The following is a 576716-nucleotide window of genomic DNA, read 5'->3' as shown; positions in this document are numbered from 1 at the left end:
TAGAGGGTTGCTATCAATATTCATATGAATTACGACTCATAAATTCCCCGAGAGTAGCTTACTCTCAGTTTGAGTTTCGCGAACATAAAACAAATCTGAAGATGAGATAATTGATTCGAGTGCATAAAAAATGGCGGGGGTGCGCGATTTTTTAAGCTTTCCGCGTGAGCAGGGAAGAAGTGTTATATTAATAGCCGAGGGATCAAAGCTAATGTGCCTCTTCCGACTCACACAGTGAAGGCGATACATTTTGCCCCCCTGTCACAATATAAAGACTTAGTTGGAGATATAATGAGAGGGCCTATATCTCATCTGCGGCACAACTTTACCACAGGATGAAAAAAAAGGACTAAGGTTAGGATGGAAACGATGAGGGGGAGGGCGCCGCCACGAGGGCGTTCGAAGGGCTAATGTCGATTTAGCAGCCCCTGCCCCCAGGGGCTCGAGAAGAAAATGAGCGGCGGGAGCTCGCTCCCAGTAACAGCTGCAAGTTGGCTTCTGTATGCAAAGCGTGCGTTGGAGAAGGGGTGGGCGAGACCTGGAAGGTGTGGGGTGAGGAGGAGGGTGAGCCAGGGACGATATTGGGCCGGAAGAAGAGATCCATCATTGAAATGAGAAAAATCTCCATGTTCGCGGAGGACTAATGTTACCGGGAGATTCCCTTCCCTCTCCAGCTGCGCAATTCCTGGGGCGGGGTTTCGGGGGACACAGCTATGCGGCTTCCTATTGGCCGGTTCGCCTGCCACTCATCGCTACTTTTCCCGCCATCGTCATCATCATCATCATCGTGTGGCTTTTCGAAGAGGAGAGAGAGAGATGACCCATTCCAGATGATGGTTTTGGATTTCGAATATCCTTTCGCTCTTCGACCCTCCCTCCCTACCACACCGCTACACCATCGGCGCTGCGATCCACCTGCCGGCCGATACATGGACCGCCGGGATAAAAGGGGTTGTCGAAAGACTTAGGAGAATCAACTTTTGCGGAGAAAGCTTCTAAAGATCTTTACGTTCGAGCAAAATGAAATAAAATAAAAGTCATTAAGTACAGGAAAAACAGTCTGAGATTTTGTAACTTCTAATGCATTAATGAATTGTAATTCCATATTGTTTCTTTAAATTAAATTCTGACATTGTACCAATGGAATTTGTTATATTTTACAAAAATTAAATCAGCTATTCTTAAGCTACAGAAGGCTAATTTTTATGAATAATTGAAGAATCTAGACTATCAGGTTTGAGCTGAGTTATGGAATACATTTTTGCTTAAAAAGCTATTTGATATCATGCGACGAAATCCCACCAAACAGGATAAATTTGTCGTCATGTATTTAGAAATATATATAAGGTATAATATGTTATTTCATTGAAAACTATTCCTTCGTATACTATTTCTTTGTCAGTTGCTGGGAGATATTTTATTTAATTTACTAATAATTTCTGATTACGGGTTTCCAGCTATTTTAGAAGTGATAAACTTCGTTTTCAAATGGTAATATGCTTTATAATATTTTGATGTCTTCGTATTTATACTATTCCACGATAAAAAAAGGAATTCAAGAAAGGATTTGTTTTTTCTAATGAATTTTTTTCTGCACTAAAATGTTATTTTTCTCAGATGGCATCAATAACATTATTTTTGCCCATTTCATGCTAAAATATCTGCTCAGTTATTAACGAAGGCTCCATTCTTTGGTCTAACCTACTAAGCGAACTCATAAACAGTCTATAAAATCCGTTAAAATCATATTTGCTAAATAAGTGAATGATATCGTAGTTTAATAAACTCGCAGCATGCTTTTAGCAAACTGTAAGATACCACTAATATCACTGCGCAACATTCGGAAAATTAAAATTAATCCTTCAAAGTGCGTTACAGTCCCCTTCAGAATGTACAAGCTCAATACCGATGTAAATATCAGATCAATAATCTGTAATAAAATAATTTCACGCAGTAATAAAGGTAAATATTTAGAAATAATAATCGACAATAAACTAACTTACAAGCCTGACGTTGATGAAATCATTTAAAAGAGAAATGCAAACAAGATACTCTAATATTCATCCATTATCAGCTGAAACTCTAAATTATCAACTAAATTAAGACGAAAATTTTATTTAACCATTATAAAACCTATAATGATTAATGGAATTTCTATATTTTCGATATAGTGCTTTCCTATACGATGACTATAAATCATTCTGCGTGAGATTCTCAGAAGATGTAGAAACCTTCAGTGATTTAGGAGCTGTTTCCATTGATGTAAATTCGATTCTGCCATAATTAGACTATAACTGCATCAACTTCTTCAAACGTATACATAATTATAACTATGAAGAAAACTCTGAAGCAATCACTGTACTGTAGGCAAATAATACGTTCGAATTTTAAGGAATAGTTTAATAATGAATTTTTACTGAAAATTTCTAAAAAAAAAAAAATAAATAAATAAAAAATTGAATTTTATTGCAAATTTCTTGCAGCAATTTGTTGCTATCTGAAACGCTTGATTCTTGCTATCACGAATATTCTTTGAAAGTTAAAATTTTAAACACCACCATGTCAAATTTATCTTACTCATGTTAAATGTGTAAATTTTATCTTAATTTTCTAACAGTTAATTTTGAGTTAAAGTTACTTTGCTGTCTTGCCTTAATTTCAGATTACAACTTCTGGCCAGAACGTATTTTCAGAATCACGTTTGAATGAAAATGATGAGAAGAAGTATTTAACTGTGAAGTTCTACTGACTTCGTTAGAGAGCCAGAGATTCTGATCAGCGAGCGTTAGCCTTTTGGCGATACTCTCTCATAAGCTATTTTTACGCTCGGCTAAGCCCTTGATAGCTTCGCAGTTAATTAGCGTTAAAGGGCCAACTCTGCTAGAATTTTGATAGCTTTGACTATAACGTTTTAGTTTAGTTAGTTTTATTGATTATTATTCCTGAGTTCAAGCCCAAGTGGAGACTTCATTGTAACTCCAGGAAGGCGTCGTCTGTTAAATTTATTTTGAATAATAAAGGGTAATTAACCCTTCGTACGTTTACGTTTCTATCTCTCTGAACTAAGCGATTATTTGCTTATTAGTTTTCAGCGTTCCAGACACATTGCAGTACATTCAAAGTTTGGAATCTCACAAATGTATCTCACGCCTTGTGATCATCATGTCAAATTTATCTCACTCCTCGGTCTTCAAAAGTCCGTTAAGTGTTTTTCGATGCTGTTTTCTTATAGCTCAATACCAACAAACCGGGAGTACAGAAGTCGATAGCAGAACCTACCTTCAGATGATTTTACAGATCTTTTATTAAATCGAATGCACTTTATTCATTTTTCTAATTCTTTCTTTGCTAAATATGTGTTTTGTGCATATGGAGCTCAACTTTACTGATACCCTTCTCATGATATAAGGATGAAATTTCTTCATCAAAAATGGGCTCTAAAATATTCTTATGAAAATGCAGTAAATTAATTTCAGTTTTACTTGAGACTTTTTTGAGTTTCAATTTAGAATTTTTCAAGTGTCATGAATCTGGTTGGGAACTTTTCTGTACACTGATGAAGCCATTTGATGAAGCCTTTCGACAACTGAGCAATAGAAAATTAATATTTTTATTACAGTCACTTTGTTGAGATTTATATTTATTTTAAATAACCAATTTTATTTAGTTTATTAATCTTTCCTATAAGACTTCATTCCCCTAATTGGCTATGCCAGAATGTTTAAATTTGGTAACGGGCGTGAAGGAATGCAAATTATACCTTGAAGAAACAGGTTAAAAACCAAGGTTCAGTAAAAAAGACGAAGAGTTAAACTATTGCTGTCACCTCTGTTGTTTAAGCGTCTGATCCCAGAGTTGTTGCTGGTTCGCGTGGCTTAATTGCATTTACTTGCTGCCACTAGTTTTCGAAGGGCGTTAAGAAAAGGAATTATTTTGAGCCCTGTAGATTAGTTCGACTATTTGTACATATCTTCTAATCTTTAGTTAGTTCTTTGATTTCACTTACCGCCCAAACAAAGGCGTAGTTTGTTAGCGTCGAGTTGACGCATTATGTGCTCAAATTTTCTCAAAAAAGTATTTTTAACAAAAATCGCAGTACCATGTTTATACTAGAATCTCAAATTCCTGCAGATAAATGCATAATCTAATTTGAAAAAGCTTCATGCTCCATAAAAGGCTAAAATGCGCTTGAAACAAAACTTAACATAACCAGCAACTACCGCACTTCGAAAAATGAATACTTAAAGAAAATAAATTTCACTTACTTTAGGTTCGATAATATTCCAACGTTCTCTTCTCCAAAGAAGAAATAGTCGCAAATATTCATTATTCAATGAAAACAGTCAGTGTAACTATTGGACATGAGATCAAAATTTTGTATGAAATTAAAGAACTAGTTAAATTAGAACTAAGGTCAGTAGACAAACAAGGTTATACTCTCCTCAACGCAGGAGTTCATTGACGTCACTCCACTTAAGTGGGAGAATCGAATACTCAAAAGGAATGGAGAATATCATAGTTACCTTTCAGCAGTACTAAGGTCAGTAGACAAACAAGGTTATACTCTCCTCAACGCAGGGGTCACATTTAAACGTCCCTTTAAATACCCTTTAAACGCATTTAAATGTCCATATCGAAAACAAAATTTCCTTATAAAACGCTTAATTTTCATCGCAACTTAAAAATTCTTTTTTGTAAACATCACTTACATTATTCTTTATTTTTAGAAACAAAAAATGAAATTTCGAATTTTTGAAGGAAATTTACGAATCTGAGCGTCCCTTGTCCCCTTAAGTGGGAGAATCGAATACTCAAAAGGAATGGAGAATATCATAGTTACCTTTCAGTAGTGTTAATGCAGCCTGTTAATGAAGTCACAGGCTTAGAGATTCTTGTCGGAAAGAATAAACTTTGTAGTACAGTAACATTGACTAGAACTGTGTTCTGATCTCGCCTTGCGAGAGCGCTTTGCGAATAATTTGTTAGACACATCATCGTGTTTTTTATATTACGCAAAAGATTAAATTTTTAAACAAGCTAAAAGCCATTTTTGATTAAGAGTTTGGAGTTACAACTAAAGCTATTTGATGTAACAAACAGGTATTAGACTGTAACGGTAATATTTAATATTGTAAGTGTTTTAGTTGTAAAATTAATTTTCCACTCCAACGTACTTAAATTATATTCATTATGTTTGCAAGATATTTAACATTTCTGTGCGCGAGAAACGTGATCTAATTGCTAGATTTTTTTTTGTTTTAATTGACTATAATGGAAGCTCGTGTTTTTCATTTTCCAAAGACGTGCTGAATTTTGAACTCTTCAGATGTTTTTCAGTCCAACTAAGTAAATTATTTGTTATATTACCAACTACTTTAAAAAAAATTGGACTCAGAAATGATATATTTCCTTCTTTTAAAGCTCATGTATGGGCTTCTTGGAACTTTTTACCCTGTATATGCATCATTTATTGCAATGAAAACAGTAAATACTAAAGATTACATTAAATGGATGGAATACTGGATCGTATATGCTTTGTACAGTTTTATAGAGGTATTTCTAGACTTCCTTTTCGCTTTCTGGTTTCCTTTTTATTACGAGATGAAAGTTTTATTTGCAATTTGGTTAATATCTCCTGTTACTAGAGGCTCAAGATGTATTTTTAGAAGTATTATTGTTCCTAATTTTCCCAAATATGAAGCTTTCATTAACCTTTATATCGATTCTTTATCAAAGCAATGTTGGGAAATCTGTAAAGTGGTAGGCGTTCAAGCTCTTCAGCTTTTGGGAGAATTATTGCATAAAAGTGAAACATCCGTTGGAAAACGTTTACCAAAAGTAAATACTATTTTTCAATCATTGTGTAAAATATTGCAACAGGAAGAGAAGAATTCAAAGGAAACAAAAGCAGACGATAGTGATATATATGAAGAAGGATCTGATATCTCCATTTTGGGTAAAGACGGTTCGGAACGAAAAATTACAGATGGTAGTGATATAGCTGAAGAATCTGATATGTCTATCATTGAAAAACCATCAACTAGAAAAAGACATGATCAACTACGGGCTTCGAATTTTGTTAAACGTTACCAAGATTGTATTGATAACCCGTCTTGGAAGTGTGTTTTAGACAGAGGTAAATCAAATGCCAAAATTTGCTGCCGCAAAAGCAAAGGAATTGTTAAAAGTAAAAATGTCTTAAAACCGAAATTAATTGCTTTGGATTCCAGGGCGTATATTTCCAGACTTTCATGATAACTGGCATTCGTCTGGTATTTCTTTATGAACTTTGAAGTCACTGTTCATCTGGAATAAGGATTAATATTTCCCAATTTCTTAAAATGTGCTACAAACAAAAAATATTTACTTTATAACTAAAGTGACTAATTTACAAATTATTAGAAAACTCAGTATTTTGTCTAAATTTATTTTAAGTTATTTATTGTTTCATACGCATTTTGCTTCATATGTATTTCTCAAGGCATATTTTCTCAGTAAAATTGAGTTCGGTAGAATTCAGCTGAGTTTATTTTGCATCTCATAGAAATACTTATATTTACATGTAATATTTTAAATTTAATTTGGCAGAAAATATTTTGATGAATAAAAAAACGAAATCAAAATTTACATTTATACCTGAAACTTCTTTAACTCCTGTTTATATAAATTCAATTAATTTCTCATAAATAAAAGTAACTAATACAAAATAGTTTTCCAATTTCTATAATTTTGTAAATACACAAGTAACAACTGAATGTAACATATACTACGATATGTTTTCTTTTATATATTTTCAATATCTAGGAATTAAAATTCAAGATGTTAAATCACCATTTGAAAAGCAATTATGCCAATTAAAATCTTTCAGTTGTTAAATCCTAGGATTCTGATAGTAACTTCAAACGAAATATGTATGATTTCCTAAGGTAATTTGCTAACGTAATGTAACTCACTAATTACTCATTTACTAATGCAATTATTCATTACATTAACTTACGTAGATCGAGAAAGGAATTAGTATTTTTTTTACCAAAGCCGACAATGTTGACTTATCTTAGAATCCATTATTCGAGCTAATTGCATAATACAATGTCTAAAATTGAAACAGTTACAAGTTTTAATCATGGAAATAAAAGAGAGTTTTGGTTCTGAGGCCACTGTATTGCTTATGCAACACATAGGGAGGGAACAATTATTGGTGTTTAAAATAATACTCTTCAACGATGTTTCTGTTAGTTTCTTTTCCTTATTTAGCAGTGATGATCTCGATTTCGATTATGAACTGAGAAATTTTTCATCGGAATTATTTTTTATGCAAATTCAATAAACTTTCCTGTTCTATGTCAAAGGTATTGTGTGTACTGTGTGTGTACACACACACATGCCAAAATGTGTACACAAGGGAAAAACACCAAATGCTCTTGCCTTAGATCATTTAATAAAGTTAAATTTAGTTGCCACTTAAAAGGGATAATGGTTAGTAATCCTGTCTGCCGTACGAAGGACCCGGGTTCGAATCCCGGAGAAGGCATGGATGTTTGTAAATGTCTGCGTGACATGGAGACACTTTAAATATGTGGTGAGCCGGAAGTCCTCTTGAGAGGTTGGTTTGTAAGAGAAGAGAGGTGGGATACCCTCGAACCCGTCCTCTCGGGGTGCTCTTCATCAAAATTGGGGGGGGGGCGGAACTGAGTAAAGTCGTACTGTCACCTCTATGTTGTTCAAGGCTTTTGCAAACGACAGCCGCGATCTTGCACTCCTCGCCACGATGAATTCGCGGGTTTATTCTGATGTTACTTTCCTATACCGGCGTAATAAGCCCTATTAGCAAGAATAATATAATGGCAAAGGCAAATTGCTGTTGAAGAACTGCAACTAATAACGTGGCCTTAAACAGGCGGAACACGCTCTGATTAAACAGTCTGAAACCTTCATTTAAATACTATCTCTTTCTATCGCATTTAAATGCTCGCGGACTAATTAACTACCATTCTGGCAGGAAAACGGAAAGGGAGAATGGCAGTAAAGTTGTTTGACACAAAATAACTGGTTAAGATAAAAATAGATAACTCATTACAAGATTAAAGCAATTAAATTTATATATATATATATATATATATATATATATATATATAAAGGCAAATGTGTTTAGTTTCTATCACAGGCAACAAGAATATGCTTTGAATTTCTGTTTAACCCGACCGCTTGAAAAAAAAAAAAATTCTGATGTCTACACCACATGGCTTTTTTTGTGCGGAATATTAAACTATACGCTTTTTTTTAACGACAAGGCAAAAATACATAAAAACTGATAATATCTGTATTAAAAATTACGAAGCAAATCTTAAATACTTATTTCCTCGAAAAAATTCCAGAAAGGATTAAGCATGATTTAATTCGCAATAATAAATGAAGGCGTTATTTTTGTGTTGCGAAGCTTAGTCTCTCTAGATTGGCAACAAATCTACAATTCTGCTGTTTCAAATGTAAACAAATATGTCCGCCATGTTATTTAAAATTAAGCTTTTAAATTGTTGATAATTCTAAAAATATTGTTTGCAGATTTCCTAAAGGCATAAAAATCTGGTGCTACTTTGGTAGACGGTTGCACTGATTGTGGCGATCTACGTTGGCGCAATTGTTGGCGCGATTTCTACAAACGTCAGCCATCTTGAAAAACGCTGTTTTTACGCATAGTAAAGTATTCGAAACTTAAAAAAAAATAAATATCGTTAGAAATAATGGATTAATTTTTTTGTTGAAAATATCGTTTTTTAAGATGGCAGGCAAGTGTAAATAAATACATTTACTGTGAGTATAAAATACTAAAGTAAGGTTATTATTACTTTCATATAGCAAAGAAGAGAATAAAAACATTGTGCCAACGTTTAATTAGATTAAAATATTACTGAAATTGAATATCGAAATAAAAAACATCATCCAACATTTAAAAGAATTAGAATATTATTAAATTTAAATACTTTAAAATACGTTAATTACATAGAATAAATACATTTACTACGAGTATAAAATACTAAAGAAAGGTTAAATTATTACTTTCATATAGCATAGAAATAGAATAAAAATACCACTATAAAAACATTGCGCCAACGTTTAATCGGATTAAAATATTACGTAAATTGAATATCGAATTAAAAACCATCATACCAACGTTTAAAAGAATTAAAATATTACTTAAATTAAATACTTTAAAATAAGTAAATAAGAACGCTTCGTACACTAGAGCTAAAGTGACAGCAATTAGTTTATTGTTGGTAAAAAAGGAGGAATGTCTAATAATTTTCTTACCGTTACAGCGGTTATTTCTTCCAACATGACCACAATATCATATACGGCCGTCTCAGAATCGGCTCTTCTAACGGTCTTCATCTGTGATCTACATTTTCGCACTTCATTGAAGAAACCATTAGCGACGTTTCCTTCAAAAATTTAAAATAAGTTTCCTCTGTCCCTTGTAAGAATTTATAAATAAATCTTTGATTAGGAAAGCCAGGCTGGCGAAAATAAGGTCTCAAAGGACAATTTTTTGATTCTGAAACCAAAAATTCTTGGTACTTATCAAAAACAACATTTATCTTTGAAGGCGACATTTTTGAAGGAATTCGAAGATATGAATTAAATTTTAAAATGGAGCGGTAATGCACAAATTTTCTGCAACCTATCAGGGAGCTGATTACAGCTCATTAATGCACAAATATTCTATAACCAATCAGAGAGTTGATTACATCACGCCTAGAATTAAAATTATTTAAATAATCATACATAATAAAATCATTTTAAAAAAGAAATGCAAAATTAAATTGTATTTTAATATTTAACAGCCATAAATAATGTTTAAAACATTAGATTAAATTTATAGATATTAAAACCAATTACTTTTAAAGTAAGGTGACGTCACTGATTACATCATCCACAGCATAAAATTTCATAAAATATGATAAAGAATAAAATTTTTATTTCAAATAAAAATGCAAAATTAAATTGATTTTTAATATTTAGAAGCCATAAATAATATTTAAAACACGGAATTTATGCATAATAACACGCATTATTTTTAAATAAAATGTCAACAAAGTATCGGTTACCATAAATAACTTATCCAGCAATGGGTTTACATAAGTCGTATTATTCGCCAAAAGAAAAATTGCCAAAAACTCGCCAAAATCCGTGCAACCGTCTACCAAAGTAGCACCAAAAATCTTAAACGGAAGATAAGAACGACATAATTCAATAATTTTTTTTAAAGCAAAAAATACACAATTTACAATCATACAAGAGTACAGAAACTGAGATCACTGAGCCGGGTAATAGAGTGGATATATATATAAATATATTTATATACGTTTGGTGCAGCCGATTGCAACCAAAATACGAGGTGCACATCTACATGGTATAGCAGTCCTATATACAAAATTTCAACGTCCTGAGGCTACTCGTTTTTTAGTTATGCGAGATACGTACGTACATACGTACGTACAGACACCACGAAAAATTCTCTTCAGAATTCCTTTTAAAGCAGTTTTATAATTATTTTGGATGGAAAGAGTCTTTTATTCTGTCCTTATGTACAGATGTCACGCAAAAACAGCTTTAAATTGCATTCGATAAAGGTAAAAATGGAAATTTTCGTTGAAATATGCTGCCTGAAACTTTTGGCAATTTTAATACTTCCTTTTTACTTCGTACAAGGAAGTAAAGAACGATTTTACATAATGCAGTGACACACACACAGATATATTAGAAGATTTGAGGCACCAACACTATCATGAAATGGAAAACTATTCATAGATTCTTTGAAAAGAAGCATAAAGGTAACCTTGCTGCATAATATTTAAGCATACTGGTACCATAACATGGGTATGCTGACCGCATGAAAGAATGTTATGAAAATTTACCGTTTATTCAGCAGTATGAATTATAGGAAAGACTCATGATAACTCTAAGCAGATAGGAAAGTAATGGCATAAGTACTTTAAACCACAAATTGAATACATAGAATTCTGTTGATGTTTCATATGATTGAAGATAGTAGGGCCAAACAGAAGCATTACATTAAAAATTCAGGCTTTAAATTATGATATTAACTGCATTAATTAAAAGAAATTCAAAATTTCGGGTGTGTCCTCAGAAACTGTATTTATTATTTCTTGACATTCAATTAAATAGGTTGAAAACTTTACGGAAGACAATATATAGAACGGAGAGAATTTACATTTTGTAGTTATGGCAAATCCTTGAGGGCTATCTGCCTAAGGGGAGTATGCCTTCGTGGAGGACTTTCTAAGGGAAACTGGCTCGTATATACGTTACACATGGGGAAAACCATGAAAACATCCGTGCAACCTGCCCCTTCGCGGGATTCGAGCCTCGGACCAAACTACCAGTGTTCATTACGTTTTGTAAAAGAAACTTCTTCAAATGAGCATAAAGGTGTTTTTTGTTTGTTTGTTTGTTGGCTTAAAATTATGAATTAACACCGAATTTGAAGGTACACCGAATAAGATTGAATACGATTGATCAAAAGCATGATGATTTTTTAGATAACTGTAACGTAGAAAATTCTAGGAAAACTAACTAATGGGCTTCGTAAAACTGTAAAGAAAGGGATTGTAGCATGCCATTTAAAGCTTTTTTTTTAAATTCCAAACTTAGCTTTCCGTACAAAAATTAGCAGCCGTAAGTGATCAGTATAGATCAATGTTATGCAGTATTTTCCTTTTAAAGAGCTACTGCTTAGCATATTGGAGGCATGTGAAATTATCATGTTAAAAATCTAGGCGATAATTTTGCCAATTTTTGAGTTGAAAACACGTTATAAAGAGCAATGTGGGGTTCCAACCTGTTATCTAACAGTTGAATGTGTAGGAGCCTCGTGAATAGGTAATCGAATATTCGTTTTAGTTCAGAAACATATATGTAAAACTCAAGAGTGAGAGCTTAAAGTGTAGCCAACTGGCGAACGCGCGCTAGTCAGAATCTCTGGCTCTCTAATGAAGTCAGTGAAACTGGAACTTCGACTCTTACCGCTCTTACTCATTTGCATTAAACGCGATTCTAAACACACATTCAGGTAAAAAATAAGCTGAAATTAGTACGGATAGGAAAGTAGTTTTAACTAAAAGTTTAGACTGATAATGTTACTCCCTAATTTTAAATTCTAAAACAGGATTTAATGTCAATTACATCGCAATAGTATTTTGAAATAACTGAAAATTTTTACAAAAGCATAAAAATTTTTTATTTAGAAACAACCGCTGATAGGAGAATATCATATGTTCTGTGCGAAAAGTACTAATCTGAAAAATTGTATTCTAATCATAAAAAGTACTACAAGAAAGCTTTTAAATCTCTGTAGTAAACAATAAGTTTTGTTAAGACGCACATTTGAAAATTTATTTTCAACAAAATTCTAGCTTATCAAATATGCAAAGTAGCATAATCATTTAAAAATAGTGAGTCACTTCTTAGGGATATATTATACTTGTGACTTCTACAGGTGTTGGACAAAAATATGGAAACATCTTTAAAAAAAACATGTTTCTTTGCTTAATATGGTATAGGAAACCCGTTGGCATTCAAAACAGCTTTCAGTCTTCTCGGAATGGATAAATACAGTTCCTGTATGTTTGCCAAGGGAATATTATACCATTCTTCCTGCAAAACGGTGGCAAGTCCAGATAACGATGTTGGCGGTGGATAACGAGAACGCACTTTCCGTTCCAATGTAGACCACAAAGGTTCGATAATATTCAGGTCTGGTGACTGTGGTGGCCAGGGGAGATGGGACAACTCATCCTCGTGCTCAGAAAACCAGTCCTGGACAATGTGAGGTGTGTGAACAGGGGCTTTGTCGTCTTGGAAGACACCATCACCATCGGGGAACAAAGTTTGTACCATGGGATGAACTTGATCGGCCAAAATGTTCACATAAGTCTTGGCAGTCATGTGCCCTGATACAGTTATCATGGGGCTAGCAGAGAACCACGATATGGCTGCCCAACCCCTGCCATGTTTCACTCTTGGCAACAAGCAGTCTGTATTATAGGCTTGAGATGGCGTTCTCCAGACGTAAACTCGGCCAGAAGTGGGAAACAATGTGAAAGATAGTCCAGGCTTTATGATTGCTCTATAGTCCAGGCTTTATGATTGCTCTATAGTCCAGGCTTTATGACTTAAACACCCCCTTTTCCTGTTACGGGCATTAGCATCACTGATGAGTGGCTTCTCAACTGCAGCACGGCCAGCAATTCCCTGTTTATGAAGCTCCCTTCTAATTGTTTTGGTACTCACAGGGTTCGGTAACACAACATTCATTTCAGCAGTAACTTTTGCAGCTGTGGTCTTCTTATTTTTCGTCACAACTGCCCTTAATGATCGTCTGTCACGATCACTCAGGACACACTTTCGTCCGCGCTGTGATTTAGCAGATGATGTTTTTCCGCTTTTCAAATATGCGGAATAAATCTTCGATACAGTACCTCTTGAAACACTAAACACCTCGGTTACCTTGCTTACGGAAGCACCTACCATACGTGCTCCAGCAATTTGCCCACGTTCGAAGTCTGTTAACTCTGACATAATGCAATGACAACCTCACATAACAGTACTCCGACAACAACTGAACTGTTTAGCACATTTACGAAGTTGTATAGGTGGCGTCAGTAGTCAAAAACGCCAGCGCCACCTACATATTTCATTAAAATCAATCTTTCTTTTCAAACATGCATTTAACAAAGTGTTTCCATATTTTTGTCCATCCACTGTATATTTCTTTGTGCCATGCCATTTGTGGTAAAGAAGGAAAATATATTTTACTTTAATATATTAATTTAGCCAATTAATTTATTAGAGTGACTGTTATTCAATAAATATACAAATTAATTTATAACTGAACTCATAAATTCATTACAGGGTAATATACTAATTAATTTATCATAACACAAAATAGGAAGTAATTTATTGGAGTGTTTACTATAAACCAATTTGATTTGTTTCCGGTGATATTATTCAATGGTCAACATTTTGAAGATATTTATTTCTTTGCTTTGAAGAGACATTAGGATTTTTTTCTGAAGCAGGAGACCTGAAAAATGTGCAATGCCCTCACCGGGACTCGAACCTAGACCTCTCGAATACGTGCCGAGTGTGCTACCGTTACACCACGAAGGCATGGAGAAAGGAGGAAGAAATTACCTTATAATTGGAGATTAGAGAGGCCATTCGCGAAATCCTGGTGATGTAGAATCACCATCCACCACTTTTTTTAGTTTGGGTGCCACTCTACAGTTGAAGCAGAAAAACATGAAAAATGTGCAATGCTCTCGGCGAGACTCGAACATGGCCTCCCGAATACTTGCCGAGTGTGCTACAGTTACACCACGAAGGCATGCAGAAAAGAGGGGGAAAATACCTTGTAGCTTTTCTACCAAAAAAAAAAACTGGTTCATTCTTCACTTGCTTTAAATCCCAAAATGTTACTCAGAATACCTAGGAAGCGTTTTAATAGTGTGGGGATTTTTAGGTAAAATTAAAAAAAAAAAATTAAATAACATCCGAATTAAAATTGTTATTATTACGGAAATGGGTTACAGAAGTGCACTATTAATCATGGCGTCTTTTCCAGCAGGAAAACAAAACGAAAAGCATAAATGTTACAAGCCAACTATTTCTATAGGATGGGCCAAATAAGACCTACTAATGTTAAACACGGATAACGCTTGTAATAATCATTTATTTTTATTAATTTTTTATACATTAAATATATTTTATGGAATTTATGTATGAAATATGACATCAGACAAATGTCCACCATTTTTCTCGATACAGAGTTTGACTCTTTTTGACGCGTTTTCCATTATACCACGTAATGTTTCTGGTTGAAGGCTCAGTATTTCGTCTCGAATATTCTGCTTCAGCCGTCTAATAATCTCTTATTTATTAACATACACTTTGTCTTTTAAATATCCCCATAAAAAAAAAAAAGGAATCTGCTGCGTCATTGGCCGCAAAACTTTTTCAATCATTGTTCTGTGTGGCCACTTGCCTACTACAACTCAACGCTGCCAGTCTGGTAACCCATAGCAACAAAAGACAAAATAATATTTATTCTATTCTATTGTTATGATTTGTTAACGATCTGTCTCAATTATTGTACTACCATAATTAAAATTGTATTACCTCAATTGGTGACCCGGACGTGATCGTATAGTGGTGAGTATTCCAGCCTGTCACGCGGGAGACCGGGGTTCGATTCCCCGCCAGGGAGCCAAATTGAGGTAATACAATTTTTATTATGGTAGTAGAATAGTTGAAACAGATCGTTAATAAATCATAACAATAGAATAGAATAAATATTATTTTGTCTTTTGTTGCTATGGGTTACCAGACTGGCAGCGTTCAGTTGTAGTAGGCAAGTCGCCACATTCTGTAAGAAGCTCCGGAAATCGTTTCCAGCGTTCCATCCTTATTCTCGAAGAAATATGAGCCGATAACTCTATTGGCCATAACACCGCACCAAACAGTACACTTGAATTAAAATACTGTCGATATTTACGCTGCGTCATAACAATTGATTGTTGACAAGAATAGAAAAACTCGATAATTTTAACGCGTTATTTTATACTGTATGGTTCCATAATAAATTTCCAAGAATTCAATTATAACCTATATAAAGAAAAAAAAATAATTACATCGAAAAATAAAAAAGTTATTTGTGTTTAACATTGGTAGGTCTTATTTGCCCATTCCTATACTTTCGCTGGCTTCATTATAATATTTACGCATTTTGTGGTTTCTATATGTACTTAAATGTTTTAGTAATAATATACTTTGCAAAGTCACAATATTTTAAACTGTAAAGTTTTATTTCAGTGTAATACAAGTTACACATTTTATGCGAATGGGGAAAAAATGCTCGAATTAATAACAAGCGATTGAATGTGTGCACGGGAGGAAATATCCTAATGTCTTTCTCAAAAGGCTTCATTATGATTCAACATCTGAATTTCCGAAACGATGGATTGAGGAGCAATTCTTTGCCCACGAGGACTGTTATTTTGTTCTCTGTGTTTCTCAACTGAAGAGGAAGAGTTTTCACCGCAGTGCCATTTACTATCGGATTCCTCATCAACACCTTCTCTTCCAACCGCAAATTTGCATCTTTTTCTGAATCCCCTTTCCCATCTGCCATCGCAAATCTCTTTGCTCTGTCTGTTTCGTTCGCAGCAACAATGGTACATGAGAGCTGGTTGCAAGTATTCCAGCATAAAGATTGAAATTAAATTCTCCTACATCAATTATTATTTGCTCAGCTTTCTATTTCAGTGGAAGCTTATAAATGGATGCTGTTCTTGGAATAGGTAAATGTTGACAAAGCTGAACAATTACATTCCAAATTGCATTTTTGCATGTAACTTTGTGGAGATTTATTCAATTTAACTAACAGTTCATTTTTACTTAAAGCAAACTTCCTTTCAGTTTCGTTTCCACCCACGCTTTCTTGCCAGAATGTTAATAATCTGGCACGCGTGTATGCAAATGACGTAAAAAAAAGTGGTATTTAAGGGAAGGTTTTGGAAAGTGCTTTTAGAGCGTGCTATGCCTGCTTAAAGGCCAGATTGCTGTCTTGAATTACTAGCGATTAGCTTTCTGTGGCGTTGAGTGCTTCTAGACATAAGGCTTGTTCATTCCGACTTCTACGAGTCAGAGCCTTCCTGAGCGTTAAATTATTCTGTGATCTATTAGGTTAAACGTACTACATTTTATTTTAAGTTCTTTGTGTACGCTCAAGTGAAGTCATCTGTAAAATTATATCGTGTGAATAAATTGTTATTTACGCCCTTCTTCTGACTTTCTGTCGTCAATAAGACTTGAGGATAATTCCTCATACAGTCTTTTAGAGCTCGTTAGTTAAGGCGAGGCTCTACAACTTCGATTTTTTTTATTTATTTAGCTATTTTTAGTAGCATTTGTAATTAAAATTGTTTTATATTCCCGTGCAATGCAGCACGAGGCTTATCTGAGGAGAAAGCTACGCCGGAAAAATGAAAATACAGGGGCACTTGCATTTAACAATTTAATGAATATATATCTCGTCATTGTACTCTTTTGCTATCCAGAAAAATCGAGAAATGTTTTCTCGTGCAGGATTAAAATGCTTATAAAAGATGGAGGAAGAACATCTCAATTCAGTTGTTTAGTAGCTTTTTACTTAGTTGTTGTTATTGATTGTAGCGATGAGATCGGATTAGCCTTCTTTGTTTTGAATTAAGTTCTATTCAACGTTTTAGCAATTTAAAATATAACTACTGTGAGACATTGCGATATTGCACGAATATCTCTAAGGAAATTTCAGCAATTTATTTTATTTGTTGTAATAAGAATAAATTTTATTCACTTTTCATCGGACTTGTGCATTCAATTTATTACGAACCCGTACGCACGCAATAATATTAAGGTAGAGATTTTCTAATGGATAATTATAATAGTTTACCTAAACATCATTGGTGGCAGTATTTCACCAAAGACATATACACGATTGTAGAATAGGATCAATTATCTGCACTCGATTTACGCATATATTAATATGGCTTAGGGTCTTGTCAGATCCTTGTTCAAAAGTAAATACGTTCTGTTTTAATAGCACGTAACAAGATATATGTTTTTAATAACCAGGTAAGGTAAGGTTTAATTGTTAAGTTATTAGTTTAAGTTTCAGTTCCCTTTTCGTGAATGCGAGGGGTATTACTTTCTTGTACGAAGTAAAGGAAGTTCTATAATCGCGAAACATATCCATTTTGACCGCTCTCGAATCCGTTTGAAAGATTGTTTTGTGTAACATCTGTACGTACGGATAGAACAAAGAACGCTTTTTTTCAAAACTGATTGTAAAGTGGATTTAAAAATCGATTCAGAAGGAATTTTTAATTGACGTCCGTACGAACATGTGCATGTATATTGCATAGCTCAAAAAAGATTAGCCGTAGAACGTTGAAAATTTGTATATAGGACTACTGTAACACGTAGTTGAGCGCCTCCTATTTTGGTTGCAATCAGCCGCACCAAAGTTATGTAAATATATATAAAGAGAGATTCGGCTTGGTGAGATGCTTTTTTCATTCTCATATGTTGATAAATTGTGCATTTTTTGCTTTAAAAGTAATTGAATTATATTATTATTATGTTTCGGTTAAAGTTTTTGTGCCTCTGTTTGCAACTCATAGTTGTAGAATAATCAACAATTTAAAAATTCTTATGTTTCGGTCAAAGTTTTTAGGCCTTTAGTTAGTCTGCTTGCAACTCGTATTTGTAGAATAATCAACAATTTATAAATGCAAGTTTCACTGGGCCTAACGTGGCGGCTGCTTGTTTACATTTGAAAGTCTTAAATGAATGCTACTTGTTCAAAATCTCCCGTTTGCGTAAATAAGAGTTTGAACAGCTTGCACTAGGTTTTCAGTCATCGTTCGACCAGAGGACTATTCATCATGGACGCTTTTCCGAACTTACTTGAACGAGCGTCACCCCTTTTTTGCACTTTTCTATTCTTTATCTCACAGTGTACTAGATATTTTGATCCGTATAGAAGATACTGATTGAATGTAATTGAAGGTTTAGGTTTAGGATTGTTGCTTAGGAGAAAAATAGCCTTATTGATTTTTCTCAACGATTTCAAAATGCATATTGTTTTTTATTTTTATTTATTTTTATTTTATTTATTTTTTTTAAAGAAAGGATGCAGCCATGTTTATAAGTTTGGAAAGCAGAGAAATCTTGATATGCAAAATGGCACCAAAATTTAAATTCTGATAAGAGCATAGTTGAGAAATTAATTTTAAAATAACAGATCAAATCTGCACTGTTTTTTACATAAACATATTTTATGACTCAATATGCTATAAAAGTATTCTAAATTTTCTGGTTTAGCATCCTTCTTCCACTTTTAAGTGATACTGCCGAGTGACCTTTAAATTCCTATGTCTCTTCTTTGCAAAAGTGTTCGATTGCTTCTTCCATTTTAAAGATCTTCTCCATAGTTTTCAAGCAGCTTAGTTTCTAAATCATTTAGCATTGTCATCATTTTCTTTCTGCCATACATTTTGTCTTGCTGAAGCAAGGCCAGTATATTTCCAATTTAAAATGTTGTTAGGTAAGATGTTGTTATGTAAACTTTATTACGATATCGGTGTTTACAAAATCGGAAGAATCTATTTCTAGAAATCGAAAAATATTTAGGATTCCGTGTTCCGACCAGGTAAGGTCATTGGGATGTTCAACGGTAAATGAAGGGTAAATTCATAGAGTCGGAGCTGTAGACAAACATGGCCATAACCTTAATATATTATATGTGAGAGAATGCGGATATTAGCATTCTGAGTTACATAACATTTGGGCCAAATACTAACAAATCAATTTTCAGTGGTCATATAAGTCTAATAACTCAATTTTCAGTTTCAGATGTTTGGACAATAAACGCAAGAGCTATGAAGAGGAGGTCTTCGCGAGGGACTTTATCAAAGAAACTAATTCTTTTTTATTTACAAGCAAGGACTGCACAAAAACCACATGCAGTTAGTCACTGGGAATCCAACTGGGTTCATTAACAGTGTTTTTGTGGTTTCATCGCCTTGATTACTGATAACAATTTTAAAAGTGTGTCACTGTGACTTGACTTGTCTCAATTGTATGACAGTAACACCAGAACAAGCTCACGAAGTTTATCGTGGCAACGAGTGCAAGATTATGCTTGTCGTTGGCAAGAGCCTTTAGCACCAATCAGGTAAGAGTATGACTTTGCACACTTCCCCCTGTTTTGATGGGGAGAACCCCGGGGGGACATGCCCGAGGGTCACCCACTGCCCTTCTCCTACCACCATCCTCTCAAGAGGACCTTTGGTTCGCTGTGTATATTGAGTGCCTCCATGCTGCACAGATACATACTACATATTTGAAAACGTCCATGCCTTTTCCCAGATTCGAAACCAGAAAAGGCATGGATGTTTGTAAATTGTATGGTAGTAATTTCGATAAAGAAGTCAGTGTCGTTTGGCAGTCAGCGCCTTCGGTATAGCATTCTGTCTATTATCAAGGTATACCCTAGCCTATCCCCGTTGGGTTGTATTTTAAAAGCAGAAAAGTAAGCGAAAATTTTGAAAAGTAATAATGGTTACACAAAAGGGAAATTTAAGATGATGGTTTCAAGCAAAATTTTCTAAATAAAGCATTTACTTTAAGAGGTGTTTAATCAACTTATTAATTAATGAAATGAACTAATGATATTGATTTATTCTGAAAACGATTTATTAGACGTAACCAAAGTAATACAGTTAAAATGTTTGCTAGATTCAGACACTGTAATTCTAACTACTCTGTTGTTTAGTAGCGTGACGAATTTCTTCGAATGACGCTAAATATTTTTTAATGCCGAATGTTGGATGCTTGCCATTTGTAAGACAGCTCAGTGTTTACGACTTCACTATTTATTATTTTCCTGATGGTTAATCTACCATTTCCTCATATATTTACAAATATCTGCTTCAAAATGTACATTATTATTTACATTTAGAGCTGTAAAACACAAACACAGAACTTAATTTGGATAGAAATAAATTACCGCGACTTCAGGAGAAATTGTGACAGCGGAATTTAAAATGATACTCCAGGAGTTTAGTTTAATAGCCAACTGTTTCACCCTAATTGTTCATTTACTCCCATAAAACTGAATACGTTTTGCTTCATACTTTATCTCTGCAATTACCTTTAAACACAATCCTCATGTTTTACTCCTCGGTGGAATTTTAACGTACAAGCAAATAAATCCTGTACGATGAGTTACAACTGAGATACTACAACCTGAGTCTTGAAGCACACATCCTTGCATTCAGCAATATTTAAACTCTAATTTTCCATCCAGATTTTAAATTATAAAACTGCCCTCCATCTGTTTGGAGCCCAGTGACTAAAGCCACTGTATTCCTTTCTGGGTTTGATTGTATGAATTGCGAAGGGATGTATCGCAGAAGTTATTTTTGAATTTCTACCCCCTCCTCTCGGTATCATTGATTATTGCGCATTTCCTCCCCTTTCGTGAGCTCAGTTTCTTATGCGAAGAGAGATTGCATAAATATTTATTACTTGAGGAAAGATTTCTCTAATGTAATGTTCCTCCGCTCCGGCAGTAACGCATATTAATAAACATCAGATAATTCTAATGGAATCATCCTTTTTTAGATATCTATAAGTAGAAAGGCGATATTCAAAAACTGCGTCGCTGCTCAATTTTCTTTCTGACGCAAGTGTTGTCAATTTATTATGAGAGGGACGATTTTTTTTTAATGTTATTGAATTTCCTTTCCTATTACCTCGTTGTCAATCCTTAAAATGTTTTTTAAATCTTTGCTTGCAGGCTTTAAGTTATTAATATTTTATATACTTTCTGCTTATTTTTTTAGCTTGGCAAATGGAAACGAAAATTATATTTTCTTTGCTTCCATCAAAGAAAATTATCTAATTTTTGATTATTAAGATTAATCTTTTGAAAGATTTCCGCTCTCGCTGGATTTAATTTAATTTTTTTTTTTTTTTTTTTTTTTTTTTTTTTTTTTTTGTTGCACACATTGCTTTTTTTTTTTTTTTTTTTTTTTTTGATAAATGCAGTCTGTTATTTGTTCGTAAATGAATTTATTTGTTTTATTTCTTAATCCTAACTACCAGTCAATGAATAGAGAAAGAAACGTCCGCTAACGAATTGATAGAATATGTGGCATATATATATTATTCAGTCTGTTTTCATTGCAGCCATCTTTAAAAAAATTAACGGATGGCTTAATTAACTCTTATTAAATAAACTAATAGCAACAATTTATAAAATTAAAAAAGAACCGATATGTAACAAGATAAGGAAAAGATCTCAAAACGTTCAAATTTTAACGGTTGCCTAAAAAAGAGCTCTTTTAAAGTTTTTATGGTTAAGGAAACATTTTTTAGCATACTAGATTAATATGCCTTCCGATTAACATGGAAAGGATATATATCTTCTGTATATTTTGAAAGTGAAAAAGTATATAACATTATTGTTTATGTGAGTATCGTTTGCTTCATTTTATTGTTGCAAACAGCGTAAATTCCTTTTGTTTTTCTTCCTTTAGTTTTGAACTTTATGTGTGGCAACAAGATAATTGATTGATAGAATTGTGTTTGTGACAGCCATGTAGAATGGCTCGCTTATTTTGTATCAATTATTTCGTATCGCTGACATATTATTTATCATTAGTGTAATGAAATAAAAGTGAAGGAATACAGTCCATTTGTTGATTGATTATTGTTTGTAAAACATATTAAGTTTAAGAACATTTATTGTTGGTTAATTCTTTCACTTAATATGTTTCACAAACAATTATTCTATAAAAAGTTTTAATATAAAAATACTAAAACTTTTTATAGAGTAATAGTAATATATCTAATTAAAACAGTAGATATATCAATTAAAATTAAATATATCTAATTAAAAATTAAATATATCACGAATTAATTCCTTTTTATCTAAATCAGTCAAATTAAAAAGGAAAAATTCTAAAGAACTGCATATATTGCTGTTAAATAGCTTAGTTTGTTAATGAATAACAGGCGGATGAAATCTGAAAGATAAATAAATATCTTATACTTTGCCGAATGGCAACAGCCTCAAATGGAAAGTGAAACAGTGCATTTACTGGGAGAGATATTTAAAATGAATCAGCGCAAAATCGTGTTTCCACACAAAGATTCTTTTGTGGCGAGATTTTGAATTTCTAAATTTAATATAAATTAAGTTAATAAAATTGAATCAAAATGCAATTTTTAAGCACAAACTCCGTGCAAACGGATTATCAGCTATAGAATGATACGTCAACATGCATTTCCTAACCCAGGAAAAATTACTTTGAAGACTTAATGGAAGACAGAATAGCATAACACTTTTATTGGCTTATAGGGGAAAAAAAATAGAGAATTCTCTAATCTATTTCCGTTATGCTGCACGTGAAATCTTTCAAGAATTTCATAAAACTGAAGAAAGTTTGACTTTTGTTAGTAATGAAATAGCTTCGAAGTATTTGATTTCATTCAAAATAAATCGAATAAATTATTTAGTATTTAGTACACAAAGTATAAAAAAAAGTCGATTAAAAGTGATATGATTATATTTTGGGAGCAACAGGTATTTAATACCGCTAAAAATTAGGCATTTACAAAAACAAATTAAATATCTTTCTGCTTTTTATTAGAAATATTAGTGTAATATAAAATGAAGTTATTCTAAAATGATGCACAAAATTCTAGACGACAGAAAGCAACGTCAAACCATTTTATAAAGTTCAATTTGATAAATAGCTCTAAATATTTTCGTGCTACAGAAGATATTTTTATTATTTTGTAACTGAACAATGACAAGTACGTGTTAACAATTTTCTTTCTTTGTTGTGATGATATTTCCGACTATTTTTAAGTACTGGTAAAATATAAATCTTCAGTCGACTGTATTTCAGCTTTTTTCAATGCTTGTGCATTTCATGTTTAACTATAGTATCTTCGTAGAGAATTAATGTTTTTGAAATAAGGATTATATTTACAAAACCCGAAGAATAGTTGGTTATAGCTTTAGAAAGTGGATCGAATAAAAATGACTGCAAGGCCAGCTCTGACTATATTCGAGAGGATATCAAACATAATTTTGCAAGGAGCAAGGTAAAAGAAAATGGCGAACTATAAAGTTTTAAAACACCTTCAACATATCGTAATCAATGTGCTATCCAGATAATCGCTAACGCACAATAATTACCGTTTCAATTACCGTTAAATAATTTTAATTGTCATTGCACGTAAATAATTATATAAGGTATTTTCTCTCATTTCTAGCATGTCTTTGTGGTGTAATGGTTAGCATACTCGGCGCGTATTTGAGAGCTCCAGATTCACGTCCCAGAGAGGGCATTGCCCATTTTTCTCATCCCCCGTTTTAAAAAAAATCCTAATGATTCTACAGTTACAAGATACATTTCTTTGACACATATATGGTTACAGATGAATTCCGAGAATTCAAAATTTACGTCTTGGGTTGAGATGTTAATCCATGCCCATCCTTTGGGGACTTACCATACTAGGTGCGGAATAGCAAAGGCACATCCCAGTACATTTTTGAGTCATCTGAAAATTCGAGTATCTCTTGAACCATTGTCTTAGGCTATGACCTTTTTCATTCCAAGATTGAAAGTGAAGGTAATGGCAGAGACATGTGCATTAATTCCTGAGGATACGAGGAAAATATTGAACTAGTATTCACTTATGGTTAAATGAACTTAATATACGATACAACTGCATGTTGCCTGCCAATAAGCTTGTGTTAAAGCAATGAACTTTGATCTGATGTATTTCTATCTGATGACGTCTAACTGATGTTTAATTATCATCAGGGTGCTTCCGAGTGTCAATTGATGGTGTGAAAAAATTCGTAATTAACCGTCTTCTTTTATCTCGCTTCTTTCAATATTGCTGTTAATTTCTCAAGTTCTGCTGCAGTCATTTTTATTAAACCACCCATAGGAAGTGACCATGATTTAATAATAGTGACTGCAGCAGAACTTAAATAATTAAAATAAATGCAATTAAATAAATAAAATTTAAAAAAATTTAAATCGGAAGACCTTCAGATTTTGTATCACGTCTAAAGGGATGTTTTTTTTTTTTTTTTTTTGTATTTACATATACATACATGTTTAGAGAGAATTTGGGCTAAAAATATTTAAAAACAGCATATCTTTAGAATTAATTTCTGATAGACAGTCTCGCGGGCTGGAGATAGAAAACATTTTGTTCTGTATAGTGTGTTGCCACTGATCGTATTAAAATGGTTGAGTTTTCAATCAAAAAGTTGTTAGCTTTACAAAATATGAAACAAACTACAAAAAAGATTCCAGACTCTGGTTTCCAGGTGCCCATGTTCGGGCGGAGGACTACGTTATTCAGAATTTGATGGCTGTAGGTAGCGCTGGTTTTTTTCATAATGCGAGAAACTTACATAGATTCATGCAAGCTCATCATTACTTAATTTCTTTAAATATAATACAGGGCGATAATATTTGGTGGCAACAACATGAAAAGTAATACAGCCGTTTATAATGATTCGACACAAAATGCCATTTCGAGACTAATAGCTCTTCTGGGATAGCGCACCTTTGGGCAATAAGAACGTAAATAAATAAAATAAGGAAAAGGGGACTGCAGCAGAACTGTATAAATTATGTTCCTCTGTAGTAACTAGAGAGGTATTGTGTGTTTACTTGGTTAAGTTCGTGTATGTATTTGTTTTCTATTTTGTATTTTTATGTGTTATTCACTATGTAATTGCACCTGAACCACATATGTAATCCGCCAACTTATGTCAAACAATTGCCCCTGTATGGCCTTGTAAACCTTTTTCTTAAGTCTTATATAAACTCCCGGTGCGGCCTCGTGTGGCTCCAGGTAGTTGTTGCCTCTGGATAGTGGAGAAAGCGGGACATACGCCTGTTTATCTCTGTTAAACACCAGGCGTACCCGTCCTCCGTCACCTATCACCTGTAGTAACTAGACGCAAACATAATGCATACAGTATGAGTATTTATTCCCCCTATTGCATATGTTAGAGGAGTTAAAGAGGTATTGTTAATTTGTTATTAGAAAGGTAGATATTTTATATTTTACAAGCATATACAGGTATTTTATATATTATATATATATATGAAATTATTATATATATATATATATATATATATATTATATATATATATAAATTTTAACGTAAGTTTGTTAATTTTAACATAATAGTTTGATCTTTAAATTTCTAATTAACTACTTGTTTCGAAATTTAATTTGAGATTGTATCATTGTTTACTTCTGTTTTTGAATTTCAATGAGAGTGTAGGGGATATGTCTTCTAAAGTAAGCATCTCGTACAGATTAATTATGTTCTTAATGAGAAACTTTAATTTTAAGGTTATTTGATACTTTGTTTTACAAGATTCTTTATGGCTTAAATGGACTAATGTCTTCATTTGGTTTGAATATTAGTTGTAACATATGGTTTGAATATAGCAAATAATTTGATGCTTACTTGGAAGTAAGATGAAACACTCTCTTATTTTAGTTGTTGTTAACTCATGGTAGATTGATTTATCTCCTTGATAAGTCGATTAATTTGCGATCAATGACAATAGCTGCTTTTTCAATATTTAAAATTTACTTTTGGTTTTGGATTTTTGCGATTAAAAAAAAATTTTTAGCCGATTTATAAACAAGAAGTTGAAAATGCTATTTTCCTTCTAAAAAGTTTTTTCTTTCCTGGTTTTAAATTCAATTTGTGTTCCTTGGAGATGGTATATGGAAGATTTCTTATTATAAATTGTTATGAATTATTGGTTTATTACTTTGCAGCTTTAGTGCAAGTTTTAGGCCTTTTAATTACTTTATTTTGAATACACACACACACACTTATATATATTATTTTAATTATATATATATATATATATATATATATATATATATTATTTTAATTATATATCTATATATATATATATATATATATATTTATAGATATATTATTTTAATTATATATCTATCTATCTATATATATATATATATATATATATATAGATAGATAGATAGATAGATATAACATTTTGCTACAGTAATCAATCAGTCAGTCCATTGACTATGAATGCATGACTTATGCATCAATATGCTCAGAGATGCTTAAATTACTCGAAAATATATGAAAATTTGTAATTATGTCAATATTAATGCGTACCAGAGAAAAAAATTAGAATGTTTGTTGTTTGTGTATTGTTCTTTTTAATTCATACGCAAGTCCTCAAAATTCGAGGGAGTATAAAAGACCATTGCCCACAAATTGCAAGAACTGAAAATACTTAAACAATCCAACTAGATTCCCTTAACACTTGCTTGTAATGGCAGAAGCTGCAGGTACGCTTTTATTGAAAACAAACATCTTTAGCAAAAAGGTAAATTAAATCTTATAAGTAATTGCTTTATTAAAAAGGCAATTTTTAAAAGCTCCAAATAAGCAAAAATATTGATTATATTTTTTTAATTAATTAATTCTATCAATGGGTGTTTATTAAATACTTTCTATATAAGAAAGGCGAGTTATTTCAGAATCCATCCGAATTATTGAATAAATTTCAATCAAATAGTATAGCTTTGTGGAGTCAATTTACTTGCTTGGCTCTAAAATAAATGATAGTCACGTATATGATAGCGCACACGTTTTTAAAATGCATATCAGAAACTCGTAGAGCGAAGATACTTTCCGAAAAGTAACTGGTAAGGAATGAAATCATTGAAAATTTTAGTAACAGCTGGATTCCATGGAGCGTTTTGCCACATAATTTTTGTTTTGAGCCCACTTATATGTAACTAAAATTTTGCATTGACTTTAGCTTTTAAATCTTGCTTTTTTCATCTTTCACAAGACTGTCACGTTCTGTTTGATGCCACATATATACCTTGATGTTTCTTCTCATAGGTTAAAACTACTTCTGTGCGTAAGAGTGAAACAGAAGTGAGTAGATTAAGTGGTAAATTCTCCGTCTTCTCTTCTCGCAATGGCTTCGAATTCAAATTAACGCATACTACCAGGGGCGTAATTAGAGGGGGCAAGGGTGGCATCTGTCCGCAGAATCCAAGGGGCGCCAAACTAATGTTACGACATTTTAGAATTAAATGTTTTCCATCCTTGGCAAGCAGTAGGGGGCGCTAAATCTTCAGTTGTCCCTGGGCGCTGAAAACCTTAGCTACGACCCTGCATACTACATGCTAGACTAATCTGAACTACACATTAAAATGCTGGCCTCAGTTAAAAAAAATGAACTTCGTGAAACAAAAAATTAAGCCAAATCGATGGACGTACTGGTATTGTCTTAATATTCATGAATTCAGGTTATATTAATGTAAATAACCAAATATTTTTTTCAGTATAAAGGCAGGGGAAGCTAAAAAATATATGGGCTGCATAAAAGAGAGATGGGATGGAGGATTTTTAGATAATCATAGCTTGCCTCAAATAATAAATGCCTAACTCCTGTTGCACAAACTCTGGAGACAGGATTTGCCATCTGCAGACAAGCGAAACATCAACAACAATTGCGGTTTTAGTGGTTTTAGGAAGAGGTACGGTGAGGGAGGAGAAAAAAGGAGAGGAAAGCCGGAATGGAAAAACGGGATTTAGATCGAGGGGCGTGATTGCGTCGACAAACCCCATGAGGGCTGGATTGTAAGACCACTTCTTCGTTCCAGATGCTGCAGTGGCAAGTGACGCAAACCTCGGAACCGCTGGGCATAACGAGCTTTAAAATGCACCTAGAATGCCAGAAAAAATGCCGTCCCCTTGCTATGCCAACGATGACGTTTCAAAAAGCTTCTCGTTAAAATAAATCTGAAAATAAAATAAACAACATACGTGATTCACATCTGAAATTTTAAACATTTACAATTCAGATAGTAATACTGTATGAATTTAAATGACATACACAGTCTAAAAATACAATATTCTTTTTACTTCCTTGTACGAATTAAAAAGGAAGTATTGTAATCGCGAAAAGTTTCAGGCAACATATTTCAACGAAAATATCCATTTTGACCGCTATCGAATGCAATTTAACGATGTTTTTGCGTGATATCTGTACGTAAGGAGAGAATAAAAGACTGTTTTCCTCAAAAAAAAAAAAAAAAAAAAAAAAAAAAAATTATAAAACTGCTTTAAAATTAATTCTGAAGAGAATTTTTCGTGGCGTCTGTACGAATGTATGTACGTACGTGCGCACGTACGTATCTCGCATAACTTAAGAAACGAGTAGCCTCAGATATAGGACTGCTATAACATGTAGATGTGCACCTCGTATTTTGGCTGCAATCGGCCGCACTAAATGTATATAAATATATATCCACTCTGTTACCCGGCTCAGTGATCTCAGTTTCTTTACTCTTATATGTTTGTAAATTGTACATATTTTGCTTTAAAAATGATTGAATTATGTTGTTTTTATCTTCCGGTTAAGGATTTTATGCCTTTTGTAATTCTGGAAGCAATATTTGTACAATTATCAACAATTTGAAAGCTGTTTAAGTGCGGTTAAGTTTTATATAACATGGCGGACATATTTGTTTACATTTGAAACAGCAGAATTGTATATTTGTTGCCAATATAGAGAGACTAAGCTTCGCAACACAAAACTAACGCCTTCATTTATTATTGCGAATTAAATCATGCTTAATCCTTTCTGAAATTTTTTCGAGGAAATAAGTGTTTAAGATTTACTTCGTAATTTTTAATACGGATATTTTGTGTTTTTATGTATTTTTGCCTTGTCGCGAAGTGAGAACTGAATTAATTGAATGAGAAATACTAAATCGTCTGTGAAAAACTGTTTCTTTTCTGTTTTGTTTGCTTAATTTCTTTCATGCATCGTTTTAGCTTTATTATAGTATTTGAATAGAACATGTGGCAACGATAATTCTTCAAATGATATAAATTTTGTGCATTCAGAGTGTAGTTATAGTAAACAAATATAGTGACTTTTAAAGAGTGCATTTACTCTAGTGTGGTTTATGCGCTGTCGACGAAGTAGATTTAATTCAGTCGATCAATTTAAATGAAATTCAAGAAAAAAAATTAGTATAATTTAATATTCCGTACAAGGAAGTCATGTGGTGTACACATCAGATTTTTTTTAATACATGAATGCAGCCTGAAATGGACCACCAACCGATTAACATATTAGATGGGAAATGAATTTATTTAAGAAAGGTATTACAAGTGCGTTTTACGGTTTGGTGTGATTCTTTATAAAGTTTATTTAGCCTTTTAAAGATTCACGACAAACCATAAATAGAAGATGAAACCCATTAATTCAAATAATTATAAGTGCAATCTAATTTTAAAATGTCTGTTTTTATTTTTTTAACATTCAGTTTAATTAGTATGTCAAGTCCTTAAAACTTTTTCAAATATTGAGCAATTGAAACGTGATTTTATTTTCAACCTTCCTTTTTTATCACTGATATATGCATATATATGTGATGTACCAGCTTTAGTCGTAGCTTAAATTATCAGACGATAAGTTTTATAAAAAACAGGATCCATATATTATTATTCAGGACAAATAGCAGTTACAAAATCAGATATGCGGAGTAAATAAAAAAGAACTACTAATAATATTTTGTATGAAGTTTACTGCATCGTGACATTTAAGAAAAAAGCGCCGATATTCTTTTGCGAGTCTTTTTATAGCCTCTGGAAAGGCGGAGCTTCCAAGAAAATGACGTCAGCTTCGTCAGCCAATCCAGTTTGCTTTAAATATTTCCAGAACATTCTAAAACTGTACGTGTAGAAAAGACGGGAAAAACAACTTGACTATGGGGCTGTGGATTTAATTCCACGTACTTTCAAATAAGAGAACTTCGCCATTAAAAATGAAAAAAACATACAGTTAGGATTTTAAGTGTATTCTTGACTATGGAATTTTATTATTACATATATATAATTACAAAACAATTTTGATACAAATAAAATATAGTCATGCCTAGTATTTTCGCGCAAGCTGCTGAAAAATTATCAGCAAAGACATAAAGTAAAAAATTTAGGACACATTTTTCACAAAGACCAAAAATTGAAATTCAGAAGTAATAAATTTTAAATAATCCTATGAATACAAAAAAGAATTTAAAAAATGTTAAAATCAAAACTCTTCAAGCAAGCAATACCCCAAAGGAAAACGAACATAATAGAAAAGAAATTTAATCATCTTCAATGTCACTTCGTCAGGAGGAGGAACATTGAAATCAATTGAAATCGCTCTTCCACAAAACTCCTTGCTTTCCTGTATCTAGAATTAGCCGATGAACAATTTCAATGTATTTTAATTATAATAGTTCACCCGAAAATTCTGGCTCCTTTTCCAAAGCAATGAAAAAACAAAGTAAATTCTAGTTAGAATATTGTACCTTAAATAAAGATAATTCTATTCAAAGAATGTAAAACGTAAGTGAAATAACGAAATAGTTCAGTGAGGAATTGAAATCAAAATTTTACCTTTAAACAAATACCACATAAACCAAAGAATTTAAAACGTAAGTGAAATTGTAAAAAAGTCTTAATTAAAAAAGTGAAAAGTCTTAATTAAATATATGCACTCGTTTGCGCTCTGTCAAATTTCTGAGAAAATAATGGACAGATTTTTAATGAAATTTGGTATGAATATCTATTTATAACAAAGTTAGAAGTGTATCATTCAAAAGTCATTTTATATACGCGTGATTATCATGTAAGGTATATTTTAATTTTATAACAGTTATTTTAATTTAGTGAACCTTTCCAATCTTATCTCGTTTCAACTTACAACTCGCTACCAGGATGAGGTTTTTGAATCACGTTGAATGCAAATGAGGAATAGAATAGTATTTAAGACAAGTTCAACTTATTTCGACAGAGAGATTTATGATTTGATTCCTGAATAGCGCTCGTTTGCCTTTGGGCTATGTCTTTCTAGGCTTTTGTTATGCTAGGCCGTATTACGTGCCTTTTGATAGTCCGCCGGCTAATTTAAGATTACGGGCCAACTATTTTAGAACGCTGTTAGCTACTGCTAAATCTCTTAGTCATTAGTTAGTTCTTATTTCTTACTTTTTGAGTTTAAACCCACGAGGAGGCTTTGCTGTACGCCCGAAGAAGGGGGCCGACTGTTAAACTTATTTTGAGTGAATAAAGGGTACTTAACCTTTCAGTTCACTAGGTTCTTCAACACTTAATTTAACAGAATAAAAGTGAGGAACTCTATAATCAGTAAAGCTCATAGTGCAGAGATGTTCAAAATGCATGTTATGATATCGCCCTAAAATCTAATATCTGGTATTAGATTTATGATATCTAATATTGGTATGGTACCCTCTCACAGCCAGACAGGTCTCGCAGCGTGACGGCATACTGGACAGGAGACCCTATAGCAGTCGATCTCTTTCCTGCAGCAAGGCAGGTTTAAACTCAGAGATTGTTCTCGGAGGAGTGGATGGCGAGATGAAATTACCCTAGCAGGAGACTCCCAGACATGCCCTATATGGTTAATGTCAGGGGATCTGGTTGGCCAACCCATGCGGCGAATATTTTCCCTTTTCAAATATTCAATAATAAATTGCAAGGTATTATAACCGAGAAGTTTACAAAAATCTTCTCTGTTGTTTTTCGGACTTTTCTGTGCAAAACTTCTTGCTCATTTTATCCGGATGTTAAGTACAGTATTCAATTAATTATTTAACTATTTTATAAAGTATTTAGCTTTTAACAATTGCAAGATAAAAATAATCACAGTTTAGATTTGCTTTAGGTGATGACGCAAAACTTCTGTTAATCGGGTATTACAATTCAAATTCTTGCTAAAATCAATTTCGTATATCGCAAAACGTTCTAGAGTAACGCAAATGAGTTGAAAAAATTCCTTTTTTTTCAGTCATAATTAGATTGTAAAATATTAATGTATATCATCTTGCATGCTCTTGTTATGTAGCTGATTAATATATTTATGTAAAACGCCGAAATTCCATGGTTCAAATACCGTAAAGCGCAATTCTGGTGCTTTACATTATCTTTTCTGAAAAATACAGTAGTCTCTGTTAGGATAGCTAAACTGAGTAATTTAATATCATATATAGATTCTAAAGAAAGCAGACAAGCTCCCTCTCTCTCTCTCCCCTCCTTTTTTAGTGTTATACGTGTAAGCAGAAGTTTAGAAAAATCAGCATGCTCTGGCCATGAATCTCCCTCCTGATATTCTTCAAATTTTAGCTGAATATATTAGCCTTAAGCATGCAAGCAATGACTGCCTTTGAATTCTAACATCCCTTCGTGTGCACAAAAAACTTTTATTAGAAGCTCATCAAATTTTAGTTTCGAGAGCTGCTGCAGAGATCCTTAGGACTTTTTTGATGAGAAATGTATTGAATGTAAGCCTGTTCACGCTGGAAATCAAACTCGAGGCCTTCCAGTTTTCCCGTTAAGTATACTGACAAGAAAACACAAAGACATGGAAAGAAATGCCTTTAAATCCTTACGAAAGCAGAAGAAATAAAACTCTTTCATTTATCCATTACATGAGTTATATTGAAACGCAGTATTTTATCACATTCATGTACTTCGGAATCAAAAAAGTTATTTTGTCTCTTTAGAAGATATAAAACATTTCTATTAAATAAACAACAGTATTTTACGTTTTCCGGAAATAACATGCTATAAAGACTAACATAAAAATAATAAGATGTAAAAAGTAATTTATAATTTCTTGTACGAAGTAAAAAGGAAGTATTGTAATCGCGAAAAGTTTCAGGCAGCATATTTCAACGAAAATATCCATTTTGACCGCTATCGAATGAAATTTAACGATGTTTTTGCGTGATACCTGTACGTAAGGACAGAATAAAAGACTCTTTTCCTCCAAAAAAACTAAAAAACTGCTTTAAAATGAATTCTGAAGAGAATTTTTTGTGGCGTCCGTACGAACGTATGTACGTATCTCGCATAACTCAAAAACGAGTAGCCTCAGAACGTTGAAATTTGGTACATAAGACTACTATAACATGTAGATGTACACCTCGTATTTTGGTTTCAATCGGCAGGGCCAAACGTATATAAATATATTTATAAATATATCCACTCTGTTACCCGGCTCAGTGATCTCAGTATCTTTACTCTTATATGTTTGCAAATTGTACATTTTTTGCTTTAAAAATGATTGAATTATGTTGTTTTTATCTTCCGGTTAAGGATTTTATGCTTTTAGCAAATCCATGTGCAATATTGTTAGAATTATCAACAATTTTAAAGTTGTTTAAGTGCCGCTAAGCCTAATAATGTATTTGATGGCAGCCATTGCTTGTTTACATTTGAAACAGCAGAATAGCGGATTTGTTGCCAATCTAGAGAAACTTAGCTTCGCGACAACAAAGATAACGCCTTCATTTATTATTGCGAATTAAATCATGCTTCATCCTTTCTGGAATTTTTTCGAGGAAAGAAATGTTAAAATTTACTTCGTAATTTTTAATACAGATATTTTGACTTTTCATGTGTTTTTGCCTTGTCGCGAAGTGAGAACTGAATTAATTGAATGAGAAGTACTCAATTGTCTGTGAAAAACTGTTTCTTTTTTGTTTTGTTTGCTTAATTTCTTTTATACATCGTTCTAGCTTTAGTATAGTATTTGAATAGAACATGTGGCAACGATTAGATAATTCTATAAATGATATAAATTTTGTGCATTCTGAGTTACAATATGAACGAAATATAATACTGTTAAGTGAACCTAGCGCCAGAGTGTCGCCATGGTAAACAAATAGAGTGAATTTTAAAGAAGGCCTCTATTCTATTGTGGTTTATGCGCTGTCGGCGAAGTAGATTTAATTCAATCGAATAAGTTTAAATGAAATGCAAGAAAAAATGCGTATAATTTAATATTCCGTACGAGGAAGTCATGTGGTGTACATATCAGATTTTTACTCTTCGTAAACGAAATTCTTTTAAAATAGTCTATTAAACTAAACGCATAAAGTTCGATCTATCTCATACTTTTCCTCTGCATCAATCTCTGCAAATACTCTTGTAAACAGAGCTTCTCCATGCAACGAATTAATCAGCTTACCACTGTTCGTCATCGAGATTTCAGCGTTTTATTTATAACTACCTACTAAGAACATTGAGAGGCACTATGTAAATACAAATTGGCAGAATATTTCTCTCGCTCGCTCGCTTCTCTAGGCAATTTCAACACTTTTCTCCCATTTTCCGTTTTGATTAGCTCCAGGAAGAGTGCGAATGCCTTCGCCGGCGCCGGAAAACCATTTTATTCGTGGTTACTTCCCCCTCCCCCCCACACACAATTTCATACACTCTGTATCAGCATCCCCTTTAAATATGATGCGGAAAAGGAAGGGGTGGAAGGTATAAATCTGAGAAAAGTATCCGCTTACTGCACCATTTGGAGAGATGAGCGAGACCATTTTTCCTTCCCTTAATTTTATGTAAGATGTTTCCAGATTAGCTATTCGCCACCGGGAAGAAGGGGTCGTTGAAGATGGGGAGGAGGAAGAGGAGGGGGGATAGGCCTCAAAAGATTGGCTTTAGGGATTCTCCTAGTTGAACCCGGAATCACGTTTGTGTTTCCTACCGTTGGAATCTCATATTCTATTTCCTTCCACCCACCACACCCACTATTCCCCGAATCCTTGGTATGGTAATATCCATGAATGCAATGTAACGCACGTAGGTATAGCCGCGATTTGCATAGAAGGGGAGGCGCCCCGCTTTTTGGAAACAAAAGGGGCTTCTTCGGATGGAGATATGAAATTGTGGCGCTGGGGAGGGGTTGAAGGAAAGGCAGGCAAGGGCTCCCGAGTAGAATTGAGAGTTATAACGGACTTGAATCGCCCCAGTTGAAGACTTGGAGGTGCTGCAGAAAGGGATGGATAGATAAGCATAAAAGGCAAAAAGAGATGGGCCCGAATGGGCTTGCATAATTTCGCTCTCTTCAGATACGTCGCCACAATAAGACATCCCCCCGAGGGATCCTGTCTATACCTTCTACCCAACCCCCTGCCTCCGAGCTCCCTATTACGGGAAAGGAGTGAAAGAAAGGGGTTTCTTCTGTTTTTTCCCTTCCGTCATACCCACGGATTGGTATTCGAACAGGAATAGAAAGAAGGAAAAAAGAGAGAAAGATGGAATGAAAAAAATAACGCAATTTTCGGCATGAATATCCAGCTCCATCTCAGATAAGAAATGGAAAAACTCCGTAAGCCTGTTTTGATGAAATTCTTTTCCAGATGTTCATGTAATTGAAAGATGGCAGAAATGGAAATGCAGAATACGTATATCTGCCTCCATTTTATATATTTATATATATTCAGATGTGCAATGAGAATGCACTGGAAAGGAAATGTAGATGGCTCTCAGAAGCGTCCTAATTTAAAAGTATAAATATGAAGAAAAGATTATTCAAATGTGGAATGAGTTTATTTCCAGCCGGGCCGATGAACTGTCAAGAGTTTCATCCGGCGTTTTATTAAAATTTAATTTCGCTGGTTGTCAGCTAAAAAGGAGCCCCACGGAGTTGCTTTATTTTTGTGTTTGTTTTGTTTGATGATATATTTTGTAATGTTTTTAGCGTTGGTTTGCAAGGCGATAGAGATATGTAATTATCTAATCCCTACGAAACAGTCTGTTTTCTTCTTTGCTTATTTCTTCCATTCTTCTGTTCTGGAATCTTTGCTGTTATGTTTCCGTTTAGGTAAGAAGGGAAAGAGAGAATTTATTTGGTAAAATGCTTATTAGCCTAAAGGGCGTTAGCCCAGAGGGACCGAATATGAGCAGCTGGAAGCCCTAATTAATTTGGAATTTGGAATTTGGTTTATTATCGATTCCATATTTTTTAACACTTTAACGAATTTTTGATTAAAAAACGATTTCAAAGCGAGCAGTGGCAACACTGTACGGAAATAAACATTTTTATCTCCAGCGCGCGAGACTGTGTATCGGAAATTCTAAGATACGCTCATTTTAAAATTATTTTGCGATATTGCTATTGAACTGATCTTATGGTTTAAGTGTGGAAAGCATGATATTAAAAAAAAAATAAAGGTAGTACACAAAACGTTAAAAAAATTCCTCTTTGGATATGATGGAAAATCTGAAAACGTTCAGATTTTTGTTTAATTATTAGTATTATGCTCCTGTGGATAATCTGCTTTACACTTTGTACGCGTGTTTTCTGTGGGGAATTGAGTACGCGTCAGCAAAATCTAAGGTACAGGAAATATATCTCTAAGATACATGTGTTGAGTACAGAGTGTTCGTTTTACAAACCCGCCTGGGAAATGCTTAAAATGAAATGCTCACCAGTAAAAAAATATGAATATTTATATAATTATTGTTTTGCTGCTAGACGTATTATTGCAGAAGTGCGTTATTTACTTCTGAGTTTGGACAATATGTGCCTTACACCTGATATTGTGGTGTATCAAACAGAGATTTAAATCAAAAACTGTTAACATCTTATATTCCTTTATATATTACGAGATAATATAAAACATAATCTAACATTCGATATTCTTTAAAATTAGACAAAACAGCTGCGTATTTTGGCGTAAATTTTTAACAAAATTCTATCGATTTTGAGTGCGATTAGACACGGGTCTTTAGAACTTAAGAAATTTTAAGAAATTCTTTAGGCAAAAATATTCTTCAGAAATGTTTTTGCTCTCGATGAAGAGGGTCCTATGTCGATATACTCTCGAATCGATACAGTATATATAAACTCTATACCAAACTAAGGCTGCCAGCTTCAAGTTTTCTATTAGCATGTTTCTCTTCCACTTTAATTTGATATTATCCGATAAGCTTAAAACTTGTGTGAGGTGCACCCCTAAAGAATACCTTAATGTATTAGCTATAACAAACGATAAATAAACGTATTTTGGCGAAGATTTTTTACAAAATTCTATCGATTTTGAGGACGATCAGACACGGGTCTTTAGAACTTAAGAAATTTTAAGAAATTCTTTAGGCAAAAATATTTTTCAGAAATGTTTTTTCTCTCGATGAAGAGGGTCCTATGTCGATATACTCTCGAATCGATACAGTATATATAAACTCTATACCAAACTAAGGCTGCCAGCTTCAAGTTTTCTATTAGCATGTTTCTCTTCCACTTTAATTTGATATTATCCGATAAGCTTAAAAACTTGTGTGAGGTGCACCCCTAAAGAATACCTTAATGTATTAGGTATAACCAACGACAAACAGCGTATAAATATATGTACATATATATCCGCTCTGTAACTCGGCTTAATTCCTGTACTCAGATTAGCATCATTTAAAATTTAGGATATATGATTTCAATTTCATAAATTGAAAGTTTTAGCTGTTTGTGACAGTATTACGAAAGATTTTACATTTACTATTTATATTTTAGTGCAACAATAATTTTAGGTGAAAATATTCCGCTAACTTTAGACAGAAAGGGAAGAATGCCGGTGTCCATATCTCAAGATCTTTCAGAAAATAACATAAATTTGATAATAAAACTCTCCGCCATTATTTCTGTCTATGTACAACATGTCTATGTTTATATCTAAAAACATCATTTTTTCATTTTTAGCATATACAATTTAAATTTCATACAGAGAGAGTTTTATTTATTTGCGACAGTATTATGGAAAAATTTTACATTTATATATTACCCAAAAGAGATTTTAGTCCCGAATAGTATATTCTTCTCAAAACGATATTTTGCGTTTAATCACTATAAACGGCGTATATAACTATCAAACTATCCGGGAGAATGAAACATATTTTCGAAAAACGTTAATCGACTTTTATGAAGCTTTAATTCACTTTCCGCTGATGAGTTCTGAATTGGAGTTTCAATGAAAGGAGATTAATTTTTATTTGTATAATTTTGTATATTTTCCCTTTCGCATTTTTATTTTTCGAGTTTGTTCTGCTATGAATTCTTTCTTTAACTGGTTTAACTGGATTTGTTTAGATTTTGTTTATATTGTAACTGTTTAGATTTGTTTAGATAGTAACTGGATTTGTTTAGATTTTGAGTTAAACCTCTTATATATGGTTGCAATTACTATATTATAGAGGAACTGCCTTGCTTTTATTCCAATTTAACAATATATTTAGAGGCTTTAAGTTTATATACACATATATATATATACATATATATATATATACCCACTTTGTTACTCGGATCGGTAAGCTTAGTTTGTTTTTATTCGTATATGTTGGCAAATTATGCATTCTTTGCTTTAAAAATGACTGAAGTATGTTGTTCTTATCTTCCGGTTAAGGGTTTTATGACTTTACTTAATCTGCATGCAATAATTGTATAATTATTAACAATTTAAAAGTTCTTTAAGTGGGGTTAAGCCTAATTTTTTTATCATACTAGCCATATTTCTTTACATTTGAAACTTAGCAAAATAGTTAATTCAGTTTCTTCACCTTCAGTGTCTTTTTGCAGAGGGGGGGGGACCAAAAGTTTCAGTTTTGTGCACCGAAAAATCTCTGCCTTCTTGCCCGTTGGTCGAGTTGCTTGGTTTTGCGTAAAAATTAAAAAATTTTAATTGCGAAAATTTTTTTAATTGTTTTAACTGTATTTGGTGTTTTATAATTTTCTATATTTTTCAATTTTTGACAAAGATATTTTGAACTTTTATGTATTTTTGCCTTGACGCAAAGTGAGAACGGATTTAATTGAATGATAAATATATCTCTGATGAATATCGAGGAAATAAGTTTAAATGCAATGCTGCAAAAAATGCGTATAGTTAAATATTCCATGCAAGGAAGTCATGTGGTCATCAGATTCTTTTAAGGGGACTCATACACCTTAAAACCCATAAGATGTTCGAATAGGTGACTGTCGCAAGAATTGGGATAACTTATTTATTTTAAAAGCAATTACTACCAACTTTTTACAGCTGACTACATAATACAGCTGCTTTCTGAAATAGTCATCAAAAAGTTTGTGTTGCCACAAATATTTTTATAATTGAATCCGCTTTGTGACAACATTTTTCGTCACGTTTCCAACTTGCGCGCACAGTTTAAAACATTCTGTTTCATAATTTAATTCCATATTTAATATATAGCTTTTATAACGACTGGAAACTACTGTGAACCTAAAATTCTAAAAATTTCATGTTAAATTTTTATTTTATTTTGAGTTGAGTTTATAAAATGTATTTTATTAAAAAAATGTGTAATGTTTTCGTCCATAAAATTTTTCAATAGTAAAATATTCATCAGATTGTTGGTTCATTTAGAAAATAGTGCCCATATAAAGAATTTCATCCAATTTCAAGTATGTACCATTAGCCATTTTTAAAATATCATGCGCGCAAGGTGGAAACGTGGCGAAATATTTCGTCACAAAGAGGATTAAATTACAAAAATATTTGAGGCAACACAAACTTTCTGGTTACTAGTTTCCAAAGCAGCTATATCATGAAGTCAGCTGTAAAAAGTTGGAAGTAATTGCCTTTAAAATAAATAAAATATCCCAATTCTTGCAATAGTCACATATTCGAAGATCATGAAGGGTTTAAGGTGTATGAGTCCCCTTAAACAGGAATTAAATTTCTTATAGATCCTGCTAAATAAGCAATTTTTTTATTAAGAAACTTGTAAATTTAGCATTTATGTATGTACTTTATGCTGAATTTACAGATGTCTTAATAAAAAAAGTGAATTCAATATCATAACACACTAGAGCTCTGCTTTAGCAAGCATCAGTCATTTTGGACTAGTTTTGGTCGCGTGTCAGCTCTCCCCACTGCAGGGGTGTTAAAAAAAAATTCGAACATACGGCGTTGAGCGTAGCCGTTTCGCTAAAAAGCCATCGGATTGGCCTTGTCAGTCATGGGCTATCGCTGGCTTCAGACATAATAAAGCGAGAGGATTAGGTGTCTTTTATGCGACGAGCGTGTGCCGTTTGTGTCTGTGCCAGTGTTCAACCACCCTCTTCTGTTTTTTTATTTATTTATTTCGCACGAGAGGAGAGGAAAAGAAGGGTGGCAGAGGGCCGCTGAAAGACCATAATAGCTGTTGTATCCCCATAATCCGTAAAATTAATTGCCTCGCCCGGTCGTGTCGATTAAATCCTCAATTTTCTCTTGGGAGGTTGCCTGGATTAGGAATACCGGATGCCCGATTCGACATCTGCGGCGGTCTGGAGCTTGAGGTGGTGGGGGTGGAGGAGGAGCCATTTCTAATTAAGAACGCCCATCGACCCTTCTTCTCTACGCACCACTTTTTTTTCGTTTATTATTTATTCTCTTACTATTTTCCGTCTTCTCTTTTACAGACACGGAAAGAGTTCCGATCTTGGAGAAAAATGGCTCAAGTCGTATTCGAATTATGGAATCTTTTAGAAGGGAAAAAAATATTTAGGCTTCATATTTGGAAAATTAACTCAGAAGACGTGGATTGTTAAGATAATGAGAGCCTAAATTATTGAATATTAACTATACAATGGTAATGGAAGGATTAAAAGTTAGGTTCTCAGTTAATGGAGCTGTTTAATTTTCTCAGCGATGCTTTGGATTTTATTCCGCCGTAAGAGAGACGGTGGAAGAATAATTATGCGCCGTAAAATGGATTGGATTTTAAACGTCAAAAAACAATGTTATGGAGGAAATTGGTTATTTTATATTCAGAGGGAAGATTTAGTGTAAATGCTCTCAGTAAAACAATCTTTTGGAATTGAAAACACAAAACAGTTTTTAATCGTTTGATACTTGAGGCCTTTTAATTGAAATTTGGCTACTTAAAAATGCATAAATCCTCAATTCCCTAGAAGATTGCCGACTGGAAAAATTGATGTATAATAATTCTTGTATTAAGACTGCATCATGCATTTTAAGTCAGTACCTCATATAAGAGATGAAAAACGAAAGTCTAAAGGGAACTATGCGAAAATTTTTTATTAATGGCCATTAATATATAAACTTCTTTACTATAATTAGGCTTCAGGTGTTTGACATAGCAGTTAACGGTGTATATCTGTAAGATGCTGCATAATTCATATCATTAGCGTAATAGGTCATTACTAATAATCAAAAATTAAATATATTTATTAAAAATTAATAATATATTACGGTATTTCTCCCGCTTTCTTAGCATGCCTTCGGGGTGTAATGGCCAGCACACTCGGCGCGTATTCGAGAGGTCCGTGGTTCCAGTCCCGGCGGCGTAATGGCAGACCGCACATTGAGTTGAACAACGTTAAGCAAATTTCGCTTACTGCGCATGCTTGATGGTGTACCTTTGGCGCGGGGAGAAATATTGGCGACTAAGCAACCTTACGCTAGCTTATTCGTGATCACCATGGCTGTCGAGTGTGTTCGAATGATGTTTACAACTGTAATGTTATGGAACTTTGCTTATTAGTTATTTTAACGTCCATACCGATTGCACTTGCTTATTTTTCTAATATATATTTCATTGCAATTTGTCAATAACAGTGCATTTAATATTTGTTAACATATATTCGTAATAATTCGTTATTTAAATGTAATTTGTTTACATGTTATAATTCAGTAATTGTAAACTGGAGTATCTCGCTTAGTTTGTTAGCGTATATTCGCGCTTTTATTTCCTCGTTTCAAAGAATTTAATAACTAGCATTAAGGAATTGTAAAATTTCTTCAGTGTTATTTGCAAGCACTTGTTATATTCCTCAGTGTTTCTTTATGTATGTACGAATGGAACATATGGTAAATCCTGAATTGTTTTTATTGCTTAAAAGTATAATGAATAAATTTTCAACTAATATATCCTAAATTTCAGTCTTTTTCTGAACGAAAATTTGTACAGTTCCAAAGGAATGTGCAGAATTTCATAGGTATTATATTTTACATTTTGAATGCAAACACTGCTTCACATTACTTCGCAATAATTTCAGCTTTCTAGTTGTTTGAGCAGTACAGCATATTTTAACACAGTAATCAATTTACATTTACATTATACTCTACGAAGATTTAAACGCCAGATTTGTTTACAATCAGATGGCGGTACATCTACCATATACCGTATTTATCTTCTTTTCAAATCGTGCCAACATAGTAATTACGCCAAATTGTTTTCTGGGCATGCGCAGTATGCGACATTCGTTTAACACTTCAACTCAATGTGCGGTCTGCCATTACGCGTCCCGGCGAGGACATTGCTCATTTTTCATTGCTTCTGCTTTCAAGAAATAAGCTAAGACCTCTACAATGGCCCCCGACCTATAAAAGGTCTTGAATGATGATTCTCCTCCACCAGGATTTGGGGATTGGGTCCCCCTAATCCCCAGCCGCCCTTTAAAAGGGGGAGTATCTAAGGTATTTCTCCCGCCCTCTTAGCATGCCTTCGTGGTGTAATGGCCAGCACAGTCGGCGTGTACTCGAGAGGTCCATGGTTCGAGTCTCGGCGTGGGTATTGCTCATTTTCACGTCTCTCAGCATCAAAATTCCTAAGGTCTCTACAATATTTAATTAATGTTTATTCAGTACTGTTTATATTAACTGTTCTTTGGAATATTTTCTTCTGAGTTTCATTCAGGATTAATTCCGAACAAAGCATTTTCCTGCATTTCCTATGTGTGTGACAAACACGATAGAATTTCTTTAGGGAAATCCTTTAAGTTCTGGAATGTTTCCCATGTAAATTATTACTGGTAGACTGAATTTTTGCCCTTGAACTAGGCATTGTAATAGCAGAAAACTACATAAAAATATTCGATTAACTGTTCCTTTACGCAATTGTGATTTTGATTCAATATTTTTTGGAATATTTTCTTCTGAGTTTCATTCAGGATTAATTCCGAACAAAGCATTTTCCTGCATTTCCTATGTGTGTGACAAACACGATAGAATTTCTTTAGGGAAATCCTTTAAGTTCTGGAATGTTTCCCATGTAAATTATTACTGGTAGACTGAATTTTTGCCCTTGAACTAGGCATTGTAATAGCAGAAAACTACATAAAAATATTCGATTAACTGTTCCTTTACGCAATTGTGATTTTGATTCATTTACGTATTTCGAATGCTTACGTTTTCTTTCTCCTTTTTTAGTTAAAAATTTCCATTTAATTAAAAAAATCTGAAATATTATCTGGATGTAAATATTTATATTTGGACATAAATATTTCTTGTAGTCTCCCATATTTCTTGCATAAACATTTCTTGTATTCTTTTGCATATTGCAACAGAGAACATTTTTGAAACTTTAAAAATCTGAAAATATACTGCTACTTGCGTAAGGGTCCGTAACGGATGGAATGCACACAGAACCGATGATAGCTTGATTTAATTTGTTTTACCAAAAGAAGCACTTGACAGTTCTGGAATTTCCACAAAAATACACGTACAGTTCCTCTCAGTAAGGCACAGCACAATCAGTAGTTACCGCTTCAAACTTCTAAGAACGTTAAACACTACGCAATACAAAGCGCCTCTAAAGTGCGAAGCTAGCACGGAGATATTTCAATACTCCGAAGTCGACTGTGAACTGATGCTCTATTCGGTCTTATATAGGTTTCCTCCGGCTGTCAAGAAATCTCTAGTACCTTCAATTTCTCGAAATTGCTGAAGACATCTTATAGATACATCTAGCCGGATACGGTTACGGTTACATATAGGGATCAATTTCATTTATTCGATTACAGTAGTAATTACAGTAGTAATTACAGTTATGCAGGAACCGGACCAAAATGTCGTCAAATCATTACCAAGTTTGGTGACTTATGGTGGGTTATCGCCAAATGTGGAGACAAAATTTAGTAGTCAGAACCATCGTCATTTCAGCGAGATAGTATTAAATAGAGTCTATTTAATACTGAGATTACCTCAGTATTAAATAGACTGGTCCTAGTAATCTTATTTTTCCGTGAAAGCGTCACGCCGATCATGTTATATTATACAAAATTTGTAACAATATGCCTTATCAAATATCATCATGCGAGGTTTTGTAAGATGCTTTATGTTTCACCATCGTGTTTGAGAGCTGCAATGTTCTTTTGTTACTGCAATGTTTTTTTGTCGCGGTGTTTTATAATATGACGCTGGTATATATATATGCCTTCGCATTGTTTTCGTTCACGACATTTTCGGTGGTCATTGTTTCTGATGCTTCACAAAAGCGTAAAATGAATTAGGCTTCAGGTGTTTGACATAGCAGTTAACGGGGTATTTCTGTAAGATGCTGCATAATTCATATCATTAGCGTAATAGGTCATTACTAATAACCAAAAATTAAATATATTACTAATAACCAAAATTGCAATAAACTTTTATTTACACATTGAATTTCTATTCCAGTATTTTATATTTTGGACATTTTTATGATAAATATTATCTATCAGTTACAAATAAATTTATGGAAAAGTTCAATAAGCAAGAGGAACAAAAAAATTGCTTTTGCAAATCTTTTGAGCTATATTCTTTTTTTACGCTATTTCCTTAAAAATGTTTCTTATTCACAGATTTTTATTTTATAAAGAGGTTAAAAATGCAGTAAAAAGTTAAAAATACAGTAAAATGTTAAAATACAGTAAAAAGTTAAAAATACAGTAAAAAGTTAAAAATACAGTATAAAGTTAAAAATGCAATAAAAAAGTTAAAAATACAATAAAAAGGAAAATAGCAGCAGGATTCAAACTCAAACCTAACAGAAGACTAAGGTTTTTGAAGCGGTAGCGACAGAAAATCATCTTTACCCTCCTTGGGACTAGAAGCACGGATCTTCCATCGATACTGGAGCTACTAATACTACAAAAATACAAACAGAGAAATAAGAAAATTCCTTATAAACTGATTCTTCACTTTAATTATTAAAGCGTCAGTATTTGATTAGAGAAGGTTTTAATTGATAAAAATATTACTTACAACTCTAACCTGAATTTTCTTATTTTATTTTAAGAATTACAAGCTACAACTCTAGATAAACAATCACTTTATAAATATTTTATGATTACTCAGAATATGAGCTGAATCCGTGAAACTATTACTTCAAGTGCAGTAGCGTTCGAGTGATAAACTAGTCATCCGATCCCTGGTTTAAATGTTGGAAGAATGGGCTTACTGTATGGGAGATTTTGTGGTTTAATGTAAATACGAACCATCTTCCCTTAAAAGTCATCCACAAAAACATCCTTAAATAGTTATCTAATCCATTTTAAAGCTTTTAACTGTAGCTTTTATATATAAAAACTAATATCATAATTTTAAGAACTGTGAAAAGGAAAAATTGGAAACGAAATTTTTGATTTTGCTATCAGTTATTTTTTTAAAAAACTTCTGAATATTTCAAATATAAACTTCTGCTTTATGAAGGGTGCATTATAAAAATATATACTTTCAGTCACAAAGCATCTCGAAATAAGGTAGAAAAATTTTGTGAAAACTGTTTGTTCAGCATAGGGATAGAAAGATTTTGTAAATAAAAATTATTTTTATTTTGTGACTTTTGAGTAAAAGGCCCTATCAGTATGATGTTCATCATTTCTTTTCCTGTAAAAGAAAACATTTGCCAGTGTATCAGTTCGTTGCAGAGCCCTTAACGAATTACTTGTCGAATGCCGTAATTCCTCATATCTCCCCAGGCGGGTTAATGGTTAGTGACGCAGACTGCCGTATCGAAGGGCTCAGGCTCGAATCCCGGAGGTGGAATAGATGTTTGTAAGCGTATACTGTCTGTGCAGCAAAGGAGGACTAAAAATACCCGACGAACCGAAAACCTTTCTGGAGATTAATGATAGGAGAAGAGGGTTAAGTCAACTTTTTGCGCATCCCGAGGTGTTTTTCTCTCGGAATTCCATGGGGCGGAAGCTTAGCATTTAGCGAGGTCTGGCCTTGAACGCACAGATACCGACTTTACTTCAATCTGTATTTGTAAGTCTTCGCAATAATCAATAGGCTACATTATATATATTGTTACGAATTTGGTATTTAAAAAGCTAATGTTAGTTCAATTATAAATTAAATGGTTTTATTTCCCGCGCGTGACGAATATTAAAAGAGGAAAGCTAAGCCGGAAAATTAAAAATACAAGAACACGTGCATTTAACATTATATAAATAAATATGTCTTTTTGATTTCGAGAAAGTACCGGAAAATTCTCGCACGCGATTTAAATATCTTAAAAAAGGAGGAAAACCTCTCAGTTCGTAGTAGTTACGTAGTTTGTTGTTGTTTAGAAAATTGCTCTTGTTGACTGTAGCGAATTCGCGGATTAGCTTTCTTTAGCTGTTTTGAATTACGTTCTATTGGACATTTGAGTAGTTAAATGATAACTACTGTGAGATATTGTAATACTGCATGATAATTTGAGAAAATTTAAGCATTTTTGTTGTGATAATAATAAATTTTTGTTCATTTTCATCGGACTTGTGCATTCATTTCATAACGAACCCGTACGCACGCAACAATTTTTGGTGGCAGCGTTGGGATTTGAATGCCAATCACAAGAACGATGGAAGAGCAGTTAAGACAGCTGATATCAGCCTTTGCTGCATTTAAAGATGAAATGAAAACGGGACAAGAAGAAATGAAAGATGAGATGAAATCTGGTCAGAAAAAGTTGGAAGCTGGTCAAGTAACGTTTAAAGAAGACATAAAAGCTGTACAAGAAAAGATTGAAGCAGGTCAAGACGGAATGAAAAGAGAAATAACCTGTGTAATAGAAAGTAAATTTGAGGCTATGGAAGACAGAAAAGGAGCTGTCGAAAATAAAGTCGGACAAATTGAAGAAAAGGTTTCTTCTGTCAAAGATGAAATAGAAGATAGATTGTCGGCTGTGGAGCAACGAGTCGAAGGAAGAGTTTCGCCCTTCTAGCAACAAATTGAAGAAAGAGTTTCAGCCGTCCAAGGACATATTGAACAACAAATCGAAGACAGAATTTCTGCTGTCGTCGCCAAAGAAGTTGACACTTTAAAGAAATTCGTAGCGACTTCAGGGAGCACTTCGGATGGTTTAAAATTTCTACCCATGCCTGCTCGTCCCTCTCTGAAGATATCGACATATGATGGGAAGACCTCCTGGCAGATGTATAAGACACAATTTTCTATCGTGGCGGATGCGAATGGATGGGATTCCCAAGCTAAGGCCTGTCATCTCGCCGCTTCTTTAAGAGCCGACGCAGCGGATATCCTTCAGACTCTTCCCGAAAACAAAAGATTAGATTTCGAAGCTCTGTCCGGCGCCTTAGAGCTGCGCTTCGAAGAGAAGTGTTTAAAAGACTACAGCAGGCTCCAATTAAAATCTCGTCAACAGAAGCCTACCGAAACACTTCAGGAGCTCGCCACGGATATTGAAAGGCTGTCACATCACGCCTTTTCGGAGTGCCCGACAGAAACAAGGGAAATCCTGTCCCTGCAATATTTCATCGATGGCATCCGGGACCCTGAAATACAGAAAGCTATACGAATGGCGGATGTGAAGGATATAAAAAGTGCTCTGTTGTACGCCATGAAATTCGAGGCAGCCCAGCAAGCAACTAGTATAAATCGCTACCCAGTCAGAGCTATGCGAGTCCTCGAGCCAGTGGATCAACTGATGGCTCGTTTAGATGATTTAGCTAAAGAAGTCAATGCTTTTATGCGAAGTAGGAGTGAAAACAAAGTGGCTCTAAGGTGTTGGAAATGTGGTATTGAAGGGCATATACGACGGCAATGCAGAACACCCCAGGTCACGGATAATAAAACGGATGATTTGAAAAGACCAGTGAATGCCTTGAGACGGAATATTGGTGAGAAGAAACCAACCCTAAAGTGCTGTAACTGCGGTGTTGAAGGCCACATACGAAGGAACTGCAGAACAACCTAAAGCACGGAAAATAAGAGATGCGGGTTAAATAGACAATTAAATGCCATGGGACAGAAAAGGATTGACAAGAAACCAAAATGCTGGAACTGTGGAACTGAAGGCCACGTACGAAAGCACTCAAGATTTCTAGAGCGAGTGGCAACAGTAACGGACTGTCTATCAATGGAAATATCGATGGAGTTCCTTGCAATATGATCATTGACACAGGAGCTAATGTTACCATCATTAGGAAAGATGTAGCTGAACAGTTTAAAGATAAACTTATTTGGACGCCATCCTGTGTTACCCTTCAGATTGCGTCTGGTGACAAGATCGAGATAGCTGGAAAGTTAAACGTGAACATCACGTTTGAAAGTGCCGACTACCATCACACGGCATATGTGGCGGATATTACAGATCCATGCATACTCGGATTGGACTTTTTAAGGAAATACAATTTTTCCTTAGAGTTCAAAAACAACAAACTGCTTTCAGCATCTGATGACATGACTATCCATCATCAGAAGGGATCCTCACCTGGAAATGCCGACGCCTTGTCTGAAAGACCCAGCTCAGAAAGCTGCCGAAATCATACTAGGGTCGGAGAGAAACATCAGACTACCGGTTATTCTCCATCCCAGATGCTCTTCGGTTGAGACCTTCGTCAACAGCCTTGTGACCGCCTGTTTGGTCGCCGTACGGATGCGCCTTCATCGCCTGAGGAATACATCCAAGATGTCCAGGCCCGTTTTGAAGTGAAGCACCGTTCCGCACGAAAGCGAGTGAACTTGGCGACAGATAAAGTGAGAACCAGATACGACACAAGAGCTACTGGACATAGATTCAACAAAGGACACAAGATGTGGTTGTGGAACCCGATTCGACGAAAAGGAGTCAGGCCTGAATTACAATCACCTTGGGATGGTCCGCACACAGTCCTAAACAGGCTGAATGACGTCGTGGTTCGGATCCGTGAGTCTTCGAACTCTTACGACAGGTTAGCTCATTACTATGGCCATAGTACGTAATGTAAATAATTGTAAATAATATAAGACCATGGTACTTTTTGTTTTTAAATGTGTATTTGATTTGATTTATTTGTATTTAGTATTTGATTTGCATTTAGTATTGGATTTGTATTTGATAGCATTTGATTTGTTTTATTTATTGCATTTATTGTTCACGTTGTTTATTATTGTAATGTAATGCTTATTAATGCATTTATGCCACAGTTGTAAGTTTAGCTTCCTGTCCAGGGATTGTACTGGCCGGGACGTGCAGTCCTTGGGAAGGGGGCAGTGTTACGAATTTGGTATTTAAAAAGCTAATGTTAGTTCAATTATAAATTAAATGGTTTTATTTCCCGCGCAGTGCAGCGCGTGACGAATATTAAAAGAAAGCTAAGCCGGAAAATTGAAAATACAAGAGCGCGTGCATTAAACATTTAAATAATTTTTTTTTTTTTTTTTTTGGATTTCGAGAAAGTACCAGAAAATTCTCGCACGCGATTTTAAAATCTTATAAAAGGAGGAAAACCTCTCAGTTCGTAGTTAGTTACTTAGTTTGTTGTTGTTTAGAAAACTGCTCTTGTTGACTGTAGCGAATTCGCGGATTAGCTTTCTTTAGCTGTTTTGAATTAAGTTGTATTGAACGTTTGAGTAGTTAGAAGATAACTACTGTGATATATTTTGATACTGCACAATTATTTGAGGACATTTAATCATATTTGTTGTGATAATAATAAATTTTTGTTCATTTTTCATCGGACTTGTGCGTTCATTTCATAACGAACCCGTACGCACGCAACAATATATATATATAAGAAACTTCTATCATTTCGTTTTCTGTTCATATTTAAAAAAAAATCTGATGCCACATGACTTCTGATGCTCATGATGATGATGCTTCTGATGCTCACCACATAACTTTCTTGTATGGAATATTAAATTATACGCATTTTTTGCAGCATTTCATTTAAACTTATTTCCTCGAAATTCATTAGAGATATATTTCTCATTCACTTAACTCAGTTCTCACTTCGCAGCAAGACAAACATGTATAAAACCTCAATCTTCATTAAAAATTGAAAATAAAGAAAAATATAAAACACCAAATACAGGTGACAGGTGACAGCAGGACAGGGCACCGGGACGGCTTTCTATGACTACTCGGGTATTACCCTGGCCCTGCAACCATCTAGAGACTTCACAGTTGTAAGACGCTTAACAGATGTGTGCTCAATACATGCCACGTTACATCTACAGTATTATATGTGCACTGTCCATTACTGTGCTAATAGCCTTTAACGACACGTCGGCTCGTGGGTAACTAAAAACAGTAATTACTTAAGCAAAGCAAATTATTAATTATTTGTTTAAAGAGAATTTTGATATACAGGATGAACATAATTTCTAAGACTATAAATTTAACTTATTAAACAATAAAAAAAATCTTAAACCTATTTTATATTACACCTAAACGGGCTCTTTTTTTTCCCCATTTACTAAAACACTTACATTTCGAGAACATTTGAGCTAACATCACTCTGTGACTACAAATATTTAAAAACATCATATCTTTAGAATTTTCGCTAGACAATTTCGCGCGCTGGAGATAAAAAATATTTTATTCTGTACAATGTTGCGAATACTCGCATTGAAATTGCTGATTTTTTTTAAATTAAAAAAAAATTTTAAATTTTACAAAATATTATATAGGCAATGAAACAAAGTTGATATTCCAGATTCGGGCTTCCAGGTGCCTACGTACGGGTGGAGGACTATTTTTTTGAAAATATGATGATTCTAGTACCGTTGTTTTTCACAGTGCGAGAAACATACATACATTCATATAGATTCTTAATTATTCAATTTCTTTAAACATAATACAGGGCGATAATATTTGGTGACAACAATTTGAAAAGTGATACAGCCTTTTCTAGTGATTCGACGCAAAATGCCGTTTCGAGACTAATGAGATTTCTGGGACTACCAGTATATTTTGGACTAGTAGTATCATTATCATTATACTAGACCATTTGGACTACTAGTATAATTATAATGATAATCTTTTTAATTAATTATAGTCAATTTTCTAAGTGTCTTGATAACGTTAGCTTCTTTATTATGTCATGCTCATTGCGTCTTCTTTATTACGTCAGCCTTTATGGTCAACACAGTGTCTTAATAACGTCTTCTTTATTACATTCAATCCAAAAGAATAATCACTTTAGACTACCGCAGAAAACATTAGGGAGATTTGTTAAATTATGACTGGTTAATCTGACTGGTTAGGTTTTATTGAGCATAAAACCTAACCAGTCAGCTTAGTAGCTAATTAATCGAAATATTAATAAATCACTGGCTTGGGTAGATTTCGATATGTAACCTTTTTTTATACTTTGGCATAATTCTGTTAACCAAAACCAAACTAAGTAACCGAAAAAGATCCAAGCCCACGTAATTCCCTGTGGCAAGAAGAGTAAGTTTTACGCCTGTCGTTGGCAACAGCCTTGAGCATCTTACAGGTGACAATGCGATTTAACTCAGTTCCACCCTCAGTTTTGATGGAAAGCACCCCGAGGGGATGGTTCCGAGAGTTTCCCCATTCCTCTTCCCTTACCACCAACCTCTCGAGAGGACTTTTGGCTAACCGCATATTTAGTGCCCCCATCCCGCATTGGTACTATACATTTACAAACATACAATCGTTCTCCGGGATTCGAACCTGGGTCCTTTGGCACGGCAGTTAGCGACGCTAACCACCGTACCGGTCGGGTGGCATTGTTTGTCTCTCTGCTTTAATGCATTGTGCATTTTTTTTATCTCTTTTCATTGCCAGATATTAAATGGACAAAAGAGACAATTGTAGTAGCTAAGGTATTAATTCACATATTTACATGTTATTATGTGATTTATGATGCAACCAATAATAGTGACTTTCAGTGAGTATTTTGAAAAAAAAAAAAAAAAAAAAAAAAAAAACTTTTTTTCCTAATTACACTATGCAAGGTGAAAGCATCTGTAAACATAAAGCCTGTTCGTGACAAAAAATCGTGACGATGATAAACTTGCCTCGCAATCAAAATATTTTACCAGCCCGGATACTGATAGGTTCTATGATTAAATATTTTTATTCATTTGGAAGGTTATAAGGCATTTCTCCCACTTCCCTAGCGTGCCTTCGTGGTGTAACGGTAGCACGCTGGGCCGGTATTCCAGAGGTCCGTGGTTCGATTCCCGGCGAAGACGGTTGCATATTTTTCATCTCTCTGGCTTCCAAAAATTCCTAATGTCTCTACAGTTGCGCCCGAACTAAAAGGGTTGTGGATGATGATTCTCCGCACCCAGGATTTGGCGACTAGGTCCCCTAAAACCTAGTCGCTCTTTAGAAAGGGGAGTATATAATGTATTTATCCCACTTCCCTAGCGTGCCTTCCTGGTGTAACGGTAGCACGCTGGGCCGGTATTCCAAAGGTCCGTGGTTCGATTCCCGACGAAGGCGGTTGCATATTTTTCATCTTTCTGGCTTCTAAAAATTTCTACTGTCTCTACAAGGTAAATATAAATTTGGACGTAAATAATGCTTTCTAAGTCATCCATGAAAAGTTTAATAATGTCATTTAATGCCACTTTCTAATTAAAGTTATTTGGTTTGGATCTCTTAAATCCCCCGTAAGCAAATGGTTTTATTTTTAAATTTAAGAATCTAAGTGCTGTATCAGAGTCGTTTGAAGCTAGAATTTAGAAAAGTAATTTTTGAGGACTAACACCATTTTCCTTTAAAATAAAAAGTCTTGATAAGAATTTTTTTATCTTATCGACTGTCACAGAGCTAAAACAAAGAAAAAAACTAGATTAATTTTTGAAGCGAGTTTATTCATTCTCGTCTTGAGGACCTGGAATGGCAGAAACCTTTAATGAAGTCTTATCTTTTGTCATGCCTTGTAAATCAAACGCGATTGATCTTCTCCTGAACATTAATTAGATTTTATTTTTTCTCGCCTTTTTTATTTTTTATTTCCTTACCTTTTCCCTCGACTTAAGTTGTTACAGAGTAACAAATGACATTTTATACGTTTTCACCTAATTCTATTCACTAGAGTAATTTTCCAAGCTTTAATCTACTCGCTAAATCCCACATCAAATATTCGTAATAAAACTCGATGCGAAAAAACGAATTTGAGAAATGAAATTTCAGAGACACAAGACAGGTTGAGAAATGTGAAACTAGATTATCGATTGCAGGTGAAAATGTCACTGTATTGTTTGAAAATAGTAACAGTTAGACAATTCTGGCATTGAAATTTGCCTGTAGCCATCGGAAAATTAATGATATAAATAAATTCAATTTCATTTTTACTCAACTGGTTGACAAAACGTGCTAAAGGCTATGCTAGAAGTGCAGGACTGTGAAAATCTGACCAAGAAAATGCAATAAATGTGAGAAAATAGAAGCTTGGCCTCGGGCTTGAAATCTCAGTGCAAAAAATAAGTTTTTTTTTCGATCAAAATCCATAACTAGGATCTTAATTTTATACTTACTCGTTTGAATGTATTTTTTATTTCACAAGTTTCTAAAGGATAAGTTAAAGTATCGTAATTTAATTTTTAAAGAAAATAATACATCGCAATAATTGCGTTAAGAATTCACTGCTCAGCCAAAACAATAAGATTGCTCTCGTAATAATGCGTTTTTCTTCCCTTTCTAATTTATTTTGCACCATGTGCTTGGGTTTCGTTCTTAGTTTTGCATTAAAACTTAATAAATTAACAAAATAATATTAAATATAAAAATATTCCTTATTTCTTCTGAAATAAAAATTCAGTTAAATTTGTAGTTTTTGCATCGCTTTATTTTCTTGAACGATCGTCGTACAAAACACGACGACGTTTTCTTCTTGTATCTCTTCGCTGTGATTCTTTCGCCAGCGATGTTTTTCGCGTGATGTTTTTGGTGGACATCCATTTGTAAGTGATTCGCTTTTCTACCAGGTTAAAATGTTGAAAGAAAGGCGATGTTTTCGTCATGATGTTTTCACCTGTAATCGTCTGAGTCATGAGGATGCTTATCTACTATTTTAATGGATGCTTACTTGAGTTAATGTTCATTATTAGGTTTAAGTTTATAGTTAAGTTTTGTATATTAATAATAAAAGCACAAAAAAAATGGAAACTTGTTTGTATTCCTCAAACCATGCAGTAACTTAACTTACGATGTGATATCCAACAGTAGTAGAGAATTCATTCATGAGCCAAGCTCTGAATTTGATTTTCAACAACAGTAAATTTTAAAAGATTTATGAATATAGAAATTGCAAAAGCGGTATAAGCTTTTGCACATTTGGAAATATATAAAACAACATTTTTTTAAGTTATCTAACTTTAATTTAACAAAATAAACATATCTGGAAGTTACTTTCTGAAACAATATCGTTGAGATGTTTCACCCTTAATGCCTTTGGTATTCTTGCAATCGAGTATGTAAATTTTGAAAATGTGCTTAACACTTTGCGAGGCAGGAGAAGGCAATTAACTTGTTCAGCAAAACTCTTGTTTTATATATTATATCAGGTTTTACAATGAAATTATTTGCGACAATCACACATAATTTGTTCAAGACGCGTGAAAAAAAATACCACTTCTGGTGGTTAGTGTCAGTCATTGCTTAAATTGGGCCGGAGCCCGGCTCCGGTACTTCACAAATTTTAACATAAATTACAATTTTAGCCGGAGCGCACTGGAGCCCTAAATAAGATGAGCTCCGGTACTCCTTTTTATAAAACTGAACCACAATTTAAAGGGAAAAAATTTAGAATTCATAAAGTTTTAGTTTAACAATAAGCAGACTTTGCAATATTCTATTTCCCTAGAAATACGAACTCATGAGAACATGAGACGTTCAAGTAAAGTCCCGTCACTCACATGCGGAAACCTTTCCCTTTAAGGAGGACAATAAATTTGGGGAAGTTTGTTTAGGAACGCGTAAATTTCTCGCCATGCCATCGTATTTAGTTTTTGTTATCGATGGTTAATTATCCTCTCAGGAAGGAAAATTTGGTTCTTAAATGAGCGTTAAGTGACAGCGAGTACAAGAGGAGTGAAATACTAAGGTAAAACAGCTCAAGCGCATCCTATACATTGTCTTCCCACAGTATCCATTAACGCGGGGGAAAGCGTAAACAGCAACTTTGCATTCATCCTTAGGAGTCATATTCAGGACTCATTTTACCCCTGATATACATCTGCTTGATGGCTATAATTATATCAGCAGAGAGCCACGGTCAAAGAGAACGTTCTTTCTCACCAATACTTCCCTCATTTTTTTGTTTCCACCCACTCATACCCTCAGATTAATTTGTGATTTCTTATCTCTGTTTGGTAGGAAGTAAAAAGGATGTCATTCGAAATTTTTATACATCTTTGTTCTTCAATGGACTGGGAGGGGAGGAAATTGCTGTGAATCTCGAAAGGTATTTCAGTCCTTTCGGTATTTTAAGCATGCAGGTTAGCGAAGGCTTCTGTTTTCTAAAGATTAAATAGACTTACTCCTGTAATTTTATTCTTCCGCAGAACTTCGTCTCTTCGTATTTTTCATGTTACATTATACAAAAGATGCTAAAATTTTACATATAATTTCATTGAAATTATTTAAATGTGACAAAAAATTCGTAACAATATATTTGTACAGTTTTATGAACTGTAAAATTAAAATGATTGTCACAGACGAAGAATTATGATTAGCCGGAATGGCAGCTCCAGAAAAATGATCTAAGAATTTAATATGAAAATTCTGCTTGCAGTTTTATTTAAGACGGAGTAATTGTATGTTTATGCCTTTAAAAATCTATATGAAATTTGCTAATGTTATCAAAGATGGATTTTTTAATAAGAATGGTCTAGTTTTAGTTTATTTCAATGGTTTGGGAAGACGAAATTCATCTTAGTACGAAATGGAAAAAAAAAAAAAAAAAAAAAAAAAAAAAAAAAAGAACAGCAAATCTTATTATGGCAGTTTTCATTCGACAACGAAATTATTTTAACAATAGTTAAATAAGTAAGCAGTTTCAGAGCTTCTACTTGGGTTATTAAAATAATTAAAGAAGAAACTCCAAGCGAATATATTATATGCAATCTTAGTACTTTTATTTACTAATTAAATTTCGATGCAAGAAAGAACTTACCCTTCCTATTAGATTCGCTTTTAACAATACTATTCTAATTATTCCTACAATTCGAGCAAATGTTCTCTAAATTTTTCAATTCAAATCATTTCCCCTTATTAGAAGAAGGAAACACGCCTAATTACCTGCTATCCTGCAAAGTTGGGACATTTATAATATAGATTAGGAATGTAAGTTCCAATCTGTTCCACTCATTATTGAACGCTATTGGATTAAATTCCAACCTAGCAGACAATCTCTCCTGTTCCACCCCTACCAGAGACATTAAAGGGGGAGTGATAAGAATATAATCAGGGTGATGCGTGTAATTGGCTGTTTGTCTAGATTTCGCCCGCTCATTTATAAGCGAGCAAATGCGTAATCCAATCAGATTGACGAATTTTGTAGAAGCATTTGTATGGTCGGAAAGATTTCAAATAAGAATGTTCCCGATTAAGTTGTGCAATAGATTCTGGATCCAATAAATCATAGATTGCGTGTGAGATACATTGAGAAGGTTGCATTTATTTCTTGTGAAGCCAACCTTGTAGCTGAGGTGCTGAAAAAGCGACATTCTTTAATTATAATTGTACTAATGCCATAAATGTTAACAAAACTTGTTGCCACCAAAAATATCCAAACATTATTAAGCAATAAGTATACCGTTTTTAAATTGCTTTATTTGACGTTTTGATAAATAGTACGAGTACAAGTATGGAATTGGAAAGACAGCAATCTCGATTGCTGCGCAGTCAGTGGATTGGCAGAGCCGGATTTAGACTTGATAAGGCCCTGAGCTATTTGAGATATAGGAACAACATCGGGAAGAAAACAACATCGCAATCTCGGCTGTTTCGAGCAGTTGTGGCCTTTTAAAGGAAAGGCTATCTCAAGCGTTTTGGTCTTGAAAAGGTTTACGAGCAGGGATACTATAATTTAATACTTTATTTATACTATATATTAATTTGGGGGGGGCAAGAAAGTAGGGGCCCTAAACTAGAGCTTGTGTGGCTTATACGTACCTAAATCCTGTAACGTGGTTGGCAACCTCTCTGTTTAAGTAATTTATTCCATGTAGATAATTACTAACGTGTACCGTCTTACACGCAAGGGATGAATGACTTCATGCGGGACTTTCTAGGGAAAAATGGCTCCTATTAACACGTTACACATGGGAAAAAACACAATGGGTTATCTTATCTTTCTCTTGCTACTCTGCAAAGCGTAAGATCTTCTAGGCTGTAGTGTTTTATCATTCAGTAAAGTATAAGATATTTAATTTTTCTTTCAAATTCATTATGTTATTAATTAACAATCTAAGCTCTTCAGAAGCAATAAACACTAATTCATTTCAGTTGTTATTAATTACCAACTGGACTCATAAGATGATATAAGTGGATTCAATAAGATCATCTGTATTTGTAAAATAGAGTGTCCACTTGTTTGGAAGTCTTTCATACAAATCTATACTTTTGTTCCTATCTTGATAAAGTTGTGCACACTTGACCTTCAAGACAAGAAGAAGACACTGTCTGCGTAAGATCCAAGGGTTCACCTTCAGGTGTTAGACTGTTTTACCTATGTCACCCATCTTAGATTCAAGTCACCGTTGTTACGTTCACTCTATCATTGGAAGTTATACAGGCTAAGAAAGGAATTTACATTTTTTCTTCAAAAAAAAAAAATAAATATTAATATTTCTACACAGTTTCAACTTTGAAATGGCCCATCTTAGGTTCACCCATCTTAGGTTCGCGTCGCTGTTGTTGCGTTCCTGCTATCAATACTTACTAAAAGCGTTAGATGCGCCCATGTGCGTTTCATCTGTAGAGCAATGTAGAAATTTTTTAGAACTGAGTAGCAGAATTTAAAGACGCTGTCTACTAGTTTTTCTCGAATATTTCAGAAATGTCACCATTTCACAAATCAGCCAAACTAGATGGTGATTTTTCGCAAGCTTATTTCTAGAAAAAGACATATCTGATAACAAAGTAAGTACTATTCTTATTAAAGCTTTACATAAGCCTCTTCACTCTGCACAATGTCCGGGCAATGCCGGGTACTTTAGAGAGTTAATATTGAAGTGAATGAAAAATTAAAAAGAAACGGAAGGTAATATTTTTATTACCTAAGTACTTCGCTTTCCTTTTTACTTCCTTGTACGAAGTAAAAAGGAAGCATTGTAATCGCGAAAAGTTTCACGCAGCATATTTCAACGAAAATATCCATTTTGACCGCTATCGAACGAAATTTAACGATGTTTTTGCGTGATATCTGTACGTAAGGACAGAATAAAAGACTCTTTTCCTCCAAAAAAAATTATAAAACTGCTTTAAAATGAATTTTGAAGAGAATTTTTCGTGGCGTCTGTACGAACGTATGCACGTACGTACGTACGTACGTATCTCGCATAACTCAAAAACGAGTAGCCTCAGAACGTTCAAATTTTGTATATAGGACTACTACAACATGTAGATGTGCACCTCGTATTTTGGTTGCAATCGGGCGCGCCAAACGTATATAAATATATTTATATATATATCCACTCTGTCACCCGGCTCAGTAATCTCGGTTTCTTTACTTTTATATGTTTGTAAATTGTACACATTTTTTGCTTTAAAAATGATTGAATTATGTTATTCTTATCTTCCGGTTAAGGTTTTTATGCCTTTAGTAAATCTGTACGCAATATTTTTAGAATTATCAACAATTTTAAAGTTGTTTAAGTGCCGCTAAGCTGATGGCGGCCATTGCCTGTTTACATTTGAAACAGCAGAGTAGTGGAATTGTTGCCAATTTAGAAAAACGTAGCTTCGCAACAACAAAGATAACGCCTTTCATTTCTTATTGCGAATTAAATCATGCTTAATCCTTTCTGGAATTTTTTCTAGGAAATAAGTGTTTAAAATTTACTTCGTAATTTTTAATACAGATATTTTGGTTTTTATGTATTTTTGCCTTGTCCCGAAGTGAGGACTGAATTAATTGAATGAGAAATACTTAATCGTTTGTGAAAAACTGTTTCTTTTTTGCATTGTTTGCTTCATTTCTTTTATACATCGTTCTAGCTTTATTATAGTATTTTAATAGAACATGTGACAACGATTAGATAATTCTTTAAATGATATAAATTTTGTGCGTTATGAGTTATAATATGAACGAAATATAATACTGTTAAGTGAACCTAGAGCCAGAGTGCCGCTATTGTTAACAAATAGAGTGAATATTAAAGAATGCCTTTATTCTATTGTGGTTTATGCGCTGTCGGCGAAGTAGGTTTAATTCAGTCCAATAATTTTAAACGAAATGCAAGAAAAATGCGTATAATTTAATATTCTGTACGAGGAAGTCATGTGGTGTACACATCAGATTTTTTTTAAGTAATGCATATGGAAAAATAATCTGTGCTTTGAAAAATGCTGATTTAGCATTCTAGTGTTCTTTTAAATTTAAAAATACAACTAGATACCTGGTGTTACCATTCAAACTATGTCATTGTCTTGTAAATTGAAATTAACTTGGGAGTTCATCACATTTACCAATTTTACGGCAGTTTCACACTACAATGCAGGTAATAACATTTTAAATCTCCGTTTACATCCGGTCAGCATAAGACGTTTCCACTTAACTCTCACCTTCACGGAGGGTCCATTTAAAAAAATCTCAGAGACCCAAATTTAAAAAATTTACGATGATCTTGCAAACAAACAGCTGCTATACGGAGCAACTCCCAATACACATTAAGAGCGCTACACCTCCACACCTCCGAAGTCATGACAAAAGGGAAGATTTTTAGAGCCAGACGTTTCCAGAGAGGCTCGAATGACAGAGGAGCCTCGTGTGATGATGAAGATGTGCCAACTCGGCGGGTCATAAAATTTTATGGCTTCGCGTTTGTGAGCTTTGCATATGGAGGCGTGGGTATAGGGACCACCTCCCGCGTTTATGATTTCGGGGCCCCGTGTTGATCAAAGGGTCCCGAAACGACTCCATATTCTGAAATTAAAACTAATAAACGTCGGAAATTGTTCATCAGCACGTGTTTTTGATGAGTTTGAAGTTCCCACCCTCCACCCTATGGAAAGGAAATGATGACGAGGTAGGAAAAGGCGCAGTTATTTTAAATAGGTCGTACTCACAAGGTAAGTATTTGGGTCAGGGAAAGAGAGAAGTCGATTCTTACGCACATATCTAGAAGGATTTATTTTATCTGCTTATATTAGAAAAGAAAAGTGATAGCCTTTCGGATTTATTTTATCTGCTTATATTAGAAAAGAAAAGTGATAGCCTTTCGGATTTATTTTATCTGCTTATATTAGAAAAGAAAAGTGATAGCCTTTCGGATTTATTTTATCTGCTTATATTAGAAAAGAAAAGTGATAGCCTTTCGGATTTATTTTATCTGCTTATATTAGAAAAGAAAAGTGATAGCCTTTCGGATTTATTTTATCTGCTTATATTAGAAAAGAAAAGTGATAGCCTTTCGGATTTATTTTATCTGCTTATATTAGAAAAGAAAAGTGATAGCCTTTCGGATTTATTTTATCTGCTTATATTAGAAAAGAAAAGTGATAGCCTTTCGGATTTATTTTATCTGCTTATATTAGAAAAGAAAAGTGATAGCCTTTCGGATTTATTTTATCTGCTTATATTAGAAAAGAAAAGTGATAGCCTTTCGGATTTATTTTATCTGCTTATATTAGAAAAGAAAAGTGATAGCCTTTCGGATTTATTTTATCTGCTTATATTAGAAAAGAAAAGTGATAGCCTTTCGGATTTATTTTATCTGCTTATATTAGAAAAGAAAAGTGATAGCCTTTCGGATTTATTTTATCTGCTTATATTAGAAAAGAAAAGTGATAGCCTTTCGGATTTATTTTATCTGCTTATATTAGAAAAGAAAAGTGATAGCCTTTCGGATTTAATTTTCGTAACTGACGCTATATGCGACAAGGCATTTAAAGAATTTCAGAACAAAGGAAAAATAAACTATTATTAGTTGTTGTCTGTAAATATTCTGTTTTCTTCAAGAAAAATAACCGTGTATTATAATAAACTGAAAATAACAAAGCATTTTATATAGAACAGCTTGAACGCGGACTCTTTGTAGCTCATCCCCAGGTTAAAGTAAGTTAAATAAAATATGAGATTTTTTCTTTTTTTCTTTCCACCGACAGCGAGGCAGCCGGTCCACTGGGTAGTTAGCATATCGGCCAGGTAGCCCCGCTGACGGAAATAACTTGATCAAAATAACACACTTATATATACATATTGTGCTCAAGACGACTGCTGGGGGCAGTGCAAACAAATGCTGGACGAAGACGATAGTGCAGTGATTGAAGAAGGGTGCATTGCGGGTGAGAAGAACAATTTCAGTTTCATATTTACAGAGTTATGGATAGGTGGTTCCAAAAGACATGCACAACGTGAACAATGAATGAGTACAGTGCAATATATGAGCCATTAACAAAGTGACTGATAAAACAGTAAAAATAATATCTAAAATAGGGCTAAATACTAAATAGCAATACTAAAAGTAATAAGAAGTAAAATATCAGACTGTTAAATAAATTAAATATTAATGCTTGTTTTTGTAATTTTTGAGCAGAATATGGCATTTTAGAGAACGTCAAAATACATGAACGTCACAAATTTGATGTCCATGAATTTCATGGAAGAATGGTTGCCAGACATTCAAGGAGGTTGGACTTCTACTTCCACCGCAATTTTGAGGAAGGACACACCAGCATGTGGTCCGACCTCTCCCACCTTTGCCTTCTGCTACACGAGAGGACATTCGGCTCGTCATATATTTACAGTGCCTCCATGCCGCAAAGATCTTATACATTTACAAACATGCATGCCTTCTCCGAGATTCGAACCCGGGCTCTTAGGTACCGCAGTAGGTTGCCCTAACCTCTATACAGTCTGGGCTGGCAATAACAAGATATTAATTACATATAAAAATCATGAAGCTGATTTATGAAATTTATGAAAATAATATGAAACGTAAATTAAAATTTAATGAAGCTAAAAATGATCCAATTTTCACATTCTGTTGGAAACTTAATATTGAAACTGGGCTGTTATAAGCAATTGATTGATTTTTTGCAAACCCAAGGGCCATCTACATTGAATCTGGGATACCTCTGTAGAGGAAACTTTAAACAAAACTTATTCTTACACTTAGACTACCCTAAAAAACGCAAGCAGACAGAAAAAAATCTAAAAGCTTTCAGGTTTTATACTACGCCCCGGGGCGTTTTTTTTTTTTTTTTTCAAGAGGGATTACAAACGGGATTTGAAAAGTGATACAGACATTCAAAGTTATTTGGCGCAAACTACCGTTAGAAATTCTAACGTCTTTGTGTTGCTACGCTACTAACATAATACCAGTAAGAAATGTAAAGAAACCTCGAGTATAACATATCCGTGCTTGAAGATGCACGTGACGTTATGTTAATGGAACGCTTTGAAATCGCTGAGTTTGTTAATAAAAAATTTGTTAAAGCTTTACAAAATATGAAACAGATAATAAAATTTCAAATTTGGGCTTCCAGTGCTCATGTCCGGGTAGAAAACTCGTTATTCAAAATTTCATGTATGGAGGTACCATTGTTTTTTCACAATGCGAGAAACATACATATAGGGTGCGGCAGCGTTCATAGCGTAATTTGGCTTGCGTAGTACAATGGACTACTGCATGAAGTGCCTCTTTCGTGTACTAATGAGCTGCCGTTTCGAGTGCGACAGTGATATGGATCTTCTCCCCCGGGGGTCGACGTAGAGAACTCTGCGAAGCTACTGGCTACGATCTGTACCTAGGCAGTCTCGGCCACTGGGGTATGAAATTTATGAACTTGGTGGTTCTGAAAATATGGGAAAGGTCTGAAATATGGAAAAGGTCACTTATTGGCCGGCCCCGGAGTCTGGCACGTCCTAGCGAGGCGTGGTTCTAGTAACCCGGGGGTTTCCCCCGGGGTCTCTGGGTAATGCCCCGCTGCGACGGGCTCGCCCAAGCGACTGGTAGGAGCATTAGACGACCGGTGCTGCCTAAGGTTTATCTCCAGGTGGTGCGCTGCTCTCCTGGAGGGTAATAGTAGAGGTTGAACCTCCACGACGTGCCCAAAGGGGGAGTGGACCTGTAGTGGGCTTAAGTTTCCGGGGCAGGGAAGCCAAAATCCTCTAGTGATATGGATCGGTGGAGTGCACAGCATCGTGCCTTTGCTGTTGAAAGTTATTTCAAGACTATTGTTATTGCTACCCAGCATGCTTCTGTTATTGCTACCCAGCATGCTTCTGTTATTGCTACCCAGCGTCTACTTCGGCAACATTTCAACTTGGGACGTCATGGGATAGTTCCAGATGGACGGACCATTGCGATAGACATTTCCAGGTAGAGTAATTCCCGTTTTGGTGATATTTCCTGGCCGCCTTGCTCACGTGATCTTTCGATCTTTCATGTGCAGACTTTTCCCTTTAGGGCCACCTGAAACAAGAAGTTTTCAGAACACGTTGTGCCACCATTCCTGAGTTGAAGGATCGCATCAGATCTGCCGTCGAGAATGTCCCAAGGAATACGTTGCGCCGAGTTCTGGCAAGCTTCCAACGCCGCCTAGATGAATGTGTTGTGCAGAGGGTGCATCATTTGACAGGAATCATATTCAACAAGTAATCCACGCAATGGACAATGACTTACACAGTAGCAAATGGCATATATTTAACTATTAATTGACATGAGACATAATAAATAAATTACAGTTACTGCCTTATGGTGTGTTTTTAATATCCTACTATGAAGTTGCCGCAGAGCTAAAAATGGATAGGTGGCATTTCTTTCATCAGAAAATTGAACTGATAATGTTTTATTTTATTTGGTTTGGTTTGGTTTTATTATGGAAAAGCACTCGTGGACTATCTGCATAAGGAAAGGAGGCCTTCGTAGAAGACCTTTTGAAGTAAACTGGTTCGTATCCACGTTACACTTGAGAAAACCACGAAAACAACCATGCAGTCAGCTCTTTTTCTGAGATTCCAACTCCGGACAGAGCTACCAATGTTCAGCGACTTAACCTCTCTGTTGCTAATGGGCCTGAGAATGTAAGTTAGTTACTTATATTCATGAAAAAATGAGAATCTGAGAAGTGGTAAACTTAATTTTGAATTCAAATGAGAATTTCAGGAAATAAAACTTAAAGGGACTTATACACCTTAAAACCCATAAGATTTTCGAATAGGTGACTGTTGCAAGAATTGGGATAACTTATTTATTTTAAAAGCAATTGCTACCAACCTTTTACAGCTGACTACATAATATAGCTTCTTTCTGAAATAGTCATCAGAAAGTTTGTGTTGCCAAAAATATTTTTATAATTTAATCCGCTTTGTGACAACATTTTTCGTCATGTTTCCAACGTGCGCGCACAATTTAAAACATTCTGTTTCATAATTTAATTCCATATTTAATATGTAGCTTCTATAACGTCTGGAAACTACTGTGAACCTAAAATTCTAAAAATTTCATTTTCAATTTTTATTTTATTTTGAGTTGAGTTTATAAAATGTACTTTATTAAAAAAATTTGTAATGTTTTCGTCCATAAAATTTTTCAATAGTAAAACAATCATCAGATTGTTGGTTCAGTTCGAAAATAGTGCCCATATAAAGAATTCCATCCAATTTCAAGTATGTACCATTAGCCATTTTTAAAATATCATGCGCGCAAGGTGGAAATACGGCGAAATATTTTGTCACAAATCGGATTAAACTACAAAAATATTTGTGGCAACACAAACTTTCTGGTTACTAGTTTCCAAAGCAGCTATATCATGAAATCAGCTGTAAAAAGTTGGAAGTAATTGTTTTTAAAATAAATAAAATATTCCAATTCTTGCAACAGTCACATATTCGAGGATCAGGAGGGGTTTAAGGTGTACGAGTCCCCTTAAATAAGATGTAATTGTGGAACTCTGTAATCGTTGATATGTTGCTATAAATATTTAATACTACATTTTTAATAAGAGGAATGAAGGTACTGGATATTTAAAAAAAATAGTAATTTTTAAAATATCGTATTTTCCTCCTCTTTATACTAATTATCGTCTTAAAACTAAAAAGGAGGAGAAGACTGTGCAAATGATTTAACTTTCGAAGACAGTAAGAAACATAAGAAATGAAAATAATCATGGATTAACTGTAGGTTATTATTAAGCTATTATTTCTTTAAAAGAATCTTACATTCCAATAAGAATACGTAGTAATATTAAAATTACAGTATCTAATAAGACGTCTTCATTTTACTTCCCTGTAACTAGAATCTTGCTTGTTTTTATTGTTGTCTCTGTTACTACACAAGCCTCAAATCATCTATAAATAATTAGAGGAAAGTAATGTTTAGCTGACTTGGAGTAATCATATACTAAGTATCAGTTAGTGTTTGCTTAAGTGGGTTGCTCTAAGGTTAGTTTTGTATTAGGCTAGCATAAATTTCAACAATTAGAAAGAAAAGGTTTGGCATGATCTTCGCAGGTAATTTGTGAGAGTTTTTATTTGTTAGTGAAACGACAACAATTACGCAGTAGACCAAACCATTTTAAAATTTAGGTGAGCTTGTTATCTAAACCCAATTAAGAAGAGAAAAATGATGAAAATATTTCCAAATGTTTTAAAACCTGACGCTAAAATCTAGAGTTAGAACACACTAGAAAATACTATATGTTAAAAATAACAGAACAAAAAAGAGTCACTTAAATTAAGTGCTTTTGTCTCATGTACCTAAGCCTCTTCATTATTAAATGCTCGTTTAACAGGCTCGAATTTGCAAGAAATTATGTTTATAAAATTTCTGTAACCGAAGTTTAATACCTTTTGGTAATTAAATCCCCGATTTTCTTATAAATATTCATAAATATTTATAAGGCACACATTTTAGTGAACATAGAAATTATGCGAAAGCATCATGAGATCGTATTGAATGAAATAAGATCATGAAGTTACTCTTGATATCAAAATTTCGAAGATAATGAATTAAAATGACCTCGTGAAACAATTACGTCATGCAGATAAAAATAGAATTATTTCTTTAAAGATGTTTATAACGGCAAAAGTTAACATTCTGTTATAAAATATAGTAAAATGTTTATGTGGAAGTTGCATTTCAAGTAATAGATATTCCATTAATAATTTTAATTGCTTTAAAAAGCAATCAATTAATATTAAGACGTAGTATATTGTTTTTAAGTGCATTCAGAAATCTCTCATTCCTGCATTCAGAAAAGGTCAGTAATTATTTAGGCATCTATTCGTCCACATCACTTTTCGCCGATTTCCCCCTCCCCTTTAGCATCCACCTGTTGTTCATCATTTCGTCCCACGCACGAGATGGAGTTGGGGCAGATAAGAGAAGTGTTTTCCTGTTCACTTTTTCTCCTCTAATCTCTGACCAATACCTTTCACTTGGGAGGTATGATATTATTCCCGTAAGTTTTTCTGTCGCATTTGTTGTATTTCCTTTTGGAAGACTGAGCATTAATATAATGCATAATTTTTTCAGCAGAAACTGGAATTATTTTATACAACATTGTAATGTTATAAGGTAATTCTCTCGCTCTCCTAGCGTGCCTTCGTGGTGTAGTGGTTCTGCACGCTGGGCCGGTATTCCAGAGGTCCGTCGTTCGATTCCCGGCAAAGGCGTTGCATATTTTTCATCTCTCCGGCTTAACGTCTCCCGCTTATCCTAACGTCTCTACAATGTAATATTTCATTTGAACACATGGAAGCAATGAGGAATTAAAAAAAAACACTTTCCTTTTTAAATTTGCAATTTATATGAAAAACAATATTACTACAATATTTCTATTAATTGAAAGAAATCAGTCAGTTTTCGCTTAAAGAGAAAAAAGTGGTTGATCATATTTTAAATTATTAACTTACAGGATATAATTTATAACATATTAGTTATCTGCTTATCAGCTTATCAGCTTATCAGGTGAGCGGGCTGAGGCCAGAGCAATATGTACACCGGAAAAGAAAATGCATAAAAACATTTCAGTATGAATGAAATCAATTCATTCTTTACAAGCAACAAATAATTTTTAAATAATTTTGTTTTGTTGCCAAACTAGGGAACAAAAAACTTAAGACATCAGGTTAATACATATACGTCATGATTTAAATTTAATGTAATACAACAACTTTTTCTTAATATTACTAAAAGAATTAACGTAAACAAACTCTACGATTTGAAAGCGAGCAGGACAACACTCTTCGAAATAAAACAGATTTTTATTTCCATGCCGCGAGACTTTTGCCATTCGGAAAAAATGTGTTCGAAAATTAGCGTTTTCAGAGTTTTTAATTCATATCTAGGCTGATCACAGTCGTAAAGATGACAGTCGAAATCGTTTGCCACGAATTGGGGAAATTCAGGGGTTGTTTTCTGTCGATACTCCACTCCCCGCCGTTCCGGAGGAGATAATGTCAGAAACAAACAACTGTCAAATAAATTTAAAATATTGCTTAGTAATCTAAGAATACACAATTAAATACTAGCTAAACGCTGGCTCAAATAATCAAACAACGCGTAAGTATCGTCTGCGACAACATGCAAAGCCGAGATAGTTACAGACAGCAAAGAGCTGGCAGAAATCTAAGCACATTTATGCAAATGCTAGATGCACGCACACACTCTCTCAAGATCCAGAAAATGCACAACAAACTAATTTGTATTCTGATGAGGAATACGGGAAGAAGGAGTTAAAGTAAAAATCCAAACTTTTAATAACTGGTTAGCTTAAAATAAGAACCTTACAAATTAATAAAATAAGTGTAATATCAAAATCCATAATATTCACAATCGTAATATTTTCAACATTAAAAGTGAAGCACCTCTAAATCAGGTTAAAATAATCCGTGTTACCTAAATTAATAATTTGTACACGAGTAATGTAATGAATGATACATAAACTTGAATTTAACTAGAAGAATGAGGTTAACGCCTATACTTTTAATCCGTGTTTCTCTGTTTAAGATGTTCAAGGTAAAATTCCTTTATTTACAACAATGATGGTTCTATTGTAATGATTGATGATAAGGTTTGGAATAGAAAATAATATATTTTCGGTATTTTCAAAGCTATGTTTTATCAAATGAAATTAGTGTTAAAATTAATGCTCATTTACGAAAAATCTAAAATTACAAAAGCAAATAACTAGTTGATGATAATGTCGTGTCTATAACAAAGTGCAATTATATAGCTTCGAAGCTGTCAAAGACAGCTTTTGCAACCTCGGCAGCTCTATCAGTATAAAGTAGGTCCACTGGGTCTTCAATGCCGATGTTAAACAGTCTGGCCTGGATTGCTGGGCAGCTGAAGACGTGATGGCGAGACGTTGGGATGTCATCTGGGCAATGAGGACAAATGTTGGTGTAACTACGCTGTCCGTTTGCAGAAATCTTCATCCCTTTTAAGTGATTTGTTTAAATGCACAATTAAATTTCCTTCACAGATAAATAACTGCTGCTGCAATTGCTGTGTATTCAGAAACTATTACCGTTAAGATATTACTATGTCTATGTAGAAAGATAGACTGAAAATCATATAAGTGATTCAAGGTATAGTATGCACAAGTGCAACAGTATCGCTTGAATAAGGGCTTCGTCAATGTTCGTCTGCTTAAATTTAAAGATATAATGCTTAAGAATGCTTGCCGGCCAAACGGTATAGTGGTTAGCCTCGCTGACTGCTGAGCCGAAGAGACGGGGTACGAATCTCGGAAGGCATGGATATTTGTAAACGCATAGTGTCCGTGCGGAATGGGGGCCACTCTAAATATGCGGCCAGCCGAAAGTCCTTTCGAGACGTTGAGGTAAGGGAAGAGGAGTGGGAGGCCTTTGATCTTGACCCCCCGGGGTGTTCTCCATCAAAATTGAGGGTGGTACTGAGCTAAATCGCACTGTCACTTGTAAAGTGCTCAAGGGTGTTGCCAACGGCAGGCGTAAACTTGCCACGAGGAATTTCGTGGGCTTAAGCTGACTATAGGTCACACAAGTGAGCCTTTGAAATAACAGCAAAAATTAAGACACAATAACACGCCGAATAAATACTAATTCAGAAGTCAAACAACAAAAGTCAGCGTTATATTTTCAAAATTTTCACAGGACTAGTTTCGATGGTTTTACCGAACCACCATTCTCAGCTGAAAAACCGCAAATGAACAAGATTGGAAATAGTGATTAGATAAGATAAGAAAGCCTATGCAAGAATAAGCAAGTGGCGCCATCTGTTGGTGAAACCAGAACTAAAACATAATTTCTTTAAAGGCCAAAGGCAAAGATGGATTGGAATTAGGATCGTTAACTAGAACAGAAAGATTTTTTTGAATGTGAAATGCCTCTAGAAAATCTAGTTCCCCAATGGAAGATGTTTTTTGAATAATTTTGGCAGCAGAAAAATTGAAAGTGTGATTTTCGGACCAACAATGTTGAGCAACAGAAGACTTTTGTGTTTCCTTTTTCTAACATATGCCTCATGTTCCTTGATGCGAAATTTTCCAAAAATGCTTACCTTAAGACACTAACACATTTTAGTACAAATTGGTTTAAAAATTACAAGGCACCGGTCAATGATCGAGAAGCCAAAAGGCTGCCAGCTCGTCACTAATTTTATTTCTGGCTGTTAAATGGGCTGGTTGCATCATGAATTTACGATTTCTCTCATGGATTTATGGTTGAAGTAAACCGTAATACTATTTTGTATCCTATAAAACCCTTAGCGTGCATTAAATGTCAGGTGTTGATGGATCAGCTCTTAATGCTTTATGGATTTCGTGTGTTTATAGCTGACAGAATTTTTTAAAATTTCAGATGTGACTCAAGAAGCTTCAAAATTTGTGCTAGTGAAATATATGTGAACATGTTTTCCTCAGGTATCTGCTAAGCATTTTCTTGAACTTGTTAAGGTCAATAAAGCTTGAGAAGTTTATGAAATCAGGTCTAAATCTGCTAAATATTTCTGCACAGAAATCAAAGTTGTCCTTCTTTTTCAAAATCAAGAAATATTAAAATGTTATTCCATTATGCTCTTGGAAGGGGACCGAAATAATTTTAAGCAGCACTGAAAGAGGGACTAAGCACTAGGGGATCAAAATCGAAGAATTTTCAGATTAAACAAGCAAATGGTAATTAACAGATTAAATTAAGATTATATTAAACAAGCTAATTCCTCCCTCCCCTGCCTGAATTTGAATTCGAATTAAGGCATAGGCATTTGTGACTGTTATATTAATGATGAGTGTCAGGTAAGTAAAATCTCTTGTACCAAAAGCATTGGTGGCTGCGGAAATTATAACAGACTCGAAGTATGAGCTTATCGATAGGCTTGATCCGGTCTGAGACAATCTTGGATCAAAAGGCATACTGTCGTTATTGATGATAATATGCCCAACTGAAGATTCTCTCCATTTCATTCATCCATGGTTCTCTTCGATCCCACCAGCGGCCGAGCGGTGGAAGTCGCTGAACACTGTTCGGGTAGTTCGAATCCCGCGAACGGGCTGGCTGCATGATCATTTTCGTGGTTTTTCCTATGTGTAACGTGTATACGAGACAGTTTCATTTGGAAAGTCATCCGCGAAGGCATCCCTCTCCTTAAGCAGATAGCCTTCGAGGCTTTACCATAATGACGTCTACCAACACCATGATTCTTTTCAAAACAATAACAAAAAGGAATTGCACAACTACTGCAAGAATTTTGTTATTCCTTTTCTTCTGCTGTTACAAAAATAAGAAGGAAATCTCAAGTTGTTAAAACATATCTTAGATAGTAAAAGGTTTAACAAAATAAATCTATTTAAATAAAGAATAGCGAAATAAAAGTAGTTTAAAAGTAATGTGCTTAGCAGGAACTTAGAGGAAATTTCGCCAATAACAAATGCCGGTTGGCGAAATATCAGTGAAAGTAACAAGATTTATAAAGGCCCCAATAAAAGGCATTTACAGCCGCTGAAAGTGCGGAGTATAGTCATTTCTTAAATTGACACATCCGAGGATCGCATTTTGTAGTTTCTAAATTCCGTCTCTGCACACATAGTTCGGGGTCTTGATGTAATGGCTTTTCCGCTTTGGTTACCATTACTCATTGCCCTCCTATTCTTTGACATTGGTGAGGAATGATGGAGACGGCCTAGTTATAATATAAAGGGGAGTACCATATTTGGCTCACTTATCGCTATTTTTAAGTTTACTTTTTTAATTTCCTTATTTTGCAATTTGACAAATCTATCCTGTTTCTCCCCTTAGAGTTCACTTTTTATTTACATACTAGCGGGCTTCTGCCAAATAAGTTCTATGTAATGAAAAACTAAAAGTTAAATAAAATATTATCTTAATGTACTGCATACGAAGTTGCGAACAGCGACCAAAACAAAATTTATGTGTTCTATGTACACCTGAAAAGAAAATGTATAAAACATTTCAATATGAATGAAGTCAGGTTATTCTTTCCGAGTAACAACCAATTCGTAAATAATTTTTTGTTGCCAAACCAGAATACAAAATCTTTGAACAATGCGGGTTAATAGGTACACGTATAACGTCACGATTTAAATTTGATGTAGTATAACACCTTTTTCTCAATATCAATAAAAGAATTAATGTCGCAATAACATATCATGCCAAGTATCTTTTTCTGAAACAAAGAAGTTCCTAACAGTAGCTATTTATTTAAAACGGTGCCATTAACAAAACATTTCCGACGGACAATGACGTCACGTGCAATCACTTGCTTTCGTCAACGTCAGAATATGACCTTGTATAATGATAATGTATTTAATGTTTGGAAATGCTATTTTCATTTCATATTTTGAAAAACTTGCAAATTTTTACTTCCTTGTACGAAGTAAAAAGGAAGTATTGTAATCGCGAAAAGTTTCAGGCAGCATATTTCAACGAAAATATCCATTTTGACCGCTATCAAATGCAATTTAACGATGTTTGTGCGTCATATCTGTACGTAAGGACAGAATAAAAGACTATTTTCCTCCAAAAAAATTATAAAACTGCTTTAAAATTAATTCTGAAGAGAATTTTTCGTGGCGTCTGTACAAACGTATGTACGCACGTGCGTACGTATCTCGCATAACTCAAAACGAGTAGCCTCAGAATGTTGAAATTTTGTATATAGGACTGCTATAACATGTAGATGTGCACCTCGTATTTTGGTTGCAATAAGCCGCACCAAAAGTATATAAGTATATTTATATATATATATATCCACTCTGTTACCCGGCTCAGTGATCTCGGTTTCTTTACTCTTATATGTTTGTAAATTGTACATTTTTTGCTTTAAAAATGATTGTATTATGTTGTTTTTATCTTCCGGTTAAGGTTTTTATGCCTTTTGTAAATCTGTATGCAATATTTTTAGAATTATGAACAATTTAAAAGTTGTTTAAGTGCCGCTAAGCCTATTTTGATGGCGGCCATTGCTTGTTTACATTTGAAACAGCTGAGTAGAGAATTTGTTGCCAATCTAGAGAAACGTAGCTTCGCAACAAAAAAGATAAACGCCTTCATTTATTATTGCGATTTAAATCATGCTTAATCCTTTCTGGAACGTTTTCGAGGAAATAAGTGTTTAAGATTTACTTAATTTTTAATAATTTAAATTTTAATACTTAGTAATTTAATTTTTAATAATTAGTAATTTTTAGTAGAGATATTTTGAGTTTTTATGTATTTTTGCCTTGTCGCGAAGTGAGAAATGAATTAATTGAATGAGAAATACTCAATCATCTGTGAAAAACTGTTTCTTTTTTGTTTTGTTTGCTTAATTTCTTTTATACATCGTTGTAGCTTTATTATAGTACTTGAATAGAACATGTGGCAACGATTAGATAATTCTTTAAAGGATACAAATTTTGTGCATTCTGAGTTATAATATGAACGAAATATAATACTATTAAGTGAACCTAGCGCCAGAGTGTCGCTATGGTAAACAAATAGAGTGACTTTTAAAGAATGCATTTATTCTATTGTGGTTTATGCGCTGTCGGCAAAGTAGATATAATTAATATAATTAAATCCAATAAGTTTAAACAAACTGCAAGAAAAAATGCGTATAATTTAATATTCCGTACAAGGAAGTCATGTGGTGTACACATCAGATTTTTTATTAACAAATTCTACCACTGAAAGCGAGCAGTGGCAACACTTTTCAAAATAAAGCAGATTTTTATCTGCAATTCATCTCCAATTTTTATCTCCAAACGCTAATTTTTGACCAGTCCAGCATGTGGGACTGGTCAAAAATTAGCGTTTTCAAAGTTTTTAATTAATGTCTCAACTGATTAAAGTCATAAGATGATGAGAATGGTCGGAATGGCTTCCCACGAATTTTCGGAAACTGGGGGCACCTGTCTTGAAACTCAACTCCCCGACTTTCCGGAAGAGATAATGCCGCAAACAAACAAACAGACGCTCACAGATTTTAGTAGTATAGATTTCACAATTTCTGTAGACGGAAGTGCAATAGGTGTAAATATTTAAACTGAAATTTTGACGACGTACTTAAACTTCTGGTTTAAGTTTCTTTAGACTTTCAAATATGTGGTTAATACAATCTCCCTATACATGTTTCCCCATACAGAGTGTCATGTTTTATAAATATAAAACTAAGCTTTTGTTAATGTTACCATATTTTTGAAGATATGATGTTACAGTTTAGCTTCTGTATCTAACCACAAGTCGTATTTTTTTTTCAAAAATTTCCAAATTTCAATGGTGCTCAGATTCAAGACTCATGAAAAAGCAGCAGACGTTTATAAATGTCATCATTCATGTCCTAGAACACTGCTGTCATATTCATACAAACAAAGAACTAAAATAACAAGCGAGTATTCATTTTCCTGGATGTACTCAAAGCAGAAAATTCTGTAAGTATTGTCAACTACTGTACTCTGACAGTAATGTCAACTAGTTAAACGTATCTGTCACTGACATATTTGTTTTAACTTAAATCACAATGCTTGAATGGAATTCATTTATCATTGCCCTGCAGGGTAGAAAAGAGCAAAATTAATTTCCCTAAAAAATGTTCATAAATTTTTGTCAACTGCCAGTTTAAAAAATGATTATTTATATATGGAAATGTATACGAAGTACGTAATGACATTTAGCGTAATACTTTCTGCAATAAACGGATTACTATTTTAATAATAGATATTATAAAAATATTTTGCAGTCAGTTCCTTTAATATTACAGGTGATTTCACAGTAAACGTCCTGTGGCTTTACTCATTTTCCAGTTAGTGAACTCAGAATAAAATACCGGAAGAAAGATTTGGCTCTTAAAAATGAATATGCAGATTATTCTAAAAACCAGCAAAGCTAAAAATCAAATTTTAATTCAGTGAGTGTACGGTGAGTGATTACCAATTAGCATGGTAATATTAAAACCGCGAAGGTTTTTTTTCCAAGGAATTTCATTTTCAATTTTTTGCTTACGATCCATGAAAAATCTTCATTCAAAGAACAATACAAAGTACCTCGTAATAAAGAGTTGGCAACATGGGTTCAAAAATATACCTGTATCGTCGAGAAGTAAATCTTATAATATATTTATGAAACCAAAACAAATTCATATGTTTTCAGAATCATATTTTGAGAATGGGAAAGATATCATTACTAAACACTGCCTTAAAAATGATCTAAGTGTAGAAATAGGAAGAAAAAAATATTTCTTTTATGATAATTGAATGCATATAAAAGGCCGTTCCCACGGGGCTTTATCGGAGCTAACGGAGACAAATGACATAGTCGACCCATCTTCAAACCCAGTTTTTTCCCATAGGGCACCAAGTTCAAAAATATGAACTGCAGGCATAGCAGAGCTAGTCGACACAGGGAACTGACTCCGTTAGCTCAGATAAACCGCAGTGGCAACGGCCCTGTACAGTATGATGTCTTTTAAAACTTACAACCACCTCTGTATACCCAAGATTTCAGGTAGCGCTATAACAAAAATCACACGGTTCCCGTCCACGTTAAAAGACGGTGACTATCATTCGATTTTGTTCGATCAATTCAAAAACTCCTTTAAAAGTTCTGCAAGCCAAAATCAAAATTCCAAAGGAATTTCAGAATACCACGTGAACGACAAAATTAGCTAAAAAATTGATTAAATAATAACAATTTTGTTTCCATTGTTATTCTTATCTAAAATAATATGAATTAAACCGGCATTTATGGCTAAAATTTAAAGAATTATTTATTTTTGGTTCATTTTGCCCATAAAATGTACGCAACACAAATATTTTCGATAATTTTTAACATTTACTTCTCTCAGAATAATAGAAAGTCTCTCTCTCTCTATATATATATATAAAGATTTTTAAGGATTCCTTCTAAAACATAATTTTAAAATTTTAAAAGTGCCAAAAAAAGAAAGCAACTTTGCAGACCACTGTCATAATCGATTAAACAAGTAAACAAACCATGATAGGTGGATTTTTTTTACAGGAGAAGTAATATAGGATGATGTTCTATGCCACAATAATTTCATAAAACGAATAGCTTGACTTTCATCCGGGTTTAAAAAAACATAAAATTGGCAATACAACAACTTCGTGTTTGGCTCAGATTTTAGTCAAGACGCTGTCAATTTCGAGGGCAAACAGTTAAAAGTCACTCTTCATCAGGTGTAAAGAAATTCGTAATGAAGGTAAAATGAAATACAAAGCAAAACTGTGTGAAAGAAAATACACAGTAATAAACAAACTCTTTATTTCCACTTGCAGCTGAAGGAAACGACAATGTTAAATCTATGAAAGTACTTCTGCAAAACGGAAAAGTTACTCCAGTTATCACTGAGTTTCTTACAGTCATCACTTTGTAGATTCGTTTTTTTAATTACAGTAATGTTATAAGATATCTTCTCCCTCCTTTACGCATGCCTTAGCGGTGTAATTGGAAGTATACTCGAAGCGTATTCGAGAGGTCCAGGGTTCGAGCCCCGGGAGGGTATTGCATATGTTTCAGGTCTTCTGCTTCAGGAAAACATAATGACTCTACAATGTTTCTTTGCCTCGTAAATGTTCGCGTAATATGCAATATAATTTAAGAACGACTTCAAGTCCCTTTTAATTAATGTTTAAATGCAAATGTGTGTTATTTCATTATTCGACCTGATGACCTGATTTCTGAATTATAATCTGCATTGTTCTTTCCATAATAAAAAAAGCTTTTAATAAAATCTTTTGGATTATTTCATCTCATTCTTCTGTAACAACTTTACGAAATCCACCAATCTTGGCAGGTTTACTGCTCTCCTTTCAGCGTGGCAAAGGAAATAATTCATAATTGAAATGTCACATCAGAGGCACATGGTGAAAAGACACGTGTATCAATCTTCAATTTTTCAAGGAATGTAGCAATAGCTTTCAACAGGTGGCCTCAGTCTTGGTGGCTTTTACTCTTTGACAATCACCTTTGACAAGCAATGATAAAGATATAGAATTTTATCTGAAATAGTACTAGATGTGAAACACATTCCTGGTAGTCGGATATGTTAATTTCCTCCTTTTTTATTTTCATTGTTTTCCACCGTAAAAGAAAACTTGCAACAATCATAAACTCGTTAGTGAAATCAGAGCAGTATAATTCTTTCTTCTCGTTTTCGATAAAAAAATAGATCTTGTATAGTGTCCGCCGATAACATCGCGGCAAAAACATCGCGGACGAAAACGTCGCGGAGAAAATAACGCAAGGCGAAAACGTCGAGCTACAAAATATTGTGGGAGAAAACATCGCAAAGAGAAAACATCGCAGTTCTAAAACATCGTGGTACAAAACATCGTCGTCGAAAATAAAGCGGTTCAAAAACTTCGCAGTTTAAAAACATCGTCGTCGAAAATATCGTGGTAAAAAATAAAGTATCTATAAATCATCGCATGACGATAACATCGCAAAGATGCTTTTTTCAGTCTTTAATAACTATAAATGGATATTCCCGTAATGATTTGTGAGCGCAAGATGTAAAGAAGGATAAATTTGACTTTCACATATTTTATTAACTAATAAATGTTTTGCTGAAAAAGTAAGAAGGAAACTTAAGCATAGAAAATTAAATGCAACTTATAGATTATACTTTCATGAAAAATTGCCAGTAAAAACTTTATAAAAATGATTAATAATGGTCTTTGTTAGTTAACTATGTCGGTTTAAAATTCTATTGAATGCTATAAGTTGCATTAATTTTCTATGCTTAAGTTTCCTTCTTATTTTATCAGCAAAAATTTATAGTTAATAAAACTTGCGAAAGTAAAAATTATCCTTCTTTCCATCTTGCGCTCACAAATCATTATGAGAATATCTATTTACAGTTATTAAAACCTGAAAAAGGCATGTCTGTGATGTTATCATCATGCGATGATTTATAGAAACTTTATTTTTTACCACGATATTTTCGACGACGATGTTTTTAAACTGCGAAGTTTTTGAACCGCTTTATTTTCGACGACGATGTTTTGTACCACGATGTTTTAGAACTGCGATGTTTTCTCTTTGCGATGTTTCCTTCCACGATGTTTAGTAGCACGACGTTTTCGCCTTGCGTTGTTTTCTCCGCGACGTTTTCGTCCGCAATGTTTTTGTCGCGATGTTTTCGGCTGTAACCATCTTGTATTTATTGCCATTACTTAGAACAAGGATTCTCAACCTTTTTGTCCTTGACAGCACATTCTAGAATATCTGTTGAACGGCGAGCACTATTTACTTTTTCAAGGTGAATTATAGTTGGATAGAGTTAATAACACATGCACATAAAAAAAGAGATCTGTCGCATTTCGCTTTGTGCTAGTATCTGTGTTGGATGCAATTTCTATTTCATTAAATATAAGAAAGCGATTCACGTAGAATTTTATTGAAAACTAAAATATATTTATTGTGATCGCACAGAAGCGGACACACGTTTAAACGACTGTCAGGCGCCATGATGCCCTCGGGCATAGTGTGGGGAACCACTGACTTAGATAAACCCATGTTTCGTCAAGAGATATTATGTATTTCCATTTATCTTTTGCTAATAGTGTTCGTACAGGGGTCTACAACGTTTTCTGCGATTAGTTTCATGACTCGGCCGTAAGGCAGATTATTAACTTGTATTCTATAAATCTTTCTTTATTAATATGTTTATTGTTCTACAGACACACTTAAAGACTTGTCAGTTGATTTCTCAGAATACCTCTTGTTTGAAGAAATTTCACTTCATAAACATTAGCAAAAATATGTGCCATTTACACTCCTGTCCATAAATTAAGGATAATTCGGAGTCACGCGGAAATCGAAATCTAAAATAAATATATCACCTGTAAAATCACTACGCACATCTTCAAGAATCATATGCAAATTTCAGGAAGCAACCCGATGACACCGATGGTACGTCACAATGACGAGAGTGTAAGATAGTGATATATAAGGAACACAGGCAAAGATTTAAAATTGTTCGCAGGCGCTTTATAAGCATTTCAGTGCAATAACCGAATAGTTTATGGCACAAAGGACGCATTTGTATGATTTTTTACGTGGTAGAACTATCGGCCGTCTCGAATGTGGGCGTACCCAACTGGAAATATCAGACGAACTTGGAATTGCCCAGAGTGTCATCTCCAGGCTTTGGCATGGATGTGGTAATGTGAGTAGACGTTACAGCACAGGTCCCTCAAAGTTACAACGCCGAATGAGGACCGGTATTCTCAGTTACTGCCAAAAGCAACAGGCGGAGCACCGCCTCAGACCTGTCTCGTCAGCTCTCTTCAGCCACTGGTACGACAATTTCAAGGCAGACCGTGTACAGACGCTTAGGGTAGATTGGTCTATATGCTCGTAGACTTAATATAGCCACTCACCGTCGCCTGCGGTTAGCCTGGAGTAGTGAGCATGCATTGTGGACACCGCAACAGTGGGCTTGTGTGATGTTTTCCGACGAGTCCAGGTTTAGCTTGCAGTCTGATTCTCGCCGGACTTTCATATGGAGAGCTCCAGGTACCCGTTACCACCAAGAAAACATCACTGAACGACACCGTTACGGTGGTGCAGGAGTGCTCGTTTGGGGTGGAATTATTCTGGGTTCCAGAACTGACCTGCATGTTCAAATTGGAACCATGACAGGCCAAATCTATCGGGACGTCATTCTGGAACAACATGTACGTTTGTTTCGGGACGCCATGGGCGCGCAATTTGTGTTTATGGATGACAACGCCCGTCCTCACCATGCAAACATCGTAAGCGAATGCCTTCAATCGGAGGATATCACCCGTATGGACTGGCCAGCGTTCTCACCGGACTTGAATCCAGTAGAGCACGTGTGGACATGCTTGGCCGACGAGTTGCAGCCCGTCAACTTACTCCTACATGTCTACCGGAACTTCGGAGAGCATTGCTTTTTGAGTGGTGTAATATCCCCCAAGATCAAATGGATAATTTGATACTCAGCATGCCTAGGCGTTGTACGGACTGTATTGCATCGTCTGGGAGACATACAATGTATTAACGATCATACCAACCATGTAATATTCGTTTTTTGTAATTAGGTGTTTTTTGTAATTTGCTCCAGGGAGAAAAAATCACTAATTTTTTAATAATATCAAACATATAGCATCTTTTTTTGCTCCTTACCTTTTGTTTAATAAATAAGCTTTAAGTCAAATTTGTTTTGCTTCTAACTCTTCCTTTGCCTGATTTTACATTATTCTTAATTTATGGACATGAGTATATTATACATTCATTTGGAACTTTCTTTCCATGTGAAAAATAATGACTGACTATTTCTCATTTTCCGATTAACAATGCTGCGAATTTTGCACCTTTAATACCATACGCTTAATAATGTTTTGAATTACAAAATAAAAATATATTTTTTCTGATAACGCAAAACCATTCTTTCGGTATATAGTTTGTTTATACGTTGGTTTACATGCCGTAGTTTTGAAAGAAGAATAAATTTTAAGGTAGCAGATGTTATTTCTAATTTGAAAATGTGCGCTGTTGCCAAAAATTTTTTTCCAAACACATTAGCATTAAAAAAAAAATCTTTTATCAAAATCATTCTAAAAATGTGTTAACACCCTCTGTATTTGTGCGAAATACAAACTTTTTATTTTGTTTTTAACCCAAAGGGCGTAAGCCGAGAAGGGGTATAAATTTCAAAACGGCATTTTGCGTCGATTCACTTTTCAAACTGTTGCCACCAAATATTATCGTCCTGTCTTATATTTAAAGAAAATAAATAGCGAAGAAGCTGCATGAATGTTTCTCGCATTGTGAAGAAATAACGCTACCTAGAACCATTATATTTTGAATAACGTAATCCTCCAACCGAACATGGACACTTGGAAGCCGGAACTTTGAATTTGTTTTATTAACTATTTCGAATTTTGTAAAGCTTTGTAACGTAATTTTGATTAAGAAACTCAAGGATTTCAAAGCGAGCAATTGCAACACTGTAAGAAAAAAAAAATATTGTCTCCAGCGCGTGAGACTGTGTATCGAAATTTCTAAAGATATGCCGTTTTGCTGCTTTTAAATATTTTGTGATATTGTTATTGAATTTGTGTGTCTTAAGTGCGTTTTATGTGCTGTTGAACTTCTGTGTTTTAAGTGCGTTGAATTATGTGTGAAGAACATGATATTTAATAAATAAAAGTAACGCACAAAACGTTAAAAAAACGCCTCTTTAGGAATAATATAAAGTCCGAAAGCTTTGAGATATTTTTTATTATTTAATTTGTAAGGTTTTCTCCAGCCATCCTAGCGTGCCTTCGTGGTGTACTGGTCAGCACACTGAGCCGGTATTTCAGAGGTCCGATGTTCGATTCCCGGCGAAGGCGTTGCTAATTTTTCATCTATTCTGCTTCCGAAAATTGCCTAATGTCTCTAGAGATTATTAGAAAATAAAGACTTTGCAAGGTTAAAAAATGTAATTAATTATATAAATAAAGAAATATTACAGTAAAATAAAATGGTAATTAACAGTTTGCGGCACGCTACGTTTTAAAGGTAGACAGGTGACAGGTGACGCCTGGTGTTTAACAGGGGTAAGCAGGCATATGTCCGACGCCTTCCACTAACCAGATGCAACAACTTCCTGGAGCCGCACAAGGCCGCACCTGGAGCTTATTGATATTCCATTCAGATTAAACATGGCCATACAAGGGCGACATTGGGCTACATTGAAATTTGATGTACATTTGTGGGTGGGGCAGTCTTGTTTGTACATTAAACAGAGCATAAACAAACATGAAATGTGCACATAAATAAATAAATAAATAAATAAATAAAAAGAATACATGAATACTAAAAACACCTATAACATTCAAACACCTAAGACGCTTCAGACACGTAGACACCTAAACACTTAAAGACACTTGAGAAGGTACACAAAAACACTTAAACACTTAATACAATACACAATACAATATGCAATTGAGGTAATACAATGTACAGTGACACAATATGCAATAATAAACGCATATAATGCAATACTCACATGCTCAGAAGATACGTAACGCAGTGCACATGTACACAATACGCATTACGCAGGACACATGAGTGATAATCTGAGATATTAGCATGTTAACGCGTGCAGTGCAGTAGCGATAGTAGTGTACAATCAGTGTGGCTGTAGAGGTAATACAATATGCAATGGAGGTAATACAATATACAATAATACAAAGTGCAATAATAAACACATATTATGCTGTACTCATATACACAATTGATACCAGACGCAGTACACAGATACATGGGATGCAGTACGTAGGACACAGGATGCAATGCAATATGCTGCGGAGGTAATATAATATACAGTAATACAGTAATAATCACATATAGTGCAGAATTCATATGCATATAATTTACATAACTCAATACACAAATACACACAACACTTTACGCAGGACACATATGTAATAATCGGAGATATTAGCATATTACGCGCTCAGTGCAGTTGCAATAATAATGTACAATCAGTGCAGCCTTAGGCCTAGAGAAGTGCACACGTAAAATTTTGTGAAGATAGCACTTATTGTTTTAATTCTCTGGGTGAGTTCAAAGTGGCACACTGAATGAATAGAGCTTCGAAAAGAATGCTGAAACGAGCACTGTTGTCAATAAACTGACCGATAAGATGCGGAGAAACAAAGAATACAGACTCTCAGTTGTCCTAGATTATCGGTCTAGGACAACTACAACTAGCCCGGTCTGGGCACATCTAGGCTTCGCCATTTGATTTTAGGCAAGATTCCAAGATAAAAATTTAAAACTAATATAGAATAAGGAGATTAGCATATAGCCAAAAAAATAACATAGAAATTTCTTTTCAAACAATTCCTTTTATACCCTAAAAAAATCTGGAAGATTTCTTTGAAAAATGAGGTCATAAAAAACTAAACATGGCTAAAATCTATGGACTGGTTTGTGTTGACCTGCCATCTGCTATAAATGAAGAAGGTTCAGAGTAACCTATAGTACACCATAAATCCTTTTTCATTCAATTTTTCTGTGCGTACAGAAGGAAATTTTTAGGTGTGTCCAGACCGGACACACTGTGCCACAAAGGGTTAATTTAAAATGACCTGTTTTTGATTAAAGGCCGTTTTAACAAAATCATAAGCCTCCCTTGGCTTTTGTCCTGCTCTGGAGCCTCTTCATTTATCATTTCTCTCAAGAATATCAAAATATTTGACTACATATTGATTCCTATATTCACAGAGCCTTCGGGCAGCACCTGTACATAAAACGGCTCTCCCACCGGGACTGGACTCCAGGTCAATGGGTTGGCTGCACGGTCTTTTTCATGATTTTCTCCATTTCTAACGTGTATACGAGGTAGTTTTCCTTGAAACATCCTTCCTCTAGATAGTCCTCCAGATAGTCTTAACGTGATTCTCATAATCAATTAAAGCACCAAAGAAATACAGCTTAAAATGGTTCTGCTGTGGTTTACTAATCGAAATAAATTATTATCGTTTATTAATTATTATAAGGGGATGATACCAGAAAGAAATTAAATGAGGTATGAGTTAGCAAACCTAAAAAATTATTGATAAGCAATGGTTTTATTTCTTCTGTAATTTAAATGTCAAAAGATATGTCTCATTCCTCACTTTTCGTGTCAAATATAGTTAATCACTGAGATAGTAAGTATATATTATACTCATAGTCCAACTGCTCAGTTATTCAGTGTGAAGATGTTTGTCATTGGCTGATGAAGTCAGGCAACTTATAAAACCCTTAAGCGCATTTATTACATGAAAAGTACAGTGGATGGACAAAAATATGGAAACACCTTGTGAAATGCATGTTTGAAAAGAAAGATTGATTTTAATGAAATATGTAGGTGGCGCTGGCGTTTTTGACTACTGACGCCACCTATACAACTTCGTAAATGTGCTAAACAGTTCAGTTGTTGTCGGAGTACTGTTATGTGAGGTTGTCATTGCATTATGTCAGAGTTAACAAACTTCGAACGTGGGCAAATTGTTGGAGCACGTATGGTAGGTGCTTCCGTAAGCAAGGTAGCCGAGGTGTTTAGTGTTTCAAGAGGTACTGTATCGAAGATTTATTCCGCATATTTGAAAAGCGGAAAAACATCATCTGCTAAATCACAGCGCGGACGAAAGTGTGTCCTGAGTGATCGTGACAGACGATCATTAAGGGCAATTGTGACGAAAAATAAGACCACAGCTGCAAAAGTTACTGCTGAAATGAATGTTGTGTTACCGAACCCTGTGAGTACCAAAACAATTAGAAGAGAGCTTCATAAACAGGGAATTGCTGGCCGTGCTGCAATTGAGAAGCCACTTAAGACCATATTAAGCAAAGAAACATGTTTTTTAAAGGTGTTTCCATATTTTTGTCCAACCCCTGTAAGTTTCATGTACTACATGCCTAGTTTTCAAAAAGTACTGAAATCTTAAGTGACGTATTATAGTTTATCCAACTCGCTCTAGCTTCCGTAGGGCAATCCTATAATACAGGAGAAATGCTGAGTCTAAGGGGAAGGGGGACTTAGACCTCCAGAGTGATGATAGTAACTTTCCGCAAAGCCTGGCGGCCTCTGTCCCTTCTTCAGAAGAATTAATACCCTCTTCTTTCTCAACACGTTGCGAAGAATGCCGAATGCCCAAATCGAAAGCGACATCTAGTGACGAACGACCTGCCCTGGTATCTGACAATTAGGAACGCGGTTAGTTTAAATTATTGAAAGTTTTCTTTCAGAATACAGACCTCAGCCAGCAAAATAAACGATCTTGGTAGGGGGGACGGACAGACATAGGTAGAGGGGGTGTAGAGCTTCTGTGAATTGCGTCTGCTGTTAGTAATTCATGCCTTTTGCGTCAAACACTTAGTGTTATATGGAATTAAGAATAAATGTTCTTGAATAAAACGAAAAAGCAACAACAGACATAAGGTAACCCAATGGAAGAGCCGCCTTGATTTATAGATTAACATTATATATAGTGTAAATATAACTGGGAACATAAAAAAAATTCTGTGACGATGTAATATATTTTCTTCCTTTTTACCTTGTGCCTTCATGGAAATGCAAGCAGGTCCGGCTAGCAGTCGGGAGCTCCAGAGTTCTAATCTCGGCAAGACCATCGTGGATTTCTCATGCTTCTTGCTACAAAAATATTAATCATTCTACAATAAAGCTCGAATTAAAAACATAATGGAAGATAAATTATCAGTTTTTTAGAGCGACTGTGCCCTCGTCTTTCCAGTCGTTCTTTAAATGGGGAAGAATGTAAGAAATTTTCTGTCTCCTTATAGTTTGCCTTGATGGTGTAATAAAAAAGCACGTTCCGTAGCAATCGGAAGGTCTGAAATTGGTGTGTGGTGTGTGGTGTGTGTGATTATGGCAAAGCCTCGAGGGCTATCTGCCTAAGAGGAGGGATGCCTTCGTGGAGGACTTTCTAAGGGAAACGGGCTCGTATACACGTTACACATGGAGAAAACCACGAAAACGCCCATGCAGCCAGCCCGTTCGCGGGATTCGAACCTCGGACCGAACTACCAGTGTTCAGCGACTTTTACCGCTCGGCCGCTGGTGGGCGGTCTGAAACTGGAGTCTCAGGGAAAGCATAGCCGAATTTTTGTGTTTCTTCCTCTAAAATAAACTTAATAACTTTGTAGAGACATTAGGATAATTTAAGCAGAACACAAGAAAAATGAGCAATGCCCTCGCCGAGACTGGAACCTGGACCTCTCGAATACGTATCGAACATGCTACTGTTACACCACAAAGGCATGCAGAAAGGGGGGAGAAAATATCTTATCTACTCACCTTTTAAAGGGCGACTAGGGATTAGAGGACCCAATCACCAAATCCTGGTGGTGAAGAATTATCACCCACCGCATTTGCGTTTTAGTTCGGGCGCCACTGTACAGATATTAGGTTATTTTAAGCAGGAGATATGAAAAATGAGCAATGCCCTCGTTGGAACTCAAACCTGAACTCTCGGATACGCGCCAATTGTGCTAACCGTTACAGCACGAAGTCATGCCGGAAGGAGGGACAAAATACCTTATAACTTTATAACTAGATTTTGCGTGAAATAAATCCTACGATATCTCGAGGCGTGACAGCAGTGTTTTTATCAGATTCGCTAGCTGATGGATTAGCCGAATAGATAACACTCTTGAACGCTGGTGGGATTCGATTTCCGACGAATTCATTGCCTACATGGCTCATTCGCAGATTTATCTCCTGTGTGATGTGAATATGAGTTAGTATTTCATAGGAGGTGTTTCCTGAATGCATTAATCTATGATTCATGTGTGTTTTTCAACAGTGGTTTGTCAACCATTACCGATTGTTATCAAATTAACGTATAAAACACTCGAATATTTTCAGCTAAATTTAGCACGAAATATCTTCAAGTTATACAAAGTGCCCGGCAAAATACTAGACACATAATCTCAATAGCGTGCTTATATCACACACACAAAATAGTACAATTAAAAGAATCAATAGTCATTGTAATCATTGGTGTTGTTGCTTTCAATTTCTTTCTCTTGTTTCTTACTTTTGAAGAAGCTGTTTTTTACCTTTCGTATTTCAAGTGTCTTTCATTTTAACCAAGATGGGCGGTCGGAGTATTGCAACCCTGCAGAAGAAACAAGCAGTCACTGCCGCTCACTAAAAGCGTTCATCTTGATTTTTCTCCATTCCTTCCTCTCAAAGGGAGAAAGAGAGAGAGAAAGAGAGAGGAATAATAAGTCCCCCTCCGACTTAGATGGATGGTAAGGAGCGTTAAGAATTATGGGGCCCAGAAAGAAAATGTTAATGTAATTTTCATAGTGAGGCATTACGTGTCGGAAGATGATGGAGAGGAGGGGTGCTGGCAAATCGACGCTCCCTATTCGTCGGTTTTTTCATTATTTATTTCTTGCCCATCTCTTTGCCTGGGATTCTATCGGGTATCGTTTGGAATTCATGGATCATCTCCAGGCGTCAATACAGATGATTGATTCGCGGGAGGGGCATTTGATTTGGTTGAAAGGGGTTAAGAGTTGTTTAATGCAGTTAATTTGTTTGGAGACGTTTCATCTTTGAAGAAAGTTATAGCTTTATCTAGAAGTAATCTTCATCTCACGAGATACCAGAAAAACCTCCCATGCCTATTCCATCTATGGCCCTAGAAGTTATTTAAATTATTGAGCATGAGCACAATCGGACTGTTAAACTTTAAACAAATATCACACTCAAGTCTCCTAACAACCAACGTTAGTAACAGTGTACGACATCAGGAAGAAAATAAATTCATTACATATTACTAAAAAGGGTTCACCAATATCCTCTCATTTCTTAAACTTTCTTCATCTGGTAAGTACTAAAATGTAAACTGCATAAAAAATTATTATATTTTTCTTGAAAAGACTTTTTAGATGTTTTGAATTTATTCATAAAATTTTGAAAGAAAATAAACTTAAAAAACACTAATGTTAAATTACAAAATATTTTTACTTCCTTGTACGAAGTAAAAAGAAAGTATTGTAATCACGGAAAGTTTCAGGCAGCATATTTCAACGAAAATATCCATTTTGACCCCTATCGAATGCAATTTAACTATGTTTTTGTGATATCTGTACGTAAGGACAGAATAAAATACTCTTTTCCTCCAAACAAATTATAAAACTGCTTTAAAATGAATTCTGAACAGAATTTTTCGTGGCGTCTGTTCTTACGAACGTATGTACGTAAGTAACTCGCATAACTCGAAAACGAGTAGCCTCAGAACGTTGAAATTTTGTATATAGGACTGCTATAACATGCAGATGTGCACTTCGTATTTTGGTTGCAATCAGCCGCACTAAATGTATATAAATATATATCCACTCTGTTACCCGGCTCAGTGATCTCAGTTTCTTGACTCTTATATGTTTGTAAATTGTACATTTTTTGCTTTAAAAATGATTGAATTATGTTTTTCTTGTCTTCCGGTTAAGGGTTTTATGCCTGTAGTAAATCTGTATGCAATAGTTTTAGAATTATCAACAATTTTAAAGTTGTTTAAGTGCCGCTAAGCCTAATATTTTTTTTATGGCAGCCATTGCTTGTTTACATTTGAAACAGCAGAATAGTGGATTTGTTGCCAATCTAGAGAAACTTAGCTTCGCAACAACAAAGATAACGCCTTCATTTATTATTGCGAATTATATCATGCTTAATCCTTTCTGGAATTTTTTCGAGGAAATAAGTGTTTAAAAACTATAAACTTTAACGTATGAAGTATGAAAACTTCTAATCTAAACTAATCTTCTAATCTATCTAATCTAATTCTTCTAATATATCTAATCTAAACAAATCTTCTAATCTAACTGTCTAAAAACGTATGAAGTTTATAGTTTTTACTTCGTAATATTTAATATAGATATTTTGAGTTTTTATGTATTTTTGCCTTGTCGCGAAGTGAGAACTGAATTAATTGAATGAGAAATACTCAATCGTCTGTGAAAAACTTTTTTTTTCTTAATTTCTTTTATACTTCGTTCTAGATTTATTATAGTATTTGAATAGAACATGTGGCAACGATTAGATAATTCTTTAAGTGATATAAATTTTGTGCATTCTGAATTATAATATTATATCTTCGCCTAGTGCATTTTGATGCGATCTACTGGCGAAAACACTTTAGTAGTTAATGACCAGTAAAAAGTAAGTCATAAGTTATAATATGAACGAAATATAATAGTGTTAAGTGAACCTAGCGCTAGAGTGTCGCTATGGTAAACAGAGTGAATTTTAAAGAATGCATTTATTCTATTGTGGTTTATGCGTTGTCAGCGAAGTAGATTAATTCAATCCAATAAGTTTAAATGAAATGCAAGAAAAAATGCGTATAATTTAATATTCCGTACAAGGAAGTCATGTGGTGTACGCATCATACTTTTATTTAGAAAATCAGGTTTCAGAAAGCTCATTACGTTGTTCAATTAAATTTATTATTCTCGTGATAACTTGTTTATTATTGATATCTTTTCTATACAGTACACAAATACAAAAAAAATACGACTTCGTTTATTGAGCCTTGAAATTTAAATGCTCTCTTTTGGGAATTTAAGAAAGAAAATAAAAGATACAAGGCAGCGGCAAAAAGAGGTGTAATATAAACATAAAAGTATAAAACTGTGAATACACTATGATTACACATGTAGTGTTTAATTAAGTAACACCTGCAATAATGATTCCGCTTGTCGGTTTCTTCCAAAAAAAATGGAAGAATTATGATAAAATTTCACTGTAGATTTCCACAACGATAATGATTTTTTGGTTAAAATGTTTTAGGCACCGCTAAAAATCTCTCTAAGGTCTTTGCAGAAGACATGAAAAATCAAGAAAAATACTACCTACAATAGATATTATCACTAACGTCTTGGAGTACGCGGAAATCTTAAATCAAAGTTTTTGTTCCCATTGGGAACAATAAGCTATTTTAATTTGTTCTTAGTTTCTTCAAATATCTTCCAGTATTCACACATTAGATGTATTCCTGGCATGAATAAATACCACATGCAATATTAATCGGAGAATTAAGTAAAATATTCTGGAATAACAAGAACTGAACATAAACAATGTTTTATAAGAAAGTAGTAATAACGTGTAATGCTGGATTCAGTGCAATTGAGAAAATGGAGCACATCTAAAAACGTTTAGATCGTAGTATATAGCCACTTATTGAAGCCTTCAGTATCTATAAAAACCTCCAATATAATTTTCTTGTAGATGAAGCCCTTAAAATTCTTCACTCTTTTGTTTATATATTAATTAAGAAATTAAGGACAATAATAACTGCATACAGCTCAACGATAAATACATATTTATAGGTTGTATTAATCATCAGGTGTTAAATCTGTCTGCTACAAAGCTAATGACATCAAAATTAATCCCGTTATAGAAAGTAGTCATATGTGACTGGTTATTTGATTATAGATAATTTAGATGGTATGAGCAAACGTTGAAAATGATGTCGCGAATTTTATCAGGGACAAGTCCTAATGAATTTCTAGTTGAGATTAAAGTGATGCAATATTTTTTGTAGTATTTTAAAAATCTGTCATACCTGTAAACAAATTATATATGCCCCGTTTTAGAAGCAATGTTTTCCCTGAAAAAATATATGTAATTATTATGCAGCAAAAAATGCATTAGTGTATAAAATTGAAAATTTGTACTGAGATTAATAACGGAAATGAGACGAATCACTCATCATATGCATCCGATAGTATCCTAATTCAGTTCCCTTTCTCCGTATTTCCTACATACGTCTCAGCTTCATTTCTGTGTTCGCCTACATTTCTTCAAATGAAAATATACAAAAATAATAAAATAAAATAAAAATCTGAAAGCATTCAAATTTTACATTACGCCCAAGGGGCGTTTTTTTAACGTTGTGTGCCACTTTTATTTATTAAATATCGTATTTTTCGCACATAAACCGTAAAATTCAATTAAACAGAAATATCACAAAATATTTAAAAAGAGCATATCTTTAGAAATTCCGATGCGCAGTCTCGCCCCGGAGATAATTGTTTTTTTCCAGTGTTGCCATTGCTGGCTTTGGAATAGTTGAGTTTGTTAATAAAAAATTCGTTAAAGTTTTGTAGAAACATTAGGTATTTTTTGAAAGCAGCCAAGATGAAAAATAAGCAATAGCCTTCGCCGGGAATCGAACCACGGACCTCTGGAATACCGGCCCAGCGTGCAGAACCACTACACCACGAAGGCACGCTAGGAAAGGGGGAGGAATAGCTTATATACTCCCCTTTTTAAAGGGCGACTGGGGTTTTTAGGGTACCCAATCGCCAAATCCTGGGTGTAGAGAGTCATCATCCACAACCCTTTTAGTTCGGGCGCCACTGTAGAGACATTAGGTATTTTTTGGAAGCAGGTAAGATGAAAAATGACCAATATCCTTCGCCGGGAATCAAACTACGGACCTCTGGAATACCGGCCCAGCGTGCAGAACTACACCACGAGGGCACGCTAGGAATATGGGAGAAATACCTTATAGTTTTACAAAATATGAAAAAGATAATGAAACAAATTCCAAATTTGGGCTTTCAAATACCCATGTTCGAGTGGATGACTACGTTATTCAAAATTTGAAGTCTCTAGGTACCTTGTTTTTTCACAGTGGGAGAATCATGCACACATTCATTCAGATTCTTCATTATTTAATTTCTTGAAATATAATGCAGAGCTCTAATATTTGGTGGCAACAATTTGAAAAGTGAAACGCCATTTTATAGTAGATGGCGCAAAATGCTAAAATAAAATTAATAGCCCTTCTGGGCAAATTGCCGCTTTCGGCTGGTAATTTTAAAATTTTATGATTATTTATTTTTTTAAGAAATTTTATGATTGAAATTCATTTTCTTTTTGAAAAAAATAGCACGTGGTTTTATACATAATATGTACTTAGAAATAGCCTACATGAAACAGAAACTACATATTCTGACGATTTTGCAAAAGTAGAAAAAAACTACTACTTCTCTATCTATTCTCCGCAGAAAAAAATAAAACACGAATTTAGATTCCTATAGTAACAATGTTCTCAGATCTCATAAATTAATATTACATATGTTTCTCATAAACTCATAAACAAATATGTTTCTCCCTAAAATTTCTAGCTAGACTACAATGAAACTAGTTATCAACAAACCTCTAAGAAATAGTCTTGATGCATGAATTTTACAAATATACCTCAATTTGACATATTTATTTCTTCACCAGGTAAATAATACAATAACAGGTTTTAAAATTTATAATTAAATATCAATTTCCAACTATTTCCTTTCCATTCCTTTTTTGTCTTTTGATGTGTAGAATTGATTATAATGATGTTAATAACTTTTCATGTTTATTTGAATTGCATAAAAAATATATTAGTTTAAAATTAATTGGTTTAAAGTGTATTAGTTTAAATTTTTTAACTAAATCTGAAGCCTAATTAATTTGTAATTTAAATAGTTGCTGAGTATGAAATGTGTTTTTTTAAACGTTAGTTAGCATTAATGAATTTGGTTAAAACACATGGTCCTTTAAATGCTAATAAAATTATCGTGCCCCATATAAGACAGCAAGAATAAGTTGAGCACATCGCATCAAGAGAACTGAAAAGCATCCATGATGTCCTAGTACGGAAACATCCTTGTTTTCATCAGCAGCTAAAGCAGATTCAGCGCCCTGATGTGAAAGTTGTGGTGTCAGAATTCGAAATATTACTCAGGGAACAGCTTGATTTAGCAATAACTAGGAAAGCACATTATGATAGTATAATAATAAAAGATAATGAAATATATATTAACATGTGTGCTCCTGATGGGCTTCCAGAGGAACATTCTATGTACTCCACTGAAAGCCAAATTAAAAAAATCCAGTAATTTAGAGATTCTTATCATTTACATTGTGACAAAAGACCTTAAGCAACTATCAAAGGATGATTCCCAAGATTGATGTCAGCAGTTTCGTGAGATCTTAAGCAACTATCAAAGGATGATTCTCAAGATTGATGTCAACAGTTTCGTGAGATTTTAAGCAACTATCAAAGAATGATTCCCAAGATTGATGTCAGCAGTTTCGTGAGATCTTAAGCAACTATCAAAGGGTGATTCCCAAAATTGATGTTAGCAGTTTCGGGAGACCTTAAGCAACTATCAAAGGATGATTCTCAAGATTGACGTCAGCAGTTTCGTGAGATCTTAAGCAATTATCAAAGGATGATTCCCAAGATTGATGTCAGCAGTTTCGTGAGATCTTAAGCAACTATCAAAGGGTGATTTCCAAAATTGATGTAACAGTTTCGCGAGATCTTAAGCAACTATCAAAGGATGATTCCCAAGATTGATGTCAGCAGTTTCATGAGATCTTAAGCAATTATCAAAGGATGATTCCCAAAATTGATGTAGCAGTTTCGTGAGACCTTAAGCAACTATCAAAGGATGATTCCCAAGGTTGATGTCAGCAGTTTTGTGAATCTTGTAGAAGTCTTTTACTACCATTATTTACTGTTGAGAGGAAATATAATATAAATCAGAACATAATTAATTCTTTATTTAACCTACATAAATTTTAATTACTTAAGTAGTCTTGGAATCAAATAGGAACAAAAAAATTAAAATTGGGCAATATTTGGCTTTTATTTGGGAAGTATTACTTTGAAAGATTATACGGCGTAACATAAGAACCTATAAATATATTTTTATTTTATAAATAATTGCAAGAATCTAGAATGAATGTATTGAGTATGGATGAGGAATAGGAAGTTCTATTTTTTTGTCGGGAAAGATTAGCATCATGGCCGCTGTCTTAAAACTTGCTTAAATTTTTCAGATTGCGAAAAGGATCAGGTGGTACATGAAATTATTGGATAAGATTTCTGTTATATTAAATTTTTAAAATTCCCAATCAATATGACATATAAAACTGCTAATCATCTGTTATTTTCCGTTCTAAGTGATTTGGCTCGATACTGGTGATTTGGGAACGATATAAAATTGGCCCTTATGTGTAATAGAAGATGCCCTTATTGATAAAATATGAAATAAGTAATGAAACAAATTCCAAATTTGGGCTTCCAGATGCCCATATTCGAATGAATGGAGGGATACAATATTTAAATTTTGATAGCTCTAGGTACCGTCGTTTTATCACAATGCGAGAAATATACATACATTTATGCAGATTCTTCATTACTTAATTTCTTTAAATACAGCACAGGACGATAATAGTTAGTGCCAACAATTTGAAAAGTGAAACGGACATTTAGTTCTTAACTAGTTGTGGTGAAATAAAGTGATGTGTGGCTTAAGAAGCTACCAAATTTGAAGATGGCATAATTTAATTTGCTGATATAAAAATGAAGTAAACAGTTAAAATGAATTGTTCTCTCTTTGTTTCCTTCAAATAACAGTATTTTCCTCACGTTTTCTTAAGATATTCCTTGAAGGAGAAAAAGCATACTCAAGCAATAATGCTCGCCATTAGAATGATCAATAGTTTGATGAATAGGTAAAAGTAAAGTTGAATAGCATAATGAACTTGATAAATAAAAAACCGATAGGATAGTGCAGGTTATTAATATTTAATATCAATAATATGATAAGCATAATCAAGTAAAATTACGTTGATCATCTATAAGTTAAATCGGCTTTTATGGAAGGGAGATTTTATTTTATTATAAACGTTACAACAAAATACCAAATTTCTTCTTTTTTATTTCTTTTTAAAATAAATATGTCGCACGAATCACTTCTTGAGACACCTCCCGAGAAAGAAATAGTCACAGAAAAAATATGAGAGCAGTGGATATACCCCTCTAGAATTATAATTTAGATAAAATAAATAAAGTAAAAAAAATGGGTCCTTCCTCACGTTATGTTAATGATCCACCTCACAGTCTGCGTTGTTGATGTCAATTAAGTGCTAACCAAGATAGGGCGGGTATCTAAAACTCCAATACAGCTGTGCTCCCCAAAAATAAAATGAATAAAATAATAATCGTATCTAATATCCGGCATAAAATACCGCCGCCGGAGGAAATGAGTGGAAGGGGAGGGTAAGAGGGGAGTAGAATCCGGGAGCAAAAAAAGTACACAAGAGAAGAAAAGATTAATATGAAAAAAGGATCCGAAAAATAATATAAGCGCTTTAAGGCCAAACTAGATGCAAGGAGAAGGGGGAAAAAGTAATTTTAAGGCGTCCGAATTTAATAAGAGTGCAGGAGGCGGCAGGACTTTGGCGCCGCAGTGTTTTGCATCCTATGCTTGCAAGAGTGCCTTTTCTGGAGGACATTATTACACGGGCATATGCTGTCGTCTTCTCTTTCCAACGCAGGGAAGAGGACGAGTCTGAAAAGAGAAAATGCAAAGATAACAAAAAATGTGGACGAAGAGTGAGAGAAAAAAGTGTTTTAAAGCAGGCGTGGATACCCTCCTCTTTTTTGGAAGGGTTCCGACACCCCTTCTAGAGCTTTTGCCTTGAGGGGAAGAATAAAAATTGCTAAGACAGCTCAGTATCATAAGTAGAAAATGTTTTCTGATAATTATTATGAAATAAAGAAACTATATAGGTATAAAGAGCTCTGATTCTAGAACCTTGAAACCTTAAAAGAGAGATACTTATCTCTTCATATGGCAATAAATTCTTGCTGAAATTCTCTGTGGTGCACGTAATTCCAAGGGAAACTTCTTCATCATTCCTGTAAAATTCTTTAATCATTAGCTTACATGCGAGGATCTCAGATGGATTTCATCAGGTTTGAACTGGACAAATAACTTGAAGAAGATATGAAAAATGCCGTAAGTAAAGAGCTGCCCTGATCGGTATAGCAATTAGCGATGTTGGCTGCCATGTTGTGGAGCCTAGGCGTATTCTGAAGAAGGCATGGATATTTGTAAGTGGCATTGGTATAGTTCGACCGCCTCATCCGCGACCATGAGCGCAAACGCGCATGTGCCATTCTGACCGAATTATTCTCAAAATAGGGTCGAAGGCTGGGGACTTTCTTTCCCTCCAGCATAGCTCTTCTTGGAGAAAAGAAGACCTTTGATGTCGCAGCAAGTAATACCGTCCTTTCTGGGCGAGTCTATGTGTTTTGGCAGAATGCCAACCAGGGTTGCGCTTCAGACGGTCGAACTATAATTGTAAGCGCTTGTGCCTCATTAGGGTATTTGAAATGCTGACTATCCTATGAAATGTTTTTGCAGTAAGGAAAGAGAGGTTGGGGACTGCCAGATCCATCCGTCGGGATGAGCTTCATCAAAATTGCGACGTAACTGTACAGTTAGTGAGATGGTATCATACCTATGAGACCTTTTGGCGAAGTTCTGGTGGGTGGCGCCCATTTCTTCCTGTCCTGTACGGTACTGTTGAAAGTATAACAACCGTTGCCTTAGCAGAGGTATGTGACGTGTATTTTAAAGGTCATAAAGTCTTCCCTTCAAATTTACTCTTAGCTCCTTTTGTGCGGTTTTGCTGTTAATTGTGTAAAATGGTTTCTCTGGAACTCTGTTTCTCGCTGAAGGTTGTACTCGAATAGCTTCTTCTCTGCCTTTGCTTGAACTCATGAGCCGTCCGACAGACCCGACTTCCAAAGCAGCTGGATTTAGCACCACGCCACTGGTGCCAGTCGCTGAAGGTTATAAGTTATTTACCCCCACCTTGCAGCATTGGTGTAAAGGTGCATATGCTAGAGGTCCAGATTCGACTTCCAGCGGAGGCATTGTATAGTTTTCACATCTCCTGATTCAAAAAAGGCCCTAATGACTTTACAAGGTAATAAATCATGTGCAATGCTTCGGCACCCCTGAAAATGTTACCATAATTTTAATTAATTGTGCTAACTTACTGAACTCCTTGTTTCCAATCTAAAGGCATCATTCCACGTCATATCCTGTTATTTTTCTCAGAATCGAAGCAATGTACCCATGTCTCAACCGCGCTCCCTTATGTATGTAAAACCACTTCTGGATCTGGCTGAAATCTTAACAAAAGTGACTCTGAAATCCTCACATGATCTGTCGTTTGCGCTTTAATTAGGATTCCGGTTACCAACTCAGCTGAGACAACTTTTATCATCAGGTATTTCCTTCAAGCCGAATCCACACAATCCATACTATCAAATGAAATACACACAGTCTTTGCTAAATACACAATAATCTCTAATATGATAACATGATTTGTGCCGCCTTGGCAATCATTTCATCTGTGACTTACACAGAGAGATGATTAGAACGTAAATAATTTTTATGGGAAATTTTTATAGCAAAATTCTCCTACCTAATCTTATCTATGAAAAAAAATCCAGTTTTATTGGCAATCACTATTTAACGTGCTTACTTTGAGGCATCAAGGCGACGTCTGTATTCCTTGAAGATCGCTGATGAAAATGGACTTTCCTAAATTAATATTACGTAGAGATGCTCTTGAAACAATGGAGGTTATATCTTAGGAAAGTTCGCTAAAATACTCCCGTATATAAGAAAAATGATGCTGAGTGGCTGGTGGGACTTTCTCAATCCTGGCCACTACGAGATGTTATATCTGAAAATACATTAGTTTTAATTCTTATACGTAGGTACACCGACTGGAATGTCTCCAACTAGCATCCAAAAAAAAAAGGTCCAGTATTGACCTTTTTAATTGCTTCAGGCTTTAAATTTCCTACGGGTGCAAGAAGCTAATAAATACAGATTGAAACAATATTTCAAAAAGCATTTTCATGTCTTGATCTCTTGAGATCTGTTGTTACGAGATGTTTAATGTTTCAAGGAACAGAACAAAGTTATGTCAACTCCAGTGTTAGAAAATTACGCAATTAAATAATATAGTTTTTTTTCCGATGTATTTTCAAGTTCGTACGTAGACAATGGGAACGCTTTTCGGAGAGCGATAGATCCTGCTAAATACTTTTGAGCACGGATGTTCATATATAGGTGAAAATAATACTTAAGCATGCCTGACAATATGTGACAGTTACATTCACAGACCGATTGTGGAAGTTAAATATACTTTAGAGCACTTTCTCTGAGATTGAGTCTTTTAATTATTAGGGAGTAAGTTATAAAGTGTTGAAGTTAACCGAACATCCGTTTGACTTTTACGCTGTTCATGAAATCAGTTTGGCATGGACATAATGGACTATCCTTTTACAGTCCTAAGTCCGTAACAATTTTGTTTGATGAAACGAATATTGAAAATTTCACAGAAATCCTAATAGGTTTGGATTCAGGCCAAATGAATCCCCATGGAGTAAGTTACAATTACTTATATATACCTATATGATTCATCTACAGCGTATGACCTAAATGAGAAATTGCACCCAATCAGCTGTAAGCTTTCAGAAACTTCTGAAAAATTTCTCCGCCGAATAAGAGGAACAATAGAGGGTGGTATAATATGCAATTAAACAAATTAATAGTTTATATTAAGTGTTTTCTTCATCTCCCAAGTATCATAAGCCGTTTATATAGACAATATGTATATGAATTTTGTGAATATATGAATGCACAGCTTCGTATACATATGTAGGAAGCCAGTAAAAAAGTAGTAAATTAGATATAAAAAGATAAACTAATTCATGAAACATGAACTCACACATTCAATATATGCAAAATATAAGGGAGCGACAAGAAGATAATATTTTAAAAGTATATTATACACTTAAAAATAGTTATCTATTTAAAGAATTTTAAACATTCCACAAATTATGCAACTAAATAAGATACACTACACATAAACTTATTAAAACATTGTTTATACATGAAGTTGAGAAGCTAAAATTGATTCAAAGACAAACTAAACGAAACATTTATCTCTTCATTACGCTTTTATATGCTTGTAGGGTTTGTTCATGACATTAGGATTTTTTTTGGAAGCAGGAAAGATGAAAAATTAACAACGCCTTCGCCGGGAAACGAACCGCGGACCTCTGGAATACCGGCCCAGTGTGCAGACCACTACATCACGAAGGCACTCTAAAAAGGTTGGAGAGAAATACCTTATATGTTATTAACAGTACATAAAGTCCAAAATATGGCTTTAAAAATAATACTCTTTTCACTTTGAGTTGTAATAATAAGTTTCTATGCTAGTGGATTTACACTTTTGCTCTTTTTTGGAAACCTATGGAAGAAACTATTACTTTTTGTACAGACACTAATAACATCTAAGACTAATAAGACTCTAAGACTACAGGCACTAATAAATATTGCACAAGAAGTATTTTTAACTTCTTACTACTTCTTCTTAACTTCTTCTACTAATAACATCTTAAAAATGCAACTGTCTATTTATGTATTAATTGTTAAATAGTGTCTGCTCTAAATAAGAAAATTTTTCTGTCAGAAGAAAAATAAATTTTATTCTTCACAGTACTTATTTAGTAACTGTCTCATCAATTAATCATACAATATATGTAAATTCAATAAATATACCTTACCCTAATATGATACAAAATTTATTTTATTTTCCTTTTAGCGACTAATTTATCAAAATTGAGTTTTGTTGCCTATGATTAGCTTCAGGGTAATATATTCCATAACAGCTCTTTATTAGTCTTTAATACTGTTATTTTTTACGACGCATGTCATTTCAAGACTTTGATTTATTAAGACACAATAACACGCCGAACAAATAATATCAAAAATTTGTTAAAGATTTACAAAATATGAAATATAGAATTCAAAATTTAAAATTTGGGCTTCCAGGTGCACATATTCGGATGGAGAACTACATTATGCAAACGTTGATGGATCTATTTACCGTCGTTTTCTCACAATGCATGCAGGTTCTTCGTTATTTCACTTCTTTAAAAATAATACAGGGCGATAACATTTGGGGATAACAATTTGAAAAGTAATATAACCGTTTAAAAAAATATAGAGTATTTATTCTATACAGCTGCAGAATATAAGGCGTTGGAAACATCTTTTATTAATTAAAATAATATGACAGACGTTAAGAAAAATTATCAATTGCGTTTATTATAAATTACATTTTCTTAAAATTATATCACTTAGATAGATTATTAGAACAAAATTAAACCCTAGGTAACCGTCAAGGGCAAATAGGTCACATACATGTTGTTAATCAATGCGATCAACAAACAGTTCACCGGTGTGATGCGCTGCAATAAATTTGGAAACATTTTAAATCAACGTTAAGCCGAATTACATCAAAGCTCGCGAAGGCTTTTGATTGGCTCTCGATCTCCTATAGCGTGAAAGTCCCATAGGTAGCAAATGTGTAGTAAGATATAAATTTTTAATGTTAAATTAAAGCATGCAGCTTCATGCAAAGTGTGTTGGTCACAAGTTACATACAAGTTCAAGGTCATTTATGATGAATTCATAGGTCGTCAGTGTGCTGTAGTTAAATAAATTTAAATTAGATATTTAAATTAAATCTAAGCATGCTAGTGCCAGTCAAAGCAATCTACCGGATGTGAATTATGAGTTGAAGGTCACTTCATGTGCCACCAGTAACCTACAAATCACAGAGCAGTCACTGTAAACTCATATATAACCTGTGAAGACAGTAATTTGAGAGATATTTAAATGAAAACTAAATTAAAGTGCACCAGTGACCATCAAGGCTATGGTTACCAGTGATTTAAGGCTGAGGATGACTTGAGCTCCTCCGTTTCATAGCCAAATGTAAGAGAGTGCAATAAATTTAGATATATTACAGTTAAAAATAAATTGCAGCATAACTGCGCTATACAAACTGTGATCATCCTCGACCTACAGGTTAATGTTTCCTTGTAAGGGATGATATTGTAGATTTAGCTAGATTTTTTTGAATAAAAATCAAATAGACTAAGGCTGTTGGTCTATAGATTGTTTGACAATTATTACGAGTTGACTGTCACATCTCCACATTGATCGACATCGGGTCATTAGTGTGAAACAATGAAATGAATTTAAATGAAAATGTACCATTGCTTATTAAGGTTGATTATCATCGGCAACTCACAAGTTGACAGTCACTGATGGTCAAACCATAAATCTCCAACCTGAGACGGGATGAAAATTCAGATAAATGTAAGACACAAATTCAAGCGGAAGGTTGCCTATGCCCAGCAAATGTGTCAAACACGCAATGCTTACGAAGACTAAAAGGTAAATCACCATAAAATTGGGAACAAAAGCAAAAAGTGTGGATAATTTTTTAAAATTAAAATGAGCCGTAATACCAGTTGCCATCAAACACATGATTACTGGTGACAGTCAAAGTTATCTGGCCACTGATCATCTACGACTTTTCACTCACCAGTCTAAGACAATGCAGTGGTTTTACAGTGGAAACACTTACCAGAGCAGGTCGGTGGTATATACTTAGTTTGTTATGACAAGAAACATGCCAGACATTTTACAAAAACTCCGCTAAGTTCGTTTCTAACATCAATAACAAAGCTTAGATAGAATGTTTGGGAAAAAAAACAGAGCATGAGAATCAGCATAAGAAATGTTGCATAAGAGAACTCATAAGGTACGGTTTTTTTTTTTTTTTTTTTTTTTTTTTTTTTTTTTTTTTTGAATGAAAGGGCTGCCATTTAATGATACTTAACTATGATAAAGAAAAAATAGTTACTTTATTAAACATTATGAATTTATACCTTTAATCAGTTACTGATATTTTTATTAATCACATGTTTGATAGTCAAGAAAAATATTGTCATATCTTTAATATTTGAAATATCATCCAAAGCTTTGCAGTAATACTTAACTTCGCATAGTACAGGGTTATCCAAATTAAACTTCCCCAACTCAGAGGCCTGTGCAGAGTGTTGTATGGGTCATAATGTGATGAAATTTTAGAAACAGACACTTCAGATCATGCGCTCGAGATTTATTAAACAAAACAAATTAGTACAAGAAGTTGCCGATAAGTGGCGCTGCAGATCAACAAAACATTCTACACATGTTCTATATGTGTGCCGTGGTTCTCCAGAATTCTTTCCATTCGCGAAGCAGTGCGTTCCACAGCGGAACGCAGTAAGTCCACATTAATTCCACGAACATGTCGAATAATTGCGTCTTTCAGCTGTGCCAAGATTGCTGGGTGTTCTCGGTAGACCTAATCCTTTAAAAATCCCCATAACCAAAAGTCGCATGGTGTGAGATCAGGCGAGCGGGGAGGCCAAGTTGTAGGGAAACAGCGGCTGATCACACGTGCATCGGTAAAAGTTGCCCGTAACACCTGTTGAACGCCACGAAGAATATGGGGAGGTGCACCATCCTGCATAAATATCGTGTCCTGGAGGTGGCCACGTTGTTGCAGTTCAGGGATCACAAACGTTGTCAACATGTCCTGATACCGTTTTCCTGTGACAGAGCAGGTTTTGAACCCTGTAGGAGTCACCTCTTCAAAAAAATAAGGCCCAATGACGAATGTTGCAGTGAAACCGCACCATACAGTAACCTTTGGAGGGTTCAAGGGCACTTGATGGATTGCGCGCGGGTTTTCACTTGCCCAAATGCGGCAGTTGTGCGTATTCACTTGACCATTCAGGTGAAAGTGGGCCTCATCCGTCCAAAGGATGTTCCACGGCCAAGCAGCATCGACTTTCATTCTGGCAAGGAACTGCAACACAAATGTTTCCCGAACTAAAGGATCCCCGTCGGACAGTTGATGACGACTATGGATTTTGTAGGGAAAATAACCGAGGATGATTCGACGCATTACACGCCAGACGGTTGTATAGGGCATATCAACAGCACGAGAAACAGTTGGCACACTGACAACACCATGTGGCAATTGGCTAGTAGGGTCCACGGCCGCCAAAGCAACCTCCTCTACACGGGCAGATTCCACAACCTGTCGTCCTCTACCTGGTAAAATTCCCAGCTGTCCCGTGCTTTCGAACTTCTTAATCATGTCTCGTAGAGCCCGTGGTGTCATTGGTCCTCGGCGTAAGATCTTCAGCCGACGGAATGCTCTTATCGCAGCACAGGAATTCTCGTCATTCTGGTAGAAAAGTTTCACTAAGAGAGCTTTGTCTTTCAAAGTCGCCATTGTGCATCAGCGAGCTGGAAAATTGTGTATCAGGAGCTACAAAAGTGGAAGACGAGCCTGTGTAAGGCCTGTCTTTCACTTTTGTAGGACTCGTGTTTTGGACACGTTGCGCAGAAGCTTTATTTCTGCAAATCACGTTGCTGCAATATGCACATAACTAGTGTTACAGCGCCACCTATCGACAACTTCTTGTACTAATTTTTTTTGTGCAATTAATCTCGAGCGCATGATCTGAAGTGTCTGTTTTTAAAATTTCATCACATTATGACCCCTACAACACTCTGCACAGGCCTCTGAGTTGGGGAAGTTTAATTTGGATAACCCTGTACATCAGCTCTATGAACTTAACAACAACGGCTACGTGTACTATACGAATATCTGTTACGAAAGAGACATAAAACAGGCGTTAGCATGTAATCTTCATGACACGTTCTTTCACCCTTCTGTTTCTCGTCGTCTTTTTAGAAGTCGTTTCTGAAGTTCCTTTTACTTCACGTTGTAGACACATGAGGAATTTTTGGAAGCGTGTAAGATGAAAAATGAGCAACGCTTTCGCCAGGAATCGAACCACGGACCTCTGAAATACCGGCCCAGCGTGCAGAACCACTACACCACGAAGGCACGCTAGGAAGGCGGGAGAAATACCTTATAGCGTTAGTGATACATCAGTGAAAGTGTTCGGTACCACAGGTGCAGTAAAATACCTTATAAGGACTGAATAAACATCGCACTGTGAGATACGCAAGGCATTTGATTTTTATAAAAGGTAGTCTATAAATACAATACAAGTTACGTTATATGAAGAACCAAAATAAAGTGAAATATAATAGTCCATACTAACTCCATCCAATTTAAGTATATCTAGTGAAATTGTTTCAAGATTACTTTCTCTTAAGTTGCATTTATTTAACCATTCACTACTACAGACGTATTTTCTAGAGGTTAAGTGGCATTTTAATATTTGTTTTGTACTTTTCGCTCGTTAAAACAGAAGGTGGTTTTAAAATTAGTAATTCTGGATACGAATAACAACTTAGAGCTTTAGAAATTTCTTTCGACTATAACTTCGATTTGACGCAAAATTTTACTGCTATGTTTATGTCTAAATATTAGCTTTTGAACCTGTATGCACTTTTTTTGTTCTGAAGCTGTTTCTTTTTCCATTTGTCTAATCTCTCTGTTTATGTTCTCTGTTTATGTATGAACATCTATGTTTTATGTTCAAGACCTCTAAATCTCAGTATTTTAATTAACTATGTTGTATCACGTTTCTTAACGTTGTATTTAAAGGAATCTTTATAGGATTTGAATCATTAATCTGTGAAGATTTGATAACTGTGCGTTGTAACAATTTCAATGAGATTTTTACAAGCATATTTATTCTTTAGAAAGTAAGTTTCATAATGTTACTTATAGAAATTATGTTATTCACCGAAATGTTATTTCTAAGTATAACTCTAGTATAAACGTAAACAAAAAATTAAAATCCAAATATAGTCTGAATCTTAAGCATCTGTCTAGAATCATATGAATCTTGGATTCAATGGTAACAATATGGCAATTCTGTCCGCTACCAATCCAAATGATACCAAGTCATCCTAATAGTTCCATATATAATAAAACATAAATAATAATAGCGAGAATACATAAGCTATCTCTTCTCGTCAAATGCTTTGTTGATTGAAGACGTATTCTAGTAGCAAGCAAATTATGCAGAACAGTTCGTTATTGAATAAAAGAAATGTTTGCAAAGTTTTGCTTCTTTCTTTGTTTGAATGAAAAGCCTACTTTTCCTCTCGTAAAGTTACCAGAAATAAATGTATAAGTCAGTCCGAAAAATACTGCTAGCAGAATTATTAAATAAATATTAAGAAAGTTCTCAAATCTAGATGTTGATACAACTTAATAAGGACCAAAATCTCAGGAATGAAATGTAATTAAAATTAACTCAAGAGAATTAAAGTCAAGCAGTCAAGTCAAAACAATGGCTTTCAATGAAGACTGCAATCAGTTATCCCCGTAGATAGCAGTAATTTACACATATTTTTCAATTTATTAAGTAAAACATTTAGTCGAACTGATTAGGCAAACGCGGAATTCCTTCATCTACGTATGAAACTTCTTTACAACTTCGAAGGGCCACAGGATTAAAAACATTGTTTTCAGCAGACTGCAAAAGAAAATTTCTAGATTCTGAGTCTCATATTTTGAGAATACTATTATTATAAATGACATACTCCGCGTCTTCTTAAATCAGAGATAAATTTTCCGTTTGTTCACAGGTTTAAGTAGAAATGAATCCCAAAGAGGGAAAATTAGCAAAAACGGTCAGTTAAGCTTAAATCCTATACAAATTAAACATATTAGCCTTGAGTCGTAAGCGCAGATATTCTTAAATTGCAATTAACATAAAATTTCAAACCCTACATTAAAATAGGTACTTAATAGTATTAAAAAGCTTTTTATTCTTTAGTCTAAAGCAAATGAAAACGCAAATTTTTAAGTAACTTTTAGAAAGTCACAAAAGATTAATCATCTAAATTTTTTAGAAAGTCACAAAAAATTTGGAAAGCAACATTTGGTTATTAATGTTTCAACATTCAAATCTGAATTTTTAGACATTACTAAAGAAACAATTTATTTATGAAATGTGCGTATTAAACTTTAAAAATTTTAACATCTGCTTCTAATGATTTTAAAAAAATGTACAGAAATGCAGAACTAATATATTTTAAACTATATGTTATCTAAACAGTACAGATACTCACTGAGAATGTACTGCAACTCTAAAGCAAGATAATCTTTTAGATAAAGCAATTCTTTAGCAAATTGTTTAATGTTTAATTTTGGGACTTTTTTTCTGGTTCATTGATTCAAACAGGTTTCAGAAATTTAAACAGCATTTCGAAATCGAATATAATTGATCATTCTCTGTGTATGGTCCCAGTAATGGCTCGATTCAGTTCCTAAATAATTTATCTTTTTAGAACAATTATCAACGTGTAGTTATTATAGATTCAAAACATATTTACTAAACCATACACACTGATATCAGTTAAAGTTTACGAATTTCTGAGTACATTTTGGTAGAAGGCTTTCTGTCGAACACAAACATAAACACTATTTTTATATGATTTCGGGTAAACAGCGTTTGCGACTTTACTTCTACATATAAGGCTATATTTAGTTTCTGTGTACTTCATTTACATAATTTTTTTTTATTTTAGCGTTGAAAATTTCAGAATCCATAGGTCTCATATTGGCACGAATTGTTATGTGTTAACAGGTTTTGAAAATAAATTGTAGGTATGAATTTGATCAAATCATTTATTGATGTAATAGTATTTAATGAATAACTAAGTTGTTATTTGAACTTGCATAATTTAAGTATCAGTCAAATGACTTTGACCAGGTATTTGTCGAAACTCTTCACACTGTTTAAAAACACAGAAACAGTCAGCTTGTGACACAAACTTGTGGGAAAAGATGGTTCAATCCTAAACCTAAATAAACCCAAAAGAAACTTATGAGCAAAATCCGGGAACGAAATTTTCTTATAAATGTGATGATGTGGTAAACACTGTAGATCTAGTTTACGTGTTTAATGCAGTATTTTATACGTATTTGCTTTACAAATCTACGTAAATATTGCGTTTTTATGACTGTTCAATATAAAGTACTTTTTAAACTTAGGATGAAACGTTCTTAAATTCGAGTCAGCGGTAATAAGCATAAAACTACTATGTTGGATCACGTTTCTTAATGTTGTATTTATAGGAATCTTTATAGGATTTGAATCATTAGCCTGTGAAGATTTGATAACTTGTAAATATTTTGACTTTTTCAGCTGTATGGGGCGTTATTTATTTGAGTATTACCCTAAACTCATACTGAGTAAAGAGGATTAAAAAGGATTAGTAAAGAGATTCGCTGTTGAAGCAGGAGATGTTAATGAACAATCTCATTTATTTAATTCTACAATAACATTAACAGCTATTGAGAGCATTAAACCATCAAAATTAAACAGTCATCTTAAATCCAAGTATTCTTCGTATTTCAATAAACTAAAAATATTCTATTTGTTTATTGAAGACATTAAAGAATAAAGGGAAACAATATTTTGAGAAACTTATGAAATTTAGCTAAAAATATTTACTTGTGCAGTACGAAGTTTCATGATGAAATCCGGTAAATTCCTTTGTCAAGCGACTCTGTCCCCGGAAGAATTTCTGAAATTTCAAAAATAGCTCATTTGTTAGTATATGTAAGATACATTTATAAATAAGTAAAGATGAAGATTTCTTATTTTGTTGGGGTTTGAAAGTATATACAAGAGGGAAAGGCATAAGCTGACGAATTTTTAAAACTGGAAGTTTAGAATGGAAAAAATTATTTCATTGAAGTATGCACTTTGATAACATAAACTGTATGCTACGTTGATAAACTGTTTAGTGAATTATCACCAAGTTTTTTAAACTACTGTAAAATCAAGAGGAGGTTGTATAAACCACTTTATTAACGCAAGTTTAGCAGTTGGCACTTGTGCTTAAAGAAGCCAGCACTTTTGCTTTAATCAAAATGTATTGGATAAACTTTAAATTGATGAAGTTTAAGTACGCCCTAACGGATTCACAGTTTAACTATCGCGCAATCTGGTTCTGACCGAAGTCGACGTAAATAAGCTTAATGATGAGAATAACTCAACGCCGTAGAGTTCTAAACGCTAGAGATAAAGTTAGCAACGTGGTCTCCTAGCAGGCAGAACACGCTCTGATTTCACCCTCCAAAGGTTTTTCTTTAAATCTTTACTTTTTTCTACTTAATTTGAATATCGCGCGTGCTGGAAATTTGCATTGCGTGTGTGTGGGGGGGGAGAGAAATAGAATGAGGCTTTATAGGAAAGTCATTTAACTTTAAGTAACGGTTTAGAAAATTCAAATGAACCCTATATGTTAAAAAGTAATTTTATGTCTCTTTAAATCAGTGCTTTCTGAAAGCAGTAAAAATAAATACGGAAAAAATAAGAACGGGAACAATCCCTACTGCATTGTTTATATTCATCTACCCTATATCGTCAATAAACCGGCCCGAATTGCTTATACGTGTTTGTGTGCTCATGGTCAAACTCATGGAGCTCATGGGACTCATGGCGGTTAAATTATAACAGATCCAGAGAGCAGCTGAAAGATCTGTGGTTCGAATTGCTTCAAGAGCATAGCTGATTAAAAACAATCGTTGTTTCTGCAATTTTGCTATCCATCAGTTAGGAGTTTTGTACTCGTATTAATTAAATTAGTTTCGCTCTTTCATGCTCTTAATATTAGTCTTGGAAAATACGTTGCAATCACTCGTATTTTATTCATTGTAATTTTAATTCGACGTATCTCAATTAGTTTTATTAAATTATTCTAGTTTGAGCATCATACTAGAATCAGCACATTCATTTTCTGTAAAATGAAACATAAACTATACTATAAGGTTCATTGATATTTTTTGTAATTTGCATTAATACACTATAATTCTCCCTCTAATAGTGCTAATATTTCTCTAGATATCAGCGTGTAACAAAATTTTTCCTTTCATATTATAAGACATAAGAATAGGCTGAAGATGAAAGAGATAAAGAAATAAACTGAAACTGCTAGACAAAATATCATATAAGTAATAGAAAGACAAAATAGAGATATATAGAAGAAGAAAGCAAGACTGGGACATAGAGAAGAAGTAAACTATAGAAAGTACTCTGAAAACTCCCTCCTTTCTGCCCGCCTTCGTGGTGTAGCGATTAACATACTCGGCGTGTATTCGAGAGGTCCATTGTTCGAGAATTATTTTTCATGTCTCCTGCTTAAAAATAAAAAAAATAAAATAAAATAAAAAAAAAACACTTAATGACTCTACAATATAAATCAGCATTTTCAGATATCTAATATTTTGCAAGGAATTTATTTCTTGAAGTGTTATTAATAACAATCTCAATGCCTGCTTCGCTTATCGGAACAAACAGGACCTTATTTCGCTTTATAGACTATAGTATAATTTACAGAATGTAAAATAATTTCAAAACCCAACATTTATACATTAATCGTGAATTGAAATTTCAAGAGAAACCATATAAATCTATATGTCCTCAAAATGTTTTATTTCAACCATGTATTGTCCCTTACTTGAGATCGCAAGCAAATGTTTGCTGACAGCAAAAAATGCAAAAAGTCCTCATTTGTATATACCAGAATATTCTGTGATTACAAAAACATAGTTATTTTCATCATCATTATCTTTAAGCCTAAGAACTGGATTCCTTTTCAGACACTTGCAATCAAGAACATACTATATTCATGTTTCTTTATAGAAACAGTAAAGTAATATTAGATAAAGCGAAAAGAAATGAAAAAAAAAAAAAGCCAAAAAATAAATCTTTTTTTAAAAAAGGGGAAAAAATGGAGATATAAGAATAGGTTGAAGATGAAATATATAAAAAAAATATACTGAAAGTGCTACACGAAGTGATATATAAGTAATAGAAAGACAAAATAGAGATATACAGCAGAGGAAAGCAATACTGGAAAATAGAAAAGTAAACTGTAGTAAGAACTGTAAAAAGTATAAACATATAGAGATTGAATAGAGGGTTCAGAATTCGAGACGTTGGTAGAGAGAACTTATGATCTAATTTATACAAATATGCAATGACCTCATTTTCCGAAGACGTTTCACAAACTAAAAAAGGATTTACGTACATATGATTTAACGTATAAATTCTTGATAGGTTAATATTCTATCAGAATGATAATTAAATCATTATGCTACTGTGCTTGAAGATAAAACTAAGTAAACATGTTATAAGGTATTTCTCCCGCCTTCTTAGCATGTCTTCCTGGTGTAATGGTCAGCATACTCGGTACGTATTCGAGAGGTCCAAGGTTCGAGTCCCGGCGAGGGCATTGCTCATTTTTCATGTCTCCTCCTTCGAACTGACCTAATGTCTTTACAATGTTTTCGTTTCAAGTAAACGTTAAGTGATATGTTTTCTTAATGTATTTTTAAGTAACAGTCTGCAAATTCAAAACAAATTATCCTGGTACAAGATACATAATATAAGAATTTAGAAACGTCTTTAATTGCTTAAAATAATGCAGCAAATAATAATAATCCGTTTTGATATATCATAGATTTAGTATATTTGTACGTTACACAACCTAAGTTATAAATAAATAAAGATTTGAACTAATAAGAAATTTATTTATTGTTTTTAAATGCTCAGCTCATTAACCTTCTGACGAATGAACACAATTCCTAAAAACATTAAAAAAAGACGAAAATATCTGAAAGGTTTCAGATTTTAAATTTAAAAAAATGCCCAAACGGGCATTTTTTTAACTTTCTGTGTGTTAGCTTTATTTGTTAAATATTATGTTGTCCGCATTTAAACCCTGTAAAATTCAATTCAACAGCAATGTCACAAAATATTTAAAAACAGCATATCTGTAGAATTTTTCATACAGAGTCTCGCGCCCTGGAGATAAAAATGTTTTTTCTTTGCGTACAGTGTTGCCATTCCTCGCTTTGAGTTTCTTAATCAAAAACTCATAAATGCTTTACAAAATATGAAATAGATAATAAACCAAATTCCAAATTTGGGCTTCCAGAGCCCATAATCGAGTGGAGGACTACGTTACTCAAAATGTGATGTCTCTAGGTACCTTTGATTTTTCACAGTGCAAGAAACATACATGCATTTTTGCAGATTCTTCATTATTTAATTTCTTTAAATATAATGCAGGACGATAATATTATTGCAGCAACAAAAAAAGTGATTCGCTGTTTATAGTGAATTGCCACAAAATGCTGTTTTGAGACTAGTAGCATACCTGGGCTATCGCCCCTTTGAGTTAAAAAAAAACTGTCACTTTTTTTCTGAGAACATCTATAAGTATCTTCTCCATACCTATGAATTAAATGAAAATTTGCTTTAAAATACAACATGGAATATTTATTCTCCTCTACCGTCCGAAGTGGATGCCACGACAATCCTATTAACAAAAACATTTGCCAATTTCACAAAAACTTCGTATTCACAAAAATGTTGTGAACGCACTATTCACAGATCTCATGGCGTTAAATAGCTATAAATTGAATGACAAATTACAGATCTTATATCAAGTCAAATGGCAACACTATAGAATCTAGCTATTCGTGAGAAACATGCAGAAGATAAGTTAAAGATCTTAAGTCTCGAAATGGTAATACTTGCCAAACAACATGGATGATAAATGATGCTTTAGCTTAAACTATGTAAAGTACCGGTTCGAAAATAACGGAAACACTTCGCTAAATATATTCTTGTTGAATATAAATTTTCCCTTACATTAGGTCCAATACCAATAGCAAGATTTATTTAAAAACTCAAAAATGGAAAATATAGGCAGAGACGTAGTAAAGAAAGGAAATAGAGTTGAATTAATATAATCGTTTGAATATAGTAATGATTCTTAACCAAGAGAGAGGAGACAGTGTTCAATTAAATGTACAGAAACTAGTAGTTCAATAGCAGTTACTAGACACTCTGAAACTTATCGCATACCTTTTTCCAAGAACTAACATTTTCTGCTTCTCCAGAGTAACTATGAATTCTAAAAGAAACACAGTTTGGCCATCTGAAGAATTGAGTAAATTTTCGTTTAAAGGTCGTTATATGATTTCAGTAAGTTTAGTTAAGCATAATCGAGGACCACCCATTTTTAAAGTATTTTTTAAAAGACTATTTGGTTTAAAGTATATTTATGTTGCGCTCTATTTTAATATTTGATTTTGAATTTCGGATTCGCATGTAATGCATTTCTTTGGAATGGTCATTTTACATAATGTAAAGTTTTTTTTTAGTCAATTATTTGAAACAATGTTATGTTGCATTTTTTCCCCAAGCTCTTTACGAGTGTTTAGGAGGCGTGTAGGGAAAATTCTGGTACATTAAAGATCACTTTTTTTCGGTTTTATATGAACTTCAATGCAATGAAATTTTTTTTTTTCGGTTTTTGATCTCAAATGAACCAGGTGAACGAAACACGTTTTCGAAGCATATTGCTCGACTTTTATGAAGCTTTAATTAATTTTTTCCTGATGAGTTCTGAATTGGAGTTTCAGTGAAAGGGGATTTATTATTATTATTTTTATTATCTTACATATTTTTTCCCTTTTGCATTCTTAGTTTTCATTTTTAGTTTTTTTTAGTTTTTTATTTTTTCTCTACTATGACTCTTTTTTTTTTAATTTTAAATTGTTTAAATATTGTGTTGAACCTCTTTTACAAAGATGCAATTATTAATATTGTTGAGGAATTGCCTTACTTTGACTCCAACTTGCTTTCAACTTTAGAAGCATTAAGTTTAAAATATAGCTATATAACATGGAGTATTTATTTGCTTATATGCCAATCAAAATATTTTTAAATATTTCACCTATCACGATTCTCATTTTCAACAATAACTGCAGAGTTATAACTTGTATTAGCAATGAAAATAATTTTCAGTAAATTTTGCCCTACTCCGCAAAACGAGATACGGTACTTCTAAAACGTAATCAGCTAAAGGATAAATCAACCGTATTTATTAGTAATCGGAACACTTTCATAAAATCTTCGCCCTAACGCATCGCGGATATCACCCCTCACGTTGCTATATCGGGAGCGAAGAGCGCATCAAGGGATTGCAAATAATCAAGACCGGCTACTTTTTCCCTTTAAATATATATATCTATATAAATATCCTTGCAGATACAGCCTCTCCCTATCGTTTTAGCTCTGACATCCTATGCCTCTTATGTGTGATTAATTCCATCCAATTTCATATTCCAGCAGAACACTTGTTTCAGCCGGTCATCAATAAGCACGGCTCAACGAATCACGGCGCTTTCGGCTGGAGGAAGACTCCCCCTTTGGATATCCGCCCCCCCTTTTCTCTCCTTGCTGTACTCTCCATTTAACTCCGATGCTACGTTGCCCGCCCCCCGAAAATAATAGCATAAAAAATATTCCATTCTTTTCTTTCCCCCTGCCCCACAGGGATGGGAAGATTTATCATTGGAATGCATGCAGATGAATCTAGGAGGAAAAGCAAATACTCCTGGTGCTTTAGCTCGCACTCATTTGTTTCTAAAAACGGAGGGGGAGGAGGGTTTTATTAGAAGCCATCGAAGCGCCCTCCCCAGCTTTTAAGCCCATGTTTGTCGAAAAAAATAATACGAAGGGGAAAGCGAGTCCAAAGAAAATAGTGGTGGCTTTCGGTGCTGATAGTGATCCCATTAAGAAATGAGGCTTATTATAAGAAGGGTGTTCCCGATTTTTGTGTTCCAGAGGGGTTGCACTCTCGTAATAAAAAGGGGAAAATGTTGACTCGGTCTTCGGGATTTAGTGAGTGCTCATCGTTCTGTCAGCTACCCTTCCCCTCTTCCATTGCCCTCTTATCCGTCCGAAGGGTAAAGAGCAGAAGGGGCATTTGATTTACGAGCAGGGCCCTTGGTGGACGAGGATTTCGACCGCAGTACTTCTCTGCGGACAATCGGGCGATCAGTCAATCTGCGGCATTAAACAACTATGATGCTTTGATCGGGCAAACTGGACCTTCTTAAACTGAATAAACTACGGAATGAAGAGAGCTGGAAGCACGGATCCTATTCGGAAGTCTTATGAGTGCAACAAAGCTTTAATTCTGAGAACGTAACATTTAATCCAGCGTACTAGTGGGAATTAATCTCTAAATGATGATAGTTTTTTCAATGACTTATTGGATACGGATATATTAGATACCAGATTTAAATCTAAAGCTTTTATAAGATGGATTTATTATTATTAGTCCAAAGTGGGCTTTGTCCCTGAAGGACAATTGTTTTCGTTTTGCGATTTTGCGTTGAATCACCACAAATGTCCGTTTCACTTTTCAAACTGTTGCCACCCAATGTTAGAGTCCTGCATTATATTTGAAGCAATTAAATAATGAAAAATCTGCATAAATGTATGTATATTTCCCGCATTGTGATAAAACAACGATACATAGAGCCATCGAATTTTGAATGACGTAATCCTCCTACAAATATGGGCATGTGGAAGACCAAATTTGAAATTTGGAATTTGTTTTATGAGCGATTTCACATTTTGTAAAACTTTAACTAATTTTTGAGTAAACTTAACGATTTGAAAGCGAGCAATGGCAACAATCTACCGGGGGGAGACCTTTTTATATCCAGCCCGCGGAGTTGTGTATCGGAAATTCTAAAGATAGGCTCATTTTAAAACTATTTTGCGACATTGCTATTGAACTGAACTTTATGGTTTAAGTGCGTAGAACATGATATTTAATAAATAAAGGTAACACACAAAACGTTAAAAAAAACGCCTCTTTGGACTTAATTTAAAATTTGAAACCTTTCAGATTTTTTTTATAATTTACATTTTCTATTAAGTAAATTCCAAAGAACAATGAAATATATTCGGAATATTAGTTATGGGGCTCTAATACAGAATTGTTTAAATCTAATAAACCGCTCTGCACGTTATAGTGGTTACCGGAAGTTTATTTCTAGCCCGGAACCAAAGATGTAGGTTTGACTCTTGCGTCATACACATGTGTCGTTTGCCTTTTTTATTGTGCGTGTAACATCAGTATCGATCTCTCCATGGGATGCACCCTGTGCAACATGTTCGAGGATGATACGTCTTAATACTTTCAACAATTTGGACTTGCTGAACCATACATTTTCTTAATTAAAAATATAAATGTCTTACATAATTTACGAAAAGGATGCCAACTTGAATTTTCCATAACATTGTGAAATGCAGTAACATGTGCATACTTAGTACTGTCTTTACATTGCTGTCGTAATCCTGTCCACAAAAACATAGGAAAGATTCAAGCTAATATATAATTATTTCTAGTCATCGAAGTTTCGTCGAAGTTTCTAGTTATCGTTTCTTCAATGGATAATCATTAATTTTATTATTCGGTCATCCCTTCAGATTGCGCATAATACAATATAATAAAAGTATAACATAGTTTCACCGCTGTATCATTCTTGTAGGTTCGGCTAAGATGTCAGAATCAATTTCTGTGAGTACTAGTGCAGAAGTGAGTACTAGTACTAGTTCCGTGAGTACGTACATTAAAAGTTTTTCAAGTAAGCATTAGATTGTATATTTAACATGGAAATTTTATAGATTAAAGTTATATGAAAACAAAAAAAAAATCTTTTGTTAAAGAACGAATATGTAAATACCCGAGAAAAATTTTCCTTTTTGTTTCCAATTCTTGCAATACAAGTGGAGCTTTTTCCTATGTACCCAGCTTTTGTAACCATGAGTCGAAATTGTAACTCATAGTATTTCGTTGGTCCCTGATCCAAGCTTTGCCCGTAGAAGTATTATTATAGGAGTGTGTTGTATTAACTGTGATTATAATGGAGTATCCAATCTCGAAATGTAAAAGAGGATATTAATATTTTAAGATTATAACACAGTTTAAAAAAAAGCCTTTAAATGTTCGCTTCTATTTTGTTTCATACAAAGCAGCAATTTTAAGGGCTTTTTTCTTCCAAGAGAATATTTCTTTAGTTCAACTTTTATGTGGTTTTATACTGGTTGGTGGATGTTTTTCCTTTAATTTGAATCTACAACTATTATTACATATTTTTATTATCACTTGTTGCATATTTATTTTATCTTCGAAACTTCTATTTCAATTAAAATTTTTAAATTATTTGTTTTTAAGAATTGTAAGGCACTTTATTATTAAAAATTTATTTTTAAATACAAAATTCTTTCCCAATATTTGATACCATTTCGTAGCAAGACATATATTTTATTTATGATGTTTTATCATATTAAACCTCAATTATATATCAACTATCTGTGGTCTCAAATCAATCTATGTTCACGAAAAATTTTAATATCTTTAATGAACTATTTGTATTCAGAGACACAGCGCACAAAAATTTGATAAAGAATAGAAAGCCATGCTTATATCCATATTTGATTGAAAATTTCAAACGCAATTTTACTTAATGTACTAATTTTATCTACACATATAGCCTTCATCGCTTCAAATCACATATCTCACTTGCAGTTCTATAAATTGCCTCTACACCCATTCTAAACTAGGAAAGAAGTTTACCACAACAGCAGAAAATCGTACATCCATATCGAGCAATAAATCAGACCATAAATATTAAAGGCATTTCTTTTCCCCTGATATCCAATCGTATTATCCCAATAAAAATATCCAGGAAGAAAACGGAAATATATCCCCAAAATAAAAAAGAGCCTGGAAATATTTTCTCCTCGTGTACATCCTATGATGCTTCCGAGGCGTACAAAATATAGTGACAGAGTCATATAAAACGATTCTCCAGCCATGATTCACTCATATCCTAAAAACCTCAAGATGATGCCTAGGGAGGGAGGGCAAAAGAGAAAGGAATCTGAGGAGGGCAACAAAATGCGGAAAGGCCAGCGCAAAATCCAGGAAATTCTCTTTTCGATGGATATATATTGGTGACAGGTTGTCAGAAAGAATCGATCTGACAACAATAACAAAACGGGGTGATTTTAAAAGTGATCTCTATGGACACTGACGTCTCTTTGGGAAGAGGAGTGGAGGACAAACGGAAACAGCCTCTGGGGTGGTAGGGCGCTGTTCTTCCAGCTGATATGAGTAATGTCCCGTGGCCATTCGTAAATCAACCAAGCCTTCGCTGACGGGTTCTATGCCGAATTTTTAGTTTCGCTTTTTATATTGTGTCGAAGGACGTTTGTTTCCAGCCAGTGGTTACGCATGCGAGAAGGAATTCCGTAAAAAGTGGTATAAGTCTATCTCTGTGGGCTTCAGAAAGCAAGTTTTCTTCCGAAATAAATTACATTTTAAGGAAATAAGAACTATCATTGCATAAAATTTTATGATTGCCTCATCATTTTCAGGAATTAAGAATTATCATTGCCTAAAAATTTATGATTGCCATGCCATAAAAACTTATAACATTCTCACAGGAAGATTCTGTTAAATGCCAAATAAGGCAAGGGAAAAATTATAATTATATTTAAATATATTTTCACACTCACTCATTTCACATCAGATGTTTCACAGTTTCATTTTTCGTTGTTTTCCTAAATAAACTGTAAAAACTCTGCGCCTTTCTCTCTGTAGGTATTTCACCATACTTAAAAATACTAGATTCTTAGAATGTATTCTTGTAAGCAGTAATTCTTTCAAGGTGTCACACAAAACCATCAAGAATACTCAGTTTTGTTTCTTACTGTTGTTTCATTTATTTCAATCGAAAACATGGAAGAAACCAAGCCTCTTTTCGCTTTCAATTGAACTTCTGCATCGGAATAGGATAATTTTACTTCTGACAGTGGTATGTAATTAACTAAAATTATTTGCTGTGTAAAGGTTAATTAGCAATTAAATACACATTTCTTGGTAATAACATCCAGATATTCCATAAATTGTAATCAAATTGGACTCTGTTGCAAAGATAAAGTTTTAGCGGCTAAGAAGTTACAGAGTTGTAAATCCTTCATTAACGAAGGCAAAATGTTCCCTCAACGAAGCTAAAATAATAGTTTGAGGAAAGATTGTAAAAGAATTGCATACATGTCACTTATAAATGATTAGTATACAAAATTACTCAGTGAAAAATTCGTTAATATTAACCAATCATAGAAATGGATAAATTTTTGAAAACAAACTTCAGATATCTGATATAAGCACCGCATGACTTCCCTACACGGCCTATTAAATTATACACATTTTTTGCAGCACTTCGTTTAAACTTAGTTTTTCGAATTTCCTTCGAGATATATTTCTAATTCAATCAATTCAGTTCTCGCTTCGCAGCAAGACAAAAATACATAAAAATTCAATCTTCATTAAAATTTGTAAAATACAAACACCAAATACTGTTAAAAACAGTTTAAAAACAATTCTTAGACTTAAAATTTGAGTTTCTATGGAAAAATAAGCAATTCGTGAAGTTGGTGCAGCAAATACTTAGTTCAATATTCTACTTAAGGGTTTCAAATGCAAACCATATGTTTGCATATTTAAGCCAAATGAGGCCGCCATATGCGGCCTCATTTGGCTTAAAGCCACTTAAACTTTTAAATTGTTGATAATTCTACAACCATTGCATGTAGACTAACTAAATGCATAAAAAGACCTTAACCGGGCATAAGAATAATATGATTCAATCACTTTTAAAGCAAAAAATGCACATTTTACCAACATATAACTGAGCTCAAAGAGACGGGTAATAGATTAGTGATATATATACGTTTGCTGTTACAGCTAAAAAGCTGATTTCAGGGGAAAAGGGAGGTGTTATGTTATATCAGTCCCATATGCAAAATTTCAGTATTCTACTGCCATTCATTTTTGAGTTTTGCGAGATACATACATACGTACAGACGTCAAACAAATTTTCTTCTGAATCCATTTGGAATCCATTTTACAATCTGTTTTGGAAAAACGAGTGCTTTATTCTATCCATATGCATAGAGGTCATGGGAAATTAATCGTTCAAATGGGTTCATGAGCGGTCAAAATGGATATTTTCGTTGTATGGTACCCGGAGCTTTTCGCGATTACAGTATTTTCTTTATTCGTACAAGGAAGTAAAAACGACTGGACTGGCAATGTGTCTGAGCTGACGCAGAAACTAAAAAAATGGATTTACAAATCATTCATCAAGGCATTATAGTGCGTATTTGAAATCCTATTAGATTAAATTGAAGTATCTTACGAATGTATAATTTTAACATAGGCAAAAATGGAATTGGAAAATATATAGTCAATGACAAAGAAAATTTAACTCTCATATAAAACAAAATTATCTCAGCCAGGTGTGTGACCGTACAGCAAAGTGACCATGATCTGAACTGTACTTTAATCTAAATAAACACAAATTTCAAGTAATATGAAGTATAAACATAGAATTGAAAAGATCCCCCAAATTTATGATTGAATGATTTGTTAAAGTAACTATATGGGTGTTTACAAAACCGTATCAGATGTTTTCTTAACACATTTTAACAAGAACAGAACAATATCGGATATTTTATTAGTACATATTGATAATGAAATATTTTTAACTCATTTGCACAGATATAGAAGAGATATATGTGTAATATTGTAAGAAAGTTAGTTAGTAATGTTACTGACATCATTAAATACAGCAATGAGTATGATCAGTTTTTCGATTAAGTTGCTATTATTTTAATTTACTCTATATGGATATAAGTCTAATTTTTATGATTTAGGTTAGCGGAAGTGTTTGGTAGTTTAATGAGTGAATATTCCAAGAACCTTCCAGCAAATATGCAGTGAGAAAGTTAAGAAAATGAAGCTAATTTTTAGTTTGTAAAAGGATTATTTCTAAATAGCTTTCTTGGAACTTTTTTCATTGTACTGGTAATAGAATATTCATGTTTTCCTTCGTTACCGAATTTAGCTCTGTGTAATACCTACAGCTAAATCAATACTGATATTTTAATTTCTTTTATGTTTTCAGTTTTGTGGGTGGCAAAACCTTTTTGAATCCTTTTTACTTCGTATGAAGTAAAAGAAGTATTGTAATCGCGAAAACTTTTAGACATCATTTTTCAAGTACGAGTAATATATCCATTTTGACCGTTATCGAATCTAATTGAACGATGTTTTTGCTTGTCTTCTGCACGCAGGAATAGAATAAAGCACTTTTTCCCCAAAAGTATAATAAAACGGATTCAGAAGGGATCTTTTTTATGACGTCTGTACGTAAGTATCTGTGTTTTTATCTCGCATAACTCTAAAACAATTAGCTGTAGAAACGTTGATATTTTGTATATGCGACTGCTATGCGATCCAAATGTAAATATGCTTTATATGTCGCGATCAGCTGCACCAAATGTGCATATATATATCCGGAAATAAAATCAAGAAAATATTCTCAAGAATACTTAAATTTTTGTGTTTACCAGGCTTGAAGTAAATAAAGAAAAAAGGCCGCCTCTGTGTCATTTGCTGAAACATTTTGGTGCTAAACGAAAGCGATATTTGAAAAGGCTTCATAGTGAGCACGATAACAAACTCAGAGAATTTCTCGAATTAAAATTTAAATCATATGAAAAGCAAACACCGTTTTTAAAAATACTTTTCTGTGAATGAAAACGGTTTTTTGCTTCTTACAACGTTTCGTATAAAGTAACTAGATTCAAAATGCCTGACACCTTTGGTGAAGAGCTTATTTTGCCAGCCGCAACTGCGATTGCAGAAACTATGCTTGGAGATAAATTTCTCAAGAAATTTCAGTCAAATGATATTAAATGATAACTATTGCCTGTCGAAATGGTTAATGTAGCTAAAGATGTACATCATTAACGCTTTCAATAAAATATGGCATAGATTGTTTTCAGTGCAGCTTGATGAGGCAACAGATAGCAAAAATGATGCTCATTTCATTGTCTAAGTGCGGTTTTGTGGTGGTATGTAAGCAGTTGAGAATTGCTTCTAATACTATTTCTAATATTAAACCTTCTTTTTAAACTCTTTGCTCTGCAAGACAAGCCAAAGGGAGTAACTGATAACTATTACATTGTTTAAAAATTAGTCTTGCTAAGTTAATTATTACATACATTGTGCGATACTGGTGCAATCCTTTTTATAAACATATTATATCAGCGTAAATGTGTATTTGATTTTTTTATGTCAGAATGTATTTTATTTTGCTTTCTTTTCAGTAAATTAAACAATGTTTTAATAATATTTTTTCGATGCTCTCGCATCTTAGGTAACATTTATCATTATTTTTGTTTTATTCAACATTATCATTATTTATTTTATTTAACACTATTTATTTTATTTAACATTATCATTATTTATTTTATTTAACACTATTTATTTTATTTAACACTATTTATTTTATTTAACATTATCATTATTTTATCATTAACATTATCATTATTATTTTATTTAACATTATCATTTATTTTTTTTTTATTTAACATCATCTAGATAACATTTAATGTTATCTTTTCCTCTAGAAGGAAGCACCCTACAAGTTGAGAATCGCTTATTTAATCGAATTTTTGTGAATATCTCCTATAAAGAATTCTGAAAATATTCCAAATGAAAATGTGGCTTATTGTTAACTTTACTTCCAATTTATTCTTAAGATTACTTATTAGTCTCTGAATGTGAATGAATAAAAAATAACAATCTTTATATCTCTTTACTCTAACTAAGAGTAAAATTGCTAAATTGCTAAATAATGTACATTCTCACATTCATTAAAATTTAGTGATTTTACTTCCTTGTACGAAGTAAAAAGGAAGTATTGTAATGGCGAAAAGTTTCAGGCAATATATTTCAACGAAAATATCCATTTTGAACGCTATCGAATGCAATTTAACGATGTTTTTGCGTGATATCTGTACGTAAGGACACAATAAAAGACTCTTTTCCACCCAAAAAATTATAAAACTTATTTAAAATGAATTCTGAAGAGAATTTTTCGTGGCGTCTGTACGAACGTATGTACGTACGTACGTATCTCGCATAACTCAGAAAGGAGTAGCCTCAGAACGTTGAAAATTTGTATATAGGACTGCTATAACATGTAAATGTGCACCTCGTATTTTCGTTGCCATCGGCCGCACCAAACGTATATAAATATATTTATATATATATATCCACTCTGTTACCCGGCTCAGTGATCTCAGTTTCTTTACTCTTATATGTTTGTAAATTGTACATTTTTTGCTTTAAAATGATTGAATTATGTTGTTTTTATCTTCCGGTTAAGAAGTTTATGCCTTTCGTAATTCTGGAAGCAATATTTGTACAATTATCAACAATTTAAAAGCTGTTTAAGTGCGATTAAGTTTTAAATAACATGGCGGGCATATTTGTTAACATTTGAAACATCAGAATTGTAGATTTGTTGCCAATCTAGAGAGACTAAGCTTCGCAACACAAAAATAACGCCTTCATTTATTATTGCGAATTAAATCATGCTTAATGCTTTCTGGAATTTTTTCGAGGAAATAAGTGTTTAAGATTTACTTCGTAATTTTTAATGCAGATATTTTGAGTTTTTATGTATTTTTGCCTTGTCGCGAAGTGAGAACTGAATTAATTGAATGATAAATATTAAATCGTCTGTGAAAAACTGTTTCTTTTCTGTTTTGTTTGCTTAATTTCTTTCATACATCGTTTTAGCTTTATTATAGTATTTGAATAGAACATGTGGCAACGATAATTCTTCAATTGATATAAATTTTGTGCATTAAGAGTGGCGTTATAGTAAACAAATATAGTGAATTTTAAAGAGTGCATTTATTCTATGGTGGTTTATGCGCTGTCGACGAAGTACATTTAATTCAATCCAATCAATTTAAATGAAATTCAAGAAAAAAATGCGTATAATTTAATATTCCGTACAAGGAATTAATGTGGTGTACACATCAGATTTTTTAATTCTACTATAGCTTAACTCCGTTATGTTTGAATATGTGGTTAATGCAGTGAAATATTACTTCATAAACTACAAAATAGTTCCTAAAAACAAAGTAAAAAGAATAGAAATACAATGCATATTTTGGTAGCAAAGATTTTCAAATTCAATCAATAAGTCTTTCAATGGTTTACAAAAGAGAGAACTTCTGAAAAATTTAGAATATACGTAAACAAAGGAAAATTAAAAAACTGGAAATTACTTCGAACTTGCAGAATACAATTATATTAAACATTTTTCTTATGTTTATCATTGTCAAAAATAATTAATCAATAATTTCGTACATGAGCCAAAATATTATTTACGTCATTTTTCATCGTGAAGTAATACAAATTAATATAAAATCACAATGTAATATAAAGTCGCAATATCAAAATAATATTAGGTTTCGAAAAAAGAATATAAATTTAACTAATTTTAAGAACATTATTTTGACCAAATCAGCCATCTATGTCTCTTAGTGATCTATAAGGAAAGAAATTTTGGGGAAACTTAAGATATTCACTTACTAAAAGGCAAAGTAAAGTACTAGCATATTAGAACTTAATTTAAATTTCTGAAAACTAAACCTATTTCATTAAATTTATCTCGTGGTTACCTGTGATCAAAATAATAAATCATTAACTTGGTATAGAAGGGAAAATAATATTTAATTTATTTTCGAACGCTAAGCACATAAATTAAAATTAAATCCCATTAAAAATATTGCAATTAATTCCGAAAGTGAAGTGAAAAAGTAATTTTAGCAACTTGGATAAAAGTGATTGCAAGATATAAGATAATTTAGCTGAGGTAGTAGCTAAATTATTCAGGATTACTAATGCATTTTGATACTAAGCTGAGTTTTTAGTCAACAACGTAAACATTATCTAACAGGTAAGCTTCAGTTATAAACAGAAAATTTAATAATGGATGTTATCTTCATTACTAATGTATTACATCATTAGTTATGTATTACATCATTTAAAGGATTAATTTTGGAATCCAAAGAATAAAAATATCAATATGTAATCGTTTAAAATTATTAATTATTTGCACAATTACCTTTCCAAATAATAGAAGATATTACAAGCAATTTTGGAAAAAACTCTAAGTATCAAGTACTTATACAGAGGCTGTTCACACATTTTTTACACGAAGTATATTGTATTCACAAAACTAAGTTACATAAAATTCTTGTGTTTTAAATGTTCTGTTTGACATCCCTGATTCTGAACTATCTTTCGACACCGCAATTTCCAGGGTAATAATGCCTTTTGAAGTGGCAGAAGAGATATTCTATCCCATTCCTCCCGAACAGCTTTCCAGAGTCCTGCTAGGGTTTTGGGACAACGTTTGGATAATGCAGTTTTTAAAAGTCCGAAAGCACAAAAATCCATAGGTGACACATCGGAAGATTTAGTAGGGATATCAGTGAAGGGTATGGCCTTGATACCAGTTTTTTGTTCCATTTCCTTTAGGAAATTTACAGTGGATTTTCATGTGTGACTGCTAGCTTTGTCCTGATGGAGTCTCACAGATGGATGGCACTGTGGGTAAACCGATGGTATTTCATTCAGAAAAATTGGCGATAAAATATGTTCCTGATAGTATTTGGAGTTAATCTTGACATTTTTTTTGCACTCTCTTTATTTTTAACTTGCCATTATAAGAAAAACCAGCAACAATCATGAATCCCTCAGAAAAACTTTCTTTCGATTCTTTTAACCATGTACTTAAATTTTTTTCTCCCCTTTTATGATAATAAATTGCTCTTTTTTTGTTACAATCATTTAAATACACCCATGCTTCATCTATTGTGAGAATTGTTTTCCATTTTTCTTTGGGTAAGTGTTTCTCATATAGAATTCTGCAGCGTGTCCTGCGTTGAGTGATATGCTTTGGAAGAAGACGATGCACATTGCTTTTTTTCGCTTTCCTTAAGATTTAAATCAACGTTTATCATTTTGTTATACACCGAGCATTTTAATGATTTTGCAACTGTCCTTTGACTAGGGGGATTTTCTTTTAACATTAAACAACGTACCTTTGCAATAGTGGAAGATGTCCCCTTTTTCCCCCTGGCTACTTGTTTGGAATTTTTGTCCCACTTGAGGCTCTAATTTGACGCTTTTTTCCTTTCTTGTTGATGATATTACTTATAGACGCTTTAGATATCACAAAACCATGACTCTCACATCGTTTTTGGATAACGGAGTGTGCATATTTCTCTTCGGAAAGAGCATAAATGTAGCCTTCGAACCACTGCTTTGTTAAATTCACAATTTTGAATAAAAACAAAACTTTCAAGCCACAGACGATAATTTTGACTTTTAAAAACATAGTATAATAAAATTACTTCTTTTGCAGCAAACGATGTTTTATTACAGTTTACCAAAATCGTCTAAAAATGTGCGAACAGCCTCTGTATTATTACTATTTGTAATCTATCTCTTGTCATGACAAAAACTTTGTCATATTAAAAGCTTTAAAACTGATTAATTCAAAAAGTTATGTAACCTATCTGTTAAGAGTAGCTCTAATGTATATTTTAAAAATACGCACAGAAGAAAAATGGTCCTTAAAAAGTTATTTTTTATTGCATTCTAGAGAGCATTCTTCATGAAGGGAAATTATTTTGTGAGATCTAGTTTAAAAATTAAATAGTTTTCATAGTTTTAAAATTAATTTATATTTCATCAGTTCTGTTCAACTAACCATCGGTATTTAAGCAAAGTTATTCTATGTATTAATTAGAACGGGTACTAATTTCACGTTATGTATTTAGGATAATTTTTATGGGAATAGTTTAAGGTAAACTGATTCCTTTAGATAATAATACAAAAAAGGTTTTCATCACTACTTCCTCCCCTTAAATTTAAACAAAATCTATCTTAAATTCTGATTAATTATAATTTTTATTTCGAAATGGGAGTTATTATCAGTAGCGCTCTTAACTTTTACTACCCCTAAAGTGAAAAATAAAACGTATAATAAAAATTAGCATAGTAATGCTTTTTATGAAATAAAACTTATTCTGTCATGTTTAGGAAGTATTTACACTATTTTGCTGCAAAGATTTGGTCAACATGTGCACTGAAGATTTTACCTCTGCTCCTAATCTGAATGTAAGTTTCTCTGCCAGGGTACTATAATTGCGGAGAAAACAGTTTACCAGGTGAATCTGAAACCGCGCATCTTGCACACTGGTGGTTATGAAAACGCGGCCGCTAATTTAAGAAGTAATGATATATTACTTTTTTTGTCTCATTCCTACAGAAATTTTAAACTCTAGTAAAACTGGTCTCTGTTTTTTCTAGTATTTAAATATTAGGGTAAAAAAGTTAAACCTATATATGAAACAAATCAAGAAACGAGAATATTTTTAACTGATAATTTGAAAGAAGTTTTAAAAATCTATTCGGTTTTAAATTCAGCATCGAAATAAAAATTTTGGGGAATTAATTCATCAAAATCCTTATAAATTTTTCAGAAAATACAATTAAAACGTTCTGCGAAAATAACGATTTTGTGTACAACTTATCGGATTTATTTATTGCAAACTTCTTTTTTTAATTACAAAGATTAGAAATCTCATGTCATTAAAAAAAAAAATATTGTGACTTCACAAAAATCTTAGAAATCTCCATTTATTTTAAAGGTAACTAAATAAATCTATAAAGTTTTGAATAACATGAATAAAATTAGAATTAAATAAATGTATGAAATTACTGTAGAAAACATCGTTTATTTCCCTGCACCTTTCACTCAAACCATTTTTCTTTTGAAAATGTCTTAAGAGTGAAGAATTTTTTACGCTGCATGTATTTCTTTTTTCTAAAAACATAGTGCAAAAACATTCAACAGTATAAATATATATGCACATTTCTCGCTGCATGTTCTTATACTTCTACAGGGAAAAAAATCCGAGCTTTGGGGCTAGGAACTGCAGTGTATGGTGCTGTCGAAATTCCTGTTTTTTATTGAAAAATTCTCAGAGGTTAACTATAAATTCAGAAATATGCTATATTTGATACATAAATTCTTTTCTCTAGTCTAGATTCTAGAACAAGTTTCTCTTTCTGTGGCCAACATTTGATAAATTAGTAAATGAAGATCTGTGACCTTTTTTATTAGGTACTTTAATTTTGTTTCGTCTACGTCTATATCTTGTAGTTATACATTACCAACATCAGTTTAAAATCAACGAATAATTATTTTGTACTTTATAATTTTATATTCAATCATGTTTTTTTTATTTTTCATGCATCCATTCATACATTTGTCAAAATGAACATTAGCACTGAATTAATCTAGTTTCAAATTCCAGAACGCCTACATTTCATCATTTCTAGAATTTACAGCTACTGAAAGTATCTACTATACACGGAATTTATGTAATCCCTGTGAAAACAGTGTTTACATGCTTTCATTATAATTTGGAGTTTTTTGAATAAGCCTACAATCGAGAAAATTAAACGTATTACCTTGGCTAAATATGTATAAAATTTCGATGATAAGACTGCACATGTAGTTGGTTTTTTGTTATTAAAACGTGCTTTAAAAACTTCAATTCAAATAAACTGAAAAAGATTATTTCATTTTGATAAACTTCATTCTGTCAAATTTTCATCAAAATTATCTTGGGAGGGGGAGTAAACGTGGGCACTTTTATAGAAAAGGCAGTTATGATTACATTGCATTCAGGAAGTTTTTCTTTGATCGTTTTGATTTAAAATATGTCATATAGACAGATAGCAAATAACTGGGAATGCTTCGTAGGCTGGAGGGATTATTTCAAAATTTCAGTCCCTTTAATTAAACTCAAGTTACATGAAGTTTTTATGCATTTATTTTATACATTTTAACTCATAGAATAGGGAATAGAATGGGGAAGATGGAAAATCACTATCTCTGAACATACAAAATTTATTGCTTTTAAAAAGCGTGAAAACAAAGGAAATGATGTCAGTTTTTTTGTTTCTTTTGATGCATTCCAATCTATGTGATGGCAAACGATTCCCTTGAACGGTAGCACAGTCGACGCGTATTCGAGAGGTTCAAGTTCGAGTCCCGGCGAGGGTATACTTTATCCCGTATCCAGCATAAAAAACACCTAATGACAAATAATGGAGCCCGAACTAAAGTGTGGTGGATGATGGTGGTGGTTTACTACCAGGAGGGTGGTTTACCCCCAGTGGTGGTTTTCCACCAAGATTTGGCGATTGGATCGCCTAATCCCCAGTCGCCCTGTAAAAGGGGGAGTATATAAGGCATTTTCTCCCTCCTTTTTGTATGTCTTTGTGGTGTGACGGTAGCACACTCGGCGAGTATTCGCCAGGTTCGAGTCTCGGCGAGGACATTTCTCATTTTCACGTCTCCAGCATCAAAATAAACTAATGACTCTACAAAGTATTTAATTTAATGGAACCAGCATATGATGGTTCCATTAAATTAAATGGATTAACATAGAAAATGCATATGATGTCCTGCATTTGTAGGAATGTGTATTCCTTTGCAAGTTGGAAGATTTAGCTAATCAATGCGTAAAAAATATAGATAAAGAATATTCAGATATTAAAAAATACTTGTTAAAGATATTGGCTGTTACAAAAAAAAATGACACTGTTTTTTAAGTTTTTTCTTTCAATGCAACCAACACAAATTTCTAACATGCCGTCAGTCCCTACCGCTGAATTTCCTAATCTTATTCATCCTCTTCACAAAAGAAAATTGGGGGAAAGGGCAAAAGAACATAGGCTATGTCGCCTTTTATTGAAAGTGAATCTCATTTTTTGTTCACCACGAACCCTCTCGTAGAATCAAGATCCTGGTTTTCCTAAAAGTGGCTTCGACAAGAAATATATACGACCTGAATAAAGTCAAGATAAAATGGGGACCTTTTGTGATTGGAAGCCATTGCCCGATCTTGAGTAGTGTTGCTTGCTCTTTGATACGCTTTATAGGGGGGAAGAGGACTGGGGAAGCAGTCATTCTCAGCGGCAGTAACTCTTGCCCCTCCACGGGTCTTATGAGCCATTTCTGGGGAGGTACTACGATCGCTTGAAACGACAAAATTTATCCGCAATAACACATATCTTTTGGAGTTCTTGCTTGTTCTTCTGAGAATGGACGGCCCGCTGTGCTTCCTGCTTTCTTTTCCTTTTATTTTAGTCTATCTAAGCGATCATAAATCCGGGGCCAAACCAATAGCCGGATATAAATTGTCTCTATGGACCGCCATCAAATGTAAAGGCCGCATGTTCTGCCATTTCGACTCCTGTTTCCTTGTCATGAGGCGACCCCTTCCTTTCCCCTGTGGGTGCTTTTCCCACCTTACCTCGGTGCTACGCCAGGAAGGAATGTTAAAATAAACTATCATCCATGTTTGTCCATGATGTTAAGTGCAGTTTATCTTTTTGAAAAGCAACAAGATTTTAATTTTATCTGTTATCACTAAAATGTGTGCATGTGTTCAAGAGCTGACATAAATTACTTTAAATGTATCAAATAGAATTTTCTTTCGTGTTTCCACATAATATTGGACAATAATCTTTTAACCATTTAACCATTTACTATTTCTTGTTTAACCTTATGATATTAATATTTATTCTTAGCAAAACACTTTGTGTATTTAAAAAGGTGTTTTATTTATGATTACTGGAAAAATATAATAAGGGTGTTTTAGATATTTATTCCAATAACCGCATAGGTTCCGTAAATCAAAATCAAAATTCAAAAGATTTTTTAATGCTTCGAAAGTCGCCAAGGTAACCATATAAAATAATTAGTTAAATAATATTTTTTTATATCTATCGTTATTGTAATCTAAAATAAGAGGCGTATTCGGAAACTAAGTACCGTTTTGAAAAAATAGTAAAACAATTTTTTCGAATCCAATTTTATTTTTACATGAAAATACATGTCTTAAACTATTTTTCAACATAGTTTCCGCCAATGACCAAACACTTGTCATAGCGGGTGACCAGTTTTTGTATACCATTGTCAAAGAAACTTCCCGCCAGTTTCGATAACCACGACTCCACAGCATTTTTCGTGTCATCGTCAGATCCAAAGCGCTTGCCACCAAGCTCGCGCTTCATGTGCAGGAACAAGTAATAGTCGGACAGCGCCAAGTCCGGGCTGTACGGCGGGTGATCGAACTGCTCCCAATGAAACTGTCGAATTAACGATTGAGTGACACCAGCAGTATGGGGCCGAGCATTGTCATGGAGCAACACAATTCCTTTACTGAGCATTCCTCTTCGTTTGTTTTGAATGGCCCGCCTTAGTTTTGTTAAAGTCTCACAATATCGTGCCGCATTAATGGTTTCACCTCTGGGAAGAAATTCAGTAAGCAAAACGCCTTTCCTATCCCAGAAGACAGTGCACATGATTTTTTGTGATGACATTGTCACACTCCATCGATTTTCTTTCGATTCTGGTGTGAAATGACACACCTAAGTTTCATCACCTTTCACAATTTGGTTTAAAAAGTTTTCTCCCTCATCACTGTACCGCGTGAGAAATGTCAGGGCACTACCAAGTCGCTTGGTTTTGTGAACATCAGTGAGCATTTTTGGAACCCACCGGGAACACAGTTTGCAATAATTCGAGCGGTCAGACACAATTTCGAACAAAACAGTACGTGAAATTTGTGGAAATGCCTCTGAAAGAGTTGTCATTGTGAAGCGTCTGTTCTCATGAATTGCTTCATCAACTTTCCTTACCAAATCATCGGTGACAACAGAAGGCCGACCACTCCGAGCCTCGGCGTGGACATTTGTTCGACCTGCATTAAACATTCTTACCCAATTTCTCACCATTCCATCACTTATCGCGTATTAACCGTAAACTTCTGTCACTTGACGATAAATTTTGGCCGGTTTAACATTCCTCGCGTTCAAAAACTTAATCACGGCACGAATCTCACAGTCAGCGGGAGAACTCATTGTGTTAAACATTTTGAATGTGCACAGCAAACTGAAAACACAACATAGAGCAACCAAAATGGTGACAATTGAAAGTCAGTGAACAAGAAAGACTAGTGCGTATGCGCGGGACGCCTACCACAGCGCTGCGACGGCGCTAGAATGAAACGGTACTTAGTTTCCGAATACGCTACGTAATATTTAAAAAAATCTGTTTTCAAGACTAAGGTTGTAATATAATTGCGATTTTCCTTTCATTTTTCATATGAAGCGCCACTAAACGTTGCTATATTTCGAACATCTTTTTAATATTTATTTTTTCTGAAGATGAATTCTCTATTAAAAACATTACACTTTTAAGTGTTTCCCAAATTAACAATTTGGCATTATGTTTGAATTTCACTAACAATATTCTATTTAAGTTATACCTTTCCTTTTACCTCATTTGCCGAAACGTTCGCTCATTCACAGGTAGCGGTAATAGGTGAATTTTATAGCCTCTGGTTATAATAAACTACATATTGTAATGTAAGAACAGTTAAGAAAATTTTTATATTTGTATCCAGGTCCGTGCGACTGGTAATGTTGTGTTATTTTAATTTTAGTTTAATCCTCACAAGCAACGAGATAGAATAAATTTAAAGTATAATTATGTCTGCTTGCTTGAAGAAGTTATTAATTTTAGCTCTGAAACCTCACTCACAGAATATAAGTTAAGTTATATGACCAAAGTTAAGTCAGCCCAAATGGGTGTTACAAGAAAGTTCAAAGATTACTGTTCCCGACAACAGCGAATCAATATATATACATAATCTTATTTCTTTTCTTAAATTCTGCGCTTTTACCAGATATGCCATTATTTGCATGAATTTATTCACTCTGTAGTATAAACACGGAGTCTAAGGAAGGAATATAAATGTAACAGCAGGAACATAAAGGGAAAACAGCATTTATAGCATTTCATACTCTTAAGTACACTTTCAACGTTCCCTTTCATTTTAGATAATTTTTAGCCTTTTGAGGCCGAGGCTTTGGTAGCAGTAAAAGCTACCAAAGGATGGGGAATCTTGAACCGAAATCTTGCTTTCCCCCCTTTAAGAAATCACCTCCTATTTGCAACAAAGATTCTTGTGTATAGTTTAATGGATTCTCAGAGGAGTGCATCTATGTCGCAAAAGGAATGCCTTTGAAAGAGATAAGTGGCTAAAACCCCAGGGACGTCAAATTTGACATTTCACTCCACATTTCAGCCTGGAAAATGGGGGAAATCGACATGGCCACTAAAGTGGACAACCCCGTCTTTTCAAAGAGAGTATGGCCACTATAATGGCCATCCCGTCTTCAAAAGGTTAAAAGTCATTATTTTCACACTGTGAGATTTATTTTAATTTGCGCTAACCAGTTATTTTATGTTCTGCGTCTTTACTATTACTGCTCTATTTCCATTTTCCCGCCAGAAGGCAAATTAACTCACGTGTATTTAAATGTGAGTTTCAGATGGTTTAGATTAGAGATGTGCAAACGTTTTCGGTCGCGGGGCCAAAAATCGAAAATAAACGTTTGGCGGCCCAAGATAAATTTTTGTAAAATTTTGAAAACAATGTACAAGTATTATAATTTAAATATGTTAATGAGATGAATGAAATAGCGATTTCATTTTTAAAATTTCCTTATATTGAGGTTCGAAGTGAGATGTACTGATTCTAAGGAACGGGGCTAAGTGCTCATCTGTCAGTCTACTTATGAAATAATTCTTTCTCAGGTTCATGGTTGAAAATACTTGTTCACATATATCAGATGAAGCAAATACAGTACTTATTTTCTGGGGGTGAGATATTAATTGTGGGAAAATTACTTTAATGATGATTAAAACTCTGGCATATTTAGAAACAACTGCTTGAGATGATTGTTAGATTACAACTCAATTAGTTCAAGCTGCAAATTCTTTGCTTCACTATTTACGGTGAAAGGCATGGCAAAAATATCCAAATCTGTCTGAATGGCGCTAAAATCTTGAAATCTTGAAATGTAGTTTTTTTCCAAGCCATCTGCATAATTCTTTTCTTTTCGTTTACTGAGGGTATTGAATTTAACCTCGAGAAATGAGATAAATCATTTTTAGCTAATTGCTCAGCAAAAAGATTTAAGTTTTAGTTAAAAGCTTTGAGATATGCCCGGATATCGTCTATAAAATGATTGCTGCCTTGCATCTTGACATTCAAAAACGCAAAGTCCAAAAGCCATTCTGTATCTTCTAAGATTTCAAACTTCACAGAATACTGTTTCTCATGGAAGAACGACGCAATGTCGTTTTCTAGCTGCAAAACTCGCTCGAAAACCCATCCTGCACTAAGCCACCTTACTTTCATGTAATGTAGTGCATCAGAGTATTCAGATTGCACAGACTGAAGAAAATCTCCACCTGTGAGTAGACTACTTCACCACGAGATCGAATAGTGTTTACAAGCTTCACGACTGCATTAAGCACGGGTTTCATATTCAATGCAGATTTACACAGAGCATCTTGATTGATTTATAACACAATGAAGAAAAACATTATTGTTCCCGGGATAGTTTTGATTAAAGAGTCCAAGAAATCCAGACTTTTTCCTGTCATATTTGGAGCTCCATAAGTCATCATATTACATATATTTGTTATAGGCAAAGTTAAAAAGTTTTCAAAGTTTCACCTTTCCTAAAATTCACGAAAAATATCACATCCCGTTGTAGTTCCCTTTAAAGAACACATGCACGCGAGTTCCACAGTAATTTCATAGTTCTCAGCGACACCTGTAATAAATAATACTAGTTGAGCAGCATCATTTATATCAATGTTTTCATCCATAGCTATGGAGCAAATTTTAAACTGGCCAATCTTTGACTCTAATTGTGATGTCTAATTTTTATCGATGGCTTGGCTTCGATTCTAGAAATCACCGTTTTTCGAGATAAGCTTACAGTCTCAAAATTATTTTTCTTATGTGGACATAAAACATCGCAAACTTAGAGCATGCATTGTTTAACGAACTCCCCATCATTGAAAGCTTTATTACTTTTAGCAATATTGTATGCTGCAATGTAACTTGCATGTGTAGCTGTTTCTTGGATACTGTTTACCTTTTTGAAAAAATGTTGTCCGCCTGATAATTTTATACAAGGGCTTTCTGCAATTTATTTTCATTCATATTCGGATACCGCTTTGTAATTGGAATTCTTATGCTTAGATGTGAAATGACGGGAAATGTAATATTCATTGGAGACAGACACAGCTTCATTGCAGATGAGACACACTGGTTTATCTTTTACAACTGTAAAAAAAATATTTACAGGCACATTCATCATTAAATGCATGACACTCTGAATCAACTTTACGTTTTAGTAGCCATTTCGGGGTTGAAATAGTTTACGAATAACCCAAACAAGCACCAGCTACGTTATACTTCTAATAATTTCACCGCTATTAATAATGATGCTATATGTTTGCAATCTTTCCATACGCAATAAATACTATTAGAACTCGCGCCAAAGGAAAGCGCCGCTGGCTGCAGCTTAAAATGCGCAGTCTGTAACATGTGAGTTCTAATTCACCTACATTGGATTCCCATTTGACTGCTCCCCGAGAAGGAAATAACTCTTGTTGGCTCCAATCTACAGCTATAACTAACAAAAAACTTCCGTTTTAAACATTATTTTAACGCTTTTAACACTTTAGCGATTTAAAGCTGTCTGTACTTGCTATTTCCGTGGTTTTATGTTTTGTAGAAAAAAAATAGGAACAGTAAAAAGATCATCAGTATTTTGAAAAAAACGAAGAAAAAAATAATATTTAAACAAAGTAGAAAAGGAGATGGATACATAATATATAAATACATATTTCTTTTAATTTGCCTCGAACCGGGAAATGAAAATTATATCCGCGGTCCGTATAGAACCTTCGGGCCGTAGTTTGCCCATTCCTGGTTTAGACAGAGCCTGTTTTGCCTAGTGAAGGCCACGTTTCTAAATTTTCTATTCTAACATAAGAGTTCATATCTTCGGCTGTGCATTGTAACTACCGATGGTATTTAACCCTGAAGTTATAAAATCCAACTTAGCGTTTAAATTTCTCTGCGTAGACTTTGGCTAATACTTATTTAGTTTTATTTTGAATTTCTATTTTGAGTTCTCGTCATAAATGCTGGCTGTAAGTACTAGGTAAATAATAAAGAGTCTTTACATCCTTCTCAAGCCTCTGTATTACTTTCTGAAGATTTAGCGATAAATCGCTTGCAGTCTTATTGAGGATTAGCCACAAGTTATAACTAGTACAGTCTCATTCTTTATACGCACGTTCATATTTCAGTCGTTCATGTATTTGGTGGGTATTTTGTATATCAATGAAAAATAAGAATCCTCATTGCTCTTGAAATACCTCAACGAATTTGGTATACCTAGGGGAAGAAAACCTGTTACTCATCATAATGATATTTACCTTTTTCGGAAGCAGAAATAATTAGATATTTTAATATTTAAAACTGTCAATCTTAAGTGTATAACTACAAAAACAATCTGCAGCTTCTCTTAGTACATTCTTATATCCTTTAAAAATTTGTAAATGGTAACTTGAAGTCTGTTAGTGTATCACTTTCTGCATAGTCTGATTTAAATTAAATCTACCTTTAACAAAAGTAAATAAACATAATATTAAGTAAGCTAGCTCTCATTGAAATTTTAACAAACTGGCAAATTCTCTTAGAGATAATATGCTAATTTGTAAAGCAAAGCAATTAAACTCGATAACACTGAGCTGCATACAATATCTAAAGCAAAAAGTTTTTTAAATTCAGTGACGCTTTATGATTCTCATATATTTGTTATATAGTTTTTCACACATAAAAAAACGAAAATTGAGAATTTACTGAAACTTTTTTAAAAGGAGGTAAATAAAACTAATTTTTGGAATTTTTTTATAATTTTTATGTTTATTTGGCAGTCAACCCTAAACCGGTTTTCATACACTAAAATCTTAAAAGTTATGAAATATATCCTTATTATAAGTAAGAAAAGTTAGTAAGGAAAGATTACTATTGCTTGTCTTACTAACGTATAAAACATTTTGTATTCTAATATATTATCTCATCATTAAAGGTTGTAAGGATCTTAAGTTTTACTAACGTTTATTTTATTTTAAATTTTTACTATCACTTCTTATTTTCTACTTCCGGCCAGAATTATAAGCGTTAACGTATTTATGCAAAGTTTGTCTGGCGAACGCCAAGTATTTAAGTTGTGGCTTTTTGCCAAGCGAGAGAGAGGAAGCAGTTAGTCGAAGCAGGCCGCTTACCTTAGAAGTTTTACTCAGCTTCTGATTGCCTTCCAGGCCAGAGGTTTAATCCTCTTGATAATTTTAAACGTATTGTAGTGTTCACAGTTCTCTGTATTACATACGGCTTCCTGTTAATATAAGGCCAATCTTCCACGTTTATTATTTCAAAGTTAAGTTAGCGTTTAGTTATATTTTTATATTCTTACGTTTAGACCACAAGTAGTGGGTCTTTGTATTCCGAAGTACGGAAATTATTGTAAATAGAGAAAAATAAAGGGTTTTGTATACCCTTCTTGTGTATCCTGTCTACTTTCCATAGTTATTCAACATAGCTTTAGTAAGCTCTCTGTTCCGAGTCAGGTCCTTGCATGTTCCCGAAGAAAGTAAGACGGAACATTGAACCTGATAAGGTAACAACATGAATAAAATTGTTAAATAAAATCAGCAATCAAGATTACAAATTTACAATCAAGATTTATCAAAGCAAATAATAAAATCTTTACGTTAAAAACAAGAATCGAACTGTTAAATAAAACAAATAAAAATACAAACCAAATTAAAGCTTACAACGCGAACCAAACTAAAATATTCTATATTTTTCATTGTTGCTGTAAACATATTTATCCATTAAAACATTTCGCTGAATAAATTAATAAATAAAAATATCTGAAAGCCTTCAGATTTTATATTACGCCCAAAAGAGCGCGCTTTTTATTTACGCACATACATGTTTCGAGAGTATTTGGGTTAACGTTCTTTTGGGTTAAAAATATAGAAAATTTGAGCTAAGAATTTCAGATGGGGATTCTCGCGCGCTGAAGTTAAAAATGTCTTATTCTTCCAGTGTTGCCCCTACTAGCTTTCGAATCGTTAAATTTGTCAATAAAAAAATTCATTAAAGTTTTACAAAATAAAAAATACAAAAATTCGAAATTCAAAATTCGGGCTTCCTAGTGCTCATATTTGGGTGGAGGACAACGTTTTTCAAACTTTGGTGGCTCTAGGTACCGTCATTTTTTGACAATGCGAGAAACATACACATATTCATGCACATTCTTCGTTATTTAATTTCTTGAAAAATAACATAATTAGATAATATTTGATGATAAAAATTTGAAAAGTGATACAGCCTCTTATGATGATTCAACGCAGAATCCTTTTTCGAGATTAATAACCCATTTAGGCTAACGCCCCTTGTGGGCTAATAAATAGAGTTAACATGTTTTAACTTTAAAAATGGAAGTTTAAAACGATACTTCTTGATAAATTTTATAGTTCATTGTTAAGAGTTGCAGTTTCTTTTCTCAAATGAATTTTTTAATTTTCATAGCTAATTTGGCATCTCTTCTCATTCTTCATCTAGGGCAAGCCCTTGTCCCTGATTTATAAAAGTGCTAAAGATGTGTTATAAATGTTTGTTTGTGCAACGAATAAAAAGAATCCTGATTTTTCTATTGATGAATTCGAAGCTAGCTATTTTTGAAATGTTTTCTCAACATTTTAAAAATGATTATGATCAAACATTTGGTCCAGTAATAAAGCTGGGAACTATCTTTTCAAGTCTCAGTATTCCAGCTAACAAGAAATTGAATCTTACTCAGTTTCATGTTTGTGCAACATCCTTATATGGAACTCTTAAAGAATCTATATTCGTACAAGAAGAAGAAAGACATAGCGATAGTTCTAACGAAATATGTAAGCTGAAATGCTGTTTCAAGGACTAAAACGAGCACCACTTTGCTTTAATAAATATTTTAGAAACTTTGTGTCTTTGAAACCTCGTTTAAACCTCTCACAGCTGTGTTTTGGAATATAAATATAGATATCAAATCTATACACACCACCTGGCCACTTGGCTTGAGAAAGTACCCCTGTCCTTCTTATTGCTTGGCTTCAAGACAAATAATGAAGGTGATTCTTGCTTGTATATAGGAAACAAAAGTGGGAAGCTGCTAATCGTCTATTTAAAGCAAATGGCGCTTGCTTTATTTGGTAGCATTAACTGACCAACATAAATCTGAAAATGTCATCAAATAATTGCAATTGAGACTCAGAATCACAACCAAAGAAGCAGTATACTTTCTTGGACAGGAAATCAAACACATTGAAGAAGAAGCAACAGAATTAGTCAGCAAGCTTAAGCAAGAAAGTTTTCAGAAATTGGAATAGAATAATGCAAGGCAGTGTCAACGCCTATCCTGACACCTCCGTAGAACTAACTAACGCCAGGTAATTCAAATTGTTCCCGGACATGCTTATCTGGCCAAGCATCTCCACAATTGTGGTCTTGTCGAATCTCCTCTCTGCCCAGCTTGTGGAGAAGAAGAGGAAACATCTATTCACTTCCTGGGACGATGTCCGGTGTTTTCTGTCCCTTAGAAACAAATCCCTTGGGTTTCCCTACATCAGCTTCGATCAGGCCCTTCTATACAAAGGGCTGTCTGGCATAATAAGGTTCCTCATGTATACTAAACACCTACACGTAAGGTGAATTTGAAACCACAAGAAACAAGCAATGAGACGCCCTGGGGGGTAAAAGAAACTATGCAGGGAATTCCCTCTCACAGCTGTGTTTTGGAATATAAATTTACATATCAAATCTATATACACCACCTGTCCACTTGGCTTGAGGAAGTACCTCTGTCCTCCTTATTTAATTTATTTTTCAGACTCATCATCGCACCCTTATTTGGTCAAGAGTTTGTGTTTGGTGGTTTGGGAGGGATTTAATCGGCTCTTCATCCAATTGAGATGTTTTAATGATTTAACCGACCTCCTGAATTTAGATATGGGATCTTTTACTAATACTATATATTTGGCGGCAGTTTGGGATCTTATCTACTTATTTACTATTTACCTTTCACGGGAATAACCATTTAAAATCTTTGTTTTAAATGTTAAAATGGCGGAAGAGTAATGGGCAACATTGCCTAAGCTCTTTTCCTTCTTTTTATAAGAAGGGTGAGTGAGTGAGTGAGTGAGTGATTATGGCGCAAAAACCAGAGATGATTATGACGCGCCAAACACAAGATGGGATGATTACAATTGATGTCATTAAAATTCAATAAATAAAAAAAAAGTAGATAAATGTACCAAATCCAGAGGATGAAGTCATATAAACACAAGTTAAAAGCACATATTAAAATTCAAGACACAGTCTTCAAAACAAATTACATTAGGTAATAAAATCCAATCTCTTTTAAATAATAAAATAAATTACAATTGACCTCTCTTCCGATTAAACGGTCGAGAGGTAAGTCACAGCTATTAAAATATTTCTGGCGAAGACTATTAAAACAGGGACACTCAATTAAAATATGACGAACAGATAAACAAACATTACAATTAAAACAAACAGGCTCATTTTCAGCTTTGAGAAGATAGTTATGTGTGACTCTAGTGTGACCAATTCTGAGGCGAGTCAAAAGAACGTCCTCCTTACGACTTCCAGCAAAATCCCAATGCTCAATTCTAGGCTTGACGTTTCTCAGCTTGTTGTGATGCTGAACATCCCAAATTTGCTGCCATTTTTTTCGGACCTTTCCCTTGATGACACTGCAGATATCTCTAAAAGGGATAAGGCGACTGGACAGTTCAACAGCAGATTTGGCTGCGATATCTGCAAGCTCATTTCCCTTTATTCCAGAATGTCCAGGAACCCAGCAGTACAGGACTTTATAACCTCGAATCGTTAAATTTATATGAATTTTGAGAACATCCACTACCACAGGATTCTGAGTGTTGGGAAAAGCTTCCAAGGATTTAACAGCACTATACGAGTCTGTGTAAACTATGAACTTTTTGTGGCAGAGCTTTGAGATGTACAAAAGACCATAATATATTGCAGTTAGTTCAGATGTTAGGACTGAGAAAGCATGGTGCAGGCATCTGCCCTCTATGTAATTTTCAAATACAAAAGCCATCCCGACATGATCATTTGAGACACAATAACACGCCGAATAAATACTAATTCAGAAGTCAAACAACAAAAATCAGCGTTAATTTACAAAACTTTCACAGGACTAGTTTCGATGGTTTTACCGAACCATCATCTTCAGCTGCAAAACCGCAAATGAACAAGATAGGAAATAATGTTTAGATAAGATAAGAAAGCCTGGACAAGAATAAGCAAGTGGTGCCATCTGTTGGCGAAACCAGAACTAAAACATAATTTCTCTAAAAGCCGAAGGCAAATTTGGATTGGAATTAGGATCGTTAACTAGAACAGAAAGATTTTTATGAATGTGAAATGCCTCTAGAAAATCCAGTTCTCCAATGGAAGATGTTTTTTGAATAATTTTGGCAGCAGAAAAATTGAAAGTGTGATTTTCGGACCAACAATGTTGAGCAACAGAAGACTTCTGTGTTTCCTTTTTTCTAACATATGCCTCATGTTCTTTGACGCGAAATTTTAAGGCTCTCTTAGTTTGGCCAATGTAAATTAAACCGCACTGGCAAGGAATCCTATAAATACCCCAGGAATTCATATCCGGAATGGGGTCCTTGAGTATAGAAGTTGGAATTTTATTGATGGGAGAGTAAACAACCCGAAAGTTAAATTTCTGCAAAATATGTGCAACTTTATAGCTAATTGATGGAAAGAAGGGAATGACAACAGAATTTTTATAATCTCCTAAAATAAGAGTGTGGCTTTTAGTGTGTTGAGATGAGAATTTTTTAACTGCTTGATTAATAATGTTGGGTGAAAAGCCCCTGTCAATAGCTATTGCTTTTAAATAATTTAGTTCTTCATCAAGGGCTAGTTTGGAGGAGCAAACTTGAAGAGCACGGAAAACATAGGAATAAAATGAAGCTAACTTTTGTTTAGTCGGATGACATGATTTAAAGTGTGGTGGAAGGCAAACCGATGAAGGTTTACGGTAAACTGTAGTACTGAAGTTGGATGTGTTACGTGTGACCAGAATGTCGAGAAACGGAAGAGAATTGCAAGTCTCAAGTTCAAAAGTGAACTGATCCTGCTATTCAGTTCAAATAGCTATAAAGCTATAAAGTTCCATCAATTAGCTATAAAGTTGCACATATTTTGCAGGAATTTAACTTTCGGGTTGTTTACTCTCCCATCAATAAAATTCCAACTTCTATACTCAAGGACCCCATTCCGGATATGAATTCCTGGGGTATTTATAGGATTCCTTGCCAGTGCGGTTTAATTTACATTGGCCAAACTAAGAGAGCCTTAAAATTTCGCGTCAAAGAACATGAGGCATATGTTAGAAAAAAGGAAACACAGAAGTCTTCTGTTGCTCAACATTGTTGGTCCGAAAATCACACTTTCAATTTTTCTGCTGCCAAAATTATTCAAAAAACATCTTCCATTGGAGAACTGGATTTTCTAGAGGCATTTCACATTCATAAAAATCTTTCTGTTCTAGTTAACGATCCTAATTCCAATCCAAATTTGCCTTCGGCTTTTAGAGAAATTATGTTTTAGTTCTGGTTTCGCCAACAGATGGCACCACTTGCTTATTCTTGTCCAGGCTTTCTTATCTTATCTAAACATTATTTCCTATCTTGTTCATTTGCGGTTTTGCAGCTGAAGATGATGGTTCGGTAAAACCATCGAAACTAGTCCTGTGAAAGTTTTGTAAATTAACGCTGATTTTTGTTGTTTGACTTCTGAATTATGATCATTTGACTTTGATCCATCTGTGTATATAGGATAATAACTGCTATATTTCTGCCTGTGCTCAGCAAAGAGTTGTCTGTAAACGATCTCGTTAGTGCTTGCCTTCACGTGATGTTTGAAAACATCAAGAAGCTGAATCCGTACATTTTCCCAAGGTGGGATTTCAAAATTCTGTACTGCTTGGGGGCACATATCAGAGAGGGAAAGTTCCTCAATGACCGGGCGAACTCTCAAAGGAAAATTCTTTTTATAAGAAGGAAGCGCAACCATTGTTATGTTATGTCAACACCTATCCTGAAGAAAAATCTAATTGAAAAAAAAAAGGGAAGATAAGGCAAACAAATAACTCTTCTCTTAAGCAGAAGCTTTCATGTACCTTATATTAAATACAAGACCAGGTTTAACGAATTGTATTGAGATTCTTTCCATCACCATGAAACTCATCCAAAAGATCACTGAATCAAAGAGAAACATGTATTTAAATATTATAATAGGTTTCTTTTACTAAAGTTGTTACATACATGAGCAACCACAAACCAGGAATACTGGAGTGTTGTGGTAAAGCAGATTTCGAAGGATATTAGGAAACAGAAAAACCCATAAGCGGTTGTAACGGTGGTGGTAATTTTATAGTGGCAGAGTTAAATCATGTAACTAGAGAAAGGCAGTCACTTGCTGCAGCAGTTGCAACTAATGCAAGATAACTGCAGCTAGTGAGTTTACTAGAACAATGATCGTGAACCGTTTAAACTTGGCATGTCAAAATTCGGAAAAGCCCTGGTTAACTTTGGTGCCCTGTCAAGAATCCTCCGTCAGCCAAGGATGCACTCAAGGTAAGCCAATTATATGTTGATAATAATGAAGCCGCTGGCAAGAGACAAATATTTTTTTAATTTTGCATTTTTTTCTCAGTCGAGGAATCTGACAGTGCGTGGTACGTGTCACTTATGACACGGGTGCCACTTATGACACGAGTGCCATATGTGCGCCATGGTCACATTTTTTTGAAACAGCTGTTTAGTGATGTTACCCAGCTACATGAAGTACCAAAAATTCAGGTAGATAAGACAGATGCATAATATAGACTTCCTTCATTGAAATACGAAACAGATTGATATCAAACACATTTTTATACAAGTGAAAGTTCTAATTTAAATTCAGATCGTTTATTCTTGTGATCTTATGGGACGTTTGTGACTTTCTTAGTATTTCTTATTTTTTTGACAAGGTAAAATTTTTAAGTTTATTAAATAAAGAAAGTCATGGTAATAATGTATTGGTCATATAAAAAGTTTCCGCTTTTTTTTGCCAGTAGATGGTGTTGATGCCTATATATCCGGCATCACTCACCTGATTGTCTGAAACGAACATGTGCTTAAAAGGTGACATTCAGCTTCCATTGTTTGTGAAAATAGTTTCCTAATTCGTTGCTTGTGTGAAAAGTTGTATTGATTTGAAAATTAGTGAAATATCTGAAGAAATACGCTATGTGATGCTTTTTACTTCCTTGTACGAAGTAAAAAGGAAGTATTGTAATAGCGAAAAGTTTCCGGCAGCATATTTCAACGAAAATATCCATTTTGACCGCTATCGAATGCAATTTAACGGTGTTTTTGCGTGACATCTGTACGTAAGCACAGAATAAAAGACTCTTTTCCTCCAAAAAATTTATTAAACTGCTTTAAAATGAATTCTGAAGAAAAATTTTCGTGGCGTCTGTACGAACGTATGTACGTACGTATCTCGCATAACTAAAAAACGAGTAGCCTCAGAACGTTGAAATTTTGTATATAGGACTGCTATAACATGTAGATGTGCACCTCGTATTTTGGTTGCAATCGGCCGCCTCTAAAGTATACAAATATATATATATATATATATATATATATATATATGTATGTATCCACTCTGTTACTCGGCTCAGTGACCTCAGTTTCTCTACTCTTATATGTTTGTAAATTGTACATTTTTTGCTTTAAAAATGATTGAATTATGTTGTTCTTATCTTCCGGTTAAGGTTTTTATGCCTTTCGTAAATCTGGAAGCAATATTTGTACAATTATCAACAATTTAAAAGCTGTTTAAGTGCGGTTAAGTTTTAAGTAACATGGCGGACATATTTGTTTACATTTGAAACAGCAGAATAGTAGGTTTTTTGCCAATCTGGAGAAACTAAGCTTCACAACAACAAAAATGGCGCCTTCATTTATTATTGTGAATTAAATCATGCTTAATCTTTCTGGAATTTTTGTGAGAAAATAAGTGTTTAAGATTTACTTCGTAACTTTTAATACAGATATTTTGAGTTTTTATATATTTTCGCCTTTTCGAGAAGTGAGAACTAAATTAATTGAATGAGAAATACTGAATCGTCTGTGAAAAACTGTTTCTCTTTTGTTTTGCTTGCTTACTTTCTTTTATACATCGTTCTAGCTTTATTATGGTATTTGAATAGAACGTGTGGCAAGGATAAGATAATTCTTCAAATGATATAAATTTTGTGCCTTCTGAGTTATAATATGAACGAAATATTAAGTGAGCCTAGCGCCAGAGTGTCGCTATGATAAACAAATAGAATGAATTTTAAAAAGTGCATTTATTCTATTGTGGTTTATGCGCTGTCGACGAAGTAGATTTAATTCAATCTAATAAGTTTAAATGAAATGCAAGAAAAAATGCGTATAATTTAATATTCCGTACAAGGAAGTCATGTGGTGTACACATCAAATTTTTTACTATAAAAAAGGGGGAAAGGCTGCAAAATCATGCCGAAACATTTGTGAGGTATATGGTGAGAATGCCAGGAGTGGTTTGCCTGATTCCGTTCCGAAAGTTTCGATATCAAAGATGCACCTTGCTCTATTCGGCCAGTCACTGAAAAAGTCGATTAAAATTTGCAACTGGTGGAGCAAGACCGGAAAGTAAGTTGTCAGGAAATAGCAGAGGCACTAAATATCTACTACATGACAGTTTGGAGTCATTTGAAAAGAGCAGGTTACAAAAGGAAGCTCAATGTTTGGGTGTCGCATAAATTGCAACCTGGCGAAACCATCAGTTCGGTCCTGTACTGCGCAAACTCGACCGTTTGATCGAAATAATACAGAAAATGCGACCAGAATTGGCCAAAAGAAAGGGCCAGTCTTCCATGAGGACAATGCGCGGCCACACACATCTTTGATGACTTAGAAAATATTAACGGAACTTGTTTGGGAAGTTTTAATGCATCCACCATATACTCCGAACCTTGCATCGTCTGACTACCGTTTTCTTTGATCTCTGCAAAACTATGTTGATGAAAAAACACTGGCCTACCGAAGAGCCGCTGAAAATCACTCGCTCAAGTGTTTCGACGATAAACCACTGACGTTCTATACCGATAGAATTATGAAGATATGGAAAGAAAAATGGCAAAAGATCATATATAATAATCGTCAATATGTACTTGATTAAAACTGATTTTCAATAAAGAAAATTTTTGTTCGAAAATGTACCAAAAACGCGCGGAGACTTTTTATATGACCCAATATAATTTAATTTTTAGGATTTTTGGCAGTACAGTGCTTTGTGTTATTTAATGTTTGTTGAATATGAAAAGAAAATTATTAAGTTGTAAATTTCCGTTTTCCTCTGTTATTTTTGTTAATTTAAAAAACACTTTTTACTTCCTTGTACGAAGTAAAAAAGGAAGTATTGTAATCGCGAAAAGTTTCAGGCAGCATATTTCAACGAAAATATCCATTTTGACCGCTTTCGAATGCCATTTAGAGATGTTTTTGCGTAACTTCTGTACGTAAGAACAGAATAAAATACTCTTTTCCTCCAAAAAATTATAAAACTGCTTTAAAATGAATTCTGAAGAGAATTTTTCGTGGTGTCTGTACGTACGTACGTATGTATCTCTCATAACTCAAAAACGAGTAGCCTCAGAACGTTGAAATTTTGTATATAGGACTGCTATAACATGTAGATGTGCACCTCGTATTTTGGTTACAATCGGCCGCACCAAACGTATATAAATATATTTATATATACATCCGCTCTGTTACCCGGCTCAGTGATCTCAGTTTCTTTACTCTTATATGTTTGTAAATTCTACATTTTTTTTCTTTAAAAATGATTGAATTATGTTGTTCTTATCTTCCGGATCTTCCGGTTAAGGTTTTTGTGCCTTTAGTAAATCAGTATGCAATACTTTTAGAATTATCAACAATTTTAAAGTTGTTTAAGTGCCGCTAAGCCCAATAATTTTCTTGATGGCGGCCATTGTTTGTTTACATTTGAAACAGCAGGATAGTGGATTTGTTGCCAATCTAGTGAAACTTAGCTTCGCAACAACAAAGATAACGCCTTCATTTATTATTGCGAATTAAATCATTCTTAATCCTTTCTGGAAATTTTTTCGAGGAAATAATTGTTTAAGATTTACTTCGTAATTTTTAATATAGATATTTTGAGTTTTTATCTGTTTTTGCCTGTCGCGATGTGAGAACTGAATTAATTGAATGAGAAATACTCAATCGTCTGTGAAAAACTGCTTCTTTTTTGTTTTGTTTGCTTAATTTCTTTTATACTTCGTTCTAGATTTATTATAGTATTTGAATATAACATGTGGCAACGATTAGCTAATTCTTTCAATGATATAAATTTTGTGCATTCTGAGTTATAATATGAACGAAATGTAATACTGGTAAATGAACCTAGCGCCAGAGTGTCGCTATGGGAAACAAATAGAGTGAATTTTAAAGAATGCATTTATTCTATTGTGGTTTATGCATTGTCGGTGAAGTAGGTTTAATTCAATCTAATAAGTTTAAATGAAATGCAAGAAAAAATGTGTATAGTGTAATATTCCGTACAAGGAAGTCATGTGGTGTACACATCAGATTTTTTAAATGATACTTTACCTTATCTTTTCTGGTTTTACTAATAACAATAGAGTTTAAAATTCTGAAAATTACCAGAGTTAAAAGTGTCAATTTCTAAATTAAATACTGTGTATTTGAATGTTTCAGAATCATGATTTAACGATCAGATCTTCGGCAGCATTTTTCTCAAAATGTGTATTTTTTATTTATCGGGTTATTTTTACAAAGTCACCATTATGGTTTTTGATATTTACAAAATATAAATGTGTAATCAGTCTTCGTTCTGATAAAATTTCACTGTGAAGTATTCCAAAAGTTTTAAACTTTTAGAAAAAAGGGTCTTAATTTATTTCCTCTAACCATTTTTATTTTTTATAATTCTTTTGAAAAGTCATATTATTTTAATAAGCTATTAATTTATATATAAAATACTGTTAATTCTTTTAATATAACTTTTAATATACTATTAACTAATAATATCTACTTGTATATAATATTAATGAATAATTTAATATTTATAAATTATTGAATAGATAAAACGATTTAGGTACGGAACGCAAGATCCGCCCGGAAAAAAAGTAAAATTTTATGTTTAATTTAAGTACAAGGCTCTTTCCTCAGCTACTCTAACTTTCCTTCTCAATATTCTACACAATTTTTTAGGCAAAGTCTCCGACCATTAGCAAACTTTAATATATAAACAAAAACTTAATCTCTCAAAAAAATTATTAATTAATGGTTTACTTGAGCAAACTTACAAGCTATTTGCTTTAATGAATTGCACCAGCAAAAACATGTTAAAGAAAAAAACTTGATAATGGACAAGAAAAAGACTGAGTAACAAAAAACCAAATATGAAGGGGGGGGAAGTGCCCGGTGCAATAAAATGCTTTAAAAAACTTACTGAAAGTCGAATGTAATTTAGTTTGCTATGCCTATGTCGCGTTAGTGAACTTTACAGGCCTTTTGTCACAGCACCGAAAACAATATCTTGCAAAGCAGGGGGTGTTGTTGCCAGATGGTGCTACCTAATTGTCCGCCACAAAAAGGAAAGGGGGATGAAAGTAAAAAAAAAAAAAAAAAAGGAAAGAAAGAGAGAGGGAACAGATAATGTCGTATCTTCTATCGACTGAAATTTCTTCCCCAATTTTTTTTCCCTTTTTTTTTTTTTTTTTTTTTTTTTCATTATTGTATTTCTTCTTTCTCTTTTTCGTATCCTATATCCCTTTTTCGTACATTGCATCTGCTACAAATGCGCGTCACACCTTGTGCAAATTCTTTTTTTTTTTTTCGTTAAATCCCTGACATTTTTTGTACATGTAAGGAAAAAGGGGAGTAAAAGAGAAAAGAGAGGGTGGTTTTCATTCTATATTCAGCTGCATAAGTATCCGTCTCGTCATTTGCAGAAACACTTTCTCCTTGTTATCAAGGGAAAGGAAAAACGATTTGTACTTTGTTTCGCCCTCGACGTTTTTCCTCTCCGCACCGCTGTTTAGTTACTTATTTATTTTTTGCTCGCTCTATACACGCTTCCTCTGCTATTCTTGCTTTATGGATTTTTCCTCTCTATTTGTATCTGATTCAGTAACCTCTAAGATTCCCGTCGCAGCGCTACTTGAGAAGCGCTTCTCTTCTTATTGGTTGTAACTTAAGAGACTTTATAAAAATCCCACATTAGTTTGTGGAAAGAAAGGTATGCATCATGTAGATGAGTTTAAAGAAATTCCATTTTTGTAAACCATGGCCTAATGGCTTTCCAACAGCAAAACTTTTTATGGAAGTATAGATTTCGTTTTACTTTCTCCAAAGATAATTCAAGTTCATAATGAATACAGTTTCATAATTATGATTTTTAGCAAGTCTTAGGTTATCTCAATCTAATTTACGCTATAAAGCATTTAAGGGGGCTCATGCACCTTAAACCCCTTATGATCTTCGAATATGTGACTGTTGCAAGAATTGAGATAGTTTATTTATTTAAAAAAAATTACTTCCAACTTTTTACAGCTGACTACATAATATAGCTGCTTTGAAAAGTAGTAACCAGAAAGTTTGTGTTGCCACAAATATTTTTGTATTTAATCCGCTTTGTGACAAAATATTTCGTCATATTTCCACCTCGCGCGCACGATATTTTAAAAATGGCTGATGGTACATACTTGAAATTGGATGGAATTCTTTATATGGGCACTATCTTCTAACTGAACCAAAAGTCTGATGAATATTTTAATATCAAAAAATTTTATGCACGAAAACATTACAGATTTTTTTAATAAAATACATTTTATAAACTCAACTCCAAATAAAATAAAAATTTAACATGAAATTCTTAGAATTTCTGGTTCACAATAATTTCCAAATGTTATAAAAGCTGTATATTAAATATGGAATTAAATTATGCAACAGAATGTTTTAAATGGTGCGCGCAAGTTGGAAACACTACGAAAACTTTTGTCACGAAGCGGATTAAATTATAACAATATTTGTGGCAACACAAACTTTCTATTTAGTATTTCACGAAGCAACTATATTATGTAGTGAGCTGCAAAAAGTTGTTTTAAAATTTCTTTTAAAATAAATAAGTTATCCCAATTCTTGCAACAGTTACATATTCGAAGATCGTATGGATTTTAAGGTGTATGAGTCCCCTTAAGAATGCACTGCAGAATTCCAGTTGTTATGTAATAGAGTAATAATTGATGAGTAGGTTTCAGTTGAAGAGCTTCTAGAGACATTAGGATTGTTTGGAAGTTGGAGATTTGAAAAATGAGCAACACCTTCGCCGGGAATCGAACCGCGGACCTCTGGAATACGCGCCCAGCGTGAAGACCATCACACTACGAAGGTGGAAGAAATACCTTATATTCTCCCCATTTTAAAGGACGACTGGGGTTTTATAAGACCCAATCACTAAATCCTGGGTGTGGAGAATCATCATCCACCATCCGTTTAGTTTGGGCGCCACTGTAGAGTCATTAGTTTAATTTGAAGCAGGAGAGATGATAAATGAGGAAAGCCTCCTCCGAGAATCGAACCACGGACCTCTGCTCCCAGCGTGCAGACCACCCCACCACGAAGGCATGCTAAGAAGGCGGGAAAAATACTTTATAAGCTAACTATAATATGTAATTTAATCTCATTTATTGTACCAGCTAAGTACTTTGAGACCAAACTTCAGTTGATACATTATAAAAATATAAAAAAACCAATGAAAAACATAAACATGCAAATGTTTAGTCTAAATTTATAAATCAATATTTAAATTATTTTACGAACATTTTAAAATTAACAAATAATTTTAATGACTTTTAAGTATTAATTTTATTAATCTATTTCTTCTCATTTATTATTACGATTATTGTTTTAATGCTGAATATTAATAATTTTATTGCTATAAATTAATTATTTTATTTTTGTAACCTAATTATTTTTTTTTGTTCTTTTAAACTTGAATTTCCTTATTTAATATATTATTTTTAAACAAAATTATTGCTTATGAAAATTCTGCTTTGATAACTGAAAGATGAAAAAATATTTAAAACTTCATTTAATTTAGTAAAAATAATTATCTTGTGTAGATAACTAATAATAATTAAAACCCGTTAGGCGTCTAAAATAATTAAAACATGAAAAGGTTATTTCATAGTCGTTGAATATGATGTAGAGTTTTTAGGTTTTTTTGAAGAAGGAGTACATGAAAAATGAGCAATGCCCTCGTCGATCCTGGATCTCTCGAATACGCGCCAAGTGTATTACCATTACACCACGAAGGCATGCTGAAAGGAGGGAGAAAATATTTTATAATGAAAAACTATTTTATAATTTTTATTCTAAAACTGCTTACCTCGTTATGGAAATCTTTTCATTACTTACACATGCAAATGTGTTTGAAGGAGAATAATTTAACATTATGCATGTATTTATTGGTTCTGTTATCCTGTGTCTGTCATGATTATTATGTTTTCAGGAATACATTGTCGATCAACGTTTCTACGAATAGCAGTATGAAATCAGAATTCACCAAGCCGCAAGACCTAAGAATTTAAAAATTCGCAAGTAACTCAGAAGGAACACAGAATCAAGTGCTTTGCTGTAAATTAATCATTTCACTGAATCAACTTTGAATTAGATGTTTTTAAATGCACTTAATTTTTTTTCATTTGAGTGTCATTTCCCGTTCTCAATCAGCGAAGCGAAAAGTAAGTCTTTTGAACTTCAAACATGATGAAAAATAAGTTATTATTATTGAAACTTTTCTTTCTGAAACATGTCATTTGATATACGATAACATAACACAAACGAGTCTAAGGCTTTTTAGTGACCGCTTATAATGCGATGATATTTTAGTTTAGGATGATTTAAAACATGTTCGAGCAAAGTTAGAGAGCCGTTGACTTTGCCTATCACTGATGACTCTACGTCGGTACCCACACTGATGAGTTTGCTGAAGTCTAATTTTAGATTTTCTAGGCATGATTTTACTTTTCCAAATATGTCTGATCCTCTTGTTTTATCATCATGTGACTCCAGACTGGCACGTTCTTCAAAGACATTAAAATTATCCATTCCTCTTATAAAAATGCATACTTTACTTGCTAACCTGTGTGTTAAGATATGTTTGATATTCGCTTTCTTAGCGTGCCTTCGTGGTGTAGTGGTCTGCATGCTAGGCGCGTATTCCAAGGGTTAGCGGTTCGATTCCTAGCTAAGGCGTTACTCATTTTTCATCTTGACTGCTTCCAAAAATACCTAATGCCTCTACAGCTATAACAAAATGCTGTGAAATTTATTATCTATATGAATGTAACTAATTCTAACTAAGTAGTAATAAATGCAGGGCTAATCTTTAGAATATGGTAACAGGTAGTTTGGCGACATTTTGGTAAGGCGATAAAGGTTACTAGCTAGGACTTTAGCAATAATCTGAGAAGTACACAGTTCGAATCACAGATTATTTTGTCTCAGAGAAATGAGAGATCATGAGACATGTCATGTGACATTTTCCGGAAAATTCCGATCGTGATTTTAGCTAATAAGCACTTAGAAACAATTTCGTAGCTAAAGTGCAGAATCGCTCACTTATTTGTTTGGCGCTTTTTACAAGAGTAAGAAGAATTGGATTTTTGTCAATTTTCTTTGACTTTTTAAGTGAAAATAGATCGGTGTGTACATGGATAAAGTCAAGAGTGTGCGCAATGCCATTTTTGTGCAATTGTGGGATTTTTTTTTAAGTGAAAATAGGTCGACGTGTACATGGATACCGTGTATGTGCAATTCTTGAAAACGCGGCAAGCAGTTTGCGATTGTGCACTTTCTCCCAATTTCGCACCTAATCTTCGTCATGATTAAGCATTTTGGTTCCATAAAAGTTCTAGTATAAGCGTAATTCGGCTAGCAGATTGTTGGAAAAAATGTTGAGTAAAAAAACAAAAACAAAACAAAAAAAAAAAAAACATGCCTTTACTTCGTGAAAACAAAATGGCTTCCAAAACAAAACTAGCAGGTTGCTGTAGTAGGGTTGGTCGCCAAATTTTCGCCAAAAAGTCGCCAAGTTAACATAATGTAAGGATTCACCAAATGCAGCCTAATACATGGTGACATAGAATAACAGGAATTTTTGAAATGCGTAGTGGCAGCCATGAGCAGGTGGCAGTACTGCAGAACAGTGACCTTGAGCAAGTAAACACTCCGCCATTTTAATAATCATGGATCAGTGGAACGGGGAGCACACACATATCCTAATTATTCACAAATCATTATGAAGTTGATGAGTGTCCTTTACATGCCAGTAAGGTGACAGTATGTTGTATTGTTATTTCATTACATGGAATCATGGGACCTTATTTTTTTGAAAATGAACAAGGGATCACAGTAACTGTCAATGCGGATCGTTAAGTGGAGATGTTACAACCTTTCGTTACACCTGAACTGAACAATTTTCCACACTTTCAAGAAACCTGGTTTCAACAGGATGGAAAAATACCACTCACTGCATGACAATCAATCGAAGCTGTGTGAGAATTGTTCGGTAACCGTGTGCTCTTAAGATTCGGTAACGTTCTCTGGCCCACTAGGCCGCCAGATTTGTCCGTTTGTGATTTTTCTTGTGGGGCTATCTCGAGAGTAAAGTGTACACGACTCGACCAAGGACTCTGGATGAGTTAAAAGAAAGAATTCAGGATGAAATCCCAGCTGAGATGTTGCAGTGGTCAATAAGGAATGAATTTCAAGAATGCTTTCGTACAGAAGAACGACATCTAAAGGATTTAATTTAAAAAAAATGATAAATTCTATTAATTTTTCTTAAATGGCAATCTTATACGGAATGAATAATGAATGTACAGTTTTTCAAGCAGAACTTCTGTGCATTTATCTTGCCGTCAAATGGATCTAGGATCATGGGACAACATCCTCAAAGTACCTTATTTGTTCTGATTCTCTTTCTTCTCTTCAACTTTTGAACAGTATTACCAGCTGCGATAAATTAGTTATCGAAACCCTAGTAACTGTTAGTTCACTTAGAATTAGAGGTATTGATATCTGCTTTGCTTATGTGCGTGCTCATCATGGTTTCTACGGAAATGAAAGAGCTGATTTTTTAGCTAAAGATGCCTTAAATTTACCCAGTGATATCAACATTAGCATTCCAAAGAGTTATTGGAAGTCCTTTCATTATAAAAAGCTTTTAGCTATGTGGAATGAGGAATACATTTCATCTTGTAATGCTGAAGTCACCAAAAAGTTCCTTCCTTCTATTTACCATAGACTGAATTCCGAGTCTTTCCTCTCGTTAAATTTGAATTAAAAGTAAAATTTGAATTAAAATTAAAAGTGTCTCAGTTTTTATCTTGTCACGGTAAATTTGCAAGTTATCTGTTTCGTTTTAATCTACGATCAAACAATTTATGTGAATGTTCAAAAAGAGTTCCTCAGGATGTGGAACATTTGATTTTCTCGTGCCCTATATTTGATGGCCCTAGATTATGCTTACAGAACGATTTGAAAATGTTCGGAGTGACTTGGCCAGTGAACTTATCTGTTTTCGTGAAGTCCAGACTGCTGTTCTCTGCTTTTGTTCGCTTTATTTATACTTGTAATTTTTAATGTTTATTTATACATGTAACCTTTAATGTTCTAGTTAACTTACTTCTGTAAGCCCCGTATTGTACATATATGGTGCACGGGGAGTCTGTATGTTCTCAAAGGAAAAAAATGGCAATCTTAATGTTTCAATTACTATGAATAAAGTGTTTTTCTTTCATAACTCTTGGTTTTACTGGAGTGTTAAAAATTTCCCGTTTTTTTCTGTCACCCTGTATAATCAACTGTTTGGGTTAAATCTTCCTGATCTAAATGTTTAAATATTTTTGCTATTAATTCTATAATATATACTACCATGCATCAAATGTGCCGTATTGGATGATTATATAACTGACATTTTAGTTAGTTTTCAGTGAACTGTGGTGTCAAGTTTTAAAGCACAGTTTTTGCGAGAGCGTTTTCTGTGTTTGTGTAGTAGTTTTTCATTTTGTGTGATACCATGTATATAACTATGATTTAGTTTTCTTTTTCAACATTTTTTATAGTTTTGTACTTCTCCGTGTTTTTTCATTCCTTTTATCCATTACAGTGTTAAATTGAATGACCAAAGGAAGAGCAGAAAAGGATAGTAAGCGTCAATTTAATGAATAGTGGGAAAATGTATAGTAAAGTCCTCAGCTAAACTGTTTTTATTGCTTGTGCATTTTGTTTTTTTATTCCTTGTGAATATTGCATTTTCTTATAATATAGGATATAATTTTAATAGAGGCTTAAAACACAGCATTAGGTTTACATAGAAGAATAAAACCTTGTTCTTGGGTATAATTTGCGAAAAGAATATGTGACTAAGAAAAAGGGAAAAAATCAGGGAAGACAAAATATATTTGCTAAAGTAAGTTGTAAAGACTTAGTAATGACAGAAACGTCATATGAAATAACGTTAGCATTGGCGAGAAAAAATTCCTTTTCTGACGAAGAAGAAATTGTTAAGCCTTGTCTCCAAATATTTGCACGCTATCTTGATAATAAAGGTGTTGAAAGGAAGGTAGAAAATTGCTAAATCAAGGCAGAGAGGTATGAAATGTATCGAGGAGCCCTTTCAGAATACATCCCAGCAATTGGAAGACCTTGTCCGTTCTTTTACTTTCTTTTCTCTAGCTTTGTAAGAATCAAAGGCATGTTTGATATTGCACACATTTAGACATTTTTATAAGAAGAATTGATGATAATTTTAATGTCTTTGAAGAATTTGCCACCAGTCTGGAGTCACTGCATCATAAAAGAAAAGGATCAGACATATTTTAAAAAAGTAAATTCACTATTAGAAAATTTGAAATTAGATTGTTGCAAACTTATTAGTGTGGGTACTGACGGAGCGCCATTAACGATGGGTAAAGTTAATGGCATTGTAACTTTGCTTGAAAATTTTTCTTAAATCGTCCTGTACTGAAATATAATTGCATTACACACGAAATGACACAGCGTGCCGAAACTTTAAATATGCAACATATCATGTCATCGGTTGTGAAGTGTGTTAATAAAATTAGAGCAACAGCATTAAGCAGACGAGAATTCAGAGAATATTATAAAATGTTTCCCCCAATTGAAATATCTTGGGCTATTACTCGACAACAGACTTTCTTGGATGCCACATGTCAGGAATCTTAAGACTCGAATTAGCATCCTAAGCAACAACATGAGACGCATGACTTCACATAAATGGGGTATCTCATCTAAGCTACTAAAAATTTGGCATAGAACCATTACAGAAAGAGTAATAACTTATGGAGCAGCAATCTGGGTGGCGAACTTACCTCTCATATGAAAAGATCCCTGCTCTCTATTCAGAGACAGCAGCTACTTCAAGTATGCAGGGCCTACCGTACCACGTCAACACTAGCCCTACAACAACTAGCAGGAATTCCTCCCCTAGATTTGATAGTAGAAAGGGAGGCAGCTATCGTAAGGGTTACCAGGCTGGGTCAAATTTCAACACTCTGGGGTCATAGTTATCACCACTCGGACTACGAGGAGCAAAACAACTGCAATAACTTTCATCCAGCAGCTTTTAATCTCTCTGACGGTATCAGTATAAACGACCAACCAATTCAGAGGTACAGTAATAACCTTTTCACAGATGGCTCCAAAACTGAGAACGGCACGGGCAGCGCCTTTTGTAGACTAGAAAATGGAGTTGTAACATTCGAGTGGAAAAGGAAATTAGGCTCGAATAACTCGGTATACCAAGCAGAGCTTCTAGCTATCAGTGCTGCAATTAGATATGCGAACACATGTCAACAGGAGAAATTCTCCATACTCAGTGATTCGGCATCAAGTCTGGCGGCTATCGCAAGTCAAAATAGCCGGAGTCCATTGGTATACAGAATTCAGAAACAGCTTCTGACAATGCCTATTTCGCAAAGACCCACTTTAAAATGGGTTCCCGCTCACACAGGGATTCAAGGCAATGAAGCCGCTGACCTACTGGCCAAGCAGGCAGCCAACTGCACAGATATATTAGAAAGACCAACTAAACTTCCTTGGTCTCATATTAAGTGAACAACTTTGACAAGTCTGCTACAAAATTTGCAAAGTAGATGGACAGAGGCAGAGGTAGGACGAAGGATATTTCGCTTACTGCCAAAAATTAACATGGAAATAAAGACCCACTGTGCTAGCCTAACACAGTTCTTGACAGGTCATGGACCATTCCCAGTATACCTGAACAGATTCAGACTTAGGGATACTCCTTTCTGCGAATGCGGAGAAGAAGGCGACACGGACCATTATTACTTCCATTGTGTACATACAAGAACCTGGCACTTGAAGAAACCAGCGGACTGTGCCTGGGCAATGTGGACGACTAACACACTCAAAAACAGAATAGCCCTTGATAAAATAGAGAAAATCTCAGAACATTGCCTAAGCAGAAACAACCGTGGATAATATTATAATGTTTCAAAAGTTCAGAACTTAAAGCAGATAACCAGAATAACGCTTAGTGCCTTGCAGTTAACAATATGTAAAAACTGTTATTAGTTTATAATATTCAACCTTGTTACTTTGGAGTCTTCCCCGCCGTGATGGTATATAATTCCGTTTGGTATATGTCCGTGGTCGGAAGCCATCATAGCGGTGCACTCACTCACTCAGAGAATATTATGAATTGTTAGATTTGGAAGATGGTAACTTTAAGCTTCATCTGTAGTACGTTGGATTTCTAAAGGGCAGGTTCTCAGTGGATTTTGGAAATTAAAAAATGTTGTTTCTAATTTTTAGAACAGGGAAATTAACTGCTTGCTGAAATATCCCTACTATTTGACAAAAAGTGGCTATTTTATTTGGCATTTTTAGATGACATAATTAGTCGGCTGAATGATCTAAATATAAAACTGCAAGGAAAAAATAAATTATTCCTTAGTTTAGTAAATAGCATCAGTTTTTTTAAAATGAAATTAAAACTGTTAATCTCTCAATTAGAAAATAAGGATTTGAGTCGAATTCCATGCTTGAAAGAGCAGAGCGAAAGTCCTGAGAATAATAGCAATTGGATCACATATATTGAAGAAATCGAGATTTTGCAAGGGAAATTCGAAAGTCGTTTTCAGGATTTTACTAAATGAAGAAATTTCATTTCGCCTTTACAGATCCATTTTCACTTTGTGGGACATAATACTGATGTTTAGTAACATACAAACAGAACTGATTGGCTTAACAAAACAAAATTCATAATGAAATTTGATCAATTTTTTTTCATATCGAAATGCTTTTGACGTAATTAATTTCTGGCGTTCATTTCCCAGACCTAAGAAAATTTGCAAACAATTATATGTGTCGCTTTGAAACGACAAACATACGTGAAGAAACATTTTCATTACTGAAATTTGATAAAAAAAACAAAGCAAGGTCGGGAATAACTGAGTAAAATTTGAAGAATTCTCTGCTGCTATCAATAACAAATTTAAAGCCAAACATTAAATGACTATCAAAATGCAAAGAGGCTCAAAAGTTTCATTAATGATAAATAATGTTAAGCACTGCTATAGATAAAATTTCACATATTACAATAATTAAATCACTTAAAAAAAGTTAAATTGTGTCTGTAAACATACGTCTGTATAAACTCTCTATAACAGTGAATATACGATGTTACAAATAGTGGTCCAGTTATAAGGTACATCTGAATTCGTCTGTCAAAAAACTGGCACATGGTATGCAAAAGGTTGACCGCCATTGCAATAAATGAAATCTGAAAAAATATTGCCAATCTCTGTAGTAAGTTAGAATTTAAACCTAATAAAAATCGAAAAAATACCCAAAGGGGGCGTTTTATTAACGTTTTTTGTGTTACCTTTGTTTATTAAATATCATATTCTTCGCACTTAAACCTTAAAATTCAATTCAACAGCAGCAATATCACAAAATATTTAAAAAGAGCCTATCTGTAGAATTTTCGATAGATAGTATCACGCGCTGGAGATAAAAATGTTTTTTTTTCGTACAGTATTGCCATTGCTCGCTTTGAAATCGTTTAGTTTTTTAATCAAAAATTCCTTGTAGTTTTACAAAATATGAACTAGATAATAAAACTAATTCCAAATTCCAGATTTGGGTCTCAGATGCCCATATTCGAGTGGAATTTTTTCACAATACGAGAAACATATATACTTTCATGCAGATTCTTTATTATTTAATTTCTTTAAATATAAAGAAGAGCTTTAATATTTGGTGGCAACAATATGAAGAGTGAAACGCCGGTTTATAGTGGACGACGCAAAATGCGGAAAGGAACTTAAAATCTCTTCTGTGACAATTGACCCTTTGGACTAATAAGTGATATTCGATCCCTTGCAAATCTATTTGATATGTAATTTACAGTCATTCCTGGAATATGAATCTAAATATGTGCCCATAAATAAGTATATAAATTTAAACCGGCGTTCTGTGTATGCTAACAATTATTGAAACAAATTCAGTTTTGTCTGGTGAATCGAGTGAAAAATCCCTCTTTATTGATAGATTCTCTTTTCTTAATCTCTTTTATTGTCGTCAAAGGAATTTGTAGTTTCCCATTTATTGCTAGAAAAGAAGGAGAAAATATTTGGTGAGTAGAAAAGGGAGCATTAAAAAGAAGATTTTAATCACAACATGGTGAAAAACCAACTGGAGTATAGATTACCGAGTTTCTTCCCCACCCATAGAATCATATTTATTTGACACTACACTAACCCTTCTGTTTTGTTTAAAATAAGCTTCCTATAAATCGCTCGTAGTTCATAGATTATCCAGAAAGTTAACAATTTCAGTTGTGTTTTTATGAATTTATTTCACTTCAGGGAATAATAAAGGAAGCAAAATTTCATTTCTAAATACTGGAAGTCAGAAGCTTTATTTCTATAAGAACTGTAAGAGTATTTAAACGAATAGTTTTAGTAAATTTATTATTAAAGTGTTCGATGAAATTTTGCAACCTAGTAATTATCTCTTAATGCCCGTGCCGTAGAAACAATTTATAAGAGAAAAATGTTCCTAAAACTGGGTCTTAGATCAGTGGTACTGAAACTATGGCTCGCAACAACATTTTTGCGAAAAAATTTATACTGGGATCACAAGGTGAATAAAAAATCTTAACAAATCTAAATTGATAGAATATAACTAAGGGTCAACTCTGTGATTGGGGTAGTAAAATTGTTTTTGGGGGTCTTTTGCACTTTTATAGGGTCGCATTGCCATAAAGTTTGAATACTACTGATAATAATCACCATCGCTTGTTTTGTTACCAATTTCTGTTAGCAGTATTACTTAATTATTAATTAATAACATTTACTTTTCTACTTTAATATCGCAATTAGCCATTTTCGTTAAATTAAATAAACCAGTTAACTGTGATTGACGAGTATACTCGTTATGGAGAAGCGACACGATTTTGTGTATTGACGAGTATACTCGTCATGCGTATATTATGTTAATGAAATGGAAAGATAAGAGGGAGGTTTATTTAGTAAGTACTGTACATAATGAAAACGTGATAGAAACAGAGAAAAGAAAAATAATAAAAAAGAAACCGGAGCTAGTGATTGATTATAATAAAAAAAAGGTGGAGTGGATATGAGCGATGGAATTATCATAGCGTACTCCACAGCAAGAAAACGACTCAAAAAGTACTACAGAAAGATACTTCGCCATTTTTTAGACATTATGTGTCTGAATGAATTCATTTTATATAAAAAAAATAATGGAACATGATCGCGTATCAACTTTTTGCTCAAATTTATTGAAGACACTTTTGCGACGTATCCAATTGAAAGAAATAAATCGACACAAACTCGGCCATTTAGCCCTAATAAGCCAATTAGGCGGGAATCATGTTTTGGATTATATACCCGGAACATCAAAAAAAAAACAACCCTACACGAAGGTGTTCGCATTGCTACAAACGTAAGATCAGGAAGGAATCGCGTTACTGGTGTTCGATTTGCAAAGTCCTATTGTGTATAGTAAGTACCCTGTTTCGCTGAATATCACACCACAGCAGGAATTTAAATACTTACTTTTATATGTATAATGTTTAATTTAATTTATTGCGTTTTAGTTTAATATGTATGTAATATATGCTTATGTTAAGCAAATAAGTAAATATTACTAATAAAACTTTCAGTTTTATAAAATAAACCCATCTTTTTCATCCAATATCTTACCAGAGCAGCTTACTCAGTGATTGACGAATATACTGGTCATGACTCAATTCTGGCGACACAAAAGTTAAACTTGGAACGTAATATCACAGTTAACTGATAACTCAGTAATTAACTTATCAGTGTATTAACTGTGAGTTAAGCTTGTAACGTAAATGAAAAGTGGTTTCCCATAGTAAATCATCCTCGAAAGCATCCCTTCTTTTAGGCAGATAGCTGTAATGGGCTTTGCCGTAATCCAAATAATCCACACCTAGTCGAATTTATAATCACCAGTTATTTAATTTATCGGAGTTTATTTAATCAACAAGTTACTGACTGTAAAAATATTGAAATTTTTCGTGAGCACAATATGAAGTAAGTGATATTTTTACCTATGTATCTAATGTAAAATCAAGGAGGAAACTTAAGCATTCAATACCTAGAATTTAGTAAAAATTAAGGCTGAACATAGCAGTTAATAGAATTTTAAACTTATATATCTTAACTCTTTCTAATATTTTTCAAACTATATTTTTTCATGAAAATCTACTAATACATCCGTACCAAAGATAATAATTAAATAAAGGCTTTTCATCGTTAGCAATATAAGTTCTAGACAACAAGAAATTTTAGAATTACCATGTTTTCTTTTCTTCCACGGTGTTTGGTACAAGGGCGCTTTTTTCTTGTTTTGTATCCTTCGCGACGTTGTCGTCTTCAGTGTTTTTGCCGCAATGTGAAGACACCTTCTGTACAGTAAGAAGCATTCAGCAATTTTATATGTAAAACACTATTTATAAAGAAATTCAATTCGACTTTTGATCAGCTAAGAAAAAGAGGAACTTGTACTTTCGGCTTAAATAACTTCCTTTAGGGGTATTAATTTAGAAGTCAAACAACAAAAATCAGTGTTAAATTTTGAAATTTTCACAGGACTAGTTTCGATGGTTTTACTGAACCATCACCCTCAGCTGCAAAAGCGGAAATGAACGAGATAAGATATAGTGATTCGATAAGAAAAGATAAGATAAGAAAGCCTGGGCAGGAGTTAAGCTGCTGGCGCCATCTGTTGATGAAACGAGAACTAAAATATAATTTCCTTAAAGGCTGAAGGCAAAGATGGATTGGAATTAGAGTCGTTAACTAGAACGGAAAGATTTTTTTTTGAATGTGAAATGCCTCTAGAAAATCTAATTCACCAATAAAAGATGTTTTTTAAATAATTTTGGCTGCAGAAAAATTGAAAGTGTGATTTTCGGACTAACAATTCTGGGCAACAGAAGACTTCTATGTTTTCTTTTTTCTAACATATGCTTCGTGTTCCTTAGAGCGAAATTTTTGTTTCACTTGTTTGTTGTTTGTTATTGTTTATTGTTTGACTTAAATTAATACTTGTTCGACGTGTTATCTTTTACGGGGACAAGTAATTATCTAATTTTCATATGAAGACCAGCTTTCGTTTCTGAATGACCTAATTTGTTATTTTGTAAATAATTGTATTTATTGTTTGAGTTAATGCGCTACAGAAGGTTTCATATTGTAAAAACTATTAGGTTCTTGGAGATGGAAATGTTAAAATAAAGTATGATCTCATTGAGAATTGAAGCATAAATTTTCATTTGCCAGTCTGAATATACCAGTAACCATATCACAAAAGCATGCACGGGTGAAATGCTTTAGTTCAATATATCTCAGTTTTTGATAGGACGATTTCAGGCCATGAGATCCTGTCGACCATTATCGTGCACAGCACTTTAGTAATCATTATTCAGAATGTTAGATTTTTTTAGAAACGGATAACATTAAAACATTAAAATGCAACCTCGCTGGGAATCGATGTACGGATACTCCATTCCACGAGCTGAAAATGCTAATCACTACCATGTTGATGAATTGTGAAGGAAGAATGTCATAATTCAATACAATATCGGCTTTAAACCAAAGTAAATTGAAGCAAAATCAACCTATATATACATACAGATTATCATCTGTATTTGTGAACAAATGTATTGTTTTCAAAAAAAAAAATTGCTGTGGGATTTTTAACGCAATAAAAAATGAAACCTCAAGAGTTAGAAGTTCATGATTAGCGCTCAAATTTAACTTGTATTTTTCTTAATGCTAAATGGAAAATTTTCTTTGTATTTCATTGCCTTTCTTTTCCAAATACCCAAAACATTGGTAAGAAAAGAAGTAAGGGACAAAAATAAATTTTTCTTTTAATCTCGCCCAATTCACCAGGTCCACACACACACACACACACACATATATATACGTCACCGTTCTTATCAATACTCAGTAAATCTAGGCTACTGACACTTTTTTCTCTTTCCTTTGGCCAGTGCAAAAAGATCTGCGGTCCGCCGCTTCAGCACTGTCTAAATCACGCCAAACTACCCCCGAAACCGGCTGTGGGTCCCTTGATCTATGGGCCCGACGATGGCACTTTCTCCTCCCCATACTTCTACCTCATGTGCTTCCATGCTTCCAGCCTTGTTTGAACAAAAACGGGGGAGTTTGACTTTGTATATGAGGATCGACAAGCAAAGAATCAATCAGGAAAATAGACCTTTGGGTCAGGATAGTTTTCGGTAAGGGATTGTTCATATATTTAATATTTTATTCATTTTAGAGGTTTAACTTGTATACTAGAAATACATAACCATAGGATTGAGTAATAGGCAAATTTAAAAGTGGCCCTCGCATCGCATTACAAAGATACAAAGATTCAAATAGTTGTCAGTACCTCTGTTAAACTTCTGTATATAGCACAAAATGCTTAATAAAGTTAAAATGATATATGACAAGAAGTAATCGAGTCAGAACACGGAATACTAGTCGAAGCTTGACGCGTGGGACACATCATTTCAGAACTTGTTGAAGCTTTTAATATTTGCTGTTCTTCAGTGCCAAGAATATATTATGGGAGGCATTACTTCTCACAAGATACAGTGCAGTGATTGGCCGCTAAATATCCAAACGTCTTAGAGTAAAAGGTGTTATTGCTAAACGACATAACATAAACGATACTAAGTGAAATGACTGCGACAGTTAATAAGGGATGCATTATACACAAGTCTGTGAGGAATGTGCACAGAAATGTAGAATTGCGTGTGTATGGCAGAAGACTAAATCGAATGCCTTTACAGCAACAGCTTCAGCGCCTCACATAGGCTCGCGAAATCTTGCCTTGAGCCCTAAATGACAAGGAGATAAGTTGGTACGATTTTTCATACCAGCCTCTCTTCTGTCAATCATCCATTTTGGTAAAAGTTAGTGGTTGGATTGGGTAGTATGAAGCCCAAGGAAGCTAGGAACCCAACTATCCAAGAAAGTATTTTGCAAGCTATTAGTGTTCCCTAACGGAATGCAGAGCCGAACCAGAAACGAAGTTTTAAGCTTTTGACTAGAAATTTAAAAAAAAATCTATTCAAGTGAACAAAATATGTCATAAATAAGGTAAATTTAGCATTTAGAATTTTTTTGACAAATGGTTTTCAAGCCAAAGGCTGGGATACATACGTCCCAGCCGTAGTTAATGATGGGACACATATGTCCCACACGTAGTGATTTACTTGCTATAAGTACACCTATTATTCTGGAAAACTTTCTTATATTAAAAAGATTTTACATCGTATGATACAGGGTGAAGCATTCTTTGCATAACCCAACATTACATATTGGGCAACTCATATTTGTTCTTTTCTGTATGTTCATTTGTGTACAACGAGCACAGAGAAGTCTTCGTTTTCCAACTACTGGTAGATGATCCCCAACATTCAAGAGATTCTAAGTACTTTTTATGCCAGCAGTAATTTTTAAACTTTTAGTGGGGTATATATATCCCATTAGTAGTCAAAAGGGTTAAAGATAAACACTAAGGAATAAAATTTAAGTGTGGCAAAATTTTTATAATGTAAGGGGATAATAAGGACGGTTAAACTTTTAGAATCTAGAAATGCTCAGTCAAATTTAAGAGTCACAGAGCGGGCGATAAAATGCCTAAAGCCGGCCCTCATGGTGTAGAACGTGGTGTAGCCCTAGCATGGACTAGATTGTCAGGTCAAACCAAATTAATCCTTTTTACAAATGGTTTGAGGAGCATTCTGGACAGTTTCAGCACTTGATTTACCGCCAGGCTACATGGACCGCCAGGCAAAAGCCCGCAGGACAAAGGTGGGATATAATGGCGCGTATGATCGTGGACACAAGGTCACGCATATAATCGGGTGCAAGATTTAGCGCGTACCATAAATAAATTCTTATAACCAACTATTCTGATAACATGGCTAAACATCTCTCTTGGAGACTTCTTTCGGCCAATTCAGCTGCATCTATCCGTTCTAAAAACTCTTTAGAGAGGTGTAAGTCTTTCACTGTGTAAATCTCAGTTACTGTAGAAAGTGACGAGTCTTAAGAACTAGATAGCGAATAATCGCTCAAGTTCGGGTGACAAGAAACAAGATATAAGGGTAACTAACCCTTTATTATTCCAATAAGATTTAACAAAACTCCGCCTGGGAGTGTACAAACAAAGCCGACACTTGGGCTTCAACTTAAGAGACTAAGAATTAAACTAAAACTAAGATTAACTGAAAACATATAGCCGAAGCTATCAAGATTCAAATCGAGTTGGTCCCTTAACTTATTTGACTACGAACCTTAGCATGGGCCTGAGTACGGCCGAGCGAAATAACAGCTTTGAGAGAGAGAGTGGCCAAAATGGCAGACGCGCGTAAATCAGAAACTCTGATTCTCTCTGACTCTGTAAGTAATTTCTTGGTTTAAATACCGCTCCTCCTCATTAAATATTCAGCAAGATTCCAAAACTACGTTCTGGCCGGAAGTAGTTAGTTGAAATTAAAAATCTGACAGGAAAGGAACTTAAAATTTAACTGTTAATAAAATAAACATAATCCTTACGGAGGTATTATGACTTTAAGCATATCAGTATATAATGCAAATGCTTTGCAAATCTTTGACAGAGAATAAATGAAGTCATGACTAAATAAATGTACGAAATTCTGTTTTCATGAGAAGTGTTTGGTATAGCACTTCCTGAATCTGAATGTTTCACATGAGTTCATTTGAGATTCTTCGGTTTATGCTTAACAACATTTCAAATCTAAATGTGAGAAGCAAAATTTTAAATTAGACGAAAATTTTAAAAATTAAGCCAGTTGTTGGCAAACTGACTAAATTGAAGTTAATATTTGAGAGAGAGAGAGTCACGAAATATAATTTACAACTCACTCAGAGACCGGATAACAAGATCACGAACCACTGTTAATTTGAGGTAGTTCATTCAGTTACCCGTAAAAGGCATGGACTTTTGAATGTTTTTAACCAACTGCAACAAAAACATGAGCAGGTTTTTTTTTTCCTTAGTCACTTAAGTCCTCTTGATCTTTGCATCACATCAATTACTAGCCAACTAACCAAAGGAAACCTTACCGTTATTCTGGCAAGTTTTAGCGGCAAACGTATCCACGTCATAGTACCTGCCAAGGTTATTTATCTACTAATGCAGAGATATCGTAGGGCATGAAGTGATAGACCAAAGGACTTTCTAAGACTAGAATACGAGCTTTGAATGTGCTGAAATTAAAAAAGATCGTAAAATGCTATATTTCAAAGAATAAACAAACTATAAGCATTATTTTGGCAAGAAAAAAACTACCATGATTAAGACAATCTTTATGAAAGAAATAGATATGCAATGATGTTTGAAATGCATGGACTGTCTCTTATGTGGTTGTTAGAAAGTAATCAGAAAGGAATTCTAATTGGTACATATATCATTGCAGCTATCTTAACTTGTCTCACATAGAAATGCATTCTGATTGGTACCAATAACCTCACAGTCGTCTTGATTGGCTTTTGCAACTAAAAGAAATGAAATATAAAATTTTGGCATTTAAGGAAGGATGATTTGAAAATTTCAATTCCCTGTATCGGGGAAGAAAATAATTAAAATAATAAAGCTGCTAATGCATCGGACCTAAACATAGCGCACCATTTTCTTGTTGAATAACGAAAAATCATAGCACGGTTTATTTAACTTGGCAACGTTATAAAATTCATTTAATCATATTTCTAAAGAAATGGTGACCAGACAGGTAAATTAGAAATAAGCAGTTTTGGTTATTGCCCCAAGCAGGTCTCAAAGAGCCTCGCAAATGGGATAATGGTTAATGACTGACTACCGTATCGAAGGGCCCGGGTTCAAATCGCGGATAAAGCATGAATATTTGTAAACGTACAGTATCTTTGGATTATGAGGGCGCGCTAAATATATGTTGAGCCGAAGGTCCTCTTGTGTGGCTTGATGGTAAAAGAAGAGGACCGACCCCCCAAGGTACACCCATTCAAAATTTGGGTGAAACTGGTCGAAATCGTACTGTCGCCCATATGGTGCCCAAGCTCTTGCCAACAACAGAGATAAGCTTGTATGCCTTGCCACGATGAATTTCGGGAGCTTGTTCTGACGAGGTTGGACAACTGAGATTTGTCACGACAACAACAGTTTTCAAAGCTGAAGCAGCTTTTCAAACATTTTTGCAGAAATCACCAAAGTTATTTAAAGTGCAAATATTAAATTATCAAACACAAATTTAAACAAGTAAATATAAAACTAGAAATTCTAGTCAGTCAACCAGCTTTCCTGCAGCGAGTCATACCTTTTACTTGTTGAAGTACAAATGAAACCAATGCGCTTAAAATCTTTCGCAAATCTCGCAGCAATACCTCTTGGATAAAACAAGGTGCGGGGTGGAACAAAATACCAAAAAGAAAAAAAAAGCCAACACAATGAGGCGGTCGTATGGCCCATTTGTTCGTGTTGACTTATGCAGGGGAAAAGAAGAATCAAATTCATGACCTCACGGGAAATAAACCTATCGCTGATACTCTTAATCAGCAAATCTCGATTGTCCCCCTGATGATTAAAGTCTGCCTGATCTCTCATCCTCCCTACTGTTAATCCAGCGGCACTAAACGACTTGTTTTTTTCAGCTGAGGGGAGGAGAAGGCTGTGAAAGGCGATTATCTCTGCCTCGTTTGCTGCATTTTAATGTGAACGAAGAGACGTCTAAATCAAGTTAAAATGCTTGCGCCTGTAGAACGAGTCAATAAGTGTTTTCAAAAGGTGATGAACTGTTCGTAATTTGATAGCTGCTCTTTGCTTTTATTATAGCTAAATTTTAATAATTTATTTTAGCTTTTAATTCATATCGTGGTATTTTTTATGCTTTTAGACAGTCTCATAGTGATAGATGGAGGATTTCGCAGGAGTTATATGAGAGGAGTCCCAAAAGTTAAGGGGGCTCATACATCTTAAACCCCTTATGATCTTCAAATATGTGACTGTTGCAAAAATTGAAATAATTTATTTATTTTAAAAGCAAATACTTCCAACTTTTTACAGCTGACTGCATAATATAGATGCTTTAGAAACTAGTAACCAGAAAGCGTGCGTTGCCACAAATATTTTTGTAATTTAATTTTCGTCATGTTTTCACCTTGCTCGCATAATATTTAAAAAATGGCTAATGGTACATACTTGAAATTGGATGAAATTCTTTATATGGACACTATTTTTGAGCTGAACCAAAAAATGTGATGAATATTTTAGTATTAAAAAAATTTATGCGCGAAAACATTACAGATTTTTTTAATAAAATACATTTTATAAACTCAACTCCAAATAAAATAAAAATTTAACATGAAATTCTTAGAATTTCTGGTTCACAGTAGTTTCCAAATGTTATAAAAGCTATATATTAAATATGGAATTAAATTATGCAATAGAATGTTTTAAACTGTGCGCGCTTGAAACTTGACGAAAAGTTTTGTCACAAAGCGGATTAAATTATAAAAATATTTGTGGCAACACAAACTTTCTGATTACTATTTCAGAAAGTAGCTATATCATACTGTCAGGTGTAAAATGTTGGAAGTAATTGCTTTTAAAATAAATAAATTATCCTAATTCTTGCAACAGTTACATATTCGAAGATCTTATGAGTTTTAAGGCGTATGAGTCCCCTTATGTGACTTCTTTTGAAGGGATTTTTCCAAACTGCTTATTATATTTCTAAAATTATGAGATTTTTTTATTGGATTGCACTTGCACTTAAATATAATCCCTAGTGATAAAAAATTGATTATTTTGTGAAATTTATGCAAAAATCTGAAAATTTTACATCGAATGACAAAAACGTCAACCATCACTGATAAGAAACTAATGATGATAAAAACATATTTTGACTTTATTTTATGTATAACTGTAACCATAAGCATACAGTGAAGTAGAATAATTGGAAAATACTAATTCTAGTAATGTATGGTTAAATATAATTAGAAGGCATACACAAAATTTTTTTAAAATGTATACACTATTGAAAAAAAATTACAGAATTTAAATTCTGTAAGACTAATTTTTCAACTCTTAGTCTACATCATGCATAATAATATACAAAATCTGTGTGTAAAATTTCAAGTGATTCTATGCTTAACATTTAGAGTTATCATGGTTGTCGTGAATATAAATCATCAAAGAAGAGATTTATAAAAAATCGCATTTAAAATTTTCAGATTAACGTTACGTGACATATATACACAACTACTCACGTTGTCAAACGAAAAATTAGAAAATTCATAATAAAACTACTTTGCACATTCTCCAGACTAAATGAAACGCTTAAAATTATTTAGTTAACAAATAACTTAAAAAAGGGGAAATTTTCATTTTTAATTTCCTCATTAAACTTTCCCTTCCGTTTCGGTAATGCAGTTTAGATATCATTTTGAAAGAGTATTTAATAAATACGTATATTTAATAATTTAAAAATAAGCAAAGTTAAACATTTTACATATTAACATAATTACGTTTTATATATTAGATACTACTATTTTTTATTATTATTCTATTCTCCCATATGATAATTATATGTGCTTATATACACAAGAGTTCCCATGCTTTGATTTGAAAATATCGCATTAATCGTAATATATCTTCTAATTATATTGTTTTAAATTCACAAATGAATGACTTAACAATCACAAAATGTTTAAAAGCAGCCTATCTGAAAATTCCCGATAGAATGTTAAGTGTTTCCATTCATTTCCCTTTTATATTTGCTATACTATTTCTTTAAAAATAACGCATAGCTTTATCATTTGGTGGCAGCATCTTTTCATCTGAAAAGTGATTCAACACAAAAGGGAAGCGAATACAAAATTGAGGATTGAGGCCAATACATTCAACTGGGTCATAACCAGAGCTCGTCTTTATAATGAGCTTATTCTCTTTGCATTTAGCATTATTCAAAATAACATATTTAATACTTATAATATGTTGTTCTCAATCATCACATACCTATTTTAAATGCTAAATTTGAGAAGTTTTAGATTCTCTCATGATAACGTTTTACGAAAGTCTGTTCAGAGCTTCAAGTAAAGTATCAAATGCATTTTATCAGTTTTAGTCAAAATCTAATATATCGTTTTCATTTTTATAAAAGTCTTAAGTGCTAAAATTGAAAAGTTTTGGACTATACAGGGTGTTTATAAAGTCCCCTACACATTTTGATGTTTAATAACTCATGAAATAATGAAGATATAAACAAACTTATGGCATTTATTGATGGAATAACATATATTTTCCTTTTCAGGTTTGAATATCTTTACTTTGTCTAAATATCTGTACTTTTCTAAATATCGTCTCCTTGTTAATTGCAGTTTTCTCTCTTTTGTTTTTGGCATCTTTCTGGCATTGTTAATCGTCATAATGTGCGCATATGGGGATCTGAAAACCCCCATGAAAACCGTGAGGCACAAAGGGATTCCCCAAAGGTTCATGTGTGGTGTGGACTAATGCACGACCGAGTCATTGGGCCTTTCTTGTTTACAGAAAAGACGGTTTCATCAGTCGTATTCTTAGAGATGTTGGAAAATTTCGTATTTCCACAGCTAGAAAAGTTTCAGCCACATGTCTTTTTACAACAAGATGGTGCACCACCTCATTGGGGTACCATCGTTCGTAGTTCTTTGAATGACCATTTTACAGGAAGATGGATTGAGCGAGGAGGTCCAATTACTTGGCCACCCAGATCACCTGATATAATGCCGCTGGACTTTTTCCTTTGGGGATTTGTAAAGGACAGAATTACAACCGCAATAGCCTCCATGGGTGCCGACATGCTTTCCGGTACCTGGCGTGAAATTGAATATCGACTTGATATTCTCCGTGCGACGAAGGGGCCACACGTGGAAGTTCATTGACAAGAGTCATGAAACTTTTTGAGTCGATCTAACCATTTATGTTATTAACTTTAATCTATCTTTATTATTTTATGAGTTATTAAACATCAAAATGGGTCCGGAACTTTATAAACATCCTGTATTTTAATATACTTTTGCATTGAAAACTGTTGTGGGCTTCAAATAAAGTATCACTTCTGGTTGCTTAATTTTACCCAAATTTAAATTCGGAAAACAGAAATTTTGGAAAGTTTCATATAAGAGTTATCGTAGATGAAAATATCTTCATACACATACAAGCATACAGATATCGTTGTAAAATTAGTCAAAACATGTTCCTAATTCATGCTTACCCACTGAAAACTTACCATTCAATTTTTGGAGGGAAAGCATTACCTCACTTACCTTTATTTATATATAGTTTGATGAAAGCTATAAATAATAAGTTCCAATTTTTCTCTTTAGAGACTCTATCATGTGCATTTTTTGGGCTTAAATGTAGCAGTCTAATGTAAATAGGCTTTTGTATGGGTTCCAAGTAAAGCACCATTTTGGATTGTCCAATTTTACTCAAAATCCAATCAACTCTTTTATACGAATAAGGAAAGGTAAAATACGCAAAGCAAAACATTTGAGAAATTTGATATAAGAGTTATTGCGTACAAAAGAATTGTCGCACACATACAGACATACAAAAACTATTATAGAAATAATAAAAGCGTGTTGTGGGGACCTTAATTTGTGTTTATTCATTGAAAACTTGCTGTAGAATATTTGGACAGAAAACATTACCTTCCTTACCTCTGTACGAACCTTACCTTGGCAGGAGGTAAAAATGTTTGCTAAATGTATTTTGACGGTTTTGGCCCAAAGGGGCAATTTCCCAGAAGGGCTATTAGTTTCGTTTTGGCATTTTGCGTCGATTCACTATAAACGCAGTTTCACTATTCAAATTGTTGCTACCAAATATTAGAGCCCTGAATTATATTTAAAAAATAAACAATGAAGAATCTACATGAATGTATGTATGTTTCTCCCACTGTGACGAAACAACGGTACCTAGAGACATCAAATTTTGAATAACGTAGTCCTCCACTCGAATATGGGCATTTGGAAGACCAAATTTGGAATCTGGAATTGGTTTTATTATCTATTTCGCATTTTCTCAGACATTAAAAAAATTTTTCATTAACAAACTCAGCGATTTCAAAGCAAGGAATGGCAACACTGTACGGGAAAAAAAATTTTTCTTTTGTCTCCAGTGCGCGGGACTGTGTATCGGAAATTCTAAAGATATGCTCTTTTTAATTATTTTGCGATATTGCTGATGAATTTGATTTTATCGTTTAAGTGCGAAGAACATGATATTTAACAAATAAAGGTAACACACAAAACGTTAATAAAACGCCCCTTGGGGCGCAATATAAAATCTAAAAGCTTTCAGATTTTTTTAATTTTTTTTTTTTTTCTTTGTTTAATTTTTTTCTTTAGAATTAAAGTCTTTTTTTTATGCAATTAGCATTAAAAGTAAGGAGTTCGTCCAATCTATAAAATCTTAGAATCGAAATTATACAATATACTTTTCGATGAATAATTCGGATAAAGCGTCGGACGTTATTAGTCCAAAGGGATTTGAGTCCCGAAGGACTATTACTTTCGTTTTGGCATTTTGCGTCGGACTCCTATAAATGTCGGTTCACTTTTCAGACTGTTGCCACAAAATGTTAGAGTCCTGCATGATATTTGAAGAAATTAAATAATGAAAAATATGCATAAATGTATGTATATTTATCGCATTGTGATAAAATAACGGTACATAGAGCCATCGAATTTTGAATGACTTAATCCTCCAACGAATATGGGGATGTGGAACACCACATTTGAAATTTGAAATTTGTTTTATAATCAATTTCCTATTCTTTAAAACTTTAACGAATTTTTGATTAACAAACTCAAGGATTTCAAAGCGAGCAATGGCAACGTTATGCAGAAAAAACATTTTTATCTCCGGCGCGTGAGTTTTTGTATCGGAAATTCTAAAGATATGCTCATTTTAAAACTATTTTGCGATATTCCTGTTGAATTGAATTTTATGGTTTACGTACGAAGAACATGATGTTTAACAAATAAAGATAACGCACAAAACGTTAAAAAAACGCAATTTAATTTGGACGTAATTTAAAATCTGAAACATTTCAGATTTTTTTTTTTTACTGATATTGTTTCATTTTTTTAAATGAACCCTTATTAGTTACTTCAGAATTTATCTCAGTTTTACAAACCCAAATAATCATATTATTAATTTCAAATGTTTTAAATCTTAGTACCTTAGAGAACGCTTTATTTAAGCAAATTAACTTGCAACGGAATGTGTATGGATCGAAGTCTCTGTCTCTTAGTTTATCAGACTGTCTAATACTTTGAAAGATTAAGATGTAAAAGAGTAGAGAAAAAGGAAAATGAAACCTACGAAATTCCTGTCTATTGGTTTCTCACCAGAGAAGGAGATTCTCGGATTCCATCCCCTGAGATGTTCAGTGCCAAAAATCATGTCGATCTGGTGGTATAGCCATGTTTTTCGTCGCTGGTTCCTAGATTTCTAAGTAACTTCAAACCAACTACAGGCCTGCCCATTTATGAAGCCATTCGCATATATGTTTTACGAATGGACATGAGAAGTGAAGAAATAGGTAAAAAAGATCATTTCAAGAACTGCCACAAGATTCTGGTAGTTCTACTTATTGAAACAGTTCTGGAATATATTGTTTCTCCATTTATTTAATTAATTTCCCTTTGATTTCAATAATATACTGTTTCCTAAGATACAAATAAGTCTTGATGATTTTGCCATGATAACTGACTGATTTAATAAGAACAAAAACGAATGGTTTGTCGGTAATTCGATGCTCTCTTAGCACTTAAGCTTTCAAATCTCAAATCGCAGGTAAATACAGTTGTAAAAACTTAAATCAAAATTGATCAGTAAAGTGGTACCAAAAAGTTAAAATACTTTCGAAACTGCATTGCACCGTAATGTTTAAAACTCCAAAAACCATACTAAATTAGATCAGGCCGAAGCAAAACTGGAGCCATATCCCCAAAAAAGCTAACCAATAAACATATCCTTTCCCTTTGATCCCTTTGATTTCAATAACACACTGTTTCCTAAAATACAAATAGGTCTTGATGATTTTGCCATGATAACTGACTTATTTAATAAGAACAAAAACGAATGGTTTGTCGGTAATTCGATGCCTCTTAGCACTTAAGCTTTCAAATCTCAAATCGCAGGTAAATACAGTTGTAAAAACTTAAATCAAAATTGATCAGTAAAGTGGTACCAAAAAGATAAAATACTTTCGAAACTGCATTGCACCGTAATGTTTAAAACTCCAAAAACCATACTAAATTAGATCAAGCCGAAGCAAAACTGGAGCCATATCCCCAAAAAAGCTAACCAATAAACATATCCTAATAGAATTGGAAATTTTTATATACAATAAGAATGTGTAAACTCTTTTCTTCGAGGAAAGGTCCACCATAAAAGGAAAATCCATCCAAGCATCAACAAGAGGAAACAAGAACAAATAAAAACAACGCTTTAAACGGTGGCAGCGAGAAAGCGGACATGAAAGAAACAAAAGGGCCGCAGGAGTGACCCTTTGGGCGGCACCCCTGGGAAGGGTGGAGGATCGGTGGCGTTCTTAGAGAAACATTAGCGGCAGCATTGATCGAAGAGGCAGGGCACTGGCTGGCAACGCCACCTGGACGTCCAAGGAAACATTATGTGGAATTAAATCTCCATTGGGAAACAATTTGCATCGAACATTACTGATCGGAGCGTCTGTGCTAAGCGTGGCCTATTCTCCAACTTGGTTCCCCAAGATTTCGTATTCGCCAACCTACATGCATTGCCAGCCGTTTTTGCTAATGCAAGTAAGGGGAAAGAAAGCGTTAGAGAAGCAGGTGGTTTGCTTTGACTTTTGTTTTCATTTATTCCTTCTGCTTCTCAGTGACATTGACGGCGAATGTATATCGCAGAGTGTGGAGGAGGCGGATTTAAATACCCTGGGGAACATTTCATGTAATAGTTCGAAGTAAACCATTTTAAGTTGTTTTTAAAAAACTCAGACAAAAGAAGTATGAAACATGCAACCCTGGGGATTTACAAAGACGTAAAAGTATCTAAAATAAATTATCACCTCAGGAAGAAAACGAATTATAATTAATTCATTAGTTACATTAAGTGTAATTATACCTTTGGTTATGTTCCTAGAAATAAAATCAATAACATTTCATAGATTTTATTGCTTCAAATAGCTAAGAAAAATGATTATCAATATGATTATTTAGAGACAAAAGTTGAGCAAGCAGGCGACTTTGTAATATGAAGTATATACAGGGTGCGCATAAAAAAACTTCCCCTAATGTATGAACCCCTAGCGGCCCACCCGCTCAGCCAATAGAAATGAAATTTCAAATATTGTTATTTGAAGGTGTGCACTCGAAAGTGTGATGATACAAACTCTTACTGTAAGAGTTACAGTTACAGGTAAAAGCTAGGCCAGCACCTACGTAGTACCACAGTAATTGAGGTATTGCTGAACTTAGTTAACTGTTAAGCTTTCCACCCAAATTTTGAAAGAGAACACCCCGAGGGGTGGTCTAAGGGACTCCTGCCCCTCTTCCTCTACCATCAACCATTTGAGAGGACTTTCTAAGATCACTGATTTCTGGTATTATTAGAATACACAAATCATACTGAGAAGAGCTGTTCTTGAAACGTTGAACAGCTGATGCTTCCTAAAGTCTAGATGTGTGTACTACAAATGTCCTTTCTAAGGCGGAAGGTGTAACAAGCAAGTCCTTAGAACTCCCGTCCATCAGCATTGCGTAGTGAAAATTTCGAAATTTTCGAATGGCAACAGCCATTTTTTTCCTCGCAAATTGATCAGCGCATTGAAAAACCATAAAAGGCGTTGGAACGATACACGTATGTTGAAAATTGCCAGCACAAAACATTTGCAAAGAAGATCATTCTAAAAAACCAGTGACAACACAAGAGAGGTGTTGGAAAAGGGAAAAAACCTTTATTGGAATGAATGAATGAATGAAATTTTATTAAAACATTAGTTTTCAAAGTGTCCACCTTCGCCAGACGATAACGCATTAGAAGTGGGAGATTATTGACAACAACGAAAAATGTAATGTCATAAGAGGAATATATATAACTTCACGCTTTATTGTATCTTTCAATTCTGACAAATATCGTCAATATGACATATACACTTTAAATTTAAAATAAACTTAGTTACAGAAATCCATTGGAGTGATGTACGGGATTGTCGTGGCTATGTAACTGCGAAGTTACAGGAGATGACTCAATCTCCAAAGTGCTGTTGCAGCACTTGTCCAACACATGTGGCGACGTGTGCAGAAGCACCATCTTGCATCCAATGTCATTAACGATATCCTCTGCTGCAATTCAGGAATAGCCGTAAAACATGAAGTAATACAGATTCATCCTGCAATGTTACGTTCGTCATTGTTGTCAACAATTTGACAACCTTCAATAAGCGTTCACTATGACATCTCCTGCGAAGGCAAGAGCGCTGAAAACTTATAATTCAAACAAAAGATTTCTTTTCCATTTCCTCTCTTGTGTTGTCATTGGTCATAGAGGCTCCGTTCAGGCAGTGGTATAAATGTCATACAGGCATAGATATAAGGCATAAAATGCGGGAGTTCCTGTCATACCTGCGAGACAGGGTCTAAGGCGTAGCCAATTAGAGAAGGTAAATTTGCGCATGCGTGGATGTGTCTACCGCTTTTCAGCGCTCACTAGGTTTCGCGCTTTCGCTCTGATTGGTTGATTCTTATACCAAGTGGACATAAAATTGAAAGCTTCAAACTTTATACCAAAACCCAAAACCAGCTTTTGTGACGTAGCAAGGTTTTGGTTACCTAACAACGAGGCTTAGCTTAAACTTAGTGTGATATTTACACCACCGTTTGAAAGGAGTCTTACAACGCAAACGTTTTATGCTAGCAACTTTCGTCATATGTGTATCGTTCGAACGCCCTTTACGGTTTTTCAATGCGCTGAACAATTTGCGCAATAATAAAAATGAGTGTTGCTATTCAAAAATTTCAAAATCATTTCAATGTAACAATAACCTTGAAAACCTTGGTGTTTGAAAACGTTACACTCTTGAGCACATAGCTTCAAATTGCTATCGAAATTTCATTTCGATTGGTTGAGCCGATAGGCCGTTAGGGATTCACAAATCGGGAAGATTTTTATGCCCCCCCCCCCTGTATTTAAGATCAATATTTAAGGATATAAACCCTATAGACATTTTTTTCGAATATCCTATATAAACTGATTGTAGCTGAAAGTTATGATCTTTTGAATAGGGCACATAAAAATCAAAATTTCTTCAGCCTCATAGTTAAATATAACTTATCGACAGCTAGTTATGCGCTCCAGATAGCTGAGCTGGTAGATCGCCTGTCAGAGAAAAACAAAACTCCCGGGTTCGACTTTAGCGGCTTTTAATAATTTCAGTTTAGTCCTATGCTCTATTTTATTTCTTCTGCTCCTCTAACTAACAAAAACTTTTTTCAAATTCTGTTGTACCAATCAGGAGCCATGTGTATAAAAGATACGAACACAGACAGTTCGACAGATCTCGAATCCCTCTGAATGGGCTGGTTGCATGAGTTCACGATTTACTTATGTGTAGTATGAAGATATGCAAGTTTTCCTTACAAAGTTCTAAGTTCTCCACGATGATATTTCTTCCCTTAGACAAATGGCTGTTGTATATGCTTAGCCGTAAGTTATTAAACAAATAAATATAAATGCTGTTATTATGATATATTTCTACGTCTTTCCACGATAATTAACATAAGAAATTATTTAAAGTGTTTCCATAAAATGCCGTCTAAAGATACCTAAAGATCTGAACCAAATTATAAAGTACGTAAAACTCGGTTTGAATGTGCAATTTTTAGGATAAATTAAACAATAAAACAGCCTTCATTTTGCGTATTTTTCTATAATGCCGGACTTTTAGAACAGGTTAAACACAGAAATTATCTTAAAATTACATTAGGAATTACCATTTTAATTTTTTAATTTTTTTTTAAATCTTCTTGCAAGATTTATGCGGTTCTAATACAGTTATTTTCTTGATTTTATGAAGTTTAAATCTAAAATAAAATTTCGATAATTTCGATATTGTAAGAAATTTTCACTTTTTTAATAAACGGAGCATTATGTTTTTACTATTATATATACTTAAAAAATGTAAGTTGCTTGGTTAAATGTTTTCCATATTTGAGATCAGCAAATCTGCAACACGCTGTTTAAAATAGCCTTTGAACTAATGCCTTTACTTCCCAATAAAATCTCTAGCTTTGCATTTATTTTACAAAATGCCAGCCGAGTTTAGAATATATGCAAGAGTAAGATCCTAGTCATGCCGATCGCTGGAGAGAGTTGCCTCTTCGACAGCCGATCTACTCGGAGTTTGCGGGGACGGTCGTTGCCTTTCTCATTCCATTGATAGCTTTCGGATTAATTCGCTTGTCCTCGGATGCCGGACTCAGCGCTTTGGATAATCATATTGCACTCATGCACCTAATCAAATTAGGTCCAAGAATGGACCAATTTCCGACGTACCGAAGGAACAGCGGACATTTGTCATTGTTAAGGGGGAAAAGACTGCTTTCGGATGTGGGGGCATGTCATCTGTCTTCGGGTTGCCAGTTTGTGGGGAATTTAGCGCGCCAATATGATGCCCAACCGATACTAAATGGCGAAACTTCTTGCTCAAATATACACACTATATACCTGCTTAGATTTATATGGTATATAAATGCTTTTTACAATTAAAAGAAGCATAGCATACCTCAAATTAATAAAGAATGCTAATTAACAATGCAATCGAACAAATTCATGAAAGTAAAGCCCCCAACTTTGAAATATTATAAAATTCAGTTTCCGTTTTGCTACTGACCACGAAAATAGTCTCCCCGATCGGTACAATAGTTAAGACGCTGACTGCCATGCCAGGTTCCAACTCCGAAGAGGCATAGATGTTTGTAAATGTATAGTGTCTGTGCGACATGGGGGAGCAGAAAGCTTCCTCGAGTGGTTTGTTGTTGGAGGAAGAGAATGGTGGCTCTGAGAACCATCAAAACTGAGACAGAGGTGCACAGTTGGTTACAGCCGAAAACATCGCGGCAAAAACATCGCAGACGAAAACGTCGCGGAGAAAACAACGCAAGGCGAAAACGTCGTGCTACAAAACATCGTGGGAGAAAACATCGCAAAGAGAAAACATCGCAGATCTAAAACATCGTGGTACAAAACATCGTCGTCGAAAATAAAGCGCTTCAAAAACTTCGCAGTTTAAAAACATCGTCGTCGAAAATATAAACAAAAAATAAAGTATCTACAAATTATCGCATGACGATAACATCGCAAACATGCTTTTTCAGGCTTTAATAACTATACATGGATATTCCCGTAATGATTTGTGAGCACAAGATGGAAAGAAGGATAATTTTTACTTTCATATTTTTTATTAATCAATAAATTTTTGCTGAGAAAATAAAAAAGAAACTTAAGCATAGAAAATTAATGCAACTTATAGCATTGAAGAGAATTTTAAACCGACATAGTTAACTAACAAAGGCCATTAATAAATCATTTTTTGTAAAGTTTTCACTGGTAATTTTTCATGAAAAGTATAATGTATAAGTTGCATTTAGTTTTCTATGCTTAAGTTTCCTTCTTACTTTTTCAGCAATAATTTATTAGTTAATAAAAAAAATGTGAAAGTAAAAATTATCCTTCTTTACATCTTGCGCTCACAAATCATTATGGGAATATCCATTTACAATTATTAAAACCTGAAAAAAGCATATCTGCGATGTTATCGTCATGCGATGATTTGTAGATACTTTATTTTTTACCACGATATTTTCGACGACGATGTTTTTAAACTGCGAAGTTTTTGAACTGCTTTATTTTCGACGACGATATTTTTTACCGCGATGTTTTAGAACTGCGATGTTTTCTCTTTGCGATGTTTTCTCCCACGATGTTTTGTAGCACGACGTTTTCGCATTGCGTTGTTTTCTCCGCGACGTTTTCGTCCGCGATGTTTTTGCCGCGATGTTATCGGCGGACACCGCACAGTTATTGCGGCGGGTTTCTACCTGGAGGACCAGTGGTTGAAATTCTTGTGTACCTCCCACTTATACGTATATCACCTGACTATGATGGCTTTCTTTTCCTGAAAAGACACAAAATTCTTTGGAAGTGAATACCAAATGCGACTTGGATGTGGAATTTTAACTAAAATGAATGTGAAAAGGACGATGAGTTTTACTTTTCATCTTTTTATTGAAACTACAGTCAATCACTTTAAGATACGAAAATTCCTCAAAATATAATAATTAAAAATAACATAGATATGCAATCTGACGGAAGTTAATTCATTTGAATTTTAAAATCTTTTGAAATTTAGTAAATAATGGAAGCGAACGCTTACTACTCTGTTAAATGTATATTACAGTTTACTTTAATACAGGCTTTCATATATTGCTGATTTACTATATATTTCTTAATAAGTGCCAAATAAATGTGTGATCCTGTGCGGGCAACGAAGGCAGTTATGTTTAATGTTACCTTAATTAGTCACCTATGTGTTAAGCTAACAATAATATTTCAGTACATGATTTTGTTGCTATGTCTTCCGTAATTGTCTTGTCGTTATTTTAAACTATAGTAAGTGTACAGTTAGGTTTCGCCCTAACGCAATTTTATTAAGAGATTACCATGAATGACCTGCCTTCAAAACAGGAAAATATCTTTTCTCAGCCTTGTTCGCAGCTAAAGCAAATGCTCATAGAAAATTCAGAAGCTTCTTTGTATAGGAATCTTTAAAAGAATTATTTTATTACAAAGGAAATTTATATTGCAAAGAAAGAAAATCATTCAATTATATATATATATATATATGTGGGAACTGTATCTGTAACTGGGTAAGATTATGTAAAAAGCGCCATCTAGATGAAGGCGCGGAGAGACGAGAGCTGAATGATAGCAAGGACAGACGTGTCCAAAATATGTTGACCATTATTTCGTTTACTTTTCTTTTCATTTTAATGTAAATAAATAAACTATTCTAAGTGTGAAATATTCTCGTGTGAACTATTCTCTTACCATTCTTTATATATAATGTATTCTATTTTGATATGATTTCAAGTCTGGACAGACACAGTTAGACAAATTGTAAGCTTCTGTTCTAATAAACTGACGTGCTGTGCCGGATGTAATTTTAATCGAGCATTTATAATTTATTTAGGTAATATAAATAAAATGTTTGCAACAGTATAGAGAAGACGATTATCAGTTTATATCCATTAAAATAAGTGACTTATTATTCCTTTTTATAACATTACAATATTTCAGTTTAAAAACGTGTACTTTATACCTCATGATAAAAAAGTGACAATTTCTTTCCTCTTCTCCTGTTAAAGATTTCTATTAATTTCAGAACATTATTTGATATTAAGTGAGATTATCTCTCTTAGCTCATCTCTGTTTTTAGGGATACTTTCGTGAAGGAATTTTTAAGGAATAGTAGACCACAATCATAAAACAAACGGAAAAAAAGGAAAGAAAAACTACAAAAACGCCATGTATTTAGCTTATTATTTTTCAAGATCTAAAACCATAATAAACTGCTGGCATTTAATAAAATTCAATATGTATTTTTCCACTAACAATCTTTATTTAATCAAAGTTTATTAGGCTAGATACTTTTTAAGACTAGAGTTCCTAGATTTAAAGCCGAGTTCCTTGAATGGTTTGGTTTAGCTCCTATATAATAAGCATATGATATATCTTATTTATTCAAACATTTCAGAAATAAAAACCTCGTAAAGTTAATCAATAACTGAGATCTGTTTAAACTTTCACTTCACTGTGTGTCTCCGGAATGTCGTTCATCGTAAGATATGATAATTTCATACAGTAAATGATAAAGCTATCATTTTTCCCATTTAAAATCTTCATACTAATTTAGGTCACTTTCATTACATATACTATAGGCACTATAAAATATGTGTTATGGCAGAACTGACAGATTCTCTCTTTAATTTCCAATTAAAATAACTTAAACTCAGTTAAAAACATCGCTTTTTACCCAAGGTTTCCGATTTGGCGAGGTATTGTCAATAGTGAAAACCTCGCCAATGTCTGAAAAATCTCGCCAATGCCTCCTTTCTGTATCTTAAAAGGAATTAAGCGGCCGCAACGACCGTTTCACGTAGGGTCATGCCAAACTTCTATACTTGTGTCACTTAAAGCAACAACAGCATCCATCGGAGGCAACCGCTAATAATTAAATTGCAGCTTTAATCCCGGACAGACTCATGGATAAAGCATAACAGGAATACATTCAATAACAACGGAGGGGGAGGATCCTTTATTGAATTAAATGCTAGGAGGAAGTTTCGCTTTCCATACTAGCATGTCTCTCGCACTTACAGGGTGTTTAAATGCTCCCTTTTCGCAGAAGAGAAGGGGCTGGGGTTATCCAAGAAGCGGTTTCTGGTTCATTAATTTATGCATACGTTTGAGCAACACTCTTCGGGATTAGTATCATGGGGTGATTCATAACTGCACAAGTGATCCTTAATGCCCCCTAGATGCAATTCAATTTCGGAAGAGTGATGGGCAAGTTCCATGAATTATGAAAGACGGCTTTCACTTAGCTATAGCTTTCACACAGGAAAATTCAGTTATATTTGTTAATTAAGCATGTTTTGTCAAAGGATGTTTCCTAGCTTTCGTAACTCGCTCAGCGATTTTTAAAACTCCAGTATTCAAAGATGTAAACTATATTAAATTCATACAAAAATTCTGTACTTTATTTTTGAGTATTTATACATTACCATTAAACAAGAAGCTACATGTTTTCCTCACTTGAATTCGCAATAACTGTGCAAAATGCATGAGCATAATAACTTTTAGTTTATTTATTTATTTAACAGACTCAAACATCTACAAATTATATGAATATATAGCCAAGTATTTTAATATCTGTTAAACAAATCACACAAATCATGATTATATATATATATATATATGTATGTGTGTGAAAGAGCGCATAAACTATAGTTTAAACTCATTTTTTCAACTAACTGTTTTCGATAAGAAATGTTCGATCCCAAAGTTAGAGTAAGAACTCCTTAATTATTTTAAACATAATTTTTTAACTAACACTGTAGAGTCATTGTTTATATAACATATAGTTGTGGTTAGTTGGAAGCAGAAAAGATGAAAAATATGCAACCGTCTTCGCCGGAAATCGAACCACGGACCTTTGGAATACCGGCCCAGCGTGCTACCGTTACACCACGAAGAGGAAGTGGGACACGCTAGGGAAGTGGAAGAAATACCTTATATACGCCCCTTCTTAAAGGGCGACTAGGGTTTTAGGGGACCCAATCGCCAAATCCTGGTGCGGAGAATCATCATCCAGAATCTTTTTAGTTCGGGCGCCACTTGTAGAGTCATTAGGTTAATTTGAAGCAGAAAAGATGAAAAATATGCAACCGCCTTCGCCGGAAATCGAACCACGGACTTTTGGAATACCGGCCCAGCGTGCTATACCGTTACACCACGAATGCACGCTAGGGAAGTGGGAGAAATACCTTATAACATAACCATTTATTACTTCCTTATACGAAGTAAAGGAAATATTTTAATCACAAAAAATGGTCAGGTACCATATTTCAGTGAAAATATACATCCTGGTCGCTCTCCAATCCATTTGAACGACGTTTTGTGTGACATCTGTACGTGCGGACAGAATAAAGGACTCTTTTCTTCAAAAAGGATTGTAAAAGGGGTTTAAAATGTATTCGGAAGAGATTTTTTCGTCCCGTCTGTACGTACATATGTATGCATCACACATAATTCAAAAACTAATAGGCTCAGAACGTTGAAATTTTGCATATAGGATTGCTATAACATGTAGTTGTGCACCTCCCTTTTTAGTTGCAATCAGCTACACCAAAACTTTAAATTAAAGCTTTGAGTAGCAAATTGAAGGTCTATTTAAAACAGTTTAAACGATACCTATTCTTGTAGTTACAACAAGTAAATTTAAGACAGTTTTGAATCATAAATAAGATATAAATATAAGTAAGCGTGAAAGGAGGAAACATTTATCAAATGATCATTTGCAGAGATGTTAAAATGTAAAAAAAACTTTTTGTCCAAAAAAATTTAATAGTTATATGACCCTGAAATCGACGTCTTCGCCAAGTTGTCTTTCACTCTTCTCCCATATGGTACAAGTAGTTTGAGCCATATTCTGACATCCTTCTTTTTATTTCCAAGGTTAATTTCATACATCAGAGAACCTTATTTGTTTAATAACCTTTAATAAGATAAGAAATAACTTGTTGATTCGAACACTCTTTGTACAAACTCGATATAAGAAATAAAATTTTGTAAATATTTATCAAACCGTGCTATGTCATCAAAACTCTTACAGTTTGAAGTCTCACAGTTTGAAGTCTTCTAGAGACATTCACTAGCGTACTAGTTTTTATTTTAAAACGTGTTATATTTGTAGACGCTAGGCAGTGAAGAAAAAAATTAACAGTGCATTCAGATAAATATGTATGTCTTGCCCAAAATAATGGGACAGTTCTATATTTTCCGTTCTGGTTGACCGATATTGTTCTAACATAAATATTCTGACACAGAACTGAACTTTTTCTGAATTTATGCCAAAATATTTTGTAAAAATCTGAAGAAAAGTTTTTAAAAGTTTAGCTCCTCAATGTTAATTGAATTTAGTATATATTTATTAATATTTTTATTAAACTTACTTGATTGCTTCTTTCATAGTTCGCAATTTAGATTCAATCCTAATAAAATTCTCAGATATTTTCCGATTTATTTTTTTAATAATATTCATACATTTTTCAAAAATATTTTTAAATTACCACCTATAAATTTTTTACCATCATCTAAATGTAGATCTATTTCTAAGAATACCTGAAAAACATTAGATTTTTTTATTCAAAACTTCCAAAGATGATCATCAGTTATATATTGGCGCTTTTTTTAAACTTGGCATATTTGAATAAGCAATAATAGCACCAAATGTGCTTTACACACCTCTTTAAAATTTTTGAAAGGATAAACAATGCACCTTTTTTTTCCGCTCGTGCACAACGAATAAAGGGAAGGGACAAAAGGTTATTATAAATTAAGAATTTCGCCAAGAGAATTATTCTTGGCATAAACTGAAAAAAGTGCGCCAAGATAAATATTTATATATCTCGATGTATTTCTCACCAAATTTTGCGAAATTTAATATTTGGACATAATATGAGTCGCAGAATCAAAATATAGAAAAAAACTCTAGATGTAATTTCAGGGAAAAAAATCTGATTTTTCATCAAAATAACTATATTAGAACAATGTTATATATATCTATCCTAAGTCGCACTTTCAAGACAGAAAAAGCGTTAGTTAAATTTCGCCAATTGGCCAAGTAGAAATTGAGATATAAAAACTGTTTCACTTTTTTTTTTTTTTTTTTCCGGCAGAGTTACATGTAACTCAGGTTTACCTTTGTCGTAAATTATTTTCTTCCTTTCCAATTTTACTTTCAATCTCTTTGAATCTTTTTTTGTAAATAATCCTCATTCATCAAAGTAATGAGGAAAATATTTTTTGTGGTACAACAGCAAAAAGAATTTTATATATACTTGTATCCCTTACACTATTATAAAATTTAGCATTGCATAAAAATGGCTTCTGTCTCCAAATTCAAAAATAAGTTTGTTGAAGTTGTCCGCATAATTTACTTCAATGAATATTGAATAGTATTTCATTTAGTGGAAATATCAGTAAATTTACTTCAGAATCTAATATATAAAATTGTATTTTGATCTGCAAAAACAACCCTGTATTCTAATACACAAACATAAGATGAAAATATGTTTTTTCGCTGTCAACACTGTTACCACATTTTGAAGCTCAAAGTGCTTTGAAAATTTCTTGCATTGTCTCCCAAAAAATGAAAAAGCATTTGCTAAGATCGGAACAATCATTGTAGCTTTATTGACAATCAAAATATGCATTCTTGCCAAAACCCAGAAATAAAGATAGAAGGAAAAAACATAAAAAAAGAGAGAGAAGAAGAAAGGTTTACCACACGTTGCACCAACGGAAAAAATTCTACGCTAAACTTATCTTCGCCGAAACGTTTATTTGTAAGTTAAAACCAGAAATCAAACTCCGTTTTAAATCCAAAACGTTTTTCCTCCTTTTATTGGGATTTACAAAAATAAAAAAAGGAAAAAAAATGGTTTCCGAAATATATATATTATATGAGGGGAAAAGGACAGGTTCGATTTTCAAACAAACGGGAGAAAGTACCAAAAAATAAATAAAACGAGAAAGAGAGAGAAAATATTTGAAAAAAATGAAAAATTCAAAAGGACTGACCAAAAGAAATATGGAGCTTCAACTATCAACGAACGAACACACATAAACTCACACCCACTTTCTCATCTCTCCTTTAACCCTCCTCCCCCATTCCTCTGTCTATGTCCCTCTCGCTTTCTCTCAATATATATAACTTCTTATATATATTTGCAGACCCTTGAAATGAACGTCTTTTTAGCCAATCCATCACTGGACGTCATTTTTTATTTTGTTCTGTCGTATTGTTTGCACGGGAAGTGGAAAAAATTGGTTTTCGTTTTTTTAAAAAGGTTTAAAAATTGACAGATAGAGACTTAAGTTCATTTGCTCGATTTTATTAAGGTTTATTATCTTCTTTCAGAATGTTTAATTTCAAGCAACCAAATTGTGTTAATAATTTTGATTCGATTTCGCTGAGGCTGTAATTCTAATTTAAGGGGACTCATACACCTTAAAACCCATTAGATGTTCGAATAGGTGACTGTTGAAAGAATTGGGATCACTTATTTATTTTAAAAGCAATTACTATCAACTTTTTACAGCTGACTACATAATATAGCTGCTTTCTGAAACAGTAATCAGAAAGTTTTTGTTGCAGCAAATATTTTTATAATTTAAACCGCTTTGTGACAACATTTTTCGTCATGTTTCCAACTTGCGCGCACAGTTTAAAACATTCTGTTTCATAATTTAATTCCATATTTAATATATAGCTTTTATAACATTTGGAAACTACTTTGAACCTAAAATTCTAAAAATTTCATGTAAAATTTTTATTTTATTTTGAGTCAGGTTTATAAAATGTATTTTATTAAAAACATTTTTAATGTTTTCGTCCATAAAGTTTTTCAATATTAAAATATTAATCAGAATGTTGGTTCAGTTAGAAAGTAGTGCCCATATAAAGAATTCCATCCAATTTCAAGTATGTACCATTAGCCATTTTTAAAATATCATGCGCGCAAGGTGGAAACATGGCGAAATATTTTGTCACAAAGAGGATTAAATTACAAAAGTATTTGTGGCAACACAACTTTCTGGTTACTATTTTCCAAAGCAGCTATATTATGTAGTCAGCTGTAAAAAGTTGGAAGTAATTACTTTTAAAATAAATAAAATATCCCAATTCTTGCAACAGTCACATATTCGAAGACCATAAGGGGTTTAAAGTGTATGAGTCCCCTTAAGTTTTAATGTAAACCTAAGCAATTATCATATGCCCCGTGAGAACTGTAGTCATCTAAGTGGTTAGTACGTTCATCTTGCAAGGGAAAGGTTCGTGTTTCGAATTCTAGATAAAGCGTAGTTAATGACGGCTTGTCGAATCATATCCAAGACACTCGACGGATTTTCCAGATGAAGTCTTTTGGAGAGTTTATAGTGCAAGCATCGAATGCTTCAAATGTGGACCGCTTTAAAATCCTCAGTTTGTTGTTCGGTTAATGTTATTTCTTCGTCTTCTTCGTACTGTAAATTTGAAACATATTTCCATATATCAGTGCTTGACATTCCGTCTACGGCAAACATTTTATGCAAGTCCATTCCTACCATATCATCTTGGACTCGTTTCATTGTATTATTGCGTTGTCGTCACCGATTGCTGTTGTTGTAAGCGAAATAATAAATTATCTTGTCAATAATGGCTTCTTTCTCTAGAAAGGTTGCATCATATTTAGAATTATATTCTTGGAACTATTCTAATGAGTAAATTTTAAATTTTTATACTGTTTCTGGAGATCTGACTTCTTCTACGGATGGGGTGGGGTTATGGAACTTTGGAAAAAATTATTGAAATTTGGTACGTGCCTTCTACAGAACAGCAAACGGTGGATTAGTTTCAATTGTTCTGTGATCCTGTCAGGACTTGTGTTTCTCTTTATTTGCGTTGGAAACATGAATGATCCTGAATAGGAACAGGGAGCTTACTCAAGCTATGTTCAAGAAGGTGTGAAGTAGACAACACAAGCAGCAGGGGTTTAGCTAGAGGGGGGCAAGGGGGGCATATGTCACCGGGTGCAGAATCCAAGGGGCGCCAAATTGATGTTACGACATTTTAGAATTAAATGTTTTCCATCCTTGGCAAGCAGTAGGGGACGCGAAATCTTCAGTTGTCCCTGGGTGCTGAAAACCCTAGCTACAACTCTGACAAGCAGGTAGGGTATACGAAACCCTTTATTTTCAATACTTTACAGGTATTTCCGAACTACGGAATACAGAGACTAACCACTTGTGGTCTGAGCGTAAGAATATAAAAACTACTAACTGAAACTCTAACTAAAAGCTAACTTTGAATTAATATACAAATGCCTAACACTAAGACTGGCCTTTATTTAAAAAAGATACGTATGTAGTACGCCGAGCTGCTAAAACTACGATATGTCTGCAAATATCAAGAGGGCTAAACCTCTGGCCTTAAAGGCAACCGAGTGAAAACTCGTAAAACTACAGTGGCAAGCGGCTTGGTTCCTAAAACTCCTTCTCTCTCGCTTGGCAAAAAGCCACAACTTAAGTACTTGGGCGTTAGCAAGACAATTTGCATAAACAAGTTAAAACATTTAATTCTGGCCAGAAGTAGAAAATAAGAAGTGATAGTACAGTTTTAAAATAAAATAAACGTTAGGAAAACTTAGGATCCTTACAATCTTACCATCAAAAAAAGTAAATTAATGAATACGATATAGTTAGCTATACATTGCCAACAAACAGTAATAGACTGCAATAATTACCAGCGAGAAGTTATTTCGCCAAATCTGATGATCACTGGTCCCGGAACTAAATACGCGGTGGAAGATAACTCATCACCATCTGAATCTTTACTTAACAAACCTAATTTACGCGGATTTAGTTTCATGCCTCTGTTCAGTCTCCCTTTACTGGGAAGAATGTAAAAGATTATTGCATCCTTCGTGAATGCTTTAGTAGGTAAGTGGTTAGCATGACAAGCTAGAAAACGGAAGTCCGTGGTTCAAATCTAAGCTAAAGCACTGTTTTCATATTCCCTGAATTAAAAAACCTAATAATCAGTCCCTTCAGACTGGTTAAAATTTAACGGTCTGCCTTAAATTACAGTGCATCCAAAAGAACAAGGATATACGAAACAACTTTATAAGTAAGAGTAACTTTTTTTGCCAGCAGTTTACAAATAATTGTGATACAAAACAGAAAAGCCGCTGATTCTATTACAGTTACATTAGATGACGTAAAGCAGCCAGTAATTATAACGTATTTGACGAGCTCAATAGACACTCAAAATAAGCTAACTACAGAAATTCAGATTCAAAGCTTATTTATCAAAATGTTGGCATTTAATTGTCAAAAAGGACTCAAGAGAAAATCAACATTCTCTGAAGCAAATGATAATCTTGTAAAGAAGCATTAGTTTTAAACTGACCAGTTTTGTTCAGTTACTTATCTTTTCTATCTTCCCTCATTTCCATTTTCTGCCAGAATGATGTTTCAGTTTGGCGTGATATGCAGAGTAGGGTAGAAAGGTCATCTGTGTTACTTCAGAGCGTGTTCTGCCATGTTGTTTCGTTGCTTGATATTTTCTGTCCTTGCATATTAACTGCCGGTTTGTCTACGTCGGTGGCATGGCTAAGAGCCAACTCTCGACAATTATCTCTGCGCAGCTTGGGCTGATTATTTAACTTAGTTTTAATTTTTTATTTCTGTTTTGAGTTGTAGCCACAGTATTGGTTCAGTTCGTAAGCATCAGGAGTTCTGTCTGTAAATTCTTTCTTGTGTTGAATAAAAGGTCTTTGGTCTTTTCACCCTTCCTACGTCTTAACATTGATACAGTTTGAACTTAGCAAATAGTCGCTTTTACAGTTCAAGTAATGATCTAGCCAGCAAAGTAAAGCTAATTTAGCTAGAATCTTACAGCCTTCACTAAGCATTAGTTGTAATTAAAATAAAGGGTACAATTCTGATATACGTCCTAATTTCACCAAATGTGGCAATATGTGATCTGCGCTGGTTTTAGGTGCGATTGCGTGTTATATGGCAACCTTATTTTTAGTGGCTGTGCAAGTAGGGATTTGTGATTTTATTTATTTGTGAATCATAGTAGGAATTTTCTGCATAGTGTGTCTGGCTGTCACATAAATACGATAGTGATTACGTGGCGGCATGTTAAAGGCGGTATGAAATTGATATTTCTGATGTTCGAAAAAGCATTAATTCATGGTAAGTGCATTTTATTTTATTCTTGTTCTTATTTTGTTATGTTCATTGTTTTTAGTATGAATTTCTGTCGTTATTGTTGTTTTTTTAATTGTTTGAAATTTATTTTAGTTATTTTAGTTTATTTTGTTGATTAGTGCGTAGTGTCTAGATTGCGCAATTCGCAGATGTTTTTTAAAGTTGAAACAGAACGCTGTGTACATGGTATTCTTTGAAATTTGTTGTTGTTATGTTAATTTATTAAAGCGAGGTGTGCGTAGTTCGTAGGTTCGTTCGTGGCCTAGATTGTGCCATTCGTAGATGTTTTTTTTTTTTAGTTAAAACACATCGCTGTGCACATGGATTCTTGTCAAATATTTTTGGTTAGAAACTTTACGTTTTTGCTACCTAAATTTTTGTTTTTGTTTCGTATTTTTAGCTTAAATTGTGTGTTCAAAACGTGGTTTTTGCATGTGCGAAAAATTACGTTTTTAGAGACATTTTAGGCTTAAAGTTCGAAATGTAGACAAAAAATTTAGATAGTAATATGGCAGCGTGGAGCTTCGCCAAACATTTTTGGCGAGAAATTTGGCGACTTGAAGGCGCATATCAGAGTAGTTCTAAATGAAGCTCTATTTAAATATGATACTCGAGTAACTAAAATTAGCACTGAAATTTTAGAATGGACGAATCACTGGACGCGAAATGAAAAGAACAGGTGAGCCTTAAAAAACACTAAATAACCATAATTGTCAAAAGTGCATTCAATAAGAAACCTAGAAGACAACTAGCAATTTTTACGAGTTATTATCGCAAATCTGGAGGTGGCTTTTTTTTTTTTTTTTTTTTTTTTTTTTTTTTTGACAGTTGTGAAGAGCCTCTTTTAAAGTAGCAGTTTTGAAGAGCCTATTTTAAAGCAACAGACCATAAAAAGCATGTTTCAAACATCGATGCTCTCCCTGGAAAACCAATTACAATCTGAAAACTTCTAAAACTGTCTGATATCTTGAGAAGTTGAAGATGAAGGTCAAAAGAAGTTAATTTTTTAAATTAAAATTTATAAAAACGTTAAGATTAAAAAGAAATGGCTATCGAACTCTGATTTCAAACTGTAATTTAATACCTGAATTAATTCTAAGAGAAACAGTTGAGACAGGCCTAATAGTTTAAGAACAATGCTTCCAAAAATTAAGCACATTCAACATAAAATGTTGCATTTAAGATGAGCGTTTTTTAACCAAATGGGGAAAAAAAACTAATATGATGTTACTACATCTTAAATCTAGGATGTGGATATTTGTACACTTAATTAATAAAGATTTAATTATACAAGGCATAGCTGTGCATTTAATTTGCTGGATCGCTTGTGCACGAGGCTAGCAACAAATATTTCCGTCAAGTACCTCCTGTTTTGTAGGAACGCGCAATCCGCAAAATGAAAATAATGAACTCCTCTAACATGTTTCTTTATTTGTAGTACTTTTTTTAAGATAGAAGAAGATTAAACCGAAAACAATATACAGTAATTTAAATAAATTTCATTCTCAAATGGGGGTAATTATCAAAATTTAGAAATTATTTTGAACTTATAATTTTATACGCTCTTTATTATTATTTTTAATTCCCATTTTCCTTTTGATGGAACCTTTAGGAAGGGTTTAGAATGCAAATTTTTCTTTATGAAGTAGAAGAGTAGTAGATACTAAAGAATTTCAGTGTGCATTAACTAAATTAATTGTCCAAAATTCTCAATTAAGCGAGAAATAACAGGCATGTATTTGGAACAAAAGTCACTTTGCAATCAGTTCATTCGAATCAATCAAGCTTCAGGTCTATGTTTGTTGAAAATATTTAAAGCATTTTTATACTCCTTGTCATTAATACTATTGTTCATACAGATCTTTCAGCGAAAAGCAGAAAATACCTTTAAATTTTTATGACAATTATAGGAGAGAAATTTAAACAAAATTCGAATTTAAAAGCAAATAAATATTAAGGGGACTCATACACCTTAAAACCCATTAGATGTTCGAATATGTGACTGTTGCAAGAATTGGGATCACTTATTTATTTTAAAAGCAATTACTACCAACTTTTTACAGCTGACTACATAATATAGCTGCTTTCTGAAACAGTAATCAGAAAGTTTTTGTTGCAGCAAATATTTTTATAATTTAAACCGCTTTGTGACAACATTTTTCGTCATGTTTCCAACTTGCGCGCACAGTTTAAAACATTCTGTTTCATAATTTCATTCCATATTTAATATATAGCTTTTATAACATTTGGAAACTACTTTGAACCTAAAATTCTAAGAATTTCATGTTAAATTTTTATTTTATTTTGAGTTAAGTTTATAAAATTTATTTTATTAACAAAATTTTTAATGTTTTCGTCCATAAAGTTTTTCAATATTAAAATATTCATCAGAATGTTGGTTCAGTTAGAAAGTAGTGCATATATGAAGAATTCCATCCAATTTCAAGTATGTACCATTAGCCATTTTTAAAATATCATGCGCGCAAGGTGGAAACATGGCGAAATATTTTGTCACAAAGAGGATTAAATTACAAAAATATTTGTGGCAACACAACTTTCTGGTTACTATTTTCCAAAGCAGCTATATTATGTAGTCAGCTGTATAAAGTTGGAAGTAATTACTTTTAAAATAAATAAAATATTCCAATTCTTGCAACAGTCACATATTCGAAGATCATAACGGGTTTAAGGTGTATGAGTCCCCTTAAAAAAATTCAATTTGCTGCTCCTGCTCCTACATAGCGCTGTCTTCCTGTAAAGAAACACAGCCAGACATATATGGATCACAAACCATAAAGGCATTTTCTCTTTCCATCACTATTCCAAGCTTCCCTCTTTCTCCAGATAACCGAATTGGTGCATCCCGCTTGAATGCCGATAAAAACAATCGGGCAAAATAAAGCTTTAAAAAAAGATCTCAGGATAAACGATAAAGAAGACGGGTAAAAAATTCCGACAGCGAATATCCAAGGCAACAGGCTCCAGTAAAGACCTCTTGAGCAGAACATTTGCAAGCGTTGAACGACGACCCCTGCCATCTGTGACCATTCCTATTTTGGCTCCGCCTCGGTAGCGAACGATCATTTCCCGCGACAAACGCAATCCACCACCCCTTAGTCGGGGTGGAGTAAGGGATTGTGGTCCGTAGGTTGTCTTTTCCCAGCCAAGACGTCATAAAGCTCTTCTTTATTGTCAAAGAGAGAGTTGGTCATTTTTCTGATGTCGCCAGCGGGATTGTTATGACAGCAGCGACTGCGGTGGAGGACTCTGAAGGCGATGTGACTAAAATTATTTTGGGTATATAAGCACTAGGTAACGTAAAATTGTAGAAGAAAGGAAGGCTTAGGCTTAGAAGCTAAGCCCGGTAAAAGCATCGAGGCTCAGTGCTTTGAAAATTTCCTAATCGCTTTTTAAATTCTTGCTCTAAAACAATTGAAGTATGAAGAAATTAGCAGCATTAATAATTTATTCGTGCTGCAGAATAACGACGCGTCGCTCATACATACCCGAGCTGATTAGGTAATCATGCTATCGAAAAGCGTCGCAATAATTTCCTTCGTAAATTATTATCTTTATAAAGTGTTACTAACTGAACAACAACATTTGTTGGAGATGCAGCTCTACGAAATGATTTCTATTCCGATTAATTTACTTGAAGATAAATATTTTGTAGAGAGAGTAATATAAAACGGGAAGGAAATGAAGGATGTCTTGAAATATGTACGAGTGGTGACAGGTTTCTGTTTGGCATCTGAGTCCAACTGTTCTTGATTGAAATTCGGTTATTTAAGTGCGGTATTATATATATTTCGCACTCGGTGTGTACTCGAGAGATCCAGGTTCGAGTCCCGGTGAAGGTATTGCTCATACACACCCTGCCCAATGAATTAGAAACCTCTGAGATTTTCATTTGAATGCGTGCTAGGGATGAAGTATGCAAATTTTATATGACTTGGGTTGTAGTTGGAGTACAAGTAAGATGTAAGAGTGCCTTTCACGATGAATGAAGTAAAATAAGCTAAACGACAGATTTTTCACCATTTGAAAAGGGGTTATTGTTGGTGCCCGTTTGGTAGTAGCCTCGATTTCGAAGACAGCAAACCTCTGGGTTCTTAAAAGCAGCCATATCAAAAGTTTTCAAAAGCTAGAATCAGAACCCACATTCCTTTTCTAGAAGAAATAACTGCGGTTCGAGCACAGTTTTCCAAGAGAGTGATCGGTGTCGTCTCCGACGAATTGTACTGCATAACAGGGACTCTGCTGTGCTTCAACTGGCACAGCACAGATCGTCAACCAAGGCTCTTCCCAACAGATTTCAGCTAGAGTCATGTGCAGAGAATTGAAGAGGATAGGAATGCATAGTCGGGTGTCTGTGAGAAAACCACTCATTTCTGCCCGACATGCAAGAATTCGTTTGCAGTGGTGTCACACTAGACATATGAGGATTCGAAACTGGTAATGCGGCCGGATGAATCACGCTACACCTTATTTTGCACTGATGGAAGCCGTTGAATTTGGCGAGAACCCCATAAAACCGTGAATCCATCTTGCCTTACTGGCACTGTGCAAGGTGGTGTATCATGATGGGAGTATCATGATATGGGGCATATTCTTCTGGCGTAGAAGTGGTGCCTGGTGTTTCTCGAGGGTAAACAAACAGCTACAAGATATCTAGATATACTGGCAAATCAAGTGCATCCTGTAATGTTGCATATTTACTCTGATGGCGACGGATACTTCATGGACGATAATGCAACTATACATTGTCCCAGAAGTTTTCAAAATTTGTTTGCTGAACTTCCAACACCTTTCCTAGCCACCGCATAGCCCGGATCTTAACCCCATAGAAAATGTATGAGATATGGTGACTCCTCTTACATCTAATTTGCAAGATCTAAAAACCTGCATAGCCAATGCATGGTATTCTCTGGATGTAAATGCACTCCAGAAGCCTGTAGACTGGATGCCCAAACGAATCAGAGCAGTTATCCATGCAAAACATGGTCCAGTAAAATATCGATCTTGGGTTTCTAATTCATTGGCTAATGTGTGTATTTCCTGTCTCCTGCTTCAAAATAATCTAACGACTCTACAAGCTTTAAAATCATTTCCTAATATTCAGAATATTGTCGTACCTAATATCCTGAGTCTAAATCTAAAAGTAAGGGTATTTCTTTAACTGTTTATTTCCAGGATATGTGAGTATAAAAGGTAACGATCTGGCGGGAACCACAGCAAAATCTACAGTTCATTTGTCGAATCGGCTCGTCTCCTTTATTAATATCAGCAAAGTCATCAAAAAACAAAAAAACCTTGAACAAATGGCAGCCAATCTTCGACATTCAGCAAAACAACAAGAAACGTGAAACCCAGAGTACAATATTAAGAGAAAACTAGAAACCGGAAGGAGGAGGTCTTATTAACTCATCTTAGAGTCGGTCACTCTCGGGTCACTGTTATATTCTAAATATGGAGAGTGAATATGATTTTTCTAGTTATAATGTAGTACTGTCAGTACGACATGTCAACAGCCTCACCATTGGTTGCGCTCACTGAACACTAGGAGTTCGACCTGCTTTGGACGCAAACTTAGACGAACGGGCTGGCTGCATGGTTGGTTTTCGTGGTTTTTCTCCATGTATAACGACAATACGAGTTAGGTTTCTTCAAAACGTCTACCACAAAGGCATCCTATTCTTAGGAAGACAGCTTTCATGGTTTTTCTGTATGCAAATAACTTAACCATATTTTAAAAGGTTTTGATTGAAGCATTTTATTATTGTTACTTTCCTCTTGCTCGAATAATCAGGAAAGAAGTCAATGATAGTTTATTTGTGTTTAAAGGCACGGTTCTTTAGTATTTAAACGTATTTTTGAAGTTATTTCTTACCATCTTAACACTGTTACTGTATTCTTTGTATGCTAATAAGCCTCTCTATCATCTAGCTGCCCAACCGGTATAGTAGTTAGTGAAAACTATACCAGCTGACTGCCGGTGATTAGTGACGGTAACTGCCATACCTATTACCCAGACTGAGAATCCAGGGAAAGGTATAAATGTTTGTAAGCTTGCAATGTCTGTACCACAGGTGTAAAGGCGGCATTCAAATTCACTGCGAGCCGGTATCTTTTCGGGAGATTGTGACAGAAGAAGAGGGGGAGAAGACCTCGGATAGTCCCCCCGGGGTGTTCTCCCGCAAAATCATAGCGTATATATATATACTAGCAGCTTCGCTGCCAGCCTTCGTCTGGCTTTTAAATGTACCGGGAAAATGGCTGAATGGAGCACCAAACGTTAAATTTAAAAACTGCGTAGAATTTTACTCTGCAGAAAAACTTCATAAAAAAATTATTACGTCTCAGAAAATTACAATGAAATAAGCAATATCCCTTAATACAAATATTAATTATCCTAATAAATAAATTAACCAACTTCCCTTTGAAAAATCTTAAGAACTCAAATGGTATAAAGGAGGGTAAGAACTTTGTTTCCTAAAAAAATGGCTCAAAACTTTTCAATATCTTAAAAACAGTGAAATGAGCAATAAATAACATAAAAGAATACAAAAAACAAAAAATTCTGAAAAGCAAAGTATAATTAATGATATTTTATATTATATTTTCTAGAGAAAACAAATTACAATGAAATAAGCTATATCCATCAATATAAATATTAATTATTCTAATTAAAAAATTAAGCAACTTTCTGTTGAAGAAAAAAATCATGCAAAACCTTCCAATATCTTACAAACAGTGGAATAAGCAAAAAAAATAACACGAAAGAAACTCAAAAAACAAAAAATTCCGCGCACAATTTTACTCTGCAGAACAACTTTATAAAAAAAATCAATAAAAATGTGTTCTATATATAAAAAAATGACAATGAAATATGTCAATCTCTTAAAAACAGTGACATAAGAAATACGATGAAAAATTGTTGCCAAACCCATATTTGTAAAAGAATGAAACTATTCAAAATGATGCGATTTCATCAAAAATCTATCAACAACAATAAGAAAGAAAAATTGTTGCCAAACCCATATTTGTAAAAGAATGAAACTATTCAAAATGATGCGATTTCATCAAAAATCTATCAACAACAATAAGAAAGAAAAATTGTTGCCAAAATCACATTTTTAAAGATGTGAGATATAAGAAGTGTACTCGAAAGCTTCATTTAAAATTTTTTTGTAAAAGCAGTCGCAACGATGAAAGTTCAACGTGTCCAAAATTCAAAGAAAAATAAACTGTACATTTTTAAAAATAAACTTTTTTAGAAAAAATCCCGTTGAAAAGGTGTTAAGCTCCCTTTGTTAAATAAATTCGTATTTGATCGATTTATTGAAACACGAAATTTATTTTAAGTTCATAAAATAGCTAAGTGCCTGCGTTTCATGACGATGCGAAAATGGAGTGTGAAGTGTAAAATCTCGCTTTCCTATAGCCCATTATGTCTCAAAATGACGCGATTTGGTCACAAAACATAAAATAAAAAAAATTCGAATTCGAATTTCGAAAAAATCGCTTCAAGCTGCACTGGCTCTTGTCTAGATGCACCTATGTAACAAATTTCGTAGCCGTGAGTCTATTAGCTTACGCACAGCACTAACGAAAAACACACAGACAGACTCTTTCTTTTATTAAATGTAGAGATACACACCTGAATACATAAAGAAAAATAATATGAGGCTAAAAATTAAACACAAAATTTTTATACCTGTCCTGCGCTATAGCTGCATGATTGAAGTACAGTAAACTTAACGCATTTAAAGTTAAAAGTAAATTGCTATCAAAGCAAGGCAATTTCTGAAAAATATTAATAACCTCAACAGTGCATAAGAGGTTTAACACAATATCTAAACAAATCAAAATTAACAATAAGAATTCATAGTAGTACAAATTCGATAAATAAAAATGCAAAAGGTAAACAATATACAAGATAATACAATTTAAAAATTAATATCCTTTTACTCAAACTCCAATTCAAAAAGGGGAAAATGAACTAAAGTTTCATGAAAGTCGATTAATATGTCTCGAAAACGTATTTGGTTCTCCTGGTTCATTTGAGATCAAAAACCGAAAAACAATCAATTAAATTTTCATTTAAGACTTGAAAACTCATATAAAATCAAAAAATCGAATCTCAGATGTACCAGGATTTTCCCTACACGCATAAATATTTGGAAAAAAGAATAAAACAGAACATTGTGTCAAACTGACTACTCAAAAATCCATAAAACTTTACATTATGTAAAATGACCATTCATAAAAACCAAACTGGTCTAAAAAATCACTATAGGCCTTTATTTTCGCAATCGTTCGTCGTTGTTGCAGAAGTTACTGTTACGTCGTTGTTACTTCCAGTTACAGAAGTGTTTTAAATGATGAAAATATTCCTGTTATCTAACTTTCAGTGCGGTCTCACGGTTCCTATGCCTATATATGGGAAATTTTTATACTTGTAATGAAAAAACAAAATTGTAAGAAGTTTGATTAATGTACTACAAAAATTGACCGAAGTATTTAATTTTGTAATTTGTGATTTTTTGGTGTCATTTTCAATTTACCTTGAGAGATCGATTAATAAGACCTTGAGAGATCGATTTAGACTAATTCAAGGAAATAAGTTTAAATGAAGTGCAGCAAAAAACTTGTATAATTTCATACGCCCTGCAAGGAAGTCCTGTGGTGACCACATCAGTTTTTTAGTTTTAAACTGATGCAAACTGTAGAACCAAATAAAAATTTTGAAAACAAAAACTTCTTTAAAAAGGGATAATCAAAAACTTATTTACTCTAAACAAAGTCTTCTAACCTTACCTATGGTCATCATCAGACTCAAAGTCATTGAAACGTCAACTTGTTGAATTATATCTTTAAGTTTATTGCAACATTCAACTTAGTATTCTTCTAAAGCATTTTAGTCTGTGTTTTACTTATTTTTAATTAGTGTTTTTCCTAGTTGGTGAAATTTATGATGTGAAGAAAAATTCATCAGAAATCAAAAAAGTGGCTAGAAAGGAATAATATTTAACTTCAATTTGGATTAAAGACAATGTAGTTTTCACGCTTAGAGCTCATTGTTCTTAGATCCTGTGTAATTATTCTAGGTGACTTACTGCCTGATGTCTGGCGTTCTGAGTTCTCCCTATTGTTCTGTATTTCTAGAATGAAAACGCGCCATTTGCAGTAAGACTTCATGAAACATTTAATTCCAAGAATGCAGCACATTAATTTTTCACCAAGAATTCATCACAGAAGTTCATTCTTACAATTTCCGTAACTTCTTTACATATAAAGTCGGTACAAATGCATATTTTTTATTAGAAACTAGCGGAAGTACCCGATGCCAGTTAGGTTATATTGAGATTAATTTATTATTTTACTCATGACATCATTTGAAACTTCGCAAAATAGCATAGTAAACGTCATAAGGAATATGATGCGTATCTGTAATGCATAAAAATTGCCAAAGAAACAAAGTAATATTCAATACATGCACCACAACTGACAACGTAATCAGAAAATCATATGGAATATATGTTACGGTGAAACTCCGAAATCTGGAGAATGTCGACTTTCACCGGTGAATGTCAACATTCACATAGTCTTTTGGTGTATGTCCGAAATATTTTCCAAATACTCTTATTTCTGACTTACACCGGTCAATGTCGACATTCACCATGTACTAATTGTGAATGTTGAACATTTAACAATATTATATTTTCTTCTCCGTAATTCAGTCGCGAATAAACGCACTTGAGACTCGAAATAAGAACTTAAGAACATGAGAACCTAAAACACACAATACATTCAAAATGAGAAAGGAAAATAATAGAAGTTAAAAACTTACTTAATTATACAGTACGTTCTAAATGAGAAAATAAAATAACAGTCATAAAGAACTTACTAAATTACGTGATTCAAATCTTATTTATTGCAACAACTTAAACTATTATGGCACTTTATGAGCTCTCTTTTCGACTTTCACCAGAGCATATCTGTGATTGTCGACATACACCGGTGAGGGTCCGAATATACAAGAATGTAGTGAAATATTCGGTCTTTCACCAACGTATTTGGTGAATGTTGATATTCTCCGGTGAAAGTCGACATTCTTCAATTTCAGTCTTTCACTGTAACATATATACCCATATGACACATGGAATTGCCATTTGGGTCAGCAAAAATAAAAACAAATACATCATTATTTCGAGCAAAATGAATTGTTTTGAGAGATATGGATCCAACATAAAAATTTCGAAAGAAAAATAAACTAATTCTCTCTTTCTCTCATTATATCAGCAACAATGGCACGCAGCCATTGTTGCTGATTACTTATGTATCACTGTTGCCATTGTTGCTGATATCAGCACTGTTGCCATTCGGAAAAGTGAGGACGAAAATTAGAGTTTTAAGAGTTTTTAATTAATACCTCTGACTTTAGCTAAGTGTTTTGAAAAGTGATTGTCGACATACACCGGTGAGGGTCCGAATATACGAGAATGTAGTACAATATTCGATCTTTCACCGACGCATTTGGTGAATGTTGATATTCTCCGGTGAAAGTCGACATTCTCCAATTTCGGTCTTTCACTGTAACATATATACCCATATGACACATGGAAATTCTGACTTTAGCTAAGTGGACGTCGACCTTTACCAGGACCAAGAAAATAGAATTGTATAAAGTCTGGTGACGATAGCTATACTAGCGACTGAGGTATTAGCGAATAAACAAACATACAGACTGTCTTCTTTATATACATGGTGTCCGCCGATAACATCGCGGCAAAAACATCGCGAACGAAAACGTCGCGGAGAAAACAACGCAAGGCGAAAACGTCGTGCTACAAAACATCGTGGGAGAAAACATCGCAAAGAGAAAACATCGCAGTTTTAAAACATCGTGGTACAAAACATCGTCGTCGAAAATAAAGCGGTTCAAAAACTTCGCAGTTTGAAAACATCGTCGTCGAAAATATCGTTGTAAAAAATAAAGTATCTACAAATCATCGCATGACGATAACATCGCAGACATGCTTTTTTTTCAGGTTTTAATAATTGTAAATGGATATTCCCATAATGATTTGTGAGCGCAAGGTGTAAAGAAGGATAATTTTTATTTTCACATTTTTTTATTAAGTAACAAATTTTTGCTGAAAAAGTAAGAAGGAAACTTAAGAATAGAAAATTAAATGCAACTTATAGATTATATTTTTCATGAAAAATTACCAGTAAAAACTTTATAAAAATTATTTATTAATGGCCTTTGTTAGTTAACTATGTCGGTTTAAAATTCTATTAAGTGCTATAAGTTGCATTAATTTTCTATGCTTAAGTTTCCTTTTTATTTTCTCAGCAAAAATTTATTAATTAATAAAAAATATGAAAGTAAAAATTATCCTTCTTTCCATCTTGCGCTCACAAATCATTATGGCAATATACATTTACAATTATTAAAACCTGAAAAAAAGCATGTCTGCGATGTTATCGTCATGCGATGATTTGTAGATACTTTATTTTTTACCACGATATTTTCGACGACGATGTTTTTAAACTGCGAAGTTTCTGAACCGCTTTATTTTCGACGACGATGTTTTGTACCACGATGTTTTAGAACTGCGATGTTTTCTCTTTGCGATGTTTTATCCCACGATGTTTTGTAGCACGACGTTTTCGCCTTGCGTTGTTTTCTCCGCGACGACAATGTAGAATTAAATTGATAATTTGTTTAAGACAAGTTTCCGAAGAATTTCTTTTCTATCGGTGCATTTATTTCTTTATATCTGTGCAATAAATATGCGGTGATGTCAGGAAATAAACGCAATTGCGTCCATCTGAGAGATGCGATGGTGGGGACTAGCATGCGCAGAAGAGCTAATCATCCAAGCTAACGACGCCAGCCATCCCAATTGAGAAATGTCTCCTCAGCCTTTATATATTATGTCAACAACATCTCATGAATCAGATCATCCTCTCGTTGAGCTGATTACGGGCTGTGAGACCGCGGTAACAGATCCGTCAAAATCCGGACCGATGAAGCGGCAATCCGATCAGGAGGGGCCGGATGACGAAGGGGGCCCTATTCGGCCAAATCCTTTCTGACACCGCAAACACGGGGAGACTGAGCCTATCTAAGTGTTTGCGCGGGGGTTTTGCATAGGATTTATCCTGAATAGGGAAGAGGAATATATCCTTCAAAGGGATTTCTCCCGAATCACGACGGTCTATCTGTTCGATAGATCGTTTGGTTAGGAAACGTAAACTCACTTTATTGGTATATTAGCGTTACGAGATAATAGAGACTTGTTGGAAGCAGATGTTTAGAATGGCATAAAAAACAAGTTTAAACAGAAACTTTTTTAAACTTTTTAAAGTTTGAGAAGTCAAAATCAAATAAAAAAATAAAAATACAGGATTTGAAGATAATTAATTTTTGCTTACAGCCATATAACATTTCATTGTATGTTCGTAATCTGGCCAAGAAATTTAAAGTAAAAACAGGGTTCCTATCTATATAAAAGTTAAATGTGAAGAATAGTCTTTTCTTGAATATTATTTTGCGTCGTCCACTTTAAAACAAAGTTTCACTTTTCAGATTGTTGCCACCAAACATTAGAGCCCTGCATTATATTTAAAGAAATTAAACAATGAAGAATGTGTAAGAATGTGTGTATGTTTCTCTCACTGTGAAATAACAATAGTGCGTAGAGATATCAAATTTTCAATAGCGTAGTTCTTCACCGTAATTTGAGCATCCGGAAACCCAAATTTGAAATTTGTTTTATTATCTATTTAACATTTTGTAAAACTTTAAGGAATTTTTGATTAGCAAGCTCAACGATTTCCAAGCGAGTAATGACAACACTGACCGAAAAAAAAATCATTTTTAGCTCCAGCGCGCGAGACTGTGTATCAGAAATTCTAAAGATATGCTCTTTCTAAATGCATTGCGATATGCGAAAAACGTGATATTTAATAAATAAAGTTTGCACATGAAACGTTAAAAGAGTGCCCCTTTGGGAGTATTCTTTTTGGTGCTACTTTGGTAGACGGTTGCACGGATTTTGGCGATTTTTTGGCGATTTTCCTTTGACGAGTAATACAACTTATGGTAAACCCATTGCTGGATAAGTTATTTATGGTAACCGATACTTTGTTGTCATTTTATTTAAAAAATAATGCGTTTTATTGTGCATAAATTCCGTGTTTAAAATATTATTTACGGCTTTTAAATATTAAAAATCTATTTAATTTTGCATTTTTATTTGAAATAAAAATGTTATTGTTTATCATATTTTATGAAATTTTATGTTGTGGATGATGTAATCAATGACGTCACCTTACTTTAAAAGTAATTCGTTTTAATATGTATAAATTTAATCTAATGTTTTAAACATTATTTATGGCTTTTAAATATTAAAATACAATTTAATTTCGCATTTTTTTAAAAAATTATTTATTATGTATGAATTTTTAAATAATTTTAATTCTAGCCGTGAAGTAATAAGCTCTCTGATTGGTTATAGAATATTTGTGCATTAACGAGCTGTAATCAGCTCCCTGATTGGTTACTCACAATTTGTGCATTTCCGCGCCGTTTTAAAATTTAATTCATATTTTCGAATTCCTTCAAAGATGTCTTCAAAGATGTTATCTAAATTATGATTCTGAATTTTTGGTGGTACAATAAACATTAGCTTAAATACTCAAAAAAATGTAAGTACATATTTTTCTTTTATTTTATAATTGTATACTTCAATTTTTGTTAAAAGAATTAATACACTATTTTCAGAAATTGCTGAGATAATTATTGTCCATATGTTTTAATGTTAATTATATTCTATATAACATATTTTAAAGTATCTGAATTTAATAATATTCTAATTCTTTTAAATGTTGGTATGATGGTTTTTAATTCGATATTCAATTTCAGTAATATTTTAATCTAATTAAACGTTGGCCCAATGTTTTTATAGCGGTGTTTTTATTCTCTTCTTTGCTATATGAAAGTAATAATAACCTAACTTTAGTATTTTATACTCATAGTAAATGTATTTATTTACACTTGCCTGCCATCTTAAAAAACGACATTTTCAACAAAAAATTAATCCATTACTTTTAACAATATTTATTTATTTATTTGTTTATTATTTATTTATTTATTTATTTATTTATTTATTTATTAAGTTTCGAATACTTTACTAAGCGTAAAAACAACGTTTTTCAAGATGGCTGACGTTTGTAAAAATCGCGCCAACAATTGCGCCAATGTAAATCGCCAAAAATCCGTGCAACCGTCTACCTAAGTAGCACCTTCTTTTTTTCTTTTTTAATAATTTTGAATTCGAGAAAATAATTTATGTCCTATATTGGTTTAAAATTGGAATCTGTCTGCAAAATATTAAGGAAACTGTCTACAGATGTCACTACAAGAACAAAGCGATGAAAATGTTTGCATAAGAAAAGAATAATCACCTCATCTATTTTCAGTAATATTTAAATGCTTTTCGGTAGCAATTAAAACATAAATACATAAATTGAGTAATCCATGAAACAAATTTTTTTATCTAGAGATGACATTTTATGACAAAATTAATTTTAGAAATGAAATTTATTGTTTTCTTTGAATTCTCATTTGATAAATATTGAAATTCTTACTTTTTATATTCCTTTTATATTCTATTAAATATATGGCTTTTAACTTTCGATTTTCTTATACGTTATATAATTTATTAGTGATACTCAATTTTAATTTATATTCTGTGTCTGAAAATATGTTTTTTCTCGAATAAGAAATTGCTTGGAAAATAACTCGATAGTTTGAAATCAAATCAAGCGATCTTCTATTACTAAATAAAAGGCTTTAAATAAAAAATATATATGAGCAATGTAGAATCACTTTTGCAAAAATTATAGCAAATGTATATGAAATTGTATGCATAGAAAGCTTATTTACCCTTAACACAAAAATTAATTAGAAAAAATTTGATAATCGTAAATTTCATTTCTTTTCTCTTACATGAAAAATCTCTTTTATGTATTAAATTAAATCTGAATATAAGGATTAAATCGCAGATTCATTATTAAACACCTAAAAATAAATCGCTTTAATTTCTTCATTGTTTAAAAATCCCCTCCCATTTCTTTTTCTGGAAAAACATAAAGTATTGCCACTCGAAAGAAATATTTGCTGGGAGTGAGTAAGCTATTCAATGAAATAGATACACAGTTACATCTTGAATAATTCTTTTCTTTTAGTAAATTAAAGCATAAGTCTTTTCGTTGCGTTAATTTACAATGGAATAATATCACAGTAATTTTTTTATTATTATTATCTGACTTTGGTATTTCAAAAAATTAATTTTAAATATAATATTTAATATATATCTTTAATTTTTGGGTGACTAAATCATAATTTAAGAAGCCTCTCGTAGTTAATTATTTTCGATGTCAAATTAATTCTTCATATTGAGGTTTCTTTTTTGATCTCATAATTTTCATACTTTCTTAATTTTTATTTTTATTAGTCCAAAGGAGCTTTGTCTCTAAGAAACTATTGGTCTCGTTTTGCGATTTTGCGTCGAATCACTCTGAATTCCCAATTCACTTTTCAAAATGTTGCCACCAAATATTATTGCTCTGTATTATATCTGAAGAAATTAAATTGTGAAGAAGCTGCATAAATGTAGGTATGTTTCTCGCACTGCGATAAAACAACGGTACCTAGAGTCATCAAATTTTGAATGGCGTAATGCTGTTGCGAATATGGGTATCTGGAAGCCCAAATTTGAAATTTGGAATTTGTTTTATTATCGATTTCATATTTTGTAAAACTTTGAAAGAATTTTTGATTAACAAACTCAACGATTTAAAAGAGAACAAAGTCAACACTGTACGGGGAGGGGGGAAAAACCTTTTTATCTCTAGCGCGTGAGACTGTGTATCGGAATTTCTAAAGATATGCTCAATTTAAAATTATTTCGGGATATTGCTCTTGAACTGGTTTTATGGTTTAAGTGCGAAGAACATGATATTTAATAAATAAAGTTAACATACAAAATGTTAAAAAAACGCCCCTTTGGACGTAATTTAAAATCTGAAACCTTTCAGATTTTCTTTTATTTATTTATTTATTTATTTAATCTTTTTATTTACCTTATGAAACTTTCATGGAAGACTTTTAGCGTTAGAGGGTAATCAGGCGTTGCTAATTTTTCATCTCTTCTGCTTCCAAAAATTACCTAATATCTCTACATATTTATTACATAAATTCCAGGTTTATGGACACATTGTCTACTAATCTGTCTGGATTCTATAGGATCTGTATGCAAAATATTATAGAAATTGTCTACAGATATACTTACAAAAAAGTTAATAGTTACAAAAAACTGTCTATATATTTCTGGCAACGAGAGCTCGCTCGGAATCCCAAAAAGATGAGCTTTTACAATAGGAAACGTAATCGATGCGATCGTAATCGATAGTGATCTTCAAGCAAAATACAAAAGGAATATTACCATAATTAGTCATCTAGTGTTCAGATAGAAAACTGCATAGCATAAATAATATTGCATGGATCAGAAGAGAAATCTTTAAGAAGCAATATTTAGGAAATATCAGCTTAGAAATAAAAAAATGATTTTATCAAATGTCAGATTTTAGATGCGTTAAACTCTAATGTTCTTTCAATACGAGAATTTCTATTTTAAATGATTTAACCAGTCTAAGTTACTTAGATATGATAAATTCAAAATTTTAATTAAAAAAATCTAATGTGGGCATGGCATGATTTCCTTGTATGACCTGTTAAATTATACACGGTTTTTTTTTCTGCATTTTATTTAAACATTTTCCCTCGAATTTCATTAGATGTATATTTCTCATTCAATTAATTCAATTCTCACTTTGCGGCAAACCAAAAATATATAAAAATTCAAATATTTTCATTAAAAATTGCAAAATACAGAAAAACATAAATCATTAAATACAGTTAAAACAGTTTAAAGAAAAATTTTTTACAACTAAAATTATAGGCAAAAACAAGTAATTCGGCCAGCGGGTAAGAAAGCAGATTTTTCGGTTCACAAACCTGAATGTTTGCTTTTGCTCCCACTCGACAAAAGCACATTAAAGGTGCAGAAACTGACTTAATTCACTATTCTACTAAGATATAAACAAACGGCGATTCGTTAGGCTTAACTCGCCACTTAAAGTTTTAAATTGTTGATAATTCTACAACTATTACATGCAGATAACTGAAGGCACAAAAACCTTACCGGAACATAAAAACTACATAATTCAATCAATTTTAAAGCAAAAAATGTACAATTTGCCAACATATACGAGTAAAAAGAACTAAGCCCACCGAGCCACGTAACAGATGGGGAATATATGTATATTTATATAAGACTGGTGCAGCTGATTGCTACGGAAAAGGGAGATGCACAACTAATGTTATAGCAGTCCCGTATACAAAATTTCAAAGTTCTACGGGTATTCATTCTTGAGTTATGCGAGATAAATACATAAGTACGTACAGGCGCCAAGAAAAAAATAATCTCTTCTGAATCCATTTTAAATCCATTTTGCAATCCTTTTTGGCAAAAAGAGCTCTTAATTTTGTCCGTATATATAGATGTCACGCAAAAAACATAGTTTATATGGTTTCGAGAGCGGTTGAAATGGATATTTTCGTTAAAAAGTGATACGCGAAATTTTTCGCAGTTACGATTCTTCCTTTACTTAAGGAAGTAAAAACTACCAGCTTTATATGTACTTAACATTGGCAGCTAAATGTACTCAATTATTTTATCAATTAATCAACCATTCTCATAGAATAGTTAAATTAATTTATGTTTGATTAATTATCTATTTATTAAATAAATTATTACATTTAAAATACTAGTTTAAGATAAGATAATCATTTTAATGAAGTACAAAATATATTTTATCTTTTTTTTACAGAAAAACAAGTTAAAAATATACAACAAGTTAAATCTAAATTATTTCTTTCCTTTAATATTTTGCCCTTCACCAAACTCAATTATTTTTGGAATTTTACTAATTAAGTGTATTTTAATAATTTATTAAATTTAAGTGTATTTTAGTAATTTATTTAATTTAAGTGTAATTTAATAATTTAAGTAATTTTATTTAATTTAAGTGTAATGATGAAGTATGCGATAACCCACTTTTAGTTATTTTTTAGATGGCACCACTAAAATTAGTTTTGATTTTTAATTATGTCTTTTAGAGCCGTCTGCATTACTGTTAGTATCAGTTCTGACGGATTGACAAAGTTCTTGTCAATCTTGCAAATGGTACTAATACTCAAGCAATTGGATTGTGCTGAGGAGATTTTAAAGCTACAGATTGGGCACAACATGCGCAGTTTTCCTACTGCAAATACTTCTACGTTACCTAGCTGAAATAAAGATGGAGACTTTTTAATAAAAGTTATGAATATTTTTGGCCATATGCGCGACATTCGTAATGTATATTACTCAACATCTCACGGAAACTGCCCCTTTAAGGTCACTGCTATTTTTGTTTTGTAAAATTGTAAGGAATTATATTTTAATGAAATTTAAAATTTAATAAGTTCTTAATTATTGCAATCCTTTTCAATTGTGTGGTCTTAATTATTTATATTTAAAAAATTGTTTCAGTGGTGCCATCTAGGGAATTAATAACTAACTAAAATCGGTAGCTTGCATACTACATTATTACCGCATTTTATATAAGTTTCTGAAATTTTCCATTTCCATTTAGTTAGAGGGAATTTATGATTATTGGGAATAAAATAGTATAAAGAAATAAAGTATTTCAATAATTCTTCGGCATGTTTTCAACATCGTAAAATTTCTTTATGTTTGGTTCACTTACGTCTTGTTCCCATTTATTGTTTCATATAAAATGTATTTAAGGTTCTCATTCGCCAGTGTAACTCAGACTGCCATCAGTAATTATCCAAGCAATTCGTGTGAAATTCTGTATCTTATTTTTTATAATTTCTCGGAATTCCTCTTCAAAAATTCTAATCCGTGCTTGAAGATGCACACGATGCTAATGTTAATGGAACGCTTTGAAATCGTGGAGTTTGTTAATCAAAAATTCGTTAAAGTTTTACAAAATATGCAATAGATAATAAAACAAATTCCAAATTTGGTCTTCCAGCTGCTCATATTCGAGTGGAGGACTACGTTGTTCAAAATTTGATGATTCTAGGTACCGTTGTTTTTTCACAGTGGGAGAAACATATTCATGTAGATTCTTCATTGTTTATTTTTTAAATATATTTCAGGGCTCTAATATTTGGTGGCAACAATTTGAATAGTGAAACGGCGTTTATAATGAAAAGACGCAAAATGCCAAAACGAAACTAATAGCCCTTCTCGGCTAACGCCATTTGTGCTAAAAATAATCAATTAATGACTTTTGAATTCCTATCATAGAGATGGAGGTCCAAAAGTGGCCGATCGTTAATGTCTTTGAACGCTGGTAACTCGGTCCGAGGTTCGATTTCCGCAAACGGCCTGGCCGCATGGCAATTTTCGTGGCTTTTCCCATGTGTAACATGCATACGAGCTAGTTTTCCTTAGAATGTCCTCCAGTAACGCATTCCCTCCTTCCGTGTTGTGTCTCAGGAAGAAGCACATAAATAATAATAATAATCATAGGTATGGAATGCAGAAAATTTTCTTTCATTTTGGTTTTCAATTTCTAAGAACGAAAGTTTAAAAATTAATTTACTTCCTTTCGTAGTATTGTATATTATTTTTTAAATAATGCTAAATTATTTTTGTGTGTTTCAATGCATAAATAAAAATGCAATTTTAATTGATTATTTGCAAAGAAATTCTTTTGTTAGCGATTATTTCCCCATTTATCTACTTTGGATAAAGCGAATGATGGACGAAAGAAACACCTTTAAAAAATTTTTAAAAATTAAAAATGCACTTTGTATTTATTGTAACTTTGTTTGTTTTCAGATGCTTTTCAAAACTATTCTGTTTCTTCTCTAACAACATCTCCTTTATTACTATTAGATAGAGTATTTAATATAAGTCCAATAATACGAATTCTCAAAAAATTTTCTCGCTAAATCTCTCACACTGAATAATAGTGCCTGTTCCTATTTCATTTCAAATGTCTAATACAATGGTTTAAATTTTAAGGGTTAAAATATGAGTTAGGGTAAAGGGAGTAAGAATGCAGCTCTATATGCAGCTCTATATGCAGCTCTATATGCAGCTCTTTATAAAAATGCTTCAAAAATGTTAGAGACAGCTTATAAAAAAGTTGTTTTCCTTGGAAAATTTGAAATAATTCTCTTTCGTTATGTAGTTCTATAACTTACTGATTATATGTAACGTTTTCAAGCGTTTAAGAGTTAAAAACATTGCAGATCATCTTTAAAAAATTTAACAGAAATCGATTGATCAATAATGGACTTCCGCACTAATAAAAGAAAATAGCATAAATCTTTCTCATTAATCATATTCTTTGACAGAGTTACTTACTTACTAAATTATATCCATTTAGGATATTGTTCTTTATTGTGATACTTCATTGGGTTCATTTATAAAAATATTCAAATCTTACTTTTTCGAAACTCTTTTTCCCGAAACGTGTTATAGAAGTTCTTGAAACTAGAAATTCTCTGTAAAGCCAGTGTAGACAGCTAATAAACGGAGGTATCGAATTTTATTCGTGACCAAATTTCAGAATCCCTGTACGTTAATAAAACTCGTATTTATTAAAAGTAGTAGTGCAGATGGAAATTTTAGTCGCAAGTTGTCATTTAAGATATGATTTCGTTCCTTATCCGTGATATAATTATTATTTTATACTCTTGTTGTTGTTGTCTTGTCCATATTAGATGGAACAATGGTTGCCAGACCCTACTCCGAAGAGAGGTTGGACTTCTATTTTCCACCTCCAGTTTTGAGGCAGAGCGCCCCGGGGGGATCCGGGAGAACGAGATCCACACGAGAGAACTTTCGACTCGCTGCATATTTAGAGTGCCACCATGCCGCAACGACACTATATACATTTACAAACATCCATGTCTTACCCGGGATTCCAACCCGGGCCTTTCGGTACCGTACTAGGCTCTGTTTCGGAATATATATGTATGTAAGTGGGTATTTGGTATTTATATGTATATACATATAATTTAATTGTACTCTTCTTCAAGTGCCTTGCATGCACATGTATATTTCTTTGTACATTGTTGTATCTTCTTCAAGTGCCTTGTATGCACATGTATATTTCTTTTTTGCATTTTATAAATGTCGTCTGCTCAGCCGGGGCTGCGGCCTGGCAGCTAGTGGTTGACTTCTGCCGAGTTGGTAACAAATTCTGCATGGATATATCTATACCTGGGTCGGAAGCCAACTCAGCGGTTTACTTCCCTAACTACTGTACCGTCTGGGCGACACTTCTACTCTTAGTTATGAACATTGACTTCAGCTCTTAAATATAACATTTATATTATTAACATTGTTTACGCCCTCAACCGCGGTAGCAGTTAGTGACGCTAACGCTAACTACTGTACCGAAGGGCCTGGGTTTGAACCTCGGAGAAGACATGGATGTTTGTTAATGTATAGTGTCCAACTGCATGAGGGTACTCTAAATATGCGGCGAACCTAAAGTCCTCTCAAGAGGTTAGTGGTAGAGGATGAGGAAGGAGAGATCCTCGGACCCGTACCCCCCCCCGGGGGTGCTCTCCATCAGAATTGGAGGCGGATCTGAGCAAAATCGTATTGTCACCTGTGTGATGCTCAAGACTGTTGCCAGCGACAGGTGCAATCTTGCATTGCTTGCCACAATGAATTTCGTGGGCTTGGTTCGATGTTACCGTCAGACTATAGTAATAAAGGAAATGTTTGTATTTGGGGGGGATAGATGGTGAACATTTCCTGCATTTGATAAATCTATGATCTCTGTTTATGTCATACATTTTTATGAGACAACCTTTAAATCTGCTATTATTAAAGTGCAACAATCAGTTTGGTATTGGTGCGGTTTATTTAATTAGGGCAAATTACTCGAAGGCTATCTGACTAAGAGGGGATGCCTTTGTAGAAGGCTTTCTAAGAAAACTGACTCTATACACATTACACAATAACAATCAGAAGTTCGTACCTGTTATATCGTATCTGTATAAATGTTTACACCAATAATAAAGAATAATATAGAAATTCAATAACATTCAATAATATAGAAATAAATAGGATATCTCTGCTTATATAAATAACTAGTGTCACTACTATTAAAATAATGTTTCTTTTTTGATTTCTTTAAATCCATGGTGACTGCACGTCGTAGCAAATCCTTCGTCACATTCTCGTTAATTTATTAATTTTACTTGATTGTATAGGCTTATGAATCGCTTCGTTACGATTTAAGCACGATTATGATGTGATTCTATCTTTTGCGATATGATTTTATGCGCGGTATATTGATTTCGTAAAATTCTTATTTCCTTTTATAATTCTATTTACAAATTCTAACAAACTAATTAAAGAATAAATCTTCATTTTAAAACAGTATTTTGCTTCCTAAGTCAAATATAATCGGCATTAAATATGCATTATCCAATCGTTTGCAATTCTTTATTATTTACTTCGTCGTCGCGGAGCCTTTATCACCATAAATGCCAACACCAACCTACGCAAATGACTGAACCTTTATCTCTATCTTTCTAAAAGCAGGCTATCTCGGCAAATACCTCATCGAGCATCGTCTTATCTTCGTAATTCTCGGCTTCCCTTGGAACGCGGCTTCGTTGAAAACTCTGGAAATTTCCTCCCGGATCAGCTTAAAAGTGATTGAAATCAGACAGAATCGGGCTCTTCTGTTTCACTTAATCTCCTTCATAAGAATTCGCCGCGCAGAAAGTAATTCCTTAAATAAACGATCGCGTCGATAGTGCCCGGGACCCTGCTCTATGCTAATAAAAGGAATTCTAAGAGGGTTTTCCCGTTATCTTCCTTTGGTGGAAAAGCGGGCGCTCATTTTCTTCCTAATCCTTGCTTCTCAAAGCAGGAGACAGTTTAATTCGAGAGAGATAGTGTAATGATAATCGCCCTCTAGCAGCGAATCACAATTTCGTTGTGGAGCCAGGGGGCGAGCGAAATTCCCCGCCCCCATCCGAGGGTGGTTGGTGTGGGGGTGGAGGTCTTATCGCATTATTCTGGCAAACGATTAAATCCGGCCGCCTTTTGTTGTCGAAGCTCATTTGCTCTCATTTAAATGCAATCGTAGGAGCGAGGTTCACACGTCGGGAGCGAGCGTCGAAGGGGATTTTAATTTTGTTCATTTTGTCGCTTTATTTTTCCAGAGCGTATGCCTTCTTTTATTTATGGGGCATAAAGCTTCGCGGATTAAAAAGAACCGAATGAAAGAACGGCGGTGGTACGTACAGGACTGCAAGCTGTTTCGTTGGAACAGGAGATGTAGTTACGCGCAATTGGCTTCGGCGACTTTTCATCCGTTACAATGAGGCGTGAAAGCCCACACGTTCAACGTTCAAGATATATATTTGTTTTAGAATACTAACTTTTACAATAAGAATGGCTTGGAATTTGAGCGCTGTCCGTCTATGCTTCCTTAGATGTGTTTACGTAACAAATCATTGCAGTTCCTACATTAATAGTAGATGTGAGTTGATCTTCGATAATAAGGGTTAAATATTTAAATCTTCAATAACTTGTGAAAGAATAATTTTGGCAAAGGGATGGATTTGGATTCAAAATATCAGTGAAACAATATTAAATCCTACAGGAGTTAGCATATTCATAAAAAGAAGTACACCATGTTCTTGACTTATTTAACTCGAAGAGTAGGGGGAAAGAACACTGCATTTAACTTATGAAATAGGGCAGTACCGATTGTTTAACCCTTTCAGGGGCGCAATGTTATGATTTTTTAAAAGTTATGAAAAAGTAAGCATAATGAATGACATGCAATGATCCTATAGACAACATAAATGAGTTTAAAAAAAAAAATTTCATCCCCCTTTATGGAAAGTGGACCGGTTGCGCCTTGAAACCAGCGCCCGTCTAGAGCATTTAAGACTAAACATTTGCTTATTTATCTTTACTTTGCTGAAAAGTATCTGAACGTAACCCAAATTGCAGATTATACTAGTAAATTACTGAACAACTAATGAAGTAAGCAATATTTGCATAAACACGCATTTTTAGTTATAAATAAAAAATTTAAAACAGGAAACAAAAAAGTATGAGACAAAAAGTAACTAATAATGCACTAAATTACTTGCATAAAACTATGAAATATTTAAAAAAATTATGTTTAAAACTAAGAAAATTATATGTAAAAATAAAATAAATTAAGATGTATACAATTATTTTACTATGAACTAGAAATATGAGAAAAGCGACCGCTAAGAGAAGCATAATAAAAAACGCAACTGTGAGTGTTTTTCAGTGTGCTCTGTGTCTCTGTAAAAAATAAGAAATGTTTTTCCTAACTCAAAAGCTCCATAAATCCTCATCTTTGAAGCCACTCAAATGAAGATATGGTGCAACTGTTTACAGCAGTGATCTGAAAGCAATAAACACAACTGCAAAAAATCTCGCGACTGCGTCATCTGATCCTTTCTTCGATATCCCAGAGGGGCGGTGGTTTCATACTGAAACCGCAATGAAAACATTCAGAATTAAAAGGGTTCCATTACTTTTTTTTTTTGTGTGAACTAAGGACATTTCATTAATCATTGATGCCTGCTTATAAAATATATTGTGGAAAAATAAAAAATTTTTGGGTTTTTTGTTTTTAAAATGGGTCAAAAAGAGTAGTGTGCAAAAGAAGCTATTTTTGAATGATTCGTATCAATTAATGGATGCCCAGAAAGGTTTGCTGCTGCCATCTGTTATCAGCTTTAAGAAGTAATTTAATTTTAGCAGCGGTTTTGAGGGGGGGAAAAAAAACAAATTTTCTAAATTAAAAAAAATATGTTGAAAATGCGGTTTCAAGGCGAAACCACCGTCCCTGAAAGGGTTAAATCTCTTTGACTTCTTAAGTCTGAAAAGTATTTGTGAAGTGATACGTCAGACCTTTTACATACTTTTATAAAGAGCAAATTTTTAAAATTATTGATATCATTGTGTATGTATTATAAATTACTTTAAACATGTGTAGGAAATGAAACGTATTAGTCCTAATCCACCACCTATTTGCATTACCTTTAGATCTAAAACGTTATCCAGAAGATAATGAGGGTGGCGAAAAATATCTGCATTCAGCAAAGGATCTCAATAGATTTGTTTATACAAAAATATTGGTCTAACTCAGTATTTCTCAAATTGTGGCTCGCGGACCACAAGTATTTCTCAAACCCGGCTCTTCCTAGATTTGAAAAAAATATCCTGTTATTTGTTAATGAAATTAACAATATTTTACTTCCTATTCTTGCTGATGACTAAGTACACTGGTATATATTTCAAGTGCATTCTCAAAACTAAATTAACTAAATTTCTGTTTACAAGGTCATTCTTTGACTGTTCTCAGTTCCCAAGTCAAATCAAAGGGATTTGAGATGAAACTTAGTTTTTGGATTAGTTGTGTAAAATACAGAAATGGTTCACCATTACAACCTTAGAATCTCTTTTAGAAGAAAATTAGGTGCTCTTCTGTAATCGGGACCGGATTCAGAAATGTATGTATGTATGCACATGCACGCAAATGTATGTGCGTATATGTGTGTGCTTATACATATACATACATACATGCTAAATGATATACATGCATACATGAACACATATATCCATATAAAATGCATGCATACATACATTTCTGAATCCGGTCCCGATAATAGAAGAGTAGCGAAAATTATACCTTTAACAGAAAAGAATTATGCAATGACATAGGTTCACATTTCTAAACTCTGAGGTCACAATTTAAAATTTATTTTCCGAGTGGTAAATATAACGAATTTTCATGGACACTTGATCCTTGCGATTTTGAAAACAACAAGCTATCATTGAATGAAAGAGATTTAGCATTCATTGAAGGAATGATTAATTACACTCTGAAATGACGTCGAACTTACAATGAAATTAAGCAGAAATATCATATATTTCAGTACCTTTTACCCGTGAAAACCGAATATACTATACTGAGTTATGAAAAGGTGATTTAAAAATTATATCTCAGTTTGCTTCTGCGTATATGTTTGTAAGGTTTATCCTAAGTTTATAATAATCATTTTTAAGTTTTGCAAATCAAAAGGAGTGGTATTTAAGTCGAAGTTCCACACACCTCGGGAGAGAGAATCAGAGTTTCTGAATAGAGCGTGTTAGCCTTTTGGTCATGTCTCTCTAAGCTGTTGTTATAGTTCGACCGTCTCAAGCGCAATCCTGGTTGGCATTCTGCCAAAACACATAGACTCGCCCAAAAGGGGCGGTATTACTTGTTGCGACGTGAAAGGTCTTTTCTTCTCCGGAAAGAGCTATGCTGGAGGGAAAGAAATTCCCCATCCTTTCACCCTATTTTGAGAATACAGTAAGACCCCGCTTAACGCTGTTTCGTTTAGCGCTGTTTCGGTTTAGCGCTCTTTTATTTCAACCCGGGGATTCTCCGAAATTGTGCACAGCGCTAGGTTTCCAAATAACATATCCGAAACAGTGTAGTTGTGTTTCTTGCTTGGTGGACGCATTTTTATCATTTGAAACATTTGTTGACATTATTGTAAGTTTAAATTTGTATAATGCTATAACGATTAATACAGTGACAAATATTATGATCTTTAGTTTTTATCATGGGTGATTATAAAAAACAAGAAAAGAAAGCAACCAGAAAAAGCATTTCACTGGAAACTCAAATGCAAGTGATTAGAAGATTAGATTCTGGTGAACGTCAATCTCAAATTAGTGCTGCATTGATTTTGGCAACTCCAACAATAAGGACAATTCTTAAGAATAAAGAAAAAATACTGTCATCGGCAACTGCAACTACGTCAAGCTCTGCAACTAGAATTACCCTTTCTAGAAATAACATTATAGAGGAAATGGAAAAACGACTGTCTATATGGATTGACGACGAAATTGAACGCAATATGCCATTAAGCCAATCTATCATAATGCCTTCTTAACAAAAAGGCAGAAAATTGGAAACCCAGAATAGACTGAATGATCTGACTGAGAATTTTATTTGTTTTTAAAAGTATATGCTTTTATATTGTTTTTATTTTTGTAAGAAATAAATGTTTTATTTTATTTTTATTAAAAAAAAGCATTAATAAATTTAATGCCTAACCATTTTTTATCCGTCTTCCCCTAACCCCATTATTTACATGTTAAGATAGCCTCGCTTAGCGCTGTTTCGCATTACGCTCTACTTCGATGGAACGTATCCTCCGCGTTAAGCGAATTACTGTAATTCGGTCCGAATGGCGCATGCGTGTTTGCGCTCATGGTCGCGGATGAGAGTGGTCGAACTATACCCTCGGCCGTATTACGTGCCCTTAATAGCTTCGCTAGATAATCCGATGTTTAGGGGCCAGCTAGTTTAGATCTGTGTTAGCTTTGGCTAAATCTCTTTAGTTAAAATTAAGTTCTTATATTTTTGAGTTTAAGCCCAAGTGGAGGATTTGTTGTACGTCCTAAGAAAGGGACCGTCTACACACATTTAGTTTGAGCAATAAAGGGTAATTAACTCTTCTTGAGTTTTACGTTTCTGTTTCTGGACTTAAGCGATTATTAGCCGTTCACTATTCTCCTCAACACTTAGTTAATAGATAAAAGGAACACTAGATGTTCAAGAAAGGGTTTTCACCCCTGACTCAAATAAGAACAAAGACCGAAATCGTCTTGATGTATTTAAAATTTTACCAGCACGAATCCAAACATAGAATAGTTAAGCAAGAATAGACTCATCCATGTCATTAGTATGAGTAAACTTGCCAACACGCATTCAAGTATGGATTAGATGAGCAAGAATATGCAGACTTATTCATGTCATTAATAAAAGTACTAATATTTATTCAAATGTTAGTTGATAACATGAAGATTATCCAAAATCTGATAGCCTTAAATTATTGAAAACAAATAAACTAATCTTCTGTTAGATTATTGATTAATATCCATATCAAATTAAAGGAATTTGGATTAACTGTTTTTTTTAAATATAAATATGCTGTTAGGAACATATATTAAAACAATTCCAACCGCAATGTAACCGGAAGGTAAATTTTAAGAGATTATTACCGGAACAGCTTAAAAGTCACTAAAGCACTAAGTCACAATGACTGCAAAATATCTCTATTTTAGCAGTTCATTGTCATCTTCAGTCACCGAGAAAATAATTTTCAGTTCTTCTATAGACTTCTTCAAATCTTCTGAAGTAAGAACGTTCATGAACCAATCAGTTTTCCTGCTTGAAAAGAAGGGAAAAGCAATTTTTTAGCATCAGTTTTCAGTGAATTCTTCCTTGCCTATATGCCAATGATCTAGATTAATATACCCATTCAATAGTGTCCAAAGGTCGCTGAAAATAATCTTAATATTCATGTGTTCGTTAGAAATTCTTGAGAGTGTTTCTTTTCAAATAATGAATATCGGTACCTGTATACACTGGTATGCAAAAATTAAGGACGAGACGGTATTTTTAATATAACTTTATACAAAAGCTTTCCAAATCAACACATTTAATACCGTAAGATCCCCAATACGTAAGGACATGAGTAATGTAAGCAACACTTACTAAAAGAGAAATCAGAGGCATAAAAAGTAGCTTTATTGAAAACGTAGCATAGAGCGCAATGCAACTGAAGGCCGAAGCACCCCTGTGATGGGTGTCCAGCAAGAAACATCCGGTATTTAATAGGGGACATGATCTCCCCTGACTGCTAGGCAGGTTTCACAGCGTCTGCCCATGCTGAGAATGAGGGTGTCAATAAGTTGTTGAGGCATTGCTGCCCATTGTCTTGCAGCGCCAATCGAAGCTCCGGAATCGTTACTGGTGGTAAGGTACGAGCTGCCAAGCGTCTGCCTAGAAAATCCCATACATGCTCGATGGGATTGAGATCCGGAGATCGTGCCGGCCAATCCATACGTTCAATATCCTTACTCTCTAAGAGCTGTTCGGCAGCTACTGTGCGATGACGGTGCATTGTCGTCCATGAAAAGGAACTGCGGACCCATAGCGCCTCTAAAAAGACGCACATATGGAAGAAGAATCTCGTTACAATAATGGGTCCCGTTGACTGAACCTGCGTCGAAGATGTGAAGGTCTGTACGACTACCAAGCATGATGCCTCCCAAATGAGAACACCGCCGTTCGAGGGATTATTGCGGCTTACCCGCTCTCCCCAGATGAGTATGCGATGAGAATCGCTACTCAGACTGAATCTGCTCTCATCTGTAAAGAGTACTCGTCTCCATTCATTGTCTCTCCAATTCCGGTGTTCCCGGCATCACAGAGAACGCCTTCTCCGATGGGCAGGCGTTAAAGGTACACACCGTACAGGGCGTCGTGCAAACAGACCACCACCGTGCAGTCTTCTGGCCACGGTAAAACGCGATATCGGTCGTCCATTCGCCTGTGTCGTGTGTCTAGCCATTTCTCCCGCAGTCTGCCGCCTGTTTCTTCTGGCCTGTAAGGCAATATACCAGTCATCTGCGGGTGTGGTTCCTCGTGGGCGACCACTACTAAACCCCCGGATAGCTGTTCCTGTAGTTTGAAATTGTCTCCAAAGTCGTAAAAGGATGCTGTGAGCAATTCCGAACTCTGCAGCCACACTTGTCACACTGCGGCCTTCCTCCAACTTCCCAATGATTCGACCTCGGGTAAAAGCATCCAGATGTCGTTTAACAGATTGATTGATCTTACACCGACAACATGCTTTATACTACTCAGACACTCCCTCATTACGTCTACCTGCATATCTGCGCATGTGCTACCGTACATCACCTTACTTAATCTCCTGATTGGTCTTTCTGTCCGCTCTGCCTCTTCGTTCAGCTGATATACTAATTTTTCGACTTCGTCCTTAATTTTTGCACACCAGTGTAGGTTGCCAATTCGATCCTGTCTAGCAATGCATATGCATTCGAAAAACTTCCACTGCATTGCATACCCATTCCCTTTCATAAAAGGAAATTTTACGTGACGTAAGAGCAAAGAACATTGTATTTATTAATTAATGTTAACAAAGTTAATAATAATAAAAATGTTTTGCAAGCATCTTACTAAGAAAACTGAACGCGGATATGATGAACTGAGAAAGAGACTGCAAAAAATAGAAGGAACTCTAAACATATGCTGTTACGCTGCTTTTAAAATTTTTGTAATTTTGCTGTTGAATTATAAGTGAGAAGAAAATGATGCTTAATAATAAAGCTAAAATGGCAAAAACAAATGAGTTTAGCAGAAGTAATGACAACAACAAACTGGTATACTGCGAGCTCAGCGATAGTATAAAAAATCTTAACAAATTCATTTGGGGATAGATAACATCTGAACTTTTTCAGATTTTTTATTATTTTTCGTTTATTTATTTCTTGAAAAGTGAAGCTGACTTCGTTGTTATGCTTCAGTCTTTATGAAGCTTTGAGTAAATCACAAATGTACGAAGGATTTTTTCAGATTGAAGGATGGCTATATGTCAGATGAAAACTGTTATGATTTCAAAATCCTTTCGTAAACAAAAATGAGAAAAATATTGAGAATCTCGGAATAAGCTACTACTCAAAATCTTCGAAATGTCGTTCATTAAATTTTTGAAAAAAAAAATCTTTCTGTTCACTAATTCTTGGAGGAGAGCAACATGTGACTTTCATCTCACGCTACTCGCCAAATATTCTTGCTCGGTACGGCTTTCTCTAGTTTCACATGTTACGAAAACTCTAAAAAATCAAGCCGGTGAACAAAAAGATCAACTCAATGATATATGAAAGAGTTGAAAGAAAGAATACGGCTTGCTTTCATTAATATTCCGTGCTGAGTTCCGGAATTATTTCCATAGGCAAAAAAACATTGGGTAAACGATGATGGTAGAAAATACTTTAAAGGGGTCTAAAATATGTAAGTGTAAATTATAATATTAGTGTTTAGACATAATCTTGTTATTTTTAGTACCCTCTTGTACATAAGAACACCGCAGCCCAACCGGTATAGTGGCTGCCGTGCCAAAGGGCCCGGTTTCGAATCCCGGAGAAGGCATGGATGTTTGTAGTATCCGTGCGGCATGGAGGCATTCTAAATATGCGGCTAGCCGAAAGTACTCGGGAGGTTGGGGTTAAAGGGGTGAGAGACCCTCGGACCCGTAGCCCGCCCCGGAGTGCTTTCCATCAAAACTGCGGGCGGAACTGAGTTAATTGTCATCTGTAAGGTGCTCAAGACTGTTGCCAGCAACAGGCGTAAACTTACGATCCTTGCACGAGGAATCGTGGGCTTGGGCTGAAGTCGAAAAAGTGAGCATTAGAAAAAAAAACAAAAACAAAAACAAAAAAAAACAAGAATGACCAAATAATTTACTTTTATTGGCATCCTCATAATAGTATACTATTGTCACGTATTTAAAGGACACAGATTGCCTCTTGCCTTAACTTCTATAGTTCTGTAGAGACATTAGGTATTTTGTTGAAGCAGGCAAGATGAAAAATTAGCAACGCCAGGCAGCTCCTTGGAGATAGTTTTCACGAGAAGACAGCTTTCTGAAGAAGAAAATTCTCTGTTTGTTTGGTACGCTCGCGCCTAACAAACAGAGAATTGTTCGCAGCACAATAGAATACGCCCTTCTGATCTCGTGGCATTACTTTAGATGTGTTGATTCATCCCTGAATTCGCATGGGAGTCCGTTTGCCGAAAGGAACGTTCTTGAAATGTTCGCGTCGTGTCTTTGCTGGAACCAAGTAAAAAAGTTTAAGCCTAACTGTCCACATACGTGTGTTACATGGATTACACGGACTGTTTACAAGGATTGCACGAACAGCAGTGAGAAGTGTAGAGCTTTTCAAGGTAAATTAGCACCATTTTGTATTTCAACTTATAAAGAATTTATATTAGATATATATATTTATGTAAATATGTTTATTTTAGTCTAGATTTTAGATGTATCGGAATAGTTTTTACATATTTTAACACCTTAATGTGTCATTTTGTGCGGACGCGTCGGGAAATTGGAACAGAGAATTGAGACTATTAAAATTTTCCAAGACACTTTGTCTAAATTAAAAAATTTTGTAGCGAAAAAGTTTCAATTGTCTGTTTCGGCGAAACGCGTAATGGGGTTAGCTTGATTCGACGTTCAAACCAAAAAAATTTCCCTTGAAAAGCCAGTTTGGAAGTTGAGTTCGGCTAATTTACCATTTTCCGCTTACTTTTTTATCTGATTTTGTTTTTTTAATGTTTTACCTGTTAAATGGTTTGATTTTCATATGTATTAATTTTTTTAAAACGTGTTGAACTTTTTGGAACAACAGCTCTTGGTAACTTTTAGGCGAGCTTACTACAAATTCTAATTTACTTATTTTGCAGCATATTGCGCAAGATGTTTTCTAGACCAAATTGGTCATTCAGTATTGTAATAACTACCTTACTTGATACATTATTTATGTAAATAAACATACAAATCTTTCGGGATTTTAATAAATGTTGTGTGACAAGTAAGTTAATAGTTATCGGCAGTATATTTCTATTTAATTTTGTAGAGACATTAGGTTAATTGCAAAAGCCGGAGAGATGAAAAATTAGCAACCGCCTTCGCCAGGAATCGAACCACGGACCTCTGGAATACCGTTCCAGGGTGCAGAACCACTACATCACGAAGGCACGGTAGGAAAGTGGGAGAAATACCTTATGGTTCATACGTACTACTTCTTGATGTCTGTTTTAAAGTTGAATTCTCATTAACATTTATACAGGTAGAAATACATATCGCAATACAAAAAAAAAAAAAAAAAAGTAAATCCAACCTATAACATTCGTTAGCAGGTGTGCTCCTCGCGTGCTATCTATCTAAAGATACTGCGCCCCAAGCATCGTTTTCGAAGGAAAGATCTCATATGCGAAATCCAAAAAAATATGCATGAAATCTTTTAACATTTATACTACACTGCAGGTTAGATATGTAAATAAGTAATTATTTTATCATATGATGTTGCTTCTCAGATAAATATTACAAATTCATACGATCGACACGGAAAGTGCTTCATCCCTATGGCTAAAACGAACAGAAATTTAGAATAAGACTCGAGATAGTGAAGCATGAAAAATGAGCTTCACGATCTCATAGCCTGGCATTGAGGAAAAAAAAAAACAATTCCTCGTCCGAGGAGGCGGAAAGAGTAATGTTTACTGTCCTGAATTATTTGCAACGACAAGATACTAAGAATTTCTATAGGATAAAGCGATTTTATATCGCAGAGAAAAACAAAGTCCCTTTTTCCTTCGAGCTCTTCTCTCTAGATGTGGCGCTGTGTGTAGACGAGCAAATGATGCGAGGACTGGTAATCCAAAAAGACTCGAAAACTTTTCTGTAATTTGATGGAGACCGAAGATTCGAGCAAGCTGTTCTTCTCTTGCCCAAAAAAGGAGAATAAAAAATAAAGAAACGTTGCAAGAGAGACTAATGCGTAATCATTTTACATCTGCGAAGAAGTAAAGAGGGACACTCTGGATAGCCAAATGTCTTCCAGCAGTTCCTAATGGAATTAAGTGAAGAAGAGCCTTGCATATGTATGCGACAAGAAAGCGACCATTGATGAAAATCACTGCAAGAATGCCGAGAGAAAGAGAGCGAGAAAGAAAGAAGGAGGGAATGCATAAAACAACGACGGAATATTGTGTCTCCAGAAGCATGGGGGGTGGGTAGAAGGAATGGCAAAGATATCTTCCATCAAGCTAATGGATCCTGCGAGTCGGGCTAAAAAGTTAGGAGTGCGATTTTTATCAAGCTAAAGAGGAGAGAAGAAACCTTTCTTCTTGATGGCAGATGCATATGATGAGGCAAAAGTAGATGCATATATGCATCCGCAATTCGCCATCCGCATTTAACATCCGTACCCTTCTTAGTCTTTCTGTCGTTTCTGACTGCCTCGGGAGACATGTAAGAAACCAGAAATACTAGACTGACAATGGCGGCCATTTTAGTTTGCTTTTACATTTTAAATGCCGAAGATATTTACTATATCTTTTCAAACAAAGCAATTAAATTTTCATTTAGTTTAAATGCTTTATTAGTTTTAGTAGAATTCAAGCACAGATATTTATTGTTACTTATGCTCACTTGTCTGAAGTAACATCATACCAAGACCAACAAATTCCTGGTGGCAAGGTGCACTCGTATACACCTGTTGTTGGGCGCAGCCTTGAGCACCATACTGGGAAATTGGGATATAGCTCAGTTCCGCCCCCTAAATTTGATGGAAAGCACACTGAAGGAGGGAAGGGTCCGAAGATCTCTCACCCCTCTTCTCCTCCCATCAACCTCTCGAAAGGACTTTCGACTCCAACACACCACACGGGCACTATACATTTAGAGCGCTCCCACGCCGTACGGACATTATACATTTACAAACATTCACATCTTCTCCGGGATTAGAACCCGGATCCTTCGGCATGGTGTCCGCCGATAACATCGCGGCAAAAACATCTCGGACGAAAACGTCGCGGAGAAAACAACGCAAGTCAAAAACGTCGTGCTACAAAACATCGTTGGAGAAAACATCGCAAAGAGAAAACATCGCAGTTCTAAAACATCGTGGTACAAAACATCGACGTCGAAAATAAAGCGATTCGAAAACTTCGCAGTTTAAAAACATCGTCGTCGAAAATATCGTGGTAAAAATTAAAAATCAAATCATCGCAGGACGATAACAATTCCAATAACGCCCATGCTCAGGCTTTAATAATTATAAATGGATATTCCCATAATGATTTGTGAGCGTAAGATGTGAAGAAGGATAATTTTTACTTTTACATTTTTTTATTAATTAATAAATTTTTGCATAAAAAAGTAAGAAGGAAACTTAAGCATAGAAAATTAAATGCAACTTATAGATTATATTTTTCATGAAAAATTACCAGTAAAACCTTTATAAAAATGATTTATTAATGACCTTTTTTAGTTAACTATGTCGGTTTAAAATTCTGTTAAGTGGTATAAGTTGCATTAATTTTCTATGCTTAAGTTTTCGTCTTATTTTCTCAGCAAAAATTTATTAGTTAATAAAATTGTGAAAGTAAAAATTATATTTCTTCACAGCTTGCGCTCACAAATCATTATGGGAATATCCATTTACAATTATTAAAACCTGAAAAAAGCATGTCTGCAATGTTATCGTCATGCGATGATTTGTAGACACTTTAATTTTTACCACGATATTTTCGGCGACGATATTTTTAAACTGCGAAGCTTTCAAACCGCTTTATTTTCGACGACGATGTTTTGTACCACGATATTTTAGAACTGCGATGTTTTCTCTTTGCAATGTTTTCTCCAACGATGTTTTGTAGCACGACGTTTTTGCCTTGCGTTGTTTTCTACGCGACGTTTACGTCCGCGATGTTTTTGCCGCGATGTTTTCGGCTGTAATCTTCGGCATGGCAGTCAGCGACGTTAACCACTATCCCGTTTGGGCTGCAGCACAGACATTTGATACAATTTAATAACCTACGAAACGCTTCGAAGTTGAGAATATATAGCAAAGTCGACACGTGATGGATTGCGTGGCTTAACGTGAGTGTAGCGTCATCAAGACAGAAAACATTTTAAGCTGAAGCTCTTTCAAATTAATTTATGTTTCAAATAAGCAAAATTTCTAATTATTTTTTATTTTGATACGCAGATTTTTTTTCTCAGTAATTCACATGGGAATCAGAATTTATTGCGATGCAAAAATACATTGAATGGTTTTATAATAAAACACGTTTTTAAACAATTATAAGTTCGAAAATAGTAGCATATTTTTCATTGAAGATATACACTCTTCAACACTAAATAAGCGTTCCGTAACTATTTTTTAATCATCTCAAATTCCTATCGTGAAAACATTGTCTTAAAAACTTGCAAAATTTCTTTGTTAGACGAAATTTAAAGTTCACCTTTCGAGTTTTTCTTCCTTATTAAGGAGCATCTGCACATTCATAGGCTCCGTTTTGCATAAAACTTCTTCCTCGATTATTAGCCCTGTAGTACCAAAACCGTTAGTTGTATTGAAATATTTTTCATGGTCTGTATCTTTGCTTTCTAAGTTACTTACAGACATTTCCTCCTTCAGAAGAGTGAAAGAAGAGTTTTCAGAAAGGGAGATAAACTTATGTAAATTTAAACGGACACCTTTTTTGATAATGAATATTTAGAGAAGGTTCTTGCCATAGCAAAATATATGACATAAAAAAGTCTTGAAAAATGTTATGCTATCCAGCGCTGATTTATCTGAGAGTTAAAATAGATATATTTTAGAGTACTAACAGTCGAAAATGATAAAGAAAAACAGACGAATGTTTTCAGTAACACCTATTTTAACAAAATGGCTTTCAAAAACTTAAACGATGAAATCGAGTTTCTAATACATTAGTTTCATCACGCACAGTAAAAATATAATAAAATTATCCAGCAAAAAATCTCATTCAGTGCCCTGCTCTTATTTACAGATAAATTATATAATAAAATTATCCAGCAAAAAATTAAAAATATAATAAAATTATCCAGCAAAAAATCTCATTCAGTGCCCTGCTCTTATTTACAGATAAATTATGTTATACTTCATGACTCAGATTATAGTATAATCTTTAAATTCAATCGTATATACCTAAATCTGAATTATATCGTAACAAAACTCCACTAGATTACTAATACTAGGTTGAAAACCCCAAATTGTGTTGATATAATCATAACAAAAGCGGTATTATTAGAAATTCGTGATAATGAACATTTAGGCAGATATTTTAATTAAAATGACCATAATTTCTATGCGAAAGAAGACACAATGTTTGCATATTCTATCCATAAATGCATCGGTCATTTCTGTATCAAGTATTAAAGATATTTGTGGCATCCAGCAGATTGTCTTCTGCAGAAAATGTACAGAGTTCCTACTGAAGCCGAAGTAATAAAAGTTAAAATACCCCTAAGAATGAACTCTGATACAAAATTTACTTCTAACAAATTTTTGCTTAATTATATTCTATCTTTATAGTCGAATATCTCTGATTAACAACAACATATTAAATTGCCCTACAGAATACGTAATTCGAAAGAGATACAAAAACTCAGAATGTTTTATCTTGCTAATTTTCCTAAAACAATGCTTTACTGCTTTCTGAAAAATGCTTTTCTAAAACAACGCTTCACTTCTAATCTTCGAGTCATTCTAATCATTAATAACTTAGCATTAATATAAGAACTGTCTCCCTAAAAGTTGTTCTAATGTCCTTCATTAACTTAAATGGGCATCAGCTAAATGTTCATTTTGTAGTCAATTTGGTTCCATTTCTGTAGGAAATAAATTACAGGAAATAAATTTGGTTCCATTTCTGTAGGAAAATACTACATTATAATTTAATTGATTATAATTGATTATTATTATTATTATTTAAATAACAATAATAAATTATAATCAACTAAAGACTTAGCTTTTATTTTCTGCATTTCATACAAAATATCATTTTCTGATTTGACCTTAAACGTATTTTATATAAATTATACTATAACCATATATTATAGAAGGCCGTTCGTAATTTATAGAAACGATTTTGATAACTACTATTTTCAGGCATAAATGGTGTATTTTTTGCTTCGCTTTGCCTCTGTCTAAGAGGCTTCATTGTTGGCTATGGCTCCAATGCGAAGCTTTCATAAGTAGACAGGCCCACCAGCGGCCGAGCGGTAAAGTCGCTGAACACTGGTAGTTCGGTCCGAGGTTCGAGTCCCGCGAACGGGCTGGCTGCATGGGCGTTTTCGTGGTTTTCCCCATGTGTAACGTGTATACGAGCCAGTTTCCCTTAGAAAGTCCTCCACGAAGGCATCCCTCCTATTAGGCAGATAGCCCTCGAGGCTTTACCATAATCACACACACACATAAGTAGACATTTTCGTATACCCGTCATGTCATTTTTATGTCACTCCTCTTCAGTCATTTTCCAAGTCGGTTCAGGGATATTGGATGCCGTTTTCTTAAGACTCTTTTCAATAAACCGAAAGCGTAAAATCCATAGGTGAAACCTCAGATGGTTTTTACAAATATTTCAACAAATTAGGTACATTTTATTCCTGTTTCTGATATTTTCTTTGCTAAATAAGCGGCGGTTGACTTAGAGGTGTGACTAGAGTCTCTATCCACGTGAAGCTCAATTTCGTGGATGTCCTTTATAGTATATAGGGCTGAAATTTCTTCAAAAATTGGATCTAAAATAATCTGCTCACATTATAGTGAATTCAATTTAGCCTTACTGAGACTTTTTTGAGGCTCCAGCCAATGTTACCACAAATTTCCATTTATCTGCAACTAAGTGTTTTTCATGTAATTTTAAACAGTTTAATTTTCTCTCCGCAGTTTGGTTTCAGTGCAATGGACCTTTGAGCCGATGAATTTTCTTTCAGGTTCAGCCACGTCACTTTCTTGGTATTTATTCCAGCTCGAAAAGTCTTAGCATGCCGTTTTGCCGATATTTTTTCATTTTTACTTTTATCTAGACACTTTTCCGCTGTCATATCTAATATTTAAAATATTCTTTGACATGCTATAACCTCGACTTTTACATACCGCTTTACAATTTGTCGATTTGAACATTTTTTTTTTTTTTTTTGAAAAGTGCATTTATATAACCTTCGAAACATCTATCAATTTAAGGCGGCATTTCAAAATAAATTTCTTATTCTGCATTCCAATAAAGACAAAATAATAGCAGATGCCAAATCTTATATTGAATAGAAATTACGAATCTTTATCTCAGAATGTAAATGAGAAAATTTAAATAGAAATTGGTTTCGATAAAGTGCGACCACCTTCTGTACATATCCATAATATTCATTATTCCATCCGATACTTACATTTATTTCTAATTTTTTATATAAGTATTTGTGCAGTTATATTTTATATGCTAGTCCTACATTTTCAAATAAATAATTATGTTACACAGGATGAGCGAAAGTAAAGGAAAAGGAGCTTATTATTTGCATATACTTAATTATCATCAATATATTATATCAGTACGCAAGGCCAAGTTTCCTGTCATCACAATAAGTACGAAAATACATTTTAAAGCAATTCTTCTTCAAGAGGACTATGCTCATCAGTGGTCGAGCGGTAAAATCGCTGAACACTGATAGTTCCGAATGCAAATGTTAAATCTCGGTTCAATTCCAAGCGAACGAGCTGCCTTCATGGGTGTTTTCGAGGTTTTTCCTATGTGTGACATGTATACGAGTCAGTATCCCTTAGAAAGTACTCAACGCATACCTCTTCTTAGGCATACCTCCTCTTAGGCAAATAGCCTTAATATGCTTTGCCATAATCAACTACACTCATGTCCATAAATTAAGGATAACGCAAAATCAGGCAAAGGAAGAGTTAGAAGCAAAACAAATTTGACTTATTTGTAAAGCTTATTTATTAAACGAAAAGTAAAGAGCAAAAAAAATGCTATATGTTTGATATTATTAAAAAAAAGCAATTTTTTCTCCCTGGAGCAAATTACAAAAAAAAAAAAAAAAAAAAACTATTTACAAAAAACCAATATTACATGGTTGGTATGATTGTTAATACATTGTATGTCTCCCAGACGATGCAATACAGTCCGTACAACGCCTAGGCATGCTGAGTATCAAATTATCGATCTGATCTTGGGGGATATTACACCACTCAAAAAGCAATGCTCTCCGAAGTTCCGGTAGACATGTAGGAGGAGGTTAACGGGCTGCGACTCGTCGGCCAAGCATGTCCCACACGTGCTCTACTGGATTCAAGTCTGGTGAGAATGCTGGCCAGTCCACACGGGGGATATCCTCCAATTGAAGGCATTTGCTTACGATGTTAGCACGGTGAGGACGGCGTTGTCATCCATAAACACAAATTGTGCGCCCATGGCGCCCCCGAAACAAACGGAAATGCTGTTCCAGAATGACGTCCCGATAGATTTTGCTCGTCATGGTTCCAATTTGAACAGGCAGGTCAGTTCTGGAACGCAGAATAATTCCACCCCAAAGGAGCGCTCCTGCACCACCATAACGGTGTCGTTGAATGATGTTTTCTTGGTGGTAACGGGTACCTGGAGCTGTCCATATGAACGTCCGGTGAGAAACAGGCTGCAAGCTAAACCTGGACTTGTTGGAAAACATCACACAAGCCCACTGTTCCGGTGTCCACAACGCAGGCTCTCTACTCCAGGCTAACCGCAGGCGACAGTGAGTTGCAGTAAGTGGAACGCATCTGACAGGTCTACGAGCATATAGACCAATCTGCCCTAAGAGTCTGTACACGGTCTGCCTTGAAATTGTCGTACCAGTGGCTGAAGAGAGCTGACGAGACAGGTCTGAGGCTGTGCTCCGTCTGTTTCTTTTGGCAGTAACTGCCAAATACCGGTCCTCATTCGGCGTTGTAACTCTGAGGCAACCTGTGCTGTAACGTCTACTCACATTACCATCATCTTGGAATCGTTGCCAAAGCCTGGAGATGACACTCTGGGAGATTCCAAGTTCGTCTGATACTTCCAGTTGAGTACGCCCACATTCCAGACGGCCGATAATTCCGCCACGTAAAAAATCATCCAACTGCGTCCTTTGTGTCATAACTATTCGGTTATTGCACTGAAATGCTTATAAAGCGCCTGCGAAAAATTTTACTTCTTTGCCTGTATTCGTTATATATCACTCTCTTACACTCTCGTCATTGTGACGTACCATCGGCGTCATCTGGTTACTTCCTGAGATTTGCATATGATTCTTGAAGATGTGTGTAGTGATTTTACAGGTGATGTATTTATTTTAGAGTTCGATTTCCGCGTGACTCCGAATTATCCTTAATTTATGGACATGAGTGTAAATCAAACCAAACCAAAAGGACTACAGTCTCTGAGACGCAGTCAAACTTTACACTCCGAATTTTTGAGAGTTGAAATGTTTCAAGAGAATTCAACGGTGCTTCTACGTTCGAAATACCATAGTTGTAAATAAATAATTCTTCTGCACATGCAGCAAGCGAGGATGCTTAAGTCTGCTGCGTGCAATAAAAAGCTGAGCTGTAAGCAGGACGCATTACTGTAAAAATATTTCCTGTATTACGTTTGTGTGTTTTCAATAATTTTTTTCGCCTGAGTTTTTTTGCAGTGTGTTTGATTAAATACACAATTCTTGCTGACTACTGCGGTCTTCAAGAACAGCGAAACCTGAAAGTGAGGTTATGATGCTGGCAATTGGAATGAAAAAGATATTTTTTGGGTACCAGGAAAACTGTACACATGTGGCAGATACGACGGCGATGTCTAAATGCTTAGGTGAATGGCATGCACCATTCTTAAGAGCTTAATAAGCAACAGATATTTCTAAAGCTATGGCAACTTTGAGGTATTATTGTGGAAATGGTTAAATTTCTCTTAGTTGTGATATATGTTGAGGAATTAAATAACTGGTGATAAAGTCTCCAGTATTATTTATTGTAGCATAGTTACTTTAAGAAACACATCTGCAGCTAGCTCTGAAAGAGACTTTAAGGGCAGCAAAGGGTTGATGCGGTAAATAAAAAGAAAGCTAGAATCTACAACTTTGTGATGCATGGTGAGGTTACCAGATTTAATATGAAGAGATCTTTCAGATGTGAAAAGTCTTGGCAATGTGTTTAACACAAGGGACTCGTGCTTCAGAAAATGTTAAATATTAATGACACTGGCTTCTTCTGACCGAAATTAGCTAAAAGAATCTCTGCTATAAAATAAGAGAATATAATACTATGATACAAGATTTTAAAAGATATTACTACAACCCAGAAGTTAACTTTTGATTCCGTGGTATAATATGAGGTTTTTAAACCGCAGACCTCGGTTTAACTCAGGGATGGGCAAACTACGGCCCACCGGAAGGTTTTATCCGGCCCGCGTACAGAATTTTAATTTGCCATTCGAGGCAAATTAAAAGAAATATATATTTATTCTCCTTTTCTACTTCGTTTAAATATTATTTTTATTCTTCCTTTTTTTTTCAAAGGACTCATAATCTTTTTACTTTCTCGGTTTTTGTTCTGCAAATCATAAATCGACGGAAATAGGAAACGCAGACAGATTTTAATGGGTAAAGTGTTAAAAGCAGAAGTTCTTTGTTAGTCATAGTTGTAGATTAGCGCCAACAAGCGTTATCTCTTTCTCGGGGAGCAGACACATGGAAATCCAATATAGGTGAATTAGACCACACTGGCAGACTGCTCATTTTAAGCTCCAGCCAGCGGCGTTTTCTTTTGGTGTGAGTTTTAATATTATTGATTGCGTATGAAAGGATTGCGGACATATAGCATCATTGTGAATATAAGCGAAATTATTAAAAATATAGCGTAGCTAGTGCTTGTTTGGGTTATTCGTAAAATATTTCAACCCCAAAATGGCTACTAAAAAACGTAAAGTTGATTCAGAGTGCCGTGCGTCTAATGATGAATGGACTTTTAAATATTTTTTACAGTTGTACAGTGATAAACCAGTGTGTCTCATCTGCAGTGAAGCTGTGGCAGTCTCCAAAAAATATAACATTTCCCGTTATTTCATATCTAAGCATAAGAATTTCAATTACGAAGCAGTGTCCGAATATGAAATAAATTTAGACAAGAAAGTAATTTTGAGACTGTTAGCTTATCTCGAAAAACGGTGACCTCTAAAACTGAAGACATCGATAAAAATTTTACGTCACTATTAGAGTCAAAGATTGTCCAGTTTAAAATTTGCTTTATAGCTATGGATGAAAGCACTGATATAAATGGTACTGCTCAATTAGTATTATTTATAACAGCTGTTGATGAGAACTTTGAAATTACCGAGAAACTTGCGTGCATGCGTTCTTTAAAGGGATGTGATATGTTTCGTGAATTTCAGGAAGAGCCTTAAACTTTGAAAGTGACTATATTAAATATATGTAATATTACAACCGATGGAGCACCAAATATGACAGGAAAAAAATCTGGATTTCTTGGACTCTTTAATCAAAGGTAAAGGTAAAGGTAAAGGTAAAAGTATGGGGGACACCAGCGATGTACCATAGGTCAACTGGTAATACCTTCCCATACTAACTCTTTGAAAAAAAAGGGTGGCGGTGAATTGCAAGTTTTATAAGAATTTGCATAGACTGAAGCTTTACAAAAGGTCTAAAGTTTGCCTATTGTGGTACATCGTGCAATTCCACAGTACGCCCCGCATCCAGTATTTATTAAAAATAATGGTGTAGGGCATAAGTAGATTACAAAATAGTAGGAATACAATTTGAGATTCACAAGATAAATTGAACATCTGATCACTCTTTAATCACTCTTTAATCAAAACTATCCCGGGAACAATGTTTTTCTACATTATTTAATGTTATACATTAAGATGCTCTGTGTAAATCTGCATTGAATATGAAACCCGCGCTTGATTCAGTCATGAAGCTTATAAATACTATTCGATATCGTGGGCTTATTCCCTGGCAATTTTGAGATTTTCTTTATTCCATGCAATCTGAATACTCTGATGTACTGTACTATACGAAAGCAAGGTGGCTTAGTGCAGGATGTGTTTTCGAGTGAGTTTGACAGCTGAAAGACGACATTCTGTCATTCTTCCATGAGAAAGAGTTTCTGCGGAGTGCGAAATATTAGAAGATACAGATTGGCTTTCGGACTTTGAATTTTTCACAGATCTTCTTTATCATATGAGCAACTTCAATGTCAGGATTCAAGGGAAAAATCAATTTATTGACGATATCTGGGCCCATCTCAAAGATTTTAAACTAAAACTTAATCCGTTTGCTGGACAGCTAGCTAAGAACGACTTGTCTCATTTTCCGAGGTTAAATTAAATACCCTCAGTAAATGAAGAGAAGCTTAAGAATTATGAAGAAGGTTTGAAAAAACTGCATTTTGAGTTCGAACGCAGATTTCAGTGCCATTCAAACAGAACTGAATATTTTTACCATGCCTTTCAACGTAAATTATGAAGCAGTGAGGTTAGATTCGTAGCTTGAATTAATTGAGTTGCAATCTAACAATCATCTCAAGCAGTTGTTTCTAAACATGCCAAAGTTAAGAGTTTTATTAATTATTATCCAAATTTAATATCTCACGCCCAGAAATTAATGCTATGTTTGCTTTATCTTATATATATGAATAAGTGTTTTCAACAATGAACCTTAGAAAGAATTATTTCAGAAGTAGGCTGACAGATAAGCATTTAGCCTCGTTCCTTAGAATCAGTACATCTCACTTGGAACCTCAATATAGGGAACTTTTAAAAATAAAATCGCAACTTTATTCATCTCCTTAACATATTTAAATTGTAATACTTGTATATTATTTATAAAATTTTAGAAAAATTTATCACCACTTACTGGCTTCAAGGACAGTAAAGCAGCAGTGACGCAGTTATTACCTCATTGAGAGATCTCACCATCAGACTCTAGCAGGAGGTAAGATAACATCGAGTCTCGCACAAATGCAAGAAGAACTCGCAGCTCCTGACACCTTAGATGACAAACATATTTGAGGAATACGTCACGCAACATCAAGACCCTCATTAGCATGTCTCATAGTGCAGTAAATGTCCAAGTGGGCACGTTCATGAATTCGAGCCACATGCTATCAAAAGTAATTATCAATCACATTAACGTTAAGGGTTCACAACTACGCTTACAACAGGCTCGCGACAGCCAATCGTATTCCTCTTTATTATCTTGGAGTAGTTCTGCTGCAATCTGCTGCAACCAGTCTTTGCTTACACGGAAAATCTGATTGACATATTGGCCCCACTTTGCCCTGCAACATCTTTTTCTCGTTCCGCAGATCTCATTTTGGGCTCCAGGTCACTTACAAGTTTCAAGAACATCCAAATAGTGATTATCATCTTCATCACAAAATAACGCCACATAGGGCGGCAACAAGTGGATTGTAGCCGGATACAGCATTTCGTTCGCCGTTAAAACATTGACATCTTAGTGTTTGAATTCATAGCATGCTTGTCACAGAGAACAAAGATTCAGGCGACACACTAGCAGATCAATTATGATTATCAACCTTTGTTCCCGTTAGATAGGTTTGGAAATTTCTCCGATAATTTCTCAGCGTTGTACAGTAGTACATTTTTTTCTGTTATAAATAAGACCAAGTGGTTAAGAGCGCTAAACACTGATAGTTCAATCCAGGCTCAAATCCCAGCAAATAGGTTGATTGTATGGGTGTTTTAGTAGTTTTCTTTATATGTAACGTGAATACGAGACAGTTTACCAATTCTCCACTAAGGTGTCCCTCCTCTTAGACAGTACTTTATTCTTTGCCTTAATTTAATATATTACCACCGACAAATTTCCACCTCTCAAACCAATTGGCTGCGTCACAGCAGAGTATACGAAACGCTGAAGCATCATTCTTACAAACTCAACGGGCTCGCTAGAATTACCATTCACTATCTAGCGAAAATCTTGCCTACCAAAGGAAACTCTTGAGAGAAGCTTTGCACTGACTTCAAAGACATTGAGTGCTTAAGCTCTAAGCATATTTCTAGCTCGATGGCTTGAAGTATGTGTCACATCTTCAAGAACTTAGACCTGGATCTCACATTAATAGAACAGTAATGAAATGTCGAGCTTCGCTCGTCGCAACATCTATCAGCACACGTCACCAACCATAACTGACAACAGCAGAGTCATTTTTTTCTGCCTACCGAATACAGATAGTACCAAGAGACAACCAAAAAATACTTGAGTCTTAATATGATTATCGTGCTGCTTTGTCGTAATGCTAACAGAGATTGAAAGATTTATAATTTAATGCTAACAGAGATTGAAAGATTTGTTTTCGTACTCCTTTTATATCTACACGTGACTAAGAGAAAACGATGTAGTAAAGAGCAAGCTCGTGTAAGTGCAAGGTGAATATGAAAGCATAAGTTACCAATCAGAGTGTAACTTCATGAGAAAAAATATTGCTTCTATAAAGAAATATCTCATCGGAAAGAGCCTACCGTTGAAAACTCATCTGTTGTTTCAGAATGCATCTTGCTTATCCTCCAGGCTTAAAACAAAATTTGGTGAGTGAAACCAGAGTCAACAAGATCATGCATTCTTGTTAGCTAATACCTCTTTTTCAATCTAACCCATATGTAAATACGAAATTTTAACATATTTCACTCCAAACCTATATTTAAGATGTGGTTTAGACTGATCATGAAGCAACTGGCCCTTATGAGACTTTCAAGACCATTATAATATTATCATTATTTTTAAATAATCAAAATAGCATAAAAGGACATTTCTTTACTTAATGAAATCGACTTGAAAATTTTATCAACAGCGTCTGTGATGAACAGAAATATGCCTCAGAACAAGTCCATGTTTCTGAACGAGAGTGAAGAGAATATGCAGCAGTTAATAGATGATCATAAGACCTAGCTATCCACAGAAGACATTCTGCACCTTCACAAATAGCAACAAGAAATTTTTGGAAAATTTTCTTTGGAAAAATAATAGGGAGTCCGGAGCTTAGTGATTTAAGTGAAGAAAAAGGAAAATTGTATACACAAATTTTGAAAGCCATATGTTAGTAAGTTGGCTTACCAATATGATAATTGCTGATTTGCAACTGATAGGTCAAAACTGATGCCGGATTTGAGATTAATGTATATCAGAAAATTGGTATAACTCTAAATTTATGTATACCGATAAGTTTTGGCTAAGTACATGAAATAAGCTTATATATATTATTGGAGAAGGTCAAACAACGAGAATCAGCGTAATATTTGTAAATTTTGTAGTGCTAGTGTCGATGGTTTAACTACAGAACCATCTTCCTCAGCTGCCTAAGTACAACTGAACGAGGTAAGATATGGTGATAAGCTAAGATAAAAATAGCTCGAAAGAAGTTAAGCAGTTGAAGCCACCTATTGATAAAACAAGAAAACTAAAACACAATTTCCTTAAAGACTGAAGGTAAAGATGGACTGGAGTTAGGTTCATTAACTAGAACAGCAAAACATTTTTGAATGTGAAACGCCTCTAGAAAATCTAATCCACCAATAGAAAATGTTTTATGAACAATTAGAGTTTTTAATAATTTCTTGTGATCATTTTCAACACTTTCTTGTTTTCTTTTCATTATTTTTTTCTTATGACAGCAGGATTTGAACTGAATAAGTTCAACAGCTCCAGCATTTGAGTATTAATTTGATGCACTTGACTTAAATTTAATATGTCCTTTATGGGAAATTAGAACCGCTGAAAATGGTGTCCATGAATATGAGAGAGCATTCTGTAAGTTATGAAACACTTCTCGTATAATGGTCCTTAACTTTGTTGTATTTAGAGGTCTGGGATTTCTGTATTCCTCAGCGCAAAATGTAGCACACAGGTGTGTTCTATAACGTCGAGGTCCACTGGCATACATGATTATGGTAAGACTTGAGCATTGCTCTAACAATAATTAGTCTCAAATCTTGCGTGGTTGCTCGTTTTCCTATTAGAAAAGGCCAAATTTATCAGAATGAATAGGGAGGGGTAAACCTTATAAATTCATAACAAATCCCTTGTCTTTACGAAGTATAGACTCGGCGTCTCGTTATGAATGTGGGATCCTTGGATTCATTATGTAAAGATAACCAATTCTCATGTTATACATGCATGTGGGCAATTAGGCTTAGAGCTTCCACATTGTTTCACAAAAAGAAAACCCACGGTAAAAGTTCAGGAAGAAAGGTTATTTCAGTCAAACCTTAATGTCGTAAGATCAGACATTCTATTGGAAAAATTCAAATGTGCACGAGTATGAAAGGGTGTGGGCACCAAACAAAGTACCTTTTGCACTTTGTAGATAACTGCAAGGCTCGTGGAAACGAGTTCCTCACGAACTGTGTGAGAAGACAGCGTGTTAAGATGCTTTATTTGAGGATTTTGATAGTAAGTAGTTCCTTCGTTGTATCTTAGTTTGAAACAAAGTATTTTATTATTTTAATTTCGCAGCCTTGGTTTTCGGAAGAGTTTGTGATATTACAATAGAGTTTTCTTTATATGCAGTCGTTTCCGTCTGCCCAAAACAGTTGGAGATATAATTGGCCAGACTATACTGCCCGTTTGCGTCTGCCCAAAACAGTTGGAGATATAATTGGCCAGACTATACTGCACGTTTGCGTCTGCCCAAAACAGTTGGAGATATAATTGGCCAAACTATACTGCACGCTGCCAGTCATCAAGGATCCAGTATCAAATTTCCGATGATAAGGCGAATTGCATAACTCTATAAGCATTTATCTGGAGTATTTTGGTTACGTATTTGCTCCTAAAGCCTATATAATGATGAGAATGTTTAGTTCTCGTCATAACTGAAGCCCCATTTTCTGATGTTTTTTTAAGGATTTAACGATGATATTTACTTGAAATGTGGCGTATGTGAAAATCGGAAGTGCTTTTTTTCCGCCAAAGTGATATAATCCATCTCTAGAACTTCACGATCGTATAGAAAGTCGTTTAAATAGTAACAATATGTCATTCTTAAGACGAAAGGTGTTCTAAAAGATTCTGCAGATGTCTATTACTCTGTACGCGGCGCAATGAGAGCTACCAGTAATACACACAGTTTTTAATATTACTATACATTATTCTGTATAAGTTCAATTTTCAGAGCTACAGCTGTACTGTTTCTTTCTACATATATTTAGATACGTACATGCAGATATGTATTTAGATATATGAAGAGAGATCCCTTCGTATGTACTTATATGTACATACAAATTATAAAATTTTTCTTTGTGTTTGAAGAATAGAATTTGGAAAAATTTTAAAGTAGTCATTATTTACAAAATGGCCGATATCTTGAAGAATCAGGAGATAGAGATAAAAGCTTAATACTTAATTTCGAACGATAATGAAGTATTCTAATGGTACTTTACTAGTATACAATTAATGGTTCTATACAAGTATACTACGTACTAAAACATTCAAAAATTTAATTTGCTGCAGAAATTAAAACGTTTTTTTAAATAGTTACATGCTATAATCTCGAATACTGAGTTTTAAGAAAAATTATCAACAACAATAAAAATTAAAAACCAAAATAAGTATATCAATTTCTTTTACTACGCAGTTTGTTGTGATTTATCTCATTTGTCTGAAAGTAACATCAAATCAAGTCCATGAATTTTACCTTGGCCAACAGGTAAAGGTTGCGCCTGTTGTTGGCTAGCTTCCGGCACTATAAAATGCCTAAAGCCTATAATTCTATAGTTAATTATCAATTATAGGTGACGGTACAAATTTGCCCAGCAAGTCTCTCAGATATGAAAGAGAAATCTCTGACGAGTGCGTTAGCTGGCTTTTCTACCGCCGTACAAACAGGGTGGGGTTAATTTAATCTAGCTTTATCTATTCCTGAGTATTATGCGTGTTGAGGAAGGGAGCTGAAGGAAAGATTAAAAACGATCTTTAAATAAAAGACAAAAAATTCGACAGAAAAGAAAATATATTTTTCAATAAATATCTCTTTTTCGGATTGTAATAACTAAACTGAATCCACGTAACTATTCATCAGATTTTAATTTCTCAGCTATAGAATTGTTAGCTTACCAGACTTCATTAAAACTTTTTCATGTAGCAGACCTTTTTCTCATTAACAAAAATAAAATTCATTATATTTCGGTGTCTGTTATTACACATTATACAACTTCTTTCGGTTGAGAATTTTGAAATGCAGACATATTTCATTTTATTGAATTTATTCGCAATTACTGTGCAATTTTTGACAAAAAGATCAAAGATTTTGGGACAGTCTTACATTGTGCCGGCCGATCAGCTCCAAGTTTCTTCCTTGTATCCTGTGCTATAAAGCACCTTATAAAAATTTTGACAATAATTCAGATCTTTCTCTTTACTATGCTGGCAGTTATTATGGCAGTACAAAATTATCCCCGATTATTTAAATTTTAAAAAGCATATTATTAATCTACTTTTTAAATTATCCATATGAATTTCTCTCTCACACTTTTGTAATGTAGTAAACATTCGTCTAGTGTCCTGATTCCGTAGATGGCAACTTCTAAAAATAAATGAACATCACCAATGACCATTATAGTAATATTTTCTAAAACTGTGGAGAATATTAATAAAGGTAAGTATTTTATTTTATTAAATAAGTATTTAAGAGAGCAGAAAACATGATAAATAATCCATGACCTCGTTGGAATTTGAATTACGGATCTTCCGATTGCTAGTCGGACATGCTTCAAATTACACCACGAAGGTAAGAGATAAGGAAACAGAAAATTCTTTATACTACTCCTATTTAAAGAGTTGCTGGAGAGGAAAGCAACCAATAACCAGATCCAGGTTACGATGAGTTATAGACCACTATATTTTAGTTCCGATGTAGGAAAATTATTTGAAGTAGAAAATACAAAAAAAAACAAAAAAAAAAAAAAAAAATCTGCTATGCCTTTTCCAAAAGCGGAATTGTGGGCCTTCCAAATGCTAGCCATAGGTGCTTCCGATTACTTCAAGAAGACACATGAAGGAATGCAACAGCGACCAACAAATGTGTAGTACGGCAACCAATAAAACGTCTAATTTCATGTATTGCATAAATCAAAGAGTGGCACTTCCGGTTCTTATTTAATAGAAATTTAGCAGAAAGCTATTTTTATGGTAAAAAAATAGTTAATTATAAATTCAATACAGTTAATTACATAGCAAAATCGTTTTTATGAAATAAAGTAGTGTTAATCGTTATTTCGTTGGAGTTATTGTGACAGAAAGCCGTTTTTTTACTTCCTTGTACGTAGTTAAAAGGAAGTATTATAATCGCGAAAACCTTCAGGCAGCATATTTCAACGAAAATATCCACTTTGACCGCTTTCGAATGCAATTTAACGAAGTTTTTGCGTGATATCTGTAAGTAAGGACAGAATAAAAGACTCTTTTCCTCCAAAAAAATTAAGAAACTGCTTTAAAATGAATTCTGAAGAATATGTTTCGTGGCGTCTGTACGAACGTATGTACGTACGTGCGTATGTACGTATCTCGCATAACTCAAAAACGAGTAGCCTCAGAACTTTGAAATTTTGTATATAAGACTACTATAACATGTAGATGTACACCTCCTATTTTGGTTTCAATCGGCCGAGCCAAACGCATATAAATATATTTATAAATATATCCACTCAGTTACCCGGCTCAGTGATCTCAGTTTCTTTACTCTTATATGTTTGTAAATTGTACATTTTTTGCTTTAAAAATGATTGAATTATGTTGTTTTTATCTTCCGGTTAAGGGTTTTATGCCTTTAGTAAACCTGTATGCAATATTTTTAGAATTATCAACAATTTTAAAATTGTTTAAGAGACGCTAAGCCTAATTTGATGGCGGCCATTGCTCTTGTTTACATTTGAAACAGCTGAGTAGCGATTTTTGGCCAATCTAGAGAAACTTAGCTTCGCAACAACAAAGATAAAGCCTTCATTCATTATTTAAATCATGCTTAATCCTTTCTGGAATTTTTTCGAGGAAATAAGCGTTTAAGATTTACTTCCTAATTTTTAATACAGATATTTTGAGTTTTTATGTATTTTTGCCTTGTCGCGAAGTGAAAACTGAATTAAATGAATGAGGAATACACAATCGTCTGTGAAAAACTGTTTCTTTTTTGTTTTGTTTGCTTAATTTCTATTATACACAGTTCTAGCTTTATTATAGTATTTGAAATGAAACATGTGGCAACGATTAGATAATTCTTTAAATGATATACATTTTGTGCATTCTTATAATATGAATGAAATATAATACTGTTAAGTGAATCTAGCGCCAGAGTGTCGCTCGGTAAACAAATAGAGTGAATTTTAAAGAATGCATTTATTCTATTGTGGTTTACGCGCTGCCGGCGAAGTAGGTTTAATTCAATCTAATAAGTTTAAATGAAATGCAAGAAAAACTGCTTATAATTTAATATTCCGTACAAGGAAGTCATGTGGTATACACATCAGATTTTTTAGTTAGTTAAATTAATCGATAATAAAAGTAGTTATTCGTTAGTAAAAGTAGTTTTCGTTAATTTAGTGAAAGTTAATCGTTCATTCAGTATGGTTTTTGTAGCAATAAAATTATTAAAAGGAACAAAGTAATTAATTGTAAATTCAGTGTAATTATTTCTTTATTTAAGTAACAGACTATGGTAAAGTGCAAGGAGATAGTCTACTGAGAATCGCATCATTTATCAGGCAGACTTGCATCAACAATCAGCAATGAAGCAGCTTTCATCGTTTGATTTATCACACTTCTGTACTATTGATACTAACATTTTCAAACCTGGCAAACCTCTAGTTACCGTCTGGGTGGCTGTCTAAATAATCTAGATCTAGATGGTTCAAAGAAAAAAGAAGAAAATAAAAACCTGTAGAGTCATTAGGTTAATTGGAAAAGCCGGAGAGATGAAAAATTAGCAACCGCCTTGGCCGGGATTCGAATCACGGACCTCTGGAATACCGGCCCAGCGTGCAGAACCACTACACCACGAAGGCACGCTAGGAAAGTAGGAGAAACACCTTATAAACCTAATAAAAATTGATTCATAGGAATATTAACGTTTAGACAAAAACAAATAAAAATGCCATACAACATAAAAAACATAACACATAAAAATATAAGCTACGAATTTAATTATAACACCATCTAGCATCAGGCCAAGTTAAGAAATCTTTAGAGAAGTCGGATAGCTTAAATAGAATCCTGCACGTTTTTATACACATTAGAAGTATTAAAATTAAAAAATGTATCGTCTCTCTTTCCCTAGCGTTGATGGCCAAGACGAAATGTTCTTCACCACCATCTTGTATAGCTAAGCTTGTGCCCCATGTCTTCAGATAATACCAGCAGAAATACACAGCAAAACACTTATTTCTGTCAGCTTCTAGTTGAGATCCATTTAACGCTAACAAAGTGCAAACATTACTTTTACATATGCTGGAAAACTAAAATATTCATGCGTGTCGGTTTGTTGCGATATTCACTTCCTCAAGGAGCTGCTCCTTAGGGGAGCTTACTGCAGTACCGAAGGTCCAGGTTCGAATCTGGGAGAGGGCCTGGATGTTTGTAAATGTGTAGTGCCTTTGCGGCATGGGGGTGCTTTAAATATATGGCAGGCCGAAAGTCCTCTCGAGAGGTTGCTGGTAGAGGAAGAGGATGTGGGAAGCCTTGGACCCGTCCCCCCCAGGATGCTCTTCATCAAAGTTGGGTGGCGAAACTGAGGGAAGTCGTACTGTCACCTGTATAATGCTCAAGGCTGTTGCCAACAACTGGGTCAATCTTGCTCACCTTGCCAACATGAATTTCGTGAGCTTGTTCTGATGTTACCATCAGACACGTGAAATAAGTCACACCAACAACTTCATTAAGGAAGAGTGAAATCAAACTCGCAGCTCAGTTGTATGTCTTGAAGAAGAACCAAGAAAAGCTAACTGTATCCATAACTTGCTGCACCTGAGATGAATTAAAGCTATGTGATAGTGCAAATAAATTAAAGTCATTAAGACTAATGCTAATTGCATCCTGTTAATACCGAATTTAATTGTGATTAACGTTATAAGTTGTTCTTTAATTTGTGGAAACTCTTAAAGATTCCAGTACTATGCCATAATTATTTCATAACGAAAAGGGCACATAATTATTTCTATAGCATTTTTCAAATTTAGCTTTTAAAATTGAGGAATTAAACCAAAAGTCGTAGTAAAATCATCCACGTTCTTACCCATTCTAACTCTTTTAAATTCGATAAAAATTATCAGAATAAATTATTTATTTTATAATTATTACTTTTTCATTATTTTTGTAATAAAATTTAATTGCAAAAAATAGTAAAATAATTTTTTAAACTATTACTTTTGTAATTATTTATTTTTAATTAATATTTTTTTTCTGCAAAGGTAATCATTCTTTGTCTGCATGGAAATAATAAATATTGATTCGTGGTTCAAAATGGCTGCAGTGGTAGTTTGATTTGTACCGGAATCTTATTCTGGACTAATGGTTGAAAGACGCATTTCAGCCTATACGGAGCCGATCTCAAATTATTCAGTTTCTTCCCCTTTCTCTGTTACATTTTTGTGATTTTTTAAAAGCATCTTGCATTTGACTTTTTATTTTTTGACTTTTTGAAATGTCGTTATCGGAAATAAAGATGTCTTACCGTCTCTTTGATGACGTCTCCCGGAATTAATGTATTTCCATTTTATACCGGGAGGTATTTAAAAAACATGTTCAAAATACGATGCGCAGAACTCATTCTTTCATTTTTTTTAAGAAAAGTTACTTCTTATTTGATTAACGTTCTGCTGCTTTTATGATAAGAGACATTTTTTTTTTTGCTTCGTGAATTGTAAAAGATAGATATTAATGCATATTTATCGCTTAAAGATGTAACAATTCCTCAATGAATTAAATAGTGCGATTTCATTCAAAATTCTTTCGAAAATAGTGTTTATTTTAAATAAATTAAGCATAGCGATGTTTACGATGACAGAAGGAAAGCTTAGGGGGCCAAAATTCTTTATTGAATTTCGTTTAGGAAGCAATATGCTTAGCAGCATTTTTTTAAAACAACACATTTGAAAGGTTTAGCAATATTTTTCAGCCATTATGCATTTTACACAAACATATCACGTTCAGAAATAAAAAAATGTGGCACAGTAACAGTTCTCTGCTTTTATTAATTAGATTTTCCTTTATAGAAATTTATTAGAAGACGGAAAGTCATAAAATGTAACATTTATATAAAATGAATATTATAATTTTTAACTTTTAATTAAGTTACATGCGTGCGATCAAAGAATAAAAAACCAAAGCTTTGAAAACAGATCTTTCACTTAAACATAAAAAGTTATATAAATACAAGTTGGATTCTGATTTAAGTCTAAAGGGGCATTTTCTTAACGTTTTGTGTGTTACCTTTATTTATTAAATATCATGTTCCATAAAATTCAGTTCAGTAGCAATGTTGCAAAATGGTTTTAAAATGAGCATATCTTTAGAATTTCCCATACATAGTTCCGCGCGCTAGAGATAAAAAGGTCCCCCCCCCCGTAAAGTGTTGCCATTGCTCACTTTGAAATCCTTGAGTTTGTTAATCAAAAATTCGTTAAAGTTTGACAAAATATGAATTTGTTAATCAAAAATTCGTTAAAGTTTGACAAAATATGAAATCGATAATAAAACAAATTTCAAATTTCAAATTTTGTCTTCCACATGCCCATATTCGTAAGCAAATTACGTCATTCAAAATTCGATGGCTCTATGTAGCGTTGTTTTATCACAATGCGAGAAATAAACATACATTTATGTAGATTTTTCATCATTTAATTTCTTCAAATATAATGCAGGACTCTAACATTTGGTGGCAACAGTTTGAAAAGTGAAACGAATATTTATAGTGATTCAACGCAAAATCGCAAAACGAAAACAATAGTCCTTCGGTAACAAAGCCCCTTCGGACTAATAATATTGTTTTATGTTTACCAAAAAAGACTGATTTTTAAGAAAGTTTCGAGATAAAATTGGAGAGAAGAGTAGGATTTGCAACGTTAAAAGCTTTCTAAACCTCTTCTAAACTAAAGAGACAAAAATTTTAGACTAACTTTTCGACACATAATCATCCAGTGATCAGCTGGCAATTGAATGCTGGTAGTTTGCGTCGGTTTGTCAACTAAAAATCCTGGTAGTATGTGATTTCGAAAATTTTTTCGTATTTAATATAAATCCCAGACAGCTTCTGTCAGTAAATCCTTAACAAAGGTTTCCTTCCTTTTAAGAAGATCCCTTGAACAAGCTGGCTTCACGGACGTTTTCGTGGTTTTTCCCATGAGCAATGTATATACGAGTCAGTTTCTCTTAACCCTTTGACTACTACGGGACGCGTATTTCACAAGTGAACATCTGTGTAGCCACCGAAGGAGTGGCTTCTAGGATGGACCAATGGGCATCCAGTAACATTTCTATCATGTCACATGACCTTTCGCGTGCTTAGTAAGAAAAGCCATAACTATGCTTTTAATGACCGAAAAGACAAAGTAAAAGTAGTTTTGGGAAGCCAAATATTATAAGCTTTAAAAGGAAAAAATAAAACTTTCTGAAGTATTTCATCAAAATTGACGATTAGAACGTAGTCGGGTACTTTGTGAGCGAATAATTTCGCTTATTATGATTTAGTTTAATCCTTACCTCGGGCCTTTTTCTCTCTTTGTTGATAACTGATCGAAGTGACGGTTTACCATCAAATTATTGTTAAACAGTAATATATTAAATAAAACTGCTAACAGTTACCCGTCAGGAAACCAACTGAAATCTTATAGCAGGCCATCAGCTTGATCCACAATAAAAATCTTATCATATTTTTACGTCGTCACACCCAAATCTCTTTCGATAACGTAAAAGTGAAAAAAACCAAATCAAATCTTTATTCGAAACTTTTAAAAAATACCTTCCTGTTCTTAAAAGCTACATATAAGTTTAAAAAAAAAAGGCAGCAAGAGGGCCGGAAGGAGATAAAATCGAACTCGCGGCATTACCTCTATTTTACCGATTACAATCGATGGCTTTATGACGTTGGTCTCACACTCTGAATGATGTAAATCTCTCCACCATGTGCCGCTCGCCCGAGTTTTTACGATTCCGGCATTGCCAACCGTAAGGGGAAATAATTCGTAAAGAAACATAACTTCCTCCACCCACCATTCCTGCTTTTTCGCGCTGTTAAAACCAGCTGCGCTATCCCCTGGCCTTCTTTATATCTATATCGACGTATATTTTGAGAGGCTCTGCGTTTAGCAAGGCGTAAATCGTCATTAAAATGGCCGCGTGGTTGGAGCTCTTGTACAGACAATAACCACTCACCTATATCACATGCTAGCGCGCGCACACCGATATATACCCATCACGTGTTTTTCTTTTTTAGCTTCGGTTTCTTTTCCTTTATTTTCCCGTCACTTTGCAGGAAGGGGCGCATCAGCAAGGGGCGGTGTTGGGCTCAATGAAACGTGGGACTTTAACAGCTCCGCACCGCCCATTTCCGAGCAGCGGGTTCAATCGGGCGGCCGTAATGGGGCGGCTCCTGGCCCGTGATTAACGGTCAACAATCCGTGTCACAACGCGTGTTTCTACAGTGTAAAGAGTGAAAATTAAATCCCATGTTACGGAATACACCGTTTAATCGCGTCACCGTTTGGAGACTTTGAAGTATGTCACATGCCGGGAGAAGGGGGCTGGCGAAGAGTGTGGTAGGCGGACTCCTTGCAGACCAGTTGCTCGGAATGGGGCGCACTCAGGGACAGCAGCTGTGGCGCGCCGCCGCCGGGCTGCAGAATTAATTGCCCGAGTAATATAGTTTTCGAACCGGGCGCAGTGCCATGCAAATGAGTTTTACGTCTAATTAACTATGCCCCGTTTTCGTTGTGCTTGCCGCTCTTAACTGCGTCATTTAGAGAGATCGGACTCGATTTTCTGTTTATGGGGAATTGTTTAAAATTCTCTCTCTCTCGCTCTCTTGTGAAGGGCATTTATTTCGCTGCTCAAACAATCGCGTCCCATTTGCAAATGCAGAACGATTGGGGCCTTAAAAGCCGTTTCTCCCGATCTCTGCCACCATAAATCTTCCCCCGGAGAAAGATTCCCGGACTTAATTAAAAGGATACGACGGAGACTGGCGGCGTTCGTTTGCCGATGATTATTCGCCCTCCAGATTGCAACATATCGATTAATCATCGGAAATTTTCTAAGTAAAAATTGCCTCAGAATCATTGAAACGGCTGATTCGTGTTCTGGCCAATTCTTCTTCGCTGGGTTCGTCAATACAAAAGGGCAATTATGTCGTCTTTTATAGCAGTCTCAAGATTGGGAAAATCAATTCACATACTTGCTAAAAGACTTAAGCTCTTTCCCTCCCACTTGGAGTATCAGATTCATTGTCAAATATAGTCTAGCAGAGTACAGAAGATAACGATGAAAAGCAATTCTAATAAATTAATGTATGCAGTTTTACGTTTGCCTTACATGTTAGCATGCTAAATAAAGGTCAAATATTAAACTGGAATTAACATATTCAGTTAATTTATATTCAGTAGAAGTCCAAGCCGTAACAATAACAAAAGAAAAAGCAAAAATAATCACCTTCACATAAATAAGGACTTTCAAAGAGTTATCATTCTAACTAAAAATTAAAAATAGTATTTCAGTTTACTAATTAAGAAATAGCAAAAATTTCCATCTTTAATATTCATACTCGTAAAAATTGATTACTATAAATTAATTTCAAGACAGCAGTATGGCAGCTAACACTTTAGATTTAAGTCTTACCACACTTAAAAATGGAGCTTCATAAATAACACAATGCATTTAGGTTTGTTTCTTTGGTGAGACAATCATTAACATCCACTCTCAATATATCATTTATCTCTTCCCCACATTTAATTCCAGCATTTATGTGAAGAATGAGAAAAAGCGAAAATAAATAACTCGTCTGTGGAATTTGAATGCCTAATTTTTAAAATAAAAAGACGTTTTAATCAAACGATTGTTTATTGCCTAAAATAAATCATCTGTATTACTTTAAAAGTCAGAAATTAAATGAATACAATTGTTATATTCATTCTAAAAACTGAGTTTGCGTCGTTGTTAATTTAAGTTTATACCTAAAATAAAAATATATTTTCAACGTTAATAACTTTTAAAAGTAATCTTTTGTAACAATGGAAGGGAAGAACAATTGACTTCAAATTTAATTTGCTGCTTTAAAAATTTTTTAATCTGATTTTAATAAAATTCTCTGACTTTCTGTTTCAAGGAGCTTTATATTCTGCCCCCTTTTTTTTTCCTCCTTGAAAAGCAAAGTTTCGTGCTAGATTCTTTTAACAAACATAGATTTTTATTGAAATTTATATAGGAATGTGATTAACTTTTGCTTAAGTAATTTCTTACAGCTTTAAATATGATTGGATTATTGGATTATTTAATTATGGCAAAGCACACGAGGGCTATCTGCCTAAAGGAAGGGATGCCTTCGTGGAGGACTTTCTAAGGGAAACTGGTTCGTATACACATTACACATGGGGAAAACCACGAAAACGCCCATGCAGCCAGCCCGTTCGCGAGATTCGAACCTCAGACTGAACTACCAGAGTTCAGCGTCTTTACCGCTCGGCCGCTGATGGGCCCCTTTAAATACGAATAGTAAATTCTAATCGCACAGCTTCTTAAGAAACCAAATGTTTCCTTGTTGGAAATTATTTTGTAGAGTCAAGGGATGAAAAGTTCAGACTGGGACGTTTATCGGCGATTTTACTTGAAATTAAAGAATATGAAATGGACGTAATATAGGATATTAAATTAATAATAATAAAACATATTTTTTGTTTTGGATACAATATTTCACATAAATCTTCAATTTTTATATTAATAATTATAAAACTATTAATATTAATCCCACTTTTGCTATTTTTTGTGAATATTTATATATTTATATATGCAAGATAAAAAAGTATAAAATTGTAGAGACATTACGTATTTTTGGAAGCAGGCAGGATGAAAAATTAGCAAACGCCTTCGCCGGGAATCGAACCACGGACCTCTGGAATACCGACCCAGAGTGCAAAATCACTACACTACGAAGGCATGCTAGGAAGGCGGAAGAAATATCTTATATACTCCTCCATTTAAAGGGCGACTGGGGTTTTTAGAGGACCTAGTCGCAAAATTCTGGGTGTGGAGAATCATCATCCACAAACCTTTTATTTCGAACGCCACTATAGAGACATTAGGTTAATTGGAAAACTCGGAGAGATGAAAAATGAGCAGCCGCCTTCCCTGGGAATCGAACCACGGACCTCTGGAAAACCGGCCCAGCGTGCAGAACCACTACACCCCGAAGGTACCCCAAATAGGTGGGAGAAATAACCTTATAAAATAAACTTTAATTTTTTACAACTCATTAACTGAAATTTTTAATCCGATTAGTCACACTTTTAATTTTTGGGACAGAAAGAAGAAATCCTTTTTATTCTTGAAATAGTAACATAACTATAATAAATCGTTATGAGCTGCGGAATTTCAAGATTAATCCTTGTCATATTATTTATGTGGAACTCTCCTGATGCATGTACTTCCGTAATATAAAATACCTTTTAGTCTATAATAATATTAAACACTGTAAACCAAAAGTTTAACTAACCAATAGAAATAAAAGTGGAAACACAACTTCACTAATATCCATATTGGAATCTAGGCATTTCTTTTCAGCATCTCTAGCTTGCTATCCAACGTTACTCTTTTTTGTTTCAAATACACGACAAAAATTTTTCAACGTGCATTTTTAATCATTAAAGAACAGGTGCCCATCTTTTCGGCGTTAATCAGTGTATATCTACTTTGAGAAGGAATATACGTCTGCGTAAAGAATATGTGGTTACAAACGAAAACAGAGGGAAAGAAAACGTTATGGAGAAAATTTGCTAGTTTTACAAACGAAACTAATTACTGTGCATTGAAACAACTATAAAGCAGACAAAGTCAAAAGCATATTATGTATCAAAACTCTCTTTACTTTTCTTTCCACTTAGGTATCAGCCGAAACAAATCACTAAATTAACCTCAATTTTCCAGTTTAAAACTACCAAATAAATCAAGATAAAAACACTTACTTGTATTTTCTAGTTTAAAACTGCTAAATAAATCAAGATATACTTTTTTTATCACATTTCATTTCAGCCACCGCATATCAATATTTTGTTATATGAAACCAATAAAATCCCCACTGTAAAAGAGTGAAAATACTTTCACACTAAGGAAGTAGTGCGAGTAGGTTCTCAATTTCTATATTGGTATTTTAGAGGATGATCTGCCTACTTGAAGCTACGTTGTTATATTGACTAAATAGCAATTTGATTCTGTGACGTTGAGTACTTCTAGCAATTAGGCTTGTAACTAAAGAGAATGACTCCCAAAAAACAGTACAGGTTGTAATGTTGCCCGCTTCCAACCTGCACGCAACAATAGTGGTGACTGCTGAGAACTGGAAAGTAGACAATGTCTTGAGAAAGCTTTAAATCCCTTTTTATTCAACTTTAGAAAATACAAATGCGTGCTCTTGACGCTCACAAACTACGCCGACCCGGCGGTAAAATAAAAATAAGAAACTAAAAAAAAAGAATAGTAACAAGTGACTAACTACGAGGCTCTCTAAACGTAACTAACCTCACCGCGTTCTAAAATACCGCTGATAATTCAGCAAACTTCTGAATATTACGTTGAAAGATTAACAATCTGCCGAGGCAAGCACACAGGCCGAAACGCGTGGTTCTTCAATTTCTAACTAGCCACCTCCACGCTGGTGAAGCAAGAAAGCACACTTTCGAACTCGTTTCCCTTCTATTTAACTCAGACTACTTCCGCTGACAATTTGAATCCTTGCGCGTTCTACTAAAATTTACATACTCTGGCATTGGCAATTCCAGGGAAAAGTAAGGCTTGACAGGAAAGATAGTTTAAACTTAAAATAAATGTTAGTTAAAATAAATATAAACCCTACAAGGTGACAAAATGCGGTCGTGGACACTTAGAAGACAACCACTTAGCCGATGGGACACTTAACCGACACCAGTTAGTCGACAGGACATTTAGCCGACAAGGGCACTTAGCCGACAGGTCATTTAGCCGACACGGACACTTAGCCGACAGGACATGTAGCCGACACGGACAGTTAACCGACAAGACATTCAGCCGACACGGACAGTTAGCCGACAGGACATTTAGCTGACACACAGAATTAGCCGTCAGAGCATTTAGCTACGAGTTAACTGTCAAAACATTTTGTCAACAGGACAATAAGCCGACAGTGATGTTTAGCTGACGCGTACCCAATAATTATTTAAATTTACAATCAATTACAAAATTTCTCGACTTCTCCGTAAGTTCAATATCTAAGTTAATTTTTTCACCTATCAGTAAAATTCAGTTTTCGATTCTTAAAGATCTCATACGTGCTTTGAATTATTGCGTTAATTTAGTATTGTTTGATATGTATCATGCTGTTTAGTGTATATTGGCCAAATTGAAAAAGCGCTGAAATTTCTCGTCAGAGAATAGGAATTAAATTTCGAAAGGAAAAAAAGAATTTTTTTAACCAAGTACGACGGTCACTTAATTACATTTTAACATGGGATCTTCAAAAATTATCCGTAAAGCTTCTGTTATTTAATCAACTTTCACATCATTAATAATTTTCCTTGTTTACTTAATGATATTAATTTTCCAATCTTGCTCTTCCAAATGCTTTCAAATTTCTAATATCTTTACATTTCATTAATATTTTATTCATCACATCATGTTGCATTCTTTCCCTTACAAAATCGTTTGGCTCCTTCCACTAATGAAATTTCCTTTCCCTGTCCTATGAAGCGATGCAGTCGCATATGTAGGTATCCAGCTATTGCCTTACCCTGTATATAGCAAGTGAAATTACTGAGCATAACCTTTTTCTGTGCTAGTACTAAGTTCAGGAGATTTGAACGCGAAGCATTCAGATACCATTTGATCGAAGTAGGAGGTGATGAGCAATTATATTCGTAGGAAGCAATTATAGCGATTTGGCGGATACCGTATAGGGATAACTTGCTTGTAGGAATATCGTGCGAGAATCCGCAGTGAGGTGGGATCATTCATTTCGCGTTACGAAGCGCAGTTACTGGAGAGACATCGTAGGCTAGACTGAACTGGCTGCTGTCTTCAGCGTAGTAGGAGTAGACCGTTCTGAAAAATCTGAATAATGCAATAAAAGTTATTGTTATGAAAAACGATATGTAGTTTAGTTAGGTATTCAGTAACTCTGCGGTAGTGGTCTGAGTCATAAACTGTTATGGTCATTGTACCTCCACTTAGATTTCCACGATATTTTTTGATATTTAATTGCTCTTCAAAATCTTCTTTCATCTTATCCCAATCCCCCGTGAAGTCTGCTAACACTATAGGGGGAATGTGTCCTGCTTTTTTGTTGGTTGTAATAAATTCACCTTCCTCTGCTTCCATATTGTCTTCAGGGTTTAGTTCCTCGAATTTACTTTTTTTGAGCTGGTTTTTCTATTTCGGAATTTGATAGAGTTCTCTTATGAGTTATTCTAGGGGTTATGTATCCTTCTTTATCTATTGTTTCATAAGAAAAAATTGAATTTAATTAAATAAATTTAATTTCAATAAATAATTTTTTGCACCATTGCTGCAAGGAATGAAATTTAAATTTTAAATTTAAATTTAAATTTTAACAAACACGTATAAAAGTAAAAATGCAAATTTAAAGGAAAAAAAAAGCAAATTTAAAGGCAAAATAATTTTTAAAAATTTTTTTTTAAATGTGCAAACATATAAAAGATTTAATTCTCGAACGAATCTACAATATCATTTAAATTCAGAAGAATAAGCAAATCAAGTGCAAAACCAATCCATGAAAATAAATTCACTAATTTAGCAAATTAAAATTAATCCAAACAATTTTTTTTTAAATGCATAAGTGAATGACTGTTGAGCAGGCAGGAGACAGACTTATCAAGGGGAAGTTGCCTCCAAACCTAACTCTCCAATCATTCAATTCGTGTTTCGTCATTCATGCAGGCAAGGGTAAAAGTCAAAACCAAAAGTAAAAAGTGAAGAATGTCCAAAAAGAAATACCAATAAAGTGGTGCCCTTAGAAATTAGCATTTAAGAATTAAAGTTCTAAAATGAAAATACTAGTGAAGTCTTTTGAGAAACTAGCAAGTAAAGTCAAGTATTAAATTAAACTTTTTTTCAAAAAATGAAATTTAAAAAAAAAAATATTTTTTATAAAAAATAATCTAGAAACCAATGTCTTTTAGAAACCCTTGTCTACAGAAACCTTCCCGACACGAATATGCATATCAATAAAAAGAAACTAAAAAAGAACTAGACATAATCCATATAACCCAATAAGAAACAAAAAGAACTAATTCACAATTTAAAAAAAAACAAATATATACTTAAAAGTATAATTTCATATCTAGAAAATACTTAAATGCTGCATAAAAAATTTTGAAAAATACTTAAAGCAACTAAATAGTAAGTTTTAATTCTAACTTACCTACTATATGAGCGTTGGGGTCTGCAAAAGTGTTTTTAAAGAGAAGTAAGTGTGTTCTTCAAATTAATTGTATAGATGGCGCTTATGGAGGTAAAGTTGAGTGCCAAGCTGCTATCTTTGTTATATTAAAATTTTTTTGCAAGCATTAATATTAAAATATATAAAAATAAATCTAGAAAAAATTAAATTAAAAATTAAAAATCCTAAAAGTATGTAATTCAAGTTTTAATTTTAACGATCAATTATTCAGGGAGTTAAGTAGCTGAGCCAATCAAGAGATGTAAGTTTGCTTGAAGTAAAATAGAGTTAAGTGGTATTGTGAATTAATAAATGTAAACTGTTTGTAATGTGAAATGTGTGTTCTGTTGAAAAATTGTGTAAATATTGCTAATAACGTTTAAGTGAAAAATTTTTTGTGGGAAAATTGCAAATAATTAAAGTAATGAAGTAAAACTGTAAAGTTTTTTAATTTAAGTTTTAAAGTAAAATTTAAAAAGTCTAAAAATTTCCCAAAATTTTTTTAAACGAAGTCCTTAAAAAACCTCTAAAAATTTCCAGAAATTTCCCAAAAATTCCTTAAAGAAGTTAATTAAAAGTTATATTAAATGAAAGAAAATATTGAAAGTTTAATGAACTTGATTTCAACTGGAGATCAAAACTTAACTAAATACTGGCTTAAGTATGGAAAATTAGAAGAAGATTAAAATCTTCACTCAATTCGGGCTATAATTGAGACTTTTGAAAAGAGTTGGCCCTTTATTAGTAAAAGGAAAGAATCCAGTATTGATTAAATATACATATTTACAAATTTATTTACAATAAAAATTTACAAGATAATTTCTTTACTCTTCTATATCCTTCATAATCCTCCAGGTAAGGTTTAAGGTAATGTTATCATATCAAAAAGAGCCAAAAAATTATAAAGTAAAGTTAATGCCTGCCTTTTTATACAAATTAATAAATTTTGGTGGTACTTGGTTATCAACTTGAACATTAATTAGCTTATTATTTCTTCCTCTAAATCGTCTATTTCAGTACATATATTTTTTATTTTGATTATTTGGCTGTGAAACGTGTTTTCTATTGCTTTTCTAGAGATATTAGAGTTTCAATTAATTAGTTTAATAGTATGAAAATGGAAATTCCTTCTTTTATCATATAATTTAATTTTGCTGAGTTTAGTAATTTGCAGGTCTAGGTATTCAGTAGTATCTTGATTCGTATTCGTTTTATTAAGTGTTAAACTATTTGGGTAAATTTTGAATTGCTCAAAAGTAGAATTATTATTGAAAGTTATAATATCATCTATGTATCTAAAAGTATGAGCAAATAGCTTTAATTCATTTTTATTTAATCTTAGTTGGAATTTATATTCAAAAGTAAAAAGAAATAGGTTAAAACGTGTAAAACAGTTTGCTCCCATAGGAATTCCTCTTACTTGCTGAAAGATCTTATTATTGAATTTAATGTAGTTATTTTAAATAAATTAAAACTTACTATTTACTTGCTTTAAGTATTTTTTAAAATTTTTATGTAGCATTTAAGTATTTTCTAGATATGAAATTATATTAAGTATATATTTGTTTTTTTAAAAATTGTGAATTAGTTCTTTTTGTTCCTTATTGGTTTATATGGATTATGTCTAGTTCTTTTTTAGTTTCTTTTTATTGATATGCATATTCGTGTCGGGAAGGTTTATGTAGACAAGGGTTTCTAAAATACATTGGTTTCTAGATTATTTTTTATATAAAATAAATTATTTTTTTTAAATTTCATTTTTTGAAAAAAAGTTTAATTTAATACTTGACTTTACTTGCTAGTTTCTCAAAAGATTTCATTAGTATTTTCATTTTAGAACTTTAATTCTTAAATGCTAATTTCTAAGAGTACCACTTTATTGGTATTTCTTTTTGGACATTCTTCACTTTTTACTTTTGGTTTTGACTTTTACCTTTGCCTGCATGAATGACGAAACACGAATTGAATTATTGGAGAGTTAGGTTTGGAGGCAACTTTCCCTTGATAAGTCTGTCTCCTGCCTGCTCAACAGTCATTCAGTTATGCATTTTTAAAAAAATTGTTTGGCTTAATTTTAATTTGCTAAATTAGAGAATTTATTTTTATGGATTGGTTTTGCTCTTGATTTGCTTATGCTTCTGAATTTAAATGATATTGTAGATTAGTTCGAGAATTAAATCTTTTATATGTTTGCACATTTTTTTAAATTTTTAAAAAAATTATTTTGGCTTTAAATTTGCTTTTTTTTTTCTTTAAATTTGCTTTTTTTACTTTTATACGTGTTTGTTAAAATTTAAATTTAAATTTGTTTAAATTTAAACTTCTTTATCTATTGTGTTTTTATTTTTGATTCTAGATTTTTGACTAACAGTAATATCAGATTGACTTGTTTCCTGTGTTGGATTATTTAGGGTTTCTTTTTGTTTCATTTCATTAATGTATAATTCTAAGATTTGTATATCCTTTTCCATAGCATTGACGTGAGCTAAGTGAAGTTCAATCGCATTATTTGGATTAAATGAATTTTGATAAGAATGAAACTCAGAAAGCATAAGCTGCTTAAGTTTTTCTAAGTTATCACTGGTAACTTCCAGATTTCTGTGATTACACACAGATTTGATACGGTTTTCGATCGCCTCCTTGTCTATGATACACATGAATCCTAACTTTTAACCTAATGGCAATAAGAATAATGAAAACATACTTATCATGAGCATCAAGAAGAAACGACAGCAACTCAGGATCAACTTTAGCAGTGAGAGCAATGTCTTTTTCCCTTTCTTCACAAAATCGCAGGAATAAAGCAACGCCGTAGACAGAAAGAACAATTTCTCTAATCATCAACAGCAACAACCATTCGACGTATTATAACTCAGAATGCATAAAATTTATGAGTTTTGGGTTGGTGGCATGAACTGCTAATTATAGAGGTCGCAAATAATTTATACCTTTGGTCTTAAAAATTCACTTTTTTTAATTGTTTTTAATAACAAAATAAAATATATTTGCTAAACTAACCCTCACTGCCATATGTTTCCATAAAAAAAGTATAATTCAAGAATGACAGTAATTTTTATTACCTTATTCAGATTTTTCATCACAGGGAAAGGAAATTTCATTAGTGGGAGGAGCCAAACAATTTTTTAAGGGAAGGAATGTAACACGATGTGATGAGCAAAATAGTAATGCAATGTAAAGATATTAGAAATTTGAAAGCATTTGGAAGAGAGAGATTGGAAAATTAATATCATTAAGTAAACAAGGAAAATTATTAATGATGTGAAAGTTGATTAAATAACAGAAGCTTTACGGATAATTTTTGAAGATCGCATATTAAAATGTAATTAAGTGACCGCTGTACTTATCTAAAAAATTCTTTTTCCTTTCGAAATTTAATTCATATTCCCTGACGAGAAATTTCAGCGCTTTTTCAATTCGGCCAATATACACCAAGCAGCACGATACATATCAAACAATGCTAAATTAACACAACTAAAAATTAAAAGCACGTTTGATATCTTCAAGAATCGAAAACTGAATTTTACTGATAGATGAAAAAAATAACTTAGATATTGAACTTATGGAGAAGTCGAGATATTTTGTAGTTGATTGTAAATTTAAATAATTATTGGGTACATGTCTTGACAGTTAACTGTCCCGTAGCTAAATGCTCTGACGGCGAATTCTGTGTGTAGGCTAAAAGTCCTGTCGGCTAAGTGTACGTGTCACCTAAATGACCTGTCGGCTAAGTGTCCTTGTCGGCTAAATGTCCTGTCGGCTAATTGTCCGTGTCGGCTAAATGTCCTATCGATTAACTGTCCGTGTCGGCTAAATGTCCTGTCGGCTAAATGACCTGTCGGCTAAGTGTCCGTGTCGGCTAACTGTCCCTGTCGGCTAAATGTCCTGTCGGTTAACTGTCCGTGTTGGATAAATGTCCTGTCGGCTAAGTGTCCGTGTCAGCTAAATGACCTGTCGGCTAAATGTCCTGTCGGTTAACTGTCCGTGTCGGCTAAATGTCCTGTCGGTTAACTGTCCGTGTTGGATAAATGTCCTGTCGGCTAAGTGCCCGTGTCAGCTAAATGACCTGTCGGCTAAATGTCCTGTCGGTTAACTGTCCGTGTCGGCTAAATGTCCTGTCGGCTAACTGTCCGTGTCGGCTAAATGACCTGTCGGCTAAGTGTCCGTGTCGTCTAAGTGTCCGTGTCGGCTAAATGTCCTGTCGGGTAACTGGTGTCGGTTAATTGTCCCGTCGGCTAAGTGGTTTCCGCAGGGCTTAATTTCTAAGATTAGAAGTGCCGGAGCCCTATGGAAGAACGTCAGCAAAGAAGAACAAGAGTAAATAAATAAATATTAAACTCATTAAACTCATTAATAATTTTATTAATAGTTATTTAATTAATGTTTATAAATTTTTATTTAATCAAAAATTATTATATAATTAATTAATTATAATTTCATTGATAATTATTAGGTAATTAATTATTATTTATTGAAATTATAAGAGTTTGAAGTAATTAAGTAAATAAAATTAAATAAAATGTAAAGAGCTAAATTGAAATTTAATAAGCGATTTCTAATATAATTTTATTGTTAAAATAAAATTTTTTAGATAAAATTTCTACTGAAATTGTTATTCAATTACATAAAAGAAGTGCCGCAGCCTTCTTATTCAGACCTCCGGTGCGTTCCGGCTAGAATTATGATTTATTACGAAAACTGAGAAGCATCCGGCCCAATTTTAGCTGTGATCGTAGGGGGGGGAGTCCTTTTATCCTCACAAAAATTTTATATACTTAAAGTACAGCTGATGAAAATTCCAGGCGAAACAGAATGAGGGTATGAGTGGATGGAAACAAAAAATGAGGGAAATCTTGGTGAGAGAGACCGCGGCTCTCTGCTGATATAATTGTAGCCATCAAGCACATGTGTGTCAGGAATAAAATGAAACCTGAATCTGACTCCTAAGGATGAATGTAAAATTGCTGGTTACGCTTCCCCTCCCATTAGTGGACACTGTGGGAAGACGATGTATAGGACGTGCTTAAACAGTTTATGTTAGTATTCAGTTTATTGTACTCACTGTCCTTAACGCACATTTAAGACCAGAAATTTTCCTTCCTGCGAGCATAACTGACTGTAAGCATCGATAACAATACACTACATACGATAGCATGGCGAGAAATTTACGCTCTCCTAAACAAACTCCCCCAAATTAAGAGAAAGAGCCCTTCTTAAAGAGAAAGGTTTCCGCATGTGAGTGAGGAGACTTTACTTGAACGTCTTATGTTCTCATGAGTTCGTATTTCTAGGGAAATAGAGTATTGCAAGGTCTGCTTATTGTTAAACTAAAACATTACGAAATCTAACTTCCCCCCCCCTTGAAATTGTGGTTCATTTTTATAAAAAGAAGTAACGGAGCTCATCTTATTTAGGGCTTCGGTGCGCTCCGGCTAGAATTGTAATTTATCTTAAAAATTGAGAAGTACCGGAGCTCGGCTCCGGTGAGCTCCAGCGCAATTTAAGCACTGGATTTTCAGCTAAGTGTCACGGACTCGACAAAATGCTTTAAAAATAACTTAACCTGAAATAAAATTAACACATTCATAGAATAAATGAATTCAATTAAATAGCGTGGATTTGAAATACTGTTTATTCAAAACACAACACATTAAGAAAGCATTTATTTATTCATACAGGACGAATAAAACTAACACATTAACCGATTAAATGAAACTTATCTGTAATAAAACTAACACATTTACAGAGTAAATGAAACTTATCTGCAATAAAAATAACACATTCATAGAATAAATGAATTGAATTAAACAGCATGGAATAGAAATATATATCGACGCATTACTATTTAAAAAAGGCATTTATGTACTCATATAGAAAGAATTATAGGAGGGCATATCAGGAAGAATTATTTTAATCCCCAAAACTTGTTCAATGATACTACGATAAACACTATGGATTTTCGGGATCTCGGGAAATCAAAAAATTGCCAAAGTAGCGATAACAAAACAAATCTGGCAATTTCTGCATTAAAATTATTCCTTATTATTAAATATAGCAATATTCGTCGCACTAAAAAACAAGAGATTTAATTATAAATAAAACGTTAAGCAAAAAATATGGGGCAGAAATGAAAACTGAAAATTAGAAAATATAGCTTGAAAAATTGTGCATTATACCGGAAGTAGACATTATACCGGAAGTAGATTTCATAGTTCCGGTTGAAGCATTGTTTATTGTTGTTTACATCGAAAACTTGGTCAATATAATGGTCGAATGTCGACAAGCTGAGTGATAAAGGAAGAAAACTGTAAACAATAACAATGGCGGCGTGCAGTAGGGTGACATGCTTGACGAATAAAAGCCGGACATATTTGTATAAGTAAGTCAAATGTGTGTTTGTATTTATTTATATTCTCTTATAGGAATGCGAAGATGAACGCAAATTTACAAATCCTTTATTTTGAACAGTATAAAATTCGGAAAGAGAATTTTGAGTTTTCACTAAAGTGCACAAATTTAATTTTATATATTGCATTTAAAAAATTATGCTGTTAATTATTATATAAACTGTAATTTCAGATCAACAAAACTATACTCAAATACTGCAGCTGTCAAGTCTACCAGTGGTGAGTGTACCTTCTGTATCATTGTGTATTTTTGAAAATTCATATTTGGTGTTAAGAGATTAATGTACGTAGTAAGTAAATCAGTGCATGGGCATACAATTTATGATTGCGTGGGTGTCATTAAACTTCTAATTTTTATTCTTCATTATGATATGCTGGATAGATTACTAATCCTGAAACTGTAGTGTTGCAGATAGTAAACAATATGAGGTAGTACATGATCTGTAATTGATTCAGCAAAAATTTGTGTGAGAAGTTTTGTTTCTAATAAACAGCATATTGTTCATTAATAATAATAAACCTTGTGTAATGCTACATTTAACTAGTCCAATGAATTCAAATTGCAGTAAATATTGCATTGGGAAAAAAATAAATTATCAACACAGATTTCGAATCATTACAAATACTTAAATAAGAAGTATCAGTGGATTAGATATTTTAATTCTACAAGGAATGACATGTAAAACAAAACATAAAGTCAAAGATTGTTAGGTTAATTAATTAACACAATGCAACTTGAGGGTTGTATGCTTAAGGCAAAGCAACTAAAGCTCAACACTACAATTATACAATACACTATAACTTATGCGTCTTTGTGGAGGACATTTTAAGGCAAGCTCACATTACATATGGGGGAAAACTGAAAACAGAGGCCAGGGTTTAAATCCAGGTCAAACTACTAGTATTCAGCAACTGTCCTACTCGGTCACTGATGTTGGCGAATCAAAGATGATCAAACTAGGTATGCAATATTCATCAAATAGTAAGCAGAATATGTTATATGTAGCACAGCAGTGAAATTCAGCTAGTTTGCTATGTTCAGTAGCATGCCACCACATTTTTCAAATTGAATTGTGATATTTGTATGGGCAATTTATGATTAAATAACAGGTAGTTTTGTGAATCTTTACATTATGGTACCTTGGGGAAAATTTGGCGACCAACCCTGCTAGAGCAACCTGCTAGTTTTGTTTTGGATGTCATTTTGTTTTCACAAAGTAAAGGCATGTTTTTTTACTCAACATTTCTTCCAACACTCTGCTAACCGAATTACATTTATACTAGAACTTTTATGGAACAAAAATGCTTAATCATGATGAAGATTATATGCGAAATTGGGAGAAAGTGCAGAATCGCAAATTGCTTGTTGCGTTTTTAAGAATTGCACATACACGGTATCCATGTACATGTTGACCTAGTTTCGCTTAAAAAAATCCCAGAATTTCACAAAAATGGCATTGTGCACACTCTTGACTTTATCTATGTACACATCGACCTATTTTCACTTAAAAAGTCAAAGAAAATTGACAAAAATCCAATTCTTCTTACTCTTGTAAAAAGCGCCAAACAAATAAGTGGTTGAGGTTGATCTTTACATTATGGTAACTTGGCGTTTTTTTGGCGAAAATTTGGCGACCAACTCTCCTACCGCAACCCTCTATTTTTTTTTCCCGCCGCCATTTTGTTTTCACAAAGTAAAGACATGTTTCTTTTCTTTTTATCTATTGAACACTTCTTCCAACAATCTACTAGCTGAATTACACTTATGCTAGAAATTTTATCTAACAAAACTGCTTAATCATGACAAATATTCACTGCAAAATTGGGTAAAAGTGCACAATACCATACTCCTTACGCGTTTTTCAAAATAACACATACACATAAACCATGTACACGCCGACTTATTTTTACTTAAAAAAACATCCCAGAATTGCACAAAAATGGCATTGCGCACACTCTTCACTATATCCATGTACACTGCTTTTTTCTCATAAATTAGAAAAATTTCACGAAAATACATGACAATTTTCTCAATCTTTAAACCCGGTAAAAAGGACATATATGAAATTACCTGATCGCGAAAAAGTATTTACCCTTTCCAAATATGAACATTTCCACATATAAAATAAATAAAATATCCAAAAACTTTTACCTCTAAATCATCTATTACATTATACACGTCACCAACGAATTCATACCGCAAGCATTACAAATACTTAGTATCAAATATTTAAATTATTTCCATGCACGTTTACTTCAACTAAAACGTATACCAAATTCCTACAAACATAAAATTCACAAAATAACTATCATTTAATTAAAATATAATTAAATTCAAAAACACTACTTAAATATAAATGAGCACATACATTAAATTAATACATACATAAATACCCATTTCGAATTCACTTTAGTTACGGCCATGGAATCCAAAAATTCACGAACACTGTTTCACACAACACAGAATAAAGCCAAATACAAAATTTCCAGATTTTTTCCCGATTTTCCCCCTTTTCTGATTAAAGAACCGTAATTCGTCCATTAATATCACATGACATATCCCATGATCTCTCATTTCCCTCACACAAAATAATGCGTAATCGGAACTGAGTACTGCTCACATTATTACCAAAGTCCCAGGTAGTAACCTTTATCGCCTCCAAAATGTCACCAAACTACCAGTTACCATATTGTAAAGATCAACCGTGGTCGATTCTGCACTTTAGCAGCGAAATTGTTTCTAAGTGCTAATTACCTAAAATCACGTTCAGAATTTTCCAGAAAATGTCTCATTACATGTCTCATGATCTCTCATTTCTCTGAGACAAAATAATCTGTGATTCGAACTGTGTACTTCTCAGATTATTGCTAAAGTCCCAGCTAGTAACCTTTATCACCTTACCAAAAATGTCGCCAAACTACTTGTTACCATATTCTAAAGATTAGCCATGTAAACATTACCAAAAATGGTGATAAAAGTTCAAAGCTGGTAACCTGGAGAATTGGTTTATTTGTTTATTTATTATTTCGCCTGCTTCACCCCTCGATGGGCACTACAGGTCAGTCGTGTTATTCTGATCTTTGCTACAGCAACCTATTTTGGTTGTTTATCTTTTCAACCTTATTATAGATAAACAGATTTAACAATAGTTATTACTTTTGTTGGGTGCTCCAACGTACAATTTTTTGGAAATGTTAGTATAAAATTAGCAAAAAGGGTTAATTAGCTTAGAGATATTTACATATATACATGAGTTGAGGCTTGCTGCCTTTACATTTCATCAGGTGCTTAGACCTGGTTATCTGCTATGATTATGTTTCTCTTAGAATAGACATACTCTATGATAGTTCTGACGCCCTGCTGTCCGTAGTAATCCTGAAGAAGATCTTTGAGGCTATGTGATCCCTAAAGCTGATGAAGGAAGGCTCTGATGCGAGAAGTGAGTAGACAGTCGTGGATATAATGTGAAACGTCTGCTGAAGAAACTGAAGCACCGCAGGCGCATTTTACGTTTTGATGGCAGAACCTGATGAGGTATGCAGGAAATCTTCCATGATTTGTGAAAGCTTGTTCTAGATAGAAATCTGTTTTCAGCCTTTTGACGAATTGGTTTGTTAGAGGTAACAACCTGGTTCTACAGGTGCTTAGAGATCGTATTTTCGTCTGTTTAGGGCTCCATCTTGCCACTGGCTAGTGGTGCATCACTACCAGATGAGGTAGTGAAAATACGGCAGGGGTGAAAGATAATTGTAAATGCAGCTGTTTAGAATAATATGGCTGTGTTCTTAAGTAATTAAAAGAATTTAAATGTACCATAGAGTGCACGATTTCTAAAATATTATGATTAACATGGGCCGCAATAATATACAATAATATACGTTTTAAATAATTAAGTTTTTATTTTTATCTAAAAGAATTAAATCACTTTTCATTATTAAAAATTTGATATATTTTTAATTCATTTTAACAATTACTTTTCAGATGATCTAATAGGGTCTAATAGATGATTAGAATGAAATAAAAATTATTATTAGTTCTCTGAGATAACAAAATAATTTTATGTATTCCCAGGTTCATCAAAGTTAGTAAACCACTGCTTTGAGTAATTAATCAAAGTTTGAAGGAATCTTGAAAGATAACAAGATGTATTATGTTCTTCTAGTTTTATTTACAATGCTACTTAAAAGGATTTGAATAATATTGAAGATTCTTTGCATTGTGAAATATATTATGAAAAAGGCAGTTGTTTGAAAATAAAATGTTTTAAGCTATCAGAAAGTAAATTAAAAAAAAAAAAAAAACTTTGAAACATTACTTGTGTAAAATGAATGTTTTAAATGTATTTTTTAGTAATGAAGCTATTATATGTAGTAGCATAGGGCTTAATTTCTAAAATCAGAAGTGTCAGAGCCCTAAGGAAGGCCACCAGGAAGAAGGGAAAAAATAAATAAAATCATGAAAATGACTAATAATTAAAGTTAAAATTTAATAAAATATAAACATATAAATAAAATTTTAATAAAAATTATTAAATCATGATAAATAGTTAAATAAAAGAAGTAAAATGCTGAGTCTCATCGTATTTGGAACTCTGGCCGGACTTAAATTTCGTTCATAAAACTAAGCTATAACTTAGCCAGCCTCCGGCTGAATTCAAGTCGTGAATATATGGTATAATGTACTACTTCAAGAGACAAATGAAACAAAAACCACTTTTTTTCTTGCGCATGAATGAAAAGAAGTAAATTGGTTAAAGTGTCACTACTGAGAATTGAATGATTACTAGAAATAATATGAGCATATGGAAATAATTTTAATGGAGAAGTGTAGCTTCTACAACAAAGAGAGAAGAGTCTTGCACTTTCTCACCGCAATGCACTGTCAATCTAGCTGTCTAGCAGAATGCAACTGGGAAAAACATTTTACCTGAATCCGATCCGATAACAATATGAGAACAAACGTAAGGTCTGCACAGTTGAAAATTTTTGCCCGAGCTTAAATTGCAATGGGCTCCAGAGCAGTTTCAGCTCTGACAAAAAGGTTGTAAAGAGAGTAAAGAGCTACCCAACATTTTTTCAAGAAGTTAAAATTTTTCTTTCCTCCTATTTGGTTATATAATTGAAGTCTGCAAGAGCTCTGCAGTGATAGGTCACTAGCACCAGACATGCACGAGCAAAATAAGCATTTTTAGTACTTTCGGGAATAAAACCTTTTTCTTGCTCTTATACATTCATTAGCTAATTAAGCCTTTGACATGTGGATTCTGAATTTTCTTTTCTTAAAAGTCTTAACACCTCCGTCAAAATGTTTATTCTCCAGAGAGAGACAGGCATGCATTTGGAAGTTTTAATCTCTTATTTATTGTTTAAATAAAATTTGTCCACTGAAATTGTGTTTCATTTACACAAAAGAAGTGCAGGAGCCTTTTATTTAGGGCTTCGGTTCGCTCCGGCTAAAATCACGAGTTACCTCAGAAACTGGGTCGTACCGGAGCTGAGCTCTGGTGCAGTTTAAGCTCTGCAATAGCATTAATTATTAAACATAATTTCGAGAATGTCGCCAAGCAAAGCACTTAATGAAAAAAACACTTTTACATGTACTAAAAATATTAGTATTTTATATGAATGACAGAGAATATATGTAATGAATAATACCATGCCTATATAAACAAAAAGAAACAAAAAAAAAGTATTCTCTACCTCGACACTTGAAAAAGTAATCCTGCAATGCAACACACAGCTAATTTCTGATTACATGATATTGCAAGCATTTTCTTCAGATTTTTCCTACAAGTGGTTAAGAGCATTGAATACTGATAGTTTGATCTGGGTTCATATCATGGTTAAAGGACTGGCTGAATGTTTGATTTTTCTGGTTTTTCTCATATGTAATGCAAATACAAGCCAGTTTTCCTTAGAAAGTTGTTCATAAAGGCATCCTTCTTCAGGTCGAAAGCCAGTATACTTTGCCATATTCGAATAACCTAAACTTTCCTTCAGATTATACATTGACATGCTATATCTGTTGTAAGCAGAACAATGATCATTCAGCTTCTATCCGTATGACAGGCATATATTTAAAACATATCAGAACCATGGGATTCATAACAAAATCGGTCATGTTTTAATCTTGAAAACTTTATAAATTTTCCTGCTTTTCTTACGTCATGGGTTTCACTAACAAGATATTCATACTTTTGTTCAAGTTCACAAGCAGCCGAGCAATACAATTGCTGAATACTGATAGTTTGACCCAAGTTTGAATCTTCAGTATTCAGTATCTTGGGCCATCAAACTGTCATGCCCCCTAAAGTTATTACTGCTTGGCATAATAACAATCTCACTTGACCATGTTACCCACTTTGTCAAAACTAATATATCAGCTGCAGTCTCTCTAAAGACTCTCACTATAACAGAAATTTAAAAAGATCTTAGAATACAAATAGGTTTGTCAATGTCTCACAATAATTCATAAACTCTCAAAGCATTTATGACTCATTTCAGATACAACATTTTGAGAAGTGTTTCATCTGCCTTTTTCATATGTATGGCTGCATCATTCAGAAGAAAATGATGTTGTCGTGTTTAATTTCATCAGGCCTGATAAAAAGTCTAAAATACTGGAACTGCTGGTTTTTCCCACATCTGTTATAAGGGAAAATAATTTCAATGATATCCTGGAACTGAAATTATCCTAGGGTACATATTAATTTGTCAACAGCATTGGTTATTTCATAAATGGAGATGAAAATATTGCTTTTTCCATTCTCACTTTGGATATTCTAAATTGCACTAATTGAATTATGTCAATTTTAAGGTAAATTTGTGGAACATCATTTCTTATAAGTTTCCAAACTTCTTTTCAGAGATGGACTTTCTTTTTTCCAAAGTGAAATGTGTGTCAATACAAATCATTTGAAATGATTATGGCATGACATGTAGTCATCACTTTGGCATTCATGCTTGTTTCATCATATTATGGTGACAATTATTTTGTTATTTTTTTAAAGTGTCTTTAATGTGTTATTGAAAATATTTGTTATACTATATACATTTAAAAAACTTTGAATTTAACAGAGATATAAAAGTGAAGCAGCAATTATGTTTCTGCTTCTCAACTTTGTTTATATAAGGGAATAATAATAAGTTCAACAGAGATTTAAGCAAAGACTTTATTTCCATTGTTGTAATTGTTTATTGTAAATTATTATTGATCTGATCCTATATTTTTGATTGTGTTAGCATCAAACTGAATGTTTCAGCACATAAAAGACAAGGATTGTTTTCCTGTAGCACAACAGGTCTCCGGCAATTTCCTTACCAGCACAGTTTTTTTTTGGGGGGGGAAAAAAAAAGGTTCTTTACAGGATCATACAAATTTAATAAAAGAAATGGGAAGTATGCTAAGCCTAGGTATTACTATATACACTTTAATCTATACGCTTTATCATGTGTAACTGGTTGATATTATGTCTTTTCCTGCTAACTTTAATTTATACACGTTTAATATGTTTCTTTAATTTATATGCTTTAAATGTTATGGTTAACTTATTTATTTTACTTCTATATGCTATAAATATCTTATAACTTAACTGTACACCGCTAAAATCATGAATTCCGTATGCTGTATATCTTGCAACTTAACTATACACCACTAAAATGTCATGGTTACCTATTTATTTTACTGCTATATGCTAAATATCTTATAACTTGTCTGTACACTGCTAAAATCATGGATTCCATATGCTAAATATCTTGCAACTTAACTAAATCATGGCCGATTAGCCGTTGGCGAGCTTGCCAAATAAATATGCACCGTCGCTAATGGATCCTTTGCGGAAGAAAATTTTGAATTCCATCTTTGATTATGTGCAGTTGGATTTATATTACTTGATAGGTAGCAAAAATGTTACAAGAAACTAGATAGTATCAGTGTAGCAATTATACTGAGTATTTGTACATATGAGTAAAATTCATCTGAAGGAGACATAATCAAAAAGAACTGTAATACTTCCTTATATTTACCTTTCTTTAAATGCCTCTGAAGATAGCAATAAATTAGCAATGGCAGTCCTAAGGTAAACTTAGGTCTTTTGTACATAAAATAGCAAAACTTAAGTATATGTGTTATTTATTTAGCCATTGCATGATTAAACAGCATACACTAAAGTGTAGAACAGAGTGGTTTTAAATTAATTTTAAGATGCATATTTCAGATCTGTTACATAATTATATCTGTATACTACTGTATACTTTGTGATATAATTTTAATAAATCTTGTGTTCACCTTTAATTTATGATTCCTATATGTGTTTGAAAGCTAGAATGATGTTTACACTAATAATGGTTACTTAACTAATTTCACTTATAAAGAGAACTGCGAGTAGGATGCATGTTAATGTGTTTTCAGTATTTCTTTACTATAGTAGCCCCTGAGATTAAATCACCAAGCAACCAAGATATCTCGCTAAAATCTGGCTGTGTCGTCTTATAATTCACCACATTATCATATATTAGCACTGGCTGTGTGTTCTTATACTTTGGCACGTAATTGTATATTATCACCGGGTTATAATTGTATGTTGCTCTTGCCGTGTTTTCTTACATTATTCATTTCTTATGAGGTTTTCGAATTTTGCATTGTTTATTTAAAAATATATTCATTGCTTTTTGTGTTAGTGTGTGTGTGAATATGATCGCAACGGTCTTTATTACGAAGTTATGAGGTGGATGCCATAAATATTTCAAAAAAGATGTCTTTTACCTGACAAACAAGTACACAAAAAGGGCCACAACATGAAAATTGATGTTAACAATAAAACCATTTGGAGGTGCAGTGTTAAAAATTGCAAGAAGAAGGGCCTCCATGTTGGAAATTGGTTCATTGTTTTCAGAATATTATTCGTCACTGCGATTAGATTATATTCTTGGGCAGAGGAGTTGACATCTATGAAATGGTTAATAACTGGTTTCTATGATTTAAGTGAACATATACAAATAACTTTTTTCTGCAAATAACAACCTTGTTGTGCTGCTGACTATCAAACGTGATGGATGCTACTGTGCTTGAATATAATTTAAATTTTTCCCAGGGTGCTTTTCAGAGCTGGATTTAAACTTGATAAGGCCCTAAGCTATAGCTTGTGTAGCTATACATAAATCATGCACTGGTGCTTTAATCCTTCGTGAACCAGCGTGCGGAGAATGAAGCGCAGCCATGGGACCGAACCCCTTGAAAGGGAACGCCGCAACTGGCCCACACATTTTCAGCAGTTAGGTCTACTTTTACAAAAAAAATTCATAGAATATCAGCATTTTAATATAATGACCTAATTTTTAAACTTACGTACTTAATATACTAATTATTAATATAAAGAATATCACATTAATAGAAATAAATGAAACATGCAAAATACTAAAACTACAACTATAAGCATGACAAGTACAAAGTCTGTAATCCGGACTCGTCGGGACTTCGGCAATTCCGGATTAGGGGTTTTCCCGGATTATAGATAATCGATTTAAATCTGGTAAGATGGCATGCAGAAATTATACAATTAAAAATATGAAACCGTAATTTATGAAATAAAGAGCAATTATGATCTAAAGGGGGGTAAAAGTTTACAATTGAGTTCCCCTTGTTTCTTGGCGATTCTTTTTTGACGCCAAGATCGGCACCAGGAAGGCACAATTTCAAGATGGCCGCTACACAAAACCAAAATAAGAAGTCAAAGAATTGCACAAACTCTGTATCCATGTACACATCGATCTGTTTTCACTTAAAAAAAATCCTAGAATTGCACAAACTAGGCATTGCGCACTTTCTTAAATTTGTCCATGTACACATCAATCTATTTTCATTTAAATAAAATCAGGAAGCTAAAACAAAGTTAAAACTATCATGGTAACCAGAAGTGAGGTTTCATGGCCAAAATTTAAGAAAAGTTGTCGCTAATCGAAGGGGCACCCAATTCTACACTAGAGCCCTAAAGGGTATAAAAATTTACAAAAAAAAAAAAAAAGCTTAATATTTATTTGTTTACTTTAGTAAACATTTCTATCAATGTAAGTTGTTTAAGTTGCTTTGTTTTTTGTGGTAATACTTTCTCTTTAATTCTATAAATAGACATAATTTCTTGTTCACTTACAAAGTTCCACTGTTCAAGTCCTGTAATTGCTGTGTCGAGAATACCGACTAACTTGTCAATCGAAATTTTTTCGTTTTCAATAATGTTCTCTCTTACTTTCTTCACTATCGGAAGAGCACATGGGTAAGTGCTTTACGCGCATGCGTAGTGGACATGTGCACACGTGCATCAAATGCACATGCATAGCGGACACGTGCATCAAATGCGCATGCGTAAGTTTGTTGTTTCGAGGTCCAGATTATAGATCATTCCGGATAATGGACGTCTGGATTAGAGACTTTGTACTGTACTGTATGCATAAAAACAAAATTACAAATACTAAATTTAAAAGAAAATGAAGCAATAATTATCTGTAGGTAATTAAATTCCAATGTAATAGTTCTGCTGTGTGTGGAATAATTCAAAACGAGAATCGACACACAGGACAATGGTGGCTTTTTTCACCAAGCATATGCTAAGCGAGTAAGATGCATCACACATCACAAAAGCTGATATCTTTCCCCTTCTGTCATATTGCTGTAAAGTTACTTTTTATTTAACCAAGAAAGTCTATGTCAAGTTTTAAAATAAATGTAACAAAGGGCAATTGGTATGAGTTTTTCCGTCACGGAAGTTCGCCGACATTACACCCGCTATTGTCAGCTAGATGCGTTTTCCCACATTCTTCTAACAAAAAAAAAAAAAAAAAAGAATATTGAGCTAAATGCATTACCCCACATTCTAATTACTAAAAACGCAAAGAAAAAAAAAAATCCTAACTAAATTAATAAACATGCCAGTATCCCTTTAACTTAAAGAGCTTTGATTCCCTGTTTGTTTACACCAGTAAATCTATCAAAACCAGAAGCACAGAACAGAAACTGTTGCTCATACATGAATGTCAAAAGCCACATGTCCTAACCGATGTGAAAACCATTACCATTTTGCAACACCTACTGGCATTTAAAAATTCAAATAAAACGTTCCTGTAGAGATTGATCAGAGTTCAGATCCTGTCCTGTTCATGATCCTGTAGAGATTGATCAGATTGATCAGAGTAGAGATTGATTGAACAGATTGGACTGTAGAGATTGATCAGAGCTCTTCGTGTATACACGATGCTGGGCTGGTAAGAGTGGAATCGTTGCGTTGCATACACATGACGCTGGTCCTGAACAGGTTAAGTGATAAATTTGTTATTTCAGTGTAGCATGTGCACTGTATAGGCTACATGATACAAAACATTTTCTGTATTTATTTCTGAGCAGGCTAAAACAATACAAGACTGGTAGATTGTCCACTGATAACCATTCTTCTTCATAGTCAAAAATCATCCACATCCAGGCTAGAATCAGAACTGCTTGAAATTCTAGTTGGGATAAATTGAGAAAAAGTCCTAGGATGTTGTATAATTTCATCATTACTAGAATCATCATTGCTATTTCCTTTCTCTCATTAATAATGTGACAACCTACTACACACAGTTCTTCATCATTGTATTCTGTTCTGTCATGATCTATTTTTGGGAATTTACTGTAAAAGTTATTGTTAAAAAAATCACTTTGTCATTAAAAAAAAAAAAAAAAAAAAAAGGTTTCAGATTTTCAATTACGTCTAAAGGGGTGTTTTCTTAGTGTTTTGTGTGTTATCTTTATTTATTAAATATCATGTTCTTTGCACTTAAACCATAAAATTCAGTTCAATAGCAATGTGATTACGTCATTCAAAATTCGATGGCTCTATGTACTGTTGTTTTATCACAATGCAAGAAATATACATACATTTATGCAGATTTTTCATTATTTAATTTCTTCAAATATAATGCTGTACTCTAAAATTTGGTGGCAACAGTTTGAAAAGTGAAACGAACATTTATAGTGATTCAACGTAAAATCGCAAAACGAAAACAATAGTCTTTCGGGGACAAAGTCCCTTTAGACTAAAAACCACCAATAATATCTGCTGATAATTCATAGAAAATGAGTTTTTTCATCTCTTTTGCTTTAATAAAAATGAGTTCAGTGTTTTGATATGCTTAATAACAATATGCACAAACTGAGTTTAGTCATTTATCCTATAAGATGATGACATGGTGGATGACAGATGATAGCTTTATGGATGCACTATGTAAGTAAAATATTTTAAACACAAGTATCATTATTTTATCTTGTATTTAATCTTATATATTTTATAAAATAATTTCGAAACTGAAAATGTATTCATCATAAATTTTCCAGGTCAGAATGAAATCATTGTTCCATATAAAATCAAAAGGTAACTTTTACTCCATAATTTTCTTTTTCAGAAAACATATTTATTTTCTAACATATTAAATTTCTAAATTGATTTTTTAACAGGGGGCCAACAGATTTGCTGAAAGCTTTGGCTTCAACAATATCCAAGGTAAAAATTCCAAATTCATATAGGTAGAATAAATATGCAACTTTACATTGATAAATTAAAGGAGTGTGTATGAATTGTCTTTAATTTGTAATAATTTTATTCTGTGTTTATTGATCCAAAATTTGTTTGCAGGATTATACTGCTCCACAATATAAATATGAAGATGACCCCTATTTTATTCCAATAAGTAATGTTACAAAGGTAAGAATTTTACTTTGGAAGTATTAGTCATCTGATATTGTGCCATATATTTGAATTTTCATACTCTTCCTCATATATCTAAGGCTATTCATATGTGTGAAGTTCATTCTGAATTATATTTCTAGGTGAATGAAGATGTAGCAAAAGTTTTTCATTATAATAACAATGCCCCAATTATCAATCAACTAATGAATGGTGAAATCTGTAGTATGATTTTAAATCCAGAAAATAATGTTACCAATCGTGAAGAACGTGATAGAGAGTTTTTTAGAATGAAAAAATTTTGATTGATAATTTAGTGGGAATTGTTGACATGGCAAATACAAGACTTGAACAATGGAACTTTCTAACTGTACAAGGAATTATATCTGTCTATAGAATTAAAGAGAAAGTATTACCACAAAAACAAAGCAACTTGCATAAAAAAAATTCAAAAAAATCTGAAAGCTTTCAGAGTTTATATTATGCCCAAAGAAGCATTTTTTTAAATAATACATTACCTTTATTTATAAAATATCATGTTCTTCGTACTTAAACCATAAAATTCAATTCAGCATCAATATCACAAAAAAAAAACCTCGCACATAAAATACCAATGCTTGAAGATGCATACGATACTAATATCAATGGAGCGCTTTGAAATCATTGAGTTTGTTAATCAAAAATTCATTAAAGTTTTACAAAATATGAAAATGATAAAACAAATTCTAAATTTGGCTTTCTAGATTCCCATATTCGAGTGGAGGACTATGGTATTCAGAATTTGATGTCTCTAGGTACCATTGTTTTTTTGCACTGCAAGAAACATACATACATTCATACAGATTCTTTATTGTGTAATTTCTTTAGGGTGATAATATTTGGTGGCAGCAATTTGAAAAGTGATTCAAACTTTTATAGGGAATCAATGCAAAATGCCAAAACAAAATTAATAGCCCTTCTGAGCTAATGCTGCTTTAGGCTAAATAAAGCAAAGAAATAAATATTGAGCTTTTTTTGTAAATTTTGATTCTCATAAGGTGATAAAAGTGTCAAGCACTTGAGAGTACTGAGAGGGTTCAAAATCAGAAGCTATCATTTAATTTCAGTTTAATGAAAAAAATAAATAAAGCTATATAAATGTGATGTAGCCATTTAGATTTGTAAACAAGTATATCATAATTTTCATATATATTTAAGTGTGAACAATTATCATAAATAATTGTTTTAGGCAGGACTTAATTTTTAAAATTAGAAGTGCCAGTGCCCTATGGCAGGCTATCAGGAAAGAGGAACCAAAATAAATAAATAATTGATGATTAACCCTCTAAGTGGCATAACGTTTTGGATCTGTTCATGAAGACATATATTTAAGCAGTATTTATTAGCTAAATTTCTATAATTAATTGTTTTAGTGTGTTTTTACAAACTTTCATTTCATTAAGATGATATTTATTTCATTAAAGCAAAATACTTAAAATTATAAACTAATATTTATCAAATGACAGAAAATCTCATGACCGGATACACACAGTCATACCATTCAGCCGATTAAAATAATAAAATATTTCAATAATTAAAATTCAATAAAATATTAAGAAATGAATAAAAATTTAATAAACTATTAAATTATTTATAAATAGTTAAGTGAAAAAATACTAGACCTTTCTTATTAGTGGCATAAGTTGGAATTATAGTTTCACTCAAAAACAAAAAAATATCTATATAAGCTTCAGCTGAATTTAAACCCTTAATATACAGTATAAATTATTAATTCTAGAAATAAGAAACATTCTTTTTCCAGCACACCAATGAAAAAAGGTGAAATAGTTAAAAGTGTCTCTAGTGAGGATAGAGAGAATGATAGAAACACTATGAGATGTGGCTGGAAATTTTATTGAGTATGTATAAATATGGAAGTAAAGAAAGAAGAGTTGGTTACTTTCTGATCACAGATCTCTGCCTATATAATCCCAGTTGTCAAGCAGAATGTCATGGCTGGGAGAATTTCCCTTGAATCTGATGATTGATCTGCAAGCTGAGAATAAATGTAAAGTTCTATTCAAGAAAAAATCGTCATATCCCATATTTGATTTCATCTTTCTAAAAAGTCTGCAGGAACTCTTTTCCATGGGAAGTCATTTTTAGTATGTTTGGGAAGGAAAAACTTACTCATTCTCATAAATTCATAACACTGTAGAGAATGAGATATTGATGTAAGGGTGGGGGGTTTTTCTTTCTTTAAAAGTGTCAGCCTTAATCTGAATGTTTGTTTAAAAAAAGAAGAAGAAAAAAAAATATGCATTCAGAAGTTAGAACTGGTTTTTAAAGGCTTACTATTAAAATAAAGTTTTCAAGATAAAATGTTTTCTGCTGAAATGGTGGCTCAATTACCAAGCCCAAATATTTAGGGCTGCAGTACACTGTGACTAGCATTACAATTTATCTTAAAAATTTGTCTCCAAAAGTGCTGGATTCAGGCTTTGGTGGTCCCCTGCACGGTTTAAGTTCTGGTTCTGCTAAGGTTTTATAATGTGAATGGAATAATTTATGGAATGATATTTCCATAGAGAGTTGTACAGGAATTTTGTAAATACGAGAAACACATAATATAAGAAAGCAATATTTATGTTCATGGCATATGTTAACCACCTTTACTGTTCTATTGTTTGTTCTTATCTCAAACTTCTCTGTGCCACAACCTAGTATTTGAAACACACAAGTTTGTACAAACGGCATGCAAAATTTCAAAGGTTTAATACTAAGAAAGTGTAAACTAATCAGAAAATGGCAACATGTTTCAAGCTTCCTTGGGAATTGGTATATAAATTTTGATCTAATCACCAGTTCTAATATCTGTATCCTGCTTCAAAAGTACATAGAGAAGGGGGATATTACTTTCTTTTTGTGAATGACAGTTTTTTTGGCAGGGGTGCTGTTTACAGATTTTGACTACAAAAATCAGTTGTTTTATGTTAATATATGCTTTAAATTTAATGTTCATTTTCTGCTTTCAGTTTTTTTTTCATTTAATTTTACTAACTTGCCTAATTCAGATTATTTAATTTAATAAATCTAATAGTAAACCTATAGTAAATATGAAAAATAGGTTACTTTGCTTTGAAAACAGTGAGTATTTTAAATGATGCTTTATACATATTTTTTTTTTTTTTCAGAGATCATTTGCTCTTTCTAAAGAATCTGGCAAGAAAGCTGCTCGCTATTTTCTTGAAAATTACTCAGATGTTTTCAAGTGCAATAAATCAGATCCACATATAAAAGTAAGCATTTTTTTCCCCTTTGTATGAAAATTGTTAAATTGTAAAGATTTTGAAAACCATTTTCAAGTAATATTTCCTTTTATTCAGTAGAGATAAGCAGAATGGTAATAAATCTAATACATTCAGCTGTGCTTGTAGTGAACGTGTGCAAGCTTATATATTTCACATATTGTATCTGAAATTCACTAAAACCAAATGCCTCCTGTTGACCTAAATTAAACAGAACTTTTAGCAAGAAAATAGAATATTGGAAAAATAGTATGTACAGAATAGATATTCATTACACTAAGAAAATGAAATCATTTTGTATTATTTTAAATAGCTTGAAATTAGTTTCTTGTGGAGTCATACCTTGATTCATGAATTGATAGAATGGCAGAGTTCTTACAGACTCGAACACTAGCTTGATAGATTTTCAATACAATGATGAGCTTTGAAATTGTCCTTTGTAATTATATGTAATTATATTATAGCTTTGTAATTATATGTAAACTCATTGCTGAATAACCTTGTTTTGTATTTTAGTGTGCTTGATGAATGCATTGTTAAACCCTGATATTATTCTGAACATATTTTTGCAAGTTTTTTTTTTTTTTTAATAAATTATAATTTTTACATTCCCTACTTTTTCATTTTTTTAAATAAATAATTTTTAATAATAACCGAGTTGAATGTTCATTATAAACAGAAATTTTAATGTACTTTTCCTTTGTATGCAGTCAGGATCAATGACTTAAGTTCATTGTGGCTGAAAGTTCAATGTTACTGAGTTTACTAAATCTGGAATTGATTGCAGTTCTGTGAAAATTTTGATTTTATTATTTGTATTCTCTTTCCACTGCTTATTTTATCTTTTACGGACCAAGTAGATAATACGACTTGGTATGTAAAGTCACTATCTTTTACTGATCAAGTAGATATGAATTTATATAATTATTTGTAATGAACATTTAGATGTTAGTAGCAAAACATCATAAAAATATTCAAAATTATATTTAGATATTTTTTTAAATATGTACCTTATAATTTGCAAATCCAGAGTTGTAGTTAATAGCCTAGCTCAGGCAGGTCAAACCTAATACCTTGTTGGTCTTCCAGCTGCATTTATGAATTATAGCTGGATGATTATAAAAACAAATTCAAGAACTAATTCAAAAGTAAATGAAAATAAAAAGAATAATTTAAAACAATAATGATAAGTCTATTTAAAATTTTTTAATATGCAGGGTGATCATAAAAAAAGTTTCATATTAGAGGTATCAGCTCAACTAATCAAAATGAAATTTCAGATATTGTTATATAAAAGTATAGACTCAAGACTGTGATAATTTAAAACAACAGAGCCCTCACACAAAGCTGCATATATAAGATATAAGATATATATATGCATATATAAGAATCTCATGGTGTGTCATTCAAACGAGAACTTGGAATCTCTTGAGAACTCTTGAAGCTTGAAGCTTAGTTACTTGTAATAATTTTATATTTAATCTTATTAAAGCTTTTAATTTTCAAATTAGGTAATGTAAATTTTATTTAATATGACATATTTTTTGGTTTTAATTTTTTTATTAACTTAAACATTTATTATTTAAAAAATCTGTTTTTATTTATAATAGGCTTTTGATCCTCCTGTTATATACACGGAAGATGATGCAGTCACTGTAGAAACATTAAAGGACTGTATAAAAGACTTTGATGTAAAAAACTGTATAACAGTGTACCAAAATTTAAAGAAAAAAGGTATAATGCTTCAAACTCTTAAAAAAATATATTTTCTCATGTTAAGTGTTCGCCTTGTGATCCATTAGATTTCCTCTTGCAAAAATTGGATTGTTTATTTGCCACATACATTCTTTTGCAATAAACATAAACTGCTTATTGAAAAAAAGCTAACTGAAGTGCAATTTGCCAGTTTTAAGCTTCTATTTAAAAAAAAGTAAAAAATGAATGAATAGAATCATTGGCCTTTTTGCACGACATGACCATGTAGTTTATATCAGGATAAAAATGTAAGTCATTTGTTGGTATGTGTTGTATTGATTGTATTCATTTAATTTATGTTTATGTATCTTAATAAAATATTGCTTCATTTGGAATGTGTGGTTTATGCAAAAATCCTGCAGCGCCATGTGTAACTATACATTTTGAGTGTTGAGTCTGTTTTAAAATGTTAGACTGTTCCAAACATAATAAATTTTACATTTCTGGCCATTAAAATAAAAGTACTGGAAAAGCAAAGATATAAATACTAATTATATTGTTACAAGGAGGAAATGATTATAGAGATATATTCCTTAGACTTGTAGGTTACAAAGTGATAAACATCTTTTGTAGCAATTATATATGGCAGTAACTTGTTCCATGTGGTCTTGCATGGAGAGATTATGATATCCGAAATCATCTGTGGCAGCACACTGATGTCTTGGTAGATTTTGACTTGATGTTTGTTATGTGATTATGAAGTAGGTATGTTCAGTTACTTGCAAATTTAGTGTACAAATTGGCCATGGTTGCTGTCTATATATTGTTGGAAGTTCACTTGCAGGTATGGTAATGCATGATCCTTTTGATAAATTGGTTTCAGCAGCACTAAAAAATCAAATATTGATTCAGATACCAACAATTCAAGGATAAATTACAATTCGTTCAATGTTTTGTAATAGATAATGAGATTTAATGCTTCTAGAGATTGACTATTCCATATGTAACTCAAAGTACTTGATTTATATGTGGCCTGAAATGGATATTCCACTTTCAGCTATTCTAGCAGTTTTGTTAGATGCAAATTTATCTACAAGTCACGATCTATGCACAGGTGTCATTTGAAAAAAATGTGATGCTGGTCTGGTTCATTTGTGACATTCTTGACACCAAGGTATTGTAGAATTAATATTGTCATTTGAGTTGTAGAATCAATAACATGCAATGCAGTGAGCATCTAATAATAAAAAGTATACCATTATTGCAAGTGGTACCTTGTTATGGTAATTTCATATTAGTTGTATAAGGTATTTCTCCTGCCTTCTTCACATGCCTTCGTGGTGTGGTGGTCTGCATGCAGGGAACGTGTCTGCAGTTCAATTCCTGGTGAAGGCGTTGCTTATTTTTCATCTTGCCTGCTTCCAAAAATATCTAATGTCTCTACAAGTGGCACCCGAACTGAAAGGGTATTAGATGATGATTTTCCACGTCCAAGATTTGACGATTGGGTTCCCTAAAAAACCCAGCCGCCCTTTAAAAGGGATAATATATAATGTATTCCTCTCGCCTTCTTGGCATGCCTTCGTGGTATGGTGGTCTGCATGCTGGGTGTGTATTCCAGTGGTCTGTAAATCCATTCCCAGTGAAGGAATTGCTAATTTTTCATCCTTCCTGCTTTCTCCCCCAAACCTAATGACTCTGCAGTTTTAATTTGGGCTACTATGATCATTACAATTAGATAATGAATTTAAAGAATTTTAGATTTCTGTATAAGTAAAATCCATTTTGATTAGCTATTAAACAAAGTGTAAAGTCTAAATATTCATGTTATTAAAAATCTGGAATGTTGTTCTTTGCAGTCTTTTCATTAAATATGCAAGTTTATGAGAATTTGTGTATTTGTAAATTTATTGCATTTGAAAATGTTCCTTAATGTTTGTATGATTTTCTATTTGTCTATGTGCAAATTTATGAATATTTCTGAGGAATATAAAAGTCTTTGACATGCTTCTGTTTCTCTTTTGTTGGTGTTTCATATGTTGACTTGTGTTATTTATTTATTTCTGTTTCATCAGAAATTTGTGTTAGCCAAGAAATTAAACAAGATCTTCTAGAGCTTTTATGTTTTTACAATGATATACCTCCACCTTCAGATGATTATTATGAGGTAAATATGTCTTTCCTGCATTTTTATTAATCCTTAAATTATTTTGAAATGGTTTTTATGTCAATTATACCAATAGATGTTTTACATCTGTTTTTTGTATATAAAATACTTAGCTTAAAATTATCAGAAACTCTTTTCTCCCTATTACAAAAGAAATGAATAAATAAAACTGTAACCCTAGAAGTAATGCTAATGTGTGCCTGTAGTGTATCTTTCAAATTTAATAACTTATCTTTACTCTTAAAGAGATGAATTAATTATCACATCCAATACAGCAAGCATGTGAATGATATTTAATTTCACATTTACAAACTAAGTGAATTGCTTTGGCACATGCTTTCATTTCAGTAGCTGAAAAAGAGCAATTGTTCATTAAGTTCAATATAGATCTTATCCCTGCCATAATCCATTCAAGAATTTCAGTTTATAACAAAAACAGTCCATCTTTCTTTGAAAACATATTGTTATGAATTGCCGAGCTGCAGTAAAACAACTTCCTTGCAAAGTAGGTTTAAGATTGCTAGAAAATGCTGAGGGAAGGCAACGTTGCCGGATTTAGTGCGAAATTGCCCGTTTGGGGAACAAAATTGGCGATATCCCATAGATGGATGAAGAACAGTCTAGAACAAAATCTTATCAGTTTGGCCCAGAATGTTCTCAAAGGCAGGCCAAAAAGCTGTATAAACCCCGTATGCGAAGTAGTATTGTATCACGAGTTGGTGCATCAAGAGTGCGCATCGTTGGGGCTATTGAGTGTATCGCGAGTTAGTGCATCAAGAGTGTGCATCGCGAGTTGTAGCGTGGAGATTTTCGAGAGTATGTTGAGTTCTGAGAATGACCAAACCAAGTTGGGAGCTGTACTGTAGTGCCTTGTTGTGAAGCTGTCTTCACCGTTATTACCTGATAGCCTGAAGGCTGTGTTGCTGATTGTTTCAGCGAGTTTGTCGTATTTTATGTCTCTAAACAAATTTTTGGAGCTCTTGAGTAATATGGGCTAATAAATTGTATTTTGGTTCTTCATCAAGTGTTGTCGTCAATCACTCCAAATCTATGAATCCATAAGAATGCAACAATATGTAGACTAAGTCCTGGATAAGAGCATTCTGAAAAAGTTACATAAAGCCAATTAATAAGAATGCTTTTGAGGAAACAAAAGAGGTAGCACACAAAGATAAAGTGGGATTTATATAGGATTGTGAATATATTTGATACATTTTAAATATACCAATGTTCCCACTGTCTGGTTGAATGGGTGAAATCCATGCTGCTTAACATGTATCAACTCAGTAAGACCAATACCTACATGGTAGTATTGCCATTCTTTCATGAAGCTGTGCCCAGAAGGTATACAGTACAAAAAAAAAAAAAAAAAAAAAAGATGAATTAGTCATTGAGCATGCTATATGCTTTTAGCTTTTCAGCAGCTGAAGATGATATTCACTAGCTTGTACCACATGAGTTTACTGCACATGTACTATACCAGGTTTGTGAGAATATTAGGAAGAAATACAATAGGATAAACAACTGCATTGCTACCATGAAAAAAAAATTCATATAACACTGTTATGCCATTTTGTACCGAGAAGTCGCAAGGCCCTATTCACTAGAATTCGTCGTAACCTGATAAGATTTGGATCAGATATGTAGTTTTCTTGTGCAAAAACTTTGACAAAATCAAATACTTCTTATATATTCTAGCTTCAACAGAAGCAATGACTATCAAGCATGCCCGATAAATGCTAAATGATTAAACCTAGAGCTAGAATTTTCTAGTGCATGACTACTATAGCTGGGTAGAGCACTTATCAAGTATGGTTCAGAGTTTGTAAGAAAACACTGAGAAGGAGAAGCAGTGAAAGAAATTGAAACTTGTGAGGGGCAACCTTCATGGATATGCTATAACTGCATTTTAATTAAAGATTGATCCAAATGTGCAAGCCTTTACAACTTCATTCTAACACTGTGTGTTCTTATAAGGCTGTAATCCAATGGTTTCTGTTAATGTTGAGGGAAGTTTCTCCAAATGCGATGACATCTTGAACTTAAAGCACCAACAACTTACATTCAAAAATCATAGAAATGTTGAGCATTATCAAGTACAAAACTTTTTTTTTTTTTTTAAACTACTAAATGTCGTGTGTACTTCCTAAAGTTGGTCACTTTATTTATAATAGTATGTAATTATTTTTTATTCAAGAGTGACTGAGAAATATTAGTGTAACTTGTTTTAGAACTGAGTAAATGCATTTTATTAGTACCTTTTTATCTATGTTTTCAGAACTCCATCCTTTTTATCCTATGATTGTGTTTCTAATAGTAACTCAAGTTTGAATGTACATTTTACATAGTTTTTTTTTTTTTTTTTTTTTTTTTTTTTTTTTTTTTAACTTTTGCGTGGTGATTTGTTATCATGTGTACAAACTTCTTGAAGGGTTAAGTTGTTCAAAGACAAATTGATACTAGATAGTAATGGAGTGTAAGAAGCATAATTGTAATGGGATAGAGGGACTAGTTGGTGAACCAGTAAAACTTTCTCATAGGATAACCATCATTTGTCAACTGCTTGCAAATAGTAGGATAGAAAAGTTCTTAAATACAAAGTTAGCAGATGTGCATCTACCACATCAAACTGCTGACTGTATTGGCCTGACAGCAGGCTTCAATGTACATCTGTATCAGCAGTACAATCTAGTGAGGCATATTCTGCACTGCCAGATGTTTGAAGAGCTGCATCAAAGATTATGTGAAATAAGATCCTTTGAGGGATGTACAATGAATCTGAAACGGACAGCATAGAGACTTGAAATAAAAAAAAGGTGATGCTTTTTCATGCAGAAGATACTCTCCATGACAGCATCTAAGCAACTGTCTTCCCCACACCACTGTTTGGAGGATACTTAACTCGAACCGGTGGCATTAATACTATGAATAGTTTGTGCAACTATTGCAGCCTGATTATTACTCTTAAGCCCCGTTCACATGCAACGCTCATTCACACAACCACAGTTTGCATTAGGGAGAAATGGGGATATGAAGCAGTTTCGCCTTCAGAACCAGTTCAGATGCACATTGTCTTCCATTCCTTAACCCTTTGACGAACGCGATATTATTTTTATAATTTTTTTAACTAAAAACTCTAGAAATTGAATATTATGATCCTAGAGACAAATAATATATGAATTTAAAAAAATCTACTCTTGCCCATTGTTCTGTGGGTGGTGGTCGCACTGTGAAACCACCGCGCGTCTAGGACTTGAAACTTACCAAGGTAAGTAGGAAAAAAAAACTTACCTTTCTGCTTGCACATTTCCAATAAATGACGAAATTTACGAATTTAAAACAAAATGCATGTAGGAATTGCACAATATATAATATATATATTTTTTTACATTATTTTACAAAGTAAATCGTCAGAAATTAAAAAATAAACATTTATGTAATTTTTATATAGCAGTGAAAGTACCTACATAATATGGACATTTGACTACATGGATTAAAAAACTCAGTACAATAAGGATAAAAAAAAGACTCAGTGCTTTTTTTTAATTTCAAAGAACAAATATTTTTTTGTGACATTGTTCAAAGCCATGTTTTGTCTTTTTGGTACATGCATGCCCACATTGCACGTTTCGCCACATGTATTAGAAAATGTACACTGATTGGATCTAAATTTCACTGATATATGTCCAGCGTTATTTAGTTTCTTTTCATCTTTCATTTGTGGTTTTTTTATGTTAATGAGGAGAGGCTTAGTCTTTGTGGCTTTGATACGGATCATTCGTTTCCCATTCATACTTATTTTATTCGTATTTCGCCCCAAAATTTTCGGAAAATATTTTTAATTTAAATAAAATTTTATGCGATTTCTATTTTTAATTTAAATAAAACTTTATGCGATTTCTATTTTTAATTACAGCAAAGTATATGTACATTAAATTTAAACCACAGGAAGGAATTTATAAAATCACAATACTAGCTTGGGGAGCAAATGTGTTGAAGTTGCTGGAAAAGAAAGACCTTTTTACTGGGCATTGTTTAGTAATAAAATAGCTCCGTGATTTCAAAACCCCTTATCTATATCCAGGTAAAAATAAACATTTCTATTCGAGAAGCAAGCAAACGCCATTGTGAAGAGCAGTGGTTTCAAGGCGCGACCACCGAGCCTCTAGAGCATTGTGGCGCAATGCTCTAGTGGGGCAGTAATCGCGCCCTGAAACCACAAAGCAAATGCCATACATATAGAGGGTTGTTTTTATATATGCAGTTTAATTATTGCTATTTTTTATTGTTTAGATAGAAATCATGATGTGCGATGAATAACTTTTGAAATTTAAAGTTTTTTATATTAATAAAAGGAAGTTACTTTGTCTCATTGAAAACAAGTTTTAAAAGGCATCTGATTTAAAGTACTAAGACCTAAAACATGTATGATTCTAATATAAGTCATTTTGTGTTATTTAGAGGTCAAAGATCAGTAATCAATTGATTTTCACTCAAAAATTTCGGAAGGAAGAGGAGAAAAAAATTCGAAAATTGGTGGTTTCAGGGCGCGACCACTGCGCATCAAAGGGTTAACCCATGAGCCACTGCGAGCAATGAATGATGTCACAAATGTGAATCAGATTGGCGGATTTACAACGTTTACTTATATCTTTTTTGACATTGTTTACTATTGTTATAGAAAACCATCAGAGTTTAATTCTTTAATTAATTAAAATGTACTTAAATTAATTTAAAATGCAATTTATGTATGAGACCAAATGATTAAAAGAAGAAAAGAAATCACATATGCTGCTGAGTGGTTTTAAATAAAATGTTTTGGGGCTGCTAAAATTTCAAACTTTGCTTTAAAAAAAAATGAATAAAACGACAAATTATTAGCATTAATATTAATTATAAAGATTTTAATGTTGATTATAAACATTTTAGAAAATATATTAAAATTAATTCATCTGTTAAAATTGTTTTGAACGTGTTTTACGAAGATTTTAAATAAAAGCCTATAATTTATGTTTATATCAACCAATTCATTAGCACTAGGTTTTATTTTATATAAATTTATATAATGAAATACAGTAATAAAATTTTTAAGAAATTTGAAATGATTTATTGACCATATAGGCAGCTTATATTCTTTAAACTGCGTTTTCTCAGTTTGCAAATTTTTTTTTTTTTTTTTTTTTTTGATAAATCCTTTTATTTAAAGTCCTAAAATTTATATAGATATGGCCTAAATTATTTAATATTTTTACTGCTTGATTAAAATTATATACTTTAGAGAAACAAGAATGGGTTTCGCAAAATACTGAAAAGTGGAAATATGATTGAGATCATATTTGTTTCAAAGTTTTTGCATTAAAATGTATTTTTATTTTTTCTCAGAAACTAATTCATTAATTGCAAAATCGATCTGTAAAGTTGTTAAGAACTTTCTAATAAATACAATAAGAAAATATGGGGGAAAATCATTGAAAATTGTAGAAGAATGACATTTTAATTGTTAAACTTTTCTTCCAAAAATTTAAAATTTAAAAAAAAATACTGCCAAAAATTTTTTTCTCAGCTTAAAATTATTTTGTCTTACAAAACCATTTAATAACAATCATAAAAGTAGATGAAAGTTCTTAAATAAAAAAAATCATTCAGAAGGTATCGAGTCTCCTTGTCAAGTTGAAGCTGATATGTTCGTCTTTAGTTTTAATTTGAAGAGTATTTCTGGAATACCCAGCATCCTTCTCGTCCGTACTTGTTTACAAATTTCCGTATTTCGTACAATTCTATGTAATTTTCTGGTTGATATCGCATCCTCAGATATCTACCAATGAGATTATTTCGCTCATAGTCCAGTGAGCGGTCAGTTGCGCATCAGCCATGTTGTTTGTTAAAATTATGTGAACCACGCAATCGTGCAGTGCAGTATGGGAAATCTCCACATTTACCCTGCTCCCGAGAGGTAGGAACATTCTATCTCCAATTCGGAGAAGCAGTTAATGCTTGTCGCTGTGTGAAGGGGCACTTTAGAAGAACCAGTTTTCGCTACTGATCGAATCTGCTCTTGTGAACAGGGCTTTAGAGGGTTGCTTTTGCTCATTAATATTTGCAGAAGAATGTGGTGGATTTTCCTCCCAGCTGTCAATTTCAGTGAAGAATCTCATGCTATGTGAATATGTTCAACACAGTGCTGGTTTGCTGACAGTGTTTGATATGGCATTGTGGAGGACCACTTAATAGGTCTGTATCTCTTGCCTGCTCGTTTAGAGAGATAGTGTTACCAATTTTTCTGCCTCAAACTATTGAATGGCCAACTCATCTATCAGTTGCTGCATTATACTATGTGATTGTGGCATGACAAGATTCCAGCCCATTTTAGGCATAATGTTTGGGGGCTCTTACATATGACATCTAGATAATAATGGATTGAACACAGTAGTCCCATTCATTGGTGTGCACAGCTCCATTTATTCATCCCTAGACCTAACTTCACTGCTCTTTTTCCTTCTAGGATCACGTGATAGATCTATTTTGTGCTGAGGACAAATACAAGGATTTTGTCACATGTATCTGCATAGCTACTAATGTGGACATCCGAGGGATACCCTGAATGTTTCAAAATGTCTGGGATTCCATGAAGTCTGGATGTCAGGCTTGCATTGCAGCTGTTGGCCAGAACTTTAAACATCTTCTGTGATCTCTCTGAATATCGTAGTGTTACATTTTGGTGAATAAAATAATATTCTTTACTTGCTCTTTCATTTGTCATATTATAAGGTATTTCTTTCTAATGTCTCTACAGTAGCGCCCGAACTAAAAGGATGGTGGATGATGATTCTCCCCACTAGGATTTGGCGATTGGGTCCCCTAAACCCCAGTCACCCTTTAAAAGGGGGAGTATATAAGGTATCGGCGCATATTCAAGAGGCCCATGGTTTGAGTCCCTGCAAGGGCATTGCTCATTTTTCACATCTCCTGCTTCAAGAAAAAAAAAAAAAACTAATGACTCTACAGTGTTTGCATATGGCTCTGCTGTTACCAACCTTGCATTTGCTGTCTTATTCTGATTCATTCTTTGAGTAGCCTACCCTTTCCAGAAATTTGTACATGCAGTGGTGAATCAACCTGTATGTTAATATTCTGTATTGGAATAGTAAAAGTAAATTTATTTTAGTTAAATAAATGTTTGAAATTCTGGTGCTTTGTAATACTAGTCATGAAGTGCATAAAGTCTTTTTTTATAGGTTACTAATATATAGAATCTAAAGGAAAATGCATAAGTTTTATTTCAAAATAGATTGTTCAAGACTGTCTTTAATCAGCTCTGCCTGCAGTAAAGTGGACATGCTTGATCAAATAAAAATAACTGTAGTGTCTCATAGTAGGAAATTGGAGAAGTTTTGAAATCTGACTCTGCAACCAAGTAAGGATAGATCAAAATTAACATCTTGAAATGAGCTAATATGTAATAATTATCAATTTATCAGTTGTAAACCTGATACAAGGTATTTTGCTTTGGTACAAATCTGATCACAAGTGAATGTTTTCAGATCTAATGGTGTATTCGATGAAAACCTGCTTTTTTAAAATTTGCCAGAGCATTAAGATGCTAATTTACATATATTGCTCATTGCATGTATATTCAGACTTGTAGTGGTAAAGGCATTGTCCCAAGGTAGAGCCTTTAGATTCTCTCAATATCCCAGACATTTAGGCCTGCTAAGTCAAAGGATTATTAGCCATATTTTCAATAAAAGACAAAACTTTAAGCTTGAGATATGCAAATTGCTACCAAGCTTCTATTAGCATACTACTCATCTATTTAATGTGTGACCACCAGCTTCCGAGCTGTAAAGTCGTTGAATACTGATAGTTCGGTCCGAGGTTCAAATTCCTGCATGGCTGTTTTAATGGCTTTTCCAATGTGTAATGTGTATACAAGCCACTTTTCCTCTAGAAAAACCTCCATGAAGGCATCCCTCCTCTTAGCAGATAGCCCTCGAGGCTTTGCCGTAATCACATAAACCAAACCAAAACTCTATTTATTGTTGTGTGGTAGTAATATTTCTTAACAAGTGTAATCAAAATGCCAGAAATGCTTTCAAGCAGGAAGCTTACAAATTTGTGTGTGTTCCTTAGAGAATTCGCAAAGTGATTTTTGCCACAATTCATTGCCTGAAAGAAATGAGTAACATAATGCCTCATCTTTGACTTGACAGGCTTAGACATTTGAGTATTGGAGTGACAGGCTTAGACTTTTGGGTATTGGAGTGAGAAGATGTGTCTTATTGCACTTTCAAATGTAAGCACAGGTATGATAACTTTCCTAATTCTCTACTATGGCCATTCAGTCATTTTTATCTGGTTGAGCATTATTCATTTTACAGGAGATAAAATGAACAGTGTGTGATCACTCGTTTCAGTAAAGAAAGGATATATAGAATTTAATTTTTAAGTTTATAGTAAATTTAATAATTTTTTTTAACTTTTATTTGCAGGAGAGGTTTTATGCAAGACCAAATGAAAAACAAAGTGAAAAATGGAAGTATGTTTTCTTTGTATTTTCTAATAATAAAATTTATCACTGTAGCAATAATGAAATTGGTATGTTTTTAAAAGTAGATATTGGATTAAAATTAAAGATTTCTAATAAACAAAGCATTTTATTTTTATAATTATAAATGAGAATAATCAAGTGTATTTAAGATTAAATATCTTGAAAAATAAAGAAGAAAAAGCTTAAATGATAAATTAAAAAAATATATTGTTCTTGATTCTTTCTCAGGAACAGCTGACGTTATTTAAAAAATTTTACTGTATTAATGTTAGGGGAATTTGTGTTGAAAGTGATGTTAACACAGTAGAATCTATAGCACGAAAGGAGAATACTGGATGTAAGTGTTTTAATGGATACTTTCTTTACACTTTCTTTAAACTCAACAGGATAGCTGAACGATGCTTGTTAACCTATGGCATATGAAAAAAGCAAGATGAGATAACTGGTGATAATTTAACGTGTTCACTACTGCATCGTATCTTTTGGATATACTTTGCATTATACCCATGATTGGGCGCTTGACTACAAGTTGATGCACGTCCTAGACTGAAATCCCACATTCTAAAAGACTCCTATTGCCATTCTATCTTGCAAAATGCACGTCATCAAACCATGCATCATGATGGCGCACCATAAGGGAGAACCACAGCCACACTGAAAACCTCATGCATAGGCACATCAAGTAGACCACAAAGGCAATAGCCACATCATTCTTACTTACGAGATGATAATCACACAGATACCCCCATCAGAACGATATGTAGCTTTGGCTTATACATGGGATTATAGAGCACAACACTTCTCATTGTTTTCAGCACTGTGAAGATGCAAAGGGATTGCCAATTTCCCAAAACTCTTCCTTATCCAGCTGAAAAGGAAATAAAACTAAAAAGATTACATTGATTAGTTAAAATTGTAGACCTAGTAGATTCATACATTTTCTGTGTTTAACTTTACCAAAATTCTTTGTTAAAATATCCGTGAGCATTTCTTCTATAGATGCTTACTTAATATTGTTTTCCTTTTTGTCATATAAATCGCTATAATAATCTTTAATAAAAGAACCATCAGTATGTTTTGCTGTAGAATGGTGAATTGGATTTTTTACTAAAGGTTGTGTACGTAGCATATTCGGAAACTAAGTACCATTTCATTCTAGTGCCGTCGCAGCGCTGTGGTGGGCATCCCGCGCATGCGCACTAGTCTTTCTTGTTCACTGACTTTCAATTGTCGCCATTTTGGTTGCTCTATGTTGTGTTTTCAGTTTGCTGTGCACATTCAAAATTTTTAAGACAATTAGTTCTCCCACTGACTGTGAGATTCGTGCCGTGATTAAATTTTTGAATGCGAGGAATGTTAAACTGGCCGAAATTTATCGTCAAGTGACAGAAGTTTACGGTGAATACGCGATAAGTGATGGAATGGTGAGACAATGGGTAAGAATGTTTAATGCAGGTCGAACAAATGTTCACACCGAGGCTCGGAGTGGTCGGCCTTCTGTTGTCGCCGATGATTTGGTAAGAAAAGTTAATGAAGCAATTCTTGAGAACAGATGCTTCACAATGACAACTCTTTCAGAGGCATTTCCACAAATTTCATGTACTGTTTTGTTCGAAATTGTGTCTGACCGCTTGAATTACCGCAAACTGTGTACCCGATGGGTTCCAAAAATGCTCACTGATGTTCACAAAACAAAGCGACTTGGTAATGCCCTGACATTTCTCACGTGGTACAATGATGAGGGAGAAAACCTTTTAAACAAATTGTGACAGGTGATGAAACTTGGGTGTTCATTTCACACCAGAATCGAAACAACAATCGATGGAGTGGAGACACACTCATTCTCCGAAAAAACAAAAGTTCAAAGTGACAATGTCATCACAAAAAATCATGTGCACTGTCTTCTGGGATAGGAAAGGCGTTTTGCCTACTGAATTTCTTCCCAAAGGTGAAACCATTAATGCGGCACGATATTGTGAGACTTTAACAAAACTAAGGCATGCCATTCAAAACAAACAAAGAGGAATGCTCAGTAAAGGAATTATGTTGCTCCATGACAATGCTCGCCCCCATACTGGTGTCACTCAATCATTAATTGGACAGTTTCATTGGGAGCAGTTTGATCACCCGCCGTACAGCCCGGACTTGGCGCCGTCCGACTATCACTTGTTCCTGCACATGAAGCGTGAGCTTGGTGGCAAGCGCTTTGGATCGATGACACAAAAAATGCTGTGGAGTCGTGGTTATCGAAACTGGCGGGAAGTTTCTTTGACGATGGTATACAAAAACTGGTCACCCGCTATGACAAGTGTTTGATCATTGGCGGAAGCTATGTTGAAAAATAGTTTGACATGTATTTTCACGTAAAAATAAAATTGAATTCGAAAAAATTGTTTTACTTTCTTTTTTTTTTTTTTTTTTTTTTTTCAAAACGGTACTTAGTTTCTGAATACGCCTTGTATTTTGATTATCTTACACAACACAGTTGGTTCTACTATTTTTCCCTCAATGACAAACACAAGTGCATCACTTCTTTTGAAACTTAGATTAATGCTACATATTTTGTTTCAGTACTTGATAGTGCTACAATACTTTTCTTGCATGACTTAAAAAAAAAAAAAAAAAAAAAAAAAAATCAGATGTCCTGAAACCATAGCCACTAAAAGATTTCCCCATTGAGAGTATTTTTGGCCCATTTCACATCTACATAACATACATGACTGTCATTCATTTTCTAAGTTATTTATGTGTTTAATGTATATTTAAGATATTGTAATTTATGTTTTGCTTGAATCCAAAGAAAATATTTTGGGTTACTGTTAAATTGAAGCTATGCAGTTATATCTATATTCCATACCTATGCAATTATATCATTATTCTGATCCCTAAATCTATATTCTGACCCTTTGTGCTTTTTACTCTTGCAATTATAGCACCTAAAGTTTTCACATTCTTAGAGTTTCCTGTGGTATTTAGTAACTAATGCATCCTGAGTGTTACATTTTCTTGTGCTTTAAATTGGCAACTTTTGTATTCCTATAGTAATCTGATTTTTAGTGTATTCCAGTAATTTTCAGTCGTGGCAATTTATCATGAGATTCTATCATGATTCTGAAACTTTCAAATTCTTCAGTTAAGCTACATAATATTAAAATAATTAGGAATTCCTCCAGTTATCTACAATTTCACAGAAAAAAGTTTAGTAATCCAGCTTTGTTTCATTCATATTCATCTTTTTTGAGATATGTTGCTTCATAAGGCTTACTTTAGTTACAGGACTTTTCGACTGATGAATTTCATGCAATTTCATCCACACTTTGTACAAAGATTTGCACTTTTTTATGTGCACTACCTCTGAAATTTCATGATGAGAGCAATAATTGCGAAAGCTTACTTATCTTTTCGGGAACCCACCAGCAGCTGAGTGATAAAGTTGGTGGTTTAGTTCTGAGGTTCAAATCCCATTAACGAGTTGGCTAGATGGACATTTTCATAGTGTTTCCTATGTGTAACATGTATATGAACCAGTTTCCCTTAGGCACTCCACAAAGACATCCCTCCCCTCAGGCAGGTAGCCTTTGAATGCTTTGCTGTAATCAAATAAACCAAACTGATTTTTGGACCCATTTTTCAAGTTTGGCTTGGTTAATTTTGGAAGTTTCTTCCCAAAGTTCTGACTGGGTTAAAAACATTTTCATGTGAAACTTCCATATTTCAAAGTTAGTTTTATCTGATTTTTTAGTTTGAATATTAGGGCTCACAGTTTTCATTAGCTATGTGCAGTTTCAATAACTTCAAGGGGAAAAGTAATTTTGCACATCTCCAGTGGACTTCCTGGGTCCATAGTCTTTCTGTTAGTGGGAGTTTATGTTGAGAGTGATTGCTGTCTGGTAGAATCTTGAGCACCAAAGGAGAATACTACATGTAAGTAAATAACAAAAAGTTTTAATTAGTACTTTCCTTTCACTTTTTGTAAATTTAAAAGGATAGATAAACAATGCTTGTCAACCTATGATGTATGAAAAACTGAAGATCAGATAACAGATAATAATTGCTGCGTCATATCTGTTTCCTACTTGGCATTAGATCTGTTGTCAGGTGCTTGACTTCAAGTTGATGAAGTGCTTCACCGTAAATACAGCCTGAACTGGAAACTCTCGTTCTAAATGACTGTTATTGCCATTCTTGTCTTGAACAACTAAATCCATATCAGCATACTGTGAATTGCAACATGGCACCACCATGGAAAGAACCACAACTGCTGTCAAGATGATAACCATATCAGGATGGTAGCCATGTGGATAATCACATCAGTCTGACTTCCAGGATGATAACCATATGAATAGCCACATCAGGATGATGTATAGCTCTGGCTTCTACATAGGATTAAATAGTACTGCACTTTTCATCATTTTCAGCCTTTTGTAGATGCAAAGGAGAATGCAAATTTTTCAATAATTAACGAAATTTAACATATATTCAATTTTAGTTTGTTTAATGTGGCAATTTAAATTATATGCCATTTTAATTCGTATAGTGACTAGCAGATGTTGGCTTCTGCCCTAATGGGTTAAGATCCTAGACATAAATAGTATATTCTTAGTGGTGATGTTCCCCACCCAAATGGGGATATTTAAAATTTGTAGGTCTGGAATACTTTAGGGTCAGGAGGATTAAAATTCCCTCACATTCCATTCCTCTAGGATGCTTTTAATCAAAACTAGGATGAGGTTTAGACAGATTTAGCCCAAAAGATTTACAGACAGGTAATAATTTGAGAGAATGATATATTAAAATTTGTATTCAAACCTGCAATCAAGATTCATGTGCAGTTTGTAATGTTAAGTAATGAAGATTGCTTCAAATATTTCTGTAGGGATCTGAAATGCAATTTATATTATTATTTGTATAATATAATATTTAATTCTAAATCTTATTTACAGTGCAAAAGGAATGGCAGAAATGTTATTTCAAGAAATGGAAAAAGATGGCAAAGCCTATAGTGCAATTATTGCAGGGGCTTCAAAAGTAAAGCCACTTTTGTTTTTCTGAAGACATTTTTGTTGAATTAAATACTCCTAGTATCTGTATCCTGAGATTAATTTTCTGTGTTCTTTTTTTATGAACTTCTCAAGATATTAATATGACACATTTTGTTAACATTTAGTATTTTGGGTAACATTTTGTTACCTAGAACCTTATAAAGAACCTACATCATGAAGGAATTAATACTGTAAATAGAGGCAATTCAAAATAATTATTAATTCAGTTCATGATTCCATACCTGTTAATCATTTATTAATTTGGTATACATGAAATGAAAATAAAAATCTAAAAAATTCTAGAATATCATCAAGATATTGATCACTTCCTTAATGAAGTGCTGTGTTTAATCAGTTGCAGTAAACCTAGTGACTTAATTCTTTGTTTACAGAATTATTTGCATTCTCAAATAAATTCTTATTGTTAATAAGCTGTTGGCATTTTATAATACAGTCAAAAGTCATTAATCCAGACTCGTCGGGACTTCGGCGATTCCGGATTATCAATTTTTCCGGATTATAGATCATCAGTTTAAATCTCGTAAGATGGCATGCAGAAATTCTAAAATTAAAAATATGAAACCGTAATTTATGAAATAAAGAACAATTATGATCTAAAGGGTATCAAAATTTACAATAAAAAAGCTTAATATTTATTTGTTTACTTTATTAAACATTTCTTTCAATGTAAGTTGTTTAAGTTGCTTCATTTTATGTGATAATACTTTCTCTTTAATTCTATAAACAGACATAATTTCTTGTTCAGTTACAAAGTTTCGCTGTTCAAGTCCCGTTAATTGCTGTGCCGAGAATACAGACTAACTTGTCAATCGAAATTTTTTCGTTTTCACTCACCTTCTTCATGTCTTTATCCATTTTTTGCAGCAATTCCACTTTTTGTTTGATGGACATCGAAACATACTTTCATTTTGTACGATCCTTTGGGAGCTCCAGAATCGGAAATTCTATTTGACATAATCGAAAGTTCAAGTTTACTTTTATAATATTGCTCTTACAGTCTGCAAAAAATAATAAGCCGGATCCCATTCGAAGATTAAGGAACAGCGCAATCATCAACATTAACTGAAATAGATAATTAGATAATTTTAGCTTATACCGTCCGTTATACATCAAACGCGCACACAAAAACGTATTCTGCGCTTGCGCACATGCATATGCGCAGTAGTAAAAGGTCTTACGCGCACGCGTAAATGCCTATGCGCATGTGTCAACGCGGCGCATGCATAGAAAGTTTTTAGCTTTGAGGTCCGGATTATGGGTGTCCGAATTAACGACTTTTGACTGTATAATACTTAGATTTTGTATTATCATATTATATAATATGTTGGCATTTTTGTATTATACAGTACAAACTCCGAAATCTAGAATGATCTAAAATCCGGACCTTAAAGCCACCAACGAAAATTGTTTTAGGAATTTTTCTTATGCTTTATGCATGCACACTTGATTTTTACCCCATAATAAAACGTGGAGAATCTGATTCTTAATTTCACTTTGGCACTAAATAAAATATCGTGTTATTAAAGAAACAATCATTTTAACATAAATTTGTGTGATAAAAAATTTTGCTCCGTATCTGCATATCTGCTTGGCATACATCTCAAATCAAAACATTCTACATAGAAACATCGTAGATTTTACAACTACTAACATTTTATATCCCTGATGTGATCTTGGTGAATCATTATTTATTATATTTTGCTTTCATCATTGTATGCTTATCAACACATAACAAAGAGTATGGAAATCTTTTATGTTGAAATCACACTTGGCGATAATTACAGATTTAAGTTCCACCAAATGTCGATGAGGAAACATTTAATAAAAATTTCTTTCCAGGTGCAAAAAAAAAAAAAAAAAAAATTTAATGATACTCGTAGGCCAAAAGATTAGATTTAGTGCTATTTGAATTAAGAATAACTGATTTTTTATTCACATAAACCTAGATCTGGTGCCAGCGCTCATATAATGCACCGAATGGTAGAATTTAGGGAAGACAAAATTTTTGGAATTTAGAGAAGAATAAAATTAAGGGATGGTAAAATTTTTAGAATTTAGGGAAAGCACTGGGATCATAAGGGCGGCAAAAATTTAGGACTTATTTATAACTTAATTTAGAACTTGGTTTACCTGGTGTCGCAAAAATTCTTCTGATTGTAGATAACTGTTCAACTTGTACTTCACTTGGAGTTTTAGAGAAAGATAATGTACCCATATTATTCTTCCCTTCAAGCTGTACATCTATCATTCAGCCTATGGATATCTGAATAGTGCATGCGCTGAAATGCAAATATAAAGTAGTTTTTTTAAATTCTTTATGATTTTTTGAATAATGGCAAGACAATTCAAGAATTTAAAAAATATTTTAGCATAAAATCTGTTCCCAAGATATTTCCATTCACAATATCTTGGGAGGATGTGCCTTCAGATGCTGTGCTTAAAAAAATGCTTGGGATATTTACAGCTAGTTACCAAATTTCTTGGTGAGGAGGGTGAAGATGAATTTGAAGGTTTTAGGATATTTCAGACTGCTGTTAAAGTTTTTCCGTTAATGGATTTTGTAAAGAAATGTGGAGAGATAGTAATAAATAAAGGTAATATAACAGAATTTTTTCATTGCAATGGTAATGCTCCAATCACAGTCAATTGACAGACAGCGAAATCTGTAGTATGGTTTTAGATCCAGAAAATACCGCTACCAGTAGGGAAGAAGGTGACAGAGAGATTATTGAAAACAAAAAAAAAAATTTGATTGACAAGTTAGTTGGAATTCTCGAAGCAGTAATTCCAAGACTTGAACAGTGGAACTTTATAACTGAACGAGAAATTATGTCTGTCTATAGAATTAAAGAAAAAGTATTAGCAACAAAAAAAAAAAAAAAAAGAGAAGAGAAGAGAAGAAAGAAACTTAAACAATTAACATTAATGTTTATTTACATTAAAGTAATGTTTAATAAAATAAATATTAAACTTTTTGTTTTAAAATTTTTATACCCTTTAGATCATAGATGCTTCATTATTTAATAAATCACAATTTCATATTTTTAATTTTATAATTTGTACATGCCATTTTACTATATTTAAGCTGATGATCTGATATCCGGAAAAATCCCAAATCCGGAATCGCTGAAGTCCCAACGAGTCCAGATCTCGGACTTTGTACTGTATATTAATGTATAATTTCTGTAACTTTTATGCATAGTATCTGATATAAATAGTTCAATAATATGTGCAGAACATCTGTTAGTTTTAATGCAAATAGAAATTTGATGTTGAAAAACAGAATATAATTTAGAAATTAATAATAATAGCAGTAGTAATAATTTTACTACTTTAATTTGCTGAAGATAAACTAATTATAAATCTCATGTCTGAGAGACAGCAAAGAAAGCATAATACAATTCATTTCATGATATATGAAATATATAACCAGAAACAGTTGTCAGAAGATTAACTTAGATTTTACATAAATTAGTACAGTTTTAATGAAAATTTTTTTTTTTTTAAGTTCCGGAATGCTGTTCGAGCTGAGACTTTATATGAAGAAATGAGAAGTAAAGAACTAAAAGGTTAGTGTATAAATTGTAAACAGCTTTCTTTATAATAATTAAATGTTTAATTAATAGATGTAAAAGATATAACCTAGTTTAGATTCATATAATTTGTTAAACATTTTTGACCGACTTTTTAACAATCAAAAACAAAAACGTGTAATATACACAAGGTATAATTCTTGATTAGGAACTGGACTGCAAAGCCTAACACCAAATATTTTAGCAAAATAAATAAATAAAATAACATTTATCAATGAATATCATGTTTGCATTTAAAGAAACATCTAATGTTTTTAGCAAAAAGAAAGAAAGAAAAAAACTCCCATAACATTTTAACATCTATCAATAAATTCCATGTGTGCCTTTCACCTTAGATTTATGTAATCAAAATCCAAGTGAATGTGAGTCATCTTTGTCTCTTTTTGAGTAGAAAATATGTGTATCTCAAATCCTACGGACATGATACCATCTTGTGCTAGAGATTTCCGAAACTCTAACAGAAATACATGATAGGTGGGAGTGAACGAGAAAAAGTTCAGTTGTGCTGATGTTTCAGCCAGGAAATGAATGTACTTTGTACTTGCACATCTGCATTACAGGTTAAAATTTAGGTGAAAGGGTTAAAATTTTATTTACCTCAAAAACTTATGCAGTTTTTTAAATATATGGACCTTTAATAAATTTTCAAACATTTAGATAATTGTATCTTACTATTTTTATACACCTAGTGGTTAAAATCATGAAACAGAAAAACATATTTTTAAGTGCTTGATTTAGTTACACTGATCTAATTTAGTTACAGAGAAAAGTTTTTATGCTTTTACCAAAATTTTGTATGAAACCTCTTTCATATCTCTTTCATGTATATATATGCATGAAAAGTTTGAAGAAAAATTCGACTATTTTTATTATTTGCATCATGTTTATATAAATACTGTATATTTAACTGCATTTGGTACAAATATTCTTTAAGTTCTAATGTCAAAGCACTAAATAACCAAGCAGCCAAACACAAGCATAAAATTTTGTATTTGTCCTATTTCCTGGAAGTTAAGTTCAGTTTGGAATTAAAGCATTATATTTCTGCAAAAAGCTTATCTTTCGAATTAGAAAAGGTATAAATACTAATTATAACTTTTGTATGTTGCATCTTCACATTATTTTAATTATGTAACACATTTAGAGAGTTGTGTTTTGATGGATTGTGGAATATAGTGTTGAAATATTGCATGATTTTGAATATATCAAAAATGCAGAAGGAGACAGTTCCTTTAGTAGAACTTCTATAGAATGCAGTCTTATATCTCATAACTCCCCCCCTTAACTATGATATTTTTTATAATTGCTATGCTTCATCTTCAAAGACGCATTTCTCAAATGCATCGAAATATATTTATAAAGTTTTCTATGGGATTACTTTATTAATTGGTGATATTTATAGCACTGTCATTCATTTTTGATTACTAGTATACTACAATATTATAGTTGTTAGTATAGGTGTGAGATGTATAATTTATAAAATATTTTCAAATTAAGCCAGAATGGACCTCGAATTGGGCTAATTTACCATTAAATTAATTTAATTTTCAATTCTAATATATTTTTTGCCTTTAACTTATTCCATCAATTAGTATTTTACTGTGTTTTATTTTTTGCCTTTAACTTGTTCCATCGATTAGTATTTTACTGTGTTTTATAATTTACTTTTTATTTCGCATATAACCTAATATAGTACCTCATTCAATTTGATTACTTTTTTAATACATGTGTTAAAATTTCCGAAAATATAGCTTTTGGTAACTTTTTGGTGAGCTGACTACAATTCATCTTCTCATTTCCTTAATTTTGCAGCACATTGTGCAAAAAATTTTTGACCAAAATTGGTCTTTTTTGTATTGTTCTTACAACTTTACTTACAATATTTTTAATTGATGTAGGTAATGTTTTTTTCGCTCAGACGGTATAGTGGTTAGGGAAGCTTACTACAGTACTGAAGGGCTCGGATTCGAATTCCGGGTAAGACGTGGATGCTTGTAAATGTATAATGTCAATGCGGCATGGTGGCACTCTAAATATGCGGCAAGCCAAAAATTCTTTCGTGTGGATTGGTGGGAGATCTCCAGGTGCTCTCCCTTAAAATTATTGTTGGGAAATAGAAGTCCAACCTCTCTCCAGCTTCAGAAGTCCAACAAGACAACAACAATGTTAATTTGCTCTGTCTAATGTTGATGGCTGTTTATTTTTATTTTTTATTTATTTATTTATTTTAGGTACTGTTGAGGCTTATAATGGTTTGTTAACTGTTGTACCACTTCTTCAAGAAGGTGGAGATACTCGGTGGGAATATGCAATGGTTTGTTTATAATTTGTTTTCTTTTTTAATTTAGCCTTTTAGAAAAACTGAGATTTAAGTACTTAAATGCAGTATGCTTTATTTATATTTCTTTCTTTCTATTTAGCTTATAAAGTTGCTTTGAAATTATGTCACAAATTTAAATGTTATAGTTGTGAATTTTATTGTAAAATGCTTGGGAATTTTTTGTACTCTGTCCCTATAATTTTCATAAAATTATTTTATTTTTATAGCATATATTAAGCCATATGTCCTCTGATGGTGTGAAGCCTAATCTGCATACAATGAATGCACTTTTAGCAACACTTTCAAGATCAACAAGGTGGAATAAATGTAGAGCTGCTGCCTTAAAAGTCTTAGCTGAAATGAAGAATCTCAAGATTGGTACTTGAATGTTTTTATTGCTTAAAAATAGATAAATTATTTGAAAAATTAGACCCTATTGTACTATCAGACCAAACCCTATTCTACTGTCAGTGTTATTAAAATATTAGCATCTCATTCCTTGCCAAAAAGAAAATATAAAAATCAATATGAAACTTATTTTGTGCTTCAGTTAACATCTACAGAATATATTTTATCTTCTTATGTAAAAATACTAATGAAATTTTGAAATGTAAAACACAGCATTAACACAACCTCTTGGTTGTGAATGGTCTGTGAAACATGTCACATGCAGCAAGACTCTTCTGTCACTTTCTGTAATGTGTGCACTTATTCCGGTACTGTTCTGTTATCAGGACCAGATAAAGAAATTGTGTGTCTGCATATATGTATGTGTTGATATATGCATGTATATACAGTCAAAAGTCAGTAATTCGGACACCCATAATCCGGACCTCAAAGCTAAAATCCTTCTGCGCATGCACCACGTTGACGCATGCGCATAGGCGTTTTATGCGTGCACGCAAGACATTTACGACTGCGCATATGTGTCTGCGCAAGCGCAGAATACGTTTTGGCGTGCACGTTTAATGTAAAACGGACGGTATAAGCTAAAATTATCTAATTATCTATTTCAGTTAATGTTGATGATTGCATTGTTCCTTAATCTTCGAATTGGATCCGGCTTATTATTTTTTGCAGACTGTAAGAGCAATTTTATAAAAGTAAGCTTGAACTTTCGATTATGTCAAATAGAATTTCCGATGTTGGAGCTCCCAAAGGATCTAGAAAACGAAAGTATGCTTCGATGTCCATCAAACAAAAAAACGAATTGCTATAAAAAATGGATAAAGGCATATCTTTTGTTTATATAACCGTTCCGAAATCTGTTTATCAATTTCACGCTGCTCTGCGCGCGGGGGGAGGGACGTCGCAGCGCACAATGAACTGGAAGTTGATCTGTCAGCACTATCGTTATCTTTAGGGCAGGTGTTTTTATTTTATTTGGCTTATAATTCCTTACTAAATGTAGTATTTAATCACGATGTACTCCGTCTTTGATATGATTTAAATCAAATTCCTCGTCATTATAAATATCACGAATACAAATCAAATAGTTTTCTGGTTGCAATTTTCTAATTTCGACTATGCGTAAGATATGCTTTACGCATACGCGCGTTGAAAGAAATGTTTAATAAAGTAAACAAATAAATATTAAGCTTCTTTTTTTGTAAATTTTGATACCCTTTAGATCATAATTGCTCGTTATTGTATAAATCACGGTTTCATATTTTTAATTTTATAATTTCTGCATGCCATCTTACCAGATTTAAACTGATGATCTATAATCCGGAAAAATCGATATTCCGGAATCGCCGAAGTCCCGACGAGTCCGAATTAAAGACTTTTGACTGTATATATGTAAGTACAAATGTGTGTGTATATAATATGGGAATCGTGCCTCAATGAATCACCAGATGTCGCTATCTACCTCTACTCTGTAGGAACTCTCCAGGTAGACACAACTTCAGTTGGATCGAGAAGTCCGCGAGAAGCGGTCCAACAGAACGCTCGCGAAGGAGCTACAACTAGACGCTTACTGGTCTCGCGTAGGCGATCGGACTTGGAACTTATCTAAAGTGACCGCACGTAGGTGGTCAGCTGTGACTTTTTACATCTCCATACTGGAACCAGTGTTGTAATTACTCTCCTAAACATATTTAATCCATTTGTACATACTCATTCTGTTTATCTTTTCTTCTATAAACAGGAATAAAACCTGATACTTTGAATCGTGAGTGTGATCTCTGTCTGATGATGAGACGTCACCCTCACAATACTTATGAACATATATGCACATACATCAGACATTCATACATTTCTGGATCTATTCCCCAATAACAATACAGTATCCTTTTTTTTTCTTTTATTGCTACTCTTTTCTCAATGTACAGTCAATACATCAGTTTTGGTCAGATATATTTCCGTTCCTTCTTTTTTTATTTAGAAAAGCCTCATCTCCAGTCTATTATGGCGGGAAGGCGCTATTTATCAGAGTAAGAATACCCTCGTATTGTTAGTGAACCATTTACTAATGCAAATGAGAATACTGATTCATTTTCTAAAGAGTTAAAAAGTGATACTTTTTCTAAGAGTTACAAAGTGATACTTCTCTGTGCTTCGAGATTTACCACACTTGTTTTCATTTTAAATTTTGTTACTTATTACTGTAAATAGTCTTTATTGTGTTCTTTTTATTTATTTTAAACTTTATTGATGTATTTTATCAGTTAAAACTTTGGAATAATTTGAATAGCGCTTCTGAAAATTATTTTAGAAGGTAAGCAATTTTTTAAGTATATTTTCATGTAAAATAAAGAAAAAAATGTTTTAAGGGCTGATTTTAACATATATAAGAGCTCAAATAATAATCTAAAATGATACCAAAAATTACAATGCTAGAAGCAAAACTGTTTTCCTGATTTTTGTTATAAAATTAGGCTTAGTGATGCAAAACCTCCGTCCTGTACGGTGACTGCCTTCGATTCTCTTCCGTCCCACACGAGCGTCTTAAACAAAGTTGCGCCATCGCGAAAAGGTTAATCAGCAGTGTGAGTTTCTCTTGTTTAGGATTGCTCTAAAGGACTGTATCTTTCTAAAAAACAATATTGTCTTTATTCAGCAGTGTGAGTTTCTCTTGTTTAGGACTGCTCTAAAAGACTGTATCTTTCTAAAAACAGTATTATAGCCACCATACGAAAATTAATTAGAAAGCACACAAGGCCTATCTGCTTAAGCATAAAGAATGACTTTGTAAAGAGCTTTCTAAAGGAAACTGACTCAAATATTTGTTACACATAAGGAAAATTATAAAACCTCCATGCAGCCAGCATTAAATAGTTTTATTCATTTGTGTCTTAGTAAAGTAAAACCTCTTCATGTAAATATTTGTCACAAGCCTCACATCAAATGCATGGCTGTATCTTGAATAATAAAGTTTTTTCCTTATTTATAGGTGCATAAGTCTGTTTGCAGCAATAATTTGTTATAAAATAATATCATAATTTTTCTCCCCTTACTTTGTACTGTAGCCTTTTTTTTTTAACTATATTATTTTATGTTTTCTGTCTTGAATTCTTGAGTGGGGGGAGGGTAAGTCTTAAACTTGTTTAGTCATGACTGTAGCTTTTTAAAACTGTTTAAAGTGTTAAAATGTGTAGTAACTTTTAAAATTATTAGATTTTTATACTTTTCAAATTTTAAAAATTTTGTAAATGTTTTGAAAAATTACAGTTTAACGTCTTGTAAGTTAACATTAAACTGTAATCATGAAAATTTCATATTACATTTTTTGAGGGAAGGGAGATGGAGACATTTTACTGCATTTAAGAAATTTTATTTTATTGCTTTTATTACTACTTTATTACTAAAAGTCATGAGATCCATTGATCCTTGAATTAATTCAAGCATGTTTGCTAATTAAATGAAAAATGGAAGAATGCTGATAATATTTGTAAAAGGTAATTGAAGAAATTTCAGTTGTTCTTTTTTGTGTGTTTAAAAAAGGAAGAACAATAACTTTGATACTATGATTTTATTTTTTGTGTAAAGTTTTCATAGACATCTGATCTTGATATATAAAGTAACAGAATAGTGTTTTTCAATGTTAAAAAAAATCAAAATGATAAAACTTATAGAAAGTTGTTAAATTAACTTGCATCATAATAATAAAATCTTAAAAATCTCTTAGAATATGTACCGTGTTTCTTTATTTTTTAAAAGGAGTAAAATGTTTTCCAAAAAATTTATTGTATTTTCTTTTTTCAGATCTAAGTCTTGGTACTTATCATTATATATTAATGATTTTTTATGGAGATGGTAAGAAGCTTTATTTTGATTCAAATGAATGACCTTCTTTCTGTCTTTAAGCCTACACATGGTGCATATGTTCTATTCATTATTTTACAGCCATTTGTGTAATCATAAAATGTAAACTGTGGGGTTGCTGAAAAATAAAGGAAAGAGTGTTGTACTGTAATGAGGATATTAAATCATGATTTAACCTAATTCAAAATAGATCTTTTTTTTCCCTTTTTTTTTTTTTTTTTTTTTTTTTTACATTTTTAATTTATATATTTCCATAGTAAACAAGTAAAAGGAGTTGGAAAGTATAAGATAGAACAGGAGGGCACTAAGGGAAATCTGCTGGCAATGTAATAAAACCATAGAGCATCTAAACTTGAAATAAAATATTATGTTGTATGCATGATATGAATATGTCCATGCTTATTAGAACTAACTATGATTGGTACTCTATAATTTATATCACAATGGAAGATTTATATCAATAAAGTAATAAAATATGTTTGCAATGCATACAATTTTTTAAAACCCAAGCTGGAGTAGCTAATATCATGGCCAATTAATATCCAAAAACCGAGAATGCCTTTTATATTTCTAGAGATTCTATACGGGATCAGCATAGACCCATTGGAGGTTGATAACCAAATATGCATTAGTAACTGATCATCATAATCAAGATATTGTTGATTGTGCACACACACACACAAAAAAAAAACTATTACTGACTAATTGTTTACTAATATAAAGCTGCATCATGTAGTACAAAAGAAATCATAATGAATATCAGGAAATTATTTAATGTTAAAATATTATTTAATATATTTTTTAAATCAATAACTATCTTTTAAAATATAAATTTTTTAAACCATGAGTGCAGTATATAAAAAAATTAAACTCGGGAACAAGAAAACACAATCAAAAAATTTTAAGAATGCAAAACTAATGAGCCACTGCAAAATCTATGTTTATTCTTTCACCCATGCTGGGGTGAAAGAATGCATTGAAATTTCTTAACAGAAGTCATGCTCAGATGGTAATTATGTCTTCAGTATGTAAGTATTCACTCTGTATTTGACAAGAACAATTCAAACAAATTGCTGCTACACCTGCATACCATAGGAGAAAAAACCTTTACACCATGTTAATGCATCAATGTGGAAATTGCTAATCAAGAAATTGGAATACACAGTAGAAAGTTACCAGCAATCAGAGAACTGTGATATAATTATATTCATGCTGTACTTTTAGCTCTGAGCTTTTTTGTGTGAACTTTCATATCTTTGTAAGAATGCTAAGTCAATCTTAATACTTCTGTTTTTTAATGTTGTCATTTTAATGTATATATTCTCAAAAATTAATGATGTCACATGATAAAAGAAAATGCTGCTAATATCCTGAAGAATAGTTAATGCTTAGCTTTAGTTCATCCTAGAGAAACATAGAAGTACTTTTATGTCTCATTTGTGAAAAAACTTTTCATAATGGTGCAATGAAAGATCATTTAACAAGAATGCATACAGATTAAAGAGGGTGTAATTTGGAATACTTTATGTAAATGATAAATTTTATAAAATTTTGATAAAATTATCAAAGATAAAATTTTAATGTTCTTAAAATGAAAAATTGCATCATATTTGACACCATCAATGTTTAAAAATGATGAATGAAACCCAGAAACTTCATATGACATTTCATATTTAATTACAAAGGAGAATACTCGCATTCAGTTGGTGAAAATTATTATTTTCGGTAGTTCAAGAAGTAGTAACTATAGATATAAAAATGTTTTCAGATCCAATTTTACAAAGTTTGCTGCTAAGTAGCAATATAGTTCAACATGACATAGATGAAATGACCAAAACTATTGAACAACAACTTATCTTTGAATTAAGGGTTAGTAAATTTGCTATATGGCTAAATGAATCAGCTTTTGGAAGGAAGAGCGATTCAATTATCTATGTTCATTCTGCATTTTAGCAACACTGTATTACAATGTTGCTAAAAAAAGTGAGGATTCCCCCCCCAAGAGCTTTTCAAAGCATACATAAAAGGAGATAACAAATTTCATTCCTTTGAAAAGATTTCCTTCCATTATGATGTTCTTCTGTCCTATTTCATTACAACTTCATGTGATGGTTGGAATAGTTGGAATAGCAATAGTTGGAAAATATCAAGATGTTTTAGTGTATTGCAAAAACAAGGTCCATAGCATTTGAACTGTTTACTGTGTTTTGCACAGACAACATTTAGTTGCGAAAACTATTCAGGAAGAGCTTAATACTATTTTATAGTTTTGTATCAAAGCAGTAAATACTATCAAAGTTAAAGCTCTGAATGACTGTCTTTTTGCACAACTGTGTGACCGCCACGAAGAAATATACAACAATAATTGCTTCTTCACTTGTAGGTACACTGGATTTCCAAGGATAACTGTTTGTGGCATTTTAATTGACATTTTTAATGTTGTTATGGATTTTTTTAAGTTGACAGACCTTTAGTAATAAAATTCAAAACATGTATTCTACTAGGCAGATATATATTCATTGTTCAACACCACACAGAACAAACTGCAAGGAAGATATGATCAGTCTGATTGGAGGTAGAGTGATTATCTTTGGTTTTCATTCTAAAACTGACTTATTTATATCTACAACATTACGGGGCACATTTAATAAAATTTAAAAAAAAAACACAAATTCTATTTGGCTAATATATATTCACTAATCAATGCCACACAAAGGAAGAGCTATCAAGCTCATTGAAAACTTTTTGGTTTTGATTCTAAAATTGAACTTGTTTACATGACACTAAATCTGAAAGAATTCCATTACTTTGACAACTTAGTACAATTGTTTGTCATTGCTCATATTTGTGTTTCTTTGGAAGTTATACAATTTTTATACAAGCTACTAGCAAAATTTAAAAGAAGATTTTAATGTTCACTTCCTGGACATTGAAAATTTGAATGTGCCAGCAGGGTTCATAGAATGCTGAACAGCAATATATCTGATCTTGATATTATTATGCAAAGAGATGTAATTGCATTGAAAGGTAACATTCAAGCACAAATCTTATTCAAGATACATGGGTATGCTAAATTCTGGAATTTTAAGTCATCTGAAAGAAATATTCTGAAATTAAAAGTTATTATTGAATTGATATTTATTCACCTTTCCCATTTCTTGCCTAGAGAAAACAGGCTTCAGTTAAGTCAATAATTTACGGCAGAAAACAAGGAACAGGTTGAATATTTTTTAATAAAGTGATTTGAGAATCAAATTAACCCCTTGGGTACATTTAACGAGTGAGACTTGTCATCTGCTTACTTGGGTGAAGTTATGGTGGACGAGTCTGACTCGCCATATGAATTTATGAAGCAGGCATTGATGTTTGCGGCAGCCCCACCAGTGGGTGTTGATCGCAAAAAATTGCTTTGACATTTGTTTGTGACATCTTACAATTGCAAATAAGGTTAATTCCACTTATCTTTATTATTACCCCTGTGTTTTTGATATGCTATCCTAAAATGTCTGAAATAAAAAATTCATTATGTGACTGCGAAAATGATAGTTCCAATGAAGTAGAATTAGAGCTGTATGATAACAGTGATTATAGTGAATTGGATAGTGAAAATGATGAAAACGACAATGAATTGGGAAATAGCTTCTTGTTCTATATAAATATTTTTATTTTGTTCCATCCCATGGGCATGAAAATCTTCAAATAATTCAGTACTTAAAGTGTTAAGCAATTTTGTGCCAGATATTAAAGGGGATGGATGAAGAAAATCATTCTTTTGAAAGAGGTAGAAGCAAGAAAAAGCTTAGGAATCACTAATCTATCCCAATAAAATTAATTGGAACTTATTAAAGAATTAAAGCTTGCTTTATGTTGTGTAAAGTAGTTGCTTAGAATTTAAGGTTGAGAACAATGGTATGGAACAGCTTGAGGTGAATACATTTCTAATTTTGGAAACAATATAATTGACTTCTTGAAGCTAATCAAGTATGAGGTATTTTTCCATACCAAAATGAAACTAATATTATTTTTCTTCAAAAATTACAAATTTTTAAATTATGCCAGTTTTCTTCTCTAGTAATAGTATTCAGACATTTTGTCCCCCCAAAAAGTATGTGAACCTTTATGCTGTTTTGAGTATAGGATTTTTTATTTTATTTATTTATTTTGTTTCTTCATTTTAATATGCATATTAAGTTTGAAAAAAAAATATTACTATGTATGCATGCATCAGCATGTAAATATATTTTACTTTTCTCAACAGAACCCAAAATTCCAGATGTAATATATGAAGTTATGAATCAAGTCAGAGGTCAAGAATTCACTATAAGACATCCTAACGATGGTATGAAGCTTATGTTTTTTCAATTATCTCAATAATTATGGTTTTGGAATTAATTTTGCATGTTATGTTTATTATGGGCAATTAGATCTAATTGCTTAGAATATATTAATCATTGTGACTCTCCATAATATTATTTTACTGACAGTTTAAATATTCAGTGTGTATTTTTATAAAATTATTCAATGTGATATGTAACATTGTTCAGTGTATTGTTTTTAACCCCTTGGGTACATTTGTCGTCTGAGACATGTCATTCACTTTTTCCCCCCTAGGAGCGGATGAAGTGTCTAAGACGTCAAACCAAAAATTAAACTCTTGGGTACATTTGACGTCTGAGAGACGTCATTCACTTGTTTTCCCTAGGAGCGGATAACGTGTCTAAAACGTTATTTGAGGTTAGGCACAATTCTGCTCATTTCATAGTAGTTTGTACCAGTCATAATAGAAGAGGCAATTACAGTATTTCGGTGAACATTATTTGTGATAGACTGCCCCATTATGTCAAAAACAAGAAATATATTTTATGATAGTGATAGCAAAAGTGACTCTGAGAAATCTAAAGAAGAATTGTTTAGTGATCCTGAAATTGACAATTACCATGAAATACAAAGCGAAGGTGATTGAACTAGAAAATGATGACAATTGTAATATAATATCAAGGTTTCTAAGATGCACAAGACATCTATCGAGCAGTGATAGTGAATCTTCTTGTGAACCAAAAAATGATGACAATTGTAATATAAAACCAAGGATTTGAAGACGCACAAGACGTCTATCGAGCAGTGATAGTAAATCCTTATCAGAGGAATGGTTTTGGGAAGAAGAAGAAAATGTAGCCGATATAAAAAGTTTTTCTGAAATATCTGGAATTAATCCTTTGAGCCTGTGTAGACTAAGTGGTAATCCTATGCCTTTAGGTGTTTTGAAAGAAGTCTTGAATGAAGATTTTTGGGACAATATAGTTGAAGAGACGAATAGATATGAATAATAGACAAGAAAAAGAAGGGTGTGTGGAAAAAAAAAAAAAAAAAACCAAAGATGGTTTCCTGTAACTTCTGATGAAATGAAAGCTTATATTGCATTATGCATCTTTATGTCAGAAATAAACATGCCAAAAATGCATATGAATTGATCAAAAAGATATGCAATAAGTACTCCAATTTTTGCCAGCACTGTGCCACACAATAGGTTTTTTGATATTTCAAGCTTTCTACATTTTACGGATAATGAAAAGGAAAATAAAGATGACAGAATAAGAAAGATTAGAAATATAGTGGACTACCTAAATAATAAATTTTAATACCTTTATACTCCTGATAGTGAAGTAGCTATTAATGAATCGCAACCAAAATTTATATCCATTCCAGATGCAAACATTTTCTCAAATAAGTCCGTACCCTAGGGGTTAATTATTGCTATAATTTGCATATGGGAAAGTAATATAATTTATTTATATATAATGGGAATTTTCATTTACTTTCCTTTGAACATCTGAAGGATTTTATAGCAGTTTTACACAACTTTGAGGAGCATAATAAAAATTAATGCAAGTAAAATCAGTTCACCATTTAGTTATTTTGTTAGCCATTGCAAACTTGAAGGAAGATTTTTAACCTATCACTTAGTGTGATCAATTTTATTTTACATTACCATTTATTTTACTTACCATTTTACATTAAGCACATGTTTATAATTTTTAAGATGTGTCAAATTTAAAAATATTTTTTTTAAATGTTTGAAGTTTGTTTATTAAATACTTGAAGTGATGATGTTGAGCCGCTTTCTAGGATACCATTTGCTCTGATTGGACTTCTCTGGTACCAATTAAGAGCAAAATGCTGCTTCTTCACAGTGCAAATTTGCATATGGTTAATTATTGGTAGTCTTTAAGAGATAGTTTCCTTATTCTTCCTTGATGCATTTCTACTTTCCTCATTTCTGCCTCTCAGAGTGCAATGTAATCCAATGTTCTAAGGCAGCGTTTCTAAAACTGTGGGTCGTGACCCACACCTGCAGCAGGGAGTCGCCAAAAAATCTAGTAGTTTTGATATTTCTTTAATTTATTTTAATAATTATACAATTACCAAATATTTTTACACAATGTATCTGAAAATAGATAGAGATAAGACAACACAGACAAAGAAAAACACTTTGACGTATTCTTTTTACAATAGAAACAATCATTTTACTTGCTTTGCACATGACGCTGTCATTTGTGTTACTTATTTAAAATTGTCACGTTGTTCTGTGTCTTAAAATTAGAAATTAATGACCTGAAACTGCAATAATATATTAAAGTACAAGTGAAAAAATTGACAGTTTCATACACACGCGTGTCGGATTTGTGCAGTGCTTATGGAGTCCCACAAAATTTTCATAAATATTATGGGTTCCTGGGAGTTGCAGCTGTAGAAAGTTTAAGAAGCCCTGTTCTATGGTAACTATTGCTCATATTTCTATGGATACTATCACCCCTCTTATTTGTAAAATTAATTTAGAATCGCTCTGTATATATATATATATATATACAGGGTGATTTTAAATTGTTTTTGCAAAATAAGAGGGGGGATAGTACTCATCCAGATAAGCAATAATTACCATAGAGCATAAGGTCACGTTCCACTCTGAGAGGCAGACAGGAATATTAGAATTCCAACCTGAACTTAAACAGTATTGGGAGAGCGAATGAACGAGTCCAAAAGTTGCACAATCAGTTCAGTGAAAAACTCACAGAGAGTGCACAAAACAGATAAAATCAAAAGCTTGGTGTTCGAGTGTTAATTTGAGCTCAGACTTTGATGGCAAACACTCAAATGCACATCTTTGGTTGGTAAGGTCTCAACCTCGCAAATAATTTCAACAAGTTAATTATCTAATTAAAGGCTGAATATTATCAACAAACTCCAACTTCCACTGTATGCGGAGATTAGCATGAAATGTTCATGTTATGTTCTGGCTGTCAGAACCTCATGTCCCGTAGAAGGGCGCTTCATGTAGAATGAGCACAGTACAGTAAGTCCAGGAGGACAGGTTAGTAGGTGTTAAAAGGGAAAGGGAAAAAACTGCTACCTTGAAATATCGAGGTAGCAGTTTTTCCCCTTAATAGTTAACTTCCCCCTAGTAATCTAGATAATTAACTAGTTGCAGTTGTTTGCGAGATTGAGACCTTGCCAACCAAAGATGTGCATTTGAGTGTTTCCCATCAAAGTCTGAGCTTGAAATAACACTCAGAATGCCAAGCTTTTGATTTTATCTGTTTTATTCTATGGTAATTATTGCTTATCTGGATGAGTACTGTCACCCCTCTTAATTTGTAAAAACAATTTAGAATCACCCTGTATATTATTTAATCATTAAAAAATAATTAATTGTTTGTGCTGTTCTTCTCCTGAAGCACACAGCAATCTATTTTTACTTTAAAAAAAAAAAATCAGAGAATTGCTGGGACTAGGCTTCATGCAACAGTGGCTATCTAGGAAATGGATTTCCTCTTTGTTCCCTTTAGAAAATTTTCAACAAAATTTTGTATGTTCCTGCAGAAATTTTACTGCAGTTTCTTCCATTGCTGGAAGTTCCATAAGCTCATATTTTGAAACTAAGTTAAGGCAAAAATATCATGATTTGTTTTAAAAACCATTGGAACTTGGAATACAACAAGAAAGAATGGATACAAAAATAAGTGTAGCTTCCAGAAGAATGATTATGTGCCTGGTTGCCAAAGTTTGGCAACTTCTACTAAGGCAGTTGCATTAATATGTAAGTATCATTATTTTTAATATACTTACAATTTTTAATGTTGGTACAATACATTTGGTAATAACATTTTGAATGCAATATTAACAATTTTGGTATGGTAGTTTAGACATAATTTATAATACTATTGCAGTTTGATCTAATGTCTGTTATACATTTGGTTAATAAATACATGCGATTACATTCCCTTGCCTGTAACGGCATTAGCCACTCCCAAGGCCAAAAGGGGGGGCATTTTATTGTGGAGGCATCTAATAGGTGGCCACCGTTACCTCCTATGAAACAGAAAATTTTTACATCCATGCCTTCTCCGGGATTCGAACCTGGGCCCTTTGGTATCACAGTCAGGCTTCCTTCCTAAACACTATGCCATCTGGGTGGCTATATATATAGATATTAATTAATTATATATGTGTGTGTGTGTGTACTAAAGTTTGTGAAAATTTGCAACACCATGAATAAATTGTGCAAATTGAACTAAGCTTACAGGAAATGCAAAGTGAGGTAAGACATGCAATGATTAGTGTTCAGTTTTAAAAATGTTTATGCCTTATTTTATCTTTTTCTATAGATGGCGCTCCCCTCGCGCCAGATGTTTAATTCATAATGTATTTTTTAATTTTGTCGTGTGTTTGTGGCAACAGATTAAATAAAACCAAACGATTAGAATTCGATGCTAAGAAAGAATGAACTTATATGTAAACAATTCTAACAGCTGATCAAAATCTTATTCAGTTCTTTGAGTCTTTTTATTGTGTCAAATTCAAGTATTTCCAGGTAACTATAAGTTGATGAAAATTCAAGATAAGCTATTTAATAATAATTAATTATTGAACTTACCAACAAGCAATTAGAACTACTCTTGTGTGAAATGAGAACTGATTTTTGTTCTGTGTATATACTGTTAAGTTCCGTGTAAGTACTGTTAAGTTGTGTTGAAATCTGTTTATCATCCTCTATCTGCTGTGAATGTTTGAATAGTGATCAGTATACCTTATCAACTGCAGAGGGTGCCATACCAGCAGCTAACGGAGTTCGAACGAGGCAGCATCATTGGTATGTGAGAGGGGTAGACTTTTGCATCAAGCAATCATAGCCCTCACACAGCATAGTGCCACAACAGTGATGCGTGTTTGCTAGAAATGGACAGAGGAGAATCTTAACAAGGCAGAATTCTGGCAGTGGGGCACATAGTAGCACAATGGCAATGAACGACAGACATCTAATCTGCATGGTTGTGATGGGTAGTACAATGTCATCTTGCATGTTAGCACAGTGCTAGAGCATGGCTAGAGATGTTGGGTTGTCTAGCTCTACAGTTTGTCACCATCTGGTATAATTGTTGATCCCATCTAGTGCAGTTGCAGGCAGCTTCAACAATTATCACTACATAAGGGAAGTTGTGGAGCCAGAGGTCCTCCCCATTCTTTAACACATTCCGGGCACTGTATTTCAGCAGGATAATACCTGTGCACATGTTTCTCAGACTCCACAAGCCTTTTTAAGGGACAACAGGATTCGCTTCTTCTATAACCTAATTATTCTGTGGATATGTCGTTCATTAAGCATGTCTGGGATTTCACCGGTCGGCAACTCGCTCATGCATCTGGTGGGATACATTTTAAAACTGAACTTTGGCGTTAAGTCAAAGCCATATGGAATGCCATTCCCCAAGATTATATTCAGAACCTGTATGATTCAGTGCTTAGCATGTACAGGTTCTCATCACTCAGCATAGTGGACACACAGCATTGATTTCCAACATTTATTTAATTTTTTTTTTTTTTTTTTTTTTTTTTTTTTTTTGTCTTGTAAATTTAATCATTTATTTGTGCCACTGTCAATAATATGTGGAATAAATTTCATTCATTTCTGACAATTCTTTCAAGGTTTTGCATTTTTCATAAACATTAATGTATGTTTATGATTAATGCGTTATTATTTCTGTAAATGAATATCACCTTTGCATGTTATAAAGATGTATATAGAAGAAAATTATGTATTAACTTTTAGAGGGTAATTTTATAAGTACATAAATTACTTTTTACATTGTATTTTTGTTAGATATATTGCAAAGATCATTGACGTTTTCAAATTTTATTCCAAAATATAAATTATATTTTAATTTCATATATGTAAACAACTTTTAATTAAATTTTGCAATTTTAAAATTATTTTTTAATTTTCTTTTCCTTTTTTTAGTAAACTTTTTTGCCACTGCAATGGAAATGGTAAGATTACATATTTAAACAATATTACTTTTTTATTTACCATCATGAAACATTTATTACATATAGTTTGGTTTTAAAATTTCAGTGTTGGAAGGCTGTTTGTGATAAAGAACTAGCTTATCAACTTCACAATCTTCTTGAATATAAGAATAACTGCAAACTTCTAGGAAATGCTCTTTCTGAGGCACAATATTTGTAAGTGTAAATGTGATGTTTTGAATACTATCAATACCTTATATGATCTTAATACAGTGGTACCTCAGTTTATCTCCAACTTGGTACACATCCTGTTTAGACTTGAAAATATTTGTTTGGAATATGAGTTTGATAAGTCATGACTATGCACACTATTTCTTTTTACCTCTTTTGAGATAATAGTGCAACTCTCATGAGTGTGATCACCATGGAGGTGAAAAGTGGCAGCTCTGGATTTTAGGTGTTGCATATCATATCCCCAGTTTAGTTTAGTTTAGGAGTATGCTGCAACCCTCCTGGCCTAAGAATCAGCCTCATGGTTAACGGAGCACACCCGATGCAGACAAACAAAAATACAGCTAAAAGATAAAAAGAAAAGATTGAAACACAGATTAAACAGATTGTGTATCTTTAAAATACACTCACACAATACAAAATAAGGAAAATCATAAGCATAATCGGTTAGAAAACAAAAAATAGTAAGATGACACATAACTCACTCACCCAGCACATAAACTCGTAAACAAAGGTACGCAATGAACTGGAAGTTGATCTGTCAGCACTATCCTTATCTTCAGGGCAGATGTTTTTATTTTATTCAGCTTATAATTCCTTACTAAATGTAATATTTCATTTTGATGTACTCTGTCTTTAATATGATTTAAATCAAATTCCTCGTCATTATAAATATTAGGAATACACATCAAATAGTTTTCTGGTTGCAATTTTCTAATTTCGACTATGCATAATGTGTGCTTTACGCATACGCGCATTGAAAAAAATGTTTAATAAAGTAAACAAATAAATATTAAGCTTTTTTTTTTGGTAAATTTTGATACCCTTTAGATCATAATTGCTCTTTATTTCATAAATTACGGTTTCATATTTTTAATTTTATAATTTCTGCATGCCATCTTCTCAGATTTAAACTGATGATCTATAATCCAGAATCGCCGAAGTCCCGACGAGTCCGGATTAAAGACTTTTGACTGTATATGTATTTAATGTTTTTCTGATTTTGAAATGCAGGTTTTGGTAATACTTAAAAAGTAAATGTTAATTAAAAACTGTGATTTTTTATTAAATGTTTTTTATTCTGAATATGTTTCAAAATGTCTTTTAATTGACAAATCTTTCATAAAAAATGGCATTGTGACTTTTATGTTATGCTCTGAATTATGCTCTAGGGGGGTTGTAGGCTATTTGCCAGTGGAGGACCATTGTCTTTTTTTTTTTAAACAACTCAGCATTTTTATTTGCTGTGAATTTATATGAAGTATATAATTATGGTTACTCTTTAACTCATATGTGTTATTACAAAGTGTTTAACTGAATCTCCCTACCCCAATAAACCAGAAGCTACCATGCTAAAAAAAATGAAGAATCAGTCTCTTTTTTAAAGCAATACATACATAGCACTCATCATTGTTGAGAAAAATTTCGTAGGCTATATGTAATCAAATCAACATATGATACTTGAAATTTGACCTGCAAAATTATTTTATTCAATTTAAGAGAAGAAATACTCTTCTCAGTGTGCTTTGTTGTTTTTGAATATTACAGTAATGAAAGAAAAAAACTGAGGCAATATTTTTTTTTTCCTGTGGATTTCATGATATATTAATTGAGCATATATAGTCTCCGTAAACTGCTAGAAACATCTGTGTATCATGGAAATTTACAGAGTTATCCAGTATCAAATTCTCAACCAGTCTTTCTTCTCTTCTACAAAACAGTTTCTAGCTTTTTAAGGGATAGAGTACATCTTGAGAAAGCAGCAACATGTATCCTAATACCCATATATACTGCATTGGATCCCATACATACTGCATTGGATTCAGGTCAGGTGAGCATGTTGACCACTCTATATGTTTGGTTCCCAGCTTTGAAATTCAGTCTTTCACAAAATTAGGTGGTGTATTTAATTATGGCAAAGCACACTAGGGCTATCTGTCTAAGGGGAGGGATGCCTTCGTGGAGGACTTTCTAAGGGAAACTGGCTCGTATACACATTACACATGGGGAAAACCACGAAAACACCCATGCAGCCAGCCCATTCGCGGAATTCGAACCTCGGACCGAACTACCAGTGTTCAGCGACTTTACCGCTCGGCCGCTGGTGGGCCTTCCACAAAATTAATTCTATGGTATTGAGCATTGTTTTTTATTAAAAGGAACATATTGCTGATAGCTGAGTACACTGCAAGACCAAAGATCTCATCTTTGTGTCTTCTTTAGGTCCATGAACAAAGTTGCTGAGTGACTCATTACTCCCAGACATGTCACCTGACAGCATTTCATCTATGCAAATCAGTTTTGTATCTAAATTGCTCTAATACTAAGTCAATCAGAGCAGTTAAAGGAGATGATATGATTTATATCCAATGAGAGACCTCCATCAGTCTCACAACAAGCATAATAATTTGCAAAATTTTCAATGTCTTTATTTTTCTGACCTTAATTTTTTAAATAAGTTGTGGTAATAATACAATACTTGTAATTATAAGCAATAGGCTTAAACAGACAGAAAGTAAAGTGATTAAAAATAACAAGTATGAAAAATAAGTAAAAATTGTAAATTAAGAAAAATAGTTGTGAGGGTGACGTGTGACGTCTTATCATCAAACAGAGATCACACTCACAATTCAAAGTATCAGGTTTTTATTCTTGGTTTATAGAAGAAAAGATAAACGGAATGAGTATGTACAAATGGATTAAATATGTTTAGGAGAGTAATCACAACACTGGTTCCAGTATGGAGATGTAAAAGTCACAGCTGACCACAAACGTGCGGTCACTTTAGATAAGTTCCAAGTCCGATCGCCTACGCGCGACCAGTAAGAGTCTAGTTGTAGCTCCTTCGCGAGCGTTCTGTTAGACCGCTTCTGTCGGACTTTTCGAACCAAGTGAAGATGTGTTTACCTGGAGAGTTCCTACAGAGTAGAGATAGATAGCGACATATGGTGCTTTGTTGAGGCATGATTCCCACATAATAAATTGAGAAAAGAAAGTAAGTAATTGTGAAAAATATTATATATATGTAAGAAAAATAAAGAATATGTAAAAGATTAAATTAGCAATGTAAATTTCCCTTCTCAGTTCTAAAAATAGTAACCCCTCTCTGCACTGCGTCATTTCGAGAGTATTCTATGTCATATGGTTCTTACATAATTATGATGATGTAAATGGAACTAAAACTCAGCCAGCCAATAGTAATTTTAGAGCAATATTAACTGTCCAATTAGAATGTATTGAGAACCAAAACTAACTCAGTCTGAATTAAAATTTCATCCTGAACATTATGCACTTGCTTTCCACGCTTTGGCCTGGTCACTCTGCAGTCTGTCTGCTCTTTCTTATTCCAAATTTGTCTAAAATGTAAAATCTCTTGGAATAGGCACAATTAATGTGCCCACTTGATTGTGGCCGCAACATGTTCACTAAAATAAAAGTTGCATTAAAGATAAACTGCCAAATTTCTTACTCATTGTGAATTAGTGTTTCAACATTCTATGCTATCAAAATTCCTGCTTCTGAGTATGTTACATATATATATGCACACAAGGTGTCTCACACACACACACACACGCACAAAACAACAAAAAAAAACAAAAACGAGACTATTTATCATTATACTTACAGAATTAATTCTTTGTGATGTTTTCATCTTCAAAGATCCCACTGCTGGTAGTGTTCTGGAAACAAAGTTTCTGGAATGCCCTTCAGGAGATTCTCCATTTTTTTTAACATATTTGACTGAGGTAAAATAAGTTCCTTTTGTGTTATATTTAACTTAAATAAAGAAAGAAGTCACAGGGAGTCAAATCTGGTAAATAAGGTGGATGCTCCATCACAGTAATGTTTTTGCTGGTCAGAAACTGCTCAACAAATAAGGCCTTGTGAGCGGGTGCATTGTTCTTGCATAACAGCCATCAATCACTCCACTACTTGTAGCTTTTTTAATGAAGCTATTTTTTTAATTTCTATTTTTTTAATGAAGTCAAAGAATTTTAATATAGTAGTGCTGAGTAACAGTCTGACCACCGGGGGACCTACTCAGTCATTAGAATTTTCTTAGTGAAGAAGATAATCAATATTGTCTTAAATTTTGATTTTGACATGCACTCTTTTTTTGGTCTTGGGGATCCTGGACACTTCTGGTGCATTGACTTGTGCTTGCTATTAGGATCATAGGTAAAAATCCATGTTTCATCACAAGTTACAACAGCTTCCAACAAATCTGACTTGTTTCCAATGCATTCTTGCATATCTACACATGTCTTTACAGCACTGCTTTTGGTCATCAGACAAAACTTTTGACAGAACCTTCGTACAAATCTTCCTCATGTGTCATTCTTCACATCAAACAGCTTCCCTCTTTAAGTTAACCAACTCTGTCACTGCATGAACACTTAATCTTTGGTCACCTAGATTATCGCAAGAACTTTTGCAATGTTTTGGTGAGTAATCTCTGACCTTGGGTATCAAGAGTATTCATCACTTTCCACACTGCCCCTTCCCTTCAAAAACCGTTTATGCCGTTCAGACACACATGTCCAAGATGAAGTTTCATCTTCATAAGCCTTAGTTAACTTTTGAAATGTTTCTGTGGCTGATTTTTTAAGTTTAACAAGAAACTTGATGTCGACTCACTGTTCAGATTTTACATTTTCTGGCAGAATGCAGTTGCATTCCTGGTGCAGTACTTTCGGCATGACTGGTTGAGTCAAAACTGACAACAGGGATAGAGGAGGGGTGTAAGATTACGTTAAGTAGTTGTTACCTACTCTAATCCTTTTTCAAGTTATGCACTTAGTCTCTTTTTTTCTGTGTCTGTGTTTGTGTTGTCTCACTTTGTATATGTATAGTTTCTGTTTTAAAATGTACAATTCTAATGCATAGCATTAACAAATTTTAAACTTCTTTTAAGTTTATTACAAGTTTTTAATAGTTTTAATGCAGTTCTCTTAAATATTAACATTTCTTAGAATTAGTTTGCAATAGTTTTACATTTCGTAAGGTTAAGAAAATTGAATATTAATTTAATAATTCCTGCACTTGAGCTGCAGAGAACTGAAAATTATTAAGATTATCCTATCCTAGGAAAAATTATTTAGATTATTAATGTTGCCTTATGCCTACTGGTAGTGAAAAGTTAAATTATTGTTAAAATAATAAAGCAGGATTTTTTTTTCTTAAAAAGATAATTAAAGTTTGAGAAAATATTAATGAGAGAAACAAATAAAAACTTTTATCATCCTCTGTTTAATGCTTCAAACAGAATTCTTTTAGTATTTAAAACAGATGATTAATGAATGCTGAACGCACATTTTATTTAGCAGTTTTAAACAATTTATTAGCTGTGATTTGAGTCACATAATGGCAGGAACAATGAAGCGTGTGTTCAGCACTCATTAATCATCCTGTTTTAGTGTTTTAGATACTAACCCCTTGAAAAGTTCAGTTTAAAGCATTAAGCAGAGGATTGTTAATCGTTTTTATTGTTTTTCCCATTAATATTTTTCCAAACTTTACTTACCCATTAAAGAAAAAAATTTTCCAGCCTTATTTATCTAATAATATAACTTTTCACTACTAATTAACATGAGACAATATCAATACCCTAACAATACTCTTTTTCTAGGGTGGAATAATTTTTTTCAATCATTTTTAAAATTTTCTTATAATAGTTTATCATTCATTTGCAGAAAAGAAAAAAAATAGATTGCTTCATATATAGTATAAAATACAACATACTTTATCGATAATAAAATTTATCACAAAGCGTATATTTTATGTACCTGAAAGAGGAAAAAAGAGATGTTATCATTTTATAAATAATGTAAAAATATAATAATTTTTTTATACAATTAATATAGAATTATTATGTAAATAAATAATTGATATAAAAATTTATTTTACATAAAATTGTTATGTGTTACATGTGAAAAGTTTAATAATTTTTATGTTAACAGAATTCCATTAATTACCAAAGCAGTAAAACATTTGTTTTCAATGATGAAATGAGAAAAATGTGTCAACTGGATTTGAACGTACAACTTGATGGCCAAACACAAAATTTAGCACTTCAGTAAATGTGCTAAGCAATCAAGCTAACTAGACATAATCTGTAAATTGAAAAATAAAAAACAATAGGAAACCAAAAGTATGATCAAATTCAAACAGATGATAAATTAGGCTTTTTTTTTTTTTTTTTTATCAGATTTCTCAGAATATAACAATATAGTAATCCCCTTATATAAGGATAAACATAATCGTAAATTTAGTTAATGCTAACAAATGAGGTAAAAAGTTACATCACTATGTAGCTTACAATAACAAATCACTTGTATCATTGTTAAGAAATATTTTTATTGAAAAAAATCAGAAATAAATATCTCATCATAAATTTTGTTAAAATAATAAGAAAAGTTCTACACAATTTGGGGCATATGTTATTCAATAAGCTAAACACTGATTCAGTACCCATCATTGCTTTTCGGATATGTGATTACCATATGCATTGGCTGTCACCAAAAATGTATCCCCACCATGGACAGTGTTCATGCCTCCTGCTACAGACATCACAGACATATATCTGGTGTAGAGGCAATATGCTTCTCAGTGTAAATGAACTAGCATAGGTATTGCAGACATCCAGAAATACTTGTTTGGAAATATGTCTCCTCGTCCTTTATTATCAGACTGTCATTTGAGATGACGTAGAAGTCTGTGCCTTTATTTAATTATTCCTGCCTAAACCATCAATCCTTACCTCAGTTTTATGATCTTTGGGGCACAAAACTGGAAACTTTACTGAACTACATTTCTTTTTATATGAAGATATAAAGATATTCTGACCTTATACAGAATATTGACTTGTCTATGAGCAGAATATGATGCCACTTTCTTTTCCTTACTGCATTTTCACCCTTCCATTTCCTCATTATTGTACAATATCTTGAGCTTAAGGGAACCTAAACTTCAAGTTTACATTCCTACAAATCATACTCATAAAGGGAATTTTATACATTTATGTTGATAAGTTTAAACCTATAGTTCAGAATAGCTCTTTGCAGATAAATGGCATTTTTTGCTCTTATTTTGATGGGCTGTTGGTGGGCAGAAATTGAACCACAGCTTCTGTTGGGGCAAATGGGTGACCTTACCTGGCCTTCTTCAAACATCCCCAGCATTTGTATATCGGTTCCAATAATCAGAAAATGTGCTTTCAGACATACCAGACAAAATAATTATTTGCCAGTGAAATTCATCAGTTTTCAGGTGACTAGTCGTTAATTCTTATAAATCATGACATTCAGACATCGCTTGAATTCTTTCTATGAAAGGAATGGCAATAAACCTAATATTGCAGACACAGAATTCAGTCTACTGTCATACTGTTGAATTTTATCATTTGTGATGCTGTTTTGAATAAGAAATCTTCTATTTTTGATGTCTTTGGAGCACTACATTCATAGTCAGCAGATTTTTATTAGATTTTACACATTAGATGAGCATAAAACTGGAAAAACAGAATGAACATTTAATTTTTTGAGCAGTATATATTTATCTTTTTGTTGTACTTAGAAATGTGACTTTTTTTTTTTTTTTTTTTTTTTTTTTTTTTTTCGTGATCTTGAGTTTTATGAAGTGCACAAGTGTCTTCTATCTCATTTGCCCAGTTTCACACCTTTTGATTTTTTTTTTTTTTCTTGTAGGAATATTTGAATCATTGTATTTATTAAAATAAGTTTTCTCTTTCAAAAGGTATATATATAGTAGTATTAGAAACAATACAGAATGATGGTGAAATATTGTGAAGGACTTTTGATACTGTTTTATGTTTTTCATATGAACTGTGGAATGCCATATATGTTATCTGCCATCTATGCACATTAAATTATTTCATATTATTGATGTTATTGATCATTTGTACATATATATTATTGATCATATGTCTGTTTTTCTCAGCAAATGCTTCTTCAGACTTTTGTCTGAGACTGAAGATATGGATAAAGTCATGGAAGTATATGAAAAATATGTTCCAAATGTAAGTGAGGAATTAAGCTATAGTCATTTATTAAATGATTATATACATAATTAATATGACATTTTAAATGTTATTGCATTTGTAATGCTTATTTATCTATATTCCTCTGTATACAGTGAAACAGTATCTGTTAAATGAAGGTCTGTCTAAAAAGTATCTAAACCTTAAATTCTCCCATACAATAATGATGCTAGATTGGTTTAATTTATTTGGTAACAGCAAAGCCTTAAAGGCAATCTGCCTAAAGGAAGGGATATCTTCATGAGGATTTTCTAAGGGAAACTGGCTTGTATACATGGCCAGTTCACTTGTTTACATGGCCAGTTGGAAACTGACTTGTATACATGTATTCCCCATGTTTCCCCATGTACACATTACACATGGGAAAAACCACAAAAATGCACATGCAGCTTGCCCATATGCAGAACCTCGGACTGAAATACTAGTGTTCAGCTACCTTACCTCTTGGCCGCTGGTGGGCCATAGTGATGTTACTACAGCACAAGTCTGCATAGTGGATAGAGACAGCTTAATGTGCTACTTGAATTTTTTCTCCACATTCGACTGTACTAGTCACTGCCTGCTTGCTACCAAGTGAGGAACTGTTATACATATTTGTCAGATTTTTTATTTATCTCAAGATAACTGAATGAGTAAAGATACTGCATCAAATTTGTCAAAATTGGTGATTCTGAAAGCAAAACAATTGTGAGATTCAGCTGGCCTTTGGAGATGATGCTATGAAAGTAACACAAATTCAGAACTGGTTCAAACAATTAAAAAATACTCATATATCAATTAAGAGTGACCAGCATTCTGGGAGGCCACAAACTGTTAGGAATGCTGTAGGGAGGGCGAAAAATCTAAAGAGAGGTCACCATTTTGCTGTTTGAGAGATTGCCAAAAAGGTTGAAATCAGTAAAAATTCCACACATGATATTTTATGCTGATCTGAATATATGCAGAATAGCTGCAAAATTTGTGCCCAAGCTGCTTTTGACAGAACAGAAAAAACTTTATTTTGAGGCTGCACTGGATTTACTGGACACTACCGCAGTGATTTTGAATTTCTGAACACTGTGATAACTAAAAATAAGTCATGAGTGTACGGATACATCCTGGAAGGAAAAGCACAGTCATCACAGTGGAAGCATCCTAAGTCCCCAAGCCAAGAAAAAGTGCAAGAGCGAGGCCACAGTAATGGTGATTTTTCACGGTCAAAGGTCGGATACTTTTTAGATAGCCCTCATTATACAGACTGGTCAATATTTGTAATACATGTGATGTATATAAAATTTTTTTATTAATTATGTTAAGTAATAAACTGAATTTAATCCATAATACAAGGAGTGATCAAATGAAAAAGTATGAAACGACACAGTGGTTACAAGTGTAAACTTTATTCAAAATATACACCATAGGCCTGAGCACAATGATTCCACTGATGAACAAGCCGCAGGGTTCCTTGTTCCCAGAATTCCTGTGGCCATGACGAGACCCAGTCCTTCACAGCGTTCTTGAGTACATCGTCCGAATTGAAGTGCTTCCCTTTCAGGTGTTTCTTCAATGGAATCGCAGGGCGGCATTTCTGGACTGTAGGGCAGATGGTCCAACATCTCCCACTTAAACTTGGCCAGTTCCATGTGTGGACGCGACTTATCATGGAGCAGAACCACACCCTCCGTGAGCAGCCCAGTCTTTTGTTCTTGATGGACCTGCATAGGCGTCGGAGTGTCTCACAGTACACATCAGAGTTTTTCTGTGCTCGAGGAATTCTACAAGTAGCGGACCTTAAATTTCGAAAAAGACGGTGAGCAACACCTTGTTTGCTGAAGGCACGGCTTTTAACTTTTTAGGGGGAGGTGACGATGCATGCTGTCCCACTTTGTCTCTGGCTCGTAGTGATGGCACCAGGTCTCGTCGCCTGTGATGATTCACTCCAGGAAAGCGGAGTCGTCCTGATACCTAAACCAGGGTTTGTAGCGGTCCTTATAAGTGCTTATAAGTCCTTATATTTGAAAATAAAATATAAAGGCCCTTATAGGTGCTTACTTTTTCTTTAAAGCCCTTATTTTTTTGTTTTTAGTGCTTTTTTTTTTTTTTTTTAATGAACGCACTATTTTTTCTCGTACCAAAGCCGAAACTAAACAAACAACTTTTCTTCCTAATATGGAATGTCAGATGGTGAGTCACACTCCCAGAAATAGCTTTTCCCCCCTTTCTCTGCATTAACATAACCTTTGGTGTGCACGAAGAGTACAGACAGATGCGGGTCGTTCTATTGGTCAAAGAATTGCGAAAGCAGTAGAAAATTCCGCTACATTCGGCATTCTTTTTCCTCCCACCCAAATACTACATACGTTTGAATTTCTATCAAGATCTTAAAAATTTGCATTCTCGTTCTGCTTGGTCAGTTCATATTCGTGTTTATTATGATCGTTATGCATGTATGAATGTTTATAATAACATAGTTGCAGTAACTGCTGAAGTATAGTAAACTTCCAAAAATGGTTGTGTTTTAACACAGATTAGCTTTCTAAGGAATAATATTCGGAATGGCTTAAATAAAGGGAAAGTAATCGAATAGTCAAAATAATTTCATTTTTTTGGCCAATACATTATACAGTACAAAGGTTGGGAGGTCTCCCCTTTCTCCGCAAAATCTTGAATATTGAAACTATTATAGTTCGCTGCAAAACAAGCAATGGACCTTTTTTTGGGGGGGGTGACTTTTTAATCTGGATTGAATAGGACTAAAAGTTCTGCGGTCTACCAACCCATGTGAAGAATGATTTTTTTCCAGAAATTTAACGCCGTCTGTTGAAAATTAGAATGAAAAACAACAGTTATTTAGTTCTTTATTCTCCCAATACCGGCAGTTGCTGATTCCGTTTGCGTAATATCACATAGGGAAGAATTACCGTGCACGTATTGCGCAATAACGTTTGTGGTATTTTGCAGAGATAATTAATTTTGATGTTCAGTTCGAGATTTGTTTATGAACACTTAAAAGAATTTTACTGTGCTTGCTAAGCAGAATATTTTTTAGTTCCGTTGGTTTATTTTTATGTGATGCACATATTGAAATGTCAAAAGCATTTATTTAGCAGAAAAATCTAAAGAGCAGCTACAGTCTACCCCCGTTCGCTCCTTTAAGTTACGCTCGACTGTCCGAATATTCGCCAATTTCCAAGTATGCGAGTTAGTTAAGCTTTTACTGTTAAACATGACTGCATGAAGCAAATTTCTGTCTTCTGATTTCAGAAATGTTCCTCTTTTTTACTTAAATTACTTTGCTTGCAATATCTGTTAAGAGAAAACTGATATACAATGAAAATTTAGAAAATGTTCAGAATTTAGATTTAAATTATTTAAAAATCAATATTAGTGGAAAAATAAATTGTATTTATTATTAGTTTCCAAGCGAATACAATAAATATGCCTTATTATTATTTATTTTCTCTATTTTGAACGAAATTTCATCATTAAATCTTGTAATATAGTTTAGTTCTTCATAGTTTTTTTCTCTCAATGTAAACTAGTTCTGTAAATTGAACTATTATTTAAAATTAAAAACAAAACAAAAAAAAAGTAATTATTTTCCATGATAGAGGTAATGCTTATTCTCTCTTAATAAGTACTTCATTTCTCATATTTTAAATTACAAGTCTAATTTTTAAGGATATGCAGTTGTGTATGATGTAATTAGACAGGTGCTTATTTTTTTTTCTTAAAATGTGCTTGAAAAGCGCTTATAGGTGCTTATTTATTATTAAAATGTGGCTGTGAACCCTGGAAACAGATGTTGCAGTGCTAGCCCTATACGTGTTTCCTTTTGCTGGTCACTGAGTTGCTTCGGAACCCAAGTGGCACACACCTTCCGATATTGCAACCTGTTGTGAACAATTGTCCATACGGTTCCATAGCTGACATCCACCTTCACCGCCAACATTCACAATGTGACTCGCCGATCGCTTCTCACTAGGTCGTCCACTTTGTCGATGAGATCGCTTGTGATGACAATGTTTACCTGGCCTGGTTTTAGGTCATCACCCACACTCTCACGGCCTGCACGAAAACGGGCACTCCATTTTCTGACAGACTTGTCAGAGACACATTTCTCACCTTCCACTGTCAGAAATCGCATAACACCTCTCTGCTCCTCAGTCGTCGAATTTGCAATGTGAATTCCAACCTGTTCTCATATGGACTACCGCATCATTTGGACGCCCTTTTTGATAAGAGCCTCTGCTCTCTCCTGCACATGCGGGCGCCCGCACATGCTCCAATCCCAGTCATCCCAAGATGTCTCGCTATGTTCTCTCATGGCGGAATATGCAAATATTTAACTGTTACGTTTTTACGTCGTTTCGTACCTTTTCATTTGATCACCCCTTGTAATTAAAAGAGAATTTTTGCCTATGTATTTAATTAAAATTTAAGTAACTATTGAAAATATTGTATGTTTTATTGTCAGGACACATGAATTTGAGAATTGTTTAATTTATCTGTCTGTGGCTTTGAGTTAACTAACAAATTAAAATATGTTTTAGCAAACTCCAGCAAATATTATATGCACATGTAACTGGAAACTCAAAATTAAGCATGCATGTTCATCAATTAAAACTAATTTAGTCATTTCTAAAATATAAATGAAAAGAATATATCTTGTTTTAATACCATTAATTCTAATTTGCGGTGCAAGATATTTGTATCTGAAAATGTAATGGACGGTATCTTTTGTTATATTTATATGTAAAATTATGAGATTTATTCAGTAATTCTCTATTTAAATATTTGTTTTAAGCAATATAGCCGCATGGAAACTATAGTCGCCATGGAACTTTTAAGACTATCAGTTTACAAGCTGTCATAATTTACTTGAAATTTTTGGTCACTAAGATCTTTATTTATGGAAAAAATACATGGGAACTTGAAAAGTATAATACCATTTTGAACTAAAACTTAATCTAGTACAAAATAAAAAATACATTTGAAAAGCCACAGGGTGAATGCTCAGTAGTGTAACTGTAAATATAGAAAAAGGAATTCTAATGGCAGAGCCCATCATTCATCCAATTGCCTTTTTATTTATTTATTGAATTCCTGCAAAGTTACTGTGTGCAATAATATGTTTAAGCAATTTTTTTTTTTTTTTTTTTTATGAAAAGAGAATTATTATAAACTGAAAGCTGATGTATGTATGTCACATATGATACTTTGTTTGCATACTTTTCCCCCCATATATGTGTAATCATTAAATAAATACAGTTTATGACAAACATGTAACAATTGTGTTCTTTAGACTTACACTCCCGAGCCAAGTGTAACTTTCAGCTTGCTTCAAGCCATTCACTTCTCTGGTGCTTACAAGTATTTACCTCGTCTTGCTTCAGGTATGTCTGCTTTGTTATTTTTATTCCAGTAAATTAAAAATTTTTTAAAGGATTTGAAGTTATATTTAAATGCAGATGACAATTAGTACTATTTATGTAAATGATTTTGGTTGATTCTGCTGAAGTAGGCAGACTGATAATCAGAAAATAAAAATATTGGCTTTGGTATTTGGCTATATTTAGTACTTGGCTATATTTCTGATAGAAAAGAATAAAACTAAAAAAGCAGTGGTTTAATAAAGAAATTTTGAAAAAGGCACCTTGAGGTATATGAATTATATACCCCCTTGTTATATAGAAAAGTTGAAATTTCATTATGTCTGCTTATGAAAAAAATGTTACAAATAGCTGACTACAAAGATGATAAACTATCATACTGAAATAGTTCACAATTTACAGAAACCTCAAGAAGCTGCTAGTATCTGCACAAAGATAATGAATTTGCCCCCCTTTTTTTTTGCTTATGTTGCTGGTAGTGTAGATTTAAAAAAAAAAAAAAAAATTGAATACTGTTTCTCTAGAGCAAATAATTGGAGAGTCAAAGTGTTGTGATATTTAATATTGAGTAATGGAAAAAATATTTGGATTGATATCTGTAATCATTTCTGTGAAAAAGAGATTTTTAACAGCAGCAAACCTGGGCCTTTTTTTTAAGATGATACCAAACTAATCATTTAAATTTAAAAACAAAAAGTGTACTAAAAATTGTCAAGAATATAAATCAATCTGATATATGTGAATGAAATTGTTTGTAACAGATTTTGGAAATGTGAAACCTCAAAAGGCATCCTTAAAAAATACTTAAAAAATTTGAAAAGTCTTTCCTGTAAAGCAGGTCAACCTTTTTATACCTAATGCCCACTTTTTTATCTCTGTTAAAAGGGAAATTTTCTAACTGCCCACTAGTTCTACAGTAATGGTGATTTACAAAGAAGGGATGTAATTTAACTTTACAAAATTTATATAGCAAGTTAAAGCATATAATAAAAATTACTTACCAAGCACTTTATGTTGGATTTTTGCCAAGTTTCAGAGAATAAATCTTTATAAAACAACTTACTATAGTTACATCTTTTTTATTTATACTATGCATACATAGAAATTACATTAGTTAATTGAATTGTTAGTGGTATTCCTGAGGCTGATGCTGATAAACTAAATACTGCATATCCAGTTCAATTTTTATGAGAAACAAATGAAAGTATCCCCTTTTGGAAATATTCAAGTGGTTTCTTTTGTTGGTCCTAATATGATTAACAGCAATAATCCTAATTGCACAAGATATGAGGTAGGAAAAAGTATCAATAAACTGAATACCATTTTCCACATAAATGAATATAAGACCAGCATTTTTACTTCCTTGTATGAAGTAAAAAGGAAGTATTGTAATCGTGAAAAGTTTCAGGCAGCATATTTCAACGAAAATATCCATTATGACCGCTTTCGAATGCTTTTTAACGATGTTTTTGTGTGATATCTGTATGTAAGGACAGAATAAAAGACTCTTTTCCTCCAAAAAAATTATAAAATTGCTTTAAAATGAATTCTGAAGAGAATTTTTCGTGGTGTCTGTACGTACGTATCTCGCATAACTCAAAAACGAGTAGCCTTAGAACATTGAAATTTTGTATATAGGACTACTATAATATGTAGATGTGCACCTCGTATTTTGGTTGAAATCGGCCGCGCCAAATGTATATAAATATATATATATATATATATATATATATATATATCCATTTTGTTACCCGGCTCAGTGATCTCAGTTTCTTTACTCTTACATGTTTGTAAATTGTACATTTTTTGCTTTAAAAATGATTGAATTATGTTATTTTCATCTTCCGGTTAAGATTTTTATTCCTTTAGTAAATCTGTATGCAATATTTTTAGAATTATCAACAATTTTAAAGTTGTTTAAGTGCCGCTAAGCCTAATAATTTTTTTGATGGCGGCCGTTGCTTGTTTACATTTGAAATAGCAGAGTAGTGGATTTGTTGCCAATCTAGAGAAACGTAGCTTCACAACAACAAAAATAGCGCCTTCATTTATTATTGTGAATTAAATCATGCTTAATCTTTCTGGAATTTTTGTGAGGAAATAAGTGTTTAAGATTTACTTCGTAATTTTTAATACAAATATTTTGAGTTTTTATGTATTTTTGCCTTGTCGCGAAGTGAGAACTGAATTAATTCAATGAGAAATACTCAATCGTCTGTGAAAAACTGTTTCTTTTTTGTTTTGTTTGCTTAATTTCTTTTATACATCATTCTAGCTTTATTATAGTATTTGAATAGAACATGGGGCAACGATTAGATAATTCTTTAAATGATATGAATTTTGTGTATTCTGAGTTATAATATGAACGAAATATAATACTATTAAGTGAACCTAGCGTCAGAGTGTTGCTATGGTAAACAACTAGAGTGAATTTTAAAGAACGCATTTATTCTATTGTGGTTTATGCGCTGTCGGCGAAGTAGTTTTAATTGAATCCAGTAAGTTCTAACGAAATGCAAGAAAAAATATGTATAATTTAATATTCCATACAAGGAAGTCATGTGGTGTACACATCAGATTTTTTTATTTTGCCATCAGAATTTCACCACTGTTGAATTTATGTTAACTTTCTTCATTTTATCTAATTTCTAACAGTTCTTCTTGGCAAGTTCCATTAGCCTCTTCAATATTTGCAATAAAAAGATTTTTCATCAAGTCTTATATCTTCAATTGCAAAAGAACCTCAAATCTTTTTCCATGTCCATTTTAAGTTCACTGAGGTGTCTACTGAATCTCTGAATATCCTCTGGAGTTACATCATCTTTTATAGATGATAATTGATGAAAATAATGAAATTCTGTCTTGAATACATGATGATGAAGTATTTCAAGATTGTCAATAAATAGTAGCAACCTATAAGAGTTTTCTTAGCTCCTTGAAGGTACAAACTGACATTGTCAAATCTCTTGAAAATATCTGGCGAGTAAAAAACATCATTCTTTACAGTTTTTAACTGTTGACACAGATTGTTCTCATTATTACTTTAAAGAAATTGTTTGATACTATAATATATATCTACAAATCTAGCTAAAGATGTAGCCTTTGATAGCCACCAAACTTATATGTGCGAAAATAGCTTAATAAAATCTTCATTATTGCCCTGGTAAAGCTCGCAAAACATTCTATTATTCTTTGCATTGGATATGATCTTGTTTACGGCCCAAATTATCATAGTTAATGATGAATGGAAACTTGTACTTAGATGTTGTCTGTGCACTGCACAATGAATACATAAAACATTTGGCATTTCTTGCTACAAATAAGCAACAAATCCATCATAATGACCCATCACTGACGGCCCTCCATCACTAGCACGTGCAACAATATTATTCAAAGGAATATTATTTTTATGAAGTATGTTCTCATAGTATTAAATATTGATAATCCTTTTGTTTCTGTGATATGATTTATTGTGAATAGCATTTCTTCTCATAATATATTGTTTTCATAAAAATAGCATACATATGCATCACTAAACCATCATTATCTGCAATGATAGATTAGTCCAATTGCAAGGAAATGAAGAGTTTTGGATAAAGTCTGTTTTCAACATTAACTGCCATTTCATCAGTTCATGGCTTTACTGTGATCAGTTTGTTACTTTACTTTCGCTTAGGGGCAATGTTTTTAAAATTTGAGGAATGTCCTGATCCATTGCTGTGAGATAAATTCTTTCATAGAGGGTATTATTACAGTTTCTCCACTTTTACCACTTTTTGCAATTAATTTTGAAACGTGTTAAGTGGTAATTAATCCACCTTCATTCATTGTATGTTGTTTCTTAATTGATATAATGATAGTTGAAAGATTTTGAAATGTTTTGTATATTTCCTGATAATATTTGGTGGGCTTGTCCTTGTTATTTGGATGCTTTGTAGAAAGATGTAAAAGTATTTGAATTATTATTTATACATTTCTTGGGTGGTGTAGTTATGATGACTTTTTTTGTTTTATCCCATTTTGGGAGATCATCCAATGACTTGCCCACCCATCAAATTTATCGAGTGAGAAATATTGAATGCCTTTCCATATAGTGAAATAAAATGCTTGTAAAGTTCATCATAAAAGGCTTTAATTGTAGTATACTGTATACATATGGAAAACACAATTAAATCAAACTTTTAAGTTTGTCAAATGAAACAATTAGAGATGTTATGCTACATAAAGAGAATGGGCTGAACTTTTAATATATGGCTACTAATAATCAAAGAAAGGACTCATTAAAATTGTGGCTGTGTTTACTTTTATTTCGTATCAATGAAAGCTTTATTTTTATTTATTTATTATTTTTTACGTTTAGAATCTCAAATTGTAATAGTACTACTATTTTAAAATTTCAATAATGACTCCAATATGGTAAAACTTTTAATGATGCACAAAAAATGGTTTCCCACATCTGAAACAGTACTGTTATCTGAGATTGTATATATTCTATATAATGATGTGAAATTTTTTACTCTGTTGTTAGATGTATTGGTTTTTGAACAAAGTGACAGAGAAAATATTCTGAATTTACTGACAGAAGCAGCTGCTATAATGAAGCATGAAGACCAGGTCTGTGTCAACAGTATTTATTTTTAGTTATCCTGAACTAGTAAAATGAAGTTCAACAGTATTTTATCTGAACAAAAAATAGCAATTAATTAAAAAGTATTTGGTGTATATGTTACATGGTGGCCTAACTTATATGCGTACATGATAATGCACAGTCATACATTGAAATATACCTCTCAGAACTTCGCTGGGGTCATAATAATTGGGTAATAAAGTTGCAATGAACTCTGGTTTAATCCATCTTGAATGTATGTGGGACATGCGTAGCAAGTAGCTCCAATACATTTTCTTATGTGTACTGATATAAGTTATGATTCACAATCAAATTTGATCTTTTTCAGAAAATTTGGTTACTGTTTCTAACAAGTGGACCTGTAATGCTACCTTTTAATGTGATGGATAGAAAATGAGTTATTTCAATAATAATATAATGCCACCTCATATGTTGCAATTTGATGCAATGAAAAGTTTGTCAGTTACTCTGTTTTGCACATTTATGAAATCTTGGATCTTTAATCATTTGTAGAACTAGTCTGCAAAATGTATTTTCTATATGCAACCTCCTGTAAGAACTAAAATTAGGGAAAAAATTAAAACTGGGACCAAAATTAAACAAGTCATTATATATTTGATGTCTGTATAAACGTATATCAGCAAAAAAGGAAATTTGTGTTGAAGCATGAAATGAGTACCTTATGCTAGAATTTATTCAATTACCTTAAATATTCTGTATACAGTGAAACCTCCTTACAACAATATTTTAGGGACCAAATAAATATATTGTTGTAGAGAGGCATATTGTTATATCAAGGGCCAACATATTTTGAGCATTTAATAAGAGTTTTTTTTTATTATTATTAGTTTAAAGTGCATAACATACTACTTTTAAGTCTATATTTAGAAGAAATTAATTTGTAAAATACTAATAATAGTGGTTTAAATACTAAAAAAATAAATAAATAAGATAAATTCAGAAAATAAGCACAGAAATATTCACATACCTGAAAACACTTTTTATTGAAAATAATCCAATATTTTTGTTTGTTTATTGATTTTTTTAACTGTTAAGTTCACCAATACTGTATGCATTGAGTCTAGTACACGAAAATGTTCTTCATTTGTCGACGGAAGCTTGAAAAAATGTCCGTAGAGAATTCACAGATTGAAGAGCTTCCTGGGATGACAATAAGGACTGCGATGGACCTGTATTATCATCATCATCAATATCATCATCATCTTCATCATTCTTTCCTATCTCATCATTAATTTCAGAGAGAATATCTTCATCAGTAACTCCTGCGAAAACCATAAGATCATCATCTGCTGTTAAATAGTCTTCTATACTAATTCCAAACTTTTTATCGCTTGTTTCCTCAAGTTGGGATGTGGATTTTTTGATGTGCAAAACACATTCTTGATCATCTGAGAGATCATGGTCTATGGAATTTTCATCATTATCAGATTTTTTATCTTCCATAACACAAAGACCGGCCTTTTTCCAGCAATTCCGAATGGTTTTTTCTGTTACTTCCCACCAACTTCCAGTAATATTGTCACACGCTTCCTTAACATTTACAGCTTTGAAAGGGTCTTCTACTTTATTTTCAAAGTTTACAAGTATGGAGTCCACCAACCGTTTTCTGTAATATCCTTTGAAGCACTTAATTATGGCCATATCAAGAGGCTGTAAAATTGAAGTGCAATTGGCAGGGAAAAAAGCGATTTCGATATTTTGTAGCTTTGGAAATGACGTGTGAGCACCCCAGTTATCTATCAACAAAGCGATTTTTTTCTTTCTCTTCTTCATTTCATTGTCTAACTTCTGTAACCATTCGGAAAAAAATTTAGACGTCATCCAAGCCTTCTTATTTGCTTTATACTCCACGGGAAGACTTTTCACATTCTTAAAACACCTTGGCTTCAGTGATTTACCAATGACGAGAGGTTGTATTCTATGTGTTCCTGTGCTATTTGTACACAAAAGAACAGTCAGTCTCTGCTTTGATTTCTTCCCTCCATAACACTTTTCACCCTTGAATGCCAATGTTCGATCGGGTAGGAGCTGGAAAAACAGCCCAGCTTCATCTGCATTATAAATGTCTTCTGGAGCATACTTTTCTAAGATTTCTTTCATCTTGTTTTGCCGCCATTCATTTGCGTCGTTTATCAGGGCTGATTTTTTCTCTCCATGAACTTCTTGGAAAGTTATTCCATGACGATCTCGAAAACACATTAATCAACCATTGCTAGCTTTGAAAGTTTCGTTCCCTAGCATTGCTGCAAATTTCCGTGCTTTTGCACATAATAAAAATCCCATTTATTGGGACATTTGTTGCTCTCATCTCTTGAAACCATTTTAAAACAGCAACATCAATGTTTTCATTTGTCGCAACTTTCAATCGTTTTCGCTCTGGGTTAATTTCATTTGAGGTTACAGCATCTTCGATTTGCTTTCTCTTCTTTAGGAACGTTGCAACTGTAGATTGCGATAATCCATGTTTCTTAGCCACATCAATCTGCTTCATTCCCTCATCAATATCATTGATAACGTTCAGTTTATCTCGAAAAGATAGTTGCTTTCGCCCTGCCATCTTAGGGAACAATATCGCGTGAAAGAAAGAAAAGTTTAAACCAAATGTTTCGCGTAGAACTCAAAATCATTAAAGACTACAAAACAACCTTTGAACTCACTTTTCAGTACGTCACTTAACAACACCCCGCCTCCATCTCCCCCTGTTCCTCTAACAAAGGGCACTTGTTCTGTGACAAGGTGACCAGACAGGTCTAGATGTCCTTAAACCTTATCAGAATTCCAAAGCTTACTGAGAAATGAGACTAGGCATACATTTACACTTCTCCCCCCCCTCACCCACTCCAATTCCCAAAAGGGTGGTCTTCATCTGTTTTGAAATCTGAACAATAGCTATTTATTCAGGGATAAGTTGAATATCCACAATGAGTCTTAATAGATGGAAAAAATAACACACGAAAACGAAAAAAAAGCATTTGAAAATCAAAATATTATTATAAAGGGAGAAAATAATACTGAAATTTAGATTGAAAAAATCGTTTTACAGAGGTTTATTGTTCTAGAGAATATAGCAATATTGAGGGGAGATTAACATTAGTTTATATGCAAAATCACCGGGACCACAAAACATATTGTAGTAGAGGGAGTTATTGTTGTATCGGGTATCGTTGTAGCGAGAGTTTACTGTATTGGAGATTTTGTACCAACAGATTTTAGTACACTAGGCAAATTTCAAAACTATATCCCTGAATATTTTGTTTAGGATTCAACATTTATATTTTAATTTTACATTCTGTCATTTTTATTTGATGTAAGTGTCTCACTCATCCCAATCCATGTCTGTGATATTGGATAGAATTTGCCACATTGTCTTGAGCTCGAAATCATTTCTTTGCTTTGACTTTATGATTCCATGTTTTAATTTCAAGTATAATCTTGTATATTCATGTCTTTTTTTTTTTTTTCAATGCATAAATCCTTCTAATACACACACGTGCACACACACACATATATATAATTTGTTTACTGAAGAAATATTGATTATATTATCTCTTAATATAAATTTAGTAAAATGTATCTAAATGAAGTAATCCAGATGTATGAAAATTTAATCCCGAAAATATTTTTAAATGAACTTTGGGGATAAAAAATGGATTACCTACAAAAGCATCGTACGGAAAAGGGCATATTGTAAGCTCGGAAAACATAGCCCTTCCACCTCTAAACCGAATTTGACGAATAAGAGAATGTTGTGTATATGGTGGGACATTCAAGGACCAATACATTATGAGTTTTTAAAACCGAAGACAGCACTCCAAGAAAAAGGCTGGTGATGTTTAATAGGAAGGACATCATGTTGCGTCATGGTAATGTCAGTCCATGCTGCTTTGGGGACTCATAAAAAATTTGCAGAACGAAGCTGTCACATCCATCATATTTCCTGGACTTGGCACTCTCCAACTATCACTTGTTTTTGTCCTTACAAAATATTTTGAAGGGCGAAAAAATTCAAAAATGAAGAAGATACTGGTTCAATTTTTCACATTGAAAGATACAACATTTTTCAAAAATGGGATATACAAATTGCCCTCATGCTGGCAAGAAGTCATTAATAATAATGCCAATTATATTATTTAATAAAGTTTATTGACAGTAAGAGAAATTTGTATTTTGTGTTATTCCAAAAATGGACAGAACTTTCCGGTAGGCCAAATATAATTATGTGTGTGTATATATATATATATATGTAAAATATATGTATCAAACTTGTATGTGGTTTCACATTATCAGAATAGAATGCATTCCAATACAATTAATGAGCTCTGGAAGTTTCTGGAACTTGGATTCATTGAAACTATCCAGTTGGCGACAGCACACATTTAAACTAACTTTGTTGGCTCATTGGTAGGAACTTGAAAACAAGACCACATTCAAGTTTGATTAATGGCAAAAATTACTGAAATCTGGATGAAAAGTGTTGCTGTGTGTATCATATTCACCTGACCTTATGCCCTCAGACCTTTGCTTGTTTCACTGTCTTCAAAATTTCTTTTGTGGTTATAACACTCAATTCAGATGAGGCTGTAAATCAGCACCTTGCTCAGATTTTTGCTGATAAAGCTAGGTCATTTTGTAAATGAGGAATTACGAAGTTCATTAAAAGAAAGTAAAAAGTTATCAAACAAAACAGGTAATATACTATTGACTGCTCATTGTTCTTTATATAAATAAATTATTACTTTTGAAGAACATAGAAAAAATGCATCATGACCTTTCAGACAACCCAGTAAGTACATGCAATTCTTTAAAATAACAGAAATCTTGAATTAAATCTGAAAATTCTAAAATGATGAGGCAACTCATTAAAAAAGAAACTGATTTTATAAAAAGAGAGAAAAACAAATTAGTGATGAAGCAGAGACTAGTAAGTAGATTGATTTGTTTATTGAAATAAATAAATTTAAAAAAGATGCTAAAGAGAAAGAAACAGATCCAAAGTAGGTAAAATAGCTGAAAAAGTTTCAAACTAAAAAGACGACTATTTTTTTATTTGTTGTTGCTACAAAACGTAAATGTTTTGCTGCTTTTAATGTAGAAGTATACTTATATCATTTTAGAGTCAATATTATAAATTATAACTGCTGTAAAATGTTCTTAATGCTTGTAATGGATTTTTTTTTTTTTTTTTTTTTTTTTTTTTTTTAGAAATTAAAAAGAAAATCATAGTAAAAAAATTTTTTTTAAATGGGTTTAGAGGGTTACATTTAGTAACTGTGTAAATGCATTATGACTGTGTCTAACTACATAATTTAATTATTTGTGACTAACTGCTCACACTTAGAAGTTATCTCTACATGTTGAGTTATTGGGTTTCCTTAATTTTTATTGGGAATGCAAGAAACAGCCTATCAATGGTTTATTGGAACTTTATATTTGTAGAGACATTAGGTTAATTTGAAGCAGGGGAGATGAAAAATGAACAACAACTTTGCCATTAATCCAACCACGGACCTCTGGAATACGTGTCCATCCTGCAGACCATCACACCAAAAGGCAGGAGAAATTCCTTATATATTAAATACTGTATATTAACTATACAACTCCAACAAATCTGCATGAAGCTTGGACACTTAACTAGATCACATAAAGTGCAGCTAACATAAAATTTGCATAAACCTATGGAGTGACATAAAATTTGCATAAACCTATGGAGTGAGCAAGTTCATGATGAAATGAGGTATAAAAGAGAGAATCAGTATAAAGCTATTAGTAAAATTTATGTAAAATGCCACTAATCTTCTTTAAAATATGTGAAACTATAATAAGCATAAAATATAAATGTTTCAAGAAATTTTATAATTTAATGCTGATTACTTGAAAAAAATTATGAAGTTAATTTTATGCTTGAATTTGTTTTATAATCAAGTTGAATATCAAATTTTGTTTAACAATAATGCATCCTTCTTATAGATTTATTTTATTCTTACAATTTATAAAATTGAAGTTTGGATGTAGATAATTACTTTAGTTTATTCAGTTCCTATTTCCTTGATGGGTGCTGATTTTTTTTCATTGGTTGTCTTTGAAAGTACTTAATTTCCATATGCAGATGTATGAACTCTGATTTAAGGAATTTATGCATTCTCATTTTCAGATTCAGACACAATTGATTGAAATGATTTGGCTAATAGTAGAAAAAATCAATTCCAGATCAGCAAATAGGCGGATATTTTTTAAGTAAGTAAAATTATCTGTTATTTGACACATAAATACGGTATCTGCCAATTTCATTATTTTCTTTTACAAAAGAAGTTCTAATAATTTATCATATTTTGGTAAATTTTTGTTTTTATCAGATATTTGTGTCTAAAATAACTCATCCTTAGCTTACTGACTTATATGTAACTGATTGAATTTAATAATCCGAAACTTATTGGTTTCATGAACATAATCTAATTCATGAATATGTAATATAATCTGACTTTTTTTTTTTTTTTTTTAATTGCAAAAAACTCTTGGAAGCAAATATTCCTTGAAAAATTTTATTGAGGTGTTGTGGAAGACTGTTGTTTGGTCTGATAGCAAGAATACTAATACTAAGATTGCAGCATGCTGAGTTTTCTGTAGATGCTCATAATGCCAAGTGAAAACCTTGTTGATATTTGGTCCATGTTGCCACTCGGCTTAATGAATCAGTAGTCAAAGTTCATGGAACAGAATAGGGTGCATTCGAGTTTTTCCAACACTTCTTCCTTGAACTGTATGAAGCAAAGATCAAAGCAGAAATCTTGTGTAAGAGTCGTGGATATAAAAGTCCATGAAGTTAAGGACTTTCCCGAGAAAATTTGATTGAAAAAGAAGGCAAGTTTTGTTAATGCAGTTTACGATATCTTGTATAGTCATGAGGTCAAAAATTTAAATTCTGAAAGTATTTGTACATTCCTGATAAAATATAAATGCATATTCAGATGAGCATTTCCTCCAGGGCAAGATTCTAAATATTATTTTCAGGGATAATATGATGAGGGGACTACATTTGGACAATAGTATGAAAAAATAATTTATGATATAAATTGTGAAGAAATTTCCAGAAAATGTTTTTCATTCACTTCTAGAAATAGTGTTTCATTACAATTTTTGTTTCCTGTTTGCAATTCCTGGTGCATAATAGTGATTATTAATATTGAAGTTGAACCAAAAGTCAATAAACTTTTAAAAAATTTGTATTCTAGTAAATCTCGTAATGCAATTATCACAAAAGTGAATGAAATTACGTATAGGTAAATTCTTTGGTTACTATTATACCCACTAGATAGCATTATACCTTGGAATTCTGAAAATATAGCTCTACTTAAAAAAATATCTGTCTGAAATCAGCATTACATTAACTTGTAATGAAATAGATTTTTTCTTAACCTGGAAGAAAACCAGGAATTATATTACAAGGTATTCATTCTGGATGAAACATTATTCTATATTACTTTTACTATAAATAAATTATGCTTTTGAAAGAAATGAAGTAATAAGTCATTTCTTTTCAACTTGAATTACCATTCAAATATCTTGGCCTCAAAACTTGTATTTCATGCTACAGCCATGAATGTATAGAGATTGATCAAAATTGCTGGTAATATTAAAAGAGGCAGTCATATCTATTTTTTTAATTTGCATGATATTCATCTGGAACTTTTATATAAATTGGCCTACATACTACTTGACAACTGTGTTATGATATTAAGAAAAAATATGTGCACCTGCAGTTAAAAATTATTTTATTTAAATGCTCATATCTCATTGAACAAGTGCTTCCCCCCCCTCCTAAATTTCAGTATAATGTTTCTTTTGAGCATTGTCTTATTTTGCCGTAAGTTTCATTAAATTTACTTGGAAACTCTGTATGTTATAAGTAAAAGAACCTGCAGAAAAAAATTGCAATTTTTAAAGGAAACCTTTACGTCTTTATTAATATACAAGTTATTTTTAGGAAAAGGTATGAACATTTCACATAAAGTATTTCATGAAAGATACATATCATTTTCTGATTTTTATGAACAGAAGGATTAAAAAATACTTTTTTTGTTATTGATCCCCTAAAATTTTTTTTATCCCTAAATGCATTCATAACTGAATGTTTCTTGGAAAATAAGAGTTCCAGCATGTATTTACATGGCTGCAAATACAAAGCAGTTCGTGAAGCATTTCGATAGGAATTCAAAAATGTCTAACATCTAAAATGATCTGTGACATGTGGCTGTATAATATAGCTAATGCATATGAATAAATGGTGGAGCATGAATTTTAAAAGGATGTGGGAGGGGCTGAAAAAGTAAGGTAATATATGTAGCATCGTGTAGTTGAAAGAAAATTGTGTAAAAATAATTTATTAAAAATTTTCATTTAGACTTTTACATAAAAACTCGGGAATTATGTAAATAAATAGTAAATAATTGAATGTGTGCTCAAATTAATAAAAATCCATTGAGAATAAAGGATAATCTGGGTTTCTGATGCATTTCTGTGTTACTGTAAATTTTTACCATGCTTCTGTATTTTTCTTTTGAAATAGTATTGTCTGTCATTTCTGAGACTAAAATATGGTTCTGTGTAAAATACACTGGTGCAAAATTGTTATGAACATATGCATAAAAAGTATAATTCTTTCTGAATAATAGTTTATTTATTTTTAAATCGTCATATTCTTAAATGATTATCACATGCAAAGTATTAAAACTAAGTTTTGTGTTACTTTAAAATGTTAAAGCTTCACATACTAATTTAAAAATTTATTGTAGCTGGTCTGGCATTATACTTGGAAATATTTTGAAAACATTTTTGAATGGAAAAGACTTTGAAAAATCATGGTAAGTGTTCTAAATATTTATGGTGAGGAAGGTAAGGAAAAAGTAAAAGTGTTATTATTGTAATATATTCCTTCAACTTTTTTCATAATTGTTTTTTAAGGAGATCATAAATATTTTCAGTTATGATTCTGATCTTCTAAAAAGCATAAAGGTATATTATGTATTAATAATAGTTCAATAATCCAGTAAGTTCGATAATAGTTCAAAAATAAGTTCAATTATCCAGAAAGTTAAATATATTTTATTAGAATTAAGGTGCTATCTAAATGGTGTTTGCATCCTATTAATATTATTGAGTTCAAAATTTAAGTTCTGTTAATAACAGTTTATTCCTATAGACTGTGTTATGGAAATGTTCCAATTACATTTTTGTAACCTTTTGATCATGGGATAACTAGATGTAAATGCAAACAAGTTTCTTATTGAAACTTGTAGTTAAATTGTTATAATAAATTACTTAACTAGCTTAATGAAAGTCATACAAAATGCACTGCTTATTTTTCATCAAATTTTGTCTCGGTTAGAAGAAAACTAAAATGTTATTGCTCTTTGTAAATGAAACATTGTCCATTTCTGAGAACATGTGTATAGATCAGGTAATTTATTTTTTTTTTATTGTTAAAATTAAAGAGTTCAATTCATAGTATGTGAAGATATTCAAGAAACCTAATAAATTAATAAAAGCAATATTTCAGAAAATTTTATGTGAAAACATCTATTTTATCTGCTAAGTTTTGTATCATAGCTATGCACGCATTTCAAAATAGGGTTTTTAATACCACATATGTAGTGTTTTCTTAGCTTGAAAATACGAACTCCAACATTGTAGATATACACATTTATTTTTAGATGATAAATACAGTTAGGGTTAATTAAAAAAATGCACATCATGAGTATACATATGTCGATGTTTTACAAGAAGTTGAGTATTCTTTGCACTATTAAATTACAGATGAAAATGAAATATTTTAAAGCTGTCTGCTTAAACCCTAGATCTTATGGTTTCCTCAAGCATCAGCATCTTTCTGCTCCAATACTCTCTCTATCCCAGCAGGAGACATTTCCTGTGCTCCAAGGATTCAATGATGGATCCATCTGTTGATGAAGAAAGGAACATGCTCCCACATATATCAAATATTTTGTTTCTAGTGTCATTATGATATATTTGGTTTATATCATTTACCTATTCTTTTTATAAATTTCTAGCTGTTTTTCCACTCTTAGTTGTAGGGTTAAGCCAATGCTACATTATTCCACAGACCTTTATATTTCTGAAAATTAAAAGCAAGAAGAATTCTATTAGTAAAAACTATTTTGAATATATATAAATATAATTCATATGTTAACTATGTTTGTTAAAATTATTGATTCATTTTGGTTTTTAAAAATAATGATATGGATATTATTTTCTGTGATGCAGATTGATTTCACTGAGTGCATCAAATCTTTATTAATTTTGAAGTGGTGAAAATTAATTTAATAATTATAACAAAGATAAATTTGCGTATTGGGAAACATTAGAAACAGATATGTAACAGAAGTTTTTAGATTCCTTAAACTAATTTACTCACTAGTGACGGAGCGGTAAAGTTGCTGAACACTGGTAGTTCAGTCTGAGACTCCAATCCCACAAACGGGTTGGCTGCATGGGCATTTTCATGGTTTTTCCCATGTGCAGTGTGTATAAGAGCCATTTTCCTTTAGAAATTCCTCCATGAAGGCATCTCTCCTCTTAGACAGATAGCCCTCAAGGCTTTGCCATAACTAAATAAACCAAACCAAACCTTAAACTAATGAAAATGTTTTATTTCCAAGCAAAATAAAATTTCTGGTAACTGTAAACTAGTTCTAACAATTTTCATTATTCTTGATTTAGTTTTAATAATGATTAGCCTTATATTATTTTTGAGGGAAAAAATTTAAATGATGAGAATTATAGTAGCATTTTCTTAAGACTGCTTTAATGTATATTTCCAGGTTCATTATTAAACAGTTAAAAGAAGAGGAGCAGAATATTATTGGCTATTCCGAGTAAGTGTTATTTTAGGCTAAACATTTAAAGAAATATATATGGTGATTTTCTTTTACATATATTATGCAATACAGTATAAAACAATTATTGTGAATAATTTATTTAAAATCACCCCTTTTTCCCCCTAAGTTTCAGCTTTAAAAATTTTGATTTTTTGTTATATTTTAGTACTTACTAAGTAGCATTTGTAAATTATTGTATCATTTGTGTAGTGTTGGTTTTATAGTTCTTATAAACATTTTGTTTATTTATTTATTTGTGAATTTTAGTTATTTGATTGATGGTCTTTGTATATTTTTTTTAATCAGGAAAGACTGTTTGTTAAACTTCTGTGAGTTGTGCCTTGAAATGAAAGATTTTGAAAAAGCTAGTGTAAGTAATAACATTTTAGCTTTTTATATTGAAAAATCTAGTAATTAGTAGTTTCAAAAGTGGGATTTGGGTGACATGTATAGTCGTTATATGTGTATATGTTTTTATTATATCTGTTTATAATGCTTTTTTTGTGTTTACAATTTGAATATGATCCCTTTTTTTTTTATTTCCTTTTAGAAAAATTCTTCACTAAGCCATCGATTGTGCTATATACATTGCTATAATTTTTATTTTGTGGCATAAATGTAAATTATCTAATTAGAAAATGACTAATTAAAAAAAATATTCTTAAGTGAATCCATGACCAATCAGAATTATGTAGTCATATATAGATAATGCTATTTGATATCAAAATTAACAAATAATTTCATTGCAGTGTACAAGACTATTAATGTGCTGGGAAATAGAGCCATTCAAAACCTCGTGTTATTTCAAAAAGTAGAAATTTCATGGCAGTAAATTTAAAAAGAAACAAAAAAAGACAAATACTTATCAGTTATAATCAGTCACTAACTATTAAATTTAAATGTTCACTTTTTAGCAATCTGAATTTTTCAAATGAAACTAAATTAAATGCCGTGAGATATCTGTGAGATGGCACCCATGGTTTTAATCCTTTATAGAAATGATTACCTTGGGAAGATAAGTGATCTTTATATCTGCTATCGAAAATATTGGTTACTTTCTACGATTGCCATCTTATGGAGGAGTTGCCATGAGTGGTTTCACTGTTGTTTTATTGAATTGTATACATTTTTAAAAATCACGTAAGTTCCCGTTTTTCAGATATCAACATACATGTGTTAATTTTAAAAGTGACTCATAGGGCATTATATCCATTCAATATTTTAATATTACTGTACAGCTGTCTCATCATTTTAAATTTTAACCTTCAGTTGTTGATATCGCTCATGGCTGTATTATCTGATAAATTCTCTTGCATTGTAGCAGCAATAGATTATGCAAAAGAGATTAACCTATCTGTGTTTTGCATTTAATATCATTATCAGATAATTTAGCTGTTATGTAAAGTTTAAGTTATGTATCAACTTTGTCTTCATCAATGCATCTCTTTATTTTTTCCAGTATCAAATCAAAGTAAGTTCAGTAAGGTTTGACACCGTTAGCTTTAAAGAAATTCTAAAACTATTAATTTAAATTTTGCCATGCAATTGTGGTTGTTTTCTTTCACCATCATTTTGAAAATTCGTGGTACACTGTACTCATAGTTTACATACCTCAAAAGAAACTATAAATTCTTATTTTAAATAAAGTGCTGTTAGGGAGCCAATTAGAGACTCCAAGGTAAAGTTGCTTATGTGGGCATGTACAGATGATTCACCAAAATTGTTGAACAAATATCAATTCATGTTTACTTCATTGTACTTGATATACTTTCCACCAAACTGCCATAAATTTGAACAGTTAAAACATTTAGACAAAATTCTCATAAATCCAATAAAATTACAGTTACAAAGAAAGTTATGGAATTTATTGAGCACATGTATAAGACCAAAGCAGATGCTTCTCGATTGTGAGAAAGCTTAATGCCATCAATATCTGCTGTATTGTTAATGAAGAAAAAAATCCATTTCCTAATAAAGATCCAAACTGATGTATCCACTGAGAAATGAACTACAATAAATAAATATTTAAATAAAGTAAAAAAAAAAGTGTTTGATAAACAGGGGAGGAAAAATAAGAGAAATTTGAGACTTCACAACAGTTGTCTTAATTTATACAAAAATTAAATTTTCTGTTAAGAGGCTATATTTCAACCAAATTGTATTTTTATCTGCCTATTTTTTTATGAAAAATACTTTATTACAGATGTAAATAAAATTTTTCTTAATGTTTTCATGGTCAAAGACCATCATAATATTTGTATAAATAAATTTCTAACATATCACAAATTATTTTGAATTTGTTTTTCCTGTATTTTTATAGGGAATATACTGGATATAGTGCATAATAAGTTTTTATAAAACATCTGTTTTTTATTATAATTATTTATTTATTCCATTTCATTAAATTTTTGAAAAGAAAAGAGCATGTGAGCTGGTTTAAATTGGTTTTGCTGATCAAAAATTAAAGATAATAGTAAATTTGCAACCCCTCGAAGTTATACATCATTAATTTTTATATTTTGTTTTGTTTTATAAGTTTTTATTAAATTTTATGTTTTTCAGCCCAATAAATCTAAAACCAACAGTTTTGTTATTTCAAACATATAGAATTCTTCGAAGTTTATGAAAATCTGAAATCTAGAACATTAGAATTGTAATTTAAATAAGCAAACATTTTGCGATTACCAGTTTTGTTAAGATGATACTAGGTATTAGAATTTGATATTTTGGAAATATTTGTATGTAAGAGTATTTGATGCTATTAGTTTTTTACTTTCAGTTTTGTTTGAAATATGCTGTGAAAGGTATCTCTCTCGAATTTCAAGATGATTTCAAAAAATTAGCTGATAAAATGTTTGAATCAGAAATGCTTGATGCTAAATACAGGTATGAACTTGATATGCTACAGTTAAATTTAATGATAATGAAATGTTATCAAGGAAAAAAATGATGGTGTCAAAACTTTAAAGTATAATAAGTTTTTAAAGATTATTATTTAACAAAATGCAAGAAATATTTTGCTCTTAATTCCTTTTCCCTAGAAATAGAATTAAAAAGTGTGCATTATTTAATTTTATATTGTATAGCTGTGCATATATTCAATGCTTAGAATATTTTTTTCTCTTTTCATATCATAGTGCACTCTAAATCATTTTCATAGGGAATATACTGGATATTCTAAAATTTAATTAATTTCATGTAGAAAATATTCATGCATTATTTTTAAGTTGTTTTAGATAAAATATAGAAATTTTAGGTTTTTTAGAATTATGTTACAAGCCAGGGATGGATAAGCTTCATAGCAAAAAGAGCTGCATATCAGAATTTGAGAATCGCTACTCCGTATTTACATCCTTTTAAAAGTAGTGGAACATATTTTTAGCAGAAAGAAATGTTTGAAGTAAATTAATAAGAATCTCTTATTTTTATAAAGTGATAACATATAAATGTAAGTAATTCTTTCCCTTATTTAAAAAATAGATCCACTCATATTTTCTTATTTTTATCCCTTATTCTCTCTTCTAAAAAGGACAAAATAGATGGTGAAGGAAAATTGTTTAAAAATAAACTATCAACTTTTCCATAGAAATTAACTTAATTTTTCCCACCTGCTTAACATGGGGATAAAACATACTGAGCTCAAGCCTAGCTTTAAATAATTGAATTAATTTATTAAATATGAATCTGATTATCAATTAATTTTTTGTCAGGGTCGAATATTCAAACTTCAGATGTTGCCAGTCTTCGAAAAATTTGAAATTCTAAAATGTTGGTGCTTTTTTCATCAATCACATGTTCAAATTCTAACCTAATAATTTATTAAATATTTTAAATAAAAAATTTAGAGTGATTAGTTTTATTAATTTCTTGTAAAGGTATTTACTAACAAAAGGACATGAATGTTGCAATTTGAGCAGTACTTGAGTCAATGGTAGTGCTATGGTTTTTGATAAAAAGGACTAGATATGAAGATAAATTATAATCCTGCCTTAGAGAGCTATACATGGTCAGTGGTGGTGGTTGACTTAGAGAGGTGAACTCAGTGTTTATGCATTTTCTCAGAAATACTGATCACTTTTGGTAGTGGTCAACTTAGAAAAGTAGTGGTTATGACAGTATTATAATTTGAATACAAAGACTAATGAGCACAATAATAATGAACAGGCTGTGATAAATTTATGAAAATCAGATAAAGAGAGAAAGTCTTAGGGTAAATATATATATATATATATCTAATAGATGTCAAAGCAAAGAATTGGCTGATAATAACATTTCATTCCAAAAAGAGCACAAGGTCAGCAAAACAGATTATTTCTCATCTTTATTGTTAATTATTTCTAAATTATATAATATTCCACTTTGGACTAATAGGTATAATGTTTCATGCTTGTACAAATGAGAACATTTGTTGTATAATTTACGATTATTTTGTCTTTTGAAAATATATAATCCCAAGGAATATAATAGATAAGCAGTCAAGACCATAGGTTAATGATACTTGCAGCTGATTTGTCCTAAAATGATTTCAGAGGTTGCTTGTTCGTGCTTCATAACAATCTCTTTCATGAGGACTAGCTTTAGTACCATTTCCTTCTTTTTAGTTTAAATTTGGAATTACTATGTTAATGTATTGTGCTTTGAATTTTGAACTCATGCAGTTCAAATACCTCCCTTTTGCACAAAAACACTACTATATTGCAGTGGTGTGTCATTTCAAAAGAGGTAAAATGATATTCCTTTTAATGCTTTTGAATGTTAAGTAAAATATACATGAAAGTGTTTAAGCATAAGGGTAACTAGATACATTGGACCTACATCAAGAGTTATGATCTGAGAAGTAATTTCCTATGAGACCAGCAGTCCTCTCATCATTATCCCACACACCTTGACGGCAAATTTGTACTGCAGTGATTGTGCTGCTGTTCTTTAGCAGTATTCCATTGGGCATTTTCCACCAGGATAAAGATTATCCCTATACCACTGCTGTCACCTAACGTGCTGTACAGAGTGTCGACATGTTGTGATATTTAAGAGAGGGGGAAATTCATTATGTTGGATGCTCTTTATATATGTGTGTGTATATACTATATATAAAGAAAAATAAAGAATATATGAAAGATTAAATTAGCAACGTAAATTTCCCTTCTGTATTCTAAAAATAGTAACCTCTCTCTGCACTGTGTCATTTCTAGATCAATCCATGTCATATGACTCTTATGTAATTCCGATGATGTAAATGGAACTAAAGCTCTAACAGCCAAGAGTAATTGTGTAGCAATATTAACTATCCAATCAAAATGAAGCAAAAAAACCCAAACTAACTCAGTAAATATACCTTGACTGCCAAATTTCTTATTCATTGTGGATTGGCGTTTCAGCATTCTACGACATCAAAATTCTTGCTATTATGGATTCAACCAGCATTCTGCTACAGAATCTATTACATATACACTGCTCGACATTGAAAATGCAACACCAAGAAGGAGTGGTCAGAAATTTATGCAGATTTTAGAGTAGACGCACGTCACTGAGTTATGCGAATGATGTGAAATGTGCAGCTCTCCGACGCACGGGAAGTAAGATATAAGGGAAGGAACGTGCAGAATGTGCAATATTCGTGCCGTTACTTCTGCCAGATGAATTATTGAAGAAAGTTAGTTTTTGTCCCAGAGGATACATGTAATTGGAGAGAATGCCAGGCTGCCATCAACGAAGGCACTTCCAGCAGATAGACGATTTTATGAGGGGTATGGTGATCGGACTGAGAAGGGTGGGTTGGTCCTCACGTCAAATCGCAGCTGATACCCACATGGATGCGAGCATATTGCATCGGCTATGGCAAACAGGGTTGGAACAAGGAAATGTGGAAAGAAGGAGGGGAGCAGGTGCAGCCAGAGTGACATCAGCACGCGTGGATCGATGCATCCGCCGACAGGCTGTGGCGGTCTCGCAAGTCACTTCTACTGTGGTTCTGCAGCATGTGCAAGATACCCTGGATGTTCCCGCGTTGACCAGAACCATTTCCTGCCGATTGGTTGAACGTGGCCTGCACTCACGCCGTCTGTTAAGAAGACTGCCATTGACCCCACAGCATAGATACCAACGTTTAGAATGGTGCCGGACTAGAGTGATGTAGATGACAGAATGCCAAACCGTCGTGTTCTCAGATGAGTCATGCTTCTGTTTATCCAGTGACAGTCGCCGCATATGTGTGTGGCGTCGACGTGGTGTCAGATCTGATCTCTACGTCTTACTGAGCCGACACTAACTGTGGAACGCCGTACTGTGCGACTACGTGGCACAGTGGTTTGGGGTGCTATTGGGGATTACATGATATAAGGTAAAAATGGTTTAGATTATAGCTGAGAAAAATCTTTTGAAAAGTCAATGTCTTGTATATTGTTACTACATGTTTCAACATGTACAGAAAGGGATATTTGATTATGTCACTTCATGCGAGTCTGACATGTTGCTCATACACTGAAGCTGCTGGTGGTTTATCGTTTGCCAGTCACTGTGTTATCATAGATCAGAAACTTGCTGGTACAATTGCCATATCCTTCATTTGGACATAAGTGTGCACAAACATATTTCCAATGTTCGACAGCTATTCTGTGTTTTCCTCTGTTTCCAAGGGCCATTGGTGGCACTTATGGTTTGCATATGTGCTGTACTGTTAATCATTCTTGCATGCTCTTATGTTGTTGCCTGGACACATGATTATTGGTGTTGGAAATCATTATGGCCAGCAGTATATATAAAAAAGAATAACATTATAATTTAAATCAGCAGGTATTCAATTTAATATACTCAATTTTCTTATTCTTTTTCACAGACCTTATGTGGATGAGATACTTCAAAAAAACGCAGGTGTAGATGAAGACACAAGTAACAGCGACAGTACTACAAGTGATGAGCACTCTAGTAGTGATGATGATAGTGATAACGATAATGGGGAAGAAGATAAAACTTCAAATGTGTAGACAATTAATAAACTTTTATTTATCTACATTTATTTTGTCAGTTTATTTTCCTAGTCAGATTAAAAAAAATATAAGTATTAAAATATTTTAATATATATAGTTGGACTATAACAACTATATATATTAAATATATATAGTTGGACATGAATTTTTAATTTCTTTGTAATTAAATAATTAAATTTTTAAGAAATTCATAAAGGTTATTTTTCAGAGCATTAATTATAAAAGAGTAAAGAAATTTTAAAATTAATATTTTGTTTGTCACAATTAGTTATTCACTTGAATAACTATGAATATTTTCCAACTTGGGGAATTTTGTGAAAGTTGACAGCAAGTACAGTACATTCACAATTAACTGGGATAATTCTAGGAACAACATCCATGGTTTTATGCAAATTTACAGTTAATTTGACAGCAGGTGGAAAAGGACAGGAAGGAGGAATGACCTATATTAAAATTAACAGAAAAACCATTAACAATTTACCTATATTTTAATTAGCTTAATTTTGAGAATAAATTAAATTGGCTTTCAAAACAGGAAAACATAGTGTTTTTGTTTATGTGACTTTTATTTTGACAGCGTCAATGGCTGTAATAGCTTAAAAGCTGTAATTTTAATAGATGATTTAGTAATATTTATGTAGTCCAGATTATGTGCAATTAAATTATGTACTGTAGTGAATAAAAAATAATTCTTAAGTACTATGACATCATATGCTGTCACTGCCGTAATTTTGCACGTTTTCTTCTCCATTTTGTATAGAAATTTGGTTTTATTCTGATGTTTTGTGATAATAGAATGTACTTTTCCATTATTGGGACCAGATTATGCATATATGCACATATGCATATATGAGATAAAAAATATAAAAACCAAAATTATAATTTAAATTCTTCCTTTCTATTTTACAAATAGTAATAACTTCTCTGAATTGCATCATTTTACATGGCCTGCACAGTGCAGATGAGGTAATAATTGGGAACTGAAATATTTAAATCGAACCAAAACTTTCTCTTCATGTGCTTTCATATTGGATAACTATGCACTTTAGCCTTTGCCTCTGTGCCAGTTATACGCTGTTTCATTCTTCTGTGTTCTTATTGCAACAATACCAAAAATGTAAATTTTCTTGAATAAGCATGAATAGAGTGCCAAGTGAACTGTGGCTGCGAATGTCAATTGCAAATAAAAATGGAATTAAAACTGCCTCGACAGCTAAGATTTTAGATATTAGAAAGTCAACATATTAGCATACTATGCAATCAGAATTCTTCATCTTCAATATGGATCTATGATCTATAATATCTAGGTATTACGCATCGACGCTGCTTCATCTTTCCCTGCTATTATTACATATATATGTATACATATGTATGTACATTCGTACATACATTTTTGGGTTAGAGTTGACTTTAAGGTACCTCTTGTATTATCGCGAAGTTGTTGTCTCATTTATGACAACCTGAGTAATTGAATGCTATGAAAACCCTATTATGATGCAATTGGTTTTGGTGAATTTGAATCATGGGAAAAATTTGGAAAGTGTGTGTCGAAAAATTAAGAACTTGAAGATTAGGTCCCCTAATCCCCAGTCGCTCTTTAAAAGGGGGCTAAATAAGGTATTTCTCCCACCTTCTTAGCATGCCTTCGTGGTATTAGTGGTCAGCAAACTCGAGAGGTGCGTGGTTCAAGTCCCGGCAAGGGCATTGCTAATTTTTTATGTACTCTTTCTTCAAAATAACCTAATGTCTCTACAACACTTTCGAGGTTGAACAACAAAATCAGATGTGACATCACTAATTCATACATACTATTAAGTTCACCATTTACATTTTTAGAGATGTTTACATTTTCAACAAGGTTTTAAGATGATCAACAGTCAATTAGCTTCTTTACAGTTGTTGTAATGCCTTTCTGGAAGTCTGCATTCACATTTATTTGGTGCATTCCAATCATCACATTTTTATCATGCATTCCTATCCTAGTCATTATGTCCTGCTGAAACTATCAGTTATCAGCCAGGATATTTTTCTCGTCAGATATCAGGATATTTTTCTTGGGTTTCAATTAGACACAGGCATCGAATTTCCACTTTCAAAATTCGATGCCTGTTTCTAATTGTGGTAAAAAGGTCATATTTCAAATTGAAAAGATGTCTTTCTATTTGCATATTCTGCATTTCATCATGGTCTTCTCATTATCTGTGGATGTGTGCGTAATAATTTAAATGTTCATGGTGCAACAAAAGAAGTAAATATATCAGACACTTTCTGAATTAACAAAGACACAAATAAAAGTTTTAATACTTAATCTAAGAAAATCAATCAAAGTAATCTGTGCCATTATCAGTCCAACTCCTACAAGCTGTAGTTAGTAGTAAAAAAATTGTAAAATCACAGCTAGAATATTTATAGCTTGGGAATTCTTTGAGTTTTGGACAGTGATTGGACAAGAGTTTCCATAATGCGGGTCTGCAGATACCTGACGCAGAATGATGAGAGATTGAAATTAAGAACTTGAAAGGCTATTGCCAGTTAACTTAGTAATTTGTTTCAATTATTTGGTAATTTGGTAGAAATTTTCCTTCATCTTTTTATATCTTACATATCCCCTCCCCCCACTTTAAGGAGAAAATGGCTTGGTGACAGAAAAGCATTAAAGCATTCAGTAAATGAAGAGAAACATAACTTAAAAAATATAAATCATAAAATTTTGTGAAAAAATAATTATTTAAATAATTGAAAAATATAAATTTTGATGATATATTAGAATCCAGTCATAAATTATCTAAAAAAGTAAAAAAAAGTCAATTTAAATATTTTTTAACTATCATTATTTTTATACACTCGTATAAAGTTGATAAAGATGCAAATTGATCTATCAGCTAAACAGAAACGTGTATTGAATTTTTATTGAGAATGTTGTGGTTAACTTAGAATAAAAATAAATTGTTATGTTTACAATCATTACTTTGTCAACAACTATGAATAAGTTTCTCAAATAATTATGTCTCAAAAACGGTTTCGTATTTGGCGCTCATGTCACTGCTAATTTGCTCGTGACAACTGCTCGTAGACCACCACCTATTACTGCTTAAAAAACGCTATACTGCAGTGTTCTCTTTACCATACAGAATAAGTTTGGATTGGGGGGGGGACTGCAAGACATCAATTATAATTATCTTCCAAGAAATTTTTGACATCTGGTTTTACAGAAGATTTCATTATTATAGAATACTTTTCTAATTAAAACTTATCACTAATGTCTTGATGAATTAATTGCTTTATAATGATTTATAAAATATAACTGATTTTCTGAGAAAAACTTCAATAAGTATGTTATAGAGATGAGGACCTTGAGAGATTTCTTTGTATTTTGTTTTGCATATTTTTGCGATTTTTGTTTAGGTACTTTGGGTTTCTTCTTACAATGATGTTTTAAAAGCTGCCTTCCCCTTCTTATCATAATGTTTTTCATATTGATGGTTTCAAATTTCAGAAATTTGCTTTTTTTTTTTTTTTTTTCTTTTTTTTTGTTTGTTTGTTTCCTAGCTATGGAGGTTATTTTTCATGGCAATGTTTTCTTCCTGCATGATGTTTTCGCTTTTAGCCCAAAAAAGGAAAAAGAACAGTAACGGCCTAATCAGAGCTTAACTTGCACCGGAGCCTACAGGAGCCCAGCTGCGGTACTTCTTAGTTTTTAGGACATATTCTAATTCTAGCCGGAGCGCACCGGAGCCCTAAATCAGAAGGCTCCGGCACTTTTTGTATGTAACTGAACAATTACTTCAGTAGAAATTTGATCTAGAAAATTTTATTTTTAGCAATAAAATTATATAAAAAATCGCTTATTAAGTTTTATTTTATCACTTTACATGTTATTTAATTTTAATTATGTAATTAATTATTTTAATAAATAACATTAAATTAATTATGAATTAATTAAATACTAATCAATAAGTATTAATTATTAATATAAATTTATTATTAATTAATTTAATGCTCATTAACAATTTAATTTTTAAATTATTAATGATTTTAATAATCATTTTATTTATTTTTTTATTCTTGTTGCTCTTTCCTGACGATTTTCCACAGGGCTCCTGCACTTCTACTTTTAGAACTTAAGCCTTGGGCCTAATGCAGTGATGCAATGATTATGTGATTAAAAAAGAAAACATGAAAGAATTTTTATTTTAACATCGCACTAGAGAGTTTGTTAATATTTTATGCTGTAGCTGAGCTCCCAGTTTTTGCTCTTTGACTCGCTTCTTCTAATGCAACTTTTTTTTTTTTTTTTTTTTTTTTTTTGTGTGTGTGTGTGTGTGCGTGTGTGTCTTTATATTGTTACGAATTTGGTATTTAAAAAGCTAATGTTAGTTCAATTAGAAATTAAATGGTTTTATTTCTCGCGCAGTGCAGCGCGTGACGAATATTAAAAGAAAGCTAAGCCGGAAAATTGAAAATACAAGAGCGCGTGCATTAAATAAATAAATATCTCTTTTTGATTTCGAGAAAGTACTGGAAAATTCTAGCGCGTGATTTTAAAATCTTATAAAAGGAGGAAAACATCTCAGTTTGTAGTAGTTGCTTAGTTTGTTGTTGTTTAGAAAACTACTGTTGTTGATTGTAGCGAATTCGCGGATTAGCGTTCTTTAGCTGTTTTGAATTACGTTCTATTGACATTTGAGTAGTTAAAAGAAAACTACTGTGAGATATTGTAATACTGCATGATAATTTGAGAAAATTTAAGCATTTTTGTTGTGATAATAATAAATTTTTGTTCATTTTTCATCGGACTTGTGCATTCATTTCATAACGAACCCGTACGCACGCAACAATTTTTGGTGTCAGAAGTGGGATTTGAATGCCAATAACAAGAGCGATGGAAGAACAATTGAGACAGCTCATTAGTGCTTTTGCTGCATTCCAAGAAAAGATGGAAGCTGGCCAAGCATCATTTAAGGAAGAAATGAAATTGGGCCAGGAATCCGTTAAGGAAGAAATGAAATTGGGCCAGGAATCCGTTAAGGACGAAATGAAAGCCGTTCAAGCTGGTCAAGAAGAAATGAAAAGAGAAATTACTTGCATAATAGAAAATAAATTTGAAGCTATGGAAGGCAGAATTGACGCAGTTGAAAATAAAGTTGGACATATTGAAGGAAGAGTTTCTTCGGTGAAAGAAGAAATAGAAGAAAGAGTTTCTTCTGTAAAAGAACAAATTGATGAGAGAGTTTCTGCAGTTGCCAAAGAAATGGATACTTTAAAGAAATTCGTAGCGTCGGCAGGGAGCAGGAGTGATGATTTTAAATTCTTACCAATGCCTGCTCGTCCACCTCTGAAGCTATCCACATATGATGGGAAGACCTCCTGGCAGGTGTATAAGACACAATTTTCTATCGTGGCGGATGCGAATGGATGGGATTCCCAAGCTAAGGCCTGTCATCTCGCCGCTTCTCTAAGAGCCGACGCAGCGGATATCCTTCAGACTCTTCCCGAAAACAAAAGGTTAGATTTCGAAGCTCTGTCCGGCGCCTTGGAGTTGCGCTTTGGGGAGAAGTGTTTAAAAGACTACAGCAGGCTCCAATTAAAATCTCGTCAACAGAAGCCTACCGAAACACTTCAGGAGCTCGCCGCGGATGTTGAAAGGCTGTCCCATCTCGCCTTTTCGGAATGCCCGACAGAAACAAGGGAAATCCTGTGTTTGCAATACTTTATCGACGGCATCCGAGATACTGAAATACAGAAAGCTCTACGAATGGCGGATGTAAAAGATTTAAAAAGTGCTCTAGTGTACGCCATGAAATTTGAGGCAGCCCAGCAAGCCACTCGTCGAGACCGCCACCCAGTCAGAGCTGCTCAAGTCCAGGAGCCAGGGGATCAAGTCACCGCTCGACTTGACGATTTAACTAGACAACTGAACGCCTTGAGACGGAATATTGGTGAGAAGAAACCGACCGTTAAGTGCTGGAACTGCGGTGCTGAAGGACACATACGACGAAACTGCAAAACACCCCAGGGTACTGATGTTAAGACCGCTTCTAACAAGCAGCAGGGAAACTAATTAGTGGCCATCTCGCGGGGCGGAGGTTGCCAGATAATGAAAAGCCCCCGTTTAAAGCGCTTCAGATTTCTGCAGTGAGAGGCGGCAGTAATGGACTTTTCATAATAGGACATATTAATGGAGTTCCGTGCAATACGACTATAGATACAGGAGCCAACGTCACCATCATCCGAAAAGATTTGGCTCAACAACTAGGAAACAAACTTATCTGGACGCCGCCCTGCGTTACCCTCCAGACTGTGTCCGGTGAGAAGATCGACATCGACGGAAAAGTAAATGTTAACATCACGTTTGGAAGTGCCGCTTACCATCACACGGCATATGTAGCAGAAATCACTGATTCTTGCATACTCGGATTGGACTTTCTAAGGAAATACAATTTTTCCTTGGATTTTAAAAATAACGAATTGCATTCTACATCTGAGGACATAGCGTTATTTCTCGTTAATGATGAAGAAGTTAAATCTGTCCATAAAATCATAGCACAAGACTATATTACAATACCGGCAAGAACAGAAATTTTACTTCCTGGATCCATAGCCGAAAATAGAAATTTCCGCTACGGCATCATAGAATATCCCAATAACTGTAATATCCCAAAAGGAGTATTAGTAGCCTCAACACTCGTCGACCTATCCAGAACGGTTATCCCGGTGAGAGTCGCCAATGTAACTGAAAAGTCGAGAGTTATTAAGAAAGGTGAAGTGGTTGCAACATGTACTCCAGTAACCAGCGTTGAAAAAAAGAGTAACATCCCAGAATCCGTGTCCTCAGAGAGCATTACATCGGAGTTATTGCAGAATGCACAATTAAACGATAAAGAGAAAAATGCTGCCGATCGCGTCATTAAAGATCTTCAAGTTGTTTTCTCCCGCTCGTCTTCTGACGTGGGTCGAACTAGTTTGACACAACATAGAATAGATACTGGCGATCATCCCCCGATCAAGCAACATCCAAGACGTCTACCGTTTGCTAAACAGGAAGAGGTGCGAACACTGTTAAAAGATATGGAAGAAGGCGATGTCATCGAGCCTTCAGCGAGTCCATGGGCATCTCCCATCGTTCTCGTCAGAAAGAAAGACGGCTCAACAAGATTTTGCGTTGACTATCGCCGGTTGAATGAGGTTACGAAGAAAGACAGTTACCCTCTTCCTAGAATTGATGACATTCTAGACACTCTTTCTGGAAGCAAGTGGTTCTCAACACTTGATTTAAAGAGTGGGTATTGGCAGGTAGAAATCCATCCTGATGACCGAGAAAAGACGGCATTTACTACGGGACAAGGACTTTGGCAGTTCAAAGTGATGCCGTTTGGACTGTGTAATGCGCCGGCAACATTCGAACGTCTTATGGAGACTGTTTTGAAAGGCCTTTCTTACGAAGCCTGTCTGATATACCTGGACGATATCATCATCGTCGGAAAGAGTTTTGAAGAGCATCTAGAAAATCTTAGAAAGGTGCTTCAGAAACTGAAAGAGGCCAATCTGAAGCTGACTCCCGCTAAATGCAAATTGTTTCGAAAGGAAGTGACTTACCTGGGACATGTCATCTCTGCAGAAGGTGTGCGCACGGATCCTGAAAAGGTATCAGCGGTTAAATCCTGGACGCGTCCCGAAAATGTCCATCAGCTGAGAAGCTTCCTAGGGCTTTGCACCTACTATAGGAGATTCGTGAAGAACTTTTCTTCCATCGCAAGACCACTTCACAAGCTGACAGAGAGCAAGCAAAGATTCTTGTGGACAAAGGAATGCGAGGATGCATTTAACAACTTAAAGGAAGCTTTAACATCTGCTCCAATCCTGACGTATCCTCAGCTCGACAGACCATTTATTCTCGACACCGACGCGAGCAATGAAAGTGTCGGTGCTGTTTTGTCTCAAGAAATAGACGGCCAAGAACGTGTAGTAGCTTACTGGAGCAAGTGCCTATCTAAACCGGAGAGGAATTACTGTGTCACAAGGAAAGAGTTGCTCGCCATAGTCAAAGCTGTAGAACATTTCCATCATTATCTATACGGGAGAAAATTCCTCCTCCGCACGGACCATGCTTCATTGGCGTGGCTTTTAAATTTCAAAAATCCTGAGGGTCAAATAGCCAGGTGGATACAGAGACTCCAAGAATATGACATCACTATCCGTCATCGTAAGGGATCATCACACGGAAACGCCGACGCCCTGTCTAGAAGACCTTGCCAAGAAAACTGCCGATATTGTTCCAGGGTGGAAGCGAAATACGAACTGCTGACTCCGGTCGCAAGACAAATTACAACATCAACATCGGCTGCTCGAGACCCGTGGAGTGATGATGAAGTCAGGAAAGACCAGCTGGAAGACCGCGACATTAAACCCATACTTGATTTAATAGAGTCATCAAACAGAAAACCTACATGGCAGGACATTTCTATCTGTAGTCCTACAACAAAACAATACTGGGCACTCTGGGATTCACTTCACATTCGAAACGGCGTCTTATACCGGAAATTCGAATCGGATGATGGGAAGACGTTCCGATGGCAACTGATACTTCCAAGATTCTTGATGTCCTTAACGAACTACATAACAGCCCTACAGAAGGTCACTTTGGAATAATGAAGACCTTGCAGAGAGTTCGTGAGCGCTTTTACTGGAATAATGCAAAGGATGACGTGCAAAAGTGGTGCCGATCTTGCGATGCCTGTGCAGGTTGGTAAGGACCGAAGAGACGCAGCCGAGGCAAGCTGCAATGTTACAACATAGGGGCGCCTTTTGAACGTATCGCCTTTGACATCTTGGGACCTCTGCCACGAACTGCTGATGGCAACAAATACATACTCGTTGTCATTGATTACTTCACCAAGTGGCCTGAAGCGTACCCTATTCCTGATCAAGAGGCAGTCACAGTAGCTGAGGTAATGATACAGCACTGGATTTCCAGGTTCGGAGTGCCTCTTCAGTTACATTCCGATCAGGGAAGGAATTTTGCCTCGGCAGTAATCAAAGAACTATGCAAACTACTTGGCATTGACAAAACTCAAACGACGCCATTGCATCCCCAGTCGGACGGCATGGTAGAGAGGTTCAATCGAACCATCCTTAATAACCTCTCATTAGTGGTTTCCAGAAACCAACAGGACTGGGACAATAAATTACCACTCTTTTTACTGGCTTACCGCAGTGCTGTCCACGAGACTACCGGCTATTCTCCATCACAGATGCTCTTCGGTCTTGACCTTCGTCTGCCTTGTGATCTATTGTTTGGCCGCCCTCCGGATGCTCCTTCATCGTCTGAGGAATATATTCAAGATCTCCAGGCCCGGTTTGAAGTGATGCACAATTTTGCACGAGAGCGAGTCAACTTGGCGACGGAGAAGATGAAGACCCGATACGACACAAGAGCTACTGAACATCAATTCCACGAAGGAGACAAGGTGTGGTTGTGGAATCCGACTCGACGGAAAGGACTTTGTCCGAAATTACAGTCACCTTGGGATGGGCCGTACACAGTCCTAAACAGGCTGAATGACGTCGTGGTTCGGATTCGTAAGTCTTCGAACTCTAAACCTAAAGTCGTTCATTACGACAGGTTAGCTCTTTACTATGGCCATAGTACATAATGTAAATAATTGTAAATAGTATAAGACCATGGTCCATTTTTGTTTTTAAATGTGTATTTGATTTGTATTTGATAGCATTTGATTTGTTTTATGTATTGCATTTATTGTTCATGTTGTTTATTATTGTAATGTAATGCTTATTAATGCATTTATGCCACAGTTGTAAGTTTTGCTTCCTGTCCAGGGATTGTACTGCCCGGGACGTGCAGTCCTTGGGAAGGGGGCAGTGTTACGAATTTGGTATTTAAAAAGCTAATGTTAGTTCAGTTAGAAATTAAATGGTTTTATTTCTCGCGCAGTGCAGCGCGTGACGAATATTAAAAGAAAGCTAAGCCGGAAAATTGAAAATACAAGAGCGCGTGCATTAAATAAATAAATATCTCTTTTTGATTTCGAGAAAGTACTGGAAAATTCTAGCGCGTGATTTTAAAATCTTATAAAAGGAGGAAAACATCTCAGTTTGTAGTAGTTGCTTAGTTTGTTGTTGTTTAGAAAACTACTGTTGTTGATTGTAGCGAATTCGCGGATTAGCGTTCTTTAGCTGTTTTGAATTACGTTCTATTGACATTTGAGTAGTTAAAAGAAAACTACTGTGAGATATTGTAATACTGCATGATAATTTGAGAAAATTTAAGCATTTTTGTTGTGATAATAATAAATTTTTGTTCATTTTTCATCGGACTTGTGCATTCATTTCATAACGAACCCGTACGCACGCAAAAATATGTATATTTGAAACATGATATAATTAAGATAAAAATAACATGCCGAACAAGTATTAATTTCAGCAAATTCAAAATCAGCATTATATTTGCAACACAGGACTAGTTTCGATGGTTTCACCGAACCATCATCCTCAGTTGCCAAAGCGCAAATGAACAAGACAAGATAAGAATGGCTGGACAGAAGTTAAGCAACTGGCGCCATCTATTGATGAAACGGGACTGAAACATAATTTCCTTAAAGGCTGAAGGCAAAGATGGATGGAATTAGGGTCGTCAACTAGAACAGAAGGATTTTTCTGAATGTGAAACTCCTCTAGAAAATCTAATTTACCAATGGAAGATGTTTTTGGAATAATTTTGGCTGCAAAAAAAATTGAAAATGTGATTTTCGGACCAACAATGCTGGGCAACAGAGGACTTCTGTGTTTCGTTTTTTTTTTTTTTTTTTTTTTTAACATATGCCTCATCTTCATTAACGCGAAATTTTAAGGCTCTCTTAGTTTGACCAATAAACAACACTGGCAAGGAATCATGTAAATGCTCCAGGAATTCACATCCGAAATGGGGTCCTTGAGTATGAAACTCGGAATTTTATTGATAGGAGAATAAAAGACCCTAAAGTTAAATTTCTGTAAAATACATGCAATTTGGCAGCTGAGGATGATGGTTCGGTAAAACCATCGAAATTAGTCCTGTGAAAATTTGCAAATATAATGCTGATTTTTGTTGTTTGACTTCTAAATTAATACATGCTATATATATTTGAAATACAATTAGGACCAACACACCTATAAAAAATGTAAATATGAGCCGCTCCTCAAAAAATTTCTAAAGCTTTCCTCCTAACCCCCCCCCTCCCCGAAAAAAAAGGGAAAAAAGTCTTAAAATTTTCATTAAATATTTTTGCAGTACCTATCGCATACATGCATAAGGAAAATTAAAAAGAAAGAACAAAAAAGTAGTTTATGAAATATTAGCATTATGCTTTAAGAACGTAACTGGCCGAAGTTAGCACAGTCTGTCTGTTTTACAATTTTGAGGAGAGATAGGAAAGCATTGACCAGTTTTTTCGTACAACCTTTCAGTTTTCTGTTTCCGGTAGATATAAGTTGTAATTTTAATAAGCAAAATTCAGATAAATTTTATTTGAATTTAATCTATTTTACTACAAAATATATGAGGGTAAAAATCTGAATACGTTTCTATATTTCAAAAACCCACTAATGCATAAATGTAAGGCCTTGGAAAGAGGACATGTCGTGGGGAAAGAGGAAGTATGATAATCCTAAATGAAATTAACTCTGGTTATAAATAATTTACCAAATGCACACGGTATCATGCTGTTCTTTTTGCTGTAATTGCATGCAGGTGTAATTAATTGCAAGATGTCTTAATTTAATGTTCTAGAGCTTTACGATACGCAGTATTTTTGGTTTGATCTTCCGGGATGAAAACTAAGTGTCCTGGGGAAAACCGAGTGAATGTCCTTGAGCTTTATTTAGAATCATAGCAAAAGCAAGTCATATTCGGAATTACAGTCGCTAAAAATTCGAAAGGCATGTCAGTAGTTATTGTAAGAATGTTTGGAATGAATATATTGTTGTCCTTTGGTATTGGCAATTAATATTGGATTTACTGTCCAATGTCAACAGCTCTTCTATCATTAGATCGATAAATGGATAGGATCATCGATTTAATTTTTTATTTTTTATTTAACCGAATAAAAAGATGTGTACTCTCGACTGTTAGCACGTGTGTCAGCAACAAATTGATGCAAAAGCTGATAATAATCTATAACGTAGTTTAATTCCACAGCAGATCAGCTGTTACCGGTCGTTGTTACCAGTGCTAAAATCTATTTGCATTACATTAAAAAAAACCTATCATTAGCTTTCTAAAAATATTTATGGCTACTAAAAGGTATCAGACGATTTATTTGTTTTTGAAATATATTTGACAAGTTGAGAGGGAAAATGAGTCAGATTTTTGTAACGTATGGAGAAAGAACAGAAAAATATATTACGTAACTAAAATCAGTTTTTAGCCCAAAGTGTGTTAGCCCAGAAGGGCTATTAATTTCGTTTTGGCATTTTGCGTTGGTTCACTTTTCAAATTGTTGCCGCCAAATATTAGAGACCTGTGTTATATTTAAAGAAATTAAATAATGAAGAATCTGCGCAAATGCATGTATGTTTGTCGCATTGTGATAAAACAACGGTACCTAGAGCCATCAAATTTTGCATAACGTAATCTTCCACCGAATATGGGTATCCGAAAGCCCAAATTTGGAAGGATTTGAAGTTTGTTTTATTATTGATTAATATTTTGTAACACTTTAACCAATTGATCGTCATGTCAGTTCAGCAAGATGACGCGGGTGATGTTCCTTTCATATATTCCTTACAATTCTTTCTTTACGATAACCTCGTAGGCATTCTATCGCATGAGTGTTGGTGCCACTAGCGGAATCAACAAAATTTGTGCAATGATTTACCATTAGATCGGAATATTCATGTTTGTCTAGAGTCCCATCAGCTGGCCAATTATCACTGCATAATCAAAGGCAAACACAGGATAAGGGAACTATTGTTACAGGTACGTTCTGGTAGGTTATTTTTTAATACAAAATACCAATAAATGTGTGAAATAGTAGTGCGAGAATACCAGTAAATAAATTGCATGACAATACACCCTGTGTATTTAGAGGAACATTACTTATAGTCCACTGTTAATTCCTGCCTATGAGGTTGCATTCATTATTAATGATTTTAGCTTCCAACAACTGTGTTCATGATTCGCATATCAAATAATTCACATCTGAATGGAGAGTCGTTTATGAAGAGACAGTGCAAGGGTTATTGCATGTTACGCAGTACGCTTAATTATTATATATCTATATTCAAGAATCAAGTAACTAACATGAAATAATTACTTTACAAATTCCTTGTAGTGATTAATCAATGTAAGACACAAAAATTTATTAGAAGTACACAATATTTAAAAACCTCGGTTTCAAGGGCACGTAAAATCCGGCGTCCCCCAAGAAAGTATCGTCTGTCCGCTTGTCTACTTGTATTATATCTCAGATTTTCCTCACCCAGGTCTTGTACACTACTCATTATTAACCTGTTACGCCGACGATACGGCTATCGTTATGAAGTCTTTTAACGTTAAACATGCCATCTTTAAACTTCAGAATTATGCAAGTTCTGTTGAAAATAAACGCCAGTAAATCTTGAGAAACAAGAATTACAGAAACTAAATTTTGTTCGGCGAAATTGTTCCCATTGTTACTAAAGGCAAAGACTTGGGAATCATCCTCAATCAAAATCTTACTTGGCATGATCACATTAATAGTATTCGCAGCAAGGATATTGGTATTATAAACAGATTTCTCTCAGTCATCGGCAGATTTTCTGAATTAAGTCTCAAGACTGAAAAGCATGGACCCAGCTTGAAATACGGCCACTGACCGGCAAATTCACCATTTGCAACAGAAATGCTCTCCTCCACAAGGCTCTCAAAAATTGAAGAACTTAAAATTTATCTGAGAAAAAAAAGAAAAGAAAAAAAAAAAAAAAAAAAAAAAAAAATGATTCTTTTTTTCAACAAAGACTTTCATCAGTGATTACGTAAACTACTCACAAATTTTCAACTACGAAATCCTGCATGAAGACAGTCTTACTAGACCACTGGCGGCTCATCTTTTCACTGACAGTGATCACAGTTTCACTACTTAAATAATATTGCTTCAGGGGCTGAATTTTGTATATATTTTAACTAAAACTAAAACACTTTCCTTAAAGGCAAAGATGGATTGGAATTAGGGTCGTTAACTAGAACAGAAAGATTTTTTTCTTGCCTGTAAAATGCTTCTAGAAAATCTAATTCACCAATGGAAGATGTTTTTTGAATAATTTTGGCTGCAGAAAAATTGAAAGTGTGATTTTCGGACCAACAATGCTGGACAACAGAAGACTTCTGTGTTTCTATTTTTCTAACATATGTCTCATGTTTCTTAAGGCGAAATTTTAAGGCTCTCTTAGTTTGACCAATGTATATTAAACCACACTGGCAAGGAATCCTGTTAACACCCCAAGAATTCATATCCAGAATGGGGTCCTTGAGTATGGAACTCGGAATTTTATTGATAAGAGAATAAACGACCCGAAAGTTAAATTTCTGCAAAATACGTGCGACTTTATATAGCTAATTGATGGAAAGAAGGGAATGACAACAGAATTTTTATAATCTCTTAAAGAGTGTGTCTTTTGGTGTGTTGAGATGAGAATTTTTGAACTGCTTGATTAATAATGTTGGGTGAAAAGCCTCTGTCAATAGCTTTTAAATAATTTAGTTCTTCATCAAGGGATAGTTTGGAGGAACAGACTTGAAGAGCGCGGAAAACATAGGAATAAAATGAAGCTAACTTTTGTTTAGTCGGATGACATGATTTGAAGTGTGGTGGAAGGCAAACCGATGAAGGTTTACAGTAAACCGTAGTACTGAAGTTGGATGTGTTACGTGTGACCAGAATGTCGAGAAACGGAAGAGAAGAGAATTGCATGTTTCAAGCTCAAAAGTTAACTGAATAGCAGGATCAATGGAATTCATTGTTGAAAGAACTTTATTAAATCATCTTTATTACCTTCAAACAGGGTAAAAGTATCGTCTACGTAGCGGAACCATACCGGGAAAGCTTAAAGTTTCAAATAATTTTGATTCATAATAATGCATGTAGATATCAACCAGTATGGGACTGAGCGGGCTTCCCATGGCTGATCTCTCAGTTTGCTTGTAATACTTATTTTGGAAAACAAAATGCGTTTGTTTCAAACAGAGTTGAATGAGGGAAATTAGCTCATTTCGATGCAAGAGAAATGAAATTCACAAAGTCTGGTTTCTAGACATCTTAATGCACCTTCCACTGGAACATTGGTGAATAATGATTTTACATCAAAAGAAACCATGATTAAATTTCTAGGAGAAATGCGTTTAACCTTTTTTTACAAACTCTATTGAATTTTTTATAGTGTAAATGTTATTATCTAACAAAGTTGAAAATTTAGAAACTAAATATTTAGCTAACGGATGGGAGGCAGTGCCTAAATTTGATACAATACGGCGGAAAGGAATACCACTTTTATGAATTTTGGGAAGAGCATATAATTCGTGTTCGGCATGGTATTGTATCATAATTATACTTTTAGCTTGGATATTAATATTTATTTTGAATATTGATATTTATTTCTATCTACCTTAACTGATGTGGTGACTGACAGTTGCAAAGAGTTCATTCAAAATGTTTGTTGTTATTTTAATTTGAGATGTTTCGCACGGGAGGAAACATCAGTGACATACAGTGGCTCACAAAAATGATCGGATACTTTGAATTTTTGTATACTTTAATGAACAAAAAACTAAAATAAATTTAAAACAAAACAAAAGGCTTTTATTTTGATTATATGTAAATTCAGCATTCTTTTTATAGTAAATACATTGTCGAAAAGCTGAAAATTAAATTTAAATATCAATATTGTTTGTTTAATGAGGAGAAATATTCTCACAAACATAACCAGACACTTTTAGTAACAACCAAAAATGATAAAAATTTGCATTGTTTTTGTTCCTTAATATTTTGTGGATTACCTTCATCTTTGATCATTTTATTTAATCTTTTGGTCATTGGCTCCACAAGTTTTCTATGTTATTTCTGGACTTATTTTATGCAGCTTCTCTAGAATCACAGTTTTCGGCTGTTGCCGCGATGATATGCTCTGCTTTCGAATTTCTGATTCTAGCTCCTGCCAAATTTATTCAATAGGACTAAGATTTGGCGATTGAGGGTGGTGCTTTAATTACTTCTGGACACTTATGTAACAGCCATAGTCTAATATTGTGCGCAGTCTGCGTTGGATCGTTAACCTGGTAGAATTTAAAACTATTTTGTATATTAAGTTTTTGTGCTGATGATGCCAAATTTCGCTTCAAAATATCAAGGTACTTACACTGTTCTATATAATAAACCATCTATAAATTCTATATTGCCAACTCAGAAAATATGCCATAGATCCCCCTAACATAACTCCTCCTCGACCTTGTTTAAGGTACTAACTTTGGCTTGGTACTAAGTTTTGCTTCCGAAATTCATCTTTGCGCTTTGTCCACAATAGAACTTGTCGATCTGAGCCGAAGATGTTAAATTTGCTTTCGTCATCAAACAACACATTTTTCCAGTAGACGGGCATCTTTTGTTTCATCGATTTTGCGAACGAGAGTCGAAGTTTTCAATTGTTTTTACTGACATAATTTTTTTTTTTTTTTTTTTCTTGCTACTTGCCCATGATATCCTGCAGATCGCATTATTTTCCTTACAATTTCTGGATTTATAAATGTTTGATATAATTCACGTAGTTCCGTAACAAGTTTAGGAGCACTCAGTCTTAAATTCTTTTTAATATACCTTAGAATAAAGTGTTTCATTCCATCAGATAACTCAGATGATCTTCCAGCTCTTTTTGTTTTGAATACGATACTGTGTCTTATAACGCTTAATAATATCAAAAACTGTAAAATTACTTCAATTAAGTAAACTGGCAATTTTTCTAACAGATTTCTTTTTTTTTTTTTTTTTTTTTTTTTTTTTTTTTTTAAATGCAAATTAGCAACTAATCTGAGGATTTCTGAAGATGTTTCCTTTGGGGATCGAGCCATAGTAAGAAAACATTAAAATAAAGTATATTCTCTAAAAAGAACATTCCATTTATAAAAGCAAAAGATTTTTAGATTGTTGCCTAGCTTCTTTATCCAAACTGATTCCATAAAAGTTCGTTTTTTATTTCAGACAAGTCTAACTAGAAATTCTGAAAATTTCCGATTAATTTTGTGTCTTTTTTTTTTTTTTTTTTTTTCCATTTCAACTGAAGAAATAAAAAACCAAAGAAATAAAACCATTTAATTTATAATTGAACTAACATTAGCTTTTTAAATACCAAATTCGTAACACTGTTGCGTGCGTACGGGTTCGTTATGAAATGAATGCACAAGTCCGATGAAAAATGAACAAAAATTTATTATTATCACAACAAAAATGCTTAAATTTTCTCAAATTATCATGCAGTATTACAATATCTCACAGTACTTATCTTTTAACTACTCAAATGTCCAATAGAACGTAATTCAAAACAGCTAAAGAACGCTAATCCGCGAATTCGCTACAATCAACAACAGTAGCTTTCTAAACAACAACAAACTAAGCAACTACTACAAACTGAGATGTTTTCCTCCTTTTATAAGATTTTAAAATCACGCGCTAGAATTTTCCAGTACTTTCTCGAAATAAAAAGAGATATTTATTTATTTAATGCACGCGCTCTTGTATGTTCAATTTTCCGGCTTAGCTTTCTTTTAATATCCGTCACGCGCTGCACTGCTCGAGAAATAAAACCATTTAATTTATAATTGAACTAACATTAGCTTTTTAAATACCAAATTCGTAACACTGCCCCCTTCCCAAGGACTGCACGTCCCGGGCAGTACAATCCCTGGACAGGAAGCAAAACTTACAACTGTGGCATAAATGCATTAATAAGCATTACATTACAATAATAAACAACATGAACAATAAATGCAATACATAAAACAAATCAAATGCTATCAAATACAAATCAAATACACATTTAAAAACAAAATGGACCATGGTCTTATACTATTTACAATTAGTTACATTATGTACTATGGCCATAGTAATGAGCTAACCTGTCGTAAGAATTCGAAGACTCACGGATCCGAACCACGGCGTCATTCGTGTTCAGTACTGTATATGGACCATCCGAAGGTGACTGTAATTTAGGACTCAGTCCTTTTCGTTGAATCGGGTTCCACAACCATACCTTGTCTCCTTTGTTGGATCTATGTCTAGTAGCTCTTGTGTCGCATCTGGTCTTCATTTTCTCCGTCGCCAAGTTGACTCGCTTTCGTGCAGAACGGTGCATCCCCTCAAACCGGGCCTGGGCATCTTGGATGTGTTCCTCTGGCGATGAAGGCGCATCCGTAGAGCGACTAAACAGGCGGTCACAAGGCAGACGAAGGTCTCGACCGAAGAGCTTCTGGGATGGAGAATAGCTGGTAGTCTTGAGTTTCTTTTCGACCCTGGTATGATTTCGGCAGCTTCCCAAGCTCGATCTTTCGGACAAGGCGTCGACATTTCCAGGCGAGGATCCCTTTTGAGGATGGATAGTCATGCCATCAGATGCTGAAAGCAGCTTATTGTTTTTGAAATCTAAGGAAAAATTGTATTTCCTTAAAAAGTCCAATCCGAGTATGCATGGATCTGTAATATCCGCCACATATGCCGTGTGATGGTAGGCGGCACTTCCAAACGTGATGTTTACGTTTAACTTCCCAGTTATGTCGATCTTGTCACCAGACGCAGTCTGAAGGGTAACACAGGATGGCGTCCAAATAAGTTTATCTTTAAACTGTTCAGCTAAATCTTTCCTAATGATGGTAACATTAGCTCCTGTGTCAATGATCATATTGCAATGAACTCCATCGATATTCCCATTGATGGACAGTCCGTTATTGTTGCCACTCACTATAGAGATCTTAAGCGCTTTAAAACAGGGTTTTTCATTATCTGGCAACCTCCGTTCCTTGATATGGTCATTAATTTCTTTCCTGCGTCGTTGCTCAGAAATTGTCTCAATTTTCGTACCCTGGGGTGTTCTGCAATTCTTTCGTACGTGGCCTTCAGCTCCACAGTTCCAGCACTTTGGTTTCTTGTCAGTCCTTTTCCTTCCCGTGGCATTTAATTGTCTGTTTAAATCGTATGCCTTATTTTCCGTGCTCTGGGGAGTTCTGCAGTTCCTTCGTAGGTGGCCTTCAACACCGCAATTCCAGCACTTTAGGGTCGGTTTTGTTTCACCACTATTCCGTCTTAAAGCATTCACTGGTCTTGTCAACTCATCCGTTTCATTATCCGTGCTCTGGGGTGTTCTGCAATGCCGTCGTAGGTGACCTTCAGAACCACATCTCCAACATCTTACAGCCACTTTGTTCTCACTGCTACTCCGTATCAAATCTTCGACTTGTCTGGCTAAATCATCTAAACGAGCCATCAGTTGATCCACTGGCTCATGCACTCGCACAGCTCTAACTGGGTAGCGGTCTCGACGAGTGGCTTGCTGGGCTGCCTCAAATTTCATGGCGTACACTAGAGCACTTTTTAAATCTTTTACATCCGCCATTCGTAGAGCTTTCTGTATTTCAGTATCTCGGATGCCGTCGATAAAGTATTGCAAGGACAGGATTTCCCTTGTTTCTGTCGGGCATTCCGAAAAGGCGAGATGGGACAGCCTTTCAACATCCGCGGCGAGCTCCTGAAGTGTTTCGGTAGGCTTCTGTTGACGAGATTTTAATTGGAGCCTGCTGTAGTCTTTTAAACACTTCTCCCCAAAGCGCAACTCCAAGGCGCCGGACAGAGCTTCGAAATCTAACCTTTTGTTTTCGGGAAGAGTCTGAAGGATATCCGCTGCGTCGGCTCTTAGAGAAGCGGCGAGATGACAGGCCTTAGCTTGGGAATCCCATCCATTCGCATCCGCCACGATAGAAAATTGTGTCTTATACACCTGCCAGGAGGTCTTCCCATCATATTTGGATAGCTTCAGAGGTGGACGAGCAGGCATTGGTAAGAATTTAAAATCATCACTCCTGCTCCCTGCCGACGCTACGAATTTCTTTAAAGTATCCATTTCTTTGGCAACTGCAGAAACTCTCTCATCAATTTGTTCTTTTACAGAAGAAACTCTTTCTTCTATTTCTTCTTTCACCGAAGAAACTCTTTCTTCAATATGTCCAACTTTATTTTCAACTGCGTCAATTCTGCCTTCCATAGCTTCAAATTTATTTTCTATTATGCAAGTAATTTCTCTTTTCATTTCTTCTTGACCAGCTTGAACGGCTTTCATTTCGTCCTTAACGGATTCCTGGCCCAATTTCATTTCTTCCTTAACGGATTCCTGGCCCAATTTCATTTCTTCCTTAAATGATGCTTGGCCAGCTTCCATCTTTTCTTGGAATGCAGCAAAAGCACTAATGAGCTGTCTCAATTGTTCTTCCATCGCTCTTGTTATTGGCATTCAAATCCCACTTCTGACACCAAAAATTGTTGCGTGCGTACGGGTTCGTTATGAAATAAATGCACAAGTCCGATGAAAAATGAACAAAAATTTATTATTATCACAACAAAAATGCTTAAATTTTCTCAAATTATCATGCAGTATTACAATATCTCACAGTACTTATCTTTTAACTACTCAAATGTCCAATAGAACGTAATTCAAAACAGCTAAAGAACGCTAATCCGCGAATTCGCTACAATCAACAACAGTAATTTTCTAAACAACAACAAACTAAGCAACTACTACAAACTGAGATGTTTTCCTCCTTTTATAAGATTTTAAAATCACGCGCTAGAATTTTCCAGTACTTTCTCGAAATAAAAAGAGATATTTATTTATTTAATGCACGCGCTCTTGTATGTTCAATTTTCCGGCTTAGCTTTCTTTTAATATTCGTCACGCGCTGCACTGCTCGAGAAATAAAACCATTTAATTTATAATTGAACTAACATTAGCTTTTTTATTATTATTTTAAAAATTTAAGCATTTTTGTTGTGATAATAATAAATTTTTGGTGTCAGGAGTGGTGTAATTTTTTAAATTTACTATTTAAATTTTTCAAATTTATTTAGTACAAAAAGGGAGCTAAGAAAATATGTATTCAAAGAAAAAAGGTTCTTTATTATTTTATTTCGAAGCTTTTCTGCTATTACTTAAAAAAAAAAAAATCATGATGCCCGATCATTTTTGTGTGACACTGTATGAGCATGACATCCATGGCTCTGAGAACCAAGGCTTGAACGTGCCTGTTCTACAATTTTACTTTAGTGTGCTAGTATGTTTTATTATTACCGTTATGATTCTTTTAAGTTTCAGATTTTTCGGGGGAGGAGGGGGTTGCTTTTTCTTGTCAATTTCGTCGTAAGTCAACCACGTAGCGTTTATTTATGACAAAATAATATTTTACAATTTCCCCTGTATTGTTTGGTATAACTTTTCGATAAACTGGTTTTGTTTATCGAAAAACATTTTTTTCATGTAATATCATTACCTTGAAATTCTGGGAATTCGTTCATAGTCCAGTAAGAATAGCTTAATTGTTTGGATTAACATTGCTTCATATGTTGAACTGAAGTCGGAATTCGAAGATCCGATTGGATTTTTTTTTAGTCCAAAGGGATTTGAATCCCGAAGGACTATTAGTTTCGTTTCGGCATTTTGCGTCGGACTCATAAATGTCGCTTCACTTTTCAAACTGTTGCCACAAAATGTTAGAGTCCTGCATTATATTTGAAGAAATTAAATAATGAAAAATCTGCATAAATGTATGTATATTTCTCGTATTGTGATAAAACAACGGTACATAGAGTCATCGAATTTTGAATAACGTAATCCTCCAACGAATATGAGCATGTGGAAGACCAAATTTGAAATTTGTTTTAGGATCGATTTCCTATTTTTTAAAACTTTGACGAATTTTTGATTAACAAACTCAAGGATTTCAAAACGAGCAATGGCAACGTTGTGCAGAAAAAACATTTTTATCTCCAGCGCGTGAGTCTCTGTATCGGAAATTCTAAAGATATGCTCCTTTTAAAACTATTTTGCGATATTGCTGTTGCACTGGATCTTATGGTTTAAGTGCGAGGAACATGATATTTAATAAAGAAAGGTAACACACAAAATGTTAAAAAACGCCCCTTTGGACGTAATTTAAAATCTGAAACATTTAATATTTTTTTTTAATATTTTTTTATTAAAAATAGTTTTTTAATTGTAAATGGTAAACTTTTCGTTTAAGTGTTAGACTGCAATCTGAAGTTTCCAGGTTGCGATTTTTTTCGTTGGTAATTTTTTGCCTATTTTTCATTATCACCTAATTAACTATCTCTAAAATTCTTCTGCTATGCTATAAAAAGCTCTCAAATCAACCTGTACTTGTGCTTATGTCCAGGTTCTATCTTTATTAACATGGTGAACGCTGTGCCTAAGCAATTTTTTAAGAACTTTTGCATAGCGATTATTAATATTGTCATATGACGAAGGTTTATTTTTTTTTTTTTTTTTTTTTTTTTTTTTTTTTTTTTTTTTTTTTTGTGTGTGTGTGTGTGTGTGTGTGTGTTCTGTCTTCTCTATTCCTGGCGCTAGTAGATACGAATAATTTCATTCGCGGAAATGAATCAACGTTAAGTTATATGCCTGTAATTTCCTATTCTTTCTGCTGTTTAGGCCGAATTCCTGCTTCATGATAATTTAAGGTTTTCTCAGCATGTAATACTTTCAAGCCTTCATAAAAGCATTCTAAAATGTGTATTTTTGATTCTAGAACTTAAATATCTTTTTAGAGTCGATTTTAACTTTCGCCTTACGTAATTCAATTCTGAAATTTAGTTTTTAAGAACAGAATCTACATATTCTTTAATCTAGTCTAAAAAGCTTTAAATTTCGTGTAGAAAATAAAATAAATCTGAAAGGTTTCAGATTTAAAATTACGTCCAAAGAGGCGTTTTTTTTTTAACATTTTGTGTGTTTTCTTTATTTATGAAATATCATGTTCTTCGCACTTAAACCATAAAATTCAGTTCAAGCGCAATATCGCAAAATAATTGTAAATTGAGCATATCTTTAGAATTTCCGATACACAGTTTCACGAGCTGGAGATAAAAATGTTTCTTCTGTACAGCGTTGCCATTGCTCGCTTTGAAATCATTGAGTTTGTTAATCAAAAATCCGTTAAAGTTTAACAAAATATGAAATCGATCATAAAACAAATTTCAAATTTCAAATTTGGGCTTCCAGATGCCTATATTCGCAGTAGGATTACGTCATTCAAAATTGGATGGCTCTAGGTACCGTTGTTTTACCACAATGCGAGAAACGTACATACATTTATGCAGATTCTTCAGTGTTTAATTTCTTTAAATATAATACAGGTCGATAAACTTTAGTGGCAACAGTTTCAAAAGTGAAACGGACATTCAGAGTGATTCGACGCAAAATCGCAAAACGAAAACAATAATCCCTCAGGGACAAAGCCTGTTTGGATTAATAAATTAACAAATGCCAAGAATAGTTAAGAATATTCCCGTTATTATCGCGAGATTGTTTAACAGAGAACAATATATCATACGAATTTATGGAATAGAGAGCATATTAAATATATCCCATTTATTTACCAAGATTGAACGTAGTGTTAATCGGACGTCATGGTGTCATATACACATTTTCCACGACGTGATGCTGATTTCCTTGCATTGCCTAATCACATTTATGGATATAGGGTCGTTCGAATGATTACTTTGATGTTATTGGATTTCCTATGCTATGTCTGCATTATTTCTTATAAACTATGTGAGTGTGTTAATTCATTTAAGACGTAAGAAACATTTGGGTAAATTTGAACCCAAACATCCTTACCATCTGTTATCAGAAAGTTTTATCTATGCAGGTATATTCTTTTCACTCAGAAACATTTAACTGAAATACACATTATTTCACTTAAAAACACATAAGGATTAACTATAAAGATTCAAAATTTTGATTAAAAAAAAATTTTTTTTCGAATTTTCTTATATTTTTTAAACACACTCCGGTGCCCAAAAACACAAAAAACTTTTCTATGGATGTTTTGCAAAATACTATTTTTATATATTATATTTTTTTAACTTATCTTAACGTAAGGTATTATATTATGTAGGCTTCTTAAGATACCTTTGTCGCATTTGAGATATATTTCAGAAAAATCTAATTTTTCAACTGAATGAAAATAACATAAATAATTTAGAAAATAGTTCATAAAAATTTTAGAAAATCGTTTTAGGAAATGTTATTTTATTTTCAGTCAGAAGTGTAATTTTAGTAAAGCTTGAGAGTCCTTGGTATGAAGTGCTAATTCTTTCATATAATACTTTTCTTTCACGCTGTTGCAGTAAAGAACAGGTCATTAGACATAGTAGTGCATAACAGCTAAAGGTTACAGATCACCACAAAAGTTATGCTGGATATTCTAAGGGATCTTCCTCCTCCCTTACCTATTGCATTTAAGCAGTTACATACCACTCGTTCAATCACTAGAGGCTATTTCTTTACATGTTAAGATTGCGTTGATCTCAGTTAGAGGTATTTTCACTATAAAGGTGTTTAAATTAGAAAAGGGAAGCTCACTGGATTTTAATTGAGCTCTTTTCGAGAGCTGTTATTTACACTGGTGTGCAAAAATTAAGGACGAAGTCGAAAAATTAGCATATCAGCTGAACGAAGAGGCAGAGCGGACAGAAAGACCAATCAGGAGATTAAGTAAGGTGATGTACGGTAGTACATGCGCAGATATGCAGGTAGACGTAACGGGGGAGTGTCTGAGTAGTATAAAGCATGTTGTCGGTGTAAGATCAGTATTTCTGGCAAAGAGATTGCACGCCGTATAGCAGTTAAAATCACACCGAGTTGCTGCCTCAGCGAGAAATGGCGAATAATCAATCTGTTAGACGACATATGGATGCTTTTACCCGAGGTCGAATCATTGGGAAGTTGGAGGAAGGCCGCAGTGTGACAAGTGTGGCTGCAGAGTTCGGAATTGCTCACAGCATCGTTTCACGACTTTGGAGACAATTTCAAACTACAGGAACAGCTATCCGGGAATTTAGTAGTGGTCGTCCACGAGGAACCACACCCGCAGATAACCGGTATATTGCCTTACAGGCCAGAAGAAACAGGCGGCAGACAGTGGGAGAAATCGCTAGACACACGACACAGGCGACTGGACGACCGATATCGCGTTTTACCGTGGCCAGAAGACTGCACGGCGCCCTGTACGGTGTGTACCTCTAACGCCTGCCTATCGGAGAAGGCGTTCTCTGTGGTGCCGGGAACACCGGAATTGGAGAGACAATGAATGGGGACGAGTACTCTTTACAGATGAGAGCAGATTCAGTCTGAGTAGCGATTCTTGTCGCATACTCATCTGGAGAGAGCGGGGAAGCCGCAATCATCCTTCGAACATCATTGAAAGGGACAGGTATGGAGGTGGCGGTGTTCTCGTTTGGGGAGGCATCATGCTTGGTAGTCGTACAGACCTTCACATCTTCGACGCAGGTTCAGTCAACGGGACCCGTTGTTGTAACGAGATTCTTCTTCCATATGTGCGTCTTTTTAGAGGCGCTATGGGTCCGCAGTTCCTTTTCATGGACGACAATGCACCATGTCATCGCACAGTAGCTGCCGAACAGCTCTTAGAGAGTGAGGATATTGAACGTATGGATTGGCCGGCACGATCTCCAGATCTCAATCCCATCGAGCATGTATGAGATTTTCTAGGCAGACGCTTGGCAGCTCGTACCTTACCACCAGTAACGATTCCGGAGCATCGATTGGCGCTGCAAGACGAATGGGCAGCAATATCTCAACAACTCATTGACACCTTCATTCTCAGCATGGGCAGACGCTGTGAAACCTGCCTAGCAGTCAGGGGAGATCATATCCCCTATTAAAGACCGGATGTTTCTTGCTGGACGCCCATCACAGGGATGTTTCGGCCTTCAGTCGCATTGCGCTCCATGCTACTTTTTCAATAAAGCTTCTTTTTATCCCTCTGATTTCTCTTTTAGTAAGTGTTGCTTACATTACTCATGTCCTTACGTATTGGGGATCTTACGGTGTTAAATTTGTTGATTTGGAAAGTTTTTGTACAAAGTTATATTGAAAAAAAACCGTCTCGTCCTTAATTTTTGCACACCAGTGTATTAGCTGTTATTTCAAAATTAAAATATTAGGAAGACAAATGTCTTAAATTTTTATTAGATAAGTATTATCTGCTTGCGCATATAACATTAAGACAAGCAAAAATCTGATGTGTACACCACATGACTTCTTTGTACTGAATATTAAATTATACGCCGCAAGAAAGCGGCAATGCTCTCGGCGAGACTCGAAACTGGAGCTCTCGAATAGGCGCCGAGTGTGCTATCTTTACACCACGAAGACATGCAGAAAGGAGGGAGAAAATATGTTATATACAACCCTTTTTAAAGAGCGACTGAGGATTAGGGCACCAAATCGCCAAATCCTGTTGGTGAAGAATCATCATCCACCACCTTTTAGTACGGGCGCTACTATAGAGTCAGTAGGATTTTTTTCCTAAAGCAGGATATGGGAAATGAGGGATGCGCTCCCTGGGACTCGAACCTGGACCACTCAAATACGCGCCTGGTGTGCTACCGTTACACCACGAAGGCATGTAGAAAGGAGGAAAAAAATACTGTTGCGTTCGTACGGGTTCGTTATGAAATGAATGCACAAGTCCAATGAAAAATGAAAAAAATTTATTATTATCACAACAAAAATGCTTAAATTTTCTCAAATTATCATGTAGTATTACAATATCTCACAGTAGTTATCTTTTAACTACTCAAATGTCCAATAGAACGTAATTCAAAACAGCTAAAGAACGCTAATCCGCGAATTCGCTACAATCAACAAGAGCAGTTTTCCAAACAACAACAAACTAAGCAACTCCTACAAACTGAGATGTTTTCCTCCTTTTATAAGATTTTAAAATCACGCGCTAGAATTTTCCAGTACTTTCTCGAAATCAAAAAGAGATATTTATTTATTTAACGCACGCGCTCTTGTATTTTTAATTTTTCCGGCTTAGCTTTCTTTTAATATTCGTCACGCGCTGCACTGCGCGAGAAATAAAACCATTTAATTTATAATTGAACTAACATTAGCTTTTTAAATACCAAATTCGTAACACTGCCCCCTTCCCAAGGACTGCACGTCCCGGGCAGTACAATCCCTGGACAGGAAGCTAAACTTACAACTGTGGCATAAATGCAACTGAGGCATAAACATTACATTACAATATCAAACAATATAAACAATAAATGCAAATCAAATACTAAATACAAATCAAATACTAAATGCAAATCAAATACTAAATACAAATCAAATCAAATACACATTTAAAAACAAAATGGACCATGGTCTTATACTATTTACAATTATTTACATTATGTACTATGGCCATAGTAAAGAGCTAACCTGTCGTAATGAAAGACTTTAGGTTTAGAGTTCGAAGACTTACGGATCATGACGTCATTCAGTCTCTTCAGGACTGTATATGGACCATCCGAAGGTGACTGTAATTCAGGCCTGACTCCTTTTCGCCGAATCGGGTTCCACAACCACACCTTGTCTCTTTTGTTGAATCTATGTCCAGTAGCTCTCGCGTTGTATCTGGTCTTCACTTTCTTCGTCGCGAAGTTCACTCGCTTTCGTGCGGAACGGTGCATCACTTCAAAACGGGCCTTGACATCTTGGATGTGTTCCTCAGGCGATGAAGGCGCATCCGTACGGCGATGAAACAGGCGGTCACAAGGCAGACGAAGGTCTCGACCGAAGAGCATCTGAGATGGAGAATAGCTGGTAGTCTGGTGTTTCTTTTCGACCCTAGCATGATTTCGGCTGTTTCTCGAGCTGGTTCTTTCGGACAAAGCGTCGGCATTTCCAGGTGAGGATCCCTTCTTAGGATGGATAGTCATGTCTTCAGATCCTGAAAGCAGTTTGTTGTTTTTCAAGTCTAAGGAAAAATTGTATTTCCTTAAAAAGTCCAATCCGAGTATGCATGGATCTGTAATATCCGCCACATATGCCGTGTGATGGTAGGCGGCACTTCCAAACGTGATGTTTACGTTTAACTTCCCAGTTATGTCGATCTTGTCACCAGACGCAGTCTGAAGGGTAACACAGGATGGCGTCCAAATAAGTTTATCTTTAAACTGTTCAGCTAAATCTTTCCTAATGATGGTAACATTAGCTCCTGTGTCAATGATCATATTGCAAGGAACTCCATCGATATTCCCATTAATGGACAGTCCGTTACTGTCGCCACTCACTGTATAAATTTTAAGCGCTTTAAAACAAGGTTTTTCATTATCTGGAAACCTCCGTTCCTCGATATGGTCACTATGTTTACTGCGTCGTTGCTGGGAAATGGTCTTATTTTCCGTACCTCGGGGTGTTTTGCAGTTTCTTCGTATGTGGCCTTCAACTCCGCAGTTCCAGCACTTTAGAACTACTTTCTTTTCACTTCTGTTCCGTCTCAAGCCACTGACTTGTCTGGTAAAATCATCTGCTTTATATTCCGTACCCTGGGGTGTTCTGCATTTCCGTCTTAGGTGACCTTCACTACCACATCTCCAACACCTTAGAGCCACTTTCTTCTCGCTCCTACTCTGTATCAAAGCATCGACTTGTCTGGCTAAATCATCTAAACGAGCCATCAGTTGATCCACTGGCTCATGGACTCGCACAGCTCTGACTGGATGGCGGTCTCGACGGGTGGCTTGCTGGGCTGCCTCAAATTTCATGGCATACACTAAAGCGCTTTTCAGATCTTTAACATCCGCCATTCGCAGTGCTTTCTGTATTTCAAGATCCCGGATGCCATCGATGAAATATTGCAGGGACAGGATTTCCCTTGTTTCTGTCGGGCACTCCGAAAAGGCGTGATGTGACAGCCTTTCAACATCCGTGGCGAGCTCCTGAAGCGTTTCGGTGAGCTTCTGTTGACGAGATTTTAATTGGAGCCTGCTGTAGTCTTTTAAACATTTCTCGCCGAAGCGCAGCTCCAAAGCGCCGGATAGAGCTTCGAAATCTAGCCTTTGATTTTCGGGAAGCGTCTGCAGGATATCCGCTGCGTCTGCTCTCAGAGAAGCGGCGAGATGACAGGCCTTAGCTTGGGAATCCCATCCATTCGCATCCGCAACGATAGAAAATTGTGTCCTATACACCTGCCAGGAGGTCTTCCCATCATATGTAGATAGTTTCAGAACGGAACGAGCAGGCATCGATAAAAATTTGAAACCTTCAGAATTGTTTCCTACCGTCGCGATGCACTTCTTTAGGCTATCAGGTTCAATGTTCCTTCTAACCTTCTTCGGGAACATACAAGGACCTGACTCGGAACAGAGAGCTTACTAAAGCTATGTTCACTAATTGTGGTAAGTAGACAGGATACAGACGAAGGGTATACAAAACCCTTTATTTTTCTCTATATACAATAACTTCCGTACTCGGAATACACTGACCCTCCACTCGGGGTCTAACGTAAAAAAGTATAAAAATAAAACTAAACTCTAATTTAACTTTAGAATAATACACGTGGAAGATTGGCCTTATAATAACAGGAAGCGTATGTAGCACAGAGACTGTGAACACTACAATACGTTTAATTTATCAAGAGGATTAAAACCTCTGGCCTGGAAGGCGAACAGCAACTACGTAACTTCTAAGGTAAGCGGCCTGCGTTGACTTACTGCTTCCTCTCTTTCGCTTGGCAAAAAGGCCACACTTAAATACTTGGCGTTCGCCAGACAAACTCTGCATAAAAACCTTCACGCTTATAATTCTGGCCGGAAGTAGAAAATAAGAAGTGATAGTAAAGATTTAAAATAAAATAAACGTTAGTAAAACTTAAGATCCTTACATACTTCCCGCCAGAGTTAATTAGTTTGAAACTGAGGTCTAAAACGACCTTGTTGAAAACTTTTAGCTCTAGAATCTAACGCGAGGCCAACCTTTTACAAACATAACTTCGTTAGAAACTAGAAAATTTAAAAGAAAGAAATTTGTTACAATAGCAGCTCCCAGGATATACAACAATCTTTTTTTCATCTGTACTGCATCTAACCAGGAGCTTTTATTCAATTCTGGTTCCTTCCAGAGATCTGGAAGGAAAACTAGTTTAATGAAATGTTACACAATGACATTGCAAATAACATATAGAATATACTTCTCTTAACATTCTTATTTCATTCATGAGTATTTTAATTATCTCTCCCCGTGCTCTCTGACATGTGTTGTAAAAGAACACCAAACACGAATGTGTTTCTGTCTACGTATGCCACACTTCCTCCTACAATCAACACTAACGTGTTAAAATTCAACATAACGAGACCTCTTAACACACCCTACTTTCAACTCTAAACCCTGAGGTACTATTCTAAAAGTGGCTAACTCTAAAGTGTAGCGTCAGAGAGCCTAACTACATCATTCAACCTTTACCACATATTCGCCATGATTTAATCTTTACAGTAACACAAATAACAAATTTTTAACATTACTTTCACTTTTACCATATCACGGTATTTCTTAACATTTAAAATAACAGTTCACATGTATATAAGAACATATCAACATGCCGTTAATTTTACACATTTGAAAACATACATTAGCAGTACATTGTTAACTTCTATTCTTTTCAAAGCAAGTGCCAATTCTTTCTACATTGAAATAATACTACATTTCAAAAATTCTTTCAGACTAAAACTTCTTTCTTGCTAGAATGTTTTAAATAAAATTTATACAATAACTTTTTACAATATTTAAGTCTTTATACAACGCTATTATACATCAACTTTAGTTTTACGCACGAGTAATTTAAAAACATAATACGAAAATCGGTCACAACTCATTTCTCGCCCTTTTGGCGATAAAGGTAGACCTCGCATGAGGTAAAACTTCTTGAAATCTGCCACTTGCAGTAAGAATGAAAGATTAACTTAAGTTTGCAAAGTAACATAAAATTTTACTTATCTTTGTAATATTCGGACATTCTTTTCTGGGCCCAGTCTTTAAAGGTACTGCAGATAGTAGCTTGGTTTATCCTCCTTCTTGTACGGGCTCGCCCTTCAGTGCTTTCCTCTGGAAGCTTCCTTTTTTCACCAGTACGGCCACCCTTGAATACTTTCCTTTTCTCCTCTGCTTGTGGTCTTTGCCGTTTGATGGCAGCTGGTCTTGGCGGAACCGGGAAACTTCTGTCGTGATCCTGCTTGGACCTCGTTGTTGGCCGTTCAAATTTTTCTTGTACTTTTTCCTCCGCCGCTGATGGCCCTTCCGCAGTTCGGCGACTTTTGCTGCGGAGAGTTCTGTCGGATGAGTAGATCTTCCGTTTTAAAGCCGGGTTATAGTTGCCGTCATTTCTCCTGGTCCTCTTCACATACGTCGTCCTTCTCCCTTCTTCATTCTGGGGGTGTTCGTGAACTCTCTTTTCTGGACGGTGGAACGGCTTCTTTTTCTTGTTACCTTCCATTTTTCCGCAGGGCCATTTTCTTTTCACTTGCTTCTGTCTCTCATTGGCTTGCCCTTGTACTTGTCGTTTTTTCACCTCTGGAACTTGTACCTGCGGTGTCTGCCGTGCCGGATCCTGCAAAAGATCTGAAAAGATTTGCATTTTATTACGATCGAAGTAGGGCTTGATTTGATCAATGTTTGCGGAACAGGTTTCACCATTTCTGGCTTTTAACACTACAACAGCGTGAGTTATTTTTTCTATAACATATGGTCCTTCAAATCGTGGAAAAAATTTGGCAGTTTTATCTTCTGGTGCTGAAGAAAGTGAATGCTTAATTTTTAAAACTTCATCCCCTACTTTATAAGTTACTCCCCGTCGTTTCAAATCATAATATAATTTCTGTTTTCTTTGTGCTACTTCCGTATTCTTTTTTGCTTCTTTTATTAGTTTTTCTATATCACCCATTTTAAATTCTGGGGCTCTTTGTTGCACATAAAATAGTTTATCTAACGGTGTTATAATCTTTCTGCCTAGAAATAACTCAGCAGGAGTTTTGCCCGTTGTATCATGTTTTGCGGTCCTAAGGGCGAAAGCAAATTCATTGACATAGTTATCCCAGCTTTTATGAAAATTTTTAACATAACTACGGATAATTTTCACTATATTTCTGTTGACCCGTTCCGCTATATTTGATTGCGGCCGATACGGGACCATTTTTAAATGACGTATGCCCAGTTTTTGGCACATGTCTTCAAATATATTACTTACAAATTGAGGACCATTATCCGATATAACTTTTAGGGGCGCCCCGTATTTTAAAATATATTTATTTAAAATAGAACCGGTAACCAATTTCGCGGAGGCTCGTTTTAAGGGAACAATTTCGGTCCATTTACTAAAATGATCAACCATAACAAGGAGATAGCGACTTTTATTTAACTCACTTTTTGGGAAAGGGCCCAATAAATCGATGCCTATTATTTCATTTGGAAATTCGGATTTAATACTATTTAGAAACCCGGCCGGGCGGAAATTAATATAATTAACGGCTTGACATGTTGGGCAGGACTGGACATACGCCCTTGTTAACTTTTGCAGTTCAGGAACGTAGACTGCCTCGCGTACGCGTTGGATAGTTTTTCGAATACCAGCATGAGAAGCTAAAGGGCTGTCATGGAGCTCATGCAGGATATTTAATCTAAGACTAGCTGGGATAACAGGTCGAAATTCGTTGTTGGAATTCGTAGTTTTTGTGTAGAATAATAGACCATCTATTAGTTCGTAATGGACCGCCCTATTTCTCATCGCCACAATATCTTGGTGGCTAAAATTTTCAGGATCCTTCAAATACTCATAAATACTTCCAAACTCAGGATCCTTACCCAGTTCTGTTATTACAGTTTCTCGGGAATTTATTGTACACGCTGTAAGCATTGCAACTTTTACGGTATTACCCTGTTCGTCTAATTTAATTCGTGATAGGGCATCTGCTACGATATTTTCCTTTCCGGGGGTATGCTTGATTACCAGATTATATTCTTGCAGCTTGAGTGCCCATCTTATTAACCTTGGGGATAAATTTTTCCCTGAGTACAATCTAGTTACCGCCGCATGATCAGAGTATACTGTTATCGGCGCCTTTCCAAAATAGACTCGGAACTTTTGCACTGCTAACAGAACTGCAAGTGCCTCTCTCTCGGTCGCGGAATAGTTTCTTTGTGTTTGATTTAAAGTTCGGCTAAAAAATGCCACGGGCTGCTGATTTTGCGAAAGTACCGCTCCTACCGCATAATCCGAAGCATCCGCTGAAATTTCTAAATTTTCATCCTTTTCAGGAAATTTTAACACAGGGGCTTGCGTTAATGCTTGTTTTAATTTTTCGAAAGCACTATTGGCTTCGGCCGTCCACGAGAATCTTGCCTTTTTCCTTTTTAATTTTAACAATGGCTCAGCGATAGCCGCAAAATCTTTTATAAAGGACCTATAATATGAACAAAGTCCTAGAAAAGAAGAGAGCTTCTTTGCCGTGTTTGGAGTCGGATACTTTTGTACAGCGATTATTTTTGATTCATCTGTCTCGATTCCTTTTTGCGATATTTTGTAACCTAAATATTTTAATTCAGGGGCTGCAAATTTGCACTTTTCGACATTAACTTTTATACCGGCCTCATTTAATAAAGAAAACACCTGTCTTAAATCCTGTATATGTTGGTCGAGATTACCACTAGTAATAATGATATCGTCTAAATAGATAAATGTGGACTTTCCAAGAACAGGTCTTAACACAATGTCCATGCATCGCTGAAATGTTGCCGGGGCGCCTGAAAGGCCAAACGGCATACGCAAAAATGCATAAGTGCCAGACTTGGTTATAAAAGCAGTCTTAGGCACGTCCTCAGGCCTCAGCCCTATTTGAAAATAACCTGTCGTTAAGTCTAAAGTCGTCATAAATTTGGTTGATTTTATGTTCCTTAAAATTTCTTCTATGATCGGTAACGGATATACCGGATATTTCGTTATGGAATTTAATTTACGGTAATCAATAGCGAATCTCCACCCTTTTGGATGCTCCAAAGGATAATCATTATTTTTCTTACATAAAACCACCGGGCTAGCATAACTACTTGAGATGGGCGTTATGATCTTTTTACGTAGCATATCGGTAATATGCCATTCTATAATTTTTTCCTTATTCTTATCATACCGGTATGGTTTTTGACGAACTGGCAATGCATCTCCGGTGTCAATACTATGGTTAGTAACCTGAGTAAATCCTGGAATATCACTAAATAACGAAGCAAATTCACTTACCACTTGTCGGATTCTATCTTGCTCCTCATTAGGCAGGTGGTCAAGATTTAACCTTGGCGGTTCAACCTTTTCTACACGCACTGGTTTCATTGTCAGCTTAAGGGACGCTTCATTAAAATCCAGTGTAGCTTGTGCGTCTGAAAGAAAGTCTATTCCTAAGATTAAATGTGCTTGCAGATTCTTTACTATGAAAAAACATCACCTTTACTTGTTCGTCCTTGATACGGATATACAAAGGTACTTTACCTACGCACTTACATTGTTCTCCTTGCGCCGCTAATACTGTCGTATTATCCGCATTATATATGCGGTATTTGCGAAAATACTTTCTAAAAAAGACTTCTGCCACACAGGAACACTGCGCGCCGGTATCCAGGAGTGCGGTGGCCGGGATATTATTCACCAAGACTTCAATCTTCGGAAGAGTCAAATTTTTCACCATTACTGTATTTATCTTGTAGGAAGAGGGGTTTTCGTGGCCTTCGGATTTCCGCACCCTCTCGTCAGCAGAAATCCGTTTTAGTTTAAATTATTTTTCCTTTCCGTGCTTTCCTTCATTTTCCCCTGGCCTTGAGACTTTTTTCCTGGGTTGCTATTGAACTGTCGACGTTCGCCGGCTGTTTTTGAATGCTCGGGTTTCCTTGCCCACTGATTCGCTTTTTCTCCGTAGCCGTATGCTTGAGTTTGCTGTAGTCTTGACGTACCAAATTGGTTTCGCTGTTGATATTGGCGTCTTCTTTCGACGTCCGCCGTTCTTCTACTTTCAAACTGGATTGCTAGCTCAAATAACTTTTCCAGTGTAGTCGGATTTCTTAATTCAATAAAGTCTTGCACTTGGGGCAGTAACCTCGGCAAAATCACTTGAATTATTTCAGGATCCGGACGGTTTCCATACAAGAGCTTGAAAACGTGAATTTTTCTTAAAATAAAGCTCGAGAGGTTTTCGATTCTTTGTTGATATATACTAAAAAGTTCCGTTTCTAATTTCGCACGATCCCTTACAACAGGGAAGGCTTTTAATAGGGCAATCTTGAAGTTTTCGTAAGTATAGGTGGGACTTCCTGCTTGACCCAAGAGACTTCTGCCTATACATTTGAACCAGTTAAGCGCTTGGCCCCTCAAAGCGCTGGTAGCTAAGGTAACTTTATGAAATTCGTGCACGGGATAGAGCATGAAGTGGTCATCCAATTTTTCCAAAAAACTGGTTACCGGTGAGTTTCCGTTAAACGTTGCTTCTGGTTTCATCGAAGCGCGCATGGTCTGGACGATGTAACCGAATCCTTCCAGGGCGGCAGCTGGCATTTCTGGATTCTGAGCCGTTTTCTGCAGGCAGCACAGGTTCTTCTTGAAACTCGGCCATGGTTATTCTTCTTCGTTGGGCGCCACTATCAGGTTCAATGTTCTTTCTAACCTTCTTCGGGAACATACAAGGACCTGACTCGGAACAGAGAGCTTACTAAAGCTATGTTCACTAATTGTGGTAAGTAGACAGGATACAGACGAAGGGTATACAAAACCCTTTATTTTTCTCTATATACAATAACTTCCGTACTTCGGAATACACTGACCCTCCACTCGGGGTCTAACGTAAAAAAGTATAAAAATAAAACTAAACTCTAATTTAACTTTAGAATAATACACGTGGAAGATTGGCCTTATAATAACAGGAAGCGTATGTAGCACAGAGACTGTGAACACTACAATACGTTTAATTTATCAAGAGGATTAAAACCTCTGGCCTGGAAGGCGAACAGCAACTGCGTAACTTCTAAGGTAAGCGGCCTGCGTTGACTTACTGCTTCCTCTCTTTCGCTTGGCAAAAAGGCCACACTTAAATACTTGGCGTTCGCCAGACAAACTTTGCATAAAAACCTTCACGCTTATAATTCTGGCCGGAAGTAGAAAATAAGAAGTGATAGTAAAGATTTAAAATAAAATAAACGTTAGTAAAACTTAAGATCCTTACAAGGCTGTCAACTTCTTTGGCGACGGCAGCAGAAACCCTATCATCAATTTGTTGTTCGACGGCAGAAACTCTTTCTTCAATTTGTTGTTGGAAGGCCGAAACTCTTCCTTCGACTCGTTGCTCCACAGCCGACACTCTATCTTCTATTTCATCTTTGACAGAAGAAACCTTTTCTTCAATTTGCCCGACTTTATTTTCGACAGCTCCTATTCTGTCTTCCATAGCCTCAAATTTACTTTCTATTACGCAGGTTATTTCTCTTTTCATTTCGTCTTGACCTGCTTCAATCTTTTCTTGTACAGCTTTTATGTCTTCTTTAAAAGTTACTTGACCAGCTTCCAACTTTTCGTGAACGGCTTCCATTTCCTTTTTAACGGATCTTATCTCTGCTTTAACAGAGTCTTTCATATCTTCTTTAAATGATGCTTGGCCAGCTTCCATCTTTTCTTGGAATGCAGCAAAAGCACTAATGAGCTGTCTCAATTGTTCTTCCATCGCTCTTGTGATTGGCATTCAAATCCCACTTCTGACACGAAAAATTGTTGCGTTCGTACGGGTTCGTTATGAAATGAATGCACAAGTCCAATGAAAAATGAACAAAAATTTATTATTATCACAACAAAAATGCTTAAATTTTCTCAAATTATCATGTAGTATTACAATATCTCACAGTAGTTATCTTTTAACTACTCAAATGTCCAATAGAACGTAATTCAAAACAGCTAAAGAACGCTAATCCGCGAATTCGCTACAATCAACAAGAGCAGTTTTCCAAACAACAACAAACTAAGCAACTCCTACAAACTGAGATGTTTTCCTCCTTTTATAAGATTTTAAAATCACGCGCTAGAATTTTCCAGTACTTTCTCGAAATCAAAAAGAGATATTTATTTATTTAACGCACGCGCTCTTGTATTTTTAATTTTTCCGGCTTAGCTTTCTTTTAATATTCGTCACGCGCTGCACTGCGCGAGAAATAAAACCATTTAATTTATAATTGAACTAACATTAGCTTTTTAAATACCAAATTCGTAACACTACCTTATCAAGCTTATTACCAAATTAAAACTTATTTGAACGAATTTAAGAAAAGCCTTTATTACTAATTTTTAATTAAAGCACAACCCCTTCAAGGCATCTGCGACTTCTCTGCAGTCTCTTCTTAAAAAATAATTTTTCTTTCGCGATGTTATTCGAAAACAGAAATAGGTAGAGTCCAAATATTCTTATAGCTATGTTAGGTTATATTTTTATATAATGATGATGGAAATTTAGTATATATATATATTTGGTATTTCCAAAAGCCCCCTATATAAAAGTTAGGTGCACAATTAGATGTTATAGTAGTCTCATAAACAACATTTAAAAGTTCAACAGCTAATCGTTTTTGAGTTATGCGAGATAAATATGTGCATACATATATACATACGTACGAAACTCGTACGTGCAGATGCCACGAAAAATTCGCTTTTGAACCCAATTTACAGTCCGTTTTGAAAAAAAAAAAAAAAAATGAATCTTTTATTCTGACCGTATATATAGACGTCACTCAAAAACATCTTCCAGGTAGATTCGGGAGCATTGAAAATGGTTATTTTCGTTGAAATTATGATACCCGACATTTTTCGCAACTATTATACTTCCTTTGCTTTGCCCAAGAAAAAAAAAAAAAAAAAAGAAAAAGAAAACGTGAACGCTTTAAAAAAGAGAAAATTCTCAACTTTAGACTGATATCAATTTTAGAGACAAGTTGCGTGTATATCGATGGTATCTGATATACCCCCCCCCCCCCAAAATGTCTTTGGTTATATTTTAGTTTCCCGAAAATGAAGAGGTGGGTCAGTGTATTTCGAATTTCATAGAAATTCTGGTCAAATTTCATCAATCTATGGTCGAATATTACCTAATTTTAAACAGAAAGAAATTTGTTAAGTAATCTGACCCCATCAGTGGCCGATTGGTTAAGACCGCTGAACGCTGGGAGTTCAATTCAGATTCACTCCTATGCGAATCAGCTCAATGCATGCCTTGTTTTCGTGATTTCTCCATGTGTAACGTGAATGCAAGACAATGTCCTTTAAAATGTCATCCACGAAAGCATCCCTTCCCTCAGGCAGAGTGCTTTGCCATATTCAAATAACCTAAAGTAATTATTTAATTATATATATATAATGATGATGTTGATGAGAAACATTTTTATTAAGATTTAAATATATAGTAAGGAAATGAGAGCAACTTGCGGGAATATAGTTTATATGGAGATAAAATTAACAAAATTTGAAAGCGCTTGCCACTAATTATACATATATTTACTGAAGATGAAAATTACGGGATATTTTGTATGGCTGTAGAACTGGTAAGGCTATAAAGGAGAGAAAAACTTATAATTGACTAAAAACCCCGTTAAAAACTTCTGCTTGAGATATGAAAAGAAGAATCGGATCACTTTACTGGTAAAATGTATACTTTAAAAATTCGATCTGTCCTGCCGATAAGATATTATTCACAAATAAGTGTTTTCCAAAAGGAAATGGATCATTTCAATACCATAAGAAATTTAGCATATTTTAAGGGAAAAAAAAACTGAAAATTAATGATAATTGTTATGTAGTTAATAGGGGAGAAAATGTAAGTTCAGCTAAAATCGCCCTGATGGCAAGGAAAAAGGCGGAACAGCTAACAATTTAAGCAGAAAAAGAGTGTATTCCAAGAACAAAACTGAATTTGGAAATCTTGGAATTTTATTAATTATCTGACGAATAAAATGATATTTAATTTCTAGCATAACCTTCAAAGCGATCTGTCACCCTTAGCCGGTACACCTTAAAATATTCCTTCAGTTATTTCGACAGAATACAAAGGAATTCTAAGAATCAGAATTTGGAACGAGACAATTATTAGGTCTCGGCGCCTGCTTCTAAACCGCACTCGCATCTGAACGGTGATATGTGTGTCAAAGGTGTTTCAACCAGCTTACTTCTTGCGGTACATTTCGCGGAATCACTCGCCCCCAGCAGATGCAGCAGATGGAAATGGGCTGTTCTACACGTCAAGGAAGCACTCGTGGGCTTCGTCTTCTGTCTCGTAATTATGCAATGGGTTCACGAACTACGACTGCGGTAGCCATGCACGTGCATGTCAGCGCAAACTGCGAATGCTTTTGATGCCCCCCTCAGCCATACGATGTGAGTAAGCTCACGTACGACCAAAGCGTTGTTTCTGTGGCAGTGGGGGAGGGGGGCTAAACGGAATCCAATAAAATATTACGAAATTCTGAAAGGAATTGCAAATCTTTGTGGGAAAGGTCTGTAAAGATTCAAAAGTGGGCACTGATTTTGTTAAAATTTACGATGGAATCAAGGACGATTTGAGGTTCCTCTGATTGCCCATTTTCAAGTAACGGTATGGGTACATCACATCCTTTTATCAATTTCGTGAATGTGAAGCAAGTACTGTTAAGCACGACGGTTAGAATCCATTAAAAAAAAAAAAAAAAAAAAAAAAAAAAAAAAAAAAAAAAAAACGAAAAATAAACCGCAGGAATTTACCTGTGAAAGTTTTATTCGATTTGCGGTTAACTTCTTAAGACCGAACCGTTCATGGAGTTCTTTAAATAAAAGTTCACGTAATTCAGAGATTAATTCAGATAATTTTTTTTTAAATTATAATATTAAAACTGTAAAAATTAATAATTCGGGAAAGTTTATTTACAAACATTGATTTCACTAATGTCTCTAGTTTAATCTTTTCCATATTTCGCTCCAATATACATCACTTATTTACTGTTGCTTTTGTTATACTGTATTTACATCCATTCTAACTGGATGATAATACAGTAAGGCAACGAAACTTAACATCCAGAACTGATGCTGTTTCGCACTGCATAATACCTGCATTTGTTTCGTCTTTCAAAATACGATCGGCTACCGTTTATCTGTGTAATACTAATAATATTATTAAGATTAATTAATCTGCATAATGCTAATAATAGTACTAAGAAGCAGGTATATTAAATATAATATACCTATTTCTTAATACTATTATTAGTATTATTAATGAAAGACGCTTCAGCTGTTAGTGGTATATTCTTCCACTAAGAAATTTATCCCCTCTTAATTTTATTATTGCTGTTCTATGCAGAGACTGACTAAGGCAAGGACATGCGGGGCAGTTGCCCCTGGCCTCCACATCAGAGTGGGCCCTCATATTGAAAAGAAAGTTTATTATTATAAAAATTTAAATGCCTCCATAAAATTCGGTTCTTCATTACTGAAGTAATGAAGCAGAAGAGGCCCGCAAAGAGGGCTTTGCCTCGGGCCCCAGTTAGGCTAAAACGGGCCTTGGTTCTCTGAATGAGCACTAGAGATCATACCAAAGCTAAAAGCAAACTAAAATAATAAAAATCAGAAAGCTTTCAGATTTTATATTACGTCCAAAGGGACTTTTTTAGCGTCCTGTGTGTTACCTTTATTTATTAAATATCATATTCATTATCATTCACTTAATCCATAAATTCAGTTCAGCAGCAATACCACAAAATTATTTAAAACGAGCATACCTTTAAAACTTCCTATACACAGTTGCGCACGCTGAAAATAATTTTTTTTTCGTCGCTTTGAAATCGTTCAGTTTGCTAATCAAAAAATCGTTAAATTGTTACAAAATATGAAATAGATAATAAAACAAATTCCAAATTTGGGTTTCCAGATGCCCATATTCGAGTGGAGGATTACGTTATTCAAAATTTGATGTCTCTAGGTTCCGTTGTTTTTTCAATGTGCGAGAAACACGCATATATTCATGCAGATTCTTCCTTATTTAATTTCTTTAAATATATATGCAGGGCTTTTACATTTGGTGGCAACAATTTGAAAAGTATAACGCCGTTTATAGTGAACCAACGCAAAATGCCCAAACGAAATTGATAGCCCTTCTGGGCAAATCGCCCCTTTGGGCTAGCAATAAAAAAAGAACAGAAAGACAGTTGCAGAACGTATAAAAATTTCATAATGATTTGCAATATTAAAATTTATACCTGCCAAAATTACGTATCTCTATATAACTTATGAATAATCATGTGTTCTGAACGGTAATTTTCCTAGAGCACCAAAAATGTTGATTATTTTTCCATAGAAAAGTCAATTCGTCGAATCAGATTTCTGATGTAGAACATTTTTCTGCGCAAAGATAGATGAATTTCAGGTTCGGTATTTAAGAGCTCTTTTATCAGAAATCCAGTTATACTTTTTTTTTTTTCTCACACTTTGATTTAAATGAGAAGGGTAAGAGAATTTATAAAAAAAAACATTCAAGAATGCTCATACAAAAATCAATATGTTTCTACTTGTATTTACGTTTCTGAAACAATTTATATACTTCCATTGAATTTACTATTTAAATAAAACATACAAAATTAAAGATATATATAAATAATAAAACCTTCGCCTTCAATAAATTTATGACTTGAATGTGGTTTTCTTTTTCTTTCTATCTTTATGAAAAGAAGGGAGAAAAACTAGATACCTCTTCGTATTTTCGACCACTTTTATCGGCAGAGTTCCAAAGATGCAGATTTGCTTAAGGAAATTTTTAAGATTTTTGCTTTTTTTAACTGCCACTTTGCAATTTGATTTTCCTTATTTATTAATGACCTTTCGTTTTCATTTTATTTTCTAACATTTTTACTTGTCTATTCTCATAAATGATATATTTTACGAAACGAAGAAACTGAGTGTTGTTTCAACGCGCATAAATAGTTTCCGATGAAACGGCTAATTGGCATAACAAAAGAATAAAAAGTGTTCACACAATAGGGAATTTTTTTAACTTTCAGAAATATACTCAAAACGTCCGTGATACTTCCGTCTCAAAGTGCTAATATGGTCGATACATCGACCATATCAGCCCTTTGTGTTTTTTCGTGTGTTTTCGTATATACGAATCAAAAAATTCCCTTACACACTCTTTCATAAAAAGCTTCTTTCTTGAAGCCTGAGGGTATTTGTCATTGTTAATGAAGATAAATTTATCTTAGTCAGAAGGACTACAATTAGTTACACCAAATTAATATTTACGTAAGTAATCGATGACAATGAAAGTGAAAATGCTATCACAAATAGTAATTCCAGCAGCCAGCTTGACACTCATCTCTTTTTCATCACTGTTATAGTATCCTTTTTAAACCGTCTATCAACCGCTTTATTGATATTTCATCATTTTCATCCATCTGACATTGCATTTGTTAAATATTTAAAAGAAATTTTTCTATGTCATTTGTCAAGAAATTTATTTATAACATTACTTCTAACTTAAATGGATTCAATTTTGTCACAGAGTGAAATTCGGGAAATTAGAAATTATTATCTTTATATTTACTGCATTTAAACGCAATGCTTTCCTTATTTTTGGAGTAAAAATTTATTATTATCTGTAACATATTTACATAAATATTAAGAACACATAACATAAAATTCATACTTCATATTTTCATATTTTTCATGATAATCATATTTTGATTTCATAGTTTACTATCCTATGTATATAAAAGATGTAAAAACGATGTGTGAAAAAGCTCTCAGAAAATACACTTATTTTATTACAGTATTTATTTACATATAATTTAAATAAAGCTCAAGTATTTTTATAATTATATTAGTACTTATACAGAAACTTCTCTGACGTTTATTTAAAACAACTTTCAAGAAAGCAAAGCACAAAAAGTTGAGACTTTTCACTTCTAGGTATCGTTCTTTAGAATAAAATCGTTAAAGAAATATAATATTATATATATATATAATCATTAAAGACGTATAATATTATATATATAAAATCATTAAAGAAATATAATATAATATATATATATATATATATATATATCGTAATGGGGTTAGCTCGATTCGACGGTCAAACCAAAAAAATTTCCCTTGAAAAGCCAGTTTGGAAGTCGAGTTCAGCTAATTTACCATTTTCCGCTTACTTTTTTATCTGTTTTTGTTTTCTTAATGTTTTACCTGTTACATGGTTTGATTTTCATATGTATTAATTTTTTTAAAACATGTTGAACTTTTTGGAGCAACAGCTCCTGGTTACTTTTAGGCGAGCTTACTACAATTTCTAATTTACTTATTTTGCAGCATATTGCGCAAAATGTTATCTAGACCAAATTGGTCATTCAGTATTCTAATAACCACCTTGCTTGATATGTTATATATATATATATGTTATGTATCAGCTTTTGTCCAGAATAAATAGATCGTTGAAGAAATATAGATGTAGTCGTAGCTTAAATAATCAGACGATAAGTTTAAAAAACAAAGGATCCATTTATTATTATTCAGTAGAAATAGCAGTTACAAAATCAGATATCCGGAGTAAATAAAAAGAATTACTAATAACTTTTTGTATGAAGTTTACTGCATCGTTGCATTAACAGAAAAGCCCCGATATTCGTTTTGAGAGTCCTTTTATAGCCTTTGGAAAGGCGGAGCTTCCAAGAAATGACGTCAGCCTCGTCAACCAATCCAGTTCGCTTTAAATACTTCCAGAATATTCTATAACTGTACGTGTAGAAAAGGCAGGAAAAACAACTTGACTACGGGACTATTACTATTACTATTCCACGTACTTTCAAATAAAAGACCGTCGCCATTAAAAATGAAAAGAACATACAGTTAAAATTTTAAGTGTATTCTTGACTATATATATATATGTATATATACATATATATATACATATATATATATATAATAATTAAAGAAATATAATGTATATATATAATATATATATTAAAGAATTAAAATTATTAAAGAAATATAATATATATAGAGAGAGAGTGTAATAATTGTTTATTAAAAAAAATTATCCAAATATTATTTTCGCGCAATCTGTTGCTGAAAAATGAATCAATTACAGACAAAAATAAGAAATTTGGAATCAAATTCACCAAGACGCTAAAGAAATGAAATTTAAAACCAGAAAATTCCAAAATTCCCTATAAATATGTAAAATGTCAACCAATTGCCACCAAACTAGAAGAATTCCCGAAAACTGCAGAAATGTGAAATGCAAAAATTACAAAGTATATAACATGCAATTAAAATCTGATTCCACGTTATCAAGAGGAGGTAGATCAGATTCAGTTGAATCCCTCTCCTAAGAAAACCGCTGCGTATATGTTCACCCAAAATGAGTTGATTTAACATTTTAAATATTTTAATTATAACAGTTCACCCGAAAATTTTTGAACTTCTCCTCGACGCAGAGGAATTCCGAAAATGAAATAAAGTACACAAAACAATTTAAAACATATGTATTAAGTTCAGTGTCCAATAATGTAAAAGAAAATTAATGAAGCACATTTTACTGAAGTTAAAAGTCAAATTAAAATCTAATAATACAAAATATACATAAAAATTAACAGAGAACATTGATTTCAACTTACATTGAACGCGTCACTAATAACTCTCTCGGTTGGACGGCGCGTTAAGATTTTCATGGAGCTACTTACATTTAACATGAATGCGAATTGGTTTTTCGTAGTTCTCAACTTTTTTTTGCCTCTTTCACCATTGCTACATGATAATTCCCACCCATCGTCTTTCCAAACTCGAAAAATACATATACGTTTACTTAAATAAAGATTATTTTTAATGTATTTTATAAATAAATTCAAGAAAATTATAGAACATATTGATAAATACCAAAACTGAATAAAAGTAGTTTTTTAAATTCATAAAAAAACTAAATATTTAATATGTAGATAAAAGGGTTACCGCGTTATCCCTCTGAAACTATGAAATAGCCCCATTGGTTGAGAAGAATTGTCTTAGAGTGTTCTCCATTAAATGCCAACCTTCTTAAAGAAGGTATCCTTGCCGTGCTTTGTCTAATCAATTAACCAGAAGTCTCCATCTAAAGATTTTGCCCATTAAAAGCTAGAAAAGGGTAAAAGTCCGGAGTTCAGAGATTAGAATTTCTTTAGTGGGAACTTTTTTAATTTTGGGGGCGTTTCTATAAGTTATGCAATCATGCATTTATCATCTATGCCACTTAGTAACTATTGCTACCGCTCCAAACAGTACCTTTCCCCAAATGGATGACTGTAAAAGCATAGGTCACTAATGACCGATACATTAAACGAACACCTGTGACCGACAATCTTGGTTACTACAAATATTCTTCGCTTTAATTGTACTTTAATGATTTACCAAAATCAACTGGGCCCGTCATATCGGTAATCATACAAGTCATCCATGGGTGGTTAGCAGCGACAATGGCCTTGATAGGTTCCGGTTCTCTTCGTATTAATTTCATTTTTATGGTATATCCAAATTCACCGCCCTGCCTCATATCGATGATCATCAAGCTATAGACCAACGTTAAATATACCTGATATCTTTTGGTTTAATTTCATGTTTAGTGGAATCCTATGCAAAAGTTTTAGGCTTTTGTTTTACATTAAGTTATCATAGATTTACGGCTTGATAAATAAATATTGACATTGACGCTTTATAATTATAAAAGTGCTTGACCGAAATCCTCGAACTATTAATTAGCATTACATTAGGTTTTATGTCATGATGCATTTATCATCCAAATATTTTGCAAGGTCTTACCATTGAACAAGATCTTTAGCTTCTCATCTATGTGTCCCCACAAACGATCAGCTGACTATTGTCGTATCTGAAGTATAAAATATTTATTTTTCAAATTTAATTGGTCTTAATTGATTCTTTTTTTCTCGAATATCTACGGAACGGCGCCGAGTTAAAATTCGAGGCGCGTAACCTCGGATTCCAAAAAATTCTCCGAATCCATCGATATCGTTCCCATTTTCGTACAACTTTAATCGGTTGAGATATTAATTAAAAACTGCGGAAACGTTAATTTCCGCGCTAATTTTTCCGAGTGGCAACAATAAACTATCAGCGACACACACTTTAGCCGCTTATATATATATAGAAAGAAAAGATACTCTCAGAATCTTTATTTTCTCATGAACTGAATTTTTGAATTTTTCAAAATTGTTTGCTATTTACAGAGGATTCCGCTCCCCGGTTATTGATAAAAGGCTTTTCAGAAATATTTATCTTATCATCAAAAAAGACATTTGTCTGTTAGAAATAATCATAATAATTATGTCGTCCTTTCATTTCATCCGTCTGTCAGTTACAAAATTTCTCGGACTCTACAGAAGTTCAACCCTTAGATCACTTATCAATGAAATACGTTGTTCGATACTTAAATATTCTAGCTCTGATTTTAATTCTTAAATACGAATTTATAGCGTATTTTCTCAGTGCGGTTTCATATACATCAACTAAAAACTAAAACAGCGTTAGGGAATTTCGCGTTGAGGAAATAAATAATCTTCAGTAAGTAATCATTGGCACTGAGTTATAATAGTTGGTATTGAGCCATAATTTTAACTTCTTCTACGGTTCTTTGAAAATTATTCATAAATCTTCTTCAGTTGGTGAAGTGGACTTTCCTTGAAAATTTTCACGTTCACAAAAATTTATTTTCTTTAGTTAATATTAATTCCTGTCCATTTCTTTCTAATGCTTTAATTCTAATACCTTAATTTTTCACGTTTCATTACTATTTTCCTCTACAGATGGTGCTATATTCATTTTCGGTTTACACACTACTTTTGATACAACATGTTTGCTATTCTTCTTCTTCGAAAACTATTCATAAATCTTCTTCAGTTGGTGAAGTGAACTTTCCTTGAAAATTTTCACGTTCACAAAAATTTATTTTCTTTAGGTTAATATTAATTCCTGTCCATTTCTTTCTAATGCTATTATAATTCTAATACCTCAATTTTTCACGTTTCATTACTATTTTCCTCTACAGATGGTGCTATATTCATTTTCGGCTTACATACTACTTTTGATACAACATGTTTGCCATTCTTCTCATTTTTGCTCCTAAAGAAGAGGGATCTGTGTCTAACTGCTCCAGATCTTGACAGAGTTTCATTCGAAATTTGTGACAAAAATTCTTTTTTTACTTACTTTAAGTTTAGCATTTTTCTTTTCAAATTCAGTCCGAAACTGTATAAAAGCAATAAACGCACTTCTTCATGTGTCATACTTCACTAATGGCTGGTAACACGTAAGTCGCTTTTGGTTTAATTTAATTTAGATATTCTGACTAAATTTACTTCATCGCCGTATATCGGGGACTATCGACTCATAGGTTATCAGTGACTGACAGTTTTGATTGTCATCAGTGTGCTTAGATTTAATTTTATTTTAATAATCTTTAAAAGTTTACAGCGCCATCTTATTCCAATGATCAGTGGATTCAACAGTTCTTCAGTGTTATTTTATTTTATTAATCTAATTGGCATAAATTCTAAACACATTTAGTTTTATAATATGTCATATTAAACAGCATTTAAAACATGAATTTAATTCATAAAAGTAACTCTAATGTGCACATAATGGCATATATTATCTGATTTATACAGAATTATTATTAGTCCAAAGAAGCTTTGTACCTGAGGGATAATTTTTTCGTTTTGCGATTTTGCGTCGAATCACTCTGAATGTCCGTTTCACTTTTCAAACTGTTGCCACTAAATATTATCGACCTGTATTATATTTGAAAAAAATTAAATAACGAAGAATCTGCTTAAATGCATGTATGTTTTGCGATGTTGCTGTTGAATTGAATGTCATGGTTTAAGTGCAAAGAACATGATATTTAATAAATAAAGGTAGCACAAATGTTAAAAAAAAACGCCTCTTCGGACGTAATTTAAAATCTGAAACCTTTCAGATTTTCTTTTTTTTTAAAATTTTTTTATTGTTATTATTATTATTATCCTTATTATTATAATTACTACTGTTATTATTATTAGACGAAAGGGGCGTTAACCCAGAAGCGTTATTAGTCTCGAAACAGGATTTTGCGTTGAATCACTATAAACAACTGAATCACTTTTCAGAATTTTGCCCCAAATATTATCGCCTTTATTTTATTTAATTTTATATTTAAAGAAATATATTAATAAAGAATCTACATGAATGTATTTTTATTTCTCGCATTATGAAAAAAAAACAACGATATTTAGCGCCAACAAATTTTGAATAACGTAGTCCTCCACTAGAATATGGACATCTAGAAGCTCGAATTTTGAATTTAGAATTTGTTTTATTATCTATTTCATATTTTTTAGTACGAAAAACTATTTCATTGAAAGCAATGGCAACACACTGTGCGGAATAAAATATTTTTATCTCCAGCGCGCGAGACTGTCTATCGGAAATTCTAAAGATATGCCGTTTTTAAACATTTTTAGCCGAGATATTCTCGAAACGTGTATGTAGGTGTAAATGGAAAAAAAAAAAAAAAAAAAAAAAAAAAAAAAAAAAAAAAAAAACGCCCCGCTGGGCGTAATATAAAATCTGAAAGATTTTTGTTTATTTTTTTAAATAAATTATTATTATTAACGCAAAATAGTAAATGCCCTTTTTTTAACTTCTAATTTATTTTACAAAATACAGAATCTTTTTGCTTAATCTTAGTAATGCTGTGCTACTCAACCGCTTTAAAAAAACTTCAATTAACTGTAACATTTTAAAATTCTTTAATTACGTAACTGTCAGCATGAACCCTGAAGAATATTATATCGTTCACATTTGTGGCATACGCTGAGTGACATATCCAATAAAAGGAAAGCAGAAAGTATTTAATTTCTTTCTAGATTATTCTAAAGATTGAAATGGTCGTAGGCGAAAAGAAGATAAAACGAGAAAATTTAATTTTATCATCAGATGTGTTTCTATTTAGACATCAAGGAAAGATATAAGAAATAAAATTGTTAGGTTCGTCTGCTGAAACCAAAATAACATTTAATTATTTCATGGAGTGAATAAATTTAAAATAATTCCATTAAATGTTTAGTAAATGAAAGTTTTTTTAATTTTAGGATTTCTTTAAATTAAGAAACAAGATTAATGATTATTTAAGAAATTGCTTCGACTGTTCATCAAAATGAAATGGTTTTAGAGTGCAGGTAATTTTTCAGATAATTGGCGAAACATATTCTGAATTCTATTGCAATGTGACACAGGAAATACACTTTACCTTTATAAAATCAATGTATTTATACTCATGTACGTATTTATTCAGTGTTTTTTGTCCTGAAACGGATAATTTCTTAATTTAAAATTTAGCCACATCAAAAAATGGCTGACAGTTCATGTGATATATTGAGTTCTATTAGAAATATTATTACGTATTACTTAAATTGATAAAAACTAGTATTTTAAGTTATCATTTGAAAGCAGCGGTGAATTGTACATGCTCTCTAATTGATAGAATAAATGTAATTTATTTCGTAAACCGTTTCTTATTCTTTACTTAAATTATGTGAATCATTCTTACGACATTATTTATTGTTCGATTATCCCCGGTGATAGACGAGTAAAAGTTTGAATATATTGAAATAAAAAGCATAGCATAGAGCAGAATGAATCGCCATTCGGCAACTATTTCAATAACTCTACTTCTTTCGTTTAACATTTTAAAGACAAATTTCAAAATGCCTTTCTATGATCCATTACCTATTATATTATTATTATATTGCCTATTATCCATTATTATTATTCTTTTACCTATTATCTATTATTATTATTCTATTACCTATTATTATTATTCTATTACCTATTCCTTATTATTATTATTCTATTACCTATTCCTTATTATTATTATTCTATTACGTATTATCTGCTGTTATTATTATTCTATTACCCATTACTTATTATTATTATTATTCTATTACCTATTATCTGCTATTATTATTATTCTATTACCTATTATTATTATTATTATTATTATTCTATTACCTATTATCTATTATTATAATTCTATTACCTATTATCTACTATTATTATTCTATTACTTATTATTTTATTCTATTACCTATTATTATTATTCTATTACATATTATCTATTATATATTTCATAATGCCTTTCTTCTCTTTAGCTATATGCGTAGCGTATTCGGAAACTAAGTACCGTTTCATTTTGCGCCGTCACAGCGCTGTGGTAGGCGTCCCGAGCATGCGCACTAGTCTTTCTTGTTCACTGACTTTCAATTGTCGCCATTTTGGTTGCTCTATGTTGTGTTTTCAGTTTGCTGTGCACATTCAAAATGTTTAAGACAATTAGTTCTCCCGCTGACTGTGAGATTCGTGCCGTGATTAAATTTTTGACGCGAGGAATGTTAAACCTGCCAAAATTTATGACAGAAGTGACAGAAGTTTACGGTGAATACGCGATAAGTGATGGAAGGGTGAGAAAGTGGGTAAGAATGTTTAATGCAAGTCGAACAAATGTCCACGCCGAGGCTCGGAGTGGTCGGCCTTCTGTTGTCACCGATGATTTGGTAAGGAAAGTTGATGAAGCAATTCATGAGAACAGACGCTTCACAATGACAACTCTTTCAGAGGCATTTCCAGAAATTTCACGTACTGTTTTGTTCGAAATTGTGTCTGACAGCTCGAATTATCGCAAACTGTGTTCCCGATGGGTTCCAAAAATGCTCACTGATGTTCACAAAACAAAGCGACTTGGTAGTGCCCTGACATTTCTCACGCGGTACAGTGATGAGGGAGAAAACTGTTTAAACGAAATTGTGACAGGTGATGAAACTTGGGTCCGCCATTTCACACCAGAATCGAAACAACAATCGATGGAGTGGAGACACACTCATTCTCCGAAAAAACAAAAATTCAAAGTGACAATGTCATCACAAAAAATCATGTGCACTGTCTTCTGGGATAGGAAAGTCGTTTTGCTTACTGAATTTCTTCCCAGAGGTGAAACCATTAATGCGGCACGATATTGTGAGACTTTAACAAAACTAAGGCGTGCCATTCAAAACAAATGAAGAGGAATGCTCAGTAAAGGAATTGTGTTGCTCCATGACAATGCTCGGCCCCATACTGCTGGTGTCACTCAATCGTTAATTGGACAGTTATATTGGGAGCAGTTCGATCACCCGCCGTACAGCCCGGACTTGGCGCCGTCCGACTATCACTTTTTCCTGCACATGAAGCGCGAACTTGGTGGCAAGCGCTTTGGATCTGACGATGACACGAAAAATGCTGTGGAGTCGTGGTTATCGAAACTGGCGGGAAGTTTCTTTGACGATGGTATACAAAAACTGGTCACCCGCTATGACAAGTGTTTGATCATTGGCGGAAACTATGTTGAAAAATAGTTTAAGACATGTATTTTCATGTAAAAATAAAATTGGATTCGAAAAAATTGTTTTACTTTTTTTTTTTTTTTTTTTAACGGTACTTAGTTTCCAAATACGCCTCATAATATACATGCTTCTAACTCCTAGTATACTCCCAATCCATGTTTAAAAATATTAAACTACCTAAAGTTTGTTTATACTATGAAAACGATCCAATGCACGAAACTAAGAGATGAAAGAAAGAGATTTTCTAGTTCAAAAGATTTTATGAGAGTACTTATTAAATTCAAAATTTGATGAAAAATTAAAAATGACCTTTTCTAAAAAAACTATCTTAAGTTAAATTTTTAAATATCGTTTATATCTTATGTCAATAATTACAGATTATACATAATATTATATTACTATGTATAAAGTATATTTTCTTATGTTGTACAGGAAAATACATATATAAATTTTAAACATATAAATAATGAGAAAATAAATAAAATGAAATTCCATGAATTAGTTTATTCATTATATAAAATATAATTCTGCCTTTTCATTTTGAATTATATTAAATATTTCAGAAGTTTTTATTGATTATCAAACTCAAGAATTTCAAAGCGAGCAATGGCAACGTTGTACAGAAAAAAAAAAAAAAAAAAAAATCTGAAATGTTTCAGATTTTAAATTGCGTCCAAAGGGGCGTTTTTTAACATTTTGTGTGTTACCTTTCTTTATTAAATATCATGTTCCTCGCACTTAAACCATAAGATCCAGTGCAACAGCAATATCGCAAAATAGTTTTAAAACGAGCATATCTTTAGAATTTCCGATACAGAGACTCAAGCGCTGGAGATAAAAATGTTTTTTCTGCCATTGCTCAACGTTGCATCAACGTTGCCATTGCTCGCTTTGAAATCCTTGAGTTTGTTAATCAAAAATTCGTCAAAGTTTTAAAAAATAGGAAATCGATCATAAAACAAATTTCAAATTTCAAATTTGGTCTTCCACATGCTCATATTCGTTGGAGGATTACGTTATTCAAAATTCGATGACTCTATGTACCGTTGTTTTATCACAATACGAGAAATATACATACATTTAAGCAGATTTTTCATTATTTAATTTCTTCAAATATAATGCAGGACTCTAACATTTTGTGGCAACAGTTTGAAAAGTGAACCGACATTTATGAGTCCGACGCAAAATGCCAAAACGAAACTAATAGTCCTTCGGGATTCAAATCCCTTTGGACTAAAAATATCTCCAGCGCATGAGACTGTGTATCGGAAATTCTAAAGATATGCTCAATTTAAAATTATTTTCCGATATTGCTCTTGAAATGAATTTTATGGTTTAAGTGCGAGGAACATGATATTTAATAAATAAGGGTAACACACAAAATGTAAAAGAAAGGCCGCTTTGGACGTAATTTAAAACCTGAATCTGAGATTTTCTTTCTTTTTTACTTTTATTTATTTATTTATTTTAGAAAAGTAACTTTTATAGAATCTCTTGAGAAAATTCACTAGTATTTAAGCTGCATTTGAGAAATAGCATTCTAAATGTAGCTTAAATCAAATCTTTTACTACTGATGGAGTATTGATTTCATTTGATCAATTTCTATTTCATACTTAAGATGAAACAAACACTGAAGCTGATGATGTTGTATATTGTATTCTAGATCACATTAAATATGCATTAATGTATTGATGAAAGACTTTAAGCACTATGATTACGACTGAATTTCTGCCTATCGTGATTCTAATTTAGATTAAGGTAATTCAGAGGTTAATATTGGAGCATCTTTCATTCCTTTTTGGTAACAATAAGTATCGGGACATAAAATGCGTTGATTTTGGCACTGATGCACGTAGATGTACTTCGTCTACGTAGAAACTGCACTTAAATGCAACGTGTTGATGGAAAGGTCACATAAGCTTCATCAGCCAAGTTAGTAATCGAAAATATATTACAGTATATACCTGTGTATTAGAAAACTTCGTGTATTAGAAAAACTAAGTGCAGGAGCACTGTTATAAATATGAAATCATTACCTTTATAATATTGTCTCTTTTAGCTCTTAAAAGTTTGAGTTATCTTAAATGTCACAAAATATAAATAACGAGTTGTCTACCTTCTATTCATGATAACGCTACGTAACAGTCTATGTTTCAGGTATACAAAATGTTATTAAAGTAATAAAAATACCAAGCATTAATACAAATCTTTCTTAAAATGGTATCACACAAATTTTGGCCTGTAACTGCGCCTGAATAAAAATTTTGGTACAAATTTTGACACGCACTCTTCGAAAAACCTGATGTCTGCATCTATTTTAAATACGAATCGCATACATTCTCATTCTTTTAAAAATCTGTATTATTTCTATCTTACTCACGAAGAACATAAGAACTCTTTTTGTTTCAGATCTTTCTGAACGTATCTTTGTAGGAAATAAGTGACTAATGACATTATTTAGCTTAGATCTTGCACCCTTACTCCGAATAGGTAATTTAAGAAAATTTTCTGTTAAACAAATATTTTGTGAATTGAATATCTTATATATATGCGGCTTAAGTGTTTGTCGCCGATAGTTTATTAGTTGCTTGTGTAATTGTAAATTATTTCATTCCCCGTGCAGTGCAGCGCGTGACGAATATTATGAGAAAGTTAAGCCAGAAAAATTAAAAATACAAGAGCACGTGCATTTAACATTTAATAAATAAATTTAACATCTATATATAATAGAATTCGGAAATATGCAGCCGGCAAAAACTGGCAACGATGAAAAAACAAATAAAATGAAATAAATAAATATCCTTTACTAGCAGCTTCGCTGCCAGCCTTCGTCTGGCTTTTAAATGTACCAGAAAAATGGTTGAAGGAAACACCAAACGCTAAATTTAAAAACTGCGTAGAATTTTACTCTGCAGAACAACTTCGTAAAAAAAAGTTATTACGTATAACAAAATTACAATGAAATTAGCAATATCCCTTAATATTAATTATCCTAATAAATAAATTAACCAACTTCCCTTTGCAAAATCTTAAGAACTCAAATGGTATAAAGGAGGTTAAGAATTTTGTTTCCTAAAAAAATCTCTCAAAACTTTTCAATATCTTAAAAATAGTAAATAACACAAAAAAAAAAAAAAAAAAAAATACAAAAAACAAAAGATTCTGAAAAGCAAAGTATAATTAATGATATTTATCTTATATTTTCAAGAGAAAAAAATTACAATAAAATAAGCTATATCCCTTAATACAAATATCCTAATTAAAAAATTAACCAACTTTCCGTTGAAACAAAAAAATCATGCAAAACTTTTCAATATCTTACAAACAGTGAAATAAGCAAAAAAATAACATTAAAGAAACGCAATGAAATATTGTTGCCAAATCCATATTTCTAAAGGAATGAAACTATTCAAAATAATGCGATTTCATCAAAAATCTATCAACAGCAATAAGACAGGAAAATTCTTGCCAAAATCACATTTTTAAAGATGTGAGATGTCAGAAGTGTACTCGGGAGCTTCATTTAAAAAAATTTTTTAAAATACAAAATATTATCATTTTTCGAAAATTCTTTTTGTAAAAGCAGTCGCAAGGATAAAAGTTTAACGTGTCCAAAATTCAAAGAAAAATAAACTGTACATTTTTAAATATAAGCTTTTTTAGAAAAAATCCCGTTGAAAAGGTGTTAAGCTCCATTTGTTAAATAAATTCGTATTTAATCGATTTATTGAAACACGAAATTTATTTTAAGTTCGTAAAATAGCTACGTGCTTACGTTTCATGACGATGTAAAAATGGAGTGTGTAGAGTAAAATCTCGCTTTCCTGTAGCCCATTTTGTCTCAAAATGACGCGATTTCGTCACAAAACATAAAATAAATAAAGTTCTAATTCGAATTTTAAAAAAACACTTCGAGGTGCATTGGCTCTTGTCTAGATGCACCTATGTACCAAATTTCGTAGCCGTGGGTCTATTAGCTTACGCGCAGCGCAAACGAAAGACACACACACACACACAGAGAGAGAGACAGACTCTTTCTTTTATTATATGTAGAGATTATATGTGGCTTAAGTGTCTGTTTGTCACCGATAGTTTATTGGTTGCTTGCGTAACTGTACTAGCCAATGGGGTGAAGTTGCCATGACACAGGGTTGCCGTTTCAATTGAGAAGTAGACAATTTCCTGTAAAACTTGCCTTTGCTATGACGCATTTTTTTTTTTTTAATGTTGTTGGCATTTTTTACCTGAGCCTGGATTTGGACACGGTCAACTTTATGGTGCCTGTTCGAGAGTTCGAGAAAGAACGGACGTAAAATTAAAAATAATGGATGGTCTTCTGCAAGGCGAGCTTAAAAATGATGGAAAGATTCATTCACAAGAAAAAGATTCATTCATACACAAGAAATGTTGTGTACAAAGAGATCTTTGACATGTGAATTAACATTTTATTATTTAAATCACCTTTATTTATTGAGCTAGCGGTGGCTCTCAAGAAATGTACCGCCAGTGGTTTCCTTCATTGCTCTTTAATTTAAGCAAGTAGAAGGGGAAAACCCCGTGTGGCAGTAAGCAAAGGGGCGTCCTCGCCGCCTGCCCTGAGTAATTCAGTTTGAATTAGCAGATACCTTTGCACAAATCATTTTAATTACACCTTATAATATATAGAGTATATTTCAATGTGAAAGTTTTCATAAGATAATTACCTGCAGTTCCAGATAATTTCAGGCTTCTTTGGGAGTGATCGTCTTCCTTTAACTATGCTCTCAGAAATCATATTTCAACTATGTTTTTAATGTAACTTTTTAATTATATTTTTAGAAATACTAGTCATTTTTAAAAGTGATTGTCTTAAACGATGATCTTCAAAAGAAATTTTTGTATTATATATATATATATAGTATTAAATGAATTTTTTACAACAAAAATATCCGAAATCATTTCTGCGAAAACTGCTGCTGAAATATTAATTAATTATAGACAAAAAAAAGTAATGGATTTAGAACCAAAACAACAAAGGCATGACAGAAATGAAATATAAAACTATAGTTCAGTCCCAGATTCCCAATAAAAATGTAAAAAGACCCAACAACTCAGTGTACTGAAACCAGAAGAAACCCCGATAACAATAGAAATACATAAGAAAAAAGGAAAGAGAAGCACAATCAAAATCTGATTCAACGTTACCAAGAGGAGGTAGATCAGATCCCGGTTGAGTCAACTTCCTAGGAAAACCACTGTGTTTCTGTTCACCCAAACTTAGCTGATGAATCATTTTAAATTATTTAATTATTATAGTGCATCCAAAAATTTCGAATGTCTCCTCTATATAGTCGCCCTCCTATCAATAATACATAAAAACAAATGCTAATGAAAAATTTTCAGTTTGCCTAATAAGAGAAAAATTAATATATACAATTACTAACGCTAAAACTAAAACGAAATAATTTACTAAAAATAGGGAATTCATGTATTATTTAAGTAATATATATATAGAGAGAGAGAAAGAGAGACTAATAGAGGAAGTATGTAAAAAATGTTTAAAAAAATCCTTTTTAAAAGAAAATTTACTATTAACAAAAACACAGTTACATGTATTTTAGAGACTCTCTTTCATGCAGAGTATGTTAGCTTTAAACATTCAGTAAGCATAATAATATGGCAAAAATAGAGCGAAATCAGCCCCGCTTCCTACCGTGGTCCAACTGGCTAAAAATATAAGCCACTAGTATTTTGTTTCGGGCTTAATTACTGGCTACTAAATAGGTTACCTGTGAAGCATTATCATGGTTTTAATAAGCATAAAATTTCCCTATAAATGAAGAAAATACAAGCTAATAACTCTTGAAAAGTTTCGGTGAAGACATTCTTTTCTTTATGCAGTGAACTCTTTTGTGCTTTGTTGTAATTATGCGACTGAAAAAAGGGCTATGGAATGAATGTTGCTATAAATGGAAAATGGTTGAAAAGTCCAGTAACATCTGCATGTATTTTAAGTAACTTAGCTTTATTTTATGATAACTGATTTGATTGTTAATCCTCACTTCTAAGTACTCTGCAACTTCAAATTCGCTTGATTTTTTTTTCTTTTATAAAAATTCTTAAACATGCCAGTAATTTAAATTCTTGTCCCTGAATATTTTTATTGTACGAACCGCAACAGCATCAAAACAACTACGAAAATTTCTCAAATGCTGCTCAACGGCATTTACATTTCCTTGAATTATATTCCAAATAACCTAATTAAAATTTAGATTTGCATATTTCATATTTGACAGCTCGGTGATGGATGATCTATTGAATGCAAAGAATATCCTTATGTTCATATGAAGTTTAAAGAATCGAGTTTAAAATTCATTTTTTTCCTAAATTTGGAAGCTTCCGCGATCATTTATTGTTAATAGCACTGATTACGATCGTTTAAAACGCATTACAAAAGCACTGTAATCTTAATTCTCACTGTAATTATGCATTTGTTTTGTTGGGGCAGAAAAAGCGTATTTCTTTTCCTGCTTTTGGTTATCTTGGCCGACAAAATTGGTATAAGAAGCAGGCAAAGGTATAAATCAATTATTTAAATAACTAAAATGAAATAAATTCTTCCAGGAAACTAAGACTTCGAGGTCAACACAATATTTTAGATACGGTGGGCAATTACGAATATTTTGCCTGTGTTTTAAATTATTCCTAGATGGAATTAAGTAGATTGCGCGGATTTTTGTTCCTAAAATTGCTTACACTTAGCTTCAAACTCCTGTTTCGTAGCTTCCTTTTAAGATACAAAAGTGAAGGAACCTATTGAATTTGGAATTTTGCTATTATATTATACGTACTTAGACAGCTTCATGTTTTCCATTTTCATTTCTTATGAAATACTAATCTACATATATAAAGAAGAAAGTCTGTATGTTTGGTTGTCCTGTAATAACTCAGTCAGTACTATAGCTATCGTCACCAAACTGTCTACAATTGTTTTCTGGGTCCTGGAAAAAGTAGATGTCCACTTATTTCCAAAAAACAGTAGCTAAAATCAGAGATATTAATTAAAAATTCGAAAGAACGATAGTTTTTACCCTCATTTTTCCGAGTGGCAACAGTCTCGCAAACTGGAAATGAAAATCTGCGTTATTTCGAAAGTCGTTGCCACTGCTCGCTTTCAAATCCTACAGTTTGTTAATAAAAAATTTAAGTTTTATGATGAAATAAAAATAGCATTGCCAAATATTAAATACATTATTTCCGATTCCAAAAATTCGTGAGAAGCCATTTCGACTATTGCCATCTTCGTACGAATTTAATCAGCCGAAATACTAATTGAAAACTCTGAAAGCAAGCGCTAATTTTCGCACTCATTTTGCCGAGTGGCAACAGTCTCGGGCGTTGGAGATAAAAATGCTTTATTTCGAAAAGTGTTGCTGCTGCTCGCTGTCAAATCGTAGTTTGTTAATCAAAAATTTATGTTTTACAAAATCTATACATATAAAGAATAAGAAGAATGTCTGTTTGTGTGTTTGTTTGTTTGCTCGCGTTATTGATTTCTGATCAATTATGATAAATGTTTTGCCAAATTTAATCGATTAAAATTGAATATAGTAGGTGAAATATTGGATGAATTGAGCTTTTTTACGACCATTTGCTTAGAAAGACGAAAATCATTAAAAACTGCGTGCCATTGTTGCTGATATAATGAGAGAGAATTAGCTAATTTTTCTATCGAAATTTTTTGTGTGGATTCCATATTGCATCAGAATGAAAAATGTATGACTGTGAATCGTATTTTTTGCATAGTTATTAGAGAACGATTACAGCGGTATCGTAATTTTTGTTGTTAGATCTAACTTAACTCAATCTAACTTAACTAACTTAACTCAATCTAACTTAACTAACTTAACTCAATCTAACTTAACTGACATCGGGTACTTCGGTTAAAAGGAAATAAATACAAGTAATTAAATATTTCCTGCCTCTGAACAAAAATTGTTGCAAATGAATTTGTTCCAGAGTTATAATATGGTGCTATTTCTATTACCTTATTTCACTGAACAAATAAATACACGGTTGCTCACGAAAGGTAACCCTCCTTAAATACCTAACATAACGCTCTTTGCTGGACGCCGAAACACCTTGTTCTCTGTTTGCTGGCTGTCTATCTGTCGGTGACATGGTGTCGCCAAATCAAGTGTCTTGCAGCTTTATTTTACCTTCCTATTCATTCCTCCTGTTGCACATCTTTTCAAAAGGGTGTCCATTTTGTCATATTATCGACGGAAAAAGGCTATTTTATTGTGAATAAACCTGTATTCCACTTCGAATGAAGAAAAGTCGTATGGATAAAGAAAAAATTAAATGCACAAAAAGTATTTATAAATCATATACGAAGAGCTTTAACTTCGACACTTTTATTAATTTATTTAAATTTTTGAAAATTCTAAATTATTTTATAGTAAATTGAAATGAAATTCATGTTTGTATCATTCATTCGAAGAAAAAATCTGATGTATACCCCGCATGACTTCCTTGTACGGAATATTAAATTCGCGAATTCGAGAGGTCCGTGGTTCGAGCCCCGACGAGGGCATTGCTCATTTTTCATGTCTCCTACTGCCGAATAACCTAATCCTAAAAGTAAAGATTCATCTCACTTTAGTCATCTATAAAGCTTACGTTTTCAGTTATTCCCCTTTTCTATCTTTAGATACGTATTTTATTCTGCTCATATACAGTTAACATACAGATATTTTATTTACTTATTATGTTAATTACGTTTATTCATAAAGTAAAAACACTGCAAATCTTTATTCATTAACTTTAAAGTATACTATAAGTATAGTCTTGAAATTGTACTCAAATATGAGGGTTTTAATGTTTCCTTAGCCAAAAAGTCCCCTCTTTAAGGCAGTTGATAGCTGATTTCTTATTTATTCTCATTTATTCTCAAAAATTGTACTTCCAATTGCTGATGACAAATGAGGAAGGCACAAAACAGCGTTAATCAGTATTGTTAAATTTAAAGACATTTGTTCTTCGGCAATACCCTTCACTCTAAACATTTTATTCCATAAAACGGTGAATTTTTTTTTAACATTTTACAATTCTACTGAAATTTTCAACAGCCTCCTTTTCTTATCAAGACTTTTTTATGGCTATGTTTTTCAAAACGTTTTGGAAAATTCAAAACATGAGGATTTATAAACATAAAAACAACCTGATTTGCATATCTCATAATTCTTGAAAGCTTATTTAAGAACTCCAAATACATGGACATGTGTTTGAATTTAAAAGTCTCAATAGATTTTTATGGAACCTTCTCTCTCATCTTAACTTATTTCAGAAATGGTCTCACTCTCCCATCTAGATATGTAATTTTTGTGTCTAAAAACTGAACAATGTCGGTTGTACGTAGCTTTCCGGTTGACGTTATTTATAACATAGTAAGATTTCAAAAAATATTTCATTATCATGAAATATTCATTATCCTTCATTTTATTTCTTAATGGGGAAATTAAAAGAAGTCGCCGACATTCAACCGAAAATAGCAATCTAAATTTAGATTTCCTGTTTTCGATAAGGTAAATGTTAAGAAAAGAATACCTGAATTAGAATTAGTCTAATTTGACTTCGAATTATACAACTAAACGTTTTTGGGTTGGCAAGTAAGTAATATTTTGGTTTTCACAAACAGATAGCATTATATTTATTTTGTTAGTCTTCTGTCAATCTTATAATTTTTTTCCCTTTTTAGATTTGGCAGCTGGCGCTTTTAGATTACTACAGAAACAAATTCTGCGTATTTTTGTTTACAACCGTTTAGTTTACGGTCAGTTTTAACATAGGGTACAAAAACAAACATTTTTGACATATTTAACATTTTTTATTCTCATAAAGCGAAGAAAATGGCTGAGGCTCAGAACGAGATATGTAAAGACTACGGGGTCGATTCCTTAGTTGAAAGGATTTGTCAGAATTGGTTTAAAACATTTCATTCTGGAGCTTTTTCACTCAAAGTTTATAAGGTATCTCTCCCACCTTTTCTAGCGTGCCTTCGTGGAGTAGTGGTTCTGCACGCTGGGCCGGTATTACAGAGGTCAGCGGTTCGATTCCCGGCCAAGGCGATTGCTCATTTTTCATCTTGCCTTGCTTTCAAAAACACCTAATGTCTCTACAAGTTGACCAATGTCCTGGCAGACTTCTGAAATTGATGTTACGAAGTTAAGAAGATAATTGTATCCAGTCGCCATGTAACTATGCGAAAGATTACAAAAGAGTTAAATGTATTACACACAACAATCGAAGATCATACAAAATGTCTTGGATTAGTTAAGAAGCTCGATATTTGGAAGTGAAGCATCAATTGAAAGAAATTCACTTAACACAACGAATCAATATTTGCGATACGCATTTCAAACGTAATGCAATCGACCTTTTTTTAAAATGAATTATCGCTTGTGATGCAAAATGGATCATCTCCAATAACACTAATCGAAAAAGTCGTGGTCCAAGCATGTTGAATCAGCAAAAATCCTATCGAAAGCTAATTTGTATCAGAAAAAAATCAAGCTATCTATTTGGTAGGATTACAAAGGTTTTGTGTATTTTGAGTTGCTTCCAAGCAACCAAGTGATCAATTCAGATGTTTTCTATCAACAGCTTATGGAATTGGAGAAAGCAATCAAAAAGAAAGTGTCACAATTGGCAAATTGCAAAGGAATCGTGTTTCACAAAGACTGCGCGAGGTCTGACTCTAGCAAAGAGTACGAAATTATTTGAGTTTGGTTGGGAAGTGATGCCCCATGCCCCATATAACTCGACCTTTTTACAAAACTTCTTAAATGTTAAATTTTAGCAAAAACGATGACCTCAAATCGCACTTGGTTGAGTTTTTAGCTGACTGAGACGAGAAGTTCTATGAGCTCGGAATCATGAATTTACCAGAAAGATGATGGCAATATGTCATCGAAGAGAATGGAAGCTACTACTATTACTAATTAAAGTTTAATTTACTAATCAAAGTTTAGTTTTGTATAAAAAAATTCAATTTTATTTCATACTATACTATAAAAAACGAAATTACTTTCTTGACAACCCGATAATTTGGCGGATTTGTTAATGTTATTTTCTACCTCACTCAAAAAGATGTATAAATTTATGTGTCTAACTCTTTCATATTAGTTTTATTCCTCCCAAGGAAGATCAGGTGAGATTCTACACGAATATGTGAATAAAATTATCTGCTGAGGTAGTTAATAAACAGGGGCATTTTACATTATATGGTTCTAGTTAAATGTGCCCTTGGCAACTAGAACCTTGGAGAAGAGTATAGCGATTATTCTTTGTTCTTCTTGCAACTATAGTCTAATAAGGAGGCCAAATGTATTAATTTGGCAGTGTGCGTTAAAGGATTATTAAATATGAAATCAAATGAATTGCTTACTTAGTAGATTGTGTTGTGGATGCAATAACCCATAATACTTACAAATGTTCAGATAGAAATGTATCATCTTGAAAGGAAATATGAAATCAAAGTGGCTTACCCCTAAAAGATGATAATTCAGATATCATAAACTGAATTAATTTTTATTCTTTCTTTAACATCTTCATTTCTGAATAAACATTAATATAAATTAATAAATTATCAGCCAGACAGACGAATGTGGGTTTTAAACAAAAGCAGGATCGGAACATCTAGCACGTGTAATGCGCATAACTAAAATAACGTTGCACTCAGATTAAAGTTAATCTTTTTCCATCAGTGTGAAACAGTCTCGGTGAAAAAGGAACAGTCAAAATTTAACGGCAGTAATTAAGCGTACTTGATTAACCATGGTATTTTTTCCTTTTCTTCTTTAAATCAGGAAAAGATGAAATCACGTAAGCGCGAAGACTTCACAAAAGGATAAAGTGGTTGAACAAAAATTACTTGCCGTAGCCATGTATTAGGAAACTGGAGTAAATTTTTCTTGAATCTTCATTTCAAAATCTCACTAAAAAGGAATTTCATGGTGTTAGCAGACAGCATCGAAGGAAGCAGTCAACGAGACGAAGAAAAAATAGCACATCGCATCGGGCAGAGTGAGGACAGCCAGAGACCGTCCTACACCTCCGAACCCCAGCAGCAGCAGAAGAAGAAACCGGTTGTTGCAATCGTTTTCGCCTTGTCCTTGGGCGGTTGCGGGTAGCACACCTGACGCTGAATAATGCGGAGGCTTGCCTGCACATACAGGAACAAAGTCTAAAGATGGATTAAAATACTTTTAACCCAAAGAAATTCTTTAACACAAAGAATAATAACAGTTGGCCCCTCTCCGGCTTACAGGAAAGCCTCCACTTAAGTTTTATTTAAGGTAGAAAATAAGAAACTAACTTAATTCTAACTAACTAAGCTGAAGCTGTAAACAAATAACTAACCGAGTTGGCTCTTAATAAAACCTCACCGGCGAATACTAATAGACACGTAGGACTACGGCTGAACGCAGTAAGATAGGCTTAAAGCAAAAGAAAGCGCTCTTCTACGGAAGTGACTCAACTTCCTATTAAATACTGGGTCTACCTCATTTACATAAAACGCGATACTGAAAAGTCACTCTGCAGGGAATTTCAAGTGAGAAAAAAGATAATAAGAGAAAGGGTTTCAAAATTAAAAATACCAGTTGGCAAATTAAAATAATCCCTGCAACATTATGTTCGATGTCACTTTACATTATGTATGCATTTAATTGATTAGAATCAGAAGCTGCGAAACATATGTAAAGTTTGAAGACATTGTTTTCTCCTAATACTTAGTGCCTAATGCTAATGCCTCTCCTAATGCTTAGTGCCTATCTAAAACTGATTTTTCTCCTCGCTAAATAGAATAAATATTCACAAAATACGCACAAATAGTTAGTTATTATTTTAGAAGTCAAACAACAAAAATCAGCGTTATATTTTCAAATTTTCATAGGACTAGTTTCGATAGTTTTACCGAACCGTCATCCTCAGCTTCAAAAGCGCAAATGAACGAGAAAAGACATAATGATAAGATAAAATAAGAAAGCCTGGACAGGAGACCTACTAGCGCCATCTGTCGATGAAGCCAGAACTAAAACATAATTTCTTTAAAGGCTGAAGGCAAAGATGGATTGTAATTAGGATCGTTAACTAGAACAGAAAGATTATGTGAAATACCTCTAGAAAATCCAGTTCGTCAATGGAAGATGTTTTTGGAATAATTTTGGCAGCAGAAAAATTGAAAGTGTGATTTTCGGACCAACAATTTTGGGCAACAGAAGACTTCTGTGTTTCCTTTTTTTCTAACATATGCCTCATGGTCCTTACCGCGAAATTTTAAGGCTCTCTTCGTTTGGCAATGTAAATTAAACCACACTGACAAGGAATCCTGTAAATACCCCAGGAATTCATATCCGGAATGGGGTCCCTGAGTATGGAACTCGCAATTTTATTGATGGGAGAATAAACGATCCGAAAGTTAATAAATAGTAAATAGTTATTCACATATACACAGGCTGTTCGCACATTTTTTAGACGATTTTGGTAAGCGGTAATAAAAACTCGTTTGCTGCAAAAGAAGTAATTGCAATTGTACTATGTTTTTAAAAGTCAAAATTATCTCTGTGGCTTGAAAGTTTTGTTTTTATTCAAAATGGCGAATTTAACAAAGCAGTGGTTCGAAGGCTACATTTATCCTCTTTCCGAAGAGAAATATGCATACTCCGTTATCCAAAAACGATGTGAGAGTCATGATTTTGTGATATCTAAAGCGTCGATAGGTAATATCATCAACAAGAAAAAAAAAACAACGTCAAATTGGAGCCTCAAGTGAGACAAAAATTCCAAACAAGTAGCCAAGGAAAAAACGGACATCTTCGACTATTGCAAAGGTAAGTTGTCTAATGTTAAAAGAAAATCCCACTAGTCAAAGGACAGTTGCAAAATCATTAAAATGCTCGGTGTCCACTGTAAACAAAATGATAAACGTTGCTTTAAATCTTAAGAAAGCGAAAAAACGCAATGTGCATCGTCTTCTTCCAAAGCATATCGCTCAGCGCACGACACGCTGCAGAATTCTATATGAGAAACACTTATCCAAATTAAAATGGAAAACAGTTGTCACAATAGATGAAGCATGGGTGTATTTAAATGATTGTAACAAAAAAAAGCCATTTATTATCATAAAAGGGGAGAATAAAATTTAAGTACGTGGTTCAAAGAATCGAAAGAAAGTTTTTCTAAGGGATTCATGATTGTTGCTGGTTTTTCTTATAATGGCAAGTTAAAAATAAAGAGATTGCAAAAAAAGTCAAGATTAACTCCAAATACTATCAGGAATATATTTGATCGCCAATTTTTCTGAATGAAATACCATCGCTTTACCCGCAGTGCCATCAATCTGCGGGACTCCATCAGGACAAAGCTAGCAGTCACACATCAAAATCCACTGTAAATTTCCTAAAAGAAATGGAACAAAAAACTGGTATCAAGGCCATACCCTTCACTGATATCCCTACTAAATGGATTTTTGTGCTTTCGGACTTTTAAAAACTGCATTATCCAAACGTTGTCCCAAAACCCTAACAGGACTCCGGAAAGCTGTTCGAGAGGAATGGGATAGAATACCTCTTCTGCCACTTCAAAAGGTATTATTATCCTGGAAACTGCGGTCTCGAAAGATAGTTCAGAGTAAGGGATGTGAAATAGAACATTTAAAACACAAGAATTTTATGTAATTTAGTTTTGTGAATACAATATACATCGGCTAAAATGTGTGAACAGCCTATGTTATCTGACAGCGTCATAAAATAATAAATGAACTGGTATAAAGAAAGCCATCTTTCCACACAGGTCATTTATAGCATTACAGATTTTAGGAAGCGCATGCTATGCTATTGCTGTAAATACCTATTCAGAGAGGATTTACGCCATTGCAAAATTTACGATACTTTAACAGACTTTATGTATTGTAATCTCTTCAATATTTAAAAACACCTATAGAATTTTTGCTTTAATAAAAAGGGGATTAAAATCTTTTACACGGTCCCTTTTTATAGTTTTTAGTAGTCTTATAAAAAAAAGACTTCTTTAATGTCTTACTAAATGTAGCCATTTCAAAATATCAGACTTGTTTTAAAATAAATTAATATTTACATTTGAGTGCTTCGAAAAATGTCTTTATTGACATAGCAAATATTTTGATTTAAATTCAATAATGTAAGATAAAAGAAAGTTAAATTTTCTACCTAACGTTATTCGAATGTGGGAGATTAGAGACAATTATTATTTTATTCCAATATTCATTTAAGCACTCTTTTTATAACTAAGTATCATACGATATAGGTGGAAACCAAGTCACCTGAAAATTATCTTAAATCAGTTTTATTTATTCCTCAACTAAGTTCTATTTATAAACACTTTCAAAGCAATAATTTGCATTGAGGCTAAAAAGTATTTCCACTTGTGATGAATGGTTGGTTCCAGTGAGATGTTCACTTTCTCTGCAGTGATGTAAATTACTTGCTCTCACATGACTGCATGTCACCCTCTTGCTTCATATATCGTTTTCATTTCTTTCCTTTGTATAGCACTCTTGCCCTGGCGTTTCTGTTATTACTCACATCATTCATTAGCACCTATCTCGAGCGCCTTTACATGTCGAGTTTAATTTGATTGATTAACTCTTTGAAGCCCAAAACGCTCGAGACAACCTTTCATTCAAGCGACCACAACCGCCTGGCAGAGACTGCGACGTTTCTTCCCTAAGGTATGCAGCAGCAGATGAAGTTTCCTTAAATGTATGGCATCAGTTTACTGCAGAATAGCTTGCCCTAAAAGGATTTTTATGTGGCTGCTTATTTTTAGGTTGCGCATGGCATTTGAAATTTTCACATCTCTTTGTGCGTTAATGGACGGGGAGGGGCGGAAATTGTTGTGAATCTCGAAAGCCATTTCAGGTATTTCGATATTTTAAACATACATGTTAGCGAAGGCTTCAGTTTTCTAATGGTTATACCGTGTTATCCTTAGAGCATCGCATAATAGAGAAAGTTATTTTATGGTGCCCATCCAAACAGTAACTTGTTTTATAAATGATCGTATATTATACTATCAAAACTGTATTTATGATGTATTATAATATAAAATACATATAATATTTTAATATAAACTATTATAATAATTGTATATTATACAAAACTGTATTTGTTTTATAAATGATGAAATATATATAAATATATTTGTAAAATAAACTACAGTTTTCTTTAAAGTACATTTTTAAGTATCCATAAAGGAAGATTGTAGTTATCCGTAATGGTGATTATTTAATACAGAATACAGAATACAAGCAATACAGAATATAGCAATACAGAATATCACGCAGTTACTTTTATTTGGAATTTATGTCTAAATATTAACTTGGACTTCGTATTTAGAATTCTGCAGAGGTATGCAAATTGGAAATCAAATTCTCCCTGTCGTAAAATATCTGGGTGTAATCCTAGATAACCAGTTAAACTTCGAGGAACAAGTCAATTATACCCTAAATAAAGCTGATGCAACTTTCATAGCATTGTACAGCTTCTTGGGGAGGAAATCGAAGCTAAACTTCAAAGTGGAAAAGGTTTCAAAGATTCGGCCAATTCTCTTTTATGCTATACGAGTTTGGGTCACATCACCCAATTCTTATCGCAAGAAAATATATGCTTTTCAAAATTAATTTCTTAGAACAATCACGAATGCACCGTGGATCATTCGAAATCAGATTATTCACCGTGACCTCTACAATCTTCTTGCGCGTGATTGTATCCTTGCAAGTTCCCACCACAATTTCTTTGTGAAAACTGCAAGCTCCCCTTGTGCCCATGTTACCAGCTTAGAGGATTATCAACCCACTATCAAACATCCATTTAAACATCCTCGCATGGTTCACCATAATTTGCTATTTATTAATAACTAAAGTATATATATTTTCAAGTCATTTAAAGCAATTTGTATTTGATTTGTCACTGTGTTTGTTCTTAAGGCATCTGTGTTTTTATTATGACATTTGTACTCGTCAACGACCCCTCTGTTGCGTTCCTTAAGGACTTTGCCATCCCATGAAGATTGCTGCCAATAGCATGGTAACATTTGATTATAGTTTCAGATCCGCCTGCCAAGACATTACCAACTTGAACAGCATTTCTCTCGGCGAATAACGATGACGCTCTGCGCTTATTCTTAAAACCTGCCAAGGGCCTCGAGCCATCCATCTACAGGTCAAAACCATCACGGTTGTATGCCGATCTTACCAGCAACTAACGGTAATGGTTTGTCGCAGAATATCCGAAACTGAAAATTACACTCATGTCCAAAAATTAAGGATAATTCGGAGTCACGCGGAAATCGAACTCTAAAATAAATATATCACCTGTAGAATCACTACACACATCTTTAAGAAATTTCAGGAAGTAACCAGATGACACCGATGGTACGTCACAATGACGAGAGTCTAAGAGAGTGATATATAAGGAATACAGCCAAAGAAGTAAAATTGTTCGCAGGCGCTTTATAAGCATTTTAGTGCAATAACCGAATAGTTATGACACAAAGGACGCATTTGGATGATTTTTTACGTGGTAGAATTATCGGCCGCCTGGAATGTGGGCGTACCCAACTGGAAGTATCAGACGAACTTGGAATTGCCCAGAGTGTCATCTCCAGGCTTTGGCAACGATTCCAAGATGATGGTAATGTGAGTAGACATTACAGCACAGGTCGTCCCAGAGTTACAACGCCGAATGAGGACCGGTATTTGGCAGTTACTGCCAAAAGAAACAGGCGGAGCACAGCCTCAGACCTGTCTTGTCAGCTCTCTTGAGCCACTGGTACGACAATTTCAAGGCAGACCGTGTACAGAAGCTTAGGGCAGATTGGTCTATATGCTCGTAGATCTATCAGATGCATCCCACATACTGCAACTCACTGTCGCCTGCGGTTAGCCTGGAGTAGAGAGCATGCATTGTGGACACCGCAACAGTGGGCTTGTGTGATGTTTTCCGACGAGTCCAGGTTTAGCTTGCAGTCTTATTCTCGCCGGACTTTCATATGGAGAACTCCAGGTACCCGTTACCACCAAGAAAACATCATTGAACGACACCGTTACGGTGGTGCAGGAGTGCTCGTTTGAGGTGAAATTATTCTGGGTTCCAGAACTGACCTGCATGTTCAAATTGGAACCATGACAAGCCAAATCTATCGGGACGTCATTCTGGAACAACATGTATGTTTGTTTCGGGGCACCATGGGCGCACAGTTTGTGTTTATGGATGACAACACCTGTCCTCACCATGCAAACATCGTAAGCGAATGCCTTCAATCGGAGGATATCACTCGTATGGACTGGCCAGCATTCTCACGGGACTTGAATCCAGTAGAGCACGTGTGGGACATGCTTGGCAGACGGGTTGCAGCCCGTCAACCTCCTCCTACATGTCTACCAGAACTTCGGAGAGCATTGCTTTTTGAGTGGTGTAATATCCCCCAGGATCAGATCGATAATTTGATACTCAGGCATGCCTAGGCGTTGTACGGACTGTATTGCATCGTCTGGGAGATATACAATGTATTAACAATCATACCAACCATGTAATATTGGTTTTTGTAAATAGGTTTTTTTTTTTTGTAATTTGCTCTAGGGAGAAAAAATTGCTAATTTTTTTAATAATATCAAACATATAGCATTTTTTTACTCTTTACCTTTTGTTTAATAAATAAGCTTTACAAATAATCAAATATGGTTTGCTTCTAACTCTTCCTTCCTTTACCTGATTTTGCATTAGCCTTAATTTATGGACATGAGTGTAGTTTAGACTAAGTAAAAATATATAACTTTAATATCATTCGAGAAATAATCGCGTTATTAATTATTCTGCTAAAAAAATTTCACCTGCAGGGAAATTTAAGGAATTTCATCTATTGGAAACCATTCGATTCGTTTTGGAGGAAATTTGGATCATCGAAATTCTGCTCTATATACATTGCAAAGATATCTTCGAAGTAGGTAATCTTGATAACAAAATACTTTCATAGATTTTCAACCTCTCCATATGACTAGAAAGTTCTTTAATTCCAGCCTGAAAACTTCTAAATTAATTGCAAATTATTTGTGTAACTACTGCTATAATTTCCGAAAATTTCCAACATTGCAAATATGCTGTTTCAAAGCACCTGTATTTTTAAAAGGGCACACCCATGCTACAAAAATTCTGTTCTTTTACTGACCTTCAGTGTTCGCAATGAAGCTGACGATTGGCCCAATAGGAAATGGAAATAAAGAGAAAAGTAACCGGTCTTTATTAAAAAAATTCAAGCGCTGCATTTAAAAGTAATAAGTACGTCTGGATTAGATTGCTGTTTACGTCCAGATTCATAGTACAATTATGTCTGATGGCGAGTAATAAGCAAAATGAATTGCCATTTCCTCCTCTTTTTTTTTTTTTAAACTGAAATATGAAAATGAGATTGGAACACTTCAGGGTGACATGGTGAAATTCCCCCTCCTTCAAAGTGTTCTTTCCCGGTTAACTAGACAATAAAATTGGAGACACATGCATTTCCTTTATTTATACTAGTCATCAAATAATTACCTTTGAAATTTAATATTTTTGCTTTTTATTAACTTCATAACAGGACCCACACTACAATAGAATACGGTCACTTGGTGTGCCTATGTATGGTTTTAATAAAACTCTGGATGTCCTTCGTAGTCATCGCATTGTAGGGATATTTGAGTAAACAACACGCATATTTGTTCCTAGAGAAGACCTTGAAAGATCTTCCTGTTTATTAATTTCTGTATTGCATTAAAACTTGCAAAAAAAATGAAAAACAAATATTTTTTATAATTGAGTTAACTTTTAAAGAGCTTGTATTCAGAATTACGACTGAAATTAAAAACTAAAATTTTCCCTGTTTGGCTGGTTTAAAATAGTTAGTGCAAATAAGGATGCTTCCATTTCTTCCATTTAAGTTGCTTCAGCTGGTGACGGTGAATCCTTTTATCATGCAAAGGAAGATTATTATGAGGCTTATTAATGTAGGTAATAATTTCTCTTTCATATTAAGTGAAGAATATGGAAATAGTTGCCATAAATCTGCTTATGTCTTTAATGGCCAGTGATAAATATTTTCCTAAATGCTCCAGTCGCTTATTAACTGATCCATGTGTAGTTTTAACAATTAAATTATTAAAATATTGGACAAATCAGTTAATTTTATCAATCTGAGTTGTAATGGCGACAAACATTTTATATAACAAACGCAGTTAATGAGTTATTATAAAACGTGCGCGATATTGTATTGGGAACACATAAAATGATGAAAATCTATATTTAATGTTATGTTATAATAGATATTTTATTCTGCTTTGTATCGATTGTTCTCCCCCCCCAGTAAACTGTTAAGAAATGGTATCATGTGGGAGCAGCAATTTATTTTAATTAGAAGTTAAAATTATTTCTTTATCAAAGAATGAAAGAATCTGTCAGGTAGAACTAAGTATATAAGCAGTACTAATAATTAGACTAAAGCTGTAACTATTAATTAAAATAAAGAATCTGCAAATCCTCTTCTATTTGATAGTTATAATTTCATTCTTCAGTCCTCTCATCACTATTAAGAGTATTGCTAAAGTGTATAAGTAGTCATAATTAAATGAATATGATATGCCTGTATATAAAAGAATAAAATATTTCATCTATTCTTAAGAAATATAAAATAATCTTAAGAAATATAAAATATATATATCTTAAGAAATATAAAATATTTCTTAGTTTTCGTATTTGTTTAGATTATGTTAAAAACGATTTTAATGCAATTTCTCCTGCATTTATTTTCAATTAAAATACAAATTAAAAAAATTTGTAGTCTTAAAAACATAGAATCTAAGATAATCTAAGGCATAGAAATGGTATCTAAGAGAATCTAATACATAGACATAGAATCTAAGAGAATCTAAGACGTAGACACAGAATTTAAGACATAGACATAGAATATAAGAATCACAGACACAGAACCTAAAAATTTTCATTTATTCTAAGAATTTCATTCATTTTCATTCTAAGAATTTCATTCATTTTCATTCTAAGAATTTCATTCATTTTAATTCTAAGGATTTCATTCACTTTAATTCTAAGAATTTCATTCATTTTAATTCTAAGAATTCAAAACATAGAATCTAGGAATTTAACTTTGAAGAATTAACAGAAATTAGGGCTTTTTTCCCCTTTCAATAAATCATGTAAATCATGTAGTCTTGCTACAGAATTTTCAGTCGTAAATAAACAGTTATCCTTCTTGAAGGCTTTTGCAAGTAGAAGAGCATACTTTTGAGAAACAACGGGAAGATTATAATAATTTCCATGTAGTTCACTTAGAAATAAAACACGTACAACAAATAGTTATTTATTTTCTAAGAGTAATTTTAGTGTCGAAAGCAATTACGGTGAAAAGACAGCCATCAAAATTTCATTTCATAGTACACTATCCCTTTATATTATTTATAGGTCTGTTTACAGATCGTGATATAAAGTCAAAATTATAGACACGCATCTTTATCGTATATAAAAGATAATATATAAGAATCTTCATCTGGTTTACCGACTTACTGTAGAATTCTTAATTTCTTTATTTTTTACAGGTAACTTCAGATTTGAAAGCAATTATTACTAACCGCTTACTCTACCAGCCTCCTAAAGTAGTTATAAAAAAGAAAATATATACAATAATTTTAATGAGAAAGTAATTTATAATAACGGAGATGAAAACCTGCGTCCATTGTTTTTAAATCGCTTAGTTTTTTTTATCAGTAACAGACTTCAATTGGGAAAAAAATTATTATCTTAACGATTTGCTGAAAGGCAACTTACTACCACTCGGAGGATAAAAATATTTAATTTCGTTCAATGGTAATACATTTCTTTTAAGTGTGGAATTTATAGATTAAATTTGAAAGAAAATATATTAATACTTTTCGAAGGGTTAACATATTTCTTTTAAATCGCTGAATTATCTGATTAAATTTGATATATAAATATCTTACTCTTTTTCGAGTGGCAACACATTGCTTTTAAACCTCTGAGTATGTTAATAAAAATTCCATTAATTCCATAAAATATAAAATAAATAAAATAAAAATTTGAAACTCAGAGTTCGGTTTCGAGGCGCACATATTCTGATGAAGGACAAGCATGTTCAAAATCTGGTAGCCATATGTGCCGCCATTTTTTATAATGCTAAGAATATACATAAAAAGAGATTCTTCTTTATTGAATAATACAGAAGAGATAGAAAACCATCCCTTAGACTTCATTTGGCATAGAAATACTATAGTGCATTCTATAGTTATTTACAAACTGCCAAAAAACGAATATTCTTTACATAAAATTATGTTTAACAGATTCTATAAATTTTTGTATTTTTTTTCGGCCAGACAAACTTGCACCATCATTAACATACTATCATCAGCACAGTATGTTAATCTTTTAAAAATACGAAGTCTCTTCTAAAAGTTTTACGCAAGACGTTGAAGACCCAAGAACTTATGTTTTCCTGTATACGCGTTGCTTCTATTTAGAGTGAATACTTATCTTTATACATATTGGCTTCAAGTTATAGACTAATTTAAAAGATGCATGAAAATTATGTAAGCTTAAAATTGATTGGTAAAATTATACTTTTTATCATTATTCTTAATAATTAAAAAATCATTAGACTTCAAGAGGTATTTTATCTTCAAGAAGTAATTCTGCTTCCCTGCTCTGAGTATTTTGCCTTAAAGTATTAGTTTTTGAAATGATCAGAGGAGTTTATAATTTTGCCGTTTAGGCAAATAATGAATACTGCGCATTGCGTATTTTTTGAAAATTTTAAAATGCGAATTGCATTACGAAAAAAAAACATTAGAAGGTTATCTGCAAATTGCTTCATAAATTTAAAATAAAAGGTTTGGTTACATGAATATGGCAAAACACGAGAGGGCTAGCTTTGTAAAGGTAAAAATGTCTTCGTGGAGAACTTTCTAAGAGAGACTGGCTCGTATTCATGTTGCAAATGAAGAAAAATACGAAAACAATCACGCAGTCAGTTCTTTCGCCTGAGTTCGAAACTAGGTCGAACTACTAGTATTTAGCGGTCTTTAACCACTCGGCCACTAATGGGGGGAAGGATATAAATTTAAAAGATTGAATTGTTTTTCGAATAGCGAAATCTCCCTGTGCTCTTCATATAAAATGCCATCAAAAATATATCATTAATATTTATTTAATTAAATAAATAGTTAAAATGATTTTGAAAATAAAAAAATCTTAAGGCTAAAGAAAGACATTTAAACCTAGCAGAAAAGCATATATTTTAAAAAAAGATTATTAATCTGCCATTGTTGATGATTAAAAAAAAATGTTTTAGCTTTTCAGTCAATAAAAAAAGTTAAGACCCTTTTTTTGTGTGTGTGTGTGCTAGATTTGACCTTTGAATTTTGTTTTACCTTAGTCAAAATTAATGTTTTTAGCTGCTGCATCTTCAAATGTTACGTCTTACTGTTGATACTCACTGTTGATCGAAGATAGCTCTTAAACAAATTCAACTTCGAAAAGCTTCTCTTTTGCAAGAAGCAGCTGAAACACATGCTGTGAAAGTCTTTATTGCCAAATATAGGTGAGGAACTGATTTATTTATTATTAAGTGACTTTCTTACATTCCTACATCTAGGTACATATACTTAAATCCTTAAGCTTCTTCGGTGACCACACACCCCCCCCCTTATCAGAGGGCCGGGCTGTCTGTTCGCACTTCCTTGGTATGCCACTCTTTCATGCATTTAATATAGCAGGATATGAAATGCCTAAGGATGAAAATATTGATAGTTACAGTATTAGGTCTCATAGTCTTTGCATTTATATTTTATCGTGTTGATAATAATATCAATTTTTTTGTTTTTTCTTTTCATTAAATTTGCCTAAAGTGGATGTAAGTAAAAGTTGTCCTTATGCTGTGTAGCAATTTCAGCATGTCTAAAAGCTCTGAGTGCTGCTAAATGTTATCATCTTTGTACTAAGAAGTGGTAAAATAGGTACAGAGGCTGTTTGCACATTTTTTGGACGATTTTGGTAAGCGGTAATAAAACATCATTTGCTGCAAAAGAAGTAATTGCAATTGTACTATGTTTTTAAAAGTCAAAATTATCGTCTGTCGCTTGAAAGTTTTATTTTTATTCAAAATGGCGAATTTAACAAAGCAGTGGTTCGAAGGCTACATTTACGCTCTTTCCGAAGAGAAATATGCATTCTCCGTTATCCAAAAACGATGTGAGAGTCATGGTTTTGTGATATCTAAAGCGTCGATAGGTAATATCATCAACAAGAAAGGAAAAAAAAAAAAAACGTCAAATTGAAGCTTCAAGTGGGACAAAAGTTCCAAACAAGTATCCATGGAAAAAACGGACATCTTCGACTATTGCAAAGGTACGTAGTTTAATATTAAAAGAAATCCCCCTGGTCAAAGGAAAGTTGCAAAATCACTAAAATTCTCGGTGTCCACTGTAAACAAAATGATAAACGTTGATTTAAATCTTAAGAAAGCGAAAAAACGCTATATGCATCGTCTTCTTCCAAAGCATATCGCTCGACGCAGGACACGCTGCAGAATTCTATATGAGAAACACTTATCCAAAGAAAAATGGAAAACAATTGTCACAATAGATGAAGCATGGGTGTATATAAATGATTGTAACAAAAAAAGAGCCATTTATTATCATAAAAGGGTGTAATAATACCTCTTCTTCCACTTCAAAAGGCATTATTATTCTGGAAATTGCGGTGTCGAAAGATAGTTCAGAATAAGGGATGTCAAATAGAACATTTAAAACACAAGAATTTTACGTAATTTAGTTTTGTGAATACAATATACATCGTCTAAAAAATGTGTGAACAGCCTCTGTACATTTAACTAAAAGTAGCATTGATTCCTACATCTCCAGAGTAGTTTTACGATTTCTGAGCATATTTTTAAAGCCACTTTAGCAAAACGTTCAGCTATAACAGTATATTCAGGGATTTGCCTTCAGGTTTAGTAAAGAATGGAGGTGTCTTCAAATACAGTGATGAGGGCTACTGAAAGTACTGGCTACTACTGTTCATTTGTTTCCGGTTTCATTTTACTACCGACGAAAGATCTCAAATTGATCTTATGGATTAAAAACTATATGTTGTAATTCAACAATTGTAATGCTTTGTATAATTGTATTCAACATCTGGAAATTATATATACATTTTTTGTTCGGCAGTAGCAACACTGATAGAAATATGATTCTTTATTTTAGAGCTGAAAAGTTCTAAAGTTGCCGCAAAGAAGAATGGAAACATATCTAGTGTATGGCGGTAGTAGAATTCCTTTTTATCACAAATGCTAAATTTTACTTGATTTTATAAAGACTTTAGAAAGACAGAAACTAAAGAGATTAAGAAATAAATGCTATTGTTGCACTTGAATTTAAATAAAAAGCAATACTTTCGCCAAGTCATAGTGATTAAGAAGTTCTAGATTTTGTCTCCAGTTGAGAGATTTCTCATAAACTCCCTTTCAGTCCTTCAAAAAGTAAAGCTATGCTTGATCCCAGAACGTTTGATGAACAAAATATTGCTCCTTTGATGCTCGATGATTCTCCGTTGGAATTTGTAGAAAATGTTAAGTATCTTAGTGTCATTCTTGACCCAAAATTAGCGTGGAAAAAGCACATAGAACCTTTCTGCTAAATGTGAAAAAATTATTAATGGCTTTCACCGAATCGCCAAAAATACTTTTGGAGTAAGCTACGATGTTAAGAAACTGATGTATAAGCAGTGTATTGTACCTTTCATTTCGTATGGCTGTCGTGCTTGGGGACATGTTCTTGCCAAAAAGGTTAACAAAAGAAATGTGTGAAAGATTCAACGGAGAATTCTTCTTCGTATTATTAGTGGTTATATAACCTTAAGCTATGAGGTTACTTTTGTTCTTGCAGGAGTTCCGCCTATTGATTTTGAAATTTCATATAAGAATAATATTTTCGAGTCATTGGCAACTGATACTTTGGAAGACTGTATTAATGAAATTGTCCCCTTCACTGTTCTTCATCATCTCGCTATTTTAGAACCCATACATTTCTGCGATTATAAAGAAACTGCTGAAATCAGTTTTCATATGGTTTTCTTTACAGATGGCAGCAAGATGAACAACAAGGTTGGCCTTGCATTTGTTCTTTTTGAAGGCCATTACGCGGTTTGTTTGTTTACACACCAAATTGAAATGAATGCACAGTTTTTCAAGCAGAACTTGTGTGCATTTATCTTGCCGTCAAATGGATCAAGGATAATGGGACAACATCCTCAAGGTACCTTATTTGTTCTGATTCTCTTTTCTTCTCTTCAACTTTTGAACAGTATTACCAGCTGCGACAAATTAATTATCGAAACCCTAGTAACTGTTAGTTCACTCAGAAATAGAGGAATTGATATCCGCTTTGCTTATGTGCGTGCTTATCATGGCTTCTATGGAAATGAAAGAGCTGATTTCTTAGCTAAAGATGCCTTAAATTTACCCATTGATATCAACATTAGCATTCCAAAGAGCTATTAGAAGTCCTTTCATTATAAGAAGCTTTTAGCTATGTGAAATGAAGAATATATTTCATCTTGTAATGCTGATGAGATCACCAAAAAGTTCTTTCCTTCTAATTACCATAGACTGTATTCCGAGTCTTTCCTCTCTATAAATTTTAAAGTGTCTCGGTTTTTATCTGGTCTCAGTAAATTTGCAAGTTACCTGTTCCGTTTTAATCTAAGATCAAACAATTTATGTGAATGTTCAAAAAGAATGCCTCAGGATGTGGAACATTTGATTTTCTCATGCCCTACATTTGATGGCCCTAGATTATGCTTACAGAACGATTTGAAAATATTCGGAGTGACTTGGCCAGTGAACTTATCTGTTTTCGTGAAGTACAGACTGTTGTTCTCTGCTTTTGTTCGCTTTATTTATGCATGTAACTTTTAATGTTTTAGTTAAGTTACTTCCGAAAGCCCCGTGCTATACATATGTGGTGCACGAGGAGTCTGTATGTTTTCAAAGAAAAAAAAAGTCATAGTGGTTCTCATACCGAATTGTTCTGAAGGATCACTGAGATTTATTTTGTAGTTAAATAATATTCTAACGACGACGTAACAGAAACCTTATTTAAGAATGTAACGAATGTCTTTTTTGAACGCGGATTTGTTTGTACAGCGGAATTCAAATAATGTTTTTATGCTTTCGGAATCAGTACATCTGGTGACCTGTGAGTTGAATCAGGAGTGATTAATTGCTGAAAATTCTTCCTGATGATAAGATAACTGTGTAGAATGAAGAAGATTGTTTATTTAATACTGTGATGGCAAATGTGTTGAATTGACGTCATATTCGCATCACCGGTTACGGAAGGTTAATCTTTCAAACCGTTCATGAACGGCTGCAGAATGGTAGTATTGATAAACATTGCACAAAGTAGCAAAGCTGTAATCATTGCACCAAATAATACTATTGGAGGTCTTCCTCTATCGCCGTAAATCAAAATATCTTGCCATTTCCTGAACGAAATCAATTTTTTATCACAACTGTCTCGTTATGTGGAAAGAGATAAGATATCGACTGCTTTTGAAGAAAAATGAGCTAATGTGCACGATTCAGTATTAGCTTCTTTAAATTCGGAATGTGAATGTGAAAGCACGTGTTAGTTCACAATTTCAAGGAAGTTTTCTAGTGTCCGTAAGAAACAACAGAGCCAATGCATTTAAATATATAGGATGATACAGTAGATAGCTCCACACAAAAATTTAAGGTTAAAAACTTTCTTCAGCTATACATACGGGAGATATTTGGGTTGGACGTCACGAAAACGCTAGTAATGGAGATTTGTTTTAATGATTTGGTTCAATTTTGGTATGAATTTGGAACAAAGCTTCTAGAGACATTAGGTATGCAGGAAAGGTGAAAAATACGCGACGCCTTCGCCGGAAAACGAACCGCGGATCTCTCAATACGCGCTGAGCGTGCAGACCACTACACCACGAAGGCTCGCTAAGAAGATGGGGAAAATACCTTATAAGCTTTTAAAAATCATGAAACTTTCAGCACAAAATATTGCTGTGAAAATTTTTACTTCCTCGTACGAAGTAAAAAGGAAGTATTGTAATCGCGAAAAGTTTCAGGCAGCATATTTCAACGAAAATATCCCATTTTGACCTCTTTCAAATGCAATTTAACGATGTATTTCCGTGATATCTGTATGTAAGGACAGAATAAAACACTCTTTTCCCCCCAAAAAATTATAAAACTGCTTTAAAATGAATTCTGAAGAGAATTTTTCGTGGCGTCCGTACGAACGTATGTACGTATCTCGCATAACTCAAAAACGAGTAGCCTCAGAACGTTGAAATTTTGTATATAGGAGTGCTATAACATGTAGATGTGCACCTCGTATTTTGGTCGCAATCGGCCGCACCAAACGTATATAAATATATTTATATATATATCCACTCTGTTACCCGGCTCAGTGATCTCAGTTGCTTTACTCTTATATGTTTGTAAATTGTACATTTTTTGTTTTAAAAATGATTGAAATATGTTGTTCTTATCTTTCGGTTAAGGTTTTTATGCCTTTAGTAAATCTGTATGCAATATTTTTTGAATTATCAACAATTTTAAAATTGTTTAAGTGCCGCTAAGCGTAATAATGTTTTTGATGGCGGCCATTGCTCTTGTTTACATTTGAAACCGCAGGATAGCGGATTGGTTGCCAATCTAGAGAAACTTAGCTTCGCAACAACAAAGATTACGCCTTCATTTATTATTTAAATCATGCTTAATCCTTTCTGGAATTTTTTCGAGGAAATAAGCGTTTAAGATTTACTTCGTAATTTTTAATATAGATATTTTGAGTTTTTATATATTTTTGCCTTCTCGCGAAGTGAATACTGAATTAATTGAATGAGAAATACTCAATCGTCTGTGAAAAACTGTTTCTTTTTTGTTTTGTTTGCTTAATTTCTTTTATACATCGTTCTAGCTTTATTATAGCATTTGAATAGAACATGTGGCAACGATTAGATAATTCTTTAAATGATATAAATTTTGTGCAGTCTGAGTTATAATATGAACGAAATATAATACAGTTAAATAAACCTAGCGCCAGAGTGTCGCTATGGTAAACAACGTGAATTTTAAAGAATGCATTTATTCTATTGTGGTTTATGCGCTGTCGGCGAAGTAGGTTTAATTCAATATAATAAGTTTAAATGAAATTCAAGAAAAATGCGTATAATTTAATATTGCGTACAAGGAAGTCATATGGTGTAGACATTAGATTTTTTACGTTAAAATTAAATCTCTGTGGTATATGAAATAACAGCGCAAAGTCTACGAAGATAAAAATAAATGAAGTGTGCTCTTAACATTGTTAAATACTCCGTAGGATTATAGATGTACGACCAATGGTGAAATTCTTGTGTTCCGTTCATGTGTACCTGTAGCTGTAATCAAATAATCAATCAGTCATGAAAAAACTAGTAGTTTCAATGTTCCCCAAATTACCAGTAATGAGCTTTTGGTTTTGAAAGCCCACTGTTTTCTTCTGAGTCATTGGCCCAGCAGTGGCTGAGTAGTTCAAATCGTTGAACACTGTTAGTTTGATCTTGTTCTTATCCTAATGAACGGGTTAGCTGCATGGATGTTTTCATGGTTTTCCCCATAGGTAACGTAAATATGACTTAACTTCCTTTAAAAAGTAACCCATGAAGACTTTCGTTCACAAACAGATCACTCTGCAGTGTACAAGTAAACAAACAATTAACCTTATGAATTATTCATAATTCAACTCCTAAAAACATATTTTGCTGGTTTAGGTGTTACATCTCTAAAAAGTGTTTTTAGCATTCTCAGAAGCTTATGAGAAACTAAACAGTTATTAATCAGGCATATTATATATAAAGTTAAAAACATTTTATTAATTTAAAAATATATGATAAAATATATGATGCCCCCACAAAGCAACAATATAAATTAAAAGACCAAATGATAAAATAAAAAAATGAAAGAATAATAAAGCTAGTTCAGAAAGAGTGACATCTCAACTCTTGTTAAAGCTAGTTTTTTTTTTTTTTTTTTCCATATCAAAACCCTGGAGTAATTTTTATTTACTAGAAATACACTATACAAAAAAAATTTTCTTCGAGATAGAACAACGTTATATAACATTAAATTTTATTACAAATTAGGTAAATCTGCTATCGAAACGTTAGAAATGACTAGTATATGGTGCACATGCGTTTCAAGAACACTGTATGAGTGGTGCAATTGCTTTAAATGTGAGCGCGAAAACGTTGAAGGCTTAATCTTTAGATTATGGTAACTTGGCGATTTTTTGGCGAAAGTTTGGCGACCAACCCTGCTACAGCAACCTGCTAGTTTTGTTTTGGACGCCATTTTGTTTTCACGAAGTAAAGGCAATTTTTTTTTTTTTTTTTTTTTTACTCAACATTTTTTCCAACAATCTGCTAGCCGAATTACGCTTATGCTAGAACTTTTATGGAACAAAAGTGCTTCATCATGATGAAGATTAGGTGCGAAATTGGGAGAATGTGCAGAATCGTCCACTGCTTGCCGCGTTTTTAAGAATTCACATACACGGTATCCATGTGCACGTCGACCTATTTTCACTTAAAAAAACATCCCAGAATTGCACAAAAATGGCATTGCGCACACTCTTGACTTTATCCATGTACACTGCTAAAGTCCTAGCTAGTAACCTTTATCGCTTTACCAAAATGTCGCCAAACTACCTGTTACCATATTCCAAAGATTAGCCCGTTGAAGATGTACCAAGGGTGCCCTTCATGTTCAAAGTGTGAGGAGAGTTTAGAAAATTCGTTCTTTGATAAAAGACGTGTAACAACTCAACTACTTCCAGAGATGTTTGGAATAAGGAACAAAAGCTGTAGGTTAATTTTATTTGAAAATCTCGAAATGAGGAAACTTTGCACTCGATTTGTTCCTTGGATTTTGGCAGGACAACAAACGGAAGACAGAAAAGCTCAGAAAAGCTTGCTGTGAAGATTTGCTGACTACTGCGAGATGGGACAATGATTTCTGAAAGTGTATCATAACTGGAGATGAGACTTTATGCCTACAATATGACATCAAAATAAAAGGACAAAGCACACAGGAGGGGAAAAGGACAGTACAATAAAAAGAATGCGTGTCGGAATCAAAGACTAATGTGATGCTGATTGAATATTTTGATTATAAAGGACAGATTCACCATAAATTTGTCTCTGAAAATCGATCAGTTAATCAGTATTTTTGAAAAGATCTGCTTTTCCGATTAAGAAAAGGGATGAAGCGAGTTAAAAGGGAACTTTTTTTATTTTCGCCAAAAATTCTTTTAGGTGATAAAACTAAGCTATACACAGCATTGTCTGTGCAACGATATCATGCTAAGCATTCAATTGCAGCGATAAATCATCCATCGTATTCTCCCGACTTATTGCCAGCTGATTTTTTCCCTTTTTTTTCTGAAGCTTAAAATGGCTACGAGAGGACAGAGATTTGAAAACCTTTTGGATATTGCATCAAATATCACTTAGTTCCAACAAGCTTAGCTCCAACGTCTATAAACAATGTTTGGATGACCTAAAGAAGCGTTGAAAAAATTGCATAGGCTCCTCTGACGATTAATTTGAAGGAGATAAATTTATTTAAAGGTTAGTATTTTGTAAGAAAATATTCTGTAAAATTTTGAGAATATTTTGTAAGAAAATATTACTTATTTGTAAGAAATTATTCAGTTACTTACAGTTATATGAGACATTAGGTATTTTGAATGCAGGAAAGATAAAAAATTAACACCGCCTTCGCCAGAATCGAACCGTGGACCTCTGGAATACGCGCTCATCGTGCAGACCACCACACCACGAAGGCATGCCAAGTCGCATTTTTTAAACTTTTTTTAATTAATGCAATTATATACGTTAATAAAAATAAAGATTAAGAGAACTGTATTCATTAAAATATCAAAATATGCCGAGCACATTTTAAAGATCAGTATCCTTATAAGATATTTATTCCGCCTTCTTAGCATGCCTTCGTGGTGTAGTGGTCAGCACGCTCGACGCGTATTCGATAGGTCCGTGCTTCGGGTCCCGGCGAGGGTATTGCACATTTTTCATCTCTCCTGCTTTCAAAATATACCTAATATCTCTACAGTGGCGCCCGAACTAAAAAAGGTGGTGGACGATGATTCTCCGCCTCCAGGATTTGGCGATTGGGTCCCCTAATCCTCAGTAGCTCCTTTAAAAGGGGGAGTATATAAGATATTTCTTCCGCCTTCTTAGCATGCCTTCGTGGTGTAGTAGTCAGCACGGTGAGTATTCGAGAGGTCCGTGGTTCGAGTCCTGCAAGGGCATTGCTCATTTTTCATCTTTTCTGCTTTCAAAAAATACCTAATGTCTCTACATCCTTATAGTTAACTATGTATAATGTTGTATACTTTTTTAGTTATCCTTGATACTGTCTTTGCTCTTTTACTTTACCTTTCAGAAATTAAAGTAGTTTAAATAAAATAAAAAAAAAAACTCTTCCTTCAACGACATAAAATTGCAATATAGATGTATTGCGCCCAGCCTTGTGTGTAAAAAAATTGCTACATTTAGCTGATTTTTATTTTCTGAATCAGAAAAATAATGTACAATTACAGTGACATATTTAAAAAATAATCTAACTCTGTTTTATTAAAAAATAACTTTCTTCATTTTTGATAACAAAATTCATTGTTTCTAACTGTAAAATTAAAAATAATTTCTAAAATTTTTGTACAAGAAGCATAAGAGTCAGTCATTTTGTACTTATAGAAGGTTTACATAATTGATAAGATTTCTTGAAATTCTGATTAAAGGTTTGAGAGAAGTCATGCGCGCAAGCAATAAAATTATACAGTTTGAAAAATAATTTACAGACCTCCAAATTCTGTAAACACAGATTTTTTTGTAATACGAATAAAGACATACAAAAGATTTCTATAAGTATGCATAACGATTTATTTAAATATTACTGCATATATTTACATGGTAAATTTAATTGGGACAATGAAAATTGACGAGTTGAAATTTTCATATGATTTCAAATTTAATTACAGTTTAAAAGTCAGAAGAATAACAATGGGCAGTTTTTTACAGATACAGTGTTTACACAATCGGTTAAAATCTCTTAAAATTCTAATGAGCCAGAAAAATCATCTGAGAAATCATAAATACAAGCAGGAAAAATACATTTTTATTCAATTAATTAAAAAATGAAATTACCTTGAATACTTATAAGAATATAAAATTAAAAACTACATAGATAGATATACTGATAAGTTCACATTTATGTGAAGCTATATATTTGTATAAAATTGTATATGGAAGAATTTTATACACTATTCAGAGGATTTAATACGAGCAAATTGCTGAAACATTAATCTAAACCAGGGTTTCTTAAACTCTTTTCAATCGCGACCCCTTTTTATCACTGAAATTTTTTTGCGACCCCCAGGACCCCATAATATTTACAAACATTTTGTTGGACTCCATAAGTATTGCGCAAATCCGACACACGAGTGTATGAAAATGTCAATTTTTTCCCTTGTATTGTAATTTACTATTGCAGTTTCAGGTCATTAACTTTAATTTCTAATTTTAAGGCATAGAACAATGTGACAAGTTTAAATAAGTAACAGACGAAATGACAACGTCACGTGCAAAGCAACGAAAATTAAAGTTTATATTATAAAAAGAATTCGTCGAAACGTTTTCGTTTTTTTCTTTGCCTGTAGTGTCTTTATCTATTTTCAGATACATTGGTAATTGTAAAATTATTATAATAAGTTAAAGAAATATCAAAACTGCTAAAATTTTTGGCGACCTCCTGCTGCACGTCCCGCACCCCCTTGGGGGTCGCGACCCACAGTTTAAAAAACCCTGAGCTAAACAAACCATCTGTCGCTTTAAATGGAATAAAACGTAGAACAAGTTTTACTGTAAAACTTCAAATAAAGATGTACATGTATATGAACAAGAATTCCTTCTCTTACGTGGCAAGTTATATTGCATATCGTGTGAAAGATAAAGGTCCTTTCCTAGGTGTAGCATTAGAAAATTTTGCGAATATGATTAATGATTCAAACTTGATATTTTGAGTTATATCCGACCAGTACCGACGCCAGTATGGATGCAGAAAATCAAAAAAATGTTTTACGTTTTTTACAATGCAGTCGTTTTAGGAAAGCTAGGATGTAGTATGGAATCATTATTTCTGATTTTTAAAAATGTTTTTATTTTTTAGTAAGAAAGTAGTTTATTTAATTAACCATTTGGAAACATTCTTAACTGTACGATACTTTACTAGGAAAGTATCACTTGTGTCAGAGAGAAAAGCTGGCTACTTTACTATTAAAGTATCACTTGTGTCAGAGAGAAAAGCTAGATACTTTACTAGGAAAGTATCACTTGTGTCAGAGAGAAAAGCTGGATACTTTACTAGGGAAGTATCACTTGATACTTTACTAGGAAAGTATCACTTGTATCAGAGAGGAAAGCTGATCAGACAGCAAGTAAATGACTGAAAACTAATTGTGTATTAGCGAAACAAATTATTGAAATCATTTCTTTCATATCAAAAGTAATATTTTGAAATATTAACTTATTAATTCCTAATATGTTTCACTATTTATTTCATGCAATTCCAAGATATTTACTTTTAAAATTATATTATATAAAACATGAAGTTCTCCATAAAGATAAATTCGTACCGGAAAATATGCTTTTTAAATTAGAAACAGCACGGGATTCTCTGATACTAATTTGATCCTATCGTATTAACCTTTCCCATTTACAAAAGTATCCCATATGTAACTTATAAAATTAAATATCATGCATATATCTATTTATACATCTTTATTTCTGCTTCTCCTGTATTATTTTATGAATAACTCTGCGTTTATATCTATAATAATGACTTTTATTATGATTTGTAGGATTAAACTTGACCTGGTAATGTTAAGTTAGTCTTATAACCCTTATAGACGCGAAGTGAATTATCATTACGCTTAAAGCAACACTAAACTCTTGAGAAGTTTAAAAATAGCTTTTAGTTAAACAGAAATTAGAACATAAAGCATTTTCTTGTTTCCAGCACTCGTGGTGATGAAAAAAAATAGAACCGTCAAATTTTAATTAAACGTGGGTATTAGTTAAAGACTACATAATTAATTACTATAATAGAAACTGGTTCACTATTCTACCGCAGCGATAGAATGCAAAGCTGAATAATTACAACTATCAGAGCTGGCAGGAAACTAACACGTAGAGTTCATGCGATGCCACAACACGCTCTGTCTTAAAATATAAAAATCTCAGTTTAAATAATGACTACTGATTTGCATTCTGGTGTGGAATATGAAAAGGAGAAGTTATAATACATGCTGAAATTATAAATAACTGGTTAATTAAGATAAAATTCCTTACAGGTTGTTGCAAAAGTTTACAAAATCTGTTTCCTGCTATTCCAGCACTAATTAAAACACAAAAATAAGGAAACTGCAGCGTCTGTTGATTTCATGTATTGTGAAATCTGTTATTAGCATGAATTAATTTTTAATCTGATAAGCCTTTTGAGCATGCAATCTAAAAATATACTGACATTTTTTATTTAATACTTTTGTAATGCAAATTATTTTGACTAACATACAAAAAGCAATATTTGCTATATTTTAATGAAAAAATTCTTCTTCATGGAAATTAGTGAAGTATTATTGTTGGTGAGCACTGTATATATATATTTGTTTATTTATTTGAAAAAGTTATCAGGAATAAAATTAGCTATAGAGTATATTTGATCTTAAAAATTACCTTCAACTTATATTTATGCATATCATAGTTTAGGTTAATACGTATAAATGCATTACCATAAATTCATGTATTTTAATTTCATAAGAAAAATATATAAAAAAATTCCTTACACATAATATTTGAAAATTTACGTTTTGTTTGAATAAAGATTCGTAGTTTTAAGAATACTTTTATGCCGTCCTGCAAAATTTTAATTGGTTTCTATCTCCTACAATTTTGATCATATGAGGATGGAAGCTTTTATTTGACTAATTCATCTATGCAGAAATTTATTCTCAATGACGTAGTTTTCTTTTTTGATATGGCGCATACAATCGTGATTATATTTTTATTAAAACCTCCCACTTTACTAAAATTACTGAAATATAACTTATTCAGTTCTTAAATTGAAATAATCCATTTTATGATTATTTAAAGACAAATTCATTCGTGCAATCTTATTTGAACATCCCGGATATCGAAACAAAATAAATAATTTACTATCGGAGATAAAATAATATTTAAGAAGAGGAAAAGCTGTAGAGTTATTAGGTTAATTGGAAGCAGAAAAGATGATATGCAGCCGCCTTCGCCGGGAATCGAACCACGGACCTCTGGAATACCGGCCCAGCGTGCTACCGTTACACCACGAAGGTACGCTAGGGAAGTGGGAGAAATACCTTATATACTCCCCTTTTTAAAGGGCGACTAGGGTTTTAGGGGACCTAGTCGCCAAATCCTGGGTGCGGAAAATCATCATTCACAACCCTTTTTAGTTCGTGCGCCACTTGTAGAGTCATTAGGTTAATTGGAAGCAGAAAAGATGAAAAATATGTAACCGACTTCGCCGGGAATCGAACCACGGACCTCTGGAATACCGGCCCAGCGTGCTACCGTTACACCACGAAGGCACGCTAGGGAAGTGGGAGAAATACCTTATATACTCCCCTTTTTAAAGGGCGACTAGGGTTTTAGGGGACCTAGTCGCCAAATCCTGGGTGCGGAAAATCATCATTCACAACCCTTTTTAGTTCGTGCGCCACTTGTAGAGTCATTAGGTTAATTGGAAGCAGAAAAGATGAAAAATATGTAACCGACTTCGCCGGGAATCGAACCACGGACCTCTGGAATACCGGCCCCGCGTGCTACCGTTACACCACGACGGCACGCTGGGGAAATGGGAGAATTACCTTATAAAGCAATCCTGTATTTCCAAAATATTTAGTGCGATGAAATGCTTTTTAGCTCTTTATATAAGATTAAAATAAGGACAGTAATAATTATGAATATTATAATACATTGAAAATAAGATTTATGTATTTCAAGAAGCAAAAGCTAAGCTTTTGAATTAGTTTGGTAATAGAATAATAATATTTTAAATTTATGCCAGAGAGAAACTCCAGCAAAAAATAAACTCAAATATATTCTGACTGAATTATTCTTTTACATCGCAAAATTTTTCAAAAGCATTATTAGCTAATTTTTAAACAATAATAGACTTCTTTCTTTTTAGGAGCACAGAATACTGGTGATGAAACTTCAAACAGATACTACTATGGAGGAATTTCAGTTTCTTCTATTACTTCCTTCATCTTTCAACAAGGTAAAATTTAAAAATTAATTTTTATAAACATATTTTAGTAATTAAATGATATTTATAAGTTTATAATTACTTTTTACTTACCATATCCAACAAAAAATTTGAAAATGTATTCCCACTTTTATTACATTTTATGTAAAAATTAGAAACAATAGCTCCACTAAAAGTTTATGCATAGCACTAGGAATAAACCTGCTGACAGGAGAAGAAATAATAATTTTTCGTAACCAGAGTAACATCAGTTAAGAATAATTTTAAGCAATTACTACTATCTTCTATTTTGAGACACTCTCCTCATCTTAATATGGTTGCCTCCACCTACGCTAGCAAAATGGTATAAAATTTCAAATTTTGATAAGAATATTTTTTTCGCAACGAAGGCTAAGTTTTCATTAACTTGACTAGACGCTAGAGGCCTAAAATAATTATTATAATATATATTTTATAATAATTATTTTAGGCAATTTTTTGATACTATATAGTATCAAAACATTTTTATTTAAAAATATGGTTATTCAAAGATGAACCTAACGGTTCCGTTCAATGTTTCGAAATTGATACTTTAATTAAGTGTTCATTCCTTGTAGATTCTGTTTCTGTTTATGGCCCACCAGCGGCCGAGCGGTAAAGTCGCTGAACACTGGTAGTTCGGTCCGAGGTTCGAATCCCGCGAACGGGCTGGCTGCATGGGCGTTTTCGTGGTTTTCCCCATCTGTAACGTGTATACGAGCCAGTTTCCCTTAGAAAGTCCTCCACGAAGGCATCCCTCCTCTTAGGCAGATAGCCCTCGAGGCTTTGCCATACTCACACACACACTATTTCTGTTTATACATTTTAATTTCAATTCTAATCATACAGAATGTGTAAAAATTGCTTCACTATCATTCCAAATATTGAAATTTTCTTCAGTTGGTTGTGCTTATTATTTTTCACTAATGGATTACTGCTTTGTTTAATTCAATTTTAAATTCAGTGGGAAAAGTTTTTTTTTTTCTTTTACTTAATTTACATTGAATTTACCTTGCGCCGAGGAGGACTTCAAAATTTCGAATGAACTGTTACTAATTTAAAAAATCTGATGACACATGACTTCCTTGTACGGAATATTAAATTATACGCATTTTTTCTTGCATTTCATTTAAACTTACTGGATTGAATTAAATATACTTCGCCAACAGCGCATAAACCACAATAGAATAAATGCATTCTTTAAAATTCACTCTAGTATTTGTTTACCATAGCGACACTCCAGCGCTAGATTCACTTAACAGTATTAATAGTTATAGAACAGTTAACTTATATAATAATTATATAACGTAAACTAAGTTAACTGTTTATATAATCCAATAATTATATCAGAGTTAACTTATATATTTCGTTCATATTATAATTCATAATGCACAAAATTTATATCATTAAAAGAATAGAATTATCTAATCGTTTCCACATGTTCTATTCAAATACTATAATAAAGCTAGAATGATGTATAAAAGAAATTAAGCAAACAAAACAAAAAAGAAACTGTTTTTCACAGACGATTAATTATTTCTGAATAATTATTTCCCATTTAATTAATTCAGTTCTCACTTCGCAAGTAGGCAAAAATACATAAAAACTCAAAATATCTATATTAAAAATTACGAAGTAAATCTCAAACACTTATTTCCTCGAAAACATTCCAGAAAGAATTAAGCATGATTTAATTGGCAATAATAAATGAATGCGTTACCTTTGTTGTTGCGAAGATAAGTTTTTCTAGATTGGCAACAAATCCACTAGTTTCCTGTTTCAAATGTAAACATCAATGGCCGCCATTAAAAAAAGGCTTAGCGGCACTTAGACAACTTTAAAATTGTTGATAATTCTAAAAATATTGCATACAGATTTACTAAAGGCATAAAAACCTTAACCGGAAGATAAAAACAACATAATAGAATCATTTTTAAAGCAAAAAATGTACAATTTACAAACATATAAGAGTAAAGAAACTGAGATCACTGAGCCGGGTAACAGAGTGGATATATATATAAATATATTTATATACGTTTGGTGCGGCCGATTGCAACCAAAATACGAGGTGCACATCTACATATTATAGCAGTCCTATATACAAAATTTCAACGTCCTGAGGCTAGTCGTTTTTGAGTTATGCGAGATACGTTCGTACGCACGTACGTACATACGTTCGTACAGACGCCACAAAAAATTCTCTTCAGAATTCATTTTAAAGCAGTTTTATAATTTTTTGAAGGAAAAGAATATTTTATTCTGTCTTTACGTACAGATATCATGCAAAAACATCATTAAATTGCATTCGATAGCGGTCAAAATGGATATTTTCGTTGAAATATGCTGCCTGAAACTTTTCGCGATTACAATACTTCCTTTTTACTTCGTACAAGGAAGTAAAAACTTTAGAATAGTTCATCAGCTAGTTTTGAGTTCAAAAACACATGGGTTTTCAGTGGAAGTGGGATTGTAATTGACTCTGCTGTATCCTCCTCTTGACAACGTAACATCAGATTTAAATGAGTTCCTCTTCTTTACTTATTTTTCTGGTTTTGATATTTACTTTCATGTTTTTTAGGTTTTGATTTCACATTTCTTTAATTCTATTTTGTATATTTAGAGGATATTTTAAAATTTATTTATACTGAATTTCACATATTTGGGTATCTTTGTGTATAATAGGTTCTAAATTTCTTACTTTATGTCTCTCTCTCTATATATACATACATATATCTATCTCTCTCTATATATATACAAGTCTCTCTCTCTCTCTATATATATATATATATGTATGTATATATATATATATACAAAGAACTGAGTTTATTGATTTTTAAGCTTAGTTTGTTAATCAATAGCAGATAGATTTAACTTCAGAGAAAAATTAAATATCTTAACACTTTGCCGAATATCAACACGCTGGCGCGTGAAAGATAGAGATACATTACTTCGGGCAATGTCAAGACATTTCTTTTAAATAGCGTAGTTTGTCGATTAAGATGCTACGCATTTTTTAAAATCTCTGAAATTTTTATTAAATTTGAAACATAAATATATTATGATTTGTCAAGTGGCAACACATGTCTTTATATCGCGGAGTTTGTTAATTAAAAATTTATTAAATTCGCCCGAATATGAAATAAAATAAAAATAAATAAGAAATTTAAAATTCAGCCTTCAAGGTGCACATGTTCGTTCGAAAGTTAACTGGCTCTAGATACCGCCATTTTTCCACAATGCGAGGAACATCGTATAGATCTTTCACTATTTAGTAATGATTGTAATCTGTGGAAGCATTTTTTGTGGGGAATGACGTAATTGCTGTTAGCTAATAGGTTGTTTGAAGAATACAGTTATAGGTTTTATTTCCGATGCAATCAAATATGCTTTTTTTATGAATCAAATATGCTTTTTCTTCAAATTCGTGCTGGAGGTTATATAGGATGATTCGTTTCAGCGTGTACAAACTTCAACACAAGAAACGTAAGACAAAGTTATGTGATTAATAATATTTAAATCAGCAAATCATCACAGTATAAGATATTTTTGTACTCCCTTATTGTGTAACTGGAAGCATACTCGACGCTTATTCTAGATGTCTAGTGTTAGAGTCCCAGCTCAGACACAGCACATTTTTCCCGTCTCCAACACAGAAAAAAAACCTAATGACTGTACAACAATAAGTGTTCGAAATTACAGCTACGATAAGTGATAAGTGACGTAGGACGTGGGCACTGTCCCTTTACCTTAATGGTCAATCAGTACAGCACCACGTCCGCCATTATCCAGAGCCGCCGATGGGGTTCGCTGCCGTCCAACTACCCGTGTCCCAGTGTTTGTTGATATCTGAGAAATATATAAGTATATGACCATACAGGGGCTTCTGTAACATGCTACTTTTACAATACGTTACGATACTAATGATTCAATTATAATACATTTAAAAACTAATTTTGCAGCATGCACTATATATTACGATTTATACAATTCATACATTACCAATTATACATTACAATACTAATTATGCAGTACACACATAGACTTTACAGTGTATGTTACGATGAATAATAGAAACATTACCAATTATACAATTATTATACATTGCAATAATAATTGCAGTACCAATTATACAATCATTATACATTACAATACTAATTACATTACCAATTATACAATTATTATACATTACAATACTATACATTACAATACTAATTATGCAGTGCTACTGCTAGTAATTCTGATAAATATTACACATAGTTATGCAGTAATTCACAAATGTATTCTCAAGCATGTAAGCACATATTCAGCAATTTTGAACAGTTTGGCATTGTTCAAACCTAAGAAGATATGGGCTTGACTTTTATTATTATATTCACGCAAATAGACTATTGATTGATAGTGTATTCACTTGCAAGTGTCTTTTCAAGCACATACTTACATGAACATAGTCAGTGTTACTAAGCAAAGATCGGTGCCTAACGCAGATAGTTTGTCCATGATTTTTGTTATTTTTTCCACAAGATATTTTTGTTTAATTATAAATTTACAATAGGCTTGTCTATTAAGCTCTGGTAAATGAACGTGATGCTGCTCTGTGAATGGGCAGTCTGTGAGATAATGACCCGGGCTGCCTATATTACCACAAACACAATTATCTGTTTCTGTAATTCTGAATCTTTCAAAGTACTGTGGAAACGGGCCATGCCCTGAGACAAATCGGATTAACAGTGAATTCCCTATATTGCGTTCAAGATGCACCTTTGGACTAAAATAAGCTGTCCTTCGTCCTGTATTGCTGATATTCCATTCATTTTGCCATGTGTCAGTTGCTTTCTGCCTGAGTGTTTTTTTCAAGTGCGACATTGGCCAGAGTATATGATACTGCATTATATTGTGTTCTGTATGATTTTCAGCCGCTTGTTACAGCTACGATAAAGTAACACTGGCTCAGCACAGAATCTCAAACGTTTTGGAATATATCAGGATTCTCGCAGATAACTCGCGGTGCATAGTCGCGGTGCATAGTCGGCAGAAAGCAGTTTTTGTTCGCCTTTGCTCATGGTATAGATGCCAGTAGTTCGAGTGCAGAATTCTCCAGACCAAGGTTTTGAAAACAATAAGGTTTGTAGCGATCTCTCGTTTGCTAACATTCGGATTTCTTTCCGCGTAACGGAGCACTTTCTCTTCTGCTTCAGGTATCCGTGTCGTTTGTTCTTGATTCCTTTGAGTTGTCCGTAAAGATTCCGCATAGCACAATATTTGATGGAGCCGTGCAAACGTCTGGTGATTCGGAATTCGCCTATTCGGGTACAGCTTACTCTATAGATGTATAAGTCTTGATCCTAGATACTGTACGTGTTGCCATCTGCTTACATTTAAGCGCAAAACTTCATGGAATGTTTCAGCAAGGTATTGGGAAGATTTCTCCAAATACGAAACCTCGTTTTTTAAGTATAGTCACTACGGTAGTCACTACTTGCGGTTGCCTTTCCGTGCATGCGTATTGAATACCTGCATCTGTCGGTTAGTCACAATTGCAAGTAGTAAGGCATTCGTTCATTTTTGCATTTCTTTTTACGCATTTAAAATGCCTCGGACAACTAAAAATCCCACCAACTGTGAAATACGCGTTGAAATTCTTTTTCTGAAAGCAAAAAAAAAATTGAAAGCAGTCATAATTCATCGACATAATAGAGAGATGCATGAAGAAAACACTATGATGAGAATAATGGTGGTAACGGTGAAAAAATGGGTCACAACACTTAAAGATGGCCGTGATGACAAGAGTAGTGGACGGTCGTCTCTCATAACTGAAAACTTGGGGCACAAAGTTGATGCAAAGTTCAAGAAAACGACAAGTTTCCTCAAGTATCAAGGATTGTTCTTTGTGAAATTGTGGCAGAGCGTTTAAATTAGTGGAAGTTTCTGGTACCGAAAATGCTGGCTGAGGTCACAAACTAATCATATATCCAGTGCCTTTGCTTTCTTTCAGCGGTACAGGGATGTAGGTTGTAGAGACATTAGGAATTTTTTGGAACCATTCAAGATGAAAAGTGAGCAATCGCCTTCGCCGGGAATCGAACCACGGACCTCTGGAATACCAGCCCAGTGTGCAGACCACCACACCACAAAGGCACGCCAAGAAGTTGGGAGAAATACCTTATATACTGCCTCTTTTAAAGGGCGACTGTGGTTTTTTAGGGGACACAATCGCCGAATCCTGGGTATGGAGAGTCAAGAAATTCAGTAATGAAAAATTTGCATGAATGTATGTATGTATTCTGTATTGTGAAGAAACAACGCTACTTAGAGACATAAAATTTTGAATAATGTAGTCCTCCACTCGAGCATAGGCACCTCGAAGCCAGAATTTTGAATTGCGAATTTGTTTTATTGTGCATTTCATATTTTGTAAAACTTTAACGAATTTTTGATTTGTAAACTCCATGATTTTAAAGCGAGCAATGGCAACACTATACGGGGGAAAAAAAATTATCTCCAGCGCGCGAGACTGGCTATCGGAAATTCTAAAGATAGGCTCTTTTTAAATGTTTTAGCCCAAAGGAACAACAGCCAAAATGTTCTCGAGACGCGTATATATATGTAAATGAAAAAATATCCCTTTGGGTGTAATATAAAATGTAAAAGTTTTCAGATTTTATTTATTTCTTATCTTGTTTTCCTTTATTTCATTAATTATCATTATTTAAATAAAAGTTTATTGTGTAAAAACCTGTTTTTTAATTGTATATTATTTACTGTTTTACTATGTAGTCTTAAGTACACGTTATCAATGGAGAAATTCTTAGTCATTATTAAAACACAATTAGTTACAAGTAATAAATTATAAAAAATTATAATATAAAGAAAAGCAAACGACTGTCATTCAGAGAATGAAGAAATCGCTTTATTCATTTTCAGAAATTGGATGTAATGATAATATCACAACGAGCATATTACTTGAAGTTAAAATGAAAAAAAAAAAAAACAAATATTGTCAATTCGTTGTTACATGCTCCAAGTTGGCCAATTCAAAATGCGTTTTTCTTCCATCCAATTCAGACCGAAACACATTTTGTAACAAAATACGCAGGAAATCTCTCAACCGATACTTTTTTTATCATTCTTGTTTAAAAAGAAGGCAAAAAGTTTGTTTTATAACTTGTGACTATATAAGCGAATCTATATAATAGGCTATATAAGCGATATCTATGTAATAGGCTATATAAGCGATATCTATGTAAGCGAATACTATATAAGCGAATCTATATATGTATATAAGCGAATATAAGCTTAGCGAAAAACTGTTCGAGAACTGATAAGAATCACAGAAGGTCGCTGAGCTAACTTTTAGTTGCAGACCACTAACTTGTAACCTTGATAAGAAAGTACTTAGACTACTAAAACACACCATATACACTGCTCGTATCAGAAAAGTACACACTGATATCGTAAAGCTGATACTACAAATAAAACACACCATATACGCTGCTCGTATCAGAAAAGTACACACTGACATAGTAAAGTTGATACTACAAATAAAACACATCATATAAATGCTCGTATCAGAAAAGTAGACAGTTCTGTACATGACGCTGTACTGTAACGCTAAAACTAATCAAAAGAACACTAGACAGTAATCTTTGGAAGCAGTCACAGTGAAAATTAGGAAGATAATATATTGTAGCAAAGCTAGAATACTGAGTCAATTCAAAACATTAAATCCAGCAATAGATTTCAATACATATTTACAAAGTTCTACAACCAAGAAAGTCTGGTTCAATACAAGTATTATACATCACACTTACTTATCATTATACAACACTCTAAACTATTATACTCCACATTAATAGAAAATAAATTATACAACACACTTAATGGAATACTGTACATACACTGAAATAAAATGGCGAATACTACAAAATAACAATCAATATACCATGTGCTTATCAGAAAGTTGGTTCTGCGGCTACGAATGTTTGTTAGAAACTGTTACATTTTGCACAATACTAGAAACTGTAACAAAAAATTTGCACATAATATTTCATGGTACTAGCCGAGAGCTCTATATATGTATTTACTATTACACCGCAAACTTATTTGAAAACATGACATAACACACTTACTAAACAGGTCAATACACTAAGACAATGTGTAAATTGAAATACACAGAATACAATACAAAAATTAAGTAAACACAGTAAAATTTAAAGATTAATAATGAATAGAAGCGACACTGAAGTACAAATAGACAGACATTGAGTGCGGTAATCTGCATTTAGGAGGTAACATGTTTCCAGCAAAGTTATTTATGCACTACACTAAACATGGCTGTCATGCATATACGTAACATAGGTACAATGGTATGCCATTAGCGTGTCTGAAATTGTCCTAATTTGAGTACCTCAGTCACAACTGCTTGTAGATCAGATGCCACTGGAGGACGCTTGACAACATCGTCATTTGCACTACCAAACTCCTCAAAAGTAATACCAGAGTTTGCAACGTCTTGTAGAACATTACATTCTTCAGGTGAAGTTATATCGTTGTCACCATCTAACTTGCCAACAAGATTAGCGTTTTTTCGTCTCCAGGATGATCTAAAACAGTTCGGTGTGTTTTGTGATGACATAGATTTCTAGAACGCGGCGATAGCTTTTTTGCATCAAGCACAATCCAAGTTGGCGTTTTTACGTCTCCAGGCTGATTCAAGTTGGCGTTTTTACGTCTCCAGGCTGATCCAAGTTGGCGTTTTTACGTCTCCAGGCTGATCCAAGTTGGCGCTTTTACGCCTCTAGGCTGATCAAAAACAGTTCGGTGTGTTTTGTGATGATATAGATTTCTAGAATGCGGCGATAGCTTTTTTGCATAGAGTGCAATTTAAGTTGGCGTTTCCGTCACCATTTCAGCAGCGCGAATTTTAACTTATTAATTTAGAATTATTAAAGATTTAACATCAGATAACCTACGAGTCAACTTTTAAAAAAGAAAAACGCACATCTGAACATAGAATTTCATTTGCTTCTTATTGTCGAAGAGAATGAAGTTCTTCATTGGCACATTGATCGCGGTTGTCGAGCAGTGCTGCTCCTGCTGGCTATGTTTTAAAGAATATAATATATTCTGTGAGGTTTTACGGAACAAAACATTTATGAACGCAGCCCTGGCGGATAAATAACCGGAACAAAATACGAAAAACTTTGAAAGTTTGTGTCAAAAAACATCTAACCACGCAACGGACAAAAAATAGTTCGTAGTTCGTGCTAACCGAAAGTCTCATTAACTGATAAAAACCTCCTATAAAAGCATGTTCATCGCTGCTGGATCTGAAATTTTGCTCATGTTAAGAGTGTTCACCTTAAGCGAGTTCGTGTTAAGGGGAGTTTACGTAAGATATATAGATTTCAATATTTTTCCCTTCCAATTTTTATCATGTATAAGGGCACGCCGTTGCCTCAGGTGAAAAACATATGTAGGCATTACTCCGCTATCTGCTGCTGCCTTAATCTTAGACAGCAATTATAATAAATGAATATTGAAATTAAAGTGGCTTCCTTCTTCGATGTAGATAATAATAACCTCCTTCACGAAGCCTTTTACTTTTCTACTACATAATCACTATATTTTGCTAGTTTATCCACGAAGTTCGAGCTTTTCAGTTTGCGTTTACAGAGTTAATTATGTGTTCCATCAGTGGGATATCAGTAAATTCATTTATCAATTTGGTGCGTTTCCAATAGTAGATACTCTTCGTTTTATATTTTGATTTACCATGCTTTAGTTACTATCTGTTACTTTGTGTTGTATCTATTAATGTTTCCTGTTATCTTACAATAGCTTTTTCTTTAATCTACTGGTTTTTAATTTACATATTTTCTTAATACCTGCATATAACCTCGTAATTTGCTTTTGGAAAATATTTATTAATAGCAGGAAACATAACTCAAAGTTAATGATTTGGGTCATAACTGAAGTTCTATTATAGTTAAGTTTTAAAGTTCAAAATTGAAATATAAACTATCTATTAATGAAAATTCATTTCTATAAAATTTATTTTAATTTATAAAAAATTTCTGACTTATTATTAATTTAGGTTTTAGTTTTATAAATCTGCGTAATTTTAGGTAGATAACTGCCATTTTATGTCACAGTTTTCTTTCGTAATTTCTTGATCTTTGTTACTTTCTCTTGGGATAATAATGAGAAACTAATCTGCAATTAATTTCTGTGTTGATTTTGCTTTTAAGTTCTTATTACCCTGTAAAACTCTTTTAGTTAGGTCGTTTGCGGTTTTATCAGCTCAATACTTAATTTCACATCTTATTTCCTTTCATAATTTATCTATGTTTAATGCACATCTATTTATCCATTACTGCTATGAGTATAATATCTGTTTCTTTGGCTTTAATTTGGTACGCTTACAACTTTTGTTCATTTATTTTTATTAATATATATATAAAGAGAGAGAGAATGAGATTAAATAATACAAAATAAAAAAAAAAATCTGAAATGTTTCAGATTTTAAATTACGTCCAAAGGGGCGTTTTTTAACATTTTGTGTGTTACCTTTCTTTATTAAATATCATGTTCCTCGCACTTAAACCATAAGATCCAGTGCAACAGCAATATCGCAAAATAGTTTTAAAACGAGCATATCTTTAGAATTTCCGATACAGACTCACGCGGATAAAGATTGGAGATAAAAATGTTTTTTCTGCACAACGTTGCCATTGCTCGCTTTGAAATCCTTGAGTTTGTTAATCAAAAATTCGTCAAAGTTTTAAAAAATAGGAAATCGATCATAAAACAAATTTCAAATTTCAAATTTGGTCTTCCACATGCTCATATTCGTTGGAGGATTACATTATTCAAAATTCGATGACTCTATGTACTGTTGTTTTATCACAATACGAGAAATATACATACATTTATGCAGATTTTTCATTATTTAATTTCTTCAAATATAATGCAGGACTCTAACATTTTGTGGCAACAGTTTGAAAAGTGAACCGACATTTATGAGTCCGACGCAAAATGCCAGGATTCAAATCCCTTTGGACTAAAAATCTGAAATGTTTCAGATTTTAAATTACGTCCAAAGGGCCGTTTTTTTAACGTTTTGAGTGTTACCTTTATTTATTAAATATCATGTTCTTTACACTTAAACCATAAAATTCAGTTCAAGAGCAATATCGCAAAATAATGTTAAATTAAGCATATCTTTAGAATTTCCGATATACACAGTCTCGCGAGCTGGAGATAAAGGTATTTTTTTTTATATATAACGTTGCCATTTCTCGCTTTTAAAGCATTGAGTTTGTAAATCAAAAATTCGTTAAAGTTTTACAAAATATAAAATCTATAATAAAACAAATTCCAAATTTGGGATTTCAGATGCCCATATTCGCAGTAGGATTTCGTCATTCAAAATTCGATGGCTCTATGTACCATTGTTTTATCACAATGCGAGAAATAGACAATCATTTATGCAGATTTTTCATTATTTAATTTCTTCAAATATAATGCAGGACTCTAACATTTTGTGGCAACAGTTTGAAAAGTGAACCGATGTTTATGAGTCCGACGCAAAATCGGAAAACGAAAACAATAGTCCTTCAGGGACAAAGCCCCTTTGGACTAATAATAACATAATAAATTTTCTGTATGTTAAAAATATGCATTTGTTTATAAATTAAAAAATCTTAAATTTACATAATAATTAATTATTAATTCTTATACGAAGTAAAAGTAAGTTTATGTGTATTAACTATAAGTTTATGTATTATGTTTATGAAGTAAGTTTATGTATAGGCTGATTCAAAAAGGTGTTAACATTGTTTTGGTTAAAGAAAAGGTGTTATTCACCGTCTACATTTATTTCTTAATTGAATAATGTTGAACAATTGTATACAGTAATGTTTTCTGATACTCTCTACGCATTTTCCATCGTTTTCGATACATTTTTAAACCTATTCTATGCCTATACATAAACCTATTCTATGCCTATACATAAACCTATTCTATGCCTATACATAAACCTATTCTATGCAACCTTCAGAACAGGAGGCACATACTTGTAAAATAATATGTATGGCAGCTTTCACTCATATCATCAGCATTAAATGCCTTTACTGCTATCAAGTCTCTTGTCCATTCCCGTATGTAAATACTACAGTATATGAGGTCAGGTAACCGGTGTGTCAATTCCAAGCGACATTTTCTACCAGTTCCGTTTCACAGAAATCAGTTAACCAGGCATAGACATCCCTATCGAAGTATGGAAGATCACTGTCCACCTGGAAGTATCAATAGTAGAGGATATATCATGGTAATTTGGCCAAACAATATTAAAAAAAATGTGGGGATAATGATACCATACACAAAAGGAGCAGGTCAAAATATCCCCATATAAATTTTCCCAGTATCCTTGTATCAAGGAATTAAACTTAGATGATGAATGGTAGATTCTCAGCTTCCTATATAGTGAAAACACCTTTTTTGAAGCACTCTCTATGTATAGTGGCAAACTAAAGCAAAGCTCTAGCACCAAAGTTCTCTAAAGCATTTTAAACTCCAGTATTTAGACTTAAATATTTGCCATAGATAATTAATTAATAAACTTTTCCAGCACATATCAGGAGACTTGAAAATTTAAATAATTATCTACAAATTATTTCTGATTTTTACATCAAACACCCTGAAATTCACTTTCTTTGAACTCTGCTCTTCTGCACATTTCATAATAATTGTATAATGCTATTTAACCATGTTGCACATTTCTTTAATGATTATTTTTTGAATTTCTTCCTTTCAATTTATTTAGTGTACCTGTAAAAAAATTAGGTATTTTTGGAGCAGGCAAGATGAAAAATTAGCAACGCCTTCGCCGGGAATCGAACCACGGAACTCTCAATTACGCGCTGAGCGTGCAAACCACCACACCACGAAGGCATACCAAGAAGGCGGGAGAAATATACCAACACGTCTCTTTTTTAATTGTAAACTAGAAGCCTGGTTAAGATTTTTAATATCTTTACTTTGTCTTTTTACTTCCTTGTACGAAGTAAAAAGGAAGTATTGTAATCGCGAAAAGCTTCAGGCAGCATATTTCAACGAAAATATCCACTTTAACCGCTTTCGAATGCAATTTAACGATTTTTTTGCGTGATATCTGTACGTAAGGACAGAATAAAAGACTCTTTTCCTCCAAAAAAACTAAAAAGCTGCTTTAAAATGAATTCTGAAAAGAATTTTTCGTGGCATCTGTACGAACGTGTATACGTACGTACGTACGTATCTCGCATAACTGAAAAACGAGTAGCCTCAGAACGTTGAAATTTTGTATATAGGACTTCTATAACACGTAGATGTGCACCTCGTATTTTGGTTGCAATCGGCCGCGCCAAACGTATATAAATATATTTATATATATATCCACTCCGTTACCCGGCTCAGTGATCTCAGTTTCTTTACTCTTATATGTTTGTAAATTGTACATTTTTTGTTTTAAAAATGATTAAATTATTTTGTTCTTGTCTTCCGGTCAAGGGTTTTATGCCTTTAGTAAATCTGTATGCAATATTTTTAGAATTATCAACAATTTTAAAATTGTTTAAGCGCCGCTAAGGCTAATTTGATGGCGGCCATTGCTCTTGTTTACAGTTGAAACAGCTGAGTAGCGGATTTGTTGCCAATCTAGAGAAACTTAGCTTCGCAACAACAAAGATAACGCCTTCATTTATTATTTAAATCATGCTTAATCCTTTCTGGAATTTTTTCGAGGAAATAAGCGTTTAAGATTTACTTCGTAATTTTTTATACAGATATTTTGAGATTTTATGTATTTTTGCCTTGTCGCGAAGTGAAAACTGAATTAATTGAATGAGAAATACTCAATCGTCTGTGAAAAACTGTTTCTTTTTTGTTTTGTTTGCTTAATTTCTTTTATACATTGTTTTAGCTTTATTACAGTATTTGAATAGAACATGTGGAAACGATTAGATAATTCTTTATATCATATAACTTTTGTGCGTTCTGAGTTATAATATGAACGAAATATAATACTGTTAAGTGAACCTAGCGCCAGAGTGTCGCTATGGTAAACAAAGTGAATTTTAAAGAATGCATTTATTCTATTGTGGTTTAGGCGCTGTCGGCGAAGTAGGTTTAATTCAATCTAATAAGTTTAAATAAAATGCAAGAAAAAATGCGTATAATTTAATATTCCGTACAAGGAAGTCACGTGATGTACACATCAGATTTTTTCCTTATATTGGATTTATTGTACTTTTTATACTTCCTCTTTTGTATATATTTCCAATCGTCTCTCAAGTGTTTTCAAATTTTGAGTTTAGTGTTTCCCATTTAAGCGGCTTCAATTTACACATTTTGTAATTACTACATTGAAATCAAAACGTTATGATAGACATAGCAGTAGGAAACGACCTATGTTGGAAATAAAAGGCTTCACGACAACATTATGTTTCATTATTCTTGTATGAAATTCTCAATAAACGAGTCAAATCAAATACAGCATCACGCACATTTAACTTAAAACATTTCTATGTACAACAGACTGGATAATACAAAATATATAGTGTTCATTTCTTTTCTGATATCAAATTAGTGTTGCTTTAACTTCCAACTATAATTGATCCAAAATTTTCTACTGCAAACATTTAATAGTTTTGTTAATCAAAAAACAGCTAAATGTATAAGTAAAATTTTCGTTTAGCATAAACTGATACTGTTAAGCACTTATGAAAGAATAAGCATTAAAAACCGCATTTAACTCACCGTTTTAATTTTAAAACATTTTTCATGACTAAATTTGTAAAAAACAAAAATTCAGAAAATAATTTAATAAACTTTATTAGCCCAAAGGGTGTTACCCCAGAAGAGCTATTAATTTCGTTTTGGCATTTTGCGTTGGTTTACTATAAATGTCGGTTCAGTTTTCAAATTGTTGCCACCAAATATACCGTAACCCTGTGTTATATTATTTAAAGAATTTAAACGATGAAGAATCTGCATAATTGGATGTGTGTTTCTCGCATTGTGATAAAACAACGGTACCTAGAGCCATTAAATTTTGAATAACTTGATCTTCCACCGAATATGGGTATCTGGAAGCCCGAATTTGGAATTTGAATTTCGTTTTATTATCGATTTCTTATTTTGCAACACTTTAACGAATTATTGATTAACAAATTCAAGAATTTCAAAGTGAGCACTGGCAACGTTGTACAGAAAAAACTTTTTTATCTCCAGCGCGCGAGACTGTGTATAGGAAATTTTAAAGATATTTTCATTTTAAAATTATTTTGCGATATTGCTGTTGAATTTAATTTTATGGTTTAAGTACGAAGAACGTGATATTTAATAAATAAAGTTAGCACACAAAACGTTAAAAAAACGCCCCTTTGGGAGTAATGTAAAATCTGAAAGCTTTCAGATTTTATTTATTTTTTATTTTATTAATTTTACTCTAGACTGAATGCTGTTAAAGTGTTTGAATAATATCCTGTGTAATGCTCAATATATTTTATTCATAAGCTATAATTTAATTCATTTTTATCATACAATAAAAAAATTACATTTTAATAAATTTATTAAAATGTAATTTTTTTATTGTATGATTAATTATATTTAATTGTATGATTAATTTATTTTAATTTTAAATTTAAAAGTTTTTGCAAATTACATTTCATCTCGTCAGACCATATTCGTATTTCTCTTCATATTATTGCCATAGAGTTATTACATTGAGTGATAGAAATGCTGGGCCCATAAAAATTTAAAAATAAAATAAATAAAAAAAAAATCTGAAATGTTTCAGATTTTAAATTACGTCCAAAGGGGCGTTTTTTAACATTTTGTGTGTTACCTTTCTTTATTAAATATCATGTTCCTCGCACTTAAACCATAAGATCCAGTGCAACAGCAATATCGCAAAATAGTTTTAAAACGAGATTATCTTTAGAATTTCCGATACAGAGACTCACGCGCTGGAGTTAAAAATGTTTTTTCTGCACAACGTTGCCATTGCTCGCTTTGAAATCCTTGAGTTTGTTAATCAAAAATTCGTCAAAGTTTTAAAAAATAGGAAATCGATCATAAAACAAATTTCAAATTTCAAATTTGGTCTTCCACATGCTCATATTCGTTGGAGGATTACGTTATTCAAAATTCGATGACTCTATGTACCGTTATTTTATGACAATGTGAGAAATATACATACATTTACGCAGATTTTCATTATTTAATTTCTTCAAATATAATGCAGGACTCTAACATTTTGTGGCAACAATTTGAAAAGTGAACCGACATTTATCCGTCCGAAGCAAAATGCCAAAACGAAACTAATAGTCCTTCGGGATTCAAATCCCTTTGGACTAATTAATATTAAAAAATTCTTAGAAAACAGGAAATTTTCTCAGAACAATTGGAAGTTATAAAACTTCCATCGAAATCATTTCACACGAAAAGGCAAGAGTTAATATACGAAAGAGTACTTATTTTAAAAAGCATTTACATAATAACCATGAATTAAAATATCAATCAAACTTAGATTGCGGAATAACAATAGCGCGAGAATTATTATAACAAGAAGGCTGTAGGTATCGTCAGAAATCAAAAACTAACAAAATAATCTTGAGGGTATTTCAGCCGAATTTTTTTTCTTCCTATATATGTAAGAACTCGTGAATTTTTGAAAATCTATATAATTTACATACATTTCAAAATTAGTAGTTAGGAGTTAAAAAGAACAAAGGCGTATGAGTGTATAAAAAGATTCGTGGAGTCTTGCGTCACCTGTTAGCTGGAGTACGAAGATCAGAGAGAACGCTACGATAACGAGCGAGGTGATTGGCAGAGAAAATTCAAGTGGGCTGAGCTTTTTTTACCAGTTACTAGAGAGATACATTGACGGTAACATTCACTCTTTTCCGTAACTTAACACGAGAGAAACCACAACCTCTCTACTGGTCGTAAGTAACAAATATTATATTCGCTTACCATCTTTTATATATAAATATAGTGATGTAGCTTTAATTGGTGATCGAGTAAAATATGCTTTGCTTCGTCACGTAGAAAATGTTTCTATAAAGTGAATGATATATGATAATGAAAAATTTTATTTAATTTTCATCATCGTGAATGTCTAGAAGAAAACAAATATTACGATCGCTAAGCTATGAGGAAGAGGCTTATATTCATTCACCTTCGTAAGCAAATTTTTAGCTTATAAAAATAATTTCAGCGTTTTTTCATTTAAATATTCAGATAAATTCTTCAGCTATCTATTTCCTATTTTACCTGTAATATTCTGAAAAAATTATATATTTCTACCCCCAAACCTGTTCATTTATCAAGAAAAAAAAAGGAATTTTAAGGGAAAAACTGCATTTATCGCATAGTTAGGAAGCACAATGACGAAAAATTCTATTCCTGAAAATTGCGAATACTCATTTAAAATTTTTGACCCTTTAGTGTATTTATAGTAACACTGAGTTGTTTTTATCGATAGGAAAATTTTATTTTTTATTATTAATATTTCATTTTAAGATTGCGTACTGATTTAAATATTCGTTCACATAGGAGTAATTTTTCTTCCATTTTGATGAAATTCTACGAAACAAAAACCATTCTAATTTTCGATTTCGAACCTATAGGCGAATTTTAAGCATTACTAAAATTATTTTGCTAGAATATCTTTAATTTTAAAATAATCGTTTTTATTTTATACTTTTATCGAAACAGCTATTATTATTATTACTTCTTAAGGTACCTTAAGCGTTATTTTTGAGAAAAAAATAAATTGTTGAGTATGTTTTTAGTTGAAAATTTAAGTAACTTGTAACATTTTATTCTGCGATCCAGATTTTCGGTCTGTATAGCTAAAATAAATTGCCTGCCGGTAAATTCTGAATTCATTTTATCACAATTACAATTTTATCACCATTTTTCTTTCTCTAATCAATCTATCAAAATTTATTTTTATATTAAAAATAATGGGAGCCCTTGAAATATGTTTTAGATGGCATGAACCCTGGCTTAAAAGCACTATGGCTACGTAAACCTTACATTAGCGTGGTCAGGTATCTGCCTACGTTCGGAGGACTTTTTTTTAAAAACATAGAATTCTGATGAAATATATATTTATTTAGTCAAAATATGATATCAAATCATGAAAATAGGTAAATTTTTAGGAATGTGTTTATAAATTTTTGAAATATATGCAATTTTATGCAAATTTTTAGGAGAATTTAACACTTACGTTAAATGCCGTATATTTTTTCTCACAGCATATATTTCAATTTTTTTTATACTGTATACTACTACAACACTTATCTGTGTTATGAACTAAAATGTTTATGATATTTTTAAAATTTACTAAAATATGTGTAATTACATGAAAAAAGACAGTTTTTTGTAAAATATTTCTTATCGTTTTATATAGAAATACTTATAAAACAATCAAATTAATAAATATTACTTATTGTAGCTTAAAACCTAATAAATAATATAGAAAACATTTTAGTGAAATTTAATAGAGATATCTTTAGAACATTTTGAGTAATTACATTTCTTGTATGTAAAAACACTAGAAAAATTAGATTTTCAGAAAACGCATTTAAAGATTTCACATTAACAGAAAAACTGTTCTGTTGTATTTACACACTTAAAATTCTCCACATTTGTACATCACACCCTCCGTATCTTTATACTTAAGTAATTTTGATTTCCTATTTGATTTTAATTTTTTTCTGGCTATTTTCGAAATGAGCGACGAATGAATTTTCGAGTTCTTTATTCTTTCGTTATTAATTCCAAAGTAATTTTTAATCATTTCTTGTTCAATTGATATGCCTAAATGTTCAAACACAGGAAGTAATCCAAGATACCCTGAATTAAAAATTAAAACGGCTATATATGCACCCAGCAAGCAACATAGTTTTTATACCTAATCGCAATGTTGCCAAACCCAGTTAAAAAAACCGCAATGTTGCCAGTCCCAGTTCAAAGAATTAAGGCAAATAATTATTGCCAGAAACAAAAAAAAGTACCCAGAATTAAAATGAAATGTTTCAGCACAATTTTACACACAAACAGTTAAAAAAAAAAACACGGATAACAACATTGTTTACCTTTAAGTTGAGCCTTTTAAATGGCACTTCCGGTCTTTCTGCTTTCACTTCCAGTGCAGTTAATTGGCTATACCTTCTCTTCTAATTATCACAAACGTAAAAATGAACCATTTTCGGAATCCTACAAAACTGACCTTTTAAATTGGGCAATAAAAAAATCGAATTTTTTCGCCGAAATCGTTTTTTTAACGTAGGCAGATACCTTTTAACTGTATCTATAACAGCCCGTCAGCTATTCGAAATCCTGACTGCCATACCAATAGGCCCGGGTTCGAATCCCGGAGAAGACATGGATGTAATTTGTCTGTCCCTTGATAGTAGGCAACATTTACCCATCTTCTAGTCTATTTACCCATCTGTTAGGTGCCTCCATAATAAAGAGCCTACTGCTTCCAACATCAATTGTGGTCAACGCCTATAAACGGCTAAAGCACCCATAGGGAAAAATATCTATTATCCTAACTTTTATGCCTTTTCGTCTGTTTGCAAAGGATCGGCGTATTATTTATATATTCAAGTCAAATAACTAATGAGTCATTTCAAGTGGTAACCCTTGTGTACCTTAAGCACTTTACTGTGTCCAGCTATAATTCTCATAACGTAATTTTCTTTCTTTTTTCTCCCCTTTTTTCTTTCCTTACCTTATTATTTCTTTAATAATAAACAATGCTTACACAAGAATATGACTGAAAGCTGAGTTAGTGAGTAAACAGAATTTTCTGTTTAACTTGTACTACATTTTAAGTTTTAAGCACCCCCCCCCAGCGACCGAATGGTAAAGTCGCTAAACACTGGTAGTTCGTTTCGAGGTTCCCGCTAATAGGCTGGCTGCGTGGGTTTAATCTATGTGTAACGTATATACGAGCCAGTTTTCCTTAGAAAGCCTTCCACGAAGGCATCCCTTTCTTTAGGCAGATAGCCCTTGAGGCTTTGCCGTAATCACATAAACCACACTAATTTTAAGCTTTAAATGGCAAGTATATAACTATTATACGGAAAAAATGTAAGAAATTCAGAATACGCCTAAAAAATCAATTTTTTATTTTTTGTATGTGCAGTCTTATATTTATTTTCCGTGTTATTCTATCTGAAAAAATACTCAACAAAGGTAATTTGGACTGAACGTAATTAATACCTCGAAATACATCGAAGAAGTGTATTTTTGTCTAAGATAGACTTTCTAAATAAAGTACCTAAATATTAACTGAAAAAATATATTATGAGGCTTGAAGGTGCGTGTATTTTTTTTTGTATTTAATTATGGCAAAGCACACTAGGGCTATCTGCCTAAAGGAAGGGATGCCTTCGTGGAGGACTTTCTGAGAGAAACTGGCTCGTATACACGTTACACGTGGGGAAAACCACGAAAACACCCATGCAGCCAGCCCTTTCGCGGGATTTGAACCTCGGACCGAACTACCAGTGTTCAGCGACCTTACCGCTCGGCCGCTGGTCGGCCAATTTCAGCTGAGGCTTGAAGGAGGCCTTGAAGGCTAACACGTACCTTAAAACAGGCCCTAGTCTGAGTACAGCTGCTCCAGGGAAAGCGATATTTCAGATATCGATTAAGAATATCCATTCAGAATCCGCCCAGCCGGGAAAAAGATTAGGAGACTAGCTGCCGTCCCGAAGGTTCCGGGCTCGAATCCTGAAGGATGGTGGTGGTGTGTGGTGTATTTAATTATGGCAACGCACACTAGGGCTATCTGCCTAAGGGGAGGGGTGCCTTCGTGGAGGACTTTCTAAGGGAAACTGGCTCGTATACACTTTACACATGGGGAAAACCACGAAAACGCCCATGCAGCCAGCCCGTTCGTGGGATTCGAACCTCGGACCGAACTACCAGTGTTCAGCGACTTTACCGCTCGGCCGCTGGTTGGCCTCCTGAAGGATGTAATTGTCTATCCATTTAAAGGAGGTAATGGTTATCGCCTATTAGGTGCCTCCATAATAAAATTAACACCGCTTCTGGCCTCTATAGTAACCAAAGGCTAAAATTTCTAGTGTCCACCATTTAAAAAAGAATCAACACAAGTAATAACCATACCGCGTGAATGAATACCGTAATGATGAGGTTAGAAACATTTTATTCCTAAAAAGGAATTGAATTAGGCATCTCTGAAGTTCAGTGTGAAAATTAAAAAAGCATCGTGTGCTTTTAAGACATTTAAAGGTTAATTTAAAATATGAATATCGAAATTGGAGGAAAAATTTAATAAAAATGTTATAAACTAATACCAAGAAAATTCTAAAGTCTCAAAAGATTTCAGAACTCTGAAAATCTGTCCATGGAATCCAATTTAAACATGACAAATATAATCTAAATAAAACGCGAGACTCTTAAATTATTTTTAAATTTCTGTTTCTTTTAATTATTTAAGAAATTTCTCAAACAATTTGTTTTGTAAACATCAAATTTAAATTTCCTTTCGTACATTGTATAAGTTTTATCTATCTCAAGAAATAAGTCTAAAAAATTTATTTCATTTCAATTTAATAAAATTGAAGTTTACATTACTTTTCGTTTTCCGGCCAGCTTTTTCTTTATCTAATATTTCATTATTTTACTCAAATAATTTTTACCTTATTCTTTAAATTATTTTGTGTTAATTTTCGATCTTGTTAAAATTTAAAATGCTGCAAGTTTAAAGCTATTTTCCTTTGATTTTTAACTTTTTTTAATTATGACTTAGCATATTTCGTGATTAACGTGTATGTAATTAGTCTCCCAGACGATATAGTGGTTAGGGGAGCCTACTGCGGTACTTAAGGGCCCGGATTCCAAATCCCGAAGAAAGATATAGATGTTTGTAAATATACGGTGTCTGTGCGGAATAGGGGCGCTCTAAATAAGCGGCGAGCAGAAGGTCCTCTTGTGTAAACCACACAGATAGGTGGAAGAAGAGAGGGGTGGGAGACCCCCGGATCCCTTCGGGGGGCTCTTCCTAAAAACTGGGGTGGAAAATGGAAGTCCAGCCTCTCTTTGGAGTAGGATCTGGCAACCATTCTTCTATGTTATATGGACACCAATGTGTAATTATCGTGATTAATGTGATAATTTCTTGATTAATTTTGTAATACTAAGTAGTGCTTCTTCTAAGAAAATTTAAAAAAAAAGTAAGAATAAAAAAAAGGGGGGGCACCTATCTACAAAATTTTTTAATCGCTGATTTGCCAATATATTGGTTCATTATCTGTAATTCGAAAAGCCCATTTTCATGAAGTTTTCGAATCGGATGAGTTTCTGATCGAGGCGTAGAATCTTCTTTAACGGTCTCGCTTAGTACGCAGGTGAATGAAAATCATCAAAAATTAACAAATGAATGAAAACTAACGAAAGGAAGACTGATATTATTTTTCTATAGGGTGGTCAAAACTAATGCGTCCAGACTTCATTCCCTCACATATTTTTATTCTAGAACCCTAGAAATAAATACGAAATCCAATTTTTTATATGATCTCACACGGAAACATATCTAATTAGGAAATATTCATTACATTTTAACAAATCATATGCCAAATATTGCATGTCTTTACTCGAAACATTTGCGGAGATGTTAATAATTTATAAGCTCACGGGTCAGGTACAAATACTGAGTATTCTTTTAAATAGGACGAAACAATTACTCTTCAAACCCAGCAAATTTGTTTTCGTGCTTCCTCTTAAATCTTTTGAAAAACCTTTCGAAATATGCTGTAAGTATGGAATTTTTTCTATATTTGATTTATAAAAATATTATGAATATTTCATTGACTCCACTTATTGATTAATGGAGCTATAGAGAAAGTTGGACTTGTATTTAAAGAGCCTTCCTCATCGCCTAGTGCTGAAACTGTTTTCCTAAATGTCTTGTAACTTATCTTGAGAAATGTTTTAAAAGAAAGTATATGCTCAGGATTAATATTTCAGGAAATAAAATTTATATTCGAATACTTCCTACTTTTTCGAATACTTCCTACAAATAAAGGGAAGACCCGGTGGCCCAGTGGCTAGCCCTTCGCGCAGTAACACCACAGATCCAGGGCTCGATTCCCGGGATGGACCAGGTTGGCTCAACCTTTCATCCCGTGAGTGAGACGATAAAATGTACCAAGTGCGTTTGGGGACTAAACACCGGGGGTCCTGCGATAATCTGATCACTTGTCCAGGATAGATGCTCATGCACCCAGAAGCCAACGGTCTAGAAAGCAGATATTAGGGCCCTGCCGGCGATGGTTCTCTAAGGACTGTAGTGCCATGAATTTAGTAGTTTAGTGAGTGAGCGAGAGCCACCAAGGAAGACCACTGACCTGGCCTTAGCCTCACAGTGTGTTATCTTCCTGGCAGAAACCATCTACTCTCTGCTCCACCCTGCTCCGGGAACGCAGCCGAATAGACGGCTAAGAGCCTCATAAAGTTTAACTGCAACAGCCCATAATACGCCTTCCCCATCCTGCTAGGATTGCATTTTCAATTTTGAATTGCTATCGTATTCCGGGTCTGTAGCTGTACCCTATCCCGCTGGAAATTTGTTCCTCTAGTTTTGAATCACTCTGTATTTGTATAATATATGATTTAGCTTGGTTTATTTAATAATGGTAAAACACTCGAGGGCTGTCTTCCTAAGGGAAGGCGTGCCTCCGTGGAGGACTTATATATATAATTAAATTATATTTACATGTGGTTCATAATGAATAATTTCATGCAAATCAATGATAACGATTTATAAAATGTTATAAAATATTCTGAGGGTTTACTTTGCTTCTTCGATTTTTATAAGCTTCGTCATGGACTGAAAATCAAAACATTATGACCACCTACTCAATAACGCGTTGCGCAACCTTTGGCCTGCAAAACAGCTGTAACTCGTCTTGGCATGGATGCCACAAATTTTTGGCAAATGGAGACAGGTTGTACCAAATGTCTAAGCAGCGGTCACGCAAAGTTGAGATATTCTGACATGCTGGCATTTCAGCTGTGAGCTGCCGCTCCACGGCATCCGAAGTGTGCTGTATCCGGTTATGATCCTGTGAGTTAGATGGCCAGGACATCAAGTGGAATTCATCCTAATGCTCCTTGAACCCCTCCATCACATTCGAGCCTTGTGACATGGAGCGTTGTCCTGCTGGAAGATTTCATTTCCAGTTGGGAAGACAGATGCCATGTAAGAGAGAAATTGATTTCCAATTATGTTCAGATTGCCCGCAGCTTTCATGGTCTGTTCTACCACAACTAAGGGTCCCAGAGCCACCCATGAGAACGTTTTCGAAAGCGTAATATCTTCACCACCAGCCTGTGTATGGCCTGGTATGCAGTAGAGAGAAGCAACTGTTCGTCTGGAAGACGTCGTGCCCTTAGACGGCCATCTACGTGATTAATAAGAAATCGTTGTTCATCCGACTAGGAAACTGTCTTCCACTTATCCCTGGTCTAGTCTCGATGTTTTCGGGCCCAGTGCAGGCGTAGTTGAGAATGACGCTTTATCAATAGAGGCACAAGAGTGGGACGTCTGCTGCCCTGTCCCATATCAACACTCCCTGCTGAACTGTGTACTCCGAAGAATCAGCACTGTATTGATCTGTTAGTTGAGCTACTGTCTGGCGCCGATTTTGCAATACCAAGAGGAACAGTCTTCAATGTCCTTTTTCTTTGATACCGCATGGACATTCAACACTATCTTAGTGTCTATTGTTGTTTCCACCGTCAATTACGCTGTACATAAATACTAACTACGGCATATCGTGAGCAACCTACCAGTTGTGCAGTTTCAGAGATACTCGCTCCAGGTCTTTGGACCATTAGAAACTACCCTCCATCAAATTCGCTTAGATCAGCAGCCATTCCCATCACTCGTAAAAGCAAGTTCAAGAATGATTCCTTAACTTTTCTAGCAGCAGTTGAATGTCATTCTAACTTACTCATGTGCGCTTCATGTCATCCAGATAAGTTCATTGAAAAATGTGGGGATGATCATAATGTTTTGATTCGTCAGTTGTATTTCTTAATGAAAATCTCAATGTTGGTTCCATTTCCAAGCCTTTTCTGTATCTTTGTTTTTAGAACTGAATTATATTTATAGAATTATTTCTCATGATTATAGCTGAAATGCAATATTTTCAGCAAGAATTTAAGCGGAAAGTGAGGTTTAGTTCCTAAAAAGTTTATATTAAAAAAAAAAAAATTGGCACCTCAGTGCAGATCACTGAACTAAGGTGCTCGATAGAGAACAGATTAATTAGCTAATAAATTTTAGCTTTCATTGGTGCATTCGGCGAGAAAGGAAGTATTCCAGACAAATCTTTTTCTATTTTGAATCACCGAATCCTGGTCGTGACGAATTATTGTCCTCCGTCATTTTTAGTTCGGGCGCCATTTATAGAGATTTTGCGTTGTTTTTTTAAACAGGATATATGCAAAATGAGGAATGCCCTCGCCGGCACTCGAATACCTGCCGAATGTGCTACCGTTACACCACGAAGGCATACTGTAAATAGGGAGAAAATGCCTTATAAGGTTTACGTACTAAATTGTTGAAAAGCTTATTATTTAATTAGCTCAGTTTTTGTACTGATAAGCAATCAACTGTTATAATATGAAAGAATAAAAAAATATAATTAATTATTTGCTGATATTTGGGAAAACTTCATTAATCACTCTAAAGAATCTGAATGGAATTTGAACCCCAAATTGTTATCATTTGTTGATGTGAATAGATGCCGATAACTAATGGGGCGCTGACAGTTAGTCTGTTCTAATATTTATTTGAAGAACAGAAATACCAAATATAAGTAAAATTATCGAAACGTGTAATTCAATTCCAGACACAGCTATCTGAAGACGCTGGCATTTGCTATTATGACAATACTTTCATCTACCTATGCCTGTCAGTCATTATTTTCATAAAATAATAATATTAAAGGTTCACTTGCAGACCGTTTGTCAGATGACTCCAGTTCAGCTTGCATTCTGCTATAAGTAGCAATAGTATGAACCTATTATATGGCATCTAATTTAACACGGCTGAAGTCGTAATAATTTTTACGTTATTAAATAAGCATGAAAAATTTTAATGTTATGATTGCTTATAAATGTCTGTTTCTGGCTGCAGATAAAGAGTATTAATATAGAAGCAATTATTTTTATTTGTTTTCTAACTAAACACTAAATTAATGTTCTCTTAACGCCACTTTAAATATTTCTTTCAAAAAGCTGGCACTTACTGGTTCTAGGAGGATCTAGCTAGATCCACCATCGCTTTTAGGGTTTAGGATTAAAAATCATCGCTTTTAGGGTTTAGGATTAAAAATCATCGCTTTTAGGGTTTAGGATTAAAGTTTATTAAAATTTTTTCCACTTAAGGATATTGTCTCTAAATCTAAAATACTCTGTATATTCAAAAAGCTCTTCTTGTTATAGAAATATTGCTCATCCAGTTTAAAAGTCGCTCAGACTAATATGCGAAGTTCAGTGAGTAACGCGTGTTTTTCTTTGAATAAATAAAACAAAAAAAACAAAAAAGATTTTGGAATTAAAGGAAAACTTAGCAATGGGATCGCCCTTATTATTGCAAACATTTTCGTGGTTTTTCTTAAGTGTAATGTATATGTTACGGTGAAACACCGAAATCTGGAGAATGTCGACTTTCACTGGTGAATGTCAACATTCACATAGTCTCTTGGTGTACGTCCGAAATATTTTCCAAATACTCTTATTTCTGACTTACACCGGTCAATGTCGACATTCACCATGTACTAATGGTGAATGTTGAACATATAACAATATTATATTTTCTTCTCCGTAATTCAGTCGCGAATAAACGCACTTGAGACTCGAAATAAGAACTTAAGAACATGAAAACCTAAAACACACAATACATTCAAAATGAGAAAGGAAAATAATAGAAGTTAAAAACTTACTTAATTATGCAGTACGTTCTAAATGAGAAAATAAAATAACAGTAATAAAAAACTTACTAAATTATGTGATTCAAATCTTATTTATTGCAACAACTTAAACTATTATGGCACTTTATGACCTCTCTTTTCGACTTTCACCAGAGCGTATCTGTGATTGTCGACATACACCGGTAAGGGTCCGAATATACAAGAATGTAGTGAAATATTCGGTCTTTCACCGACGTATTTGGTGAATGTTGATATTCTCCGGTGAAAGTCGACATTCTCCAATTTCGGTCTTTCACGGTAACATATATATAATCCAGTTTTCCCTAGAAAACTCTCCATGAAAGCAAACCCTTCCTTTATCACCTAGCCTTCCCGTGCTTTGCTCTATTCAGTTTAATAAGCATACAAACCCTCCTTGTTCTTAACATCATTTAGCAACTAGTTTAATGTTATATGGTACGAAGCCTCGTTTCTCAAGCTTTCCAGACTTGCGACCTACATGTATATACCGCTGAGGGGCAAAAAAAAAAAGGAAATTCCTAAATAAAATCATGTAACAGAGAAATTTTAATAAACAAATAGATATAATCAATAAAATCATCTGATAATTATAATTTAATTCACAATTTTAAGTAGATATTAATAATACAAATAAGCGCAAGCTAATATTATAAAACTCTTTAATAATACATAAAAGAAAAAGAGCTCTTCAAAACGTTTCGCGGCGTATATAATTTATTCCTATTTTGGTGTCATATACATCCATGTACGCATTTTGGTAACTAATAAAAACAGACGAGAGTTTTCTTTGAAGCCCTATTCTAGTTTTTATTCCTGTTATATTAATATTCAAAGAGATCTAAAAACAATTTGCATTTAAAATATATCTCCCCTTATGACCTTTAGAACATCCATTTACTTCCCTTTTCGTAATCATTCTCATTCTCTCCTTCTTGACCGCATCTTAGACGACACCGTGCAGAGACACTCTCCACTGGTTTTCGCTTAGACTCTTCCGATTTTTTTTAGTAAGTCATGTTTTTGTTTCCGTAGAAAAAAACCTAAACAAATTTTGAAAAAAAAAAAAAAAAATCTAAAATGTTTCAGATTTTAAATTACGTCCAAAGGGGCGTTTTTTAACATTTTGTGTGTTACCTTTCTTTATTAAATATCATGTTCCTCGCACTTAAACCATAAGATCCAGTGCAACAGCAATATCGCAAAATAGTTTTAAAACGAGCATATCTTTAGAATTTCCGATATACACAGTCTCGCGAGCTGGAGATAAAAGTTTTTTTTTTCTATATAACGTTGCCATTTCTCGCTTTTAAAGCATTGAGTTTGTAAATCAAAAATTCGTTAAAGTTTTACAAAATATAAAATCTATAATAAAACAAATTTCAAATTTGGGATTTCAGATGCCCATATTCGCAGTAGGATTTCGTCATTCAAAATTCGATGGCTCTATGTACCATTGTTTTATCACAATGCGAGAAATAGACAATCATTTATGCAGATTTTTCATTATTTAATTTCTTCAAATATAATGCAGGACTCTAACATTTTGTGGCAACAGTTTGAAAAGTGAACCGACATTTATGAGTCCGACGCAAAATGCCAAAACGAAACTAATAGTCCTTCGGGATTCAAATCCCTTTAGACTAAAAAAAAAAAAAAGCTTTCTAAACATGCGTATCTTAAAGGCACACAAAATTCATTTAACAACTGCGAAAATATTTGACCTTGATTTCTTAAGTGAATATGCAATTCAGCGCAATCGCGGTCAAACGTACCATCATTAGGTTCTGCAATCCGCGGTGTTTTTATCAAATGTCCAACCGGAAACAACTTTCCTGAAATTAAAGTAACGACATCCGAATTGTGGTTGCATCAGCCTAAGAAGCACTGACTATCGAATGAAAACCGCCAGCTGGAAGACCTGCTTCTCCGTTACCTAAGCGATGCAAGGAAGGGGGGAGGGAACTTCGAAAAAAGAGGTCATTGTTTCCGGTAGGTATCCACGCTTTGCTCTTCCCGCACGTGGAGCTAAAGTAATTATGCTCTTTGGTTACTTCTTCGAAGCTTTTGACTGATCTGACGGGCGCTGGTAAGTAGAGGCTAATTGTTTCATAAAAGAATCTGTAGTTTTGAAATTATTGCATACTGTGGTGCAAATAAACAACCAGGATTCCATCCCATTGAGAAATTATTGCCCACTTGTAATTATTAGGATTGCATGACTCATCTCGCTGGTCTTTCAACATGAAGTAGAAATAAAATAGTTTTCCAGTTCTAGGGAGTTATTTAATTAAAAAGTTTTTATTTATTAATTTATGCGATGTCCTTTTTATATTAGAAAAGTTCGTATAGTTTGAATTTGGTATTTTAATTTATTTTTATCTTAAAATAAGTTAATAAGCTTCAATTTTTTTGGCGAGGAATTAAAAAAATCACATAATTTAGTTTTAACTTTATTAAAATGTATTTTTATTTTAAATTTATTAATTATTTCATAAGAATAAATTGAATTTAATTTAAAAAATTTAATTTTAAATACAAATTTAATTAAATATTCTTTGCGCCATTGCTGCAAGGAATGAAATTTAAATTTAAACAAATTTAAATTTAATTTTTAACAAATACGTATAAAAGTAAAAAAGTAAGTGCTTGGTTGAAAGAACAGAGATGAAATTTAACGAATTTGATATGTAGAAAAATTTTGGATATTTCGAAGAAATCCCAAATTGAAGGGCAATGTTATTATGCAAGCAATAATTATAGCCTTCAACAGTTGAAAGTTGTAACATTTATTCCAACATTTGAATGCTATTATAGACAGTTTGCTAAAAATGATATCTTCGGTCTTTGATTTACAGAATTAAAAGCATTACTTTTAATGTTAAAAATAAATTCCATAAAGTCGACCTAAAATTAAGCAGCACGAAATATAACTTTTAGTATTTTTATCATTGTATTATTCTAAACTTGTCATAATAACTCTTATATTACTTACTTTCACATACACTGCATATCACTTGTTAAAGTTTTGTTGTCCTCAAAATTTTTGTTGTCTCAAACTTATTCCAGAAATTTATGACAGAAAAATAAAGCTTCTAGAAACAATTAAAAAATATACTGAAAAAATAAGCAATAAATTAGGAATTAGTAACACATATTAATCTTCTTATATTAAATACTATGCACACAGATTTCATGAAAAAAACCACGTTTCTAGCAATATATAGCCATAGCTCTGCAAACTGGCAGAATACTATAGTGGTATAAATGATGTATTACTTTTCTTTTTAACATTTCTTTGACACACACATCTTTTGTTTCGGTTATCCATGAATTATTTCATGAGATAATATTTTAGAATATTAGTTAGTCAATAAGATTAGGGTTAGTCAATTAAAACGAAATATTTTCGAGACTATTCGGTTACACGAAGGGCAGTTCTAATATAATATTAGCCATGTAATAGCCAAAGACCTAATTCAGAAGTCAAACAACAAAAATCAGCGTTATATTTACAAAATTTTCACAGGACTAGTTTCGATGGTTTTACCGAACCACCATCTTCAGCTGCAAAACCGCAAATGAACAAGATAGGAAATAATGATTAGATAAGATATGAAAGCGTGGACAAGAATAAGCAAGTGGCGCCATCTGTTGGTGAAACTAGAAGTAAAACATAATTTCTTTAAAGGCCGAATTTTTTTTGCAGAAATTTAACTTTCGGATTGTTTATTCTTCCATCAATAAAATTCCGAGTTCCATACTCAAGGACCCCATTCCGGATATGAATTCCTGGGGTATTTATAGTATTCCTTGCCAGTGTGGTTTAATTTACATTGGCCAAACTAAGAGAGCCTTAAAATTTCGCGTCAAGGAACATGAGGCATATGTTAGAAAAAAGGAAACACAGAAGTCTTCCGTTGCTCAGCATTGTTGGTCCGAAAACCACACTTTCAGTTTTTCTGCGGCCAAAATTATTCAAAAAACATCTTCCATTGGAGAACTGGATTTTCTAGAGGCATTTCACATTCAGAAAAATCTTTCTGTTCTAGTTAACGATCCTAATTCCAATCCAAATTTGCCTTCGGCCTTTAAAGAAATTATGTTTTAGTTCTAGTTTCACCAACAGATGGCGCCACTTGTTTATTCTTGTCCACGCTTTCATATCTTATCTAATCATTATTTCCTATCTTGTTCATTTGCGGTTTTGCAGCTGAAGATGGTGGTTCGGTAAAACCATCGAAACTAGTCCTGTGAAAATTTTGTAAATATAACGCTGATTTTTGTTGTTTGACTTCTGAATTAGTATTTATTCGGCGTGTTATTGTGTCTTAATTAGCCAAAGACCTGTATATCAATTTATATAGTGAAAATAATTTAGAAACTTAATAAAACGGAATAGGGAAAACAAATCGTGTCTCATTTTTAAGGGACAGTTCCTTGATTATGAGATGTCTGATTCTTAGAAACGGCCTATGACTGTACTTTTTTATACTACAGCTGTCCGAAATCACGAAATTTGATCCTCAGAATCATCAGAAAAGTCAAAGTTTGCCTTATAGATTAGTATACTGGTAGACACAATCGATTTTTGCCATTTTAATTTCAATATGTTTTGAAACTTTATTCCTTAAAAAATTACGTAGATAATTCCTTAGAAAAGTTAATTAGGACTTTTTCAAATAATAATTTCTGGTGATTTCAAATGATAATTATCAATGATAATTCAATCATAATTTCAAATGATAATTCCATTTTCTGGCTTGTGAGTGACCATTTGATTCATTATCAACTAGCGGTTTGTCTGTCTAATTTTTTTCGGCAGTTTTTGTCTAACTGTATTGAAATATTCTTTCTACTTAACTACCTTACTTTTGTGGGCTCATCTTTTTACTTTTTATCTTAAGATTTTTGGTTCTTTTGATTTTATTTCACAAGGTAAATTGAAGCTAAATGTATGTAAAGTAATGCTGTATGCAAAGTAACAGTAAATGTTACTTTGCATACACTTCGCATAGCAATTAAGATATCCTCAAAAAAAAGTCCAGAAAAAGTGTTTGATTCAACAAGCTTGACTGGCTTTGATAAAAGCGTTATCCTCTTGAGAAAGAAATTCTGAACCAGAGCTGTATCTAACTTCTTAACTCTCTGTAGTTTCTTAACGTCGTGGATCAAGTATATCTATTGGATAATGACTTTCGTAAAAAGAAAAACTTACAGTGATGCAAAAATTTAAATTTACATCTTCATGATATCCCACAAAAAACAACGATGTTGCAAACTTAACATTTTTAGCTAGTTTCTGAAATTCTTTTAGCCTATGCGGATCATTATCAAAATACGCTTCTTCTTGATTCTGCCTGCTTTGCCATGGAGATCCAAAGATCGTCTGATAATTCAACCTAGTTCTGTTCAAGTTATTAACTAGGAGTAAATCTTTCACCCTATTCAGTTGTTCTAGTTCTAAAAATTTTATTTCTTCAAACTGATTAGATCGTATTTATAAAAGTTCTTAAAACAATGGTGAACACGCATATTATCTTTAAATTACAATCAGCATCAAAATCCACAACAGCTTCTAGATAACCTCCCTCCTGAGCATGGAATTATTTACATTTAGTCATAATTTTTCAGTAAAATATGCAGGAAGTCATCATATCAGCTTATAAAAACTATTCTATGTAGGAAATACTCAAAATAAATCTGACCGCAAATTAATTATTATCAGTCATTTCAAAAGCTTTATAAAGAGATGATTAAACAAACATTTTTTGAATGGAATGCTTTTAAAAAAACGTTTTTGCAAACATCTTAGATTTTAGACATGTGCCAGTTATGTGCTTTTTAAGTACAAATTACTGCAACATTTATATTATTACTAAATTTTTTTTGAAACAAAATCTGTATTTTCTTTTTTTTTTTTTTTTTTCTCTTTATATCATTTACATCGTTTTCCAGTTTTTCAGTGTGTTCTCAGTGAGATGCTAAATAATACAATATGCGGTAACCCAAAAATCTGATAAGTTGTTCTGAAATAACATTGAGATAGTTCAATTTTAGTGACCAAATATGGCGGATTACGCTAATTGCTTTTCCGCAGTTGTTTTTTTTTCCTCGATCTCTCTCTCTCTCTCGTGCTCTTGTGACGACTCTGGCACCACATTTCTGACTGTAAATAAACAATACCATCCCTCTCTTGTTCCCGAACATTTCAGATTCGCCACAAAGGCTCCTGAATGTCGCACATGCCGCGGTAAAGTGAACGGCATGCCTCTAGGGCAGATCTAAATAAAATAATAAATTTTAAATTAAATGCTAAATAATTTGAAATAACTTCGGATTAACAGATGTTCGGTTGCTCGTTTTCAAAAATAGGGGTGGTATATAAATTGTGAATAGAAATATTTTGGTCCAAATACTTGTCTTATAAATCAAGAATACGCTTAGCAAATTAATCAAAATAATTCATTAATGAATTTTTAACTAATTATAAATACTGTAACAGATCTAAGACGTTAGCTTAATAAAACAATCATTGTACGTTTATTGAACTGGGAACTTTTAGTTAACTTTAAATATTTACAACCGAAAATTTTGTCTTCTGCCAGTTGGCCGAATTGCTTGTTTTTAATAGAAACTCTAATTTTAATTGAAAAAAAAATTGTTTTTCATTAACTGTTTTTAACTGTATTGGGTTTTACGTTTTTCTGCAGTTTTCAATTTTTAATGAAAATGTTTTGGGTTTTTATTCATTTTTGCCTAGCCGTGAATTGAGAACTGAATTAATTGAATGAGAAATGTATCTCTAAAGAAATTCGAGGAGATACGTGTAAATGAAGGGCAGCAAAAATGTGTATAACTTAATAAGCAGTGAAAAGAAGTCATGTAATGTCCACGCTAGATATATATTTTTCAGAAATGCAAAAATACTTTTAAAATTTAAATTAACCCTGGTGTACTGGGAAAATTCTTCTGCGAAAACACTAAATTCGAGTAACCATAAAGTTCTTTGACAGATTCATCTGTTTCCCTCCCAAGTACCATAATTTGTTCATCATTAATACCGAAACTGCTTTTAAAAATAATTTAATATTCAGATACTAAATTCAAAAATAATCACCATACTTTACCCTTCGTACCAATTTTGCTTGGGGACTAAACACCGGCGGAGCCGCCCACTTGTCCATGGTATATATATTCATGCACCGCGGACCTACGGTCAAGAAAGCGAATAGCAAAGCACTGCAGGCCATGACTCACTAAGGCCTGTTGCGCCACTCAGCATTTTTAGTTTACCATTCGTTAATTTAGAGATTTCTACGATACAAGCTTAAAATAAATCTACTTTGATGCAATCTTCCTCATGCTAATTTGCTCACTCACTGCGTTGTTTCTTTAATAGTTCGCTGCGCTATACGCACGTGTTCTAACCTAACAAATTGGAGAAAAAATAAATTTATATTTTCAGACATTTTCCTTCAAGTTTGGGTGCGGAGTGATACAGCATTAATGCTTTTTTTTATTAAAATAATTTTCTAGCTCTATATTTATAACAAGCATGCGTTTCGTTTGATGATGCCAAATATATAACTCCGTTAAATTTTTATGACTATATTCGTTAAGAGTAACAGATTACGACTGCGCATGAAGTTTGCAACTAAATATTTTTGTGGGAATAAATATAAAACTTTCGTATATCCATGAATTCACAAAGTAAAAACATATTTTTAGTATTAACTCACGTACGAAATAATGTATTTAAGATAACAAAATATTCAAATATCTTACAAAGCATTCACTTTTCTCTAAAGAAAAAAAATTCTGATGATGTTGGGCATAAAGAAGTGTTTGCAATCACGGCTGGTTTATGGCTAGTAATTGCAATCATCACTGAAGATATAATTGCAATCATCACTGAAGATATAATTGCAATCATCACTGAAAATATAATTGCAATCGTGGCTAGTTTATGGCTAGTAATTGCAATCATCACTGAAGATGTAATTGCAAGCTTAGCACTTCTTTATTCTTGAATACAACTAAACTGGCGAAATATGCGACACTGTTCTAAAATGCTTGCGTGCATAGATTTGAGATAAATTAAAACGTCCCTTATTTGAATGCATGGTTAAAAGATCAATAATATGTCAGGGTTAACTTTTATTTAATATTATTTCCTACTTTATCCCTTCTTAATATTTTTAATGAAACAATTCAGAGATTCTACAGCGAATTTTTTAAAGTGTAAATTTCTGAACTCACTTTCAGATTTGGGTTTAAGAGCAGTATGTGTTTAATTTCAGTGATCAATTAAACTTCTTTAAGCCGTCAAACTGGGTTACATTTTGGTCCTTTAGCGTTATTTAACCATTAACTGTATGACATTATGTTCCTCACTGATGGAAGTAAAAATGGCAGAAGGGATTTAGTTTTGTTTGCTCTGAATAAGGATTGAAACAAAAGTTTTGCTTTGGTAGTGTGTCCTCTGTTTTTCAAACTGAACAACTTTGATGAAGCCTAATTATGAAACTGATTTTATAGCATTTAAAAAGGACTTTTTTATCTTCAGAGACTCTGACGAACAACAGTAGTTTTGAAAAACTATTCATTGCCATTAAGACATACTGAGACCAATATTACTTTTAATTTCACGTATATAAAAGAGAACTATGCTATTGCTGGCAAAAAAAATAAATAAATAATTTTACCCAAACTTTAACCTTGCTTGGAGATTATATTTCATATATGCAGAAGCAAATTTATAGGATCATGCACGTTGCAATCGCAAAAAGTCCAAAGTTTCATGGGCTTCCAAATTATTAAATTAAAAAAAAAAACACATACCTTCTGCCTAACATAAAGAGCAACAAACGCTCAATTAGATAGGCCTCCTACTTCATAAATGTGTGGTTAAAATATACATACGTTAATGTCTTACTGAAGAAAATCTCAGATACGAAGAAGAAACTGTTAAAACTGGTATGCAGAGTATTTCATGTTTACCGAGGCTAAACATTTTAAAAGAATTTTCTTTACAATCTAATTTTATTTAAGCAGCATTTATTTATTTGTTTCTATTTCTTCTAATCAATTTCTCACAGAACATGACGTTCTCAACGTCTTTTTAAAAAGTTCATGTTTGTCAGCATTGATCTCTGTCAATGCACGGTTGATGGATAGGTTCCAAAGCATTTGCTGTTTGGAATTCCAGTTCCTTTACCTAAAAGATGTTTCCACTGACATAAATTTCCGTCTGTTGGCCTTCATCTCCTACAGATATTATTTTATATAAAATATCTTTGATGATCTGAGAAAATTTATTTACAGCTCTAGATTATGAGTACGTTTTTTTGTAGAGTGGCTTAGGGTTTATGAAGCAAGAAATACAAAGATTCAGCTATGTCTTCACTGGAATTCGAACTCGGATCTCCCAATTGCAGCCAGACATACTATCTCTCTCTGCAAAATCATATAGCAGTAAAAGTGAAATTTTCTTCCATTTTCTCCCATTTAAATGATGACTGATGATGACGGAGACAGTCTGCAGATCCACATTTTAATCATATTTTTAGTGTGGCTCCACTTGTAGAGTGCTTTTGGAATTTTTTGGATAGAGAAACGTGGAACAATCATTTATACTTTCACCAGGATTTGAAGTTCGGATCTCTTCCGATGCTACACACTTGAACGTGCTATCACTGTGGACTACTATGGACGTGCTACCCCTAAGCCCAGCCATGGCACTCAGGGAACAATTTTAGAGTCTCCTCCCCCAATTTTCTTTGATTAATTTTACTTGAACTGAATTAAAAGAGAAAGACACCAAAGTAAAATTTAAAAAGAATTAAAATTAGGCAGCAAAGCAATTTTAGCTTGGCATAGATTTTGAATATAACTTGAGTTTCATTTAAAAACCTACGCCATTTTAAGACTGCTTTTTTGCCAAATTTTGAATTTTGGTTAAATTTTTAATCTTTAAAATTTAACTTCTCTCTTAGCTAATTGTTTATCTTTCGTTTAGGGTGAAAAGGGAGTTTTTAGCCCAAAGGGCGTTAGCACAGATGAGCTATTAATTTCGGTTAACTTTTTAAACTGTTGCTACCAAATATTAGAGCCCTATATTATATTTAAAGAAATTAAATAATGAAGAATCTGCATAAATGTATGTATGTTTCTCACATTGTGATAAAACAATGGTACCTAGAGCCATCAAATTTTGAATAATGTATATTTTCACCCGAATATGGGCATCTGGAAGTCCAAATTTGGAATTTGTTTTTAGTCCAAAGGGGCAATTTGTCCTGAAGAACTATTAATTACGTTTTGACATTTTGCGTTGATTCACTATAAGCGTTGTTTCACTTTTCAAATTGTTGCCGCTAAATATTATCGCCCTGTATTATATTTAAAGAAATTAAATAATGAATAATCTCTATAAATGTATATATGTGTTTCGCATTAGAATAAAATGACGGGAGCCATCCAATTTTGAATAACGTAATCTTCTATCGAATATGGGTATCTGGAAGCCCAAATTTGGAATTTGAAATTTTTGTTATTATCAATTTCATATTTTCTAACACTTTAACGAATTTTTGACTAACCAACTCAAGGATTTCAAAGCGAGTAATGGCAACGTTGTACATAAAATCATTTTTATCTCCAGCACGCGAGACTGGGTATCGGAAATTCTAAAGATATGCTCATTTTTAAATCATTTTGCGATATTGCTCTTAAACTGAATTTTATGGTTTAAGTGCGAAGAACATGATACTTAATAAATAAAGGTAACACACAAAACGTTAAAAATATCCTTTTTGGGCGTAATGTAAAATCTGAAAGATTTTTTATTTAATTGTTTTGGTTATTTTTTAATAAAATGAAATTTAACAGCAAATTATGTCAGCTTTTCTGGTCCTTGTTCAAGGGAAATTGACATCGTCATTTTGACTTTGCCTTTCTTTAATTCTTGGTAAAAATCATTTAAACCAAATCTCTAACTGGTTAAAGAATATATTGTTGCGTGCGCATGGGTTCGTAATAGACTGAATGCACACTTGTCCGATGATAAAAGTTGATAAAATTTATTTTATCAAAAGAAACACTTCAGAGCTCTGGAAGTTTCCACAGAAATACCAGTACAGGTCTTCACAGTATCCCACAGTACAATCAGTAGTTACACTTCAAACTACTAAGAACGTTAAACACAACGCCATGCAAAGCACATCTAAAGAGCAAAGCTAACCCGTAGATATCTCAGTACACTGTATTCATATAAACCTAACAGCTAAAAAACCCGTCTGCTGAGATATTTCCAGTATTTTCTGCTGCTCGAAATTACTGGAAGGCAAGCCGATTACAGAACATCTAAAATCAATTACAAACAGAGCACGCTCAACGCGTATTCGAGAGGTCGGGGCTTCAAATGCGGGCCAGAGCATTGCACTTTTTTCACGTTCTAATATAATGACTCTACAAAGTGAAAAATCTTTAGAATATGCTATTACAGTAATAATATCTATTTCATTTAAGAGTGAAATAATGGATCAGGATTATTATATATTACACATACTTAAAAATATTTTAGTGTCTTATTATACTTATAACTTAAGTCAGATCGGTAAATATTTTTAAAAAATAATATGTAAGAAATAAAAATTTTCTTTCATTCTATTCATTATATTTCATGAAAACCAATGGATAATTTTAACATTATTTATCAGTTAGCTTCACGTATTCCAGTAAATGCTCAAGCTTTTTTGCCCCATGCACCCTTTTTTCCACTTCTAGACGATCATCCCCCCCGTCCTTTTTACAAAACTCGAAAAATACATATACATTTACTTAAATTTATATTTTGTTAATGTATTTTATAAATTAAAGAAGAAAAAGTGTAGAAAGTTTTGATAACTACCAAACTTGAACTGAAGTAGATTTTTGTATTCATAAACTAAAACTGAATACTTAACAGATAAATAAAGGGCTGAGTACATTTCCCCCCCCCATAAACTATGAAATTCCCCCAAAGGGGGGGGGGAATTGCGCGCTGATTGAGAACCCCTGACGTATTCGTTCCATTCACGTTATCCCGCCATTTTTATGTTGACTGGAACTTTCACTTACAACTTGTTCAATTAAAAGAACAAAAGCAAGCAATATTTGCAACGCAAAAGAGTATCGCGAAGGAACAACCCCCCCCCCAAAAAAAAAAAAAAAAAAAAGGAAAGCCTTCCAACTAACTACGTGACTAAGACTCAATGGAATCCGATCTGACCATTTGTTCCCTCTGGCGCTGAGGGCTTCCACCAGGTGTCGTAGCTCTTGCAATTACGCTTAAATCATTCTTTATTACGAATAACACTACCGCCGCGGGCGATTGAAACGTGCGTATATACTCGTAGTAAACTGGAGCTCTGGAATAGAAGGTCGTGAAAGAGTGTGAAAAAGTTTTGTTTTATTTTCTACTGAGATTTATTCGGAAGAAGATATTTATAGTTCCTAATCCGAGTGAGTTGATTTCTGTTGACATATTTTATATTCAAAATAATTAATCGACCTTTTTTTCGCTATTTATTTTTAATTACTAAAGCATTTAATCGAAAACTATTCAGATATTTTCTTTCTGCATACTGAATTCATCGTTTCTGTGCGTAGGATGTGTTAATGCGAAGCTTGAATTTTAGAACATATTGCTTTTAAAAATTTTCAGGTGACTGAGTAATATATCGAATTTAGCTATTTACTTTGCCAAACTGTACAATATATATAATTATTCCTATTAAATTCTGTTCTTTAGTTTTTTGTCATTGCCACATTTTAAATTCAGCACCTTTTTAAAGGAATCAAATTATTATTTTATAAATTTTCTGTAATTAATCTACGCATTTTTGAGGTATTTGTATATTTTTTATATTTATTTAAATATGATATTAACAGCAAAATGTTTTATAACAGAGGTAAAAGAATTTTAATTATTACAAAAGAGTAGATTTAAATTTATTGAAATGTAAATTTGCAAAGGGTAATAAAATACCCGTTTATTCAAACATCCTTTGCCCAATGCTGAACTTGAACTTTCTTTTAGATTCAGATTATACAAGTGATTCTAATTGATGCATTTATTAGGCTTAAAAAGGTTTTACTTACACTATATAAACATCTGAATGAATGCTTCTTTCCTATTTTATATGTTGCAAACGATCTGAAAACCTTCGACTACCTTATTTGAAAAGAAACAGTACCTTGCGCAAAACATTCCTTTTACTGTCTAATACTTTGATAAATATTTAGCGTATACTTACATTATTTAATTATAGGGGAATATAATTTAATTATCGTTATACAGTACTAAGTATTCTATATTGAATTTATCTGTTAAATCCAGTCTTGACCAGACAAAATGAGTTAATATTCCAAGCGGGATAACCAAGCGAATTTTAATTTTATGTATTAGGTAAGAAATAATAATATTAATGCTGAGATATGTTTCATTTCTTACATTTTTGGATCAAACGTTTTGGCAGAATCAAGTTAAAATTTGCATATCCATTAGGCTATGAAAATACAGATGCTCTTCGCACATTTTTTAGACGATTTTCATTGTATTTTCAAAAAATATATTATCTAAACTTTTTGCGTTTTAAATGTTCTATTTGGTACCCTTATTCTTCACTATCTTTCTACACCGTAATTTCCAAGACAGTAAAACCTTTTGTAATATCGGAAGAGGTATCCCTCTTGAATGGCTTTCCAAAGTCCAAGGAGGGTTGGACAATCGACGTTTGGACAATCAGCTTTTTGAAAGTCCAAATGCGCAGAACTCCATAGGTGATAGAACTCTAGTGAAGGATATGGCCTTGATACCCGTCTCTTGCTCTATTTTCCCCACGTAATTAGCAGTGGATTTTAACGTGTGGCTACTTGTTTTGACTTGATGCAGTTCTGCTGTTTGAAGGCATTGTGTGAAAGAGAAGGTATTTCGTATTTGAAAAGTGGGTATAAAATATGTTCCTGATAATGTGTGAATTTATCTTAGTTTATAGAGCTTAACATTTTTATAGACGCTCTTTATTTTTAATATGCCGTTATGTAAAAAACCAGCAACAATCACAAATCTCTTTGGGAAGCTTTCTTTTGATTCCTTGAACTAAGTTTTAGATATTTTTCCTCGTTGATGATACTAAATGGATACATACAAGCATACAAAGTCGCCTAAAAATGTGCCAACAGTCTCTGTAGCTTCATTTTTTTCTTAGAAATTTTTAGAACCTAATCTCTCTGTTTATTTATTTATTTATTTTTTTTTGTTGCATTACGTAATTCGATCGCAAATCTCCCATTTAATGATTCATGCGGCTGTCCAAATACCAATATCGTTAGCTTTTACCTTAAAATTCGGCTTTAAGTTTTTTATTTAACCTTCGAATTATAACAATGCATCGTTTATAGCAAAGTAAAGAATTTAAAAATTGCATATATAAATGTATTTTTGATAATATTATTATGTTTATATTTTTAGTTAATTAAGAAAACATTCCTATTATGCAAAGGTTTTATGGTCCTAAAGAAGAGGGGCTTATATCTGATTAGCCTCGAAACCAGTACACATTTATTCAAAAATCTACGCTGATCTAAGATCGCATTTTTTGCTTAATTTTCTTTAAATTATTAATATGTATTAAATGTAAAACTCATTTTAAAATTATAATATTAAATTTAATTTAAATTAGATTTAGATTTAAACTAAATTTTAAATTTAAATAATGTGTTACTCTACCAATTAGAGGTTCAGAATTCTTCGCATGTGAAATAGGCAACAGTTTGGAACATTTGAGTTGTATAAAAAATCTTTGGCATAAAAATTTAAGCATAGATGATTGGTATGCAGTATGCAAATTTTTCACAGTTCCGAAAGAACGCTTTTTCTTATTAACTGCTACTGTTGCGAGAATCCATTTCAAATCTTGAAATGATTGAATAGCTTTTTAGAATGTATTTGCACTTTATTATTTTCAATAATGATGAAAAAGGTGTTATCAAATAAATTTCATTGCTTTATTTTACAACCAGTGTTCATTAAATGTTGCCTTTTTTTTTATTTTAGATAAATTTTACTGTCCAAATAGTCAGAAATCAAAATGTTACATTACGCCATCGCCATTTTCATGAGTTTTGCACTAATTCCATTGGTTTTGAGTCGACATATAGATCTCGATACCAGGGTAAGTAGAATAATATTTTATAATTTCATGTAGCTTTCATTCTTCGTATTTACTCCATGAGTTTTAATTTTTTATGTTTACAACGATTTCCGTAACCATTTAACATATTTGTTTTTTCTTACATGCATATTTCATTCAATGCAAAGCGATCTTCCGAAACGAAAATCTAGTTTTAGAATTCTTTATTATTGCCGTAAAATGACTGAAAAAATTCAGTTATAGAACAATAAAAGTGAAAATATATTTGTATCAAAATTTTTAGTTTTGAACTTTCTGAAATTTTCCTGAAGAGTTTATATTTGTCATATAATTTTCATGCATAAGAGAAATATTAACAGTCTGAGTTAAAATTATTCAATTTATTCTTTTTACAATTATTGTTTTAGGTTGTACTAAATATTATTCTCTAATTTATATTTTTTTAATTGATAGGGAAGGCATGAAGATGCGAGAGGAGGTAAGCTAAATATATTTTTATATTTTTTTTAATCTGCTGAGAAGATATTTAACCCTTTCCGGCACGCTACTAATTAAAGTCGGAGTTTTGATAAAAAAAAAAAAAAAAAAAAAAAAAGGTAGGCAGTCTAATTAGGCCTAGAGGGGTACACAAGTAAAATTTTGTGAAGATAGCACTTATCGTTTATTTCTGTGGGTGTGCTTGAAGATGGCACACTGATTGAATAGAGCTTCAAAAAGAGTGCTGAAACGAGCATTGTTGTCAATGAACTGACTGATGAGATGCGGAGAAACAAAAAATACAGACTCTCAGTTGTCCTAGATTATCGGTGAGCCCGGTCTGGGCACACCTAGGGTTCGCCGTTTGATTTTAGGCAAGATTTCAAGGTGAAAATTTTAAACTAATATAGAATAAGGAGATTAGCATACAGCCAAAAAAAAATAACATAGAAATTTCTTTTTAAAAAATTCCTTTTATACCCTAAAAAAATCTGGAAGGTTTCTTTGAAAAATAAGGGTCTTAAAAAAACTAAACATGGCTAAAATATATGGACTTGTTTGTGTTGAGCTGCCATCTACTATAAATAAAGAAGGTTCAGAGTAACCTATAAATCCTTTTTCATTCAATTTTTCTGTGCGCACAGAAGGAAATTTTTAGGTGTGTCCAGACCGGACACACTGTTCCGCAAAGGGCTAATTAAATTCGTATTAAGTAGAATATTATAGGTAGCATAACTTCTCACTCATTGAAAGCATTTCATAGTTACGCGCATGCTATTTAATTATATAAACATAAAGATAAATTATTGATAAATGAAAATACTTTAGACCCTCAGAAATTAAAGTTAAACTACATTAGCAACATTTAAAAAAGTAAATAAAATCATACCTATATTTTTTAATTTTGTTCTAATTCAATTAAGACTTTAAAAAAAATAGCTAAGAAAATTTAAAAAGTTTTATAATTGCAGTCAAATTATTAAAAAAACGTTTGAAGCTTTTGAAATGTGTAGCGATTATTTTAATTTTCTAATAATTATTTTTAATTTAAAGCCCTTTCTTTTATTCTCTTGTTTCTCATCTGCAACTACCTACCATAATGAGTCTTCAGAATCGCCTTTTATGAAAATGAAGTAGAACCATTATTTAATGGAAAGTTCAGTCGTTTCCGTGGAAGAGATCAGACGTTCTCAGTAGAGCGTGTTCTGCCTTCTGGCCACGTCATTGCTTTAAGCCTATCTCAATGCGTTCGGCCGTAGTCTTACGTGCATGTTAGTATTCGCCGGTGAGGTTAATTAAGCACCAACTCGGTTAACTATTTCTCTACAGCTTCAGCTTAGTTAATTAGAATTAAGTTAGTTTTTTATTTTCTGTCTAAGCCCAAGGGAGGTTTTCCTGTAAGTCCGAGAGCGGCAGTCTGTTATTATTCTTTGAGTGGAATAAAAGGATATTTTAACCCTTCTTTGGACTTTGTTTCTATAGTTGTAAGAAAAGCAGCGAATGGTCACTAAACTCTTCTCCATTTCTAGTTGCCAAAGGACACATACTTTAACTAGAACCATATAAATGTTTGAGATCGCTGTATCAGATTTTCCATTAAAGGATTTTTTCTGAAGTTATTTGCAGTTACGACAGATATTAGATATTTTAATTTTCTTTTCATAGCTTTAGAAAAATATTAGATTAACTACTGAGCATATAAAAAAATAATTCTGAGTGGGCAGAGAATATCGTAGAAAAATGATAGCGCTTTTTAAACTTAATCCGATAACAAAAATGCATCATTTGACAGCCGAGATACCAATTGAGGAGAGGCTTACTACCTATTTAACTGCTTCATTTTATTTCGACTTCAGCAATACAGGCCATCTCCTCTTACCAAGAGTGTAAGAACATATGCGTGTTCAACAGTGTCAGGAAGTCATAAAAGAACTTTCCCACAAGATAGTTTTTCAATGAGTACCTTTACACTGCGGTATTTATGGGAATAAGATGGCTGATATGCTTAAGAAAAAGGGGGATACGGTTCTCCAAAAGCCAAAAACGAGTGCAAACTTCCATTCTATTAAGCTTCTAACATCGCTAACATATCAAAAGACTTTTAAAAGTTCTTCCACTCGGGCTTGTGAGGGCAAGCCTTAAAGTGTTCTCTCAACAAATCCAGCTTTTGTTTCTGACCACCCGCGAACAGTTGCGGTTGCATCTTTTAGACTATTGACGAGACATGACTGTCGGCAGAATCATTTATTTTGCATTGGACTAGCTGATTCGACATTGTGTGTTTTTTGTAATAGTGGACGGCCAATAACAGCAGAACATTTGGACGAGCGTGAAGCACTGACAAATTTTTCTTGTGGATTTCAGTGCTATTGGCAAGCAAGGAGTTTAATGGCCTAACTGCCAATGTAACTGGCATCTGACAAATAAAATTTAACTGCTTTTGTCACCACTCACCTAAATCATTACCTTTCCTGTGAAGTCCACCAGCAGCCGAGCGCAAAGTCGCTGGACACTGGTAGTTCGCTCCGAAGCATCGAATCCCGGCGAACGGTCTGGTTGCATGGACGCTTTCATGGTTTTGTAGACGTGTAACTTGTATACGAGCCAGCTTCCCTTAGAAAGTCCTCCACGAAGGCGTCTCTTCCCTTTGGCAGATAGCCTTAGAGTGCTTTGCCGTAATTAAGTAAACCAAACTAAAACTTTACTGCCATGGCGAATTATTGCTTTTGGTTTAACAGACTATGGAAGCAAGAGATGAAATCAAAATGTAAAATATTAATTTAACTTTTTCTTACCTCTGCAAAGTTAACTAAAATAAGTACAGCACAAAATTTAAGGCTTCTTGACTTACAGCTACTGGCTGGAAAACAAATTTACTGGTTTGTGATCCTACTCAGATATACAATATCAACTGGGTCGAACAACCTAATTTTTACCAATAGGTACCAAAACTGCGCCGGATGTCAAGCAGTTCACGTTTAACTTCGTCAGCTTCTTCCTTTCCAAGCAAATAAGGGATGGCAGCAACAAATAACTCTACAATTCGGTTACGATATTTTTTGCTCAATTTAAATTACAACGCTTGCCATAAACAAATGCATAAACCTCTGGACTGAGCGAGTACGTGAGGAAACAAGCCAGAAAGGAAAGTCTGAAAGTAAATCTTCATTGTTTGTTAAATGACATGTTACGAACTAACGTTTTCCTAATTCAATCAATAAAATACGACAGTGATGTAATAAAGCTACACTGAAAGGACAAAATATTATATGCAGTTACCTAATAACATATTAATATGCCCTTTAACAAGAATAGCCAGACTTCTTGATAATGGTTCAGTGAGTTATAAGTAAAGCTTTAATGATAAAGCATACCAAAATTCCCTGTTTTAGGACTCACACTCTAACTTCTTAAATTCATTCATAAAGTCTTACACTTTAAAAAATAGTAATAAGAGTGTCCCATGAAAGCTTTTAGCTTGTAAATTACTACTTTAAAATGATGCGATGTGGAAATGTCCTGTTAAAATTTGGCGTCATTACGAAAAACATTTCTTCCTAAAAAAGAGTTCGTATTTTCTGCTATGGTACTTATATCCAATGAACCAATAACAGAAATTTTAAACTATAAAAGAGGTCCCGAGCAATTACATATTTTCGCAGACTAACGAATCATTTCTTCATTACTTGCATTACACCAGTTTTTTTTTAAGAGGAATCCATACATTCATCTCCTGAAGAAATTAGACATACTAGTTTTTTAAGCATCTTCAGAAAAACCACTAATGTAACTGATAAGTATGGAAATAAACGATAAATGAAAAAAATTATTTTTAAAAAAAGGCTTTGTAAGTTTAAGCGATTATGGAATACATCCTTTGCCGCCAGAATTCGCATGCCTTTCAGCTGCGCGATAGAATGGAAAGAGCGATTTTTCGGACCACATTGTAAGCTTTCATTTATGCACGGATTAATTCTTTGCAAACCGGAGATTTATCTTTTAATACCTGGAATTTAGCAAAGGGGCACGACCAACACTTTCCTGACAGAAGATCCTTCTTCCTGATGAAGTTAATAGTATTGGGTATTATCGCCTACTTTAACCATAGTCGGAGATTTTTTTAAATTCATAAACTGATTATATGAGTTCCATTAAAATGCTATTGCGATTTATTGTAAATAACCTGCTCTATTCACTGTAACAAGGCAGGGTAGTTTTCACTCATTGTGGTTGTCAACATTTAAGTTACTTTTCTCCCAATGTAACTAATTTTCACATGGTCAAAGTTTGGTAACTTCAGGAATAGTATTCTCGGATTTAATATAAATCTTTTAACTAGATTCCCTGACTTTACTTGCATTCGTGTAATTATATTTTAAGATATAGAATCTTATTCTGCTCATAACGACTATCACTCCAACTTAGTGCGGGATATGACGTTTGTTAACTCCAAATTTCCATGTTATTTTGGAGATGCCATTAATGTTTGTTCTTCCATCTTTCCAAAGAAAATGGTATTCTCAAATTACCATTCGTCATAGACTGAGCATGAAAGTGTAACGTTAGGAAATACAAGAGTTATTTCTTAAAAGTGCAATAGTTACTACAGTAAAGCTGAAGGCGACTCTGTAGCAAAGAGTTAGCAGCACAAACAGTTAGTGTAGCAGTTAAAGTAAGTAGATAGTGCACTGTAGAAGCCTTATTTAATTTATGCTGCACTGTGGAATCAATAATTAATACCCTCAGACTACATAGCCTGCTTCGAAACCTCTGCATCATATTTTCTTATTTTAAACACCTGCATTTGTTTGGTAGCATCAAACCCTAAAAATAAATCCCAAAGTTACATTTATAACGTCATAATGTTAAACACTGTAAACCTCTATTCTTAAAGATTACTTTCTCCCGCATCCTTACTAGATACTTTCGTTGACATCGTGTTAATGGTTAGGTAGTTCAAGGGCGTACAAAATGTTCAAGGATGAAATGCTTTCTATGCGACGCATCAAACCGGAGAAAAAAAAAGTGATTTTTTTTCTTTTTTTCCTTTCGCATTTCAGAAAATAACCACAGCTGGCAAGTGACAAGAACACACCTGCGTCTCCACGCGAAACCACCGAGAGTTCTACGTGTGAAAGAAGGTGAGAATCAATTTCTGGAGTGTCAAGCTGGTGGTAACCCTTCTCCAGTTATTCATTGGTTAAAAAATGGCGTAAAGTTGTCACAGGTAAGAAACATATCTATGGCATCATTGGCCTTCGCGCCTTTTGTAATTTTCAAGTATACTACGGGGTTTATTCAACTTTGCCAGATTTATTACATTTGTTGAATTGTATTTGTTGAGTGTTTATAAAATAATTTCATGTGTACCTGACTGATTTTGAGCTGTAACAATTTTTCGTTTGCATTATGGGGTCCTGTGTTAGAGAGAAATAATATAAAAACAACAATGCTATCTATATACGACTGTTTACAAATGATATTTATTTTTCTGGGCTTTACTTCAAGAAATATATTGATTACATTAATTACTACAATATTAAAATAATTAATTATATTAAAATAAATTACTATTAGAATGTACTGCAATTAATATATTGATCATCAGGCATTTTAATTCGTCACAGGAGACGTAAAAATTATGCAATGTCCTCGCCGGTATTCGAACCCCAAACTTTCCGATAGACGGACGTGCTTTCAATTTGTTACACAATGAAGGCATTTGGTAAAGAGGGTGAAAATATTCGTCACTTGCATTTTAGTTTGAGTGTAGGTCAGCTTTAAAGTCTATTTTCTTTTTTAGAGGGCGGGGGGGACAAGAATCGTGAAAAACTAACAATGTCCGCTTCGGTATTCAAATTCCGGCCCTCCCGATTGCTAGCCGGACGGGCTTCCAATTATGCTTCGAAGGTAAGCGTTAAGGGGAAAGAAAATACATTACATCCTTCTCCACTTAAAAGGCAACTGGGGAGAAGGAGATTCAGTCGCAGAACCCTACTGGTGATGAATTATCGTCCATCACATTTTATTTCGGGAGCAACTGTAGAGGCATTTAGAATTCTTTTGAAGCCGAGAAATAGAAAAAATCAAAGATGCCCTCTTTGGGATTCGAACTCCAGACCTTGTGATTGCTAAGCAGACCTCCTTCCAATTACACCTCGAAGGCATGCGGTAAGGAGACTAAAATACCTTATACCTTCATCCTAACTAATGATTTATCAGTATAGAAATTATACAATATTATTATTTCTACAATTTTGTAAAAATTATAGAAATATCCAATTGTCGTTTCCCCAACTCTCATCCCATCGATGCATGATAATCCTAGTATCTGCCGCATCCAAGTCTGTTGTTATCGCCTGCTATGTATTATTTTCTAGTGCCTGCATCGTCTTCGAAACGTGCACTGCTTAGGGAGTTTTCAAAGGATCAAAAAGTCTAAATCACTTTCGGCTACATGGAGGACGCTGAAAAAGTTGCCATTGGAAAGGGGACAACATAAGATCGCAAGGCACTTCACACCTCGATTATGTATTTCGCGGGAGGTCTGGTACTGTCGTGTTCAAATAATACGTTGTGGCATACTAGATTTGCATGCTGTGACATACTAGACTTGCATGTCTTCAGCAAGTTGCAACCCGAAGCTGCAACATTCCCATTCTAGCATGGCAGTCATTTTCAACCTGCCTCACAAACCCTCAATGATCTCAGTGGCTTTTGCTTAAGTATAAATACGATTGTTTTACAATCTGGTGACACATTTTTAAACTACTCGTGGCTACTTATTATCATCCCACATCAGTATGTACTTATTTATTGACTTCCTCTTGTATATACAGCGAGATCTGTAGACATTTTTCAAGCATTGGCTTCTCTCGTTAATTCTAAAAGCATAGAACTGAAAGAAGAGACTGAAATAAGATTGAAATAGAAAGGAAATGGCCAAAACGCATGTGCAGTGATCTTGTTCGCGAGTGGCTGAGAGTGCATCTGATATTTGAAGCGCGTAAAAGAATAGTAAGTTTTACATTTGGAAATATTAATACTTTAAAATTTTTTCTTGTTCTGTCCCTTCTTTCCTGATCCTGTGCCTCTGCATCTATAACTCCTGCTTAGTTACGGTTCTGGCTGATCGATTTTGTCTTAGTTACCAGAAATTAAAGGTCTATGGCGAGCACATATGCACATTGCGCAGCAAAGATGAATGTTGCCAGTCGTTGCAATGAGGATTTCCGCCATAGGCCTTTTCTCCAGTTCAGTTTCCATTAGCGCGCAAATTCTAGTTGACACTTTCGGAGTTGTAAGCATCTGATAATGGATCGGCGTCATTTTCCATTAAACCTGCTTACTTTTCGTATAAATAAATGTAAATTACGACCTAGTATTTACAGCTGTAAGAAATGTTTGACCTTTTTAACTAGATATAATTTATTTTGGTAAATGAAAAATAAATGCCATTTCAAAATTATATACTTAATTAGTTTTAGAATCTTGTTTATTGACATGTAGCGTGGTGTCTCCAAAATAAAATAAATCTTCATTGAGTTGTGTATTCATTAAAATTTGTGCACTACCTTCCTCACTCTACTAAATGTCTCTAATAGTCTAAATTTTATTAAATAATTTAATTTGTATTAATTTAGCTACATAAAGCAACATGAGTCAAAGTGTATGGTCTGTTTCTATTAAATAAACTTTAATATAATAATTCTTATAAATAATAAAATTATTTATAAGAAATAATAAATAATTAAGTTTTGTTACGAGTTCTATTTTAGCCTTGTAAAACCGTAAGTATCTAGTAAATAAATCTAGTCATTATCACGAATATACTGAAAATAATTATTTCTATTATTTTAAGATATTTTATGATTTTTTAAAAAAAATTTCCTTTCCGAAGTAATTCATAAGAATAAATATCGCTTCTTTATAAATGAGTTTATTTAAATTTGAAATTAAACTCTGTCGCTTTTCTCAAATGAAATATTTTATTTTATATCTTGAAATCATTACAAATATGAACCTAATGTATTCCTACAAAGATATTGACAGTTTCACTTTAGATTGAAATATCCACAATATGGACCTCAACATAAAGATGGTCTCACGCAGAAGACTATTCAGTATTTTTAAAAATGATTTTCAAAGAAAATAAGAAAGGGCTTGTACAACAACAACCTTGCATATATGAGAGCGATTCAATGAAAAATAGTTATTTGTTATTATAAATAAATGTTGTATGTATGTTGCATAATTAATGCTAATTTAATTATAATTAAATATTTTAAATACCATTGTTTGAAATAAACTTCTTTTCTTCTCATGTAAAACTTAAGACTAAATGATATATTATCCTAATATACTTTTAAATATTAGGTTGCACTTCTAAAACGAACACGTTTATAGAAGGTTATTCTTGGGGGAAAACATTGTTTAATCCAACATGGCGTAAAAGGTCTGAAGTCATAGAATTTCGTAATATTATTTTTAATAGAAATGATATTGTAAGGATTATGTTAATTTTATTAACAGTTAAATTTTAAGTTAAAGTTCCTTTCCTGTCAAATTCTTAACTTCAACTTACTACTTCCGGCCAGAACGTAGTTTTGGAATTTGCTGAATATTTAATGAGAAGGAGCGGTATTTAAACCACGAAGTTACTTACCGAGACAGAGAGAGGAACAACGCGCGTCTGCCTTTTTGGCCACTCTCCCTCTCTCAAAGCTGTTATACGCTCGGCCGTACTCAGGCCCTTGCTAAGCTTCGTAGTAAAATAGGTTAAGGGGCCAACTCTCATTGTACCTTGATAGCTTTGGCTATACTTAGTTAGTTAATCTTAGTTTTAGTTTAATTCTTAGTCTTTTAAGTTCAAGTCCAAAGTGCGGACTTTGTTTGTTCACTCCCAGGCGGAGTTTTGTGAAATCTTATAGAAATAATAAAGGGTTATTTACCCTTCTCTCTTGTTGTTTCCTGTCTTCGAACTCTAGCGATTATTCGCTTATCAGTTCCTAGGTTCCTCACTTCCAATATTAACTTAGATTTCAAGTGAGGGACCTTACAATATTATTTTGATGATAATGATTAATGTCATTTTGATGATTTTGATTTTAATGATGATTTGAAACTATTTGAAACGTTACGTATTTCATACATTATTAAAGTCTGAAATGTTGATACAAAACTGTAAATATTAATAGCCCTTGACGATATTAATTTCAATACTAAAATATGCTATAACTAGAAAGAGATAGGTAAGACACATTCGTCTAAAGTATCTTGAAGAAAGTCATACTGCTAAAATGATGGCTTTAACGTGCTATCAACACATCGATAATATTGTGTATTAGCGGAATGAGGAACAAAAGGCAAAATTTCCAGAAAATCTGAGAAGTTACTCTTTCTAGTTTAGTTGTGATTTCTGGTTTAAAGAGTGGGTCAGTAACATACGTAAAGTATCTCACCTGACCTGAAGCACATTTCTTAATCAACAGATTTAACTTCAGCATTTGCTTAATAAACAATTTTAAAAATTTGTTTAATACGTAATACTATCCTCTGAACCTTGCATCTATGAATATCTTTCGGAGTGTGGGATCATAATATTGCTTTAAAACAAAAAAAAATATGTATCAGTATTAATCAGTAATTGCTTTTTAATTATTTAAATTTCATAATTTACAAATTAATACACATGAGGAAATCATCTAAAATTTAGAGAACATTCTATGAAATATAAAACTTTATTTAATTACTTTAAATAATAAAACATTTTAATGCTGTTACAGTGCGTTTGGAAAGTTCACTAACCCTCTCTTAACTATTAAAATTTAATGTAATATAATGATCTCAAATGGTTAATTATCTTAGGGTTCTGCACAATCTTCTTCGACTTAGAAGCGCGCAAGTATACTTCCAAATACAGTGTCTCAAAAAAGTGATGGGACACTTGTGCTTTACAAATGGAAACTGCAATAAAATAAATTTAAAAAACATGTAAACTTTTTGAGGGTGTATTTCATACTTAAATTTAGTAACAATTATTACATAACATACATTTTCTCAAAATATTAAAATATTAATTTAATAAAAATACAATTGTTTAGAACGGAGCAGAAAATGGCTCACTTAAGTGATGGGACACTACGTACTATGCAACAAAAATCGTCTGAAGTAAGCAATAAAAATATCTTTTGGGGTATTTATTTTTACTCAAAAGCAATTCCCAATAATTTATAAAATCGTCTGCAGTATTTCTCTCCAGTTTGTTTTAGAATTTTTGTGTTGTTTAGCTCTGTGCAGCCATGAATGCTAAACGAAAAGAAACTTTGCCTGGAATTCGAAAATTAATTATTAATTTGCATAATGAACGTGGAAAATCTATTAGAGAAACTACTGAAACAGTTAACTTCAGTCATTCAACAGTTTTCAATATCATTAAACGATATAAAAAGAATCATATGATTCAGGATAAAAGAAGACCTGGCCGACCATCAAAGCTATCCAATGGAATAAAGCGAATTATCGTTCGAAATATTTAAAAAAAATCCAAGAATGAGTGCTCCTAAAGTTGCTGCTGATTTACAAGCATTATATGGAGTAATTGTTAATTCTGAGACTATTAGAAGAGTAATTCGATCTACTGGATATCACGGTAGAGCAGCCAGGAAAAAATTCTTCGTAAGTGAAAAGAATTGAAAACTCAGACTGGCTTTCGCAAAATCCAACATAAATAAGAATTCTGATTACTGGAATGAAGTTATATTTGCTGATGAGAGTAAATTTAATATATTTGGTTCTGACGGTAGAATCTTGGTGTGGGGAAAACCCAGGGAAGAATTTCGCAAACAGAACTTGGTGCCAACAGTAAAACATGGTGGAGGAGAAATTATGGTATGGGGTGTATGTCGTCCGCTGGAGTTGGTAATCTTGTTTTATTGACAGTATAATGGAACAGTACAAGTATATTGACATTTTAAATCAAAATTTCAAATCTTCAGCACGAAAATTGAACCTTCATAACGATTTTAAATTCTATTAGGACAATGACCCCAAGCACAGTGCTTTGAAGGTTAGACTCTGGCTGCTGTATAACTGTCTTGAAATAATAAAAACACCCCCACATTCTCCAGATTTAAATCCCATAGAGAATATTTGGCAAGAATTGGAATCAAGAATTCGCAAACACACCATTTCTTCAAAACAACAATTAAAATCGGTGCTTCAAGAAGAATGGGGTAAAATCACAAAAAAATTAGTCGAATCCATCCCAAGAAGATTAAATCATGTTTTAAAAGTAAAAGGAAATCCAACAAAATATTAAAACCTTTTAAAAAGTAAAATTTTTGGATAAATATTTGATAGAAAAGTAAGTGTCCCATCACTTAAGTGAGCCATTTTCTGCTCCGTTCTAAACAATTGTATTTTTATTAAATTAATATTTTAATATTTTGAGAAAATGTATGTTATGTAATAATTGTTACTAAATTTAAGTATAAAACACACCCACAATTTTACATGTTTTTTAAATTAATTTTATTGCAGTTTCCTTTTGTAAAGCACAAGTGTCCCATCACTTTTTTGAGACACTGTACATCGTGACTTATTTCTAGCGTTTCAGGCTAGACAAAAATAAAAGCCTCCGGTATTGCTCCAAATAATTGTTAGTTTTGTAGTGATGAAAGCCAGTTACGTCGCTGTTGCATTGCTTCATTAAGTAGTTTAATTAATTTTAATAACTTAAATTATCATCTGTAGAGAGTCTTTGAAGATTATTTCTAGCATTTCAGTCTATACAAAAATAAAAGCCTGCGGTATTGCTCCAAATAGTAGTTGTTGGTTCTGTTTGTGATGAAGGCCACTTACGTCATTTTGACATTGCTTTATGAAGTAGTTTAGTACGTTTAATAACTTAAAACATCATCTGCAGAGATTCTTTGCAGATTGTTTCTAACATTTCAGTGTAGACAAAAATAAGAGCCTCCGGTATTGCTCCAACTAGTTGTTGGTGTGTAGTATTGAAGGCCAGTTGCTTCATTAAGTAGTTTAGTTATTTTGATTGACTTAAAACATCATCTGCAGAGATTCCTTGCAGACTATTTCTAGCATTTCAGTTTAGACAAAAATAAAATCCTCCGAAAATGCTCCAAATAGTTGTTGGTTGTGTTATTAGACTAGTTACGTCATTTTTACATTGCTTCTTGAAGTATTTTAATTACTTTTAATAACTTAAAACATAATCTGCAGAGATTCTTTCAAGATTATTTCTAGCACCTCAGGCGAATTAAAGCCTCCGGTATTGTTGTTTTCAGGCGAATTAAAGCCTCCAGTATAGAAATTAAAGCTTCTGGTATTGTTCCAAACAGTCAATGCTAGTGCAGTAATGAAGGCTACTTAAGTCATTTTTGAGCTGCCATGGAACAGTTTAATTAGTTTTAATGATTTTGAAGCATCATCTACAGAATTAATGTAAAGATATGGGGCTTACTGTAAAATCAGCATGGACAGTTATTAAAACTAAAGTTATTTTGACTAGTTCATGAAGTTTGTTGTTATATTTCCTTTATAGATCTAACGAAAGTTCTTACAAAAAAGTTTTCTTTTTCAGAATGGTAGAGATGGAGACGAGGAATCTACAGTTGTATCTGACGACTTTTTACAGATTGAAAACAGAGCACCCAAAACAAACATCGGCTCTACGACCAGCAGACTCTATTTAGACTGCATATCTGCAAAAGACGAGGCAGAATACACTTGTGTTGCTGAAAATCCTTACCACAGAACAAGTACAACAACTCAGGTTTATGTTGCGCCATCCAGTGAAGACACAGCATGCCCGGAGAATATATTTGGTGCGTATACCTTAAAACAAATTCAGTTTTATATCAGTGTTTTCTGAGTAATATTGCTAGAATCCCCCCTGGCCATTCATTAATTTATCTTTAAAGTTTAATTAAGTTGTTACTGATTCACAGTGAGGGATTTAAAGGCAACAAATCGTTATTTTAATTTTTAGTATTGTGTCTAGTTGATGTAAATTAAAATTTGTAATATATTCAACTGATAATTTTATAAACATTTGCAAATAGTGAAAGATATTTCCAACGCCGTATATTATATAATTTGTGTAAAATAATTTTTCACAAAACTGTTTATGTTTTACGTTTTTAAATTAAAAAAAAAAACTTTTAAAGGCAAATTTTTCTTGGAGGTGTTAGATTATAATCTGAATTTTTAAATTACAATTTTTTTGTTTATACATATGTTACTGTGAAACACCAAAATCTGGAGAATATCGATTTTCACCGGTGAATGTCAACATTCACATAGTCGCTTGGTGTACGTCCGAAATATTTTCCAAATACTATTATTTCTGAATTACACCGGTCAATGTCGACATTCACTATGTACTAATGGTGAATGTTGAACATATAAGAACATAATATATTTTCTTCTTCGTAATTCAGTCGCGATAAACGCACTTGAGACTTAACTCAAGAATATAAGAATTTAAAACATACAGTACATTCAAAATGAGAAAGGAAAATAATAGAAGTTAAAAACTTACTCAATTATGTGATTCAAATCTTATTTATTGCAACAACTTAAACTATTATGACACTTTGAATTGCACAAAAGGCCCTTGCTTTTACAACTGCATTTATTTGTGGAACACTTCCTTTTGCAATGACACCGTGTACATATACTCCTCTCTTTTCGACTTACACCAGAGTATGTCTGTGATTGTCGTCATACACCGGTGAGGGTCCGGATGTACAAAACTGTAATGCAATATTCGATCTTTCACCGACGTATTTGGTGAATGTTGACATTCTCCGGGGAAAGTCGACATTCTCATATTTCGGTCTTTCACGGTAACATATATATAGAGAGAGAAAATAGATTTGTTTTTCATTGTTAAAACTATTTCCTGTAATTGTGCAATAATCACAAATGATCTTCATTTTTAATCTGAAATTGCAAAATTGGCTTCGCAGGAGAATGTGTGTGGGGGGGTGGAATAACTCAATTTGTGATTTTAGCGAATTCACATTTTGTTGTTGGTAATAGTCTATTGCATTAAGAATGAAACAAACCGGCTCTAGTCTTTTAATGCAATAAAAAATCAGCCAGGTTAATTTATATTCATGAGGAGATTACAATATTTATTTTAAAATTTAAAGAATTTTTAAAGGAATTTATTTTATGGAAAACAAGTGTGCCATATTAATTAACGAGAAACATCCCACTTCATTTACCTTGTATTTAATTTAATAATGTTGCATTTATTTTAAAACACGATACTTTTTAACCCAAAGGGGCGTTATCCCAGAAGGGTTATTAGTCTCGAAACGGCATTTTGTGTCGAATCACTATAAACGGCTGTATCAAATTATTGCCACTAAATATTATCGCCCTGTGTTATATTTAAAGAAATTAAATAATAAAAGACCTGCATGAATGTGTGTATGTTTCTCGCATTGTGAAAAAACAACGATACCTAGATCCATTAAATTCTGAATAACGTAATCCTCCACCCGAAGTTGGGCACCTAGATGTCCAAATCTGGAATTTAGAATTTTTTTTTATTATCAATTTCATATTTTCTAAAACTTTAACGAATTTTTGATTAACAAACTCAACGATTTCAAAGCGAGCAATGGCAACGCTGTACGAAAAAAAAACATTTTTATCTTCAGCACGTGAGAATGTTGTATGAAATCAGTTGACCAAATGAACAAATTCAGCAAAAATAAGAACTAAGCTTCAATATTATGATTGGAAAATAGTCAACATCTATTAGAGTAAAGTATCTTGATCTTGTACAATTTGATTTATATTCAAAAGAAAACGAAGTAATCCTTTCTCCATGACGTATATAAGTTGCAGACGGGCAGATATAAAAACGTCTTTAAAGTGAACAAAGAACAGCACGGAAGTTACTTCAAATCTTGCATGTAAAACGCAATCATCTTAACGGTCATTTCATCTTTCCAGCTGTTATTCAATGTTTTCTTGATAAAAAATGTGTCTAACCAGATGCTAAAATATTTTATTATCAGGACGACATTTAAGGATCTAAGATTTTGAAACATATTATAAATATTCAATACTTCTTTCAACGAATAAATTTTGACGCGTGGATAACGATGTAGCAAAACAATACAATTTCGTCAATTTAAATTTCCAATTTTTCGTGGATTATTTCTTTATTAATAACTAAACACAAGCTGCAAAACAAACTCCAAACTAACGCAAAGGATAGATAAATGTAATTAAATTCAATATCAAATAAGTATCATAGGAAATTATTCCCATTCAGTAATTTTTTTCTCTCTTTTCTTTTTTTGTTTCATAATTTTTTACTTCCTTATACGAAGTACAGCAATTGTTGCAATCGCGAAAAATTTAGGGTGTCGTATTTCAACTAAAATATCCATTTTAATCATTCTCGAATCCATTGGAACGGTTTTTTCTGCTTGGTATCTGTACGTACAAACAGAACAGAGAACTCGTTTTTCCAAAATGGATTCAGAAGGGATTTTGCTTCGTGCTCGCAGAAAAAATACTTTTGCATGATGGAAGAAGTTGCTTGAAAGGGTATATAACTTTAAGAATAAAATAAACCCTCAGAAAAGGAATCATTAAAACATATTTGAAAAGCAAATGTACGCCGAAAGCAACGTGGCAAAAACATCGCGGAATCCACCGTGAATTCAATATACCCTATGTTAAGGAATATATGGCCACTCTGGCCCTCAGATTTTACCAGAACATCCCTGCTGTTTGTAACCCCACCATACCAATTTTGAACTATGATTATAACAGCCGAGCCTTCAAAAAAAGGCCTAGGGCTGTGCTAAGACATCTCACATAACCTGTTGTTCCTACTATTATTTACTCTATGTTTAATATTTCTGATATGTAAGTGTGAATATTTTTCTATGCAATCTACCGCCATGTTTATTTTAATATACCATTTTTGTCATACTGCATTTATGTACTCAATTGCTCGCTCTGCTTATAACTTTGTGTGTTGTAAGTTATGTGTGTCACACTGGACTCTATGGACTTGGTTGCTTAAAGGCATCTCTTTTTTCTTACTCCGCACTTGCCCTCGGCCGATGGGGCGTGCTAGCCACTGCGGTGGCTAGTCTCTTCGGGATCTCCATCAGATTATGCCATCATCACGCATGATTTCACCGGCGCCAAATTAGGAACTGCACTTAATCGAAAATCGTTCAGTCAGATATCCTAGGGTAGCGCTCACGCGCGGGCACCTGAATGCAATGTACAGTGTACTAACGCTTGATCCGAAGAAAACGTTGTCGTGCAAAACATCGCGGAAGAAAACGTTGTCGTGGCAAAACATCGCGGAAGAAAACTTTGTCGTGCAAAACATCGCGGAAGAAAACATCGCCGTTTCATAACATCATGGTACAAAACATGGTCGAAAATAATGCAGTTTAAAAACAACATCGTCGAAAACATCGTGGAAAGAAAACAGCTGCAAATCATCGCAGACATGAGCTTTTCGGACTTTTAAAGTTTTAAACGCTTAGTCTCATAACGAACGATTTGCAAGAAGGAATAAGGAATGCTTTTTACTTCATACTTTTGAATTAACTCATAAATTTTTGCTAGAAAAGTAGGAAGGAAACTTAAACATTAAAAAATTGTAAAATTGTGTATGTATTGAAATGATGAATATTATTCTGCTGACATGTTTCGCAATAACTAAAAAAAGACATCTAAAAGATGAACTGTACTCTCTAGATGAAAATGCTAATGACACTTTAAAAAGGACAAATAAACTAAAAAACTCTGATGTGTACACCACATGACTTCCTTGTACGGAATATTAAATTATACGCATTTTTTCTTGCATTTCCTTTAAACTTATTGGATTGAATTAAATCTGCTTCACCGACAGCGCATAAACCACAACAGAATAAATGCATTCTTTAAAATTCACACTAGTATTTGTTTACCATAGCGACACTCTGGCGCTAGATTGACTTAACAGTATTATATTTCGTTCATATTATAACTCATAATGCACAAAATTTATATAATTTATTAAGGAACAGAATTATCTAATCGTTGCCACATGTTCTATTCAAATACTATAATAAAGCTAGAAGGCTGTATAAGAGAAATTAAGGAAACAAAACAGAAAAGAAACAGTTTTTCACAGACGATTGAGTATTTCTCATTCAATTAATTCAATTCTCATTTCGCGAGAAGGCAAAAATACATAAAAACTCAAAATATCTGTATTAAAAATTAAGAAGTAAATCTTCAGCACTTATTTCCTCGAAAAAATTCCAGAAAGGATTAAGCATGATTTAATTCGCAATAATAAATGAAGGCGTTATTTTTGTTGTTGCGAAGCTTAGTTTCTCCAGATTGGCAACAAATCTACAATTCTGCTGTTTCAAATTTAAACAAATACGTCCGCCATGTTATTTAAAACTCAACCGCACTTAAACAGCTTTTAAATTGTTGATAATTGTACAAATACTGCTTCCAGAATTACGAAAGGCATAAAACCCTTAACCGGAAGATGAGAACAACATAATTCAATCATTTTTAAAGCAAAAAATGTACAATTTACAAACATATAAGAGTAAAGAAACTGAGATCACTGAGCCGGGTAACAGAGTGGATATATATATAAGTATATTTATATACGTTCGGTGCGGCCGATTGCAACCAAAATACGAGGTGCACATCTACATGTTATAGCAGTCCTATATACAAAATTTCAACGTTCTGAGGCTACTCGTTTTTGAGTTATGAGAGATACGTACGTACTCACGTATGTACATACGTTCGTACAGACGCCACGGAAAATTCTCTTCAGAATTAATTTTAAAGCAGTTTTTATTTTTTTTTTGGAGGAAACGAGTCTTTTATTCTGTCCTTACGTACAGATATCACGCAAAAACATCGTTAAATTGCATTCGATAGCGGTCAAAATGGATATTTTCGTTGAAATATGCTGCCTGAAACTTTTCGTGATTACAATACTTCGTACAAGGAAGTAAAAAGGACTTAATTCCAACCAAACGAATTTCAGATTAACAAACGTAAAAGAAAATGATTACAAAGTTTAGTAATTAATTAAACATTTTAATAGAAGCAAGCTCATGCAATTACTCATTTTCCTTTTTGTAATCTTTCAAGCTATATTTTTCATGAAAAAATTACCATTAAAACTTTATAAAAGAGATTAATGAATTAATTACCTTTATTAGTTTGTAAGTTTAAAATTCTATTATCTGCTATAAGAAACATTAGTTTCGTAATTTTGAGTTTTTGAATGCTTAAGTCTTCTTACTCACTTTTTTACCACAAATGTATTAGTTAGTTCAAAAATATGAAATACAAAAGTAAAAGTCCTCATTCCTTCCTGCACTCGCAACTCATTATCACAAAAAGTGTTTAAAATTTCAAAGACATGTATGTCTGTGATTTTTTGTAGCTGCCTTTTATCTGCAACTATATTTGCGACGATGATGATTTTAAAGTGTGAAGTTTCTGAACCATTTTATTTTCCGGAGACGTTTTTCTCCATTATGTTTTAGTCTGTGATGTTTCCACCTTGCTCTCTTTTCTCCCGCGATGTTTTGTACGACAACGTTTTCAATTTGCGTTGTTTTCTCCGTGACGTTTTCGTTCACGTTGGTTTCGCCAGTAAAAAAAAAAATAAAAAATAAAAAATAAATAAAAAAGACTTTTGATCCATGTAAAAATAAGTTAAAATGTAAGACCAGCACACATATGTTATCTGTGATGGCATTTCGAAACTATTTTTGAATATTTTTGAAAAAAGGGAAGAAAAAAATTCTGAACTCTTTCAGATTTTATAATGCGCTTAAAGGGGCGTTTTTTTCTTTCCTACAAACATACATGTTTCGAGAGCATTTGGGTTAATGTCCCTTTAGGATAAAACTATTAAAAAAATAGCATATCTTTAGAATTTCCAGTAGACAGACTCGCGCATTGGAGATTATTTTTTTTCCGTACAATGTTGCTAATGCTGGCTTTGAAGTCGTTGAGTTTTTTAATAAAAAATTCATTAATATGAAATAGACCAATAAAACAAATTAGAAATTCGGGCTCTCAGGCCCATATTCGGGTGAAGGATTACGTATTCAAAATTTCATAGCTCTAGCTACCTCTATTTTTTCACAATGCGAGAAACATACATACATTCATGCAGATTCTTAATTGTTTAATTTCTTTAAATATAATAGAGGGCGATAATATTTGGTGGCAACAAACTGAAAAGTGAAACTGACATTTATAGCGGACCGACGCAACATGCTGTGTCGAGAGTTATAGCCCTTCTATGCTAACTCCCTAAAAACTACTAATGGAAGAAGAAAGTTCTATTGCTCTTTGTCGATACTGAAATATTAATCATAATTTTCGATTAGCGCTTTTTATAAAACTAACAAACCGAGAAAACGAGCTTTCAGTTAGTATGATAATAAAATTTACGTTTTGTTTGCAATTTTTAATATGTAGGAATTCAGTATCGAAAATTAAAGCTAGAATCTAAATCTCTTTTCTTTCTTTTCTCTTTCTTTTTTTCAGAAACGAAATCTCTTTTCTCTTTAAAATTTGATCAAAATCAGCTGTAACCATTGGAATCTGAAATAGTTCGTCTAATCTATCTCCATATTATTTTGTAACTATCTTCATAGATTAGCTCTAGCCGGTTAGATATCGTAGTTCCAGCAGAATTAAGGTAATTGGTTACTGCGTGAACTTTACATGATTTTCTCATATGTAATGTAAATATGAACCACAGAGGCTTCCTCCTTACAAGCAAATAGTCCTTGTATCAAAATCGTAAAAACAACCTTATATTTAGCGTAAGTAACTTACTTACTTATGCTAAATACAAGGTTACTTACTTACGCTAAATACAAGGTTGTTTTTACGATTTTGACTGTCACATTAGCGTGTTTCTCTTCTAGTCTAGTCCTTGTATTTGTCAAGAACAAAATCCAATCCAGTCTAGTTGGTTGCTCATGTGATTATTTCCATGACTGAAAACAGAAATTGAACCAAGTTTTGAACTTTTAAAATGAACTGATGGAAATGGAAAATTTGCTTTCTATATTTCTCAAATCCGGTGAAAAATGCACCATACCTTTTTCAAAGAACAATAAATGTATTCTTCTCTTTTGAACTTTATTTTACTGCATGTCAGTTTATTTCTTTGGAACTATTTCTATGCTACACTGCATTATAGCTTCATATATAGATAAAATAAAAAATATATCTTTTCAACACAAAGTTTCATTGATTTTTTTTTTTTTTTTTTTTTTTTTTTTTTTTTTTTTGTCTTCTGAGAAATTTTCAGCAGTTACGAAATTTCCGAAAGTGCAAAATGAAAGCAAAATCCATTGACACGTTTAATATTAGGTTCTCATCTGAAAAGCGGTCCCAATTCATTCTTTGCTGAAAAGAACTTATACGATTTCAGCTATTTTAGGAATAAATACAACAAATGCTTTAACTTGTAGTGTTCCTTTGATTCGAAATCTCTCCCAGTTAGCGCATCTATGAGCGAAGCCCCGAAAAGTGTGTTATTCCCACAGTTTATTGTTTTCAGACTTTAATTTGAATGGTTCACATCGTGAACAACCGAGAATCCATAAAAATTACATTGTCCGCTGTGTGTTAGCGATTTAGGTTCTAAACTTGTCACTGATTTGTTTTGCTACAAAAGAATAAACCGACGAGATGTGAAATTGGGGTACTTTCTGCTTCCTAAATTACTATATGGCTGATAAAGCTTGCTTAGTTCTTTCAAACAAAATAAGATAGCAGCAAGAATGCGTATTTCTGCTATGTATTAACTTCAAGAAATACACGTAATAACGTTTGCTTCGCTATATTTCTCATTTTACAATTAAACTATGCAAAGCATTTTAGAAAGCTATTAATATAGATTACAGAATTAATGTTATTTTCAGACACATAAAATCCTGCATGCGATCAATTTTTCAAATAAAAATGGTGGATTGTTAATTTCCTAATATGACATATTCCATTCAAACGTTTTGTGTCTTAAATGTTCTGTTTCTAAGACCCTTCTGTTTCTACGGGTTATGATTCTGTTTTATAACCCTTATTCTTCCCTATCTTTCTACATCGTAATTTCCGAAACAGACTTTTGTAGTATCGGAAAAGGTATTTTATTACATTCCGCTTGAACAGCTTTCTAAAGTCCAAGGAGGGTTATAGATCGACATTTGCCCAATCTGCTTTTTTAAAAGTCCAAAATCCCTAAATTCCCTCGATGATTTTGCGTCAGTGGATTTACTAGGAATATGAGTGAAGTGTTTGGCGTTGATACCCTTTTTATTCTCTTTTTTTAGTCCAAAGGGACTTTGTCCCTGAAGGACTATTGTTTTCCTTTTGCGACTTTGCGTTGGTTCACTATAAATGTCCGTTTCACTTTTCATACTGTTGCCACCAAATGTTAAAGTCCTGAATTATATTTGAAGAAATTAAATAATGAAAAATCTGCACAAATTGTATGTATATTTCTTGCACTGTGATAAAACAACGGTACATAGAGCCATCGAATTTTGAATGACGTAATCCTACCGCGAATATGGGCATGCGGAAGCCCAAATTTGAAATTTCGAATTTGTTTTATTATGGATTTCGTATTTTGTAAAACTTTAATGAATTTTTGATTAACAAACTCAATGATTTCAAAGCGAGCAATGGCTACGTTGTACAGAAAAAAAAAACATTTTTATCTTCAGCGCGCGAGACTCTGTTTTGGAAATTCTAAAGATATGCTTAATTTAAAACTATTTTGCGATATTGCTCTTAAACTTAATTTTGTGGTTTAAGTGCGAAGAACGTGATATTTAATAAATAAAAGTACCAAAAAAAAACGTTGAAAAAACGCCCCTTTGGATGTAATTTAAAATCTGGAACCTTTCAGGTTTTTTTTTTTTAATTTTGACGTGTGGCTACTTGGTTTGTCTTTATGGACTTCTGCTATTTGATGGTTCTGAGGGTAAAAAGAAGGTCTTTCATATTTGGAAGTTTGGGTCTAAAATATGTTCCTGATAATATGTAGGAGTTGATCTTAACATTTTTCTTCACTCTCTTTATTTTTAATTTGCCGTTATATGAAAACTCAGTAGCAATCGTAAATCGCTTTGAAAAACTTTCTTTTGATTTTTTTAACCATGTTTTAAGATTTTTTCTCCTCTTTTATGATAATAAATGGGACTCTTTTTATTGTAGTTATGTATTACTTTTTATTGCAGGTGTATTTAACACCCAAGATTCATCTATTGTAATAGTGTTTTTTCATTTTTGCTGGGACAAATATTTCTCATAAAGAATTCTGCAGCGCATTCCGCGTTCGGCGATATATCTTGCAGAAAGACGATGCGCATTATGTTTTCTCGCCTTTCTAATATTCAAATCCGCATCCATCACTTTGTTTGCAATTGACACTGAGAAGTTTAAGGATTTTTCAACCGTCTTTTGACTTGACGGATTTTCTTTTAACGTCAAAGATCTCACCTTTGATACATTCGAAACATACTCTATTCGGAATAATTTTTCCACTTGAAGACAACACTGACTTTTTTCCTGTCTTGTTGACAATATAGCTTTAGATATCGAAACGTCAGAGCTTTCACGGCGTTTTTTAATAACTAGACGCTAATAATTTTCTTCAAAAAGAGCACAAACATAGCCTTCCCTCCACTGCTTCTTTAAAAGCGCCATTTTGCATGAAAACAAAACTGTCAAATAGTAAACGATAATTTAAACTTTCAAATATATATTTGCAATTAAAAAGATTTCGCAGAAGATATTTTTTACAGCAAAGCAAAGTCGTCTAAAAAACGTGCGAACTGCTTCTGTACTTTGCAAACTTCCAAAAGGCTTATTTTTTAAATATTAATGGAAAATTTAATATGTGAACCTGGTCGTGTTAGTAGGCAGGTCTATATCTAAATTTTTATGTTTATTTTCATTGCATAAAGGTAAATTTTAAATCAGTATTTAAAATATAAGTTCCGAAAATTTAAATGCTAAAAAATAAAAATATAAAGCATATTTTCCCTTCTTAGATCTTTACTTTTTATTACAATGTTTCTTAACATTATATTAAATACACACTCATCATTTGATTATTAGGTACAGCTCCCCGGATTTATGCCTGGACCAAGACTATGATTGAAAACCAAGGGCAAGAAACGAAGCTGACATGTCGAGCAAGTGGACACCCAAGACCTACCATAGAATGGTTCGATTCTCGAGAAGAGGAATTGGGAGTCACGGGTACTTCAAAGTATGAGGTAAAGAACAACATACTTTTTCCAGCGAATTATTAACTGTGCAGCATAACGCTGCTTGTTAGTTACAGAATTACCCCAATTCTGCATACGTCAGTTTTCTATACTTTTTTCTCTTCTATTCATAAAATCTATTGTTTAGTCCTTGAGAAGACCTTTATCAGATTTTAATTCTATAGGAGTCTAAGACATTGCTTGTCGCTTTGGTTTATCATGCATCAGTCACAAAATGAAAGCCTTGAAATTTCTTACCTCTTTCACAGAGAAGTCGCCCGAGTATTCCGACTTCGGCAGGTCGCCTGAGCGCCTGCGTTCATTTTTTACCTCATGAATTTCCCCATCACCTTAGTGCATGGTTCATTGGTTTCGCGAGTAGTTCAATGGCATGCCAATCATTTTAAGCCACTTCCATCTCCTTTGTTTATCGTGAACGTTTAGCTACTGATGCTCGCACTTGCAATCCTGTTCTAGGAGAAAACTGCACACATTGGGTGAAGCCGCACAAAGATCTCCAAGAGAGAAGTAATCACTTCACTTAAGTAGGTGATTGTTAACGCTGTAGCATTCTACTTGGCAGGGGGGAAAGAAATCCATTCCAACATAAATTCGTCTACACGGGCGTTTTAAATGTTTGAGGGAGATAGATTTTGACCTTTCTCGGTGGTAAAGGTTTGAAGAATGTGAATTTAAAGTCAAGAAGAGAGAAAATTAATATATTATCTATTGCTAAGTAATGGTCTTTTAATCATTCTTTTAGTATTAATTTCTCTAAAAACGTTTATACGTTAGTGAATTAGATTTCTTTAAAGCCTTTTACTTTTATCAAAACCTATCAATTTTAATTATTGATTCTAATTACAGTTCCCTTATTTCAACATATTTAAAAGATTATATTTTATATATATAACAATTTATTTTTATATATATTTTCTTCAAAATATCGTATAATTCTTTCATACCTTCCTTTTTCTTTTTCTTTCGTTTAATTACATGTCAGTATAATTACTGTTTTTTATTGCTTATTTTATTTTAATGGCGTGTTTCCATCAAAATGAAGTAATACATTTCTTGAAGAACAGGGTAACCCTTCATATTCCCTCGAAACGCATTTTTATATATATATATATATATATATATATATTTAATGCTAATTTAAGATTAAATTTTGTCTCTTCTTAAAATTCAGACTATCGTGCTTCTCTTTTATCTATTATTTTGAGTATTAGTATGCGATTTGAGTAATGTTTAAATAAATTTATATCTCATGATTTATAATATTAGGAACACATGTATTTTTAAGTTGTTATATATCAGTTATGTAAAGACAGAAGTAATATATTCGGATAGTTATGATATATAATTATATTTTCGTAGATTTTGCCCAATGGTGATCTTGTAATTCGCGATTTGACGTGGAGCGACATGGGAAATTACATCTGCATTGCTTCAAATGTTCATGGTACTGCCAAAGAAGAAATATTTTTATATCCAGCAGCTGTAAGTATTCAATAAACATTTCTGTGTGTTTTATATCATTTTTATATGCAAAATATCTTCATCTGCTATGTTTAAATTACTAAAAAGAAGAATTAAATTAAACTTTAGCAATAGGACGGTGTACACATTTTTTTTATTTAAATAATTTTTTAATATTTTAATGAATCAAAGCTCCATTTTAGCGATCTCTTTCAAGAGTTTCAAGTAATATTCATGCCATTTAAAGCTAATGCAAAACACAATTGCCCGTATTTACGTAAACATTTCGATTTTTGGAAAATCAAACAATTAATTTCAATGATTACTTGTGACAATTACCTCTGTAAATTAATATATCATCTCTAACTCAATAAATAGTTACAAGATGCTGAAAAAAAGCAAGTGGTGAAGCTGCACCAAAACAAAAAGGTAGAAAATCTTCGCTTGAAAATTTAATAGATGAGAAATTTATTGTATCCAATCACTTGCATATGGCTACCTGATAAAAAACGATTAGGACTGAAAAGCGCTAATGAACCAGTTTGTTCTTTCTAGCAGCGGTATTAGTTTAAAGGTACATGAAAAGATTATATGCTGTTTGTTTAATAGTGTGGAATGACAGACATGAAAACTAAATTTCAGCTGATGGATTGGATTGGATTATTCAATTACGGCAAAGCACACGAGGGCTAGCTGCCTAAAGGGAGGGATGCCTTCGTGGAGGACTTTCTAAGGGAAACTGGCTCGTATACACGTTACACATGGGGAAAACCACGAAAGCGCCCATGCAGCTATCCCGTTCGCGTGATTCGAACCTCGGACCGAACTACCAGTGTTCGGCGTCTTTACCGCTCGACCGCTGGTGGGCCAATTTCAGCTGATGAAGTAATGTCTTATATGTTTCATATTATTGGGCATATTTAAAAAACATGCATAAAAGTTTTGCAAAGAACATAAGATGCATCGGTTTTTTAAAGCTGACTATCTGGTATAATAATGTAGTTTCGAATATCATCATGAGTCCTAACTAAGATATTTTTAAATGATTAGGGGAAAATTAATAGTTTGTAGTACAAAAATTAGATTTTTTTTCATGTGTTTAAAACCGCTTAATCTTTTCACCAAGGTGGGAGCTAGGGTAAGGTTTCTTAAGTCGTACCCTTTAAGAAAAGATAGATATAAATAGTAGGATTTATTAAAAAAATAATAATTATGTGGGGTAATAATATCTTGTGTTGTTCTTGCTGATATTTATTGCAATAAAATTCCATACAGTCTATTCTCTTGGACAAAAATTAATAAAATTTATGAACACGAACTTGTTACGTCTTAAACAACCAGTATTTTAAGTCGTACCATCTATAGCTTAAATTGTACTACGTTTAAAATTGGAGAATTTTAATAAAACTTTCTTTTTCTCTGTTGATTTATTTATACAATTAATTATAACAATGATCACAAAGATGCTTTTTCATTTCCTTATCAACTCCAGCGCATTAGTTGCGTACCCATCCTTTGCATTTTAGGCACTGAATCATATTCTCTTCGCGGTCTTCTTCATAAATATTACAGGGAGATGAAGACAGTGTGAAACAATATGGTTGACTGGGGACAACTCGTTCTGACAAAAGAGGCGCAGTTGGCGTGATATTACGCCTAATATTTAAAGGATACGACTTACGCAGCCTTACCGTATATATTTCACCAAGGCTCAATAATCTCCCATACGTCTATACTCACTATAAAGCACATTAATGGTAGAATAACCGTTATCTACTTCATGGTTAAATGCCTGCATTTGCTATTCTTTTGATACTTCTTGTGGTTCTGTTTTACTTTTCAAATCAACACGACAAACGATCTATCAGAGTGTAATATTAGAAATTGAATAAAGATTAAAATTCAAGAAACTGCCTCAAAAAATAACTGGACGGGCTCTTTTTGCCCTTTCATTTATGGACGTCCGCATAAAGTATATGATAACAATGGTAACCATATTGAAAGTTCTGCAAACAATATTGATTCAATAAAGAATATTATTATCAGGTTAATTTGGACATCATCGTAGCGCCATCTGAAGATGCCAGAATGCCCTGAAAGGCTGCTCATAATTATGGATATGTAGTGTAAGAATTCAATACTCACTGTTGCCTCTACACTTATACCTACCTGTTTTTACGAAAGATTTCAATAATAACTGCAACTAACGAAATCTTTTTAACGATACAACGGAAGTACCATGCACGGTTCATGTTATATAATAAAAATTAATTAGGTGATAATTATATGCTAGTAAATAATATAAATGCTAGTAAATAATATAAAGAATGAAACTGCTATGCACAATTCAGCTTCCAAAGTGAAAAGACTATTGAAAGTAATACTGTGGCTTCTAAAGAGAAACGGACTGTGGAAAAAGAAGTAATTGATAATTCGTCAATCTTTAGTGTTGCCATTTCTTTTTTGTTTTGATATTAGAAGCATCTGTAGCAATTTGTTTTACTCTAACTGCATTCAGCACTTTCTTAGCAGCAATACCATCTTAAAAAGTAGTATCCTAGTACTTTGTCATATAATTTTTCTGATATTCAATGCACAGTGAATATTAAAAACTGCATTTAGTGATTTTTCCTTTTGATCGACAGCCATATTTAGCAATATTTTACAATTTAACATCAAATCCTTTTTGTGATGTTGATGGTAATGAAAAATGAATGCATTTTCATTTTGAACATCACGTTACGTTACCATTATGTTACCTTATAAATTCTTCCTCTGCTCATTTAATAAACCTCACAGACTAGCAAATTTCCAAATTTAAGACCTGTTTCTATCGACGCAAATATGATTTGTGATTAGTTTTTTGAAAATACATTATAGTAATTATAATGATTGTACATTAGTTATAGCAAACTGAACCTTTGAGGAAGACAAATAACTGATGATGACAAATTTCTTCTAAGCTTTTTAAATGAAGAGAGCATATTCAGAATGTAAAACGTTTTTCGTCCCTAATACTAGTTCATTTTGTGTATAATCTAATTCCGAGAAACGTTAATAAATACAATTGAATTTCTGTTAACCAGGCGAAGTCTGGAAGTTTTTATCAAACGAAGTCTCTGTTATCCGAGACAGCAATTAGTTTAAAGAAATCTTTGGGAAACCATGGTAACATTACAAGCGAAAGTCTAACATTCATAAATTATGTCAATGATTATTTTTTGGCTTTTCTATCAGTGATGTGCTATTAAGATAAGAGATATAGTCATTAGTCTCTCACTAATAATGAAATTATTGTTAATGATGAAAGCAATACACTAATTGACAATGAATTTGAAGACATTTTCAAAAGAGGTTGAAATATAATATCGCAATTTCTTCCCAATCAATATCCCAAAATAATATCCCAATAATGTCTTCTAATGAAACAAATGTAGAAAACAGTTACACACGTTTTCAAGTTTTAAGTGGGGAGGTTCCATTAAGGAGAAACACTACAAAAACTCCCATGCAGCTAGCCCGTTCGCTTGCTGGGTCAAACTATGATGCGAGCATGCAATGCACAAACTATGATGCACAATAATGCTATGCACAGTAATAATGCACTCTCCAGCGATATTACTGTTTAGGCATTGGTTATCACATCTACTAATAAATGAGTTTGCTAAAAATGTTAATTATAGTACATACATTTAGACTTGCAAATAAACTTGCAGAAAAATCTTGTTGAAAGAGAAACGTGCAGGATTTCAGATTTGTTCTATATTAACCGAGGTTTCAATTATTCGAGGTAGTCACGGTCTCTTTCATCTGGGATAATCGAGGTTTTACTGTTTTTATTGATGCATACGTTAGAGTTCGAAAAACTGAAAAATCCTATATTCCTAATCGACTGTCTGAGAAAGGACTGTATTTGAAATCTCCGCTTTGCTGCAAGTATTGTCTGTCAGCTGGAAAAGCAAATTTACGGTCTTTTAAATCCCTGAAAACCCCTATACCGACAACGCTAAACACAAAAATCTCATTTTAGTAAATGTTAGGAAACACAATAAATAAGCCATAAAAATTTTTAGATACTTGTGAGCAGTAGTTCCTAAGAAAAGGTACATCGAGTACAAAAAAATCACGTTCGGGGGAAAAACGCATTTTTATGTAAAAATCATTATTTATCAAAGCATTAAATGACAAATTAAAACTAAATTTTTTTACAGTTCTAATTTTCATACAGGTTAAAGAATGGTATTTTTAGAAATCTAAAAGTGTAGAGAATTTGAAAATGCAGAAATCCGCATGCACTATTTTTTTGAAAGTTTTTGGCTTCCGACACCCCTCCAGTAATTATGCGTATGTAAATTTCACATCCTAAATTTAAAATATATTTGCATTGCATTTAAAGTAAACATTTTTTAAGTTTATGGCAAACTGTCGAAGAGAAGCACTCCTAACCGATCTCATTATCTGCGCTCTGATTTTATTTCATTATTTTTATGCGAAGGCTTTTGAGATATGTAAATAATTTCGACTCTGCTTTAATGACTACTTGATTTATTAATAAATAACAGTTTATAACTAAAATAAGTTTTAACCGTTTTGCTATAGATAAAATAAGTGTTCCATGTGGAACACTTCCTTGTACGAAGTAAATGAAGTATTATAATTGCGAAAAATTTCGCGTATCGTATTTCCACAGAAATATTCATTTCGACCACTCTCAAATCCATTTGAATGGTTTTGTGCGTAACATCTGTACGTACGGACAGAATAAAGGACTCTTTTTTTTTTGCCAAAACGTGTTGTAAAATGGATTTAAAATGCATTCAGATGCGGTTTTTTGTGACGGCTGTATATATCTGGTATAATTCGAAAATGATTATCCGTAGAACGTTGAAATTTTGTGTATGGGACTGCTATAACACTAGTTGTGCATCTCGCCTTTCAACCACACCAAACATATATATATATATATATAATAATTTATTTCCTAAACAATATTGATTAATTGATTATATTATCTCCTAAGTATAATTAAAGTAGAATTATTTTAAAAGAGTGAATCCATATTGGTAAGTTATATTTTGAAAGATGTTTTGAAAAACTTGAAAGTAAAATGTTAATAATGTTTTAACGGGGACTGGAATTAAATCATCATGAAGAACAAAATTTCAATTGTAAAAGCAAATGTAAAAGCAATAATGACAATTTCCAATGTTTAATTTTTACAAATAATATAGAACTCAAATGCATAAACATGAGGGTGTCGGGGACGGTTACTCGAGTTTTTTCGGATTTCTCTACAGAAATTAATTTTTACTCCAAACTGAATTGGCTAAAATGCTTCATAAGAATACGTTCTTTGAGTATCAGCATTGATTCGTAATCCCTTCTATTCGCGGAAATATTTGGCCTGACTAGAATTGCCGGTTTGGCTTTACCTTATAACTCGAGTAAAGACGAAACACCTTCGTATTTACGTATTTTTATTAATTATTGTTCATTGAACGGGAGTTGGTTTGTTCCCCTTGAAAAGTCAACTAATTTCCGATCAATGACAATGATTACTTGCTTTTACAATTGAAATTTTGTTCTTCGTGATGATTTAATTCCAGTCCCCGTTAAAACATTATTAACATTTTACTTTCACGTTTTTCAAAACATCTTTCAAAATATAACTTACCAATATGGATTCACTCTTTTAAAATAATTCTACTTTAATTATACTCAGGAGATAATATAATCAATTAATCAATATTGTTTAGGAAATAAATTATTATTAACAAACTTTGCAGCAATTGCGCAAGTAGTAGTAACTTGTTTTTGCACTAAATGAATTTAAGATCATACAACATTATATATATACAGGGGTTGGACAAAAATATGGAAACACCTATAAAAAAACATGTTTCTTTGCTTAATATGGTGTAGGAAACCCGTTGGCATCCAAAACAGCTTGCAGTCTTCTCGGAATGGATAAATACAGTTCCTGTATGTTTGCCAAGGGAATATTATACCATTCTTCCTGCAAAACGATGGCAAGTTCAAATAACGATGTTGGCGGTGGATAACGAGAACGCACTTTCCGTTCCAATGTAGACCACAAAGGTTCGATAATATTCAGGTCTGGTGACTGTGGTGGCCAGGAGAGATGGGACAACTCATCCTCGTGCTCAGAAAACCAGTCCTGGACAATGTGAGCTGTGTGAACAGGGGCTTTGTCGTCTTGGAAGACACCATCACCATCGGGGAAAGTTTGTACCATGGGATGAACTTGATCGGCCAAAATGTTCACATAAGTCTTGGCAGTCATGTGCTCTGACACAGTTATCATGGAGCTAGCAGAGAACCACGATATGGCTGCCCAAACCATAACAGAACCCCCGTCATGTTTCACTCTTGGCAACAAGCAGTCTGTATTATAGGCTTGAGATGGCGTTCTCCAGACGTAAACTCGGCCAGAAGTGGGAAACAATGTGAAAGAAGACTCGTCAGACCCTATTACTCGCTTCCACTGCTCTATAGTCCAGGCTTTATGACTTAAACACCACCTTTTCCTGTTACGGGCATTAGCATCACTGATGAGTGGCTTCTCAATTGCAGCACGGCCAGCAATTCCCTGTTTATGAAGCTCCCTTCTAATTGTTTTGGTACTCACAGGGTTCGGTAACACAACATTCATTTCAGCAGTAACTTTTGCAGCTGTGGTCTTATTTTTCGTCACAATTGCCCTTAATGATCGTCTGTCACGATCACTCAGGACACACTTTCGTTCGTGCTGTGATTTAGCAGATGATGTTTTTACGCTTTTCAAATATGCGGAATAAATCTTCGATACAGTACCTCTTGAAACACTAAACACCTCTGCTATCTTGCTTACGGAAGCACCTACCATACGTGCTCCAACAATTTGCCCACGTTCGAAGTCTGTTAACTCTGACATAATGCAATGACAACCTCACATAACAGTACTCCGACAACAACTGAACTGTTTAGCACATTTACGAAGTTGTATAGGTGGCGTCAGTAGTCAAAAATGCCAGCGCCACCTACATATTCCATTAAAATCAATCTTTCTGTATGTCCTCTTATCCACACATCCTCTTATCCAGCTCGGAGAACTCTGTTTTTTATTTTTATATGCTGGTAAATTTTGCACTTTGCTGTTTGTTTTTTCTGAAAAACATACCGACTCACTCTAATCTACTGATAAGAAACTAATTAATATGATTTAAAATTATGTGACAAATATCAAAGGGTTGGTAACGATATTTAAATATTCAGTACAGTTATCTTATTTGTTCTATCTTCCGCAGCGGAAAGAATTGTCATGATCAGTTGAAGCTTTTTTTATACAGAAAAAAATAGATATTATAATGTCTTTGGTAATGCAATTTTCTAATTCTGATTTTTAAATTATAAAACCAAAGACAATCTTCAAATACATAAGAGAGAAATATGGAGCCGATTTTCATTTCGATTCATTTATTGAACAACTTTTAATGTTCGAAACCGCCTGAATGATCAATATTCTTATAGGGTAACGTAACATGATATGAAAAATAGAAAACTTAAGCTACGCACGATTCTAACCTCAAAACATGCAGAGTTTTCTGACATTTCTTAAAGATTTATTAATTATACAAACTTATGCGTTATTCTAAAGCAGTTATAAAATTAAAACGTGCTTCCGTAATCCTGCAGTATGTGAAAATATTTGCAGAATTTTCAGATAACAAATTTTTCAAGTATTTTTTGGCTTTATTACATCATTCCTAACTTAAATAATACTTATTCTTTTCAGATCGAAGCATGAAGATCACATGAAGTAACGGAATATCTTCAATGAAAGTTAAGAAGAAGAAAGCGTAAGATTCTATTGAATCTGGCTTACAGCAGGCTAAAATTAAAAAACAAATTGTAACTCAGTTCTTTTCCCACTTCTCTCATGGACATGTTTTCAAGAACTTAAATTTTGTATTTATTATATTTTGATTTCATATTTGTATACCATTATTGTACATACATCAGTTTCAATAAAACCTCAGACTATTTGGTGATATTTGTAGCTTATGACTCAGCTGTACGAAATGTTACATTATAAAACATTACGTTAAATACAGAATTAATGCATGATCTCTGCATCAGTACTCTCTGTCACAAAAGGCAATTATTACGAGGTATAATCCATTTAACAGAATAAAAGCATAGTTAATAAATATCATTGTCATTTTTTATCAAATTTGTTCGTTAAAATTTCCCAAGTCAGTACTTATTCTGAGAAAGTTTATGTTCTGCAGACGGTTTGATAAGTTTCCCTTATTATACGAAAATAGAGCTTTCCTATGAAACTCTTCATATTATGGAATGACTCAAACGATAACGTACGAATGATATCAAATAGCACATAAAACCTCAAATCAAAAATGATACCTAAACACGCAATGTATATGCATTAGAAACAAAATTTAACAAATTGCCCGCAATTCATTAAATAAAAATTAAGAAATTGCCTGCGATTTGTTAAATATACGTATAGAATTCTATATAAAAAAAGCGTCCGTGCGTTTGTCTTTCCTACAAATCTACAGTTTTATTCCAATCTTGATGAAATTTCGCACACTTGACCTTCGAAACAATATGAAGTTCACTGTTAACATAAAATTTCGGAAAACCAGCCCACGAACCCCCCCCCCCCCCCACTCAGTGCTTTCACATTAGAACGGTGCATTCACGACTCCTGTCGTACATAAACATTACCACTCTTAGTTTCACGTCCCCATTGCTGTTTTTATGCTATCAGTGGAAGTTATACTGTGAAGAATATGAATTGTCGTTTAGTTAAAATCAAAAGGTTGGTGTAACATTCGTCTGCAGTCATCTATTCTTCCAAGACTTAGACGATAATTCGATACTTCGTTTTTCAGTAGGGTTCATGCTCCCAAAACACACAAGAAGACTCTACAGTACATGCTAAGTGAAGAATTTATAATTGTGTTTTTATTAAAAATATATATTAATATTTCTGCACAGTTTCAGTTTTGAAATCACGTCACCGGTTTCAGGTTCACGTCGCTGTTGTTGCGTTCCCGCTGTCAGTTCAATTGTTACATGGCACAAAGTTCGTTTACGCTTTAGAACAGTATTGAACCTTTAAATAGAATTTATGTGCACGCTATATCAGCTGTGAATATTTCGAAAACCGTGAAAAAATTGGCCATTTTGTAATTGCTCAGTGGATGGTAATTTTCCAAACAAAGACATAATGGATAACAAAACAATCTCAATTCTTAAAATAAACAATCGACGAATAGATATTATTTCATAATTACATAACAAGCTTATAAATAGTTCCGAGCCACTCTGATACCTTCTCTTCCACTGATTTATTAAAGGATACGGAGCAAGCTGTGCATTGCTCGACAAAATTTTTAAATGCTCTTTGAGCTTCCAGGAGTACTGCCCCACAAGTTGACTTTAAATAAAGGATCTGGTACCATACTATATTGTAATATCAACCCGCTAAAGCTGCGCAACGGAATAAAACTCACCGTGAAGAATCTATTGCAGAAAGTAATAAAGGTCACCATAATCATGGGGTATGTCGCAGTTGAAGATGTATTCATTCGTGGTATTCCATTCGTACCGAGAGATTCAAGTATGACCTTCGATTTAAGGCGACAACAGCTTCCATCTGGCTTGCATTTGCTATGGTTATCAACAAGACAGAGGGGCAATGCTGAATTTCTATTTATTTTGTCTGTAAGTGGACTGGCACTTTCTCAACGTTGGTTGAAAAGGAACAGAAAGCTGAAAGAGGACCTGAGAAAATCAGTTTAGGGCCACCAGTTTGACATATATGGTATAGAACCATCTACACCTCAACAACAGGCGTGTGAGCATGCGACCTTTACATTCTTTCCCAATTAAAGGGCGACTGGGGAAATATAAGAAATTCCGTCGGCCAAAGCAAAATGATGATAAGCTGCCGTCCACCTCATTTTAGTTAGGACACCACTGTAAAAAAGCTGACTTTTTGGTGTAGAAAACTAAGAAAATTAGTTACATCTTTGCCGGAGTTTAATCTACAAATCTTCTGCTTTCTGATTTGATGTGCTATACATTACGTATGGAAAAATGTGATAATTCCTTACAATTTAAAGTTTACTTTTAAATTTGCACACTTTCAGAAAAATTCAAAAATTGGAAAACCTGGAAATTTTTCTCATGTCATTAATTCTGCACTGATTATTTGTTGAATCTAGTTTTTTCCTTGTTGTTTGATTTTTGTTGAGAAAATGAAAAACATTTGTTAAATCAAAATTTGGCCTTTAAAAAAAGCTTTTTGTACAGTGCAATTGCACCTTTCAGCACTGTAAAGATAGCCAGAACATCTGCACCATTCAATATGGCAATTATTTTGGAATGGGCCGGATACTGCAGTTTGAATCTGAGTATTTACAAATTTTATGTCTGTCTCCCTCAATAAAGGATAAGATTTATAATCTACTAGCAGCTTCGCTGCCAGCCTTCGTCTGGCTTTTAAATGTACCGGAGAAATAGCTGAAGGGAACACCAAACGTTAAATTTAAAAACTGCGTAGAATTTTACTCTGCAGAACAACTTCATAAAAAAACGTTATTATGTATAACACAATTACAATGATATAAGCAATATTCCTTAATACAAATATTAATTAGCCTAATAAATAAATTAGCCAACTTCCCTTTGCAAAATCTTAAGAACTCAAAGGGTATAAAGGAGGTTAAGAACTTTGTTTCCTAAAACAATCGCTCAAAAGTTTTCAGTATCTTCAAAAAAGTGAAATGAGCAATAAATAACATAAAAGAATACAAAAAACAAAACATTCTGAAAAGCAAAGTATAATTAATGATATTTTATCTTATATTTTCAAGAGAAAAAAATTACAATGAAATAAGCTTTATCCCTTAATATTATTATTAATTATCCTAATAAATATATTAATTATCCTAGTAAAAAAATTAACCAACTTTTCGTTGAAAAAAAAAAATCATGCAAAACTTTTCAATATCTTACAAAGAGTGAAATAAGCAAAAAATAACATGAAAGAAACTCAAAAAACAAAAAATTCCGCGCAGAATTTTACTCTACAGAACAACTTTATCGAAAAAAAATCAATAAAAATGTATTATATTGTAAGGATCTTAAGTTTTAATAACGTTTATTTTTATTTTGAATCTTTACTATCACTTCTTATTTTCTACTTCCGGCCAGAATTATAAGCGTTAAGGTTTTTATGCAAAGTTGTCTGGCGAACGCCAAGTATTTAAGTTGTGGCTTTTTGCCAAGCGAGAGAGAGGAAGCAGTTGAGTCAAAGCAGGCCGCTTACCTTAGAAGTTACGCAGTTGCTGTTTGCCTTCCAAGCCAGAGGTTTTAATCCTCCTGATAAATTTAAACGTATTGTAGTGTTCTCAGTTATCTGTACTACATACGCCTTCCTGTTAATATAAGGCCATTCTTCCACGTTTATTAAAGTTAAATTAGAGTTTAGTTTTATTTTTATACTTTTACGTTAGACCCCAAGTAGCGGGTCAGTGTATTCCGAAGTACGGAAGTTATTGTATATAGAGAAAAATAAAGGGTTTTGTATACCCTTCATGTGTATCCTGTCTACTTACCACAATTAGTGAACATAGCTTTAGTAAGCTCTCTGTTCCGAGTCAGGTCCTTGTATGTTCCCGAAGAAGGTAAGAAGGAACTTTGAACCTGATAGTGGAGCCCAACGAAGAAGAATAACCATGACCGAGTTTCAAGAAGAACCTGTGCTGCCTGCAGAAACGGCTCAGAATCCAGAAATGCCAGCTGCCGCCCTGGAAGGATTTGGTTACATCGTCCAGACCATGCGCGCTTCGATGAAACCAGAAACAACATTTAATGGAAACTCACCGGTAACCAGTTTTTTGGAAAAATTGGATGACCACTTCATGCTCTACCCCGTGCACGAGTTTCAAAAAGTTACCTTAGCTACCAGCGCTTTGAGGGGCCAAGCGCTTAACTGGTTCAAATGTATAGGCAGAAGTCTCTTGCGTCAAGCAGGAAGTCCCACCTATACTTACGAAAATTTCAAGACTGCCCTACTAAAAGCCTTCCCTGTTGTAAGGGATCGTGCGAAATTAGAAACGGAACTTTTCAGTATATATCAACAAAGAATCGAAAACCTCTCGAGCTTTATTTTAAGAAAAATTCACGTTTTCAAGCTCTTGTATGGAAACCGTGCGGATCCTGAAATAATTCAAGTGATTTTGCCGAGGTTACTGCCCCAAGTGCAAGACTTTATTGAATTAAGAAATCCGACTACATTGGAAACGTTATTTGAGCTAGCAATCCAGTTTGAAAGTAGAAGAACGGCGGACGTCGAAAGAAGACGCCAATATCAACAGCGAAACCAATTTGGTACGCCAAGACTACAGCAAACTCAAACACACGGCTACGGAGGCAAAGCGAATCAGTGGGCAAGGAAACCCGAGCATTCAAAAACAGCCGGCGAACGTCGACAGTTCAATAGCAACCTAGGAAAAAAGTCTCAAGGCCAGTGGAAAAAGAAGGAAAGCACGGAAAGGAAAAATAATTTAAACTAAAACGGATTTCTGCTGACGAGAGGGTGCGGAAATCCGAAGGCCACGAAAACCCCTCTTCCTTCAAGTTAAATACAGTAATGGTGAAAAATTTGACTCTTCCGAAGATTGAAGTCTTGGTGAATAATATTCCAGCCACCGCACTCCTGGATACCGGCGCGGAGTGTTCCTGTGTGGCAGACGATTTTTTTAGGAAGTATTTTCGCAAATACCGCATATATAATGCGGATAATACGACAGTGTTAGCGGCGCAAGGAGAAAAATGTAAGTGCGTAGGTAAACTACCTTTGTATATTCGTATCAAGGACGAACAAGTAAAGGTGATGTTTTTTATAGTAAAGAATCTGCAAGCACATTTAATTTTAGGAATAGATTTTCTTTCAGAAGCACAAGCTACGCTGGATTTTAATGAAGCGTCCCTTAAGCTGACAATGAAACCAGTTCGTACAGAAAACGCTGAACCGCCGATGTTAAAACTTGACCACCTCCCTAATGACGAGCAAGGAAGAATCCGACAAGTGGTAAGTGAATTTGCTTCGTTATTTAGTGATTTCCAGGATTTACTCAGGTTACTAACCATAGTATTGACACCGGAGATGCAATGCCAGTTCGTCAAAAACCATACCGGTATGATAAGAATAAGGAAAACATTATAGAATGGCATATTACCGATATGCTACGTAAAAAGATCATAACGCCCATCTCAAGTAGTTATGCCAGCCCGGTGGTTTTATGTAAGAAAAATAATGACTATCCTTTGACGCATCCAAAAGGATGGAGATTCGCTATTGATTACCGTAAATTAAACTCCATAACTAAATATCCGGTATATCCGTTACCGATTATAGAAGAAATTCTAAGGAACATAAAATCAACCAAATTTATGACGACTTTAGACTTAACGACTGGTTATTTTCAAATAGGGGTGAGGCCTGAGGACGTGCCTAAGACTGCTTTTATAACCAAGTCTGGCACTTACGCATTTTTGCGTATGCCGTTTGGCCTTTCAGGGGCCCCGGCAACATTTCAGCGATGCATGGACATTGTGTTAAGACCTGTTCTTGGAAAGTCCACATTTATCTATTTAGACGATATCATTATTACTAGTGATAATCTCGACCAACATGTACAGGATTTAAGACAGGTGTTTTCTTTATTAAATGAGGCCGGTCTAAAAGTTAATGTCGAAAAGTGCAAATTTGCAGCCCCTGAATTAAAATATTTAGGTTACAAAATATCTCAAAAAGGGATCGAGACAGATGAATCAAAAATAATCGCTGTACAAAAGTATCCGACTCCAAACACGGCAAAGAAGCTCTCTTCTTTTCTAGGACTTTGTTCATATTATAGGTCCTTTATAAAAAATTTTGCAGCTATTGCTGAACCATTGTTAAAATTAAAAAGGAAAAAGGCAAGATTCTCGTGGACGGCCGAAGCCAATATAGTGCTTTCGAAAAATTAAAACAAGCATTAACGCAAGCCCCTGTGTTGAAATTTCCTGAAAAGGATGAGAATTTAGAAATTTCAGCGGATGCTTCGGATTATGCGGTAGGAGCGGTACTTTCGCAAAATCAGCAGCCCGTGGCATTTTTTAGCCGAACTTTAAATCAAACACAAAGAAACTATTCCGCGACCGAGAGAGAGGCACTTGCAGTTCTGTTAGCAGTGCAAAAGTTCCGAGTCTATTTTGGAAAGGCGCCGATAACAGTGTACTCTGATAATGCGGCGGTAACTAGATTGTACTCAGGAAAAAATTTATCCCCAAGGTTAATAAGATGGGCACTCAAGCTGCAAGAATATAATCTGGTAATCAAGCATACCCCCGGAAAGGAAAATATCGTAGCAGATGCCCTATCAAGAATTAAAATAGATGAACAAGGGAATACCGTAAAGGTGGCAATTCTCACAGCATGTACAATAAATTCCCGAGAAACTGTAATAACTGAACTGGGTAAGGATCCTGAGTTTGGAAGCATTTATGAGTATTTGAAGGATCCTGAAAATTTTAGCCACCAAGATATTGTGGCGATAAGAAATAGGGCGGCCCATTACGAACTAATAGATAGTCTATTATTTTATACAAAAACTACGAATTCCAACAACGAATTTCGACCTGTTATCCCAGCTAGTCTTAGATTAAATATCCTGCAGGAGCTCCATGACAGCCCTTTAGCTTCTCATGCTGGTATTCGAAAAACTATCCAACGCGTACGCAAGGCAGTCTACTTTCCTGAGCTGCAAAAGTTAACAAGGGCGTATGTCCAGTCCTGCCCAACATGTCAAGCAGTTAATTATATTAATTTCTGCCCGGCCGGGTTTCTAAATAGTATTAAATCCGAATTTCCAAATGAAATAATTGGCATCGATTTATTGGGCCCTTTCCCAAAAAGTCAGTTAAATAAAAGTCGCTATCTCCTTGTTATGGTTGATCATTTTAGTAAATGGACCGAAATTGTTCCCTTAAAACGAGCCTCCGCGAAATTAGTTACTGATTCTATTTTAAATAAATATATTTTAAAATACAGGGCGCCCCTAAAAGTTATATCGGATAATGGTCCTCAATTTGTAATGGGCATACGTCATTTAAAAATGGTCCCGTATCGGCCGCAATCAAATATAGCGGAACGGCTCAATAGAAATATAGTGAAAATTATCCGTAGTTATGTTACAAATTTTCATAAAAGCTGGGATAACTATGTCAATGAATTTGCTTTCGCCCTTAGGACCGCAAAACATGATACAACGGGCAAAACTCCTGCTGAGTTATTTCTAGGCAGAAAGATTATAACACCGTTAGATAAATTATTTTATGTGCAACAAAGAGCCCCAGAATTTAAAATGGGTGATATAGAAAAACTAATTAAGGAAGCAAAGAAGAATACGGAAGTAGCACAAAGAAAACAGAAGCTCTATTATGATTTGAAACGACGGGGAGTAACTTATAAAGTAGGGAATGAAGTTTTAAAAATTAAGCATTCACTTTCTTCAGCACCAGAAGATAAGACTGCCAAATTTTTTCCACGATTTGAAGGACCATATGTTATAGAAAAAATAACTCACGCTGTAGTAGTGTTAAAAGCCAGAAATGGTGAAACCTGCTCCGCAAACATTGATCAAATCAAGCCCTACTTCGATCGTAATAAAATGCAAATATTTTCATATCTTTTGCAGGATCCGGCACGGCAGACACCGCAGGCACAAGCTCCAGAGATGGAAAAACGACAAGTACAAGGGCAAGCCAGTAAGAGGCAGGAGCAAGTAAAAAGAAAATTTCCCCGCGGAAAAATTGAAGGGAGCAAGAAAAAGAAGCCGTTCCACCGTCCAGAAAAGAGAGTTCACGAACACCCCCAGAATGAAGAAGGGAGAAGGACGACGTATGTGAAGAGAACCAGGAGAAATGTCGGCAACTATAACCCGGCTCTAAAACGGAAGATCTACTCATCCGACAGAACTCTCCGCAGCAAAAGTCGCCGAACTGCGGAAGGGCCATCAGCGGCGGAGGAAAAAGTACAAGGAAAATTTGAACGGCCAGCAACGAGGTCCAAGCAGGAACACGACAGAAGTTTCCCGGTTCCGCCAAGACCAGCTGCCATCAAACGGCCAAGACCACAAGCAGAGGAGAAAAAGAAGGTATTCAAGGGTGACCGAACTGGTGAAAAAAGGAAGCTTCCAGAGGAAGGCACTGAAGGGCGAGCCCGTACAAGAAGGAGGATAAATCAAACTACGATCTGCAATACCTTTAAAGACTGGGCCCAGAAAAGGATGTCCGAATATCACAAAGATAAGTAAAATTTTATGTTACTTTGCAAATATTAAGTTAATCTTTCATTCTTACTGCAAGTGGCAGATTTCAAGAAGTTTTACCTCATGCGAGGTCTACCTTTATCGCCAAAAGGGCGAGAAATGAGTTCTTACCGATTTTGGTATTATGTTTTTTCAATTACTCGCGCGTAAAATTAAAAGTTGATGTATAATAGCGTTGTGTAAAGACTTAAATATTGTAAAACGTTATTGTATAAATTTTATTTAAAACATTCTAGCAAGAAAGAAGTTTTACTCTGAAAGACTTTTTGAAGTGTATTATTTCAATGTAGAAAGAATTGGCACTTGCTTTGAAAAGAATAGAAGTTAACAATGTACTACTAATCTATGTTTTCAAATGTGAAAAATTAACGGCATGTTAATATGTTCTTATATACAATGTGAACTGTTATTTTAAATGTTAAGAAATACCGTGATATGGTAAAAGTGAAAGTAATATTAAAATTTTTTTATTCGTGTGACTGTAAACAGATTAAATCATGATGAATATGTGTTAAAGGTTGAATGATGTAGTTAGGCTCTCTGACGCTACACTTCAGAGTTAGACACTTTCAGAATAGTACCTCAGGGTTTAGAGTTGAAATTAGGGTGTGTTAAGAGGTCTTGTTATGTTGAATTTTAACACGTTAGTGTTTTTTTGATTGTAGGAGGAAGTGTGGACCACGTAGATAGACAGAAACACATTCGTGTTTGGTGTTCTTTTACAACACATGTCAGAGAGCACGGGGAGAGATAATTAAAATAGTCATGAATGAAATAAGAACGTTAAGAGAAGTATAATTGTATATGTTACTTGCCATTTCATTGTGTAACATTTCATTAAACTAGTTTTCCTTCCAGGTCTCTGGAAGGAACCAGAATTGAATAAAAGCTCCTGTTTAGATGCAGTACAGATGGAAAAAAAAATTGTTGAATATCCTGGGAGCTGCTTGTGTAAAAACAAATTTCTTTCTTTTAAATTTCTAGTTTCTAGCGAAGTATATTTGTAAAAGATTGGCCTCGCGTTAGATTCTAGAGCTAAAAGTTTTCAACAAGGTCGTTTTAGACCTCAGTTTCAAACTAATTAACTCTGGCGGGAAGTATGTAAGGATCTTAAGTTTTACTAATGTTTATTTTTATTTTGAATCTTTACTATCACTTCTTATTTTCTACTTCCGGCCAGAATTATAAGCGTTAAGGTTTTTATGCAAAGTTTGTCTGGCGAACGCCAAGTATTTAAGTTGTGGCTTTTTGCCAAGCGAGAGAGAGGAAGCAGTTGAGTCAAAGCAGGCCGCTTACCTTAGAAGTTACGCAGTTGCTGTTTGCCTTCCAGGCCAGATGTTTTAATCCTCCTGATAAATTTAAACGTATTGTAGTGTTCTCAGTTATCTGTACTACATACGCCTTCCTGTTAATATAAGGCCAATCTTCCACGTTTATTAGTTTAAAGTTAAATTAGAGTTTAGTTTTATTTTTATACTTTTACGTTAGACCCCAAGTAGCGGGTCAGTGTATTCCGAAGTACGGAAGTTATTGTATATAGAGAAAAATAAAGGGTTTTGTATACCCTTCATGTGTATCCTGTCTACTTACCACAATTAGTGAACATAGCTTTAGTAAGCTCTCTGTTCCGAGTCAGGTCCTTGTATGTTCCCGAAGAAGGTAAGAAGGAACTTTGAACCTGATAATATATATAAAAAAATGACAATGAAATATGCCAATCTCTTAAAACCTGTTACATAAGAAATACGATGAAAAATTGTTGCCAAACCCATATTTCTAAAAGAATGAAACTCTTCAAAATGATGCGATTTCATCAAAAATCTATCAACAACAATAAGAAAGGAAAATTGTTGCCAAAATCATATTTTTAAAGATGTGAGATGTGAGAAGTGTACTCGGAAACTTCATTTAAAAATTTTTTTAAATACAAAATATTATCATTTTTCCAAAATTCTTTTTGTAAAAGCAGTCGCAAGGATGAAAGTTTAACGTGTCCAAAAATCAAAGAAAAATAAACTGTACATTTTTTTAAATAAACTTTTTTAGAAAAAATTCCATTGAAAAGGTGTTAAGCTCCCTTTGTTAAATAAATTCGTATTTAATCGATTTATTGAAACACGGAATTTATTTTAAATTCGTAAAATAGATAAGTGCCTACGTTTCATGACGATGTGAATATGGAGTGTGTAGAGTAAAATCTATAAAATTTCCTATAGCCCATTATGTCTCAAAATGACGCGACTTCGTCTCAAAACATAAAATTAAAAAAATTCGAATTCGAATTTCGAAAAAATCCCTTCGAGGTGCACTGGCTCTTCTCTAGATGCACCTATGTACCAAATTTCGTAACCGTGGGTCTATTAGCTTACGCGCAGCGCGAACGAAAGACACACACACACACAGACAGACTCTTTCTTTTATTATATGTAGAGACTAGCAGCTATGCTGCCAGCCTTCGTCTGGCTTTTAAATGTACTAAAAAAATGCCTGAAGAGGACACCAAACGTTAAATTTAAAAACTGTGCAGAATTTTACTTTGCAGAACAACATCATAAAAAAAACACACAAATTTTTAAAAATGTATTACATGTAACAAAATTACAATGAAATAAGCAATAACCCTTAATACAAATATTAATTATCCTAATCAATATATTAACCAACGTCCCGTTGCCTTGCCTCAACAAATGTCCAATATCCAAGAGAAACATTAAATTAAAAAAATGTGCAGAATTATCGCCTCCATTTTTCGAAGTGGCAACAGTGCTCATTTTCAACAGTAAGCAGTCCAGTATACAGTTTTATTAAAACCTGTTGCCAAAACCACATTTCTAAAAGAATCAAACTATTCAAAATGATGCGATACAATCAGAAAGATAAAATTCAAAAGAAATTTATTCGAATTTTGAAAAAATCGCTTCGAGGTTCACTGGCTCTTGTCTAGATGCACCTATATAACAAATTTCGTAGGCCTGGGTCTATTAGCTTACTCGCAGCACGAACGAAAAAACACTTTTATTAGATGTAGAGATTAAGGCTAATGGAGAAGGACTGAAATGCAGTAACATGTTTAAGCGCTTAAACTAAAATCTTTCTCTATCGTACAGTTCTTTGGAAAAACTCTAAATATCTTGCTACGTTGCCCTAAAACTAATGACTTTTATTTGTTAAAATAATGGTCAAGAGTTCATATAAATTATCACTTGGTTACATTATAATTTGGTCATATTACATTTAAATATAAATTTTTAACTAATATATTTAGTGCTTTTAAATCGTACAGTTGAGTAACCAAGTTTTAAATTAAAAATGTATGCCACTTAAAAATGGCAATAAAGCTTAATTTCTAAAATTATAAATGAGAAATAAAATGGTAATATATTAGTAAATTAAGTTAAACTAATGACAATGAGTTAAATAATAAATAAAAATTCCAAAACTCGCTTTACTTGGGGCTTTGATTTAATTTACGATTTCAATCAATGCCATTGGCATTATATCCAGTCTGCGGTGGGTTCTGGCTGAATTACCGACCCGAATGAAAACATTCTGAAAACTGGCTATTTGCCACAGTACTTATTATTCTACATTGTTTCTAAAAGTTAAAGATCTTATCTATCTTTGAATGATGGTGACGTAGATCAGTGGTCTACAACTGGAGCCTCGCGGGTTACCGCATGCGACCACCGAAGCAATTTTCTAAAGCACTCGAAAATACTTCAGTTATATATTATTTATACATTACTATTATTTCATACATTAATCCATAAGTCTTAAAATGTTGGCCTGCGAGCCATATGTGGGCCGCGAAAGCATTTCAATTGTAATTTTTGCAAAGATTTCACGATTTTAGTTACTTGAAGTCCAAGTTTACATTATATTCATTACGATTATAAACGAACATGAATAATGTACCATAAAATGTATCTATAAACAGTTAATTAATTTATAATGTGTTATAAATCTTATTCAAAGATACGAAGATATAGATTTTATTAACTTTAATTCGTACTTTTCAAAACATAAATACACTCAGTTACGAATTTCGTACTAAGCATAAGTGTATTGTTTGGGAACAAATTATTATAGAAATAAAGTTTCTTTTATACTTGAATATTAATAAGCAAAGAACCTGATTGGCCAATGAACATCATAATTTGCGATGAAGATAATTTCCAGTAATTTCTCTCAAAGGTTACAGATTTTAGAATCGAGACGCCATCAAGTGTCAAGCTGTAGGAAGAAAAAAATGAATTTACATTATTTATTAACAAGTATATAAACAAGCATATTTAGAAACAAGCATTTTTACATATACTACATCAGAGAAAAATGTAATTAACAAGAGAATGGTACTAGGTGACATACGCTCAAAGTTTCTCCCACTTGGAAAATTTCTCTTAAAAGTTATAAAACGGAATAGTTATCTATTTAGTTTAAAGTAAATTATTTAAAAAATAATAATAATAATAAATCTGAAAGCTTTCAGATTTTATATTACGCCCAAAGGGGCTTTTTTAATGTTTTGTTTGTTACCTTTATTTATTAAATATAAAAATTATATTTAATAAATAAAGGTAATATTATTCTTCGCACTTAAACCATAACATTCAACTCAACAGCAGTATCGCAAAATAATTTTTAAATGAGCATAGCTTTAGAATACACAGTCTCGCGCGCAGGAGATATTTTTTTTCCCATGTAGTATTGCAGGGTCTCGCTTTGAAATCGTTGAGTTTCTTAATTAAAAACTCATAAATGCTTTATAAAATATTAAATAGATAATAAAACGTATTCCAAATTCTGGCTTCCAGATATTCGGGTGGAGACGTACGTTATTCAAAATTTGATGGCACTAGGTACCATCAATCACTATTTTATCACAGTGCGAGAAACATACATGCAGAATCTTCATTATTTAAATTCTTTAAATATAATGCAGGGCTCTAATATTTGGTGGCAACAATTTAAAAAGTGATTCGCCGTTTATAGCGAATCAACGCAAAATGTCAAAATAAAATTACTAGCCCTTCTGGGCAAATTGCCCTTTTGGGTTAATAATTATTTTTTTTCCTTTGCGACATTATTGTTCTTGTTCATGTATGTTTTGAGAAATATTTAATATACGAAATTTAAAATTTACTTAAAACATTTTTTTATTTTTTAATAAAAGGTTTTTTTTAAGATAAAAAAATGTTAAAAATAAAAGTCTTGGTCCTTCAGCTTTTTCCACATATATGTGCAGTTTCTGTTTGAGACCAGTGGCCTAGCTGGTAGTCTAAATGAGAAATACGCGCCAAAGTCAGTTTTCACTAAACGGGACGTATCTGTAATTCATACTTTTTAAATGAATGAAACATAAGATTACATTGTATGTTCTTGAACATTTTCAGTTACGAAATAAATGCGATAAGGAAGGAAAACAGGAACTGAGGCAACATTATAGTTCGAAAACTATTTGAATTTGAATGAGAAGAAACTATAGCTCAATTAATAAAAATTTTTAGTAAATAATTCACACTGTCACGATAAATAATTACATCAAAAATAATAATGGAAAAACATTGCTTTACATTTCCGCAGCAGGAAAATGTATAGAACTGAATATCCCCATGTTATATTACAACAGGGCTTCCCAACCCTATGCCCGCGAGCACCCTGGCGTCCGCCGATCGTTTAACGTGTGCGTGTGCGATCACAATAAAAATATTTTAATTTTCAATAAAATTCTATATGAAAGTTTTCTCATGTTTAATGAAATAGAAATTGCGTCCAGCACAAAGCGAAATGCGACCAATCCCTTTTTCATGTATTATTAACTCTATCCAGCTGTGCATGTAGTATTAACTCTATTCAACTATAAATTCACCTTGAAAAAGTAAATGGTGCCCGCTGTCCAACAAATATTCTAGAATGTGCTTTTAGGGACAGAAAGGTTGGGGACCCCTGCATTACAAGCTATCAGTGCATTTATCATCCACACAGATCTTACAAGTTTGGTATTAATTAAGATGTAAAATTAAATTTATCTATTAAATTAAAAGTTAACAAATTGAGAGATTAAATTTATCTATTAAATTAAAAGTTAACAAATTGAGAGATTCAATTTATCGATTAAATTGAAAGTTAACAAACTGAGAGATTAAATTTATCTATTAAATTAAAAGTTAACAAATTGAGAGATAAGTATAGTTAATTTCTAAAATTAGAAGTGCCGGAGCCCTATGGAAGACCGTCAGCAAAGTGGAACAAAAGTAAATAAGTAAATAAATTGACTATTAAAATCGTTAATAATTTAAAAATTAAAAAGTTAATAATTATCTAATTAATTCATAATTACTTAATTTACATTTACAAATTATTATTTAATTAAATAAAATTAATTAAATAATACTTATTTAAATAATTAAAGTTTAGGATAATTAAATAAAATGTAAAGAGATAAACTAAAATTTAATAAGCGACTTTTAATATAATTTTATTGTAAAAAATAAAATTTTCGAGATCACTTGTTCAGTTACATAAAAGAAGTGGCGGAGCTTTCAAACTTAGGGCTCCGGTGCGCTCCGCCTAGAATTATGATCTATCCCAAAATCTAAGAAGTACCGGAGCCGGTTTCCGGTGAACTCCGGTGCAATTTAAGCTCTGGTGTAGTAACAAATTGAAATACAGTATTAATAGTATACGAACATTTTAATATCTCGCTTTTAGTTTTAATAATTTATCTAATTAGTATAATTTAGAAAGTACCTAATTTGATTTTTAAAAGTTAAGATTCCCTTTAAAAAATATACGTAGTACTTAGTTCCTCACTTTAAAAAATATACATAGCACTAAATTCCACGCATTTATTTGTCTATATCCTTCGTTTCTGAGTCTCTGCTTACGGAGGAGAAAATGTCATGGTAAATTTTTACCAGGAAATATTAGTCTAACGTGTTACGCTGTCATTTTTGAGCAAAGCATTAAATACCTTAAATTTACATAAATAGTATAGCGATTATACAACGCAGTCAAATAGACTATGTTACGTAATTTTAGCATTTTTGAAAATTTATTTAAATTGGTATGTGCTGCCATCTAGTAGGTAAAATACGAACCAAACGTTTTTTTGTCATCTACTACGTATCATTTTGGGGACTGAACATATTCGAAGGCGCCATTATTGCATTCTTTAAAATAAATACACTTTGCTGAAGAACTGCAAAGTCATTTCGAATGAAAAAAATTACAAATGTTGCACTTTTTATTTACAACTCTCAGTAATTTTTTAATTAAATGAGTAAATGAATTTACCTGCCTGCTATTAGTTTTTACAGTACACAAAGTATCTCCAAAATAAGATAATTGGCTTTTGTAAAAAGTGGAGAAAAGCGTACTGGGCTACATTACATTTGGTATACTAGTAATTCCCATAATATCATTGTTACGAATTTGAAGTTCGTCTCGCAGCTAACATTTATTTCTTTGAACTTTTATGGCAACACTGCTCTCGGGCAGTTGATATAGTCTGAGCAGTCACGAAGAGAGCTTCTCCTGTTCTTTGCTACGAAGCTATGCAACTGTAAATGTAAATAATTCTGTATGTTAAAGATTGTGTTGTGAAAATTACAGCAATATGCTAATTCGATGGATGTCACGATACAATGCACAAAATTAAATGTGAGTTATACAATCATCGTAACTAAGAAAGTTTTGGGCACCTAATCTAACACTAAAATCAAGTACTGCATAAAATTTGTCTCAAGCAAAAGTCTTCACATCATTTTTATAATATAAAATTTGATCATCTGGTTATAGTTTATTAAAAAAATGCATGAATAATTAACAGCTTGTGAAAGGAGCACCCAATCAGTTCACGGTCAAATCAATGTTGAAATGTACAAGTTTGTAATTAAATGGAGTGATTTCGAGCTAAATTTCGTCTCCGAAGAACTCAGTTGATGAGAAAAGAAGGAAGAAGTCCAAGAAGATGAGATTATGAGCTCTAATACCAACTGGAAATCAAAACTCTTCTTCAAGTTCTTTTAACATAAGTGACAATAGAAGTTCCTATCTTCGTCAAATAGTGAGCACTACTAGTTTTAATGTTTAAATAATCCCTTTTACGGTAGGATGAAACCAGAATATTAAAATATAAATGAAAAAATTTTTTTTTTAAACTGAAAGGTTTCAGATTTTAAATTACGTCCAAAAGGCCGTTTTTTTAACATTTTGTGTGCTACCTTTATTTATTAAATATCATGTTCTTCGCACTTAAACCATAAAATTCAGTTCAACAGCAGTATCGCAAAATAATTTTAAAATGAGCATTTCTTTAGAATTTCTGATACAGTCTCGCGAGCAGGAGATATTTTTTTTTTTTTTCCCCGTACAGTGCTGCCATTACTCGCTTTGAAATCATTGAGTTTGTTAATCAAAGATTCGTTAAAATGTTACAAAATATGAAATCGATAATAAAACAAATTTCAAATTCTTCCAAATTTGGGCTTTTGGATGCCCATATTCGGTGGAAGATTACGTTATTCAAAATTTGATGGCTCTAGGCACCGTTGTTTTATCACAATGCCAAAACAGACATATATTTATGCAGATTCTTCATTATTAAATTTCTTTAAACATAACACAGGGCTCTAATATTTGGTGGCAACAATTTCAAAAGTAAACCGACATATATAGTGAAGCAACGCAAAATGGCAAAACGAAATTAATAGCCCTTCTGGGCTAAAAATTTAAATTAAGATATGTTAACTATAAAATTGCAATAATATTAAAAGCTTCTATAGCAACGCAAAATGGCAAAACGAAATTAATAGCCCTTCTGGGCTAAAAATTTAAATTAAGATATGTTAACTATAAAATTGCAATAATATTAAAAGCTTCTATAGCATTGTTTCAATTTTGAGCTGTTTAAGTTCAGAATGCTCGATATTAAATAATTTTTTTTCTCAATACCTTTATTTATCCTAATTCCGTCGAATATGCTGTTTCGTCAAAGGGTTCATCAAGATCTTCTGAATTAACTGAGCATATGAAACGGAAAAACTTATTTATTATGGCTTCAAGTAACAATAGCTTTTACAAATAAACAGTCTCGGCCAAAAATACCTCTAAGGAGAGTTGAGAAACAACCTCTCTTTAACAAAAGAATAACTATCGCTGATCCAATTTTAAAAATCTTTTCATTTTAGACAGAATTCTTCAATTTTAAACAACACGTAAATTAAACCACATATAACAGAATTGCAGAACTCGCTCATAGAGCAACGGCTAAAATGAGTGAGTATTTCAATTCAATAGCACGCCTACGAACGGACTAACTGCTAACTTTAAGAATACTAGCAACTGCCCCAAAGCTGAAGCCAGCCTGTTTTTCTCTACACTGATTTTTAAAAGCTCCTGAAAGACCAGTTCTAGAGGGACGAAAAGGTTTTCTGGAAGCGTCTAAAATGTCGTCAACTTTGTGATAAATATTTTTTGAGCCGACCCAATTGACATTTAACTTTTATATCCTCAATCTCTTTTCACCATTCTGATAGTAATTAACTCAGAATTATAAGTACTACAAAACAATCGAGCAACTAAATACACAAAATCACAATAAGGATAGAAAAATTGAATGCTATACAAAATACATAATAAACAAATACGAAACTGCAATAAAACAAAGTAAAATGTAAATACAAAACTATGCAAAAGGCATAAAATCAATACACAGCAGAATAAAAATAAATATTGTTGCGTGCCTACGGGTTCCCAATAGATTGATGCACAAATGTGATAAGAAGTTAATACAATTTGTTTTTATCACAAGAAATATAACAAGCTGAATTTTCCTCAGAGATATTCGTACAATATCAAGCAATATAATCACTAGCTATACTTTAAACTCCTAAAACGTTAAATAAAACGCAATCCATGGCAAAGAGAAAGCTAATCCGATCAGCAAAATTACAGCAGCTAAGTAAGCAGCAACAACTGAGTTCAGATTTACTCTCTCTGGCTTTTATAGCTTTTTAAATCGGCCACGAGAGACAGTTCTAGCAATTTCTAGAAAGCAAAAAGAGTACAATTACGGTTACAACTTACATAGTAGTCAATTACATTTATTTAAAATTAAATATAAATTACCGAGATAAACTTTTACTCAATGTTAAATGCACATGCTCTTGTAATTTTAATTCTGCGACGTAGCTTTCTCTTAAAATATGCCTCCTGCTGCAGTGCACGGAGAAATAAAACAATTTTAATTATCAGAGTTGTCGGGATTTCATCCGCAGAGAACCCGTTGGCGTTTCGGGAAAGAACCCTTTGGCGCTGTTGCAGTTTTACTCGCCAAGCTGAGCCGAGCCGTAAGCGTGATATTTTGTAAACGTGGTTTTTAGTGATGTAAATTCAAATTAGCAGACAATGGTAGTAAAAATTCACAGATAATAAGTATGTAGATATAAAACTAACAGGTTAAACGTGATATACGAAAATAAATTTCTATTAAATTCAAGTTAGCACAGAATACAATGTATTAAACATAACGGGAAGTAAAAATTCATTTAAAAAATAACAATTAGTTTTCTTATACTTACGTTTACAATATACTTATATGTATTTTCTCTAATTCATATAGAATACTAATATTTCTATTACAAATGTCTTTTTTTCACTATTAAGTACTTTGCCTGTTGATTTATGTATTTCGGTAAGAGCCCATGCCCATGTAATAAATTAATGAATGCATGACCTTTAATATATCCATTTTACATAGTTTTAAGTATTTTTTTTTTCAAGTTACTTGCATACAGCTTAAAGCATTTTACGTTGAAACAAATACCTATCCTTTTTCATAATATATTTCACAATACAAATAACCTTCAACAGTAATCAAATTTTCTTCAGTAGCATTTTTAATAAAACTAGAACTTTATACATTTTAAAATTATTATAGGGGTTGGAAACCTCATGGATCTGCGTGCTTACAGCTGTTAATAATTAAGAACATAACGTGAACAGCCATGTTACAAATTAGCATTCACCCCTCCCGCCATAATTTCTTCCTTTGATCCCGAACTGACGACCCGAGAACCGGCATCTTTCGACGAAAACTTCTTTAATTACGCGAAAATATTTCTATCTATTCGTTGTTAAAAAATTCAGAAAATATAATAATAAATAAGAGAAAAATAATATAAATCTCCAAATGCGAACAACGACAACCTTCGCATAAGCGAATAGGATGAATTAGCTAGGTTACCAGGTTTGAACTATTATCGCCAAAGTTGGCGATGTTTACATTTACCGGGTTCTCTGCGGAAGTGCTTCCAAAATATCTAACTAAATACAAAATTCTAACAATACAATAAATTACAAAATAAATCTTGCAGAGCTAAAAATATGATATGCTCTAACAACTAAGTAATGAAATACTAAGGGCTTACGAAAATCAAATTTCTTTTGACAATATTATAGAAAAGCATCCACTAATACACAGTTATTACTAAACTACGATTTATTTACCTGAATTAAGAGTGATTAAATAAAAGAAAACAAGAATAAGCGTCCCATCTGCATTCGTCATCGCCGTTCTTACTCGTATGCTCATAGATAGACAGACAGACAAAGTAGACAGATGTTTTGTTTTGCACCCCCTAAGTCTTTCTGCCCGCAGGTCGGCGGATTATAATTATATCACTCAGTTATACTTACAGTTCCATAGCCATTTCCTGTAATAATATATATACATATATACTGCATGCGTTGGGTCATATTTCAATTTGAGTGTCCTAATCTCTCTAGATTCACTGAATGTCTTCTGTGTCCTTTTTCATAAACTGAAAGTTTTCAAGAAAGGCATTATTATCATAGAAGAGATGAACTAGTTGCAATTCTCGATAACCCGAATAAGCTTTAAAATTTATCCGCAATAGTATGTATAAATTCTCTATCGTGCAACATTTGGTGGCCAAAATTCGCATTTTCTATTTCTCTGAAACCAAAATTACTCATAAAACGTTTTCTGTTGGTGAATTACATTTTCTAGAGGCGTTTCACATTATTAAATATCTGCCAGTTCAAAGTAACAAATCCAATTCCATCTGTCTTTACCTTCAGTTTTAAAGAAGTTATTTCATAGTTGTTTTTAACATTTTATTAAATAGATGACGTCAGTACCTTTGTTCCTTTCCTTAACTGTAACTTTCTCGAATTTTTTAGTCCAAAGGGGCTTTGTCCCTGAAGGACTATTGTTTTCGTTTTGCGATTTTGCGTCGGACTCATAAACGTCGGTTCACTTTTCAAACTGTTGCCACAAAATGTTAGAGTCCTGCATTATATTTGAAGAAATTAAATAATGAAAAATCTGCATAAATGATTGTCTATTTCTCGCATTGTGATAAAACAATGGTACATAGAGCCATCGAATTTTGAATGACGAAATCCTACTGCGAATATGGGCATCTGAAATCCCAAATTTGGAATTTGTTTTATTATAGATTTTATATTTTGTAAAACTTTAACGAATTTTTGATTTACAAACTCAATGCTTTAAAAGCGAGAAATAGCAACGTTATATAGAAAAAAAAACTTTTATCTCCAGCTCGCGAGACTGTGTATATCGGAAATTCTAAAGATATGCTTAATTTAACATAATTTTGCGATATTGCTCTTGAACTGAATTTTATGGTTTAAGTGCAAAGAACATGATATTTAATAAATAAAGGTAACACTCAAAACGTTAAAAAAACGCCCCTTTGGACGTAATTTAAAATCTGAAACATTTCAGATTTTTTTTTTTTTTATTATTATTATTATTATTGTGATTGCTCTTCATTATTTTTACTTCTGCAGCTGAAAAAAAACCTTCTGTTAAAGCTTAAAAAGTAGTTCTGTGAAAGTTATTCAACCTGCGCTGATTCTTATTGATTTAGTATCTTCAACATATGATCTACTTTAGCTGATCATCGTACCAACTGAATATGACCTTATTCTACAGCACATTGCTGATTATGACGTTATTCTACAACAGCTGATTGTTGCACTTCCCCTCAGCATATTTCTTTCACCATTTCAAAAATTATTATTCTTCCATTCAATTAATCCTTTTTAATTACTTAAATTCGAAGTGCGTGGTAACAAAACCCTCGAAAGTGAAGAAACCTGTAGAGACAGAATTCATTAAACTAGATTCATTAAAAATGTCTGTATATGTACAGAAGAGTGCCCGTTTGTTTGCTTATATATGTATAATTCCTAAAATACTAGTTTTATTCAGACCTTGATGAAATTTAGCATACTTTAGCTTCAAAACAAGAGGAAAGCACCATCCATATAACATCTCGAAAAGCCTCCCCACGAGGTCAACACTGCTTTTTAAGAACGTCGCGCACACGATGTTCAGTATCACGTCGCCGTTTTTGCATTCCTGCTGTCAATGAAAGTCATACATGCTGAGCAAGTAATTTATAATTGTTTCTTTACGAAAAATAAATGTTAATATTTCTGCACACTTTCAATTTTGAAATCGTGTCACCTTCATTAGCCTCACGTCGCCGTTGTTGCGTTCCTTCTATTAGTTTTTATTAAAACCTTCAAATGGCACCTTCTTCGTTTACTCTTTAGGACAATGTAGAATCTTTAAAGCAAAATTTTGGTGAGCTGTCTGTCAGTTCTCCTCGAACATTTCGAAAACGGTGAAGAAGTCAGCCAAAGCGGATGGTGATTTTCCCAAAGCACATTTTCGAAAAACAATATGACCAGTAACAAAGCAGGCATCAATTCGTAATAAAACGGTTACATGGTGCTGTGTAAGTTCTGCTCTACTTTACAGTTTTATTCGAGCTTGGTAAAATTTTACATAGTTCACCTTAAACCAAAATAAGAGGAAAATCACTTTGCCTACCTGAGATTTCGAAGAAATTACCGCCATCTTGCTAAATGAAGTCTCTTCAATCTGTGTAAAGCCCAAACAACACCAGGTACTTCAGCTAGTATCTGTTATAAATGTGATAGTGAACTATAATTTAATACACAAGTAGACGAAATTATTGAATGACAGGTAGAAGTGAATATGTTTAAAGGTATATTACCAATGATAACGTTTGAAAGGAATGAGAAAATCCAAGTGATGCAGCATCAAATATTATGGCTGAAAATAAACCAAGTAAATTTGTTTTTGTTGGTTTTCTTCAAGTATAACGTAAATATGAATTATGTTCATTTTCACAGCCCTTAGCAAAAATATCTTTTTTCGGTCGTGGATACTTAGACGACATTTAGGCAATATGGCCATTTAACAAACAAGATACAAACAATTAGCCGACCGCACTTTTAGCTGATAAAGCATTTTTTTTCCAATGGCAGATTGTGAACAGTTACATTGTAACACAGTCCATTAATCTATACAAGGCCAGACGTGGTGGTCTCTTGATTATGGAGGCACCTAATAGGTGGGCCACCATTGCCTCCTATGAAGGGACGGACAGTTACAGCCATGCCTTCTCCGGGATTCGAACCCAGGCCCTTCGTTATCGCAGTCAGGCTTCCTACCCACTATCCCGTCTGGGCGGCAGCTAATAAAGCATACATTTAAACAAAAACATGCGATGATGTTTTAGTAGTATTTGTCCATGCTTTTGCAAAAAAAGGCTATTTCCAGAGTACACGATGTGAAGGTTTGTGGACAACTGCTATATTTTTGTCTTTATTTAAAAGTATGCAGAATATAGATTCTTAAAATAACATAAAAAGCAACTTTTGGTTGACGTAGGTTTTGAAATAAATTTCGAAAGCAATCAAACATAGGTTATAAGGTATTTTCTCTCTTCTTTCCGCATGCCTTCGTGGTGTAACTGGAAGCATATTCAAGAGGTCCAGGTTCGAGTCTCGGAGAAGACACTGTCCATTTTCCATGTGTCTGGCTTCAAAAAAGCTTAATGACTTTAACGACTTAACATGTGGCACCCAAATAAAAAGTGGTAGCCACCAGGATTTGGCGATTGGGTTACGTAATCCAAAGACGCCTTTTAAAGGTGTTTTCTCCCTCTTTTCCGTATGCCTTCGTGGTGTAACTGGAAGCATACTCGACGCATATTGTAGAGGTCCAGGGTTCGAGCCCCGACGGGGGCATTTTACATTTTGAACGTCTCGTACTTCAAAAAACCTAATGGCTGTACAATGTCTCTCTGTTTCAGGTGCAAGAAAGTAAATTTTAGCAGTGGATGAAGGGAACGATTTAACATGGAAAGCAAAGCGAAAACGAATGTAGCTTGATCTATAGACCAAAATAGCAATAAAATAAGAAAAAGCTATATATTAATGTTTTAAAAGCGTTGAGAAAGTTTGACTGGAACATTAACGTCAGTAACTAAAAAGGATTAATCATAATCCCCAGATAATAGGCCTCAAAGTAAAAAAATGCTGCTAATTGGTGATGATATTGAAAAATTATCTCATACTTAAACATTTTATGCTAAATAAATATTCTGAAATTGAAGTTATTATGTTCAGAATAGTTAAAGGAAATGTAACATTGCATTTATATTCAGAATTTTCTTTTGAAAATCAATTTATTTTAAATTTGCTGATTAAATTATAGAATGATTTTTAAATTTTGAGCTTTGAATTATTGATTTGTTTACTAGAAGAATGTGCAGATGGTAGAAGACATATTCAAGTGAAATCAAAATTGATTTAATAATCTATAAAGCGTCTATTATAAAAGAAATATATAATATTTTATATAAAATATGTTATACTCTTAGTCAGAAATCTTTATTATTGAAACTCCTTAGGTAATTGAGTTTTTAATTTTTTTATGCCAATCATATTTCTATAACAGGAGTAAAAGGATAAATCAAATCCAATTGTAGCTAAACGGACAATAAGTTTATTCAAGCTCTGAAAAGGTCTGCAGACATTCCTCATAGTCACTATAACTGAGAGATTGTAAAACTGGCTTTCTATGTTGTTAAGTTGTTATTGCTAAGTTTCCAATATTTTTATTTTATGATTTTCGGCTGAAAAGCCGTTCTATCATGGGAATCATGACGCTGATATGAAAAAAAACTATCAGATCATACAAAAAAAATCAAATCGAACGTTTAAAAAAATTCTCTTTACAATTTGAACATTTATAATACGGCCCGGAAATCGTTCTAAAGTGTAATAAACTTTCTCATAAAGTTCAGCATAAGTTGATGAGCAAATCACAAATCGTGGTAAAGATGAAGAACATGACAGGAAATTTTGCAAATGGCGAAATGTCTGATAGTGGTCACTTTATTTAGAGTTATTTTGATTACTTTTGATCACTTTATTTGAGTATAAATCAAAATCTTACGTGATTGCATTGATGTTTTTATGCATATTTGTAATACTGTGCATTGTTTTACCTATTTATTCATTGATTGATTTCAAGATGATAATTTTGTAGTGTGTTTAGTTAAATTTGTCGCTACAAGAGTTTTATATAAATGGTGTTGTTGTTATCTTGTTCTCGTAATTTCATGGATGAATGGCCGACACAGCTTCAAGGAGGTTGGACTTCTACTTTCCACCCCAATTTTGAGAGAGAGCATATTGGGGAGTGGTCCGGGGCTCCAACCTCTCTCTTCTACCACCAAACCGCATGAAAGGACTTTCAGCTCGCCGTATGCCGCAAAGACACTGTACATTTACAAACTTTCATGCCTTCTCCGGGATTCGAACCTGGACCTTTCGGTATCGAAGTAGGCTCCCCTGGGCGGCTATATAAAAGTTTATTCCTTTGTACAGCATCGAAGATCTTTCAGTTCTACGTCCAACAACGTTTAATGATATAAAATACATGTTCGTGTTATTGTAACCACCTAAGAAGAAATCTCCGAAGATTCAAAATGTACCAGACTCTGGCAACCACACGCATTACAATTTTTCAGGCAACCATGCGCATGGCAGTTCTGTAGTTTTAACAACTAGCGTCATCATTTTGTTATTGTTTCCTCTGGTTGCTGTTATTTCCAATTTCATCGGTTTATATGGACAAATAATGATTACATTTGATCTTAAAACCGATTAAGTATGTGATTGGAGAATTCGCTTGCACTGGAAGAAAGCCGAGTACAGTTTTTCCAGGAATAAAATACTTTGTCACAAAATCGTTAAAGGAACAACGCTTCGAAACTCCTAGCTCTGAAATCTTAAAGCGATCATTACGAAATTTCAACCAGAACAAAAGACCACTTGTAGAACATTTACTGATTGTGTTTTGGAATAAATTCATAACTGAAACCTAAAATGTGCATATAATAAATCCTTTCTTGCAATAAAAGTCATTACCTTTTCCTTTCGTAAAATCCGCCAAACTACGTCAAGATGGTTCGGCATAAGTACCTAAAAATAATTCAAATAGAAAACGGTATAAGAACAAATACGCTTTTGACGGATCTTGGCTACTTTAACGATTTCCTGCCAACTTGGTGAATTTCTCGAAGATTTGAGAAAACAGGTTATCGAAGTCCTGCTGCCGACTTTTTCCGATCCATGTCTATGAATAGTTGCGTTATCGTCCTCTTTTCTGTGATATTCTTCAACCCTCCGATGTTTCTGTCTCTTATGTTGTGTCTCTGGTTACCGGCCTGACGGGTAAACTGTTCTTCTGGACTTTTCCGTTGGTTGAGTAAATAACCTGTTTGCTTACTTAGTTTGCTGGAAAGTTGCCTTTTCTTGCGGCGTACTGAAAATTCCACAAGGCTTGCTACATCAGATACGTGCCCATCCGCTATGAAAATAAGGCTTCAATAACTAGGAAGAGTGAGTTGTTAATCAAATGCGAGACTTTTCAGTTCAAGCAACGTTAGCAATTGTGTCGTAGAGCTTACGTTGCGAGTGATTTGGAAACTGATTATATTTGATGATACGCAAGAGAGGAATTGCTTAATATCCTCATTCTTTTTGAGTCATTAACAGCTTTTTATTGTGCAGCGTGTTACAATAAATTGTCATTTTTTTCTTGATTGTCTGGAGAGAGATAAGCGAACTCGTAGCTTTCAGCAATACAATACCAGGTTTAGATCTAAAATCATTGCAAGTTCATTGTATAAAACCAATATAGTGCACAGAAATTTTGACTGCTGTTACATAATTTTCCTTTAGCCACCAATGAACTGAACTGCAAATAAATATGAGCAATATTTTTATTACACCACAAGTTTTATACACATTAATATTCATATTTCAAAATAAATTTAAAGTGCCCTCTTCTGCGGAGGCGCAACTTCACTATCGCATTAAGTATAGCTACATTTTAAGCAATATTCTGCAGGTACATTGTACTATTATACGATGGCTAGCTTAAATTACTCATATCTTACATTCATTAAATGTAAGCTAATGTAATAACTTTTTCGTTTTCCATTTGAAGTCTATAATAGCATTGTATATCAGGAATATTAGAGGAAAAGATTTTTAAATGGAAAACAACAGCTGTTTGAAACGGATAGTTTAATACATACATATATTGTTGAGAAATAGAAATACCCAACTGCGGTAAGATAGCTTATCCGCAAAGCGGGTTTAGGGCTGCCAGAAAGTGGCAAAGAATGGTAGGATTGCCAGATTTGGCACAAAATCGCCCATCTGGTGAAATTTGGTGACAAAATTAGCGATATGGCATAGACAGAACGAGAATATTTAAAACGAATTCTTACCGGTTTTTCCGAGAATGTTCCCGAAGGCAGGTCAAAATAAATATATACCCTGCCAGTACGCGGAGTAGTTGAGTTCAATAGTAGTGTCTTGAGTTCCGAGGTTAACTCAGCAATGGACCGAGTTGGAAGCTATACTTTGGTGCTTTGCCGTTAAGCTGTCTTCCCCGTTACAGCCTGATAGTCTGAAGGCTGTGTTGCTGATTGTTTCAGTGTGTTTGTCGTAGTTTTTCGATGACTGTAACGCGTCTTCTGGAACTATTCTGTGTAATACTGACGAATAAATTGTATTCTGATTCTTCATCAAGTGTTGTCATCAACCACTCCAAATCCACGAACTCGTGGAACGCAACAACATTTTTGCATCTGTTTGTGATGGCAGCAGCTTTCAACACTTTTTTTTACATTTCTTGGTTATTCAACCTCTTTTCCCTGCTTTCTCATATATGAGTGTCATTGATACGACTGATAATTCCTGAGGTGAGATAGAAAAAAACCTTGTGAATTTCGTTTCTCCGTCAAAAGAGTAACAGTCTATTGGTTCATGCGCTCTTGCAGTGAACAAGACTAAAAAAATACGCAACATTCTCACTTCGGACTCAGTGGTGGATAGTGTCTTTTTTTAGTTTCGTTAGAGACACTCCTTAACTCGGAAAGTTTTGCTGAGACATTTTGCTGCCAGTTATGGTATGGTTACAAAGAATTTTGATAGAATTTCTTGCTACCTGCAGATTTCTGCTGTGTATATAATAATCTTCTTTTCAGGACCATATCGTCCGCTTTAACAGAAAAGTACTTCAAAACTCTATGATTGCAAGAAAACCACACCAAACACTTTAATAACTTTACCGTGGGATAACCAACAGCAAATGGAACACAGCTACGCGAAAACAACTGATATAGTTCGATTTTATTTATCATTTATAGCAAAACCCATTTCACTAAATTGCATTAGATTATGCTATACTAATCGAATAACTGAATAAATTGTGTAATTTATCTGTGTGTTACCGACAAAGTATAAAATCCATCATTCTATAGAATAACTACACATTTTATAGAATGTCGGAAATTGGCTGTTTTGTTTTATTATTATTTAAGTATGAAACGATTAAACATTTTATACATTGCCTAGGTATTCTATAGAATGCCAAATGGCAAATCTGCAATGTATGAATTACATCTCTATATTATATACAGTGTCTAAGGAAAGTAGATAATAATTAGTGCAATATAGTGGCAGTTGTAAGGAGTGTGATAGAGAATAGTGTCTACTGACTTGGAAATTCTTAAAGAATTTTGAAAAACTATATACGAGACCATACTTCGTTTTATGTTCTAAGAACTTGCTTAGATTGAAGATATTCCTGACCACGAAATTCCTGTCTGCTCAGTTGCAATTACTCAGTTCAGTGGAAGTGTCCAAGGACTCATCAAGTGTAACTGTAAAGCAAAGTGCCGAAATATGAAATGTCTTTGTATGGAGAAAGTAATGAAATGGATTCAAAATGTCATCCAAGACTACCATGTAGCAACAAATGGCTTAATTTTTAGTCCAAAGGGACAATTTGCGCAGAAGGACTATTAATTTCGTTTTGGCATTTTGTGTCGGTTCACTATAAATGTTGGTTCGCTTTTTCATATTGTTGCCACCGAATATTGTCGACATGTGTTATATTTAATGAAATTAAATAATGAAGAATCTCCAAAAATGTTTCTCGCATTGTGATAAAACAACGGTACGAGCCATCCAATTTTGAATAGCGTAATCCTCATACGAATATGGAAGCCCAAATTTGAAATTTGTTTTATTATCGACTAGCAGCTTCGCTGCCAGCCTTCGTCTGGCTTTTAAATGTATCGGAAAAATGGCTGAAGAAAACACCAAACGTTAAATTTAAAAATTGAGTAGAATTTTACTTTGCAGAACAACTTCATAAAAAAAGTTATTACGTATAACAAAATTACAATGAAATAAGCAATATCCCTTAATACAAATATTAATTATCCTAATAAATAAATTAACCAACTTCCCTGTGCAAAATCTTAAGAACTCAACTGGTATAAAGGAGGTTAAGAACTTTGTTTCCTAAAAAACATCACTCAAAGTTTTTCAATATCTTACAAAGAGTGAAATAAGCAAAAAATAACATGAAAGAAACTCAAAAAAACAAAAAATTCCGTGCACAATTTTACTCTGCAGAACAACTTTATAAAAAGCATCAGTAAAAATGTATTATGTATATAAAAAAATGACAATGAAATATACCAATCTCTTAAAAACAGCGACATAAGAAATACGATGAAAAATTGTTGCCAAACCCATATTTCTAAAGGAATGAAACTATTCAAAATAATGGATTTGATCAAAAATCTATCAACAACAATAAGAAAGGAAAATTGTTACCAAAATCACATTTATAAAGCTGTGAGATGTGAGAAGTGTACTCGGAAGCCGTTATTTAAAAAAAAATTTTTAAATACAAAATATTATCATTTTTACAAGATTCTTTTTGTAAAAGCAGTCGCAAGGATGAAAGTTTAACGTGTCCAAAAATCAAAGAAAAATAAACTGTACATTTTTAAACATAAACTTTTTTAGAAAAAATTCCGTTGAAAAGGTGTTAAGCTCACTTTGCTAAATAAATTCGTGTTTAATCGATTTATTGAAACACGAAATTTATTTTAAGTTTGTAAAATAGCTAAATGCCTACATTTCATGACGATGTGAAAATGGAGTGCGTAGAGTAAAATCTTGCTTTCCTATAGCCCATTATATCTCAAAATGATGCGATTTCGTCACAAAACATAAAATAAAAAAAATTCTAATTCGAATTTCGAAAAAATCGATTCGAGGTGCACTGGCTCTTGTCTAGATGCACCTATGTACCAAATTTCCGTGGTTCTATTAGCCGTGGGTCTATTAGCCAAATAGCCGTGGGTCTATTAGCTTACGCGCAGCACGAACAAAAGACACACACACACAGACAGACTCTTTGTTTTATTATATGTAGAGATTTCATATTTTGTAAAACTTTAACGAATTTTTGATTAACAAACTCAAGATTTCAAAGCGAGCAATGCCAATGTTGTACAGAAAAAACACTTTTATCTCCAGTGTGTATCGTAAATTCTAAAAATATGCTAATTTTAAAATTATTTTGCGATATTGCTCTTGAACTGAATTTTATGGTTTAAGTGCGAAGAACATGATATTTAATAAGTAAAGGTAACACATAAAATATTTTAAAAAGTACCTTTAGACGTAATTTATAATCTGAAACTTTTCAGATTTTTTTTTTTTATTTCTTACTTTTTATATGAATATTTCGTTTTTTTTTTCTTAAGAAAGGTATAAATTTTGCTTCGTACAATTTAATTTTTCTTTACGTATTTTGGATAAAAAATTTTTAATGGCAGTCTTTCCTTATTTTTTTAAAAATTACATTTGTATGTTTCATGAATGAACGTCTGAAATGAAAAAAATCACATTAAGGTTATTACTTAAAGTAATAACCTTAATGTGATTTTTTTTCACACTTTGCTTAAGGAGCATTTGTCATTCTATAGAATGCCTGAGTATTACATACAATGCCTAGGTAAAGTACATAATAATTCTCATATTTCCTATTTTGCCTAAAAACGTCAGGCATTCTATACAATGCCTTGGTATTCTATAGAATGCTGGCATTTCATACCCTGCCGTTAACATATGCAACATGAAGAAATATGCAACAATACTTCACTTTTATTGCCTGTGTTAGAAATGTAGGTGATCATCCTTACATGAATGTTTCAACTTTTAATTTTTTTAAGCAATTTTCTGACATCCTTATATCATTTCTTACATTGACTGAACCACGTGCTGGCAGAACGTACGTTCTAAAGCTATTATAAAATGCTTTTAGACTGTCACGTGCTTTAACTCAGATAAGCCAAAATATAGCACGATGAAGTTCGTGTTCTTTTATTGTGCCCCTGTTGGTTCTGACGCTATCTTTAGAAGCTAGAACAGTAGTTTATCTTCCAACATCTTTGGACTTTGACGTTGCCGCCAGATCAGCTTCATCCTACATCAACAAATAACAACATAGAACTTCTCTAATGGCTGCTCAAAAACAGGTCTTCCGAGTCCACATGGAACTGTAATTTTAGAGAACTGGTTTATGCTCAGCTTATACCTTCACAGATTCACAACTAGTAAAATAAAAACCAGAATCCATGAAATCAAAGGTTAATTAAAAATTTAAATATCTCCGAATAATCAGTATATAATTTCGATTCATTAAAACCTTCACTTCTTATAGAGAGGCATTGATCAAATTTATTATATAAGGATTTATCGGTCAACCACCTTTTAATCAATCTGATTTATACAAAGATGATGGTCCTGCCGTAGGATCTTTAACTTTTACCCTTGGAACTTTGTCCTCTTTCTTCCGGATTTCGGCGGAAAAAATATCTATTTGATAGAAATCTGCTCCGTATAAAGTTTTGATACAAATCTAAAAAACGAACTCACATTTATTTTCACGTTTGTATCAATTTCACATAACAAATTCTAATTGTAGAGTCAAAGATAAAAGAGGCAAAGAAAAATATAAAAAGGTGCTGAACAATACTTGATAGCTGTTAGAGTAATGCAACAATTACAGAAAGTATAATATTCTCTATGTTTTCTAGTCAAGCTTACGTTATAAATAACTTTTACTGGATTTGAAACTTTATGCTGATTTCTCTGAGTTTATTGACGGCTCTTTGTTTACTATTGACTTCTTTGGTTGCTGCTGATTACTACTCCATTAATACCAGTTAAAACGTTTTAGTAGTACACAGTTATAATACATTCTTACGATATAGATGGAGGGTATCACACTTTATGCTTAAAAAAATATGCTTTGTAAAACAAAAGCATATTTTTGTAAATATTTGTAGTTACTTATGTACAATTTGTTTTTTATGTGTTTCTGTAGTGTTGGTTACATTAGTAGTGATTATTTTATAATACATTCTTACAATATAAATGGAGGGTATCACACTTTGCTTTGTAAAACAAAAGCATATTTTTGTAAATATTTGTAGTTACTCTTTGTAAATATTTGTAGTTACTTATGTACAATTTGTTTTTTATGTGTTTCAGTAGTGTTGGTTATATTAGTAGTTTTTTTTATAAAAAAAGTAGTGATTATTTTGTAGTTTTCATTTTTTTATATTTATTTCATGCATTTTATTCCACAATTTTGAATTTATTTGTTACAAAGTTTGTCTAATCGTAATCTGCTTACTTCTTGCATTTATATGAGATCATATATTTTTTGAGGTACTTACGTATTGTTCCGTCGACCCCGAAATTTTTTCCAAACAGTGAGATTTGACGCCAATTATGGATAAGCATGACGTTACAAGACATAACTATAACACCTGCACATTGTTTGATGTAACCCCCACTGACTTTCGATAAGAAAAAATCGAAAATATGAGAAGCAAAATCAGAGATATGGGAGAAATCTCATATCTCTGATTATATTAATTATAAATATATAATTATAATTATATATTTATAATATAATATAATTATAATTATGATATTATCATAATTATAATTATATACTGAGCCCTGACTGCATTTCGCTATTTTTTGCCGACTTGGCGACATGCTGGATATTTCCAGAAAACATAATTTTGAAGTACTAGAGATGATTTTCTTGAAGCTTCGAGAAGTGTTAATCCTCACTTTTGAGAAACTTTAAAAACAGGAGGGTGTAAGCAGCCGTAAATCACTTTAAAAGACTTTAGGTCTGTCTTATACAACTTTACAGAAATATTTGAAACAACAGACAGCAAACAGAAATGTTTTGTAACACCAAACATTTCACAATAAATAAAAATAGTAATATTAAAATTAATTAGAAAAAATTATATATATATATAATTAAATGATTAATACATTTATAATGCATTAATCATTTAATTATAAATAAAAGTATATATTATAATTAAAGTATTAATCATTTAATTATAATTAAGTTGATATTATTAATTTAATTGTAATTAATTATAATTAAGATTTATACATTTGTATAATTATGTTATTATATTATTTAGTAAAAATTATATAGAAAAATAGTAATCACCAGACATTTATGTTATTGCATGATTTATAATAAAATATCATCTATGAATTTAGCCTTGTCTCTTCCTTTCACCTCAGGCTGTTAGCCCTCAATAATAGCATGTTTAAAAAAAGAATAAACGATTTCTTAGTATTATCGATAGCTTGAATAAAGCAAAATGCTTTTTACTTTTGTAGTAAAATTTATAAGGAAGATAAAGAACAAAATATTCAAATAAATTAGCAATATTTAGCGAAATTAGACTGGTATCTAGAAAATTAATGGTAATTAATACATAAATACGCAGAAAGAGGAGACTTTCATCGAAGAGCCAATTATATTTATTATATTAAATATTATATATTAATTATTTTGTTATGTTAGAAGGCGCGTATTGGATTCAAAACTTTTAAAATAACTGAACTGGCATTAAGTATCAGAAAAGTTAATTTTCTAAGCAAGATGCTCTTGTTAATGGTAACATAAGTAAAACAAATGCCTTCCTGAGAGGCTATTTCATGTTTCTTTCTGGATTAAAGCTGAAGTTTTTTTTTAAAAAAAAAAGAAAGAAAAGAAAAGACTATATTTCAAGATCGAGTTAGAGCTGGTTTGTTGCCTTCTAAAGAATGTTGCAGAACTTTGATCTTGCAGAGATTAGGAAATACCTTGGTGAGAGAATAAAACTCGTTATCTTAGCTTCTTAAAAAAGAATTACAGTGAAAACAAAGATTCTGAACGCCCCACCTTCATGAACAATGTGCCGTTCACGAAAACATTATCCAAACAAAAAATGCCTCGGATTATGAACGGTATTGTTTGAGAGTTAGTTGTTTGAGAGTTGAGAGAACGGTATTGTTTGAGAGTCAAGCAGTCAACATATGATCTTCATAAGCGTTTTAAGGTAACTTACATAATTAACACTCAGGTACTTCTGAAAACACTGTTTTAACAATTTCTAGTGTAAAACTTTCATTAACAAAGTTTGGCAGCGTATGACTTACAGGACCATAGATTCGGACTTAAAAGGAAATAACGGTCAGACTGCTTTTCAAGCGGAGACTTTGAGCGCTTTGATGCTTTAGACCAGGGTTTCTTAAACATTTTGGTGTGGGGGACGCCATAAAATTTATGAACATTTTCTGGGAACCCATTAAGCATTGCGCAAATCCGACACACGCGTGAGTGAAACTATCAGTTTCTTCACTTGTATAATGCTATTGCAGTTTTTAGTCATCAACTTTAATTTTTAAAGTAAAATAAACGTTTCTATTATAAAAAAAAATGCGCCGAAACGTTTTCGTTTTTTCTTTGTGTGTACCATCTTATCTTCATCTATGTTCAGACACATTATGTAAAAATATTTGGTAATTGCAAAATTATTACAATAAGTTAAATAAATATCAAAATAGCTAAAATTTTTGGCAACCCCACAACACTGCAGGTCCCGCGACCCGCAGTTTAAGAAACTGTGCTTTAGACTTTTTTAGTGTTATCTGTGATATTGTGTCTTCCAGGCAAAAGTAGAATAGGGAGTTAACCATGAAGACATGGAAAAACTACGAAAGAATCATAAAAATGAGCTAACAAGAACAAACTACAACAACCTGAGAGGCAGTAACAAAGGACGATTGTGCAAACAATTACTTCAAAAGAGGAAGGAAGTAAATTATTCTAGTTTTCTAATACGAAACATTTGTGCAAAATGAGGTAAAATGGAAGGATTTCACCTGATAAGACAGTAGCAAGACACAGCCGAAGTCTTTTCAATGACAATATAATTTCTCACTTAAAAATCTTTTCAAGCATAAGGAAAAACAAAGCAGATTGAAATTATTTTGCTCGGAACAGGCTCAGTGAATCTCAAGCAGAGTATTGCGGCACTTTAAGATAAAGAAAAGATAAATAATGCTACTCTATAAAGAGGTTACTTGATGTGTGTATTATGGAAGTGACTTTCGCATTCAAACAATAGCATCGTTCTCATACTTGTCCGCTTATGTCGTCCGCTCGCATTGGTACAGACACTGTAAAATTAAATTCGGATTTCATCTATTTTATCTGTTTACCTGCTTGTCTATTTTGATGTGTTTATTTATTTATTTTTAGACTTGCTGATTTTCATTGATTTATGGTTATAAACTCAACTCTTGCGTAGTTGTAGGTGATGTTGTAAGTTTAAATAAGCAATCATTCGTGGATCAGGAACGAATTAATCCGTTTTACATTAACTCGTATTGGGGAGGTAGGGATTTTTTTTCCATTTTAAGAACATTTCCCCTTTAGAAATGAAATAAATTCAAACCGCCTTTAGGAATTAAATAAATTCTTTAAACGAGGTTCACTGTAACTCGTTTTCCAACTGCATTTTAATCGATAAATTTAAATATCAGATAACTTTTATTAAACAATGAAATGTAGACTTCGAAATTCGAAATTAGATTTCCAAGATAAACGAATTTTTGATTACTCGAAATTTTTTCTAATCCCTGTAATTTTTGGTTACTAAAGCTTGGTTTAACTTCAAAGACAAGAATAATTAAAGAACAAACACATTAATGTAAAATATTAAATTTTCAAAACAAAATCGAAATTAAAATAGTTTTGTGGAAGCAAAGTGTTTGACTTTTGCTTTAAATATTCAGTGAAAGTGTTTCAAATCTTACTGAAACACGAAAATTCTAAAACAACGAGAAAAAGTATTAAGTCAGCCAGCTGTTACCAAATGATTTGTATAAATACTTTCTCCCAAGAAAGGTTTTTAATAGAGTTTAAACTTAATTATCTACAATGAGTAGTCTTCAAAGATAGGTTCAGAAGAAAGAGCACTTAATAAAAACTGAAAATTAAGCAATTTCAGAATGAATATAGTCAACTGGAGGATTATTTCTATGAACGTTGGCTTCATTATACATAAGAAAACCCTGAAAACTGGAAGAATAACCAAGAAATTAGAGAAAGGACGTTTGAGAATTAGAAAAAGTACTAAAGACCGTTATTTGCCACTAACAGAGATAAGTATAAAGAATTTATGGTATGGTAATGGTAGATTCATGGTACATATCATCCTGATAAATGGATATATTCCATTCTATAGTGTTTGATGAAGCTTTCTTCAGCACATAATACATCGAGGCAAACCTCTATTTACGAGGCTTGGATCTAATTCTTAGGCTTGGGTTTCCTTCTTACAAGTGAAGATTATATATGGCCATTATTCTTGACGTAGTTAGTATTTACAGAAATAACAAAGGATCCCAAATCATCCCTCTAACATCAAAGAATTTGATCATTATAGTGATGGTAGACTCGTAATACTCCACTGTGGTATCATCTTAATGGGTGGATGTTCTCCAGTTGACAAGTTTTCATGATACCTTTGGCTCACTTTAAGGTTCAAGACTACATACTAGGATCTTAAACAAGGCTATTTTCATGGATTCATCCGAGTTGGATTTCTTGGGTGGATGAATAACTTATAGTAAGATATTCAGAGGCTGGAAAGAATAGTCTTACCCCCAATACTGAAACCCATTAAATATGTCTGAAGTGTTGTGGGAATAGAAATTGGATAATAGTTCCTACCTTCTATGGCTTATAAAACGCTTTAATTGTAAAATTACAACTAGCTTTTCCAAATCGTTTTCTCACGCTTGTAAATAATTTAAGGGACCTTTGTAAATAATATCATCAGTAAATGTAAAATTAATTAAATGTGAAATCTTCGTAATAGTGAAAAGCAACAACGCTATCTATTAACATTTTTGAACCTTTTATTCTGCTGAAGCTAATTTTTAAGATTTTTACAGTTATAAATATGAAAGCGGTAGCAAACTAATAACATTTTATGCGCTTTGTTTATTATGTTTCATCTATCAGGAATAAAACGTATACTTCTAATATAAAGTTTGTACAGTTTTGATTATTTTGCATAACAAATTTATTTTAAGTTGATACCTTTATCTGAACTTCTCAATTTCCCCTCACATTCTCTCGCCAGGATGCAAATTTAAAATTAAGTGAAGTGAATATTTAAACGGGTGAATCTCTGAGTTTATTCAGAGCGTGTTTTCGCTAGCCAACGCACGTTTCATTCTAGTCACGCTAGTAAGCCTCTTGGCCATTTCGGATTTATCATCACGTCTGTTAATTTTTTGCGGGTCCACCTGTTAGGCTTAATTTACCTGCTATCTAGCACTACTTATTTTAGATTTTAACTTGAATTATAGTCCACGCTTTTTACTTTTATCTCAAATTTGATGGTGTCTTTTGTAACGCACCACGAAAAGCTTGCTTTTCTGTTAATCATTTATAATTCATAAAGGATTATTTTCACACCCTTCTTCTGTGCTGGTAGTTATTCACGCCTGTGCGAGAATTCGCCAGGTTCACTGTAGGATCTGATTTAGTTTATGTGGAAAAACAGAGAACGTCCCTACAAGTTTAATTAAATGATTTCTTCTAAATATTTTGGTTTTGTTTTTATCAAATTAACTTTAGAAATGATTTAGACATACTGTTACACAATAATCCATGTCGAGATTATCGTTTTATCTGGCCTAGTTCCCCAACTTTGTACGTAGTTTCTGAAGAAAAAAATATGAAATCCATATTTGTTTTTATCCACATGATTGCGAAAATTGTTATAAACAACCCTGCAAAGAGTCTATTAAATGCAGAGTCGATGAAAGACGTATGCATGTGCTTTTCGGAAGTAATTTTTCTTTCAACATCCTATAAAACAAAAATTGTCGATTAAAATTGTATCTGAAAAGTTTTATGTTATTTCAAACGCACTGCTTTGATTCAAATTCATCTTTTTAATTAACAAATACTTTAGAAATACGTACAACTAATGATATTGATGACTTCTTTAATAAGATTAATAGCTTAATTCGAATCTATCTCGAGAGTAAGATTTATAAATAACAATTCATTTCAAACCTAAGATAATTGCATTAATGTAAAAGCCAGTTAAAAACAATATCATATGGTACAAACTGCGTTTAATTAGCTGAAAAACGATGAAAATAAATGTTTACTATTTTGTAATCAAAAACAATTTTTCCCTTTTTACGTCCTCATTGATATATTTGTAATAAATTTAAACATCATAATTTTAGAGGCGTAGTACTTTTATATACACTAAAGAGCCAAAACATTTTGGCCACCTACTCAATCACGCGTTGCGCTACATTTGGCCTGCAAAACAGCAGCAATACGCTTTGGCATGGATGCCACAAGTTCTTGATAGAAGACTGGAGACATATGTCCAAGCAGCGCAGAGTAATTGGAACGCCCTGACAAATCGTGTACAGAACTTATCAACAGTGTACAGAGCTCAACACTGACTAATCACAGGTTACTACTTGCATGTCCATGCTAGTCCATGCTTAACTGAACAGTGTAAAACAAATGTGTATCCGACTTTGCATTGTGTAACCATTCTGTAAGCATTGTGTATATAACAAGCATCATGTATCTATTACAATACTAATATGCACTGTGTATTCTACAACATAGTGTTTCTCCTACAGTCATTGCCAGTACTGTATTACACAAACGCGTTATACAAACTATCTGCAATAAATATGCACCTCATTCTGCACTGAATTTGTCAAATTCTGCACAGTATCTGCTGTATATAAAGCATATAATTACTATGCAACTATCTACATTGCGTGTGCATTACCTGCAATACCTTACAACCTGTTGTGTATCTGACTTTGCACTGTGCATTTGTTCTGTGAGCAATGTGTATATAAAAAGTACTGTGTACCTACTTTAATCCAATAAACACTGTGCATCTAATATAATATAAAATAAGCTCAGCGCATTCTATAACATAGTGTCTCCACTACAGTTATTGCCTGCACATCATATCTGTATTACTCAAACTATCTGTATTATATCTGCACTGTATCTGACATATGCATAATGTATAATTCATCTATATCTATCAATATTGTATCTGCATTACCTGTATAATCTCATAGCTTCGCATAGAAATATATAGCTTGGCAACATAGCATGCATGGTGCTGCGTACTATAATTGTGTGTATACAATAGTATAGATTTTTTTTTGTGTAAGTATAATTGTGTTTATATAATTGTGCACAATTGTGTTATATACCGTAGTATAGTGTTTTATTCTGCGTTTTAATACGTTAGTATAATTGTGTTTGCATAATTGTACACCATAACTGTGTTGTATATAGTAGTATAGTGTCTTATTTCGTTTGTACAATTGTGCGCAGTATAAATTCTAATATCTAATGCTTTACAAGCATAGTGTATCTGTTTATACATTGTGTATCAATTCTGTAAGCATTATGTATATAAAAAGCGCTGCATATCTATTCAAATTAAATAAGTATTGTGTACCTGATATAACGTATTGCATAATGTATTCTCCAGAGTAAAGTTTCATCTGTAATTACTATATCATCTAATAACAAAATTTAATATTCTACAGTGTGCCTGCATGCTTTATGTATGTTTATTTGCGCATTTTACATGTGATATGTGATCTAAATGTGTCTAAATGATCTAAATGTGTCCTTAGTGTAAGTGTATACTATATATTAGCTTAAATATGTTTCATTATAAGTATGTGTTTTACTTGTACAAGTGTGTGCAAACTAGTATCTAATTTCTATTTTTATATAATGTGCTTACATGTTTTATATGTGTTATATATGTGCTTTTATATGTGTTTTACAAGTGTTTTGTATGTATCTTTATATGTGCAATTGTATGTACTTGTATATGTATGTATATGCTGTAATTAGTGTCTAACAGTGTCTAAAAACCAAGATGTAACAAATCATCCGCCTATCGATCAAAACTAATGTATTCCTAAGACGCTTCTGTATGGCCATGTACAATTACGTAAAATTCTTCAATAAACTCCCAAGGTGGCCTCATGAGGCTCCTGGGAGTTGCTGCCACTAGATAGGGGAGGGCGCGGGACATATGCCTGTTTACCTCTGTTAAACATCAGGCGTCCCCGTCCTCCGTCACCTGTCACCTGTCCAAGCAGCGGTCGCTCAAAGTCGAGATATTCCGACATCGAGCTTGGTGGTGCTTGAGCTCTAAGCTGCAGCCCCATAACATCTCAACCGTGCTCTATTTGGTTAAGATTCGGTTAGTTAAGTGGCCAGTACTTTAAATGGAATTCATCCTTATGCTACTCAAACCACTCTAACACAATTCCAGCCTTGTGACATGGGACGTTGCCCTGTTGGAAGATTCTATTTCCAATTGAAAAGACATGTAAGAGTGCAACTGATCTGCAGTTACGTCGCTTTCATGGTCTGTTCTACCAGAACTAAGGGTCCCAGAGCCGCCATGTCTCCCAAAGCATAATACCGCCACCACCAGCATGTTATGAGCTGCTGTACAGGGAAGGAGCAACAATACGCCTGGAAGATGGCGCACCCTGTCACGACCATCGACGTGGTGAATGAGAAATCGTGATTCGTCCGACCAACTTCTGCTTATCCATGGAAGTTTCAGGACTCACTAAGCGTAGTAGACAATGACGCTTGGTCAACAAAGGTCTACAAATGGTCTACAAATTTATGTTTTAAAAAAGAAATAAAAAATGAACTCATCTTACTGAAAGCATTTTTCTGTGAGTAATTTCATAAAAATTTTTATTTTACTATAAAAAAATTTAAATCCTGTTTAAAGAGATTCTTAAAAAAAAATAATTATCTAATGCCCTTTGAATCGGGTATAGTGAATAATATAACAAAATATGGTAGGTAGGTAGGTAACGGGGAGCACGGGCACTGTCCCTTTACCATAATGGTTAATCGGTATTGCACCGTGCCCACCACTGTCTAGAGCCAATGTGTAGGAGCCACATTTGCGCCCAGCACCAAAAGCCGAGGCCCAACGCTCGGACCATCCAGAGGGCAGTCAAATTGACCAAAAGCGCCCTCCACACAACGCTCACCCAACCGTCCAGGCATTAGTACATATGATAGCAAATACTCTGACGATTATAATACAATGTGCAATTGGTACATAATGAAATTGCAATTATAAATATACTGCATAATACAAGTCCAATAGTACAATATCAATGTAAAAAGTAAGATATAATTACAAATGCAAATATTTCGTGAACCATAAGTGCAAAATAATAGTAAGTTAAAGGACTACTGCTTCAAATATTAGTACATATGATAACAATACTGAAATTCTCTGACAATTATAATACAATGATCAATTGGTACATAATGAGATTGTAAATATAAATAGACTGTATAATACAATACAAGTCCAACAGTACAATATAATGCAAACACGAGTATGTAATTACAAATGTTAATATTTCATGAACGATCAGTGCAAAACAATACTAAGTTAAAGGACTATGCATATCAATGCAAAACATAAAGTTAAAGAGTAGTAGTATACAATGTTAGATATAGATATACTATACAAAAGAAAGTCATATTCGTACAACAGAATGGTATTGCAATTTAAATACCAACAGTATTAAAATATAATTATAATAATAAACTCAAATAAAAATCCGAACATATGACCAATACAAAAGCAAAATGTTATTCTTAAAATATCTATGCAATGCATATTCAAATACAGTCAGTAGATATATACTGATATAATTATAAATGCATAACAAGTTAAAGACATATTGAGGAAACAACCCAATACAATCGATAAGATCTATACAATACAAATTCAAATACTAAAAAAATAATTCAGATATTAATAGAAAAGTAAATGCATATATCAAATGGTACTTCTAACAAAGATAAATAATATATATATATATATATATATATGTAAACATGTATATGTAAATATATATATATATATATATATATGTAAACATTCTTATTCAACAAAATTCAACGAAGATTCAATGAGGCAAATACCAATCCAAGCATGTGATAAGTTGACATATGGGAATAGTAGATTAACACTAACATGTATGCTTACAATATAATAAAATTGTAAATTATGTTACCAAGCACAAGTCAGTACCATAGGAATGAAGTATTTCCATAATTTTGGTCAGTTTTTTAACTAAGTATTTTTGTTTAATTAAAAACTTACAAAATGCACGAGTGTTAGTATTTGGTATGGGAATGTGATAATCTTGTGTAATAGGACACTGAGTCACATAATGTTCAGGATTTCCAAGTTCACCACATACACACATATCAGTATTTGAAATCCCATGTCGATAATAGTAAACTGGATAGGGTCCATGCCCTGTAATATAACATACCAAATGATGATTGGTAACCTGTCTATGTATATCAATATATGAAATATGAAAATAAGTACGACGACCTGTGTCGGAGTCATCCCAGTTTGTTTGCCACGCAGAAATAGTCTTGAGTAAAATTTCCTTTTTAAAATACGAAATTGGCCGTTTTACCATTAGGTTTTCAATTTCACCAATATGATCAATACTTTTTGGGCAGCTATTTTTGCAAAGAAGTCTGCTTGGATATTGCCAATGTTATCTGCATGACCTTTTGTCCAGGCCATCAGTATTTTAGAATTTCCGGACATGTGCAATTCCTGCTGAATGGCAGAGATAATAGGCGAAGAATGCCTTGGATTTTTAATTGCAAAAAGAGATGAAAGGCTATCCGTTATTATTATACCTTCCATCTCGCCGGTTTGTTTAAGATATTGAACAGCTTTAAGAATAGCCATCGCTTCTGCTTGAAAAACGCTGTTTTCAGCAGTAAGATGTCCTAACCATTTAAATATTTGGTCTTCATTGTGATAAGCCACAAGGGCACAACCAGTTTGTTGCTCAATTTTCGAACCATCAGTGAATATTTGTAAGTGAGGTAGTTGTGGCAAATTGTCACATTTCAAAAAGACATTGAGTCCATATCTTTGTTGAGCAGGATGATTATCCAAATGCTGTGTTTGCTTTTCATAGTTGGTTGGAAGAAATATGTCATCATGAAAATTTACAGATTGCTGCAATTGGCGAACTGTTTGATAAGCTGCCTCCTGTAGAGTGCGTAGAGGCAATGGAATAATGCCTGCAAGCACAGTCAAGGCATTAGAAGAAGTTGTACAAAAAGCGCGGGTAATCTGTAATACAAAGGGTCGTTGTAAGCTTTGCAATAGTCTGGCCTTACGACCCTGCATAGGGTCGGCCCAGACTGCAGCTGCATATATAACCATCTTCTCGATTACAGTTTGATATAATATTTTTTGTATGTACGGACTAATACCCCAATTGTGTCCATACATACGGCGAAGATTAGTTGCAATGATAGTTGTTCTTCTTTTCAATTCCTGCAGATGCAAAATCCAATTTAATTTCTCATCAAATACTATACCGAGAAATTTGAGCTGCCTTTTAATACCAATGCTGGTACCATTTATTGTAATTCTCGGTCGTCGATTTAAAGATTTTCCTTTCTTTGGGACAAGGAGAATGGTTGACTTTGAAGAGGAAATTGTAAGTTTGATATTATTACATAATTCATAAAAAAGATTACAAGTTTCTGTGGAGTTAATTTGCAGTTCATCTCTTGTTCGCCCTGTGACAACAAAAGCTGTGTCATCAGCATAAGCATATAAACGGGTATGTGCTGGCCAAGTGGAGGATAGAACATAATTAAATGTTACATTCCACAAATCAGGGCCAACACAGGAACCCTGGGGACAGCCACGATTTTGTATCTTGGTTATTACTTCCCGGTTAGTTAAATACATTAATTTTCGTTCAGATAGATAACTTCTAAATACCAAGAATATATTCTTAGGGCAATGAGCTTTTCTTAATGATTCCAGAATTGCTGGCCACCACAGCGTATCAAAAGCATTTTGAAGATCAATACTAATGAAAGCGCTGTGGTGACCACTGATTCTATTAGATTGCAAATCATTAACAATCTTTGACAATACCTGAACAGTGGATCTACCAGGTCGAAAACCAAACTGATTATCAGACAAAAAGTTTTGTACATGCAAATGATGTTTTAAGCGTAAAACAATTATTCTCTCATATACCTTACCCAATGCAGAGAGTAAGCATATGGGTCTGTATGATGCAGGATTATGTGGGTCTCGACCCTGTTTTAGGAATAAGACCACTCTGCCAATTTTAAAAGCACTAGGAAAAAGTCCTAAATGGAAAAGTTTGTTGAAGAAGTCCTTGAAGAAATAAGGATGAGAATTAATAGTTGCTCGGATGATAACATAATCAATTCCATCTGGCCCTGGCGCCCGTTTTTTAGGAAGATTTCGTATTGTAGTTTTAATTTCGTCTAAAGTTATATCTTGATCGTCTGCAGTATCAAGAACTGTTAAGTTATTTCTAATTTCTGTCTGGAACTGAGAATCTGTGGAAGGATCATCAGATGGAAACACGGTGGTTAAAATTGATTCTATTGTGTCTTGTGTTGGGTGCTCATTCGAAGTAGAAGATTCTATTAGATGAGTTTGCGAAGGTTGAAAAATTTTTGTCCTTGCAATTTTGTAAGGAAGTCCATATGGATCATGATTTTGAGTGCAATATTGCTTCCAAGCTGTTAATTTAGATTGAATAATCATGCGTTTATAAATTGCTTTTTCTGTTTGATAATGTTGCAAAGTATTTGAGGTGATACCATTTCGACGGTCAGATTTTAATTTTCTTCTAAGCGCTCGACATTTCTGTTGTTGAGTTCTTAATTTGCCGTTCCACCAATGGAGAGCTGAAAGTTTTTTATTTGTTTTCCTTGGAAGAAGATCTTGACAAATATCTTGGATTGTAGTTAAAACCAAGTCCGTAAATTGTTCCAAGGCAGCTGGAGTTGTTTGCAAAGATAGTTGTTTTCTCAGTTGGTTCAATTTTCCTCTAATTTTTCTCGTAAATTGACGATATTTACGACCTGGGAGATTATATCTAATGAGAATAGGAACTGAGCCATTGCTGGTTATTTCAAACGTAATGAATTTATGGTCCGATAAACTTATTTCATCATGAATAGTCCAGTTATGAACCAAATGTGCAGTATTTGCTTTAGTAAAAGTTAAGTCAGGCCATCCAATAGCATATATTCTATCAAAGGTAGGCGCAGAGTCTGGTGAGTTAAAAAGCACATAATTTTTTGAAGATATAAAATCCTCCAATAGGCGACCTTTAGGATCAGTTGTTGTATAACCCCATGCTATTGAATGGGCATTAAAGTCCCCACTGATGATTTGGTCTTTATTACCAATAATGCGAAGATTCTCTTCTAAAAAGGCAATAACTGGGGTAATGTCATCCGTAGGAGGAGAATAAATTGAATAAATAACAACTATTAAATTTCGAATTTCTAAAACTACAGCAACTTGATCTCTATTAATTGATAAAATTGAGGGAGAAATTTGTGTATTACAGTTAATAATGGCTGCACGTGGAGGTGCTAAAGTGTCTGCCTTGGAGAAAGTTGTCCAAAGAAGAGGAAAACCAGCAACTTGACCGTCTCTAGTATACGGCTCCTGGGCCAATATGAGATCAATGTGATTTCTTAATTCAAATTCTATTGTCTGTGCTGTAGCTGCCCGAGATCTCTGCATGTTTATTTGTAAGCATCTAAATGATTGCAAAGCACTCTGTGATACATGAATCGCACCTTTAGACATATGTGGTATTCTGGCGCATTCGTTCGACTTGTTTCTGATAGCAAAAGCATGCGTTGGAGTTGGCGGTATGATCAACTGGGACTGGGTTTCTGGAATTCTTGTTTGCGTCGAGACAATTGATGCAGGCTGCAAAATCCGAGGAACAGTCTCGGGAGTCATGTTCACCGGCACAGTACGTGCAGTAGAAGTTGCTGCGACTTTCCCGCTGCAAATGTCCAAATCGCTGACATTTATAACATCTCTTGATGTTAAAATGTTCTGTGATTTTGTGAGACTGCCATCCAATATGGAGTTTGGGGTATCGCATAATTGCATTGAAAGCTGCGGGCTTACATTGGAAGATCCACTTAACATTTTTCTTTTCTTTTAATCGAAAAAGAGGTTTTATGTCCTCTGTGTCTAAACCAAATTCAGTAAGAAATGCTTCCCCTAAATCCTCTTGAGGAAGATCTGTAGGAATGTTATGAATGGCTAGTAAAGGATTTTTTAATGTTGGTTGCTTGATAGTAACTAGTGAGGAAGCTCTCTCAGATGTTAAGGTATCTTTTAGTTTCTTCTTATCTGACTCTGTTGAACAGACAACAGCAAGACCACCCTTTTTAATTGAACGTATAGCAGTTACCTGAGCTCCAATTTTTGGAAGTGGGAACTCCTTAGCAAGTTTATCCTTCAATTTACGACTAGTTGTCGTATGTTTTGGATATATTAGCAACGTCGGTTGAGGAGCTGCTGGAAGGATGGAATGCTGCACTGCAGCAGCGTAAGAATAGCCTGCGAGTGGAGTTGGCAAATTTACTGTATCTTTCACAGGAAATGAGATATCTGAAGCCTGTTTATGATGGGCAAGTTCACAACAAATAACAGTCGAGGTATTGCTACCAGTATCAGTTGTGGGAGGCTTAGGTACAAAATCTGGGCCTTCTTCAGCTAATTGTTTGAAGGCGTCTAAGGATTTACAAAGAGGTTCTCTTAAATTTGAGGGAAGGACAAATTTGCTTCCTTTATATGTTACTGCTATAGTACAGATAGTTTCATATAATACCTTTATTTTTGCATGATAAGAAATGTCTGAATGTATCAATGTAAATGGATCCAAATCACTTATTGAAGGAGTTTGATTACTATCAACAGAAGGGCGAGACATTTTACAAAAAGTAATGTAGCATAAACACCATTAAACATATATATTAATCAGCTGTATAATGAGTAAAGATAAAATTGTACCACAGAATTATGCAATTCAACAAGAAGTATAAAGAGCAAAATAACATTTAAATCAAAATTCTTGAGCAGCAGGCTTCATAAATTAGCTCTTGAAATTGTTACATAGCATTGATAAGGGATAAAGAAGATTACTACTGATCTTTTAATAGATATTTTACATGCCATTTGAATTTAATGATTATTTAAATTGTTGTACATGAGAGCAAATCATTGTTTTAATTTTCGGTTGTATTTTTATTAAAAATAATAAGACATGAGATACATGAGACATACATGAGACATACATGAGAGCAAATCATTGTTTTAATTTTCGGTTGTATTTTTATTAAAAATACAACCGAAAATTTTTAATAAAAATACAACCGAAAATTAAAACAATGATTTGCTCTCATGTACAACAATTTAAATAATCCTTTAAATTCAAATGGCATTAATAATCATTAAATTCAAATGTAAAATATCTATTAAAAGATCAGTAGTAATCTTCTTTATCCCTTATCAATGCTATTTAACAATTTCAAGAGCTAATTTATGAAGCCTGCTGCTCAAGAATTTTGATTTAAATGTCCATTACCACGCACTAAAATGTAGTGTTTGCTATATAATTAATCAGAAATCATGTGTTAAAAGCCTTATTATTATTCAGATATAAATTCTTATTCATTTTTAGTGTATCTCCTTGAATCTTGAACACTTCTTAAAGAAATATTTTGAGTTTTAAATACTTGGAGAAATAAATTTTGTATTAGTTTATTTTGTTTTGTTGCTATTTTCTTCAATAATCTCTTGTCAATGCGTAGAATGATCCAATATTCCTCAAAAGTCCCGGGCAAGTCATTTTCTTTAAAACTGTTCAGGACCGCGTGCAGTAGAATGCAGTTCCCAAATGTCTTTAGCTTCATTTTCGATCTGAAGAAATAAGCAAAATCTGAAGAAATAAGGAAATCAAGTCACGGGAATTCAAAAATTCTGAAAATTTCAGAATTCTTTTGCTTCTGAAGAAGAGGAATTTATGTCTCATCGCCCTTAAAATCGATACAGCTTTATTCAAAACCTATGCCAAAATCACGCTGTTCTTTGCCAAATTTTAAATTTTATTTCGACGTATTTCTCGTTCAAATTCAGATAGAATGCTTTAAGCTAAAATAATAATAACAAACTTTTGTACCTTTTTAGGTTTCCAAATTGACATAATTTTAAGTGGAAGGAAAGGCAATAAATGTTTTGAAAGCAAACATAAATGCGTTAGTGTGATTTAACTAACTTTACAGTTTCAAACTTCGTGGTTTCAAACTTAAAAATAATATGAAGCTCAGGAAATACATTTCCGCTTACGTTTATAATAAATTTACGTGAAAAGAATGTTCGTGAACCTTCGGATGTTACAGAAAATAAATAAATTATTTGAAATTTCATCAAAGAATTCTCCAATAATATACGTTATTCTCCAATAATTACGTTTATAATAAATTTACGTGAAAAGAATGTTCGCGAACCTTCGGATGTTACAGAAAATAAAATAAATGCGTTAGTGTGCTTTAACTAACTTTACAGTTTCAAACTTCGTGGCTGCAAACTTAAAAATAATATGAAGCTCAGGAAATACATTTCCGCTTACGTTTATAATAAATTTACGTGAAAAGAATGTTCGTGAACCTTCGGATGTTACAGAAAATAAATAAATTATTTGAAATTTCATCAAAGAATTCTCCAATAATATACGTTATTCTCCAATAATTACCTCCAATAATTACGTTTATAATAAATTTACGTGAAAAGAATGTTCGTGAACCTTCGGATGTTACAGAAAATAAAATAAATGCGTTAGTGTGCTTTAACTAACTTTACAGTTTCAAACTTCGTGGCTGCAAACTTAAAAATAATATGAAGCTCAGGAAATACATTTCCGCTTACGTTTATAATAAATTTACGTGAAAAGAATGTTCGTGAACCTTCGGATGTTACAGAAAATAAATACTTTATTTGAAATTTCATCAAAGAATTCTCCAATAAATACTTATCAATAATTTTTTAAATGCATTAAGGGAAGGAATTTTTGCCCTTTCTGATTGTTTTTGACCTTTAAGGTTATCTGATAAGGGGTAAGGATAAATTTCCTTCGAAGGACAGAATTTTTACTCGACAGTTAATGCGATAACATGATGTTTGTACATGTGCGAAAGTGATTGGCAAGGACAATGCTTTCAAGTGTTTGTACAATTCTAATTTTCTTAGCTCTATCTTATATACGTTTTATATGCTAAATGTTGATTAACATATTTTCCTACAGCAAAGTATCGGAACACAAAACCCCAAAATTAGCTTAATTTATTTATAGAACTACTTCAGTTGCAAAACATCCATGCAATTTACCTTTAAAAATTAAATGTATATGTTTTCTTTAAAAGCAAAAGTTGCATATGTTAAATATAAATGCATAGGTTTTTCCTTAAAAAATCAATGCATGTGTTTTTAAACTGATTAAGTATGAACCATGACACATTTCACTACAAGCAATGTGTGCCATTTTTAGACTGCTTATGATAACAAAAATTGTCTTCATAACTTTTTACAATTCCCTAGTTAATTCACAAATAGAGGCAAACGTCAAAACCTATTGCTTATTTTCCTGGAAAAAATGGAACTAGAAACAAATATCAAGGCCATACTCGTCACTCATATCTTTACTAAATCTTCTGATGTATCACCCATGAATTTTTGCGCTTTTTGGACTTTTAAAAAGCGGATTGTGGAAACATCGACCTACAATACTCCTTGGACTTTGGAAGGCTGATCAAGAGGAATGGAATAAAATATCTCTTCGGATACTACAACAGACTTTATTTTCTTAGAAATCATGGTGTAGAATGACAGCGAAGAATCAAGATTATGAAACAGAATATTTAAATTACAAAAATTTAGGTAAATGCAATGCAAATAGTCTTAAAAATGTGGCAATGCAATAGTCTTAAAAACAGCCTCCGTATTTCCAACTAACAAATTTCTCAAATTAAAATTAAGAACTATGCAAAAATATTTCTAATTGGAAGAGTTTAAAAATAAAAAATATAACTTTTATATAGTCCTCGTAAAGCAGAACTTCCAGTTACTCGTTATTGATAGTATTGTTAAAAAATTTGTACATAGATAGATGATTTTAGTGCAATTATATGTCAAACTGTTGTATTTTTTTCTGTAATGTAACATTAGAAAAATCTAAAAGAGGCAAGCTATGCCGGAAATGTAAGAACACAGAACGAAAGTGCATTTAACATTGGGTATCTCAGTAATTTGGCGAGATATCGCCAAGCTGGCAACGGTTTTGGAGACTTATTTTGTCGCCAGATTTAGTGAGAAATCGTCAAAATGTCGCCACTTATTGACATTTTGGTCCGATTCTTTTTGCATCGTAATAGATATTATAATTGAATAAATTTAATTGACCACTATGTTAGCGGTAACCGTATTCGACCCTCGTATTGACTTCCAGTAATTTCGAGAATCAGAAAGTACTAGAAATATCTCGGTGCCCGGATGAAAACTACATAAGGCCGGAGAGAGAGCATCTGCTCTTAGCTGTTTAGTTTTTAGTTCAGAGTTAACTGAGATATCTCCGGGTTACCTCTCTCTTTAGATGCGCTTTACACTGCGTTTTGTTTAATGTTATTAGTAGTTTGAAGGGTAACTACTGATTTCACTCTGTGATACTTTGAACACCTGTATGAGTATTTCTGTGGAATATGCAAGAATTTTGAAGTGTTTCTTTGATAAAATAAATTTTATTAACCAATCATTGGACCTGTGTACATTCGATTTATTATGAACCCTTACGCACGCAACACTTTTTGATGCCAGAAGTGGAATTGAATGTCGAAGGCAAGAGCAATGGATGAGCAACTAAGACAGTTCGTGACAGCCTTTGCTGCATTTCAAGAAAAGATGGAGGCTGGTCAAGTATCCATTAAAGGAGAGATGAAAGCGGGCTGAGAAGAGATGAAGGTGAATCAAGAAAAGATGGAAGGCCCGTCAAATCAGTTCAAGAAAAGATTGAAGAAGATCAAAACGAAATGAAAAGAGAATTTACTGCCATAATAGAAAGCAAATTTGAAGCTATGGAAACCAGAATAGACATGGTTGAAAACAGAGTTGGAGAGAGAAATTGAAGAAAACGTTTCTGCTGTCCAAGAATAAATCGAACAAAAAATTGAAAACGGGGTTTCTGCTGCTGTCGCCAAAGAGGATGACACCTTAAAGAAATATATAGCGAAAGCAGGAAGCATTTCTAATGGTTTTAAACGTTTATTCATACCTTCTCATCCCTGGCTCGGCTTTTGTTGTATATTATTTTGATACTGAGATCTATCACTATAAATTGGGCCTTGAAAAATATAATTCTGTTTACCAAGCCGAGCTCATCGCCGTTCTCTATGCCCTTAAATGGATATTGAAAAGTAATTTTGCAAGAAATTCTAACTTCTATATTTTTACAGATTGCATGCCTTGTTTAAATGCACTTTATAATGCAGAAAATAATAATGGTCTTATTATCGATATTAAAGATCTTTTCCAAAAACTATCCTTATCCTTTAATATTAAGTTTGGTTGGGTTAAAGCCCATATCGGAATATACGGTAATGAGAGAGCGGATGTGCTCGCAAAAGAGGCTGCCATAGGGAGTGTTTCGGGGACGCCTTATGTTTTCAGGGTTAAAAAAAATAGGAATTAAAGTTATTTATTCGTTTTATTTTAAGCAATGGCAGTTACAATGGAATTCTTCTGAAAGGAAAAGTCGCTATTTGAAACATTTAGAACTGATTAGGAAAAAAAATTATCTTGAATGATTTTGAAGTTAACCAGTTTCTGACCGGACATGGGCGTTTCCCGGGATACTTCGCTAGGTTTAAGATACAGAACGACGATAAATGTAAACTATGCGAACTGTTTGGTGATGCTAAGCATTTCCTCGAGGTCTGTCCCTACTTTGATGGCTTAAGAAACAATAAAAATATTGATTTTGAAAATCCCTTTTTATGCTATAAAGATTTCGCTCAATTATGTAAATCTATGATGAAATTTATTGACGGTGAGCGCCGGGCAGTGGGAATCAGTGTATGATATTTGCATTTTATTGCCATCACTAAATGGTATATTTTAATAATTTATTGTTACCATTGTTTGTGTTTGTTATTCGCTTTTTTTGTTTTTGTCTTTAGTGTCTGCTCTTGTCTAAATGTTTGTATTTGTTTCTTTTCTTCACTGCTATACTTATAATTATTATTTACACATTATTCTCATTTAGATATTTTATGTTTTATATTTTTCATTTTTTGAAATGGGCATGGCCTGTCATGAGCATAAGACCAACTTGTTTGGTTAGGCGGGTCGGGCTGCGCCCACTACTGATACTGATACCTTCTCATCCCTCTCTGTAGTTATCCACATATGATAGAAAGATCTCATGGCAAGTGTATAAGACACAATTTTCTAAGCAGCGGACGCGAATGAATGGGATTTCCAAGTTAATTCCTGTCATCTCGACGCTTCTCTGAGAGGAGACGCAGACTTTTCTGAAGAGAGGCTAGACTTCGAAGCTCTATCCAGCGTATTGGAGAGAAGTGTTTTAAAATATTGCAACAAGCTTCAGTTAAAATCCCGTCAAGTCTATATTAGTGTTTCAAAAGAAATGGTAGTATTACTGCTATGTACAGCAATTGTATAGTAGTAATAGCTGTATCTAAGTATTTGCAGGTTGATTTTTGTATTCTATTCATTGTATATTCCATTATTTAATTATAACTTGTTTTGTTTTGTATTTGAAGTATCTGAGTTGAATATACATTTAATCATTTAATAGAAGGGTAAAAGTATGTACTAAAATATCACAAATACTGTGCTGTATAGTTCTCATATAACTAATTGGTACTCTTGGTTTAAATTGCAACAACAGTATTCAAGTATTGAAGTTAACGAAGTTAATAGTAATGATTAATAGGAACTTAGCTTGTGGTATTCTGTAAATCTAACTTAATTCTGCTATCTTACGGTAAGATACATTTAGAGGTTTTAGGAATTAAATCTCTACGTCCTATATAGGAAGTTCTTTTTGAAAAAAAAAAAAAAAAAAGATTTGGCTTAAAATTGACTGGTGTACCAATGTTTTCCTTGTATCTCTAAGATTCTAATGTTAAATTGTATATAATTGTCAGAATAAAAAATGTTTTATAAGTATATATCTAAGATGTATGTTTATGTAGACTATTCATTTTTCTGAAAACAGTAATTATAACCCTGGTCACAGGAATTTTTATAGAACTGTGTAAAATTGCATGTCTGAAATTAATATTAATGGCTGAAGTATGTCGCATAGGACTGATTGGTAAATAAGTACTGTTCTACACATGCATTTGACTCTTGTTTTGTAGATGATAATGCTCATGTATACAGATCAAAATTGTAAATTGAATTTCCTTAAAGCGGAGATATCTAGAAATTAAAATGGATAACCAAACCTCCAGATTTAAAGTAAGTAGTTTTTAGAATTATGGTAATTACTCACTGAGAATAATTATTATAAGATTATTTTTTCAAGAAATTTTAATGACTCATCTATCTTAGTAGAGGAATGGAACTCATTGCATTGAATTTAAATTACAATATTTTAATTTCTCAGAAAAAAAATCCTATACCTATGATACCTATGTTAAGGGTAAAAGTGATGTTATCTAAAATTTTATTCAAAAACTGTAACATGATTTAAATAGTTTTGTTATTAGTACGACAACATTTTATGCAATTAAATTCACTTAATTTCGCTTGCTTGAATGGAATAATTTCACCTGTCATATATAAATTATATATTCTAAAAGCTGTAACATTTCATCTGAGTTTAACTATCCTTTAGATTCGTGAAGATTTGTTGTTCAGGAGGCATGGCATAAATCGTGGGGAAAAAGTCTTAATCGGTAATGGCTTGTAATATTGGGGTACCAAGAAAGTATTTAATTTATGTTTAGAAAATAGATAGCGTTACGTTGCGTTACGTTCGTTTTGTTATTTTTCTTAATCTTGTTTTTTTTTTTTTTTTTTTCGAATAAGGAAGCTGGCACTTTTAGATTACTATAGAAACAAATTCCGCATACTTTTGTTAACAACTGTTATTTTACGCTCAGTTTTAGCAAGGGGTGCAAAAATAAACATTTTGACACGTTTTACTTTATTTTCATAAAGGCTAGAAAGCGGCTGAGGCTCACAAAGTGATATGTGAAGTTTCTGGTAATGTTTGCTTAACAGAACAGAACTCATGTGGAAGAATTGGTTTAAAAAATTTCTTCTTTGAGGTATTTCGCTTGAAGAGGACCAACGTTCTGGCCGACCTTCTGAGGTTGATGATGACAAATTAAAAGCCTTAATTGAATTTAATCGTCATATAACTGTGAAAGAGATTCCAAAATGGTTAAATATATAATACACAACATTTGAAAATCACACAAGATGTCTTGGACTCGTTAACCCTTTCCGGCACGCTACCTTTTAAAGTCAGAGTTTTGATTTTAAAAAAGGTAGGCAGTCTAATTAGGCCTAGAAGAGTACACAAGTAAAATTTTGTGAAGATAGCACTTATCGTTTTAATTCTGTGGGTGTGCCCAAAGTGGCACACTGATTGAATAGGGCTTCGAAAAGAGTGCTGAAACAAGCATTGTTGTCAATGAACTGACCAATGAGATGCGGAGAAACAAAGAATACAGACTCTCAGTTGTCCTAGCTTATCGATGAGCCCGGTCTGGGCACACCTAGGGTTCGCCGTTTGATTTTAGGCAAGATTTCAAGGTAAAAATTTAAAACTAATATAGAATAAGGAGATTAGCATACAGCCAAAAAAATAACATAGACATTTCTTTTCAAACAATTCCTTTTATACCCTAAAAAAATTCTGGAAGATTTCTTTGAAAAATGAGGGTCTTAAAAAACTAAACATGACTAAAATATATGGATTGGTTTGTGTTAAGCTGCCATCTACTATAAATAAAGAAGGTACAGAGTAACCTATAGTAACCTATAAATCCTTTTTCATTCAATTTTTCTGTGCGTACAGAAGGAAATTTTTAGGTGTGTCCAAACCGGATACACTGCGCCGCAAAGGGTTAAAAAGCTCGATATTTGGGTTCCGCATGAATTGAAAGAAATTCACTTAACACAACGCTTGAATATTTGGTATCCGCATTTCAAGCATAATGGAGTCAACCCTTTTATTAAAACGAATTATCGCCGATGATGAAAAATAAATCGTCTACAATAACATTAATGGAAAAGATCATGGGCCAAGCAGGATAAATCATCACAAATCATATCGAAAGCTAAATTGCATCAGAAAAGGAGCATGCTCTCGATTTGTTAGGGTTACAAAAGTGATGTATATTTTGATCTGCTTCCAAGCAATTAAACGATCAACTCGGATGTTTACTGCCAACAACTTACGAAATTGGAGGAAGCAACCTAAGAAAAAAGGTCAGAATTGGCAAATCGCAAAGGAACCATGGACCTTATAAGAGATAGACTAACCCAGTGGGTGTGGCGCGCGTAACTGACATGTCGGTAAGAAAGAGTAGGGACGATCTACTTTCCTTTAACACTGAAACCTATGGCGTTTGTATCACATAACTCTTTTTAATTATTAAATGTGATACGTTGTATAGTGATGAGATTATAAAAGCCACAGTTTTTTCCAAATAGGATTGAATATATCTCATTAAAGCACTTTTTACTGCATTTCGCTCATTGTTTTCACGCGTAATTCTTGTACAAACACCTTTACTTTGGTAAAATGGTAAAAACTCTAAGCGCAAAATTTATGAACTTAATTTTGCGTAAAAATAATGTAAAATTAAATTAGCCCACCAGCGGCCGAGCGGTAAAGTCGCTGAACACTGGTAGTTCGGTCCGAGGTTCGAATCCCGCGAACGGACTGGCTGCATGGGCGTTTTCGTGGTTTTCCCCATTTGTAACGTGTATACGAGCCAGTTTCCCTTAGAAAGTCCTCCATGAAGGCATGCCCCCTTACGCAGATAGCTCTAGCGTGCTTTGCCATAATTAAATAAACCAAACCAAAATTAAATTAGATTGATAGTACGCTATGCTTTGAAATAAATAAGGTAAAATTAAACAATATCTGATAATTTTTTTTAATTTAATGAACATTTTCAGGCAGTGATTTTCCAAACCATAATAACATTACAAAACGATCATATTTATTTGATTATATGATCATTAAATTATTAAAATTAAAGTGGATTAGTTATTTTAATAATTCATAAAATTCGGAGCATAAAATTTTTTGAGCGTAATGAAGGAAAAAAAAAAGATAAAATAAAATCTAGAAGCACTCAGATTTTATATTACGTCCGAAAGGAACCTTTTTTCAAAGTTTTATGTGTTATCTATATTTATTGAATATCATGTCATGTAAACCACATACATTTGAAAACAGCATATCTTTAGAATTTCCGCACTGGAGATAAAACTGTTATTTTCCGTACAGTGCTCGTTTTGAACTCGTTGAGTTTGTTAATCAAAAATTTGTTAAAGTTTTACAAAATATGAAATAGATTAAAACAAAATCGAAATTCGGCCGTCCAGATGTCCATGTTCGGGTAGAGGATTACATTATTCAAAATTTGATTGCTCTAGATACTGTCGTTTTTGTCACAGTGCGAGAAGCATACTTGTATTCATGCAGATTCTTCATTTTTTAATTTCTTTACGTATAATACAGGGCGATAATATTTGGTAACAACAATTTGCAAGGAGACACGGACATTTATAGTAAAACAGTGCAAAATGCCGCTTCGAAACTAACAGCCTTCCTAGGCTACCGCCCCTTTAGGCTAATAAATTATATTAACAGTAAATAAAAAAAATCTTATGCAGAACAAAAAATAAATTTTAAAAAATAATCACTATAAAATACAAGCAAAATTAATTATTACGGCTAAATACAATTTTAATATTAGAATTAAATGTATAAACATTTTTAAGGAGTCAAAAGTGTTTATCACTATGATATATTATGAAATATAATTGAAGTAAAATTCCTTTATAGAAATTGTGCTATAATACTCATCTATAATTTTATAAAAGCAGCACAATTTAGAATTTTAAACACAACTTTCAAAAATTCGTTTTTAAATATTTTAGTACTTTTTACTTATTTACACCAATAAAAAGCATAAAAATTGCAAGAGAAAATTGCTTGTTTGAAATTTTCTATTAGTTCAGATTTAAAATTTAATTTTCTAAAAGAAGTAGTTACAAATTTCCTTACAGCATAGGAAAAGCTAAAAAAATATCCAGTCCTGAAAGCATGCAATAGCTTTATAATTATTTGAAGCGTTAATTATGCTTGATAAATATGCTAAAGTTTTAAAAATCAATCTCAATTTCAAAAATAAAAATATATAGAAATTCTAATTTGTGAAATGAGGCGCTACATACAGCATTTTCTTGATAATTATACACGCTGCAATAGGCAACCAATGTTAAATTTCTTTCCTACTCCTCCGGATGTGATCAAGGTGACAGCCGGCAACGCCTCAGACGAGGGAGAAAACCCGTTTGGGTTAGTCTATTTCTTATAAGGTCCATGAAAGGAACCTTGTTACGTCACGACCATGCACAGACTTTCACAATTTTACCAACGCGTACGAAATTATTAGAGGTTGGTTGGGGAGTGATATTTCCTCCCCAATATAGCCCCATCTTTATGCTATCAAATTATTATTATTTTAAGGTTTAAAACAAATTTATTTCAAAGTTTGAAAAACTCCTTAAATGGTAAATTTTCAATAATAACGATGACCTCAAATCTCACTTATTTGAAGTTTTTGCTGATAAAGATAAAATAAGTTCTGTGAGTGCAAAATCAAGAAGTTACCAGAAAGATGGCAAATGGTCCTCAAACAGAATGGAAGATATTTGATTGATTAAGGGGACTCGGTACACCGATATCAATGAAATTACCGATTTTTCAATTTTTTACTGAAAAAGTACCTTAATACCCTTACTACACTGAAGTGAAATTTTGAAATGATCTGACGATAATAAATGCTATAAAAAGGTTTTTTAAATTTTTTACACCCCTTTAAATGACACATCCCCCTCAGAGTTTTATTTTTTTTACTTCTTAATTTTTTCAGTAACTTACTAAAAATCAGTATAAATGAAAAGGAGTGCAATTAAATATGACTCAACTATCAAAAGACTCTGTTTATGTGCATATACTGATTTATTTAAATACAAATTAAAGTTGGAAAAAAAACTTTTTCACCTTTAAACTGGCAAGTTTATATATTTATACTGAGCTCAGCAAATAATTTCATGTGTATTATTAGTCAACTTTGCTATGCTTATTCAAAAATTGAAATTATCCATGATTAGATAAGAACAGAAAGAGGTGGTGTAATTAAAGTTGTAATGTTGCGCGGCCCCAACCTGCACGCAACAATAGTGGTGACTGCTATTAACTGGAAAGTACACAAAGTCTTAAGAAGGGTTTAAATCCCTTTTTATTCAACTTTAGAAATTACAGATGCGTGCTCTTGACGCTCACAAACTACGCCGACCCGGCGGTAAAATAAAAATAAGAAACTGAAAAGAGATAATAACAAGTGGCTACCTACGAGGCTCTCTAAACGTAACTAACCTAACCGCGTTCTAAGATACCGCTGATATTTCAGCAAACTTCTGAATATTAAGTTGAAAGATTCAACTATCTGCCGAGGCACGCACACAGGCCGAAACGCGTGCTTCTTCAATTTCTACCTAGCCACCTCCACGCTCGTGAAGCAAGAAAGCACACTATCGAACTCGTTTCCCTTCTATTTAACTCAGATTACTTCCGCTGACAATTTGAATACTTTGCGCGTTCTACTAAAATTTACATACTCTGGCATTGGCAATTCCAGGGGAAAGTAAGGCTTAACAGGAAAGATAATTTAAACTTAAAATAAATGTTAGTTAAAATAAATATAAATCCTACAAAGTGATCAAGTTTCTGAATGTAGCATTATATACAAATAGTTCTGAAACAAACATTAAACTCTTTAATTAATTAATATGCACATAAATTAATTTAAAATGCAATTTATATACGAGAACAAATGGCTAAAACAAATTGCATAAGCTGCTGAGAGGTTTTAAATAAAATGTTTTATGCCTATTAAAAGTTTAAATTTTGCTTTTTAAAAAAATGAATAAAACGACAAATTAATATTATGAATAATGACTATTTACGTTTTATAAAATACATTATAATTAATTCATGCATTAAAATTGTTTTGAGCGTGTTTTAAAAAACAAAAACAAGTAAAGAAAAATTCTACTTGCATTTTGATTTTTTGCAATATATCTAGCCAGATAAGGTTTTAAACAAAAGCTTGTAATTTATGTTCATATTAATCGATGGAGCAGTTCTAAGTTTTATCTTATACATACATGTATTGAAATTCAGTAATAAAATTTTTAAGAAAATTGAAATGATTTGATGACCATTCACACAGTTTACATTCTTTCAACTGCGATTTCTCAGTTTGCAATTTTTCAATATGTCCTTTTACTTTAAATCTTAAAACTTGTTCAGATATGGACCAAATTATTTAATAATTTTACTGCTTATTTAAAATTATATACTTAATAAAATCAAGAATGGGATTTGAAAAATAGTGAAAAGAAAAATTATTGGAAGTAACAATGTGACTGAAATCATACTTTTTTAAAGTTTTTACATAAAAATGTGCTTTTTATTTTTTCCTCGGAAACTAATTCATTAATTGCAAAATTGATCCGTAAAGTTATTAAGAACACTATTTTAAACACAATAAAAGAAATTTGAAGCAAAAGTATTGAAAATTGTGGAAGATGAGAGAATTTTAATTGCTGAATTTTTTTAAACAAAATTTAAATTAAACAAAAATTAATAGCAAAAATTTTTTTCGGGTTAAAACCATTTTGTTTCATAAAACCACTTAATATTATTCATAAAATGTAGATAAAAGTTCTTAAATAAAAAAAAATCATTCAAAAGGTACCCAGCCCCCTTAAAACTAATTTTTATATAGAAAAAATTTGAGTTTCATTTTACACTTAAAAATGGAAATTACTTTCTTGCCAACCCGATAGATAGATGCTTGCCTATGTGAACTGTTGTTGAACTTGCTTTTGCACTCAGAAAAACTGAGATAATTTTAGGGACATTGGTCCAAGTTAGTAAATTTGTCTTGATTTATATTAGTCTATATTATGAGTTTGTCTTGATTTACACTCATGTCCATAAATTAAGGATTATTCGGAGTCACGCGGAAATGGAACTCTAAAATAAATATATCACCTGTAAAATCACTACACACATCTTCAAGAATCATATGCAAATTTCAGGAAGTAACCAGATGACACCGATGGTACGTCACAATGACGAGAGTGATATATAAGGAATACAGGCAAAGAAGTAAAATTGTTCGCAGGCGCTTTATAAGCATTTCAGTGCAATAACCGAATAGTTATGACACGGAGGACGCATTTGGATGATTTTTTACGTGGTAGAATTATCGGCCGTCTGGAATGTGGGCGTACCCAACTGGAAGTATCAGACGAACTTGGAATTGCCCAGAGTGTCATCTCCAGGCTTTGGCAACGATTCCAAGATGATGGTAATGTGAGTAGACGTTACAGCACAGGTCGCCCCAGAGTTACAACGCCGAATGAGGACCGGTATTTGGCAGTCACTGCGAAAAGAAACAAGCGGAGCACAGCCTCAGACCTGTCTCGTCAGCTCTTTTCAGCCACTGATACGACAATTTCAAGGCAGACCGTGTACAGACGCTTAGGGCAGATTGGTCTATATCCTCGTAGATCTGTCAGATGCGTTCCACTTACTGCAACCCACTGTCGCCTGCGGTTAGCCTGGAGTATAGAGCATGCATTGTGGACACCGCAACAGTGGGCTTGTGTGATGTTTTCTGATGAATCCAGGTTTAGCTTGCAGTCTGATTCTCGCCGGACTTTCATATGAGTCGCCGGACTTTCTCCAGGTACCCGTTACCACCAAAAAAACATCATTGAACGACACCGTTACGGTGGTGCAGGAGTGCTCGTTCGGGGTGGAATTATTCTGGTTTCCAGAACTGACCTGCATGTTCAAATTGGAACCATGACAAGTCAAATCTGTCGGGACGTCATTCTGGAATCACATGTACGTTTGTTTCGGGGCGCCATGGGTGCACAATTTGTGTTTATGGATGACAACGCCCGTCTTCACCATGGAAACATCGTAAGCGAATGCCTTCAATCGGAGGATATCACCCGTATGGACTGGCCAGCATTCTCACCGGACTTGAATCCAGTAGAGCACGTGTGAGATATGCTT

At 33.3% G+C, this 576716-nt stretch overlaps 2 protein-coding genes and 1 long non-coding RNA gene across 6 annotated transcripts; 2 read left to right on the top strand and 1 right to left on the bottom strand.

Moving 5' to 3' along the window:
• The first annotated feature begins 260260 nt into the window (after positions 1-260260).
• LOC118200288 (small ribosomal subunit protein mS39) lies at positions 260261-350583 on the top strand. Its single transcript, XM_085821074.1, has 26 exons — positions 260261-260388; positions 260589-260635; positions 272781-272817; positions 272901-272946; positions 273079-273147; positions 276303-276407; positions 278027-278150; positions 280187-280278; positions 288768-288814; positions 293770-293854; positions 297398-297458; positions 299714-299796; positions 300030-300180; positions 304009-304059; positions 308327-308407; positions 314363-314391; positions 314477-314586; positions 322561-322639; positions 327945-328035; positions 332561-332646; positions 338832-338914; positions 341470-341538; positions 343516-343569; positions 343879-343942; positions 346352-346458; positions 350408-350583. The coding sequence occupies exons 1-26, from the start codon at positions 260330-260332 to the stop codon at positions 350553-350555; spliced, it is 2058 nt and encodes a 685-aa protein (XP_085677200.1). The 5' UTR covers positions 260261-260329; the 3' UTR covers positions 350556-350583.
• Positions 342341-535288, bottom strand: LOC146996580 (uncharacterized). Of its 2 annotated transcripts, XR_015042247.1 has the most exons (4): positions 535176-535288; positions 527797-527897; positions 343110-343302; positions 342341-342809 (listed from the first exon to the last, which is right to left on the bottom strand). It is a non-coding gene; the product is annotated as an uncharacterized LOC146996580 (long non-coding RNA). The 2 variants fall into 2 exon arrangements; XR_015042246.1 differs by lacking the exon at positions 343110-343302 and having other exon boundaries at positions 342344-342809.
• LOC118182522 (zwei Ig domain protein zig-4-like) lies at positions 456570-515305 on the top strand. 3 transcript variants are annotated; one of them, XM_035351875.2, is made up of 8 exons: positions 456570-456686; positions 481852-481969; positions 482402-482426; positions 487486-487652; positions 495030-495273; positions 505619-505779; positions 507151-507273; positions 515048-515305. In XM_035351875.2, the coding sequence occupies exons 2-8, from the start codon at positions 481886-481888 to the stop codon at positions 515057-515059; spliced, it is 816 nt and encodes a 271-aa protein (XP_035207766.1). In that variant the 5' UTR covers positions 456570-456686; positions 481852-481885; the 3' UTR covers positions 515060-515305. The 3 variants fall into 3 exon arrangements, with proteins under 3 accessions (XP_035207766.1, XP_035207765.1, XP_035207764.1); XM_035351874.2 differs by lacking the exon at positions 456570-456686 and adding an exon at positions 468711-468837; XM_035351873.2 differs by lacking the exon at positions 456570-456686 and adding an exon at positions 479101-479255.
• Positions 535289-576716: the final 41428 nt, after the last annotated feature.

Source organism: Stegodyphus dumicola, chromosome 7, assembly GCF_044657685.1.
Source record: "Stegodyphus dumicola isolate Sdum_Otavi_A_Nest chromosome 7, ASM4465768v1".
Classification (NCBI taxonomy): domain Eukaryota; kingdom Metazoa; phylum Arthropoda; class Arachnida; order Araneae; family Eresidae; genus Stegodyphus; species Stegodyphus dumicola.
The sequence above is the reverse complement of the archived record's forward strand: the minus strand, read 5'-3'. Positions and strand labels throughout refer to the sequence as shown.

What these genes read in the sequence shown, in the direction of transcription:
- LOC118200288 (XM_085821074.1), top strand. Translation starts at nt 260,330, where the DNA reads ATGGCGGCGTGCAGTAGGGTGACATGCTTGACGAATAAAAGCCGGACA. An exon ending in CTTCAGATGATTATTATGAG is followed by an intron (nt 280,279 to 288,767) that starts GTAAATATGTCT and finishes TTTTATTTGCAG; the next exon opens with GAGAGGTTTTATGCAAGACC. An exon ending in AATAGGCGGATATTTTTTAA is followed by an intron (nt 338,915 to 341,469) that starts GTAAGTAAAATT and finishes AATTTATTGTAG; the next exon opens with CTGGTCTGGCATTATACTTG.
- LOC118182522 (XM_035351875.2), top strand. Translation starts at nt 481,886, where the DNA reads ATGTTACATTACGCCATCGCCATTTTCATGAGTTTTGCACTAATTCCA. An exon ending in ATGGCGTAAAGTTGTCACAG is followed by an intron (nt 487,653 to 495,029) that starts GTAAGAAACATA and finishes TTTCTTTTTCAG; the next exon opens with AATGGTAGAGATGGAGACGA. An exon ending in CGGGTACTTCAAAGTATGAG is followed by an intron (nt 505,780 to 507,150) that starts GTAAAGAACAAC and finishes ATATTTTCGTAG; the next exon opens with ATTTTGCCCAATGGTGATCT.